Source organism: Canis lupus, chromosome 30 (genome assembly GCF_048164855.1).
Source record: "Canis lupus baileyi chromosome 30, mCanLup2.hap1, whole genome shotgun sequence".
Classification (NCBI taxonomy): domain Eukaryota; kingdom Metazoa; phylum Chordata; class Mammalia; order Carnivora; family Canidae; genus Canis; species Canis lupus.
Window position 1 is genome coordinate 23,689,756 of NC_132867.1, and position 576,716 is coordinate 24,266,471.

General features: G+C 34.7%; 6 long non-coding RNA genes across 16 annotated transcripts; 3 read left to right on the forward strand and 3 right to left on the reverse strand.

Moving 5' to 3' along the window:
- Positions 1-11,834: 11,834 nt before the first annotated feature.
- Positions 11,835-80,554, forward strand: LOC140621295 (uncharacterized). Of its 2 annotated transcripts, XR_012021021.1 has the most exons (4): positions 11,835-12,145; positions 34,666-34,746; positions 77,038-77,142; positions 80,068-80,554. It is a non-coding gene; the product is annotated as an uncharacterized lncRNA (long non-coding RNA). The 2 variants fall into 2 exon arrangements; XR_012021022.1 differs by lacking the exon at positions 34,666-34,746.
- A 4,311-nt stretch (positions 80,555-84,865) lies between these two features.
- On the forward strand, positions 84,866-89,925 carry LOC140621296 (uncharacterized). Its single transcript, XR_012021023.1, has 3 exons — positions 84,866-85,004; positions 85,671-85,818; positions 88,764-89,925. It is a non-coding gene; the product is annotated as an uncharacterized lncRNA (long non-coding RNA).
- Positions 89,926-94,391: 4,466 nt separating this feature from the next.
- On the reverse strand, positions 94,392-363,268 carry LOC140621510 (uncharacterized). Its single transcript, XR_012021254.1, has 3 exons — positions 362,664-363,268; positions 99,854-100,008; positions 94,392-95,065 (listed from the first exon to the last, which is right to left on the reverse strand). It is a non-coding gene; the product is annotated as an uncharacterized lncRNA (long non-coding RNA).
- On the reverse strand, positions 322,010-339,961 carry LOC140621509 (uncharacterized). Its single transcript, XR_012021253.1, has 3 exons — positions 339,839-339,961; positions 325,174-325,283; positions 322,010-322,149 (listed from the first exon to the last, which is right to left on the reverse strand). It is a non-coding gene; the product is annotated as an uncharacterized lncRNA (long non-coding RNA).
- On the forward strand, positions 339,926-388,228 carry LOC140621507 (uncharacterized). Of its 10 annotated transcripts, none has more exons than XR_012021242.1 (7): positions 339,926-340,055; positions 356,015-356,121; positions 361,135-361,401; positions 367,079-367,203; positions 378,942-379,028; positions 381,749-381,884; positions 387,980-388,228. It is a non-coding gene; the product is annotated as an uncharacterized lncRNA (long non-coding RNA). The 10 variants fall into 10 exon arrangements; XR_012021244.1 differs by having other exon boundaries at positions 381,753-381,884; XR_012021248.1 differs by lacking the exon at positions 381,749-381,884.
- An 86,871-nt stretch (positions 388,229-475,099) lies between these two features.
- LOC140621422 (uncharacterized) lies at positions 475,100-490,071 on the reverse strand. The gene is made up of 3 exons (XR_012021092.1): positions 489,980-490,071; positions 479,920-479,962; positions 475,100-475,248 (listed from the first exon to the last, which is right to left on the reverse strand). It is a non-coding gene; the product is annotated as an uncharacterized lncRNA (long non-coding RNA).
- Positions 490,072-576,716: the final 86,645 nt, after the last annotated feature.

The window sequence follows — 576,716 nt, forward strand, 5'->3', positions numbered from 1 at the left end:
AATAAAAGGCAGACACTCAACCCCTGAGCCACCCAGGCATCCCTGAAACGGATTTAAATATTCCCCAAACCTGTCCTTCCTTCCCCTTGAATAAAATCTGACAGTGCAACTAGGGTAACAAAGTTAAAACCCCTGAACAACATGTATAGTAAAAGTAGCTGATCCATTTTTCACTCAAACCTTTAAATATGAATTGTTATAGATAAACCATTGGCAGCAACATGAGCTGAACAGTGTGAGCAACTATGTAAGAGGGAGAAGTAAGCAATGACATGTCTCACATTTCTGAGAATCTCAATATGGCCCAACAGATACTCTCTGAAAGCTCACCAGGACATTTTAAGAAGAACATGTGAAATGGGAAAGCGAGGCTATACACACTACAAGAGTAGGTGAGAAAAAGAAAAAAAAAAAAAAGTTCTGTATTGAGATTTTTTTTGGGAAATCTGAGCTTTTTGAATTCTCAAAACTAACCAACCAAACTCCTTTCTAGGACAAAGCCTCACAGAGAGGATAAAATTCTAAGAATGGAATCTAAATTGAGCAATTGAGCAAGAAAAGGAAAATGGAAAAAGATGGTCCAGATAAAAGTAGGGAAGGAATATAGAAAAATTCAGGAATCAAGATGTCATACTTTTGAACAGGATTCCTTCAATCTAAGAAGACATCCTGAATTGTATAATTATTGAAGCAATTTTAGATCATTTTTTCCTTTTTAAAATGATATTTTTAAAGACTTAAAAATGTAATTGAAAAAAAAAATGTAATTGATTTACCATTTGAAGATTCTTGGAAATCATTTTATATAGGAATGAGTAACAAAAGAAGAGAAGATAATCTCATATGAAGTAATTCTAATAAAGAAAATAATACATAGCATTGTATTCCTATAAATAATAAATAGTATAGAATTTCTATAGACAATAAAAGATTGCTAGGAAGAAATGCCCACAACATATATAAATGTAATATTTTAAATAGGTGAAAAAATTACATAAATAATACATATAAAAAGGGTATAACTTTATAACTCAGAAACAAGGGAATAAAAACACAAAAAATTAAAGAAGCACATTTCAGAAGATAAGAATAAAGTTAAAGGCAGGTAAACAAACCTGATAATTCCTTATGAGAAATAGAGAATTAAAAAATCAAAAAGAAAGAAGAAAAAAGAGAGAAGAAAAAGGATAAAAATAAATTAAGGAAATATAAATATAGAAACTAATCAAAGAAGAGGTAGCTTGTACAAAAGAGGTATTGCTAAAGATACCAAAGTAAGAGAATAAAATAAATACTTAAAAGTATAGTTTAAGAAAATTATCTTGGGGCACCTGGTTGGTTTAGTCAGTGTAGCATGCTACTCTTGATCTTAAGATTGTAGGTTTGAGCCCATGTTGGGTGTACAGACTACTTAATTTTTTTTTAAAGTCTTGAAAAAAGAGACAAAATCTTCTCAAGCTTTAAAATAAAAAAGGAAAATATCAGGTAGAAAAAGAAAAGATCAGTCAGTGAGACTTCATGAGGATTTATATTCATATTTCTTAGCTTAGTCCCCTGGAAATACCTAAAAACAAAGATCACTCTTAATACCCCGAATACTGTTTCCCACAAAAAGATATAATTTGGAGAACTGTCTGCTTCCAGTTCATATGCAGGCCAGTCAAAATAGAAAAAAATTAAAAGTAATGAGGATAATAATTGCCATAGATCGAACCACATCAAATACATTTAAAATGTGAGTTTAAAATGATACTTAAAAAAAAAAACCCTAATTGTCACCTTTTGAGGATTCTAGAAAATCAGCTCATTGTTTTGACAGCTGGTCAAGAAAGGAAAGAATCTAGCATTTATTCTATCTTTCCTATATTAACTATGTCACTAGATAAAGAAGAAATATGAAATAAAATATATCTTTAAAATATTTCTGTGAAGAAATTAAATGAAGAGGAATTTTAGAATTTGAATAAATCCATTTTACAATCTTAATGAATCAATTGAAAAATCCATGTCTGCAAATATCACCACATAAGGAAAAATCAAATATTACATCCTCCCTAATTAAACACATTATCTATGAAACAGTCTTGCCAAAACATTGACCCTAAATCTCATTAGACTTACATGAGCAATTACTAATTAACAAAAATCATGAAAGACAGAAAAACATATTAAACTACTACATAGTAATCCAGTTAGGAAAATCCAGACTGTGGGAAAGTATAGATAGTTTATCCAATTCCTTAGACAAATAGGTTGCTATTTTAAAAAGAAAAGAGAGAGAGAGAGAGAGAGAGAGAGAGATCAAAGGGAACACAAGGATATTAAAAAATTAAAATAGGGAAAAATTTTCCCTAAAATAAATAAAGTTTTTTTTTTTTTTTTTTTTTTTTTTAAAGTAAAAAAGAGCTTACCATAAAAACCAGGCTATACTTTGGAGGGTGTACTAGAGAATATATGTTGAATTTCTATTTTCAGATCTAGTAGCTGCTAAAAGTGTGCTTGCTTTTTAATAATTCATAAAGCTCTAATCTTTTAGACATTTTAAATTTAGATGTAAAAACATTCAAGAAATAATATTTAAAAAGGAGTCTGGGAAATACTAGGTTACATGTTGTTAAATACGTTTTTTTTACCTTAGGAATTTTAACATTGCCAATGCTTAGTGTGAATCACCAAGAGAGCAATTTAGCTTGCAACATTTAACAATCTAATTTATCCAAGAATCCTTTTACTTTTTTTTTTTCCAAAATACTTATTAAAGTTTCTTGAGATCTCAATGCTATTTAAAGATCTCAATGTTGTCTAAAGCATAATTCAGGCAATGCTCCTCTTTTCAATATATCCATATAGTCTACTGGGGCCACACCAGTGCGATATGCATATTCCACTAAAAATATCAATTGTCATTTAACTGTGCTTATCTTCAGTATGGACAATATTTTATACTTCAATGATTGTCAATGGCAATTTTAAGTAGCAACTGTTTCAGTTCTTATAAGGCATCATTGAATTAATTCTGAAATCTAGTTTTAATTCATGATTTTTTTGGCGTTTCGTATTGCTTTCTTGATCATTAAGAATAGTTATATCCTTTTCTGTGAAAACAGCAAACCTAAGATTCAATAGGGCAATACAAAATTAAAGGGTGTGGAATTAAAACATCAAAACTAAAGCAATTTCATAGGATAGCTCTGCAATATACCATAGAATAATTATGAAAAGCTCACTTAACTACTTGTTCTGATGTGTTCTACAAGATTCAAGCTGACCTTCCAATATAGGACCAAATACTGTGACTATATACAGACTGGACATGATCTTTTCCTCTAGAATCTTAGAGAATTAATATCTCATTGGGATAAGTAAGCTTAAGGAATGATATAATTCAAACACATACCTAGAAAAATTCATTTTTGCTTTATAAGGTCCAAAATTAACTCTTAAGGCTTTGTTCTATGACAGTGTTTGGGTAAACCCAGTTGTGAGGGTCACCTTACATGAAAGGATAACTCAAGAAGGAAGTTCTTTGGGTACTTCAGTAGCCAGATTTGTTAACGTCAGACTTTAACCTCCAACAAATTATTCATTTAATATTGTACGTTTTAGGTAAGCAAGCATGGTAGATTCAGTTAATTTCTTTTGCTTATATAAAAAATCAGTATCCAATTTACTGTTAAAATAAAATAGGGGTAAAAACAAGAAAAGCAAAGCTTTCATAAATCTTCCTTAAATAAACATAACAGACATTATTAAATACTTTACCAACTATATTAGTTTAGCTTAGGCTACCATAACAAAATACTATAGGCTTGATGGTTTAAATTTACAACAGAAATGCATTTTCCCACAGTTCTGGAGGCTAAAAGTTGAAGATCAATGTGGCGGCATATTTGATCTTCCTGAATTTTCTCCCCTTGACTTATACGTAGATGGCCAGTTTCTAGCTAGTCTTCATATGGCTTTTTCTCTGTCCAGGCACACCCATGGTGTCTTATAAGGATGCAGTCATATTGGATTAGGATCCCTCCTTTATTAAGTCACTTAGCTTTAATTAGCTCTTTATTTTATTTTTTATTTTATTTTTTTAAGATTTTATTTATTTATTCATGAGAACACACACAAACACACACACACAAAGAGAGAGAGAGAGGCAGAGACATAGGCAGAGGGAAAAGCAGGCTCAGTGTAGGGAGCCAGATGTGGTACTCAATCTGGAGACTCCAGGGCCACGCCCTGGGCTGAAGGCAGACGCTAAATCACTGAGCCATCCAGGGATCCCCTAATTAGCTTTATAAAAGCTGTATCTCTAAATATAGTTACATTGGTGTTTAAGCTTCAACATGTATATTGTAGGACGACACACTTCGGTCTATAACACTCACTAAATTAATTGCACATATAACTCAGAATGGAGCTTTTTTGGTAAGTTGAAAAAGCATAATGAGTATAATAAATTTATGCATAAGACATATTTATTGAGTAGCTTCATTTTTTTTTTTTTTTTTTGAGAGAGAGAGAGAGCACGAGCATGGGGAGGGGCATAGGGAGAGGAGAGACAATCTTAAGCAGGTCCATTCTCAGCACAGAGCCCCATGTGAGGCTCAATCTCATGACCCTGAGATCATGACTTGAGCCAAAATCAAGAGTCCACACTTAATCAACTGAGCCACCCAGTGCCCTTTATTGAGTAACTTCTAATTGTCGGGCATCCACTGTACTAGTCCTTAGAGGCATAACAGGAAAAAGAAAATGTACTTCCTGCACGCAGAAGTCCTGAGTAAGGCAATCACATACCATAGGGTGATAATGGCTGCCAGAGAAGCAGCACAGTGCTCTGTGAAGGCCCATCTAGAACACTTAACCTAGATACTGGGCATTAGGGGAAGCTCCCTAAAGAAAATGTCACCGAGGTGAGATTTCAAAGATGAGAAAGAGTATATTCACAAAAACAAAAACAAAAAAAAAGTGTAGGTGTATGTGTGTCTTGGGGGTGGGAGTGTTGCTGAGCATACTAAGCAAATTCTCAGTGGCAAAGATAGTCTGGAGATTTGGGAAATCTGAAATAAGACAATCTCACTGAAGTCCAATCAAAAGGTCACTAGAAAGAAGGTTGGAAAGTTATGTTTTTTATATTTTCTCTAGATACCAATGGTATCCTCCAATGCCAATTGCTAGTTATGATAGCCAAATTTGACATTGGACATTGCCAAATATATCCTGGTTGAAAACCACTGTTCTAGAGTTAACTTGTTTCTTACTATGTATTTGAAAATTAGGAGGAAGGATAAAAGCATTTGCTTTCAGAAGACATAAGGATCAAAAACTGAATAGGTAAGGTTGGGCCATGTATAGTTTCAATTCCATAGATGTAGTTCTGACCTCTTCTTTTGAACTTAAAATAGTTTTCCAGTATCCTATTAAATCATATTAGCATTAAAGCATTGATGCTTTAGTCGGTTTCAGCAGCTGTAACAGACTACCATAGGCTAGATGGCTTATAAACAGCAGAAATTTATGTTCTCATAGTTCTGGATTCTGAAACTCCAAGAACGGCGTACTTGTGTGGTCAGGTTTTGGTGATGACCATCTTCCCAGTTGTAGATAGTCATTTTCTACTTGAGTCTTTACATGGCAAGAGAACTAGACAGCTGTCTAAGGTCTGTTTTTTTTAGGGCATTAATTTCTTTGAAGAAGGCTTTGCCCTCATGATCTTTCAAAGGCCCTACTTCCTAGTACTGTCACATTGGGGTAAGGATTCAGCACATGAAATTTGGACAGACAGAAACATTCAGTCCATAACATGATTTGCCAACCCTGACTTAGAACATTGAAAAAAATATAGTAGACACTTAGTTAACACGTGAGTGTTAAAAACTTAATTGAAAAAATTGGTGATCCATTCTGTTTTGACTTTGAGCAACTCTGATGGACATTATTTTTATAATTGGCTTTTTGTTCATATTTAATTTTAAAAATTAATAACAATTGCCAAGTTTCAGTCAATGCTTTCTTTGTTATCAATTAACATAATGGGATTATTTTCTCCTTCAATTTATCAATGTACTTAATTGTGTTGAAATATTTTTTATGTTTAACAACTTTGTATTATTTTAATAAAATATACTTTTCTTTTCTATATTGCTCCTTTAGAATGTTAACAAATTTAACTTGTTAAATTTAATAGTGCTGATTTTGTTAGTATTTTTATTTTTGTGTTCTCTTATTAACCAACATTTTCTCCTGAAATTCATGGATGATTATGTTTATATTTTTTAACTGTATTGAGTATAAATCTAGTCAGCTCCATGACTTTTCAAATGTGTTTTGAAAACAAATTTTGAAAAAAAAAATTTAAGTAGGCTCCACACCCATCATGGAGCCCAGTGTGAAGTTTGAACTCATAGCCCTGAAATCAAGACCTGAGCTGAGATCAAGAGTCTGTTTTTTTTTTTTTAAGATTTTATTTATTTATTCATGAGAGACACACACACACACACACACACACAGACTCAGGCAGAGGGAGAAGCAGTCTCCATGCAGGCAGCCCGATGTGGGACTCGATCTCGAGTCTCCAGGATCAGGCCCTGGGCTGAAGTCGGTGCTAAACCGCTGAGCCACCTAGGCTGCCTAAGAGTCTAATTCTTAATCAACTGAGCCACTTAGTTACCCTTAGAAAAGGTATTTCTAATATAGCTAAAATGGGGTATAAAAAAATCCAGAGATAAATGTGTTCATTGGACATATTCAGTAATGAAATTATCAGTTTATTTCAAGTCACAAAAATTAGCATACATTTGAGAACCTATTATGTAGCAGATACTCAGAAGGAGATCAAAATACATATTAAGCATCAGATCAATGTAGAGAAGCAGAGTTTGTGTTACACAAATCTAACGATGAGATCTCAATCTTATGCTCAACCCACTTCTCTAGAATGAAATTTTTCTCTTTTCAAAACTTAGTTATTACCACATATACCTTTCATTTTGTTTAATCCTCTTAAGTGATATCTCAAACATGAATAATACATATTCTGTTCTAAGGGAATTTCTAGGGAAGTATCTAACCTATGGAAAACTTATTTTCTTTTTGATTGAACTAATTAATTAAATATGAAATTCATTAATGAACTATTAGCTACTTAATATAATTATTTTACATCCTTTTAAGTAATTCAGTAAGTAATTTCTTCGATATACCAGATAAATTGTCCTGATTTGGGGCTCAAAAAATCTAATCACTGATGCATCAGTAGGACCATCAGGTAGTAAAAGGAGTCCAATATGCAAACCATCAGAATTTTTGTAATGTAGAGCTCAAACAACATAACTAATTCAAATGTTAAAGCTGAGATACATGAGATGAGTACAGATCAACAGGTCTGTTAAAAACATCCTCATGATTTAAGGATTATACTTATATTACAGTGACCCCTACATTTTCTCTGTTAATATACTGAAAGTATTATTTAAAGAATGGCACAAAGCTGCATGCTTACAGCTGCTTCTTTGATTAAATTAAACATTATTAGACCTTCTGCCTTATGCTTATAACTGAAACATAGCCCAACACGAGAGCCAGATCCAGCAAAATTATGCCTCTGCATGAAAGACAAAAAATGAGACATTTCGACAGCTCTGGAACATTGCATTTCATGGGGCCCCGTGCACAGCTAGGTAGCACAGGTGTTTTTGTAATTGCAATACAATAGGAAAATTTGGTGCTCAATAGCCTTCAAACCCTCTACTCTTGTGTGCGATGTGATGTGAAGATCATATGTCAGGGCTGCCTGCTTTTTCTGTGATGGGATGTCATTATGTGAAATGCAATTGAAAATATTTTGGAGCTCTGGCTTTCCAAAACTAGATTAAAGTTATAAATTTGGATTCTGTCTATGTCTCCACAGTTTCGGTAGGTCTGCAATTGTGACCTTAGACATATAGAAAACATATTTTAAAAGCCTTTGTTAATAGAAGCTTACATTGTGACTAATATCTTCCTTCTTCTTATTGTAATGCTGCACCCAGACTCTGCTACCTCCCAAGACAGCCTGCAATAATTACCTTCAACAATGTGCTTTATAACGTGAAAAGAATTCTGGTGATTTTTAAAATGTTTTTCTTGCCTGAATTGTGCCAATTTCAAGTTTGAATTCCTAAACTCCCTCTCACTGAAACAGGAGACAGAGGAGATAGCAGCTTAGGTGCAAAATAGGATTAAGTATGTATCCACCTAAAGCCATACCATATTCAAATTTTGAAAAAGAATGTTTGATATTAGAAGATGTTTTGTTGAAGAGATTTGCAAGTTTAATTTTTGAAATCACAATGAAATTGACTAAGTGATAATTTAATGCAGAACCATGAGCTCTTAACTGAATCTTTAATAAAAATCATTCTGTCTTTCAAAGTTTGCCCATCATAATAGGACATGGCAAGATATTTCTTTTTAATTATAGAGTGCAAAAGTTAAGTTGTGTTAATAACTGGCTTATCCAAAGTGAGAACTCAGAAATAGTGTTTCAGGCTGGCGCACCGATTGAAAATAGGAGAAAAATCTCGGAAGAGAAACAGAGGGAGGGAGGGTAATCCCCCAAATCTGCAAGTAAATTATGCACAAATACTTGGAAAATCATTAAACCATGCTCATATGGTGGACATGCCAAGTAGCCATGTGAGGCTTTGCAGGGCTCCTGAATGATGATGCTAAGGACCTCTACACTTAAAATGATCTACTGGGTATTCCTAAGTATTTCTTTTCTTGCAAAATGGTATAAAATTGATACTTCTTTTTTACTTTCTTTTCTGTTTTATTTTACATCATATTTGAAAGAAAATTAATATTTTCAAAGTTATGGTTATCACTATCTTTATCATAATCAACAAAACTACATGAGATAACATACCAGGCACTAAAAAATGAGATTTTCCTGAACTTTCTGCTAGATATTGATAACTCATATTTTGCAAACCTTCCATATAGTGAGATATCAACAGGTATTTGTTGAATAATTGAGCTAATGACCTGACTAGGGCTTTGGAAATGACCCAATAAATATGAACAAGTTAAGATCTCACTTCCCTTCCATATTTCACTCACCTATTATTTCAGTAACTAATCATTTCCCCAACACCGCTGGTGGTCTTGATCACCGACTCTGAAACAGAAGATGAAAGAATCTCTGAATAAAGGAGGCAAGCAGGAAATTGCCAGGCGGTCAACATAGCCAATGTTTATTATCCTAACCCTCTTCATAATGGATCGTACTCTACAGTGTGACTATTTGTACATCCACAAGACAAATACTTCTTTCCCTTTCCTGTCAACTCAGAAACCGAGAGCTTACTTATCTTCAGAAGCTTTATATAAGCCTCTTCTCCAGCCCAAACATCAAAATAACATTTTTTTTCTTTTTGGCACGCATTCAGATTAAAAAACAAAAACAAAACTCTCCAGATAGCCAATTCTCAGATGTCATCAATAAACAGGTAGTAGGGAACTAAGTATAAGTTTTGAACTATTAAAACAGGAAATACCATTTGATGTTAAGAATTATGTAATTGATAACTTTATGATTTGTTTTAAACATATTGATATCAAATCAGCATAGACTGGAATATTTTACACTTCTATACATATCATGGTTACTATTTAGCAACTGTCAGCACCCTGTAAGAATAACCAGACAGTGTTATAATCATATGGAGAATAGCAAGTAGCAAATAATTGATTTTTCCAACTGATACCAAATTTGTAAGGGTCTATCATTTGCCACATTGTTTTTCTCTTATTTTACATTCTTTAAGTCATTATTGCATCTACTCTTAAAGTTTAAGCTAACATGGAAAGTAAAAGTGGGACATTGACGACATAAAGATTTTACTTTAATGTTTCATAAAAAATTGACCTTGGACTTTTACTTGCATATGTCTTATTACAGTGGTTCCTTTGTTTTTCATAGTCCAGTGAATTTTTGTATTCACCAAACTGAAGTAATCAAAATCTGGACAACAGAAAGATTATGAAGAAATCCTAGAAGTTGGATCAGAGATAAAGTTTTTCCTTAAAATCTGAGGGAGATACATGTTCTGTTACTACCACATTAAAAGAGGATTTTATTTTTTCTGGAGCACTCTGTGCTTTAAGATGACATCCACCAAATCTGGCATATACTTATCCTATTTCCAGCAAAGGATAAAGCTGTTTTTTCTCTTTTTCTTACTCTATTCAAAGCAGAAATGATTGACATTGTGCTTTTTTTGCCTCCTTTGGATTTCTTATTGAGGGTTGGTTCAGGTTTCAACATATTCTTCTACTAAAAAAAATTTTAAACATTTTTTCTAGACAAAGTGATATTATCAGGGGTCTGTGGACATGTTTTTTGGTTCTTCTTTATTGTAAATACAAAAGCTTATTTTGTGAACAGACCCTATATCTTTCTTAATTAGAAGAGCAATGGAGGTGATCACTTAATCATATTTGTTTCCCATTGAGGACAGATGGAGTTTGAGGGAATCTCGGGGCCTAAATAGGGGACTTTGCTCTTTCCTTGCCATCTGAATGCTCAGATTGTATGTTGGCATTTATTAAATTTATCTCTAGATGTTAGACTTGATTTCAAGTTTGAGGAAGCCTTATTATCATTCTGGTACTTCCTACCATTTCTTTTTATTAAGAAATCTTATTTTTGTGCATGTTGCTTATGAATAATAAAAAAATCTTTACATTTATCTTTTCTAGCACTTTTCAGATGTCATTTAACTGAATCAATGTTACATGCATATTTGTCTCTTCCTAAACATTACGTTAAAATTAGAAATACCATTAAAAATATGGTAATGCTTGTGGTGTGATGAGGCAGTGAAATTGAATTATACATTCTTTTTAATTACTTTCATACAACCTGCCTTAATGTCTTATGCATAGATTATTTAGTTATGCCTGAGTTTATTTTGAATACCTTCATCTCACTAACATCATCAGAGAGCTGTCACTTTTCTACTCTTTCTTCTGGAGAATCAAAATGCTAGGGATGCCTGGGTGGCTCAGCAGTTAAGCATCTGCCTTCAGCTCAGGGAGTGATCCTGGAGCCCCAGGATTGAGTCCCATATCGGGCTCCTGCATGGGGCCTGCTTCTCCCTCTGCCTGTGTCTCTGCTTCTCTCTCTGTGTCTGTCTTGAATAAATAAATAAAATCTTTAAAAAAAATAATCAAAATGCTAAATGCAAAAGTCACTGTACTCCTTTGTAAAAGCTAGCTTTGTCGATCTGATTTGTATACAAGCTATTCCTCATAATCTAAAAGTTTAAACATCTTCTAAGAAGATTCTGGCATTAGCTGGGAACTAATTTATTGTTGGTAGATTAGAAAAATATTTTTAATATTTATATTAACTTTCCTACCTATTTCTTAGGTTTTGGCATGAAATACACATTTTTGTAGGTTAAAAGTTGTCAGCTATGGTTATTTCAAGTGTTTTGAGCTAAAATTATCTTGGAGGCACATGTAATTCTGTTAGGTCTTAATGAGTATGTATATTTATCTTATTTCATGTCTTTAAGAGAATTCCTATTTTGTTATTTCTTGCCTCAAAAATTAGGTCTGTAACTTATTGGAAGTTGGGGAAAAATCATTTTGCCCTCTATCAGCAAGGTCTCCAAAATATCTGATAGGTGGATATTTCCACACACACACACAAAAAATCAATTAATGACTTATCCAAATTTCTAGATGAGATATCATATTTTGTGCCATTTATTTTAACAATTCCAGTTCTAGCTATTATGACATGGAACAAGGGTAGAACTCTCCTACATTGAGCACATATTTAGAAACCAGTTCTATAACTGTTAAATGCAACACTGCTGATTGAAGAACATTTATATGGGTCAGAAGACTTTAAGTTAATCAGAGTAATGAGTTCATGATTATCTTTTGCAGGATAGTTTATTTAGGTAACTTTTTTTATATGGCTCTGATTTCTAAAGCTCAAAGCATTCAATTCATATAGTTTCTTAAATGCATACATTAAAGATCAAGAACTAAAGATTTCTGGTTTCACATGTAAGGAGTTCAGAAGTGATTATTCCATCCTAATGAGTAAATGGACTGAAAAATCACAACTCTTCTTGGATCCATAAGAAAGGTAAGGATACCATAGCCAACTATTTTCCCCAAGATTGGAGACACAGATAGACAAATACTGGAAGGCATGGCTTAGTGAAGCTGAGAACCAGAAGCAGAAAATTGTGTGAACCAGTGCTGGTAAGGAAAAAATGAACCCTAACTGATGAAGTGTTGGAGGCTTAGTGTCTACAGCTCTCAGAGATGCAAAGCATGAGTATAATAAGTATAATGCTTCTAAGAGAAGCTGTTATCAGGTATATACTATTAAAATATTAACACAAAACTATGTTCCCACAACCAAAGCAGATGCATTTAGGAGAAGATTTCTCATCAAAATGTTCATATGAACAATCTTCCCCTCCACTGCCAACTTAATAATAAGTCTGCTGAATACTCCCCAGAGGTATATATACCCAAAGTGCCTATTTTATTTTAAATATATTCAGGGGAATCCCTGGGTGGCTCAGCAGTTTAGCACCTGCCTTCAGCCCAGGGCGTGATCCTGGAGTCCTGGGATCGAGTCCCACATCCGGCTCCCTGCATGGAGCCTGCTTCTCCCTCTGCCTGTGTCTCTGCCTCTCTCTCTGTGTCTCTCATTAATAAATAAATAAAATCTTTAAATATATATATATTCAGTTATTTATGAATTGGTTAATTTACTAGCTCTACTTTTTTTATCATTCATTGTCTCAAAATACCTAAGAAACTTGGAAGTTGTGAAATAATGAACTTTGTCCACAATACACATAGGTACTTAACAAAAAAATGCACATATAGAACTCTAGTTATAATTCAAAACGATCTTTTAGATACAGAAGTAGTAGTAATCAACTCTCCCTTTGCCCGTCCTTTTCTTCATTCTCCACCTCCCAATGACTAAATACAGAAATGCATTTGGCTCCAGGAGATGGTTTAACAAAGGTCAATCCCAGAAGACAGTTCTTCCTATAAATTAACCAAAATGACCATTATAAATAATTTATTTTATTATCTGTATCTTTCACATACTTTTAGAACTTAGGATTTTTTAATAGTTAGACCATGGGAGCTCTTTTACATTTCCTCCCCACACCATGACCTAGGGAACAGCTAGAATGCTACTTTAAGAGATCAAGTTTCACAATTCCATTCCCCAAACACAAAAATTTCAATAAATTCACAGAAAAAAAAATGAGAGAGCTATTTCATATTCTCTACATTCTCTATACTGTGTACTTCGAGACATCTAGGAAGATGAGTTGTTGCAAATAAGAACTGCAATCTATCCACTACACACACAGATACATTGAATAAATTGCACACATAAAATAGAGGCTATAATCTGAATGTCTTTTAAGTAGGAGCATTCTAGACTAGAACTTTTACTTTTCTGCTTGACAACTCAGTGGATAACTGAAAGTGTCACTGTTTGGAGATGATTTTAACAATTTCTCTTCTACATGCCATTTTCAGAAAATAATCTTTCCTATGAATTTTAACATAAAACATATTAAGTTTTTAATTCTACTTTTCTCATATTCTGGCAAACTCATTGACATGTGGAAAGATTAAATGTTGTAAACTTATTCATTTATCCATCATATTTTGGGGGTAAGTCATAGACAGAATATGACCACCAGTTGACTCATGAGCTGGACCCAGGCAATTAGAAGCTCTTCACCTTACCTTCTGTCCTTGGAATGTATGTTATGCTCACCCTTTCAACAGTGGGAGCTCATTTCAGGGGTGTAACCTTCAGAGATTAAGGTGTTGTTGAGATCACATGGCCTGAATATGTATCTGAACTCAGTTAAGGCCTCTTTGCAGACTTTGAAGATTTGGCAGGTGGGTATAGAGATTGATTTGTCTTGTGGTCACCCAAGACAAGCTTCATATGTAAGTTATCTTGGTTATTAAAGCTGTCATTTCCCAACCTGGAATGGTCACCTGCTCATTTCTTCAGTCTCTCCTTGCCCTCCATGTATGAAAGCTAGTTTCAGACTTGACCCAGGGAACTCTCAAGGTCAGGAACAAATACACATCTGCACATGGTATATGCAGCAAAGTAAAACAAAATGCACAGAGCAAAGGGAATAATGGTTAGTCTTGTCTCTACTACAAACACACAGGAAGACAGCACTTTTCACTTCTTTCCCCTTCCTCCTTCCTAACCAGTAGAAACACAATGTAGTACTTCTCAATGAGGTGGTTTGGCTGCTCCACTTTACACAACAACAACAACTGCCAGTATGTTATAGGAACTTTAATAAAAAAGATACTGAAAAAAAACATTTTATAATCTCTACTTTTAATTCAACAGGAACTCAGATCATCCTGAAACACTATTTCAAAAAATAGTAAGCATTATCAACTATATATCCATAGTGAAGAATAATATGCACACACAGAACAATGGTTATAATGCAAAAATGTCTTTCAATTTTGGCCTAGCAATTCATGGCCTAACAATTTCATTTCCAAAAATCATATTAAGGAGACATTTGTTGTGTGTATATGTGTCTATATGTTTTAAGGACATTTACAATGTGATTTTCTAGCTCAACATTATCATATGCTAGCAATCTGCTTACTTCTAGACAGCCTAGATACAGCAAAATAGGTTTATTTTGCAAAGATTCCAGGAAGATTTGAGAACAGCTTTTCATATGTACACTAGCCTTCTATAAATGTAAGAAAAATCTTCATAAAGTGTGGTGGGCACTTCTTATGTGATAGATGCCGAGTATTATTTTACACTTTTTTCCAATATCAAGGTCAGATAGAAGGAAAATCACACATAGGTAAGTTGCTGAACACTGCATCCATTTCCTCTGGGAAACTGCTGGGCTTGCCTGGACAGATGGAGACTCTTCCAGTTAGGACACAGTAGTGACCCAAGGTCTCAGATCTGCATGACTCCAGGGCTTAAAGCTGATGTGCTGGAGCTGTGAACCACTTGCTATGCACCTGTCTTCTTAAGTTGTGGAGAACCCTTGGAAATTGACTTTGTTAGAGGGGCGCTCATTCTTTCTACCCAGATCTGGAAGAGTCTCCACAGTCATTACAACTGCCATCAGCTCATGGGATGAGAATGGGATGCTGTTGCTGCCTCAGGCCCTGGGTATATGGAATTTTGACTTTCCTCAGGACCAAGCCATGCCTGTGCCACCCTCATCTCTGGCACTCACCCAATCCATCCAGAGTGTCCTCCTCATCTCTCTGTCTAAAGTCTTCATGCCCTGCTTCACACTACTTTCTCCAGTTAAATCTGAATTAACTTGGCAACTCTATCCTGTAGAAAGAGAAGCTGCCTTTTATTTTATCATTAATTTTTGTATTTTTTTTATTTTTTTATTTATTTATGATAGTCACAGAGAGAGAGAGAGAGAGGCAGAGACACAGGCAGAGGGAGAAGCAGGCTCCATGCACCGGGATCCCGACGTGGGATTCGATCCCGGGTCTCCAGGATTGCGCCCTGGGCCAAAGGCAGGCGCTAAACTGCTGCGCCACCCAGGGATCCCTAATTTTTACATTGGTGTACAATCTGCATAGCATAGGATTCACCTTTTTAAAATGCATAATTCAGTTGGTTCACAATGTTATGCAATCATTACTACTAACTCCAGAGTAGTTTCATCACCTTAAGAAACCCATACTTAACAGCTTTCATTCCCTCATTTTCCTCTCCTCCCAGACCCTTGCAACCACTCATTTACTTTCTATGGATTTTATTCTAAATATTTCATATAAATGGGCTCATATAAATGGGCCTTTTGTGTCTAGCTCCTTTCACTTACTTAGCTTATAATGGCTTCAATGTTCATCTATGCTGGTGTGTATCAGTATCCCATTCCTTTTCATGGCTACATAAATTATAGTATTGTTTGCTATACCGTATTTTGTTCATCCAATCAGTTGATGGATATTTATGTCATTTCCACTGTTTTGCTAGCATCAGTAATGCTGCTGTAGCACTAGTGTACACATTTTATGTGGCATGGTTTTCTTGCACATATAAAATAATGTAGAATTTCTGAGTCATGTGGTAACTCCATGTTTAGCTTGCTGAGTAATTGCCCAACTGTTTTCCCTGGAGTTTGCTCCATTTTACATTTTATGAGTATTTCTATTTCTCTACTATCTTATCAAGACTTGCTGTTGTCTCATCTTTTTTATTAAGCTGCCCTACTGACTGTGAACTGGTGTCTGCAGTTCTGGGTTTGCATTCTCTTAATGACTAAAGATTATCTATCTATCTATCTATCTATCTATCTATCTATCTATCTATCATCTATCATCTATCTATCTATCGTCTATCTATCATCTATATCTATCTATATCATACATATAAAATGTTTATTCAGATTTATGGTCTCTTTTAAAGAATTATATAATTTGAATAGACATTTCTTCAAAGAAGAAATACAGATGGCTAATAAGCACACATAAGATGCCTGAGATCACTAGTCATTAAGTATCCAGAAGTACATAAAGAACTCTTGCAAACTCAACAATGAAAGAACAAAAACTGGGTTGTCTTTGCTGTTAAGCTGTGAAAGTTATTTTTGTGTTCTTGATAGAGGACCCTTATTAGATATATGATTTGCAAATATATTTTCCCATTATACAGATTGCCTTTTCAAACACAATAGTGTTTTTTTTAAACATTTTTTTTTCTTTTAGTTTTGATAGTCAATTTTTTTTTCTTTCTTCCTTGCTTTTGGTGTCATGTAAAAGAAATTATTGCCTAATCCCACATAGCAAAGATTTGCAGATATGTTTTCTCCTAAAAGTATTATAGTTTTATCTCTTATATTTAGATCTTTGAATGATTTTGAGTTACTTTTTGTATATGGTGTGAGGTAGAAGTCTATCTTCATTCTGTTGTATTTTGATATTCAGTTTCCCTCGTACCATTTGATAAGAAGACAGTTTTTCCCGTATTGTACTGTCTTGGCACCCTCATAGAAAATCAATTAGCCGTAAATCATTGTGTTTAAAAACACTCCGTTCATTTCAAATGATTTAATACGTCTATCCTTATGCCACTACCACATAATCTGAATGACAGTAGCTTTGTATTAAGTTTTAAAATTGGTGTGTGTGAGTCTTCTAACTTTGTTCTGCTTTAAGCTTGTTTTGACTATTCTGGTTCCTTTAATTTCCATACGCATTTTAAGATTAGCTTGCCAATTACTGCGAAAAAAAAAAAAAAAAAAACAACCTTAGATTTTATAGAACTGGTATTTAACCTGTAGACCAATTTGGGAGTATTGCCATCAGCTTAACAACATTAAACCTCCCAATACATGAACACAAGGTATCTGTTGTTTACATAGGTCTTCTCTAATTTCCCTCAATAATTATTTTTTGTAGTTTTCACTGTACAAATATTGAATTTTTTTGTTCAGTTAATTTTTAAGTATTTTAGGGCAGCCCGGTGGCGCAGCGGTTTAGCACTGGCCTGCAGCCCAGGGTGTGATCCTGGGGACCCAGGATCGAGTCCCACATCGGGATCCCTGCATGGAGCCTGCTTCTCCCTCTGCCTGTGTCTCTGCCTCTCTCTCTCTCTGTGTGTGTCTCTCATGAATAAATAAATAAAATCTTTAAAAAAAATTTTTTTAAGTATTTTATTTGTTAAAATGTAAATACTTCCTAAATTCCTTCCTGAATCGTCTGTTGCTAGTATACTCACATACAACTAATTATTGTATATTAATGTATCCTGTAACTTTGCTGAATGCATTTAGTCCTTGTGTGTGTGTGTGTGTATTTTCCTAATTTTCTAAATACAAGATATGTCATCTGCAAATAAAGTTCTACATTTTTCTTTCCAAGCTGGAGATCTTTTACTTCAACTTCTTGCCTAAGTGATCTGGATATAACCTCAATACTGAGTAAAATCGGCAAAAGCACACATTTTTGTCTAGTTCTTGATCTTGGGGGAAAGTCTGAATATTTTACAATTAAGTATGATGTTAGCAGTGGACTTTTGTAGATTCTCTTTATCAAGGTAAGGGAGTCTTCTGTTCTTAGTTTGTTAAATGTTTTTTATTATAAAGAGGTCTTGGATGTTGTTGATTTCTATTCTTACATCTACTAAGATGATCAAGCATTTTTTCCCACTCCCATATTCTATTAATATAATGTATTACATTGATTAATTCTTGTATTTTTGAACCAATGGTACATTCCTGGGATAAACCTCACTTGGTCATTACATATAATCCTTCTTAAATGTTGCTGGATTTGGTTTGCTAGTATTTTGTTAGAGACTTTTGTGTTTATATCCATAAGGGATATTGCTCTATACTATTCTTTTCTTGTGATGTCTTAGGATGATTTTGGTATCAGAGTAATTATGGGCTGGTAGAATGAGTCGAGAAACATTCCTTCTATTTTTGGGGGTGCGGTAAGCATTTGTGAAGGATTGGTGTTAGTTCTATAAACATTTGGTAGAATTTACAAGTGAAACCACCTGGGTTTGGTTTTCTTCTATGGGAAATTTTTTTAAATTGCTAATTTAATCTTTTTTATTTCTTAGTGGTCTGTTCAGATTTTCTATTTGTTCTTGAGTCAGCTTTGGTAGTATGTATCTTTTCAGGAATTTGTCCATTCATCTAATTTATTCTGTTTTAGCCACACAGTTGTTCATGAAATTATATTATAATCCTTTTTCTTTTTTAAGATTTAATTTACTTATTCATGAGACACACACACACACACACACACACACACAGAGGCAGACGGAGAAGCAGGCTCCATGCAGGGAGCCCGACATGGGACTCAATCCCGGGTGTCCAGGATCAGGCCCCGGGCTGAAGGCGGCACTAAAAGGCTGAGTCACCTGGGCTGCCCCTAATCCTTTTTATATCTGTAAATAAAGTCAGTAACAATATTCCCTTTTTCATTCCTTATTTAATAAATTGAGTTGTCTATTTCTTAGTTCAGTTACATGTTTACCAGATGTGTTGATCTTTACAAAGAATGAGATTTGTTTTTTAATATTCTCTATTAATTTTCTATTCTTGATATCATTTATTATTTTTTTCTTTCTGCTTGCTTTGAGTCTTTCTTTTTTATTTCTCTCTCCAGCTTTTTAAGGAAGAAGTTTAGGTAATTGACTGTATATTTTTCTTTCTCTTCTTACAAGTATTTGTAGTTACTAATTTCCTTTTAAGCACTGCTCCATCAGGGTTCTATAAATTTTGATATATTGTGGGGTTTTTTTTCTACCATCATGAAGTGTTTTTCAAATTCATTTTTGATTTCTTCTTTGATCCATTATTTTGGAGTATTTTGTATAATCTTCACATATCTGAATTTGACAATGTTTTATTATTGATTACTAATTGCATCCTCTGTGGTCAGAATACACACTATATATGATTTCCAGTTCTGTTAAATTTATGTGATTTGTTTTATGACCTTGCATATGATCTATTCTATAGAAACTTCCATGTGTACTTGAGGAAATGTTGTTATGTTATGTTGGTACACTTGATGGTGTTCCATATGTCTCTGAGTCTCTTCTCTTTTTTCTTCCTTCTTTCTTCTTTTTTTTTTTTTTCTGTTCCTCTGCCTGAATAATCTCAATTGACCTATTTTCAAGTTGACTGATTAACTTTTTATCTGCTCAAATCTGATGTTGAGCTCTGTTTGTCTTTCTATAATTTCTCTTTATCAATATTCTCTATTTGAGAAGACATCATCTTCATATTTTGTCAGTCCTCTAGATCTAATGCACTTTAGTTCTTTGAACACATTTTAAACAGCTGACGTAAAGTCCTTGTTTAGGTCCTCCAACTGATATTGGAATTCCTGAGGAACTTCCTGAGGAATTTTCTTTTAATTTTTTTCTCCTGTGAATTAGCACACTTTCTTATGTCTTTGCATGTCTATTTTTTGTTGTCACTTAGAGCTAGACATTTTATTCTATTTATTCATTTTTTTAAACTAGACACTTTAAATAACTGAATGTGGCGACTGTGGAAAACAAATACTTCCCTCTCCTAGGCATTCATTGTTATTGTTTTCTGTTACTGTTGTTTTGTTTAGCAACTTTTCTGGACTTATTCTGTAAATTCTGTGTTTTTTGAAATGTGTAGCCATTCAAGTTTCTGCTCAGTAGTAACCACCTAATAATAGGACAGAGATTTTACCTGAAACCCAGTGTTTTCTGATGGGCTCATTGTACATGTTGGGGCATGATTTTGGTATTAAGTCAAACAGTTTACATCTTTGTTTTATCCTTTATTTACTGCTTCTACAGAGCCTCAGGATTAGCTGATGGCAGGGGGACCTTTTAGATCTTTTGAGAAAATGCATAACACCCTGGGCATGTACACAGCCCTATGCATGTAGATTCCCTTCCAGATTCCCAAAACACATTGGAGCTTCCCGACCTATATGGACATTTAATCCCTAGCTTTCATTTTTAAACTTTTTGGTTGATCTATATTTTGTCCCAACTATAATGCACCACCATAGACAGATGGGATGTTAAATGTTTAGCTCTTTGGGTTTATAGTGTTACAAAAAAATCTCTCCTAGGATAGGCCATTTATAATGTGTAAGCTTTGAGTCAAGTAACATAAAGACAGCTTAATGAGTGAGCTCTTTAAAAGACCCAACAGACAAATTAAATAATGATAATAATTAGGAATGCTGCCTTAAAGAAGCTATAACTGATTTTGTTCCCTCCAGTCACTGCTGGGCAACTAGTTTTCCTGTGGCTGTGGGTTGTTGGCTATAACATAGCTGGGGAGGAGACAATGGGAGTCGGGCAAGTTAAAACACCACAGAGCTCTCTATTCTTACAAGATTCAGCTGTTCTTTTGAATAAACATGCTCTGAACTGCTGCAAGCTTTTGCTTAATTTTCAAAGCTCCAAAAAAGCTGATTCTGAGAATTTCTTAGTGTTCTCATTGCTTTTATGGAAGAGATGGTCTTTACAGATCCTTCCTTCACCATTTCACTGATGTCATCCTCTGTCTTATTTTAAACCACTTTAATTGGGAGTTTCTAACACTCTGTGCTTAATCTAATATTAAACAATACTTAGACATGATAAGAATAGGTAATCCTATATTCGACAGTGGAAATTTTTAAAAAATGAATAATTCATGTAAGATTCCAGATATATTGAGTGTTGTTTTGGAATTCCAGGCAAATGTGTGTGTGTGTGTGTGTGTGTGTGTAATGCTTAGAAATTAAGGACTAAATGCATATTAACTGCTAGCTATTGGTGGTTGAAACACTACATTGTTTTCTCTAAGTAGGGTCTGATGTACTGTCTTAGGATTCTTCTCTTCTCATAGTGCTTATACCTAGCAGAATGACCATCCCAGATTAAATTCCTTGGTTGATGTAAAGTTTGGCATTCTTTATTGTGTGTTTTATTATTTTATTATATGAACTTAACAACAATAACAATGAAGAAGAGTACTTTTCCTGTTATGCACTCTAAGCTTAGTTTTAAAATACTAGGTTTGGAAATTTAACATTTTCAAGCCACTTATTCTAATATATTACATTAAACAAACTATTTTACAATAAAGTGCTACTCTTTATAATAATATCCTCTTGGGCATATATACATTCTCTAGACTATAATTCAGAAGAAACTATAGAGAAGTAGCTATAGTTGCTTTTGTAAAAATATCACATTTAAAGAATATCTTATATCCTTGTGTACCATTTTAACTGTTTAAATTCCAAAGGAAAAAACTCTGTAGGTCCAGTTCTCCTCCTTGTGGCATCATGTTAAACTTCCTATTCAACCTTTGTGACATTACTCTATTTTTTTTTAACATTTTTTGGTAAAATATTCTACTTAAAAGAAATGTTGCAAAAATACAAATGATTCCCATCTACCTGTCTCAAATTCTCACATATTTGCATTTCAGGTACTTGTTTTATTCTTTTTTTCTACGTATTTTTCCCTGAAAATACTGAGCATAATGTACAGAAGTGATGCTATTTTAGCTCTAAGTTCTTTACCTTCTTTAAAAACAAAGATATTCTCTTATATTAAAAAAATGGTCAAAATAAGAAAATTACATATTGATGTCTTCTTCTGTTCATGATCCAGTATAGTAGACACATCGCACTTCTTGTCATCACTTACATATGAAACAGGCCCTCAATCTTTTTTTTTTTTAAGATTTTATTTATTATTCATCAGACACACACACACAGAGAGAGAGAGAGAGAGAGAGGCAGAGACACAGGCAGAGGGAAAAGCAGGCTCCATGCAGGGAGCCCGAGGTGGCACTCGATCCTGGGACTCTAGGATCATGCCCTGGGCCAAAGGCAGGTGCTAAACTGCTGAGCCACCCAGGGATCCCCCAGGCCCTCAATCTTGCTTGTAAAGAGTAGAGACTAGTTACTTTGTGGAATGTGCCTTCCCTAGTGTAGGTCTGTTCGATGTTTGTTCATTGATTATATATTTGTGGCAATCAATACCAAAGAAAATTTTGTATTCTTAGTTCATTATGTTGGGAGGCACATAATGTCAATTTGTCCACTCCTAGTTATGTTAATTGTGATCACTTGGTTAAGGTGGTGCCTATGGGGTTTCTCCACTGTGAAGTTAATATTTTTACCCTTGTAATTACAATGTACTTAACTGAAGCCATTTTGAGACTATGTCAGCATCCCAATTTTACTTACATTTGTGCTAATTTTATTATTCATTGATGATTTTCGCTTGAAGCAATTATTTCTGTGGTCACTGCCAAGTGAGAATGCCATTATCATTTAAAAGGAAAAAAATGATGAAGTTTCCTTTATTCATCGTATAACTGAACAAAATAGCAGTGCAGAAAAAAAAAAGCAAGATAGATTGATTTGTTCACTAGGCTCTATTGTCAGTTACACATTCTGATTGATTTTATAATTCACAGTCCTGGGCTAGTTTATATCTTTATCGTAGTTTTAAGTAAATTTTCGTTCCAAAAAAAACAAGTGAATTTTAAAAGAACAAACAAAACCATTTCATAATTTAATTCAGACCTAGATGTTTATTTTTGAATTTAAAACTTCAGTGATTGCTTTTGTTAATGCAACATCATAATAGAATACACATAGTTTGGCAAAACACTTGTCATTGCCATAACTAATTTTTACTTAGAACAAGCAAAACATTCATCACATTTTAGATGGAATGCATAGCATATCAAAACAGAAGGAAGGAGTGATTGACAAAATGTTTATGTGACAGATACAATCACCATATAAATACACATCTGATGAACTTGAAAATTAACTTGCTATGTGGAACAGATATGGATGTTCTTAGAATTCAAATTCCATCGCTCATTTCAACTATAAAGAGAGTAAACTCATAAAGCTAATTAAAACAAAATGATTTTCATCACTAAGCCATTTCAAGCCACTGATGGTTAAGAGATGTAAAGGCCAGCCCTTCTAAATTCCAAAGATATGCAATAAGTGAAATACCATTTTTTTTAAAGGAGAGAGATCACCATTTTGCTGAATAATAGTATGCATTGATAATGTCTTAATGACACTTATTTTGATCTTGCTAGATAGACTTCAGAGCCAGAAATGTACATACAATGAGTTGTTGAACTATATTTCCAGTATACCAGTACATTAGTCTGCATTTTGGATTCCCTACTCTCCTTCCTGTTCTCCCATTATGCTTTCCCAAAGACTGATTTCACTTGCTCCTGACTTTTCCTCAATATTTTCTTTAGGGCCTTGCTGCTGAATTTCTCATATTCTAAGAATGTTTACAATCCAACTTTCTTCCAAACTCGTTCAGTTTCAATATCCTCTTGCTGACTCCTAGCAAAGATAAAGCAAAGCCAGAAAACCAAAAGGCAAGGAAAAGCAATGAAACCCTGCATTAGAGGGAAAGTACCAGAGTCGCTGCCAAATCTGACGTGTGAACTGCATGCAGCACCCCACAGTATTGAAGAGTTGTAGAGGGTTCGCTATAAATTTTCGGTGTCAAAAAGGTCAAAGACAGCTCTTATCATACTACTGGCCTCAAAGTGACTTTTAGTTTGTTTGGTTTTTGTTTTGTTTTGTTTTGGCTTTTATTTTTGAGCCAAACCAGGAATAATGGGATTAATTTTTATAACAGTGGCATATAAATGTTTTAAGAAGGGTAACTTGTTTTTATAAGATCCTTCCATTCATTTCAAAATAAGCATTGGGTCATTGAATGGAACACAAGGTGAATTATGAGATAGTTGGAGGGAGGGTGGGAATAAAATGGGCTTTGGAGTCAGATTTGAATTCAAAGCTTAGTTCAGCAGTTTAATACTCTGAAGTCTTATCTTAATTTCACATCCCCTCAGCCTTAATTTTCACTCACCATACAGGCAATGTTGTTGTTTTAAATATTGGTTTTGTATCCTGCAATCTGGCTGAACTTGCTTGAACTCTACTAGTCTTCTGTGTAGATTTTTTAGGATTTTCTTATAAACAAAATTATGTCATCTGCTCATGTCACTCCCAGCTGTGGGTTTTAACATAGCATTCTGTGTACGGTGAATACTTGTAACAGATATTGATTCAAGTTGTTTTTTTTTTTCCATTTACTAATAGACTGCTTCATGCTTTGATAGTGATGAGCCTAAATGAAGATGACTGTCGAGGAACCTCCTCAGTTACGTGCACAGAGCTCTCTGAATGAAACTTCTTAGGTCCAATTTTTAGCTCTGAAAAAAATGACTCAATTAAAAGAACACAATAAGAGATATTCTCCATTTAAATTAGCAAACGCTCCTTTCTCAAGCTACATAAAATAGAGTATCTTCTCCAAATGTAGGTTTAAGCATAAACTTCAAAAAAAATATTCCCTTGCAAAGGAGATGTAACTTTTCACTCATATAAATAGGAAACTGAAATAAGAACTCTATTTCAAAAGGACAAAATAATGAAAGAAAGAAGGAAAGAAAGAAAGGGAGACAGAGAAGAAAGAAAGTCCAAACAGTACTTATTTACTGCCACTATATTATCATCCTTGACTGTTTTAGTTATATCTCATGACAAAAAAAATTGACTGGAAACTCAATTCAAGAGTAAACAAGAAAATTAACACTATTTTAATATGTTTGCTATGAGGGAGAAGGAAACCAATCTCTTGGCCTTTTAAAAATGTATTGTGCCTCTTCAATGTCAAAAGGCAAAAGAAACAACAACAAAATATATTTACAAGGTGTGACAGTATCCTGTGTTATTTTATAAAAATCTTAAATACTATGTCCTAGAGGTCACAGTAATGCAGTGCAGCACATCTCAAGTATTTTGAAGTACTTATGCACACCATTATGTAAGATCCTTTCATTCATTTCAGATAATTTTATTTTATATTGCTTAACTCTTTTGCTAAGTTTGGTGATACACTACCAAGCTCTTCCCCAGTGGGCAGAAAATTAAAAAAAAAAAAAATCATCGCTGGAGAAATTGTGGTTTGAGATGCTAGTGTTCAGGCTAGTAGTTTCCAAGAAGAAAAATGTTTTGGAACTGGAAAGAAAGGATCAACAATCTTTAATTCTGTCAAGAGTTTTAATCTTGTAATGTAGCCGGAAATTTTCATTTTTGTTCACAGAAAGAGAACCAGCATGAAATGTAAAGAGCAAAACATTTTACTGCCAAGTAACACAGCCACAAGGAATCATCATGGACCCAGCATATAAATTTAATTATATTGGAAAGAGAGATGGCAAAATGGACTGAAGCAGGACAGTCAGCCAAATGCAAACAAGGCACACAACTCAAATTGTGTTAGTGGTGGAGAGGTAATATGCCTTGGGTTTAAACTGAGATTTTCATCTCTACACCATTCTCAAGTGTCCTAACCAACACTGAGCAACATTGGTCTTATTTAAAAGCATCTGTCCTTGCTAGAAGTTGTCTCACTTCTGATATGGCTTCTTTGGAGCAGTACTTCAGTTGTGCTCATAGAGAAAACCAAAAAAAGAAACCAATAAGTGGTGTGCTCATTTCTTTGGTTCATCCCTTAATGGTCCTAGAAATCCATTTTTCTATAGCAATGTATAGTGTCCTCCACCTCCAAATAAGATGCTCCTCATGCAAATGCAGATAGGATCAATTTTCACTTGTTTTCCTTAGGGTACAGGTTGTTCTCTGAATTGTTCTAAAGAAATCTATTACACTGAGAGTGAATCAATTATACTTCACACATCAAGGCATCATGGCACGGAGGAGAACTAATTCTGGATGGAGTCAAGAGACCGGAGACTTTCTGCCTGTTGTGCTACCATGGCAAATAATTCTCTTCTGTTTATAAAGGTTTCTGAGTGACCTTTCTGTACTTAAAGATTTCTCATTTGTAAAATAAAAGGGTTGTTGGGAGAGTTCTTCACAGCTCTACAATTCTACGATCTTAGCTTGGTTTATTAGGCTTATAAATAAGAAAAGTCAACATAAACTGATTAGAAATGACATTTCTCATGTCATTCAGAAGCAATCCACAAATTACCTAAAGCAATGATCAATGTGACCAAATTCAGAGCCCATATTTTGATTCATGACTTGTTTTTCTTTTTGTTTTTATTGTTCTTTCTGGATTTATTTTTTGACAGTTATGAGCACAAGTAAGTGTTCAGGCCAACAATCTATGATCAGGGCTAAAATCTATGTATTGGGGACCCTTTGCAATATACTTCAAAAACATTCTACTGGGATTTTTTAAAGTTTTCTTAATACTAAAAAGAACCAGAATTAAAGAGACCATGAAAATCCATCAGTAGTATTTCATCCCTTCACAGTTCATCTCTGTTGGTTGGTTTTTCTGATCTGGTAAGGTCCTATGAGAGAATACAAGATACTTTTCCTTTAACTGTGAAATTAGTGTTCCATAGTCAATCAAAATGGATGTTCACAGCGTTAGTTTCATCTCACATATAGGATGATTTTTGGCATGTCCCTAGTTGTCCTGTGGTGCTTTTCATTGTCGTGGGGGTTGGTGAAGAGCGTGGGTTTATATAAAGCTTGCTTGTTGTTCCTGCCATTTCCTTCTTCATTCCAACTTTAGTAAACATACTTTTGCTTCATTTTAAAGGAGCTTTTGATAGGTCATTTAGTAGGTGGTCACTTATCTGAGAAAAATCCTAATTACTCTATATTTGACAAATGGAGCAAACTAACTTTGCATTTGAATGCTGAATAAGAGGCAAACCAGACAGATGTGGAAATAGGAGAAAACATAGATAAATTCCCAGTTAAAGAAAATAGCTCAATGCATCCCCTTGTTAAAAGGGTTAAAAGGAAAGCATTTCCACCAGCTATACTAAAGTTAAAAAAAAAGCATGGAGTTTATGATGTTTTCCCTTTAAAGTTAAAGTAAGAGCACAAAGAATTTATGACTGTGCTACAGGGCTATTATTTTCATTTGAGTGGAATCTTAGTGCCCCCTAGTGATACTCAAAAAATGTTTTATATTGACAGTATTTTCTGGTTTTATTTTTAGAGAAATATTTTTCTTTTATGGTAATTATGGAGCTCCTCCAAAAACATCGTTTTCTTCATCTGAGCTTCCTTGAGGTGTTGACTGGAAATGAGTTTGAGTTCTATTTCCAGACAGATATCTGGAACCTAACGGAAGTTGCCAGTTAAATGCAAAGTACTATTTTCAGAATCAACCCATCTCCATTCGTTGTTGTTGTTGGATTGTTTCTGAACCATAAGGTGAACCATTGATGTATTTTCTTTTTTTCCCCCTCCTTTTGTAAATTAAAAAATATTTTTAAAAGTTAAAAGCTTTGGGAGAAAGTAGGTCTATAAAACTTTTAATGAAAAACAGCCATCCATTAACACAACTTTACTGACCTGTGTTCCTAGAGGCAAGGTTTTTTATTTCTCTTAGCTGCATCCTTGAATCTACCTCAATATTTCTAAATAGTATGTTTATGCATCTACTTTTCTTTCTTTCTCTCTCTTAAAGATTTTTATTTAGTTATTTGAGAGAGAAGTTGGGGAGGGGCAAAGGGAGAGGAAGAAGCAGGCTGCCCACTGCACAGGGAGCCCAACTTGGGGCTGGATTCCAGGACCCTAGATAATGACCTGAGCCAAAGGCATATGCTTAGCTTAATCGACTGAGCCACCCAGGGACCCCTTTCTTTCTCTTACTTTATTTTTCAAATTAGCTATTTTCTTTTTTTTTTAAGATTTTATTTATTCATGAGAAACACAGAGAGGAGAGAGAGAGAGAGGCAGAGACACAGGCAGAGGGAGAAGCAGGCTCCATGCAGGGAGCCCGACGTGGGACTGGATCCTGGGTCTCCAGGATCATGCCCTAGGCTGAAGGCAGTGCTAAACTGCTGAGCTACCCGGGCTGCCCAAAATTAGCCATTTTTTACTGATATATCCTCCTATAATGGAAGATAAGAATTAAACTCTCCACTACACATGTATACTTAATCAACATCCCTTGTTACATATCATACATCATATAAAAATATCACTCACAGCTAATCTTTTATTATGTGATAATTGCAAATATTTTCTGTGTACATTTGCTTGTACTCCGGACGGAAGTAACTTAATTTTTTTCTTTTATATGGTCATCATTAAGTACTGGTGATTACATGTTATTTACATATATTTATCCACAGATTTTTGCATATGAATAACAGGTAAAAGTATTTAGTGAATTTACAGAGAGAAAAAAAAAATCTCCTTTTGGGGAGATGGATTCCAGAAGTCTGCAGGGTCATCAGACTTCTGCCACTTACTAGCTGTGAAAGCTTGGGTGACATTTTACTTTTCCAGGCCTCTGATTCTTCATCTATAAAATGAGGATACTGGTCTATACTTGCTAAGGTTTTCTGATCTAATTTATAAATATGATATCAAATGAGATTATAGTGTATTTGATTCTGTTATCTTACATATTTGTGCTGGATATTTTTTTAAATGAAAAACATTTTTTTTTGCTTCTACTGGATTTAAAATTGTTAGTAGAGAAACTCAATACCAATAATTTTGTTTCGTAGTGTCTAATCCTGCAATAATGCAACTATGGTCCTTCCTGTGAATTGAATCCCTTCTATGCGATGAATGCTTTATTTTACATCCTGAAACCTAGCAGAGTGCTACCAAACTAACATACATCCAGTTACTTACCTAGAATCATTGTTAATATGCTGATTCTAATTCAGTAGAACTGAGGGCAAGCCTGAATTACTGCTATTCTGACAAGTTTTGCGAAGTCACTTAGAACAGCAAAAGTCTACAGCTTAATTCCAGCACACATATTGAGAGCAAATCTGTAGTACTGTCTCAAGCAGGCAGGCCACAATTCTCTGATACACAGTTTGGGTTACCCATAGGCTGTTGAGTCAAGATGTTGAGAAACCATCAGTGGCATTTCTGTAGAATTCAACTGACTGTGTATAAATAGTATCTCTTAAAACAATGTCGATCATTCTGCGGATAGGTCCTTAATAGGACTTCAAGCCACTAAAAAAGATGGAAAAATATGAGTAGTAATTTAGGTGCTGTGTTTAAGTACCATATGCTGTCCACTTATTAGCAAATTGTAACTTTATTGAGAATTTACTCTTTACCTCACAGAGCTGTGAGTTTATAGTCAGCAAAATTTGTCTAAATTACTTGCAAGGCATTTTTAAGTAAAGTTATTACTTCCTCTTATAAAAATACAATACTTTAATTCCTCTTTAAGTCCTACCACAAAAACTGTATAGATTAGAGAAATGTACTTAACGTTAACACTTAATCTGACTGCAAAGCTTGCTATACTTAGGAAGAATACCCAAGAAGCACATTCTCATGTAATTGATCCCATCCAAAGGAAGTGATCTCAAACACACACACTCACACACACAAAAAAAAAAAAAAAAAAAGAAAGAAAGAAAGAAAGAAAGAAAGAAAGAAAAAAGAAAAAAAAATCCTGATAGTTTTTAGAACACATCTCAAACTGCTGGATGATAGTCAGCTTCGAACAATGTGTCCTGACAGCACTCCATCAGAAAGCACTGGGTTGAATCAGTAACACTTCATTCTGTAGTTTATCAGGAAAGACCAAGAAATACAGTACTTTTCTTTCCTTTAATTCAGCACACCTAGTTCTAAGACCACGTCCATAAATCATTGTCTTTGACCTCTGCAACCTCATTTCACTACACCAGAGGGGGAAAAAAAGGCTTACACTATTTCCTCAAGAAATCAAGAAAATCAAAGTCAATTTCCTTTTGAACTCTTCCTCTAAGGTATCAAGGAGAAGTAATCATCTTCTTACAAATCCTCCTACCACTTTCTTTTTAATGCTCACTAGAGACCTGAACAAACCCCTATTTGACACCCCAAATGCTTCTCCTCATACAGAATTTAGTGGACAGTCTGACCTTCAGAAAAATGCTCATTATTAAATTGACCAAATATGTGTTCTTTCCAAGAAAATGTCACAAACAGCCTCTGTTATTTCCTAAAGTTTTTTGTCATGAAGAAAGAGAAAGCAATTTATTCCTTGATTTATTAATTTGTTTAACAAATGCATATTGAGTTGAGTATCTGTTCTATGTCTGATACCCAGACAGCCCTGAAGATAAAGGGATGAGGAAGAAAGATACTGACCCATTCTTAACTTCTGGTCCCACAGTTTAATAGTGGGGCTTAAGTCTGAGTCCCCAAATGCTTGACCTTCAACTTCTTTATACCTCGACATCAAAAAGTGTTTCTAATTCATTCAGTCCTAATATTTGTGATAGCCAGAATGAACTGTGGATCCTTATAATGCAACCTCTCCCCAACAACAACAAAATTCTGGTTCAGTTCATCTGTGGTTATGATCAGGCTTTTGCTTTTTAAAGGTCTGAAAAGGAGAATCTCCATGTATAAGATTTACTTGTTATTGTGTGATGTTTTCTCCATGTATTGTTTGTGTACTCACTCAGGTGCTAAAAAATGGATTGGAGAAATTAAAGCAAGACTATAGTTTATAAAATGGCATAACTGAAATTGTCAGGAGTCCTAAATTAAAATATTGACTGACCTCCCTTCCTTTCCTTTCTTCCTTCCTTCCTTCCTTCCTTCCTTCCTTCCTTCCTCCCTCCCTCCCTCCCTCCCTTCCTTCCTTCCTTCCTTCCTTCCTTCCTTCCTTCCTTCCTTCCTATTGTTGTTGATGTGCTTTTCTAAGTATGAAATTTACTGCTGAGAATACCTTTGGAATTAGAAATATCTAGTTAATACCATTGTATTCATCTCTCCGCTGTGTAAAAGAAATGCTATTATGAAGATAGTTCCTTTATGTTTCAGATCTAAACTCATATGTTTAACCATAGGAGAAATAATGTTTACCCAAAGCTAGAAGTCTAGACATATTTGAGATCAGAAGGTTTTCTGGGTACTAAGAAGGGTTTTTTTTTTGTTGTTGTTGTTTTTTTTTAAGTGAACAAAAAAGTGTAAAGATGGCATGCTGGGAGTTTCAAACTGCTTTCTGAATAGTCACAGGGAAAATTGAGGCTTGCAGCCGACATGAAGAATGTTGCTATAACCAGCCTTGATTCTCATTGCTGTGTTATTTTATAATTCCTTTAAAAATCTTCAAGGACTTTGATTTCAAAGCTTATGTAAAATAAGTTCCTGAATAATGAAACAAAGAAAATTTGATTGCAGATTATTCCTGGTTACTTCATACATTGTTTAGATTAATGAACAAATGTAGAGAAAGGACTGCCTACGTATTATGTAAAATATACCACAGCAAAATGCCTCCCTAGGGCTGTAAGCAGTTTAAATTATCAGGTTAAACAAAACACAAATACAAAATCATCTTTTGATTTTCTCCTAATTTTTCTAACAAGAATTAGGTAGACCATTTGTCTCATGTTAGACATTATCCACACAATATTTTACATTTTATAGCAGAATATTTTATACTTATTGAGAGTTTTGTTAAAGTTCAATTTTTAAAACAAACATAATATATCAGAACAGTCGGGTCTCCACCATAAAAGCACCATGGAATAAATATTTAATATTTCTTGTTGCCAAAATCATTACTTCAAGGCACTTTATATCGTTTTATTAGATTTTGAATCTAAATATGTTGATAAACTCTTTCTTGTTTAATACATCAAAACCATTTGAAGAAAACAGAAGCATATTGTCTATCACAAAAAACTTATTAAGAAGTTTCAATTTATTAAGAAGTCAGATGAGAAGTGGATTCTGACTTAGACAAATTTGGCTTTAGATTTCAGCTCTGATTCTTCTTCAAACAGGACCTTGGATATGTTACTTAATCTCTCATGATTCTTATCATTTTCCTATGAAAATAGAGGTAAATCTCATGCAGTTTTCCTCAAGGTTACCATTAATAAAATATAGATCTCATTATATTGTTTTTTAAACAAATGCCTAGTTGGCATGAATTATTATTTAGAAATAAGCACAATTCAGAGAAGCCCAATTTGTGATAAATTCAAGGAAATTTAGACAGAATAGTGTTGAGAGGTTTATTCTATTCAACCATAAGGTCTACTCAGCTCAGTACACCAAAGTCAATGGTACTTGAACTTGGAAGGTGTTTACTCTGGAAGAGTTTAATTTGATTTTTCTTTTTAATTACAGTTTTTCTCAATACTTTAAATTATTTTTATTTTCTTTTCTAGGTTGATAGAATTTATTGATTTTGACCCTTAGAGCTTTCTTTCCAGAATTTTTAATTTTACCTTCTAGGTATTTTTTGCTTTAAAATCTCTTTAAGGCTTCAGACTTTTCTGAAGGAGAAACTAAGAAGTATACATAAACTAGCAGATTAAACAGAGGATTTATAAAGACTGCATGAATTGAAGACATATGCCTTCTGATGGAATTGAAATTTGAAGGGGATTTGGAAATTTGAAGGGAACCTGTAGAGTTGATATGCAACTGGCTACCACTTACGGGGTATTTAATATTCTATTAAAACTTGCCCAAGTATTACAATCAGGACTTGTCTAGTAGTAAAGACTATGTGTTTTCAATCAGATGCTCATGTTTTTAAGAAACTCCTAAAAGAAAATATTTCTCTTACAAATCTCAAGCAAGACAAATACTTTTAAAATTTGTAGCTTCTGAATGTGAAATTTATTAAGCAAGGGAAATATTTTATTAATTAATTAATTATTTATTCACTCATTTATCCATTTATTTTTAGATTTTAAATGTTTGTTTTGAGAGAGGAGAAAGACACAGAGAGAGAAAGCATAGAGGGAGAAGGAGAAGCAGACTCTCCAGCCAGAAGCCTGATGTGGGCTCCATCCCAGGACCCAAAGATCATGACCCCAGCTGAAGGCAGGTTCTTAACTATCTGAGCCTTCCAGGCACCATGGAAAGGCATAACTTAGCAATAATCCTACTAAATGATATTTAAAGAGTGTCCAATAGTGAATCATGCTGATATTACTTAAAAGTAAGATCTCTATGTCATTAGAGTATTTACTCTGTCCTGGCTGACAGGGGATGAACTGACTTGTTAATCTGCCCCAAACTGAAATTTATACAAAATAATTCGAAGAAAAGAAACAGATTGTGAGCCAAAAATCTCAAGGGGCTTCCTGTGTGGCTCAGTAGGTTAAGCATCTGACTTTTGATTTCAGCTCAGATCAAGCCCCGAATCAGACTCTGTGCAGAGTGTGGAGCTTGCTTAGGATTCTCTCTCTCCCTCTTCTTCTGCCCCTCACCTCCACCTCATCATGCACTTTCTCTTTCTCTCTCTCTTTCTCTCTGTCTCTCATATGTTGAAATCCTAATCCTAATCCCCAGGATGATGTTAGTAGAAGGGGAGCCTTTTGGGGATACTATATGTAATTGTGAGATAATGAACAGTTTCCACCTTCCCCATTAGATAAGGAAAACGATTTGCTCTCATCAATTATATTAAGTATTGCTCTGGAGATCCTAGCATTCAGTACAAATAAAAATAAATGGGAGAGATATACCATGTGTTGTAATATTAAAATATTCATTTTTTCTCAAAATTCATGTATAGATAATTATAACCCCAATTAACTTTCCAATGTGCTTTCTTTTGAGATTTGGATAATGTATCCTAAAATTTAAATGGAAACAATCAAAATAAGTCAAAACAATCTTTATTTTTTTAAACAATCTTTAAATAGAAAATAAATCTAGAAGTCTAGAAGATAAATCTGTAAGTCTAGAAGACTTACACTACTTTAAGACTCTATATAACGCTACAGTAATCAAGATGGTGTGAGAGTGTAGAATTGACAAAAGGATAGATATAGATTAATGGAATAAAATAGAGAATCCAAAAGTAGACCCACATATTCAAATGATTTGGCAAAAACATCAAAGCAATTCAATTGAGAATGGACAGCTTTTTCTACAAATAGTTCTGAAATAATTAGGTAAACAAAAAATATGAACCTCAACATCTATCTCATATTATGCAACAACAAAAAATTCTAGATGGATCATCAACCTACCTTAACACCTAGTTTAGAATCCTATGTTAACTTTTAAATGTATCTTAATCTTTGTAAATACATACTTTTTCTTACTTAAATCATTCTTAATTTTGGAAATAAGCCAAACAGCACAAGAGGAACACCCCATATCCAAGCAAAGGATAAACCACTTAGCATCAGTCAAACCTACCAGACACTGAAGGTAAGATTGAAAGAAATTTCCTCTATGCTAGATACAGCTCCAATAAAATAAGACCACTAGATCTATACCCTATTTCAAGGTGATGTATTTTGTATATAAGTAAAACACATAAGATGATTCAACTTTTGGAAGACAGTAAATGTGGATATCCCAGGAGAGAAAATTACAGATACTTCATTGGGGCAAGAGGTTCTTTTAGTCCCTCTCTCTAAAAGAAAATGTCTTAAATATTTGGGTTTGAAATCTAAACAGTTTTTGGCTCTACCTTTTTTTCAACATTGCTGCACTGCTTGATGACCAGAGACATAATATTATTAATGTTGTTCCAACGATATTTCATTTAGTATTTAAAACAAAAACACACTGAAGTCTCATCTGAGATTATTAGTTTAATTACAAAAATATGAGCAGTTGCTGGGTGACAGAGGAGAGTTCTCTAAGAAAGACTTTAAAAGCTTTCAACAAGATGAATTATCAGAACAGAAGTTTAGATAAAGTTCTTGGTGTCTTCTTCTCCATCTGTGAGCATGAAAATATCTGGTTCCCCCAGTGCTTACCTTAGCTAGGTGACAGAATAAAAGACTAGTAAACCAAATAAACTTGGAGGCTTAGAAAGCAAAAGCAAACAGAATGACATAATTACAGAGAAACCATTGTTGTCCAATGCCAACAAAGACAGAAATGAGAAAATGAAAGAAATGTGAGAAATTTTGACAAAATAATAATAAAAAATTAAACTGGAGCTTATCTTCTCCTCTGCACATAGTTGTTTTTATAAAATAAGAAGCAGGGAGAGTGAGAGAATTGTGTACATTGAGGGAAGAAAAGACCCTGAACAGAAGGGTTTCTCCCAGTGGAATTTTACAAGAAAAGAAATTGTGGGAACGCTGTTATTGTAAATGCTTGAAAATATTTTGCTATGTCACTTTCCCGTTCTTTTCCCATCTCTACTGCCACCCACTTCACCTCTCATAAAAACATCTTTATCAGCTTTTGTTTTCATTATGTGCAACAAAAACTAGGGAAGAATAGTGGGAATGACTATGTGGATGAAAAAAAAATGGTATATATTTTGACCAAGTGTGATATCACTCTCCAAGTTTCACTGAGTATGATTCAGAAGGCAGAGGAAGAAAGGAGGAGGAATGGGACTTCATTGAAATATAAAATGAAGGAGGGATATAACTTATGCAGTTTTTGTGCAAAGGGGACTGAGGGTTGATTAAAAATAATTATAAAACAGGAAACATTTTATCAAATGAGCCATTTCTGGTTTTGCTCAAGCATCATGAATAACAGTGTAGAACAGAAGTTGCTTTTTTATATGTAATGTGATACACTGGAAAATATTAAAACTCTAGAGGCATCTACTTAACAATTATATAAGCTTACTGACATGGAGTTGATATTTAGAGATATCTTCCCCACTCTACAATTAACATTGACTCATAATTTTCTTACATCCATAAATTAAATGCATGTCCTCAAATGAATCAACTTCTAATTATTTATTAACTCTAACAGTCATAAGCAAAACCTGTCTTTCCAACTGTAATTTTTGAAAGCAGTGGTGGTGGTATTTAGTGGAGTTAGGGGTAACTGACTTGTACTTGATTCTCACACTGCCTTTTAGTTTAAACACACCTGTGCCACAGATTCCTTATCCATTAAAAGGGGAAGATAGATGGGTGAACTAAATGGGGTATGGGTCAGGCACTGTTCCAAATGCTGAACATACTGTGATCAACAAGACAGGCAATGTCCTTATACTAGAGACCTAAATTGTGCTAAATGCATAAGGCAACAAATAAATGAGCAAGGTGAGTTCATGGTGTGGTATCTGGTCTGAGGAAAATCAAAAGGCTGATTTGTTAAGAATGACTAAGTGAAGAAGACATTTCCAGTTGGATGGTTGTAGAAGGCCTCGATGAACTGACAATCACAATGTCCCTACATGATATGAGTCAGCCAACTTATCTTCCAGAAAAAGACTTTTTCTGGTAGATGGAACATAATATACAGAGGCCCTAAGATGTACATTATTTCATTGGCAGGAAGAAAAAGAAGGCTGTGGTGGTCAGAGGAAAGTAACTGATGGAGAAAGTAGTAGGACATGTCATGTGTTACAAATAGCCTGATAGCATTGGGCCTTGTAGACAGTGATGGCTGCCATATGTTTGCCCCCTCCATATCCACTCTCTACCTTCTTTCACCTATTCTGTGCACCCAGAAATCTTAACTGCATAAATTGTCACAGTGGTTTGATTTATTCTCTCCAGTTGTGTTTGATCAATTGGTCACTCTAGAAGCAGATCCAGAAGACATAAGGAAATGGAGCTTCTGGTATTCATTCACCTCAGCTACTTACCTAGTGAGTCAACTGCATTCCATACAGAAAGTCCCAATCCCTATGAAGTCACCCTCACATATAGCTATGCTTTCTGGATTCCTGTAATTCCATTTCTTCAAGTCCAGGCTTGATGAAGTCTCCCTCCTGTTTCTATTCCTGGAACATTGTACAATCCCTTGCTGGTTTACCTGAACTCTGACTATGTTTATAACAATAATCCCATTATTCAATTATCTTTTAAATGCCAAGGTTGAATGAGCTGTTTCCTGCTGAGATCTTATCAGGTAAAAACATAGTCAAGATGTGGTTTTCATTATAACGTGTACATTGTGGGCAAAATGCACAAAACGAGACAAATATGTTTATTCATAATTGGAAAACACAGTGCACTGCTAATTGCACTATGGGAAATGGAAACACAGCACCTCTTTCTTTTCTTTTTTTTTTAAGATTTTATTTATTTATTCATAGAGACACAGAGACACAAGCAGAGGGAGAAGCAGGCTCCATGCAGGGAGCCTGACGTGGGACTCAATCCTGGGACTCCAGGATCATGCCCTGGGCTGAAAGTGGTGCTAAACCGCTGAGCTACCCAGGCTGCCAACACAGCACCTCTTTCTTGCTCTCCTGGCTAGTGAACAACCATGGCCAGGCCAGGAGGTTGTATTTATGGCCTTAAAGCACAAGCCTGAATCTTTTCAAATAAATATCTTGACTCTTCTTTTCAACCTCCTGACTTGAAGAGCATAATGACATATGATAATAACAGTACCACTGATAATAAAAGACAAGTTGCAGATAGTCCTAAGAAAGTTTCACTTCCACAGGCACCAAAATGCAAGATGAAGGGAAAAAATAATTTGTCGAATTAATTCTCTCATAAGTATCTCCTTGCAAAGCTGTATAAACAGAAAAAAATTCAAAAACATTGTCTGGAATACTAGAAGGCATTTGCAAAATGACTACTAGAATGCTTGAATTTATTACACCTAAAAGTGTTGCTTGCTGCAAAGAATTGTTAAATCATCATTTCTTCTCTTAAAGGGAATATTGAATTTTGTAAAACAAAACATCAGCTGTAAGTATACACTGTTCATTTGAGAAATATACAAAATTTCTCTTGAGACAGCTCAGATCTGCCCCTTTCTTTACCAAAGATATAAATAGGAAGATCCTCAATCTGAGTCTAGGTTTGTACAAACACAGATAAAATGCTTGAGCTGTTCTCTGAAGCTCTAGCAATTCCTCCTCATAAAACTGCTTCCAAGGCAATACATCGTACTTAAACAAGAAAACAGAGGCAGAAGTTTGAACAAGAATCTGATGATTTTGATCAAAGTAGACATTTAGTAATTAGATTATCTGAATAATTAAGATCGAAATTTAACTATTCTGTTAGCATCTGTTTTGTATTTATTTATATTAAACATTTTGTGGATGATTAGTGTGAGGAAAGCAAGGGTTGGCGATTTTCTTTTCAAATTAATTTGTGTAGGGAAGATATCTGAAGACAGGAAATTTGTTAACTTTTTACCAAATTAGAGTATTGAGTCATGGCTGTAAGAAAAGTCAGTCAAACCTACATATCACCAAGGAGAAATTTAAAAAGTATATAGAAAATTAAACAAGGCAGCATTTTCACCGAATCCAAATGCCCAAGACTTGTACTTTTCTCTATTTATTTTAAGTTAATACAATTACTCTTTATAAAACAAATGGTTCTTTTGTCAATGAATTCAATGAAGCCATCAGCGAGGCCAATAGAAGCACATATTAGATGCTGAGTTATTGATAGATAAGATCTTTATTGTTGAAGGTGGTAGGTGATGCTGATTTAGGTAGGGATGGGGAAATGAAAAGGTTTAATCTTGTTCATTTGGCGGCTCAAGGGCATCTAGGTCTAGATATTCCAATAAATCACATTGTTTACCTTACAGTATCCTGAATGCTAATGAAAATCATGGAGAACAAGGAAATAAACAACAACAAAAACAGCAACAAAATATTTCCTCCATATTTCCTTAGGTATTAATCTTTCCTCTTTGGGCAAACAAGCAATCTAATCTTCATTCTCAGACTTAAAATGTATTCATTCTTATTCATTATTTATAAATTCTTAATTTTTATTCATTCTTATTGATTCATTGTTTCATTCAAGAATTGTATTTGTGTGATGCCTTCTAAATGCCAGGATGACATTAGGTAATGATACTATACCAGTTATAATGCCGGAGAAATGATTTCCATTATGAAGAGAATTAAGAGTCTTAAATTATCAACTAATGCCATCATATAAAGAGCAAAATTTTAAAAAGATAATAAAAAATAAGTAAAATAAAAATCAACACTCACTTTGCACTTACATCAGCATTTTGAGTTATTTTTGGTTAGAAATGGAAAAAATGGACATTAAACTATCATATTTAAACTAGTATTTATTAATATTTATTAACATATTTTTACTTGCACTTCTGGTTTTCTATCAAAGTTAAAGAAGACTATTATAAATACAAGAGATTATGCTACAATGCTATTATTGAGTGTGGCTTGTAAAATTTGTCTTGTCTGGAAGGTGTAAGTTAATTTCAGTACTTCAAAGAGAGGGTCTTCAGTTATACAAAAGGAAGAAGACTAATTTTCTCAGCAAGAACAGCAGTATACATACTTTTCTTATAGCAGGAGGGATTATACCAATTCTCTTCTAGAATGAAGTAAACGAGTGCTTTTTTTTTTGTTTCTCCATACACTCTCTAAATTACATGTATATTTTAATTTTTAATTTAATTCATTTTACCTCAAGACACTATTTGCAATTAAAATTAACTTTCTAGCAATTGACATTCTCTAATGACCCACTTTCTAAAAGGAAATGTTAAAAAAATCTCAAATCACTTAAGTATAAAAACAGTGACATTTCTAAGGCATAGGCTCCTCTTCTACTGTAGGGTGTGTAATCTTTATCAATCTCATCTTGGTATAGACTTGACTTGATATGGATTAACTGTACTCTGTTTAGGCTCTGGTTCTTGTATCTTCCACCATCCCCTGATAAAGTTAGATAAGCTTAGAAAACCTGTGCTACCCTGAGATTGGAAATTAAATAGTAACTAATAAGAATGAGAAGGAGGAGGAGAAGGACAGGGAAGGTGAAAGAGAAGATGGAGAAGAAAGAAATTTGTCATTGGCACTGATTTTAATAGTTCTGGGCCATGGTAGGCCAAAGGTGAGTTCCTGGCAAGATACTAGGACACTCCATTCTAGAGACAGTAAAAGGTAGGATCCTAAGTAGAATGAATGAGGCCTCTACTCTTCTGGGTAGGTCAATCCCTAACTATAGCAGGACACTGGATGACCCAGCCCCTTGCCAAGTCTTGTGAGGCCTGGGTTCGCTCTTGAACCTGGAAGCCCACAAAATGGAACATTAGGTTCTCATGTTTGATCATTGTCTCCTTTATAGTCATAGGATTTCTTTTTTTTTTTATTTATTTATGATAGTCACAGAGAGAGAGAGAGAGAGGCAGAGACACAGGCAGAGGGAGAAGCAGGCTCCATGTACTGGGAGCCCGACGTGGGACTCGATCCCGGGTCTCCAGGATCGCGCCCTGGGCCAAAGGCAGGCGCCAAACCGCTGCGCCACCCAGGGATCCCAGTCATAGGATTTCTATTCAGATTACTATTTGTTGTATGGATAGTTTTATAAGAATGAAAATATTGACTAGCAAAAATTCAGATTTTTATATATGATTAATTGCTAGTTTTATTAGCATATATATTCTTTAATTTGTATGTGATTTACAAAACAATAACTTTTAAGGTCTCTATTTTATAACTACAAGTCAAAAGCATAAAAAAAATGAAAAGTTTAAACATATGGTTGTTAAAAGCTAAGTTCTAAGTGCTGCTGAAGATGTAGAGCAACAGGAACTGTCACTCATTGCTGGTGGGAATGCAAAATGGTGTAGCCACTTGAGAAGACATTTTGACAATTTTGTTCAAAACTAACCGTACTCTTACCATATGATCCAGCAACTACACTTCTTGGTATTTATACAAATGCAATGAAAATGTATGTCCACACAAAAACCTGCAAGTGAATATTTGTGGCAACTTTATTGATAATTGTCAAAACTTGAAAGCAACCAAGATTTTCTTCAGTAGGTGGGTGGTGGATAAATGAACTAGTATATACATGCAATGGAATATTATGCAGTATTAAAAGGTAATATGTTATCAAGTCATGAAAAGACACGGAAGAATGTGAAATGCATAAAAATAAGAGAAAGAAACCAATCTGAAAATGCTACATACTGTATTATTCCAACTCTACAATGCCTTTGGAAGAGGCAAAACCATGGGGACAGTAAAAAGATCAGTAGTTGCCAGGAGTAAGTGTAGGGTAAGGATTAATAGGAAGAACACAGGATTTTTAGGGCAGTGAAAATACTCTGTATGATATTACCGTGATGGCTACAGGTCATTATGCATTTGTCCAAACCCATAGAATGTACAACACCAAGAGTGAACTCTATTATAAACTATGGATGCTGGGTAATTATGATATATCAATCTAGGCTCACTGGTTGTAACAAATGTATCACTCTGGTGGGGAAATGTTCATAATGAGGGAGTCTAGGGGAGGCGCAGGAGGTATACAGGAAATGTCTGTTCTTTCAGCTCAATTATGCTATGAACCTAAAACCCTCCTAAAAAGTAAAATTTGCCAATTAAAAAAGTGAATAATGCTCCAAAGTTTATCAAAAACTTTTGTTGTTTTGTGCATCACTTCAGAGAAAAATAACTATTATCGGAGTCATTAATTCTTTGTAATATAAAGGGATTTTTGTAGCAACTGTTATAATTTTAAACAGGAGATACTGCAGAAGGCTAAGAAATAATAATAAAGCAAAGGAACTGAAAGGCCCTCACAGTAGAAACATTGTACTATTAATAGCAATGCTCAGTTTACAAAAATTAGGGCTTTGATAAATCCACTGCTAAGTTGTTTGTGTGAATAACTACTCTGTTTTGACAACTAACATAAGTCATTTGAAAAGCTCATTCTGCTTACACGAATTGCAGATTTTTTCCCCTGTCATTTTGAGTTGCTGATGGTAGGGGAAAAATGTGGCTACTAACAAATTCATCATGTAGGAATTTTGAGCCTTGAGCATATTCTGATTTCTTTATTTTTTACTTCAATGTTTTGGATATTGGTTGTAAAAACAGCCCCCATTCATCACTCATCTGTACATGTATGCTGTGTGTACATGACATTACAGCTCCTTTCAACTAGTAGTAGACTTGCTTTCTCTGCCCCTTGAATCAGAGCAGGCCTTTTGCCTTGATTTAGACAAAACAATGCAGTACCCTTGGCATGGCATTCTGCACCTAGGCTTCTGGAGGCCTTCTGGGTTGCCACTGTCTTGGAATTTTGCCCACTTATCTTTGAGAATAACAGGGACCAGCCAACCTATAGGATGAGAGACTACCATGAACAGAGCTGATCCTTCCCAGCTAAGGTCATCCTAGAGCAGCCAGCCCCAAATGGCTCATCTCCTGAATGTGTCAAAATCAACCAAGTAGGACCTAGATGTGCAGAACATTCCAAAGACTCAGCCTCTGGAAAAAGAGTAAGATGGTTATAGTGTTAAAACTCTAAGTTACAAGTTGGTTATACTGAAATAGCTAACAAAGAGTCTCAGATAAATTGCTGACTTTGGTATTAAATCTCTCATTTTTATATAACAAATATTTGTTAAAACCTACCAGTACTCGGTATTCTCCAAGGTACTCTAGAGGAAATAAAAATTGTGTGAGAACAAGCCTTTGACCCAAATTAACATAATTCTTTGAGGAGGACAATACTGAAGGCTTTAGGTATGCTTTAATATTTATGCAGACTTAAAACTTCTCTGATCTATGAGAATTCCTTCATTGTGAGTCTGGGAATGCCATTAAGACTATCTGACCTCCAATGATCTGTAGAAATATGCACGTTGGAACTATCTCATGGAAGGAGAATCTTAGAAAACAATGTATGTCTTTATATTAAGACGAAGCTAAAATAATTGAATTAGTCGATAAATATAACTAAAAGTCTCTTTTAAAAGCATTAACCTGAAGTAAAAGTCTCTTAAAATTACTTTGTATTAAATAGGAAAAAATTAAGGAAAATTACTATAGTTTATTTCATTATTCAATAACTGTAATCTTTATGTTACCATCATTTGAATGTTAAGTATGATGCCATTCTTTCTGTCATCCTTGTACCAAGAACCATAGTTCTCAGCATTAAGAGGATGTTGAGACTTTTTTTTCCAGGAAACTTCTGTTTTTTGTTTTTTGTTTTTTTTTTATTTTTTTATTTTTTTTTATTTTTTTTTTATGATAGGCACACAGTGAGAGAGAGAGAGAGAGAGGCAGAGACACAGGCAGAGGAAGAAGCAGAGGAAGAAGCAGGCTCCATGCACCGGGAGCCTGACGTGGGATGCGATCCCGGATCTCCAGGATCGTGCCCTGGGCCAAAGGCAGGCGCCAAACCGCTGCGCCACCCAGGGATCCCCGGGAAACTTCTTTTACACAATCAGACTTCCTAGATAAACCCCCATGCCTGCCTACACAAATGCAAAGAGATACACATTACAATACTCTGGATCATTCTACAACACACTTGGTAGAACTGGAGACCTTTCAACCACCTTAAAAATAAAAGAGTTAGTCTTGCAAAAGTTCTAACCTGCCTCACTAGAAAACATCTATGACAGAAACTGTCTACATTAGGTTGTGCTACTTTCAACCAGTGAGAAGAGGACAAGGGGAATAACCCAGTGATAGGAAGGAGGGAGATGTGCATATGTCATGGAGTGTAGACTACTGGGCCAGGAATAAAAAATCCTCAGGTTAGTCTAGCTCTCATTTTTACCCACTGTGGAGCAATCTACAGAATTTATCTAATCCTCAGTGTGCTCAATTTTATGGGATTTCTATAAGAACCATATGCTACAAAATCTAAAAGATTCTTATTATTCATAATTATAAAAGAATACAGATTCTATAGGCTCTTCTGAGGTAGATTCTTAAATTTCTGTACGATCCATCACCCCAAATCACAAATCGCCACATATAACACAGCATAGTTTAAACTAATTAACCATAAGCTTATTCAAATGAAATTGTTTATCTGTCTGTTATTTAAAGTTGAATATCATGTGCGCATCTTATATACACATGTATATCTTACTGTATAACCAATGAGGCACAGGTGGTTATTTCGAGGCCTGAATTTAATCAGACAAATGAACTGTTTTTTTTTCTTCTCTATGTGTATTGTTTTTAGCAATGCAACTGTCTCACTTTCTTCATCATGCATTACAACAATCCAGATCACTCCTTTTTATATCTTTTCATATTGTTGTAAGTCCGCTGTTCAACATAAGTAGTGTAACAGTTGGAAATTTTGAGAAAATGCTAAAGTTTTTGACTTTAGCATTTTGTAATGGTTGAAGGGAGACAAGAAGGAGACATGGCTAGGAGAAGGTAAGTGTGCACAATTTCAAAGTGATCTTAGGTTAATTTTGCACATCCTTGGAATTAAAAAGTAAATATGTTTCTTACTTCTGGTTTAGATTACTATGGCTATTTATTTATTCATTTATTTTAAAAAGATTTTATGTATTTATTCAAGACAGACACACACACAGAAAGAGAGAGGCAGAGACAAAGGCAGAGGGAGAAGCAGGCTCCATGCAGGGAGCCTGATGTGGGACTTGATCCCGGGTCTCCAGGATCATACCCTGGGCTGAAGGCGGTGCGAAACCACTGGGCCATCAGAGCTGCCCAGATTACTATGGCTATTTAAATATATACATAATTTTTTTCCTCCAAATTATTCAGAATACCTTTTTCCTAATTCTCTTTGTCCTTAGAGTTATGTTAAACTGGATAGTAACTTACTAAAAACAGTGTTAATTAAATGAGCAGAATGATAAGTGAACAGAAACCTGGCTGTACAGAGTATATTAAACATGCAGCATCTCCCTGAGTGTTATTTGCAATTCCTAACAAAAGAATCACCATGGAATTGTGAGGAATTTATTTATTTAACTAAGTAGATTTTGGTCTGTGTAAAAGTAGGAGTTTAGGATCTAATCACTCCATAGAATTTAAGGGGCACAAGTCTTCAAGCCTTGAAATGAGCCCTGGATTCTATCCCTGAGAACTAAGGAAGTCAGGAATAGAATGTGTGTCCCAGAATGAACCACACTTCTGCAGTTTCCAACTACTACAGTTACTTATAAGGCGCCCTAATAACCAGGGACCCTAAAGCAGAGTATAAAATAGTTATTAATGTAGTCGATTCTACATAACTATTTTCTAAAATGACTTCTTTACAACGTGTAATTTCTGTGGTTGAAGACATCTTATGTATTATGTGTTGTACATAAGAAGGAACTTTTCCTGAATTTCTGGCATTTTTGAGGTCTTAACAAGGGCCTTTACAGTGCAGGGGTGTGGTAAATTGACAGATTCTGTGCATTTTAGTGCTTTTTCCCAATGTTTGCTGTATTCATCACAATATAAGCTTTCAGGTTTAAAATGTGGGCAAAAGTTCATCTTGCTGTGCAAATCAGCACATTAAGCCAGCCTAGCAGAAAAGCCTGAGAGGTAAACTGAAAACCTGTACGAGGTTTTCTATCAAAAGTATTGGGAAATAGGACTTACATAATGATTTGACCTAAGGGTATGAGTCATAAGAAGTACAGAAAAATGGGGATCCCTGGGTGGCGCAGTGGTTTAGCGCCTGCCTTTGGCCCAGGGCGCGATCCTGGAGACCCGGGATCGAATCCCACGTCGGGCTCCCGGTGCATGGAGCCTGCTTCTCCCTCTGCTTGTGTCTCTGCCCCTCTCTCTCTCTCTCTCTCTCTCTCTGTGACTATCATAAATAAATAAATAAATTTAAAAAAAAAGTACAGAAAAATGTCCTGAAAATGTCCATATATGTGCACAATAGATTATGAAAAGTGAAAGAAGGCAATCAAAGAATCCAATTAAAAACATTGTGTTAAATGCTATTGTCAGTGTTGGGTTAACTGCTGTAACAACAAGATCTATAAAGACGTTACATTTCTTCCGTTTTAACAATCCTGGCAGGTGTTCCTGACTGGGGGGCAGCTCTCCTCCATTCAGGAACCCAGAGTTCCTGGCTATTCCCTTCACTACTGCTGTCCTTCGTGCCCTTGTCATCCTTTACATCATGAAGACTGGTCTCTCCCCAGCTGGCAGGCACTCCCACTCAGTTATAAGTTCGAGCTTAAAAGCAACACACTCTTTCTATTCTCATTCCACTAGGAACTCAATCAGATGACAGCCCTGACTTCGAGAGAAGCCAGAAAATGTAGTCTTGTCATGTGTCCAGGAAAAGGATTTGGGTTGACAATCATCTCTGCCAAACACACCAACAAATTAATATTGATGCTATCATGATAAAATAGGTGTTTCTGAAAAAAATGTTAGTCCATCAAAAAGAAGCTAAAAAAATTATGACACGTAATTAACACAATTTAAAAACAATTACTGTCAGTCATTTGGCTGTCATCAAAAATGCCATGTGTTGGACAGAGAAGCAGCAGTGACTGTTAGCATACAATTTCATAACTTTTTTTTTTTAAAGGTTGGGTTTTTTTCTTTTTTTTAGATTTTATTTATTTATTCATGAGAGACAGAAAGAGAGAGAGGCAGAGACACAGGCAGAGGGAGAAGCAGGCTCCATGCAAGGAGCCCAACACGGGACTCAATCCGGGGTTCCCAGGATCAGGCCCTGGACTAAAGGCAGCGATAAACCACTGAGCCACCCAGGCTGCCCAAAATTTTATAACTTTGAGGAGTATTTATGAATACAGCATCAGTGAGAACTAGAAGAGATTAAGGATCCAATAGAGAAACAAGAAGGGGAGAAAATTAAGGTCTTTAAGTCCCTTTACTTTGTAAGTTTGAGAGAGTGCTCTCTTCTAACCTCAGATTTCTTTTCTGTAAAATGGAGCAAAACACACCCAATCTAAGAAGTTCCAAAATTGCTTTACTTGTCAAAATTAAAACAAGATAAAGTGTGTGAAAACAGTCTGCAATGTCAACAAGACACAAACTCATATAAGATTGTGCATAAAATGCTGATATTTTTAATGATTGTCGTTAAAATTTTGAAAAAAACAGTTGAATTGCATAGGGTATTAAGTGGCTTAAAATTTTAACACGATCCCTTCAACATGTATGTGCTTCATAATCAATAGCTCTTTTTTTTCTGTTTTAAAAATTACTAAAGGAAAATAAAATATTAGTATTTTTATTAATTTATTATTTATAGACCATTTGGAAAAAATAGCATATTAAATTTTTATTCCTAGCATTATAGCAACATTTTAAACACTTTTATTAGTGCATCTCTAGAAGTAAAAAATTTTAAGTTTATAGTATGTGTGTGGGGACACTTGCATATGTGTGTGTGTGTATATATATATATATATAATATGTATATCTAGAATTATAACATATCATAGGTCATCCATATATTTAATAAGAAATAAAAATTTTACACTGGTAAGATAAAAATTAGAAAAATACTGTAAAATTTTATTTGATTTTATCTTATTTACTAGGGATAGGGAAAATTTCTTATTCTTACTAACATATTGTTACCAGTTTTTATTATATAATAGGAGGATTATGATTAATATATATTATACATAATGAATAATGTATTATGTGCTATATATAATTAATTAATGTGTTATATATTATTAATCAACATCTCATGGTGAATATAGGATCAGATATGTTCTTAAATTTTATATTAAGAAGCTTTTAATCCCTTTTTTCTTCCTGCACCACAGTGAATCTTGTACATATCTGAGTATGTCACCCTCCACATTGTTACCAATAATTTTATGTACATATTATTAATATAGTTTAAGAAATAGTGTCTATATATTAATAGTATATATTAATAATAATATTTGGGGTTATGTTATTGAATTGGGTTCCTTTCTAAAATATTGTCTTAACACCGTAGAATACAGATATTCACAAAACTGATTCTAAATTAAAGTTTTATGTAATTGTTAGGGGGTGCAATGAAATCAGAGAGGGAGACAAACCATAAGAGACTCTTAACCATAGGAAACAAAATGAAAGTTGCTGGAGGGGAAGTGGTTAGGGGGGATGGATTAACTGAGTGACACGCATTAAGGAGGGCACATGATGAATTACTGACCTCTACATCTGAAACTAATGATACACTATATGTTAATTGAATTTAAATACAATAAGTAGAAAAATTGTTAGTGGATGCAAAAATTAAAAAGTTAGTTATAATATTTATTACACAAACAATGACACATGCAGAAACACATGCACACATACTTAAGAGATAGACCATTGTTATGGCAGTGGATATAAATCCATTACTGATTATTCAATAAGATGATAATTTTTTTTTTAAGATTGTATTTATTTATTCATGAGAAACACAGAGAGAGAGAGGCAGAGACACAGGCAGAGGGAGAAGCAGGCTCCATGCAGGAAGGCTGATGCAGTGCTCTATCCTGGGACTCCAGGAACACACCCTGAGCCAAAGTTAGATGCTCAACTGCTGAGCCACTCAGGCATCCCAAGATGATAATTTTCAACTAACATATTGTCACATCTCATTAGTCATCATTGTTTTTCTCTCACAATCAAAAGATCTCCTACTGGTAAAAGAAGAAAAATTAGTCATTTTTTTACTGTTCACTTTTTGCATTTTAGTATGATTTTTTAACTACAATTTCTGTGGAAGTATCTTTTTTTAAGATTGTTGTTCATTTTGGGAAGAATATCTTACCTCAAACTAGACACTTTCACTTAAGTAGGCAAAGAAAAATTATAGTTTGTGGTACTACTTTGAAAATAAGTGAAAGGTAACAGCAATTCTGTGGCACTCTGTAATAATTAGGATATCTGGAGCATTCCTCAGATAGATTGAGTAGCCTAGGCACTATCTCACTACTGCATGTATGATACAGGACCAGGTAAGATCTTGTATTTTATATTTGAAGTCTTAACCAGCATTTTTAGTTTTAAAATACAAAATATAATTAGAAGTTTCATGATTTTATTCCTATATCATCATGGATCATCTTGGATATATCTGAGTATATCAGCCTCATATTAAGTTACCAATTATTTTATTTTATTTTATCTTACTTATTTTAGAGAGAGTGTGTGTGTCATGGGAAGTGGCAGAGGGAGAGGGAGAGAATCTTCAAGCAGAGTCCTTGCTGAGCACAGAACCCAGTGCAGGACTCCATCTCATGACCCTGAGATCATGACCTCAGCCAAAATCAAGAGTCCGATGCTTAACCAACTGAGTCACCCAGGCACCCCTTACCAATAATGTTAACTCCCTTAAAAGAATCCTTGGATATCTTATCCCAGTATAAATTTGGATCACATATTGTAATAAAAAGGGGAAAACTTTTATTAACTCTCAAATATTTCATGAAATAGAAAATCCATAAATTCAAGGTAAGTACTTTTTTATATGTGTCATAAAAGTACATGACTACTTATACACTGGATTTATTATGTTTGCTGAAAAATAGCTAACCTTGTCAGAGAAACTTTTAACATCTTCTGAAGAGTTCTAGAAAGAATTGAAAACTATTAAACAGGCATTTTTTTTTTTAAGTTGTGTGCTTGCCTAGGGAAAGAAAAGACATGGAAGAAAAGTGTATGCATATTGAGATGTCTGAATTGCATGAAAACTTTTGATCTCTTCCTTGCCAAAAAATCAGGATTCAAAATTATATTATGTATGAAAACCTGGAATATATGCATTCACTCATTTGACTGTATTTTCATAAATCTGCAGTCACAAATGTCTAAATGATACAAATTTTCCATTTCATATTGCAGGAGATCCCAGCCAGGATATTTTACTCTTTATTTGGAAGAGAAAAATAGCTAGACACATCTTCCTAAAAGAGCTAAAAATGTGTGCTATTTTTAAGAAAACACTCTAAAATATCCTGAGGTCTGTTTAAATGTATGGAATTTATATATATATATATATATATATATATATATATTTATATGTATATATATAGAGAGAATGTGTATATATATATAGAGAGAGAGGGAGAGAGAGAGATAGATGTATGTCCTATTTTCTTCAAGAAAATAATTACTTAAAAAGTAAAAAATGTTTTATAAAATATATTTACAGGTGAAATATTAAAAATTCCGGTATACCTTATCACAAAGTGCTTGCTCATTGCGATAATTAAATAAGACTGGAATTATATGTTTTTTGTGCAAAAGCAGTTAAGATGGTATTCTGTTCAACTAGTCTGATTTCTCAGCCTCAGAGCTATTGACATTTTGGGCCTGGTAATTTATTATTGGCCTCTGTCCTGGGCATTGTAGTATGTTTAGCAACATTCCTGTCTTCTTTTCACTGGATGCCAATAGCACACCCCACCCAACCCAATTCTAACCAAAAAAATTTCTCTTGACATTGTGAAGTATTCCCAATGGGGCAAACTGCCCCTGGTTGAAACCCATTAAATAGCAGAATCACATAAGTCAGACACTTTATCTTGTCCACATTCGTTTTTCTACCATGTGTGTAAAAAAACCATAGAGAACAATAGTCTAATGGTCAACAACATAATCAAAACAAATAAAAAATAACACGTGAATCCACCTGCATCCTCATGAAACAATAGTCACAATAAAAATGTGTCCTGTGAGTGACCAGAAACTCCAATAGAAGAGGAAGTAAGGCAAAACAAACAAACAAACAAAAAAACCCCAAAACAAAACAACAACAACTTCAAACATGATCTGTTGCTACCACAGTAAATTTAATTTTCATATATCAAAATGTCCACTAACTGTATAGGGAAAAAATATAATGTTGTAGTGTACGTAAAGGGATAATGGTATGCACATCTTCACGTGCCAGTGCCGCCAAAGCTACAATAAACTAAGTGTTAGCAAGCTACTAAATAATTCATCCAAGGTAAATCTAAGCAAAAGCATTTTGCATCATACCTCAAGGGTAAACTAATAAACAATAAATGACCTGCCATACTTAAAGTTTTCTGATATACTTACTAATAATCTGATACACTTGTTAATTTTGCACCCCACTTGGTAACGTGCTACCTCCTCAGGAAAGTTCCAGATTCTGCACAACCAATTACTTCTCAGCCACAATAGCTAATTTCCTCTCACCTTACTTAAGGAGAAAATTCTGTAGTCTGAATCAAGGTCAAAAAAGAGTTCTCAAGGGGTTATAGTGAGACCACTATAGTAGGATATAAAACTTTTAGAGAGAGGAGTAAATAGGAGTCAAAAGTTCACTTTCTCTGTGGGCTTATTTCTCTTTCCCTCACTGCAGCTATAAAATGAGCGGGGAAGTTTTTAAGGGAAGCCCTGCTTCCAGCATCTTTAGTGAAAGAGGACAAAAAGATCGCCAAACTCCCATTTGTGAGGTCCTGACCACACACCAGCTACAACTTTACTGCTACCTACAGATTCATAAGGACTGCATGCTCCAAAATGTCATTTTTGTGATCAATAACTCTAACGTTGGCTCATAATTTTGAAAATGGGGACAAAACAAATGTTTGTGGAAACTGAATCCATCCTTCGGGCCACTGGAGGAACTCAGCTGTTAAATGAGGCAGGAGAGAATGACAATGTCATTTTCAACATGCAATTTTGAAAATTATTCTTCTGCATATTTCTTCATGCCTCTTCTTTATCTTTCCCTTCCTATGTCATTTATTTTACACATACTCTCTTTCACCTAACTAATAAAACTATGGAACTTAAAAAATTTTTGTTACAAACAAAATCTGTTCCTTTTATGATCCTGCATTCTATCTCCCTACAGAATTCCCTGTTTCCCTCCACTGCCACCTGGATCAAGTGCTTTGCCTCAACACTGTGTAACATGGTCATCCCTGGTGACCTGAACATTTCCATGGAAGTTTTATTTTAAACACTGGCCTTTCATTTCCTTTGTCTCACTACCTCCAATGACTTTCTTGACCACTCCACCTGAGCCAATTGCAGCCATGGTCATGACTACTCCTCCTCCAAAATCACTTTCAAGCTTCCTTAGATCCTGTGGTTTGTAATTCCAGTAACATTCCAGAAAACACAGTGAACTAGTGCTTCTCAAGAGACCTTTGATAGAAGACGTTGTAGTTACTGATGATGATGAAAGTGATGGCATATGGCATTTATAATCCATTGTGGACTAATACTTTTATATAACAAAATAAAATGAATTATTAAAAATAAAGTTTAAAAATCCACAATGACACACAGTGTACAAGACACCAATTTGTACTGTTAGTTTCAACAGATAAACTATTATTAATGTGCTATAACATTTGTAAACATTACTCCCATTTTCTGTATATTTCTTGCCAGAGACTGGTAACAAACCATTTGAAAAACAGAAACCAGTTTGTGGACCACAGTTTGAATAGAATTGCATTAACTTCTCTTTCCTTTAGTCTTTGCATTCATCTGGCAAACTCCAGTTCCAGATGACCTGCCCTTCCCCATGCTTCCAAAGACAATCAGAAGTTATCCCTCCCACTGCCAAAGACTAATCTCTTAACCCGTGTTTTGTAACCTATTTGAATTTACCCTCTACGAAATCTTACACTATTTACCCTTTTTGTTTCCCTTTCTAATTCTTCACCTCATCACAGTTATCTGGATCCTTCTCATAGTTTTGTTTTTATTTTTTGACATGTCCCCAACATTATTCATCTTAAAAAATGAAGTCTCCTGTCTCTCTCTCTTTTCCCACTCATGACCAAACTTCTTAAAAATTTGGCTTCCCTCCTCCATTTCCATGGCTTCAGTACCCTAATTCCTAAACTCATTCCATTTGATTCTATTTCCACCACTCAACCAAAGTAATTCTTTCTAAGGTAACCAAAAATTTCCATTTTGATACTATCTATAAAGATTTCAGTAGTATATAGTACTACTGATTTCTTCTTTCTAAGAACTTTTTTCTTTCTTATGAAATTCTCTACTGACCTGCTGACCTAACTTTTTAAATTTTATTTCTTTGTAGAATAATTCACCTTCATCCAGATCATTAAATGTTAGGTTTTCTTATGCCATTTTTCCAGGCTTTTCTTACTCTCCATCTGCACTCCATAGCTATCCCATCCAGGCATGTGGTATTTAGATAATAATACCCCAGATGCTTGTGAATTCCAAATTTACTTCATTATTAATAATTCCTAAGGCAAACTTTATTTTCACATTTTACCATATCTGATAGGAGAATGTGTCCTACAATAGGACATTTCAATTGACAGTTTTTCTTAATGACATGAATTGTGTGCATCTTAAGATCCCTGGTTTCTTAGATTTACTATAATACAGTTATATTCAGCTCTAATCTGCCCTCTGAAATCCAGACCCATTAACCACTCCTAATTTCCACTTGAATGTCTGAGTAGTCTTCAACAAAAACCCTGTTGTTTGAAAACATTATATTCTATATGAATGATGAACCCTGAAGTTACACTACCTGGTGACCCTGGTAAATGCACTCAAACTCAACATGTTCAGTTGATCAAATAATCTTCTTCCATGTTCACCTACCTCTCTACCTCAAAATCTGATATTTATCCAGTGCTCATTGTTTCAATAAATGACAACCATATACATTAACCAGAAACTTAAATGACAATCTTTATATTTTTCTTTCCTCAAATCAGCCATCAAGTCTTTTTAATTTTATCACCTAAATATTTCTCTAAATACTCTACCTTTCTCACCTGAACCAATCCTCTCTAGTGTAAGTGGATGTTATCTCCCATTAAAGACCAACTCTTTAATGGTTCTAACTGCTTCAGCCACAGCCATTTGGCCTCCTTCCTCATCTTTACTCCATCTTGTGGTTAGAGTGATATAATAATGTCATTTGTGTTTAAAACCCATTGGTGTTTTCTCATTACTGGTGTCCTCCTGGCAAGCTTTGTATTTTCTGGCTATCTCCTGTTGGTCAAGCCTCTTTTTCCATTTCACTTCTCTTTATTCTCTCAATTTCATTGGTTATATCACTAATATATATTGCAGTCTCCAGCATATTGTAGAAGCTAGGTAACTATCTGCTTAATATCTGTGTCAAGACAGTGTTGGTCTAGAAAATTCTCCCAAAGTAAACATATGTGTGATTGAGACTCTGCCTTTAAAAATATATATTGCTTATTGCATTCATCAGTGATACAGGCTTCCTTTAGAAGAAAATTATCTATTCATTTTATTTGTTACATTGTTGTATTTGTGTCTTGATTTCTTTTAAGTTTCCAAACCCTCATGATAGTAAACAAAAATACACAATTATTTTTAATCACATTATGCTTGTTTTAAATTAATAATTTATGATACGTTGTGTTACTTTTTGGAAATAATAGCTTTAATTCTAAGGTAGTTGCCGTGAAGAGTTATATTAAGAATATACTGGTTTAATGGTGACTAACAAGTGTTGTTCTGCCATTTCTATATCCCCGGATTTATTTCAATTAGTATAATATTTTCATTAAATTAAGACATATGTTGGGGGGTCTTGAGTGGCACAGTTCATTAAGCATACGACTCTTGGTTTCAGTTCAGGTCATGATCTCAGGGACATGAGATCCCACATTGGGCTCTGTGCTTAGCATGGAGTTTGCTCCCTCTGCCCCTCCTGCTCTTGCTCTCTGTTTCTCTCTCTCAAAATAAATAATTACATCTTAAAAAAAATAATACATATGTTAAGAACCAAGCAGTCAATGGGAAGAAAGAAAAAATAACTCATACGGGTCAATTGGAATATTTTTATTAAATTAACATTGTGGTGTTCTATAGCAGAATGTAAGAGGATGCTATTATTAACAGAGGATCGGCATAAATTAAAATATGGTTTTTATGCTTTATACACTGAGTATATTTTCAATTGACAACTCTTCATAGAAGAACTTTCAAAATATTTAGTATTCTGTATTCATTTATGAACAGGCCAACTTACCAGTTGGCAAAATACCAAAAAGAGTGTCTGTATCCTGGGTCAGTATGTAAAAAGACATGGGAACAAGCTTGTGGAAACTTGACAAATACGATGTGCCATTGCGTTTTAGTCTTACTTTATATAAAATGGAAACTAAGTCCATAAAATATTTTGAAGTTGTTTTTTTTGTTTTAATTTATGAAAATAGTGCTACCTATGATATCCAAACTAGAATTACCTGAAGGATTTTAAGATATGAAGTTCTTTTTATAATAATGAACTAAATTACTTCTTAAGCCTGTCTTTTTGCTAATGTCTATGATTATACTAATTTTCTGGAAGTGAAATCGTCTATATAATGAAATTCCCTAGGTCTCTTGGGCATAAGATAATGAGAAGTGCTTCTATACTTTGCAAATGCATTATGTTCACAAACAGCATTAACATTTAATCTTTTAAAGGTTTTCAATTTTTACACTTGTAACACATTAAAATAATTCAAATTGTTTTATCCTCATAGCAGCAAATTATATAAAATTACATTTCAGAGCATATTATTATAAATTATATTTTGAGGTTTTTTTTTTTGAAACTCGACATTCTGATTAATTTAAATATGCATCATGATCATGTGTAAATTGTAATTCTATCTACATATTTGTTGCTCACATATGTATAAGTATATTTTGAATAATCTACTTATTTCATTCCCCATGTGAAATATATCTGAAAACAAACTAATTTTTATTTCATTAATATAGTATATGATTACTTATATTATATAATTTTCATTCTGGAAATAAATAATAGGGACCTTATGTCTATATTTGTTCTATGCATTTGTTTTCTTAAGTTCTAAATATTCAGACAATAATGAATAACTTCTCTAAGAGGAACTTAGAGAACTTCTCTAACTTCTCTAAAATTGAAGAGAATGAAGGAAAGCAAACTTTGTTATTATTTTAGCTGGAGGTTGGGAGAAAGACTTGATTGCTTCATTTTGTCTTTAGAATAAATTATTTTTCTCTTGTATTTACATAAAACAGCCTGGATTCCAATGTTACAAAGCTGATACTGCAATTCAATCAATATGTGATTTTAGGTCTCCGTCCCTTACTAGTTAGAAACTATAAAAAACAAGTATAATGATATTACAGAGTCTAATATTATATATTACATGCTGTAACAAGATTATATCACTCTAGAAGTGTAATTAGTAGAAGTATATGAAGGAAATTATTATTTGTGGAAACAAAGTATATTATTACTCCAAACCTAAACATCAATCTTCGATATGTGAATAAAACTTAAAATATCAATAAGAACCTTTTGAAAGACTACATTTTATATTTATGTGTACATATATATGGAAGATGAAAATTAATAAAAGATGAGGAATTTTACATTTCTCTGTAGCATATCATTATTTTACTTAGTAAAAAATCACAAGCTAATTATATAAAACTAGAATCAATCAATGTTCATCAGAAAATGTAAGTCAGGTCTTAATACTTTTTTAATAATCAACCAGCTATTAATTTTATTTCTTTCCTTTATTTTTCCTTTTATTCTCTTTTTGTTGTTGTTGTTGTTGTTGCTGTTGTTAAAGAGAGAGAGAGGGTCAAAAGGAGAGGGAGGGAGAGAATCCTAAGCAGGTTCCATGCTTAGCTCAGAGCCGGATGCCAGACTTGATCTCATACCCCTAAAATCCTGACCTGAAGTGAAATCAAGAGTCAGATGCTTAATCAACTGAGCCATCCAGGTGCACCAATTTTTTAAGTATTTTCAGAAACTAATTTTTAATTGAGGATTTATGAGCAAAAAGAACAAGTGTCTTGGCTATTAGGGCAATCTAGCTACAATATCCATCGCTCCATTGACAGTCAGGGTCAATTCAGCTGATCTGAATTGACTAAGTGGGTGCCCCTTTCCTTCCTTATACTACCATGTGTATCCATCCCCAAAGTTCATGCTAAGTTGAAGAAGACGACCTTCCCTGACAGAGGAGGAATATTCTTTGGTCAAGAATATAGGAGTAGCTGCATTGCCCTGCTACAATCTCCAAAAAAGTTCTCAAGGTCCATTTATAGAACATAAGGTAGTCATGCATCTAAGACTCCAGACACATCCAAACATCCAAACGAGGTCCTGAATGTAGCACTCTGCCCTTCTAAAAAAAAAGAAAAAAAAAAAGAAAAAAAAAAAAAAGAAAAAGAAAAGAAAAGAAAAGAAAAGAAAAAGAAAAAAAGGAACAAATGTCTTGTATAGCATGACATATGTGAAAAATGTCTTTTATGCTTCTCTTGGTTTATGTTTCTCTGGAGAATATAAGCACTAATCTGAACTAGTACAAAGGGTGAAGAAGTATTTTCTTATTATAGCCTTTTAAAACCTTGTTCTGCTCTTAAAGAAGTGAATTTTCATTTTCTGAACCAGACTGTATTACTGCTACAAATGCCTACTAGTTAGATAGAAATTGAAGACTCTGAGAAAGTGGGCTGTGCAGAATGAAACCAGTGACCTTGGCAAGGTCACTTTCATGGGCCATAAGACATTGTCATTGACCTCTCTGTTTCACTCAACTTGAGGTTTTTTTTTTTTTTTTTTTTTTTTCTTTCTTTCAGAGATTGTGAGCTGAGTCAGTTTCTGCCTCTGACATGGCACAGCCAGGCCAAATGTAAGAACAGGGCAGGCATTTCATTCCAGATACTGTATCTCAAGGAAGGGTGTTAGACGTTGAAACAATATTAGTCCCTATCAAAGGAGCTCATTTCCCCTACTTTATTATTGGAAAACAAAACATATATTAACATGTGCTGATTCTTCATAAAGTCTATCATACATCCCATAGTTAACCATAGAACTTGAGCCCATCACGCCTGAAGTAGGGTTATGTACTTTTTCCTTCTTCTCTGACATTGTCGTATAGGGCTCTGTCAGCATAGACAGCAATGCTACTAAAAAACCCTTCCAAATCTCCTAAATCATGAAAACTTACCTCTCAATATATAACCTATGCACTGTTTCAATTTTACTTCATTCTTTATCCTCTGAAAATTAATTGTTCTTTATAACATATGTTGGAATTATCTCTTAACTAGGCTACACAGACTATTTTCCAAAATAGCTAATGTGCTTAGGATGTCTACATTGTGATTGATTAGGGATCATGAAACTGAGAACCTCTACTGACCAGAAAATTCTCCCAGAAAATTTAGCTAATCAGTCTTTATGAATAATGAACCCAGCCCCAGGCATAGCAATACGGACTCCAGCTTAATCATACCATATTTATTTTTATTATATATCTTGTAGATTTCAAAGGAGAAATTATTTATACAATTCTTATAAAGCAAATAACTTTAACTTGCCATAACTAGATGAATTTTAAAATAATATTGATAAATGCTTCTGTATATAGTCTTTTTTAACATATATATATATATATTATGCACTGTATATAGTAAAATATACCAATCTCCTTCATTCTTACTGATGGAGATGGTTCATCCTCCTAGGTGACAAGGACCACTGCAGTTACAGCAGGCATATCCATCTCTTCACCTTCTATGGTAAATATTTAGAATGCATGGGTCAATTAGTTCCCATATAGACATTGCCTGATAATATATGGCTCAGGATGAAGGAAGAAAGACATCTGGAAAGGGAGCACATGCTCATTTTTAGATCCTGAATGACAGGTTGGTAAGGTTTGTTCTGAAATAAGCTTAAGAGGTTTCCAGCTCTAATATTCACCCATCACAGAGTGATAAAAAGCCATATCGTGTCTGTAAGGTATCTTCTTCAATTAAACATGCACCATCCCTGGGAATAAGCAGGGTGTAAGTCCTCCATTGGTCTTGTTGCATCAGATTGCATTTCCAAAAGTGGTATGAAGCTCAGAGAAACACCAGGTAAAACTGGTTAAAACTGGTGATAGGAGCAGAGTTGAGAAGTCAGGCAGAGCTCCTTTGGAGAAGCAAGCTAAGCATTTATCGAGCACCTACAATGGTGCCACAAACTTTACAGTTATCTCCTGCAGGTCTTAGAAGCAGCTATTTTGATCAGACATTTCTTTCAATACTTTACAGTGCCATTCATCCCAAAACATACATTTTTGGTAAATATTTACCATATGGTTCACTGAAAGTTGGCCACTTGTGACAGATGAAGAGGTAACTTGCCCTTAAGAAGTTTATAGTCAAAGGGAGAACAGATATCTAAGGAGGCAGTGAGGGCTATGAAACTCAGTATAGATGACACTACTATCCAGTAAGTATTTCAAACAATGTGTCTTCCAAGACCAGTACCATTTATACACTGTGAACCTATCCATAAATTAAGTACAGATATTGGAATGAAGCACGAAGAAACTTTGACAACAATTCCACACTGCAATGGCACCGAAAACTTAATCATTTTGAGCTCATTCTGATAATTCTGATTGTTCATACTTACTTTATTTTATGAAAGTTTTGGTCCAGCAGCCTGGGTGGCTCAGTGGTTTAGTGCTGCCTTCAGCCCAGGGCATGATCCTGGAGGAATTGAGTCCCACGTGGGGCTCCCTGCATGGAGCCTGCTTCTCCCTCTGCCTGTGTCTCTGCCTCTCTATCTGTTTTTGAATAAATAGATAAATAAATAAATAAATAAATAAATAAATAAATAAATAAATAATCTTTAAGAAAAAAAGAGAAAGTTTTGGTCCATGATAGTTTGGGGTTTAAACAAGGGAAATAACTAGTCCTTTGCCACGCTACCTTGAAAAGCATTAACCCCATACAACTGTGAACTTTCTAAAGAAAGATAGCCAAGAGGAAAGATCAGTTCAGTTGGTAAGTGAAGCATCAGAACCCATGTCCTCTTCAATGAGGTCAGTTAAAAAAGAAGGCAAAAGTAGTTCAAATTGGAAATCATATAAAAATTAGATAGGAACCCAACGTTTAATTTCTTTTCTAAATTCTGGCAATTTATAAATCTTTGAGTCAAGATTCAAAGTCAACTTTAACGATCAAGTTTGTGCTTGTCCCATTTTCCTCAAAGTACCATACTGAAATTGGTGACGGAAGGATAACTGATGCATTCCTAACCTGTAGAAGTGAATTTATTTTATTTTTATTTTTTATTTTATTATTATTATTATTATTATTATTATTATTATTATTATTTGTAGAAGTGAATTTAGAGTTCGCTCTGAAATGCTTTGTTTCTCCAGAGCATATCTCAATAGTCATGCTGTTTCTGTTGGGATCAAAACACAGATTGAATGAAAAAGAGATGTGCAGGAAAATTTTCCCATTGTTCACAACAGTGCTTTGTACCTTTTGAAGTATACAAAATGTCAAGAAACATTCCAGTTAATATTGTATAATTTGTATTTTGTGAATATAGTATTAATTCTTTGGTTCCCAAGGTTATTTTTTTAAAGATTTTATTTATTTATTCATGAGAGACAGAGAGGGAGAGAAAGAGAGAAAGAGAGAGAGAGGCAGAGACACAGGCAGAGGGAGAAGCAGGCTCCATGCAGGGAGCCTGATGTGGGATTCGATCCAGGGTCCCCAGAATCACTCCCTGGGCTGAAGGCGGAGCTAAACTGCTGCGCCACCGGGGCTGCCCCCAAGGTTGATTTTTAACGTTCTTTTAAACCTCATGAAATAATAGATGTTCTAGGAAAGTTTCGTTATCTTTTGTTTAGCTAGCACAAATCATTTTTTAGACTTACAGGATGCTGTGTGTTTCAGAGAGGCACCCAAACATTTTTTTTCCCCTTATGGAGCAGCAGGATACCATTCAAATATAAAAATCAAAAACCTATAATAAAAAAGTAACGTAATCATTGATTTCGTTATCACAATTTTCACTAGCACAGTCCTTATCAGAACCACATTCAATGGTGCATAATTAGTCCTGACTCCAGCAAGGTATTAAGTCATCATTTACCAGGTATAGAAATATCCTGCATCTGTAATCTGAATCCCTGAATCAAGAGAAAGAGATGATTCTATTTATTCTGGGATAAGAGATTTCTTGTGTAGAAGTGGAGGGAGGGCAACCAGGGAAAAAATCCAGGCTTGGAATCAGGATCATATACAGGACTGGGTATTGAAAGAAAAAAGCAGAAATTGCAGCTTTCCTTGAGGTTTGAGAAGAAAGAAGTATGCCAGAGCTTCCAGTGTCCATAGGGGCCAAAACTTAGGATCGGAGTAGGGACTTGAGTGAATGAAAGTGATCAAAATGGATGGACTTTGGTACAGTGCCACTTTGTGTAATGTGGTTGGTGGAAGGTCCTGACCTGATGATGGAAGTTCAGAATTCTGAACTGAATTCTGCAGACTTGAAGATGCCAGCGCTGCTGCCTCCAGTCACTGTGGGTGAGCTTTGCATGGAGAATTGTCTAGGCCACTGATTCTCAAATTTGCACACGTGTCAGAATAAGCAGGTGTGTTTGTTGCAAATGCAGCTTCCCTGACCCACCCTAGAGATTCTAGTTTAGTCTGGAGTGGGTGCAGGAATCTTTACTTAATGAGACTGAAGTAATCCTAAAGTATATTTCTGATGAGAAAGCATAATTTAGGAGGTAAAACGATGTAAAAGAAGTTGTAGAAGCTACCTCCAAACTAGGAGCTCCAAAAGCTGTAACCAATATATAACCTAGTAAAATATTTCTTAAAGACACAAACAGGAAGACAAAATTCACCATTCAGTACCTCCTCCCCTTCTTTAGGTTATAAAACAGATACCACATTTTGATGTCTCTCATATTTAAAAGTTATTAAGAAATTGCTGGGTTGCCTGGGTGGCTCAGTGGGTTAAGCATGTGACCTTGGCTCAGGTCAAGATCTCAGGATTCTGGGATGGAGCCCTGCCTCAACCTCCCTCAGCTCAGCGGGGAGTCTGTTCATTCCTCTTCCAACTTGTGCTCTCTCTGTCTTTCTCTCTCTCTCTCTCAAATAAATAAATAAAATCTTTAAAGAAAAGAAATTGATGAAACTTCTTTGAAGTTTTTCAATTCAATTCATTGTAACCAAGAAATTAGATGCATGACAGATAAAGGGAAGTTGATTTTAAAGTAAAAAAAAGGGGGGGGGAGGCATGTTCAAATCCTAGTTTATTTCTTTAGTGAGTGTATCATGATTTACATGCTATTTTACTGCTCTACATGTCAGACTCCTTAGAGATAAAATGGAAATATTGTACCTGTTGAAAATAATTGATGTGAAAAACTGGTAGCATATACACAAGCTTCTATTGCTATATGTGGCACATAGAAGCCTTACAAAATCTTTTAATGGCTTCATGAAAGAACGAAAAAAAATATTTGGGTGGAAGAAATATCTTTTATGGAAATAAATAAAATGTTGACTAATTCCATGTGTTAGCTTCCAATGTAATAGCATACATGACAGACAATTATTATTTTTTATTTCCATTTTTTTCCCTTTTTCCACTTTTATTTTTAACCAGTAGAATCACTAGCGTAGTTATTCTCTATTTTATCCTACTTTTGCTTTCATAGCCTGTGTAGCCTTGGTGTAAATCCTTAAATATGCAATTCAAACATCAGCGGAGTCAAACAGCCTTTGGATCCAATGCTGTTTAACTAGAGAGAAAGATTAATTCTTTCATGTGCCTTGAATTTTGAATATCTTTCCCATCTTTTTCACTCCTTTTATGAATCTCCAGAGTAGGGACTGCAAGTAGCCCTACTGAAGTCCCCAATTACTGGGGCTGTCTTCCATGTTAACCCTTCATTTGGCCTCATTTACAGGCATCGCTGACTCATCTTGATTTTACTGGGAGTGAGGCAGAACTGGCATTTCCCTTGTCACATTCCATTTATTTCCCAGTACATGTTGCGGCATACATTAAGTTCATTTTCTGCGGAGTTGTTATCGAGGTGTAGAACCACGCACAGTTGGATGGCATCATGCTCTGCAAATGGGACAAAGATGAATAAGGCAGACAAAAGGACAGGCAGAGCGAAGGTGACTTTTCCAATCTGTAATGTACATGCTGTACACAATGTACATCTTCATGCTGTGGAGACTCTCAAGTTTGCCCCAGAAGTAGAAGAAACACTGTGACATAGAGGTGGAGGGCACTTTCTTATTTATAAGCGATTTCACATATATGATTTAATATTCATAACAACAATCTGACATAGGTAGCAATTTAATGCTCACTTTAGAGGGACGGAAAGCTGGGGCTCAGAAAGGTTATATGAATTGCACAAAGTCAACACAGCTAGTAAATTGCATGCAGCGCCTAATGTGAAATCTCAAGATTATTACATGTCTTCTAATGGCAGGGCCCTAAAATAAACAAATATGTAAAGAGAAGGAAACATTGCTTGGATCTTCAGTCACAAATTACCTCATTAAAGATTGGTTGAAGGAAAGTAACACATTGAAAATTCAATATTAATGAAATGGCACCTTGCTTCCCTTTGGGCTATCAATTCTTGACTTCACAGTTACCTCAGATAACGGCTGTGGGCAATCTCTGGCCTTGAAATCACTACCATTGATGTACCATGATGCCAAATATCTAATCTTGAATGAATTTTGCATACTTAGCCCTCGGTCATGTTGCTGAACTAATGTTTAATGTTGATATTCCAAAAAGTTGGAACTAACTATGTATTTGGATTTGGTAGGTGTCTTACTTTCTAGTGTTCTACTCTGCCCTCTGAGAGGATTTTTCTTCACCATGTCTTTTAGAGCTGCCCCTGAGTGGGGCTGTGGTGTGGCAGCACTAAGATCAATGACCAGACCAGGGATCCCTGGGTGGCGCAGTGGTTTGGCGCCTGCCTTTGGCCGGGGCGCGATCCTGGAGACCCGGGATTGAATCCCACGTTGGGCTCCCTGCATGGAGCCTGCTTCTCCCTCTGCCTGTGTCTCTGCCTCTCTGTCTCTCTCTGTGTGACTATCATGAATAAATAAATAAAATCTTAAAAAAAAAATGACCAGACCTCAGGTTTTTGTTGATGTTGTTGCTGTTCACCATTTAATCATAACCTTCCAGAAAACCATAGATGTGAACTGATAGAATAGCGTCAGTAGGAAAAGGGAGATACTGTTGTAGTATTGGCTCCTGTAGCTGTAATTTACATACATATATATATATATATATATATATATATATATTCTTAAGCCAGATTATGAATCTATAGTACAATGGATTTCTGTTGTCGCCTACCTCTCACAAAAGTATAACTTAGTGCAAATGTCAAGTCCCACACTTCCTCGCTTGGTGTCTTATGTCCAGGCATTCAGCCTCCACTAAGTCCCAGTTGCACACCAGAAGTCACTTTTGAAATGGCGAATAGTTTACACTGTAAAAGACATAACTTTGTTCCAGAACCCTGAGGATCTCTGCTTCAGTTATTCTATTAAAACTTGTCAGACACCCCATCCAGCATCCTTATCCAGTGGATCTTATGCGTTATGTGGCTTAATCAGCAGAGCAACTTGCATCACAGTCTAGACTCAAAGCTAGTAGGCATCTAAATCATGATAAAGAGATAGGAACAGACTTACCAAATGCAGCATGACATGTAGTGTCTCAAAATCTAAATATCATACCTCTTTAACAATAGACGGTAAAAGAGGAACAACATAGTCTTTCGCTTAGAAAGAATGCCTTCACCTGTCCTGAAATACTGTAATCCTCTAGACTTACCCGTGAAACTTCATAGAATTTATCTCCTATGCCCTGGTATGTCAATGTCTTATTAGGTAGCTAGACGCATATCAGTATTGCTCACCATGTCTAGTTAGTAACATGTCATCAATAAAGTTGATCACTTTGATGTTCTACAGAATTTCAAGATGTTAAAATTTAGTTTGGCAAAGAGCTGGAGAGTTAATGTAGCCATAGAGCAAGACAGAAAAACAGACTACTGTATTCCTATGTAAATTCAAACAGTTTGGATTTTGCTGGTTAATAGGGACATATAAGAACGTTTTCACTAGACTAGAGGTTACCCAGTGCTAGAGGTTGTATTGATCTTCTCCAATAAAAATTCCACATTCAGCACAATAGCTATACTTTGAGCTACTACATGTTTGAGTAAAAGGTAAAATTTAACACACACACAGGCACCTTTGATGCCATATATCCAATCCTGTTTATAATATAGACAGAAAAGCCTCTGTCACCTATTGTTTATCAGGGCATTCTCATAAGAGCAAATGCTTTTGTAAAGTATTTTGCCATTGGAACATTTCCATAAACTAAGTTTAATGTACAAAACAGGCAAAGTGGGCTACTTTCACCCTGGCATTTCCTTGGTGAAAACCTCAGGCTCCGAGAAATGCAGTTAAAAACCATGGCCTTGGAGGAACAAAGAATCAAACATCCTTAATATAAAGTCAGAATCATCCTGGATAGCCAACTATCTAATATATGAATCTAATGAATTTCTTCTACAACATATCCTCTGGGTATTCATCTAGACTCTGTATAAACAATTCTAGAAAGCTAATGTTCCTACAGGGTTGAATTTCTTAATGTTCCTTCATTCTAATAAGCAATATTTATATCGACACAATTTTCAACCTTAACTGATGTTCTAGGGATGTTACTATGGTATGATACATAGAGTTGGCCTTTGCTGTCTTTTGAAGTAATAGGGATACAAGTATTATGGATTCAGTTTTTAGTTTTGGAAAGTGCCATGTGTTTAATTGCCCCCCTCAAAAAAAATAATAAATTGAAGTCCCAACCACCATACCTGTGAATGTTGACCTTATTTGAACATAGGGTCTTTGCAGATTTAATCAAGTGAAGATTTAATCAAGATGAAGTCAGTAAAAAAAAAAAAAAAAAAAAAAAAAAAGATGAAGTCAGTATAATCCAATATACCTATATCTTTATAAGGAGACAGCTAGGTAAGGGCATAGGGCTAAAGGGAGAATACTGTGTGGAGATGGAGCAGAATTACAAATAGTAAGGCATTTAAAAGCAAAGGGACACCAAGACTCTCTGACCATTACCAGAAGTTAGGAAACAGGCATGGGAGGGATTCTCCCTCAGAGTCCCCAGAAGGAATACACATTACTGACATCTTGATTTTGAACTGTCAGCTTCTAGAACTGTGACAGAACTAATATCTGTTGTTTTAGGTTACTCAGTTTGTGGTACTTTGTTATGGCAGCCCAAGGAAACTAATACAGAAAGTTAGACTTTCTACATTGCTACTTAAAAGAATGAATTGAAGAGTTACATTAAAGTGATTAAGATACACTTGAAGTTTAAAAGATTTGGACTTAAAAAAAAGGATTTGGACTTCAATACTACTTTCATTACATATTAGACGCATGACTTTTGACAAGCATCTTAATTCTAAAAATTTCAAAACATGCATATATTAAGTTGAAATTATAATAATAATGCCCATTTTTTTAGAACTTTGTGAGATTAAATAAGTCAATGCATGTAATATGGCTAACATATAGTAAGCACTCAATATATATTAAGTATTATTATTATTATTATTATAAAACTTTGTATTCCAGAGAAAGAGTACAGGCATCTAATCTGACATTGACTCATTTGCTCCATAAATATTTATTTAGCAGCTTTTTATGTTATTCAGGAACTACTTTTGGAGTTTGGAGCACAAGTTGGAATGACATAATATAAACGCCATTAATAGAGATTGTATTCTATTGAAATAAACATTACATTTTAAGCAAATAAGTCAAAGGAAGAATTTCAGATAATAAAGTATGTGAAAAAAAAACCTCTGTGGGGTGAAGGGAACACACTTGGGAATATAGAGAAGCCAACTACTTTAGAGAAAGTGGATTTTGAAGGCTTGCCTATCCTGAGAAAACTTTTTTAAACTTACTAAATCATTTTAAAAATGAATTTGTATGTTTTGGAAAAACATGATTTGTATAGTCATATGCCCCAAATAGAAATATGTGCTATTTGAAACAAAGGGATGTAATTTGAAGAAGTGACTCTGAGGTGGAGAATGAATGTGTTAGGAATGAGAAAATAGGTAATATAAGAAAAAAATAGGTAAATCGATGGGACTTCTAGTCCTTTCTCTTTCTCTCCTTAGGGAAATTTGCTTTGATTTTGCTAGCTGTGCCTCTTCTTTCCCACTGAGGAGAGTGCTACTATTTTTAGAATAGTAGGATTTGGTACAATCAAATTAAGATGTTGAGGATGCAGTCAAAACAGAAAACTATACAGGTCTTGTCTATGAGAAAAACAGAGATGGTCAATCATACTCCTGAGATTATTTGCAGTGGTGGGAACCACATGAGCAGAGATGTCAAGGGATGTAGACGAGAGAGTAGTATGCTGATGATGTGAGATAAAGGCAGAGACAGAAGTGAATGGGTAAGGCAGCTAGAAATTTCTTCCCAGGAGTTATGAGTATTTAGATAATGGGAAAGGAAAATGATTCTAATAAGATTTGCCATGAACTAAGTTCTTTAACATGTTTTGGACTTTTAAGAAAAGGAAGTAAAAATGTGATTTATTGTTTAGGGTGTGATTCCATAAAGGCATTGCAAACTATGGGCAAGAACCGCAGAGACCATAGCATCTCAGGGTTACAAAACCTGTGCTTCCTCTACCTGACTCATCCCCAACCATCTGTTCAGACGATGGTCTGAGTCGGCTGGCCTGTCCATCACCTCTACTGACTTGGGGGAAAAAATGAAGACAATCCCTTAGAACTTAAGAATTGTATAGTTAATCAAGTAAGTATGGGTGAAAAATCCAGTTCTTTGTCCTGAAGCCTAGATGAACCAGTTATCTGTGAGCTGCTTCTGGGAATCCATCCCACTTTAGGAGTTTCCACTGTGTCTAATTAAACCCCTGTCTGAGTCTCTTGATGTCTGGCATCCAAATAATCTGTTTCATAACCATAGCTCCTATTTTTGCAGGGGATAAGTTTTATTCTATTCTCCAGACTATCCTGTACTCTAAGTCTGGGGATGGCTTGCCCTTGGTTTTTCATTTCAACCCTTTGGCTCACCTTCTTTCTTTTAATGAATTTTCACTTTTGCTTGCCCTTGCTTGTATGAAATTCCTAGAATAACCTAAAATCATCTAAGACTACTCAAAACTTATACCTTACACCTTCCCGGAGTTACATATTTGAAGCCCTGTGGCCGATGTGCCACCATTTTTTCAGATTTGCTATTGATTCTTGACACCTTGACCAAATATGCTGAGTCCTTTCGGAACTTGATCTCTAACTACTGGCTCTCTCAAAGGGTCTCCAGCCTTGCATGCTCTTTTCTACCTCTTCAAAACTGTTTCTCTTAGCTTTAAAGTTAAAGCCATAGTCCCTCTTTTTTTTTTAAGATTTTATTTATATTTTCATGAGACACACACACAGAGAGAGAGAGAGAGAGAGAGAGAGAGAAGCAGAGACACAGAGGGAGAAGCGGGCTCCATGAAGGGAACCTGAAGTGGAATTCAATCCCAGGCTGAGTCACCCAGGCTGCCCCCATAGTCCCCTTTTATATATATATATATATATATATTCTATGCTGAAGGCTCTATCAAGTGGTTTGCCCTAATTCACAGGGCTTGAAAAATCCAGACTGTCTATTCAAACTCAACTGTATGCAGTTGGAAATATGGACTGGATAAATCACAAGTGATTTTTTTCAAACTATTATTGATATCCAAAGAGCTTTGAAAATGAAAAATAAACACTGTTCTCTATAAGTACTAAATCAAATTTTAATAGCAAGCTGCAATTTCTTAAGCATGTCTATACCTTTATCATCCTACACAAATTTCTATACTTAAAAAGTGATTGAGTAGAGAGGAATGGAATTCATCAATTGGGATTAAAAACCCTACAATTCTCAAGCCTATTGACTTACTGAAACCAATTGAACAGTTAAACAATTAAATAATGCTCAACATTCTCTTATGGTTTTTTACTCATAAGATCAAAGACGTTCATTATAAAATGTACTTATAATTAAATCATATATATCAGCATCACCAGCATTTAACTCATACAGCTGTTCAGCATATTCTCCTATTCATTTCCTTTTTCCACTGTATTCCCTTTCATGTTTGTAAAATATATTCCTCTTCTGAGCATGATTGTACCTTGTCACTTAACATTTTTTCTTCACAAATCTTACATATGAATGATATTCATGTCTTTATTATAATATTCACTTATCTTTATTATTTTCTATTCCCATCTCTGGCCCATGAGTTTTTTTTTTTACATTTCTTTGATGTGTTTCAATGGATTTCTTTCCTGATATCAAGTGTAAGATTTATCTGAAGCTGTTAAAGTGTGCATGTATTTGGTTATCAAGCATCCTTGCAACATCTTTGCTCCCATCCTTTGTCGAAAGCACACATCCACTGAGCCTCTTTTCATGTAGGTACCCTATTTCTTCCTGGTGCACTAATAGTAATTTGTATATAACCTCATCAAATTTCACACTTGGATCCAAGTTGGAAAGCACAGATTCAGTGTCAGTCTTAACGCTGTCTGCAGAATATGGTGAGAGACAGCCTGTGCTTTGACTTTGTCAGCTCTTTAGCAAATTACATGCAAGGATAAAGAGGACATCTTGCTTGCTGATAAAACACATTTTTCTATTCTCTTTTTTTCTTACAATATATTGAATAATGCCACAGGGAATAAATCATCAGATGCCTGATATAACAAATGCATAATTAAACACATAAAGAAAAAAAAAAAAAACGAGTCTTTACAAAGAACATCATGTTTTATACAGATAGGGAAGAGAGATTTCAGAACAGTATACGAAGCTTTCTGTCCTGCAGGGAAAGACAAACAGCAATAGTGTTAAAAAACTGTGGATGTCAGGAAGCATCTGTTTCCATTATTATACATGAGGTGTTTTACTTGTGATGTCATTTATAACAAACCCTATGGAAATGGTATAATTATTCCCATTTCACAGTTGAAACCCAGAACTAGAAAGTGATTCACTGAGCAAGAAGTGGAATCTGAAGTCAGTCTGGTAAATTGGATAGCTCTTGTGTGGTTAAACTGCAGCCCACTCTAGAATTTCTGCAAGTAAAATGACTATTACAGTTTTCATCTTTTTTAAAGCAAAGATGCAAATGTCCCTTAGGGATTTTATATAAATAAACAGGATCTCTTAAAGTTAAAATTATAAGACATGAGTTTCATAGATGTAATATTAGTATAAGTGTACATCTGTGTACATATATTTATTATATATTATATGCTGTAATATATTTATATGATATGATATATCTATACAATATATGACATGATGTCTTTGAGACCTATGCCTTATAATTAGAACTTTAGGAACTTTGTTTATTATACACTAAAATATATTGTTCTAATAGTTTCCTGACCTCATTTTCCCTCAATCTAAACACAAGATACGTTTTATAGGATTAATTTTGAATCATTTACTATTATGATGCTCTGGATATGTTACTTTGCTCTCTGTTGTTTTTTTTTTTCTTGTTTTTTGGCTATTTATATATTCTCATCTTCCTTTAAGCGTCTTGAGGCATATATATTTCAAAACTAACAAAACATTAAATATCAAGTTACATTACATGAGGAAATGGGAGGATAAAAATAAGGAAAGTAATCAGGGAACTTACATATATATGTGGCACTCCTGCCATCTTGTGGGTTTTTTGTGTTATCTATAGACCTAATTTAATTTGTCTTTTCTTTTCTGGGGGGAAGTTGGGGGGATTTTTGAAGGAGTATTTTGAACCTTTGGCTGCTATAATGTCAATTACTTAAACCTAACATACTCAATAATAAACAGATAACAAAAGTGGTATTTGTTCTCAAATAGTTCAGAAAAATTATATCTATACCTATACCTATAATCTACAGCTATACTTACACCTGTATCTACTTTTATGGAAATATTTATACTTTTCAAGAAAAAGAGGAATAGTTAATGATAAACAAATGGAGCCAAATGATAACAATAGATCAATTTGGGTGATATTCTATTCCTATTTCTGCAATTGCCAATAAACAATTATCTCTCTACTCTCTATCATTTTCGATCTTTTAGGTTCATAGATATTACTCCAGCAGTTACCCCCTCTCCCCAGTGCACTATCATCTGTCTTTCTTTCTCTACTGAATTAGTTTGGAAAACCTTTCAATGCCTCATCTCTTCCCCCAGCTCTTGAACACTTTCTTCTTGATCTTGTCAGAATAAAAAAAAAAAATCCCTGTAGATGAGAGTCTATATTTGTTCCCATTTGTTTTCTATTATTCCATCTTAAAATATTAGCTCAAATATAACATAATTAATAATTAAAATAGACTCCTGATCTTCTTTTCTAACCTACCTCTCCAACCATTTTCCCATCTAATTAATAGGAATTACATTATCTTAATTGTTCAAAACTCTCTGCACATGCATTGTTTTTCTATTTTTCTCACCATTCACATGATCTATTATAGACTATTAATTCTAAATTCAAAATATAATCAGAATCTTGATTTATCACCTCCACCACTATGATCTTTCTGACTCAACCACCTATCAGTTTGGTTACTTCCAAAAGCCTTCTATCTGGTCTGCTAATCTCAGTTCTTGCTTCTCTGGAGTTTATCTTCTGCACAATATCCAGAACAATTATTTTCAATAAGTGAGGTTGAGTCATTACTCTATTCAATACCTTTAATGGTTTCACTTTTGAGGACCCAAAAGTCCTTACAAAAGCCTACCGGGTCCTTTAGGATCTGACCATCCCCTTACCATTTTTCCCTAGCACAACACCAGCACCCCCATCACTTACCTGATGACATAAACTCTGACACAGAGATTCCTCTCTTCCAGGCTTACTAGCTTCCTCACTGTCCTTCAAACATATCAGAACACTCCTGCCTTGGATTTACTAACCTAGAAATTCTCTTTCCTAAAGATTTGCACTTTTTAAAGCTTTACTCAAATATCACCTTTGTGGTGGTCAAGTTTAAACTGATGACAATGCATCATTCATACCAGCCACTCCTTATCCTGCTTTCCCTACCTTCTTTTTTTCATCATAATCACCTTCTTTTTTTTCATAATATTCAAATTTGGGCAACATATTTGTTTATATCTATTTGCCCATTTAGGATATTGCTTTCTATGGGCAAGGACTTTGTCCTTCTGATGAGTCTAGAACAGTGGCTGGCTCACTGAAAGTGATCAAATATGTCTACAATGGGTAAGTGAATCCTTTTCAAAAAATATTGTCTGAGTTGCCTTTTCTGGTGATTGAAATCAAAATAAGTGGGGTTTGTTTATTGTATCAATTAAAATGAGATCTGTCTGCTGCAAAATATGGGTATATTATAGTAAAAATGGTATTTTTATCACAAAACTTAAACTTATCAATTCTTCTTCTGCCCCTTTGAGGTATGAATCTTTTTAAAGACCTCTTGGCTAGTTTTATAATCCATGACATTCCTCCTCAAGCATGTGGGAGTCATCCCTTTGAAATGTAATCATCAAGGAAGACAGGGCCTCCATTTGCCAGTCTGTAGGAGAGTAAAACTTAACTTCAAAGAGCAGCCTACTCCAATTTGTAAAAACTACATCCTGAAGATAAAAAAATAAAGGTTTACTTTTATTTTGAGTAAAGCCAACTAGTAAACTAAGGTGGCCTAATATCCCAACTCCCACCCCAGTCTTTGTCAGAAGAGCTGAATATAAAAACTGGGTCTTCCCTCTCTCCCAGGTTGCTGGCAGTAGTGTTAGAATGAAGTCAGTTTCTTTGCTCATCTTATTGATGAGGGAAGGGTGGCTCACCATATGACACTCCTGAGATCTACTTAACAAATGCTAACTTAATAAAGTTATATCACTGATTCATTGAAGTTTGAACTTCCTTAAAATATTTTTTAATTTCTGAAGTTGACATAAATGCTCATTTTTTTCGTAGAAATGAAAATCACTTAGCCCCATGTTCCATAACTTATAAATGAAATCTGGAAAGTGCTAAATTATATGTAGCTATGTTGAAGAAAATACGTCTTTTTCCAAGTTCCTTCATTTTTAAATCTGGCACTTAATGAATTTGGTCATATAGAAATGAAGTTTCTAATCCATTCTCATCAAATTATTGTCAAGTATTTTGTGAAAGCATAAAGTACATGGATTTTGTATGAAACCCCATTGACAGTGGAAAATTGAGTAGTCCAGGCACTGTTATACGAATTTTTCTCTCTCTCCTACTTTTTCATCCATCTTCAATATAAACTCCACTGGGGTTCTTTTAAAAAAAATTTCAATTATGTATTTATCTCTGAGACTATCCCTCTAGTCCTGTAATCTCCACTTCCCTTTATATCACATTGACTTGCATTCAACTATTTGATTTTCATGCTCAAATTCTCCAAAGTGAATGGTTTCTTCATATTTCATGATGTGATATTATACCAGTGCATTCAGAACCTAAAATTGAATTTTCCATTTTAACTCTCTAACAGTGTAAGTGCCCAGATAATCTTCCATCTATTATTCTTTCTTATTCCCTTAAGGTATTAATCATTTTCAAATGTCCACTCTTTCCAGCTTTTTCTATTAGATTTTTATTGTGACTTATTTATTAACTTGCTATTGGCCATAAATTAATTTTATATTGCTTTCACACAAGGGGCAAGGAGGGACAAAGATGTAGCTTTTAAAATCAGTAGACTTTATTACTGATGTAGATACAGAAGGAATACACAAGTAAAGAATGTTTTCTACTTATTTTATGCTGTTATGTTTAAACCTGAAGGTGAGACCTTTCATTCATATAACTTATTGCTTATCATCTTGGAGGTCTGACTCTACTTGTTTTTCTTTATTTCTGCCACTTGCAGATTTGAAGTGTAAGGAGGTCTTTGAAATAGACAAAAAGATTTTAAAAGAATTAATCAAGGTTCTATGCCACACATTCAAGTTATTTGTGCTGTGTTTTTTAAATTTTTTTTAAAGATTTTATTTATTTATTCTTGAGACATAGAGAGAGAGAGAGAGAGAGAAGAGAGACATAGGCAGAGGGAGAAGCAGACTCTACGCAGGAAGCCTGATGTGGGACTCGAACCCAGGACTTCGGGATCATGCCCTGAGTCAAAGGCAGACGCTTAACCACTAAGCCACCCAGGTGTCCCTGTGCTGTGTTTTCAAGAAATTCTACAACTCTGTAAATTGTAGAAAACTGATAGTATTACAAATGAATTTTGTCCAGAGAAATGCTAAGCAGCTGTGTCCTGCAGAATGCAATTGATTATTGCTTTGTGAATAAACCAATTTTTGCATATATTTGCAAATTCATTGCAGTATTCCCTCACCTCATACAAAGGTGTGAGTTTTTTGAACTCATTGTAACATCTTACTGTTTTCCTTATTAATAAGTGGATTAAATTAAATCATTGACATGCTCATTTCATATGTGTATGAGATTCACAACTACGCCCTTTTAAACTGATTCTTTAAAAAACAGTAAAGGAAGGCAATACATTGCCTAATGTGAAGACAAGTTGCTTTGGCTTAAGAAACATGTTAGCCAAGCACTGTATATAATCTCATCCGTGATTCAGGTATTGAGGGTTCCCTCCCTCTACCTTCTGCCCCAAGGTAAGCAGATTTCAACCCTATTACTGTTATGGAGAATAATTCCAGTAACATCCAAAGTTTTTTTGAGTACTTGTGTGTGCACATGCTTTCAGATGTTATTGGAAATTATTAGGAGAGATGAAAGTATTTTATATAGCAAATAACCCAATTATACAATCTAATAAAACCTCAGTCAATCTTCCTGGCTTCACCAAATATCCCCACTGAAATATTTCTGGTGCATCATCTTTTCTTTCTTATCCCTCCCACAAAGCAATCAGTCCTGCCCAAGAATTTTCTCATGTTTACCTCTATCAAATGCCTCTTGTCTTTATTATATAGCTGCAATGCTCAGCCAGAAAACTTGGAGTCAGCTCAATCTTTAGGCTTTGGAGACTGTTTACATTCCATTGAGAGCTAATGTAGGCATCTTCCAAAAACAAAAACAAAAAAGAACAAAAAAACAAAATACGGTGTTCCTGTTAGTGCTGGAAATCTTTACAATTTACTTTATAGCAATTAACTTTATACAGATTTATCTTTGGTTTTTATTCCATTATTCACATCAATAGCATTTATTACAGAAGCTGTACAAATATATATCACTCAGCCAGACCTGGAAAAAAATGACTTAACTTCCCAAGGCCACAGAATGGTTGTCAAACTAACATTTATATTTTTCATAAGGGTATTTACATTGATTCTTTTTAGAGAATTCAATAAAATACTTTCTCTTAGTAGGTAAGGAATGTTATCAAGAAATATTCCTGTTCTCTTTTCTTTGCTCTATGGCCTCTCCCACTCCATTAAATCTCTGTTTGTCAATTCTGCCCCACAAACATCTCATAAAGTCTACTCATTCTCTCTATTTCCCCTGCCACTGGACTAAATCATGCCACCGGATTTTATTATCTGGTTTCCTATAAACACCTCCCTTACTCTTCATTTCTTATTTCTGGTTATTTTACAGGTTCTAGTCTTCTAAAGCACATAGTCCAGACTCTTTATGCTTTATAATAAGACCCTTCTTGTCCTCACCTACAACTATTTCTGAATATTATCTAATGTACCCATTTGATTTTAGAAGATTCCCCAGTCAATTCATATTGGGACCACTTTTAGATCAGTCAGATCAGGACCTGACGCCCACCTCATAACACAATCTTTATACATTAATAAGTTAAACAATCTCAATGTTTACTTCAGTATCTCCAACCTCTATTTTTTTTCTTAGCTTATTGCTTTACCTATCCTTCCCTAGAAGTTCTTTCTCTTGAAGTGTCACTTTGGTCCTCTAGGAAGTCAATGTGGAAAAAAGTTAGAAAAAACACCCGTGAAAGCTAAATGGGCAGGAGGCAGAACAGATGATAGAAAAGCATCAGACCACAGTGGAGATCAGAAACCTGTAAGAGTAAAGAGGAATGAAGATGTTGGCACAAAGATCATCTCAGACCGTGATGCAGACCTTACAACATACAAGACAACCCAGTTAGAAAGTCTAGAGCAAAGATTACCCACTGGATAATTTCTGTATTGAATAAAAATGGCGAATCCATAGTATCTCCAAACTAGTCTGGATTTGGGCTGCTCAGATGAAATGTGGTTGCCTTGAAAACTGAGTTAGGTCCTAGGCTGCCAACAGTGTCAGATTAACTGCACTCATTGAAGCTGAAGAACAAATTCTTTGTTGAAAAAGGACTCCACTGGCACACCTCCTGACATCGTACCAGGTCAGCCTAAGACTCTTGTATTGTATGATTTGGTACATTTAAAAAAAGGTATTTTCCTCTGTTAATCTGATATAGCATGGTGTTTAGCTCATTCTAGAGATCTGTCTCTCAAATCTATAGATAGCTTACAGAAATTGGGAGTGCTCTCAATTTAATAGTTTTTATTCAACTTGAATCATTACCTGTTTAAGACTGACAAACCAAGAATCAACCTTAGGGATCATAACATTAATACTCTGGTGTGAAACCAGGTCAAACCATCCACTGATCACCTCCTGTGAGGAACTGAAATTAACACAATGAAAACCACATCGCTGGTGGGCCTATGTGATAGTGATAGTGTAGAAGATAGCTCAACTACTTACTACCCATCACTATACATTTTTTTTTTACTCCAGAGCCCCTCCATATGGAAATATTATACTTCACATCCATTGACAGGCTTAGAAATGCAGTTTACTTTGGCAGATGAAATATGAGAGGGAGTGACATGAGGTACCTCTGAAGAAATGTTACAGAAGCTATAATGCAGTTTACCTATTACTCTTCATATAATTTTCTCTTCTACAGGACTAATAATGATAAGGGCTGTCTGAAAATGCAATCTGAGAAAAGATGGAAAAAAAACAAAGAACCACAAAACCACATACAGCTGCTCTGCACGAAGAGCGTGAGGTGAAAATAAACTTTTGCTTTTCTAAGCCATTGAAATTTTTTGAGTTGTTAGGTATCAAAAACTAACCTAGTTAAGATGACTGATTCGCTTTACATTCACTGGTCAACTTTGGGGTTTTGGTATGATGCAACACGAATGTGTGTCCTTGAGCTAGTTCCTTTACATCCCAGGATGACTGATTCGCTTTACATTCACTGGTCAACTTTGGGGTTTTGGTATGATGCAACACGAATGTGTGTCCTTGAGCTAGTTCCTTTACATCCCAGGATGACTGATTCGCTTTACATTCACTGGTCAACTTTGGGGTTTTGGTATGATGCAACACGAATGTGTGTCCTTGAGCTAGTTCCTTTACATCCCAGGTCTTTTCGGTAAAATAGAATAAGAACGAGACCTACTTCATATAGTTGTCGTCATAAACAAAGAGTTCAAACATGTAAAGTGCTCAGAAGAATCCCTGCAACATAATGAATGCTTCCTAGATGTTATCTGTTAGGTGACACCACTTCCACTGGTGCTATTGGTTCTACCACCGATCTTGCCACTACTACCACAGCCTTATTGGGGGGCTGATACAATCCTAATTTCCCAATTTGGCCACTTACTACATTTATCATCTGGCATAATTTGTTCGAACAATTGACCTTGGTTTTGCCACATAAATTGCTTCACATGCATAAGCGTTTTTTTTTTTTTTTTTTTAACATTTGTAAAATGACAATCAGCATATCAGGCTCCTCTGGTGCTGAGGTAGGTCAATTTTCCAAATATTTTGATAAATCAGTGGCTTCCCTTTTGTATTAACTTCTAGTGATTATATCTAGTGATTTCTTTATTATTCTTTTTTCCTTACTCTTAGATCAATAAAAGCAATCCAAACACTCTCAAGCCTTTCAGTTCATCTTTCTGGATATCCTAATATTGTATTTTCAAAAATTTGCATGTGTTCTTCACTCTAAACAGAGCTCTAAGTGAATCATTTTAAGTAGCAGCATTTCTGCTACAAAGGATGTACTGCAAAGTTGTATGCTAAGTTGGCAAACACTTTAAAATATCTGAAATGTTCAAAGTTATGGAGCTTCGAGGAAAATTCTTTTTGGAGCAATTCTTCCCACTGTCATGTTTTCAAGGCTGGAGAATAATACTCTTTCTCATTCTTTTTTAACCAGAAACAATTAAACAAGAAGACAACCTATTTTCTTGGAAATCCTATGAAGTTTGTTTCCTTAATTTTTCTATGTCTCTGTATTCTTTCTACCTAAAGCATCTTTCATCATCTGTGTATAACATTGATTTTCACTGCAACCTATTTTCTTTAATTCTATATACATATACATATACACTGTTACCAAAGCAAAGCCAAATCAAGCCATATTTTTCAAAAATACATCTTTCATCACTGAAAGAAAATAAAATACAAAGTTTGATTTTAAGTTAGCTTTCTACTAGGCTTTTTAGATGTTAAATATTTGTCATTATTCCCTGATTTTCTGGCCTCCTTGACTTCAGTTTTTCTTCGAATTCAGTCTACCCTCTAACAACGTCAAAGTTATACTTTCTTAAGAATTAGATTTGATTATTATGCTTTCCAGAGTTCAACCTCCACCACTAACATTAATAGGCTAAAGCAAAAGTACTTCACAGGAGTTATTTGTGAAATCTTTCATGAATTTCCCTTTACATTTGATCCCTGTGATGTCACCTACTTTTGCTTATTCTCTAGATCCTTCTCAGCCTCCTTTCCTTAGAATGATAAATATGGAAAGCATATTCTCCACAACTCTGATCCCTCTGTCGACACTCTTCCTTTTATACTTTTCCCATAGAAATCTTAACTGCTCACAAGCTGTTTTGGGTCAATATTGTCTATAGCCTGGAACTTTTGCCCAGGTGCCACTTCTGTGTTTTTAATGATCTGTCAGTAGTTCCTCATAAATGCTCTAACAGTGCCTCATCTTGTGTTTAAAAGACAAGTTGATTCCCATGTACCATCCCCTTCATCATCGCCCTACAGGAATATCATTTTTTTTCCTGCCTTCTTTGGATCCATCATTGGCTCCATTAGTGTCTTAAAACTTAGGTTTTATAGTTATAATTGAATTGTGGGATTGGAAGAAGTATCATAATCTAAGCCATCTTTCAGAATGCATAAATTTCCTCTATAAATTTGACTTCTGGTTAAAGTATCTGTGAAAACACAGCGATTATAACCTAAATTGTATGTTTACATATTTTCTCAGTATGAGATTGCTAGTTTTGTCATAAAAGAGATTTTAAAACCATTGGCCTAGATGCATCCTTTTACTTTTCTTCTTCTTCCTCTTCTTCCTCTTCTTCTTCTTCTTCTTCTTCTTCTTCTTCTTCTTCTTTCTTATTCTTATTTTTATTCTTTTCTTATTCTCCATGCTTGTTCCCAAATTTTGTTAATTCAATCTCCCCAGTAATCCTCAAATGCAAACCTTCCTTTCCTTTTACACTGTCCCCAATTTCAGCCATTCTCATGGATTTCCCCCTGCACTTTTGCTGCTCTGCATTAAATATAAAAGAAAGAGGCCAATGAAGATTTAAGAAAATGGTTCAAGAGACTGGAGACTGAATAGCTCACAGACTTTTCTTCCTAGTGGTGTTAGTTTCTTATTGTTGCTGCAACAAATTCGAACAGCTTTGTGTCTTATAACAACATACATTTATCGTTCACTTTTAGAGGTCAGAAGTTCTAAAATCAAAATATGTTTCTTCCAGAGGCTTTTTGGGAAAATCCATCTATTTGCCTTTTCCAGCTTCTAGAGACTGCCCACATTCCTCAGCTCTTGGTCTTCTTCCTTTATCTTCAGAGCCAGCAATGTAACATCTTCAAATATTCAACTGTCTTTCCCTGTCTCCCTCCCTCTGTGTCTCTCTGACTTTGTGTTTCTTATTCACAGGCTCCTTATCAAGTCCAAGTTGGTGAGAAGGTGTACTGTGAACAAGCGTTGTGATCTGGACTCATGCTGATGCTGGAAGCTGTGTCTGAGACCACAGAGTTCACCACCAGCAATTTTGATGGCTCTAACAGGATTCTGTTTAAAGTGATTTTTCTGGTCAATGGTGGAACATTTCTGCTATTAATTCCTGGAACAGAACCTTTTCTATGTCTCAATCTCCTGGAGAAGTCACTTGGAGCTACACTGACTTGTTAATTATTTTCACTAGCTCTTTCTGGATATCCTTGTCTGATTGGGAAGGCAGTATATTGTATCTTCTTTCAGTTTTGATTAGACTGTAATTCCCTCTAGAGTTTAAGTTTTTGGTTGTTTATTTATTTTAGTATTATTCCTCTCAGTTTCAACTTTTTCTTATATCTGGGTACAGGGTTCTGAAGGCCAGACTTTCGTAAATGCTTGACCATTTTAATAGTCCCTTAATTAACTTTTCTGTCACCAGTATTCCCCCAATCATTGATTCTTATATACCTCTGCTTGTTTAAACTTCTTTGATAAAGTGTTTACTGTGTCCTTAATTATACTTAAGGGTTCCCCCAGTCCAACAAATAATATCCAAACTTCCTGCCATTCTATGATCTGGGGACCTTCTATGGAGTGTTCTCAAATCTAACTTTAGAGACTTAACTTCCATATTTCTCTACTCAGGGCTTATTTCTCATAGGGGAGATACAGCACATTTCTCACTTCTGCTAGTCATTTAGATAGTATTTTCAAAAGTACCATCTGTAAACTGTGTACAATCAATTGTATGAGGTAAGAGTCACTACACCCTGTAATAAGGTCTCCTCATTACACATAATAATTTCTGTTAATGAAGTTTGACAGGCTAATCATAATTTAAGGTGTTTAGGTCCATGCTATGGGATCAGGAATGTACCCCTATGTTCATGTATGAAAAGTTCATGTATGAAAAGTTCATGTATGAAAAGTTTCATCAGTGACTCATTCCTTCCATACAAACCTTTGTAGTCAGGTGAGAGGTCAATGCCACATAACAGTGACATGAAAAATACTTTCATATTCTAAAAAAATAATAAATTGCTTTCCAGATGCTATTTTAAATGTGGCCTACATATTTATATTCACATTTGCAACCTGCTACTCCTATAAAATAATCAATCTTCCTGGATATTTTCAATGTTTCAAAAGGCAAAGGGATGGTAGAATTTTCTATTATATGTCTCATGGACAAGAGCTAGTCTCTGAGATCAAATTCTTTGACTGTTCTCTGTAAATGCTCATAATGCAACAGATCTATACAGAAAACTATTAGTTTTAATTTTCTTCCACTCTCTCAGATCATAGTACAAATCGCCAACATGTCATTTATATCCTTCTCTTTTTTTTCCTTTTGTTCTGTTTGGTTTATTAAAAAGAAAAATGCATAAACCATTCCATACATATTGTTTTACAACTTGATTTTTCTTTTTTTGCTTTCTCTTTTACAATTTTTTTTTTACCCTTTTTAAAAAAAGATTTTATTTATTATTTTGAGAGGGAGTGAGAGCATGAGCAGGGAGAGGAGAAGAGGGAGAGGGAGGGAGAGAATCTCAACCAGGCTCCCTGCTCCCCAGTGAGAGTGCACCCAGAATGTCCTTATCTTTACTCACTGTTAAAACCAGAATTGAACCTGTATACAGGTAGATGTTTAGCTGCTCATGCTATTCATCAAAATGCCTGCTTGGGGGAAAAAAAAAAAAAAACAAAACTCATTCATGAGATATAATACTTGAGTTTTTCAGACCTCCACTGAGAGAAAATATCCAGCCGTCACAAAATTCAGGCAATGTAAATTAACAATTTCCCCAGCTCCTCTTGTTCAACAATAATAAGTACTCAAGGGAGTGTGTAAGTGTCCTTGGAAAATAAACAGGAGGTTGGTGACTTCTGCACAAAATCTCATGTGACTTAGACATGTCATTTAGTTAAAAATAGTATTCAGTAAAAAAATAAAATAAAATAAAATAAAAAATAGTATTCAGTAACTGGACTTAGGGATACATTTATTCTAAACTAATTTAAAGTACTTATTTAAATCTGGGGTATATATGATAGTCTATATAGGCATTCCAAAGGTCTAAACTGTCCTTTCTAATATAGCAAAAATTCTTTATAGAATTATTGAAACAATTAAATGAAATTGAAATCCTCCTTATGACCCTAAAAGCTTAATTGTTTATATATAATATGTTATAATATCTATATTATATTATATATTATAATTATTATGTATATAATACATTAATAATATATTATTATATATAATTTATATCTATATATAATATACTATGATATAATATATAATATATATCTATATATAATATACTATGATATAATATATAATATATATTATAATATAATATCAAAATATGTATATTTTTGAGAGAGGGAGAGCACAAATCAGGGTAAGGGCAGATGGAGAGGGAGAGAAAATCTCAAGCAGACTCCATGCTCAGCCTGGAGCCTTATGTAAGGCTGGATCTCATGACCTTGAGATCATGACCTGAGCTGAAATCAAGAGTTGAATGCTTAATCCATTCCTTCTCTATGATTCTATAAACAAAGAAGAAAGGAGGGGAGGGGAGAAAGAAGGAAAAAGGATTTAATATGCCATATTAAATAACATGCTCATTAGAAGTATCTTGCTCTATTAATTTTATGGCAGTTGAATTAAGTCACAATTACATGGGAACTTTTTCTCTATGTCATCCAAACAATAAATGATATTTGTATTGGTCATGTCCAAAGATAAACTGGTAAAATTATTCTTTTTTTCATTATTTCCCATGTAGCTAATTATGGGAAACTGAAACTAAACTAATCAGAGTTAAATAAAATATTTCCAGTTTCAAAACCTAGACTTTGAAACTCATTGTAAATATATAAATGCATATATATATATATATATATATATATATATATATTATATTGCTACTGAGCAATAAGAAATAGTTTGTAGAATAGATAGATTTTGAGGTTTAGAAAATTTTAGAGTAAGATACTATCATGGCCTACCTGAAGACAATATTTTGATGACTTTCTCAAAATTCTCTCAGTGGGAAAGAGAAAGATACTATATTGATAAATGTTTTCTACTGAAGACTTCCTGTCATTGTTGGATTGATAGAAATGCTATTTTACATGCAAAATAAGATACATTTGCTTATTTGAAAACACCTAAAAAAAGCCATTACTTTCTTAAAAATAGATATATTTAATCCATCCACTCTGCTTTAAACATTTGTAAACTCTTTAAAAACTTCAATTAAGAAACTAGAAAAGGATATTTAATACTAAGGGAAATATTGTCTTTAACATATCTTTAGTACTGTTTTCTATACTTTTGTAGGATAGTTGGGTTACTTCCAAGATGGACATTTTATTATCTTCTCAATTATGTAAAGAGTAATTTAAAAAATTATGAATATTTGGGTCAATGTTATTTTTATATATTTAACTTTTTAATTTTTTAAATTAGTTCCCACTTTATATTTTTAGATGTGATGTCTTACATCTAAAACCATTTTATAAAAAAACAAAAAACAAAAAACAAAATCATTTTATATGTATTAATTTGTGTCCTGTATCTGATAGAATTATATTTAGGAATTTCAAAGAATTAAAAAAAAAAAAAAGAAATTTCAAGGAATTTATATTTATACCAAAATCACACAACTATTGGGAAAGGAAGAAAAGAAAAAACTTTTGAGATTATACCAACATTTTACCCAACAATGATGTAACAATAAAAAAGCATATGCAACCCAGGGCCATTAACATTACAGAATTTGGGCTTCTGACAAGGTAGTCTACATATAAAGAAAGTTACTCTTTGTCTGTCCTAACCTAGGAAGGATTGCAACCAACAGAGTCCCTCTCAGCTTTTCACCAGGTGCTTGAAACATAGAGGATTCCTCCTCTTAGGAAAGGTCAATAAACTTGAAATTCCCACCCCCTAAAAATGTTAACTAGAAATTACAAATTCTGGAGTTTCAGCAGTGAAATACCAGAAATCGACCACTGGCAATTCCTCTCTCACCTAACTAATGCTGTAGAAAGTTACAGTGTTGACAGTGAGAAGAAGCAGGCTTTTCATTAAATTTTGTTTCATTAAGTTTCAAAATTCCATGATGGATTTTTGTTCAGGTTGTTTCCCTTAAGAAGTACTAATATTAAAAAGTAATAAAACTCTCTCTTACACACACACACACACACACGGTCTTTAAAATATTTTCTTTTCCTTATGAAGGTTTTAGGATGCATTATCACTAATCAGTCTTTTCCTATTAAACTTGAATGGTCAACTGAAACAAACAGCTCTGAGACCAGTCTGATTAATTGTGGTGGCATGTACTAGGGATAATATTCATTGAGCCTTCTGAACCTTGCCAGCTCCAGCAAACTTCTCATCTGTTGTTTTATTTTTTCATTTGTTTTTTACTTTTTATTTATTTATTTTAGATGGAGAGATAGCACGCAAGCAAGGTGAGGGACAGAGGGAGAAGGAGAGAGGGAGAGAATTTCAAGCAGATTTCCTGCTGAAAGTGAACCCTGATGATCACACAACCCTGAGATCACACAACCTGAGATCATGACCTGAGCCAAAATCAAGAGTTGGCTGCTTAACCAACTGAGCCACGCAGGCGCCCCTTGTCTATTGCCTTTATGACACCAATAATAACTGCCCATGTCATATCACAAAATGCAAAACCCAGAGGAGGATAGTCAGACAAGGTCTCAACATGTATGGGCTCACCAGGAGCCATTTCAATGATGGCGGCATCATCATATTTCAAGATTTTGGGGCCATCTTCCATTAGTTTCTCCCCATAAAGGCAATAAATTTTCTTCTTCAGTTCAGCAAAGTTACAAGCAATGTGAGTTGTGTAATGTTTGCTGGTCTTTTTTTTTTCTTTTTTTTTTTGCTTTAAAGGAATTTTTATTAACCTTATACAGTTCAGAGATGCTTTTTAGAAAAAAATCAACTTTCTAAAAGAATATAACCCTCATAAGTGACTTCATCTTTTCATCATAAGTCTTTTATATAAAAAAATCAAAGTGCTACAATTTTTTATACTATGATACTTTCTAAATACACTCTTTAAAGAAGTCTGGTCTTTCCTTAAATGTAAAACAGATACAAAATAGACAGCACATTATAGTTTATATTTAGAAAAAAAGGCTGTAAGTGCAATCATATTTAGATTATAAATGTATATGTGTACCCACACGGGTGCATAGCCAGCATCAATTTGGCCTGGATGGTTCAGGAGAATCACTTCAGCCTTAAAGTCAGCTACTTTCCTTTGTGGGTCATGTCCCACATGATCAGCCACATGTCACAGTGAATATCTTTGACAGGCACATTCTTGACATTGAAGCATACATTTATCTCCAGGAAGAGCTTTACTCAACATTTCATGACACATTTGAACAGACTTTACCTGTAATACTGACTAGAGCAAAGGTGACCACCATGCCAGGTTTTTGGTCTTTGATTTATTTATTTATTTTTTTTGCTTTTTTTGCATGCCATGTTTTAGAACACCTGTCTCTATTCAGCTCCCAAGCACGGGACCAATATCACCAATCTTGCACAGTTTGGTGGCAGGGTGCAATACAGAGCTTCAACCAACATGGTTCCACTGGCATTTCCATCCTTACAGGTGATTTTCCATTCCTTGAACCAAGGTATGTTGGCACTTGACTCCAGCATCTTGTCACCCTTTCAATCAGAAACTGGTAAAATCATTACTATGTTGGGAGTATACCCAATTTTTAAAATGTTGGTGCTACCTTCCATAACAATTTCCCCCTGTCTCTTCTGCTTGGACCTTCTTGGAGCTACCTGCTTCAAATTCACCAGCACCAGCAGCGACACACCGCAATCCACCTGAAATGTGCCTGTAAACCTGTTCCTGATAAAGTCTCTGTGTCTTCAGGTATCAGTGAAGGTCATATAATACTGGCCTCAAATTTCCACAAAGAGATGTCAATGATGATACAGTACTCATGTTCATCTTTCAGCTTATCCAAAACTCAGACATCCTTGAAGGAGCCTTTCCATCCCAGCAGCCTCCTTCTCAGATTCTTCCAATGATTCTGGGTTAATTTACCACATTTATAGATCAGATGGCCAGTAATGGCAAACTTGCCTGAACCAATGGGTCCAGTGTTGATGATGTTGGTATGAATCTTTTCCTTTCCCATTTAGGTTTAGATTTAGTGGTGGTTTTCACAACCCTGTGTTCTGGTAGCAAAACCATTGTGACAAAGATGGAAAGCAAATCATTACAATCTTTCTGGATTCCACCAATGGCCTTCAAATAATGTAATGACATGTAAACACATGATCTTATACATAAATATAAAGTTAGCTTTATCTTGTCTGTGGTTGTTCCATCTTACCTCCACAAAAGTCTGGAACCATGGCACTAAACTTGATCAAGAGAGGAATTAAGTATATTAAATAGTAGTGGGACTAATTGCTTGTTATTTAGAGTTCACCCAAATCTCCCTGAGTGGAACCCTGTACTAGCTTACCTCATTGTTATTAAATATATAGATGATGATGATGACGGTGAGGATGAATTAGTTTACATAGCCTGATTTTAGCTGCAAACTTGCACCTAGAATCTTTGAGCCCAAAGTGTCTCACACATATTTTGATGGTACCTTTGCATATTCTGCTTTGTCTTTATGCAGTTGTTTGTAAGTATTTAGAGTATTCAATCCTGTGTAATAGCAGTAGGGGGCATTGTTTTTTTTTTTTAATTTTATTTATTTATTCATGAGAGACAGAGAGAGAGCGAGAGAGGCAGAGACACAGGCAGAGGGAGAAGCAGGCTCCTTCCGGGAGCCTGATGTGGGACTCGATCCTGGATCTTGGATTCCAGGATCATGCCCCCTCAGCAGGTTTAGAAGGCAGGCCCTAAACCTGCTGAGCCACTCAGGGATACCTGTAGGGGGCATTGTAAGGAGAATAAATGAAATTATCCTCTGATGCAGGTTTGCCTCCCAGGCCACACCTGGTTTGAGGTCATACACACTGATAAGACAATATATTAATGGAATTTCTAGATCTAAAGTTGGAAAAATAACTAAATTATTTTTTTTTAGTTTTAAAGAGAAAAAAATCGATCAAGAATTCTTTTGGATTCCTTGGACTATTTTAGTGAAAATATAAGAAAAAGAAGAAACAGAAATTCAAGGCTGCCAGAAATCCTTTTTAAAATGTAGAGACATGCTTCTGAAAGGGAGTCGGGAGGACAGACCTCCTTTTGATATTAAGTGGAATTCTTCTGAAGCTGCAAAAAATATTAAGAATGCTTGTACATTTAGATTCATTTTATGATGGTATCAAAGTATCCCCTAATTTTACATCTTTGACCAAGCATTATTCATTCTTTGATAAAAAGGACTCCATGTGTTTGGATTCCTTTTGACCCTACTCTTAGGAGGGCAGGATAATTTGTGGAAAATATTAGAAATGATTTTGAGCAGAGAAAACAAGATTAAAACACTGAATAAGTTTGAAACAAGTAAGCTGGTGGAAGCATTTTTATGGTTCATTTAAAATGAAACAAAATATAGTTCATTTAAAATGAAAAAAATAGGAGATAGATGAAGTAGCTATAAAAATTTTAACAGATTAGAGTAAATATTAGGTAATCTGGCTGGTCCATCAACACCTTAGACTAAAAAAGGACAGGAGCAGATTCATTCAGACTTTCCTAGCCTAAATAATTTTTAAAATTTGTGATGATAACAAAAATATGGAAACTGTTCTCCCTTCAGAACAAGTACTGATTAGAATGTGTGAAGTAAAAGAGAGAATTATGATTCTGTGTGATGGATTGGTAAAGGTCCCTTGACATAGGAATGGGAGAGATTTGGGAACATTTATATTGATATGAGTTAAATGCCTGAGAGTGGTAAGGAAACTATTGAATACTAGTGCATGCTATGCTCTTATACCCAAATTGGCTAATGAAATTAATTGCTAATAAAAATTTAAGGGGTGACATGCTTCTGTCAGGCAATATGGTAATACAATTTTGGATGGCTTAAATGCAAAGATGACTCAAAGTAAAAATTAATGAAGGGAAGTATTGTATTCCTAATGCATTAGCCCTATCAGAAAGTACTAAGGGAATAGATGTAATGTCTGAATGTGGGTTTTTTTTCCATACTTACCATTAAGAAAAAGGAATCCATGCCAATCTGCTCTCCACCTATTTAAATTCATCGTGCTAGATAGAAATCTTTAGAATTACCTAAAACCACTCAGGTGATTAATTTAAAACAATGTAGGATATTTGATGTAATCAAGGGATTTTTGCTTTAAGGATATTTCAGTTTCACCTGAATTAGTACCATAAATGTCTTATTTAATATTTTTGCATTATCTGTGAGGAAGGCTAATAAATCCTGGAGTTTACTTGTAGGATATAAAGAATTAGACAAAGTGTTGCCTTAGTAATATGCTGTATTCAGTATGGTTTGAACAATACAAACATGCATTATGCTAAAGGAGATCAGTGTTTTGTGAACAATTTGCTTTATTTCAAAAGGAAGCAAAACTAATTTGTATTCTGCAGAATGGAGCCCAACAAACTTACTGTATTCTCACACAGATATAGATCCTGCTGATTATTGACAAAATCTACTATGAAGAGACTTAGATCTGATTAAATGAAAAAAAAGACTGTTATTCATCATAGTGATGATACAATGTTGACAACTCAATCTGAAGGTCAAGTGGACTGAACTAAAATGCTGATAAATCAATATGGCCACCAGAGGGTCATGGATTAACCCAGCTGAACTACAGAGTCAAGCACAAATGATAAGATTCTTAAAAATTATCTGCACTGGAGACACTAGAGATATACCTCAAAGAACCAGAAATAAGTGTTTTTTTTTGTTTTGTTTTTTTTTCTCGGCCATCTCCAAAATGAAAATAAGAGGCATGAAGATTGATTGAGTTGTTAGTCTCTGAAGAAATCACATAGCACAAGTAAAAAATTTACTAGTTCCTTTTCATCAAAGTATCAGGGAAAAAGATGAATTTTAATGATGTTATGTACAACAGAAGACACTCTTAGAGTTTCAAAGAACTCAGTCTAATGTCTTACCAGTCAATTCCTTGGGGTGGTACAAGCCCAATGCTCAAATGTTATAAGTGTCAGCCACTTGCACTTTTGCTGTCTAGAGTTTTGCAAAAGCTCATATCTGTTACCCAGCAATAATAACTGCTGGGATTTTGGAGTAGAAATTTGCCAGAAGCTGTTGCCATATAAATTCCCTTTGAAAGACAATTTTAGGTATGTTACTGGGCTTCAAATTAAACTGTTTCTGTTATGGAAGGACATAAAATTATTTTGAGATACAGAATACCTTTCATGTCATGGATTATGTCAAAACACCTTTCCAATAGAGAGGGAAACACACAGAAGAGTTGGGAATGATATATTAAAAATATGCTACAGCAGTACCTATCCCATACATGAACAGGTGGCACCCATACCTGTGGGTTCCCTATTCAGTCCACCTGCAGAATTACCTAACTGTACAGTTGAATAGATATGTCCCTAAGGTCACCTAATAGATGATGCTAAATAAGTAATAATGTTCACAGATGTTAATTCCCAGGATCCTCAATCAGAAATGCAGCTGTACTATATCTGGACAATGGCTGAAATTTGCAAGAAGACTTAAAAAATAAACAGACTACGTTATCAGAACTAGGAGCAGTCTTCCTTGTGGTGTTTGAGGATCTAGATTAAAATAATAAAACAGTAGTTTACCAATTCTTAAGCAGTAGCCAATGATTTGTCAGTGTGGTTCACAATATGCCTTAAATTATTAGAAAATGAAAGGAGTCTCAGTTTGTGGCACTCTTGTCATGAGAAATATTACAGTTTTGAAGATGAAAAACAAAGATGCATATAATGGATATAAATAATGGATATGAAAATAATGAATACAAAGATGTATATAATGATGTGCGTGTGCATGTGCAACATATGGACACACACAGACACATACACTTCAGAAAGGAATTGTATCTAAAATTCGGATTTTTTTTTCACTCTTAATCACTAAACTCACTGACAACAGTATGTTTGGTAGATAAGACAAAATTGAGACAGTCTAAAAGAAACTTGAGTGATTCTGGCTCAAGTCTAGAAGTCATGGAATAAACTAAACTTGTCTAATGAGGAGAGATACACTGAGGGAAAAGACTCATGAGCTTCTATTGTCATTTAGAATGCATGATATTTTTGGAGGAAGACAAAGGATAACAAGTGCCTGTGTATAGAGGATATGCTTTTAGAGAAAAACAGATTAAAAAACTCAACAGGCTGCTAGACAGCATTCTAGGAGACTTGATTGGAAAATAGCATGCACACTGACCCAAGAGAGGCTGTCTATGTATGCTCATCTAGATGGAAGGGGCAGTAGTTTGTGGAAAATGGTCTTTGACCTTGGCAGAAGAAAGCACAAGGAATGAACTTATGTGAAACTTTTGGCCCCAGTAGGCTGTGAAAATACATTTATAGACAGTATATCTTGCATATTTTTTTAACTTTGAAAGCATCATGAATATTTTTAAGAAGCAAATTTACCCACTATGCAATTAATTAAAACTGACACCTTTTAAACATGTCTAAGATTCTTTCTACAGGTCATAAGATGGGAATTATTTAAGGAAAAGTTCTTTTGGGAAACTATGAGTGTGTAAACTGCAGTATGAGACAAGAAACATGAAACTTGGAATTGGGAATTAACTGACATCTGGCCCTTTGAATGACTTAACAACATCTATAATACTGGCATTGAGGACAAAATTTATTAGATTGAATTGGTAGCTTGATAACATGCTCTTTCAAAGGAAGATGATTCACTAGTGAAAATGTAGATTTATCCAGTAATTACTACATCAAATCCTTATATTTATCCTTTTCCTGTATTTCAAATTTCACCACTGAAAAGAAGTAAAAGGGTTATAAGCTTGTGAAAGACACACAACTTTGAATTGGTATATTTAGTAAATTAAAATGCCGCCTTAAGAAGCATTACATAGGGGATCCTGGGGTGGCTCAGTGGTTTAGTGCCTTGCCCTTCGGCTCAGTGCCTGATCCTGGAGACCCGGGATCGAGTCCCACATCAGGCTCCCTGCATGGAGCCTGCTTCTCCCTCTGCCTGTGTCTCTGCCTCTTTCTCTCTCTCTCTCTCTCTGTGTCTCTCATAAATTAATAAATAAAATCTCTAAAAAAAAAGAAGCATTACATAGATCTTATTGGATGCTGTGAATGATTAGTTGTTTTGATGCTTATCCTTCTACTTTTTGCATATTTTATTTATTTTTATGGGGAGGGATGGAAGGAGGGCAAGAGGGAGGGGGGAGAGAGAATCCTAAGCAGACTGTGCTAAGCACAAAGCCAGATATGGGTCTCCTTCTCATGACCCAGAGATCACGACCTGAGCTGAAACTAAGAGCTGGTCACTTAACCAACTGAGCCACCAACTGCCCGTATTTTTAAAGACAAAATGAGAAGAGATGATGTTGAGATATATAAAAGTAAGAAAGCTAGACAAAGGGACAGGGGTTTGACTACCTAAGAATGGAATTTACCCACAGCTTTATGATGGTTGTTTTATAATTATTACCAGAGATACATGGAAACATGATATTCATCTATGGCCAAAGAGTGATGGAGATGTCTTACTGGTGATGTAAAATAGACTGATCAATATTCAAAACTCCTCTGTGAGCATTATCTCAATGTTTGTCTACATATATCACTAAAAATATGTAGACAAATGTGTTACATCTGATTTATAGGATTAAATAGCCTAGTTTCAGCTACATTAAAAAGAAAAAAGAAATAAGGGAGTAAAAAGATTCTCATTAAACATGTGACATGGATCCTTTGAAACCAAGTGATCCAGAGCATATCTTGTTGGTTCATCATCCAAAGACAAAGCATGTTGACTGCAACTGAGACCAGACTCTGGAAGCTTTAGCTAGAAGTCTTGTGTCTCCCTAATGTTTGCATGTGCTTCTTCTGCTGTCTCCTGCTGCAGCATATCCTTTATCTTTCTTTTTAAAAGATTGATTTGTTTATTTGACAGAGAGAGAGAGTGTAAGTGAGAGGGGGCAGACGGAGAGGGAGAGAGAGAATCTCAAGTAGACTCTCTGAGCCTGGAGACCAATGCAAGGCTTGATCTCAGGACCCTGAGATCATGACCTGAGCCCAAATCATGAGTTGGGTGCTAAGCTTACTATGCCACCCAGGTGCCCCACATATCCTTTATTTTTATTAAAGTTATATCTGAGTGTTCCCCTGGAATCTTGTGAGTTATTTCAAATACTTTTTCTATGTAAACTTACTCTTGTGTTTCAGAAATATTTTCAAGCTTTTCGATATGTAATCCAAATAATTAATATTAGCACTTAGAAAGAAAGTCATAAGACATTATCAACATTCTTGATTTTACAGTATAAGAACAGGATTTGAGCAGTGATGGATCAAGGGAGAAGTAATCTTGGAACCCCTCTGCTCTGGATCCAGGCAATGAGAGGGGACTTTCTGCAGAGAAGTTAAAAAAAAAAAAAAAAAAAAAAAAAAAAAAACAACTTATGGAAAGTTATTATTCTTTTCATGTTCAGTTTTCACTATTAATTTTAAACAAGGTCTGTGATAAATTACTCTTTCCTGCTGGAGTGGCTCCATCTTCCACATGATAAGCCCTGATTCTATCCCTGCCTATGGTATTAATTTAATTAATCATGCCACCTTAAGATAAGTCATTTTTCTTCCCTGGGACCTCAGTTTCCTTATATATGATATAGGTGAGTTGCAGCAGAAAGGTATCAGAACCTCTTCATACCCAACATTCTTTTTTTTTTTTTTTAAGATTTTATTTATGTATTCATAGAGACACAGAGAGAGAGAGAGAGAGAGAGAGAGAGAGGCAGAGATACAGGCAGAGGGATAAGCAGGCTCCATGCAGAGAGCCTGACGTGGGACTAGATCCAGGGTCTCCAGGATCACGCCCTGGGCTGCAGGTGGTGCTAAACCGCTGCGCCACCGGGGCTGCCCCATACCCAACATTCTAAAGTATTTTGTGTTTCAAAACTCATGCGTGTTTAATCCATAGAGGATGCAACAGAACATTGGAATAATTTTTATCATTCTTGCATATAACTGTTTTCACACTAAGTAGCCTAGTACACTAAAGTCTATACTTTCTAGAGGTTGCAATTTTAAAATCATATATGATATACAAATGGCTAACAGGTCATGAAAAAAATGGTCAACATCACTCATCATCAGGGAAATACAAATCAAAACCACATTGAGATACCACCTCATACTTGTTAGAATGGCTAAAATTAACAACTCAGGAGACAACAGATGTTGGCACAGATGCAGAGAAAGGGGAATGCAAAATGGTGCAGCCATTCTGGAAAACAGTATGGAGGTTCCTCAAAAAGTTAAAAATAGAACTACCCTATATCCCAGCAACTATACTACTAGGAATTTATCCAAAGAATACAAAAATACTGATTCAAAGGGGCACATGTTCCCCATTGTTTGTAGCAGAACTCTCTACAACAGCCAAAACATGAAAAGGGCTCAAATGTCCATCAACTCATGGACGTATAAAGATGTGGGTGGTGATGGTGGTGGTGGTGGTGGTGGTGGTGGTGTGTGTGTGTGTGTGAAATGGAATATTATTCAGCCATCAAAAAGAACGAAATCTTGCCATTTGCAACCACATGGATGGAGCTAGCAAGAGCCTTATGCTAAGCAAAAAAAGTCAGAGAAAGGCAAATACCATGTATTTCACTCATATGTCAAATTTAATAAACAAAACAGATGAACATAGGTGAAAGGAAGGAAAAATAAAATAAGATAAAGACGCAGAGGGAGGCAAACCATGACAAATTCTTAACTTTAGGAAAGGAACAGAGGGTTGCTGGAGGGAGAAGAAGGGATAATTGGGTGATGGGCATTAAGGAGGGCACTTGTGATGAGCAGTGGGTATCATATGAAAGTGATGAATCACTAAATTCTTCTCCTGAAACAAAAACTATACTATATGTTAACTAACTTGAATTTAAATAAAAACTTGGAAGAAAAAAATAAATAAAATCATATTTGAAAAAATTAAGCAAGTTATGCTAGGTCAGAACTATGTCTTCATTTACTTTTTTTTTTAAATATGTATATTTCTTTTCTTTTTTTTATTTTTTATATATTTATGATAGGCACACAGTGAGAGAGAGAGAGGGGCAGAGACACAGGCAGAGGGAGAAGCAGGCTCCATGCACCAGGAGCCCGACGTGGGATTCGATTCCGGATCTCCAGGATCACGCCCTGGGCCAAAGGCAGGCGCTAAACCACTGCGCCACCCAGGGATCCCTGTCTTCATTTACTTTAGCGATTAGGTTTTATGCTGAGTGATGAGAGATACAATATGAATAATGGACAGCTTCTGCTATATTTGTCCATATGGTTGAAAGAGAGAAATCAACCCTCACTATTCATTTATCATAAAAGTGAAAAGTAAGAGACACAGAAAATGTCAAGGTAATATGTAATGCTGCTGTATTAGAATTCTCCAAAAAAAAAAAAAAAAATCCCAACAACCCAGAATCAATGGGAGATATATATCTCTCTATCGCTAATCCTCTATCAGAGAGAGAGAAAGAGATTGGTTTATTATAAAGAATTGGATCACACAATTATGGAGGCTGATGATTCCAGAGATCTGCAGGAAGCTGGTGATCCAGAAGTACTGGCGATGTCTGAAAGCCTGATTACCAGGACAGCACGCTGTGCTTCCAGTCCTTAGGCGCAAGCTCAAGCCACAGGAAAAAGCAATGTTTCACTTTGAGTCTGAAGCCAGCAAAAGCAATCTCCTAGAATAAGAAACACATTAAATAATCCTGTTGTTGACTGAAAATGAGTCCAAATATCAAACTGAAGTTATTCTTCATTGCTTTGTCACAGGAGCTGCTGTAACTAATATACTTCATTCTTTGAAGCTGCATTTAATAAATTATGGCTTTTTTTCCCCTGATTATAACCATAGTAACAGAAAAATTACATGAGTCATCAAATTCAGTTTTAATAATATTAAAAGACAATGATAATTCTGTTAGAGACATAGAAAAAAACAGTTATTTTGTTTTATTTTTTAAGTCAGTGTATTAATAGCAAACACTGCTATTTGATTATTTCCCACATATGTCTGCACACTTAGCTTTTGGCGAATTTGGAAAAATAAAAACTCTGGGATTTTTATACAGATTTAACAAAATGGATTTGCAAAACAAAACCTTGTAACCTGTTTACAGGAGAGATACTAGACAATATGTTGACATGCTTTGTTTTAGATATTTACAACTATTTATGATATATCATTTTATAAAATATATCTTCATACTGAAGTAAGGTTCCTGTTTTAGAAAAGTATTTAAATCAGAGAGCTCTACAAAGCATTCGAGCAACTTTCCTCGATCCTTACTAGTCACTTGGATCTAAGTGTTTTATTAGGAGTTTTTGTGTTGAGATTTTTGTTTATATTATTGTTTTAATCATTACAGAATGAGTCTTCCTGACAAGTCTCAGATTTTTCCTAAGAATCAGAATTATTTCTGTAAAGAAAGATGTTTGCAATGAAAATATTTAAGACTTATCTAAATGGGAGTTAAGTGTTCAAAAGTTTTATTATCTTTGGATTGCAAAAGGCAGAAATAAAAAGTTTTGCAGTAATATGAACAGAATTTTAAGTAAATCATTGAGTCAAAATAAACTTTTTTTTTTTATTATTTCAAAATCAGTTCTCACACATCTGCCGTATATCCATTTGATAGATTTCAGGCTTAAAAAAGAAATATCCAACTGTAGAAATTTCTTCCTTGTCTCAAACCTATGCATAAATGCTTTATTTAAATGAAATCTTTTCCTCTCCAAAAGATTAACTTCATTTAAATACCATACACATGTTTCAGGTATGTCTTGTCATTTCATAATTTAAAAACATTCTCGGGATCCCTGGGTGGCGCAGCGGTTTGGCGCCTGCCTTTGGCCCAGGGCGCGATCCTGGAGACCCGGGATCGGATCCCACGTCAGGCTCCCGGTGCATGGAGCCTGCTTCTCCCTCTGCCTGTGTCTCTGCCTCTCTCTCCTCTCTCTCTCTCTTTCTCTCTCTCTCTGTGACTATCATAAATAAATAAAAATTTATTTTAAAAAAAAAACATTCTCCTTTAAATTTTAGCCTGCTCCTCTGATCCAGTTATTATCCTTGAAAATTAGTGTCATTATATCATGTCAGTGGAGGTATGAAAATTTCTTATCTGCTTTTAGTATGAGGATTAGAGGAAATTCTAGTTGAAAACTGCACATAATGACTGATAAAAACTGAATTTATCTAATTTGCTTACTCCTTGTTATTTGAAGCCTGGGCCATTAGGTGATCTGACAGGTACTTTAATTAGTGACATACTTATCTTAATAATAAAACTATTAGTAATTTCCACATAAGCAGGTCATAGAAAGCTAGCTATTGCTGAAAATAAAATATTCAACATTACAAATACTGCTACTTTTATCCTGAAACTACGTTTCATGTTTTTGTTTGCTTTAGAAACTTAAAAATTTATCAATAAAATAGAATGGAGATTTAAAAATGAAATCAAATTGCCTATTATGTTAGAAAACTTTTAAGAGCAAAATTCTTACCTTAGAACACAACACATAATTCTTAATTTTACTATGAAGTTATAGAAAAGAACCCAACCATTCATAATTAGAATTAAACTTTTTATTATTATAATATCAATCCTAAGAAATTTGGAAGATTAGGTCCCTCCTTTAATGTTCAAAAACATGCTTTTATGTTTCAGTATATGCTGAAACCACCCCATTTCTTTTCAACATTTCCATCTTCCTACCTTTTTAGAAGCGCAAACTATTCTCTCTGTAGCGTTCCAGCTGTTCTCTCTTTAAATCTCAGGCTGAATTCGTAGGTTTTCATGATTTGAAAGTTATCTAGGTAAATTGTAGGGACAGGTGACTTGGGGACCCTTCTCTTCAGCCATCTTGCCCCCGCTAACACTTTTCAACATTTCAAAGATACTATGCTTTCAAAACAAAGGAGATCATAGGCATGTTGCATATGGTTTAACAAAATGAGCACTGATTGCATAACATTTAATTATTTTAAATGATATTTAAAATATCATTTGTGGGATGCCTGGGTGGCTCAGCAGTTGAGTGTCTGCCTTAGGGTCAGGTAGTGATCCCAGAGTTCCAAGATTGAGGCCCACATTGGGCTCTCTGCATGGGGCCTGCTTCTCCCTCTGCCTATGTCTCTGCCTTCTCTCCGTGCTTTCATGAATAAATAAATAAAATCTTTAAAAAATAAATAAAATATCATTTGTAACAGGATAGTCATTATATATTACCTACTAATTATACTGCCTTATTGTATGAGATAAATTAAAGTTACAACTTAACAATTCATGAGAAACATTAAATTGTCTTATTTACATTTTTCCCTACCAAGTCTTCTGCATCCGCATTTATTTCTGTTCAGAGGTAAGAACACATAATGCAATTTTTTCTGAGGGATAAAAACAGTAGATAGGGAACACAAGATACCTTCTAAAGTTCTAGGGAAATAAATTAGTATTATATCCATAACACTTCAATATTGAAGATAATTTATTGAATTACCATATTCATGATTTATTACAAATGCATGTTAGTTAAGATAAAGATAACTATGAGAGTCTGTATTTACAGAATGAGTTAAGATGTGATGTTTTAAATGTACAAATAAAAGTAACAATAAGTTATGATAGAAATTAGAATATTGTCTTATTTATAGAGGGAAACATAATTTAGCTGTGATTTAACAAGTTGTCTTATTACCTTGGTTATACCCTTACTCTGTTATATGTATGGTCTTAAAATAAGAATAAGATACTACTTTGTTATGATTGATTTTAAGTCCAGAGACAATTCCTATTTTACACCTAGTAGGGTATCCTTAAGGATTGTTTTGGAAAGAAATTGAAACACGCTTGTTTCACTCTAGTTAATATTAAGAACAATATATTAAAACAAAAACAATTTTTTTAAAAACAAATCTTTGAATTTCATCTATATGGTAGATTAGAGATGTCTATGAATGCCTTGCTACTCTGCTAAGTAAGATAATTTTATTTTTTTCCTCTCCTTGAATCTGGGCACGTCCTGGTGAATTGTTAGCCCAAAGTAATGTAGTAGAACTGACCTTTCAGGAATTATGGAGGCTTGGCCAAATGGGACATTTTATCATGGGCCTGGGTCTCTCTCATAAAATACTTCTCTAGAAGCCCTGAATTGCAAGGTATGGATTAAAATTATCCCGAGACTGCCAAGCGAGTCCAGTGGGCCAGCATTCAACCACAGCGCAAACCAAATCATTCAACCCAACTCATCCTAGGTTGAACATAAACAATGACCTCTATCAATGCCATGTGGATTTTCTGATTCAGAGAATCATGATACATAATAAATTTATTGTTGTTTTATATCTCTGGGTTTGGGGAGTTGTTAAATGAAACAATCTATTTCTTTTTTTGGAGGATTGGAAGGGATTTAGGTTAGCTACATATGAATCCACCAGAAACACTTTAAAATATTATACATTCCTCATAAGCAAAAATGTTTATGATAGCTTCATTTTAATAATGATGAAGTCTAATCATACCCCTGTCACAGTCTAACAGTTACTACTTGATTTGGATGACATCTGGTAATCTGGCAGGTTAAAATGTACCTCAGAGAAGGTGAGGAAAAATTGGTAAGGATATTTTTTTTTAAACTCTCCATAATTCATTTTATGCAATCACAAAATCTTCATATAAACTGAATCCGCCCAATCTTTGGATTACAAAGAGTGTTAACATGTGTGAGTGTGCATATGTGTGTGTGCATGTCATAACAAAAATTAGTCTGAACAGGTATGTAGGTTAGTTTTGTTTTGTTTTTTTTTTTTTCAAGATTTTATTTATTTATTCATGAGAGACACAGAGAGAAGCAGAGACATAGGCAGAGGGAGAAGCAGACTCCCTGCAGGGAGCTTGTTGTGGGACTCAATCCCAGACCCCCGGGATCATGCCCTGAGCTAAAGGCAGATGCTCACCCACTGAGCCACCCAGGCATCCCTATGTAGGTTAGTTTTGACAATATTTCTATCTTACTCATATTTTTAATGAGTTAAGGTGATGTTCTGGATCACTCTAGCTAGGCCTACATTTTTGTCAGCTTCTAGAATAACTTTACCAACTCAGACTTCTACCTCTGGGCTTTTGCAAATGTCTAAATTTAGATAGTATATAGTTTTCTTTGTTATCTATGGAACAGATGTTTTCAAAAGTTTTCTAATATACAGTAATCCCCCTTATCCACCAAGGGGTACATTCCAAATCCTCCTTGGATTCCTGAAGCCACAGAAAGCACCAAATCCTATATATCCTATGTTTATTCCTATGCATACATACCTATGATAAAGTTTAATTTATAAATTAGGTATGGTAAGAAATTAGTAACAGTAACTAATAATAAAATAGAACCATCATAACAATACACTGTACCAGAAATTTAGAAAATATTGTCTCTTTCATTCTCAAAAGATCTTATTATACTGTACTCACCTTTCTTATGATGATGACGTAAGATGATAAAATGCCTCTATGAAGAGATGAAATGAGATGAATGACAAAGGCATTGTCATGTGGCTGTTAGGCCTACCATTGACCTTCTGATGAGACATCAGGAGGATCATCTGCTTCTGGACCCTCGATGACCACTGAAACCACAGAAAGTGAAAACATGGATAAGAGTAGACTACTGTGATGTTAATTTATAATGGAAGAAAGAGGAGCACCTGGGTGGCTCAGTTGGTTAAGCATCTGCCTTCAGTTGAGGTAATGATCCCAGGGTCCTAGGCTAGAGCCCCGATCAGGCTCCCTGCTCAGTGGGGAGCCTGCTTCTCCCTCTCCCTCTGCCACTCCCCCTGCTCATGCTTTGTCTCCCTGTCTGTCAAATAAATAAATAAAATCTTAAAAAAAAAGAAATTAGGAGAAAGGAATTTATTCTGGTACTGGCTGTGTTTATTGATGATATATTGTATTTTTACGAATAAGGAAGAATATGCATGTATTGTCTTACTTTCATCTACTTATATTTACTACATCCCTATTCACATTTGCATTTAAAATTAATATGTCAACATACTGATTTACTATATATTGTCACGACAAATCTGAACCTTAAAATAATGTAAATAGCTACAACAAAGTCAGTGAAATCAAAATTGAGAAAATAATGTTTTTTTCCCCAATAAGATGGGAAAATAACTTCTTTTAATATAAAAAAAAATTGGTGCAAACTTCATTTGAAATAAAGCCTTTCACTGAGATTAGAAATTATAAGATTTTAGAAGCATAAGTAATCATGGAATCTGTACATGACCTTAATTATAGTGTTTATAAACTAAGCTCAATAATATTCAAATTACCATCTATATATTAAAATGTATGCATTATAATTATGTCCTCTGAGGCTACTGCCTAGATCCAACTGGGTAACTATTTTCAAACTGTTAATCATTATATCCTTTAAAGAGTAGAGATAAAAGCTATTAGAAAAATTTTATTTGATACTTTTTTCTTATGTTTAAAAGAAAAGAAAAAATCTATTCTAAGCATCAACCTAGTTTTTGATAAACCAAATCACATAATAATTTGTGTGGTTATAAAGAGAAACAAATAAATATAAATTTTAACTAACCAAATATTTCAATTCAAATGAAAAATAAATTTCCTTTTGAAAGAAAAAATCTTTATGCTCTGTAAAAGAAAATTTATAGGTAGAAAATATCAAATTTTAATTTTCAATTATAAGGACTAAAGAGAGGAGCTGCTGTTTAGTAAAATTATTATTTTCTTTTCATTGGCTTCGTAGTGAAATATGTCTTCACAAAATCTAAATAGAGAGTGAAGAAAATGTCATGTTATTCCAAACCAGAAAGCTTTGTTATATTTTGGATAATATTCTCAAAACATGTCAAAATGTCTTACTTTTTATACTTAAATGAAGTTGCTGATTTATGAATTGTTAGCAATTCACAATATTTAGAAAATTGATTCCCTACCACATCAATCATCAGAACAATTGTTAGGACTTCAACCGAGTCTTGAAAATGTACACTTCTATATGTAAGACCTGGAGCAGAGCGTGCAAGTGAGGGTCCCATGCAATTAATTAACAAATTTCTTGGAAACTGAATCACTTACCAAGTTAATTTTTGTGTTGGAGTGTTCCCTGTCCTTCTAATCAAGGGATAACTTAAATTAAAATAAAACATGTTAAGTAGCTTAATAGAGACAGAAGAAAAATACAAACTAGATAACAAAGTGGAAGAAAATATTTTAAGTCCAAAAGATAAATAAAAATATGGAAAAGATGTTTAAGTTAATGCATGTGATCATGGCATTCCGTGTTTAATTCTAACACATATCTGGAAGAGACTTGAAAATGAAGTACTTTCAGTGAAGGTAATAGCTGAGTATTTGCTGTGAACTGGTAAAAGACACAGATCTTTAGAGCCTAGAAGCATGATTTCCAGGCATGGAAAAAACTGAAAAAGATGCTGCAAACAAACAAACAAACAAACAAAACCAGTAAGGCAATGGGATCTTAAGAGAAAACTGATTATCTACAAAGAAGTAGTAGATCTCCCTATTGCAAAAATAGGAGCCAGAAATTAGTGAAATATTGAATCCGAAGTGTTGGAGAAAAATAACAGTTATTTTGCAATTGTTTACTTAGGTCAACTAGAACTTAAGAACAAATTTGAAAGACCATTTTCTCAAACTTTTGTTGTTACTATATGGACATTAGAGAGATTCTAATAAAACATATGGACTCCTGCTCTGCCTAATACACATACATGCTGAGTTTGCATAAAACTATAGATTTGTAAATCCCTGAAGCCTTTTCTCGGTTCTAAACAGCACATCCTTACCTGTGAATCAAGCTACTGCAGTACCTATGAGTACCCAAGGCATATAAGACTGCATATACTAAAAAAAAAAAAGGACTGCATATACTGAATATCTAGGTCACTCTTTTTAGAACCCTTGTAGTTCCTTTCATTGTTGTTTTTAATAAATTGTACTGATTTTATTAAAGGTATCATCATTATGTCACATGTTTGCTAACACAGTTCACAGACTTAAAATATATTTCGTGTTTTTTTTTTAGGCATTCTTAGGCATTGACACTAAACTTCCACTAACTCAAATAGAAAATGCATACTCTAGATTTGTATTATACATATGGAAACAGTCTTTAGAAGCCAGGCCATATTATTATTGATTTGGGGAGAGGAATTATCTATTTGTTCTCTTCTGTTATTCGTAATAGCTTTTGACATTCCAAAATGTTAATCTCTAAAGTTTTATTTTTTTGAGAAAGAAACTTATAAGGAACAGTATTCTTTACCTTTTGAGTTCATATACAACTCAGGATGGCAAAAGGATCTATAAAACTACTTCCCTGTAGTTGTTGAACACACTTTGAAATTGGCACACATATAAGGTGCAATAACTTTTGTTTCAATCTTTCCATCCAAACTGACTAGAGGGTGAGAATTGCGTATTTGCTGATGGCAGCGGCTCTGGAAACAGGAAGCTTGCCTGAGGAGGATCTCTTTGTCTCCAGTATCTTGCTATTTGAGCTAAGAGATGTTTCAGTTCTTAGATATGCTTTTTTCCTTTGTGAATAGTTAACCTACTTTTCCTACCAGCAAATAAGAATGACGATAGTAAATACTTCTTCGGTTGTTGTCAGTATCAAAGATTTAAATTATACCATTCGATAAAGTTACTGAAATAAAAAAGTACCCCTAAACCATTATCATCCATTATTATTAATTTAAACACTTAAATAGTCATATTCTGTTTCATATGGAAAAACAGCTCAGTTATTTCAAAATAGTATTAGTGTTGACGATGGGACAGAGTGAGTGAATTTTAAAAGTAATGACATTTAACTAAATTGAGTAAATTTATTTATACATATATATATTTAAAGATTTTATTTATTTATTCATGACAGAGAGGGAGAGAGAGAAGAAACACAGGCAGAGGGAGAGGGAGAGAAGCAGGCTCCATGCAGGGAGCCTGACATGGGACTCGATCCAGGTCTCCAGGATCACACCTTGGGCAGAAGGTGGTGCCAAACTGCTGGGCCACTGAAGCTGCATTATTTTATTTAAAATAAATATATTTTAATTTTGTACTTTACATAAGTGAATATACAACTTGAAAGATATCCATACTTGGAAATGTTTTGAGAAGATATTAAAATATTACTTAAATTATTAATATTAAATATCAAAATACTTAAATATTAAAGAAATGTGCTTTGGTTTACATGTAATGAAAAGTTGTTGCATGTAAAATTTCAAATTACACATTTCTAGTCTTGTTTTTCTTTTGCTCATGTAAAGAATGATATTTAAATGAGGTTATAGCTAACTAAAACTCTAATAAACTTAAACTCTGCAGATCAAATTATACAATGAACTGCCTAAGATAAACTAAGATAAACTGAGCAAAATGTCAGTTTTGAATAGATATTACTTGTCTTCTGGAAAATTTCCCACATTTTTGGAAAAAATGAGACAAAATCATACAGAATTCTGTATACTATAAATATGGAAATTCTGTCTATTAGAGAGAGTAGATTGTATGAAATATTAAAATTTTAAAATTAACTATAAACATGCATATGATTTTGTCAAATACATGCAGTGTATTATATATTACATTTATTATATTAATTTTTATAATTGATTTGTTTATAAAGTATGAGAAAATAGGCAAGGGAAACAAAAGCAAAAATGAATTTTTGAGACGTCATCAAGATAAAAATGCTTCTGTACTGAGAAGGAAAAAAATCAACAAGACTAAAAGGCAACCTATGGACTGGGAGAAGATATTTGTGAATGACATACCTGATAAAGGGTAGTATCTAAAATGTATAAAGAACTCCTCAAACTCAACACCCAAAAGACAAATAGTCCAGTTAAGAAATAGGCAGAAGACATGAATAGACATCTTTCCAAATAAGACATCCAGGGCAACAGGCACATGAAAAGATGCTCAGCATCACTCAGTATCAGGGAAATACAAATCAAAACTATGATGAGATACCTATGACATAGTCAGAATAGCTAAAATTATCAACACAGGAAACAACAGATGTTTGCAAGGACTGGAGATAGGGGAACCCTCTTACACTAGGAGTGGGAATGCAAACTGGTGCAGCCATTCTGGAAAACAGTATGAAGTTTCCTCAAAAAGTTAAAAATAGAACTATGTTATGAACCAACAACTAAACTATTAGGTATTTATCCAGAAGATACAAAAATACTGACCCAAAGGGGCACATGCATCTTGAAATCTACAACAGCATTACTGACAATAGCCAAACTATGGAAAAAGCCCAAATGTCCATCAACTGATGAATGGATAAGGAATATGTGGTATATATATAAAAAATTACTCAGCCATCAAAAAGATAAAATATTTCCCTTTGCAACAATGTGGATGGAGCTAGAGTATATTACACTAAGTGAAATAAGTCAGTCAGAGAAAGACAAATACCATATGATTTCACTTATGTGGAATTTAAGAAACAAAACAGATGAAGATGAGGAAGGGAAAAAATAGTTTCTTTTTTTTTTTTTTTTTTAGAAATCATTTCTGTTTTATACGTTAGCCCTTGGGTGCATCAGCAATATCGTTTTAATCTGGAAGACAAAACTAGTCATGGGAATACAAAGATTTCAAATGCAACTTTTAATTCACTGCACCACATGCTCTTAGGGCTTCCACATCCAAGTGTATCCAGAAACAGGAGTACTTCTTTGTTTCTAAGTGTGAGAAATTGTTAACATCCCTCCTCCTCCTGGTCTCCCCACATAACTCATGCAAAAGAAGCAGAAAAGAAAGGACAATAAATGCAAAATAAAAAAAGAAAACCTAAGTAGTATGAAATTAGTTTTTATTTTTACCTCAAAATAAATGCTTAACATTTTTCTAAAACTGTAACTAAATATGAACACTTAGAAGGGTGGAAGGAAATCCCCTGGGAAGCCAGTGAATAAGGCAGACGTCTTGAGGTCCATGGTTCTTCCTGCAGGACTAGTCTAGAACCCCCTTCCTCTCTACTGTTTATTGTCTCCACCAGGGTGCTGGCCACAGGGGGACCCCACACCACCCCCAAACCCACACAAATAAGGGATTTGAAAAGCAGGGGAAACATTGCTTAACACATGAACAAAATATTTGAGACTATTAACTATAGAGAACAAATAGGATTGCATGAGGTGGGGCAGGTGTACTAAATGGGTGATGGATGTTAAGGAGGGCACTTGTTGTGACAAGCACTGGGTGTTGTATGTAAGTGATGAATCATCAAATTATATTCCTGAAACCAGTATTACACTCTATGTTACTAACTAAAATTTAAATAAAAACTTAAAAAATAAATAAAGTAAAATATGAGAAAATAAAGAGGATATTCCATGAGAGTTTTATGGAAATCTAATCCATGGAAGCATTAAAATATTCATAGTTTCCCCTTTGAAAGATGGATACTAAAATGTCAGGAAATTTTTTTTTAATTTTTATTTATTTATGATAGTCACACACACAGAGAGAGAGAGAGAGAGAGAGGCAGAGAGACATAGGCAGAGGGAGAAGCAGGCTCCATGCACCGGGAGCCCGATGTGGGATTCGATCCGGGGTCTCCAGGATCGCGCCCTGGACCAAAGGCAGGCGCCAAACCGCTGCGCCACCCAGGGATCCCTTGTCAGGAAATTTTTAATACAGTCCACCTCAGTGCTTGCATCTACTCACATCTGGACATTTCATATTGTAATATAAATACAATGTATACTATAACACAGCACTTAACTGACATGAAGAATTTCTGTAGGACAAATTTCAGAAGATATTTTTTAAAGTTTATCATCAAAATAATTCAAAATCGCATTCAACATATTTCACTATATACCATATGAAGTACAATTTAACTTGTTATAGATCATTAAAATCATTATTATGAACATTATATATTTTCCCTATTACACTACAGACATTCTTAGAGACAGGGGAGGAATAAAAGACACTGCCCTATTTACCCAAGAGCTTCAGACTACTAGATGTAGGAGAGTCAGTGTCTTCTTGATTTTTTAAAAAAGATTTATTTATTTAGAGAGAGAGAGTGCAAGTGAACAGGGAAGGCAAGGGAAAGGGAGAGAGAGAGGATCTCAAGCAGACTCCCTGATGAGTGGGGGACGTGACACAGGCTCAATCCCCAAAGCCTGAGGTCACAATCTGAGCTGAAATCAGGAGTTGGCTGCTCAACCAATTGAACCACTCAAGCGCTCTCAATGTCTTTTCTAATCTAATGAGCTAGGATGTAGAAATCAGTGTGTGTTGATATGTTCAGAAATGGTTTTCTAGGCTATTTCCACCGTGGATCTCTATCTTATCATTTTTTGTATGGACTGTGGAGATGGCCTTTTCACTTATCTCACTTGTTCCATATATTTCTGCATTCTATTGATGGTTAACCTTCTAAAATCCTGCTGAAATTTTATCACATTCATATTTAAAAACCAGTAGTCTGCTTCATTTGCATCATTGCATACACCAATGAGCTCTCAAAATAGCATGCATGCATATTCTCAAATGTATATGAAAGCTCACCTATTGGAGGTATACAAATATTCTTAATAATGTTTTAGATTTATATTTACTAAATGAAATAATTAAAATTGACTAATTCAATATGATATTATGCAATTTTATTACTAAGAGTATATACTAAAAAAGTTTGAAAAGAACAAATGCATATATATTAGCTTTTATTTTTAACCTTGTCTCTAGATAAAGTTTATGCAAGAAGTCTTCACACACAAATCAGTCTCCTCACTGCGCTAAGTGTTCAATCCATTTTTCTAAATACTATATAGTTGACACTGAGTCACACAGATTTGCATTATGCGAGTCCACATACATAACAGATTTTTTTCCAACAAATATTCTGGGGAATTTTTTCGGAGATTTTGACAATTAATAAAACTCACAATATAGCCTAGAAATATTGAAAATAATTAAGAAAAAGTTAGATATTCTATGAATACATAAAACATATGTATGTTCATCTACTTTATCATTTACTACCATGAATCTATTATAAGGAGTTAAAATTTATCAAAATTTATGCACACACTTATACACTATACACTATTTTTTCATTTTTGATGTCCGGTGTCAGTAATACATATAACATCTGGAGTGTTTTGTATTATAGAAGACAGTATTGGTGTAGATACTGACAATTTATCTTGAAAACAGGTACATAAACTTATGGTATCAATAAATACAATACAGTACTGTAAATGTACTTTTTCTTATGATTTTCTTTTTTTAAAGATTTTATTTATTTATTCATAGAAGACACACAGAGAGAAGCAGACATAGGCAGAGGGAGAATCAGGCTCCCTGCAGGGAGCCTGATATGGGACTTGATCCAGGAACCTGGGATCAGGACCTGAGTTGAAGGCAGATGCTCAACCACTGAGCCACCCAAGTGCCCTCACTCTTTATGATTTTGTTAATGACACTTACATTTCTTTGGCTTATTTTATTATAATAATGCAATATAGAATACAAATAACATACAAAACATGTGTTAACTGGCCATTTATGTTATTGGTAAGGCTTCCAGTCAGCAGGAAGCTATTCATAGGGAGAGTCAGAAATTACATATAGCTTTTCAATTGTGCAGGTGATCAACACCCTTGAACCCCCCTTCTCAGGGCCAATATACTTAGTTTATGTTATTCCCCCTCACAAGGATGCCCTTTCTTTCTGTCATTTGCTATTTGCAAAGCACAATCCAAATTCTAGCTTAATGTAAGATGTTAATCAATAATGCTTTAGAAGTAGAAATGCTATTTCTGCAGTCATATGTGTTGCCTACACTGGTGTTTTGTGAGTTGTATTAGCTCACTGTAGAGTATCATGAGATAAACCATCTTGCTTCAATAAGGCTGCAAGTCTTAGAAACAATGTGCCAAAATGGGTGGATCACTGAAATTTCTATATTGCTAAATATAAATGAATGAAATGCTTATTTACTATGTTTTCCTATAATCATATGAAATTATGGTTAAACATTATTTTCAGACATTTTCAGTTATTATATCTTCATGTATTGCTCAATTAAGCCATCTAAAATTCCCTCTATTCTTTAGAGACCCTGGAAATAAATTTAACAAGGTTTACTGGGAATTAGTGCTATGAAGTTAACTGCTCTTCAGCAATTAATTATATTAAATTTTATTAAAATTGATATAAATTACCAAGTGACTTAACTTATCCTTTGTAGCATTTTTCCCCAGTCCATGAATATTCTTTTTTTTTTTAAAGATTTTATTTATTCATGAGAGACACAGAGAGAGAGGCAGAGACATAGGCAGAGGGAGAAGCAGGCTTCCTGCAGTGAGCCTGATGTAGGACTCAATCCCAGGACCCTGGGACCATGACCTATGCCAAAGACAGATGCTCAATCACTGAGCCACACAGGCATCCCACCAATCCATGAATATTCTTAAATAAATGGAGACAGTGGCTTCCCTTTCTCTAAGACCTGATCAGTAATTTTCACTTGTTTTTGAAGGTAATTTTTCTATATTCATTCTTTGCTGTAAATTAGTAACTAGTTTTATTGAATTTTCCTCTGTCATAGTCTTAGGAGGCAGTATAGCATGGTGACTCTCTTATCAATGACCCTATTTTGGGTGAGTTACTCATCCTCTGAAATACAGAGGTGAACCTACATATATAAACATTTGTATATATGCTAAATAATACACACATTACTTACTATCTGATGATACCTATTTAAATACTCCATACCATTTATTTAATCCAACAAACATTTTCTTTGATACTTTGAACCAGGAATTATTTTGGATGCTAAGGATTTGTCAGTGAATGGTAAAGCTTTAGAACTCCTGCAGTTGATACTTTAATGGGAGAAGCTTTTTTTATACGAGGGTGTGTTAGGTGATGATTACAATTAAAAACTAAAGGAGAACCAGCATGTGCTAAGAGGGACATCGCTTTAGAAAGGGGTGATGAAAGAACTCTCTGCCAAGGTGGTGAGGCTGAACCCTGAATAAGTAGCACACACAACTGGGGGGAGAACATGCTAGGTAGAGGATAGGAAGCAGCTGGCCTGGAAGGAGGGGTAAATGCAGAGGTAGAGAAGGAGGCAACGCTGGAAAAAAGAGCTAAGGTCTGTATCATAGGCTCAGGACCACTCATAGACCACACAAAGGACTTTGCCTAAATATAATGAAATAAATATGTTTTTCTTACATATGACAGGAAGCAAGAGAATATCTCATAAGTAATATTTAGTAACTATTCGGGTTTAACTTAGATTAGTTTCAAATACTGTGAAGACTTAAGTCCTCACAGCAAAGAAAAAGAAGTTACCAAACTCCTCTTCACCATTTACACACCAAATCCATCTGCTCAAATTTAAAATTGGTTCCTTTTTTTTAAAATTTTTATTTATTTATGATAGTCACACACAGAGAGAGAGAGAGAGAGAGAAAGAGAGAGAGGCAGAGACATAGGCAGAGGGAGAAGCAGGCTCCATGCACCGGGAGCCCGATGTGGGATTCGATCCCGGGTCTCCAGGATCGTGCCCTGGGCCAAAGGCAGGCGCCAAACCGCTGTGCCACCCAGGGATCCCAAAATTGGCTCCTTTTGACTCAGGCTCGGTTAGCCAGAAACCACTTCTCAGGCATAGTGATCCTTTTTATGTAAAGGTGTCCTATTTCAAGTGTTTCAAAGTATGACTTTTTTCTTCTTATTTGATTTTGTCCTCATATACTTTATTTTTAAAGGTAGAAAATATTTGGTGCAAATAAAATTAATTTTTAGTGTTTGGGTTTCTTTTCTTTTAGAATATAACTTCCATTTTTCCACACAGTACAAATTATGACAAAAATTAGGTATCTCTGAAATTTTAAGGGTTATATTGAGGATAAATTATTATTTTTATGACTAGAATCTCTGCCAGAGTAACGGTGAGATTTATAGAACTGCTTTATATAGAGAGAGACATTCACTCTTTTCTAAATATATAAAATTGACATGCCACTATACTCCAAGAAATACTAGTTCTGGTTAATTTAAAACTAATTCTGAGATTGTATTGGATTTTATAGTTTGTAATTATTTATCAAATATTTACTATGTTCCAAGTATATAGGTGCTGAGGATACAGTGAGAACAGCAACAAATTCTCTCACAGAGACCACATATTTTATATTCTAAAAGTACTGGGATTTCATTTTCCTCTCCTCTCTCTTCTCCTTTCTTTTCCTTTCTTTCTTTCTTTCTTTCTTTCTTTCTTTCTTTCTTTCTTTCTTTCTTTCCTCTCTTTCTTTTCTTTCTTCTCTCTCTCCTTCCTTCTTTTTCCTTCCTTCCTTGTGAAAAGAATATATAACATTGTTCTTTAATATTTCCTCAATTTATCTACAAATTGAATTAATGAACATGAACTTCATTGCTCACACATCAATAATAGTACTTAATAGAATATACATTGCATTCTAAAGTGTGAAAATTGCTCACAAAGCTTGTCCTTGTCCCAAAAAATGGATAATCTGAAATAATACAAAAATTTTATAATTCTGCGTTAGAAAAGTATTCCAGACAGTTTTGAAATGCGTCCCAGACAAAATGTGTCTTGATTCACTGTATGTGATGGTCTATTTAATTGACTGATGTAAAGCATGTTATCAAATTCCAGGGATTTATGGAAAAAAAAACCTACTCTGGTTCTTGTGGGACATATCCAACAAGAAAAGTAAAGTTCTTACTCTGTAGAAAAGAGATAATGGAAACAAATTTTGGAACTTGTTAACTTACAGCTATAGAACTTGCTTTTGTTCTGAAGAGCATGATTAATACAATTCTGCATTTTCACAGGTATAACATGCATATTCCTTCTTCAGATATTGGAGGAAGTTATTATAGTCTAAGGGAGAATAATTAGGAACAATAATTTATTCTCCATGGCATTTTATTAGGTTTTACTGAACTCAAATGAATCTTATAAGAAAAGGATTACAAGTTTTAACTCATAATTTCTCACAAATTGGATTACATGAGGCTTCCTCTGAATTCTAATATAATAAATACTTCAGTATACTTTTCGATTTAAACTTACTTGCTTTTTAAAAATCCTTATTTTCCCCTTATCTTTGCTGCTGAGAATCAAGTTTAGTCAGAAACATCCAAATCATGAGAGAATACATCCATTTTGTATTTGTGTCCAATCTATAGTTCTTGCTAGTTACTAAAACCTGAGTTTTTAGTTATTCAGTTGCTAGGGCTTTAAAATTCACGATTCTGGATATTTATTTCAAGATAGATTCCAGTGGATGTATCCTGATGAAAATGTACTCAGATGAAAATCTTAGATAATATAAGAAAATTTTCTAATGAAACTATATACTTATAAGATTCTTTTTCTCCATTTGGTTTTAGTTATTAAAACAATGTATTTTCAAAGTAATTTCTGGCAAAAAAAAGATTTATAAATGGTGAGAGTAGTAATCCAAGATGCATAATGTATTCTTCCTATAAAAGCTGTAATAAAAAAAAAAAAAAAAAAAAAAAAAAAAAAAAAAAACATGGGATGCCTGGGTGGCTCAGTGGTTAAGCAGCTGCCTTCAGCTCAGCATGTGATCTTGGAGGCCTGAGATCAAGTCCTACATCAGGTTCCTTGCATGGATCCTGCTTCTCCCTCTGCCTGTCTCTTTCTCTCTCTGTTTTTCTCGTGAATAAATAAAAAAAATCTTTAAAAATAAATAAATGGATAGATAGATATATAAATAACATGGTTATTTTTTGTTTGCCATAGTATTTTGGGAATAAATACCTTGGAAAGAGTTTATGTGAATTCAATGTAAACATTTAAAGGTAAATGAAAAGCAATAAAATTTGCTATTAGAAAAACTTTTTAAAAAGAATGAGTATCATCAAATGTACAAAGAAAGAGGACCATTATCTTACCCAAAATTTTATTGAAATTTTAAAGTCTTTATTTAAAACAGATGGAAGTGTTTTTAGTTACCTATATGAAAGAATAATTTTCCTAAGAAAAATTTCACATACATTTTAAGATTTTCAACAATATTAGCATCATCTTTTTTGAAACTGTAGGTATATGTGTCCCCATCAGTGCACTGAAAGAATCCAGCATAAATCTTTAACTCTATTTCCAGGTCATACCTGCACAGTTCAGGTGTTGTACAGGAGAGTACATGCATGAGGACCAGTACCTGCTTATTCCTCATTATTTGGAGATGTGGTTAGAAATCTTGAATGGAGTTCATGAAATAAACTGATTTTTTGCCTTGTTTTTAAATTTAAAGTGAAAAATTTAATTGGTTAGGACAGAATACAATGTTCTTCTAGAATGGGAACCATTGGGATCCCTGGGTGGCGCAGCGGTTTGGCGCCTGCCTTTGGCCCAGGGCGCGATCCTGGAGACCCGGGATCGAGTCCCACGTCGGGCTCCCTGCATGGAGCCTGCTTCTCCCTCTGCCTGTGTCTCTGCCTCTCTCTCTCTGTGTGTGTGTGTGACTATCATAAATAAAATTAAAAAAAAAAATAGAATGGGAACCATTAAAATTCAAAACGCTATCACCAGAAGGTCTGGTCTGAATTTGCTTTGAATGTCTGATGACTCATTTGGGTTTTGAAGATTACATGCATTTAAGATTTAAGTAGCAGAATCTTTCAATGTTATTCCTCTTAAAATATTTGGAATCAACAAAGATCACAAACATGCATGTATTTTGTAATGTGTACTATGCATCTAAAATGTTAAATAAAACAGAGGTGACATTTTCTTTCATAGGTTATAATTAAACTTAAAAAGCAGATATATTTTTTAATTTTATGACTAATAAATATACTAAAAATAAAAATAATTTAATATAATACTTTTTTCATAGCCGTTGGGGAAAAAATGAATACTTGGTTCACCTAATTTTGCATATTCCTTTTTCAAGTGATATCTTAAAAAATTGAAAAAGCAATATCTTGAGGTAAGTCTAAAATTAAAAAATGTCTCATATGTGACATGAACAATGGATGTTTTCCCCCAGAAGTCAAAAGTTTTCTTTAGAGTGATAAATATGTTTTATAGATTCAAAAGTATACAGCAATTAGGTGATAAAAGATGGTATGAAGCTTTGCCAGGCTCTAGCACATCACATCTTTAAAAACGGTGCTCCATTTTATACAAGTTGATTAGTGTGAAAGCAGAAATTATTTAGCCAGACACCCATTTGGATATTTTGCCCTTAAATGAAAAGTCCTCTCCATCTTCCTGTGTTGCTTTGCTCCATGGCTGCATCCCAACATGGTCAGATTTGTGTCCTGGAAAACACTTGTTGGCCATAGGCTTCAGTCTGGACAAGACTGAGAACTGCTCCAACTTTGAGATATCTAAGAAGCAACTGTGTGACATTTTCAGAAGGTGGCATGGTCCTCAAGTGAGTATTAGTATTTTACATTGGCAAAAATAATTTTATAGATCACAAACAAAAATAAAAGTTGTTTCTTTTTATTAATTAATTAATTAATTTATTATTTATTTATTTATTTATTTATTGCAGTCCATTCTTTTAGATTACAATAAGTGTATGCTGTTGGAATAAAATTTCCTTTAATCACTTTAAAATTATTTAGCATATTTTTTAAATAGTAATTCATCAATATTTTGGGATAGCTTGCATTCAGAAATAAACTAGCTTCTGTGAGGGCAGGATATGGTATCTATGATGTGCTTTCTGCTCAAAGGGAATTTGTGATCAGATTAGGCATATAACTTATATTCATACGACAATTAAAGGTCATAAGTGAAAGAACATATTCAAATTAAAAACAGGGGGATCCCTGGGTGGCACAGCAGTTTAGCGCCTGCCTTTGGCCCAGGGCACGATCCTGGAGACCCGGGATCGAATCCTATGTCAGGCTCCCGGTGCATGGAGCCTGCTTCTCCCTCTGCCTATGTCTCTGCCTCTCTCTCTCTCTCTCTCTGTGACTATCATAAATAAATAAATAAATAAATAAATAAATAAATAAATAAATAAATAAAAACAAATTAAAAACAGGGGTGTGAACAATAACTGTCAGTACTGTGATGAATATAAGAAGTTATTAAAATGCTAAATAGCTTAAAAGATGTTTAGGGTTTCTTAGATACATTGAAATAATTTGACTTCCAAAGCTCAAAGAGAAGAGGGCTTTTAGTCAAAGAAGGGGTTATAAATATATCTTCCAGTAAAATTCTGGAAATTTAAGAAAACCTGAGTAAGAAGTAAAGTACTAATTGTCTAATCAACAGCAGGCTTCATGAAAATATGCTTAGAAACTACAGTTTAGAATATAAAGTAACTCTTTGGTAATTATACATGTATCATTCTTTACATAATACCTGCCGTTTTGAAAAATGCATCAGTTGAACTCCTTTTCCGTGAATAATACTTTGTATACATAAACGACTTTATATTTGAAATGTGATATAATGTGTATTATTAGGTAAATAATTTTGTTTTAATGACGAATGACCTTAACTATGTATTTTATTTTTTATTTTTTTTAAAGATTTATTTATTCATGATAGAGAGAGAGACAGAGGCAGAGACACAGGCAGAGGGAGAATCAGGCTCCATGCACCGGGAGCCCGACGTGAAATTCGACCCCGGGACTCCAGGATCACACCCTGGGCCAAAGGGAGGCGCCTAACAGCTGAGCCACCCAGGGATCCCAACTTTGTATTTTAAATATGGATTTCAAATACTGGATATACTTCAAAAGAAATAAATCTATTTTAAGGGATAATGATGGTTCCTCAAAGAGTTAAAAATAGACCTTCCCTACGACCCAGCAATTGCACTGCTGGAGATTCACCCCAAAGATACAGATGCAGTGAAACGCCGGGACACCTGCACCCCGATGTTTCTAGCAGCAATGGCCACGATAGCCAAACTGTGGAAGGAGCCTCGGTGTCCATCGAAAGATGAATGGATAAAGAAGATGTGGTTTATGTATACAATGGAATATTCCTCAGCTATTAGAAATGACAAATACCCACCATTTGCTTCAACGTGGATGGAACTGGAGGGTATTATGCTGAGTGAAGTAAGTCAGTCGGAGAAGGACAAACATTATATGGTCTCATTCCTTTGGGGAATATAAATAATAGTGAAAGGGAATAGAAGGGAAGGGAGAAGAAATGGGTAGGAAATATCAGAAAGGGAGACAGAACGTAAAGACTGCTAACTCTGGGAAACGAACTAGGGGTGGTGGAAGGGGAGGAGGGCGGGGGGTGGGGGTGACTGGGTGACGGGCACTTAGGGGGGCATTTGACGGGATGAGCACTGGGTGTTATGCTATATGTTGGCAAATAGAACACCAATAAATTTATTATTAAAAAAAGGGATAATGATGTGTAGACTTGCATAAATCTTGCATTATTTAAACCATGTATTTGCCAAACATTTATGTATATTAACAGTGGTTTGTACTCATGAAGGGAAAGAGTATATAAATGCATAGTGGATATAAATGATTACTGAGGACTAATGTAATGGACATACCCTAAAAATATTCTCATTAACACAGGATTTTGAGTAAGAGAACCAAAGAAACAAATTAGAATATTCATTATACTTAATCATTACAATGTTTATTATTTTTATTGTTCAATTTATATACTCCTACAAATTATTTATCCAACTTGTTTCTGCTTAATGTTTCTCATTACTGAAGTTCAATATATCAGAGCATATTCTTAAGCAACAACTATAAATTTTGAAAATTTATATAAACCAAACAAAAAAAAGCATAATGGAATTGAGATTGTTATATACAGGTTTCTTAAGATACTTTAAAGAAACATTAATTGTATCAATAATTGAATTAACCATTGTCATCCTTATATATGTATCGAATAGCAAATGATAGAATTTCTATATTACAAAAAGATTTAGAAACACTTTTATCATTGTTCTGGCTCGCAATATATTCTTGCATAAAGGAGTCAAAGAATTATCTCAGAAGAAAATCCTCAAACTTCTCAATTATTGTTATATTTTTTAGAGAGCAAAAATTAAGCTTTCCTTAGGTAAGAAACTTGAATGATTTCGCTGTATTTTCACATTTACCAGGTGAGATTAACAGCAAGTGTAATTTTGAATGGTTAAGTTTTCTATCTTATATAAGCTTTATGATTCCACATAAATATTTAGTGTACTTCATTCACTTTTCTTCACAAAGATAAACAGTTCCAGTTTATGTGGATAATACAGCAGTTCTACCTCAAGGGAATCCTTATATCTGCTAACATTGAATGGTGGGAAATGTCATTTAAGATTAAAGAGACTGCATGGCCACATTGAATACTTTAGACCCTTGCTAAATCTAATTTGTTACCAAATATGTAATTTCTTCTACTCCTGTGGCCATAAATATTTTGTATCCTATGATTTCTTTTATCTGCAAGAAGGAAGGGGTTTGCAGCACATTATGTATATGAAAAAGAAACTTTCTCATTTCCATTTAATTAAGTCTGATTCCCTTAAAGGGAAGCTGCGATCTCTGATATCAAATTTCTCTCTGGAACACTATTATTTCCACATTTCCAAACAATATTTAAAAATGTTTTTATTTTTCACATCGTTACTCAAAAATCATTTCAACTGATTTGAATTTGTATGTTTAAACTAAACTTTTGAATTTAAAGCCAGAAGCTGAAGGATTCTATATGAAACTAAATTATATTAGGATCATGCAGAAACATTAAATTATGAGGAAAACCAGACTCTATATAAAATCTATCATTGCTGCCACATCGAAGAAAAACTTCTTATGTGGTGATCTTGTTTTACTAACGGCTTTGAAAATTTGATGGGATTTCACCTGATTTTTTTAAAGATTTTATTTATTCATTCAGATACAGAGACACACAGAGAGAGAGGCAGGCAGAGATACAGGCAGAGGGAGAAGCAGGCTCCATGCAGGGAGTCCGATGTGGGACTCGATCCCAGGACTCCAGGATCACGCCCTGAGCCAAAGGCAGGTGCTAAACAGCTGAGCCACCCAGGGATCCCCAGATTTCACCTGCTTTAAAGTCATCAGCATTTCACTTTTCAATTCTTTTATCATTTCACTTCTCTTTTTAAAAATATTTATTTATTTATTTATTCATGAAAGACGAGAGAGAGAGAGAGAGAGAGAGAGAGAGAGAGAGAGAAGCAGGCTCCATGCAGGAAGCCCAATGTGGGACTCGATCCCAGGACTCCTGGATCATGCCCTGGGCCAAAGGCAGATGCCCAACCGCTGAGCCATCCAGGCATGCCTCATTTCACTTTTCAAGGGCAGTTTAATCTTGATTCATCTAAAAGATTGATTTTAGTAATATGCCAGCATTTTGTGAATTTTGAATTTAAATTTTATTTAATCAACACACATTGTATTATTAGTTTCAGAGGTAGAGTTTAGTGATTCATCAGTTGCACATAACATGCAGTACTCATACCATGGGGTGCCCTCCTTAATACCCATTGCCTAGTTACCCCATCCCCCACCCATCTCCCCTCCAGCAACCCTCAGTTTGTTTCCTAGAGTTCAGTGAGACATCTCTTATGGTTTGCCTATTTGTTTTTATCTTATTTTATTTTTTCTTCCCTTCCCATATGTTCATCTGTTTTGTTTCTTAAATCCACATGTGAGTGAAATCATATGGTATTTATCTTTCTCTGACTGACTTATTTCATTTAGCATAATACTCTAGTTCCATCCATGTCATTGCAAATGGCAGCATCTCATGCTTTTTGATGGCTGAATGTTTTAATCTCCATATGTACTCAAATGTATGCATCATTTTATTCAGATTTATGTCTTTTCCTCTCCTGAATTTCTTTACTCCTTCTCTTTAATTCTGTCCCTAAAGAGATATTTCTATTTTATTGAAGCTATGATTTATATTTTCACAAAATGTTAATAAGCTTCATAATAGGAATTACTACACTAAAATTTTTATATTCAAGAATCAAAAGCAAGCTGACTTAGTTTTACTGGGACTTTGGAAAATTCAATCACAAAGTTAGTTTTACATTTCTCTTCCCTAATATATTTTAATGTCATCAATAAAGCTTCTCTGTTTTAGCTCAGGTTATAGAAACTTTATTCATAAACCCTATGTGATTTTTTCCTCTTTCCCTCCATGAACTACTTTGATGTGGTTTGTTACTCAAGAGTTTCCCAGGTGACACCCAAAACTGGCCCCAGAAGTCTAAGGCAAGGAAAGACCTAATAACCTTAAAAATAAAACTGCCAGTAATTTTACTAGCAAAAGATGGGTTTATTTGAGAGTAGCAAAGAATTGCAATCTGACACAAGCACATTCTGGCCAAACCACAAGTAAGTCTGGAGAACAAAGGAGAGGAATGCTCTTTTATAGAGGAAAGTGGGAATTTGGGGAGGCTATTTGGTATGTCAAAATATCCACTGGCGTAAACTGAGAGCTGAAAGCTTTTCATTGGCTGAGTTTTGATAGTCTATCCCCATTCCATGAGGGGGTGGAAGCCTTAATTCCTGGGTTGGCCAAATTCGATGTCCACACAAATATTTAGAACTCCCAAGCAGAGGGAGGGGATCAGTAAAAGCAATTACCACCTGCTGGATAGCCCTACACTCCTTTGGCAGTTGCTTTGGACGTTTTAGAACCCACAGGACGTACTGTTACTTCATTAGCCAAGTCCATGTATTTCAATGGCATTCTGACAATACGTCACCCCTCCTGGCCTAAATAGCGGCAACTCCTCCTATATATACAATCTGTTTTATCCCCTGGAAGATCACTTGTTAGTACTTGTACCCCAGCTGGGGTATCGGCTTCTTGATTGTCAGGTGGTGTACTGCCTTATGAGCCAGGACATGGAATTAGTAAGGACTGGCTCAGACTCTTGCAGTTGAACACAAATGTCTTTCCCCATATCTTGACCTTAAAAGGGTCCACTCATGTTCATCTACCCTCCTTGGCCTCCTGTTGTCCAGGCCATAGGGTTAATCCCTTTAGAACACCCCAACTGTTCATGCAAAGGGTTACCAGCCAGGACTCATGAGTTATGGCCAGCCACATCATTCTGTGTTCAGCCCATTAGTTGCTGTGGTTCTTTCACGAGAGGCTCTACACAAAGAGGTACTGTGTATACTGCTAGGAGCTGTTGCTCTATGGGGGTCTATCAAGTTTCTGTCCCTTTCTGGAGCTGGGACCAAAATGCTCTCCCTTTTGTTGTCTCTGCCACAGTGCCAAACCCATTTCTTCTGGGGTCACAGATGCATCTGACTCAAATGGTGGCCCTGGTTGTTTGATACCCAGAGCCTTTCATCTGCTTCACTACTAGTTTTGCTTTCACAAAGGTGACCTACTACTCTCATCATCTGTCCCACACAAGCCCTTACCTTTAAGGGATAAAGGTACTGTATCAATTGAATAAGAATCCTCCAAGCCCTAAAATCCCTAAAAAAGCTTGCACATCTTTCACATTTTTAGGAGTTGGATAAGCTTGCATTTTAGCAATCACAACTTCTGGGACAACATACATTTTATCTGAACAAATGACTTCTAGAACCTATGACAGTGCCTGGGCCTTCCACCACCCACCTATTTCCTTACAGGTGTTTCAGGCCTCAAGATGAGTAGATCATTGCACCTACCTGTCAAATTTTAAAATTTATATTGAGGCCTTAACTTCATTCATTCACATATACCTTCCAGACCCTCTCAACAATACATTACTATCTCAAGGCTATGTATTTGGGGCAGCTTTTGGAGAAAACAAGCTGAATGCACATTGTAAGAACAGAAGAGAATATATATAGCCTTCAATTGCCAGGGTCTACCTCACAGGTCAGCTAGTGGTCAAACCTCTTGATAAGTTCCTGCAAAAATATGAAATTTTTTGTGGGAAGATCTTGAAACTAGGGAATGAAAAATACAAGGAAACTGGATGAAAATTCTCCCTAATGGATCAGAGTGTAAAAAACAAAAATAAAACCAAAACAAAACAAATTTTCCCTGGCCAAAAGGGAGGGGAATATACAGTTCCTTGGAGTGTCTTTACATTTTAGATCAGAGCTAATTTATTGGGGTAAAAAAAGAAATGGTTTTACATGTGAGGGTTTTTTTTTTTTTTGCCTTTATTTTTCTTGGGTTTTAAATATATATTTGTGCAATTACAATTTTGCATGTTATTCTGTGGATACACTTTTAATAGTTTTGTCTGTGACTAGAGATAGTTATGCTTTAAATAAAAATATTATGAGTGTATTCAAAATGTGATCTGTCTTACTTCTTTCTGTCTTGTGAATAATTTTATTTACCTGAATATCTGCAATGTTTCATACATAGATGCTTTGAATTGCATTGTTTTTCATCTTCAGCTTCATCAAGCAAAACAAACAATATAAATGTTACTAATTATCCTTTTCTCTACATGTTCACATAGATTAAATAAGGAAAAATGAGTGTGTTTAATCTCAGTCATTGGCAGCCATGCAAGGAATCTGCACATATGCGTAAGTAGCATTAAGTGTTATGAGCATATATTGCAAACTCTCAACTCTCCTGGCTTAGCATATTCACTACATGGACTATCTGTGTAACTTTTAAATTATATGGTATCTGTAATTGTGTTGGAATCATGTTACTTACATATTCATTGATTCCAGGTCAGAAACTTGGTCTGGTCTTCCTGAAAAAAGCTTCCAGGCCATTAGCCTGCCAGAAATCCCTGGATTCAATGTTGGTTTTTCCATAAATCTGGCTACTTCTAATCAGTCAGCTTTCTCTGCCAATCATTTTTATTTCCTGGTTGGTCTCCTTTTGATCTTACACTGTTAAACGTGGAGGCTTTGGCATGGCAGCATTATAATCTTAAACATACAGTTTGAGTTTCTTACAAAGCAGAGAATAAAACTGAGAAATCTAAGAATAAATTTTGCCTATCGAAAACTTTCACTTCTTGCTGATTTTAAGCATCTATGCTAAATTAAATAAGTTCTGGATGTGATCTAAATATTATCTAGATTTAGACCTTATATTATTGCAATTACCATTATACAATGTTGAATATTTTCTCTTTTGGATTTGGCCCCAAGTTTACAGTCTATTCAGAAGATTTTGATTTTTTACAAATTAAATAACCATAACAATACAAGCCACGTAAATGTCACAAATGTGAAAACTGGAAACAAATACAAGAAGGAAATAATAGGGGCACTTGGATAGCTCAGCTGGCTTAGTGCCTGACTCATGATTTTGGCTCAGGTCATGATCTCATGGGCGATGGACTCTAGCCCTGCCTTGAGCTCCCTGCTCAGTGAGGAGTCTGCTTGTTCCTTCCCTTTGCTCCTCCTCTCCTTTCCCTCCCTCTGTCTCTCAAATAAATAAATCTTTTAAAAAATGAAATAATAAAAATGAATTCATTAAACAAATCTTTTTATTGTAGAAGGAAATATGGTACCCCATAAATCTACTTTTAAAAATACTTTGAGGGACACCTGGGTGGCTCAGTGGTTGAGCATCTGCCTTTGGCTCAGTCGTGATCCTGGGGTCCTGGGATCGAGTCCTGCAACAGGCTCCCTGTGAGGAACCTGCTTCTCCCTCTGCCATTGTCTCTGCCTCCCTCTCTGTGTCTCTCATGAATAAATAAATAAATAAAATTTAAAAATATTAAATAAAAATAAAAATACTTTTAAATTTTTGATTACAGACGATTTTAGAATTTAATATTATTCATTATAGAAGAAAATAATTATTTTACAATGTTGAATATATTGACTATATTACACTTTATTTGATCACAAAAAACTGTTCTCATTTATAATTATTGTTATACAATATTTATAATTTTATGTTTTTATATTTATAATCATGTTTATAGGATTATATGTTTACATATAATACACATAAATAAATTACATGAATTTGTTTATATGATTATAATTATAGAATATATATTATTTATTACATATATATTACATGTATAATTCTATTATAGACCAAGTTTAATGATATTTATAGGGCCATCACTTATATAATTTTATTTAATATATAACATGTTATATATAATGCATACTATATACACATATATGTAAAATGCATATACATATTGTATATTATATACATACATGTAATATATATTATATATATGTATATATGTGTGTGTGTGTGTGTGTGTATATATATATATATATATATATATATATATATATATATATAGGTCCTGGTAGTCCTAGGACCTACCAGTTAAAGAGATCAGGACAGCAAGCAAGAATTCAGTAGCAAATCACTACTGTCACTGCCTGGACTCACCTATACTCAGCCTCCCAAACCCTTCCGTGGAAGACATTCCCTAACTCTAGCAGATTCTGGCCCAGGAGCAGGAGGAAGAGATGCCACCAGGGCTGGTGCCCCAGGAATAAAAGATGGGAGATGGGGTGGATTACAGTTGAGCTGGAGGGGAATCAAACCCTGTGGGTCCAAAGAGGATTAGGGAAAAGAGGTCACCGCCCAACAGTGAAATTAACAAGCAGAAAAATGAGAAATGCTGGAGAATAGTCTGTCCTCATCCACCCCCACTCTTGTGTTCAGTCCCAGAGAGTTTGATCTTCTTCCAAGGCATTGGTTCACTGGACATTTACATGTGAAAGGCCTCTGTCGCTGGCCTCTGTAGCTAACCTCCCTGCTCTCTGAGGAGCGGCTCTGAATCACATCCTCTATTGGAAGCAGGCCTGTTTGGAGAGGCAGAGGCAGGTACCTGGTGTCCAGAACTTGTTTCCTGTGACTTCTAGGACTCCTAAGAGGCCAGTTGACAATAAGCTTATATTGGTCTGTGTTTTTCTAAAATAAAGTGAATGTATTTTTCTAAAATATATATATATATATATATATATATATATATATATATATATACATATCTGTATATATATACATATATATATATATGTATATACACACACACACAGAGTAAACAGAAAGTAAATTTAAACAAAGGGTTTTGTTCCCATTCCTCATTCCTTGGTTCCATAAAGATGAAAAAGTATTTTACTTTCTTCTTTGTGATTATAGATATTGTGAGAAAAATCTATTCACTTTTTACTTTTATAAGGCATTTTCTGAAAAATTTTATGGTGAAATGATTTTTCAGTATTATTCCAGCTTGATATTGGTTTTCTCAATAAAATTTTTTGGGTGTAGGTTATATATTATGTATAAAGTTTAGCAAAGTCTTGTTCTGAGCAACCAAGAACCAAAGTCAAATCATGAAATCAGAGTTGCTGGTATACATAGAAAAGAGCAAGGAAATAAGAGTAAAACAAAATCTTCCAATAATGATGTCCTTTTGTGCTAAGGCAAGGTCTAAAAAAATAATTGTCGTGATTTATATTTGCTGTTCTCTAGCAATTTTTGTTTTTAAAATGGGATTTAAAAATGTAGGCATATAGTTAACACTTCTCATAAGTGCCTTTTATCTCTCTTGAAGGCATTTGGGTGACTGTGACATCTCAGAGTACAAGAAATAATCTTACTCTGGTATAAGAAAAAAAGCTGTATTGAAATACTTAGAGAAAAATTTTCCTCATGAAATTGTTTCAGTAAAGATGGTGCCCTACTTACTCATATTCTGATTAATTGGATTGTAGTGTGGAGTCTTCATTCTGTATGATAATGGAAAATTGTCTATGTAACATGACCAATATTCTATTACTTTAATTTGGCATGACTATTGCTTTTATCCGATAAATCAAATAGCCAATAAGTATGAGAAAATGGAACCAATAAATTAACCTATTAAAGTAGTAACTATAGGAGAATAATGACTATTGTAGCCTTAAACATGTAACATCCCTTCTTTGATATATTGTACAGCAAATTGAGTTACTTGAGAATGTTGAAATACACTTCAGTGGAAGTACCATTTCCTTTAATAGAATATGCTATGAAAAACAGATGTATTGAGTCTAAGTGTATAGTTGCTATTATATAATCTATCAATATGCATAGAAAATAAATCATTGCATATAAGTAAATTGGACTGTGGTATTCACCACAAATGGGGAAGATAGATTTATTCAACTTATGTCTTTGAGCTTCCCAGCATATTATATTCCCATAGCCAGGATCTATCTCACTGTATCACCTGTACCAGCTACTTTCCTGTTCCAAATTCAGTCCATGTCTTCAACCTGTATTCCATTTTCCAATTCCTCCATCCATCTCCAGATAAGCACTCATAGAATATTATGCACTATTCTGATATCAGACTTCTAATGGGATGTGTAATATTTCTGATAATAGACTGTGAGGTAGGTAGCAAGTGTTTAGCACCTAAGTACTTGATTCATACAAATCCTATCCATCCTTCATGATCTAGCCCAATGGACATTCCCTTCCTTCTTGCCCAACAATAATCACCTACAATGGGTCTGACTCTTTTCTGGACTTCTAAAGTTTACAATACTTTAAGAAACATGAATGAATACCACTGAGTCTGAACTAGATACTATGGAGGAAGCATGATGACAGAGATGTCTGCACCATGAAGCTTCTATTCTAGTGGGTAGGATAGATAATAAACAAGACGTCGATTGCAATACAGTTTATCCATACATTAGATACAATAGCATATAGGAATTGCAAATATTTGGCTAAGGTTATTGGTAAATCATTCCTCAGAATGAATTAGTTTAATAAACTAAACAGATGGCTTTATTCTTAACACTTCAAACAGTCACATTGAGAACATAAGGATCTTAACTGGACTTGAGAGTCAAGAACAGCATTCCTGGAGTGTAAGCAGCAATGGCTAGAGAGAACTGCCACAGAAAGGTCTTTAGACAGCTATAGACAAGTTTGTAGAGCCAGAGAGAGAGGTGTTTGGGCCTTTTGTATGGTGAGAGGTGAAGAAATCCAGCAGATTGCAGATTTATCTAAGAAATGCTTTGAACAGTTTGTCACTTCTTTTTGCGCTGTGACCACATGTTGTTTACCGTAAAATCTGTTAAAAATGAAACACACTTTAAACAGAAATTATGTAATGCTTATTTTTATGCATATAAACATCCTAGTAATAGAGTCAGTTGCATATTTATTGCGGCTGAATTTTGCTCAAGATAGCTTTTTAAGCAGAGGAATTTTTACAGGATTATGACTGATCTATAGAATTGTATTCCATAATTTTCTAAACTTCTATTTTAAAACTCCCAAATTCAAACATCTAACCTTCAAGACATAGAGAAAATAAGAAAAATGATTTTGAATATTTTATTTCTATAATTATATTTAGTCATTAGCTCATCCTTTTGATTCACTTATTTTTCACCGAACCTGATAGTTTGGTATTTGTCAAATCAAGTTTCCTAGATATTCTAAATATCCCATCTGAAAATTCTATAGAAAAGACAGAATCTCTACAAGGGACTGAGGCATAAATTGTGTTGAGAGAGAGAGAGAGAGAGAGCAGAGACACAGGCAGAGGGAGAAGCAGGCCCCATGCAGGGAGCCCGACGTGGGACTCGATCCCGGGTCTCCAGGATCACGCCCTGGACTGAAGGTGGCGCTAAACCGCTGAGCCACCTGGGCTACTCCCCTCACCGCCCCCTGCAATAATCTTAATGTAAGAGTATAATAGACAGAAAAGTGTGATGATCTATTCTCAGATTACTTCAAAAATTTTCCTACTAAACCTTTGCCTATACCAGGAAGATATTTCTTAATGTGTTTTTCTAGAATTGACATGATAAATTGAAGTAACTCATGTGCTATATTCGAATCAATGATCATTGCTGATTTAAATTAGTAAAGCAGACTTTCTATTTCCTCTCATGTCTTTTTTGTCAGTAAAATTATCAATGAGGTTTATTAATAGAATTCATATATTTTAGGAATTTCTTTCTTACACTTTTGTTTCTAATTCCAATATTCTAGAAGTGGATTTCAGTAGCTAATAGGAAGATGACTGCTCAAGTAATAATTTATATAATACGTTTTCAAAACAAAAATTCAAAGGCTAAAAAAAAAAAATTCAAAGGCTAATTGTGTCAGCTTGTTTAGAAGAAAGTTTACAAGTTTATATTTTCCATAAAATTGCCAATTTTTAAATAAACTATAACCAAATTAATCTAAACCGAATATATACATACATGGAAGGAATACTGAAGTATAGAAAGCATGAATAGAGTGGTTTAAAAATACAGATATTGGTTTTTCTCATTTTAAAATAAAAGTTTGCAGTTGAGACGTCCAGGGCCCAGAAGGAGTTTAGAAATGGTCTTAGATATCACATAACTTTCTACCTTCATTTTCTGTCATTTTTTCCCTCATGCTCATGATCTGATTTTACTAAGATGGATGCTACAAATCCACATTCAAATTATGAAGATGGTAGAAGGATGAAAGGGTCAACAGCTTATGCCTTACCTGTTTGTCTCCTTATAAAGAAAGTGAAACATTCTCAAAAGCATCACACAGCCATTTCCAATCTTGTCTCCTTGATAGGAGCTCTGTCACACATGTCTACCCTACATGGAATGTGCTTAGAGAAAAGGGGATTGTGGGAGAAGATTAGGTCAGTGAGTTAATGATGTCTGTCTCTTTCTTAACTATAATATACACATATATATTATGTATGTATGTATAATATAATATATATGTGTATATTCATGAGAGACACACAGAGGCAGAGACACAGGCAGAGGGAGAAGAAGGCTCCATGCAGGGAGCCCGATGTGGGACTTGAACCTAGGACTTCAAGATCATGACCTGGGCCAAAGGCGAGTGCTAAACTGCTAAGCCGCCCAGGCATCCTAAACTATTTATATTATCTTAAAAGTTATCTGTCACAAATCCAGCATAATTCAATAGGGGAAATATTGACATTTTCAATAGGAAAATTTTGGTTATGCAAAATTTACAATCCACTGTTGGTTGTTTAGCATCTCTCACCCTATCCATTGTATTCTGGTAGAGCCTTTCTATCATAACGACAACAAAAATGCCTTCATATATTTTCAAACATTTTTTAATGTGGTAGCATCCACATTGATAACTTTTATTTAGTTTCATATAGTGGGATAACATTGGTCATTTCTATGAGTGTATTTAGCTAAAAGGACATCTTATTTTAGAACTGGGCACAAAGTGGCTCTTTTCACATTCACAAAGTGATTATTAAATTCTTCAAAAAATAAATTCTTTATTTGTAAAATTATCTAGGATTATCCAATATCTGCATTGAGAAAGGGAAATACAATGAAGCATGTAGTAGAAATAATTAGCATGATAAATCCAGTAAGTCATGATAAATCTAGTAAGTTCATATAAAGTTGGTCACTAAATTTCACCTTAGTACCTAAAACATATAGAGTAATCTAAACATAAGTGGAGCCTTAACTAATATTTTGAACTAGATAATGATTATTTTAAACAAGCTTCTGTCTTTCTATCCTATTATTTTCTTCTCCCATAATTAAACGCTGTAGTGCTTTTATCTTGCCCCCAATTTACCCAATACCTGAGTCCTAATATTGAGGCTTAGTTCTTTCTAAATTCTACCTTTTTGTTTTGTCATCTTTTCCCCATTCTCACTTTCCTTCTCACATCCTCTACCTCCACTGACAGTTTCTAGGAAAAGTTCTTTAAAAACTGGCACAATGAGAATTATTTGTTACTAAAACATAGTAGATATTATGTTCTGCACGAGTCAATATGGGGCCTCTCTATAGGCTAGTAGCATTTTACCAGAGCAGTGTACATATGCAAAGAAATAAAATTCTATTGGGCAACTTTAGCCATTAGAAGCACGTAGAGCATGTGTATAAAATGACCTCACTACTCTTTGAATTTTAAGAATACAAAGGAAGAAAATACTGTTAATCATTGGAGAATTGCTTGTTATTTATCACAACAAAAAGAAACACTTTCTCCCATCTTTATGGGTCTCAGAAAACCTTTGGTCTAACACTTGCTGGGCAGTGGCTGAATAGAAGTGTCTCTCTGAACTTTGGATCCTCCTATAAATTATCATGCACCTTCCCTCAACTGCCTAGCTGCCATGCTGCCAAGCAGTCATGTCTGCTCTCTTTGTTGCCATGTTATCTGATACTCCTGATACTCTACCTCTGCCTCAAGTCACTAAAATGCTCTCCAGAGTTCTATCTGTACCTTAGATGTTCTTCTCTGTGGACTTACCATTTCTCCTCCCTATCTGGAGAAAATTTCCCCTAATGCCAATGACTCAATATTTGAATGTCTGAAGCATTTTCTTGCTTTTGATACCCTTCTTCAGCAATTTTGTTTTTCCAGCATATTTCTCAGCAGGTTCATTTGGAAACATTTATAACCCAATTCCAAGTTATATTAATGGGGCAAAGTGGTATTCCAATTAAGGGTAAAATATATTTCTTTATATGTTTTCTGAAGAGATTGTCTTCACATTTTCCATTTTTTAAAATGATTCACTATTAAATATTTATGTTAGCATTTGTCTTCATGTTTAAACTCGATGTTTTAAGAATAATTTCAAAAGAAGCACATGACTGTTTTTATTTTTTTTTAAAGATTTTATTTATTTATTCATGAGAGACACACACACAGAGAGAGAGAGAGAGAGAGAGAGAGAGAGGCAGAGACACAGGCAGAGGGAGAAGCAGGCTCCATGCAGGAAGCCTGATGTGGGACTCGATCCGGAGTCTCCAGGATCACACCCTGGGCTGAAGGCGGCGCTAAACTGCTGAGCCACCTGGGCCGCCCAACTTGAACATTTCTTATCTGTTCTATAACTGAATGAACTTACACAATCTACACAGTTGAATAAAAAAAAAAAATAGGGGGAAGTAAAAGGTAATAAAAGCTTTTATAGTTTTTACTTAGGTGTGTGTGTTTTTTTTTTAATTCCATCCTTTATGTATTTTCTGTGTGTATGTATTCCTGCTATAGTAGGACTATGTATTGCATATACCAGGAATATAAAATTTAAGATGATATGTTACCCATTCTGGTCTTGATTCCTGGCAGAACTGATAGTAATAATTCGGACCTGCATATCATTGAGAATTAGGTAGAAACTGGCCATATTTTAAGAGAAAAAAGATTACTCCACAGGTTTTAGACCTGAAAGTACACTTTATCGACTACTCTCTAGACTTGGCACATGTCCTCCTTCACCCATGCATTCAGAACAAAAACTTATGAGATAGTATGGCATAGTACATTGTAGGTCTCTTTAGACCTTTACTAAAAATTGAAATAAAATTTTAAAATAACACAAAACTTGGAGAACAAAAAAAAAAATCAAAATGAGCATAAAAATGTAACAACTGTATATGGAAAATGCATGGAAAAAATTTAAAAAGTAGATCGTTTCATATCAACTTTGTACTTGTACTGTCAATACAGCCATATATATTTTAATGAATAGTTTTGGGTATAGTCCTTTCCCTATATTGTAATGGAAATTAAATTCTATTTAATTTGATGATAGCTATGGTTTTATATTAGTCTTGGCACATTAAGTAAGTTTTCTGAGCTAAGGAGAACTAAAGAAAATTGGTAGTTTAAATTCAATTAAGAGAAAAGTACCAAGGGATTAGTAATTGTGCTCATGGCATAGTTTCTAAAGCTTAATTGACCTTCTTAAGTTACTTGTGGTATGATAGGTTGCATGACATACAATGGTAATAAAAGATGGATAGGCAATCTTAAATAAGTTTTTAAGATAATAAATAAAACTAAATGTAATTGTGAAGATAATTTATTTCCTAGTACTTATGTCTATGTATATACACTGGAATTTACTTAATGTAGGCTTTGAAATATATTTAAGCCAAAAACTTTTAAACGTTATATATTGCTAACCATTTAAACATTTTATTTATTGTAATGGAAGGGGCTTTGTTTTTGTTTTGGTTTAGATTTTATTTAAATTCAAGTTAGTTCACATATAATGTACTATTTGCTTCAGGGGTAGAATTTAGGGAGTGATTCATCAGCGGCAAATAACACACAGTGATCTTTACATCACGTGCTCCCCTTAATGCCCATCACCCAGTTATTCCATCATCTCACTGACATCCCCTCCAGCAACCCTCTTTGTTTCCTAGAGTTAAGAATCTCCTACAATTTGCCTCCCTCTCTGTTTTTATCTTACTTTTCCTTCTCTTTCCCTATTCATCTGTTTTGTTTTTTGTTGTTGTTTTATTTATTATTTATTGATTGATTCACTTTTTATTGGAGTTTGATATGCCAACATATAGCATAACTCCCAGTGCTCATCCCGTCAAGTGGCCCCCCTCAGTGCCCATCACCCAGTCACCCCATCACCCCTTCGACTCCCCTTCCACTACCCCTTGTTTGTTTCCCAGAGTTAGGAGTCTCTCATGGTCTGTCACCCTTACTGATATTTCCCACTCATTTTCTCTCCTTTCCCCTTTATTCCCTTTCACTATTTTTTATATACTTCAAATGAATGAGACCATATAATGTTTTTCCTTCTCTGATTGACTTACTACACTCAGCATAATACCCTCCAGTTCCATCCACAACGAAACAAATGGTGGGTATTTGTCATTTCTAATGGCTGAGTAATATTCCACTGTATACATAGACCACAGCTTCTTTATCCATTCATCTGTAGATGGACCCCGAGGCTCCTTCCACATTTTGGCTACTATGGACATTGCTGCTATAAACATCGGGGTGCAGGTGTCCTGGCATTTCACTGCATCTGTATCTTTGGGGTAAATCCCCAACAGTGCAATTGCTGGGTCGTAGGGCAGGTCTATTTTTAACTCTTTGAGGAACCTCCACACAGTTTTCCAGAGTGGCTGCACCAGTTCACATTCCCACCAACAGTGTAAGAGGGTTCCCTTTTCTCCGCGTCCTCTCCAACATTTGTGGTTTCCTGCCTTGTTAATTTTCCCCATTCTCACTGGTGTGAGGTGGGATCTCATTGTGGTTTTGATTTGTATTTCTGTGATGGCAAGTGATGCAGAGTATTTTCTCATGTGCGGGTTGGCCATGTCTATGTCTTCCTCTGTGAGATTTCTGTTCATGTCTTTTGCCCATTTCATGATTGGATTGTTTGTTTCTTTACTGTGGAGTTTAATAAGTTCTTTATAGATCTTGGATACTAGCCCTTTATCTGATAGGTCATTTGCAAATATCTTCTCCCATTCTGTAGGTTGTCTTTGAGTTTTGTTGACTGTTTCTTTTGCTGTGCAGAAGCTTCTTAACTTGATGAAGTCCCAATAATTCATTTTTGCTTTTGTTTCTCTTGCCTTCGTGGATGTATCTTGCAAGAAGCTACTGTGGCCAAGTTCAAAAAGGGTGTTGCCTGTGTTCTTCTCTAGGATTTTGATGGAATCTTGTCTCACATTTAGATCGTTCATCCATTTTGAATTTATCTTTGTGTACAGTATAAGAGAATGGTATAGTTTCATTCTTCTGCACGTGGATGTCCAATTTTCCCAGCACCATTTTTTGAAGAGACCGTCTTTTTTTCAGTGGATAGTCTTTCCTCTTTGTCGAATATTATTTGACCATAGACTTGACCCATTTCTGGGTTCTTTATGCTGTTTCATTGATCTATGTGTCTGTTTTTGTGCCAGTACCACACTGTCTTAATGATCACAGCTTTGTAGTACAATTTGAAATCCAGCATTGTGATGCCCTGATCTGACTTTCTTTTTTCATTATTCCCCTGGCTATTCGGGGTCTCTTCTGATTCCACACAAATCTTAAGATGATTTGTTCCAACTCTCTGAAGAAAGTCCATGGTATTTTGATAGGGATTGCATTAAATGTGTAAATTTCCCTGGGTAGTATTGACATTTTCACAATATTAATTCTTCCAATCAATGAGCATGGAATATTTTTCCATCTCTTTGTGTCTTCATTTCTTTTAGAAGTGTTCTGTAGTTTTTAGGGTATAGATCCTTTACCTCTTTGGTTAGGTTTATTCCTAGGTATCTTATGCTTTTGGGTGCAATTGTAAATGGGATTGACTCCTTAATTTCTCTTTCTTCAGTCTCATTGTTAGTGTATAGAAATGCCACTTATTTCTGGGCATTGATTTTGTATCCTGCCACACTGCCAAATTGCTGTATGAGTTCTAGCAATCTTGGGGTGGAGGCTTTTGGGTTTTCTATGTACAGTATCATGTTATCTGCAAGAGGGAGAGTTTGACTTCTTCTTTTCCAATTTCAATGGCTTTTATTTTTTTGTTGTCTGATTGCTGAGGCTAGGACTTCCAGTACTATGTTGAATCGCAATGGTGAGAATGAACATCCCTGTCGTGTTCCTGATTTTAGGGGAAAGGCTCCCAGTGTTTCCCCATTGAAAATGATATTTGCTGTGGGCTTTTCATAGATGGCTTTTAAGATGCTGAGGAATGTTCCCTCTATCCCTGCACTCTGAAGAGTTTTGATCAGGAATGGATGCTGTATTTTGTCAAATGTTTTCTCTGCATCTATTGAGAAGATCATTTGGTTCTTGTTCTTTGTCTTGTTGATATGATCTATCACATTGATTGCTTTATGAGTGTTGAACCAGCCTTGCATCCCGGGGCTAAATCCCACTTGGTCATGGTGAATAATCTTAGTGTACTCTTGGACCCTATTGGCTAGTATCTTGTTGAGAATTTTCACATCTGTGTTCATCAGGGATATTGGTCTATAATTCTCCTTTTTGGTGGTTGTCCGGTTTTGGAATTAAGGTGATGCTGGCCTCATAGAATGAATTTGGAACTATTCCATCTCTTTCTATCTTGCCAAACAGCTTTAGTAGAATAGGTATGATTTCTTCTTTAAACGTTTGATAGAATTCCCCTGGGAAGCCATCTGGCCCTGGACTTTTGTGTTTTGGGAGGTTTTTGATGACTCCTTCAATTTCCTCCCTGGTTATTGGCCTGTTCAGGTTTTCTGTTTCTTCCTGTTCCAGTTTTGGTAGTTTGTGGTTTTCCAGAAATCATCAATTTCTTCTAGATTGCCTAATTTATTGGTGTATAGCTGCTCATAATATGTTTTTAAAATTGTTTGCATTTCCTTGGTATTGGTTATGATCTCTCCTTTTTCATTCATGATTTTATTAATTAGAGTCTTTTCTCTTTTGTTTTTAATAAGGCTGGCTAATGGTTTCTCTATCTTATTAATTCTTTCAAAGAACTAACTCCTGGTTTTGTTGATCTGTTCCACAGTTCTTCTGGTCTCTATTTCATTGAATTCTGCTCAAATCTTTATTAATTCTCTTCTTCTGCTTGGTGTAGTTTTATTTGCTGTTCTTTCTCCAGTTCCTTTAGGTTTAAGGTTAGCTTGTGTATTTGAGTTTTTTGCAGTTTTTTGAGGAATGCTTGTATTGTGATGTATTTGCCTCTCAGGACTGCTTTTGCTGAATCCCAAAGATTTTGAATAGTTTTATCTTCATTCTCATTAATTTCCATGACTCTTTTAGATTCTTCTCTAACCAAGATGGGATCGTGGGTTGAACTTTTCGTCTTTCAGCAGGATGGTCTTTAACCTCCATGTGTTTGAATTTCTTCCAAATTTCTTCTTGTGATTGAGCTCTAGTTTCAGAGCATTATGCTCTGAAAATATGCAGGGGACAATCCCAATCTTTTGGTATCAGTTAAGACCTGATTTGTGACCCAGTATGTGGTCTATTTTGGAGAAGGTTCCATGTGTACTTGAGAAGAATGTGTATGCAGTTGCATTTGGATGTAGAGTTCTGTAAATATCTATGAAATCCATCTGGTCCAATGTATCATTTAAAGCTCTTGTTTCTTTGGAGATGTTGTGCTTAGAAGATCTCTTAGTTGTAGAAAGTGCCATGTTGAAGTCACCCAGTATTAGTGTATTATTATCTAAGTATGTCTTTACTTTGTTAATTGATTGATATACTTGGCAACTCCCACATTAGGGGTATAAATATTCATGATTGTTAGGTCCTCTTGTTGGATAGATCCTTGAAGTATGATATAGTATCCCTCTTCATCTCTTTCTACAGTCTTTCGGATAAACTAATTTATTTGACATGAGGTTTGCTATCCCTGCTTTCTTTTGGGGACCATTTGAATGGTAAATGTTTCTCCAACCTTTTATTTTCAGGCTGTAGGTGTCCTTAGGTCTAAAATGAGTCTCTTGTAGACAGCAAATGGATGGGTCTTGCTTTTTTATCCAGTCTGAAACCCTGAATCTTTTGATGGGATCATTAAGCCCATTCATGTTCAGAGTTACTATTGAAAGATATGAATTTAGTGTCCTCATAATACCTATTCAGTCCTTGTTTTTGTGGATTATTTCTTTGGCCATCCTCTTTCTTTTACAGAGTCCCCCTTAACATTTCTTGCAGAGCTGGTTAGGTGGTCACATACTCTTTCAGTTTCTGCCTATCTTGGAAGCTCTTTATCTCTCCTTCTATTCTGAATGATAGCCTTGCTGGATAAAATATTCTTGGCTGAATGTTCTTCTCATTTAGGACCTTGAATATATCCTGCCAGCCCTTTCTAGCCTGCCAGGTGTCTGTGGAGAGGTCTGCTATTAATCTAATACTTCCCCCCATATAAGTTAGGAATCTCTTGTCTCTTGCTGCTTTAAGGATTTTCTCTTTATCTTTGGAATTTGCAAGTTTCACTATTAGATGTTGTGGTGTTGAATGTTTTTTATTGATTTTAGGGGGGATCTCTATCTCCTGGATCTGAATGCCTGTTTCCCTCCCCATATTAGGAAAGTTCTCAGCTATGATTTGTTCAAATATGCTTTCTGGTCCTCTCTCCCTTTTGGCGCCCTCTGTAACCCCAATTAAATGTAGATTTTTCCTTCTGAGGCTGTCATTTATTGCCCTTAACCTTTCCTCATGGTCTTTTAATTGTTTTTCTCTTTTTTCCTCAGCTTCCTTCCTTGCCATCAAGTTGTCTTCTCTGTCACTCACTCTTTAACCCTCATCATTAGGCCCTCCAGTTTGGATTGCATCTCATTTAGTTGATTTTTAATTTCAGCCCGATTAGATCTAAATTCTGCCATCATGAAGTCTCTTGAATCCTTTATGCTGTTTTCCAGAGCCACCAGTAGCTTTAGAACTGTGCTTCTGAATTGACTTTCTGACATTGAATTGTAATCCAAATTTTGTAACTCTGTGACATAGAGTACTGTTTCTGATTCTTTTGTGGTGAGTTCTTTCTAGTCATTTTGCTCAGTGCAAAGTGGCTAAAAAGGAGTTGTATTGGAAAAAGGAAGAAAAAGAAAAAAAAAAAAGAAACAAAAACAAAAACAACAAGGAGGGGTATCCTGTGGTTCTATATACTGTAAATCCCTCGACCCTCCCTGGAGCTTTCCAGCACTGCTCAGCCAAGAACTTGCTCTTCCCCTGTCCTCCAGCTGGTCTTCTGGGAGGAGGGGCCTGCTGTGCTGACTCTCAGGTGTGTGTACCTGGGGGAGCTGCCCCACCTCCCTGCCAGGTGCAGGGCTCAGTGGGAGCTGTTTATCCTGTGAGGCCCCTGTTCCCTGGTGGCCCTAATCCTCCCAGGCACAGGGTGACACCAGGAGGAACAGCAACACTGGTGGTGGCCAGCTCTCCAGCCCTAGAGTCAGCTCCCGCAGTAACCACCACAGGTCCCAGTCCACAGGGGCCTGGATGCTCGGGGGCTGGGGATGCTGATCTGCACAGCTTGGGGGTGCACGTTGGCAGAGGAGTCCTCAGTGTCCTGTGCCTCCCTGGCCTCCGCCTGTCCCCAGGGGGAGTGCAGGATCCTGGGCAGTGTCCCCCAGCACCCTGGGATCTGGGGCCTGTGCCACTGGAATCACGCTCGTGGGGCCCGGAGCCCCCTCACCCGGAGCCGCCACCTGAGCTGCTTCCGAGGCCCCATGGGGCGCAGGCTCCAGCCCTTTACTGCCGGCTGCGGTGTGTGGGGCCCTCTCCCCCGGTGCACCTCCTCTGTTGGTGACCCCGGTAACCTGGAGGCTCCACTGCGCCTCCTGGGATCCTGCCCGGTTTCCCTGCTGAGCACCTTTCCATCCGGGAAGAATCCTGTGCGGATTTTTAAAGTTCCTGCTTCTCCAGGGCTGGGCTTTCCTGTCCTGAGGCCCTCGCTGCCCAGCCCTTGCTCGGCTCCTCCCAGGTCCCCTCCCCCCTTTTTTGTTGGGGATTCTTTTTAATTTTTTCCCACCCTCCTACCTTGTTAGAAGTGCAAACTCGGGGGGATCCCTGGATGGTGCAGCGGTTTGGCGCCTGTCTTTGGCCCAGGGCGTGATCCTGGAGACCTGGGATCGAATCCCACGTCGGGCTCCCTGCGTGGAGCCTGCTTCTCCCTCTGCCTGTGTCTTTGCCTCTCTCTCTCTCTCTCTCTCTCTGTGTGTGACTATCATAAATAAATAAAAATAAAAATAAAAAAAGCGCAAACTCCTCTCTGTAGCGTTTCAGCTGTTCTCTCTTTAAATCTCAGGCTGAATTCGTAGGTTTTCAGGATGATTTGAAAGTTATCAAGGTAAGTTGGTGGGGACAGGTGACTTGGGGACCCTGTTCCTCTGCCATCTTGTCCCACCCCCTATTCATCTGTTTTGTATTAAAAGAAGAATGCCCAACACATAGTAAGCCCTCAGTGAATATTTATTGATTTATAAATAAATGTGTAGATAAATAAGTGAATTTCTCAAAGCTACACAATGTGTGACCTGTGTAAGAAAGTCATTTAATAAATTTGGTGATTATTGTGTTAAAAATTAGTCTTCTTACACAATATAACTTGTTTAAGAGTGTGAAAACATAGGAGATGAAGTAAGGAGGAAAATATTATTTCCAAAGCAGGTTTTCTCAACCTTTGCACTTTTGACATTTTGAGGTAGACTTTTTCCTTTTTTTTTTTTTCCTTTGAGATGATATACCATGTATTATAAGATGTTTAACAGCAACACTGCCTTCAATCCACCAGATACTAATATCATCCCCTACCCCTCCACAGTGTGACAATTAAAAATATATCCATATATTGCCAAATATCCTCTGGTAGACAATGTCACTCTAAATGAGAAACACTTTTCTAAAAAAAAAAAAAAAAAAAAATTGTATGGGAGAGAAAAGCCAAGATTAGTTGAAGTAGGGGTTAAGTCCTCTAGAAGTCCTAAATATTAATAAATAAGCTTGAGTAAAGTGTAAATCAACAAATCTTGATATGGAACAAGACTCATTTGAATAAATCATGATAATGAAAAAAAAAGATTAGAAACCAAAACCATATTAGGAACATTCAAATCTTACATGTTTCTAAATCTCAGAAGTAGCTAAAAGATCTCATTTCTCCCCAAGTTTTAAGTTCCAACTAGTTAACATACAATGTATTACTAGTTTCAGGTGAAGAATTTACTGATTCATCACTTACATACTACATTTGGTGCTCATCACAACTGAGTGCCCTCCTTAATTCCCACCACCTGTCTAACCCATCCTCCTGCCCATCATACCTGTAGTAACCAGCACATTGTTCTCTATTGTTAAGAGTCTGTTTCTTGGTTTCTCTTTCTCTCCTCTATGTTCATTTGTTTTGTTTCTTAAATTCCACATATGAGTGAAATCATGTGGTGTTTGTCTTTTTCTGACTTATTTAATTTAGCATAATACTCTCTAGATCCATCTATGTCAATGCAAATGGAAAGATTTCATTCTTTTTGATGAGTAAATTCCGTTGTGTGTGTGTATACATAACATTTTGTGTATTCACCAGTCAATGGACATTTGGGCTTTTTCCATAATTTGGTTATTGTTGATAGAGCTGCTATAAACATCAGGGTGCATGTATCTCTGAATTAGTATTTTTGTATTCTTTGGGTAGATATAAAATGGATCATAGATAATTCTATTTTTAAATTTCTGAGGTACCTCCATACTATTTTCCAGAGTAGCTGCACCAGTTTACATTCCCACCAGCAGTGTAAGAGGCTTCCCCTTTCTCCATGGTATTTTTTTTTTCAAATTATAACAATCATCCAAATTCCTAATGATTCTCTAAATAATTATCTCAAATACTCACCTCTGTACGTTCAGATTAGCAAACTGAGGTTCAGAAAAAGTGGGGGTCTTTCTTCTGGACCCATAGTTATGTCTCCCTGTTACATGCTTCCTTGAAACTCTCTGGTTCTCATAGGATACTCACCCTTGTACCTTTTCTTGTTCTCGATTACTTTTTAAACTCCAGGGGAGGGTACTGCAAGTATATTGTTCACAGTGCATTTCGTGTAAATTTTTGTAAGTGAGTGAATAAATGGAAAGCAGATGAATAAAATGAAAGTGGTTTCTCAGGGGAAAAATTAATTGATGCTTGGGACATCTAATTGTTGACTAAAAACTTAGCTCACATGGTTTTATTTTCTAACTCAACTATTTATTTAACATCTTGGACAAGTCATCACCCTTTTGGCTTCACCTCTTCTTAATTTTGCTATGTGTTTTGCACTAAACCTCATGACACACTAAACTGTGCTACACTCACATGCCAGTTTAACATAGGCATCTATTTGTAAGTTAAAATAAAAATCAAGAAGAACGGCATATGTTTACTTTATAGTTGCAAATGTTTGTTAAAAATTGCCTTCAGAACAGGTGCTACTAATTCCTGTTTTAGCTAAAACAAAGTTCAGTTTATGTACTTAGCCTTTCTGTTGCAAGAAAATAATTGAGTAGGGACAAAAATATAACATCAACATCAGAATACCTCCTTGTTTCTCCCTGTTTATCCTAAATTACTAGTCAAGAGAAATCTCTCTGTCTGGTTTGCCATCTATGCAAAGTGAACGTATAAATCTTCTACAAACTGATTTTATTTTTTAAAAAAGATTTTATTTATTTATTCATGAGAGACACAGAGAGAAGAAGAGGGAGAAGCAGGCTCCCTGTGGGGAGCTTGATGCAGGACTTGATCCCTTGCTACCAAAAAAAAAAAAAAAAAAAATTCCCAGTGTGTTTTATATCTTAAAAAAAATAAAAAGAGAGAGAGAGACAGATTGAGTGTATGTGTGTGTGTGTGTGTGTGTGTGTATGTCTTTATATCTGAAGGAAAAAAAAAATAAGGGGGCTTCTGTCCAGAACCTGCAACACACATGTCATCTGGATCACCATATTGAACCCTTATAAGAGTGAATAGAGGTAGGTTCAGTCATGTTTCTCATTTCAGAGTTGAGAAACATGAGGCAGAGAAATTACAAAATGACCTAAAATGACACAGTTAACAATAATCACCTTGACTCATTTAACACATAACTGATTAATAATTTATAACATAATCAATTCCTTCATTAACTAGGAACTCTGGGTTTATTTGGGGAATTAATAAAAAAAGTAAATTTTTATATGGATAGTAATTTAAGGACCTACTGACCAAAACATTACTATATTAAAAAATCAAATAAGATTTGGAATAGAATGCTATAATGCCTTGTTAGAAGACATAATAACTGGTAATGAGTTTTGCTTTTGTAATGTTAGATTATAAGTAATTCAATGCAAATTATTGCAGGTTAAATTATATAATGAATGTTGGCTTAAATGCATTAGAATTTTTTAAGATTCTTGGGGAGGGGCAAGATGGCTGAAGAGTAGGGTCCCCAAGTCACCTGTCCCCATCAAATTACCTCGAAAACCTTCAAATCATCCTGAAAATCTACGAATTCGGCCTGAGATTTAAAGAGAGACCAGCTGGAACGCTACAGTGAGAAGAGTTCGCGCTTTCATCAAGGTAGGAAGACGGGGAAAAAGAAATAAAGAAACAAAGGCCTCCAAGGGGGAGGGGCCCCGCGAGGAGCCGGGCTGAGGCCGGGGCGAGTGTCCCCAGGACAGGAGAGCCCCGTCCCGGAGGAGCAGGAGCTGCACAGACCTTCCCGGGGGAAAGGGGCTCGCGGGGAGGTGGAGCAGGACCCAGGCGGGCGGGGATGACCTCGGGCTCCGGGGACGCTAACAGGCACCTGCGCCCCGGGAGAGTGCGCCGAGCTCCCTAAGGGCTGCAGCGCGCACGGGGGACCCGGAGCAGCTCGGGGGGCTCGGGGGCGGCTCCGCGGAGGGGGCTGCGCGGCCCGGGAGCGCGAATCCAACAGCGCAGGCTCCGGAGCACAGGGCGCCGGGACACAGCCCAGGATCCGGCCTCCCCCGGGACAGGCAGAGGCCGGGAGGGCCCAGGACAGCGAGGACGCTCCTGCCCCGAGCTGAGCAGATCAGCGGCCCCGCCCCGGAGCCTCCAGGCCCTAAAGACGGAGAGCTCCGGAGCTACTGCGGGGACTGACTCCAGGGCTGCAGAGCTGGCCCCACCACTGCGGTTGTTCCTTCTGGGGCCTCACGGGGTAAACAACCCCCACTGAGCCCTGCACCAGGCAGGGGCAGAGCAGCTCCCTCAAGTGCTAACACCTGAAAATCAGCACAACCGGCCCCTCCCCCAGAAGACCAGCTAGACGGACAAGTTCCAGGGGAAGTCAAGGGACTTTTTTTTTTTTTTTTAATTTTTATTTATTTATGATAGTCACACACAGAGAGAGAGAGGCAGAGACACAGGCAGAGGGAGAAGCAGGCTCCATGCACCTGGGGCCCGATGTGGGATTCGATCCTGGGTCTCCAGGATCGTGCCCTGGGCCAAAGGCAGGCGCTAAACCACTGCGCCACCCAGGGATCCCAGTCAAGGGACTTAAAGTATACAGAATCAGAAGATATTCCCCCGTGGTTTTTTTTTTTTTTTTCTTTTTTTCTTTTTTTTTTCTTTTTGATTTCTGTTTGCTTCCCCCACCCTTTTTTCCCTTTCATTCTTTTTCTTTCTCTTTCTCTTTTTCTTCTCTTTTTTTTTCTTCCTTTTTTCTTTTTCTCTTTTCTTTCCTTCTCTTTTTCTCCTTTTCCCAATACAACTTGTTTTTGGCCACTCTGCACTGAGCAAAATGACTAGAAGGAAAACCTCACCTCAAAAGAAAGAACCGGAAACACTCCTCTCTCCCACAGAGTTACAAAATCTGGATTACAATTCAATGTCAGAAAGCCAATTCAGAAGCACTATCATACAGCTACTGGTGGCTCTAGAAAAAAGCATAAAGGACTCAAGAGACTTCATGACTGCAGAATTTAGATCCAATCAGGCAGAAATTAAAAACCAATTGAATGAGATGCAATCCAAACTAGAAGTCCTAACGACGAGGGTTAACGAGGTGGAAGAACGAGTGAGTGACATAGAAGACAAGTTGATGGCAAAGAGGGAAACTGAGGAAAAAAGAGACAGACAATTAAAAGACCATGAGGTTAGATTAAGGGAAATAAATGACAGCCTGAGGAAGAAAAACCTACATTTAATTGGGGTTCCTGAGGACGCCAAAAGGGACAGAGGGCCAGAATATGTATTTGAACAAATCCTAGCTGAAAACTTTCCTAATCTGGGAAGGGAAACAGGCATTCAGATCCAGGAAATAGAGAGATCCCCCCTAAAATCAGTAAAAACTGTTCAACACCTCGAAATCTAATAGTGAAGCTTGCAAATTGCAAAGATAAAGAGAAGATCCTTAAAGCAGCAAGAGACAAGAAATCCCTGACTTTTATGGGGAGGAGTATTAGGGTAACAGCAGACCTCTCCACAGAGACCTGGCAGGCCAGAACGGGCTGGCGGGATATATTCAGGGTCCTAAATGAGAAGAACATGCAACCAAGAATACTTTATCCAGCAAGGCTCTCATTCAAAATGGAAGGAGGGATAAAGAGCTTCCAACACAGGCAGGAACTGAAAGAATATGTGACCTCCAAACCAGCTCTGCAAGAAATTTTAAGGAGGACTCTTAAAATTCCCCTTTAAGAAGAAATTCAGCAGAACAATCCACAAAAACAAGGACTGAATAGATACCATGATGACACTAAACTCATATCTCTCAATAGTAACTCTGAACGTGAACGGGCTTAATGACCCCATCAAAAGGCGCAGGGTTTCAGACTGGATAAAAAAGCAGGACCCATCTATTTGCTGTCTACAAGAGACTCATTTTAGACAGAAGGACACCTACAGCCTGAAAATAAAAGGTTGGAGAACCATTTACCATTCGAATGGTCCTCAAAAGAAAGCAGGGGTAGCCCTCCTTATATCAGATAAACTAAAATTTACCCCAAAGACTGTAGTGAGAGATGAAGAGGGACACTATCTCATACTTAAAGGATCTATCCAACAAGAGGACTTAACAATCCTGAATATATATGCCCCGAATGTGGGAGCTGCCAAATATTTAAACCAATTAATAACCAAAGTGAAGAAATACTTAGATAATAATACACTTATATGTGGTGACTTCAATCTAGCTCTTTCTACCCTTGATAGGTCTTCTAAGCACAACATCTCCAAAGAAACGAGAACTTTAAATGATACACTGGACCAGATGGATTTCACAGATATCTGCAGAACTTTACATCCAAACTCAACTGAATACACATTCTTCTCAAGTGCACATGGAACTTTCTCCGACATAGACCACATACTGGGTCACAAATCTGGTCTGAACCAATACCAAAAGATTGGGATCATCCCCTGCGTATTCTCAGAGCATAATGCCTTGAAATTAGAACTAAATCACAACAAGAAGTTTGGAAGGACCTCAAACACATGGAGGTTAAGGACCATCCTGCGAAAAGATGAAAGGGTCAACCAGGAAATTAAGGAAGAATTAAAAAGATTCATGGAAACTAATGAGAATGAAGATACAACCGTTCAAAATCTTTGGGATGCAGCAAAAGCAGTCCTAAGGGGGAAATACATCGCAATACAAGCATCCATTCAAAAACTGGAAAGAACTCAAATACAAAAGCTAACCTTACACCTAATGGAGCTAGAGAATAAACAGCAGATTGACCCCACGCCCAGCAGAAGAGAGTTAATTAAAATTCGAGCAGAACTCAACGAAATCGAGACCAGAAGAACTGTGGAACAGATCAACAGAACCAGGAGTTGGTTCTTTGAAAGAATTAATAAGATAGATAAACCATTAGCCAACCTTATTAAAAAGAAGAGAGAGAAGACTCAAATTAATAAAATCATGAATGAGAAAGGAGAGATCACTACCAACACCAAGGAAATAAAAACGATTTTAAAAACATATTATGAACAGCTATACGCCAATAAATTAGGCAATCTAGAAGAAATGGACGCATTCCTGGAAAGCCACAAACTACCAAAACTGGAACAGGAAGCAATAGAAAACATGAACAGGCCAATAACCAGGGAGGAAATTGAAGCAGTCATCAAAAACCTCCCAAGACACAAGAGTCCATGGTCAGATGGCTTCCCAGGGGAATTCTATCAAACGTTTAAAGAAGAAATCATACCTATTCTACTAAAGCTGTTTGGAAAGATAGAAAGAGATGGAGTACTTCCAAATTCGTTCTATGAGGCCAGCATCACCTTAATTCCAAAACCAGACAAAGACCACACCAAAAAGGAGAATTACAGACCAATATCCCTGATGAACATGGATGCAAAAATTCTCAACAAGATACTAGCCAATAGGATCCAACAGCACATTAAGAAAATTATTCACCACGACCAAGTAGGATTTATCCCCGGGACACAAGGCTGGTTCAACACTCATAAAACAATCAATGTGATTCATCATATCAGCAAGAGAAAAACCAAGAACCATATGATCCTCTCATTAGATGCAGAGAAAGCATTTGACAAAATAGAGCATCCATTCCTGATCAAAACTCTTCAGAGTGTAGGGATAGAGGGAACTTTCCTCGACATCTTAAAAGCCATCTACGAAAAGCCCACAGCAAATATCATTCTCAGTGGGGAAGCACTGGGAGCCTTTCCCCTAAGATCAGGAACAAGACAGGGATATCCACTCTCACCACTGCTATTCAACATAGTACTGGAAGTCCTAGCCTCAGCAATCAGACAACAAAAAGACATTAAAGGCATTCAAATTGGCAAAGAAGAAAAAAAATTTAAAAAAAAAATTGGCAAAGAAGAACTCAAACTCTCCCTCTTCGCCGATGACATGATACTCTACATAGAAAACCCAAAAGCCTCCACCCCAAGATTGCTAGAACTCATACAGCAATTTGGTAGAGTGGCAGGATACAAAATCAATGCCCAGAAATCAATGGCATTTCTATACACTGAGGCTGAAGAAAGAGAAATTAAGGAGTCAATCCCATTTACAATTGCACCCAAAAGCATAAGATACCTAGGAATAAACCTAACCAAAGAGGTAAAGGATCTATACCCTAAAAACTGTAGAACACTTCTGAAAGAAATTGAGGAAGACACAAAGAGATGGAAAAATATTCCATGCTCATGAATTGGCAGAATTAATATTGTGAAAATGTCAATGTTACCCAGGGCAATATACACGTTTAATGCAATCCCTATCAAAATACCATGGACTTTCTTCAGAGAGTTAGAACAAATTATTTTAAGATTTGTGTGGAATCAGAAAAGACCCCGAATAGCCAGGGGAATTTTAAAAAAGAAAACCATAGGTGGGGGCATCACAATGCCAGATTTCAGGTTGTACTACAAAGCTGTGGTCATCAAGACAGTGTGGTACTGGCACAAAAACAGACACATAGATCAATGGAACAGAATAGAGAATCCAGAAGTGGACCCTGAACTTTATGGTCAACTAATATTCGAAAAAGGAGGAAAGACTATCCACTGGAAGAAAGACAGTCTCTTCAATAAATGGTGCTGGGAAAATTGGACAGCCACGTGCAGAAGAATGAAACTAGACCACTCTCTTGCACCATACACAAAGATAAACTCAAAATGGATGAAAGATCTAAATGTGAGACAAGATTCCATCAAAATCCTAGAGAAGAACACAGGCAACACCCTTTTTGAACTCGGCCACAGTAACTTCTTGCAAGATACATCCACGAAGGCAAAAGAAACAAAAGCAAAAATGAACTATTGGGACTTCATCAAGATAAGAAGCTTTTGCACAGCAAAGGATACAGTCAAGAAAACTCAAAGACAAGCTACAGAATGGGAGAAGATATTTGCAAATGACGTATCAGATCTAGAGCTAGTTTCCAAGATCTATAAAGAACTTATTAAACTCAACACCAAAGAAACAAACAATCCAATCATGAAATGGGCAAAAGACACGAAGAGAAATCTCACAGAGGAAGACATAGACATGGCCAACATGCACATGAGAAAATGCTCCGCATCACTTGCCATCAGGGAAATACAAATCAAAACCACAATGAGATACCACCTCACACCAGTGAGAATGGGGAAAATTAACAAGGCAGGAAACCACAAATGTTGGAGAGGATGCGGAGAAAAGGGAACCCTCTTACGCTGTTGGTGGGAATGTGAACTGGTGCAGCCACTCTGGAAAACTGTGTGGAGGTTCCTCAAAGAGTTAAAAATAGACCTGCCCTGTGACCCAGCAATTGCACTGTTGAGGATTTACCCCAAAGATACAGAATCAATGAAACGCCAGGACACTTGCACCCCGATGTTTCTAGCAGCAATGTCCACAATAGCCAAACTGTGGAAGGAGCCTCGGTGTCCATCGAAAGATAAATGGATAAAGAAGATGTGGTTTATGTATACAATGGAATATTCCTCAGCCATTAGAAACGACAAATACCCACCATTTGCTTCAACGTGGATGGAACTGGAGGGTATTATGCTGAGTGAAGTAAGTCAATCGGAGAAGGACGAACAGTGTATGTTCTCATTCATTTGGGGAATATAAATAATAGTGAAAGGGAATATAAGGGAAGGGAGAAGAAATGTGTGGGAAATATCAGAAAGGGAGACAGAACATAAAGACTCCTAACTCTGGGAAACGAACTAGCGGTGGTGGAAGGGGAGGAGGGCGGGGTTGGGGGTGAGTGAGTGACGGGCACTGAGGGGGATACTTGACGGGATGAGCACTGGGTGTTATTCTGTATGTTGGTAAATTGAACACCAATAAAAATTATTTTATTAAAAAAAGAATTTTTAAGATTATTTATTTATTTATTCATCTGACAGAGAAAATGAGTAGTGGGGAGGGCAGAGGGAGAAAGAAAAGCAGACTCCCCACTGAGCAGAGGGCCCCACATGGGACTTGATCCCAAAACCCTGACATCATGACCTGGGCTGAAGGCAGATGCTTAATTGACAGAGCCACCCAGGCACCCTGCATTTAAAAATTTTATTATAAGAATTTATAAAATTTGGAATTTAGATCTATAAATAATTAGTGTTACATATCTAATATTTATTTTTTGTTTACAAGTCACTTTATTTTTTTTCTCAACAAATTTTCACAAAAGCTTTTACACAATTTTTTTTAAAAGTTAGACTTTCACTATGTATAATGTTTTAATTTTCTCTCATATGATATCAAAGATATAATTGATCAAAAAAGGTAAGGAAAATAGGTAAATAAAGGCAAACTGAGATGCAAATAATTAGAAGTACTTTGTCAATGTCTGAATCATCAAAAAGCAATCATAGAACCATTAATTTTCTTTTCAGACTTGTCAAGGACATGTATCTTCAAACAGTATTACTCTCTGTGGCATCAGGATCCTGGGTAATGCAGCTTTTTCAAAAATTAAATACACATTTAGTTTTAAATATATATTATCCAGATAAGAATCAACCTTATTTGTAGGTTTGTGAATTTCCTTTTAACATATGACAGAAGTGAATGTCTAAAACCCACATTCTGTTGAAATATATCACATAACTGCTGATCAATGTCAGATAAATCTATTGTTTATACATATATTTCTAATCTTATTTCAAAATGTCAGAGGCAAATATGTGTCAGATTTGAATTTTTAACATTAATCTCGGTTCTAATGAAATCAGCACTCTAAAAATTCAGTTAACTTACTAAATAAATACTGGATTGGGAAGGCAATAATAAATTGAATGCAAATACACAGTATGCAATACAAATATAAGTTCCAAAATATGCATAAGATTTTTTTAATAAAGAAGATTTGTAGAAGTATAAAAGACAACCCTTATATTGCCTATGACTTTCAACTCTATTCACAGTAAATGGAATATCTTTACATGTTCTCAAAGTCAAAACAGTAGAACCACAAAAAAATTTTCACCTACCTGTATTTTAGTCATATTTCATTCTGTGCATTTTACCTTACATAATTTTTAACATTATGCCTTTGTCTTCAGTGATAAAAGATGTAACTGAGGTCCCAATCAAGTCTTGCATTACTACACATTGGTTTAATTTTCCACTTCATTTTTTTATTCTTTGAATTTTCTACAAAAGTAGTCAATTCAGTGAAACCTGCAAAGTTAATAAACACTTGCCAGGGTTCATGTTTCTAAAATAGAATGGATGTTTCAAATTAATTCAAATGAAAGATATTGAAAGGAAGAGCAATGAAGTTTATTTACATCTAACAAACCTGTTAGAGGTATAACAAAATGACTTAGCTTTAGACTAAAAAGTTCTTGTATTTATTTTGTCTCAAAATAAATAGCATCAATTCTTCAGCTATTAGCATTCCATTGTATAAAAACTTTAAATATCAAGATTTCTCACATGAAATCAACAACTATTTCAGAATCTGAAGAAAATGAATTATGTAAAAAATCCTCCTTTTGACTACTTTCTAGGGCTTGGAAGGGATGGATTATTTAGGCAAATACAAAGCACTACTCTGCAGATTAGGAATGTAATGTAGATTTTAAGATTTTTTTAAGACTTTATTTATTCATTCATGAGAGACACAGAGAGAGGCAGAGACATAAGCAGAGGGAGAAGCAGGCTCCATGCAGGGAGCCAGATGTGGGACTCGATCTGGGGACTCTACGATCATGCCCTGAGTCAAAGGCAGACACTTAACTGCTGAGCCACCCAGGAGTCCCAGATTTTAAGATATTTTTTTAAATAATTTGGTTTAATAGATTACTTTAAGCTTGAAATAGTTTATTGAAAATAGATTCATAAGAAATTCTGTGTTTTATCCACTTCCAAAATAAGCCATTTTCATGAATCAGTGAACAATTTCTCCTCTGTCAAATAACCAATAGAGTCTTGCATATATATATTTTTATTTTAAGATTTTATTTATTTATTCATGAGAGACAGAGGTGACACATAGGCAGAGGGAGAAGCAGTCTCCCTGTGGGGATCCTGATGCAGGACTCGATCCTGGGACTCCAGGATCACACCCTGAGCCAAAGGAAGATGCTCAACCACTAAGTCACCCAAGTGTCCCGAGTTTTGTATGTTTTTGTTCAGAAACTACTGTATAAAGTTTACTTGAATATAGTCAATTGGTACAATTCTAATTTTAAAAAAAGAGAGACATGAATTGCTGGCTAATTTAGTTATCTTCTTTCTGATTAAAAAAACATAATTTTTATGTTATATAGAAAACATAGAATAGAAATATAGAATAGAAGAATATAATAGAATATATTAATAATTTTTAAGAGTTTTACATAAGCATAAATAGTGAAATACCACTCTTTCAAAAGGAATCACCCAAGGATTATGTCCAAACATTTATAGATTAAAAACTGAAGCTATTTATTTGAGTAAAAAGTTTCCAGTGCATCATGTTAGTAGCTTATGCAAATTCTGATTCTCTTTACATTTTTATGTCATCATTTACTCACTGATTTTTAATCTCATGTTGCCAAGTGTGTTGACTTGGGATGAAGAAAATAAACCACTGTATAATAAATATTCTATTTATAATGTATATACATGGAATAATCTACCTGAGCAGATACATTGCCATTGCCCTTGACTTGAGCAATGGAACTTAGCAACTTTTCTCTTGGAATGTCTAATTTTCATATGGTCATGTCAGAACCTTCATATTTCACTGGCTTCTACTTAACATTTTAAAGTGCAAAAAGAAAGCTGCAAATAGATTTCTAAAGTACAAGCAGTGCAATATTATTCTCTTAATGTAATTGTGAATTACAGGTGTTTAAAATTATAGATCTAGCTCTATCTTTGGAAGGGAAAGAAACAATTGTACTGTGTAATAAGTTATTTTTTACCAAATGATTTATGGAACTTAAATTAATAGTGAAATAAGACTTAACCAAACCTTGACATCATCAGAGTTGTCAAAACCATGACTTTTTATTAACAGAAAAGTCCTTAAGGATGTGTACATTACAATTGAAACAACTGTCTTAGAAATGAGAACAAAAGAAATGGAATCCAGATATCCATACCTGTGTATATCATATCCCCTGGAAAATTTAGAATGTCATACAGAGAAGGAATATCTAGAATAAATTATATCAAAGCAAAACAAAAATATCAATATATTACTGTATGAGATTCAATCAAATTTGAGAATGTTCTTCCTTTTTATCAATACCACAGCGACAGAGGCAATTGGTTCTAATATTCGGAAGCTTCTGGTATCTTGACCCCAAAAAACCAAATTGGATTGGGATGCCTGGGAGGCCTAGTGGTTGAGCGTCTGCCTTCGGCTCAGGGAGTGATCCTGGAGTTCCCGGATTGAGTCCCACCTCGGGCTCCCTGCATGGAGCCTGCTTCTCTCTGCCTGTGTCTCTGCCTCTCTCTCTCTGTGTGTCTCTCATGAATAAATAAATAAAATCTTTAAAAAAATAAATAAATTGGATAAACCAAATTATTATCTTACCCTCTTCCCACAAATTCTTCACTCATCTCTCTTTCAACTTTGTCAAATTCTGAATAGCATCCTATATCAACATGTAAAGGTTGAGATTAATATAAAAATAGAATCTACCAGAGTCTATCCAAAACATCATAATACAGACAAAGCGGTAGCTTTGAAATTATTATGACATTATCCCCCTCCTCTTGGAAGTCAGTTTATGAATGACAGAGTATGGAGACATATTCCAGGTTTCTCTTCTATAAAATGGTTTTGATGATGGGAACAATAATACCTGTTTCAGAAAACTGATTTCATGATTACTTGAAATGATCTTTATAAAACAGGCCTTATAGTACCTAGCATACCACACATACTCTATATCTGCCAGATTTTCTCGTTTATAATAGATTGTTTTTTTTTGTTTTTTTTTTATTTTTTTTTATAATAGATTGTTTTAAAGAAAGACTACATCTTTAGATTTAAAATGTGTCATACATAAATTGAGTGGTTCATACTTCATTGCCATCTTTATTAATAAAATACAAATGATAAATAAATAAATGAAAGGACTTTCCATTTCATTTGAAATGTACATCCAACCTGAGAATTGTAATAGTTGAATATATTTAAAATTACTTTAGATAATTATATAAGCCTCTAGCCTAAGAAATTATAGAAGAGAAATTCAAAATAAATGACAACTAGAAATGACATTAGAAAAATTTTAAAGTTCTTTCTTGTTATAACTAAAATCCTAACAATAGAAAGATAAAATTATTTATCTGAGTAGGAAGTGGAGGAAACTGGATTTAAATTTGGGCCTCCTGCCACCTAGTTGAATACTTTCTAATCAATAACTAAATACCATGGGAAAACACACACACACATTCAGTTTATATAATCTTATAGTATTTAATACCACGTATGCATCTCTTGTTTATAGATAGTCTAAATTTTCTCCAAGCTAGGTGTATATATTTAAAATCAATTCCAACATGTAATATTTTTAAATAATTAAACACCTTTAGTTATATTTACAATAAACATTCAACTTTCAACAGCAAAACAACACAATTTGTATCTATAAATGATTTATAAATGATATGTAATTAGATAATTATATTTTATTTTATCTTATTTTTTTATTTTTAAATAGATTTTATTTATTTATTCATGAAAGGCACAGAAAGAGAGAGGCAGAGACACAGGTGGAGGGTGAAGTAGGTTCCATGCAGGGAGCCTGATGTGGGACTCCATCCCGGTCTCCAGGATCATGCCCTGGGCTGCTGGTGGTGCTAAACCTCTGAGCCACCCAGGCTGCCCTCGAATTATATTTTAAATAGAAAAAATAACGTCTATATTTTTATAACCTCACATAACATATACTTAAACATTGATATCCAAAATTCAGGGAAATAAAATACTTTCAAATGAAGTGGATGTCAATAATCCCCAAGCTTGCTTAACTACAAAATAATAAAATGCATTTAAAGCCTGATTATTTAGTCAAAGAATATATAATTTTAAATAGAGATTTTTAAAAATAGACTTTTGCAAGGAAATAACTAGCTTTTGAAATATCATTTCTACGTATTATTCTTCCATTGATGCAAGTTAAGATTTTTTGCAGATTACAGATTGAAATAAACAAATGTATAGTAACTCGTGGATCTTAAGAACACAATACACTTATTCAAACTTTAAATTATCTGGCTTTTCATACTATCCAGATTCTAAATTATCCTAAACTTTGTAGACTATGGGTGTTTAGGATTAAAGACTATAGAACTTTGAAAAGCATTTTGTAACATGAAGAGTTTTACTACATTAAACATTCTGTAATAAAATTCCTCATTGTTCCTAAGGGTCATCTTTTTTTCACTACAATCTTATGATATTGTTTATGCACAATAATGCATGCCTCTAGTGAAAACAAATATTGCAGATTTTATATTGACACCCTTGTACTAGCATCTTGAAGTCACTCCATACTAAAAATTTAAAATAGAAATTGGAAGACCTCAAAGATCTAGCTGAACACATGTTATGTATACAAATATTTAATACCACAGAGTTATACAAAACATATTGTTTGTGTGTGTATGTGTGTGTCTCTATGTATTTATGTATATGGTTATATACACTGGCTAGATCAGGAGTGAAATAAGAATGATTAAGAATACACACAAAACATTAGGTATACACTGGAGAAGATAAAAAAGAAATCTATACTAAAACATTCATTTTTAACAATATGATGAGGATGTTCCAAAATGAGAGTAAATGGAAAAAATAAAAACATGATTTAAAATATGTTACCATCAACTAAATATTCAAGAGCTAATCTTCATATACTGGAGCAAATGGGCCTCAGACTAAACCAGAACTCCTGGCCTAAAGGTGGCAAAGAGTGATCTACAGGTGTGAATTCCACAGTATAGAATGACAGCAAGTAGTGATAATTGGACCCTTAAATAGCAGGAAAAGCTTACATGTGGCTGTTCCCTGTTTGATTTCAACTGTGTTATGACCTAGATGCCATTGACAGAAAATAGAAAGAAAACCTGGCTATTTAAGTTTTATGGTTGTTTAAGACCCAAATAAATGGGAGTTTATTGCACACCATCATTATCATCAGGACACATTTCTTTAAGGGTAATTGTTCATGGTTTTTTTTTTTTTTTTTTTTTTTATGATAGTCACAGAGAGAGAGAGAGAGAGAGAGGCAGAGACACAGGCAGAGGGAGAAGCAGGCTCCATGCACCGGGAGCCTGACGTGGGATTCGATCCCAGGTCTCCAGGACCGCGCCCTGGGCCAAAGGCAGGCACTAAACCGCTGCGCCACCCAGGGATCCCCTAATTGTTCATGTTATATGAGAGTGTACAGAACCACCACCATCAAGGCAGAGATGTCAATGTCAGCCAGGGTGATTTTAAATAGCATGTGTTGGTATAAGTACCTAATCATAAAAAATAATTCTGTACTAAATTAGAGAAATAGGTTCTAAAAAGAAAATAGGGTGAAAATACATAAAAGTGGAACTAATAATCCCTTATAAATTTTTAATGTCATATTAACAATCTAACACTTTTATTTGACATCTGATACAGTCTTTTAATTACAGTTGCTTTGAAAGGTATATAAATACAATAGGACTTATTTCATTACTTTTACTTTATAAAGATTTGGGGAGGGAAATGAAGTTATATCTTTTGAACTCTTACTATCTGGCCTGCACTGTGCTTGGTGCTTTGCACACATTATCTTTTTAATCTCTTCAATAAACCCATGAGGAATTGATTATTTTTATTACGTTGAGGTTGAAATTGAGACTTCTCATAATTTAATTAAAGTCATACAAACTAGTAAATGTAGCAAGTACTAAAATCCTGTTAAGCCAGACTTTTCATCTCAGGATTGTTCTAGTATATTGTACTTTTAAGATGTATAACTGTCTCCCAGGTATCACAGACAAAGACACAGAGACATAGCTTAATCTGAATGGTACTATTACTCTAATAAGCCATACTCATGGGAATGAGCCCATCATGATCTTTTTAATTTCAGAGATTTGTTTATTAAGATGATGTCATTGAATAAATCCTAAAAAAAAAAAAATACAGTATTTTTCAGTAATTGGAAAAAAGGACCTCAGGTCATCTGTGAAGTGGAAGTCAGGCAAATGACAATGGCAAGATCCAATCAGGATCATTAATATTCAGATAATGATGGAAGCACTGAATGACCTATGCCATAATAGCATTTACTGATCAAGAATCTGATCCCTATGGTCTTTAAATTTTCAATATACAAAATTATATTGCATATGAAAGACATATACCAAGAGGATAATATATCCTAAGAGACAATATATTTTTGTAGTAAACTTTAAATCATTTTTTTCTCCAACTGCAAAACTAAATCAAAATTCAACTGCTTAAATTTTTTCCAGAATATACTACATGAGTTTTTTAAAACCATCTTCCAGCTGTTTATTGGTCTTAGGTATAGAACTTCAAGGTGAATGTAATTGTAGATTATTATAAATATTACTGATAGCACCCAATCTCCCATATTCTTCACCTTTGTGTGTTTCCTTATTGTCAGTCAGCCAGAGAAATGTTAATATCTGAGTCAGGCCTTCATTCAATGAGGAAAAGTGGTCATGTTCACTTTTTCCAATTTCCCCGAAGATATACTCAATAGCAAACCAAATACATTAAAATACATTAATGTTATTGCCAGTAGTGAACTAATTTGAAGTAAGTTTATCCCTGTGTCAAGGAAACTACCTCCTTATTGACCTTGTTCATTTTAGTCCCTATAAGTCACTAAGCAAAAGTGTGACCTACAGGATTAATTTCTTACTCTACAACATGATACACAGAAATGTTTAAACTTGGATCTAACTAACTTTCACAATCTCAATCTAGTTCTGACCTCAAACTCTCCCTTCTCCATTAAGATGGAACTCACTCTTATTCCTATATTCCTGTTATTCCCTCTGCCTGAAGTATCTTTCCTCTCTCTTCTGTCAAGCTTCTCCCCAAACTTTATGTAGTTCACATTTTCTATTCAGTTTTCCCGACGTTTTGCAAATTCAGCCCCTCCCTTCTACTCCTAGAACATTCCGTCTAAGCCTTACATTGGTTTCGTTTGTTGATGGGTCTGACTAGCTGCTATGGACTGAATCATGTCCCTAAAATTCATGTGTTGAATCTCTAACTCCTAATATGATAGTATTTGGAAATAAGGCCTTTGGGAGATAATTTGGGATAATGACAGTATATGTTTTTCTTGCTTTCATCATCTGGTTTTAATTCAGTGTGACTATCATACTTTACAAATTCTCATACCACATGTTCCTACCACTTTCTGTATTTAAATCATAATAAAATCCTCATATACAGTGTTTTCCTTGGTATCATTTTAATTGTTTGCCACAGAAAGAACAATAAATTCAAGAATCACATGTTGTATTTGTTAGTAAAGGAATTATTTTATCGTTATAAAATACACTGTTACTGGATTATTTTTAAAATTTTTACTTAAATTCCAGTCTATTAACACAGTATATTATAAGTTTCAGGTGTACAATATATTGATTCCACAGTTCCATACAACAACTAGTGCTCATCACAGCAAATGCCCTCCTTAATCCCCATCACCCATGTCATCCCTCCTCCCTTCCACCTCCCCACTGGTAACCATCAGTTTGTTCTCTATAGTTGCGTCTGTTTGTTTGTTTGTTTGTTTTTTCTCTCTCTCTCTCCCTCCTTCCTCTCTCTCTTTTTCACTCTTGCTTGTTTGGTTTCTTTTTTTTCCTTAAATTTCACATGAGTGAAATCATATGGTATTTGTCTATAACTGACTTATGTCACTTAGCATAATACTCTCAAGCTAGAAAAATGCGCTAAGTAAAATAATTCAGAGATTTATTTTTTGCTTATGACAAAATTTAAAACACATAGTTACAAATCTAAAAATTACTCAATGAAAATCTGATCCATTTTAGAAATCCTACAATACTTTATGTAATTTAAATAATTTAATATAGTCTTATAAAATCAACAATTACTGTGTTAATTTTACAATTGTAGAAATCAAGACTTAAAGACAAATCAACAATATCATATGTATAATCAGCAAGGCAGGTTTCATATTCAATTCTGTCTGATACCAAATATATGTCATTTTAATATGGTTCAGTTTATCCAGTTATTTCATAACATATGCCCAATAACATTTTCTTTTTTTGACACTCTAATAACTGTACTACATTATTATAAAAGAACCAGCCAAAATTTTAAAAGATACCTCCTAAAGACAAGATATAGAGCCCCGCAATAGACTCACATAAATATAGACAACTGGGGATCCCTGGGTGGTGCAGCGGTTTAGCGCCTGCCTTTGGCCCAGGGCGCGATCCTGGAGACCCGGGATCGAATCCCACGTCAGGCTCCTGGTGCATGGAGCCTGCTTCTCCCTCTGCCTGTGTCTCTGCCTCTCTCTCTCTCTGTGACTATCATAAATAAAAAATTAAAAAAAAAAGAAATATAGACAACTGATTTTTAACAAAGACACAATTGCAATCCTTGCAAAGATGATAGTCTTTCCAACAAAGATGTTGGAGCAATTGTATGTCCTTATGCAAAAGTGAGGAAAGTAGAAGGAGACCTTAAAGCTTATATAAAAAATAAATTCAACTTATCTTCTATGATGGGTCTATTTATCCATTTCACCTATTCTGACATTCAGTAACGTGTCAGTGGGATGGTCCAAATAAATACCTGACCAATTTGCCTTAATTTGGGGCAAATGTTATGGGCTGTTCCAGCTCCATAGGATCAGTTGAAACTTCTGCATTTCAGTCTACCTTCTTCCTTTCATTGCCTCTGTTACTTCTTTTCAGGAGTAATCCTTAACAGCACTTGCAATTAAACACCTGTCACTCAAATCTGATTCAAAATACTTTTTCCAAAAAAAAAAATTAAAAAAAAAAAACAAAAAACAAAAAAAAAAAAAAACAAAATACTTTTTCCCAGGAATGTGATCTAAGATTAACTAAAGAAAAAACCTTAGAAAATGAAAATAGGTCTTTAAAAATCATGCTACTTTACAAAAATGCCATAAATAGTAAAACATTGAAGGATTTGGAAAGGACATCAAAAAGGCTGAAATTAGGAAGAAAATGATTGTTTATCAAGAATCTGTGATAATCTCCCCGTATGGATTTTCCCGAACTAATCCCTCTGTTCACTCAATATCCAAGGAATGCCACATGATTTTGTTTTACTTATATTATTCTCTTTTGATGTAGTAACACTGAAACATATTTCTTAAGTCTGAATTATCAGTGTTGTAATCTGAGCTAAGATGTTGGTTGGACAGCATACAGAGAAATGAAAAGATAGAAGATAGAAGATAATTATAATACATTATCCTTCACCTAAGTTTATTCATATTCAATGTAATCAATTTGCCATCTTGTTTTTCAATGAGTAATAATGAAATATCTCAATCTCGTAAATTATCATACTTTCCTTATTGAATTATTTGGCTTCTAATCCATTTTTCACCTTGAAAATTGATAAGAATGTAAAGGACTATCTTTTGTAAATATCACTGCCTATTTTGCCACAAAATAATATAGTTTTTGTTTGTTTTTTTTTGTTTTTACATCTAATATTCCACTATTTTCTAGGTTCATCTGTTTTTCTATCTTAGTGGTTTTACATAGACCCTGGGTAAATTTTATGCCTGCAAAGGTTTTAATTTTATTTTTATTTCACTTTCAGACTACTGTTCACCATTTTTTCATATAGTTATGAAATCCATTTTTTAAAATTAATGGACACTGACTCACATTAAAGTCAATTCTTACCTTTGCTAGTAGGTTTTACATCAAATTTGCCCTGAATATTATTAAAGTAATTTGAAGCTATAAATCAAATTTATAAAAGAAGTGTTGAATATATATGAAATATATTTTACCATATATTTAAGGATAAATTGGGATTTAGGTCAAAATGAGAAAACTATTGAAAAATGTCTAACTTAAGAAAAGGAATCATATTCTGGCAACTAACAGCTGCTAAATTTTCTTGGAATATAGAACTCTTATGGGAATTTCTAATATGTTTTCCTTCATTGGAGAGACTAGAAAACATGTCCCCAGCAGATTTATGTATCCAAGGGAAGATTCTGTTTGAAGACAATGGTGTCACTGTGTAGTAAAATGGAGTTAAATGGTCACTTAGGTCACCTTTTCTTTCTTTTTTTATCCGTTTCTAGTCCAACTGACATATGTTGAGAGTGGGATTTCTGGGTATTCATGATAGTTGATAAATAGGAGGAGAAAAGAAAAACCAGAACATTGTGAAGATTAACTCCAAAGACTTTCTTGAAGTGTGAGAAGCATATTTCTGAATGTGTTACTAAGGAAATGGAAAGCTGTTTTAAAACATAAGTTGGGTCTTTGTTGCAATATCCTCAAGGTAAAGCAGTGTTACACCCCTATGTCTGTTTTAGTCAGTCCTGATTTTAGCACAGGACAGGTACTCTTTCTTCAGAAATAGTAACATTTGGAATCTTTCTTATAATTTTTATTTAATTAAATTAATTAACTTATTTAGAGAGAAACAGAGTGGAGGGAGGGGCAGAGAGGGAGAGAGAGAGAGAATCTCAATCAGACTCTCTGATTCACACAGAGCTTAATGCAGGGCTTGATCTCATGACCCTGAGATCATAAACTGAGCCAAAACCAAGAATTGGACTCAACTGACTGAGCCACTCAGGTATCCCAAGGAGTCTTTCTTATAATTAAATAGATATTGCTGGAAAATATTTTATTTTTTATTTTTTTTTAATTTTTATTTATTTATGATAGTCACAGAGAGAGAGAGAGAGAGGCAGAGACACAGGCAGAGGGAGAAGCAGGCTCCATGCACCGGGAGCCTGACGTGGGATTCGATCCCGGGTCTCCAGGATCGCGCCCTGGGCCAAAGGCAGGTGCTAAACCACTGCGCCACCCAGGGATCCCTGGAAAATATTTTATAATGAATTCCAATGGACAGAGCAGTGAAGTGTGTGCACCTACGTGTGTACATGAATAGATATATATGTTCATACACATCCATGAACTAAAGAAGGAGACAAAATTTTATTTCAGTGATGCTTTACCACTTGGAAATCTTTCCAAATTCTACTTTTCACATAGGGATAGTCAAAATGCTAATGTATGCAAATTTTTACAAAAGCAAAGAAGTCATTAATGAGAAAACCTGTGATACTGCCATTCTGATTTTTTTTTTCTTAACTATTTTTGTTTTTGGAGAATGCACTTTATTTTAATTACAGATTTCTAAGACTGAAATTGGCTACAGAAGCCATCTTACTCAAGGTCCACCTAGTACTAATTTTTATGCCAATGTGTCTAACCCAGAAAGAAAAATCAGGCTTATCTAAAATGACTTATTCTACATGGTGTTGATTGAAAACATATTCATACCTGTTGGTATTTTGTACGAAACAAGTATGTATTTTCTTGTTTATTGCACATTTTATACACTACTTAGGATAATCTGGACTACCACTGTCACAAATATACCCTGATATCTAACCCAACAAATGTTAATTCTAAAGTCCAAAGCTTACTAGTTGGCTGCTCTCCAGGGCAATTTTATGCTTCTTGTGACTCAGAAATTAAGGCTGTATGTTTCATAGTAACTTCATCTCTACTTGTTCCTGCCATGAAGGCAGTGGTAGTGGAAAAAACAGTGTGAACTTTCACATACTTCTAAATGCCCCCTACCAAAAGTGACACATTCCACTTCCTTCTCACAGTCAATTAGCTAGTTTGATCACATGGCTCTATTCTAACTTCCTGGATGGCTGGGAGTCTTTCTAAAATCCCAAGGAAGAGAGGAGAGCCCAATGTGGTGAGCACAAGTAATTACTATTATACTATATATTAGCTGTGTGAGATCATGAGTGTTCATGTCCGTCAATCTCTCAACATTCTAGTTTTCTCATGTTAAAATTGGGGATAATAAGGAACACCTGGAGGGCTCAGAGGTTTAGCATCTGCCTTTGGCTCAGGCATGATCCCAGTCCAGGGATCGAGTCCTGTGTCAGGCTCTTTGTGAGGAGCCTGCTTCTCTCTCTGCCTGTGTCTCTGCCTCTCTCTGTGTCTCTCATGAATAAATAAATAAAACCTTTAAAAAATTTTGGGATTATAAAACTGGCCTCACAGTTATACTTGATGCTTGGACAACATGGATTTGAACTGCACAGACCCATTTATATGTGGATTTTTAAGTATAAATATGGTACAGTACTTCAAATATATTTTCTCTTTCTTATAATTTTCTTAATATTCTTTTCTCTAGCTTAGTTTATTATAAGAATACAGTATACAGGGATGCCTGGGTGGCTCAGTTAATTAAGTGTCCAATTCTAGGTTTCAGCACATGTCATGGTCTCAGGGTTGTGGCATCAAGCCCCATGCAGGGCTCTGCACTCAGCATGGAGAGTGCCTGTCCCTCCCCCTCTGCTCCTCCCCCTCCTCCCTCCCTTTTGCTCTCTTAAATAAATGTATAATTTTTTTAAAAGGATACAATATATAATACAATTACATATAAAATATGTATTGATTAATTGTTTATATTATCAGCAAAGTCTGGTCAAGAAGAGGCTATTAGTGGTTGAGATTTTGAGGAGTCAAAAGTTATACATGATTTTCACCTGCTCGGGGGTTGGCACTCCTAAGGCCTGCATTATTCAAGGGTCAATTGTACTATGAAGATTAAATAGGATTATTTGAGTCTCTCATAACCCCCTAGTCTAAAAGCCAGTGAGTGGGGGCACCTGGGTGGCTCATTGGTTGAGTGTCTGCCTTCAGATCAGTTCATGCTCCCAGGGTCAAGGGATTGAGTCCAGCATCGGGCTCCCCACAGGGACCCTGCTTCTCCCTCTGCCTGTGTCTCTGCCTCTCTCTATGTGTCTCTCATGAATAAATAAAATCTTTAAAAAAGTGAATGATGAAAAAATGCTAGTTCTTTCTTTCTTAAATAAAAGGGCTCATAGTTATCTTCTCTTAATAATGAGTTCTTTGGGGCTATATATTTAAATACATTTACTGGAAATTTTTAACTTTCAATTTCACATGGTGCTGTATTTGCAAATGTTTCAAATAGAAAGGGAAGATCATTCAGGGTAAAAGTGAAATGTATTATGAAATATAATGACTCTTTTTAGAATATGTACTGATAGCATTTTTAACTATTTTATCATGTTAAATTTACTTGGTAAATGAATTAAAGACAGAATGGATATACAAGTTTAAAAATACAAAACTTCAATCCATTGTCTTGTAGAATAAATATTTTATTTTTATTCCATTTAGTATGAAGAAATTCTATAAGCCTGAAACATTGCTTATTAAGAATCACAAGTGATCTCAGTGGTGGCGTGGGCAATTTTGGGTTCAAGTAAATTGAATCACACATGAATGCTAATGTATTTGAAAGAAAATCTGTTTATAGCTGCAGAGAAAGATACAACTTTTTTTTTAATTTTTTTAAAATTTATTTATGATAGTCACAGAGAGAGAGAGAGAGGCAGAGACACAGGCAGAGGGAGAAGCAGGCTCCATGCACCGGGAGCCTGATGTGGGATTCAACCCCGGGTCTCCAGGATCACGCCCTGGGCCAAAGGCAGGCGCCAAACCACTGCGCCACCCAGGGATCCCCCAAGATACAACTTTTTACAAGAACATTTAAAGTATGCATTCTTATTTTATAGATTGTGCAGATTTCCCTTATTCATTATTTTAGAAATTACTTAATTCTTGTGATTGGAAAATTATGGTATTTGTTTTAATTTAATTGTCTAATCTTTTTTTTTTTTTTTTCAAAATAGTATTTAGTATAATAGGGCTGTCTGGCTAATGTCCTTTATTCAATTAACAGTTTATATCAGATTACATTTGTTTTCTCCTATGACTATGCTAAAAACAAAAATGTAAAAATATCACCTTAATTTGTGAGACCAAACTCTCCTGATTTATCTCCTGATGTGCCTGATTTAGACACAGTAAAGGCTGGAAGACTTTTATCCAGTGTGTCAAGGATTCTGATCAGCATTCATTTTGAATGCAGAACTAAAGTTGAGAGGAGTATTTATATATTTATATATATAAATATATAAAAAGCAGTGCAGAGAGAAGAAAGAAGGGGATGACACTGGAATCCTCAGATTTTCCTTTTCCAGCTTCCCCATTCTTATCCCAATCATCCTCCTCCATGATACCACACACGTTCTTCTTTAGTTTTCCTTTGTTCTCCCTTCACTGTAAAACTTCCATGCTTTATAGAATAGATGTGGTTCTACTCCTAGCTTGGACGTAAGTATTGCAAATTCCAAAAGATTCTCCATTGTTATTAAATAAATTCAACCACTTTCTTGCACTAACACATATTCAGCTGAGGCAGGGTAAAGGAGAAGCAAAATTCAATAATGAAAGATTGACTTTTCACTGTAGTATTCCATCAACAGTGATCCAAATTTTTTGTAAGCTCTGTGTATGTCTTTGATCAATGTGTTTCTAGTTCTCCAACAAAACTTTCACAATGTCTGGGCCTAAGTGAAGTTTGCATCCGTTTTGAAAAGAGATGCTCTTTACTGAAGCAATGTAGTCCCAACCTAAAATTGGGCATCTGAGTTTATAACATCTAGCAAATATGATTGTTATAAGACATATTTCTTTCCCAAAACTAAAAGCCTATTTCTCCTCGTCTGAGTTAGGCATAAACAATCAGAATCCTAGATGACATTTCAGCTAATTTTTGTGGATGTATATCTATCCTTTATTAACCATTTCAAGTCAGTTTGACCCCTAATTCCACCAATTTTTTCTTCCCTATCGCAGAACATAAGAAATAAGATAAACAAGACTCACTGACATCATATGTTCTTTGAAAAACCAATTAGTATAACTATTGTTCTTTTACTACTCCTGGATAACATTAGAAAAAATTTTTGGAAAAGAAAAAAGAAAAAAAAAATGGTTAACTAACAATTAAAATTAAAAGATAGAATCATGTGTGATTTGAAGAAGTCTCCAACATATATATGTATATTTTTTTTTCTTTTTTAGTTGTGTGAGATTTTAGATCTAATTACTTTCTCAAAACCTATACTTACTGATGGCAAAAGAAAGAAGAAATCAACAATTGTATAGCAGAGTGAACATTGTTTTCTTTATAATGGATACTGACAATATTCAGTGGAAGCTTTTAGTTCAATAAGTTTCAAATCTGTGTGGTCTAAGTTTTCAGAAAACAAAAACAAGAACAAAACAAACCTCATTAGCATTTAATCAAGAAAGTCCTGGGTTTTTTCCATTCCTCCAGAAACTGTCAAGGTACTTTATTTAAATGATGAATAGGTCATAAAGAATTAACATAGACTCTTCATAGTTAGATAATATCAAATTTAAAACAGAGCACTAACCTGTATGGTTGGTCTCTGTGGAAAAGAATATAACCCTGTCATATTTTAGTACCAATCTAACACTTATTTCAAAGTGAGAAATACAGGTAACACAATTAAAGAATGCAACATTTAAATCATGAGATGCAGGAACTACATAGAAACAAAGAATATTGGCTAATTTACAGTATGTGCTCTACAACCATATAAAATTTCTGATCATTAAATAGCCACATAAAAGCTTGTAGTTTGCATATAAGGCTGAGCCAACTATGGACCTCCTCTCAGGTTCAAAGTATTATTTTTTTAATATTTTATTTATTTATTCATGATAGACACACACAGAGAGAGGCAGAGACACAGGCAGAGGGAGAAGCAGGCTCCATGCAGGGAGCCTGATGTGGGACTCGATCCCGGGTCTCCAGGATCACACCCTGTGCTGAGGGCGGCGCTAAACCACTGAGCCACTCAGGCTGTCCTCGAAGTCTTATTAAATAACAGAACTCCTAATCCAATAGAAATTGCATAGGACACATATTGAAATGTATGGTGTGCTACGTGTTCCTCTCTTTTCTTTTCTGTTTGATCTTTATTACTTCTTGCCTGGTCATTTGGAAGGGTCTCCAATTGGTTCTCGGCCTCAAACCACTTGTGTATTGCCCCTAGAATCACCTATCTGAAAAATTATTTCAAACCGTGCATTTTCTGTGCTTTATGTCTTTCTCTGGTTCCTTATCGTTTAGAATATAGTCTAAGTACCACAATATAAAGCTACACTATAAAACCATCCATACTACTCATAATCATAGATTTTCCCTTCTGGTCACTTCCTCTCTTGTATTGTATGCTTCAAAGACCCAGAATGACTTGCTATTTCCTGACTATATCCGGACAGTTATTTCTCTTCTCCATGATTTTTTAAGCTGTCACTGTCTCCCTCTGTTATGACATTCTCTTTGCTCCATTAGGTTTCTCACTTGACTTTTCCTTTATTTCATTTTATTTTATTTTATTTTATTTTATTTTATTATTTTTTTAACTTTTCATTTAATATTTAGTTCGTTAACTAGTTCAGGTAATTTCTCATGATTTGCACTTCCCCATCTGCAGTAACTTACTCCTTCTAAATATTTTTGAAATGTCATGTGTACTTATCATTGTTTACTATAGTTGGCATTTGTCTTAGAATTATTTTGTGTTCTGCTTTAAAATTAGGTTGATAGATCCTTGAGGTCTATGACTCAATTATCTCATTCTTAATCATCTCATTCTGGTATTAATGAACACCACTACAAAAACATCCTTGAAACCTGGATCCCACCCTATGAAGTGTGTAAAAAGATGTTCTTAAACTTTCAGCTTTAATATTCATTTAAATGGACACTCCTTTTGGGGTGCCCAGGTGGCTCAGTTGGTTAAGCATCTGATTCTTAGTTTCAGTTCAGGTCATGATCTCAGGGTCATAAGATTGAGCCCCAAGTCAGGCTCTGCCCTAGGCATGGAGTCTGTCTAATATTCTCTCTCTCCCTCTCTATCTGTCCCTCTCCCTCACATTTGTGCATGCACATGCTCGATAAATAGATAGATAGATAGATAGATAGATAGATAGATAGATAGATAGACATTCCTTTTTATCACAGATAAGTATATTCTCAAAATGTAGTTTTCTAAATATTGGAAACATTCAGTGGCATACTTGATGCAGATGAAGTTCAACACAAAAGCCTTTTTTTCTCCCAGCAGGGGCTTCATTGCTAAGAAAGTTGTTTCTCAGAGCAGGTGTTTCCATGTCTCAGCCTGCAGGAAGTCATTTAAAACCAAGACACACCAGGATAGTTTCCATGGAAGCAGAAATTAACCCCTAGCCACCCCATACTTGGTTCACATCTGGTACAACCTCCATGAGAGAGAGCAGTTGAGGCAAATTACTCTTCTAAAAGACAAGTAAAAGTAAGAGTAGTGTTATCTTAATACATTTTTCCTCTTTTACTGTAAATGTTCTTCTATAACATGTATTTTATATTAATGTTAAAATGAAGAGCCACATCTATTTAACTTCTTTCCAAATCATATTTCTACCTTTTAAGTGACTGTACTATAATAAACTTTATTTTAGGATGATAAATACTTTAAGAATGATAGCCATGCTTCCCACCTATCTACCTTCTCCTTTTCCCAGGTGTTTTCTATACTTGCATTTGTCCATAGTCTCGGGAAAGATTTCAATACTTGGAGAAAGACTTTAGTGATGTGGGCTGGTGAAAAAGACTTCTCCTTTGTTTCTGATGTAGGCAGGGAAACTGAAGTCTTAAGAGACAAGGGGCTTGAAAGTGCCTCCATAGGTATCATTCCATTCAGAAGCTTTAGGCTTGGAAATACTAAAGGCAACCTCAGGTTTTCCTATCTGAATTTTTTTCCTCGTTCTCCTCTGGAGTCATCCAGTGATCCAACATTTTTGAGACTCTTATGACATGAATAATTAAACTTTTGTAGAGCCCACTATTTTGTATGTGTGTGTGTATATATATATATATATGTGTGTGTGTGTGTGTGTGTTTATGTGTCATAATAACATCTATCTTATATATATTTTTTCATTTGTTAGGATTGCCAATTAACTACAAAAACAAATGATAAAATAAGTATATGGGAATTATCTATGTAGAAGGAAAAAATGTTTCCTCATACCCTTCTGCTACAGTAATCCTCTGCACAAAGCACATAAAGTATCCTATAATTATTAACATTCCATTCTTTTTCCATGTAGAAAAGCCTTTAAGTTAATTAAATTTCATGTTGGCATAGCTGTCTTCAATATAGTAAATGAACTCCATGGAAAAATCAGCTGACGTTGAAATTATTTTAATGGCTAAGTTTTCCCTATGCAAAACTGTGCTGACACAGAAATTACCTACTGTGGCTGTAGAGCTTTGTTGTTGTTGTTGTTGCTGTTGTTGTTGTTGTTGTTGTTGTTGTTCAAGTCTAGAGATTAGAAGCATAGATATTTATTGCAGTCAAGGACCTAAGAGTTTTACAGAGGAAGTTTCTGAAAGCTGGCTAAAAAAATGACCTCATTCTCTTTTAAGCTTATTGTTAACACAATGCTGTGCTGGCACTCCAAGATGCATGATGTGGTTTAATTCTTTCTGTACGGGCTTCAGGGGTATGTTTCTCAATAAAGAATTGTGCTTGAATGGCTGATTTTATTTGTTTCCAAAAGATTGCCCCTTTTATAATTCATCCAAGTAGGAAAACACTGCTATAAACATTCCAAAATATTTATAATTTGGAATAGTAAATATCACTTTCCATGCTTTTATGGTTTGGAATGAATAAAAAATTTTAAAGTCTTGAAAGAGATAGATTTGAATCTATTAGATAAAAGTTCTATATTTCTAATTCCCTGAGCTACCAGTTTGTAGTTACCATTTAACCAGTTCCAAGTATGCTCTGTGGAATAGTGATGACATATAAAGTGATTACGACCAGTAAGAGGTAAGTACAAAAATTGAGACTAAACATTTTACAGAAATTTGCCAGACTAATGACATGTCTAACAGATCTAATCATTTAAAATCTGAATTCATATTTTCAATTTTTATAGTAATTCAGTTTTCATTTTATATTATCAAAGTTTAAGTTTGAAAACAATTGACTCTTTATCACAGATAGTTTGAGAAGCACTGAATTCCAGAACAGTGGTTTTGAAAGTTTTTAAATATTATACAAAGGCTTCATTTTTGAAAAAGTTAAATGTGGAGGTGCTCTGGTTAAAGTGTTGGTAAAGGGAAATACAGTTCCTCTTTTCCCATTGAGGCAGAAATTGGAGGCTATAGGGAAGTAACATCAAGAGCAAAGAGCATCAAATGGAACAAAGTATGAGAAATGTTTGAAAATTGCAGCAATGGAAAATGACATCTCATGATTATAGACAAAATTGTAAAAGTAGCTTCAAATTTAAAATATTAAAGGAAGATTAAAGATATCTTTAAATGATTAAAGTATACCTTTGATCAAATTGGGCTTAATATATGCATTATTTCTAGGTGTTGGACATACAGTGAATAAAACATATACCCTTTCTCTCAAACCCTGCCACTCAAGATTGTTCATGCCCCAATCTCCAGAACTTGTGAATATTACATTAGATGGCAAAAGAGACTTGACAGGTATAATTATGGTCAAGGGCCTTAAAATAGGGAGATTATCCTGGATTTTAAGGGTAGGCTTGATCTGATCACATGAGCCTTTAAACTCAGAATTTTCTTCAACTAGAGTCAGGAGAGATGTTCCAAGGATGCAAAGGGCCCAACCAGCAATGCAGGAAGGAGTCACATGGCAAGTGTGAGAAGTGTTATAGACTGAATGTGTCTCTTCAAATTCTTTGTTGAATTCCTAACCTGCCAAGTGATGGTAGTAAAAGGTAGGTTATTAGGATGGATCCTTCACGAATGAGATTAAGGCCCTTATAAAAGAGGTCCAAGACATCTCTCCTGCTCTCTTTCTTCCACGTGAGAACAGAAGGAGAACATGGTTATATATGAATGAGAAAGCAGGCCTTTGCAAGACACCAAATCTCCTGACATCTTGATCTTGGAATTCTGACCTCCAAAACTGGAGAAATAAATGTTTATTATTTAAGCTATTCAGTCTACAATATTTGTGTTTGAATATTCCATGTGACTAAACCAAAGCAAATGCAGGTAGCCTCTAAGGAGGAAAGACTGGCCCTTGGATGATGGCAATAAAGGAAACAGGAACTTTAATCTTATGGCAAGAAACTGAATTTGGTCATCTACCACAATGTGCTTGAAAGCAGATTCCTTCCCAGAACCTTCAGGAAGTAATGCAACCCTGTCGACACTGTGGTATTCACCTTGCAGATTCTGAACATGGGACCCAATTGAGCCATATTGTACCAGGGCCTCTGACCTGTAGACCTATAGAACTCAAAGGTATTAAATGTGTGTTGTTTTAATTTAGTAGATTTGAGGAAATTTGTCATTGTAGCAACAAAAAATAATGTATTTTTACCCAAAATAAAGAGTTTATTATTGGATTACTGTGGACCTAACACCTTCCCTGAAAATGAGGCCAAAATACCTACCTTATTCATTGAATAGTACTCTAGTTCCTAAATTTAGCCAACACATTACTTTTAAAGTACTGTTTTCTTTTATTCAAAATCAGCATACATATTCTTTGTATCAATACAATGTCCATAATTTTGCCAATATGAATAATTTCATTTTTCAATTTTCACTAGAATTATGCCTACGTTTTATTCTTTTATTAAGAGCTTAGTTTAGGGACACCTTGGTGGCTCAGCAGTTGAGCATATGCCTTCAGCTCAGGGAGTGATCCTGGAGTCCCGGGAACGAGTCCTGCATCAGGCTCCTTGCATGGAGCCTGCTTCTCCCTCTGTCTGTGTCTCTGCCTCTCTGTCTCTTTCTGTATCTCTCATGAATAAATAAATAAAATCTTCTTAAAAATTTTTAAAAAGAACTTAGTTTATACCAGGCTTTGTGCCAAGCATTTTACTTACCTCACCACATTTAAGGAAGTATGAGATTTAATAGCACCAAAGGAAACTGACTCTGGAAAATTACAGAAAAATCCAGCTGAAGTTTAGTTTTATCCTCTCTGTATTATACCTGTTAATCTAGAGAAGAAAAAGAAGGAGGATGACTGTAAAAGTTATTAAAAAGAGTTCAGATACATTATTTTTTCTTCCTATGACTTCACAGACAGCCACTTCTTTCCTCAGTTGCAGCTGCTACTGGGCTCACCAATTAAGATATGCAGTTAAATCAATAAGAAGACATATATTCAGAATGTTTAGATATACTCAGCTAGAAGATTTAAATAAACATTTATAGCTTTGTAAGAAAAATGACAATAAGAGGAAACAATCTCCATATCCATTGAAAAATGCCGGTTATTTGGCTAAATTGTAGAACTAAATTTTATTTATGAAGGTCAAAAATTACAAAATTAATCCACCTGGTTGGTTTGTTTTATTCTAGGCATCTTCTCTTATATTCAAGTAGGCATTTTTGAGAGTCTAATAGAATCACAGAGGCTTCAGGGTAGAAATTCAGGTTACTAGTGTTAGACTACAAATTACTCTAAAAGTTATTGGCATAAGATTGCAACTATTTATTTTGTGCAAGAAGTCATTGAATGAGAAATCCAGGCATATGGTTTGAATGGTTTTCCTGTGTCTAACGATGCTTTTAGCCTTAGATGGAATATTTGAAGGTTGGGTGCTGAACTTATCAAAGAGTTCACTTCTCACCAGGTTGATGTTGCTCTGATGAACCACTTACGTGTAATATCTCCATGTGGTCTGCACTTCCTTTCAACATGATGCCTCAGTTCATAGAGCATGTGTTCCAAAAAGAAAAGAGAACGAGATGAAGGTCTTATCACTTTTCTTGACCTAGACTCAGAATTTATGTGGTCTCAGTTCCCCCACATCCAGTTGGTTGAGGCAGTTAGAATGATCTGGCCAGATTCAAGGAGAAGAAATGTAGACTCTGTGTCTCCTCTTTGGAAGAGTGTCAACATCACTATTAAGAAGAATATGTGGAATAAGATATAGACTTGGGCAGTCTTTTGACAGCACTATCTGGGATGGTGGGGAATCTACTGGCACAAGAGAGATGCCTGAGACACAATGAAGAGATTATTGATGGCTTTTAATGTATATACTGCATTCAGTAATAAAAAAGGACTGAAAAAACATCCTGGAAATTCATTAATACTGAAACACAATCAGAAAAATATTTCCTCACATTTCTTTCTCATTATAACACTCAGTTTGATGTGTCAACCTGGCTGGCTTTCCATTTCCATATTTCAAATACTTATATAAGTGTTAAGTACTGTGAATGAATTTTGAGAATGTTATTGATGTTCATAAGCGGTTGAATTTAAGTAAGGGAAATTATCCTAGACAGTCTGAGTGGGCTTAATTCATTCATTTGAAAACCTTTAAGATCAGGACTAAGACATATCTGATGAAGGAGATATGCTGCCTGTGGATAATATCATCAACTTATATCCAATAATTGCTGCCTACTTTGCTGACAACTTGCTCTATAGATTCCAACATGACCAGCAAGGGCCTATAATAGGGTAAGCCAATTCCCTCTAATTGATCTCTTGATATATATCTCCTACTCATTCTGTTTCTCTGGTTAACTTCTGATTAATACATTCATTAAAAGCATCTATTTCTATTTATGACATCCAGAATTGTGATATTGTCACCAATAATAAGAAAAATATAGTTGGTCTTCATCCACTGTTCAGGCACAAAGGTTCTAAAACCCTTAGGATTTCCTAAATTATGAAATTAGCAAAAGTGCTTTCTGTTATGCTAATAAGATGATTTTGGAAAACACGTTAAGGATGAGGAGTGGTTGCCAGGAGAATCAACCATATGATTAGAGGGATGGAACTTTGAGTCCCACCTTCCTGAGCTCTAGGGACAAGAGAGGGGCCACAGATCAAGTTCAATCGTGAATGGTGAATGATTTAATCAATCACGTCTATGTGATGAAACCTCCAAAAAATCCAAAAGGACAAGTCCGTGAAGACTTGGGCAGAGTGGTATACTAGGAGAAGGCACGGAAGTTCCATACCCTTTCCACATCCTTTGCCTTCTGCAACCATAAAAAAAAAAAAAAAAAAAAAAATCCAAAATGGAGTTAAGACCCCACATCAACAAACCAAAATTACTACCAAAACTAAGTGCAGTTTCAAATGTCCCAGGGAAGTAACCTTTAACCAGTCACCATGAAATTTCCTAGTTAGTAATAGGGAAGTGGCTGATAGATCTCCTGAGGAAGGTAATCCTCCCTAAAATAATGCATTCTTTACTAATTCCTTTTTTCATGTTCAATTCTGAATTTTTTTTCAAGATTTTATTTATTTATTCATGAGAGAGAGAGAGAGAGAGAGACAGAGACACAGGAAGAGGAAGAAGCAGGCTCCACGCAGGGAGCCGGATGTGGGACTCGATCTCGGGACTCCAGGATCACACCTGGGCAGAAGACGGCATTAAACCGCTGAGCCACTCAGCTGCCCCTTCATTTCTGAATTTGAAAATATTTCCTTTCCTACAGTATGTCAGAGCTCCTTTCTATTTGCTAGATGGGATGCTGCCTGATTCATAAATTGTTCAATAAAGTCAATTTGATCTTTTAAAATACTTGAATTTGGGCAGCCAGGGTGGCTCAGCGGTTTAGCAATGCCTTCAGCCCAGGGCCCTGATCCTGAGGTCCTGGGATCGAGTCCTCAGTCGGGCTCTTGGCATGGAGCCTGCTTCTCCCTCTGCCTCTGTCTCTGCCTCTGTCTCTCTCTATCTCTCTGTGTCTCTCATGAATAAATAAATAAAATCTTAAAAAAGTAAAATAAAATACTTGAATTTTTGTTACTTAACACATCTCTTCCATATGGCTGTTCCTGTTATAACCTTTTATAATAAACCAGAAATCTAGTAAGTAACATGCTTCTCTAACTTTTATAAGCTGCTTTTGCAAACCAGTCAAACCTAACAAGGACATCATTGGAACCTCTGATCTATAGCCTATAGCCAGTGGATCAGAAGCACAGGTGACAACCTGGACATGCGATTAGCATCTGAACTGGGAGGGTGGGCTCTCTTGTAGGACTGAGCACTTAATCTGTAGGATCTGATGCTATAAGTAAATAATGTCAAAATGGAGTTGAATTGTAGGACACCCAGCTGATACCACAGAATTGCTTGGTGTGAGAACTCCCACCCACCCACCCAGTTGGAATTGGGTGCATATTTGTAGTTGGTGACCAGAATTTTAACATTTAATGAATAGCACTACTTCTAATTTCATACCAATGTCCAGAAATTATAACTGAAGTTTGGCAGAACATGCCGCCATAAAATATTGGTGTAAGGATGAAGACACTAAAAAGGAAACAGAGAGATTCTCTGCCGTCTCCTCTATTTGTCTAAAGGTAGTGCATACATTTACAAAGGTGTCCCTCCTCCCCACTCTACCAGGAAGGATAAAATTAATCATTAGAGACAACTTTAGACCCTTATCAATTGACAAGGCACTGACTTAAATCAGCATAACCAACCTATTATTAACTGTTCTTTTTTGGGTCACCTCCCCATAACTAGCCTCCTTGACACCTTTTTTTCTTTTATTTTTAGCTGAAGATGGAATTTAAGCCTGAATTCTAAGTCACCTCAGAGAGGATTTTTTTTTTTTTTTTACTCATTTTTCCATGGGTATCTCCCATGTATGCATTAGGTATACATGTTAATAAGCTATTGTTGAGTTTTCTCTTGTTAATCTGTCTTTTGTGACGGAGGTGCCAGCAGAAAACACAGAATGACAGATGGAAAATTATTTTTCCTCCTCTACAGAGCTAAACAGAATTAACCTGCAGTCTTCTGATTTAACCTATTCAGTATACATCATTGATAGCACTTGTCCCCAATATGGTAGGATCAAGTAGGCATGTTTGTTGAGTACCATCTAAGAACAATGTGCTATTTTATTACATGTAAGAATATAAAATATACTAAAAAGTACACATTGTAAGTTCCATAGTATAGAATATCACTGGCCTTTATAAAGAGTCTCATTTTACTACATTGTTGAAGTTTTAGGGAAAAAATAAACACCAAGGATTTTGAGCAATCAGCTCTCTTATTGAGACATAAGAACCTTGTGCTCTTCATTGCCATTATTGACCTTAGCAGCAATCTGAAGGTTAAATCTAATTTCACCTAGGAAACAGAGAAAGTCTTTCATGGTTGTTTCTGAACACTTGAAGACTGTTAAATTTTCCAAAAAAAAAAAAAAAAGAATAAAAAAACTAAATCTCTATTAAAACATGATAGAGTAGTGCTCTAATATAAACAATATTCCTTTTTTTTGGTAGCACAACGTTTTTAGTCCTTCGAAGAAAAATATTCTAGCATATAAAATGATCAGCACAAAATTAGAGTTGAATTAGTACCAGCAAGAGAGAAATTCTGTGGGTTCATAATTGTATTTGAATAGATAAATTTGATTTTTTTCAAGAATATTTTTATGACATGTCCCAATCTTTACTTATAATGTATTAAGCAAAATATGATTTTTTTTTTTTGTCTTGCCATGACTCTTAACACAGGAGCACTATAGAGCATTTGGCAATTGTCTAAGAGATTTGATGTCATTTTTGTGATTATTTATTGGGGCAGGGATTTTCTGTAGACTTTTACAATTTTATATATGTTACCATATTTCACTAATTAATACAGCTGCTGATGTACCCAACACAGCAGGGCTGAAAATGAAAAGAAATAAAACAAATTTTCTGGCACAGTCAGACAAAGTTTTTCCCATCAAGAAGATAATTTTTAAAAATAAGATTGTCTGAAATTTATGAAAGCTAGTCTTTTTGAGACAATTAGGCATAGTTATAAAATATCTGCTTCTCACAGGGCACATTTGCTTTCACTGTAATAAAGTTCACATTTAAATCTTGCTAGTAGGCTTCACTTCTATTTATTGTAGTATCATTGCCTGATTCTTAAACTTCTTTTTTTTTTTTTTAAATTTATTTATGATAGTCACACACAGAGAGAGAGAGACAGAGACACAGGCAGAGGGAGAAGCAGGCTCCATGCCCTGGGAGCCCGACGTGGGATTCGATCCCGGGTCTCCAGGATCGCGCCCTGGGCCAAAGGCAGGCACCAAACCGCTGCGCCACCCAGGGATCCCTCATTGCCTGATTCTTAATTTCCAACGACTTCCTGTTAAAAATACATATATATTTTATTTAACATACACTATATATATGTATATATCAATGCTAACATTTTATGTTCTTTGACCTTTCTGTATTTCTTTTATTCCTTTTTTCTTTTTTTTTACCAAGAAATGTGCTTAATTTTTTTCTTTTTGCTCAATATAAGAAAAATAAGAGAAACAGAGGAAAGAATTTATTTCTGCTTTTATGTTGTTTTCTAGATTCACCAGAAAACCCAGGAAAACATATTTCTACAATTAACATGTCTAATATTTCATTTCATATCAAGGAAAATACATTATTTTAAATTTCTTAACTTTTTTCTCCATCATGGGAGTATTTTCTCTGCAACCATGACTTGGACAGCTGCAGACCACTCTTCCCTTTTTCAAGAATTTGCCAGGTATGAATCACCCTTTTGAAAACTCAATAACTAAGCCCTGCAGTGAAAAAAAAAGAAAAAAATCTCCTTTGCATTAGAATGGTTGTCATGATGAGATCATTCAGTTCCTAAAGGATTAAGCATGTTTCTATCTGAGGATATTTCTACAAGAATGCTATAAAATTAGCTGTGTGACATAAGCTAGGATATTAAAACTCAATGAATAAAAATAGATTTATATAACTTCCTTTTATCCTATGATGAGAAAATAAGGATTTTCTGGCTTTTTAACAAGATTGCCTTGATAAATAATGTGTTAAAAATTTAGCTAAAGATCAAGAATCACTAAATATTTGTAAAAAATGATGATTTTTATAGATAAGTATCTTTCTAAGCAAAAACAAATATATTTTTTAATTTTTATTACACATAATTTTGAAGATCCCTTGTCTCTAATAATATTTAAAAAGTAAGGAGAATAAATAAAACCAAATAGTTTATTTATTTAAGTCCAATCATTCCATACTCTGGATAATTATTTTTTTTTTAACTTTTTAAAATTTTTATTTATTTATGATAGTCACAGAGAGAGAGAGAGGCAGAGACACAGGCAGAGGGAGAAGCAGGCTCCATGCACCGGGAGCCCGACGTGGGATTCAATCCCGGGTCTCCAGGATCGCGCCCTCGGCCCAAAGCAGGCGCCAAACCGCTGCGCCACCCAGGGATCCCACTCTGGATAATTATTAAATCTTGCTTCTCTATAAAAGGACTGCGCCAGAAAAACATAGATTTAATTCTTCTTTTGGCTTATCTACCCAGACTTGAGATTTAAATTCACTTTCCTTTGCTTTGCCCTCTGAAAAACCTGGGAATGCAATCTTGTGATAATTGGGCATAATGTAAAAGACATATATGGCATATAGTTGATGCTCAATAAATTATTATCATTTTCAGTTATGATATAGTAATGCTTAGAATTAAATGAGTTAAGATTGTAAATTGTATTTTATAATATTAAAAATACATTTTGCTGATCAAATTTTACTACCTAATATTGAATTCATCAGCCATTACTTATTCTTTGATAATTTTGATATCTATTGTAACATTTAGACCTTTTTAAAAATAATTACACTTTCTTTTCTGGCTATACTTATTCACATCAACCATAGTTAATCTTTCTTAACATTTTGTGGACACTGAGTGGCATTTCAAGAGACTTATGTCAGTATCTTTTTCAGATCTATAGCACTTATCCTGCAAAATATTTTTCTCCTTAATACTACAGAGTTGTGGGGATCCTTGGGTGGCGCAGCGGTTTGGCGCCTGCCTTTGGCCCAGGGCGTGATCCTGGAGACCAGGGATCGAATCCCACGTCAGGCTCCGGGTGCATGGAGCCTGCTTTTCCCTCTGCCTGTGTCTCTGCCTCTCTCTCTCTCTCTCTGTATGACTATCATAAATAAATAATTTAAAAAACTTCAAAAAAATACTAGAGAGTTGTAAAATAATTTAGACCTCAGATCTTTTTTTTTTTTTTTTTTTTTTTTTTTTTTAGACCTCAGATCTTATGCTTGGTTGCTTTTAAACTATATTAGAAATGAATTTCAGTGTCAACATACCAATACCTACATCAGTGATGTACCTCCCCTTACCTCTGACAGGATGCTATAAAGTAAGTGGGGTGGTCAAGTTGAGTCTTAAGTAACCTTTTATCAAATGACAGTAATTTTTTTTGAATTTTTATTTCATTCAAATGTGCAAGAACTTTTAAGTGATTACCCGTATATTGTATCTCGACAGATAAAATTAAAGACAACATGTAGAAAACTTCTCTGACCCTAATGTGTGATTGGCAGTTGAAGTCAAATGCAGCATTTACTTTGCAAAAAGCAAGTACTTAACACTTTAATATTACCAATTTATAGATTTTGTATTAGTATGCTATTTTTATAGAAACATTCTCTAAAGCAAGAGTTCAGAACATGAGGACATTCAAGGACATATCATTACATGCAAATTTTCCTTGTATAAGCATTTAGCTTAAGAGAGAGCCACAGTTTTCATTAAGTCTTCAAAGGAGGCTATACCCCCAGTTAAGTTATAAATCACTGCTCTTAGGACAGTTTAGAGCATATGGGAAACAAATGTATAACCAAGTGACCTTTTCGATAATGTTACTCCACAGTGAAAGTATCTGAGGTATTTTCAAAATACCATTTCCTAATTCACTGGCCTTTCTTAAATTTATTTATCTTAGTTTAGTGACATGGAATCCTTTTTATATCATTGATGTAAGTAGCATCCTGCCCAACTGAGATGAGCATTAAATTCTTATTTTAAATTAATATCATTTCCATTTAGAATTTCTGAAGTTTACTTAACACTCAAATTAAGGTGTGGAGGATGGACTATGGGGCATTAATGAAAATTTACTTTTCTCTAGACCATCTTTTTGATGGAGCAAATGTGCACAATGTGTTGGCATAGCCACATCTCCCTCTCACTGCAGACAGAAACACCATTATCAGCAGATTGAAATGGTCTAGGGAGTATTTCATCTTGTTGCAATGGGGGTTTTCATACTACATGAGGCCATTTTGGTTCCACTGAAATGCATAGATACACTACTTCCTATCTTTCTATGATTTAGAAAAATTCAGCTCAAAATTCTAACTTCCCCCAAAAAAGTACTGTCATTTATTCCTCAGACACAATTCCAAATGTCTTCTTTCTGCATTTAGTGCACTTCCAAAAGGTTTATTAACTCAAACTCTCAGTATTTGGAATTAGCTGTAAGGTGTGTTTTTTGCTGAGTTTGGTAAAAAGTAAAATCAGATGTTCAGATTGTGCTGTTTTTCTCCATCACTACAATCCTAAAAACCTAGAACAATATTACAGATATCAGAAGATATGAACAGAAGCTCAATAGATATTATGTTAAACAAATGGATGTTAATGATGATGTTAATGAATCCAATAACACACACATTTAATTCTTTATACCCATTTTTGCATTTTGCATTATATCCATTAATGGGTATACCTGTTATACCCATTTAATTCTTTATACCCATTTGTAGTCATTATTGGTTACTTACTCTGTTTAAGTACTAACTTCTCAGACTTAGAGTAAAAGTAATAAACAATGCAATGTGCGTACTGGTTCCCAAGATTCATACTCAGGGTTTTAATGATCAACACACACACACACACACACACACACACACACACCAGTGCACATACAAATCTCTTTTAGTTGTTATGTAAGCACCTGAGGAAAATGTAAAAATACAGAGAATCAGAAATTAAAAAATAATAAATGAAGAAAGAAAAAAAATTGTGCATACACAAAAAAACACATAAATTATTTAACACAGAGAGTTGGCTGATGTATCAGACAAGATTTCAACAAGAAGCATTTCATCCCAGGGACGTCTGGGTGGCTCAGTGGTTGGGCATCTGCCTTCAGCTCAGGTCATGATCCTGGGGTTCTGGGATCGAGTCCTGCATCAGGCTCTCCACAGGGAAGCCTGCTTCTCCTTCTGCCTATGTCTCTGCCTCTCTCTCTCTGTGTCTCTCATGATTAAATAAATAAAATATTTTTAAAAAGAGAAGCATTTCATCCCAGATTGTTCAAATAAAGAGACTGATGAAGGCATAGTTTCCTGAGCGGTAGGCAGGGGTAAGGCAACTTAGAAGGGGAAATGAGATGCCCAGATGCTAGTAATAGGGAGAAACCATTCCCACCCCTTGGCCCAAAGAGAGAAAGGTAGATGTAGTGTCATTTGGACCCAGAGAGACGGCTGTCCTCATGGAATGCAAAACAGGGAAGGGACAGGAAAATTGCCTCCACCCTCTCCCCTTGTATTCTCCTATTTACTGCTGGTACAAATGGCAGCCACTCAGAGGGCCTAGGTAGTGCAGACCAAAAAAGCCAACCTTCTGGACACAAGGCAGGCCAGAAAAGGGTACTGACTGAATTTGAAGAACGACCAGCACACCTGAGTCTGTCGATAAAAAATTTGTGTGTATGTATGTGTCATTACATTCATCAACATCCATTCATTTAAAAAAATATGTTGGGCAGCCCCGGTGGCTCAGTGGTTTAGCACCGCCTTTAGCCCAGGGTGTGATCCTGGAGACCCGGGATTGAGTCCCACATCAGGCGCCCTGCATAGAGCCTGCTTCTCTCTTTGCCTGTGTCTCTGCCTCTCTCTCTCTCTCTCTCTCATTCTGTGTGAGAATAAACATGAATAAACAAATAAATATTTTTTTTAAATATGTTGTGTTTCTATTATTATCTATTGAAGCCTGCAATACTGTTCTAGGCTTTTAGGATGTAGTGATGGGAGAAAACAATACAAGGAGGGCTGCAGATCCACAAGCTTACATTCTAGTGAGGGTCAGGTTCACATTACAATGAACAAATAAGCAGGTGGATGGTAATATGTGCTCAGAAGATGATTGCAAAGGAACAAAGTGCTAATACTGAGGAAGTGACATTTAAGCTAAAATCTAAAAGGTTAAGTAAAAGGCTACCTGGGAAGTTCACAGGGTAGAACATGTCAGGTAGAAAGAAAAGGTGGAAATATTAAAACCTTGAGAGCTCAATTTCCTGAGCCAAGGGAAATGGAGTCAAGATGGCAGGGAAGGGAAGGGTGGTGGTGGGTAAACAGGGCCAATTACACAGATGTTGAGTGTAGTGTAGCAGCACCATAGGAAAGTTTTAAGCCCTATTGATGGATGAGATGAGGAATGATGAGGAAGAAATGGTATGGTAGGATACGTATTCTACATAGATCTCTTTGGCTGTGAAGAACCTTACAGTTGCCTACAAGAGAGCCCTGCTGGCTGGCATCAGAGTGGTTGTCACTGATGTGGAGAAGCAAGGATAGATTGGGGCTGTGTTTGGGGGTCTCAGGGGTCAGAGAAGAGGAATGAAGGATGATTTAGATGTGTCCTAATACTTCTTTATATTGTGTGGCACTATTTCAAATAAGTCTTATTAAAGTCTCCACAGGAGAACGCTGATAGAAAATTAAAGCATAGATTCATTGCATCCAGTAAAAGTCTTTTTCTAAAAAAAGAGAGCATGGTATAAAACATGTCTATCTTGGACGTTCATTTGGTTTTGACAATACCTGAAGGTACTCAGGATCAAGTCGTCTTACCTGTTAGGTGCTCTCATGACAGAAACTTCAAGTGCAGACATAGGAGGGGCAAGGGTATGGAGTGAAGATTCCCATTTATGATCTACTTTCCACCTGTGTTGACCTGATACAATGCCACTAGATAGAGATACCAATATTAATAAGTATAGCCATCCCCCTCCGCTCCCCCCACCAAAGCACACAACTAATGGAAGAGAAAGACTTATGAATTAGAAATGGTCATGAATATGTCACGTGCACTCATTGCTGGCATCATGCTCTAACTGTCCCTAAAATCCCACTATCCAGAGATCATTACTGATAACATTCTTTTGTCTTTATTTCCAATATATTTTTATGCACATGAATGATATTTTCTCAGTAAAAGAAGGATCATGTTATATTTAATAGCACAGAATTTTTCATGTATTTTAATTTTATTTAAATTCAATTTGCCAATATATAACACCCAGTGCTCATCACATCATGTGCCCCTCCTTAATGCCTGTTACCCAATCACCCTATCCTCCCACCCACCTCACTTTCTGCAACCCTTTGTTTGTTTCCCAGAGTTAGGAGTCTTTCATGGTTTGTCTTCCTCTCTAATTTTTCCCCACTCAGTTTCGCCCTCTTCCCTTATGGTCCCTTTCACTATTTCTTATATTTCACATATGAGTGAAGCCATATCATGATTCTTTCTCTGACTTATTTCCCTCAGCATAATACCCTCCAGTTTCATTCATGTCAATGTAAATGGTAGGTATTCATCCTTTCTGATGGCTGAGTGATATTCCATTGTATATATACTACATCTTCTCTATCCATTCATCTGTCAAAGGGCATCTCAGCTCCTTCCACAGTTTGGCTATTGTGGACATTGATGCTATGAACATTGGGGTGTAGGTGTCCCATTGTTTCACTGCATCTGTATCTTTGGGGGTAAATATCCAGCAAGGAAATTGCTGGGTCATAGGGCAGCTCTATTTTTAACTCTTTGAGGAACCTCCACACAGTTTTCCAGAGTGGCTGCACCAGTGTATATTCCCACCAACAGTGAAAGAGGGTTCCCCTTTCTCCATGTCCTCACCAACATTGTTTCCTGTCTTGTTAATTTTAGCCATCCTCACTGGTGTAAAGTGACATCTTATTGTGGTTTTAATTTATTTTTCCTGATACTAAGTCATGGGGAGCATTGTTTCATGTGTTTGTGGGCCTTGCGTGGGTCTTCTTTGGAGAAATATCTGCTCACATCTTCTGCCCATTTCTCAACTGTTTTTTTTTTTTTTTTTTTTTTTTTTTGGTGTTGAGTTTGATAGGTTCCTTATAGATCTTGGATACCAGCCCTTTATTTAATATGTCATTTGCAAATATCTTCTCCCATTCTGTTGTTTGTCTATTAGTTTTGTTGATTGTTTCCTTTGCTGTGCAGAAGCTTTTTATCTTGATGAAGTCCCAATAGTTCATTTTTGCTTTTGTTTCCCTTGCCTTCATGGATTGTATCTTGCAAGAAGTTGCTGTGGCCAAGCTCAAAAAAGGTGTTGCCTGTGTTCTCCTCTAGGATTTTGATGGATTCTTATCTCACATTTGATCTTTCATCTATTTTGAGTTTATCTTTGTGTATGGTGTAAGAGAATGATCTACTTTCATTCTTCTGCATGTGGCTGTCCAATTTTCCCAGCACCATTTATTGAAGAGACTTTTTTCCATTTGATATTCTTTCCTGTTTTGTCAAAGTTTAGTTTACTATAGAATTGAGGGTACATTTCTGGGTTCTCTATTCTGTTCCATTGATCTATGTGTCTGTTTCTGTGCCATTATCATACTGTCTTGATGATCACAGGTTTGTAGTACAGTTTGAAGTCAGGCATTATGATGCCCCTAGCTTTGGTTTTATTTTTCAACATCCTCTGAACATTCAAGGTTCATTATCAACAAGGTTCATTCAAGGTTATTATCAACATGTTTGGGTTTCATGAAAATCTTAGGATTATTTGTTCCAACTCTGTGAAGAAAGTCCACTATATTTTGAGAAGGATTGCATTGAATGTGTAAATTGCCCTGGGTAGCATAGACATTTTCACAATATTCATGCTTCCAATCCATGAACATGGAATGTTTTCCCATCTTTTTGTGTCTTCCTTAATTTCTTTCATAAATGTTCTGTAATTATTAGAGCACAGAATCTTAATATGTAACTTTACATCATGATTATTCCTGTAGTAGAAAAGACTTCAGAAACTATTTTAATAGGTACACAATGTTTTCCACACTCTAAAATGGTAAGACTGTTATTTCTATCTCATTTTTAAAAATGAGGTTTAATTTACATATGGTGAAATACACAGATCTTAAGTGTTCAAATTTGATCAGTATTAACAAACATATACACTTATTTATCTTGCATTTGTGCTCCTACCTGATCTATTCCCATCATCTCAAGAACAACCCTTGTTCTTATTTCTATTACTATAAATGAGTTTGTCTGTTCTACAGCTTCACAAATGGAAAGATGCTATAATCTCCTTTTGTGTCTGCTTCTTTCATTCAGAATAATGCTTTGAGATCCATCCATGTTGTTCTGTGTATCTGTGGGTTGTTCTTATTGTTGACCCATAATTTTACTGCTGACTGATCCACTTTTTACTGGCCCTATATTCTCAACCCACTTTCCCTTAACTCTCAACTTCCACTCTGGTATTTATGAGCAGCAGCAATCTCTTCAAGGATAGTCCCTTCAGAGGCAGGAAGTTCTGTAGGATATAGTTTGTTTTCACCTCTGTCTAGTTCTTAATGCCAATGTCATTAACTGTTTGTTGAAACTCTTCTACCTGTATTATTCATATAGTAGTTTAAGGTTACTATGCATACTCAGTCCCTGAATAATAAAAATCTTATTTTCTTTGTATCAACCAGGGGTCTCCACAGGGAAAAAAAAAGAATGTATATGAAACAAATGGTGGTGTCTGGGCCAAGAGATATTAAAAAATTGGTTCACATGCTTGTAGGGACTGGAATATCTAAAATGTATAAACATGCCTGTAGACTGGAAACTGCTGCAGGATTTCTACATTACAGTCTTGAGGTAACCATCTGATTAGATCGACTCATCCACATTACAGATGTGAAGAATTAGGTTAAATTCTTCACTTAAAGTCAAATGATTGTAGATATTAGTGACATCTACAAAATACCTTGACATCTAAATCTAATATCTAAATTAGTGGGTTTTTAATTTTTTTAAAAAAGATGTTACTTATTTACTCATGAAAGACACAGAATGAGAGAGGCAGAGACACAGGCAGAGGGAGAAGCAGGCTCCATGCTGGGAGCCTGACGGGAGACTCAATCCCGGGTCTCCAGGATCACGCCCTGAGCCAAAGGCAGAGGATCAACTGCTGAGCCACCCAGGCATCCCCTAAATTAGTGTTTAATTGAATACCTGGGTATCATAGCCTAGCTAAGTTAAAATATAAGACTAATCATCACAAAACTTTACAGTACTGATGTATAAATTATAAATTCCAAATGTTACAGAATTATGTTTAAATACTTAGTATTTTCATTAAAATTCATGAGTTTAACATTTTCTCACAAATATTATTATATAGCAGTTCATCATCAAGATATGAATTTGCTAACTTTAATCTCACATGCAGACACAAAATCCTAGGTTATTTTGTAAAAGGATTAGATGAAGATTTTAATTAAGAAGACAAAATTTTAGTTATATAATCTTCTGTTTTTCATAATTCAAAAGAAAAAGAACTTTCTGGAACTATTAGTAGGAATAACTCTTTAAAAATTTCTTGATTGCCTACTTCCTCATATTTAATTATGTATCTCTGTACCTTCATACATTTATAAAGCTAATTCTTATACCTTTATTTTAAAAAGGATAAAATTCAACTTGTTTCTGTATTTTCCCTCTTTATATCTCTGCTCTTGGATCACTCTCTGGATATGGATATCTATGTATTTGAATCTGGGCTTGGTCATTCCCACAACTCCTTTGAGGTTTGTTCCTGAGCAACTGTAAAGCATCGAGATACAATCTCTACTAGGGCTTATTGGGATTATGGGAATATGAGAGGAAATATTTTGACAGATGTAGCATCAATCCCAGACTGAACAGAGTTCTGTAAGTTGGTGTTACTATGTAACCAAAAGCTAAAATTTGAGGCCATGACTCTCTGCCCAGTTTGACTAGCATTAGCTCTGATCATTGTACTTCAGTCATAGGCAGTGTTGGCATCCAAGAGTGTAGCATGCCTGTCAGCATTTAGAATGCTCTCACTCAACACGATGCTAAAACAGTCCTATATTAAGAATGAAAGACAGGATCCTCAAAGAGCAGTTTTGTGATGAGTCGCAGGCCAATAATTCTAAATAGCAAGAGAAAAATTATTCTGGGATTCGCCAGTGCTTAGTTGAAATCTGTATTTGAAGGGAGGGGTAGGAAGAACTATAGTTGACAGATGGGGTTGGCATCCAAATTCTGGTTATTGAATTGTCCTAACTGCAAAATCTTTTGAAGACTTAACCAAAAGTCTGTGAAGAAATGTTCAGTATTCTAGTGCAACTGATAGAAACTCACATTCCTAATGTGAAAACTTTGGCCAGTGTCATATTAACTAAAAACACAAAGGACAGCAGAACCAGCCCATATGAGTATCGCTTCTGAATGATGAATGGGTTATCACAGACAGAGCAGACAGTGGAATGGCAGAGACCTCTAAATAAACTATGATAGACATAACACTGCTCTTGTTCTCCAACTCTGGAAAAATGTTCTTGTATTTTAAGATTAATAATAATGTTAAAATCATGTAGCAATAACACATCAGGTTCTGGGACACCTGGGTGGCTCAGTGGTTGAGCATCTGCCTTTGGCTCAGGGAATGATCCCAGGGTCCTGGGATCGAGTTCCACATCAGGTTCACCATAGGGAGCCTGCTTCTCCCTCTGCCTATGTCTCTGCCTCTCTCTCATGAATAAATATATAAGATGGTAAAAAATATATATCAGGTTCTTACTTTATTCCAAAAATATGCTAGAATGCCATATGACTAAATGAGTTACTATTAAAAAGGATGAGAAAACAATTGTCCTTGTCTGACCCCACAAATATGCAAGCACAAATAAATTTGTCTGTTTGTTGTGACTTTGTTGTAAATTAGAGATATATAATATAAAGAGATATAACTTCATCTCATGTGAAGGTTATGTTATATCTTCCAGGACATGACAACCTTAAGGGCTGAGAGAACTAAAGAGCTGCGAGCATTGATTACTACATGGAAACTGGTTTATCACATCTATATGGGCCAATTGGCTATGAAATTGACTTCAAGTAAATCCTTAATTAGTAGTAACCCATCATCCCACAAGTGTCTAAATGACTTCTGATAGCATTTAAAAGCTATGTTGAAAATAGGCTTCTAAAATATTTATTTTTATGTGATGTTGATGAATAATAGGAGTAGTTTCAAGCAATTTCTCAAAGTAAAAAAATAAAAGTGAACTTCTAAATTAATTCTCAGAGATAGTTTACTATTATGAGATTCTCACTGCATACCTAATTTTTAAAAACTCCATTTCCTGAAATGAAATAAAACTAAAAAGAATACCTCAATTATATTTATATAGACTTTAATTCTCAAAAAAATAAAATAAACTTTAATTCTCTTCTCCTTTGGCACAATTAGTGTAAATGAGCCTCAGTATCTGTGTTGAAAGAATACTAGTAACTTTCCTCTGACAACTCACAAAACACAGTAAACAGTCATCAATTTTTTTCCTATTTTTTTCTATTACAGATCTTAGCAATTGTAACTGTGACTCATACATCAGGCAAGTGGTAAAAAGCTATGTAGACACATCTTTGTAAATTTGCTTGATTGGGATTATTATCAAGATCAGACCATGCGTTCAAAGACAGTTGTCAAAAGAACCATAGGGGAAATGTCTATCATGTTTAGAATAAATGTGTCTATTTCTATCTACTGTATTCCTATGATCTTCTGGGAAAGGTTTCAGGTTAAATTATAACTAACTCCAAAATAAGAAAGTCTTAAGACTGCTCAGTTTTTAGAGAGAGGAGCTGGAAAGGAGAGCTTGCCTGCTAATTTAATATTCAACATTATTTTCTAGATTTTAAATGACAAGCATACATTTGAAAGGGCATAAGCGGGTACTTCAGTGCCCAAATCTGACAGTTGAAAACATGTATCCTAACAAGAATGATGCTCTACAACGTCAATTTTGAGAAAGATTAGGGACCACAGTAGCCCAAGCTGTCTGTGCTTTGAAAGTATAGCTTTTAATAGACCGACAGTGTGATTAGATTCAATGGAATTGAAAGAATACACTTTTCAGATAACTATGGTTAAAATGATTTTGAAAAGAACTATAATACAGCATGCATGTTTCATTGAAATAATATTTTTGCTCACATACTTTATGGTTATCCTATACTCCTTTGATTTACTTTCATCTGATTTACATACTCTTGCTAAACCCTAATCTTGGATGAAGGCAACATTTTCCCTTGGTGGATATGACTACTTGAATACGTCATTCAGCAGCATTTTTAAGCACCAAAATGATTTGAGATATCTGCCTCATTTTCTCTTTTATAAGTAGCTCGTTTTGGTGCTCTCCACTACAGCGTATTCATGCATTCCCTAGTCTCCTAAACCTCTGACCCCTCTGTTTGTCTTTCCTTCCCAGTCCCACTCACTTGTTATTCAAAAAGAATACATCTTTCTTATTTTTATTTTTTGAAGAGACTCTTCAACAAATGGCGGTGGGATAATTCAACAGTCACATGTAGAAGAATGAAACTGGAGCATTTCCTCACATCATGCACAAAAATTAGACTAAAATGGCCAAAAGACCTAAATGTGAGAAAGAAATCCATCAAAATCCTTGAGGAGAACACAGGCAGCAACCTCTTTGACCTTGGCCACAGCAATTTCTTGCTAGACACGCTGCAAAAGGCAAGGGAAACAAAGGCAAAAATGGACTTTTACTGGGATTCCATCAAGATAAAAATCTCTTGCACAGTGAAGGATATATATATATATATATATATATATATATATATATATATATATGAATGACAAGTTTATTGGCAGTATTTTTATGCAAGAGTTCTTATTATCCAGCATTTAACATATAAGACCCAAGAGATTTTTTTTTCCAAGAGATTTTTAAAAAATAATTTATTTATTTATTCATGAGAGACACAGAGAGAGAGAGAGAGAGGCAGAGACACAGGCAGAGGGAGAAGCAGGCTCCATGCAGGGAGCCCAATGCGGGACTCGATCCCGGGACCCCAGGATCACCCCTGGGCTGAAGGCAGGCATTAAACTGCTGAGCTACCCAGGGATCCCCAAGACTCAAGACATTTATCTAATTAAATGAATTGAGTGAAAATGGCATGAACCTGGCACCATGATCCGCTCAATACCGACATCATAAAATAACCTGCCTAAAATTGAACCATTCAACAATGTAGAAATATTGTAGGAAATTTATTACTTTTAATAAACAAGTTTAGTGAACACATCATCCTATCAAGACTGTTTATGGAAAGAGGGATGGCCAAATTACTTATAGATAAAAGTCAATACGTTACTTGTATGATATACTTCAATTTTTGGAGATGTGTTTACAAATGTACTCGACAGCTTTCCAAAATCAAAAGCATACTTGTATTGAGTACTGACTTGATAAAGAATTACGGATAAACTCTCAATCTGAAAAGTAGGTCAATAAATTGAGAATGAGCTGAGAAGAACATTCTAATCTCTCATAATATTCTTCCTAAACTTTTCAACCATTAACTACATGCTTCTACACATCATTCCCAGTTATACTAGAACGTCATTCCCTGCCCCACATGTGTTCATGTACACAGAGGTATGGCACATTTGCAAAAGCCAATTCTATTCATCTCAAATATTATTAAGCAAAATTCTCCAAAAAAAAAGCCTACATTGTCTAAGCCTTTGCAGTATTAATCTTACATTCCTTTAGAAAAACAAAACAAAAACAAAAACAAAAGAAACCCAAAATGTTTCACAATATCTTAAAAGTATCCTATATAGTCTCCCACTTTCATTTCTGGTTGTTTTTGGCCTATCTGCTGTGTATTCTGACTTAATGCCCACATATATAAGGAATTATTTAGCTCATTGTATCCTTGCTCAATCTGTCTATTACTTATATCAGTTGCTGAGGGTGGGGTATTGAAGTTCGCAAGTATAATTTGGGGTTTGTCTGCTTGTTTCATTTCTACCAGCTTTTGCTTGATCTATTTTGATGCTGTTTTAGTGCATGCACTAGGATGGTTACACGTTAGGATCCTTGCTGATTATCCATTTTTATCAGCATGTTATGTTCTTCTTTGACTCCAGTAATTATTTTTTGCCCCAAGGTCTACTTTCTCTGATATTAATATTAGTCACTCTTTCTTTTTTTACTCATGTTTAAATGATAAATTTCATTCCATTCTTTTACTTTCAAAATACCTATGCCACTGAGTTTGAAGTTTCTCATAAATAAGTTAGAGCTGATTGTGTGTGTGTGTGTGTGTGTGTGTGTGTGTGTGTGTGTGTGAACATACCTTGCCAATCTCTGCCTTTTAATTATTTACATTTAGGGGATCCCTGGGTGGTGCAGCGGTTTGGCGCCTGCCTTTGGCCCAGGGCGCGATCCTGGAGACCCGGGATCGAATCCCACGTCGGGCTCCCGGTGCATGGAGCCTGCTTCTCCCTCTGCCTGTGTCTCTGCCTCTCTCTCTCTCTCTCTGTGACTATCACAAATAAATAAAAATGTAAAAAAAAAAAAAATTATTTACATTTAGTGTAATTGTTGATATGTCAGAGCTTAAGTCTGCCCTTAATTACTTATTTTAGATTTATGTACTTTCTTTATTATTTCTTTTTTGTTGCTTTCTTATTATTTGCTTGTACATCTTTTAGGATTCAACCTTTATTTATTCTGGGATATTGAGTGTATATTTTGGAAAAGTTTGGAAACATTTTCTGAGCATTACAATATACATATATAACTTATTACAATCTATTGATATCAGCATTTTATCTCTTCCCTTCAGTTCCTTAACATTCCCAAGTTTTAAATATAAGGAGTTATAATTGTTTCAATTATGAAATATGATTTTTAAAACTTATGAGTAAAATAGTCTATTGAATGTGCCCATATTTCTGTTCATTCTTCCTTCCTGATGTTCTATAATTGCTTTATAATTTTCTTTTTGTTTGATAAACTTCCTTTAGTCAATCTTTAAGAGTATATCTGTTAGTAATACATGTAATATATAATAATTGTGACATAATAATTATATAACTATATATAGTTTTTGTCTTTATTTCTTCATTTGTGAAGTTTTGTGGGGTTCTTTTTTGCATACAATTTGGGGTCCATGGTACCATTTTTGCAACACTTGTAAAATGTTATGCATTTTCTTCTTGCTTCCATGATTTCAAATGAAAAATATACTGTTGTTCAAATTGGTGTTCCCCTATGACTAATGCATTTGTTTCTATCTGGTTGCTTGCAAGTTTTTTCTTCATCTTTCACTTTTAAAAGTTAATTTATGATATGTTTTAGTATGACTTCCTTTGGATTTATTCTGGTTGGGTTTCACTCAGCTTCTTGAATCTATAGGTTTATATCTGTTGTCAAATTTGGGAAGTTTTCAGCCATTTCCTAAAATGGCTGCATTTCTTAAAATACTTTCTCTATCCCACTCTCTTTTTCTTTTTTAGGATGGTGGAACAGTCACTGATGACACAAGTTTTGGATACCTTGTTAGTTTCCTACAGGTTTGTGAGGCTCTGTTCATTTTCTTTCTTGTCCATATTTTCCCTTTATAATTCAGATCGGAAAAACTCTACTGCTCTGTCTTCAAGTTTATTGATTATATTTTCTGTCAAATCCTACCTACTACTGAGCTTATAGAGCAAATTTTTACTTTTTTTTTCATATTGTTTGTTCTAAAATTTGTTGGCTTATTTTTATAAATTTATTTTTTGCTCACATTTTCTGTTTTCATTCATTTCAAGATAATTTATAATTTATTGTTTTAAGAATTTTTATAACGGCTTTTTAAAATCTTGTCAGAAAATCCCAATGTCTGATTCATTTCAGTACTAGTATCAGTTGGTTGTCTTTTCATCATCTAATTGTGATTTTCTTTATTCTTAATATAGTAGGTGATTTTTAATTATGCATTTAAAATTTTGTCTATTAGTACATTTTGAGTCCTATTGAAATAGTTTTTGTAGCAGGCAGTTATTCTGCTTAGGTTTAGTACACGAATCTTTGCTTACTGTTATTGGTTTTAGTTCAAATGAGAATTTAATTTTCAGAACGTTGTTTTGTTTGGCCTACTTGGTTTATCTGCTACTATGAGGACACCCACTAAATCAGAGTGGTCCTGTCTCAGACAGTAGAAGAGTTTTCCAGGTGTCTCTAGGTGGCAAAAGACATTTCCCATCCTGTGGGGATGAAGAGTATCTTATGGCCAGGCACCTCAGCATATGATTGCCGTGTGATAGAACGAAGCCTACCTTGGCCACTTCTGTTGCTATGTTGGGTTTCAGGAAACATTAACTTGGGTCTTCTTTTGAGTGGATAAAATGTTCTGTCATTATATTTTCTCTCTAGTTCTGGAATTCCTAACCAGTTCACTTTTCCTTTTTTTTTTTTTTTTTTTTTCCTCTCTTTCAGAGTTTCCTTTGGCTTTTTATTGAATTATATCCAGGACTTACCATTGTACTTCACAGAGAGAAGTGGGAAATAAATCCCCACCATTTTGTCTAGACTAGAAGTCAGTCTTTTTTAGATTAGCATTTAATATTAGAAAATCCTTTAGGTTTCTTATAGTCACTGATTGAAGAGAGAATTTCTCTGGTAGTCTTACTAATAAAAAAACATCTTTGTATCACTCTAGTTCCCATGAAGAAACAGAAACCACACAAGTTTTTCAACAAAGGGAATTGGTTACACAGGTTTTGCATGGCTGCAAAGAAATAGATAAAATTGAGCTATCAGAAATACATGAAATGAACAACGTGTCTGCTATCATTAGAAAGGGATGAACAAAAAGAAGAGTCTGGGATTTTATAACCTAAAGTTGTGAAAGAAGCCCATGGATTTGGGACTCAGATTTCTCAGGAGAGTCTTCCCCCTGGCTGTAACTGGTATAATTAGACTAATCTTGGAAATACTGAAAAAAAATTGGATAATGAAACCAACTGCTGCTCTGTTGCTGCTAAGAAAGGCATTGCTAAGTAAAGCTAAAAGTAACTATGCATTCATAGAGGAGTAAATTTTTCTTCCTACTCTTAACGTTTTGATTTCCCTCTAGTCCTCCTAATGCAGTACCTACTAGGAACTCCCTGTTAACAGAGAAAAGTAATTTGCAGGATCCAAGTCCCAGCCCAGCAGCTCAGAACAAAGAAGCATAGGTTTATAGCTAAGATACAGTCACATCCTTTGATCATCTCTTAATAATTCCAACATAGATGCATGACAATTCATTATGGAAATTAGTAACTAGGACTATTCCATCAGAGGAAAGAAATACAAAAGACTCAGAAAAATCAAATTATGTGGCAGCAATCTTCTAAACATATTTTATGTTTCATGATAGACTGTATATGAACTAGCACAAACATATCTTTCTTCATGGCTAGTAATGGTTACTTTATTTATGCAAATATTAATGAACATATTAAAATAAATATCAATGTTTTATCTTCTGTTATCCATTTTAAGTTAATAATCGATGAATCCATATTCTGAATAGATAAAATATTTTATCAAAGTCCACTCTGGCAATTACCTGAATGTGCATTAAGAGGTTTTTCTGATCCTGTCTTCTCTAATGTTTGATGTGTAATCTGAAATAATGAGAAAATCTAAATGCTATTTTCAATTTCAAAATGAATGCAAGCTGTTTTAAGCTAATAACTTATTGTAAAACTGAGTATGTGGGAAGCCCAGGTGGCTCAGCGGTTTAGAGCTGCCTTTAGTCTAGGGCCTGATCCTGGAGTCCCAGGATCGAGTCCCATGTCGGGCTCCCTGCATGGAGCCTGCTTCTCCGTCTGCTTGTGTCGCTGTCTCTCTCTCTCTCTCTCTCTCTCTCTCTCTGTGTGTGTGTGTCTCTCATGAGTAAATAAATAAAATCTTAAAAAAAAAAACCAAACTGAATATCTAAGTAGAACATCTTGAGTAACATAAAAACCAAATTTGATCTATTATAAAGTTTTTTTTTAATATTTTATTTTATTTATTTGAGATAGCGGGAGAGCTAATGCTTGTGTGAGTATGAGCAGGGGGAAGGGCCAAGGGAGAGAGAGAGAAGCAGACTCCCCCCGAGCAGGATACCTGATGTGCAAGAAGCAGGATACCTTTTTGCAAGATTTATGTAAAGAATCAAAAACTTATGGACAAGAAACAGGATACCTTTTAACTTATGGAGAATTTCCTTAGCCTTGGGTTTCCTACTGACTCAACTAATTTTCAAGTATCCCTTAAAGAGCACTCAAGCAATTGCATAAGTGTTTGTGAGGCAATATGTGGTTCAGCCTTGTCTTTATTTGCATAAAACTTAGGGTAGTAAACTATATATCTCTATTATTATAAATTTACATAAAACAAATCAGCCAGGTTTATTTATAGGTAATTTGGACAGTTGTAACATAAGAAACATTAGCTTTGATTTAGAAAATCTAAATTTCTTAAGGATTGACCAGTCTGTGAATATTAACCAATTTATATTAATGGTAAGAGCTGACTTTCACTAGTTCTTACACTATATAAACCACTAGTCTTCCCTACTAAAATGTAAGCTCCATGCAAGCTGTATCCTCTTCTGTCTCACTCATCAGGATTTCCCCATGTAAGAAGAATGCCAAACTGTACACAGTGAACTCTTGATATATATTTGTGGAATGAATGAATGAATAAATGAATCTACTGAAAGTCTTATGAGACCAGTGCACATAGAAAACCATTTAATTTTTTTTAGAAAAACCATTTAAAATATCAGCTTCTATAAATAAGTACATGTGTGTTTTATTGTATTTTATTTATGCTTGAGAGAGAGAGAGGCAGAGACACAGGCAGAGGGAGAAGCAAGCTCCACTCCTTGCAGGGAGCCTGACATGGGATTCGATCCCGGGTCTCCAGGATCCCACCCTGGGCTGAAGGCGCCGCTAAACCCCTGAGCCACCAGGGCTGCCCTACACATGTGTTTTATAAATGCTATTCAAACATTGAATTTATTAAGATTACATTTTACTTAATATAAGCTGTGACATATCCTATTTCCCAAATGCAATACTGTGTATTTGAATAGTATAGCTGTTTTTGTGTGTGTAACTCACGTTATCTCCCTTTGGCCCAAATTTACTTTCAGCACAGCTATACTGAATTGTCCTTGCACCCTTAACAATGTCCCATCTGAAACATACATAAGGATGCTTGTTCAACTCATGCTTTGGTTCCAATATCCCCACATCCATTTATGAACAATTTGGCTTGAATTCCCTCTGAATCTTCACCCAGAACTGCTTTATAATTTCAGTGCTTCTACTTATTTTTCTCATTTCTGACATCTTCCTGTCATTTTAATTTAAGCACTCAGGATCCTCCTAATTTAATGTTGTGTTTGTTGCTAAAGCTTCATGTGGTTTATCCTGATGTAGAGGAAAATCTTAGGTAGAATACTGAAAACTACTTGATACATGAATGAGAAAGTTGATCTTTAAAAACTTATATGTCACTTATGTGAATACATTTTAATGAATCTTACATTTTCCTTTATACATGTTTATTTATCACATTGGTTTCCTTTAGCCACACTTGAAAATTGATATAAAATCAAAACCCAAAATGTTTAATCATTGTGGAAATGCAGATAATAAAATCTTCCCCTCAGTTTTCAAGGACTTCTTTTTTTAACTTGGTAGTAAAATAAATTTTTGTACAATCTTCTCTTCTACTTACTATGTAGATAGAGACAGCAATATTTTCTTAAATATATAAGAAACTAATTGTTGACAGTTTTATTGTTAAATCAGCATGCATATTCTCATCAGAAAAAAATTTTGAATGTTTAGGTCATTCTTTATTCTCTGAAAGCCAATATCCATTGCCAATTACAGATATATTTGTCAAACTAACAAAAGTAAAAATAAATTTCACTCACATGACCTGTTTCCAGATGTGTCCTTTCCATGTTCCCATAAGGATTATTCCTCATTGCACTTAACACAATTTGACCTACTATTGGATTTTGGATTTTTTTAATTTTTTTTAAAGATTTTATTTATTTATTCATGAGATACAGAGGGAGAGAGAGAGAGAGAGAGAGAGAGAGAATGAGAAGCAGAGACACAGGCAGAGGAAGAAGCAAGCTCCATGCAGGGAGCCTTATGTGGGACTCAATCCTGGGACTCCAGGATTATGCCCTGGGCCGAAGGCAAGTGCTAAAGTGCTGAGCTACCCAGGGATCCCTGGATTTTGTATTTTTATTGCTACCCTTATTTTGTTTCCTCAATGGGAAATATGGCAGTGAAACACATTTTTGTTTTTACTTCTGGAATTATATTCTGCAATTTAATCATAAATTTACCACCTGCATATTTAAGACAACAAAATTAAGCTACAAATTAATTACCTCAATAGTTATTCCTTCAATTCATAGTATTTGTTATACATTCCAAAAATTTCATTATATATTGGTTGTCTAACATTTAGGGCACATCTACTTCTAGTTGTTTGTATGAGAAAACCATAGAATACTCATGGATAATAGAATGTGAAACCTGAGAGAAATTGGAAATAATTTAGCTCAAGTTTCTCTTTTATTGTTATTATTGTTTTAACTGATAATGTGACTGATACTTATACTAAGTGACTTCTCCAAGGCTAATTAGCACAACCAAGTAATGACAGAACGAGGAATAAAACTGGATATTATCGACTGTTTTCCAATAATCCCATACTTCAATTATCAAATTGTGTAATTTCAGTCAATATTTATATCATCATGCTAATTAATTAATCAATCAATCATACAAGGAATAGATTTGCATGCATGTTATGTGACTGATCTTGTTCTAGGAACTTAGCCTATAACAGTGAACAAAACAAGCTAAGATTCCTGCTTTATTATCATTAAGCAAAAAAAAAGTACATTATATAGCAATTTTAAAGGTTATATGTGTCATACAGTAAAGAAAAACATCAGGATACGGAGGATCTTGTGTCCAGATGATGAAGGGCAGCTGGTGGAATCAGGAGGCTTTTGCAATTTGAAATAGGTGGCCGGGATAGATTTTTCTCATAAAATAGCATTTCATCAAATATTGAAAGTAACAATAGAGTTATTCTGGTAGATATACTGGGGGAAAGAGCATTCCAGGGATAGGGGATAGCCTGTGCAGAGGCTGTGACCTATGTAAAAGGGACACCAATATGGAGGTCAATGCAATACTAGGAGAGAATTTAAGAGGAGTAACTTGTGAACCAATCCATAAAGGGCATTTTGTCTGATGTAATGGCTTAATTTTCTACTCTGAGAAAGATGGGACACCACTGAGAGATGTTAAGTAGAAGACTTACACAGCTCAATTCACATTTAAGAAAAATAGTCTGGAGGTACCTGAGTGGCTCAGTCGGTTGAGCATCTGACCCTTGGTTTGAACTCGGGTCATGATCTCAGGATCCTGGGATTGAGCACCACCTCCTTCCCCTGTAACTTCGCACTCAGTGAAGAATCTCCTAGAGATTCTATCTCCCCCTCCCTGTCAACCTCCTCTCACTCTCTCTCTCTCTCTTTCTCTCAAATAAATAAATCTTTAAAAAAGAAAAAGAGAAGTATCTAGCTTCTTCCTTGAGAACAGACTTTAGGGGCCACGTTTGAAAAACCAAGGAACTTCAGGTGCCATTGTTATCATAGAAGCAAGGGCAATAGGGCTCAGAAGAGGGTAATGACATTTTATGGCAAAATCTTCATAGTTCATAGAATACAAGGCTATTTTGTTTTGTTTTGTTTTTAACAAAAATAAAATCCATATGGAATTCTTAGATTTAAAATATATATATTTTAAAATCAAACATTTATTTTTTGGAAAATTTAAGCATTATCCACTTAGGGCAGTATATATAATTTTTTTCTCACCTTTTTAGTCTGTTATTGATATATATGTAAGTATATGATGTATAATATGGTGATTTGATACATGTACATATTGTAAAATGATAATCACAATAAAGTTAGCTAACATCTCAATTCCCTCACGCACTTACTTTTTTCTTAGTGTGTGGTGACAACATTTAAGATCTACCATTAACAACTTTCAAGTATGTAATGCAATATTGTTATAGTCACCTGCTGTACATTGGATCCCAGAACTTGTTCATCCTACAGCTTAGCATTCATACTCTTCAACATTTTCCCATCTACCTTACCCCATACCATGCTACCCTATTTCTATGAGTTCAGCTTTTTTAGATTCTACATATAAGTAAGAATATAAAGTATTTGTCTTTCTCTATCTAGCTTATTTCACTTAGCATAATGCCTTAGCAGTCAGCAAGCTATAGACTGCAGACTTAACCCTGACCACTGCCTGTTTATGCAAATAAAGTTTTATTAGAACACGGTATGTTCATTTCTTTATATATTGCCATGGATGTTTTCATGGTATAGTGGCAGAGTTGAATAGTTGAGAGTGAATGGTCTGCACAATCTGAGAGTGAATGGCTTTTTATAGAACTATCTCTAGATCTAGCTCAACATTCTAGCCACAACTTCTATTATCCCTTGATAATTCATATTCTGGCAAGTTCACAATATGTAAAATTCATCAAAACCAGTATAAGTTCATTTCTTTGATTTTGCATATGCCTTTCTTTCTTTCTGAACATTCTTTCCTTTTCTTTACTAACTTGATAGGGTCAAATCTTTATTCAATGTCCAGCCCAAATACCTTGTCTTTTATTTACTTTTTTTAAATTTTATTTGAGAGAGAGAAAAAACAGTGGGAACAGCAAAGGGAGAGGGACAAGCAGACTCCCTACTGAGCATGGAGCCCAACGTGGGGCTCAATCCCACCACTCTGAGATCATGAACTGATCCAAAATCAAAAGTTGGAAGCTCAACGGACTGAGTCACTAGCCGCCCCCAACCCCTCTTCATTTATTTCTTTTTAATTTTTTATTCTTTTTACCCCCTCTTCTTTTATAATAATCTTCCCACTCTCCAACTCTACCAGAAAGAATAATCAATTATTTTTGTAATGAAATCATGTATTCTTTTTTGAATGCAATGTAATCTTTGCAGTCATCTCACTATATTGCAATTCACGTCCTTACTTCTAGACCAAAGAATAACAAAACAATATGTAAAACTTTGAGTTCTCAGGTAAATATCAATCTAAATTTTAATATTGACAGATTTAAAAAGATATGGCCTATTCCTAATTTGCCTCTCTGTGTCAGTTGAAGAATAGAGAGCATATAAGATATAAAGCATGCTTAATTGGAGTTGTCCACAGTGTAGAAGTGTATAGAAGGAAGTGTTTCTGACAGAATGAAACTATAAAACCATACAGATATTTTGACATATTTTTATTTATTTTTATTGGTGACTTCGCAATGCATATTATTTTGTCATAATTTTATGGTACTTGAGTCATTTGGTTTCCATTACCTTCCTTATGTATTATTTAGAAGTTTTAAGAGATAATTAAGTTTCTTAAAAAAAATAAATCTTTAGATTTACCGAGGGAAAGAAGCTATTTATTACATGGTCCTCTATTTTTTATGATGTCATGCTGTTAGCAATTTTAAGAAAATATCTTATAGCTAGAATTGTAAAAATGCGTAAGGAAAATTTGTTTAGTGATTAGTATTTTAAGTTTAGTTTGGTAAATGCTAACTTTTTCCTCTCTACTTTCAATAGGCTAGTTTAAATTCATTTATGATAACAAAACATTTAACAAGTTATTTTTATTTATACATTGATATAAGACAATGTTTAAAAAGATGAAAAAAAAGGACAAGTTGATATTTTCCTATAAAACTTGAACTATGGGGAACCCTGTTTCAGTTTTATAAGAGATACATTTCCAAGAGTTTTACCATTTCAAGAGGAAAAATTTCTTATAATAAGGTTTTCCACTCTTTCTACTTTGCTGGAAAGAAGGGGCAATGCTGAATATTACAAAGGCAAACATTAGCAAGAAAGTTTAGATATACCTATTCTTACATGAACTTTGCCATCACATGTCTATTCAGGTATCTGGATAGTGGTTGGGGTGGGATTCCTCAGAATTTCTTTCTACACATCTTGGATCTATTTGTATTTACTGAGTGTGACTGAGTTTTTCAGACTTTCTCTTTCCTTATATCTAACTTTTGCCCTCTAGTTAAAGTTACTTTTAGAACAGCTTGCATAGGTATATAAACATTGTGTGGGGGATCCCTGGGTGGCGCAGTGGTTTGGCACCTGCCTTTGGCCCAGGGCGCGATCCTGGAGACCTGGGATCGAATCCCACATCGGGCTCCCAGTGCATGGAGCCTGCTTTCTCCCTCTGCCTATGTCTCTGCCTCTCTCTCTCTGTGTGTGACTATCATAAATAAATAAAAATTTAAAATAAAAATAAAAATAAACATTGTGTGTATGAGTTTATATGGCTTCTGTCAGCTTTATTTTATAATCATGTTTTATAATCTCATAATTACAACTGCTTGGAAAAGGCTGATACATCTTTTCTTCAAAATGATGCTAAAAACTCCATCTAATTTAATGTACAAAACTGAATTTCAATTTATGTTGCAAAAAAATAACACCGCGTGTTACCTAAGTAGCAAAAAACACGTTTGATAAAGCAAAATATAAGATTCAAATAATGCAGCGTCATAGTTAAAAATGCCATGAAAATCAACTGTAAGTGGTTCTAATAGATATACATTTCAAAAGTGGAACTTGTTACAAATATGAAGTTTTGAAGTAGCAGTTGTGTTATCGTTATTTTAACTATAAAAGAGATTTTCACCTAGAGAATGGTATATATGAAATGATCTTCAGTTTGTATGGCCCCTAAAGCATGTGCAAAATTAAGATTGTCTTAGCCCTGTCATACTGAAATTATTTTACATTAAATTTTTGTCTGAAATCTTGATCTGCAGGCTTAATGATAGCTTTGCTTCTTGAACACACATAAACATTGATTTTAAAATTTAAAGATAATTACTGCCATCAATAAAAAAATTAGTGTGTAAAATAGAAATTGACTTACAAGAATTGTATATGTAAACAGAATAGACTTTCTTAAGGCTCATCTCTTTTTATCATTGAATAATATTACATTCTCTGGTGTACCACAGATAATCTGTTCATTCACCTGTGGACAGACATCCTGGTTACTGAATAGAATAGACTTTAAATAACATGATAATATAAACAATTAATAATACAAATCTGAAGTACTAATGATGCAATTTGTCGGTCTTTTGAATTTTCTGTTTTTAAAATATATTAAAGATCTTCTAGTTTTTGGTTGTTAGGTTTTAAGAGTTAAGAAACTATTGCAATTATTAGTTGATAAGCTGTTGTTTTAAAATGCTCATTTTAGCCCTACTGTTCCTGGTTTTAATAATCACCTCCCTTCCTCAACACTCACTTTTCTATGGGAAATGGAAAGCCTTTTTGCCTGGAATCTGTTTTAGTTTTAAGAAAGCCTAATTTCACATTTTTCTTTTCTCATCCTCTTTTATCACTTACATTCAACAGTGTTGTTCCTCTTAGGTAGAAAAAAAAAAGAGTATTTATACATAATCTCTTAAAGAGAGGCAGAGACATAGGCAGAGGTAGAAGAAGGCTCCCTGTGGGGAGCCCAATGTGGGACTCGATCCCAGCACCCTGGGATCATGCCCTGAGCCAACGGCAGATGCTCAGCTACTGAGCCACCCAGATGTCCCAATAACTTCCAAAGTAATTGACTACATAACATCATCCTATAATTTTATAGTAAATATTTAGATATACCAAAATATTTGAAATCCTTTTGTTAAGCATTAATATTTGTATACCATTCTTTCCTCAAAATTCAGTTTTCTGTCTTTCTAAAATCTGATCACCAGTTTTTCATAGAAAGTATATTAATAATAACAATTTTTTATTTCTTAATAATTCTATTTCTTTTTCTTGAAAATATTGTCTCTGACTATGGATTCCTAGATTAATATTATTTTCCAATAGTATTTGGAAGGTATTATTCCATTTCCTCCCCTGGCATATATTTTACAGTAGGTCTGATTATTGGCAGATCTTTTTTTTTTTTTTTCTTTTCTTTTCTTTTCTTTGACAGAGAGAGCATCCAAGTGTGCCAGAGCTGGAGGAGGAGGGGTAGAGAAAGAGGCAGAGAGAGAATCCCAAGCAGGCTCCACACTGAGTGCAGAGCCCTAAAGGGGGCTCCATCTCACAACCCTGAAATGAGATCATGACCTGACCTGAAGTCAAGAGTCCAGGCTTAACTGAATGAGCCACTCAGGCATCCCTCATTGTCAGTTCTTTTAAGAAATCCTTTTTTATTATTTGATCATTGTCTGAATTATATCCAACTCCAACCCCTAAAAATTTCCTATGTTGAAGTCTCATGCCTCAGCATCTGACTGTATTTGGAGATAGGGACTTTAAAGAGGCGATTGCTTTAAAATGAGGCCATTGGTGTAGGCCCTGATTGGTGTCCCTTTAAGAGGAAGTTCTGACACATAAAGAAATGCCAGGGTGCATGCACATAGAGGAAAGTCCATGTTAGCACATTGTCAGAAGGCAGCCACCTGTAGTCCAAGGAGAGAGACCTCAGAATGAAGTCAACTCTGCCAATACCTTGATCTGGGACTTTGGGCTTCTACACCTGTGAGAAAATAAATTTCTGTTGTTTAAGCCACCCAGCCTGTGGTACTTTGTTATGCAGCCTAATAAACTCATGTTGTAAATTTTACTGTTTTTCTCTGAATGCTGAAGTTCTGCAGTAGTTTTATTAAGATGCCTCTAAGTGCGACACTGTTATGAGATGTATGGGAGCTTTCTTAGCCTATTCTGCAGGGATCTAATTTGTCTCACATCTGTATGTCATGTATTATCTCTCTGTAAAAGATTCCCTGAAGGTTTCCTTATACTCACTTTCTAATTGACCAAGTTTCTCTTTTGGTATAATCAATAAACTGATTGAAGTTGCCTCCTTAACAGTTTTATTTTAGTGGTTACATTTTGTCGTTCTAGAATGGCTATACTGGCTGTTCTTTTTCAAACGTATATTCTTTTTTTTTTTTTTTTTTTTACAATATATTGTTTTGGCTTTATGAATTACATGTTTCCCTCTATCATTTTGAGAACTTCAGAGTTATTTTTTTAATTAATTAATTAATTTATTTATTTATGAGAGACACAGAGGCAGAGAAATAGGTAGAGGGAGAACTAGGCTCCCTGCAGGGAGCCTGATGTGGGACTTGATCCCAAGACCCTAGGATCACAACCTGAGCCAAAGACAGACATTCATCCACTGAGCCACTCAGGTGCCCCTGGATGCACATATTTTAAATTGCCATTTATACTGCTCCATTGAAGTCCTTGAAGTGTACATTCCGCCATTTGTTACATCTTTAATTCTCATAGTAATTGTGTTCCTTCTGTTTATCTACTTATATATGTATGTGTGCATCTGTGTAGTTGTTACTGTGAAATTTTCTTGAGAGGGCATTGTTTTTCTCTAGGTGCCATACCTATCTGAATTGGTATCGTGTACTTCTAGAGTAATATTTGTATGGGCTGTAGGAAACCTATATTTTTTTTTTGTAATTACAGAACAATATGTTAACTTCACAGCTGATCAACCTCACAAGTAACGATTATTACTTAACACCCACTTTGGACATAGACATAAGATTCAGATTTTAATGGACATTCCCTTTCTACCCACTATTTCAAACACATGGCCAGTTTATATGATGAGTCCTTGTGCTGGTGAGTGAGATATTCTCATTTCCATTCCACGGATGGGATTCACTTCATAGATTTGTGAAGGAAATCCAGTTTTCCACTGGACTTGGGGATAATGTTATTTTCACCCCTGGGGTGGATATTAGCATCCTAGTGCCTAGGCCCAAGGTCAAAATCCAATTTGAAAATCTCAAGGTTAGGTGTCTTTTGGGTCTTTCATGCCTTTCATTTAGAGAATTCTTAATTCTGACATCTTGTATTCCCTGTAGTTTGCTTTATATTAAAAGCTTTCCCTTATACAATCTGTAATATTATACTGTGTGAATTCTTATATGCTTGAAGCTGAAAGGATAACTTCTCATATCAGCTCAGTCTGCCATAGAGATGACAAGTTTCCTTTCAAATCCTGAAAGAGGAAATATCTTTCAGATACATTACACTTAAAGGTAGAAAATAAGAAGATTTTCTACATTACTGAATATTTATTAAATGAAAGAATTAGTCCAGAATAATAAGTTCAAAAAAGTTTACATATTTTTTTTAAATCAAGTCCACTATCATTTATTGGTAAAGTTTCTTATGAATATTATAAACTTTCCCTCAAAAGAGTATCAGGAAAAAAAAAAGAGTATCAGGAAAAGACTTTGGAAGCCTTTTGGAAACAACATTGCAATAGAAAATATTTCTCTTCAAAATATAAATTGTGGAGGAGCCTGAGATGCCTGGGTGGCTCCATTGGTTAAGTGGCAGTCTCTTGATTTTGGCTTAGGTCATGATCTCAGAGTCCTAGGATTGGGCTCCACTCTGGGCTCCACACTCTGGGGAGTCTGCTTGAAATTCTCTCTCTTTCCCTTTCCTCTTACCCTTCTGCCCACTTGTGCCTTCTCTCTTTCTCAAATAAATAAATAAATCTTTAAAAATAGGCACATGAATTATGGAGAAGGCAACCAGAATATCAACTTGTGATTTAGAATAATAAAAACCACCATCTACAAATTTATACTATGGAGAAAAAATGAAGCCTTTCTTTCTGTATTAAGTTTCCATTTTAATATCTTTCTATCCTGAGTCTCCAGCCCACCAAACTCTCTCTTTCTCCCATCAGATTTTGGACTCACAGTGCCTCTGCAATCATCACCTGAGCCAATTCTTCAAATCCCAATCTTTCCCTCTCCCTCCCCATATGCACGTGTGTGTGTGTGTGTGTGTGTGTGTGTGTGTGTCCATGTGTGTGTATCTCCTATTTGTTATGTTTCTCTGGAGAACCTTGACTAGTACAGTTCTCATAACTGATTATTTCACTTTATTATTTTCAGGGCTAAGGTCTGTCCCTGGTCTCTCATGCCATTTATCTAAGATTGTAAAGAGTGAAACTAAGATTTTTTTGTGCAGTCTTTTTACGTTAATAAAAAGAAACAAACAGATCTAAGAGATTCTCTGAGCAAGGTTCTGTTAAAAGCGCTATTTTCACAATCATCTTTGCTTTCTTTGTAGAACTAGCCTACTTTTAGATTTAACAGATTTATGTTTTTGTGATTTTGAAAGTGTGGACATAATCTATTCTAAGTTATATGCTGCCTTCCCATTTTAAGACACCTTCCTTCTTCCCCCCCTTCCCTCTTTCTTTTCTTTCTCTTTCTTTCTCTTTCTTTCTCTTTCTTTCTTTCTTTCTTTCTTTCTTTCTTTCTTTCTTTCTTTCTCTTTCTTTCTTTCTTTCTTTCTTCTTCTTTCTTTCTTTTCTTTTCTTTTTTCTTTCTTTCTTTCTTTCTTTCTTTCTTTCTTTCTTCTCCTTCCTTCCTTCCTTCCTTCCTTCCTTCCTTCCTTCCTTCCTCCCTTCCTTTCTTTCTCTTTTGTTCTTTTTTCTTTTTCTTTTCATTATCTGAATGAAATTCTGTTTCATAAAATTAACAAGTTTGTCCTCTTACCATTCAAACACCACAATCATAATTGTGAAAGGTATGTCTTATAAATTGTAAAAACAGCACAAATTATTAGCACCCAGGAAACGTAATCTGACACTAAGACATTTTATATGACCAAATGCCCAAATAAAGAGTATCAGTATAACTAACAAATTTAAAACCTTTAAAATTATGTTCCTCTGTTATATAAATTTCTTTGCATTTTCCAACCTATCTTCTTATATTTTCCCCAATCTGTTACCTGTAATAGTTTTTTAACGGATGTTTATCACACAGCTACCATATACATGCCTCTGGGGGAATAGGGAGAAAAATAAATCACTACTTAAAACTTAATATTGTGTGTGGTAAAGAACATGGGTTTTAGTGTCAGACAAGCATGCATTTAAATAATACATTTTAGTTCTAAGGCTGTGGGTTTGCTGCTTCATCTAATAAACTTCAATTTCCACGTTGTAAACTAGAGATGATAATGTCACCTTACACACAAAATCACTAAGCAAATTAACAATGACAAGGCAGTCAATGGGCTGCTCAGCCTGGCACTGGCACACTATGCATTCATCACAGCTGACTTCTCCTGGCCCAGGTCTCAAAAGCTGGTGCTGGTTGCACTGTGCATATCTGACTCCATGTTATCCACTATCTGGCTTTGTCCCACTGTTATCATTTGCACTTTTTATAAAGATCTATCCTGGAGATTACTGCTTTTTTAACAGCTTGTCAGAATCAATGCTAAAATAATAGCATCCACATTACTATGAAGATTAGGAGTAAATTGAAGGCAATTTAGTGTACCCTCAGTTAGATGGGATTTTATTTAAGTCGTTCAAAGAAAAATCAATTTTAATCTTTATCTTTGTAGCATCCTCTACTAGTGTTTTATCAACTCTTAGAAATCCCCCATATCTTGAATACAGGTAAAACTTGCTCTACACTCTTTCTGTGTTACCATGTGTCTTCTTTCAATGTTGTCATCCCCAGAGTAAGCGTTTTCTTCATAACTAATTTATAATCCAATGCCATTGCCTTTTTCTGAACTCTCCCTACATTTCCCACAACAGCATTAATTTTGATTATAAAAACAAGTCAAGTCAGTGCTGAATATGAGAATTACCTCATGGTTTCTTGGTGCATGGCTCCTACTTAAGAATTCAGCGCTGTGTTTGCTCTTCTCAGGGCTGCATCACTGATCATGGTTAGTTTATTATCTATTATGGCACTTAGCTATTTTTTTGCCTTGCATTTCTTGTATTTTTTTTGCATTGAAAACCTATTTTTCTCTTCAGATATACTACCTTCATCTTCTCTTGACTGCATTTTTTCCTATGTGTTTTTCTATTCAACAAGGTCACTTTGAATGGTGATTTTATCTTCTATATTTTTAGCTACGTTCCTTTCCCTTCTTGTTTAATGTTATGTACCAAGTTAATGAGTGCAGAGAATATTCCATCATCCTGATTTCATAGTGTCTTCTGTTAAATAATTCAGGGATTAGCACTAACCACACATTTCGACTAAGAATATCATTAATGTGGTGGTCATTTCATTTTAATTGACTAGACTGAGCATGAGACCAAATCTCGTGACTCCGGCATCTTTTTAGTGATGACTACTTAAAGTGCTCATTCACTCTCCATTTACTAACAAATTGAGTTTAAGATTCATGCTCTAATATTCAAGACTATTTGATTCTAATATCTTTTGAGATTTATCTCCCACTATTTCTATATTCTAAAAGATGAATCATAAGAATGAAGACTCAACTGTGGCATGTGTGTGGAAAGGGAAAAAATGGGTATGAGTAGAAAGAGGACCATGTTATATTACTTATTATTTGATTTTTTCAGATTCATTAATACATTGTGCAATGGGCTCACCATTCAATGATAAGCGATATGGAATAGATGATGATATTATAAAGATCACATTTTAGAGGCAATAATTAGGAATGCAACTAAATAAAGAAAAAGTGTTATACGCACTAATAAGGGATCTGATGCACTCAGATAGAACCCACAGAAATGGCTCCTGTTGCAGAGACAATTGTGGAGCATGGTTAGGATGGTATTTGGAGTCAGGGATTTTGGAAAGTAATTAGGTCATGAAGAAGGATCTCTCTTGAATAGGATTAGTGCCTTATAAGAAGAGGCCAGAGATAGCTAGCTATCTTTCAGCCCTGTGTGCAGCCTGGAAAAGGACTTTTACCAGAGCCTGACCATATAGATACTCTGATCTTATATCTGCAGCCTCTAAAACTATAAGAAATAAATTTCTGTTATTTATAAACTACATGATCTATGATATTCCGTTACAGCAGCCTGAACAGACTAAGATATCATGGGATGCAGAGATTATGTAGAAGGAAGAATTTTAGAAGGGACAAGAAACACCTCTTATCTTTATGAGGAAATAATGTAGAAAAAAGAGGAATGAATACAAGTAGGTTTGTAGATTCAACAGCAGGAAATTGAAGTATTTCCTTCCTAATGGCTTTTATTTTACTGATAAAATACATGTATTCATCTCTAAAATGGAGGTAAGGCCAAAGAGATATGTGGATACTGAATTTGTAGGAAGAAGTCTGAAAAAAAGGTGGCATAATAAATGGAAGTGAGAACCAAGGACTCATGGAACAATTGTTGTGTAGCCCCGGGGCTTCCATTAAACACATGAGGGAGGCAACCGATTACTATAAGTAACTGGTCACCTTCTGTTGGAAATAAAAGAATTTTCAAGGAAATAACAGCACAACAGAAATCTCTAAATTATAGTGCATTTATCATCACATATTGGAATAGTATGTGCCCAGGGGTTCCAATGTGTTTGAAATAAGACATCAGAGACTAAAAGAGGGATTGGAAAGAGTATTAAGTCTTGAGAAGGAAGATGGACTAGGCATCTTCCAGAGCTGCACCATGGGGCCCCAGGTATAACTGGGATATCTATACTAATAACAATAGTAATCACAAAGTAATAACTAACAAATATATATCACATATTGTCATATTCTCTGTAAATTATCTCACATAATTCTCTCTACAAAGTTCTAAAAAGAAATTATTATTTTCTCCATTATGTAGTGGGGAAAAAAAGCACCAGTAATAAGGCTTCCAAGATAAGGCATTGTGGGATCAGTTTGCTGGGTATACTTGTTGATATACCTACATTAGTGTAAGGGCATTAAGCTTGTCTTGCTTCTTACACGTAGAACTCAATAATCCCTCCTCACAGGAGGCAACCAGAAAAGATCCATCCAGTTACATTTCTAGCTTCAAATTCAATATCAGTCATCTCATCAAGTCTGTATAATCTCCTTGCCAACTGACAACTAATAAACAAAAATTCAAGTTATCATACCCAGGGACATCAGATATACAATAAAAGAAAATGATCTAGAAACCCAGAATTACAGCTCCCATTTGAAAAATAAAGAAAAAGAATAGGGAATATACGTTTGACATTGTTCCAGGCAAATTATCAAAACCCACAGTAAGAATAGTGACAATTTCCTGTTCTGGCTCTTAAGTAAATCTTTGACCTCGTTATCTGCTAGCCTCTTATTCTGTGTTGGTAGAACAACTTTGTCCAAGGTAATTCATGGTCTCTGACTTTGTTCCTAGGGGATGCTTGCATGTAGCCTCCATTTGGAGACGATATAAAAGTAAACCTTGGGAAAACTTTTAAAAAATATTGTACTAACTAGTTATGAAGGTGAGAGCAGGTGTTTAAGAGTTATAGTTCTTTGATGAAAGTGTTAATTTATAGATCATAATGATCTATTGGAAATTATTGTCAAGGAACAAAGTATTAAAGGCAGCTTTCAGATGCCCCTGGTGGCTCAGTTGGTTAAGCAATCAACTTCTGATTTAGGCTTAGATCCTGATCTCATTCATTGTGAGAGAAAGCCCCGCATCAGATTCCACACTCAATGGGGATCTGCTTGAAGATTCTCTCCCTCTGCCCCTCCCCTACTCTCTCTCTCTCAAATAAATAAGTACTTAAAAAATAGCTTTCAGATTTAAGCAAAATATATGGAAGAATGGCAATGCCACAGACATCAATAGATTCTTGACTTTTACTCTAAAGAAATCAGTTTGTATTGTAGTACAGTGTGAGAAAGTAACTTCATTATAGATAAATTTGACATCCAATTATCACATATGATTAATGCACTTAAACAATCAAAACTACTATGGTGTAAAATGTATTACATTCATATACCATTCAAATAAAGTGCATGTGCATGTGTGTGTGCACATGCATGCACACATACCATTGCCAAAATCAATGAAAGATTTCTAGAAGTTAAAACTTTGGGTAGATTGTGTCTTAAATTTAATTTACAAAGTGATCATAGCATATTATCAATCTGAACCTCATCTGAAAGATTTCCTAATTCCATCTCAAAAGTTTAATATTCTTGATTCTCTTTCATTTTTGCATACTACTCATGTTGCCTCCCTATGCATATGTGAGAGCCATTGTGAACAACTACGCCCCTCCTCTTTTTCTGTGTCAGTACACTCAAAGTTTTTATGTTTGCCTAGGCTGTTATAGATATTAGACATTTGTATGCTTCATGGTCCAGTGAATTTAATTTAATTAGATTTTCGGCTGGTTGGTTTATTTATCCCTTTGTATTACAGAGCTTTGGTAACTATATTTGGCTCCTGGCACAGGGGGACATTACCTGAAGGAAGCTCAGAATGACATGTGATTTAATCATTGCAATTTTACGGATTGTCGCTTCTGTTTGTACAGGAGGCTGGATTTTTTCCCCCCTCTTCTCTCAGTAATTCTGTCTCTGTCCCATATAAGCACTTAGCCCATTCCATGTTCACTGCTTCTGGGAATGGTTGTGACTCAGAAGAAAGCAGATAAGAGCCATCAATAGCCTCACCCTTTGCCCATGCCTCAGAGTGACAAAGAATCCACCCAGTATTGTTCATGCCCTTAGTCCTGGAGTGGAAATAATGGAGTGTTTCTTCTGAAAGAAATAGGAGAGGTGAAAAAGGATCAGATCAGTGTCTACCTACATAGATCAGTGACAGAAGTCTCAGACGATTTCTGTGTAGACAGATTATTTGGAAGATAAATGGGCCCCAGGAAACCCTAATCATCCTCTAAACTATTGAAAAATGTAGGAGTAAAGAAGGGATCCCAATTTCAGAGATCAATCTCCTATCACCTGAGAAGAATCGAGATTCAAATTGAAATTTAATTTTAGTTATTAAAAATGTATCTTAAATTCTTGAGTTTAGGCCTGGTTTCTTATCCATTGTGAGAAAGGAGAGAGAGAGAGAGAGAGAGAGGAAAGCCCAGTTATTCATCTTGTTCTCTTTCTCATATTTTAATCTATATATTTGACTTGTTGATTCACTGTTCATTAACCTAGAAATGACCAAATTTAGTTGTATACAGTAGGAGCTTAATAAGAGACACAAATAAGTGAGGCTGGCAGGCCATGAAGAATATTAAGAGAAAGCAGTACTTCCCTGTGTGGGGGGATGGGGAGTGTTTAAGAATGCAAATGCCTTCTAAACTGGTTTCCTTTACAGTGGTTACTTTGTTCTAGGAGCTGTGTTATGGGAATGCAACCCATGTATGACCAGATCCAACCTTCCTTTCCTTCCTTCCTTCCTTCCTTCCTTCCTTCCTTCCTTCCTTCCTTCCCTTTTTTTCTTCTTTCCCTCCTTTCAAAGTTGGAAAAGCAGACTCTTTATTCTAAATTGACAAAAAGCAAAAAAAAAAAAAAAAAAAAAATCATCATATCTGTAGTTTGCATTACAAATTAGTTTTCATCCTGATTTGTAATGATCTATTTGTCCATATAAAGGAAAATGTTATGAAATATTACTAAACATTCCTAAGTAAGATTATGCCTTGTAGAGATCAAAGCCCAACATGCATGCAGTTAGATTTTTGTTGTATTCTGGAGCAGTGAGTATGCGTGGTCTACGGTGGCCATAAGCACATGTATTCCATGTCAGCTGTCTCTTACTTCAGTCTACTTATGTTTTCAGTAGCATGGCTAATGTTCATAATAAAATCTTGATCTAAAAACAAAAAAACAAAACAAAACAAAAAACCAAAACCTTGTTTTTTCATGCCATTTTGTGTTCTCTGTCTCAGAATATAAATTTTCAAACTTATATACAGTAAGGACAAGTTCTCACAAATATTGTAAGGAAGTAAAACAAAAAGAATAGCCTGGAATGTGTTTGCTTAAAGAGCTAAAGTAGGGGACGCCTGGGTGGCTCAGTGTTTGGGCTGCTTGCTGCCTTGGGCTCAGGTCATGATCCCGGGATCTGGGATCGAGTCCTGCATCAGGCTCCTGTGAAGAGCCTGCTTCCCCTCTGTCTCTTTCTCTCTGTATCTCTCATGAATAAATAAATAAGTAAAATCTTTTTAAAAAAAGTGCTAAAGATGAGGTTAATGCTCCAAGTTCCCCATAGTTTTCCTGTCACCATGGGAACCTCCAAGGAACAAAGATTGAAGGTGACTGGCTCAAATAATTTCATGTTGTTTTTAGAGAAGCTAAATGAATGAATCATTAGACTGAACAGCTCTCCAATCAAGGAATGGAAAAAGTACTTAGTCTAGAAACACTTGAACATTCAATAGCCTCAATGAATGTTAAGCTGAAAATTTAGTTTATTTTAAGAAATATGTGGCTATTAGCTGATTACTAATGAGCTACTAGTGAAATCTCAAATTCTTTAAGATTGAAGCAAAGTAAAAAATAATTTTTTTTAAATTGCTAAGACATTATATCAAATTCTTTAAAGATTACTTAGAAAGAATGAAAGAAAAGTGTCTTTATTATCTGCAACTTTTTCATTATTTTTAAAAGATCTTGCCCTTGATCTTTTTTTATTTTTTCAAACTTTTTTTTTGTCTTATGCAATTTGATCCTCATTATATCCTGAGTGATAAGACAAAAATCCTTATTTTCATTTCATTTTCAGCTTTCTTTTTCTCATATGCCTCTGCCCAGGGACATCAGAAACTTCATCATTTCCTATATTGATTGAGAATCTCATAGATTCCTCACTTAACACGCAAAACATTGTTTTGTTCCTATATACTTTTTTCTTTGAAAATTGGTCACTCTTTATCTAATGCTATTAGAGCCTAATATAAAAATTACCTAATATTTTAAATCAATTGAAACAAATAAATTACTGTGATTTCAGTAACACCAACAGCAAAAATTTCAAGCTGTGGCATATTAAAAAATCATCCAGCATTTAAGCTATCCCCAAATAGTGCCACCTAGGTGTCCTATACCAAGCATATGCTTGATCAGAGCTCTGTATTCAAGACCACTTCATCAGAAAAGAGCTGGAGTCCTCATTGTAATAAATCAAAAATAAGTCCTTTGAAGTATGATCATGCTGCCATGGTAATGGAGTACCATGGGTCTTGAAAGGAAGCATTTTCTCTGTTCAGCTAACTGATATGATTTGTTTAATTCAGGTAAATGTAAAATTTAGATGATTAGAATAGAAAAAATAATTTTCTCACTATGGCCTCATGTTATGGGCATTATCGAGAACAAAATGCCAATATGTAGCCTCTCATTTATTTCTTTCATAATGTCAACAGTATGAATGGTTCACTGTTTTAATCCATCCAAGCTGCTATAGCAAAACACCATAGACTGGTTCATCTATAATCAATAGAAGTTCATTTTTCATAGTTCTAAAGTCTGGGAAACACAAGATCAAGGCACCAGCCGATTCACTGTCTGGTGAGAGTCCATTTCCTGGTTCATAGATAGCCATCTTTGCATTGCCCCTTCACATGACAGAAGGGATAAGAGAGAGCTCTTTAGAGTCTCTTCTACAATTACATTGATCCTATTCATGAGGGTTTTGCGTTCAAGACCTAACCACTTCCCAAAGTCCCCTCTCTAAATACAACTACATGGGAGATTATGTTTCAACATATGAATTTTTAGGAGATACAAATATCCATTCTATGGTATTCACCCTAACATAACTGGTTTGCAAACCTGTTTAGTCTTTTGCAAATCTGTTTAGCCTTTTATATTATATCAAATATATATCTCTTTAAAAAAGTAGTGTATCCAGCTATTTTATAAAAGTATTATGCCAGAAGGCATATTGTAAAAGGCAGAGAGAATATTCTAATCTAGATAAGAACTGAAATCTGTTTAGAATTAATTTCTTATTATGACATTCTTAAATTATCTAAATTCTCACTACAAACATGACTTAACTTTACTAATTATTATATTTAATTATTACCAAAGAAAATGCTTTTTTCCTGCAGAAACTGTTGATTTTGTGAAAGCATAATAAAAAGTTAACACATTCTCGCTTCATCAATTGATTGAAAGTACTTATTGAGTTCTTATTATGTGCCAGTCACTAAATGGTAACAAATTCTGTCCATAGAAAGAAGAATGAGCCACTGTCCCTAACCTGAAGAAAATCATTACCTAGTGGAGGAGAGACAGATATGTGTGGCAATAGATACAACACAGTACTCTTAGTGAGAAGAGGAGGATAATTGCAGTGACATGGTTGCTCCATGAAAGAATGGCTGACACATACCTTGGAAATCACTCTTAATGGAATAATAACATTGACCAGTGGGCAAAGTGGTGAAGAGCATTCAAAATAAAGTAGATCAAAGACACACACAAAATTAAAAATCATTGTGCATTCAGAGAACTGTGAGCGATTTGATACTGCTCTGGTGCAGCCTAAGGGGTTAGAAAGCTAAGTGAAGTCATATTTTCAACAGACTTGTATGTCAAGTCACATTTTACCCCCTAGGTAATGGCAAATCCATTAAGCTAGTGGCTCCCAATCTGGGTATGCCCTGATTCACCTTCAAGTAAGTAGCATAATTAGATATTCATTTTAGGAAGCTCATTCTGGTATCTATACCAACAATGTATTGTGAGAGAATCAACATTAAAGGTCAAAAGACCAAATTAAAGCTCTCCTAATTGACCAGGCAAGAAGTAAGAGGTATTAACCAAAGCCTGGGAGTTGGAATTGAAAAATAAAGAGGCTTATAAAGATAGTATCCATAAAACATATCCCTTTTTAAGTGTCAGGAATGTGTGGGAGTGCTTAGTTAAGATAACTCTAAGTTTCTGACATAGGCAACTAGGAAATTAAATGTGCAAAAATTAATATAACTTCAACATAATTAATTAATTAGAAATTGGCATGTTTAAAAGACTTCATGTTTGTTACATAATTAGATGAGTGTGTTTGCCACAAGTGATGAATTGGAATTACTAATTAAGGGCTTTATTCAAAAGAAAATCTGGATTTCCAAAACAACTAATAAGTTTTCAAATAGTCATTTACATTGTTTGTTTAGTGAAATCTCTATTTGTAAGTCATAGGACTCACTGTATGGAGCGTTCATTTGGTTGATACAACACAGGGAACAACATGGGAGATCACACAGAAGTACAAGTAACAATGCCTGTCCTAAATACTTGAAAAGAAAGGTTGTAGATTCACAAACTATTAATGGCATATTGTAATCTATAACTAAGAAGTAAATAATTTGGTGAAGCAGCCATTTCATTTGAGGCAAGGAGTGCTTTGGAATTCCATTATCCAGACAGTAGGATCTGAATAAGTATTTTCACCATAGAAAATTTCTGGGCAACAGCTTACCAACAAGAGTCAGATTTGTCTCAACATTTGAAATGTTTTCTCAGTCTCAACTGGGTTTTCCTGGTCTGAAATATACAGTTATATTTCAGTGTATATATTTCACTTCAATAACAGGTTATCCTGATACTAATCTAAATGGGTGGAGAATTGACTCCTTGGTGAATTCTTACTCGTTCTATCCCAAGAGGATAGATGTTATTTAAAATATTACAGAGTTCAAACTAAGAAAAGAAGTTTGAAATATTTTTATATAGCCTCGTCATCTTTCCTAACACTTTATCTTATTTTCCTAGGACACCATTTTCTTTTTCTTTTCTTTTATTATTTTTTTTTTTATTTTTCTAGCTTGCTGTTAAATATTGCAGTTAGGGCACAAAATACAGAGTGAAATAATTTTCCCATCAATTATCTTACATAAAATTATAATATTTTTCCCATCAATTATCTTACATAAAATTATAATATTTTATCTCACCTCAAAGTCATTTTTAGAGTCATGGCTATTACATAAGTTTTAGATATATTTAGTGAATACCTAAGTTGATGCATACATTAATTAATTTAAAAGCAAATCATGTCTAAATTTTTTAGAAGTTTTCATTCTTGTAGCATTTTGGATGATGATACAAAAGTATTTCCAAAATAAATTAATAGTAAAATTGTTTAATCCAAAAATTATATTCATTAAATTGTTAGGAAAAGGATGAAAAAGAAACTTTATATATTAGGTTAATAAGAGTTAATAAGGAAGAAAGGGAATTCTACTATCAATAAATATAATCATCTCCATACATTATATCCACATTATTTTTCTCTAGAGATGTGATGTATTTATGGAATCCTGCATAGCTTGATTTTAAAAATATGTAGCACATGCACATTTTTTTCTAATGCCTAAAGGCAGTGAGATAGAAACCTCATATTATCTATAAACTTATCTTTCCATGTTGAATTGTAAATTATCACAGGTTTGCATTAAACATAAGGAAATCCAAAGTAAGATACGTAATGATCTAAAATAGTACATTTTCAGTATAATAGTTTAATGGATTAATCTCAAACTCCCTGTAGGAGGGCAAGTGTTTCTACTCCTTCAAGTCTTTTCAAAATGGTTTAATCTCAGTGGTACATTCACAGGCACATCTGGCAGCAAACAGCCCATGAACTGAATCCCTCAATACGCTTTCACTGCACACTGAGCAATGGAGCAAGTCAGGTGATGATGACAAATGTTTCTGCCAGGCTTCAAGATAGTCAGTGGTTATTACCAGAATTAGATATCTTTGGACTATCAGGGTTCTGCATCAGAAGAAATATGCAGTGCTAACTTTCATTAGAAGGACATTGGAAAAACTAACTTTCAAGTTCAAGCTGTTTATACCCTCTTCTAGAAGCACATTCTTCATCTCTTCTTTATAATTTCTATCTTGTGTGCTAGAATTCCAATGTCATGTCCACCACGTTGATTGCATGAATGTTAATTTTGGATATATTTCAATTCTTTATGTAAATAATGAATGCAAATTGTTTTTCCACTACTATAGCTAGTATTCCATGGCTCTTTTTAATTCATGTAAAGAAGCCCATATATTGGAAAAGACAAAATAATATGTGGCATTTTGTGCATCTACTTAAAAAAATAATATGTGGCATTTTGTGCATCTACTTAAGAAATGTACCTATGTTTCCTATGTCTGATCCCATTATTTTTCATATCTATACCAAATAAATGTTACTGACCTGCCTTAACATTTGACTCTGTCTTCGAACCATCTCATACTACTATATCCTCATCCAAAAAAACAAAAAACAAACAAACAAAAAAAAACAAAAAACGAAACAAACCCTTAATATTCATGGAATATAAATAAGATGTTTAAGGTAGAGTATGAACTTGCCTGAATTATTCACAGACTATGATCAATTTCTAATCAGTATCACTATTTTTTTAATATTGCATTTATTTATTTGATAGAGAGAGAGAACACAAGCAGAGGGAATAGCAGGCAGAGGGCAAGAAAGAAGCAGGCTTCCCGCTAAGCAGAGAGCCCGACATGGGGCTAAATCACAGCCCGAGCCAAAGGCAGATGCTTAACTGACTGAGCCACTCAGGGGTCCCCAGTCACTATTTTTAAAACATTATTTACATGTGATATATTTATGAAAGTGTTACAAAGCAAAGAGTGTGGTGATTAGATTTTAATACTTTTAAAAAATATACTGGTTTTACACTTAATAGGCAGATCAGAACACAAGTAATTTGATCAAATATACAACAGGACAGATTTAAGTACTTACTTAAACTGTGATTTCCAATGTTATTATTTTTTTCTTTTGTAGATAGTCCCTGAATTCAGTGTTTTAAAACTTGGAGGAAATTTTCTGATTTTATAAAGCATACGTAAAAATACATTTGTAAATATTTATAATAAACTTGTAAAGCTAGTTTTCCATTGGTATATTTATGACAATTATTTCCTAACATTATGATTGTCATTATGAAGAATACAGTATAGCAGCCTGTTAAGTATAAACTTCATAGTCAAACTGGACATTGCATTCTTTGTATCTTGTTATCCATATCACCTTCTAAGAGAAATCACTGATTTATTGCCTGTCCCTCACCCTGTTCTCCCACATGGCTGGTTTTATCAAAAACAAGATTATATATCATTTAACCCAGACCTTCACATTCATAATCACAGAGATCAAACCAGAAGGCAGATATATCACTAAGGGTGTCTGGTTCGTGGAGATAGCAACTATGTCATTGTACTGCAATAAAAGTTATCACCCATGTAGATTTTCTTACTCAGGAATTTGCACTAAGGGCAGATGAAGAATTTGCCTCGTAGGGGTGAAGAAGCTTCTGGAATTTTCTTCAGCTAGGATGAGAGAGACAATTATGGGACACATGTCCCTGAAAATTGGGAGACTATTCTCTCCTTGTTAGGATCCTGAGTGGTCGCATTTTGAAGTCAGGAATGGGGAAAAAAAATGAAGTCAGGGATGGGTAGATGTGGATGGATTGGACAGGACTATGAAACTAAGTGAACTATGAACTTGGTGAAAATCTCTTGGTGAATTTTGGGCTCTAACACCAATAAACACTTTCAAACATCTGTGTCATTTTATATCTGGATGTATTTCTGATTTTGGGGGGAGTGGGTGGAAGATTGTCTGATGAATGAAAGACATGAATGTGTTTGGCAGGATACAAGACGGTTAGATCAATTTATATAGAAGTATATTAGTAACCAGAAAAGGTAAAATGAATAACATAATAGTTAAAAGTTGAAATGTGTTCAATTAGTCTCATTAATAACCTTCCTTAATGAAATTTGCTGAGCTCTTGCTTTCTGCCTAGATAGTCACAATTTCTTTTTTTTTTTTTTTTCCTTAGCTTTATTGTCCATTACAGCTTTTGCTCAAGGGAGACCCCATCTACCCAGCTACATCCCCTTCCTCCTTCCAGGTTACTATGATGCCAGGATGGACCCACTGCCACCAAGGCTCCCAGCCTAAGTCAACAGTTACCTGGGGAAGATGGTTTTTTAAAAGATAGCCTGAATGTCATTTTCAAACTGAAGAATCAATAGAAATTACACCTAGTTGAGGATTTTACTCTGTATAAAAAGTTTGGACAGAGAGGAATGGGTGAAAGAAGACCTGAGCCCTAGTCTTAGTTCTGCCCTTAACTAGGGGTATGACTTGAACTAATCACACAACCTCTCTGCATCTGCTTTATTTGCAAATTGAAGGCCTTGGATCAAATGATCTCCAAGTTCTCTTTCAGTTTTATAACTCCATGATTTTGCAAGATTCCAAGTAACTTCCTTATGTCCAGGCAAAGGGAGCCCCTGTCATGGCACCCATACTTTAGAGAGTCCCTAAGACTAAGTGGATGAGCCTAGCCGTGTACCAAGCAACTAGGGCACAGAATTCTCTGTGTAGTTGGCACTGAGCCAGCTTCCAGGGGCTGCCTTTGCAGAAGCTGAGATCTGAGCTTGTCAATGCAAGCTGAAGTATCCACTTGCTTGGATGGATATAGGGCAGGTGAGAGGGGGTACAAGCTGCTAACTGGCTATCTCTCCTACCACAAGCTGGCACCAAATTCTGAGGAGTCCACAACCTGGCCTTCCAAGTCATTATAATATTAATCAGTTAATGTAGGAGGATGAAACTTAATAGTTTATTAGCCTGATTACAACTTTTAAATATTGAGATATATGCTGGGTGCAATATAATTTGTACTGTTGTCCTGTGCCCTGAAAATATTTTTTTTTATTTATTTTTTTATTGGTGTTCAATGAGGGCGGGGGGTGGGAGTGAATGGGTGACGGGCACTGGGGGTTATTCTGTATGATAATCACAATTTCTAACATCATTCTGCATCAGGCTAGGCAATAAAGAGCAACCAATGTGTAGACTACCCAGTGATCTATGTGGACTCTGTGGCCTGAATATAAAAAGATTGGCTGAATCATTCATAATACCCTTCAAATGCTTAACTAAGAAGGAGACATATTATAGCAGTGAATGGTGGGAGGTATAGAAGAAACATCATGAGGAAGCCATGGGACTGGATGGCCATGATGAACCAGGGTGCAAATCAAAGTCATATGGGGAGAGTGGTGCAGAGTAAGGCATTCACACTAAATATAAACTAAGTTACACAATGAAAGAAGAACTGAGAATTTGGTTAGGCCATACAAATCATGGGAGAATAGAGTTGTAGAGTCTGGCTGTAACGTGGCCACAATCAACTTAAAGCCAGAATTCACTGCTCTATTAATCTCCATGAGATCTGGTTCTCTGTGACTCATGTTCCAAAATGCATATAAGAACTGCCCCTTCCTTATTTACCACTGTACATGCATAATAACATAACCTATTAGTCACTACCCCTTGCAACCAAAAAAGAGCAAACTGAAACAAGGGTGTTGTAAGGAAATGAGGTTCACAACCGCTAATCTCATCAACAGAATGTAGGAAAGCAATCAATGAAAGAGTGACACTTGAGTCAGAAAAGCAAGAGCTATACAATGAGATATTCAGGCAAAGAAAACAGCCTACGTAAATTGATATAACATGCAGAAGTTGAAGAAATTAAAATAACTTCGGTATGGCTGAAACATGGAGTTTTCTATAAAGCCATGTAAGAGATGTGGTTGGATGTAGAACTAGAGAGAGATGATCAGGGATCCCTGGGTGGCGCAGCGGTTTGGCGCTTGCCTTTGGCCCAGGGCCTGATCCTGGAGACCCGGGATCGAATCCCACGTCGGGCTCCCGGTGCATGGAGCCTGCTTCTCCCTCTGCCTATGTCTCTGCCTCTCTCTCTCTCTCTGTGACTATCATAAATAAATAAAGAAAAAATATAGAGAGAGATGATCAAAGGGATTTTATTCCATTCCATGGGATTTGTATTTGATATACAAAATAGTGATTATTCATGGTTTATGCAGACAAGTGGCTTGCCTAAGTCTGCACTGGGGGAGACTCTGAAGGGCCTGATAAAGAAACTAGAGAGGCAAGTTCGCAATCTGTAGTGGTGCTCCACCCTCCAGATGAATGTAACAAGGGGAACAGGTGCTAAAACCTTAAGAAGTTAGAATTAGTAGGACTGTGAAACTGATTAGATGAGGCAAGTGGAGGGAACAGAGGTTCTAGAATGACCCTCAAGCCTCTTAGTTGACTGAATGGAGCCGGCTGCCATTCTCTAAGGCTGTGAGTAAAAAGAATCAGATTGGATCAGCAATACCAGGTTTTAGGTTTGGCTACACTCCACATACGGTGTAAAATGGACTAGCTAAGTAGAATTAAGCTCAGTGATACCAAATGAGATGTTTCATATTTTCACTTAGATGTCTGATTAACATCTCTACCACACCTTTTACAAAGTTTCAATCCTGATTCTGCTTGTTCATTCTCTAAAATCTCCAAATAAATGTAATGAAAACAAGGAATGCATTTTCCTTGTTGTACACCATATTATTTGCTCAGCACTGAGCAAAGCCCAAAATATGTGTATGTGTGTGTGTGTATATATATATATATATATATATATATATATAGCAATTAGGCAAAATATAAATGAATAAAAGATAGATAAGCTGAACTTAAAATTTGATTGTTATCAGCCTCGAAATGGCAGCTAAAACCCTAGGTATAAATGAGATTATTGTAGGGAATAGCTAGTTTTACCTATGAGGCAAAAGGGACAATATTGTCACACTAATATTTCTTTTTCATTGACTACTGTAAAATATGAATTAAAGATAAAGATTAAAGAGGATAGGCGTTGAAAAGACATCTCTAATAAGCATTTGACACTGCTGGGCACTATATTATATAACCATCTCATATAAATTCCCAAGAACCTTACCATGGTTTCTTTAAATAATTCAGAGGAATTTTAAATAAAAGCATGAAGATTGAATGTGGTATATGTAAATATAGCACAGTGGAAACATATCATATAAAATAATTCAGTATGCACCAAACAATAAAATAGCTGTATCTATTTCAGCAAAATAAATAAAATAATTTGTTCTTGGAAAGGTTATTTTGGATTAGTCACTAAAACTTATATCATGGTTGATATAAGTTTATGTGCATTGCATAAATCTGGCTTTGACTAGCAATAAAAAACAAAATCCCACAGTTAAAATGCCTGAAGAAATATTGTTCACATGAAATTATAACTGATACTCATGCTAGCATTGCCAAGACATCAATAATAGAATTCTAGGTTGATAGCACTGTCATGCTTTGTACTTAGTTTTGTTCTTGTGATATATTATACTCCCTCTCTGTTTATCATATTCTGATCCAGACATTACCTATGTGACTACTGTTCTTTATCTAGAATGCAAACTTATTTTCTTCAAAAGCTGCAGTATGCATATCTGACTAAAAAAAGAAAAAAATTAGTAGGGGCAATTTCAATTATTTATTGAAATTTGTCGCAGTTTACCAGTAAATAAACCCTAACATAATTTTTAAAAACTGATAAATCAATATAAGAAATAAAAAACGATAAATAAATGAGATTGTGGAATTTATTATTTTAATAAAACATTGTGCAGTAGTATTCAAGTTAATTCCTACTATGCTTCTCAGACTTAGAAAAAGAGACAGCAAAGTTCCTTTTACAAAGTTCCCCAATGGTATAATATAATTATCTGTAATTATATTCTTTGAGTTTAAAACTTATTTTAATAGATAAAACTATTATATAAAAGAATTAGAATTTGTATTTGAAGAAACGAGAGGTTTTAGTTCAGAGGAGGTGCTGCTATCTTTTTGGTTAGTCTTAGATTATTGTGTGCATGTGTGTGCGTATGTGCACCCACACTCATTGAAAATGTTATGAAATATGCCATTTATATCACGCAAAAGATAAAAAATTAAATATGGTCCTTCTATAACTTTAACCCATACTATTTTTTTAAAAAAACTTTATTCTCTGGGACTGAGAGCATTTTGCAAAGTTCATCAAGGTTTACAGTAGAGGAAAAAATATCTGGAGTGAAAGGTAAGGTACTTAAAACACTTCTTGTGCTTAAATGAATGCAGCTTTCACTGTATTTTGTAAACTGAGTATGAACATCCTTTTCAAACAGAATCTCACTACTAAATAATTTTTTAAAAGGCTGATCTAAAGTATTGAGAATAATATCACATAAACATTGTAAAAAATGGGGAAAATCTATTCAGGCCTATACTTTAAGAATTGCATTTTTGTATGGAATGAAAGAAAATTAATCAACTCATCCTCATCAATTTTGCATTGTTTGATTAAAATATTTGCATTGAATGTGTGGACCAATATAAATTTTGTATGGCACATGACCATTTACTGACAACAACTATAGCCAGATATTGTACTAGGAAATTTATAACTGTGATGTCTAAACAGTTAATTCATCATTGTTATTTTTTTAAGTTTGGTTATCCAGGAATTGGCAAACGTTTCTTTCTGTAAAGATCCAGATAGTAAATATTTTAGGCTGTGTGTACCACGTGGTCTCTGTCATTATTCAACACCATCATTGTTGCCCCAAAGCAGTGAAAGACAACTGTGTTCTGGTGAAATCATTTACAAAAACAGGCAGCAGGAAAGATTTGGCCTGTCTGAACTAGTTTGCTGACCTCTGGCCTAAATTCAATATTATTATTCCCATTTTTAAGATGAGGAAAATGAGTCTCACAGAAGTAAATTAACATGCTTAATGTTACATACCTAAGTTAAGTGAGGGGAGGCAAATTTAAGACCAGATCATACTATCTATAGACTGTTATAGAGATTCCATAGCCATTCTTTCTCATTAGGCCATATCCTTATTAAATTCCATGATAATCCAACACACATTAAAACATTTTCACATATCTTCTTTTATGTAAATATTTTATAATCCTTGTGATTTTGAGACATAAAAGTAGTTACATGAGTAAAAATCTGCAAGAGTACACTAGACTAGATAATGCTGCATGAAACAGGTTTCCCGTGACATTATTGGTGAGCTATTAAAAGAGATTGTTCTATATGAATAGATGTTTCTGTGATTTGTCCTGCATAACCAATCACCTGGACTTACAGTATGCAAGCAGCCTAAGAAATGTTTGCGAGACTCCTGCTCCATAAATAGACTTGGGAGCCTGGTTATTTAAAATATATTATCTGGCCTCCAGGTCAGAACTGGCCCTTTGATTCTGGATGCCAGAGCTACAAATCTTGCCTCACATCCGATCCTCCTTCTCCAGGCTGAGCTGGCTCACTGGAATGGAATTTGGGAGGGAAGGCAGACATACATAGCCCAGGCTCCTTGAAAATATAAAAACATGGTAACATAGAAATTCAGCTAGCTCCAAACTGCACATGGACAAACAAATGTTTAATTTCAAACCCTGTTGTTTACCCTATAAATATAGCCCTTGTTGAGATGGTCAATTGGAAGACTCACCTGAGGCCAGGCTCTAACCATGAGCTTCCCCAACTAATGAGGTTGGATATTGTAAGGACCCAATTTGATGTAACTTTGCCTTATTCTCATTTATTTCCTAATATTACCTTCATCTGCATATAGATTCCTTTTCTCTTGTTTCTTTTAGGTTTTTATAATAATGATAAAGTCTTCTTTCCTTTTTGAAACCAAAACATGGCTGTTGTGAATCTTTTGTTCAGAACAGGGATATAAAGAACTTGGAACTGTTTCACAAAGGAAAAATACTGTTTTATGGTAAAAAATACAGAAAATATAATAAATACTAAGAAGAATGAGGACAAATTTGCTTAAGGAAAAAGGGCTTTGATTTAATTGGAAACTTTAGCCTGTGAAACTACATTCTTATTAGAACAGTTTCTAGATAGATATCTTCGCATAGGAGAGACTATTAATAGCAAATTTGAAAACTGCAACCAGCAATCGCCTTCTCCTTCTTTTAAATATAACTTTGAGAGTAGATCATTATACTTTACTATATTTCTTCCTTAAAGTCTTCAGGGAGTATTATTAACATATGCTAGAAGATGGGGTGCCTGGGTGACTCAATCAGTTAAGCATCAATTCTTGCCTTTGGCTCAGATCATGATCTCTGGGTCATGAGATTGAGCCCTGCATTGGGCTTCATACTCAGCAAGGGGGTCTGCTTCAGATTCTCTCCCTTTCCCTTTCTCTCTGGCCCTACCACCACTCTTGCTCCCTCTAAAATAAATAAATAAATCTTAGATACATAGATAGATAGATAGATAGATAGATAGATAGATAGATAGATGATAGATATAATATGTTAGATATAAGAAGGAATGCAGAACAGAGAAAGATATACTATAGTCTTGATTTTATAACTATGTGTTTATAAAATTTGTATAACTGATTGATTGTTCTGGATTTTATATTTGTCATGTATAAACGATCATTTTGATTCATGGAAAGTTACTGTTCCTCATCCAGGAAGCAACATCCATTGTGAGTGGCATTGTTTCCAACACCTCTCAGCTGAGAGGACAAGGAAATGCATGTGTATAGTAATGCATATATATGCACACATCAATAAATATTTCTAAATGTAACTATTTGTATTTATACAAAGTTAAATATGAGTTCAAAAAAAATAAACTTGAGTTCACATTGGTGTATCCAACTCTGATCCATTAACATGGACTATTCTAGATACTTTCCTTGATTATATGTATATTCCTACTTCACCAGTGAGAAGCCAGTCTGCCACCATCTGCCATCCATTTATTCAGTTGTTCAACTTCAGTATGTATGTAAGTGGGTATTAGAACTGGTAACCTCCACACCTCCCATACCTCCATGGGAAACAACTTTACCAACCAGAGCACAGCTCTTATATTCAGTTAGTTCCCTTTGCTTTTAGTGTCACAGATTTCACCCATTTCCAAAGTTACTTATTACAACTTTTCTCTGCCATTCTTTTCAGTGAGATTATTTTATACATTTGTAATGCAGTTCTGTTCTCTTGTTGCAATCAGCATTTTGTAGAAATCCCCTGAATTTTCCAAAATTAAAAAAAAATGTGTACATTAAGGTTTATTCTTACTTGTATGAAGTGTTGTGGGTTTTGACAATTGCATAAGTTCATGTATCCCATAAATGTAGTATCATAGAGAATATTTTCACTGCCTTGTGCTTCCTCTATTAAGGCCCTTTCCCTTCTCTTCAACCCCAGCAACTACTGATCCTTTTAGTTGTCTCCATATTTTTACCTTTTGCAGGACATCATATAATTGGAACAGTATAGTATGTAGTATTTGCAGACTTCCATTTTCACTTGTTAATATGCAATTAAGTTTCTCCCATATCTTTTCTTGACTCATATCTTTTTATTGCTGAAAACTTTTCCATTGAACAGATGGATAGTCCACAGTTTGTTTATTCACTCACCTATTGAAAGACATCTTGACTGCTTGGAGTTTGAGGCTATTATAAATAAAACTGCTATAAAAATTAATATGCAGCTGTCTGATTTTTGAGGGGGAGGTTGGAGGCCACAGGTTTTCAAGTCAGTTGAGTAAATACCTAGAAGTGCAATTACTGGATCCTATGGTAATACTATGTTTAGCTTTAAAGAGACTGCCAAACTTTCTACCAAGTGGTTATGCCATGTATCATAACCCCAGAAGTGGATGAGTGTTCTCATTGCTTCATATTTGGTGTTGTCAGAATTCCAGATTTTGGCCATTCTAATAGGCATTATATCGTTGTCGCCATGTCTTTTTACTCTCCTTTTAACTATTCTTTCTGATAAATTTGTCCATTTGCTTCATTATGTTCCACACTTAATGATTTCCAGTTCACTATTTGTCAATCTGTGTGCAGCCTAGAATTTATTCCGTCAGTTGTTTGTTTATTATAACTCAATGACAGTATTTTTCCCATTTTAGGGATTTCTAGTAAATTACTTATGTAACAACATGCTCTTTTGTTAATTTTCCCTTTTTCAGTAGTTTGATTATTATTTTATCTATACTAAACTCAAATTTTGAAAATTGCTTTGCTTGACTATCTCTCCTAACATATTTCTAAATTTGAATTTATTGTTTCTACTGAATGGAGGGTTTTCTGTGTGTTTTTATTTATTCTCTCTGTTCCTTTATCCAATTTTTATGTCTTTATCTAACCATTCTGATTAGAATTGTATAGTGCTTCAGAGTTCCTTTCCTTTGGTGATATTATTATATTCTATATTTAGTAGACGAGTTGGCCAATGGCTATTTATGTTCCTTGGCCACTTTATTGCACCTCATTAGTTGTGTGCATTTATCTATGCCCATCTAATGCCCATCACCTAGTTATGTCATACCACCATCAGGTATGTAAGTTTATCTAATCACGTCCTTCCGAACAAAGTTTATCATATCTTTTTTTTTCCTCTCTTGTTTCCAACCTCTTTGAAAGACAGGATGAGAGAGAGAAAGTACTATCTCAGTTTCTGAATGTCTGATTTCAAGGGCCTAGCAGCATTTTTCTAGCTTTCAAAGGATACTTTATATTCCTATTACTGCAAAGAACCAAAACCTCTTCTTCTTCCTTTCTGACTCAGAACCTATCATATCTATATATTTTATCCACATACTGCTTTGTGTTTATCTTGAACTTATGTTCCTTTTATATTTTCTCTTTTGATATTTTGGGGTTTTTTTAATAACTTTGTGCTTGGAGTAGGACAGGAGGTCAGGATAATCAAATCATGCCATTATGTTTGGCACGTTAACTGACCAGAATTTTCTTTTGATGTTAAAAAATATCCTTGCTATTAAATATATTTAACTATCCATTAAAGAAAACCTTTTCTAAGGAAATGTGTCCTGTGTCCTGTGTTCTTTAAAAGAAAGAGAGGTAATTATCTTGCTGTTAAATACTGTGAATTAGAAGATAAATGAGATATACCTGCTATAAAGAATAAGATGTTAATTATAAAGATTTCAATACAAGAAAATACAATTATGGAGATAAAATACAAGAAAGTGTACTGTGTTAGGCAACATAATCCCTCTGATAGATAAGTAGAATAATTTCCTATGTAGTATAATTGTCCTAAGTATTATCTTTCAGAAATTACTGACAGGTAAGACCTATTGAGTCAACTGGGACATCACTTTGGCATACACAACTCTTCTCTACAGTATATTTTCTAGGAATCTGTCCAGGTCTTTTGTTGTTATTGTTGTTTTTAAGATTTAAAAAAAATTATATTTATTTGAGAGAGAGAGAGAGAGAGAGAGAGAGAGAGAGTGACTGCCCAAGCAGGGTGAGGTGCAGATGGAGAAGCAGGCTCTCTTCTGAACAGGGAGTTAGATTCGGGGTTGATCCCAGGACTATGGGATCCTGACCTGAGCCGAAGGCAGATGCTTACCCGACTGAGCCACCCAGGTGCCCTGGAATCTGTCCAGGTTCAAATGACCCAAACTAATAGGTCTTGCTAAGTGAGTTCATAATTAAGTAAAACATTTTATTTACTGATGGTGCAAAGAGTAGCAAAAAGAAGCTGATTTTACTGTCTTCTTGCCCTGTTGCATAAGTTGTCACAAGAATTGTAGCCATCAGCACTCAACCCATCCTTCTGTTAACATTATATATGGACTAGATCCTTTAGATCACAAATTCTAGCATTTCTATATATTTTACATTCTCTAAGCATTCTTAATACAACCTCAGCTCTAATTCTTTTTAAGACTATTTTGTTCCACCCTGAAAGACAGCTCACTGGACTCCATCTACCTAGAATTATTGTACTTATTTTCTTTCTTGCCAGAATCATGCCAAAAATTTCTAAGTCATTTTTCCATTTTTCCTAGTCTTTTAGATATTTCTTTTTCCTAGCTAACCTTCTTCCATCCTCTTCCCTATTTCATGCCAGGAGCCCTAAATTTTATGGTTTCAGTTGTTTGCATTACCTTTAAATCATTTCAACTTTCCAGGTGAAAATAATCTGTATGAAGCCTAGGTAACTATTACCTTCCTTATTAAATGCAATCCATAATTGTTCCAACAATTTCCTATTAGGCACTTAGAATGTTATTTTCATTTCTAAGTGCCCACAAATCATCTTCTTTTGGGAGGAAGTTTAGTTTATTGCTTACCAACTGCACCACCTCTGTAGTTAGACATAATCCCTACCATACAGGTGACATTAGCTTAATATTATCTACAAGATCTTTCAGTGCACTAAAGAGCAAATGGTTTAAGCCATTTGTGTTAGATTGATTTAGAAAGCTAGTTTGTTTTTAAAATTCTCAAGTGCCTTTGAATAATTTTCTTTTTTAAAAATTTTTATTATATATATATATATATATATATATATATATATATATATATATGAGAGAGAGAGAGAGAGAAGCAGAGACATAAGCAGAAGGAGAAGCAGGCTCCATGCCAGGAGCCCAACGCGGGACTCGATCCTGGGACTCCAGGATCGTGGCCTGGGCCAAAGGCAGGCGCTAAACCGCTGAGCCACCCATGGATCCCCAAATAATTTTCTTATCAATTCTGATATATCACTTTTTAAGTTAATATAATTGACAGAAACAAAAGAGAGGAACATAAAATAGGTTTGAGGACTTTCTCACTCTATTTTCTATTAACATCTTTCCATCTATTCTAAAAAGCAGACTTCAGATTGCATTGCTCTTTGTTTTCCCCCTAAAGCCAAAGATATCTCTTCCTATCCTCTGCCTTTTTGCAAGTAGTAGTTTTATCTGGGTTTCCACCCTCTAAATGGTATTCTTAAAGGTTTATGATATTCTTATTCATTAATTGCATTGTCTTTGTCTATCTTCACTAACTTTAAGTATGTATTTGCTCTAGAGCTTTATGTTAGATATGATGATATCTTGAAATCACACCCCAGGCCGAAGGTGGTGCCAAACCACTGGACCACCGGGGCTGCCCTCATCACTTAATTTTTTATTTTAGTTTTATAACTGTATTTTACCAAAACTTTTGAAAATTTTCTTAAATCTAGAATATATGCTAGACTGACTTCTCACAGTTTTCTTTCTGGGTATTATTAATGCCACTTTATTGTAAACTTTTCTTCTGTTTCTTGTTAGAAACTAGTTGTTATTGATAATGAATGTTGTGCCTTGTATAGGAATTACCCTCTTTTCTTTCTCAACCTTCCAGCAAACAAAATTTTCTACAAGGTAGATTAAGAATGTATCACCTTCTATCAGAGCATCAATGCAAAGAGCTACTTGTTTGATGTCTCTTTAATTTAGTGTGGTTACCTGTCCAATGTTTAAGTTTTGTATGGTTTTTGGTACAAATTAATGAAAAGATGTCAAAACATTATAAGCTTATCCTTTGTGCTTGGAGCTCTACAGTCTCACTGTGAGGTTTGTAGGTGTGGATTTAATTTCATTTATCTTCCTTGGGGATTTATCTTTCCTTTGGATTCATTTATTTTATAACTTTGGTATAAATTTCTGTTATTATCTCTTAGAATATTATTTCTCTTCTCTCTTACTCATTTTAATACTATAATATGTTAAAATTATTTATTATTTATGTATGTCTTGTATCTTTTCTTTCTCTATCTCTTTCTGCTGCGTTCTGGATAATAATATTAGTTTTATATCTCTGTTGAGAAATGCTTTAATTCTAGGTAATGTATTATTAAACCCATCTGTTATAGCTGGGAAAATAAGGATGCAAAACAGATACAAAAACAAAAAGGAAGCAAACTAAAAGAACTGTGACAAATTTACTTTCACAGTGACTTCGAAGTGTTCTTTGGCCATCCAATGAAGATTTTCATCAGGCATTTGGAAATATGGGACTAAAGTCAAAACAGGAAACCCAGAAGAGGAATTTGTGCATTCCAAGTGTCAGGTCACATTACAATATAGTATATGGCATTATTGACTTGTAGTTTTTGCTTATTCATAATGTAATAAAACCTAATTTAATAGTGGATAATAATAGTATTTAATATCAATGATAATTTAATGTGATACAGGAAAAACTATCAGAGTCAAGGATTGCAGGCTGACTCTTCAAGAATAATTTCAGAACCATTGTCTAGAGAAATTGGGAGAGGGAGGCAAATGATAATATCTTCCTGATTAACTGCATGAAGGGCACACAATTTATTAGAACACATTGTGCTTCATCAAACCCAAAGCCATGGACTCTAGGGTCTACTAGGTTATGATGTTTGACTTGTGTTTTGTTTTTTCTTTACCCCTCCCCCAATTTTACTATTTCAGGACAGTACATTCTATTTTTTAAACCTTTTTTTCCTGAATTTAATATTGGTCTTCATTTAGTATGGACAAATTTATTTATTTTTCAAAGTATAACATCTGAATTATGTTTTATTTACTATTTCTTATGATCATAATGAGGCATTAACAAACCAAGAATGAACTTGAGGGGAATAAGTTAAAATGATATAAATTCCATCAGAGGAGTAAATGAAATACCATTAAGGAATTAAAAGGGCCATCAGGCCTATCAAGTTGAATAGACTAACACAAAAGAATGTAAAGAAAGAATAGTCGATGAGAAATTTGGTAACTTAGCCACTAAACACAGAAAGAAAGAAGATTCACAGAAGTAATGCTTTCAGAAGCCATCTGTAGTGGATTATATTATCATAGAGCTAAAATGCACTCTCTTTTCCCTTCCTGCATAGGAGAAGTGTTCTTCCCTACCCTACTATTGATGGACTTAGTTTCTTTTATTCCTGCCAGTTGCCATGAAAGAGCATATCTTTGGCAACCTCTATCCTTTCAGATTGAATGAATCCTGAATGAGAAGGCTGGTGGACAGAGCTAAATCCAACCCATAATATAGAGCATAGTTCTAGAGTTACCTACAGATTGAATATTGGGGTAAAATATCAATTGTTATCAATCCCTGAGATCATACCATATTTGTATATAGCATTACTACGCTAAGGATAACTAAAACAATATTCAAAACTATGGCTAATACACTAGGGGAAGTGATTTCTTTTTGGAGACAGAAAGAACCCAAAAGAACCCAGACTCGGTGCTGAGATCAGAGCCTGACAAGGGGCTGGATCTCAAAGTGCTGAGATTATGACCTGAGCAGAAATCATGAATCAAAGACACTTAACCAGCTGAGCCACCCAAGTGTTCCCAGGGGGAAGTAACTTTATAACTAAAAGAACTGAAATATTCTGTTCTCATTGGCAGTGGCCTACTTTAGGCAGACAGATACATCAAACTGTCTTATCTTGATACAATTAAATATTAAATATTTTGTTGTTGTTCTGGTTGCACAATTGTTTTTAAAGCCTACAGAAATCACTTGGCTACTTGTGAATGGAGAGATTCTTTTTATGCTAACATTAAAAAATACATTGTTACATGTAACTTGTCTTCTTTTTTATTTGAAATGAATAAAAATTTGTCACTCTCATAGTCTTGGTAAAGATTTTTTTTTTTTTTTTTTTTAAAGATTTTTTTTTTAATTTTATTTATTTATGATAGTCACAGAGAGAGAGAGAGAGGCAGAGACACAGGCAGAGGGAGAAGCAGGCTCCATGCACCGGGAGCCTGACGTGGGATTCGATCCCGGGTCTCCAGGATCGCGCCCTGGGCCAAAGGCAGGCGCCAAACCGCTGCGCCACCCAGGGATCCCAAGATTTTTTTTTTTTTTAAAGATCTTATTTATCTATTCATGAGACACACACACAGAGAGGCACAGACACAGGCAGAGGAAGAAACAGGCTCCCTGTGGGGAGCTCGATGTGGGACTCAATCCCAGGACCCCACGATCACTACCTGAGATGCTCAATCACTGAACCACCCAGGCACCCCTTGGTAAATATTTCTGTTCTAGATGTGGATTTATTCTGTCTCAAATCATATTCCGTTTCTGAGTTCATAGGACAAAGAACCAGATTTGAAACTGGCCAGTTCTCTACAGTAACTAATGATCAGCTCTAGATGCTTTTATGTTGCCTCTGTGCCAAGGGGAAAAAAAAAATCTCATTTTTCTGTTCCACGTAATGTGATTTATGACCAACAGTCTTGTAAACTGAGGAAAGCCAATTATCTTAGTCAAGAGTTAGATTCAAAGTAGATGTTACTGTTTTCTTTTATAAAATGTTTTTTATTGAGATTTTAAGAAAGGTTAGAGAGATTGTTGTGGTTCACTAATAAAATCCATTCTTCTTAATCACTGCCAGGAATTATAAACAAAAAAGAAAGTAGTATCAAATTTGCTAAAGACTAGGTTAAAAGAAAATATATCTATAGACAGCAATTTGCTATCTTGCCAAGTTTAAGGTTACTTTTCAAGATAATAAATACTGCTTTAATATAAAGTATAGATAAAGCTTTTTGTTTTTTCTTTGATGAGACATATTGGAGACAAGGCTTTGCAGGAAGCTAAAGAGGACATTAGAAAAAAAAAAAAAACTTTAAAAGAGGACTTTAAGATCTTCTTGTTCAGTTATCAAATTACCAAAATGAAAGGCAGATGTGAGGAAGGATCCAATTATGAGAAATCTTATAAAAAGAAAACACAAAGAGAAACTTGTAGGTAAGAGAAGGAAGAATGGCAGTGAAAACAAGAATATAGGTTCAGAGTTGCACTTAAAATGAATCACATGTGTTGGGTCAACTGGGTGGCTCAGTTGGTTGAGCTTCCTTCCAACTATTGTGATTTCAGCTCAGGTCATGATCTCATGGATTGTGAGATCAAGCTCTACCGGGAGCCTGAGATTCTCTCCTGTCTAATCCTTCATTGTCTTTCTCTCTCTCAAATAAATAAGTAAATCCTTAAAAAAAAAAAAAAATGAATCAGGGCAGCCCCAGTGGCGCAGTGGTTTAGCGCCGCCTGCAGCCCAGGGTGTGATCCTGGGGACCTGGGATCGAGTCCCACATCAGGCTCCTTGCATGGAGCCTGCTTCTCCCTCTGCCTGTGTCTCTGCTTCTCTCTTTCTCTCTCTGTGTGTTCTAAATAAATAAATAAGTAAATAAATAAATAAATAAATAAATAAAATCTTTTAAACAATGAATCACATGTGTACTGACCAGAAACTGCTTGGTAGGGATTAATATTGCCATCTCCTAAACTGATAGGCATAAACAACATAAATCCAGGTGTTAATTTAACTACCTTTTATAGACTATTCCTTGAATCTTGTAAAAATTGTGTATGAGAATTTTATATTTTATATCCACTTTTATGAGGAAACGGAAGCCCAGAGCAATGAATAATCCTGTCGAAGACTGCATTGTTGGTGTCAGAGCCCAAACTTATATGCATTTGTTTAATTATGGAGTCTGCAGCCTGGGATGGTAACTTGGAGATAGAAAATATACTTAGATGTCCCAATGCTAGAAGGCTGACCCCAATTTTAGATGTTAGAATTGCGTGCATTCTGAGATAAACCACAAGGGACTCTCAACTATAGAGAACAAACTGAAAGTGGCTGGAGGAGAGATGGGTGGGGAGATGGGGTAACTGGGTGATGGTGATTAAGGAGGGCACTTGATGTAATGAGCACTGGGTGTTATATGCAACTGATGAATCACTAAATTCTACCCCCCAATTAATAATTCACTATATGTTAACTAACTTGAATTTAAATTAAAAAAAAACAAAAAACTGAGTGTATTCTTCATAATTCATATATAGTTTAGTTACTTACAGAAATGGACTGTTCTCATTTTCCTTGTATGACATTATTTTCCTAAATAAGAGTGTTTATAAAACTTGAATTTAACATTGATTAAATATAATTCTAAGTCACTGAATGTACCAAGTTAATCATTTAAGACTGAGATAATACTGAATAATTGGGGTCATTGGGAGATCTCCTTTCTTCTCCATGGATTTGCTCTTATCTTCGCAGGTTAAAGTTAAATTACAGATAAAATTATGCCAGATAGTTTAGGCATTACCAAATTATAGCTAGACTTATTTATTGTGTTTCATATTTTCCCAGAGGTTGTCAGAGTTCCTTAGGCAAAATTTCTAGTTATGTAGGTTACAAATTTCTCAATTTACAAATACAGAAGTGAAGACAACACCTAATTCTGCATAGGTATAACTGTAACACTCAGCCAGATGATCAGTTGTACAAAAGAAGTGTTGACCACCAATTATTGTTTCTGATATAATAGAGTCCCTTAATCATCAGCTGAGCTCCTTACAGAGAAACCATAGCAACGATTTTGGTACTGTTCTAGTAGGAGAGTTTTATGGTTCATATGATTTGCAGAATTTAATACATGTACTTGAAACTTGCCAAGAAATTGGTAGCACTTTTTTTTTTCCCCCAAACTAATGCTTGGAAAGTTGTTTGGCCTCTGATATGTCACACATATGTAATTAATACTACATCTACCTTGAGGCTTGTAAGGAATTAGAGAAATATGACACATAATCTTTGGGTTTTTGTTGTTGTTCTTCCAAGTAAAATTGAACTATTGCCCTCAATATATAACATGTTGGAAATCACAATAACTCCCATGCTTTCAGGACAAAGAGATAAACCTTACTGCTGGTTTTGGGAATTGTAGTTTGCAATTCAATCAACACATTTGCTCATTAAAAATGTCTCAAGAAACTGGTTATTTCATTAAGTATATTTGCTTTGACCTATGTTGTAAAAATCAGTAACTCAGAGAATAGTCTAGCATTGAGGTTTTAAAAATGCAAAATTGTAGAATAATACATCATACAAGGAAAATTACAAAGTTCAATATTATATAACAAAGTATATTAGGAGAGAAAGATATAATTTTACCAAGCAACATGAACGGATGTGTTAAAGAAAGATGTTTATGAGGTTCAGGGACACTTTAGTGTTATTGTAAGTTAATGAATGACAATTGAGAGTTTAATTATGTACATTGTTAATAATGCATCTGTTATAAATGATTAGAGAAAATGATCGAATAAGATGGTTAAAAGTACTAATTTTAATAATAAAGTATCATACAATTAAAAATTTGTTAAGAGAATAGACGTCTTAAGGGTTCCTACAGCAATAAAATCTCCTTTAAACTCATAACATAATTGACATATATTTAATGTTTAATACCAGAAACATTTTTTTTTCTTTTTAATCCAAGTTCACATGTAATAATAGTGTTAGGTGTATAACATTGTTTCCACAATTATATACATTATGGAATGCTCACCATAATAAGTGTAGTTAACATCTGTCACTATACAAAATTATGATGATATTATTGATTATATTCCCTATGCTGTACATTACATTCCTATGACTTATTTATTTTATAGCCAGAAGTTTGTACCTCTTAATCTCCTTCACCAATTTTGCCTACCCTGGCAACCACTAGTTTGGTCTTTATATTTATTGTTTGTTGTTACTGTTTATCAGATTGTTTTTTTTTGTTTTTCTAGATTCCACATATAAGTGAAATCATATAGTACTTGTTTCTCTCTCACTTATTTCACAGAACATAATATCTTCTTTTTTTTTTAACATAATATCTTCTAAGTCCATTTATCTTTATTTTATTTTTTTTAAAGAAATACACTGTGAAACCTATAAAGTATCTTCACAGTTAAGGAATAATTAATAAAATGAAGAGGCAAGAGGCAAACTACAGAATGGGATAAGATATTTGCAAACCATGTATCTAATAGAAGTCTAATAAACAATCTGTTTAATATTAACCTGATTTAAAAATATGATTAAAAAGTGGACAGAGGATCTGAATAGACTTTTTTTCCAAAGAAGCCATGCAGATGGCCCACAGGTACATTCAAAGGTGCTCAATATCACTAATCATTAGAAAAATATCAAAATCTTTAAAATTTAAGGAGAATTAGCTCATACCTGTTGGGAAGGCCTTTACCAAAATACAAGAAATAACAAGTGTTGGTAAAGATATAGAGACAAGGGACCACTTGTGCATTGTTGGTGGGAATGTAAATTGATACAGCTGCTGTGAAAAACAAAATGGAGTTTCCTCAAGAAAAAAAAAAATAGAACTACCATATGATCCAACAATTTCAACTCTAGGTATTAATCCAAAGGAAAAAGGGAGAATATATCTACACCCCACATTCCCTGCAGCATTGTTTACAATAACCACGACAATAGAAATGACCTGAGTGTCCATTGACAGATGAGTGAACAAAGAAAATATGGTGTATGCATACAATAGAACAATATCCAGTAAAAAGGAAGGAAGAACGGAGACAGTGCAGGACTGCCTGCCCATCTAGGTCCCTTTTTCTATCCCCCTCCGTTGCTGTTGACCTTGGGGGAAGGCAGGACACTTTCTGGGCAATCAAACCCAGTGCTTAAGAATAGATGGACAGAGGGTGCTTTAAAGACTGTTCCTGAGGGCCAGGGAGAGTGTGCTGCTCACATTTTATATATATATATATATATATATCCCCATATATTCAGTAGTGAGATATAATAAAACCTCACTACATTCAGTAGTGAGATGTAATAATACGGAAGGAAGGAAAGAAAAGAAGAAGTGTGGAGGCCGAGAAAATTAAGGCCATTCCACCTTAAGTTCAGCGTTAGCACAAGTACAGCCATCCCAGGCCCCTGTGCATAAGAGCTGAACTTTACCTTGCTTCAGTTACAGGAAAAAAACAGTTTACAGCTTAATGCCCTAGAAAGCCCCATATTAGAATGAGAACAGAGCTCAATGCCCTTGAAAGCCCTATATCATAATGTAAACAGAACCTGAGAAATTCCTCCACCCCTTCTGAAAATCCCCTAGACCAGCCCATAAAACTAAGCTGGAACCCACCTCAGGGTCAAGTCCCTGCTCTCCTGTGTCGGGTATATTTGGACCCAAGCTCGTGTAAATAAACCCTCGTGTGTTTGCATCGGTGTGGGTTCCTTGGTGGTTTCTCAGATTCGCAATCTTGGGCACAACAGCAGCCCTACCATTTTCAATGTAGATAGATCATGAGCGCATTATGCTAAGTGATATTAAAATCAGATGGAAAAAGATATACTGCATGACCTTACTTAGATGTGGAATCTAAAATTTATTTATTTATTTTTTATTTTATTTATTTTTTTTTTTTGGAATCTAAAATTTAGAGAACAAAACAAACCCCAAATCTATTTCATTAATACAGAGAACAGTGTTTGGCAGTTGGGGAGAGGGAGGTGGGTGAAATATAAACTCCCAGTTAAAAAAGTGAAGTCCTGAGGAAGTAATATACAGATGATGACTGTAGTTAACAATACTGTATTCTAGGGGCACCTGGGTGGCTCAGAAAGTTAAGTGTCTGCCTTAGGCTCAGGTCATGATCTTAAGGTCCTGGAAGGATCAAGCCCTGTGTCTGGCTCCCTGCTCAGCTGGAAATCTGCTTCTCCCTCTTCCTCTGCCTTTCCCCTCTCACCCATGTGCTCTTTCTCTCTCTTTCTTTCAAAAGAATAAAATCTTTTAAAAAATACTGTATATTGGAAAGTTGCTAAGAGAGATCTTAAAATTCTCATCACAAGAAAAAAAATTGTAGTTATGTGTAGTGATGGATGTTAACTAAACTTATTGTGGCAATAAAATATACATATATCAAATCATGTTGTATGCCTGAAGCTAATTTAATGTTAAACGTCAATTATATTTTATTTTTATTTTTTTAAATTGTTTTTTAATTTTTATTTATTTATGATAGTCACAGAGAGAGAGAGAGAGAGGCAGAGACACAGGCAGAGGAAGAAGCAGGCTCCATGCACTGGGAGCCCAATGTGGGATTCGATCCCGGGTCTCCAGGATCACGCCCTGGGCCAAGGGCAGGCACCAAACCGCTGCACCCCCCAGGGATCCCTCAATTATATTTTAATAAAAATTGTTTAAAATATATTAGATCTATAATAAATCCTATTTAAAAAATAAATACAATGGTGAGTTTTAGTAACATTTTGACTGTCAAACCAAAATATTTTAACTAAAAATATTTCTATTTAATAACCTAGTAGAATAAATTTCTCATTATTTTACTTCTCTAATCATACTGATTTTGTCAGAGATACATCAACATCTGAAGTATTGGATATTTTCCATCTGTGAATAGAAGTTAACAACCATCGCTCTTAATTAGCAACCTTTAACTGCTTTAATATGTTTTAAATCATTTCATGATTTTGCAATTTAATGTGTTTTATTATATCCATATCCTTTTATCTTCTACTTCTTTTTATTTGCCAAATGTCTTAATTAATTATGCAGATAAACTAGTGAATAAAATTCTGCAAGGATCACAATCAACTCTTTTTTTTTTTTCAGATTGGCCACTTTTAAAAAAATATATGAGAAAAATATATGAGAAAATGTTCTTGTATTTTAACAAAAAGTTAGCTTTTCCTTGTAGGTATATTAAAGATGTCTTAGAAATTGCTATATTAAAATTTTATGTATATGAAATTGTTCTTTTTCTTTATCTCATTTTTACATGTTTTATTTCCTCTTATTACTTTATTACACTAGCTAGAACCCACCAGTCCAATACTGAATAGAAATTGAAAGTGTTTTGTTTTTTATATGAACTCAGATCACCCTATCATTTGAGATTAAATTGAATGTGCTTCAGTTTCTATCCCACATGCATTGGGTATTCCCAACATATTTTCCAGAGTTATAGGGAATCTCAGATATACTGATATTTCCCTTACTTACCTCTGACTTTTAATCGATTAAACCAGGATAAAAACATAGAGAGCTTCACTGAGCTCAGTGTAGCCAGACATAATCCAGCTAATTCAACTCGCTCATGGACCCCATGTGATTTCTGTAAGTAATTAGTGTTTATTGTCATTTTCTCAGATTCTGACAATTTGTTGGCACAGCAAAAGCTAATACAAGACAGGAAACACTAAAAGAAATGGAAACACAGAATGCATCTTCTGGATATTTGTCCAGGACTATGAGTAAATAATCGGAACATCTAGTTGAGATAAAAAATATATATATATTATCTGTGGCTAGAATTCAGAAAAACATCTACTACCTTAGTATTTGGTGTGTATTTTTCCTTCTAAAATTGAAGGCAGATCCCTTGTTGAGATATAAAAAAAATATATGTATCTGAGCACAGAGAAAAACTAGAGAGTAAATTTCACTCACAATATCTAAAACTTTCTAAATAAGATGCCTTGCCTAATGAGCACCATGGTCCAACCCATGTATGTAATCAATGCATATTGAGAGCTTGTTAATCAAATATAGGCAATGATTTAATTTGTCATATGAGCAAAACATAATATAAACATAACATTTTATAGTCTTATTTTTCTAATCTGTGAATTTGGGGAAATATCATTGGCCTCAATGTTTTTTATAAGAATCAAACCAGTGAATATCTTTATAACAGATGCTAGAACATTTGCTATTACTGTCTTGGTGGAAGACTGAAGTCAGGACCAAAACTTTGCTGCCCTGCAGATTTGTATAGCTCATACATGCACAGGACTAAGCTCCTTAGTAACTCATTATCTCCTTACATCCCCAACTCCCTTCTGGGTCTCTTTCATTTCAACTAATGGCAACTCTGTTTTTCCAGTTGCTCACATCCAAAAAATTGCTGTTGTCTTAGATTTCTCTATTTCTGTCCTAACCGATAGCTTGTCAGAAGTCTATTATTCTGACTCTAACTTTCAGTATATTTCCAGAATATGACCATTTCTTTCCATTTCATAGTCACCATCCTGGTCCACATCACCAATATGTCTCTTTGTCTACACTCAATATAACAATTGAAGTCAATACACTTCTTTGCTCAAACCCATCTATCATTTTCACTCCATCACTGACAGGCTTTTCCATTGTTCTTTGAACAAACTTTATAGGACTTAGCTTGGGGATCCCTGGGTGGCTCAGCGGTTTAGCGCCTGCCTTTGGCTCAGGGCATGATCCTGGAGTCTCAGGATCAAGTCCCACATCAGGCTCCCTGCATGGAGCCTGCTTCTCCCTCTGCCTGTGTCTCTGCCTCTCTTTCTCTGTTTCTCTCTCTCTGTCTCTCATGAATAAATAAAATCTTAAAAAAAAAATAGGACTTAGCTCAGGGTCCTTTGCAAATGTTGTTCACTTTGTCTGAAATTCTTTTCCTCCCACAAAGTCCAAACACTGGCTCTTTTTCTTTATCTCAACTCAAAAGTCTCCTTCTCATGAGGCCTCCTCTAGATACCATACCTAAAAATTATCCATACATTTTTACACACATACATTTAAATTTCATATTGCCTTAAGTTTTTATTTTTCTATGAAGCATTTAGCACACTAGCATAATATATTGGTCAGGATATTTCGGATGAAGAGAATCAATAGGACATATATATTATCCTATATATCCTCTAAATATATATTATGAAATTTATTTTAAGAAAATGTCCTACATGACTGTCAGGGTTAATAAGTACAAAATCGATAGGAGAGGCTGACAGGCTGAAAACTCAGACAGGAGTTGATGTTGTAGTCTTGAGTCTAAAAAGTAAAGGGCAAGCCATAAATCTGGAGATTCAGGCAGCATTTCTGTATCACCATCTCTAGGGAATCAACTGATTGACAAAGCCCTATGTAATGTCCTTCAAGTCACCTGATTGTGGATGTTAGTCACATTCTCAAAACACCTTCCCAGAAAAATTGAGACTAATATTTGACCAAACAACTGAGCAACCTAGCCAGGTTGACACATTAAATTTAATGATCACATATAGTATATATTATTCTTCTTAAAAAGTCATATTTATTGTCTGCCTCTATCAATAAAATTTAAGCTCTATTGAAAACAGATTGTTGTCTTCTCGTTGATGAAAGTTTTTCCATTGCTCAGAACAGTACCTGGGAACTCAATAGATGTCTGATTTAATGAATGAACTGATTGATGCTGGATTGTTGAGGGATGTTTAAAACTAATTAGGAAAACTGACCTACCCCATAACTCATATCAAAATTTGAGAACCAAGAGACTAAAATAGATGGAAGTATTTTGGAGGGGGGGGTGCAGTTAGTTTGCTGTGCAGAGTCAATGTGGGTGAGGCAACTGCTGCACAGCTGTTGGAGATAATTGTAAGCAGTAGCCACACAACTATTAAGACTCAAGGAAATGTCAGAGCAAGAGGTTCTGAGCATAGAGAGAAAAAATAAAATAATATGAAATAAAAAAAACACCTTGAAATTTTCTATGAAAGAAAGAACCAGCTCTAACCTGCTTACTATAACCTGATACTAAATCCCAAAAACACAAATAAGAAATAAACAACCCTCCTCTCCCCCTACCAAAACAAAACAAAGCAAAATCAACAACAACAACAACAAAAAACCCACACCTCATGTCTAGTAATCCTGTTTCTCTTGGCACAAATCCTGGAAGGGTAAAGTAACTCAGAAATGATGGGGAGAGCAGATGTATAGGTAGGATGGAAATCACAAACTGGCCATAACCATTCTGCTAATCCTCATCCCTTAGCTTGAAGCAGAAGCTAGCTGGAGGAGGAAAGAAGTTCTAAATGAGATAAGAAAATTACTTTTGTTTTCAACTAGAATGGATATTTTAACTATAGAAACAGACCGGGCTTAAAGTACCTAGAGGAATGTTTATTTTCCAACAGTGATTGAGAATGTTATTAGTCAGCTTAATTGTTCACCTAATGGCTTGGTAAGAAACAATGAGTCTTCAGATTGAGTTTAGGGGGTAGTGAGAAAAATTTGCTTTAAAAAGTTGTCTAAGGGCAGCCCGGGTGGCTCAGTGGATTAGCTCCGCCTTCCACCCAGGGCGTGATCCTGGAGACCCGGAATCGAGTCCCATGTCGGGCTCCCTGCATGGAGCCTGCTTCTCCCTCTGCCTCGCTCTGTGTCTCATGAATAAATAAATAAATAAATAAATAAATAAATAAATAAACTGCTATGTAGAGAGTAATTTTATTTTTAACATCATATCTTTAAGTTGTCTACAAACTAAAGATAGCTTAACTGAAAATGCTTCAAATATAGAAGAATTTCTGAATTAGAACTACAGAAGGAACATTTACATGTCATTAACTTAGAAACTGGGAACAAAATGAAGAGCCATTTTGGAAAAATAAACTACTAGACTATTTCTTCGAATTTTGTTGTTTGCTTTCTTAATGCAATTATTTGGCAAATGTAATATTGTGTATATTCCTAGTGGAGGTTTGTAGGTGCTATCACTTGTTTTACTCAATAAATATGTAACATGTAATAGAGAAGGCATAATACATCTCTCTTATAAGACATGAAGCAAATAAACACATTCAGTAAAACTTAAAAGTTACTGTTTTACATTTCCCATTCAAATAATTCCCTTTGTAAATGCTAATTATTAGAGAAATTTTCTGGCAGAATCATTAGATACTAGAACTATTCCGACATCATGAAGATTCTTATCCCTAAAACTTAAACAAAATTGTTAATGTAAATTGAATAATTTGAACAACTTTACATGTTTATGGAAAAAGTCTTCTTAGACTCTTAATCTTCATAAATTGCTAAATATGTATTCTATACAAAAAATCCTGCTGTAAAAACTTTAATTACTTACAATGTGCTTTCATAGAAAGTTCTCTGTGTTAGTCATGTCAATTGAAATAACCTTGTCTATTTTGTCAGAAAAAGTCCTTCCTCAAATCCAAAAGCTAATGTTCTTGGGCCTACAGATAAATTGCTCTAACGTTTATATTTTTTAAAAAAGCAAAAATGTAAATTATGAATGCACAAGTATAATCTGAATCATTAAATTCATGAACATTAAATTCATGAACACATTTAACATTGTTTGTGAAGTACTATATTCCCAATCATACTGTACTTACTTGCATATTCTATCATTCTTAGAACTGGTTCAACAAGAACATCACAAGGTAAAATAAAGCAATTTAGTCCACATAAGTCATATTGATTCAGAATATCTTGCCAGAGAAGGTGACTGACATCTTAAGTTTCTAGATACTTGCTTCTCCAGTAATTATCTTTCAGTAAGTATCTCAACAATGAAGATGGTTTGCTCACAAGTACAAATGGCAGCATGTTATTAGTGGTATATTTTCAACACCACTCTGCAATTGTATTATGACAGAAGGCAAATAAACTCACAGGTACATTGAAGGCAGTGAGTGATTTTCCATAACTCACTCTTGTTTGTTCCCGGAATCAGCAGGTAGATGCTATAGCCTCGTCACTGGGAATAATTTCCAGCAGACAGCATATTTCCTTGGTTTGTGCTGCATCCACTAGTTATTTCCATGAGTATCACGAAACTAAAGGAGAAACATCTGCTGTGCTGGTCATTTAGACAATAGTCTGGATGAACCAGTTGTGATTATTCAAATCTATACAAATTAACATCATTAGAATTTAGTTGATTTACTTATGCTTATAGAACAATGAGTTTACAAACTATAGACTGATATCTAACAATCTCATTACTATTCTAAATTTTTAAATGATGTTTATTTATTGAGATTAAGTTAATAAAAGCCCAATAATTTTATTTTTGGGACTATGCTGAAATTGACCAAAATTATCAAAAGTAATGCTATATAAATTTCTTAGAGATTGCATTGCTGATGCTAGGTACTTTCATGATTTTAAGTAAGTTTAACAAGTTCTATGGGACTGAAAAGAGTTAAACACTGGAAAAAATATCCCAACTCAAGTAACAAAGATATGAATTTTGACCAATTAGCCATTGTAATAATAGTAAACAAGTTGGGATTAAATATCTTATACAAAAATGCAAAGTACTGAAGTGTTTTATAAATCAGAAAGTTTATCATGTGTCTATCAGTAGTCTATCTGAGATCCAACTGAAAAGTTCATTAAATTTTCAGATTCTAGGGAACACCCACCAGAGAGTCTGATTTGAGAAATTAGGGAAGGAGTCTAAGAAGTCAGGGAAGGACTCCAAGGAATAGGAGTCTTGGATTTTTGAAACTTTGATAATTATGATGTAGGTCATTCTTAATTTAGTTTTAAAGACAGTGATATAAAGTTTGCTTCAGACCAATCTACCTGCCCACTAAAATCAAAGAATAAAGAGTATGTTCATTCCACAGGAAAAAAAAAAAAAAAAACATTAACAAGAAATTTCTAATTCTTCTCCTAAAGCAAAGCATACAGGATAGTCATTTACTAGCTATGGATTTAGTTAATACACACTTTGCACCTCAACTTGCTTTTGGATGAAAGTAATAGAAGACTACTCACCTACCTTAAATACAAACAAATTATCATGTCACATAACGAAGAGTATGGATGTGGAGAAATTTTAGTTCGTAAATTTAGCAGCTCAAAAATGTCTTTAAGGATGTAGATTCTTTTCAAAGTTTTGCTCTACTTTCTAAACCTGTTGTTTTACTCTCTGATGAGCTCTTCTTGTGGGACAGGAGAAAGCTACAGCAGCAGTAGGCCACAACCAGACTTGGCATAAAGAGTCTCTGCTGTCTCTTTCCTTTATCCTTTCTTTCCTTCCTTCCTTCCTTCCTTCCTTCCTTCCTTCCTTCCTTCCTTCCTTCCTTCCTTCCTTCCCATCCTCCTTCTCCTTCTTATTTTCCTAGTGTTCCTTGCCTTCCTCCTCTTCCTTCCCTCCCCATTTTTTCCCTTCTTCCCTCTCTGTCACCAGAGTATAATTGTTCTCTATTTTTTTCTGTTCATTTTATAATATAAAAAATATAAAATATAAAGCAAACTTTAGTGAATTTGGGCAATATTCTCTCCTCTTCGTCAATCAAATTAGAGAAAGGAAGAGGTTTTTCACAACAGATTTGCTGCCAGAACACAGGTGTCCTGAAAATCACTGCTAAACCTAAACCAAAATGGAAAAAGGAAAGACTTATATCAACATTGTCACCATTGGAACCTTAGATTCGGGTAAGTCTAGCACAGATACCGAGTGTATCTGTTCTACAAATGTAGTGGGATTGACAAAAGAATTACTGAAAAATTTGAAAAAGAGGCTGCTGAGATGGAAAATGGCGCCTTCAAGTGTGCTTGGGTCTTGGATAAACTGAAAATTGAACATGAACATGGTATCACTGTTGAGATCTCCCTGTGGAAATTCAAGACCAGCAAGTATTATTGACTGTGACCATCACTGATGCTCCGGGACACAGACACTTTATCCAAAACATGATTATGGGCATATCTCAGGTTTACTGTGCTGTTCTAATTGTTGCTGCTGAAGTTGGTGAATTTGAAGCAGGTAGCTCCAAGAAAGGGCAGACTCATAAGCATGCCCTTCAGGCTTACACACTGAGTATAAAACAAATAATTGTTGGTGTTAACCCAATGAATTCCACTGAGCCACCCTAATGCCAGAATAGGTATGAGGAAATCATTAAGGAAGCCAATACCTACATTAAGAAAATGGACTACAACCTCAACATGTTGGTATTTGTGCCAATTTCTGGTTGGAATGGTGACAATATGCTGGAGCCAAGTGCTTACATGCCTTGTTTCAAGGGATGTAGTCACCTGTAAGATGGGAATGCCAGTGGAACCACACTTCTTGAAGCTCTGGATTGCATTCTGCCATGAACTTGTCCAACTGCCAAGCTCTTGCATCTGACCCTCCAGGATATCTACAAAATTGGTGTATTGGTATGTCCTTGAGGGCTGAGTGGAGACTGGTATTCCTAAACCTGTCATGGTGGTCACTTCTGTTCCAGTCAATGTTACAACTTAAGTAAAGTCTGTTGAAATGGACCATGAATCTATGAGGGAGGCTCTTCCTGGGGACAATGTGGGCTCCAATGTCAAGAGTATATCTATCAAAGAAGTTCCATGCGACAATGTGGCAGGTGACAGCAAAAATGACCCACCAATGGAAGCAGTTGGCTTCATGACTCATGGGATTATCCTGAACCAGTCAGGCCAAATAAGTGCTGGATAGCACCTTTGCTTGATCCTCACACAGCTCACACTGCTTCCAAGTTAGCTGAGCGGAAGTAGATCATCGTTCTGGAAAAGAGCTGGAAGATGGTCCTATGTTCTTGAAATCTGGTGATGCCACCATTGTTGATATGGTTCTTAGCTTAGGCCTGTGTATGTTGAGAGCTTCTCTGACTATCCTCCTTTAGGCTGTTTTGCTGTTCATGACATGAGACAGACAGTTACTGTGGGTGTCATTCAAGCAGTGGACAAGAAGGCAGCTGGAGCTGGCCATGTCTCCAAGTCTGCCCAGGAAGCTCAGAAGGTTAAATGAATATTGTCCCCAACACCTGCCACTCTAGTCTTAATCAGTGACAGAAGAATGGCCTCAGAACTGTGTTAATTGGCCATTTAAGTTTAATAGTAAAATATTGGTTAATGATAACGCATTGTAAAACCTTGAGAAGGAAAGGAGAATATTTTGCGGACCATTTGTGTGTAGGGGGGGGAGTGGTGGCAGTTTTAAGTTATTAGTTTTAAAATTAGTACTTTTTATTTTTTTATTTTTTTTTTGCATAAAATTAGTACTTTTTAATAGAAACAACTTGACCACGAATCTGTCACAGAATTTTGAGACCCATTATAACAAAAGTTTAATGAGGAAAAGAAGAGAAGAAAAAAAGAGCCACTAGCTTGGGAGTTTCAGAATGCCCTTAATATTTAAACCTGCACTTGCTTTGTGCTTTTTCCTCTTTGGGTTGTAATAGAGTAGATGCAGTTATTTTTTTTAACATCACTGATTACTGTGCACAGAAGATAAAAACATAAAAAATGATATATTACTTAAGGTAATCAGGTTTTCTGTTTTTAATATGTTTCTTCATGCCTCCAGATCTCCAATTTGTCATGATTTTCCATATGCTGCCTATCTCAAAGGGAGCAAACCACTAGTTGGTCAAATTGCTTTTTCTCCTCCCCTAGTCTATCTGCATACATTTCACAGTGCACCAAGCAAGGATGCTAGAAATATGAAATCAAAGGACATCAAGACATTGCCTTCTCAGTTGGTATCTGTGATTGGTAGAATATTTACTTAGATGAATACATGTTTGTTCCTACTCATTAACCATGGTGATTGCAAGAGGGAACTGCAGTCATTTAAAGGTAATAATCAGCCCTGTCATCCATAAAGCAGACTTTTGAAAACAAGACAAAACTCTATGTCTAGTTTAATGTACACTGTTAGGTGACTTCAATCATGTATCTTACCATGTGATATTGATACTGTTTGCCCTTAAAACTGACACGTATCTTATGGAGATGATAAATAAATCCACATAATCATATTATGGCAGGTTGGCATAGGAAACCAATTGAATTAATTAATCAGAATTGTATTGAGCTAGGAACAACAAGAAGTCCAAAACAATATCTTGAGCAAATGAAAACTGCAATGTTTTTTTTAAGTATAGAAAATTCAGACCAGAGAATTCTAAATTAGAGCAGAAGGTCAAGTGCCATTAGGGGATATTGGTGCCTTAACATCTTTCCCTTCCTTGATTTTGGTGTTAAGTCTCATTTTTATGTTCTCCACATGGCTGCCAGATCTCCAGCCATCACATCAATGTTTCAGGCACAAAGAAAGGAGAGAATAAAGAACAGAAGGAAAGCATGCCCCTGAATCCCTGGACGGTGCTCTGGGACTTCTGCTTTCTTCTCATTGGCCAAAATATGTGACATAACAGAAGGTGAGAAACATTTTTTTTTAATTATTTTATTTCTTTCTTTTTTTTAAATTTTTTTAAATTTATTTATTTATTTATTTATTTATTTATGATAGTCAGAGAGAGAGAGAGAGAGAGAGGCAGAGACACAGGCAGAGGGAGAAGCAGGCTCCATGCACCGGGAGCCTGATGTGGGATTCGATCCCGGGTCTCTAGGATCGCGCCCTGGGCCAAAGGCAGGAGCCAAACCGCTGCGCCACCCAGGGATCCCTAATTATTGAATTACTTAAAGCTGGCCTTATTGACAAAAAACAGAATTTTGTGGTAAAAAAGAAAAAAGGGTATTGGGTGGGCACTTGTGAGTCTTGCCAATACATCGGTGTGAAAGAAACTTGTTGTGATAACCAGTTTCACTCTCATAAAGAAATGGCACAAATGGATAAAAAGAAGTTCAAAATATAAGGTATTTTTTAAAGTGGGAGGTGTCTTGGACACTGCAGAAAAGATTAAGAACTACCTTTAACCTTCCCTTTAGGTCCAGTAGAATCGTATCTGTGTTCACAGGTTTCAATGAATGTTTCTATTTGAAAACACTCAGGGTACATGATTATCAGCCTGTCTTTATCATTTATTATTCAAAGGGTGTAGATGCCCAAGGCCCAGATGCTGTCTATTTAATATGCAACACGTGCAAAACTGGACTTCTACTCCCCCACATCTGCTTCTGTTCCCAGCTTCCCTGTTTCTCTTTGCAGCAGCACCCTTCTCTGTCCCTCTGGCTTAAAACTCCACAGTTGATGTTGTTCAGTTTTGTTTATCTCTCAGATCCAATTATTTTCCAACTCCTGCGGCTTCTACTTCTAGAATTCCTTCTGCCACTCATTCTTCAGTTCTCCCTGCCACCGTCTTGATTGAGGTTCTGCAGTGTTAACATCCAACTAATTATATACCAAAATTGTATTGCAATATCATATCAATTCTTAAACAGAAAAACCTGGAAAGAATTACAATCGCTATTAAAATGGAAGGACCTCACACTAGCTGTCCAGCCTCCCAATAATGTCACTCTAAAATATTTTCCAGACGTACTGGGTACTGTTCCTCTATATCCATCTTCATTCCAGTCAAATCTGATTGCTTGCTTTCCAAACATTCTCTCTTTTCCCAACATCTGAATTTTTGTGCATCCTATACCTCTCTGCCTAGTGAACTCTTGCTATTGTTTCTACATGTTGATATTTTATTCACCCAAGTCAAATTCAATATTGCTTTCTCCATCAAAGACTTTCCTGCTTTATCCAACCTACTATGGTAACTTCCTTCTTTGGACATTGCATTTTATATCTTATTTTTAAAAATATTCTACTTCTTTGGCTTTGAATGTAAGCAAATAGGTATCTGTAAGTCCCCGGAATAAGACTGCATTTAACAGAGAATAAGAATAACTTATTCCTCTTCTGCACAATGTAGAAGTGTGGTTTCCCTATATGCCTGGAACTGGGGACACTTTGGTATTATTAATCAGAACTAAGACATTGTAAGCAGAGCCCAGGGTTCCTACCAGAGTCTAACCATTGGTTACCACTCTGTAGTGGGAGTCAAAGTGAAGAGAGACTTATGCAAATAAGATCAGACAAAAAGAATGATATTCAGGAAAATATCTTCATGTCCAGGCCTCCAAAGCTGTAACTGGTAAGACTAATCAAAATAAAATTTACTTCATGCAATCATTCTAAGTATTAGGTTAGATAATGGCTAGGAAATTTTTATAGGAATATTAATGTTCTTTTTAAAAATTTCTGGTTGAGACAGACTGGGGAAGAATAAATTCTCATTGTGAAAATAGGTGGAATTTTGTTTTTAGGACCCTGAAAAAAAATTTGTTGATAAATGTAAACACAGAATTAAAAAAAAAAAAAACTATATATCCACTCCTAGATATTTACCCAAAGAAAACAAAAATGTTAATTTGAAAAAGATATATGTACCATTATGTTTATCGCAGCATTTTTTATAATAGCCAATATATGGAAACAATCTAAGTGTCCATCACTTAGAATGGATAAGGAAAAGTAGTATATATAAACTAAGGAATGTTATGCAGCCATAAAAATGATGAGATCATGCCATTTGAGACAATATGGATGGCATTATGCTAAGTGAAATGACTCAGACTGAAAAAAATATATATATACGATTCCACTCCTAATTGGTATCTAAAACAGAACAAAAAATTGAAAAAGCAAACAAAAAGCAGAATCAGACCTATAAATCCAGAGAACACACTGATGGTTGCCAGAGGGAAGGGGGATGGGAATTGGGCAAAATGAGTGAAGGAAAGAGAGAGGGAGGGACAGGCTTTCAGTTATGGAGTGAGCAGGTCATAGAAATAAAATCAGAGCAGAAGGAACATAGTCAGTGACATGGTAATAGTGGTGTAATGGGGCACAGGTTAGCTAGACTCATGGGGAACAGAGAACAATGTATCACCATGTCAAATCACAAAATTTAGATTTCTCTAAATTCTCAGTTGTACACCTGAAACAAATGTAACTGTGTGTTACCTACACTCAGATTTTAAAATAAATTAATAATGTGTGGTTGGAAAAAACAAACAATGTGTCTATGCCTGTGTGTAAGTAATAGCAATCATTACAAAATACATTTTGTAGTTATTTCATGTTGTAACTGGGTGGATAAACCAAGACATCCATGTATCTTGCTATTCTTCTCTGAGGACAGTGAGGAGATAGAGCACATGTTGGAAAGCACAGAATTTACCTGAGTGACTGTGGCCTTCATCAACCCCTGGGGAATTAATGCTGAAATACAGCATTTGAAACTACAAAGAAGGTATTTCTTAAACCTGTCATCAGCAACATTAACTTATGTCCCTCTATAGCTGTCCACCCAAAGAGGATTCTGCTAATTATGTATGCACATGGGCAATCATTTAAACATTTCCTACTTAATGCAAACCACTGCTTATCCTATCTTTCTGGTAATTAAATTACAATTAAGCCTTTATTATTAAAGTCATTTGGGAGTAAAGCCTTTCATTATATAGTTATTTGAACACTTAAACACCAGATTCATGTATCTAACACCTACTCAACATTCCCACTTGTATAATACCATTTTAAACTGAACACGTTCTAAAGTTAATGCGACATCATGTTTTACCCTCTGCTTCCCTGTCTCAGTTAATACAATCCCATCCTCCTAGAAGCTCAAGTTCAACAGTTTTGACCCTTATCAGAAATTTAAGCTAGTCACTTGAAAATAATTGACCATGTCCCTTCTCTGCTCAAAACCTTGTAGTGGTTTCTTTGCCATCCAGAAAAACAGCAAAATTCTGCATATAGGCCTATCCATCATTTTTTTGTTCTAGTGCCCACGTACCTCTTTATTTTTCCTAATCTTTCTATCCACTCTCTCCATCTCTTGGACTGGTCTTGATCTCCTGAAACTTGTCATCCTAGAACTGCATGTGAGTGTTGATTATTAGATTTTTAGGAATTTTGAAAGCCAGTTATTAAAAATTAAATTATACCTACTGGAAAATAAATTATATTTAAAATATGAGTAAAATATACCTGCAACTCATTACTTACTAATTATTTTTACCACATTTTATTATTTATTGCCTAGAAGTTATTTATACCTATCATATCTCCAACTGTATATATTATCCTGTATTGTAGAAATACTATATAATGTGGTGCTCCCATATATTTCTTCCCAACTCTGAATACAGTCTGGATTTTATGCTGATAACTTGAAATTAACCCTGGTCAGAATATTTATAACATAGGAAATCAGGAAACACTACAAATGTGCCTCAAAGGTTAGATTTTTGACTATTTAATGTTCACTATTTCAGTTCACTTCTCCCTCTAAGTTCACTAATATTGACTAATTTTCAGAGTTGTGGGGTATCTAGGTAAACAAAGACCACTCTGCTTCAGAACAAACATAAGCTATTCATTCAAAACTTGCTGTAACAGGGGAGTCAGGCACCATCATTTGCATTTTGCACATCCCTTTTATCACAGGCACTGGAGTGAAGATTCTACACTGATAAAAGGGAAGGCTCCAGGTACATTTTGATGGGAAGTTGTTGGAACAGGGAAGCTGTGGGAGAGCTATCTAGAAGCAGGCCTTCTCTTGTGATTGGTTTGGAGAACATATTTGGATTTCTCTAAGTTAGTCCTGAGCTGGAATAGAAGTAGGGCCAAAAATAGAGAGGAGGTGGCAGTCATTGATAGATTATGACTTTTTGAGGCTGATTGCTTCACAGGTTATGGTTTGGCTTCCTAAAGCAGTTACTATAGAGTTTGTGGGTCCAAGGTCTACTGTAATATGTTGTCTGGCCTTTTTTTGTGTATTCATTCTCTCAAAGGACACAGGGTCTGAAATGATGCATGTCTATTTTAATCAACTACCTCAGCAAATCAGAACATTAATTATCAAGGATATTTTAAACTAAATACCTGGAGAGCTCAGTTGCATAAATGTCAAAAACTTAATATTTCAGTGTTAATGGCAAGTGAATTACAGAAAAGAAATGTGATTTAATGAAATCTATGTATGGCCTAGAGGATATTCTTCTCCAGACCTGATTCTAGTCTTTCACTGTCCGGAGCTATTTTACAATGGCACTGTTTACATCCAGCATGTGATGCTGGGATACCTGATTTAAACTCCTATTGTCTTTGAGCTGTTATAACTTTACATAAATATGTCTGCACTTCTTATTCTCTTTTGGCCTGGTTATGTCTTCCTACTTCCTTCATTGAACGAATTAACTAAACTCTTTCATGATTGTTCGTTTTTATATTTATAGAGGAGTCAATTTTTTTTTCCTTTTCTAAAATGTTCTTTTAACAAGATTTTTGCCTTTACATGAAGAGTTGCTTGACTCTGCATTTGTTTTAGATTAAGTGAAGCAAGAAATATAGAATAAAAAGTGGGATGCCTGGGCGGCTCACTGGTTGAGCATCTGCCTTTGGCTCAGGTGGGGACCCTGGGGTCCTGGGATCAAGTCCCGCATCAGGCTCTCTGCAGGGACCCTGCTTCTCTGCCTATGTCTCTGCCTCTCTCTGTGTATCTCTCATGAATACATAAATTAAAAAAAAAAAGAAATATATAATAAAAAGTGAGTTTATATACATTAAGTATTCATAGTGTGTCGAACAAGCCAGGTCATTTAGAATTAGAACCTGGGATCATAAAATATTGACTAAGGCCAGTTGCACTTGACTCCCCTAAAAGCATTGCCTTAGGCTTAGCCATAGACTAGGTGCCCTGAGTTTTAACCTTGGATTTATTTCCTGAAAGTAATTCTGGAAGCCTTATAAAAAAAAAGGTGCCCATAATCACAAACCACGCATCACATTATGACAATCACCATCCATAAATTATTCAAATGATGATTTAATATTGCTTCTAAGTGGTTTGGCATAAATACTGGAAAGAGGTTTCTTTAGCTCAATTTAATTTTACTATTTTACAGCTGCACTTCCAGAAATAAAGAAGCCCTTTATACAACCAAAAGGCCAAAGATTATCAGTGCATAGCACTTCATCGCAGTGCTTAACCTCAACCAAAACAGTCATTCTAAAAGTTAATTTTCAGTCATCATTGATAATGATGATTTATTATGCTTTATTACTAAACTGAATGTTTCCTTGTTACCCATTATAAATGGCTTTGTATCTTTTTTTATTGTTAATATGAACTATTTACTGTTCACTGGGCTTTTTCTTTGATAAAATGAATCAACCCAATTGCATAAGTTATAGGTAAATAAAGAGTTCATCTGTGAAGGTAGCACATTTTGTTTCTCACTGTGTGTCTCTAAAGAAATAAGGAATTATAAGCTTTAAAAAAATTTTACCTCTCTTAAAATATTTTCTTTCTATTCCTTTCAAATAAAGAAATGTTTTATGCCCTATAAGGGTCTTCTGTATACTTTTTTTTTCTTTTTCTTTTTTTTTTTTAGAAATTTATTTTATCAGCATTGGATAAATGAGGAAAAAAAAGAACATTTCAATCTTGTCTCAAGAATAAGTCTGGTGGGTATTTGGAATGCCTCCCAAATTAGTAAGACTTTTAGAAAATGGTTGCATAGATTTTTTAGTTTCAGTACTTAATATCCTAAGGATGTGTGATTTATTTTGTAACTATAGATGCACACATATAAACAGCAATAACACACCTGCTCATTCTTTCCTAAAATTATTCATCTTTTTGTGCAAAATTACTAAAGTATATAACAAAGTAATTAAAACCAAGGACATTAACAGAAAAATATATCATTAATAAAATTACTAATTACATACATTGAATAATAAAACTTATTTGGCTAAAATATTAATTGCATTATTAACTTGTTCCTATAATTAAAACAAATTATATACTTAAAAATTATTGTGATTACAAACTCTGTGACTTTGAGAATTTTGGAAATTTATTCCTATATATGACTGAAACATATAAGACTGAATACACAAAAGGACAATAGCCATTTCATATACAAAAATAGAATCCTGACTCACAACCTGCAGCAACCAGGCCAGGACAACCACTCATTATCTATCATAAGCTGGTCTTCTATCTGTAAGTCAAATTAATAAGAAGTTAGACCACTGTTTCTAATAACAATTCAAAAAAACAAACAAAAACCTCTGTAATAATTGACCCAAATAGCCAGAACTTGATTAATGACTCATAGCTTCTCTAATATTCGTTCTTGCCAACTATGTAGGATCAACCAGTGAAAGTCAACTATGTATCACTAACCAACTACATACGATGCCCACTTCTAGTAAGTCCACCTCCAGCTGCTCCATCACAAGAACCTTATCCAGGGCATGTCTGGAGCTTTCTTTTTTTTTCCTACTATGAACTTTTTTGCCTGCCTTTAAGTTTCTGCCAAAACCTAAATGATGGTGGGTGACTCCCTTGCTACAGCAAGCTCTGAATAAATAAGCTTTGTTCTCATTGGATTTGGTCTTCAATCATTTCTGCACATATTTTAGTCTTACTTGAAAAGTTTTTCCAAAATTAAAAAATTATATATATATATATATTAATGGGAAGGCAAAAACCCACTTTAGGCATATGCAAAATCTGTGAAGTTGAATTTACTAAAATGTTTAAAGTATATTCCCACAGAAGAAAGAGTTAAAAGAACAAAAAGCTTTTTATCAAAAGATGAATGATACTCCGTGTATGAGTCACAATTGTAAGTGCTTCACACTATTTTATCCACAAAACAATCCTTGAAAGAGTGCTTATTTTATCCCCATTTTAAAGATGAAAGAACTGAGGAACTTGAAAAGTTAACTTAAGTCTGAAATCTCTTAAAGTCTGAAATCTGTCAGATAGTCAAGCCAGAACTTACACTTGGGAAATATGACTCTGTAGTCTGTACATTTAACCAATGTCCTTCCCACAAAATACAACGAGCTACAAATTATATTATTGCTTATTTGCAAACCTTTGAATTATGTAGAATTTCTACAATACCTCTATAAAATCATTTTTAATTAATCATTAGCCTTCTGTTTACAGAAAGTAATAAAAATGTGATACTTCAAGGTCAAGTTTTCAGAATTTCAAAAACTATCTGTTGGGTTAAAAATGTAAAGTTGAAGCAACCTTTGTTAATATAACAAACGTATAATATAATATAATATAACAAACGTACATAGTATCTTCAAACACTATGAAATATACATTGATGTCATAAAGCTTATATAGTAATTAAATATTGCAAAATAAATTTTATCACTCCACAATTTCTAAAATCAGAACTAAATTATTTTCTGTATATTTATATATGTTGATCAGCACCTACAACTGTTGAAATTTAACTTAGATTAACTTATTTCTTTCATTACTCTGTAATCTTGAAGACCAGACGAGAAGTGATAGGGATGGAGCCAGGGCAGCAGCATAGGAGGTAAGTGGGCAGATCAGAGCCATATTAAGGAGTTAGAGTCTGAAGGACTTGGCTCCAGCAGGAAGATAAAAAATCTAAATGTTTCAGCAGAGCTCCTTTGCAAGTGACTCGGAGGTAAGGATAGAAGTTTGGACATGCTGACTTGAGAATGCTTCCCACATCCCACATTTTTATGCCACTCTGGATTTTTACAACTTTGGTAAGGGAAAGTTTTAATTTCTAGCTCAGAAATTTGAAATAACCAGCCCTTCATAAAAAAACCTTTATTTTTTTTTTTTTGGTACCATGTACTCTGTAAGGTGTTTTTTTTTTTAATAAAATAAATGCTAAGTTACTATATCCTTGTTATTCAGCCCAATCAATACAGCCCCATTTTTATAGATGAAGAAATGAAACTCAGAAGAGCTTGAATTATGTAACCAAAAGGTTTCCAGCTAGTAAGTTGCAAAACTGAGGTTAAAACAAGTTTTCTGGGGATTGCTGAGTGGCTCAGCAGTTTAGCGCTTGCCTTTGGTCCAGGGCTTAATCCTGGAGTCCCGGGATCAAGTCCCAAGTCAGGCTCCCTGCATGAAGCCTGCTTCTCCCTCAGCCTGTATCTCTGCCTCTCTCTCTCTCTCTCTCTGTGTGTGTGTCTCTCATGAATAAATAAATAAAATCTTAAAAAAAATAAATAAAACACGTTTTCTAAGTCCTAAATACAGAGGGGCTTCTTGAAACCTGGAGATGCAACCAAGGCAGCCAGAGTTTCTGCAGGGTAGGAGAGGTGCCAGAAATTGTTGGCAAATTGATAATTAGACTTTTCTGTCTTCTAGACTTTCTGATTTTATTTGATCTTGTTCTTTTTCTGGACAGATGATTCCTAGGTGGGAGGTAGTAGGCAAATGAATTCTATTTTACAGATGAGGATAACCAAGCTCCCATGACCATTTGGGAGCAGTGATTCTATGTTCAGGGAAGCTATGAGATGATGTTGTGGGGGTGTGAGGGTGGCCAAGCTGGCACCTCAGTGACTTTGAGAGAAGTCACTCACTGATAGTCATTCACTATTAAAAACACTTATGGAGATGACCCAAATTCATTCAGACTTTATGAATTAGTTCAGATTGCTGTGACAAAATACTATAGACAGAGTGGCTTTCTCACAGTTCTAGGAGCTAGAAGTCGATCAGGGGGGTAGCATGGTTGAGTTCTGGTGACAGCTCTTTTCCTGGCTTGCAGATAGCCACCTTTTTACCAAGAAATCTTATGGCAGAGACAGAGAGACAGAGACAGAGAAAGAGACAGAGACAGAGAAAGAGAAAGAAAGAGAAAGAGAAAGAGAAAGAGAAAGAGAAAGAGAAAGAGAAAGAGAAAGAGAAAGAAAGGCAGAGATGGAGAGAGAGAAGGAACTGTCTTCTCTTCTACCTGCTTCTTACTGTAAAGGTAAGGACTAAAATTTCATGAGGTGAGCTTCTTCAAACATATCCTCAATCATGTTAAAATCACCCCAAAACATATCTTAAGCTGGACTGACCTATGAACTTGTCATTGTAGATCTCACCTCCACTCCTCCTGAGGATTCACTCTTGTTTTGGGAAGCCTCCACCTATATACTTTATTTCAATTTTCCTTCATGATTTTTCACTTTTTTCTTCTGATAACAACACATATATTTTCACAATTAAAACCAATGACCTTCCATCTTACCCTTTAATTAAACTCTGAAAAGAGATATACAAAATTTTTCTAAATTAAAAAATAAAATGTGGGGCACCTGGGAGGCTCAGTTGGTTAAGTGCTTGACTTTTGGTTTTGGCTCAGGTCATGATCTCAGGGTGCTAAGATGAAGCCCCAAGTCGGGTTCCCCTCTCAGCTCCCCTTCCATGCTTGCATGCTTGCTCTCTCTCTCTTTCAAATACATAAATAAAATCTTTTTAAAAGATAAAATGTAAAACATTTTAACTGTTGTTGCATTTTGAATATAGGAAATGGATATGCATTTCTTCTTAAAACAAACATCGGTTACTGAAAGCAAAAATGTTGCTAAAATTGAGTTTGGCTGAAGAAAAATAAATAGGCCCTTATTTTTTCCCAAATAAGGCCAATTTATTTTCATTTTATCTTTTTAGAACTGCACTTGCAAAATGACAAGTGAAATGAAAGATTGAAGCAATTATCTGCATCATTCAGATCAAATAGACTCTCATTAAATAACAGCAGATGGTATGTGTAGAAACTGTGGCTTGAAGGCAATGTTTCTCATATACCACATATGAAAATAGATTGTTCCTTCAGTGCATTTATTTTAAAATAGTCTACACCTCCTCTAACAGATGAATTTATTTAAAATGTTAAATGTAAGCATATAGTCATACATTATCTTCCTTAGCCATTTAAAATAATATGAAGCTATTTATACTCATCAAGTTTACAAAAGTGTAGTAAAATAAAGTATGTAATGCAGAAGTTGTATTTGAAGTCCTGGCATCCCCTGCTGGACTTTGTGCCGCAACCCTCAACCCCCATCCCACATACACACAGACACCTCTCCACAGGAATATATAAATTTAGAAAGAATGACCCAAAGGCACTGATAGTTGTAACATAAAGTTTATTACTCAGAGTAAACAGCAAAATGATTCCCCAAGGAGAAGTGATCAGGTCAGATCCTGAGTAAAGCATGAGTGAAGACAGCTGGTTTTGTTTTTTATTGTGGCCAGATGTCAGAGCCTAGGTGAAGGTTTTGCTGGACCTGGGTTTGAATGGTTTAAATTTACCACCAGCACCAATGGAGGGAGCTCAGGGTCTTGCTTATCCGCCTGCCCAGATGTGGGGCAGGAGAGAGAAGAGTAGAGCTCCAATATCAAATAGTCAAAAATAAAAAATGACATCAGATTCTTTATTATAGTAAACATGTAACTGTGGGAGGCTTCTGGAAGACAACTTAAAGATAAATTTCAAGAACTTTAATAGACATTCACAAAGGAGTCAAATGTCTCACATTATGCAATATTTTAATTTTGAAGTAACATTTTATATTCTAAAAATGATTAGTTCTGTATATTTAATAACTTGTATACTATCAGATATTTAACACTGGATATTTTATAAGGATACTTTTACCCAAGGCAGTCATCAGATTATATTCATAAATGGCATGAGAATAAAAAATCTTGTATACAATACACTGTGTGAGTATAAGCATATGTATTGTTTTAGAAGAAGTATACTATAGGACTGGTGGTTATTCTAAATGGTTAGATCATGGAGGCTTTTTATCTTCTATATATTTTACTTTACTTATTATGTTGATCATAAGCATTTTATATGAATAGAAAAAAAAAATAGTTGCCAATTTTTCTCCTGAAAGTGCTCCACAGAATATCTTGGTTTAATCATATTCTAATAATTTCTTATTGCCTAATTGGAATAAAAGTTTAGAAGAATTCTAAAGATATCCATTACTTAGAAATATACATGTATAGTAAGAGTCTTACTTAAGAATGAAATCAAATTACATTACAGATTTTTTTTTCCTTTTAGTTAGGATTTGGCACTCATGTTAATATTGATCATCCAGAAATTCTTAGAGCATGATTATAATTAAACCTCTATATTTCTAAATAGGAATTCCATACTGGACAGAGAAACAGCGGAGTATGTGAAGTAATGCATAGAGACTCTAAAGGGATAGGTCTTCCATTTTCTATATAAATGAAGTCCTTAGTTAACTCAATAAAAAATAAAACATATAATTTTAATTATGTGTTTCCTGAATATTAAATTTCCAATTATTATCACGAATCCTGGCTTCCAAGTACTGTGCTTTTTTTTTTAATTAGTTTACCCAGTGCATGTACTCTCTATGAAGCATGATGCCTGCCTGTCTTCTTTTTCTTTTCTGCCTTTCCTGCCCCCTCCCTTCCTTCCACTCTCTCTTCTTTTTTTCCTATTCTATATTATTCTGCAGAAAAGATCTAAAGTGATTACAATCACTTCCATAAACACATAGTATGCAAATTATAATATCAAGGTCATTTGACAACATGAAATAACAAAAAATGAATATACACAGACTTTTATGACTTGCATCATTATATGAAGTGTGTGACACTGAATACATTTTGAGCCTCAATTTCCTCATCTATAAGATGACAACTATATCTGTCATATCTTTAAAAATTGTGTTTATCATCTGTTTGGAAGGTTCTTAGCAATGTTTAGTAGGGCACTTATTAGCCATCTAAGTTATAATACAACACATTTTTTTTTGTTGTTAATTTAGCAAATGTTTCCAGAGAACCTATCACATGTTAGGTTGTTAAGTTTTCTTCCGTTTCCTAGGGATATAGCAGTAAAGAACACAGATAATACCAAAGGTCTTTATAAATTGTACAAATGCATCAATATGTCATAGGTAGTTATAATAATAAAATAGAACATCATATTAGATGTTTAGGGAGTATTTCCTATATCCAACAAGAACTAATTGATAAAATAAATTCAAACTACTATTGAAAACATATGCCAAATTATTCTATATGTTTTCTTGAGATTGATTGATACAAACTCCTCACAGCTATCAAACAAAAATAACATTTTCTATTACCTGATTCCCACTGTTCACCTAATAATCAGAATTAAAAGTGCAGGGTAGCCTGAGAGGTTTCTCAAAGAAAATACACTAAGCAAAGATCAATAAGTTTCTTTAAATATGGTAGTAAATTTTATAACTGGATTTTTCATTATTTCCCTCCAGAAGACCAATAGTGCATTACTAAAGTATGAGTAAATTACAATAAATCTAGAAAGGCCCCAAATGGTGGGAGGACATAACGATCTCATTGCCTCAACAGAGAAATTGCAAAGCTGCAGTATGAACATTACAGTCCTCTAGCAGTCATGAGTTTCTTTGGCCAATGAATACATGGATATCACAAAATTTCACATCAATATTCCTATTCCCAGGAGATTCCTGGATGGCCTCAGCGGTTTGTGCCTGCCTTTGGCCCAGGGCGTGGTCCTGGAGTCCTGGGATCGAGTCCCACGTTGGGCTTCTTGCATGGAGCCTGCTTCTCACTTTGCCTGTGTCTCTGCCTACGTCTCTGCCTCTCTCTCTCTCTCTCTCTTTCTCTGTCTCTCATGAATAAATAAATAAAATCTTTAAAAAATTCCTATTCCCAGCTTTCCTTAAAAAGTCATAAGTATATCAACTTTGAACTTACATCAACACACAGCAACCATACCCTCTATTTCAACAAGTGCTACCCCTCTTAAATAAGGCAAAAGTCCTCCTGTGAGCTTCTCTCCTATTGTTGTACATACTGCTTTCCTGCCTGACCCCGTTAGGTTTTGAAATTTGAAATCTCTTTTAGTCTAAGCTACTATAATATCATAGACGAGGTGGCTAATAAATAATAGAAATTTATCAGAGTTCCAGAGGCTGGAAGTTCCAAATTAAGGTGCCAGGAGTTTTAGTATCTAGTGAGAGCTGTTTTCTCCCTGTTTCTTTACGTGGTGGAGAGGTTCAGGCACTCTCTGGAGTCTTTTATAAAGGCACTATTCCAATTTCTGAGAGTTCTGCCCTCGTGTCCTTATCATTTCTCAAAATCCCAGTCCCAAATATCATTACATTGGGGAATAGGTTTCAACACGTGAATTTTGTCAGACATATTCAGTCTATAGCAAGATGTCCATCTCCATATATAAATATACATGTAAGCATATATAAAGGAATGGTTTAGCTTTGTCTCCTTCAAAAGCTTCCCTAAATATTTATGTTTAATTGCATATATGGATACCTTTGGAGATTCTATTTTCTGACAAATAATGTATATAATCAAAATGAATCATATGAATGTACAGTCAAATGAGCTAAAATAGGCTTGATATCGCTTCCAGAAATCTAAACGGTGCCCGAACCTAACATTATTAGACAAGGCAGGTATGCTGCACTAGCAGCAGAGTAAAATAATACAAAATCGAAATCCTCATAGAGTTTACAAACCAGTGAAAAATACAGAAAATAAGAAACAGAAATAAATTATGTAATTTTAGATAAGCATTAAAATAATAACAGGGAAAGGACAGAGAATGAATGACTATGAGTGATGATTATTTTAGATAGAATGGATTGGGAAATTCCTGTCTGAAGGTACAATAGTTGAGAAGAGATGTGTTGGGTTTTTAATATTCATCATATTAATTAATGTGCTCAGGAGGCATTCCAGATCAGATTTCTTGATTATTACATTACAGTATTAATAAACATGCTGTACTCAAGCTTCTTTGTCTCTGACCTTTCTCTTTGGGAGATTCAATGGACACCAACCAGAGAGGGTGGGAACTAATTTTCCAGTAGTGAGACCACTCCACAGGTAAGAGATAAGGAAAAATGAGTTTCTCTGCCTATTGAGGAGAAAGAGATGACTATTTCTCCTCCCTTTCTCCTTTTTACTCTTATCCTTAGCTATGCAAATAAAATCTGTCTGGGAGCCAGATAACCCAGTGAGACTTGCTGTTGACAACCCAGAGATGGCTACAAGTTCTGGAGTGTCTTCTTTCTGGAGTATAAGTACCTAAGTAGACAGCACACAAGTCTCCCAGGCACCTGAGCTTAACCTAGCTTAACCTCATCCAGGCTGCAACCACTTGGCCCTCGCAGAAAAAGAAGAAAAGTTTTATTGTCCACTTGGATCAGAACAAATAACTAGATGAATGGCCACAGACCTAATACTCATGCTACGTCAAGACAGAGGTGGCTACAGTTTATTAAAGAAGGACTTAGAAATCAAAGAAAGTTTAATTTCTCTGGAAGACATAAATGTGTGTGAGAGAATAAGGCTTGTGGAAATCTTGGAGGGTGGAGGGGCCATTCTCAGGAAGAACTATATGTGAACTTGTCTGTATTGAACACATTTATTTACTTTATTTCATTTGAATATTGCCCAATTAAAAGCTACAAATAATCTAATTATTTTCTTGATGGTTTTCCACAAAACAATAAAATAATACACTTTGACACAAAAATCAATACTGGGAAGACAGGGCCTAAAACTTATTTTTCTTACTGTTAAGTATTTGTCTAAGGATTTGAAATTATTCAAAAAGTAAACTGATATTTTATTTGGACATTTTGTCAAATTAACATATCTGTAATATATTTTGTACCGTAACTAGTTTTTAAATGGCTTATACTACATTCTAGGATGGATGGTAAATACGGTGAGATCAACCAAGCAAGGCAGTGACTATAGAATTGATAAAAGTAAAAATATCAAAGACTGGAACCCATTGTTTGAAATTATCCTTGAAAAGAATTATTCAAAGCCTAAATCTAAAGATGATAAAAATGAGTTTAGAGCAAACTCCTTTTGTTCTTTCAGCAAATATTTATTGAGAGGCCCCGGTGTTCATATCTTTCAGATAACCTATGATGTGAGGAAGAGAGTGACAAGAAAAACAGCACATTTTTTGACTTGGAATGTTTGAAGGTCCATTTACAGAAAATACTCAAGAAGTAACAATAGCTCAGGATGATTCTGAAAACAACTCAATCTTTGAAAGTAAAGTTTGCCTTCTGTATAATATAAAAATACATACTTATGGTGGAGCTCTAAGAGGAGAAGATACAGAGTTTGTTGAGCACAACAACTTAATATTTAATCTTTTAAAGATTTTCACCCTGAATTACAATCAAATAGTATTTGATTGCACAAAGGATGCTAGAGACGTATCAGGATTTGCTTTTTGCTTTCCTAAAGATTTGAAGTTTCAGTAGTGTGATGAGGAAAGTCTTAATGTTCTTCCCCTATAATTTGACTAAATTTTACAGAAGTCAAGGTTCGTTCTTGACTGACACCCCTAACTTCCTCACCACCACCACTTTTTTAAAGCACTTTAGAGGGATGCTTGGGTGGCTCAGTTGGCTAAATGGCTGCCTCAGGCTCAGGCCATGATCTCAGGGTCCTGGGATCAAGAGCCTGATATTGGGCTCCCTACTCAGCAGGGAGTCAGCTTCTCCTCCTCCTCCCTCTGCCCCTCCCTTTGTTCATGCTTTCTCTCTCTCAAATAAATGAATAAAATCTTTTAAAAAAGCACTTCAGAAAACTTTCAACTGTAATTTTTTTCTCTGCTCCTTTGAGGGGTGAGTTTGTTTTCTCTCAGGCTCTTGCTTGTTTGACAAACAGGCAAAGTCTTTCTCAAGGACCTGGGAGCCATCCATCTGAAACATAATCATCTAAGGACACTGTGCCCCTATCTCCCAGGCTCTGTGCTCACACAGAGGAGAGCTAACTCCCACAAAGGACAGTTAGCAAATGCAGGTGGCCTAATTGCAGTGAACAGCTTTCCATCTGAAGAACTCCAGCACTTTTCTTACTGCTTTTTGTTCCAGCAGAGTTGAGTTCAATCCTCTCCCCTGTTTCAATAGTCTTGAATAAAGTTTTCCTTGCCTGCTTATTTGGTGCAATTTTTCTTTGACAAGTAATAAATAACAAATACAATTGAAAATATATCCTCAAAAAATTCATTGCAATGCAGATTATCTAAACTGTATGTGAACCAACACACCCTCAGAAGTGGCTGGACATGGAAGCATGAACTCTCTAGAAGCAGGAGAAGGCATTTTTTTTGGAGGAAGCTCCTTTGCTTTGTTTTCTCAAACATGATCTTATGATGAAAAATGATAAGAAGGACATACAAGTTGGTCATTTGGAGGGCCTTTGATATTTTAGAGGTATTTACCCCTTTTTTTTGTAGTCAATATTATATGCTAATAATGATAATGGTAATAATGAACTATTGAACAATCATTCAATCAATTGTTCAAGAGGACTGGTTAAATCTACTATGTAGAATTATCTAGTTATTTTTAGATGTTTACTGGTAGTATCACATTTAATTCTCAAAGCCTGTTTCAAGGATTAATTTTTATGCCATTTTACAGATGTGGAAACTGAAGCTTAGATTAAAAGCTAACAATTTCTTTAAAAAAAAAAAAAACACAGTTTACAGAAAGACAGGTTTTCTGAGTTGGACTATGGATTTTCCAGTAATGTATTCTGTTTTTATTTGTGAATTCACTTTCCAATAAGGCACTGTGGACTATATTCGATAATACAGCAACAAAGTTTAAATTTCAGCTTCTGAAATTCAGATAGGTATGTGACATTTGTTCAATACTCCTTAGCCAGCTAGGAACCACCACGTGTAATCATCAATGGTACAATGTTTTATAAAGAATTAGAATTCCAAGAAGACTATTCTCTTATACAAGCAAGACTGTGGATGATTCTGTGTACATATGGTCAGAAGGTAGCCTGATAAATTTATATTGTTCTAAATTTTTTCTCACATCATTTTCTTGAATTCCTAAAAAACAATCAAAATTGAAAAACTAAGATGCTTAGTAGTTGCTGAGAAAAAAATAACAAAGGCACAAACACAAATGGATTTTCTGTATATTAAAATATCATCAGGGGACGCCTGGGTGGCTCAGGGGTTAAGCATTTGCCTTAGGCTCAGGGCATGATCCTGGAGTTCTGGGATGGAGTCCCACATCAGGCTCCTGCAGGGAGCTTGCTTCTCTCTCTCTGCCTATGTCTCTGCCTCTCTCTCTCTGTCTCTCACAAATAAATAAATAAATCTTTAAAAAAATAAATAAAATATCATCAGTATTCCTACATTATAATATAAAATAGTTACCATTAATAATTCAATTTAACAGAAAAGGAAAGTAAGCAGGTGACAATGGTCACTTAGCTAATAGTTATAGGAACTGAGATCCAGACCCATGTACCGTTGATCTTTAAATCCATACTTTACCTGATGCTGCCATAGAGGGAAAGATTTGAAAAGTTGTATAGAAAAGAGACACAGCAACTCTTAGTGAATTTAATTTAAGGGACTGAAAAAAAGAAAATGAATCATGGTATTGATCACAAAGCTATCCTGCAAACAATGGAGAATTTAGATGTTAAATTGGAACAGAATTTTATCCAACACAATATGAATCTCCCATGGACAAAAGTTTAAGTAACAAGATTTTCTTCTGGTTTTTATGGAATAAAACACTACACTGCATGCCAGACAGCCATGAATAAGGATTTAGGGATCATCATGCATTTACATACAAATTTTGATGAAAATCATCAATAAAGATAACAAACATCTCCAAGCACAACAGAAAAAGGATGAACTGGTATTTTATAATACATGGTTTCTTTGTCAAAGTACATACAATATTTTGCTAAGTTCTAAGCTTTCTTCAGAAAAGTTATAGTATATTGGTTTTCTACCATGCTGTATGCATTTTTTCATAGTCTTTAATAAAAATAAAGTTATAAAACAAATAAATCTAAAGACTAGCATAGACTACCTTAATATATCATTTTGAATTTCAATGTCTTTCCCTTGAGCTAGAAATTTTAAAGTCCCCATCAGAGCAGATAAAATAATTCTATATAAAAGTTTAACATCTTTTCCCCAAAAATCTTTAAATTCTTTATTGGCATGCCATTTTCTTTATAATATGTTTAAAAACCATTTTAAAAATTGAAATACATTGCTTTTGAACATATGTGTAAGCAAATCCCTTTCTTATTTTGATATAACATCTATAAATAAAACACAAGGCTCTTACACCACTCTGAGTGATGCTTCCAGGTCTCTGGAAGTGGGACATCAGGGAATTTCACCAGGTATAAAAACAAAAGATTGATCTAAGTGTTAACAAAAAAATCCTGAAACCAAAAAGATGTCAAAGTATTTTTTCTTTAACTGCATTTCCTTTCTTCAAGCTTCCAGTTGATGAGCTTCCAATAGAATTTAAAGAAAACCCAGGATAATTTGCAGTTTAATCTTCTCCTAAGAATTTTAGGGGTAAAAATAAAAGGAATAAAGTCACAAAGTTTATTCTCACTAAAATTATCAGCCAAGTACATGATGAAATTCTGTACATTTCGTCAATATCTGGTCATTTTAAGAAATTGACACTGAAAAAGATTATAAATTAGATATATCCCAAGGATATATTTTGAACTCATACCAATTATGTATTAATAACACTCTGACAACCAAAATTCATTGAACCAAACCTGAAATACAGGCTGCTATGTTCTACATGTGTGTGTCCTCCCTAAATTCACATGTTGAAATCCTAATGTCTGATGTGATGGTGTTTGGAGGTGAGGTCCTTGGGAGATATCTAAGCCGTGAGACTGGAGCCCTCATGAGTGGATTTAGTGCCCTCATAAAAAAGGCTCCAGAAAGATCCCTAACCTCTTGCACCACTAAAGGCACTAATTGCAAACTGGAAAAAAAAGATGGCTTTATCTTGGATTTTCCAGCCTCCAGTACCATGAGCAATAAATTTCTGTTTTTCATAAACTACCCAGTCTATGGTATCTTGTTATAGTAGCTCAAAAAGACTAAGACACAGCCTCAAGGTCATCCTTGTAAGCACCAAACTAATCTGCCTTATCTTATATGTATATCTAACATTTCAAGAACTAATTCTATACTAAAAAGTCTTACTTTTTCTATCCCCACTTTAGTTCCCCTGAGAGTAAATACTATTCTTCTCTTTTTTTACACTTTTGACACTGATGTATGTATGTATGTATATATATATGTGTGTGTATGTTTGTGTATATATATATTTTATATATGTTTATATCTGTATATGTTGTTTCTGAAATTTATATGAATTAAGGACTTATTTTTATGTGATTTGAAATATTTGTTCTATATTATGTTTTAAAGTTAAATCCATGTTCAATTATGCTTTTAGTTTCACAACTGTATTAATATTCCATTGTGTGAATGTAACACAATGTATTTTATCATTCTAGTATGTATGAACATATTAAATGGCTTTATGTGCACATGTGCAAGAGTCATTGAATGAACATGTTAAGGAGAAAAATTTCTGAATTGCAAGATTTGGCATGTTTAAGTTTACCATTAATAACAACTTTTTGGGGGGCACCTGAGTGGCTCAGTGGTTGAGCATCTGCCTTCGGCTCAGGTCATGATTCTGGGGTCTTGGGATCGAGTTTCACATCAGGCTCCCCGGAGGGAGAGTGATTCTCCCTCTGCCTGTGTCTCTGCTTCTCTCTCTATGTCTCTCATGAATAAATAAATAAAATATTTAAAAAATAACAATTTCTAAGGTACTTTCTTTAGATTTTACTAAATGACTGGCAGTTCTTACTCCATAACCTCATTGTCATTTGCGATATTAGACTTGCACATTGTGTCGTTCTTTAGATATGTAAGAGCATTTCACTGAATTAGTTTGAATTTCTCTGATCACTAATTAAAGTGAACTTATTTTTATTTGTTTACATAAACTATAAAAGTGCATATGCACGTAATTTGCACATCTAAAACCACTTGGGGTTTTGCCTTTCTTTTAATTTGGAGGATTAATTTTATTATAGATGTCACTCCTTTCTTAGTTATATTTGATGAAAATGTTTTCTACCTGATTGTAGCTTGAATTCTTATTCCATTTATTTCCTTTTGATTCATGCTATCTTAATTTTAATATATAACTGCTTATCAATTTACTATATTTATATTACCATATTCATATGTGTGTGTATATATGAGTATACATTATATATAGTCAACCCTCTTCATTCATGGATTCGGTATTTGTGGATTCATCTATTTGTTAAAATGTATTAGTAGCCCTAAAATTAACACTCACAGTTCTTCCACAGTCATCTGTAGACTTGTGCAGAGCAATGAAGAATCTGAGTCACCTAATGCATATGTGCCCAACTGAGATCAAAGAAATGCTCTGCTTTCTTGTTTCAACTCTCAAACTGCAAATAAATGTTCAATCATGGTCTTAGTGCCACGTTTTTCACATTTTTATGTTGGTTTCTCTGTTTAACATGCCCCCAAGTGTGCAGTATGTAGTGCTAAAGAGTTTTCCAGTTTCCTGAGTTCAAGAAGGCTGAGATGTGCCTTGGGGAAAATACATGTGTTACATAGCTTTGTTCGGACATGAATGATGGTGCTGTTGGTCACAAATTCAGTGTTAACAAATCAACAGTATATGTTCAATAAGATGTCTTTAATAAAAACACATATAAGACATCGATGAGAATGTTGAACCAGAGTTTCAAAGGAAACTACAGGAGCAGTATTCACTAATTTATGTTCATAAAGACTAAATAGAACATTACTATTGCAAAAAATGAAAAAGCAAATGTGATGGAGCATCTTGGGACTAGTTTAGGTAACCAGAAACCCAAGGGTGTCCATATTTTGTATACTTGTATTTCAAAGATTGGTACGATTAGTTTAAGCATATCATATACTGATGAAAAGGTGTGTGTGTGTGTGTGTGTGTGTGTTTAATGTCTTTTTAAGTGTGAAAATACCGATTCCCTTCATTCTAGTCAATAGTTATGATAGGAAAACTGTATTTCCAAAAAAATACATATTCAGCATCACAGTTCAATGTACACGAAGGCTTGCTGATACTATGACTAAAAAACACCTAAAGAAATTACTTCCTAAAATATAGTACATAAAAACTATTTAGTATAAACTCCATTTCATTTCATTTATCAAAATTTTGTCCTTTTCTAGACAGAGGCAGCTGATAGTATACAGGGGTTTCCCTGCAGGGGAATGCAAGCAGAACACTATCTGAAGCCATATGAAAAATAAATATACTTATCCAAGTGGATAATATAGCAAATGCATATGTTATTTATTATTTTTTGCATATGTTATTTATGACACCAATTAACTCTTAAATCAACAAATATGATAAAATGTCTTCAAAGATACACATCTATAGAGACCATGCATATACACATAAATCCAAAAGGAAATCTTACAGATTGACAAAGATAACTCAGTCCAGAAGAGTTATTTTACTTGAAATATCTATGAAAAAATGTTACAGAAACTAAGGTTGTCATAGCTGTATGTCATAGATGTTTTTGAGGGAATTAAACACAATGAAAAATGCTCTTTTAAGTATTCAGAATTTTCCTGTAATTTTTAAAAAATATTTTATTATTTATTTATTTATTCATGAGCGACACATAGAGAGAGAGAGAGAGAGAGAGAATCAGAGACACAGGCAGAGGGATAAGCAGGCTCCATGCAAGGAGCCCGATGTGGGACTTGATCCCGGGACTTCAGGATCACGCCCTGGGTCAAAGGCAGGTGCTAAACCTCTGAGCTACCCAGTGATCCCCAAATTTTCCTGTAATTTTATCCTTACGAAAAACATTCAATTAGGGGCACCTGGGTGGTTCAGTCAGTTGATGTTCGACTCTTGATTTTTGGTTCAATTCATGATCTCATTGTTGTGAGATCAAGTCGTGTGTCAGGCTCTGTGCTGAACGTGGAGTCTGCTTGTGGATTCTCTCTTTCCCTCTCCCGCACAGCCTCCCCGACCTGCTCACGTGTTCTCTCTCTCTCTCTCTCTCTCTCTCCCTAAAATAAATAAATTAATTAAAAACCAAACAAAAACACATTCAATTAGATATCCAAATGGGAAACTGATCCTTAGAGAATCTAAAAGATTTCATCAAATTACCCAATAGAAAGTATAATGTTGAACTTCATGATCATTTCTGTCATATTACATAATTTGCATTCATCCCACTAAAGCAGGTTACCTCAGAATTCATTGAAATGCAAGATTTGCAGTAGATAACTTCACTTCCTTGTAAAGCATAGTACTTTCAAATTGAATTATGTTTGATGAAGTATTGCAAATAATTCCTTCTTGTGGCACTTTAATTTTCTTAATATATCTTCAGTCTAAAGAGTATTAGCATAAGATTTAACATTGTCATGTTACATATTTAAATTTACCTATTTAATCAGACATATTTAATCAACTTTTTATTTGAATACTTAATTAAAATTATTTTGGTTAACATTTTGGAACAGGCGGAGCTGAACTGCTACATATTGAGTTCATGCACTCACAAAATAATGATATTCATACTCAGAGTAGCTGTTGTTAATTTGTCTTAAGAAATCATTTTTATGCTGAATATAACTTTAAAAAGCTAAATATCCAAAACTGAGTGCTTAAAAAAAATTTAGTGCTTTATTATTCCATACAGAATATATAGTCATTAAGTTTAAGAACAATCAAGACAATTTACAAGTTTGACATTTGTTTGGAGTTAACAAAAGTGAGACTAGGGGGGCCAAGAAAGAAAATAGGTAAATAAATAAATGAGAGAATATTAAAAGGGTTACCTCTGCTTAATAAATTTTTTATGACGTTTTTCTTTATATTTTCCTCCAATTTCAAAATCTTCCCACACAAACATGAATTACATTCATGTAAAAGTGTGTAAACCTTTAAAACTTTTAATTCTATGATGAATAACAGTAAATCAGTTTGTACATCCACATACATGCATACAAACACAGAGAAAAGATAGAAAACCTGAAATCCACTTAACGAGGCACATGACATTTTTTGATTCGACAGCTATTTATTAATCATGGAAAGAGCCATGTTTCCATGGGTAAAGGTGGTAGCTGGAGAATAGGCAATAGGCTCAGAGCTGAATAGCAAAAATATTATTCACCATCACTGGTTAGTTATTCAGTAGGTGGCCTAAGTATATGCAGAAGGGACAAACATTCTTTCTAAATTGGTATTTGATATTTTTTTAATGTGACTTAATGGAAAGTTTGTGTATCCTGACAATTATTTTATAGTTAGCATATTTTTTTTTTCACATTTCACATACCAATGGAAGACGTGTAGGTTTACAATGAAAGGGCCTGTAAAGGTTAGATTTCAGGGCTGTTCCTGTTGTCTGTTCTACTAAGGACAAACAGAGAAGGAAAAGAAAGCCCAGTGATCAAAAACAGAGGGTTTCTTGAAGAAATGCCAGTACAAAGGAGGAAGAGAAGAGAGGCTGGATGGACAGCAAAGATCTGAGCTGGGACACCACTCATCCAGGGCTGTTATGCTTGTCTCCAAAGAAGCATATGCAAAAATGCCCCTGAGCATCTTGGTTCATGACTCACCGTCCCAGTGGCACACACAAGGTTGCTATCTCTGCCTGCCAGAACAGATGCTTCTCTGTGAACAGTTGTTGGATATAGCTTATTTCTCCAGGTCCTCTTTAGCACAGTTTCATTATTAGTGACAGTTTGGGAAAATGAATCTGTGACTTAAAGAATGCCTCATGAGGTGGGAAAAATCAAATGAGGGTCTCTATAGTCTTCTAGGTTACAGTGGGACTCTACTTTCCTACATCAGCAGTCCCATTTCATCCAGTGCCAGGGAAAGCCTTGTTTTAGTTTCCAGCATAATCTGTATACTTTTCAGCTGTCAAACAGAAATAAACCCTAGGAAAAATTTCCACTTCAGTGAAAACAATAATGAATTAAATATCTCTCAGGTGTATCTAAGGAACTTGAAATTACTAGAAAGTTTATATTCTAAGGCAAAATAAATTACATTTCATTGGCATTAGCTTGTAATAAATATGAAATGCACGGAGATATCACCCGGGAAGATGGAGAATTAGTTCATAGGTTCAAAGCTCTTCCATTCTAATGTAATTAAGTTAAAATCACCAATGAAAGAGATCAAAATTGCAACTGGAAAAAATACCTAGAAAAGTCTCTCCAACATCCTAAAAATGTTGAAGTGTCAATCTGATATAAAGAAATTTAGAAGAAGCTTGTAGAGGACACCAGAAGCCAGCAAACAACTCTTGATTCATCAGTAGAGTGCTGGATTCTTGTAAGAACAAAGAAGACATTCTGAAGAACTCTAGAGATAATCCTTTGAATATCACAGAGTAACCAAGACTGAAGAAAAATTCAATCACCAAAATGTTTTTTGTTTTGTTTTGTTTTTGTTTTTTTGACTTGGCATCCCGAGAAGAAAGCAAATGATGGAGATAAGCCTAGTTTACAGCTAGAATCAGAGATGATGGCACACATGAGGGTATGATTTTCCACTGTCAGAAAAATTATGTGGTGTGATCTCACAAATGCAAGACTGTAAGCACTGTAGTGTCATTGTACTTCAGTTTCTTAACAAAGTTGTTTAGTTTTAAAGAAGTGAATTGACATCTCTGGACACCCTATAATGACAAAGTTAAGTCCTGCAAAGTGAAAAAGCCAGGCCACAGAATCAGGATTCTACATATTTAGAAAGCAAGTACATGCATTCCTGTGACTTAATTATCTTTGATCAGCTTCTTTTCCAGGCATCTGATAAGTTGATTTCAGACTGGCCTGTGTCACATTCTGTCTCCAACTCTGTCTCTCAGGGCTAAAATACATAGGTTGGTGAACTAAAAAATTTCTACTTGTATTATTTTTGATCATTTGATAGACTTGTTTGTCTTAAAAGCTTGATTTTATCAATTGAAAAAAAATAAATAACAATCCTAAGTATATTAGTAAAAAGAAAATTCTTTGTTGTGGAAAGCCTTAAAATAATGATAGCTTGATTTATATCTGAGCTTGCATTTCACTTTCTCAATTTCACTGTTAGATTATAGAGAATAAACAGACAAAACATTTGCAAGATCAGAAACGGTCTTTGGAAGAGGATATCTCAAGGACGGTGTCCAGTGGTGAATCCAGAATCCTCCAGAAGAGCAACAGAATCAACAATATGGTGGTAGTAAGCAGAATGAGGGATGGGGGGAGTGGGGAAGTGGGAGAAAGATCTAGAGTGAAAGAGAGAGAGAGAGAGAGAGAGAGAGAGAGAGAATGTATTAGGCCTGAAAAAAGAGATATCTAGACAAATGCCGAAGGATAGGCAAGAGAGCCTTGGAGCTTTCTCAGAGCAGCCTGGCATAGCTACAGGACATCTTTTATTAAGAAGGCAGCTTTGCCTACTGTGAGAGATTTGCTTTAGATTTTAAGACTTGCTTTCTGACTACAAGGTGGCTTGAGTACATCACAAGGTGAGGGGCTTCGACATCCTCTAATGCTGGTGATAACCAAAGTAACCTTCCTTCCAACTCTGAGATTGGAAGAGAAATGAGATTTCAAGTACTTGGACCACCGATTTCCCATCTTCCCGGTTCAGATAATTTAAGTATTGTCAGTAATAATAATTTCCACTATATTTTTACAATGTTTTCAGTGTGCATTTGAATGAACAATGTTTTTTCTCTAAGTGGATAGATAGTAAAGCCATAAAGCACAGAGTGCAGCATTTATAAGCTGCTCATCTCTTGGAGAAGGCACACACTACAGGATAAGGAGATAATTGCATCTGACCCTGTAAGTAAAGGGGTCACATGCACCTAAACCTTGCTCTCTAAAATGAAATAATGAAAATATGCTTCAGGGGAGATAAATGACTTCCCAAGGGGGGAGGGGGGGCAAAAGTTGTGTTCCCCTTGTGAGCTCTAAAGTGTTCATTGTAAAAGGGAGAGATTCTTATCCCCATGTTTCCCTGAGGAGGAAAGTCACCAGGGAGTAGCAAAGATAGGCACAGCATGAATTCAGGGAACTTTTTCATTTCAGTGAGCATCTGCTGACAGATAGTAAATCCAGTGATAACTGTCATGCAGCGTGGGTACCTTTCCTTCTAGTAAGCATGGTGAGAGTAACTTATCCCTCTTAGCATAATTGTTCATTTTCTATAAGTATAATACAGATATAAAAATTTACAAGAGATGTTAAAGGCAAAGAAAAAAATCTAGTTTGAAAAATAAAAGCTACTTTGAATGAACTTATTTTCCTTCCATGCAACTTATCCTTATTTCTTAATTTCACGTTATATAAAATACATTTTAATATTCTGAAATCTCTTATTATGAATTAAGACCTGCAGTATCTCTTCATTTATCTATTTCTTCATCATTGATCTCATTACAATGGCGACAAATGTACTATAATTTTCAAAAGAGATGGAATGGAATAATTTAAGAAACAATAGAGACAATAATAAAATTGCTTTGGCTGCCAAGAGACACATGAGATTACTTGTTTCAATGAGTATATAGTAATAAATGGTAATGTGACACTATAGACTTACAGTTAGACATAGACAATTGTGTTTGTTAATATTATCTGACCTTATTAACATATTATTATACTCATTTCTCTGGTCTAACAAAATTGTGAACTTTTCAAAATATTTTAAATGTATACTTAATGTATGTAATAATTAACATTAATTTTTAACTGGGAACCTCATAATCTAACTGTAATAAAGAAGGATTATAATTTAAACAATAGTTTGTGGGATTTCCTGTAAATGGGATTCATCTTTGACCTGCCTAGTAGGGCTTAGTTACATAGAATCCTCATGGACATTATAAAAGCAGGATCTCAACACAAAATATGTCTTTGTTGGGGCTGCTTTAACAAGCTATCATGGACTGGGTGGCTTAAACAACAAACATTTATTTCTCATGACTCTGGAGGCTGGGAAGTCCAAGACCAAAGTGTAGGCAGATTCATATCTGGTAAGAGCCCATTTCCTGCTTCGTAAATGATTGGTTGTTTTTGTTTGTTTGTTTTTCCCCTATAACTTCACCTGGTGGAAAGGACAAGGAAGCTCTCTATAGTTTCTTTATGAGGGCACTAATCTCCACCCTCAGGAATTAATCACCTTCCCAAGGCCCCACTTCCAACTACAATCACATTGGGATTAGGTTTCAATATGTGAATTTTAGGAGGACATAAACATTCATTCTATAGCAAAGTAAGATTACAATGTCACATGCACATGGTAGTCACTACAGTGTCAGGGACTGTGTAATGTCTCCATATAGATTGAGACAGTCTTCAAAGAAACTACTCTATCTCAACTACAGTATAACAATATATGTGTTTTTATTTATTTTTTTAAAGTATTTTATTTTATTTTATAGGCACACAGTGAGAGAGAGAGAGGCAGAGACACAGGCAGAGGGAGAAGCAGGCTCCATGCACCGGGAGCCCGACGTGGGATTCGATCCCAGGTCTCCAGGATCGCGCCCTGGGCCAAAGGCAGGCGCCAAACCGCTGCGCCACCCAGGGATCCCAATATATGTGTTTTTATACTGACAGCAGTAGTTCAAGTTTATGAATTCTAGCTATCAACACTTATCAGAAATCTTGAAATAAGTAAGTTTAAAAAAACATTATGTGTGAAAACTAGATATATCCTCTAGAGATTTGATGTCAGTGCTAATTTTCTTTGCTGGTAGCCACAAATAATCACTTATATATTTTGCCTTGTAGCTTGCCATATTGAACAGAATCACAAAAAGCTTGCAACTGATTTCATTATGAACATATCCTGAAGCTTAAATACAAATGCTTGTTTTTGATTAATAACATGTTGAAATGAATTATATTATTAACTACAGTCAGGTTACATGTTTGAGTAATTTACTGTTAAAATTTCTATTTATCAAAATATAAGCTTGATAATATATGTGCTGTCCTAACTAGTTAACTCTATGCTAATTTGCATGTTTTAAGCTTACTATCTGCTATATCAGATTATCAGATTATCCCAATTCTGAAAGAAATACTCATGTGAGTCAAAAATGTGCAAATCTTTGCTTAGATTTCATTGAGGTCTAATTTAGTTCCTATTTATTTTGATTATTAAATTGCAAATCACATCTTAAAATGTTTTATACATTTAGTTGTATATTCTCTCCCAATTTTTGCCTAAACTATCTGATGGAAAAAAGAAGGTTAAAATTTATTGTGTGTTGTTAAAGACTTGATTTACTTCTAATCTAAAAATAATATTTTCTACTCTAATCTGATTTAAATATCTTTTTTAAAAAAAGATTTATTTATTTATTTTAGAGAGAGAAAAAGAGAGAGAGAGTGAGCATGAACAGATGGTGCAGAGGGAAAGGGAGAAACTTAAGCAGACCACTCTGAGTGCAGAGGCTGATTTGGGGCTCAATCTCAGGACTCTGAGATCACAATTTAAGCAGAAATCAAGAGGTAGGTGCTTAACTGACTGCACCACCCAGGAACACCTCTGCCTTAAATATTTTATTCAATGAAGGCTTAATTTATTCCTTTCTTTACCTAATAATTTCTGTCTATCGCATTGTGTCAGATCATTTGTGAGGATAAGCATAAAATAAGACGTATTTCTAGACTTTGAGAGTATTAATGTAATGGGAGATTAAGTTTATAAAAAGAAAAAAGGCATTTTATTTTATTTTATTTTTAAAGATTTTATTTATTCATGAGAAACACACAGAGGCAAAGGCAGAGGGAGAAGCAGGCTCCATGCAGGGAGCCCAACATGGGACTCAGTCCTGGGACTCCAGGATCATGCTCTGGGCCAAAGGCAGGCACTAAACTGCTGAGTCACCCAGGGATCCCCAAAACAAGCTATTTTAAAAAGAAAGTGAAAAAATACACAGATAATTACAACATTGTGTTAAAATAGAAGTACCGTAGAGTTTAGTAAGGAAAATCAGAAAGAATGAAAAACTACCTAAAAAAAATAAAAGAGATGTCAGTAAGACTTAAAAAGAATAAGCAAAGAAAAGGAAATAAAAGGAATACATATCGGAATGGAAGAAATAAAAGTGTATTGTACATGACATGATTGTCTTTGTAGAAAATCCCAAAGAATCAACAACTCTTGAAACTAATGAGTGATTATTGCAAGGTTGCAAGTTGTAAGGTTAATATACAAGCCAATCACTTATGTATTAACAATGAAAAACTAGAATTTGAAATTAAAAGCAAAATACTATTTCTGTTAGTACCAAAAAATAAAATATTTAGATAGAAATCTAAAAATATCTACGTGAGGGAAACTATAAAACTCTGAGGAAACAAATCAATAACTACAAGAACACAGAGATATTTCAATTTCAGGGACAGGAAGACTCAATAATCATAAGGTGTTAGTTTGTCCAACTTGATCCATAAATTCAGGGCAATCCCAATCAAAATTCTAGTAAGTTATTTTGTAAATACCAACAAAATTATTCTATAATTTTATAGAAAGACAAATCAAAACAAAACAAAGCAAAAAAAGTGAACACAACATTAAAGGAAATGAACAAAGTCAGAGGACTGACACTACCTGACCTTAAGACTTAGTATATAGCTACAGTAATCAAGACTTTGTAGTATTGTTGAAAATATAAGGAAGTAAAGCAATGGAACAGAATAGAGATCCCAGAAATAGAACCACACGAATATAATCAACTAATCTTTGAAAAAGTAGCAAAGGTAATTAATTAACGGATAAAAGATAGTCTTCTCAACAAAAGGCTAGACCAATGGGACAATTATGTACAAAAGAAAGAAAGAAGAAAGAAAGAAAGAAAGAAGTAGAAGATGAAGGAAGAAAGAAAGAAAAAATGAATTCAGATGCATATCTTACACCTTTCACAGAAATTAACTCAAAGTGATTTATAGACCTAAAACTCCTAAAAGATAACATGAGAGAAAATTTTCAACAATGGTTTTTAGATACAACACCAAAAACACTATTGATGAAAGAAAAAAGAAGTCGGACTTCATTAAATTTAAAAATTCTCCTTTTTCTTAAGTGGAATATTTTATATAGATCTTTTTGAACCATGTAAAAATTTATTATCTCTATGAAACACTCTATAAAGGGATTAAAAAGATAAGCCACAGACTGGAAGAAATAATTTGAAAACATGGTAAAAGATTTAAACAAACACCTTAGCAAAGAAGAAATAGCAAATAGACGTATGAAGCAATAACCAACATCCTATGTCATTAGGGAATTTCGAGTTAAAAATAATAGACCACCACATACCTATTAGGATTGCTAAAATCCAAAACACTTACAACACAAAATAGTGAGGATATAGAGAAAACAGAAATCCCATTAATTGATGATGCAAATCCCAAATATTTTAGATACTTTGGAAGATGATTTGTTAGTTTCTTATAAAACTAAATATCTGTTGGCTATATGATTCAGAAATTGTGCATCTTGATATTTACTCAAAGGAGTTAAAATCTATGTACACAAAAACCTTCACACAAATGGTTGTAGGAGCTTTATTCATAATTGCTAACACTTAGAAGCAACCAAGATGTCCTTTAATAGGTAAGTGAATTAATAAACTGTAGTATATTCAAACAATGCAGTGTAATTCAGCAATAAAAAGAAATGAGTCATGAAAGGACATAGAGGGACCATGAAAAGGCACAGAAGAACCTTAAATATCTATGGCTAGGTGAAAGAATCCAATCTGAAAAGGTTTGCATACTGTATTATTCCAACAATATGAGATTCTGGAGAGAGCAGAACTATGGAGATAGTAAAATTATCAGTGGTTGCCAGATATTCTTTGGGAAGGAGAGAGAAAGAGGCAAGAACAGGTGGAGCACAGGGGATTTTTATAGTGGTGATACTATTCTATACACTATAACGGCAGATACATGTCATTATACATCTGCCAAAACTTAGGAAACAGACAACACCAATAGTGTATTCTCCTATAAACTATGGACTTTATTTAATAATAATGTATTGATATTGATTCATTAACTTTAACAAATGTATCACACTAATATTAAAAAAATAATAGATGAGATGGACTTTGAGGATGTAGAGATCAGAAACACTATCTTTCCTTGCCTTACAAAACAACATAAGAGCAAAAAGAAGTCTGAATATTCATAACTTTTCTTGAATTCATCACAAAGCTGAAGTTGCAGGGAAATAATTAACCATAAATATAAGGAAAGATGGATGAGTCTCAAGTGAATAAGACTTGCTTATCTGTGGCAGATGCCTCTGAGCATTGGTAAAAAGAATTCGGCTAAAGTTTTAAATGATTCGTTAAAGTTAAATGTGGAATAGAAAGAGAATATGAACCTCTGGAGGCAGAAGACACAAGGGTAATTTGCATCTGTTCATTGGTTCTTTTTCATTGACTTCACCAGTGCTCTCAAAAATGATTAGAATCAGGCTAGGTGGTGCTGCTGCCTTAGGGGAGATGCTACTACAAGGAAAAAAGAAAGTCACCCTGGATCCCTGGATCCTTTCTTTCTAACTCTCCTATGGAAGAAAAACCTTAAAGCACTAGGTGAAAGACAAGTACCACTGCCATCTTTAGGGCACTGCTCAAAGCTTATTGCAACTGAAATAAGGGAACAGGAAGCAAAACAAAACAAACAAAACAAAACAAAATCCCTCTGCCCGTGTGGAAGAAGAAGAAGAAATCCTGGGCTTTGACCTATAGCAGGGAACAGGGCAGGATTGCTGAGAAGACTCTACTACAAGACTCAGGAAAATACTGCCTGATTAAGACAGATTTAATCAGCAAAACTGGGAAACCTCTGCTGTGACCTTGACATCAGGCTAATAACTATTGAGTAACAAGTAACAGTAGTCCTACTGTTATATTCTGGTAAATAACCATCAGTGTATGTAAATAAACACAAAAATGAATGCTTTTCCCAAGCTGGATAACATGAAGCATTTTTGTTGATTTTAGGTGGAAATAAATTGAGAAGGCAATCAAGAACTACTATGGGCTGAACTGTGTTCTCCCCAATTTTTACAGTGAAGCCTTAACCCCCAATTCCTCACAGTATGTGTATCTGGAAAGAAGGCCTTTAAAGAGATAATTAAGGTAAAATTATGCTATTAGGTTGGGCCCTACTTCAGGCTGAATGTCATCCTTTTAAGAAGGGGAGATTAGGACACACAGGGAACACTAGGGTTGCATGCATATGGAGGAACCACTATGGGAAAGGCACCAAGATCTATCTACATAGTAAGGAGAGAGGCCTGAAAGGAAACCAACCCTGCTGGCACCTTGATCTTGGACTTCTAGCTTCCAGAACTGTAAGAAAATAAACTTCTAGTGTTTAAGCCACCCAGTCTGAGGTATTTGGTTATGGTAGCCCTAACAAATGCATACAAAGTCTTATGTGACTCATCCTTCTCCTCCATTAGCATATATATATATACATATATATATATATATATATATATATATGGTATATATGTGTGTGTGTGTATGCACACGTCAGTGTATTTATAGGAAGGAGTCCAGATATTTCTCCCACATATGCTCCTAATGGTGCCTCAATGACACTTCGTTAGCAGAGAAAGCCATAGGCCTGTGCATAGAGATAATAATATTTTCACTCTAGCTTTCATGAATTATGGCATTTAAATACATTTTAAATACATGAAGTGGCATATAGAAAGTCTTGCATTTGTTCTGTTGCAGTGGCCATTCCACACAGAAGACAAACAAAGGAAAAGGCTGGATTCTGAGGACAATGATCAAAGATACTGATGATCTCCACTCTAGAGACTAATGTGCTATGGTGACTCTTCATAGATCTTGTTCAGAGTACTTCTCTCTCACTGCAGAAAACATTTTACCTTTAGGTTCTTTTTTTTCCCTTCTGGTACATTTGTATGGCAAGAATAAGTATCTCAAAGAATAAGTGTAATGTCAAGAAGAATTTTTGTGGAGAGGAAAACATTAATGCTGTATTAAGTTTACTTTGAAAGCAGTGAAAAAAATAGATTTGTTTTTACGATACCTAATCACAGTTGTGCAAGACAAATCCTCCAAGAAATAAAGGGCTTTAGTCACAATGATAGATGGGCAATGTTGAATTACTAAAGAAAACTTGATGCAGGCTGGCTGGGTCCAAGGACCCAGGGGGTTCTCACAGGACCAGCCAAGAAGGTCCTTGGCTTCATGCAGGATAGAAATCAAATGCAGGCTGAGAGGAAGTGAGAGAAGAGTTTACTGAAGATACAAAGAGAGCAGATAGTAAAGAGAGTGTGGAGACACAGAAAAGAAAGAAAAGTGAATCTCATCTTTGCTTGGGCTTAAAATTTTATTGAGGAGATAGTCTGGTGCAAGAGTCTTCTCAGGCATCCAGGAACAAAGACTAGTTAAGTGTCCCTACAAGTCACTTATGCCTGAGAGCCAGGGACCTTTTTATTTTTTAATAATTTATTTATTTGAGAATGAGGGGCAGAGGGAGAGAGAGAATCTCAAACCATCTGCCAGTTGAGTGTGCAGCTCAATCTCATGACCCTGAGATTATGACCTGAGATCATGACCTGAGCTGAAATAAATTTTTGGATGCTTAACTGACTGACCCACCCAGGCACCCCTGGGACCAGGGGTCTTGATGCATCAGTTGTCTTGTGTTCATGATGACTTTGCCTGGTTACTCCTTAGATGTTACCTATTACACTGGAAGACTCCAAAGAAATTAACTCCTTGGCCTTTATTATGAGACCATAGATTATCTTTATGATAAGGCCTATGCAAGGTAAGGGTGCAAGTCCTAGCAAGAATAGAAGCAAGAAAAGAAGCAAAAAGCAGTCCTTCATGGGCTTCCTTCAGTTTCACTGTTTCAAACTCACAGAACTCAAAATATCAGTGTGTACTGATCTATGGTTTACTGTAATACAAAGATATAGCATCACCATTAAAGTAAGAATATACATCAAATCTAAAGCTGTTACTAAGGGATCTGGAAAAATCTGAACCAGGTCTAATTGTTCTATAAAATTCCAGTATATATTATCTTTCTTGAATACTGAACCACTGAGGCATACACAGAACACTTCAGAATGGAGAGCCCAGAAGGAGCCTCAACAAGATTTTCTTATATGCCATTGGACATGTAGGCATATTCTTGCTTTATAAACAGCCTGAAAATCAAGGTCCTATGAGAGTCTTATGAAAACCAGCTGTTAGTAATGTTACAATTTACCTGAGTTCAGTGCTTCTAGAAAACAGCAGAGTTTTTCCCCACCCTTTGCTGTTTCAGGAAATGGCTTACTGCAAAGAACCGCCCTTCCTTAGGTGACTTAGATAGGGCTTGTGGATGACATATTTTTTACCTGTGACAAGACAAGGCGTAGACACGCCTCATTCCCATTATTTGCTTCAGTATGATTAGCTGAATTGTTTGCATCTGTTGTCCAATTTGGGCAAAATACCTGCTAACTTCATTTACCAAAATTTAGGTAAGTGTCTCTGTTTCCCCACAAATGTCTTTAAGATAAAGTAAACACTGGGTTGCAGAATAACCAAAAAAGACACTTTTATATAATCTGCTAATGTCAGAAAAAGATCTTTCCTGCTTAATTGTCCATTCATGACATCCACTCACCCCATTCCTCCACATTTGGTTCTTTCTAGACAAAGTTACCCTGCATTATGAGAGAACTTCCTTTCTGCTTAACCTTTTAGAAGCTTGCAGACTTTCTAATCTGAGCACTCTCCTTATTCTAATAATCCCCCTTGCCTTATTGCAATAATCCTCTTCTTCCTCTTGTAATTGTCCTTTTGAATGAAGTCTCACCTATCTAAGTCTGCATTTGTTTTGTGTTTCACGGTGTAAATCACCAGTCTTGGGCACCTGGGTGGCTCAGTGGTTGAGCCACTGCCTTTGGCTCAGGTCATGATCCTGGGGTCCTGGGATCAAGCCTCCCTGTAGGGAGCCTGATTCTCCCACTGCCTATGTCTCTGCCTCGCTCTGTCTCAAATCAATCAATCAATCAATCAATCAATCATCAGTCTCACTGCTATTAATAAATGGTTCTGGCAAACTGTCCTCAAAACTCCATGGATATGTGGTTACAAAATACTATTAGCAGTATTACTTAATACTATTGAACACAGTAGTCGATACTGATAGTCTATAATAATATTAGTAGTATTATTAATAGTATTTCAGTATTTTTCATGCCATGTGTATGAAGTAGTACTTGAGTAGTACTTGAGCTCAACTTTATTTAGAAATCTGTTGGAATTAATTTTTACAACATGGAGGGAAAAGAGAGGAATTTAAAAACAGTATCAAACTAAAAAAAAAGATGTGGACAATAAACCTAGAAGCCTAAACTGGGAAGAGATTTAATTGCAGGGAGAATATACCAGATATTTTTATAATATAAAATACTCCTCTACCAAAGTAATAAAGTGAGATGAAAGCTTTGTCGCATAATTTACTAATCGTATTAAATATTCTACCTTTAAAGATAGAGAAATACTGCTAAAATTATCCTTGCCAAAAAAAGAAAAAAGGGAGAGATGCCATATTGATCTAAACTCTCCCTTCACTTAATAAATGTTCAGAGACAAAGAGATATTTTCCTAACTGTGTAAAGGCAACATTACATGTTCACAAATATGGAACTAGGAACTATAGTCCTTTCAGATAATCTTATACTATCAGATTATAGTAACAGAAAATAAAATGAAAGTTAAGATATATGAATAGAAATTTTAGAGTATAAATATTTAGAGCATTGAACTGACACATATATAGATATAAGCCTACTGTTTAAATTAAATATGTATACAAATGATTATATTTTCTCTGAAAGATAATACATAAATGGTATAAATTTAAAATTATAAGGATTATAAATTCAATTTAATTTAATTCAGTAGGAGGACCCACAAGAGATAAATTTATAATTTAATTATCAATTTTTGGGATCCCTGGGTGGCGCAGCAGTTTGGCGCCTGCCTCTGGCCCGGGGCGCGATCCTGGAGACCCGGAATCGAATCCCACGTCGGGCTCCCGGTGCATGGTGCCTGCTTCTCCCTCTGCCTGTGTCTCTGCCTCTCTGTCTCTCTCTGTGTGACTATCATGAATAAATAAATAAAATCTTTAAAAAAAAATAATAATCAATTTTTAATGTTTTTGTTGTTCAGTTAATGTGGGAAACACTTTAATGTATGTTAAGAACAGAAAAAAATATGTCTATCTTGTGTATCTCAGAATAAAAAATACCATACAAAATAATATTTGATCTATATGGGGTAGGAGAAGAAAATAAGATGCTAAAAGACGTTAAATAATGTAGATATGTCAATAGGTACAAAAAATCTAAACTTTACATTTTATAGGCAAAAATATTTAGATTATGTCAAAAAAGTTTCAAATATTCATTCCTCATAAAATACTTAACACAAAATAAAATGCTAGAAATGAAGAATGACCAAATATAATACATAATCAAATGTTAAACAACTGATCATGAACATGAGGAAAATATAAGGAAAATAAATATCTGTAGTTTAAACCGCCTAGTCTATGATATTTTGTTATGTTGGCCAGAGCGGACATTTTTATCAGCTATGGTATAGAGACTGGCAAAATTAAGAGACCATTTCTAAAGAGATGCAGTTTAAATTCCAATACAATCAAAAGAAATCAATTGACAAATGATTCTGAAGTTTCCAAGAAATATGTGACATGTTAACATAAATAGCTATGTTGAAACCTACTGACTCATGCTTCTAGAACTTACTTGGACAAATTAATCTGTTCCTCAAAATTACTTACTGGGGACTAAAAATCACAAGGCAATGAAGCATTGATAAGTACGAAGAGTTATTCATTCTAAATTATACACAAAGATGCATGGTGGTCTGAGTGTAGGATGGAGTCTGAGCTGGACATTTGTTGGACACATTAGGTGATTATGTTGAAGACCATGGTTTACAGATCCATAACACAAAATGGAAAGTGAAATTCAATTTTCAGTTGCCAAGTTGTTATAAAATATTAGGATGCAAGTGAAATATTAGGAAGCCTTCTCACTTATTAGTCAATCACTGGGTTTCCTGAATGAGTATGACTGCAGGAAGCAAGAAAGAGACTAGTGTTAGGACAGGAGGACGGTGAGAGTGGAGTGCACTGGTGGGGAATGTATTTGTTAAGTGGAGAGTAAGTATTGCTGGAAAATAATCTGGTATCTAATGTGTTTAAAATTCAAATGTATACATATATTTTGCATATTTTGTATAATACATACACATACACATGTATACCTATATACATTTGGAGAATAAAACCATATAACTATCTCTGAAGGGGGAAAATACTACACTCTTTTGAAAATACTACAATCTTTTTAAAGGATTTATTGTTTTCATTTTAACAAACTGAACAGTAAAATTAAAGTTTTATTCTTTTCTCCTAATTTTATTCGAGAAATGGCTGCACAAACCCTTAAATGTTTCTTCTCCTCTAACTCATAATGAATTTATAATGCTAAAGGAAGAAAACGTCTTTCTCTTTGTTACCTCATGTGAACAATTAAATTCTTCATTGCCCCAAATCAGTTTCTAACCATGACTTGAAATTTTATGTTAAAAATCATCTTGCTTCCTATAATTATTTATTTATTTATTTATTTATTTATTTATTTATTTATTTATTTATTTATTATTTCTCTCTTTTCTATAAGGTATATATCATTGCTGTCATTTTAGAATTCAGGTTGAGTACTAACACTGATCCTAGATATAAGTGATGTGTAATATAAGCAAAACCACCCACCATAATAATAAGAACCCAATGAGCAAGAATTCTGTGCAGTATCTCTAAACAGCATTATCTGACTTAATAACATACCAGGAATGCAAAATCACTTAAATTGTTAAAATAAGACTTGGTAATTTGTCTTTTCCCCATTAGCCTTAATGCATTTTGATAGTTAGTTAGAATGAGGAAGAGAGAACAAACTAGAATAGTCAGGGCCAACAAATAAACCTGCATTACAGTCATTAATATCAAGCCACTGGTGACGGAGTATTCAGCACATGAATAATTATTACTCTCAGCTGAGAGGTAGGAAACATTACTAGGGAATATTTGCATTTTAATGGCTTTCAGGGTTTTGTGTTTTTTTTTTGTTTTTTTGTTTTTTTGTTTTTTTTTTTACATTATTTAGTTTTCTACCTTTGTCCATAGCATTCGAAATGTTCATTGATAAACTCTTCAAAATGATTATTCTTTGTTGTTAATATGTCTATTGAACACTTTTTTTAATGGAGTTGTGTTCTTTTGTTTGTTTGGGTTTAGCTATTGACAGTGAAAACCCCAATAGAATGTATAAAGTTAAATCTTCATTTCCATTTTGATGAATCTCTACTTATCTGAAAATTTGAATAATTTCGTGTAAAGTCCTACAATTTTGTTTGAAAAAAAATCAATAAACTTCTATTTTAAAGTCATCGCTTGACATGAAGATCAGTGTTGATACATTTCAAAGTATTTCAATATTAACTTTGAGCTTAGAATTTTCATACCAAAGACGATATACACATGGCCAACAAGCACATGAGAAAACACTCTGCATCACTTGCCATCAGGGAAATACAAATCAAACCACAATGAGATCCCACCTCACACCAGTGAGAATGAGGAAAATTAACAAGACAGGAAACAACAAATGTTGGAGAGGATGTGGAGAAAGGGGAACCCTCTTGCACTGTTGGTGGGAATGGGAACTGGTACAGCCACTCGGGAAAACTGTGTGGAGGTTCCTCAAAGAGTTAAAAATAGACCTGCCCTATGACCCAGCACTTGCACTCCTGGGAATTTACCCCAAAGATGCAGATGCAATGAAATGCCAGGACACCTGCACCCCAATATTTATAGCAGCAATGTCCACAAGAGCCAAACTGTGGGAGGAGCCTAAGTGTCTATTAACAGATGAATGGATAAAGAAGATGTGGTTTATGTATACAATGGAATGTTATTCAGCCATTAGAAAGGATGAATACCCAACATTTGCTTCAACGTGGATGGAACTGTAGGGTATTATGCTGAGTGAAGTAAGTCAATCAGAGAAGGACAATCATTATATGGTTTCACTCATTGGGGAATATAAAAAATAGTGAAAGGGAATAAAGGGGAAAGGAGAGAAAATGAGTGGGAAAAATCAGAGAGTGTGATGAAACATGAGAGACTCCTAAATCTGGGAAACAAACAAGGTGTAGTGGAAGGGGAGGTGGGTGGGGGGATGGTGTGACTGGGTGATGGGCACCGAGGGGGGCACTTGATGGGATGAGCCCTGGGTGTTATACCATATGTTGGCAAGTAGAACTCCAATTTAATAAATATACATAACAAATAGATTCCTGGGGAAAAATTAATTTTCATAGTATGTTGTCAGTTTTTAAAGATCTATTTTGAAGAATATTAAAAATTATTTTAAAGAGGGATGCCTGGGTGGCTTAGTTGGTTAAGCTCCCAACTCTTGGTTTCCACTCAGTTCATGATCTCAGGGTCATGGGACTGAGCCTTGGAACAGTCTCTGGGTTCAGCCCAGAGTCTGCTTGAAATTGTCTATCCCTCTACCCTTCTCTCCACTTGTGCATAGCTCTCTCTTTCTCTCTTTCTAAAATAAATAAATAAAATCTTTAAAAAAACTATTTAAAGAAAATATCTTCATAAGTTGAACAATATTCTCTTATTTTAAATTATTGAAGCTGTGTATAGATAGATTATATATAAGCCATACATAGTAACTTCATATGGTTAAATGCATTCTACTATCTGGCTAGGCAACTTGGTAACTTAATATTTGCTCTATTTTTTTAGATTGTAAATTTATGATATATTAATATGGACATATATATAATTTTTTTCCTTTACTTTAACCCTGAAATATGTTATCACCTTTAGCAAAGTACAAAGTAAAATGACAGATCCAGGATTTTACACTGCTAAATATCTAAAGCAGTGGGGTCTTAATTATAGGTCCTTAATTATAAATTTTGAGAAAACCACATTTTAAAACATGCATATTGAGTAAAAACAATATATATTATATATAAGTAAAAACAAAATCTATAGATATTCTAAACATTTACCTACTATTGATTAGGGAAAATATAAGATTTTTTAAAAATGTATTCATGAGACACAGAGAGAGAGAAAGGCAGAGACACAGGCAGAGGGAAAAGCAGGCTCCCTGCAGGGAGCCTCATGTGGGACTTGATCCCAGGACTCCAGGAACACACCCTGAGCTGAAGGCAGATGCTTAATGGCTGAGCCACCCAGGCATCCCTGATTAGGGAAAATATAAAATTGAACTCAAATAATCCTGAGTTTGATTCCTACTAGGATTATATGCTAATCTCTGTGACATCTTCTACCCTGCTTAAAAGTCTAGAGATATAAAAAACATATACTACTGCTATAATATCATTTACCTTAGATTGTTTAGATTGCTATTGGATCATACAATTTAATGTAGCATTAAAACATTTACTCTAGTGTTACATATGTATCAAGATCTCCATTTATTTTAATACACAAATATATGTATTATCTATATGCCTAATATAGATAACATAACTTGTATGTATGAAAAGACTGACCAAGTCTCTCCATGCTTTTCATTATAAGCTCATCAACATATACCGGGTTTGTAATGTCTGTATGTTCTTTCAGTTAAGGAGCTGTAAGTCTTCAATTTTTTCTTGGATGGAAGATAAAATGTTTATTTGTAATTATGTAAAGTACAATACTTGTTATTATAAGTAACTTGAAATAAATCAAGAGATAAAAACAATTATTTTCATGTTTTACAGAATGTTTATGTTGGTGAATTTTCAAAGTACTTTGCTGTCTATCCTGGATATTCTCTCATAATTTTGTATTTTATAATGCATAGAAAAAACGTTTAAAATTATTTAAGATTATTATTCAGGATTTCATTTGTCTTTAATTCCAGAATAGTTTCAAGATTTTGATGCATTAACAAGATTATTTCCCTATCCAGGTTCAAAATTATTACCCATATTCAGGAAAAGATGAAGCAAGTGTGTTAGAAAGTAGATCCTTAACAGAGAGTTCGGATTTCTCTCCCATACCAAGCCATGGAAGTGAAATTCACTAACCCAAAAACATAGAGCCTTTTGACCTTTTTTTCAACAATACATTTTCATCTAATTAGCTCAATCACATCCCTTTTATTTTATGATCTAATACCCTAAGAAATAATTGCTTGCAGCTATCTATTCTCAAACTACTATAAGATTTTTTCATTTCACCATGTAATTCTTAATTACTGTACTAATATATATCAATATTTCCACCACTTTTAGTCTCATGATTGTTTTGACAGAAACAAAACAGCTCCTTCATGACCCACTTTCATTTATTTAATAAGTTATTTTGCAAAATGCATCAGCCCTTGAAATTAAAACAAAAAATATTTATATGATCTCTGTAACTCTATGCCCACTCCTCTTCAAGTCCCATGTCTTTGGCCACACCTCCCTATGTTGACTGTTAAAACCTATCCAGTCAGTGTGATTTCAGATCCTATATGTGGTCTTCACAACTGGTCCCCAGAACTACAAAAATGTTGTTGTGCTCTAATTAAAGTCCCAGGTCTTTTTAATTAAATAAACCTCAATCTCCTTTAAGTGATGGTGCTAAGCATATAGTTTGGGCATGTCCTGCTTTTCACACAAAACTATCTGCCCTGGACAGTCACAGATGGTTCTCAGTCTTTGCTCATTAACTTTGAGAATGATTGTCTGTCACATGCAAGAAAGCTTGGTATATGTCTTCACTCCATGGGACGTGGTGATGGTAAAGGGATTCTAAATTACTTGAGTAGGAAGAGTAACCTTCTGATTGGAGACAGAACTCCCCTACAGCATGAGGTGCCATGACAATGCCCCTCAAATTTCTAAAGACTCTCCCTGAAGCAATAGGTCTTGGCACTATTGCTCATTAACTTTATAGCCAGTGTTATATGAGTCATGGTAGGTTTGCATACCTTACAAATGTCACAAATCAGGAAAAGTAGATTAAAAACTGTCCATCTTAAAACTTGCAACTGTTCATTCTTTTTTTAAATATTTATTTATTTATTTATTTATTTATTTATTTATTTATCTATCTATTTATTTATGACACACAGAGAGAGGCAGAGACACATGCAGAGGGAGAAGCAGGCTCCTGGAGGGGAGCCTGATGGGGGAATCCATTCCCGGATGGGGGGTCATGCCTTGAGCCGAAGGCAGACGCTCAACCATTGAGCCAACCAGGCATCCTGTGTTGCTTCATTCTTGAAAAGCAAAGTAATAAACAGTATTTGCAACTAAACGACTTATGGAGAAAAAAACATCAGCTTGCAGAATCTGTGTTAGTCTTTATTTCATCCCTATTTACATATGGGTGCAATGTACAAACATACAGACAGTATCCCCTGTGCATAATAATCTTCTGTAGTGCAGCAGGTGGAATAATAATGTAAGATTGTTTGTATAGAAACCCATATTTTTATTTTTCTTGATTATTTTTCCTTATAAATCGGGTAAGAAGGGACAAAATATTTTGTCAGTCCAATTTCTATACAATCAGCTTCCTGGTAGCCCCAAATGATATTCCCTCCAAATTACTCAAAGGAATTAAGTAATTACTGATTTACCAGAAAAATAAGGCACAATAGCTGTACTGCACTGTACTATAATCACGTAATAATGCTAGTTTCATTCACAGTGGGAAAGCCATTAGGTTTTCAAAAAATATTTATGTAAAGTAATTTATCTACAGAGATTAAGAATTTTTCTTTCTTTCATTTGTTCTTTTTTTCCCAAAAAATAAACATGATATTAAGTGGTTAGTCAGAAGTTTCTGTATGACGTAAAATCTAAGACCAAATTACACTAAGGAATAAAAAAGTACATGGAAGATATTGGCTGAGTTTACATGGGGGAGACATTCACTAATACACTAAATTAACTCTGCTACAGAATCATTGATGCTAGAGGGAGGAAGAACAAGAGAGGAGAAAAGGTGCTCATGAGATCTGATATAGAATTTCCTTTCTAATTTGAGAAACCAACTCATAAATATGAAACATAACACCTCTGTGCTTACTGATAATTAATTTTATGGCTCAAGCACTTAATAGTTAAAATTTTCCAATAATGACAGGAGGAAGATAGGAATGATCAAAAACAATCATAGACCTTTTTTGTAGTGACATGAAATCCCCAGTTACATTACACAAATGTAAATATAACCATACTCATCTTGGCAAGTTTACTCAATAACATAAAATTGCATCTATTTGTTTTACTCTGTATCTCAATATTTATATAACTTACAGTACCATAGAACTGTGCATTTTGAAAGGTTACTATTTTCCTGGGGAAACAAATCCTAGAATTTTAATTTTGGCCATCCTATTAAAAATTAAGCAATACAGTATCAGTATTTCTTACAGCATTTTTACCTTCTGCATAAGCTATGATCTTTATATATTTGGGATAATGAAAATGAAATTTTAATAATCTTGTATATCTTACCTTTCTTTCTTCTTTGTATCTGCACTCGGAAAAGGCAATCTTTTGTATAAGAGAATCCCTGAGGCAGGGATCTCTCTTGAGCATCCCTTGAATTACTAAACAAATTGCATACCCAGTAAAACTAGTCTAATATATCCTTAATAGCTATACAACAAGGTTTGGAATATGCCTCCCCCTCCCCTTTTTTTTTGTCTTCCAGAATTTTGGCCAAATTATTTATTTATTTTTGGTCTTCCAGAATTTTGGCTAAATTTTTAAAGCAGCCAAGAAAGGTGACAATACCTACTGTATTATGAAAGGAAGGAAGGAAGGAAGGAAGGAAGGAAGGAAGGAAGGAAGGAAGGAAGGAAGGAAGGAAGGAAGGAAGGTACAACTAAGATCTTATTAAGAAGTGACCTTATTAATCCCTTATTTTTAGTCTTAATGGAAAGAAAGCTAAACGTCTACTAAGATGAAGGATTCTATGAAGAATGTTCCTGTGTTTGGCCCTTGAGACATATTTTGGAGATGATCTGTAAGAAAACAGAAAAAGCACAATCTCTTTCCCTATCTGGAAGCTTCTGAGTTAAACATGGCAAGTGTTGTCTGTTCTGTCCTAAGAACTTAGCAGGGCACTCAAGATCTTCAGCAAACCATCAAGATTCTTTAGAAATTTTGGGAGAATAGAGACTAGTGTCTGGTTTTCATTTTCTTCTCCAAAGAACTCACAGCAAAGAACTCAAACATTGAGTCTATACCCTGATGGAGAAATGTGTGGTTTGGAGAACTCAGAACTGCCAGAGCCTGAACTATCCACTGGCAGCCAGATAGGAAGAAGAGAGGGTAGAGCAAAGGTGAGCAGTAACCATATCTCCTTGAAACCTTACCCTTCCAGTCGTGTGGCAGGTCTCATGGGCAGGATGAGGGAAACTTACAACTGAATATGAGGTTAAAGTTTTGATGGAGACTGGACTGATCTTTCAAATACCTGAACCTGAAGCTGATCTCAACAAACAAAAAACCGATGCAGGGGAAGGGAGACAACAAGAAAAAAATGAATTGGATACCTGCAATTTTCTAATTCCAATAGGAAGTCCACAATCTACTGAAATAATTTAGGCAAGAAGAAAAATAAAAGGGTATTCGTCATTTTTGCCTCTAAAACATAGGTTATGAATTAACTTAACAAGTGCTGAAATGTACCAGTTGGCAAAAATTCATGGTCTTAATTCACAAGGGCAGTCAAATTATAGTTTAGTTTGGGAATCCTGATAATTTTAAGAAAGGTATCCTCTTTAATCTGAATTACTAAAGATAAAAATAGGGGAAAGAAAGTGTGCTTCACCTTAGCCTTACCCAAATTCCCCATAGTCATAGTGTCTGTTGCTTTAAAATATTCCATCATAGTAGATACTCTATTCAACAAGCAAAAATGTAAATGATCATACAAAGTAACTAAATAGTCATAAATTAAATTACATTTGAATTGTTTTTTTTTAAGCTTACAATTCTCTTGACAAAATAAGATCCCACGGACTTTACTTATCTCCACCAGACTGATATAAATTAAAACAAGACTTCCCGAGGTCTTGAACCAATTATATAAGGCCTAGATAAGGCATGATTAACCTATTGTTTTGTTTGTTTGTTTGTTTGTTTTTTATTTTTTCTTAGCCCAATGTCTCCTGTCCTTAAACCTGGAAAGAAGAAATGGTGTTTCATGGTAGATTTTCCCTCCTACTCAATATTTTTGAAATTAAAGACTCCATTCAATCATTAACTGGTAAATAACTTGGAGTCAAAAATTTGGCTAATATATTCTGTTCAGGGCCTATTATGATAGCCTTTCAACTGCAGTTTGCCTTCGTCTTCAAAAAGACATACTATACTTTATCTGACAACTGATGGGATGTAACAGCCTTGCCATTACACACAATATTTGTATGGAAGATCTTAACCACACCAGCTTTATCCAAGAACACAAATATATCATCACATCAATGACAAATTTCTGTAAGTAGATTCATTTGACATACAGATCAAGGACATCCAAACACTCACAAATGAGCTCTAGAAATGAATGAACAATTGCCCCACATAAAAACCACTACTTCAGTAAAATTTCTGCATATTATTTGGTCAGTTAAGAGGCACTTAATCCCTGACATTGTCAAGAAACAGCTATTGAACATTTCAGCATCCATAATATTAACATGAACAGTTTAAGCCTTTGGGGATTCTGAAGGAAATATAGTCCCAATTTAAATATTTTCTTAAGCCTAGAAATGCTATTATTCCTAAATTAACCTGATTTGAATTGTCCCCTTTCCATTAAAAGTCTAGAGTCTGTCCAAATTTCAATGCAATAGATATTCCAATTAATATCTCCAAGAAACTCTTTTACTGTACACAGTATGGGAACTTCCTCTCATGCCATCTAGATTCTTTGGATCACCTATTGTTGCTATAGATTGCTCATAAGTTTCTGATGCAAGAAACTGCCATTCTTGACTGCATATTACCCAACATGAGATAAGTAATTGCTGGATACATACATAGATCTTATTAAAATCAATACTTTCACAGGCACTGAACCTTGGACCTTTATATAGAGCTGCCCATTGTGAATTAGGTCAGGAAGAAGCACTCCATAAGGCATGGTCACTTGCTAAATGCAAATAGTACTAATATGAAAGAACCAATCCTGGGTCTCCTGGCATATCCCAAATGCAGGAGGAGGTGGACTCCTCATCTTAGTCCCTTGCCAGACATCATGATGCTGAATGAAGTCATCTCTCTACCACATCCCTTGGGCACATGAGAGTCCATTGGTATCCACTGACTGAATTTCAAAGAAAATTCATGTACTTTATAAATGGCAGCACTACAGTTACATGTTCTAGAACCTCCAGGGGAGTTGCTGTCTTCTGCTCCTTAACCATGGTAGCTCTTATCAAGGACAAGAAAGATGAATCAACACAATTGACCAGACTTTCGGTAGCAATTCTTCACATAGATGCCCTGACCAACAATAGCCCCATCTGCACATTTTTGTAGACTCTTGCACCATTACCAATAGTATGGTCATCTGGTCAGACCAGTCACCAAAGCAAGAATTTCTTTTTCAAGTCGGCCTCATCCAAAATAACACTAGAAATCTCTTCCATCACAGATATCCAAAATTAAAAGCACAATATAGGGATGTCTGAGTGGCTCAGCAGTTGAGCATCTGCCTTTGGCTCAGGGCATGATACCGGAGTTCCAGGATTGAGTCCCACATCAGGTTCCCTGTGAGGAGTCTGCTTCTCCTCTGCCTGTGTCTCTGCCTCTCTCTGTGTGTCTTTCATGAATGAATAAATAAAATCATTAAAAATAAAATAAAATAAAATAAAATAAAATAAAAGCCAAAAAAGTCTCATTAAGACACTCATCCCTTTTGGAGCTTAAGATATTATTGACAGTAAACAAGGCCCATATTTCGTTTCTCAGGAGCTGGGCTCTTGACAAGACATTCACTGGAACTTTCACTTCCATTATTGGCCTCAGCCTACCAGCCTCTAGTTAATGAAAAAGTGAAAATGAAAGATTTAACTTGAAACTACAATGAATTTTAGGAATTGGAAAGGAAATTTAAAATGTTTTGTTTTGTTTTTTTTAATTTTTATTTATTTATGATAGTCACAGAGAGAGAGAGAGAGAGGCAGAGACACAGGCAGAGGGAGAAGCAGGCTCCATGCACCGGGAGCCCAACGTGGGATTCGATCCTGGGTCTCCAGGATCGCGCCCTGGGCCAAAGGCAGGCGCCAAACTGCTGCACCACCCAGGGATCCTAAAATGTTTTAAACATTGTAGTTGTATGTAAACAAAGAATATCCACAATAATACAAATAAGATTATATCTAATGGATAATTATCAATGGAGTTTGAATTATTCCTCATCTATCCATCACATGGCAATATTATTTTCAACACTGAAAAAAATTATGCTTTTAAAGATTTATTTATTTATTTATTTGAGAGAGAGAGAGAGAGAACATGCATGGGGAGAAGGGCAGAGGGAGAGAATCTTCAAGCAGACTCCCCACTGTGTGCCCAGCTCTGTGTGGGTTTGATCACATCACCCATGAGATCATAACCTGAGGTGAAACCAAGAGTCAAATGCTTAACCTACTGAGCCATCCAGGCGCCTCGTCAACACTGAAAAATTTAAAAGTTAAGGCAAACTAAAGTACTTTTGTGTGACTCAGGAAAAAAATAATTTAATAAAACACTAAAACTGCACATTTTCAATGTGCTTTATGCAGATTACACTTTTTATATACTATAAAATTATGATTGAATGTCACTAACATATTATGGATTTAATATCTTCAAGTGTTTAGATTCAAAGTCAGAGTTCATAGGTAATATCTTTGCCGTGCTCAATAATTTCTATGTCCCTCCATTTCTCCATCCATAAAACAAGGATAACAAAAACATTTGCAAAAGGTTTCCTATAAGGAACAAAAGATAATAAAAGTGAAAATGACTTTCACAGTGTCTGACTTACATATGGTATTCAATAAATTTTTTGGCATGATTTAGGAATGCTCTTAAAAATAGAAAATATTTAAAATATATATGTGTGCTTCAGTGCTCCCTAATGAAATATCCTAGAAATGGGTCCTGCCTCGTAAACATCGCCATGAATTTAGACTATTAATTAAATGGTCACGAGTTTAGGACTAACCAGAAGGGCAGCATGATGAATTTGGTAAGACAGGAGTCAGTGAATTCTTAAGAATGAATAATATCAGGATTTCAGTACTTTATGCAAGGTCTCAGGAACACAAATTTATTTATGGGAGTGGGAGGAGTGACCAAAGATTGGCTCCTAGTTCTGGTGAAATTTATGCAAGTTGCCATGAGAGTATTAAAGCCTGAGCTCATGTCAGACTTCCTGACATCTTGGCTTGATTCCATGCCATCTCTGATTCATGTTTCACCACACTACTCTTACCCTTAACATTTTTTATGTATCTGTCTTTCCACAGCTATTTGTAGCTTCCACCTGATTTCTATAAACTGATTAAGATTTCAAGCAGAAAAGAATGGGAATTCTAAGTCTCCCTAGGGCAGAGGTCACCTCCAGCGGAGGCAGCTGTGGAGCTTCTAAGGAAAGATGACCAGGTGGTCAAACAGAATGAGGTCTGTGGGGTCAGCTGCAGTGAGAAACAGCAGCCCTAGTGCACAGTCTTTGTGGAGATCATCATTGCCTTGAGGGCAGATGCCCCTGCAAATTCCTGCCTAATCTGAATACATTTAAAATTGAACTCCAGTGCTTTTTGAGGCCCACTGGGAAATGCTTCCATTGAATAGGCTTACAGAGATGCTGACTTATATTGATCTTCATTCCTGTCCTCAGCTCTATCCTGGCATAAGACATTTGGGCATTGCGAAAGAAAGAAGAGAGGTTGTTTGTAGCTTTCATGTGAAACTTTACCTTTATTCCCTAAGGCCTGGCTTAAAACCTTTTTTTTTTTGTCATTTCTGCCCCTGTAGTTTAGCCACGGTTCCCGACTCCCAAGTGGAATTTTTAAAGTGTCTAAAAAGGAATGTGATTCGGAAGGCTATGGGGAAAATAATTGACTATACTATAATCTGTAAAAGAGAAAACTATGGGTGTTATGGAATTCATTTATTCTCTCTCTCCATTCATTGTCCCATTCCTCCATCTATCATCTCTTTAACTCCCCATCTATCCTTCTATTTGCTTAGATGATGCTAACATATTTAGTCTATTTTCAGTTCTAGTAGTAAAACACAGAAAGAGACCTCACTCATTTAGAATAGATAAAATTAACTACAGATAAAAAGGAGACTCATAAATGCTTTAAGTTAGAAAGAACTAATAAATTGTTTCTCTTTGGAAAGTGGGTAACATCATTCTAAGAAAATTTCTCTGAAAATTTAAGATCCTTATAAATTCTTTCAGGGAAGTTCTCAGTGTTGTAAGAAGGATTATTCAGGGAAGTTCTCAGTGTTGTAAGAAGGATTCCCTTCAAAGAGGGAAACAGCCTAATGCATCTAAAAATGTTAGTCATATCTACTTGTAGTTTCTTCTTTTTGTGTACTAAATGAGTATTTTTTTCTTGGGTGGAAATAATATTATTAAATGTTGGAATTAGCCTCCAGAAAAATGGCCTCCGAAATTTCATATTAATTTTTTATCTAACTAGACATTTTTAAATGCTTCATATATTACTAGTATTATTAATTCATGTTTTTCAATAAAGTTGAATATACAATGCATACATTAACATATTATATTATCATTGCTTTAAATATCTATAACTGATAATTGTCATTGGTTTAAATATTGATAATTGATAATTGTAAAGGAAATACTGGTAATTATTTTAGATCTTGACACACCAAAATATATACTTTGTTAGGTACATATTTTTTTTTACCAAAATGTAATTAATCAAACATAATTTGAAGGCTTTAAAATATTTTTTGTCAAAAGGATAGAATCTAACAGAAGATCCAGGCTTTGATGATGTCATTATTGCAAAATGAAGACTTTCAGTGACTGGTGAGTGGTAAAATTAAGAGCCCTTGAGCATGGCTGATTCTAGAAAAATATTTGCCCATAACTAGTGAATTGGCTTGAAAAAGAACATTTCTAGTAAAAAAGAGAAAAGGCACAGTACTAAAATGATTAAAAATTACTGATCATAACTAAATCAAATCTATCATCATCATTGGTGGGAAAAGGCTGCAAGGCATGCACCTTCTTAGTACTCTCACTTAGTATAGTTTTTCTGAATTTTTCAGTCCTTAAAATGCTTAAATGTGAAATCTGTGAACAGATTATCAAAAGATAGTTATTTCTTCATGCCCTACATGCATATTTTAAATAATAACTGGCTGAAAAGCCTTGACTGAAATGCCTTAGCAGATGCTTCTGCTCTCTCTTTTGTAATTAAATATGCAAAGCTTGTTTCTTTTGGCCTCTATGTTTCTTTATTATTTATCGTTTTGTGAAGTTTTTAAAACAGTCTGTCAAATTGAAAAGACCTGCTCTGCCCTTGGTAAAACAATACAGAGAAATGTTTATATTTTCAAGCTTGATAAAAATGACTTGAAATTAATGAAATTTGTTCCAAAAGAAGTCAATAGATCACAAGCCACAGAAGTTAATTTAATTGATTCTAGGAGTTTATTGTTACTGAGACTTCTAATGTCTCCCCATCGCCCAATTAATGATATTTCCCCCCCTAGGTTATATGGTTATCTTAAAGTCCAAATTTCTTATGTGATCTGAGTTTTACCCTGCACTGATCCAAGATATTAGCTTCATTTCAAACGATCAGAGCTTATGACAGTGTCCTTCAGTATAACACACCTTTTAATACATATTTCCTTTAACCGCTTGAGAGACATATAATGTACTCAATTTGCGTGCGTTTATAAGATCATATCCATTTATGAAAAGCTTATTTGGATTTATAGTAACCACAAACACCCATTTTTTCTTTACACAACATAGATTTGGTAGTTAAATGATTTCTCTGCTCAAACATAGCAGACTAACAAGTTGTTATGTTTGAATAATATATTTGAAAGAGACGAGCTCTAATACACTCTCTCAGGTACTATATTTTTTTTTTAGCTTCACAATTTTAGAAAGCAGTCAGTCTGGCTGATTTCACTACCAATTAGTGTCAACATCCAGTTACTTTCTCGTCTGTCTCATTGTAAAATTTAAACCAAATTTCACTGATTTTACTCCATGGAGCTGTTATTTCAGCCATAGATACATCATTAATGCATTTCAAAATGTTCAGTGCCGGACTCAGACTTTTTTTTTCTCTCTCTCCAGTACTTTAGCATGGAATTTGTTTTTCTGTGCCTGTATTTGAAAATTCATTTGTAAACAGATTTCTGTCTTTTAAAGAAAATTAGAAATTTATAATCAATTATAAAAGTAACATTTGGTTGAATTTTACATATGAAGGTTTTTTTAGCTATAATCTCAAATTTATTACAGATTGGATTTATATAAATTTATCATTTTATCTGGTTTGTCAAGAAAAAAATTATTAATCATTTACCAATATGCAAATAGTTTTGCTTCTTCACAGCTGCCATTAAAAATATCTTAAACTTGTATATTTTTTCCAGTTATTTTCATGTAAATCATCTGTTCACATACTGTGTTGAAAAAATACATAGTTACTTAACATATTCTCAACTCTGTTATAAAGGTAAGTAAATAAAGTATCATTGTTCCACTTTTTAGATGGAATGTCTCTGAAAAACAAGAATTTTCAAAACAATTTACAGATAATATGTATCATATCAGGATATAGAACCTTAATTCAGTATACTTTCCAGTAGACCTGGGTGTAATGTAATTCAACTGCCCTTAGAAACTGTTTTTTTTTTTTTTTCTTTTAGTGGCAGAAAATATTGGTTTTAAAATGCATTACTTTTATTAGAATTTTTAAAAATAGTGAGCTACACTTTTGGCTCTTTTTACAGTAAAAACCAAGATGTTTGTAACTGATTTTTCTTAATTTCAGTTTAAGAATCAAGAAAATTTTTAGTTAATCAAGAAAATTATCAGGAAGATATTACCCAACAGTGCATTTGAACCCAGAAAAATATTAGATATGTGATTTGATTAAAGCCTATTAAATTTTTTTCTAATAAGTATTAGAAAATAAGTAATAAGCATTAACATTTTTTTTTATAAAAGACATTTATAAGCACCTGTTACTGAAACTAGCAGCTTCTCCTTACACGTATTCCCATACCCAGAGGTTTGTTTAATCCTTTCTACACGTAGTTCTTCTAATTACTTCCTCCATAAATATAAATGTGACTAATGTTAACTAGATATAAAAACCCTAAAAAATATAAGCAAATATAATCTGTCTGTACATGTTTTTATATCATATGTAGATATGATATACATGTATATACTGTACTTATCTTAAATCCATATACACTTGAGAAAATATATCATGAATGTAAGGTTGGTTTGATTTTCAAACATCAGTGTACTTTGCTGCATTAACATTAATGAAGAAAATTATTTCAAGGATGCAAAACGTTGTCTCTTTAGTTTTGTAGATGCGTAGGTGGTGAGGACTTCTGCCCCAAGAGCTCCACATAATGGATTCTACTTATAAGTCTGCTGTACAGATTTAACTGATTTAAATGATATAATTTTAGATTTTAGAAATGATACCGAGGGGGAAAAAAAAAAAAAAGAAATGATACTGAGATGGCCTTTAGACTTTGAACTAATGTTGGAATGGGATGGTATTTGGCAGCTTGAGGAGTCGTAAGTGTATTTTGCTTTTGGAAAGGACCAGAGTCACTGTGGGCCAGAATGTGGACTGCATTGGACAGAATCCTAAGATGTCTTCCATATCATATGCTCCTGGAGTACACACCTTGCATAATCCTTGGGACCATGACCCTAATGAGTTTTACTTTCATTTGATAGGTTATATGTTACAATTGACCTTAATACAAGGAGATTATCTAGGTAAGACTGACATAATCACAGGAGCCCTCTAGAAAGAGAATTTTATCAGGCTAGTTCCAAGAGAAAAAATCAGATTCAAAGCAAAAGGAAGAAGTGAAATGAATTGCTGACTTGAAGATGGAGTGAGCCAAGTGCTAAAGAATCTGGCCTTGGGATCCCTGGGTGGCGCAGCGGTTTGGTGCCTGCCTTTGGCCCAGGGCACGATCCTGGAGACCCGGGATCGAATCCCACATCGGGCTCCTGGTGCATGGAGCCTGCTTCTCCCTCTGCCTGTGTCTCTGCGCCTCTCTCTCTCTCTCTGTGACTATCATAAATAAATAAAAATTAAAAAAAAATTTTTTTAAAAGAATCTGGCCTCTATTAGCTGAGTGGCTTCTGTTGGTTAGCAATAAGAGAACTGGAATCTCAATCTTAAAAATATAAAGAACTGAATTCTGCCAATAAGAACGAGCCCCTAAAGGAGCCCCTGGGTGGTTCAGTTGGTTGAGTCATCAACTGTTGATTATGGCTCAGGTCATGATCTCTAGATCATGATCTCAGGGTCCTGAGATCAAGCCCCCTTGTGGAGCCCCACAAAGGGCTCCTCACTCCACAGACAGTCTGCTTAAGATTCTCTCTGTCTCCCTTGCCCCTCCCCCACATGTTCTCTCTTATTAAAATCAATAAATCTTAAAAAAAAAAAAAAGTGAGCCTCTAGATAAAAACTCAGTCAAGTCTGCCAGGATGATTTCAGCCTTAGGACATGAGCAGAGAACTCAGCCACACCTTTTTAAACTTCTGATATGTGCAAGAGAGCTAATGAATGGATGGATATTGTTTTAAGCCAATTAATGTGTGGTAATTTGTTAGGAAACAACAGAAGTCCTCTAACAAAGAGGACTATTACTATTTTTCTCTAGTAAACTGATAGAATGGGAGTGGATTACTTAGACCCAATCAGCGAAAGGGAAGAATAGCAACCAGTTTTGTAGTTCTATCATTGCAGAGTCCAGGGCACAGTCCTGCAGTGATTCTAAACCTGAGTTTTAACTGTTGACCATGGCCTCTTCTTTTCAGTTTCAAAATTCTAAAATCCATCATCTCAGTAACATATAATTGCCCAGAACTCCTCATTGCTTCGATAATTAGCCTCCTGCCATATGCAGACTCAGAATTCAGCAAATGTCTTGAGGGGAGCTAGCAGAGTTTAGCAGAGTCCCCTTTAATATGTCTATCTTTGGCCTCTTGTCCTGGGCCAAGAATAAGCCAAATTCCTGAAGGATAATGTAGGTGAAAATACCAGTTCACTGCTCCATGTGGTTTGCCTTTTTTTGAAATTATTTTCTCAAATCTTCTTTGCATTAGTATTCTTCAGTTGCCTTGACAAGTTTTTTTCCCCCATAGTTTCAACATAGGTATTCATTGTTCTATGGCAAGATACTGCATCACAATTTAATGTATAATTTTTGTATAAAATCTATTCATTTAACCAAAAAAAAATCACATGATAATTTCATATGATAAGGAGAAATAAAAATTTGGTTAATATGCATATTGATTGGGGATCCCTGGGTGGCTCCATGGTTTAACACCTGTCTTCGGCCCAGTGGGTGATCCTGGAGTGCCAGGATCAAGTCCTACATCAGGCTCCCTGCATGGAGCCTGCTTTTCCCTCTGCCTCTGTCTCTGCCTCTCTCTCTCTCTCTTTCTGTGTGTTTCTCATGAATAAATAAATAAAATATTTAAAAATAAATAAATAAAAGGCAGAAAATTGTCTTTAAATAAATGCATATTGATTGCATCTGAAGACATGATGTAGTCAATGTGTAATTCTTAGAAATTTTCTCTACTTCTAAACAAAAAGCATGCTTAAACAATTAGGAGCTTGGAGGCAGTTGTTTTATAGTTGAACTCAGAATCTGTAAATTATTTTTTTAAAGATTTATTTACTTATTTTAGAGAGAAAGAAAAAACATGGGCAGAGGGAGGGGCAGGACAGGGAGGGAAAGAATTCGAAGCAGCCTCCCTAATGAGTGAGGAGCCCAATACGAGTGAGGCCTGATCCCACAACCTCAAGATCACAACCTGATCCAAAACCAAGAGTTGGGAAGCTTTACTGACTGAACCACCCAGGTGCCCCTGTTTAAGCTATTTTTATAGAATTATAAATGCTATTGATGGAGAAGACTCTCAGCACCTCACACCCAATTCTGAGTCACTTGGCAACAGAACTGTGACTTTGGGCCCCTTGTGAAACTTATTCTTCCATAAACTGCATTTGGAATCATTTTCTTTCTTTCTTCTTAATGTGACATTCTTATTTTTTAAGAAAATGTCCATATATTAAATAATAATAAAGAGAAACAAGAGTCAAAAATGTGGAGAAATAGGAACATTTGTGTACTATTAGTAGGAATGAAAAATGGAGAGTCCCTGGATGGCTCAGTCAGTTAAGCGTCTGCCTTCAGCTCAGCTCATGATCCTGGAGTCTGGGGATCCAGTCCCGCATCAAGCTCCCTGCTCAGCAGGGAGTCTGCTTCTCCTTCTCCCACTGCCTGCCACTTTGCCACTTGTGTTCTCTCTCTCATTCTCTGTCAAATAAATAGATAATCTTTTAAAAAAGGAAAGCAAAATGATGCAGCTGCTATGGAAAAGAGTGTAAAGGTTTCTCAAAACATTAGACATAGAACTACCATATAATCTAGAAATCCTGCTTCTGGGTATTTAGTCAAAAGAACTGAAGTTAGAATACTGCAGAGGCATATCTTATGTACTCTTTGCCGCGCTATCCACAGTAGCCAAGACATAGAAATAAACAAAATATCCATTGATGGATGAATGGATAAAGAAAATGTGCTATGTACATACAATTGAATAGAATTCACAGTGTTAAAAAGGAAAATCTGCAATATGTGACAATATTGATGAACTAGAGGATGATGAACATGATGCTGAGTGAAATAAATTAGTCACAGAAGGGCAAATACCACTATGAAGTATCTAACACAGCCAAGTTCTGAGAAGCAAAGACCTAGTTGCCAGGAGCAGAAGTTAATGAAAATGAAAGTCAATTGTTCAATGGCTAAAGTTTTCATTATGCATAAAAAATAAGTTCTAGAGATTTGCTATACAACTTTGTGCCTATAATTAGTGATATTGTATTATACTTTAAATGATATGTTGTGAGAATAGATGTTAAGTGTTCGTAATATAATAAAATAAAAACAAAATTTAAAAATAATACATTGTACTTAAAAATTTATGACTTTTCATACTTTTTATTGACCAATGTCAAGATGTCACTTCTCATTAAATCAAGAAACTATAACACATCTTGCCTTGTAATTTTGGTGTCTGAAACCTCACTATTTTGTAAAATTTATTGTTATACCACCCTTAAAATTATTAGGTGATATTTTTTTCAGTTTTTAACATGAATTAAATATTTGCCTTATATTATACATCACCAACAATTTTATTGCCATATCCTGATCTAATTGCTATATGAATGTGGTACAGTAACACAGAAACTATTAAAACATTTTAAGTCATAATAAATTACAAATGCTCTTTTCAACTTCTATTTGTGCCGAAAATATAGTAAACGATGTAGAGAAAGTCAGTGCATGTGTTTTCTTAGGTCAACTTGTATATGCTTATCTTTTTTCTCCTTTCACAGACTCTCTGAGAAATCTCTAAGCCTTTTAGGACCAAGAAAAACTATTTCCACACAGGAACAGGGGTAGAATGAAGGAGCCCAGGACAGAAGGGAGATGAGGTAATTCTAGAAAGAAAGAGCAGAGATGTTTGCTCATGAATCCAGTTATCAAAAATAATCTCATCAATTTACAACACCCTCTTTACACCATTTATAAGCAATAACTTTAGGGCAAGAACTTACTTCTCTATTTCTTTAATGGAGAGTGAGACATTAATTTAATGTATTCATAATAGAGTTTTATTTAAATTTTATTTCAAGCTAAGGAACAAATTATGACCACAATAAGTGCAATTATAATAGTGATAAAAAAGCAATACTTATTAATGTTTATTAATTATACGGAACTTTGCTTAGACTTTACTTGCATTTACTCAGAAAACTATCAACACCAATAATTTAAAGCCTTTTCATAAGTAATGTAACTGAAGCCTAGACCAATTAAATAACTTTCCTAAGGTCACTCTGAAACCAGCCCCATTCAAGTTATGAAATTGAAATCAGCAGAAAATTTTAAGGTTGTTTTTTAGAGAAGGATTTCTCCCAAATCAGCTATTATGATTTTTTAGACCCCACTGACAAATCCACCAGCTGTCTCTGCAGCAGCCTCTGAACAAGCAAAGCCCTGCATTCCTTCCCCAAAGTAATGACCCCATCCAGTTTATACAGACTCTTGGATTATGACCAGAGCCCCTTCTCTTTGTCCTAAGAGATCTCTTGAAGTCAGGGCTGAATTTTGCCTCGTTCTGGTATTAAGTTTCCATCTCAAAATGAACATGAGATGAATGTTGCTCATATGTCTGCTCAAAGTACGTGTTCCATCTTTCCTCATGAATAGTCATAACTCTCCTCGTCCTTTTTATCAATATGTATGTAATCTCCCATCCTGACTTCCCCGTTTAAAATCTTACTTCTCAACCTAGAACCTTCAAGAGGGTCTTTGGAAATCAGTCTGCCATTGCCCCAGGTTGGTGGCCTCCTAAACACAGTGAACTTTCCTTTCTACCAACATTTGTCTCTGGAGTACTGGCATTTGAGCCATGAGCAGCTGCACTTGGGCTTCGATAACAAATCAAGTTGCAGGCAGTATTGAAGAGTTCGGTAGACACTCTTCTCTAAGAGCATAGTCACTATCATACACTGCATCTTCACCACAATTTGCTAATATGGAAACCTAACAATAAGAATAAAATGGACATTATCTCTTTGAAATATGAATATCATGCAAGAGAATTTCAACATTGCAGCGCATTGGACTTTGGAACTCAGTGAAGATCTTTAGAGACTTCTAGTGTGGTGAAAAATGCCAATAATGAATACAAAATCAAAATAATTGTCTTCCTTGTGGGAGTAAATATAATGTTAAATATGTCTTCATTTCTGGGATATTTTTTACCATGTTGAAAAGTACCCCATCAGTAATACACTGGGCTTTTTTTCCGCCTAAGGATGTAGAGAACTTGCAGATTTCAAAGGGGCAAATAGAAAATAAATGAGTTGTAAAATTGGGAAATAGTCACAGTCAACATCAAAGTTAGAAGTCTGCAGCTCTTTCCAAAACTGAGTAAATTGCAAGAATACATAGTACTAGAAAGTGTGCACTTCATTTTTTTTCTTAAAAAAAAATAAATTCCCTACAGTGATGCTTTTGGTTTCTAAGCATCAGAAAGACAAAGGGAATTGTGGTTTTGATTTGCATTTCCCTGATGATCAGTGACTTTGTTTTTTTTTCTTTTTTTAAGATTTTATTTATTTATTCATGATAGACACACAGAGAGAGAGGCAGAGGCAGAGACACAGGCAGAGGAAGAAGCAGGCTCCATGCAGGGAGCCCAATGTGGGACTCGATCCCGGGTCTCCAGGATCACTCCCTAGGCTGAAAGTGGAGCCAAACCACCCAGGCTGCCCGATGATCAGTGACTTTGAACATCTTTCCTGTGCCTGTTGATATCTATATGTCTTCTTTGGGAAAATATCTATTCAAGTCATTTGCTCATTTTTTAATCAGTTTTTTAAATAATAAGCTGTGTAAGTTCTCTTCCTTCCTTCCTTCCTTCCTTCCTTCCTTCCTTTCTTTCTTTCTTTCTTTCTTTCTTTCTTTCTTTCTTTCTTTCTTTCTTTCTTTCTTTCTTCTTTCTTTCTTTCTTCTTTCTTTCTTCTCTTTCTTTCTTCTTTCTTTCTTTCTTTCTTTCTTTCTTTCTTCTTCTTCTTTTCTTTCTTTCCTTCTTCTTTTCTTTCTTTCTTTCTTTCTTTCTTTCTTTCTTTCTTTCTTTCTTTCTTTTTGTTCATTCTTTCATTCTTTCTGTCTTTCTGTCTTCTTTTTGGTTTCTTTATTCTTCTTGAATAAGATATCACCTCATGCCCATTAGATTGGCTATTAGCCAAAAGACCAAAAAAAAAAAAAAAAAAAAAAACGTGTCGGTGAGGATGTGGAGAAAAGGAAATCCTTGTGCACTGTTGGTGGGAGTGCAAATTGGTGCAGCCACTATGGAAAATACTATGGAGGCCCCTCAAAAAATTAAAAATTACCACATGATCCAGCAATTTCACTTTAGTGTGGATTTATCTGAAGAAAATGAAAACACTAATTCAAAGAGATATTTTCATCTCCATGTTCATTGGAGCATTATTGACAATAGCCAAGATATAAAAGCAATCTAAATGTTCATGAATGGATAAATATATCATAAACACATGCACACACACACACACATACACACACATGCACACACATGATAGAATATTACTCAGCCATAAAAATGAATGAAAATCTGGGGCACCTAGGTGATTCAGCCACTTATATGTCTTCCTTCTGCTCAAGTCATGATCCCCAGGGCCCTGTAATCAAACCCCTGCTTCCGCCTCTCCTCTGCTCCTCCTCCCCTGCTTCTGCACTCTCTTTCTTTCTCTCTCTCTCAAATAAATAAATAAAATATTTAAAAAAATTAAATTCTGTCACTTGTGACAACATGGTGGACTTAAAGGATGTTATGCTAAGTGAAAAAGTCAGACAGAGGAAGACACATACCATATGATTTCACTTGCATATGGAATCAAAGCAAACCAGAAACAGACTCACTAAATACAAGAAACAAAATGATCATTACCAGGAAAGGGAGAGACTGAGAGCAGCTGAACTAGGTGAAGAGTATTAAGATGTACAAATTTCCTGTTATAAAATAAATCAGGCATGTAATGACCAATGTAGGGACTACAGTCAATAATATTACAATAACTTTGTATGATGACAGATGGTAACTAGACTTACCATGAGAATCACTTTGTAACATATAGAAATATTGAATCACTGTGGGAGAGCTTGTCAGTTTGAGTGATTGATTATGCTATTCAAGGTCAAGAAGAGACAACACAGTACTAGTTGATAACAGCTCTGAGTCTATAGCTAGATTTGCTCACAAAGAGTTGAATTCCTGGTCTCAGGCTAAAATAAGCATATCTCTAAAAGAATATTTTGATTTTTGAATAACTTCATGTTCTTTATTAAAATGAGCACACATTGCATTGTTTTGTTGTTCATTGCAAATACAGGCAAAGTGGTCCATTATTAAAACTTTAGTATAGTAGATTGCTTTTTTTTAATTAAAAAAATGTCAACATCTTTGTTGGGGTGTAGTTAGTACACAGAAAATACAAACATGTTAACACATACAATTTAATGAATTTGGATATATGTACACACCCATGAAACTATTATTACAATCGAAGCAATAGACACAGCCATCATCTCGAAAAGTTGTGATCCTATTTTTTGCAGTAACATGCTTTACATGACATATTACTTTTCAACAAATTTGTAAATTCACAATACAATATTGTTAACTATAGGTGCTATGTTGTAAAACAGATAGCTAGAATTTATTCATCTTGTGCTACAGGGACTTTATACCTATTGAACAACAACTCTTCATTTCAGCCATTTCCCACTCCCTGGCAACCACCATTCTCTTTTCTCCTACTAAGAGTAACTATTTTAGATACCTCATGTAACTGGAATTATGCACTATCTATCTTGCTATGGCTGGTGTTTTTTTTCACTTAGCATATGATGCCTTCTAACTTCAAACATGTTATGGCAAATGGCAGGATTTCCTTGTTCTTTTAAGACTGAATAATAGACCTTCGTGTGTGTGTGTGTGTGTGTGTGTGTGTGTGTATCACATTTTTTTTTGTCCATTTAACCATCCATCAATGGACATTTGAGTTATTTTAATGTCTTACCTAGTGTAAATAATGTAATGAACATGGGATACAGATATCTCTTTGAGATCATGATTTCAATTATTTTGTATATATACCCTGAAGTGGGTAGATTACTTTTTTATTTTTAATCTCTGCAACAGTATCTTTAGAATGCTTGATAGAACAAGCAACACTAACAGGGAAAGAAATTCTAGAAACTTCAGACGAATCTGGTTATGTTTAGCTACATAGGTGATCTTCCTTTAGTTTGTTGTGTATGTTTGTGTTGAACACATATTCAATTAGTGTGTTTTATAAATTTATATAATGGCTAATTAAATTAAAAAACATTACATTTATATATTTGAACATTTGGCTCATTGTCTTCTTGGCCTGACTACCAGGACAAATAATATTTTAAATAAAAAACACATAATGGAATATTACTCAGCCACTAGAAACGACAAATACCCACCATTTGCTTCGACGTGGATGGAACTGGAGGGTATTATGCTGAGTGAAGTAAGTCAATTGGAGAAGGACAAACATTATATGGTCTCATTCATTTGGGGAATATAAATAATAGTGAAAGGGAATAGAAGGGAAGGGAGAAGAAATGGGTAGGAAATATCAGAAAGAGAGACAGAACATGAAGACTCCTAACTCTGGGAAACGAACTAGGGATGGTGGAAGGGGAGGAGGGCAGGGGATGGGAGTGACTGGGTGACGGGCACTGAGGGGGGCACTTGACGGGATGAGCACTGGGTGTTATTCTGTATGTTGGCAAATTGAACACCAATAAAAAATAAATTTATTATTAAAAAACATAAATATCAACATATGTTGATTTATAAATATATTAATATATTTCAAATATAATATATAATAAATATATAACATAAGCATACTCTATAAATATGTTATAAATGATATATATAATTTGCATATAGTAGATAACATAATTATTTTATTGTATTATACATAAACATAAATATGAATAACAAAATTTAACAATGATGATCTATGTGCTGCTCATTAAATTAATTAAAAAGGATTATTCACTGAAATACCAAGAATTTAAATAAAAAGTAGAGTGGAAAAATTAACAATTTAATTATTCAAATTAAATAAGTCCCTTGGATTTTCCTTTTGTGTGTGTGTGTGTGGAACCATTTCTCACACCTGCCCGTATTAAGAGCACTTCCAACCCAGATGAGTGAATTGAAAAAACAAGGCTTAACTGCAGGAGAGCAAATCCTGTGTCTCTTCAGTTCATTTTTGCATTACTAGCTCACAGAACAGTCCCTATTACAAGGTAGGTGCTCAACCCATATTTGGTGAATATACTGAATGAATGAAGTTTCTCATATGCTTTGGGTTCTTATAAAACGATATTTCTTTTTTTTTTTAATCTAAGGTGAAGAAGTTAAATCCTCAGGTAGATATTGGATAACTTAGAAGTAGAGACATGCTCAATAAAACAGAGTGACAGAACTAAAAGTGAAGTTATTTTTCATCAGGGAACCTCAATGAGGTTTTGGAAGAATTTTTGCAAGGCTACAATTTGGGTGAATATATACACAGAGGCAACAAAAAGGTACGTATGCATTTTTAAGGAATTTGAAAAATCAATTGGCAATGGACTGAAATTAGAATACACATGATAGATATAATCTGTCAGAGGCTCCAATTTTTACTTTCCCAGTTTGATCTGGCGCTCCAGTGCTGGCACAGCATTTCAAAGAAAGTGTTACAACAATTAACTTTAAACAATCTGTGTACCTTCATTAATATTTCCCACAAGCTATATGGATGCTATTGTTAAAGAGGTCAGTTTCAAACCCATGCAGAACTCCTGTCTTCAAAGATAGGAGAATGCCACCATGACTTCACACTATCAGCTCATTGACTGACTCTTTACAAATGTGCCAGCTAAGTAAGGAATTGAGAAGAGAACAGGGTAACAGTGGGTAGATATTTCAGTTTCTTTCTTCAAATTGTTAGATTACAGAAACAAGAAAAAAATCCACTTTATTCTCAGGTGCTGTTAATAGATTTCCTCATCTCCATATTCAGCACTGTTTCATAATAGAATAATGCCTTTAAAAACTTCTGCTAATCAGGAAATGGGTTTATGTATCAGATTTAGCAAAACAGCAACCTGCCAGCATATAGAAAGGATATTGAGGAAAAGACAGGTTTTCTAAAAATCATCAGGTTTGGGGGCACCAGGGTGGCTCAGTCAGTTAAGTGTCCAACTCTTGATTTGGGCTCAGGTGATGATTTCAGGGTCATGGGATGGAGTCCTGTATTGAGCTCCACAAAACTGGGGACTCTGCTTGAGATTTTCTCTCTCCGTCTCCCTCCACCACTTTCCCCACTCACACTAAATCAATCAATCAATCAATCTTAAAAATGAAAACAAAACATCAGATCTGTAAATTAATCTATCCTTTCTCTTCTTCCATTCAGTTCTTCCTCAAACTGAGTTTCCTATTTGGCCCAGACACAAGACATTATCTGTCACCTAGGCCTGCATGAGAATATTCTTTAAAGTTAAGTGTGCATGTGTGGCTTTTAGAGTTTCTTCAAGTCCTCTGCCTACTTCATGAGGAATTTTGATCCACAAGTAAAATTATTTTCAATATATTTTAGATACTTGATTCCTGAATGTTGTGGAAATAAAAGTAATGTTGTTTAACTTAGTTTAATTTCATATTTACTGTGATGATTTCTAGCAATAATCAACTGAAGTGTTTATTTAACCTTCTAGAATGTCTCTAACTTTGTCATTATGAAGAACCTTTCATGAGAAAGTACTTATATTTAAGAGATTGGGGGGAATAAAATCACTCTTAATATTTGACTTTTGATTTATGATGACTCATTATTAACACGAGTTAAATTATTTTAAGTGACTTTAATTGGAAATACTTCAATAGACATTAAATGTATCTAACAAACATTATGGGATTTCAAATAAAATACTCCATTAATTGATTTAACATATGTGTAGTAGGCACCAATTACGTCAATATTTATGTTATAATCACCATTATATTAATTATTATGTATTAGTCACGGTGGCCATTATTAGGGCACAACAAAGAATGAGAGATGATTTTTGCACACAAAATATTTAAACTCTAAGGAGTTCCACTTCATTTTATTGTTGATTAGACTCTGTAAAAAAAAAAATAAAAAAACATAAATAGAAAATATGTGGGTTAATATTGAAACTCTTCCCAGAAATATTATTAAATTTCAGCTGAGAAGCAATGCATCCCTAATCTGCCATTAGTATTATTATTGTAATCATTTTAAAATATAAATGAAATGTGCAAATAACGGTAGTAACAGTCACTAGTAGCTATTGCAATATTTACAGTATTGTGCTTTATGTTATTCTTTAAAAAAAAAAGTCCCAATTTCTGACCCTGGTTAACCTTTTTTTTTCTAATCCTTCTCTAGAGGAAGATATTATAGATATTACTAGATATTATAGAGAATTACAGATCTCTATATGTACAGTCAACTCTTAATTGTTTTCACGTAAGTATTTAAATTATAATGAATAATCCGTTGACTTTCCCAGACTTCCTCATTTTTCCAATGGATTGTGTACCACTGGAGTAGGAGGTGGATTAAAATTGAAAAAGTTAATAGCAATGGCTGAGTAAAATTCTGCATTAAGGAAACTGGTAAGGATCGAAGTGGGACAGACTTTCTTTCTTTTAGTACTGTCTCCTCAGTTCTTTGTTGTCTGAGACACACTACATTCTTTTCAAGGTTATACATTTTTACACATATATTTTAAGTTCCCAAATAATCTCTAAATCATGGTACAAGATTTTTATCAAAGGATTATATTGCTTTTTAAAATGTCAGGTTTTTTTTTTAAGATTTTATTTATTCAAGAGAGACACAGAAAAAGAAATGCAGAGGCAGAGGCAGAGGGAGAAGCAGGCTCCCTGCGGGGAGCCCAATGTGGGACTCGATCCCAGGATCCTGGGATCATATCCTGAGCCAAAGGCAGATACTCAACTGCTGAGCCACCCAGGTGTCCCACACGAAAGATTCTTTAGTGTTAGGCCAGTAGTGGGTAATACTTTCTAGAATATTATGTGTTTGACACTGTTTTGATGAATTCATTTACATAATATCTTCACTCATTTTATCCTTACAATTATTCTATGAGGGAGACTCTATTATTATACCCATTTTAGAGATGAAGAAACAAAGAGGGGAGCTTAAAATAGCTTTTCCAAAATCAAATTAGTGAATAATAGTGAATACTACTTCACTTATTATTCAATAAGTGAATAAATTGGTGAATAATAATAATAATAATGGCCATAAACCAAGAATACCCATTGCACTGTCTGTCAGAAATGATGGAAATGTCAAGAGGGGTTAACCATAGTCAGGAATTCCAATACTACATCTTCCATTAATTATCGATATGACTTTAGTCAGTGTACTGGCCTCTCTGGGTCTCAAAAAATATTCTCAATAGTAACACTGATCTAGAGGCACACATTTCTACTTAATACACAATATTTACCTGGTCAAGCCAGTGTATTCAGTGGACATTCTTCATGCATGCCTTCAAATATGTTATAGTTTTCATTCAAATAAAAATAATTGTTACATGGCATTGCAAATGGGTAAAAAGCAGTAACGAATGCAAAATTAGGACAATTCCTGGCCAGAAGGAATACTTCATAAATCATAACTAGTATAACCATTATTGTTTTTACTATTAAAACTTTCATTCCTATTACTCCTATTATTGCTTGTATTAATAATACTACAAATAAAATTAAACAGATTTTTTTAGGGACACCTGGATGGCTCAGTGATTGAATATCTGAAATAAAATCTTTAAAAATAAATAAAGAATCTATTGTGGAGATTGCTTTAAATAAGTACAGGGCTAATCAATATCCAGAATCATTTACTGGGTATTTGCCTGAAATAGATTAGTGCCTTTGTTTATAAACCTATCTGATAGCCTTAGATATTTAATATATTTTAGACAAGAAGTAGGAATGGAGTACAGCAAATCTGTCTTCTACTTTCAGTTTTGGTATCAAATAGAAGTGAAGTACAAGTAAAAATCAGAAATGATGCATTTAGAAAATTTTATTACATTCTACTAACCTGATGTAGATTTAAGATTTTAGTAGCAAATATATTACCTAGCAAAGGTGATGCTACAAAAAGCAGCTGTTGGCTCTTGTCAAATTATCAGTTATTGATGTGCAAACTAAAATATCCAGAAGAAAGAGGGTGAGATGCACATGAGTTAACCTCAGGCAACAGACATGTATGACTTGCTGTGAATTCTTGTCACATAGATTGAGAGGATTCCTCAAATGATACATATGGTGTTCCACCTGAGTAAGGGAAACAGCACTGCTAAAATACAGAGAAGGCACCTTTGTCTTCCTTATACAGCTGTTCTTGTTAGGCATTACTTCTATATTAGAACAGATGGGTTTTTTTATGGAAAGAAATTAAAGAATCTTTTTCAGGATCTCCAACGTAAAAACACAATTTCTTTCTTCAAGTAAAGAGGATTTTTTCAGCAATTATCTCAATTATTTAAGCAATTTTTTTTCCTTCTAGATGGTTAGGGAACTATCAAAACATTTTTAATACATCTAACTGATAATTTTGCACCTTATGATCCTGTATGGGCCTTACATTTTTATGACAAACAAGAAATCATTTTTTAAAGATTTATTTATTTGAGAGAAAGAGAGAGAGAGAGAGGAAAGTACATGCAAGCAAGGGTGAGGGGCAGAGGAGTGATAGGACTAGACTCCTCTCTGACTGCTTAGCCTCCCATGAGGTTTGATCCCATGATCCTGAGATCATTACCTGAGCCAAAATCAAGAGTCAGAATCCATAGACTAAGTCACTCAGATGAAGCAAAAGTAATTTTAACTTTCAAAGTTTCAAAAAATTATATTGCACTTTTGGAGATTCAGTTAGGGACAAAAATCATTCAACATCCACATGATGTTTTGAGATTAGAGAATCATACCTTGCTAGATATCTGTAGAATTTACAGGAAAAGGAGGAATATATGCCCAGTATATATTTAATATTCAGGTTTGAAATCCCCAACCAAAGAATGAAATTATAAGTTATAACATATATTATAAGACTAATCAACATCTTACTTTAACTTAATAAATGTTAAACTTGCATCCAAAACTTAGCTAATTAGTCATTTTTGGGGGGAGGGGAAATGGAATATTTGATCTAGATCTTGTGCTTGGGAATGTGGGCAAAGGGTTTTTCACTTTAGTTTTCTGAACATTTTTGAAGTTCAATTTCAGTTTCCATCTGAATTATATCCAAAGGTTCCAGAATCACTGCTTTCAAGTGCATTTATCTTAAGCAACCTGCACTAGCTGGTTTGCTCCAGTTGCCAATTCTCTTCTAGGAGAGGGCTATGTATTACAGATAAATCAATATAGGATAAATTCTCTTTTCTCAAGGAATATACCATCTAATTGGGAAATCAAAAACATAAGAAAAAGAAAAACATCTTTTGAAGAATACAATATATATTTATACAAAATGATATTGTGTAGAACAGGAAAAAAAGTCAATACTAATGAAGAACGAATTCTTGGAGAAAGAGGTATCCGAAAAGAGAGAAAGCATTCAGGTGTAAATAGGATAGTTTTTAATATTTAAGCACCAAAACCTTATAAGTACTTATTTCTCAAATCATCCTTTCTCACAATTTTATTATTCAAATAATTTAAGCCGAAGTGTTATAGTGTCTCATTAGAAGTGTCTTATTTTCCATTAGTTATTTGATTGATGGAATATCTCCAATGCATTATATTAAATATAATATATGCCTAGTACCAGATATCTAGGTAATACATATTTTGTAAAATTTCTAATTCCTTTGTAGCTATTTTGTAGCCATATGGAAGGTAAGTATTTTTTTTATTTTTATTTTTTAAAGATTTTATTTATTTATTCATGAGAGACAAAAAGGCAGAGATACAGGCAGAGGGAGAAACAGGCTTCATGCAGGGAGCCTGATGTGGGACACGATCCCGGGACTCCAGGATCACGCCTTGAGCTGAAGGCAGATGCTCAACCGCTGAGCCACCCAGGCGTCCCAGAAAGTAAACATTGGTTCATATATTAAAATTTTAAGAGGATTCCTGGATGAATGTTTTAAAATAAAAGTTTTATTTATTCTATTATGACTAATCAAGTTTCCACCAACATTTTACAAATGGTAAGTATTACATACTTGGTGATACTGCTGGGTACATACATACACACACACATATATATATGTGTATATATATATATATATATATATATACACACACAGAGGTATATATATACATATATATACCTATACACACACACATATATATATAGACTATATGTATATACAAAGACATTATTTTCTTTGTACATTGTTCATCTTAGAACATGAGTGTGTGTGTGTGTGTGTGTGTGTGTGTGTGTGTGTGTGTGTGTGGAAAGAGGATGAAAAGCTATTTTTCTGGCTTTGGAAAATCATGGAGAAAACTTTTAAATATTTGAGTACTGTAAAATAACCTTGAATGATTTTATTACTTTAGGATATAAAATATTCTCAATCACATCTGCCTAGGGAATATTCTCCATTAACTTCTGATTTTCTTCAAACCATTATTTATGAATGCCCATTTTTAATGCAGAAAGAATTGGAAGAGAACTCAATATTTTTTTAGAAGATTTGTTGTTACCCATACTAACTTATATAGTTGGTTCTAGAAAGCTTAAAAAGTAGGTAGAAGAGTATGTTATGTGGCTACTATGCTGGAAATTTCAATTTTGATTGTTCAGGGTCTCTTTATTATGTCACTGGAGGTTCTATTAGGCTTCCACTGAGTACTTCTTTCTACACTGTTTTGTTAAAGATGCTTGAATCTTAAGGTTAGTTTTCTACCTACTGCCATTAGGACTTGGAAAATTCCTAAACTAGTTTTCTTTAAGAAGCACACATCCAATTTACAATTCATTGGGTCTTCAGGGAGAAAGTTGCAACAACAGAAATAACTACTTACTCAAGAGGCTGATATTCACCAATTGCCTCATATATATTGAGGCTACTTTGGAGAATAGAGAATAGCAAAATAGAATAGATCGATAAACATGTAGCCCAGTGTCATTAAAATAGAAAGTATTGAATCAAAAATTCCGAGTTCTAATTTTCCTTTTACTCTAAGTTTAATTCTTTATTTTTCATTAATAAATGGATTTTACAATCTAATGCTCCTTTGAGAATCTATGAATAACAGAAGAGCTACAAAAACATTGAAAATGCTATAAATACTATTGTCATGATAACAAATATGGTCTTATTATGGAATGCACTTCACAGTATGTAACTAAATTGCTAAACATCTGAGAGTATCTAGAAAGTTTGTTTTGTAGAGAATATTTGGGACTGTAGCTAATTCAAGCATTTAGTGAAAATACTAAAAATAGTTGATTTTTTTTTTCTATTTAAACTGCTCATCTTAGAATACTTCTCTCTTTATAAAATTCTCTTGTGAGAGTGTCCTGTGATTTTTTTAGCTGGAAAAGATTGGGTTACAGCCTCAACTGCTTGCTCTTCTTGACAAAATGGAGCATGTGGCAAGAGACTTCACTCTTCTACATTAACAAGACAAAGTTTAAATAAAGTGTTTTGTATATTTGAGGAACAATTTACATTGCAAACAGATGTAATGTTTCACTTGTGATTGTAATTTTTAAAACTTACACTGCTGTCTAGATTTTTACTGATTGGTTTTTATTTTTTAATAAACCTATGAAACAAAAATTCTGTAAAATTACTGCTCTGAAGTGCTGTATATTCATATATATACTTATAGTGGTGAATCTGTAAAATTGATTATCTATGCACCAACCCTTTGCTCAAAGAGGAAAAAAAGTGTGTAAAGTACATGAATGTGTATGTGTGTGTGTGTTTGTGTGTGTGTGTGTGTGTGTGTATGGGTATAAAATTCCAAATTGGGGTTTTAAAAGAAAAATCAATTGATAAAATCTGAAGAGTGAGTCAGGAGCTTGTTGTATCAGACTAGAGAGAAACATTCCAGGTAGAGAGTGTTAAAGTTACCAAACTCTGTGTATACATGAAGGGACTCAGAGGTGGACGTATCAATTACAGTACCAACTACAACAAGATATGCTTGCACTGAATCAAGAAGCCTTGCACAAATTTTGTGGATGGTAACATGCTATTCTCTATTGAAAATGTTAGCATTTGGGGCACCTGGGTCGTTCAGTTGGTTAAGTGTCTGTCTTTGGTTCAGGTCATGATCCCAGGATCCTGAGATGGAGCCCTGTGTCAGGCTCCCTGCTCAGTAGGGAGTCTACTTCTCCCTTTGACTCTTCCTCTGGGGAAGAGTTCCCTCTCTCTCTTTCTCTCAAATAAATAATTTTAAAAAATGTTAGTATTTGATAAAATGCCCAAATTTTAATACCCCATAATTTGCTTAATTTTTCAACCATAATCTATAAATGTATATGAAAAATATGCTAACTAAAATATTATTGGGATTTCTATCTCATCTATAAGGAAATTAGAAAGACCTTAAATTCAAACATCAAAAAGGCAAATTAAACTAACATGCTCACAATTAGCAAGAATAATTAGCCAGAAGCATTTTAATTATAAGTAATATAATTCCACCCTGAAATCATAATTACTTTGTAAAGAATTGTTTTGCCAAAGCAATAGCAAAATAAACTTTTGATACTTAAAAATAATAAAAGTCTTTGGTTTAAAATATAAGTGTAATTAAATCATGTCAAGAAGACACTCATGGTTTCCTCCTCACTGTAATTTCATTATATTTCTTATTATTTAAATAATTTCTTGAGGATTTAATTAATTCATTCTCATTATTTGCTTTCTAAAAAATTTTGAAAATAGAAATGTGAAATATATCACAAGAGAAAATAGCCACACAAAATTTATTGTCATTTATCCTCCAATTTTCTCCCTTCAGTTGAGGTAATAGAGCACTGACTTATTCTAAATATTATACTCAGATAGAGTCTTAAATATTTAAACACAAATATGGACTAGCTCTATGAAAACAGAAAAGTTGATACCATGGCATAGTTAAAAACCAAGAAAAAAAGTACATAAAATAAATTTCCATAGGTCTATTTTGCTGTAATGAGTATTTTAAAGAAATGTAGTTCCTACTTAGAATGAAACCAATGATAATTAAGAGCAGTTACAGATAAATTCAAAATTAATTGTTAATGATGGAAACCTCTAATTCATGTAGTCAGGAGAGTTGATCTCATCTGAAAACTAATTCAAGGTGGTCAACAAAAGCACTTCTCAAATTTTGTTATATTCTGAGTTGAAAACCCTATATTAGTTATGAAAATCAAAGTGACAATTTTATTTTTTTTTACCTTTAAAAATATTTCTAACTAGACAAACCCTATCCTTGCAAGTCATCCATTTGTTCTAGACCTAAGGAGGCTAATATACATCATATGGAGAAATTCTCATATAGTAATTGCAAAGATACTGAGAATTAAACATGATTGTCAACATGTAAAATTGATATGTATCATTTTATCCAAAAATAATTTAAGTAAGATTAAGTAAGACTGAACTAACACTTCCAAAACTCAAATTTATTTATTCTCCCATTTATTAAACAATATGAAGCCCTTAATTGTCTTGCTCCTTTCTTCTCATTGGATGCATAAACAGCATGATAAGGCCAGTTCATACAGGTTTGTGACAGCTGAATGTGTGCATTTCTTTTCAACTCCATGTTTAGTGCTTCTACATCTGTAGCTTGCCATTGGCCATGCTATGAATATTTACACCATGGGAATTGGCAATTCTGAGCCTTTTTTCTTTCATTAGAGAACAAGTTTTTCAATGTTTCCTAGCATATCACTATATACACAGTAGCGAGTAAGACGAGGACATGGACATAGCTATTCTGATATCACTATATACACAGTAGCAAGTAAGACAAGGACATGGACATAGCTATTCTGAAGCCTAATTAATTAATTAGGTTAATTAATTAATTAGTATTAATTAATTTGAATTTGAATTTAATCAAATACATGTGACTAGTCCTACGGTATTGGACAGCACAGCTTTAGGCAATGAAGGATAATAGGGGGATCCCTGGGTGGCTCAGCAGCTTAGCACCTGCCTTTGGCCCAGGAAATGATCTTGGAGTCCCAGGATCAAATCCCACATCAGGCTCCCTGCATGGAGCCTGATTCTTCCTCTGCCTGTGTCTCTGCCTCTCTCTTTCTCTGTGTCTCTCATGAATAAATAAATAAATTTAAAAAAGAAGGATAACAGAAAAATATTCCAGAAAGGAATATGAATGGCAAACACTCTATGGCTGGAATTATATTGAAATATTCTAGAAAAGTTAAGATAAATGTGGCAGAAGCTTAGTGGTGGGGGAGAATGGTTTGAGATTAGAGCAGTTGACTGGGCAATATGAAGGCTCATTTATGACAGGCATAATTGTTTGCTTCTGACAGGTATATATTAAAAGTTATGTTTAATAATTACAAAACTTTTATTTATTATTTACTTGGCACTACTAAGAATTCATTTTGTTTTACTATATTGTCATAGAAAATGTATAGGAAAAAGAAGATATTCCAACATGCAGAAACTTAAAATAATTTTTTATTGTGTATAATGCTAATAGTGAAAATTGCATTAAACTGTCATTTACTGACCACAAACTATGACACTCTGTCTTTGTCATTAAATGAAAATTTAATTTTGAAAATTATAATTTTCACTTTATAAATAAGACTACAGTTTAAAGAACTTAATAGTTCATGAACATTCAAGAAACTGGGGAAAGATATATTTCTATCAAGCGTTCTGGAATTCCAAATGTATGGATATAATGGAGAAGAAGGAGAAAGTATAATTACAAATATGATTACAGATCAATCATTATAAGCTAAAAATAAATATAAAATAAATATTAGCTTAATTTTAATTTTAAGAAAATTTATAATATTTACAGAATTCTCTGGGTACTCATGGTTTTCCTCAATAATCTGGAATTTTAGACTGTTTACGTATATAAGAATGTATTTACTTAGTTACTCGTCCATCCCTCTCCCTGCCTTTCTTGACTGATGGATGGTACAGATACATGAGGGATGATAGACAGATGGATATTTCTGCCATAGTACAGACAGATATTTAGACTGTGATGTTATATTAATAATTATATGAGGGGTGCCTCGGTGGCACGGTTGGTTAAGCATCCGACTCTTGGTTTCAGCTCAGGTTTGATCTCAGGGTGGTGAGATCAAACCCCATGTGGGGCGTTTCAAGTCCACTTGAGTTTCTTTCTCCCTCTCCCTTTGCCCCTCCATGCTGCACCTTAGATCAGCTTATGGAAGTAATTAATAGTCAACTTCTGGCTTACCAAGAAAGCTAGTAACAAATTTGTTATGTGGGAAAAGTAGGTAAAAACACACTATTAATGCCAATTAGTTCTTACAAAAAATGAACATGAAGTTCAATAATTAGAGCCTATTGAAAGATTAGAGTCTGCATGAAATACGAAAACACAGAATACCAACAGAAGAACAAAAAAGGGAGGTAATAGAATACTTAGCATGGAAAAAATAGATGTGGATTACATGTACAATTCCTTTGGCTATGAAAATAATTATAATGGAAATTTGGATAAGGAGAACTTAGAAAATTGAAGAAATTATTTTAGTACTTTTTCTAAAGATATATTAATAAATTTTGAGATCAGGTGATAAAAATGTATGGGATTCTAATTTGAAGTTTTAATTTTCCAAAGACCCAAACATAGATGGCATATAATGGGAAATGACTAATGCATTATCAGATATTTCCTTTAAAAAAAAGGAGGGAAAATTTTTTTAAAAAGCAACTGCATTTGAAATCACTTTGATATCTGAGCTAATTTGAACATTGTCATGTTATGGTTGGCTTAAAATAGGACTAACTATAATGAAATAAAAATTATAACACTAATGAAATCAAATAAGTATAATCTGCTTTACAGATGAATTCCTAGAGGTTCTATTAGTTAAAAGTAAATGGAAATTTTATTATTTATAAGGCTTTCTTCTAATGTCAGTGAAATTAAGGCCAACTTGTATAAAAATATATAAAAGTATCTTAAGTAGTCATCCTTTTTAGGGACATCTGGGTGGCTCAACGATTGGGCGCCGGCCTTTGGCTCAGGTTGTGATCTCAGGATCCAGGATCAAGTCCTGCATTGGGCTCCCTGCAGGGAGCCTACTTCTCCCTCTGCCTGTGTCTCTGCGTCTCTGTCTCAGTCTGTGTCTCTCCTGAATAAATAAATAAATCAAACCAAACAAAATGATAAGGCTGTGCACCATACATTTAAAAAATTATTTCTCCAAAACAAAAAGGAAGACAAAACAAAAAAATTATTTTTCCCAGGGGTGTTTGGGTGGCTGAGTCAGTTAAACTGATTCTTGGTTTCTGCTAGTCATGATCTCAGGGTGGTGAGATCCAGCTATGCCTCCAACTTCATGCTGGGCACATAGTCTGCTTGACATTCTTTCCTCCTTCCACCTCTTCACATACCTGTGCTCTCTCTCTTTCTAAAATAAATTAAAAAAAAAAAAAAAATATATATATATATATATATAAGTGTTTTGTTGGAGGGCCTAGATGGCTCTGTCAGTTCAGTGTTGAGTCTTGATCTCATCTCAGGTCTTGATCTCAGAGTCAATAGTTCAAGCCCCATGTTGGGCTCCACACTGGGCATGGAATCTACTTTAAAAAGAATATTTTATATGGTTTAAGCCAAGATATTCAATAGTGGCTTTCCATCAAGATATTAAAGATATTTAAAAAATACATAAATAAGTTACTATTTATAGTCCTCATCTAATTCCAACTAGGAATTAGATGATTCTCAAAATAAAATGACAGGCAAGAATGGTTAAAGATAAGCCCTCAGATGAACATGGGGGGACAAATTAGTAATAGTGCTTGCTTAGTTGCTTGTGAATGAGGATTATTGTTTTAATAAAGGTATTTTCTTATAGAAAAAAAATTCTCTTATATTCTTTCTTCTTTAGAGCTAATGTGGCTAATCCTTTCAAATATGGGCTGTCAGATAAATTTGGCATATTCAAGACCATTTTTCAGTCCATTGAAGGCACTTTCTTGCATTTTGTTAAGTTACTGTCAATTCACTGATTTGAAATTAATACAAGTTGGCAGATGATGGAAGTAATACAAAATTTCCTCATAATAAAAAGTACTTTGGAAATACCAAATTGCTTATATTTTAATATAAGCTATTTAATTTTCTTATATCTCTAATTCATTGTGCTTTTGTTTTTGAGACTTTTTTAAAATAGTTAAAAATTACTGAAAAAGAAACAGAATTCTGTTATTAGTAATAATAAATTAGAAAATTTTTACTATAAATATATTGTAGTATACAAAAATGTCAAGAATTTTCCAGTTAATATGATGAATAGCCTTTTATGACAATGAAGAGCAGGGCATTGCTTGTCTTTAGTAAGTGCAAGTTTCATGCCTGAAAAAAAAAAAACGGGGGCAATGACAAAGGTATATTAATGCAATATGATAAAGCCATGGACATTGTTATGAGTATGAAACATGTCATTTTGACCAAATGCAGATGACATGTTGCCTGGCCATGTTCTGTGCTTTACTTTATGTGAGAATATATTCCAATAACTCATTTGGCCCCAATCCAACTTCTATTCCAGCATACTCACAACCTGCTTTCCAAAAATTTTTGTCAAGGCATTGAGCTATCTTTTATTCTCATTGATGTTCTAAAGCCCTTACTGTGGACAGGAACTATCTTTGCTTGAAAGTTAGGACCTGATGGAAGTCTACAAAACATGAGGAAGCAATGGACAGAAAAGAATTCTTCAAGAGAGAAAGACAGTGGAATGGGGAGTGGTCCATAACATGAACAAGTAAAAAACAAAAACAAATAAACAAAACTAAGCTCTCAAGAATGAGGAAACAACAATTTAGCAGAATCAACTTCACTCTCTATGAATATTTTAGATCGAGGACTAGATCTAACTGAGATCTCATAGGCAGTGACTATTAGTACACATGGAGCAGTAAATCAAGGTTTTTCCCCATAATGAAATATATGAAGAACTTTGGGAAGGAACAAAAGTATCAACATCATTACAAACCACTTTAAATACATGTAAAACATCTTAAATCTGAAGTCCAGAATTTCAATTTGACTTTATGGATTAAGAAAGCTTTTATCAATTCTTGAAATAATTATTTTTGGAGCTACTAAATATTCAGAGATCATTTTACAATAATATTGTACAATGTGGCTATATCTTGGATTCTGGTTCTGAATCTAAAAAGATTAAAATGTTTATGGTTTGGTTATTTAAATCCCTCCTAAAGATTCTCTGTGGGTCTCATTTTTTAAAAATTTATTTCATGTAAGTTTACATGTGATCTACTCAATGTGGAAAATTTAAAATGAGTTTTATAATTTTCAAGTTACCAATGTTTTCAAAATATTGTCACAGCACATAAAACATTAGAATTCTGAACACCTTATAAAAACAGTCAAAATCCATTACTACATTAACTGTTTTATCATTGTATTCACCTATGTGTACCCAAGCAACCTGGAACATGTTTTCTTTTAATCTAATCTAAAATGTTACTTTCTTGGTCAAGTTTTACAGTATCCACAGTTCATATAACATGCCGTCACTACAGTAAATTAAATAATGTTTTACTGATCACTAGAATTTTATTCAGTTTGAAAATTCTAATTCACACTCTGTGAACAAAAGAAAATAGTGTAATGTACTATCTGCTCAGTTGTAATTTTATTCAATTAAAAAATTAATCTGAAATACAATTTTTCTAGGATATATAGAATTAAAGATTACAGGTCAATAATTTTGAAATAACTGATATCGAATTTCAACTGAAGTCATTGAAGCACAACAAAACTTTCAGCCAAAGGAATGTCTGCATTACCCTTTTCAGCTACCAGTAGATGACAAATCAGTGCTTTTTTCTCAAATCTTCAGTTATGTTATGTGACTAATAGTTGACAGGAGAGTTAATGGTGCTTAGAATTTCATGTATATCAAATCTACAATCCCAGTAGCTATAGCTATTATTCTCTTCATCCGCATGCATATGATTGGCATTCTGTACTTAGGAAGCGCCAAAGAACAGTATGAAAACAGAGCACTCTTTAGGCTCTGTATTCCTAGCAACCACCCAGTATGTGGAAATGGAAAGCACTTAATCAATTTACAAGTAGATGAATAAATAAATGGATGATTATGGATCATATTAGTGCCATTAGTTTCATGAGGTTCACATCTGTAATGGTCCATAGCAATAGACTTACTGGAATAGTAAATTTTAAATTCAGACTGCAATTAATAAAAATTATCTTCTCAGTTACATTGATTAAACACAATCAATTATTTTATGACTTTATAAACATTTCTAGAGAGTAAATTTCAAATTCAGATTCAAATAATAAATGTTACTCATATTGATGAAACGTAATTATAAAATCACTTTATGTAAGGTGTCCTAAAATGTTACTTATCACATTTAACTTATGTAAATTTCTTCTACTGCTGTTTCTAGGAAGGCCAGGTAATGCATGTTTGATACTGCATATATAAGCAATTAATGCGATTTTTTGAATTGCATATAAGGACTAATAAAGACTAAATAATTGCAAGAGAAAGAAAAAAAATGAAGCCTGTTCTATCCAATCACATTAGCAATAACTATATATAGAGTTTTTACACAATGACAGAATAGAAGTAAAACAGAAATGTGGTTTCCACACAAGGAATAAGTAAGGAGAATGGAAATAACATATTGGTTATGAAAATAAAATCTTTAAAATGATTGATTTACTTCTTCAATCATTAAAAACACAGATCTAAGTAAAACATGACCTATCTTCTGCAAAGACAAAAACTAACCAAAGTAACTTTTTATCTCTCAAGTTAACCATTCAACTACTGTTCAGTGCTTTATATCTCCCAAGTGTTCATGATAATCTAAAAGAACTAGTGACTTTTAGACAGCCAGGAGGACAGAATTAACAAAAATTATTGTGTTTTTTCTCATTCCTTATTGCTTCATAAGGTATGCTGGTGGATATTATTTACTGAAAGTTTCATTTTGGTGAAAGGGAATTGGCATCAGTGAATGTTTTCCAAAGTTTTTAAGTTTTTCACTCACATCCCACAAAAATTAGAGCGTGAAAGCTTAATCTTTGGATAAAGCTGCAATTCTTGGTGTTTTACTCTTATTTCACTTACCAATTGCTTCAGAATAATCTACTCCAAAATTCAATGGCTTAAGACAACATCATCGCATCTTATTGTGGGTCCAGTGATGATAGCTCATTTCTGCTTTACATAATGTCTACTGGGTTACCATATTAAATATGATTATTCTTATATGTCTATTTTCTTATCTAGGGTAGCTGAAATGCCAGGGGGCAGGGGTGGTAGATAGAATGTTTTTATTTAGGTCATATGTTTGGAACCTTTCCCATTACCTGTTCGGTTCTTCTCCAGGTGGTCTTTCCATGCAGCTGTTTGGGCTTCTTACCGCATGGCAACTGAATTCCACCAGGCAGGAAGTGGAGCTTGTATACTACCATAATGCCTGCATTCAGAAATTCCAAATGATCACTTCTGGTGCATTTCATTGGCCAAAGCTAGCCACAAGAATGGTGAATACTTAACAAGAGGGAAAAATAAGCTTTATCTCTCAGAATGAGGTACAAAGTACATCATAGAGAAGAATTGGTATTGGACAGATTCTTTGAGGGTTAATTTGCAAAACCAAAACAAATTTTCCATCTAGTCGTCACTTGTTTTGATTATGTGGAAATCTGAAAGTAATTTAAATGGCTTAATATCATTAATATATAGTATCTAACTTGCATTGCACAAGCTATTTTAACCTTTGAGAATTTGGCATAGAGGAGAAAAATTTTAAGTAAAAGTTTTAATGCATTATGTGTATATGTATAAAATTATGGCTGGTTCTAATTATTACTTTTGAAATGTTTAAATCACTTTCAAATAAAATAAAGTTTAACTGTTATGAATGTTAAAAGTGTAATTTGGAAAAAATCCACAAAATTAAAAGCAAAATTTTAAAAATTAAGAACATTTTAATTGCTTCAGGTCAGGAACAATTAAATTTACCTCTTTTCATGTCTATTCAATATTCACTTTTCCTTTTATTTTTATAGAGCTCTTTAAAAATATTGCTCTTATGGTCTTATAAGCATATAAAGACATATTCATATAGAGGTCTTTTGCCCTTCAAACATTTTTGCTCATGATGAAATCATTTTGCTTGGCTCTAATGAAGTAAATGAACCATAAACTTTAAAGCAACTGACCAACTGAAGAATTCTTGCTGCTGTATTCAGTAGTAGTACCTAGGGTTTTGTGTTTAATTCACTCACTACATTTTACTAGTTCATAAACCATGAAAACATAGATTTTATTCAATATTTTTTGGCACACGGACTAAGTTTCTAATGAATAAGACATATGGTTGAGAGACATATCTATGCTATGAATATACTTTCTCACATGAACATAATTCTATAAAATTGCCTGTAAGTTTTTATTTCTAGACACATACGGATATATGCTTATTGCACACAATGTCAATGCTCTTAAATCTCCATATCTCTTGAAATAAAATGAATGACAGAGGGAATATTAGTAAAGCTCTTTTGCCTTTTGCAAAAGAAAATAATTTTAGGTGAATTTTTAAAATAATGATTCAGAGAAGACTTAATTGTTGGGAGTAAAATGATTCCTGTCATGCATAGTCTTTAAAAATACAAACCCTCAGCTCAGTCCTTTTGGATAAGTTGCTTCCTCCACTATGTTTCCTGACATTTGTCTCCTTTTATGTTCCAACATGCTTAGATCCTGAGTGTATGGCAAACACTAGAGTATCAGTAGTTGATTATGGATGAAATTCAGAGGCACCATAAATTTGGCAGCAGGGGCCAAAAATAAAAAAATAAAAAAATACTAGTCTCTAATTGAAATTTCACATTTCCTAAGGGAAGTAGGCAACAGATTATACAAATGTTAAGATTAAATACTACTTTTCACCAGTATAAATCACATGTTTTCATATAAACATACAGCTTTTACAGATATCTCAAAGTAATTAACTACTACACTTTGATATTATGGTAGGTTTTAGAAATGCTACTATTTCTTATTATTTAATGTGTTAATGAATAACTACATATATTGATATATATTAAATTTTGATAAGACTATAGATTTCCTAGAAATGTATTTTGTTTCATGAATTTACAAATCTGCTCTAAAAAAAAGGTGCATCGATCAAAAATGATTAAGAATCCCTGTGATTTTCAGCATAGTATGATTGATAATATTCATCAGTTCTTCTCCCCATAGATTTTTCATGTTAGCTAAAACAAATACTTTTCTTAATGGGGTTACGTGGGTTTTAATTTTTGAATTGCCTTGCCCTTGACAGGACATGTTTGGTAAAATTGCCCTTTAAATGTAATTTAACATGAAAACACATCCTATCTCCAACCTATAGGCAAAATGTATGAGATTTATTTTTAAAAAAATACACTGGACTGTTCTATCCATTTTGTATTTTCCAATATAGCATATTACCTAGTAACTATTCCAATTGTTACAACATCTATTGTGAATTTTTATTATCTCTGTCATACTAGGCATTAAGATTTTGCACATTATCCCTGCTTCTCAACATCTTCAATGTTATCACTTCAGTCCAAGACACTATCATCTCTTACCTACTTATTGCAATGGAAGCCAAGCTGACCTTTCTACTTTCAACTCCTCTAGTTTATATACTATCCTGAAATTAGAGATTTCCTTCATCCACATGATTTAGATCATGTTTCTGTATTTCTAAGAACACTCCAATGTACACCCATCTCATTCACATCTAATAGTCAACATCTTTATAATGACCAGGAATGTTTTACCTAATCTCATTTTATGACTTCAATCTGGGAAGGCTAAACTGGTTATTCTGCCTATGATCCCACAAAGATGAGATCAAAGTGTTGGTCAGGCTGAGTTCTAATCTGGAGGCTTTAGGAAGAATTTGCTTCCAAACTCATTCAGGCAGTTGGCAAAACTTAGCTCCTGTGGTTATAAAGGTTTCCATTTCTTAGTTGGCTGTCTGAAGGAAATCACTATCATTACCTATAGACCACATGGACCCTTGACACATGACACCCTTTCATCTTCAAGCCAGTGCTGTGACATCAGATTCTCCTCATACTTACAATGACTTTGACTTCCTTATCTTCTAGTAGCTATTACAAACACAACCAATAATAATAAAAAAAAAAAGCCCACAACTGTACTTTGAAAGAACAGACTAAATTAAGCCCATTCAATTTTCCTTTCAATAGTTTACTAATCAAAGCCAACAAAGTAGTGATCTTTTTTACATTTTCAAAATCTCTTTGCAATGCAACTCAGTATAATCATGGGCTAAGTATCTAACCATATTCACAGTCCTGAAGACCAGGGCTAGAAATCTTAACATAGTCATTTTCAAATTTCCCTTACTACATATGGGAAATACTTGGGAAAGAAGGTGTGTTGAGATTTTTAATTATTATTATTGCATAACAATATTGTCACAAACTTAGCTTATAGCACTCATTTATTATGTCCTAGTGTCTAAGGGTTGGGAGCCCAATATGGTTTACATAGGTCTTTTGCAAGGCTGCAATCAACATGTCCACCATGGCCATATTATAAATCTGGAAACTTGACTGAAAAGAAGACTCTGCTTTAAGTTTATGGCATTATGGATAGAACTCGATGTGTTATGATTATAGCAATAATGCCCTGTTTTCTTGCCGTCTCTTGGCTGGAGGTCACTCTCAGTTCCCAAATCCTACTATCAATGTTTTGTATCTTGTGTCCCCAACATATCTGTTTCCTTCATTAAATGAGCAAGGGAGACTCTCTTCCCATTATGGGCATTACAATCTTATATAATGTAATCCTGTACATGTAATCTCTACATTCCATCATTTTGTCTCATTCAATTGCTTAGAAGCAAGTCAATCTTCAGGAAAGGAGTATGACACAAAGAAGAAATACTAGGTAGAAGAAAACATGGGGGGGGTATTGTTACCTTAAGAAGATTTTCATGACAGGAATATTGAAAAGCAAAAGTAAAAGCAGAGAGGAACATGTGTGTGTGTGTGTTATGAGGTCTCTGTGTGTGTGTGAGAGAGCGAGGGGTAAGTATATCTTGGTGTATGTGAGGTAGGGCATGAGACTAATGATATTTGAACCACATTGATATGTATATAAATTCCTTGTGTTGCTTTATTTCATGGCCATTAAACTGTAGGTCTTTCATTTTGTTTTGTTTCAAATAATACAGGTTGAGTTTGGTTTCTGTCCCTAGCAACTTTTACCAATTGAGAAAGAGTCCCATATAAATAAAGTGTTTTAAATAGTAACTGAACAGTAACCAGCAGCTACATCATTATTATTCTTAGAAATAGAAAATGAATCACAAAAGTACTAGTTAAATTGCCATAAAAGATTAAGAATAGAAGTTCAAATTCACAGTCTTTATGTCCCTTCCATTCAAAAAGTCATTTTAGAAATGTTAATTTTGCCATAAGAAAGAATTTATATCTTTTAGTCAATAACATTTTTAAATTGCTTTTTCTACATCCAACATTATTCTTGAAACTGAAGACAATCCTGAATATGATTATAGGAAATAGAAGGAAACAGATATAAAAACTTGAAACCATGATATTGTAAGTGGTACCTCAGAGAGCAAAAGGAATGATCAAGGTAAGATTTCTCAAAGCTTGTTATACTTAGAAGTTGGATGTGAGTAGGGCAAGAGGTGAAGAATGAATCAAAAGGAAGAGATTTTAATTATGAATGGTGCAAATTTTAAGGGTTTTCAAGATATTCTATTCTGAAATAGTTGGGACATACATAGAATTACTTTTAAAAAGGAATCCAAAGTTAGTTTTCGAATCAGAAACACTGGAGTTGTGACAATATAAAATGATTAGCCCTGGGTAATAAGGCATAGGGAGGCCAGTTAAAAGTTAACTGCAGTGTACCAAAATAAATAATGAAAGTATGCATTTCAGGAATGATAAAGATGGGGAAATGCCTTGTGGACTATTTAAAAGGAGTTATTTATAGAAAGTGACAGGAAACTTTAAAAGGTGGTCAAGTTGAGGGGAGCCTGAGTGGCTCAGTCAGTTAAGCATCTGCCTTATGCTCTGGTCATGATCCCAATATCCTAGGATTGAACCCTGTGTTGAGCTTCCTGCTCAGTGGGGAGCCTGCTTCTCCCTCTCCCTCTGTGGCTCCCCCTGCTTGTGCTCTCTGTCTCAAATAAATAAGTAAAATCTTTTTTTTTTCTTTAAGATTTTATTTATTCATTCATAGAGACACAGAGAGAGAGAGAGAGAGAGAGAGGCAGAGACACAGGCAGAGGGAGGAGCAGGCTCCATGCAGAGAGCCTGACTTTGGACGTGATCCAGGGTCTCCAGTATCATGCCCTGGGCTGCAGGAGGCGCTAACCGCTGCGCCACCGGGGCTGCCCAATAAAATCTTTTATAAAAAGTGGTCAAGTCAAGGACTACTTATTGATGTGGAACAATAAGAATTAAGCAAATTGTGCTGAAAACATTTGCAACGGAAATAAAAGAGATAAAGTTTGGTGAGGGCTGTAGATCCAGGCACAACATTCAGCTTTGGATACTTTATGTGTTTGATATTGAGAAACCATCAATGTGCAGAAGATAGCTGAAGCCAAATGAATGAAGACATAGGCAGAGGGAGAAGCAGGCTCCATGCACCGGGAGCCGGATGTGGGATTCGATCTCGGGTGTCCAGGATCACGCCCTGGGCCAAAGGCAGGCGCCAAACCGCTGCGCCACCCAGGGATTCCAAATGTCTTTTTTAAAGGAAGACCTGATATTCAATGACCATTTTTAGAATTCCAGAGAAAGCCACTGGGAAGTCATTATCAAAATGTGAGGAGGAGAACAAAGAAATATCCAAGTAGTGGAGGCCAAGGGAGTTTCAAGAAGGAAGCGGTCTTTAGCCTGTCACATATGCATTTCAGAAGAAAAAAAAAAATCAAGCACTGAAAAATACAAAAAGAAAAATCTATTGAATTTTATATGTAAGAGTCAATATGTTATTTTTAAAAGACCATTTTGGGAAAATTTTTGAAGGCAGAAGTAGTTTTCAAAGTAAATGTGAATAGTCCACATTTAAGTTGGGCAGTAATGATATTTAACATTGTGAATAATTAGATGGGGAGAGAAGGAACAGCATATTCATAGGGGCACCCAGTATGATCCTAAGAAATCATAAATAGGTAATGTAAATGAGATTGAGGAAATTCTTTTGTGTTACTGTTTTACTTACATGTTTTCTAAAATCTTTCCAAAGTGTGCTGTGCAGAATAGCAACACTGACCTCACCTGAAAATCCCAGGACTTTACCCAGACATGTTGATCAGAGTCTGCATTTTAGCAGCCACTCTAGGCTGCATTTTTCTTTTTTTTTTTTTTAATTTTTTTTTTATTTATTTATGATAGTCACAGAGAGAGAAAGATAGAGGCAGAGACATAGGCAGAGGGAGAAGCAGGCTCCATGCACCGGGGCCCGATGTGGGATTCGATCCCGGGTCTCCAGGATCGCGCCCTGGGCCAAAGGTAGGCGCCAAACCGCGGCACCACCCAGGGATCCCTAGGCTGCATTTTTCTAAACTGCACTGGTGTACACATGCCCGAACACTTTGAGGAGGCATTTTCTGTCAGTGGCTTGTAACTATTTATATTAATAATCAAATAATGAGTTTATGATCTGAAGTGATTCAATGTCAAGTTGATATGAAGGCAATTTACTGCTAAGAAAATAATCTTCAAAGAGCACCTCACTGGATATAACAGATAAGAGACAAACTTGAGTTTTCTCTTAGAGTAAATACAGTTTAATTCTTACATCTTAAAAATGAAGCAAATTTTTAACCAAAGTCCTGGGAAGGGAAATGTAGTTAAAAGCTGCCATCAGATTATGTATTAAGAGTATTATAAATACAAACCTTTCTGTAAGCAACAGGCAGTTAGATTAGAAATTATGGTTCCTTTGTGAGTAGAACTATTATGCATGCATGCAAGTATTCCCAAAATAGTATGGCCGCAAAATCCCAAACCACCCTGTATGCCAATGAGCAATTATCACACTGGAACCATATGAGACCTCCTTATGAGCTCACAAAAGATGCCATATAATTGCACTCTCCTCTTGATTCCTTACTAATGAAATGTAAACTTAATCTGCTGTTAAAATAAACAAAATATATATGATGCCATCTGAAGTATAAAAAATTACCTTATTCTATATGAGTTAAAAACATAAATATTTAGTGGCACCAGCATGGTGCCATTGGTTAAGCGTGAGACTCTTGATTTCAGCTCAAGTCATGATCTTGGGGATGTGAGATGGAGCCCAGTGTTGGGCTTTACACTCAGCATGGAATCTGCTTGGGACTCTCTCTCCCTCTGCCCCCACCCCTCTAAAATAAATAAATAAATCCTGTAAAAAATAATTTGAATATTTAAGATAATATTATGTCAAACAAGTAAATGTAAAATGGAATAGTTGTCAATACCTACATAAGAAAAAATACTTAAGAAACTTCATGCAACTTTTATAACATAAAAATTTAAACATACATTACAAATCATAACAAAAAATCTGAAAGGTCTAGGACATTCCCCAAACTGCTTCTAGGAAATAATAACATTAGTCAATGGTATATTTCTTTTTTTCACAAGTATTTTAATATTTCCTGACCATGTGCTTTGAAATAGGCAACACACTATTCAACTGAGATATATCAGAAATTGTGAAAGAGAAACTTTGCCTGCATGGAGCTTGACATTTAGGAGATGCATTAAATTGGGGTACTGTTTTTCAATTTAAGGAAGGGTATTACACAGAAAAAAATTCCTTTCAATATGGAAGTAACTATTACAACTCATTACTAGAAAAAGGATTGAAGGGACTCCTGAGTGGCTCAGTTGGTTAAGTGTCTGCCTTCAGCTCAGGTCATGATCCCAGGGTCCTGGAATCAAGTACCACATAGGGCTCCCTGCTCAGTGTGGAGCCTGCCTCTCCTTCTCCCTCTGCCCCTCCCCTCACTGTGTTCACTTGCTCTATTTCTCTCTCTCAAATGAATAAATAAATTTTAAAAATCTTTTAAAAAAGGACAGAAAATGAATTAAAAAGGATATGTATAAGGTATAAAAATGAAGTAGTTTTTCTTTTTTCTTTTTTTTTTTAGGAAATTAAGTTATTTAATATATACTAGGGAGAGTGTTTGAAAACGATTTACTACTAATAAAATCCATGCCCGAAATCATCTTGTAGCAACACTCTCAAATTTTAATATGCATGTAATTTAAATGAAGATTAGAATACAGATTTGATGGATCTGTACAGATTTGATGGATCTGTAGAGATGCCCAAGATCGTGGATCAAGTTTTCAGGTTATACCAATGCTGCTGGATCACCCCTTAAATGATTGACAAGGTGGTATTATAGACTAATCACTATTAGTTAAGTTTTCTTCATGAAGTTACTTTTCCTAAAACATAAATATTCTGTCCAGATACCTTTAAAAAATTGCTGAATGTCTCTTTCTAGTAAATGTATAAGTATCTGGGGTGAAGGCTTTTGCTCTTGGCTTTCAAGGAGCTCATTTCCCCAGATCTCTTACTGAAGTATGAGGAATGTCCTCTGTCCTTGCCTCACCAGGAAGCTGCTCTATCACTGCCTAGGGTAGTTACTATGTGAGCAGGTGCATGCAATGCCTACACTGGAATTAAAAGCAAGATCAAGAAAATTAAATCCAGATTTCCTGTCCTTTACTGAAGCACCTGACACAGTTAAGAGGGACAAAAGAAATATCAAACACTCTGACATTTTATTTGTGTCGAGAATAATTTACTTCTAAAAGAACCACTTGTCTGTAGAAAAGATAAAATACAGCTAAAATCTTCACAGCACAGCACACTGAAATTGAGTGTGATTGTGTTGATGAAATATCCTTCATCACAACAGACTCACAGTTCTGTAAATAGGCTTTATTGTTAAATATAAAGGAAATATTTTTACTTGAGGCAGCCCATGTTGCTGTACTCTTTGACTGAAATACGTAATATGTATTTTTTAAAAAAGTTGGCATTTTGTATTAAAAAGAGACTCTTTAAGTATTCTTAAATCCCATTAAAAATATAAATTAGGGGCCTCCTGGGTGGCTCGGTCAGTTAAGCATCTGCCTCTGCTCAGGTCATGAGCTCAGGGTCCTGGGATAAAGCAGGCTTCTGGTTACCTGCTCAGTGGGGAGTTTGCTTCTCCTTCTCCTTCTGCCTGCCACCCTGCCTACCTCACATGCTCTTTCTGTCTTTCTGTCACATAAAAATATAAAGTTTTTTTAAAAATGCAAATTAGAACTGTAAGTATGATGGACAAGAGTTAAGAAGATCCAGTTTGGATCTGCACTCTTCTGTTTATTTATTTATTTTTAAAGATTTTATATATTTATTCATGAGAGGCAAAGAGAGGTAGAGACATAGGCAGAGGGAGAAGCAGGCTCCCTCTTGAGGAGCCTGATATAGGACTCGATACTCGATCCCAGGACCCCGGAATCATGATCTGAGCCAAAGGTAGATGCTCAACCACTGATCCACTCAGGTGCCCCATACTCTTCTGTTTAAAATCATGATAAATCAGGGACACCTGGGTGGTGCAGCGGTGGAGTGTCTGTCTTTGGCTCAAGTCATGATTCTGGGACTTGGGATCAAGTCTCGCATCAGGCACCTGTGAAGAGTCGGCTTCCCCCTCTGCCTATGTCTCTGCCTCTCTTTCTGTGTCTCTCATGAATAAATTTAAAAATCTTTTTTAAAAAATCATGATATGGGTAGCCCGGTGGCTCAGCGGTTTGGCACCACCTTCAGCCCAGGGCATGATCTGGAGGACCAGGGATCGAGTCCCGCGTCGGGCTACCTGCATGGAGCCTGCTTCTCCCTCTGCCTGTGTCTCTGCCTCTCTCTCTCTGTGTGTGTCTCATGAATAAATAAATAAAATCTTTAAAAAAATAATAAAAAATAAAATTAAAAATTAAAAAAATCATGATAAATCATGAAAGGCACATATTTTCTGAGTCTCAGTTTGATCTTTAAAAATTTTGGAGATAAAAATGTGATTTTCTCTCTTTGAGATTATGAAAGTTAAATTAAAAATAAAGGAAAAGTGTTTTATAAATTATAAATAATCATATAAGTGAAAAGCATTATTACTATTATTGTAATATTTGAAACTGGAGAAAATAAAACAAAGCCTAAGTTCAACAACAGCTAATTGCAAAATGTTCTATCAAGATGGCTTCTAAGTGTTATTGATTCACTCTGCAGGGAATTTTCTTTTTTAATGTTCATATGTTGCCTTCTGGAATAATACATTTCACCGTAAAACTAAACATTGTGAAATTAAGGTTTTCCTTTTAAATTCATTGGTTTTATTGCCATAGCTTGGTATTTTAATGTTTAGTAATAAACTAATATTTTCCATTCCCTTATACAGCATTAAAATGAGATATAACTTTTTCATAAAAATGTATCACTTTAATATCTCTTAAAAAAGAAGCTTTATAATTGAAAATAATTTTAATTGGGAAAATTATTTTGATGAATAGGATCCACATAAAAATATTTTCTACCTTAGTATTATGTAATGGAATATTTTATTTTAGATTCAGAAGGAGAAAAAAATAATAAATTCAGTTACTGATTTCAAGAATATTTACACAATCTGAAAAAGAAAAATCCTTCCCCCCTAAAAAAAACCATCCCCTAAAACTACTAGGGCTGGACAAAATACAACAAACATTTTTTTTGTTTTGTTTTGTTTTGGAAGCTTGCAATAAAATCAAGGAAGATCTCAGAAACCAAAACCAAAGAAAGAACCAGAGAAAAGTTGTCAGAAACAACTTGAAATGGGGACTCTCCAAAGAAGTTTGCTGATTCCATAGTCCTAACAGCAGCCCAGAGTAAGGGAGACAAAGCATTATGATCTCCTAAGTCCTTTACGACAGTATCATAAGGTGAGAAGTCAGAACGATGGCTCTTCAGAAATCATCGACTTCAAAGGGATACAAGCTCAATGAAAGGGTAAAGCTTTAAAAATCCACCCACTACTAAAAGGATAAAATGAGATCTTTATTAGTCTTAGCTGAGGGGGAAGGAGATTATCCTCTGAAGAGAATATGAAACTATATCTGTGCTCTCACTCATATTTAGATTTTGAACTTCTAATGGAAAATGTAGGTCAACGAACAGCTTTAAAGTGTTTCCATGTTGATGGGAACCTGTGAGCGACTCAAAATGGAGCAATGATGGCTAAGAGGGTTTTTTTTTTTTTTCGAAAGTTATTTTTAAATGGACCAGAGATGCCATTAGAGAAGTGGAACTTATGCATGTCTTTATATCAAATTCTAGAAATCATTGCTGAACTCAGCCAAAGCCAAGGGGTCTGCTGCACGTTAGAATGGACATAAATGGACTTGCTGCCTAGCACTGGCCCTGGCAACCAATCACACAGAGAGTAGGATAACTGTGTCCTAGTACACAGGACCAATCACACTTCATTCAAAACATAAATTCCCTCTGTCCTCTTTAAAAACTCTACCTCTGTGAGGCGCCTGAGTGGCTCAGTGATTAAGCCACTGACTTTTGATTTCAGCTCAGGTCATGATCTCAGGGTTGTGAGAGGGAGCCTCTCTCAAAGCCCTGCCTGGAGCCCCTGTTGGGCTCCACATGGGGCTCCCTGCTAGGCAAGGAGCCTGTTTAAGATTCTCTCTTTCCCTCTGCTGTTCCCACACTCCTTTCCCTCCCTCTCTAAAACAAACAAACAAACAAAAAAGCCAAAAAAACAAAAACAAAAACCAACCAAACAAACAAACAAAAACAAATGAATAACTCTAACCTCCTCTAACTCTCTGGAGCACACTTTGATTTCTGTCAGTTCTGTGTCTTGCAGATTGCAATCCCTAAGACCCCAAAGAAATGCACACACTTTATTTTGCAGCATGCAGTTTTGTATTTTGTTGGTTGACACACTACAGCAGCTGGCAGCAGCAAAACCTATCTACCCAGATCCCAGGAATTCCTACTGATTAAGATCATCCAAATATCTGATGGCCAGCCCCAATTTCAAAACATGAGACAAAGTCATAATTGAGCGTCTATAAAAATATAATTGGGGCACCTGGGTGGCTCAGTAAGTTATGTATCTGATTCTTGGTTTTGGCTCAGGTCTTGATCTCATGGCTTGGAGATGAATCCCAGGCTGGCTTCTGGGCTCAATAGGAATCTGCTTAGATATTGCCCTCTGCCCCTTACCCCCAGCTCATGCTTGCTCTATCTCAAATAAATACATAACTATATATTATATATAATAATTATATAAATTGAATTAATTATATAATATACATTTATATATAAATATATAATATATATAATTTCAAAAGTGAGTCTTTGAAATTTAAATTAGCATACACAAGCTATAAAATATAATTAAATATTAAAAGTTAAATACAGAATTGATAATGTGAGCAAGGAACAAGAAACCATAAAATGTTATAAGACTGTTTTAAAATTAACTGAATAGAATTTGTAGAAATGAAAAACATATCCACTGAATTTAAAAGTTCAATCAGTAGTTAAATCTGAAGACTATGCATAACTAGCTGAAAGAAAATCAGTGTATTGGAAAACAGATCTCAGCACATTACTCCACATGTAAAAGAAAGGTAAGAGATGAAAATTCTGAAAGCTGAAATGAGTTCAGAGTTAGAGAACTGAATAGGGTCTAAGGTACTTCCACTAACATTCTGAAAAAATACAATTCGGAAAAAGAAAGAGGGAAGAAGTATTATTTATGTAGCATTTATCAGCATAAAGGCTGATAAGTCAGAAACTGAATAAAAGCATGAATCTTATTTTTAGGATTCATACTGTATAATGATGATGCCAGTTCTATCACGTATTTTTTATCCACACCACCAAGGAATTCTCTGAAACCAGCAGCATGTCCTACAATGCAATTCTGACACTATCTGCTTGGAGATGACATCAAATCCCAATAGGTTAAGGGATCAGGATCAATCTCACAAGTTAGCCTCCCCTTCCCACTTCAAAAATTGATTGCAAGTCTAGGTTATCACCTGGGCTTCTGATTTACCAGCTATAGACTGGAGGCTTCAAAAGCCCCCTCCTTGGGTTCCATTAATTTGCTAGAATGGCTCACAGAATTTAGAAATAAACAGATGGAAGAGATACAATGGTAAAGATATATGGAAATAGGCACAGGAAATCTACTCCCTCTCCTTACACCATTCTCCTGGAATTTCCAAGTACTCACCAACCCAGAAGCTCTTTTAGTCTCATCCTTCTGGCTTTTTATGGAAGCTTCCCTACTTAGGCACAATTGATTAAATCACTAGCTATTTGCCTTAGATTCTACCTCCAGCCTCTCTCCTCTCTCTGGAGAGAAGTCTCAATCAACATCATCGTTGCTTCCCCTGGCAATCAATACCCATCCTTAGGTTACCTAGGGTATCCCAAAAGTCACTCATTAACATAAAAAAAAAAAAAAAACACTTTTATCTCTTACCCCTTAGGAAATTCCAAGGGTTTTACTCTGAGCCAGGAACAAGGACAAGGTCCAAAATATATTTCTTATAAATGATAATGTCATGTAGTAAAACCAAGAAAAACAAGCAAATAAATAAAACAAACAAAAGAAAAACTTTACCCAAATTGTAGTAAAAATTTATAATACCAAAGGAGATAGAAAAGCTATTCATATTAGGCAGAGGGGAAAGGCAGTCTACTTATAAAGAAGCAAAAATTCTCCCTCTGCCTGTGTCTCTGCCTCTCTCTCTCTCTCTGTGACTATCATAAATAAATAAAAATTAAAAAAAAAAATTGGGATCCCTGGGTGGCGCAGCGGTTTGGCGCCTGCCTTTGGCCCAGGGTGTGATCCTGGAGACCCGGGATTGAATCCCACATCAGGCTCGCGGTGCATGGAGCCTGCTTCTCCCTCTGCCTGTATCTCTGCCTCTCTCTCTCTCTCTGTGACTATCATAAATAAATAAAAATTAAAAAAAAAGAAGCAAAAAAAAAATTAAACAAATATACAAAAAGATACTTCAAAGGTACTGATTAGATATATTCAGAAATGAATAGAGATTGTAAAGTAAATGTTCAAAACATCCACTAATTTGGGGTGAGGAAAGATGTGAATGTGATCTGTAAGAATTTCTGGGGATTTTATTTATAAGGCTAATATTATTTATCCTAAGTAGTGTGATGAATTTCTGCTATCTTACTTTTTAATTTTTGCTATGTCTAAATTATTTAATAAAATATTTAAAAATCCTGCAGTACTAATTAAAGTATTACCAATTGGTTGGGAAAAAGGTATATTTGGATAGACACTTGTAGCAGTTAGTGTCTGATTCTAAAATTGGTGTCATCTCTCATTTTCTGTGCCAGGCCCTTTTCAAAGAGACATGAATCCATTAACTCAATAAGTTACATTTTATTATTTCCCATTGTACTGATAAGGACAATAACAGTAAGAAACAGTACAATTGCCCATAGTATACTATTACATGGCTAAGAATTTTTTAACCCAAACAGTAAGCGGTGTTCAGGAAACCTATCTTTTATTATTAATCTATATTAACATTCTAACCAACATTTCATATAAATTGCTATAAACTTAGCTAATCATGTACTCATAATAGTAATATTCTGTACTAGGAATGATAATTTAGTGTTTTAGAGTAAAGGCTCTCAAGATTTAGAATGCATTGGAATAACCTAAGGTCTTATTAAAACAAACATTGATTGTCCCACATTCCAGAGTTACTTTTTCAGGTAATCTGGGGCAGGATCTAATAATTTACATTTCCAAAATTCTCCAGGTGGTGGTGATGCTCCTGGTCCAGAGAACAAACTTTGACAATAGCTGTTCTAAAACATAGTGAGGAACACTGTATTATGCTACAAGAATTAAATACTCACTAGCTGGCCAATTAACAGGTGTTTTACAGACAGCAGCTCCTCCTCTAGGTTACCCATAATTTTAGTTACCATGGTCAACCTGGGTCAGGAAGCAGATGATCCTCCTTCTGATATATTGTTAGGTCAATATCTAAGATGACATCACAATGCTTCACAGTGTCTTTGTGGTGGACCTCCTAGATATTTTATCATCTCAGATCATCATCATAAGAACTAGGTAAATAGAGTGTATTAAAATTTTCTGAGAGAAGGAGCTCACATCCACATAACTTTTATTAGAGTATATTATTATAATTGTTCTATTTTATTAACAGTTATTGTTGGGAAGGACGTATTTTTCCTCTACCCTTCAAAATTATTTTGGCTGACCTAAGAATTAAATTGACTTGAGACAGATTAATAGGAGACAGACAAATTTAATTATATATGGGGAATCCACATAAATATGAGAGATGGTAAAGGCTATCAGGCATGAGGTATATGTATTATCACGAACTAAGGAGAACTGAGAAGGGTTCTGGACTTCAAAGGGAGATAAAGCAATTCATAGGGAGATGAAAAAGAGTAGATAGTAAACAAATAGTTACTAGGTCACATAGAAACAATGGAGCAAAGAGGAATTTTTTTTAAAAAACTGATTTTGCTAGGTTTCCCTCTGTCTGCCACACCTTGTTCATATTACACTGTAGTTATCTATGGTGGTAACTTCCTTCCTAAAATAGGAAGAGGAATTCTTTTCGGTGGTTAAGGGGAAGGTAAAAAAAATTCCTGGGTCTTCTGTTTCTTAAAAATAATTAGCCTAAAATTATTCACATGTCAAAGAGACATTTTGGGTGTCAAAATTTGCTCCCATACATTATTGTTGTTAATCTCTTCCTTTGCCCAATTTATAAATTAAACCTATCATAGTAATTAATATACATATAGAAAAAAAAGTATATGTAGGAGTCAGTACTATTAACATTTTCAGGCATCTGCTGGAGGTCTTAGAATGTATAGTCTGCATATAAGGAGTGACTACTATACATCCATTATGATATTGTATTTTAGGTATTGCAAGAGTTGTTGATTAAGTTTGTTTTTATTTTACCAGAGATTTGGGGAAAGAAGGTACTAAGAGAAAGAATCATCACTATTCTCATAGGAATCCATTTTAACTAATTCTTATTGATATTGCATTTATAATTATTGAATTATATTTTATGCTATTTATATAAAATTCAAAACAAAATATTCTCCCTATTACATAATATATAAATTCTGTACCTCTTTAACCTATTTCCTGATTTCATCTTTTCTGATATTTAAGCTTTATAGTACATTTGCTTCACCTCATCCCAAAATATAAAATGTAATCAATGAGAAGATTTTATTGTCCTTATAATTTAAAGATTTTACTGTTTTGCATTTATGATACTCTCCTGAAGTGCTAGATTCTGGTGTTTTTGGGACATTGCACTGTAGGACCTCTTCTTCATAGTTATTACTTTCAAGAGCAGAAGACCCAGTTGATATTTTAATATGCAGAAATAAGCATGGAGAGGCAGACAAAATGAGGAGACAGAAAAATTTATCCCAGATGAAAGAACAGAACAAGGCCACAATCAAAGATAGAAGTGAAATAGATATAAATAATATGCCTGATAGAGAATTTAAAGCAATAATCATAAGGATACTACTTGAACTTGAGAAAGGAGTGAAAGACCTAAGTGAGACCCTTAACATAGAGATAAGGAATAACACAGCAGAGATAAAAGCTCAATAAATAAAATGAGAAACCTGCTTGATGGAACTAACAGCAGGAGAGAAGAAGCAGTAGAACAAATTAGAGATCTAGAAGACAGAGTAATGGAACATAATCAAGCTGAACAAAAGAAAGAGAAAATAATTATGCAATATAAGAATAGACTTAGAAAACTCAATGATTTCATCAAACATAATAGCATTCATATTATAGGAGTCTCAGGAGATAAGAGAGATAAGGGAGCAGAAATTTTATTTGAGGAAATAGTAGCTGAAAATTTGGCTAATCTAGAGAAGGAAACAGATAACCAGATCTAAGAGGCACAGAGATCTCTCATGAAAATCAACAAAAGCAGACCCCCACCAAGACATATTGCAGTTAAATTGGAAAAATATCATGATAAATAAAAAATCTTAAAATCAGCAAGACTTAAAGAAGTCATTAATTTACAAGGGGAAACTCATTAAAGTAGCAGGAGATTTTCCAACAGAAACTTTGCAAGCCAGAAGAGTGTGGCATGATATAGTCAATGTGCTGAATGGAAAGGATCTGCAGCCAAGAATATTCTATTGAGCAAGGCTATCATTCGGAATAAAAGGAGATAAGAGTTTCCCAGATAAATAAAAACTAAAGGAGTTCATAACCACTAAACTAGCCTTGAAAGAAATATTAAAGGATACTCCTTGAGCGGAAGGGACAGACTAAAGTGACAGTACACAGATAGGAAACACAAGAGCAGTAAAATGAACATTTCTGAAAAATATCAGTAAAGGAACTAACAAAAACGGGGTATTAAAATATAATAACATATACCTAAAATGTAAGGACTAATATACACCTAAAAAGAAAAGAATGAATTCAAACTTAAACAACCATTAAATTAATATAGCTGCTATGCACAGAAGAGGTTATATACAAGCTTAATGGTAACTATATATCAAAACTAATAAATATGAAAAGAATAAAGAGAAAGAAGTCTGAATATATCACTAATGAAAATTAGCAAAACATAAAAGAGAAAGACAAGGAAAGATAAAAGAAAATCTTCAAAAACAAGCACAAAACAAGTAATAGCATGGCAATAAAAACATATCTGTCAATAATTACTGTGAATGTAAAAGGAATTAAGGATCCAATAAAAAACATAAAGTGACAGAATGGATAAAAAAAAATCACCTAATTACATGCTGCCTACAAGAGACTGATTTTATTTTATTTTTTAAAGATCTATTTGTTTATCTTGAGAGAGAGATAGAGAGAGAGTGTGTGCATGCAGTGCATGCAAGGGAGGAGTAAGCAGGGGTAGAGGGAGAGAAATTCAAACAAACTCTGTTCTGAGCACCAAGCCCTACCTGGGGCTTGATCCCAGTACCCTGAGATCATGACCTGAGCTGAAATCAAGAGTCAGATACTTAATCAACTCAGCCACTAAGGTGCCCCAAGAGACTCATTTTAGTCCTAAAGACACCTGCAGATTGAAAATGAGAGGATGGAGAAACACCTGTGTGGCAAATGAATTTAAAAAGAATAGCAATACTTATATCAGACAAAAAAGACTTTAATTTTTTTCTTTTTTTTTTTAAGATTTTATTTATTCATGAGAGAGAGAGAGAGGCAGAGACACAGGCAGAGGGAGAAGCAGACTCCATGCAGGGAACCGGATATGGGACTCGATCCGGGGTCTCCAGGATCACACCCCGGGCTGCAGGTGGCGCTAAACCGCTGCACCACCGGGGCTGCCCCAAGAAAGACTTTAAAACAAAGACTGTAACAAAAGACAAGAATGACACTATATAATAATAAAAGGAATGATCCAACAAGAAGATATAACAATTGTAAATATTCATGAAACCATCATAGGAGTACTTCAATACATAAAACAGTTAATAACACACATAAATGAATTAATCAATCAATGATAATACAATAATAGTAGGGGATTAATGTCCCTCTTATATCAACAGACAGATCATATAAACAGAAAAATCAACAAGGAAGGAAAAGCTTTGAATGACACACTGGATCAGAGAGATTTAACAGATATATTCAAAATATTCCATCCTAAAACAGCAGAATGCACATTCTTTTCAAGTGCACACAGAACATTCTCCAGAATAGCTCACAAAACAAACCTCTACAAATTCAAGAAGATCAAAGTCATACCATGCATATTTTCTGACCACAATGCTATGACACTGGAAGCCAACTACAAGAATAATTCTGGAAAGACCACAAATACATCGATGTTAAATGACATACTACTAAACAATAAATGGGCCAACCAGAAAATAAAAGAAGAAATAAGAAACTACATGGAAACAAATGAAAATGAAATCACAATGGTTTAAAACCTCTCAGATGCAGCAAAAGTGGTCTAAAATGGGAAATTTATACCAATCCAGGTCTACCTCAAGAAGCAAGAAAAATTTCAAAGAAATAATCTACCCTTACACCTAAAAGAGCTATAAAAACAAAACCTAAAACCAGCAGAAGGAAGGAAATAATAAAGATTAGAGTATAAATAAATAATATAGAAACTAAAAAAATAATAATACAACACATCAGTGAAACCAGGAGCTGGTTCTTTGAAAAAAAAAGAATCAATAAAATTTATATACCTCTAGACAAACATATCAAGAAAAAAAGAGAAAATACCCAAATAAATAAAATCACAAATAAGAGAGGAGAAATAACAACCAACACCACAGAAATACAAACAAATATAATAGAATATTATGAATATTGTTATCATAAGAGAATATATGCCAAAAGATTGGACAACCTAGAAGAAGTAGATAAATTCCTAGAAAGATAAACCTGCCAATACTGAAACAGGAAGAAATAGAAATTTTGAACAGACTGATTACCAGTAATCAAAAAACTCCCCACAAACAAAAGTTCAAGACCAGATAGCTTCACAGGTAGAATATATCAATTTAAAGAGTTAGTATCTATTCTACTCAAACCATTCCAAAAAACAGAAAAGGAAGGAAAACTTCCAAATTCATTCTATTACACTGACACCAGAACCAGATAAAAACACTACACAAAAAAAGAACTATAGGCCTATATCTCTTGAACTTATATGTAAAAATTCTTAACAAAATACTAGCAAACCAAATCAAACAAAACATAAAAAAAAAAGAAAAAACCACTCACCAAGATCAAGTGGCATTTATTCCTGGGTTGCAAAGATGGCTCAGTATCCTCAAATCAATCAATGTGATACATCACATCAATAAGAGAAAGGGTAAGAACCATATGATCATTTCAATAGAAGCAGAAAAAGCATTTGACAACACACAACATCCTTTCATGATAAAAGCCCTCCACAAAGTGTGTTTAGAGAAAATATATCTCACCATGATAAAAGCCATATATGAAAAATCCACAGCTAACAATATCCTCAGTGGGAAAAAAACTGAGAGCATTTCCCATAAAGTCAAGAACAAGACAAGGATGTCCACTCTCACCACTTTCATTCAACATAGTACTGGAAGTCCTTGCCACAGCAATCAGACAATAAAAAGCAATAAAAGACATCCAAATCAGTAAGAAAGAAGTAAATCTTTCACTGTCTGCAGATGATATGATACTATATATTGAAAACCTGAAAGACTCCTCCAAAAAACTGCTAGAACTATACATGAATTCGGTAGAGACACAAGGTACAAAATCAATGTAGAGAAATCTGCTGTATCTCTATACACTGGTAATGAAGCAGCAGAAAGAGAAATTAAGGAATAAATCCTATTTACAATTGCATCAAAAATAGTAAGATACCCAGGAATAAACCTAGCCAAAGAGGTGAAACACCTATACTCTGAAAACTATAAAACATTGATGTAAGAAATTAAAAAGGACACAAAGAAATGGAAAGACATTCCATGCTCACGGATTGGAAGAACAAATATTGTTAAAATGTTTATACTACCCAAAGCAGTCCACACATTTAATGCATTCTGTGTCACAATACCAACAGCATTTTTCACAGAACTAGAACAAACAATCCTAAAATGTGTATGTCAAAAGACAACCCTTAATAGCCAAAGCAACCTTAAAAAAAAACCTAGAAAATCCAAGCTGAAGCCATCACAATTCTGAACTTCAAGTTATATTACAAAGCTGTAGTAATCAAATCAGTATGGTACTGACACAAAAACAGACATATATCAATGGAATAGAACAGAAAACCCAGAAATAAACCCACTACTATATGATCAATTCATCTTAGTGGAAAGAATATTCAATAAGAAAGACAAACTCTTCAACAAATGATGTGGGAAAACTGGACACTTTCTTACACCATATGCAAAAATAAATTCAAAATGGAATAAAGATGTAAATGTGAGACAGGAGACAAATAAAAGTCCTAAGAAAGAGGATAGGCAGTAATTTTTCTAACATTGACTATAGCAACTTTTTTCTAGATAAATCCCATGAGGCAAGGAAGACAAAAACAAAAATTAACTATTGGGACTACATCAAAATAAAAGTTCCTTTAAAAAAATAGATTTTATGTATTTATTCGAGAGAAAGCAAGCATAAGCAAGGGGAGGGAGGGGCAGAGGAAGAGGAAGAAGCAAACTCCTCACTGAGCGAGGAACCTGACATCTGGCTGGATCCTAAGACCTGAGTTCATGATCTGAGCCGAAGGCAGCCATTTAATTAACTGAGCCACTCAGGCATCCCAAAATGAATGTTTCTGCACAGTGAAAGCAACAATCAACAAAACTAAAAGGCAACCTACTGAATGAGTGAAGATATTTGCAAATGATGCATCCCATATAGGGTTAATATTCATAATATATAAAATACTTATAAAACTCAATACCTAAAAAACAATCCAATCAAAAAATGACAGAAGATATGAACAGACATTTCTCCAAAGAAGACATACAAATGGCCTACAGACACATGAAAAGATGCTCAAAATTACTGATCATCAGGAAAATACAAAATAAAACTACAATAAAATATCATCTCACACCTGTCATCATGGATAAAATCAACAACAGAAAGAAACAGTAGGTATTAGTGAGGATGCGGAGAAAAAGATACCCTTGTGCAATGTTGGTGGGAATGCAAACTGGTGCAGCTACTGTGGATAGCAGTATGGAGGTTCCTCAAAAGTTAAAAAATAGAACTACCCCATAATCTATCAATCTCACTACTGAGTATTACCCAAACAATATAAAAACACTAATTCAAAGGGATACATGCACCTCCATGTTTATTGCAGCATTATTATAATAGCTAAAATATGGAAGTAGCCCAAATGTCTATTTATGAATAGATAAAGAAGATGTGGTAAATGTGAACATGGAACACTATTCAGCCATAAAAGAAATGAAACCTTGCCATATGCAATGACATGGATGGACCTGCAGAGGATAATGCTAAGCGAAATAAGTTAGTCAGAGAAAGACAAATACCATATGATTTCACTTGTATGCAGAATTTAAGAAACAAAACAAATGAACAAAGGGAAAAAATGAGAGAGAGAATCAAACTAAAACAGTTTCTTAACTAAAGAGAACAAGCTGACAGTTACCAGAGGGGAGGTGGATGGGGTAATGCGTTAAATAGGCAAGGGGGATTAAGGAGTGCACTTGGGATGTTGAGCCCCAGGTGGTTAAAATAAAAACTTTTAAAAATGTTTTAAATTAAAATATATATGCTTACCATTCAGCAATGCAATTGGAAATCTTGATTAATTATAACATAGTAAACTAAAAAGTTCATTTTGTGCTCTTACGTTTATAGTTTTTGAAGTAATTGCATGCTTTAAAATTTAATCATAAAGCATCATGGAAGTCAATATAATTCAATAATTTTTAAAGTGTATACATTTATACCATATGAAAACATATATTAATATAAATCGAATTTGTGCTTAAAATATTAAGGATTATGCTGATAAGTATTCATGTCACATAAGTATAATTGTGCTTTATGAAAATCACTAAAATGATAAAATGATGTTACATGATTTTTGAAATACAAAATATATTTAAATTACTTTAGGGATATTTATATTAAGAAGTAGTATATAGCAAGAAAATTATGGCAATCTCAAAACATATTCAAAATAGCATATATTTTAGCTTAATAGCAAAGGTCAATACAAATGAGTATAAATCAATGTTCTTAATATAAAATAATCTTCGTACAGCATTTTACACTCTATAAAAGAGTTTGGCAATAAATCATTTCAAAAGTAAAGAGTCATTGAATCAGACCAAAACTTAACCAATTGTTCACATTTTATTAATTAAAACTTTGTTTTGGGGACGCCTGGCTGTCTCGGTGGTTGAGCGTCTGCCTTTGGCTCAGGACATGATCCCGGGATCCTGGATCAAGTCCTAAATTGGGCTCCCCACAGGGAGCCTACTTCTCCCTCTGCCTATGTCTCTGCTTCTCTCTCTCTCTGTGTGTCTCTCATGAATAAATAAATAAAATCTTAAAAAAAAAAAAAACTTTAAAAAATATTTAAAAACCCTTTGTTTTCTGTTACATAATTTCATTTTTCTCTATGTAATGAATGTAGAACTTTTTAAGAACCAATGATATTTAATAATCTCTTTTTTCTTTATAGCTAATTTGTATATTTGCCAATTCCCAGAGATTATGCTGTAATGTTATTTTAATGTCTCATTGAAATCTGTACTTGTTATGAATTTCTTTAAAAGTTGATAAGATACTATGAACAATTGGTCATGCTTATTACATATTCTGTAATTAAAACAAACTTGCTGGCATGAGATTTTCACCACCTTGATCATTTAGGAAAATATCACTTTAAGAGCTCATTATTAAGGAAAAGCACTGCCACTCTTCCAGGTGTCCCTAGAGGAGCTCTCTAAGCCTTTTAAAATCCAAGAATAAATTGGTGCCTTGTCTTTGCTTCTTTAAATAATTATTAGACATGCTTCAAATCATTGTTTTACATCTTTACTCCAAACCTGTGATTCCAAGCACCCTTGACCATAGGCACGAGATTATAAACAATTTAGTTCAAACTTCTTATTTTACAACTGAAAATGATGACAAGTAGAGAAAAGTATTTGTACAGGGTTATACATAATTTGATCATGGGACACAGATAAGTTCTCTTCCACTGTTTTGATTTGGTTTGATTTCTGCTACCAGACTTAGTTTACTCTTTTTTTTTTTTCTTTAAGATTTTATTTATTTATTCATGAAAGACACAGAGAGAGAGAGGCAGAGACACAGGCAGAGGGAGAAGCAGGCTCCATGCAGGGAGCCTGATGTGGGTTTCAATCCCGGGACTCCAGGATCATGCCCTGGGCCAAAGGCAGGGGCTAAACCGCTAAGCCACCCAGGGATCCCCGACTTAGTTTACTCTTATATGTTGTTTGGTCTAATATCAATAATCTAATCCCATGACTCCATCAAACTCATTTCTTCGTATAGTCACAGCAGAATCTTAAATCTCAGGATGTTTTTTATCCATCTAAATCTAGGACCTCCAGTTACACTTTTATTCCAACAAATGGACAGTGTCCACTAACTCTTGTCATTTCTGAATATATATTGAACTAATGAATGAGTGCATTTCAATCACCAAATTGACTTAAAGGTTTGCTAAGTAGTAGCTTAGAAAGAGAAATTTTAAGACACCAGGAAATAACTATCAGAGCTGGAGAGTACTAAAATATATGAACACACAAAATTATAGTTGTGCAATTTTAAGTTAATTAAAATATCTATTTCTTTGTAATGTGTTTTTCTATAGATGCTTTAACATGCGTAAAATTATTCCAAATGCTATAATTTTCATTTATCACGACCTCAAGGCTTTGAATTTATAACCTCAGACCTAGTCATAAAGTGTTTTTATTTATACTATATTTTACAAAATATATTTTATTTAGTTATCCATGTGAAGTTATATGATTTTGGTGTAGTTTGAAATGTTATGCTACAATTAGCTTTATACATTTTGCCTTTGGCACATGCCTTAGGATTTCTTGCATCTGCTAGGCACAACTGCATTATACTCAATGAATAACAATGACTGCAAAATATTCAAAAAGGTAAACTCCTTCATATAAATTAGAAATGGTAAGGCTTGATAAGTTTACTTTAAGCCAATGTATCTATATAATCTCTCTACAATTCTATAAAAACTAATATCTGAAAAGTAATCTTAGGAGAAAATAAGCGCCTCAAATAAGATACTCCTTACCACTTATAAACAGGTGTTTTATAAGAGAATTTCAAGCCCAGAAAGTAGCGATTTTCAAATTATTTATAAAACATTTTCATCTCTCATAGAATATGATCTCAACATAAACTGCATCAAATGAGACAAAATATGTGAAAAAATGTAAAAGTATAAATTATTTCAGCAATATATTGTTACTATAGCTTTTATTATGCTATTGTTTTTCTTATCTTTACAGATTAGCAGTAATCATAGATAATATAAAGTATGTGTGTTACTCTGCAGTCTTTGAAGCAATGACTGTTCAAATTCTCTTTTTCAGAAAAGAAACTATCGTATTTCAAACAGTGCAACATCATGGCAGTAATAGTGCATTCATTCACTGAAATCTAAAATAAAAGCTATAGATGCCATTAACTTTTATATCATTTCTTATTTCTTATTTTTTTAAATAGCCAAGTAAAATGAGATGATCCCCAGATTTTATGGATAATATTCCCTTTATTATTTTTGTTTGCTTAAAATGTGAGAAAAGGCCTAAAATTAGAAGTCTTTATAGAATTAAAAAAATGTAGGAGATGCAAGAGCTTGAAATGGTGCAAGTCGACTGGGATAATAAAGGGATATTATGAGCAACATTGTGACAACAAATTTCAAAATTTAGCTGAAATGGACCAATTTTTTGAAGAACAGAAACTTCCAAAACTCACACAAGGGGAAATAAATCATGAATAAGTCTATATCTATTAAGGATTACTTTTTTAAAGATTTTATTTTATTTATTTATCACACACACACACACACACACACACACATACACACACAGAGATATAGGCAGAGGGAGATGCAGGCTCCCAGCAGAGATCCCAATGTGGGACTCAATCTGGGGACCCCAGGATCGTGCCCTGAGCCAAAGGCAGATAGATGCTCAACTACTGAGCCACCCAGGCATCTGTCTATTAAGGATTCTTAAGCAGTAGTTAATAACCTTCTAAAAAGAAAGCCCCGAGTACTGAAGAATTCACTGGTAAATTCTACCAAACATCTACAAAAGAAATGAGAGTTTGTATTCTTCACAAACTATTTCACAAAATATAAGCAATGAACACTTCCTACTACATTTGATAAGGCTGGAATTACCATCATAACAAAATCAGATAAAAACATTCTAGTAAAAGAAAATTATATATCTTATATCTTGTGATCATAGATGCAGTAATGCTCAACAAAATATTGAGTCAAATCTAACATTATATTAAAAGAATTACGCTCCAAGTGGGAAATATTCTAATAGGCAAGGATAGTTCAATAAATATTCATTCCAAGATCTTTCAAGGTAACCTCTCATTTTAATAGGCTAAAGAAGAAAATTTATATGATCATATTAATTGATATTTTTATTTTTTTTAATTTTACTTATTAATGATAGGCACACAGTGAGAGAGAGAGAGAGAGGCAGAGACACAGGCAGAGGGAGAAGCAGGCTCCATGCACCGGGAGCCCGACGTGGGATTTGATCCCGGGTCTCCAGGATCGCGCCCTGGGCCAAAGGCAGGCGCTAAACCGCTGCGCCACCCACCCAGGGATCCCTAAATTGATATTTTTTAAAAAGCATTTGACAAAATGCAACACCCAGTCATGATGAAAACTCTACTTAAACTAGAAACAGAGGGACACTTCCTCAACATGACAAAGAACATTTACAACCAATCTGTATCTAATATCAACTGGATGGTGAGGAAATAGACAATTTCCTTATAAGCCTGAAAACAAGACAATAATGTTCTCTCACTACTCCTATTCAACATCGTATTGGCAGTCCTAGTTACTATGACAAGAAAAGGAAATAAAAGGTATACATATTAGGAGGATGAAAAAATGTCTTTGTTTGAAGGGCATTATTATATCTATGTAGAAAACCCCAAAGGAAAAAAAAAAAAAAAAGAAAACCCCAAAGAGTCCATCAAAATCTTCTGGAAACTAACTAGTTAGTATAGCAATGTCACAGGGTACATAGTATACATACATAGGAACCATGTCACAGGATACATAGGGTTGATTTTTTCCCCTAAAAATTATGTTGAAATCCTAACTCAGCTGTCTCTGAATGTGACCTGTTTGGAAATTGGGTCTTTACAGATGTAATTCAATGAAAAATAAGACCTTTAGGGTGGGCTCTAATTCAATATGACTAGTGTTCTTATCAGAAGAGGAAATTTGGACAAAGGCAATCAGGAAGATATCATATGACAACAGAGGCAAAGAATGAAGCAATGCATCTGTAAGCCAAGGAACATCAAAGATGAAAATCTAATACTTGAAGTTAGAAATAATCAAGGAAGTTCTACATAGACTCTCAGAAAGAGCATGGCTCTGCTGATACCTTGAATCTTGACTTCTAGCATTCAGAACTGTGAAAGAATAAATTTCTGTTATTTTAAACCACTCATCCAGCTCATAGAACTTTGTTAGTGCAGCAGCCTTAGGAAACAAATACACATGGTTTAGATTAAAAAGTTAATCATTGGGGCACCTGGGATGCTCAGTGGTTGAGCATTTGCCTTTGACATGATCCTGGGTCTGGGGATTGAGTCCTGCATCAGGCTCCCTACAGAGAACCTCCTTTTCCCTCTGCCTATGTCTCTGCCTCTCTCTCTCTGTGTGCTTCATGAATAAATAAGATAAAATATTTTTAAAAGTTTATCATTTTTCTCCATAAAAGCAGTGAATAATTGGATTTGAAATTGAAAATCAAAACCATTTATAATAGTACCAAAATGAAATATTTAAGTATAAACCAAACAAAGTATGTGCAAGATCTATATGCAAAAAATTACAAAACTCTGATGAAACAAATGAAAGAGAATCTAAACAAATAGATGAATATCAAATGTTTATACATAAGACTAAATATTTTTAAGATGACAATTCTCTCCAACTGGATCTCTGGATTCAATGCTACCCCAACCCAAATCCCATTGAGCTGTTTTATTCTTATCGACAAACTGATTCCAATATTTACATGGAAAATAGATCCACACAAATATATAGTCAACTGATCTTGTCAATAGAGCAAAGGTAATTGAATAAAAAGAAGACTCTTTTTTTAAAATGGTACTAAACATTTTAATGTGCCTATGTAAACACAGAAAACAAATACCTAAACATATACTTTACACATTTCAAATAAATTAACTGAAAATAGATCAGAGACTTAAGTGTAAAACACAGAACTGAAAAACTTCTAGAAGGGCTCACATGAGTATATATAGCTAATCTTTTTTGGCAATTAACTTTCAGACACATTACCAAAAAAATGATCCAAGAAAGAAAAAATAGGTAAATTTGACTTTCTTAAAATTAAAACTTCTGCTTTATGAAAGATAATGTGATGACAATAAAATGGCAATCCATGACTCAAATAAAATCCTCGCAAAAAAACACAGCTGAAAAGGACTTGTATCTAAAATATACAAAAGCCCCTTAAAATCCAACAATAAGAAAAAAGAACTCAATTAAAATTGAGCAAAAGTGAGAGTGGCTGTGAGTATAAAGAGGCATAGTATATATGGGAACTGTCTGTACTTTCCACTCAGTTTTGCTGTGAATCTAAAATTGTGGACCCAAAATCCACAAAATAAAATCTATTTAAAAAAACAATATCGACAACAAAGAATTGGCAAACGATCTGAACAAACATCTCACCAAAGAAAAAAAGTTGGCAAAAAGGCAAAAGATTCCCAACATCACAATAACAATGTGATACTGTTATGCATCTTATAGGAAAGCTAAAATTAAACAAACAGAAAACACTGACAATTGCCAGTGAGGATAGAAGCAGTAGGAACTCTCATTCCTAGTGGGAATGCACAATGAAACAACAACTTTGCAAGACAGCTTGTCAGTTTCTTTCAAAGCTAAACACAGCCTTACCACATGATCCAGTGTTGTGCTGCTATGCATTTATCACCTGGGTTGAAAACTGTGTGTATACAAAAACCCACATTTAGAAATGTATATGTCTTTATACAGAATCATCAAAACTACTAGAAGCAACCAAGATTTCTTTCAATAGGTAAATGTATATACAAACTGTGGTTACTCATGCGATGGAATACGATTCAGAGATAAAAAGAAATTCACTATCAAGCATAAAATGTTATGAGTGCATCTTAAATGCATGTTGTAAAGTGAAGAAAGACAGTCTACAAAGGAATACTGTGTGACTCCAATTATATCACATTCTGGAAAAGGCTAACTATAGAAACACTAAAAGATGAGTGCCTACCAGAGGTGTAGGTGCAGGGAGAGAGAGTTGAATATGTGAAACATAGGAAATATTTTATGTGATTATATTCTGTATGATGCTGTAATTGTGTATTATATGAGACACTATGCATTTGTCAAAACATACAAATTCAAAGCACAAGGAAAGAGCAAATCTTAATGTATGCAAATTAAAAACATTATTACAACATGATGATTTGAGACACTTCTATGCACCTTAAATTTCTACAGTGTTACATGCCAATTATAGCTCAAACAAACTGGAAAAAAATAACTTTAACAAAACATATTCTTTACAAGGTTAGGGAAATCATGAGATTACGTGCAAAATGTTATAAAATAAACCAATAGTATTGCAAATGTATAAAATGTCACTGAAGGAGGCAAAAGAAAAAAGTTACTTGATCTAAGTAACTTTGGAAATGAGTGGAGTCTGCACAACTAAAGGGCAAGAAGCTGTATGAAGCACTTCTCTTTCATGTTAAAGTTGTGTTCCATGGAAGCAGGGTTAACAACTCTAATACTGCTATAGATGTATACATACTAGAATGAAGTAAATGGATGCCAGATGGTAGGAGCCATGTTTTTCACTGAAGGGGAATTTACAAACAGGAGGTATGGTAAATGATCTGTGTGGTAATGGATTAAAATCACATATATCAATATGAATTGATGTTTAATCTAATATAGATACCAATGGTCACACATATCAATATTTATAGAGATTGGGATACCCATTGGCTAGTATACATGCATATATTTTCTTGCTTTGTCGGCTAAGAGAGCTTAGAAGAAAGATACCCTAGTGGCTACAAATATACCTAGCGCCCAATTCTTGGTTTCTAACAATTAAAAGAAATCAGGAATCTTTGGAGAAATAGTAGGAAGTATACAAGATGAGTCTGAAGCATCAACTATTGGGTATGCCAAAGAGACATAGGAACCAACAGAAAGAGCTCCTGATGGCCAAATCGGAAAAAAACTTTGGCAACAAATAAAGTAATATTGGATCATAATCCAAAAAATAACATATATCCAGGATTTTATGTTGATTATCAACTGATTATTGAATAAATAAATATATAAGAAGAAAGAGAAAATCCCTTATGCAGGAAATGGCCAAATACTTTTTATAGATATTTTGTTCTCAAAGAGGTGGATAGATCCCCACTCCCTAAGTGTGGGTTGTGCATAGTGACTTCCTTCCAAAGAGTATAGAATGAAGAGCTGAAAAAAGTTTAACTTTACAGTGAATGGACCTCACAAACCCTATCGTAGGCAGGTGATTAAAGTTATCATCAACAACAATGTCATATGGAAACCATGTGTCCTTCATAAGATGTGAGTAAAATGGCCCTTCATCTTTATAGGCTTTCTCTCAAATATCCATAACTCCAGCCTAATCACAAGAAAAACAAATGCTAGTGGTGGGACAGTCTGCTAATTATCTGACCAATGTCCTTCACAACTATGATGGTCTTCAGAAACAACCACTGTCTGAGAACCTACCACAGACAACAGTAGTCTAAAGAAATCAGACAACTCAGTGCAATGTAGTATCCCAGATTAAATCCTGGAAGAGCAAAGTACACTCAGTAAAAACTAAGGAATTCCGAATAAAGTATGTACTTTACTCAATGATAAGTTATCAATATTGGGTTTATTACTTATAACAAATGTACTACACTAATGTTAGATATTAATGAGAGGAAACTGACTATAGGGTACATGAGAACTCTCTGTTCGACCATTGAAAACAATCCATAAATAAATCTAAAACTGTTCAAATAATAAAATGTGTTAAAGTGTTTTTAGTGATTAAAATACCATGTATTTATATGGATATTTGGGAAACATTTCTATGCTGTAGTTTTACTGAGATACACAGAAATGGGTTATAAATTAAGGTACTCACAAGGTAGTAACATCTAGTCTACTTTCTCTTCTTTTACAGTAGAAATGACATAAAGTGATGTAATTTCCTGCCAGAGATCTGAAGTTTCAAACACAGTGTATCATTTGAGAAGTATAACTAAAAATATTCAAATAATGCAAAACAAGGTAGGAAATGAAGATTTAAAAAGAGCAAATAGAAACTTATAAAATGTTATACTCAGTTGATACTTTATCAGTGACCATATAAATTATGAATGGACCAAACACTAATAAGCAGAGATTAATTAATCTCTAGTTACTTGATAAATTCAAATTTAATGGTTACTTTCCCTCTTACAATGGCTTATTTTAAATGTTTATTCAGGGAAGGAAAAAATTGATTCTCTAAGGATACAGCATGTACCAGTGTATAAATTATCTAAAATACATTTAATTTGATCTTTTCAAAGATTTTATTCATTTATTTGAGAGACAGAGAGAGAGAGAGTACAGAAGGAGAGGGAGAGAGAAGCAGACTCCAGCCTAACATAGGGCTCAATTCCAGGCCCTGAGATCATGACCCCAGCAGGGAACAGATGCTTAACCCCCTGAGCCACGCAAGCACCCCCAATTAATTTGATTTTAAATCATAAATGTTTCACATCAAGGGGATATTTTAAATATATATATATATATTTGCAAAATGCCACCATTATTAAGAATGAAAATAATTTAGTAATATATCTGATAACCATTTTTTAAATATGTTTTTTTAAAGTTGAGGGGCGCCTGGGTGGCAGTGATGAGTAAGCATGGGACTCTTGGTTTAGGCTCAGGGAGTGATCTCAGGGTCCTGAGATCCCACTGACTGGGGCTTCCCTGCTTAGTGGGGTGCCTGGTGAAGACTGTCTTTCCATCTCCCTCCTCCCATCCCTGCAGAAAGTTCATGCTTATTATCTCTCTTTCAAATAATAAATAAATAAATAAATAAATAAATAAATAAATAAATAGATAAATAACTCTTTAAAAAAAATTCAGTTGAAGTCCACTTACCATCTAGGAGATTTAATTTATTTTTATTAATTCAGATCCAGAAATTGTCAACAATATATAAATTTTTAATTGAACATATAAATGTAATCTATTTGCATATCAATACAAAAAATAAGTTAAAATGTTGAGGTTTTTTAATTAGGTGTGTTTGAAACCTGCACTCTGAAGAAGGTTGCTTGAGTATACAAACACAACCACATGCATGCATCTATATGTGTGTATGTGTTTAGGATATTTGTTTCAGGATATTTTGGAAGGAAGGAATCTATCATTTGGTTATTTAAAAAGCTGTTTAACTTTTCCAAATGAAAAGTGGCAGAGTCATTCGGCCTTGAGATGACTGACAACATCCACTGTAAACTGTAATGAAATATATTTATGAAAAGCTCTATTTAAATTTACCTTAATGAAACCACAAATTGAACTATTACACGAGCTAAGTAATTAATGTTTCAAATATTTTCAGAATTTTTTTAATTTTTAATATTTTGTATCTAATTTCTTATATTCAAAATTAATATAATTAAATGATTTCATTTAGAATGAAATACAAAAATGTGACTTTAATAAATATAGTTTGTTAACTAACCCAGAGTAAAATAAAAACTTAAAAATATTTTTCATGAAAAATATATATATATATATATTTTTCATGTTAATATCTATTTTATTTGCAGGAATTTAAAAAATAATGATTATTTATAAAATTTGACAATACAAGAAATATATTAAGTATATATCTGAGGTTATACTATTTCTATTGGCCTCATGATGGTAAAAATGACCCTCCCAACTTATTTTTTTTTTAAAGATTTTATTTATTTATTCATGAGAGACACAGAGAGAAGACAGAGACATAGGGAGAGGGAGAAGCAGGCTCCTCGCAGGGAGCCTGTTGTGGGACTCGATCCCGTGACTCCAGGATCATGCCCTGAGCCAAAGGCAGATGCTCACCCAGGCGTCCCTCAACTTAATATTCTTAAATTCTGGATAAATGAGGGCAATGTTGGAGCCTAAAAGTGATTCACTTTTTATGTTACAAAGTTTAGATTATTCCTTTGTTTTGGTAAATTTTGATAAATTTGTATGTTCAGGTCTTCAGTTGTGTTTAAGCAATAATATAATATCAATGAACTCTTCACTCAGAAGTTGCCTGATAGGACTTGCTGCATATTGCAGAGCTGCATTAAACGCACAAACAAACAAAATTTGCTAATTAAAAACAAAAACAAAAAATAAAACTAACACAGAATTCAGCTCTGAGCACCACAGATGCCACAGTGTAGCTTGATTAAGAAACCTAGCAACTTAACAAATGTAGATTCCTTAGACATGAGTCAGCAGGGGATTTCAGAATGTTTACAAGTTTGTTTTCTTTGTTTTTAATGAATATTCTTGCCTGTAAACATAAATATTGGAAATAAAGCTATTTCAACTCACATTTCTTAATGTAAGTACTCAGACAGAGATAAATTAACACCATCAACAGAATTATTAAACATTGAAATGTTTAAAATTCAGGTTCAAACATTATTACTTTGCCCTTGGACTATATCTAAGAAGCCACTTCTGAAACAGTTTTTGAAGACCCAAGAGATAGAAGAGTGAACTGTGCATACCAATTAGAATTTTTATTTCTTTAGTTTTGGGTAATTCAAGTTTTTTATTGCAAAATGGCTATTATTTGCTATTTTTCATATTTAGACTTCCTATTATGATATAATTATCTTATTTTTTGAATATCAAATATTTTTAGAAAAGTACCCAATATGATTTTATCGCCTATTTTTCCTGAAGATTGTAAAATGTTGTGTATATTTTTTCCTAATGAAAGTGCTTCCTAATTAAACTTTTCCATTTGGTGATTTTCAGATACCATAGGCTCATATCTCACATTTGGCTGTTCTATCCACATTATATAATGGATCTAACGCTTCTCCAGCCACATAGATATAAAGACAAAGACCAGTGAATGGTCAGTACTGGGTTACTTGGAGAGAGGCATCACTGAGGCTTTTGTAGAACACAGAGAATTTTGAAGAATCTCCTGCAACATCTTAAAATTCATGTGAAAACTGTTCTACACTATTTTATTCCTCTGCCTGCTTTTATATAAAAATTGGTTGCATTTCTCCAATTTTCTCCCAAAACTGATTTTAAATAAGAGGCACCAACTTAATTTTGCATCATCTAGCACCTCTTGCTAGGTAGGACATGTATGCACCTGAGCTTATATCAAGCCCTTTTTAGGAGCAAAACTCAGAGGATACAGATTATTAGCTTCTGATCAATAATCATAATTAGAAATATTAATCTCTATTGGAAAGCAGACTGTAGAAGACAGAATTCTAAGATGCTTACGAAATTCCTACCTCTGATATATACAATGGAGGTGATCCTTTCCCCTTCAGTGTGAGCAGAAACTCTGAGAATGATGAGATGTCACTCTCTGATTATGTTACATTGTATGATAAAATGATTTTGCAGAGGTAATTAAGTCCCACAAACAAAGAGCAGATTGCCATTGATGGGCCTCACCTAATCAAGCAAAACCTTTAAAATAGGACCTAAGGGGGAGAGACTGGAAGCAACAGACACTCCCTCCCTGCCATTACCCACCTCTCTATTTCTCATCCTCACTCACTTGTGTGTTTTTTGCTGACTTTGAAGAAACCCATCTCCATGTGTTCTACCACTGTGAGGAAATAAATTTTGCTAATGACCATAGGAAGAGCACCTCAAACCCTCATGAGACCACAGCTCCTGCTGACACCCTAATTGCAATCTTGTGAGACCCTGAGCAGAGGATCCATATAAACCATATCTGAAATTACGACCCATGCAAATGTTAGGAGAACAAATGTATGTTGTTTTTAAGTGCTAATTTTGTGGTAATTGTTATGAAGCAATAGAAAAACAACACATAAGCACCTACCGTATTTAAAAACTATTAAAATAATATCATAGGGCAGCCCGGGTGGCTCAGTGGTTTAGTGCCACCTTCAGCCCAGGCGTGATCCCGGAGACCCAGGATCGAGTCCCACGTTGGGCTCCTTGCATGGAGCCTGCTTCTCCCTCTGCCTGTGTCTGTGCCTCTCTCTCTCTCTCTCTCTCTCTCTTTCTCTGTGTGTGTGTGTGTGTCTCATGAATAAATAAATACAATATTTAAAAAAATACTATCATAAATCTTAGTTTTCTCTCTATGTTTTTCTTGTCTCTTATTCTTTCCAGGAAGCCTCATCCAGAATAGTGTATTATCTTATAGTACAGTGTATTTTCCAGTTCTACACAGCATAGGGAGTCATGCAAGAGGCTACAATTCTGGGCCGTGTGGTGGAGTGCTAGTGGATGGCTTCGCATTTGGAGCTTTTCTGCTCTGCTCCCTGTACTTCCAATACAACAAGTCTATGTTTATCTTTACAAGTCTTATTCTTTCACAAACATTTTTTTTCTAAAGGTTTTATTTATTTATTCATGAGAGACACACAGAAAGAGAGGGAGAGACATAGGCAGAAAGAGAAGCAGGTTCCGTGCAGGGAGCCTGATGTGGGACTCGATCCTGGGACTCTAGGATCACTCCCTGGGCCGAAGGCAGGCGCTCAACCACTGAGCCACCTAGGCATCCCACAAACATTTTTTTTAATAAAGCAGTTTCACCATTAACCATTAACCAAAATCCTGTTACAGGACACTTGATATAAAAGCACAGATTTTATATTAATATTCCCTGTCCTATCAACCTGTGTCCTATTTTACCACAATGCTGTTTTTTTTTTTAAATCTCAATCTGTAGAATAGAGATAAATCCTAATTCTTAGCTATGCTTAAAATTAAGTGGTTCCAACAGGTATTGTCCTTAGATGAATTTGAAAAATTAAGTAAGAAAGTAAGTAAAAGGTTAATCCATAATTGGATTCACCGTTAAGTATTTCAGGGACAATGTTGATTTCTAATACCTCATATATCATTATAAATAAAACATAATCTTTCTCTTCTTTGTAAATGAAAATAATTTAAACAAAGTTATAGTGCCATATGTTTATAGAAATGGTAAATAATATTTTATGTAAGCATGGTACAAATAATATAATTAATTTCAATATAGTTTTATTGTTTCTTACATTCTCTCTCTTTTTTGTTTTAAAGATTTTACTTATTCATCCATGAGAGTCATGGAGAAAGAAGCAGACACATAGGCAGAGGGAGGAGCAGGCTCCCCATGGGGAGCCTGATGCAGGACCCGATCCCAGGACCCTGGGACCATGACCTGTGCTAAAGGCAGATGCTCAACCGCTGAGCCACCCACGTGTCCTACCTAGACTAGACCCTCTTTAATATTCAGTGAAGTATTGCTTTTCTTCTATCATGGTGTGGAAGTTCCAGCAGACTCAAGAATTTTCTGATCATTCTTAGGTGAGACAAAACCTCACAGTTGCTTTAAACTTGGTAACATGGGCTGAGTTTAGAAATTAAAATGCTCATCCAAATACATTTATCAGAAATTTTATCTTAATTAAAAATAAGGTGCCCCTCCCCTACCTTTGATGAGAAAGGGTAGGGCAGCAGATGACCCTCTCAACCTTCAATCTCCCTTAACCTCTTCACATAGCTACTGTGTTCAAACTCACAGGATTTAAGTATGAGGTGGACAGCACAATGTTAAACTCCTCTGCTTTAACAAGAGGAGGCTACACTTTCATGAGTATATTCACGGCTTCTTCACAGCCTTCCACCTGTGCCCTTGCATTGTTGACTCCTCTTCATGGATGATCTCTTGACTTCACAGGGGCTGTTCTATGTTTCTTTCAATTTGTGATTTTCAGACTTTGTTTTTTTTTTTAAGTTTTTTTTTTTAATTTTTATTTATTTATGATAGTCACAGAGAGAGAGAGAGAGAGGCGCAGAGACACAGGCAGAGGGAGAAGCAGGCTCCATGCACCGGGAGCCCGATGTGGGATTCGACCCCGGGTCTCCAGGATCGCGCCCTGGGCCAAAGGCAGGCGCCAAACCGCTGCGCCACCCAGGGATCCCTGTTTTCTTTTTTTAAAAAAAATATTTTATTTATTTATTCATGAGAGACACGGAGAGAAAGGCAGAGAGAGAGGCTCCTCACAGGGAACCTGATGCTGGACTTGATCCCTGGACTGCAGGGATCATGTTCTGAGCCAAAGGCAGATGCTCAACCACTGAGCCACCCAGGTGTCCCTGATTTTCAGAATTTTTAACCCATGTGACATCTCACTGTTTTGTTGAATTTTTATCTAGCACATCTTCTTAAGGGGGTGCTAATTTTAAGTGACTCAGACTTACTTTGCTGCTGTGAGTCCCTATCTGGTTACTGGGGTTCCTGGATGGAGGCATCTGCAGTTATTTACACAGACAGCACCAACTGTCCCTCAGACTCAAGCTCTCCCTCTATCCTTCCCTTTCAACTGCTCCATCTGATAGATAACCACAGACTCTCAAGTATTCTATCTCAGCAATTCAGTAGAAACTCCCAAATTAACAGCCTGCCATGCATCTCCATTTTTCTGTTCCCCACCATAAGAGAAAGTGAACACAGGAGAGTTTGATATTATTTGCACATAAATTGGAACCAGAAGAGTTTTTGCCCATACTCCTTACTACTAAATTTAACTGAAGGAAACAAATGAACAAAATAGAATCTTACTTACTGTTGAAGGAGATCATGGAGAGGATGTGATCTGCTGGTTGACCCATGAGCTGGAACTGGGTATTCAGAGGTTCCTCACATACTCCCTGGTCCTTGGGATGACCATTCTGCTTGCCATTCCCACAGTGAGAAACATTTTCAAGAATACATCCTTGAGAGAGCAATGTGTTGTTGAGACCATATGGATGGTGTCAGTTAAGGCCACTGTATAAGCTTTTAAGATTTGGCAGGTGGGTGCAGTGATCTACTCAACTCACCACCTACAAATCTGGAGTGGCCTGACTCTCTCTTCCATCTCGTCCTGCCATCCTGGATCTGGGGGCTGGTTGCAAATTTCACATGGGAAGCTCTAGATATTGCAAAGAGCCAACAACTGGTAGCCTGTCAGTAGTCAGAAAAAAATGGGTCTCGAGAAAGAAGCAACCTTGAGGGCAATGCGTAAATGGCCATCCAATTTGGTGTGGGGAAGTGTGGGGAGGGTTGGCCCATTTGCTGGATGCTCATGAACCCCCGCCTGAGTAGGATGCCTTGAGCACACCAGCTGCTCTTATGCACTTGTTGGGAATACTGCATACAGCACACGGCGGCCAAACTGGGAAGCAGGGGCTGCTGCGGTGGGCTGGACTCTACAGTGGTCATTCAGCTGGACACTGATTACCAACTAGAGGCTGAAGCCTGAGTTAAAAAGCTGGAAGCAGAGCTGAGATTACAGAAGGACATGTGGTTGTTCATAACTTTGCGGCTTCCAGGTGGGCAGACAGGGTGGAAGAGCAAGATAATTAGCTGGAGAGCTCAGTGTGCAGTTCTGCAAGGTCGGAGGGCAGATTTAAGGCCTTGAGCCCTGAGCACTTGTGATTGGGATGATAAGAGGTGAAAACCCTGGGAAGGCGTTAAGAACTCCGAGGAGTATGGTACAGTAATTGACAGTGGAATGGACAAAATGCCCGGTGTCTGACCCCTACTGCAAAAGAAAGCAGAAGCACAGCAACAATAATCCCAGACAGCAGGGCAGTGCCCTATTCAAGGAATGTTCATGATGAGAGAATACACTCCCACTGAGCTTGTTGGTATAGCTGCTGGGTCCCAACCAAGGCCACGGAAAGTATCCAGGCATGGATGGAGTGGTGTGGGATATGGGAGTGATGACATTTCTCTGACTAGGCAGGAGGCAGAGAAAATAAATATCACCACATATCCTGTCCCACAACACCTGAGTGGCATTCCAGGGATTCAAGGCATTCACTGTCTTGTAGATTGGATTACTCCATCCTGCTTGGAGGCTTGGCCAAATGAGAGGTACCTCCCTGGGCATGTGGGACCTTGGAAATCTACAGAGGAAGACAACAAATTCTTAAGAAGTTGCAGCCCAGGTGGCTCAGCAGTTTAGCGCTGCCTTCAGTCCAGGGCATGATCCTGGAGACCCGGGATCAAGTCCCACGTTGGGCTCCCTGCATGGAACCTGCTTCTCCCTCTGTCTGTCTGTCTGTCTCTCTGTGTGTGTGTGTGTGTGTGTGTCTCATGAATAAATAAATAAAATCTTTAAAAGAAAAAAAAAAGAATAAGGAATAAGACAGGCCATCTAGAACCCCGTTTCTGAAGGCTCTGATCAGGTCACATTCAATGCAGAAATGAAAGCCAAGGCACTCCAGTACACCCCTCAGCACCCAGTGTGGGACACTGATATTCATGCTGAATCCAGTTGTAGGACAAGAAATTTATGGTATTAGGCAAGCCATTGCTGATGTGGGGGAAAGTGACAAATCCTGAGAATGGGTACAAGCTTTGGGAAAGCCCTAAGATGGAGAAGGAACTCAAAAAGTCAAAAGGCTATTCCCAGATGGATGTAAAATACTCAATAAAAGTAACCTGAAAGCAAATGTGATTTGATCACCTCGCTGCCAGGAACCCAACTGGAAAGACATAATGGCCACCTCACACAGTACTGGTAAGCCTAAGAAAAACCTCAAAAGGCTGGACAAGAGTTCAGACTTGCCCCACCTGCCCCTACCAACCCTGATGGTCCACCTGCTCCAGCAGAGATCTCCGAGATACAGTCCTAGTCCGGGTAGTCTGGGTGGGTACCTCCCATGCCCTGGGTATAAGACCTATAGGTCAAGACTGCCTACCAACTGGGAATCCATAAGCCTGCCACCTCTGTGAAAACTGGTAACTCTCAAACAATATAAGTTGCTGGGCAGGGGGGTAGAAGGAGATAGGAGAAACTATCCAAGAACTGCACTGAGTGGATATTGCATATCCTGCCCATAGTGCTTTCAACAGCTCAATAAAAAAGCTAAATGGAGGGACGCCTGGGTGGCTCAGTGGTTGAGTGTCTGCCTTTGGCTCAAGACATGATCCTGGGATCCAAGATCAAGTCCTACATTGGGCTCCTTGCATGGAGCCTGTTTCTCCATCTGCCTGTGTCTCTGCCTCTCTCTCTCTCTCTCTGTCTCTAATGAATAAATAAATAATATCTTTAAAAAAATAAAAAAGCTAAATGGACTGCAGAGAATTGAACAAGATAGTAACTCCCATCCATGTGGCTATGCCCAACATAGCCTCCATCTTGGATGCCTCTGCCAGAGTCCTAGGAGTATCCCATGCTGTTCTGGAGTTAGCAAAAGCCTTTCCCTGGCCACTTAGTCAAAAGATCAATTTGCCTTCATGTGTGAAGGACAATATCAGATCTTTCAAGTGCCTCCCTAAGGTTACCTGCATAGCCTCCCCATATGTCATGAGATGACATCGTCCCCATGGCTGGGGGTCTGTCCCTGTTATCCTTCCCCACATCAGTAAAATGAGCCTTACACTGATGATACAGTGTTAACATGTGAAGATTTGCCTCTGCTGTAGGATGCTATTCAGGCTTTGCTGGAACATCTATGAGGAAATGGAAGTGGTGAGGCCATAGAAAATTGAAGGTCCAGACACTACCATAACATTCTGGGAGTCATTTGTTCAGGATAAATGTATGTTGTCCCAAAAATTAAGACTGATAGGATGCAAGCTTATTTAACTCCTAAAAATGTGAAAGAGGTATAAGACTTTGTATGGATTTGGGGATTTGGAGGATTTTTCTTCCCCACTTGGCACAGTGCCTCCATCTCTTATCCCACCTCCAAGATAAGGGCCTGTGTGGGACAGATAAGAGAAGCAAGCCACCTTTGCAAAGGCAAAAATAGTATCGAGGCAGATGAAAGTTCTGGGCATCAACCAAGCAGAGCCACCATTGAGTCAGATGTGTCTGAGACCCCAGAAGTTATGGGTTGAGCACTGTGATAGAGACAACAAAAAGGAGAGTGCTGCTAGGATTTTGGCTCTAGCTCTGGAAGGGGACAGAAACAAGATCTACCCACATAGAGCAACAGCCCCCTCATAGTGTACACAGGAGTCCTCCAGATAGAGCCTTTCATGAAGGAACCATGGCAGCTAATGGGCTCAACTTAGAATGGTTTAGCTGGTCATCACTCATGAGCCCTGGCTGGTAACTCTGAGCTGACAGTTGGGCTGTTCCAAAGGGATTAGCTGTATGGCTTAGAAAATGGGAAGTAGAGAGATAGAGAGATGATCATAAGTAGGTCCTGTGGGACAGGATATGTGGTAAGACATTTGGGTTCAACTTTAAGACCCATTGTCTCAAACTTCACTGTTTTTCATGCCTTAGCTCATAAGTTGTTGACACCCCCTGACAATCAGCAAGCTGATGCCCTAGCTGGGGTGTGAGCCCTAGCAACTGACCTTTTAGTATATACAGCAGATTGGGTGCATAGAAAAAGGGGCCATTGTGGCACCTGGGGGGAATGGCACATTGCTAAGGATGCTGATTGCCTTTGAAATACAAGAACTTGGTTAATGCAGTAACAACATGCCTCATGTGTTCTAAGCAATGCTCAAGGCAACTGCCAAAGTAGTCTAGGGCCATCATTAAGAGTTCCCAACCAGTAAAGGATTGGCACATTGGTTACATTGTATATGTGACCGCCCAGTGAAGGCCTCTATATAAACTTTTAAGATTCTGGTGGGTGACCTTAGGGAGATATTCATTTTGTAGCCTCCTAAAATAAGCCTTGTGTGTAAGTTTCCTTGCTTATTAAAACTGTCACTCAGCACCCTGGAGTGCCCTGTCTCTTTCTCCAGTTGTCTTTGCCCTCCAGGTATAGGGCCACTTTCAGATTTTATCCAGGAAACCCCCAAAGTTGCAACCAGCACTTACTATATTATAGATTTATGGATGAATGTTATATTTTCCTTATATAATCTATATTATTTAAGCTAAATACAATGATAATGTAGTAAACTCAAATTAGAAATCAGAACACAATATTTTTTAAAAGACAAACAATTTTAAAGGAAAAGAAGAGATTTCTGATTATGCCTTTCAGAGCTTCTATCATTATTCTTCATTTATTTTTTCAGGTTATCACCTCAATTTCACAAATGTTCTTCATGGAAGCCTAGGAAGTAAACCTGGGTCATGGAGGACATGGTTCCAATGCTCAGTTTCTTTTGAAAAATTTTCATCCAAACATGAATTCACAGAGGTATATGCTGGTGTTATACTCTGCTCCTTTGTCCAAATACTAAAGTTATAACACTTGTAAGCTTCAAACAGAAGTTTTCTTTTAACTCTTATTTTTGAAACATGGCAAATATGCCTAGCTAACTACATTTGTTAAGGTTGGTATTTTAAAATGCTATCAAACCTGCAGAGTGTAAAAAAAAAAAAAAAAAAAAAAACCTGCAGAGTGTAAAGGATTTTCTTGCACAGCACACAGAAGTATACAAAGAAAATATATTTGTTTCTGATCAATTAGTGTAGTTAGTTATCCTACAAAATACAGAATTCCTTCAAGGCAGTGTTTGCTTATTAAAAAGTCATTTTTGATAAGGGTGAAATGCCACAATTCTGAGTTTCTTCTGCATATATTTAATATGTGACAAATGAGCATCCTCAAAGATCTACTCAATTAGAAAAATGGAAGTGTGGCATTAATTTAGCCTCATAAGTATCAAGTGTGTGAAGAACGGTTCATGAGTTTACTCTTGTTTGGTGGCCCAGATGTCTGCCTCATCTAAGGGAGATTAAATTGTAAACTGAAGAATGAGTAGAGAATATTTAATTTTGGTAGATGTGTGAGCATGCGTGGGTCCGAAGGGTAGTAAAGGCTTAGCACCAAAGCAGGGCATACTTGCTGCAACTGGTGTCATGCATCCAGGGAACTGAAAGAAGCCAGTGTGGTTGGGAGGAGAGAATATGGCCCTGACGCAAGTTTAAAATTGACAAATTCATATAGCCAGATATCAAAGGCTTTTTCAAAGTTGATAGTAAAAATGATTAATCTTCAAAGAAGAGAAAATCATTATATGTTGCAACACTTTTCTCAAGAAACAATATTTTGTGTATCTGCCTCATCTGAATGTTGTAAAATCCTCCCTTTTTTCTTTGAAAAGGCAATTATTGGAGAGATGCTTTGTGTTACAACTGTCTATAAAAGTCTCTAATTTCAATATGTAAAACAATCGTGATGCCATACCAAACTGAGTTTGAGATTTCTTGTTTTACATGCATGCATATTTTCATTAAAATGAAAAAAAAAAAGAAAAAAGGGGCAGAGTTTAAAAAAAAAAATCATAGTAGAACAAAAGGGATACCCACACAATAAGAAGGACTCTTGCAATGGGTTATTGAAAATACATATGAGTTGCCTATTAGACATGAATTTAATGGTGTCAATGGACATTGACAAAGTCTCTTTTTTTTAAGATTTTATTCATTTATTCATATGAGACACAGAGAGAGGAAGAGGCAGAGCCGGAGGGAGAAGTAGGCTCCTCTCAGGGATGTGGGACTTGATCCCAGGATCCTGGGGTCATGCCCTGACCTGAAGGCAGACACTCAACTACTGAGCCACCCAGGCATCCCCAGAGTCTCTCTCTTCTGATAGAGTGGTGATTTGGGCCTAGTTCTTAGGATTCTGCACTCCACACATTCTAGATTTCAGGTGATCTCCTTGTGCTAATTCTCCAGACATCATCTCTCACTACTTAGTTTTCTTCTCAAAGCATGAGGAATAGCATCTTACTCCGCACTCTTTGTTGGCCCTTGGGGAACTGATTCTGATTTGGATCCCTTTGTTTCAGAAGAACTGCTTAGCGACATTTAGGGTGTCTGAAGACACTGGAACCTACCGTTCTTTCGCAAAACAGCTGCATCTAGGTTTGAGCTGGATCTCTTTCCTTATGTTCTATCATAATTTATTCACCTTCAAAGTCAGAGCCACCTGAAAAATTATAGTATCTTTATGGTACATTGGAGTGAACTCCTATCTAACTCTCAAAGGCATTTTCATTTCAGAAGACAGATTCCTCTTCTAAAACTAAAAAAATAATAATAATAATAATCACTCAATTGCCTATTTCATGTGACCAAGGAGACAGTACCTTTCAGGTAGATTCATAAAACAGGTTGCAAATATTATTGAAGAAATAAAACTCTTAATTTGCTACCAGCATGAGGCTACACAGCTATGTATTAACTCTCACCATCAGCTGTCCCTAATATGAACCAAATCCACCCAGCCTCTCATTTCTTTATTTATTTTGCTACATTTCTGCAATTATAACCAAGTCACAGTGACCTTTTCCTTTCCAGTGGAAATCCACAATCTATGAAGTCTACTTAAACAGAGGTTGTTCAACATTTTTCTGCAAAAGGCCAGACTATAAGTATATTAGGATTGTAGGCCATATGGTCTTTTCTTAACTATTAAAACCTGTCATTGTGGGGTGCCTGGCTGGCTCAGTTAAGTGTTTGCCTTTCCACTCTGGTCACGAACCTGGGGTCCTGGGGTGGAGCTACATGTCAAGCTCCCTGCTCCTCCTAGCTCGTGCTCTCCCTCTCACTATCTCTCTCTCAAATAAGTAAATAAAATATTTAAACAAAACAAAATAAAACCTGCCATTGTAATCCAAAGCAATCATAGACTATTTACAAATGACTGAGCAGGTATGTTTTCCAATTAAACTTTATTTCCAACAATAGAGAGAAAACTAGACTTTGCCTGCAGGGTTTTTGTTTGTGTGTGGGGGGTTGTTTTTTGTTTAGTTTTGCTTTTTACACAGAAGCATTTTAGTCTTGCAAAATATAATTTGAGAGAATCTCTTTCTTCTCTACCTCAGCAATGTGCCAGTATTATATTTCAGGCATATGATTAACCCTCAGTTTTAAATTATCCTGTTAAGTTTTTTACCCCACATTTTGAAAATTCAAAACAAACAATGCCTAATTTTAGTGTAATGTAGCCTCTACCGAGAGTCACCTGAAAAATACAGGAATTTGTATTCCTCCATACATGTCAACCCACTCATGGTTCATGTGTAGCTGAGGTGCTTCAACATATGCAAGTATCCAACAGCTAGGCGTACCCACATGAGACCTGAGGAGAGAAATGAGTTATAAGAGACAATAATTTCAACTATGCAAATGGAATCAGTCAGCAAAGGCAATGGTTTTCCTTGGGAGCAGCAGTGACACAAGTTTTAGAACTTCCTTTTAAGGCAGATCAGTTCTCACTACAAATGGCATCAAGATTGTGCTTCTCAAGAACAGCCCCCTGATTTACTTTCTCTGAAACAGGAGAGAAGTCTAAATGAACATTTAAAAATCTATTTCATGGAATAGAGATCTTTTCCAATATGGAAATTTAATCTCCTTAAAGGATATTTTAAAGCATAGGTCACGAAGAAGACTATTGATTCTAGAAGAACGATATGAGTGTTAAAAAAAGAAAGCAAAATTTTAGTATACTTATACATATACAAATGAGGCATTAAAGTTGTAAAGACTAAAACTGAGGAAAAAACTGTGGCAGTGGCCTTTGAATTAATTTAGAATGATGGTTTGGTTTCCTCATATAGCTTCCTGGAATGGCCATGTTGTTGCATAACTATCATGTTAAAATTTGCTATATTTACATTCCAAGAAATTTCTACATGACCATTAAATACAAGTAATTTTCTAATAAAAAGTTTTGCTTTAGCAATGAAAAGACATAAACTTTGATCATTCTTGCCAAAATGATTATGTCTCTTGTAAAAACTATAGAGTATCATCAGTCCATGTGGTATTTTCTAGTCTTTGAAGTAAGAACCTTCATAAATTGTATTTGGGTCATTTGGTGCCAGATGTTTTGGCTCAATTTTTCCTATTGCACAGATTTTTTTTTAAGTTAGAGGTACAACTGACCTCATTATTTTATTAATTTATTCACTTATGCATGCATTTAGTGAACTACTTCCTTTATGAATACTAGGTTGCAAACAGTGTGCCTGCAGGACCAAATGTTTAAAATGGAAGGAAACCAGGGCACCTGGGTGGCTAAGTTGGTTGGGAATCTGACTCTTGATTTATGCTCAGGTCTTAAGGGGCTGGGATTGAGCCAGCCTCAGGCTCCATGCTCAGCCAGGAGCCTGCTTGAGGAATCTTTATCTCTTTCTTTACTGGTTAGCATTCTCTGTTTCCAATCAATAAATAATCTTTAAAATACAATAAAATATGTATCTTAAAAAATATACAGTCCCAGCATACATATAAACACATCACTGTCATTTTGTGGAGCAAGGAGCCACTGATCTCTCCGTAAACCTCACAGGTGAGATTTTTCTCTCTTTGAGGTTTTGAGGGTCAGAGATCCAACAGGCTGTATTATGTATTCCATTCCAGTGACTGAAATAGAGAATAATAGAGAAAGAGGAGTTGACAAGTACTTTAACATAAAGCTATTCTCCTAAATCTTAGGTTTCCACTATAAAAACTAAAGATGGTCCTTCTTGTCTTCACTGTTTCAGATAACTATATTAGTTAAGGCAAACTTTAAGTGTTCTTTGTTGTAAAATAAATACTTGCTATGTGGCATTCTAATGAAACATGGTCTGCAAGTTATTTGAGAGAATGCAATTACTTTTGCCTATTAAATTTCAGAATTGCAGCAATTTATCATTCTTATCAAAATGATTTTTTTATGGTTCACATGGCTCATGAAACCAAGGGCAAAATAATCAGAATAGTTTAATAAAAAAATTAAACATTAAGAATTATGTATTTTCCATCTTGTATTTTTTTAAAGTTAAATTTTCTTTACTATCAGTTTCTCAAAACAATTTACAGTTAAATTATCTACTATTGATATGGGAGAGCTTGGTTCTTGTCTCATGGAGTCAAAGAAGGAATCTCACAGACAACAGAGAGTAAGCAAAGCAATAGAAGTTTATTAAGCAAAGAAACAGAGAAATCTCTCAAAAGTGAGAGGGGTCTTCACAGGGTTGTCACTGAGGGCTTTTTTTAAATCTCTTTTATAGGAAACTGACCAGGGAACTTGGTAAATTTCTCGTCAATATCAGGGTGGATTTGTAAATATCATGTCTATATTTAGAACAAACAGGGTGGCCTTGGAACAAGATGGTTCTTTATAAATAACATGAGCACAAACAAGGGGTTCCCTTTTCTCTGATTAATATCTCCTCCATAATATTCCTCTACATCTGGGGTTTCTGTGACCCTAGTAGCTATGAAAGGGGATACTCCCTAATGTTTTGGAGCTAGGGAGCCAGGTTTATTTTTCTGTTTTTTACTGTCTTACCTCTGTTTTTTTGGGATGGGGAGGACCCTGACTCTGGGACTCTTCCCTTATCTTTCCCTGCCTAGCACCACCTACCCCTAACTTGTCCCTACATCACTATCACATAATTATATGCACAATTGTGATCAATGGTATTTCCCTGATGACATATCAGTATTATAAACATGAAAATTGAAGTCGAGTCACAAATGTTTAATTACTAAGAATGTATTTTAGGGGTATCTGGGTGGCTTAAATGGTTAAGCATCTGCCCTCAGCTCAGGTCAGGATCTTGGGGTCCTGAGATTGGGGCACACAGCAGGCTTCCTACTCAGTGCGAAGTCTGCTTCTCCTTCTTCCTCTTCTTCTGCCACTGCCCCTGCTTGTGCCTTCTCTTTCTCTCTCTGTCAAATAAATAAAATCTTTTAAAAATAATATATTTTATTTTAGAGACAAACTTAAACTTTATCAACCTTGCAGGGTCTTTGAATATTCTGGAACATGTGGATTTAGGTTTCAAAAATATGACAGTTTCAGTGTTAGGATGGAATTTTGAAGGATTGAATAACAATGCGACTTTGCTTAGAGGAGGGAAACATATAAGCTATAATAATTTTGTTCTTAGTCCCTTTTTGTCATTTCAATTTTTCTTTCCACTTTTATTCTATCTTCAAAATACACTCACCCTGACAACTAGAAGTATAAGTAAAAATTAAGGAAAATCCACACAAGAGCTGCATTTGCCTTTCCCTTGCTCCCATGCCTAGAAAGGTTGTTAGCATTCTCCCCCTCTCTCTTAGTTGCTCCTTCAGTCCTCATAAACTTGAGTGGTTTGAAACAAGTTCAGCAGAAGGATCAGTTTCAGGGCCAGGTGACCCAAGCAGCACATATAACCTCTTTACTCTGCGGATTAACTTAGAAAATACTGAAATATCATTTACTGACATTCAAAGGTCATCCATCTATCTCCTAGAAGTCACATTGCAGGGGTGCCTGGATGGCTTAGTCCATTGAGTGGATGACTCTTGATTTTGGCTCAGCTCATGATCTCAGGGTCCTGGGATGGAGCCCCACATCAGGAATCTTCACTCAGCAGAGAGCTCTCTCCCTCTCCCTCTGCCCCTCCCCCATGTGTGTGCAACCCCCCCAATAAATAAATAAATAAATAAACCTTAAATATAAGTCACCTTGCAAATGGTCACCTTGTACAGGTGAGGATAGAAGATGCTTTGTTTTCATCCCTGACATAACTTCAGAGCTCTCATCTGTATTACAGTTTTTTTGTTTTTTGTTTTTTGTTTTTTGTTTGTTTGTTTGTTTGTTTTGTATTTTTTTGGCTATGTAGGGAGGTGACAGGAGATACATATTTGTTTATTTCGGAACTAAAGTTGTGACATAATAACTCCCACTTGGCAGATCTAACCACAGTGGAATTCCAGGTCCTCAGCCTCAAGATGCCACAACAACAAATAGCTACCACCTGCTTTACAAAAGAGTATGAATTATTTTTCCCAGGTGCATTTAAAATTTGGCTAGCTACACTGGTTTTCTTTGCCATAGTATTCATGAAGGTAATATTATAGCAAATAATCATATATATTACATTTAATGGGATAGTCTTATTTGCTATAATAATACTAGTTGTGTTCTTAAAAATACTAAATTGTCCAGAAACACATTATTAAAAAAAAGGGGGGGGGGGTTAGAAGCTGGTGAGAGTCACACTTACAAAGCAAGGTATTTGCCTTATAACAAAAGTAAAAATATTTTTTCAGTAGCTATGTTTGGATTTTATGAAACAAGAAGTTGGTTCTTTATAATTAACAAGATTAATGTTATTGAGAGGTCTCCTTTAAATCTCAGTTAACACCTGGACCTCTTCCCTTTCAGCAAGCTACAATGTTGCTGGTGTCACAGAGCCAAATCTCTATACCTAAAAAAAGAAACAAGAAAAAAAAAAAAGAAAAGAAAACAAGCTGAAGATGTTTTATTCCTTGGTGTAGTCCCCAAGTCTATTTTTTTTCTCTTCCTCAGGTGCTGATCAGGAGCCAGTTATATCAAGTAATAATGCGAGACATTGCAAATTGCAGGTCTCATTTGATAGCTTATTTAAATACAACATTAAATCTCTTATACTTGTAGTTTATCATGTAAAGTTCATTTCATCACCCATTGCCATTGGTTGCCCAATACAGTCAGCTTTGAATTAAAAAAAAAAAATGTGTCATTGAGAGAAGAGCATATCATTTTATTAGAGTAATTTCTCTCAACTGTTTTCTCCTATATAGTCTATTTAATAAACAAAAACATTGTCAAGAGCTTTCTTAATCATTCTATATTTATCTACCTATAGGCTTCAAACTACTCTGTGCATACAAACCTCACGGAACTCTCAATCCTTATAAGTTTTCTGTGGTTGTTATAACAAATTACCAGACATTTCCTGACTTAAAAATATACAAATGTATTATCTTATGGTTTTATGGGGTCACTCTGGGTTAAACATCAAGGTATTGGGGGAACTGTATTTTTTTTTCTTAGAGATTCTAGAGAAAAATGCACTTCTTTTGTTTTCCAGCTCCTATAGGCTTCCAACATTCTGTGTCTCATGGCTTTCTTATTCCAACTTCAAAGCCAGCAGAGTTGTATTTCTCTGACCATCTCTTTGTGGTCTCATTTCCATTTGACTCTCCTCTTCTGCCATCTGATTCTACTTTCAAGGATTGGTGTGATTACAGAGTGCTCATCTGGATAATCCATACTGCTCTCTCTGCTTAAGTCTAGCCCATTGATACCCTTCATTCCATTTGCAACTTTAATTTACCTTACATAATTTATAGGCTCTGGAGATCAGGATTTGGACATTTTGAGGGAACGTTATTCTTCTGACCACTCCTAACAAATGAACTCCTTATATGCATTTGTGGTTAACTACAACTTGCAGAAAGATCATAAATGCAGTCTGGGGCATGTGGATGGCCCATTGGGTTGAGCCTCCACCTCTTGATTTTGGCTCAAGTCATAAACTCAGGGTCCTAAGATCAAACCCTTTGTGGGGGTTCCCACTCTGTGCAGAAACTGCTTGAAAGCCTCTCCCTCCACCCCTTCTCCCACAAGCACACATAAGGCTCTCTCTCTCTGTCTTTCTCTCTCTCTCTCCCTCTCAAACAAATAAAATAAATCTTTTTAATGTGATCAGATACTTTTTCTCCGTACCAAATCCTAACAGGTGATAAAGAGAAAACAATAGAGAATTCCCTCACTTCATCATCACTCATGGAAAATAATAGACAATTCAATACTTTGAATAGACAATTCAATACTTGAAAGAATCTCTAAGTAAATAGATTACTTACTTATTGTTTCTCTTCCATCTCTTTTAGACACAATTAAATAAATTTCTCTTGCTACATTTGATAGTATTAATTTAATATCATCATGTATATGTTAAAGTGCATTTCATCACATTTGTTTATATTCAATTATAACATAAGTATTAACCCAAATATTGAAAGATTTAACCCAAATACTTTCAATGTTGTGTTTCACATTTGACCTTAGGTTGCTTGAAATAAGTACTGTAACTTATCCACCTCCATGTTCATCATGACTCTCATATTACGATGTTGCATATTACAGACGTTTGCTGACTGATTGAGGGGATGAATTTAGGAATGATTGCCAGACAATAAAATTCTTTCCTAGCCATTTTGTCCAATAGGAAGCTTTTAAAATATTTTGTAAATATTTATCCTGTCACTGGATACAATTTCCTTTTTTCCCACTTATCTTATAAATATTTGAAATTGCATTCAATTTAGAATAATTTAAAACATGTTAAACCATCACTTTACCTTGAATTCCTAGTTTATATTCTAAGTGAAAAAAAGAGCAAATTTTAAAAAAATGCTGTCTTTCATGGGGCAGTTGCAATATGAATATTTTTTGTACCATGTATTTTATTTCACTTGCTAGGTAATCATCTTATGTTCCCAATCATTTATATAACCTTAAAGTCGAAGGACCAAAGTCACATTTAGAAATGATAAAGATGAGCGATAGCTGCCACATTCTAAATTAAAACCAAGTTACTTCTGGGGCCCAGCTTGCAGCATTCTTTATTATAGCATATCCTATTGACAAGGGAAACGTTTTTTGAGTTTCTTAAACCTTGAGAGTTATAAAGCCCGGAATGCCTATCTCAAGCTGGAGTGTCATTACATTTCTATGTGTCAGGCATTGGATTTCAACAAGAACTCATTTTCAAACCAATAGCTGCTTTTTGAAAAGGGATGTGGCTAGTAGCTTTATCAAATCCAAGTACAAAACCCCAAAAGCAACATCTCCTGCTGCTACCTTTTGCACACCGCTTCCCTTTTTTATGGTAAGTATCCAGAAACATAGCAATTTTTTCCCTGACTACTAGACCTCAGAAATTACAGGTACTTGCATTAAACCATAACTCATTTGCTGTTTTAAGTGACAAAGGAGCTTGTCCCATAATGTACTTCTCTAATTGCATCTTTCTTCCGTTGAGATGTTGGGATGGTCCCTTCTGGCGCTTATGAGATGGGAAATTTACAAGCAAAGAACACATCAATTCAAATGTACATACAATTGGCAAATAACATATATTAAGTAGAAGCAATGAAACTATACAATAAAACATTGTAACTTTTTATGTTTTGCTTTAGGCCTTAGCAATGAAAGTCACTGCTTCAAGAGTTAAGTTATAGCTGCCCAGAGATCCTGTTATCTCCGGGCCAGAGCTTAGAGAATAAATAGGTGGAATTGAAGTGGCAAATGCTAGGTGAGGGATAGCTAATGCAGGCAAAGACTTTCTCTCTCTCTCCGTTGATTCCTTGCCCCACAGTTTGTTTTCATCTGTGTAGCATCCACATCTCAGCATCTGTAATGCCCAGGCTTGAGGGATCATAGATTTGCTCCCTCATATCCAACCTTACATTTCTTGGTACCTCAGCTATCTTTGCACCCAGCATCCACAAGAGGGTGGGCATTTGAGGGCCTGTACCAAATAGAGCTATAAATGTGGGACCCAGGAAATTTAACAAAAATCCCCTACCCCTGGACAAGCAGAGCAGGACTGATTCCATTTTGTGCTACACTGATTCCCACCTCTCGTATGACCCTCACATGACCTGCTTATTGCTTAAGGCGCTGCCCCACCCTAGTCAAGCCGCTGGGCACATCCTAATCAGAAATCGGCTCATAACAATGTAACCCTGCTTTGTGCCCGCCAAAACTGCACGCCAATTCTGACCAAAGTAATAGGGCAGCTCAAATGGATACTATAGGGTAAGGTGTAATTCAATTGGCCACCTGCGTGTGGACCGACATGACTGTGCAACTTTCTGTGTATCCCATTGGCCACTGGCGCCTATAAAGCTGCTACACGTCTTAGTCTCGGGGTCCAAGTCCCTGCTCCGCTGTGTCGGGTGCACTTGGACCCAAGCTCGAGCTTGTAAATAAACCCTCGTGTGTTTGCATTGGTGTCGGCTCCACGGTGGTTTCTTGGATTCGCAATCTTGGGCACAACAATAAAAAGTCAAACCCTTCTCTCCTTGAAGTTCCCAAGCATATTCAGTTGAGCTACACTTAGGTGAAGTCTTGACCCCAACTCGAATCTTTAAAGCAGCTGAAATCTTGGTAGAATAGTGGCCAGTGATCTGGGAAACATAGAGAAAGTAATCTTTGTACCAGTAAATGATACACATTTCCTTCAGGCTCTAGAAGAGTAACAGCTGCTCTAGCCCAAAGCCTTGCCCCAGTTCCAGAAATCAATGAGCCATTTCCCTTTCCTTAGGAGGGCATGAGCAAAAACAGAAGCCAACAATCAAGTTGCCTATGGCCTCCTTCCCTGCACCCTGCTAGCAACCATTTCCTGATTCTTCCTTAAAACAAAAGGCAGAAATGGGGCATAGAAAACTCATGTTAAGATCTTCTATAAATAAATAATCTTTTGGCCTCTGATCCATGAACCTAGTTTTTGCTGTCAGAATACAATAAATTAATATAGACATAAAAAGTATCCATTTAATGGTGAGGGTGGAATCCTGTAAGAAATGGGATTTATGAGAAAAGAAAGACAAGGGCCCCACTAGCTGGTTGAAATTGATAGTAAACCTATTGACCAAACTTCTCCTACTTTCTGTAATTTCATAGCTTTAAACTTAGGTAAGTTGCTTAAACATTAAATGTTTTTATTTCTATTAAAAAAGAATATGAAGAGAGCAGTTCACATAGAGCCTAGTATATAATAAGCTCTTAAGAAATGCTACTGATTGTGATTATAAATAATTTTAGATTTTTTAAAGGTGATGATGATACATGAAAAATTTATATAAAACACTTGTTGGTACCGGTACATAACAAGAGCATTTAAGTTATGCATATTTTGAATTATTCATTGACTATAGCAGAGTCATCATAATGTACTAAGAATATAAGAGTAATAGTTTATTTTATTTTATTTTTTAAAGAGTAATGGTTTAAAGTGATGCATGGAAAGTGCTGTTCAGAAAGAAAGATAACATATACAAAGGACATATGCCTAGAGATTATAAAGAACATGAAAGGGGAGCACCTGGGTGGCTCAGATGTTTAAGTTTCTGCCTTCAGCTGAGGTCATGATCTCCATCCAGGTCCTGGAATGGAGCCCCACGTCGGGGGGCTCCCCCTGCCATTGGGGAGCCTGCTTTTCCTTCTCCCTCTGCCACATCCCCACTTTTGTGAGTATGCACATGCTCTCTCTCTGTAAAATAAATAAATAAAAATCTTTTAAAAATGGAGAGGAAATTAGAGGACAGGCCACAAAGGGACTAATGGTCATTTTTAAGGATGTGCATTTTTATTTTTTTAATTTTATTTTTTAAAAAGATTTTATTTAAATTCAATTAGCCAACACATATTACATCATTAGTTTCAGATGTAGTTTTCAATAATTCATCAGTTGCATATAACATCCAGTGCTCATCACATCCTGTACCTTCCTTAATGCCTAATTCCCAGTTACTCCATCCACCCCCCAACCCCACCTCCCCTTCAGCAACCTTCACTGAGGGATGTGCGCTTTTAAATTGATTATTTGCAAACTCAAATACTTTCAAAGAATGGGCAAGAGCTATGACTGTGTGAAGAACCTAAGCAGAAGGTGATAGAAGTTATGGCATTTAGATGGGGCACCACTTAGATAATTTATATTCAAGGACTAGAGTTGCCAACTTCCACATCCCAATTCAAGGATCAATCATGAGGATAAACCCATGGCTATCCACTTGATTTGTTAGGGGAAAAAAGAAAAAAATCCAAGGAATCATCCCCTCAGTTAAAAATAATGACTACCTATCAAAGTTTCTATTTAAAAAGTATCATTAATTTGTAGCAATAAAGAGTAATAGATCTCCCTACATCATTAATATTGAAGTCACCCCCATGAGGCTTACTGATACTTATCATTGCCAAATCCATATTAATTGTTAACTGAAATTGAAAAGGGTAACATTGACATGAGATTTCACTATATTTTATGCTTAATATCAAGATTTGTCAGTGAAAAAAAAGCTATTGTGTTACTTAGAACTTTTAGTCCTTAAAGATTCTATTGTGATACATTATCATTTAAATAAACATGACCATTTAAACAAGTAAACAAAATCAAAATGGAAGCATTATACTCCTTCTTCAGCTAAAATCAGGAAGACTTCAGTACAGTATACTTTACCTAAAATTCAAAAAATCATTGTACTCATATCAAATCATATCATATCATATCAAATAAAGTTGCCCTGTATTAGGAAGTGCTTCACATTTAAAGTATCTCTTTAAAAACTAATTGGCGATCATCTATAATGATAAACTTTTTCTAAACTAAAATGACACCTCCTGTGTTTTAGAATAACCCCAGGGGACAGCCACACTGAACATAATCAAGTGGAATATTTAGCAAGTCAGCAAATGCCATGTTCCTGGGTACCAGGAGAAAAACTTCACCTATAGAGATGTGTACTTTATGCATCTTAATGTGCAGAACTGGAAGCATGAAACCTAAGGATGGTCAACAAGAAGTATCAAACAAGCCTGAAAATCATGGAAAAACTAAAGCCTTCTGAGAAATGAGTATTTGGGGCAAGAGTAAATAAATAAACCCTTTACCAGTAGAAACCCAGTGCCCTGAGAAAAAGGATACTTCTGACAGCAAAAGCCCCAGAAAGAAATAGCTAGAGGAAGTCATAGAAAGTGAGTCACAGAAAGTGACTCGTAGGTTTAGATCAGTGAAAACCCCTTACTAATTCACACCTATTTCTTTCCCCTTTGGAATGATTAAGGGCAGAAGTAACCTAAGAAGCACGTTTTGAATAGCACACACTCTGATGTTGAGGGTCATGGGTTTCAAAGCTTTGAAGAAATAAAGATATGAGAAAATTTGCCTACTATTATTCTGGCCACTTTGAGCTCACATATTCCATTATTTCAAAGTGGAACTAAAACAAAACATAATTTTTTAAAGTGGCCATTTCCAATCTGAGAGAAAAAATTAAGGATATCAACTTATGGTTTATGATACCTCATAAAAGTTTAGGAGAAAGATAAATGGGTATACCTTTCAAGCAATTAGCAAGTAAACAGGAGAATGGTTTTCTATTACTGACAGATTATTGTTTTTAGTGTGACAGTTTAATTTTGTCTGGATGTACAATGGCTTAGTTTTATTAAGTTTGTTGAAATAGTTATTGAAACAACAGGTCTTATTGCTTTTATTTATATTAAAATCTATTTCACAAAGTGGACCATTAAAATGAAAAATATGTTCCCCCCCCTTTTTTTAAAGATGTGAATTGAATCTTAGACTCTGAGTTGTGTGATATTTCAATTTGAAAGCATATTCTACTGATATATCTTTATAATCAAGTTATTGCTAGCAGTTATTTTATTTTAAACTATTTTTCTTTAAATAATCTTCTGTTAGATGTGATAGCCTGAGCATTTCATGCGGAGAACAATGCTGTCTTTACCACAGTGTGAATGAATGTACAAAATTACGCATTTGTGTGGTCATCTACACTGTGACAAATATATCATTGTGCCATGCCTGAAATGATCAGGGTATTGCATGAGATTGTAAAAATTGTTATAGGTGGTATTTGCTACAATAGCTGTGTTATTATAAAGAAAGTCATGGCGATTACAATGGTAGCATAATAAACTTTATTGAGCACTAATGTAAAATATAATTAATTTAAAGTACCCTGATGACTGTTGTTAATACATTTGGAAGTGGATATAACCTGAACAAAAACCCAAAAATTACAAATGCTTCCACCAGACATAATTTTTAGAGTTTGCGATAAAATGTGTCATTAAAAATATATGCTACATCTGCATGTTGAGCTGATAAACACCATCATCAACTGGTTAGTCACTATGGTATATGTTTACGGCTTCTATTCAGACAGATTAACAACTTGTGGAGATAATGATCACATGCTTTACTTGCATCTTTATGGTACTACAAGACCCCATTCTCTGAACAAGAAGCACAGCAAGAACACTGAAGGAAAATAATGTTGGTTTAATGCAAATTTCAGGTAAGACAGCCAGCCAGACACAGACATAATGGAATTTTTAAATAGTGAGCATGAATATGAGTTTCCCCTGGATCCTACAGTCTACTCAGGTGTAAGATCAAATATACTAGTGTAGGGTATTTTTTGTCTTTCCATGTAATTTCCATGATGTTCAGAATCAGCGTCAATAATGCCTGGGGCATCAGCAATGTCAACAACAGCATGACTGAAACAAAATGTGTGTGAGCAAGATGGCTGAGAAGAAAGGATTGGGGCTTGTAGGTGATGCAAGCATTTGGAATTAGCCTAACTTACAAATGCTTTAAACCACTGTGTGGCATAATTAAGGTCACTTTCTCAACGGTGTGGAAGATGAATGTGAAAGAGTCGAGGAAAGAAACTGAGCCATGGTGGACCAGCAGGGTTGGAGGAAAAGTGCCAAACGTGAGAACTATTTAAGAGACATGATGTAGTGACTTATCAAGTCTTTTTTTTTTTTTTTTTGACTTATCAAGTCTTGTAGAAGAAAACAAGAAACTATCAATTCCTGTCTGACAATTTGGTGGCTGATGTAGCCATCATCTTATGAGAGTGTTTAAGAGGAGAAGAATATTTCCTCTCTCATGTATTTTTATGAAACATTTTACCCTGAGTGTTCTCAAAGGCAATTTCATGTTCGTAATCTAAATCTTAGTAGAGATAAATGGGAGGTGCTATCGTGTATCACCTGGTACAACATCTCATCCTGTTATTGTTCTAATTACATGAGTGAACAGCTTAATGTACCATAAACTCCCAGCACATAGAGAGAAACATCACCAGTTTGCTATTCAAATAGGATTTTTAGAATGGTTTTACCTATGACTTTTAAATTAAAAACCTAATGTGCTTTCATCTTCAATTAAGTTCAATTGCCAAGTATAATTGACCATGGTAATGTAACTAGCAATTTGAGGACATTCAAACACACACATGCTGTACACATTTTTAAATGGGTTTAGCTTATTTCATGGAGCTTTAAGCCTAGAAATCACTTCATGAAAGAACCTAGTTCAATCCTTTTTATGACAAAAGGAGACAGAATTATGAAATGCAGAGAGATAATCAGGAAGTATATGGTACAACGAAGGGGAAAGACTAAGTCTAGCCCTTACATGTATCAAGGTCATGTGTAAGCATTGTCCATTGGACTTTGTCTCCAGAATTCACATTAACTAGCAACCCCCTTCTTCTCCCTCAATCCCCATCAATCAGTTAATATCTCCTACTCATTCTCTCATCTGGCTACCTGGCTAGGAGCCATTAGCAGCTGATCTGGAACATGTCACCATTGCATTGTTAAAATGAGAAGTTTTAGGCACAGAAGAGTAAATCTGATATATACACTTGGAAAATGCAGGTGAGAGAGAGAAAAAAAATCTTGTTATTAATATAATTCCACAGAAGGAAATACTAAAAACTAAGGTGTGCTTAGGCGGTAGGTAAATGGCAGGTAAAAATATCACTAAATTTTACCACACCAAATTATTACCAGTTTTAGAATTTTTCAAAGAACTATTTGTTTTGTTCATTCTATTATACAATTTTTAAAAATGTTTAACTCTGTGATTTCATTTTTCTTATTTTCTTCTTTCTAGATTCTGTGGACATATTTTGGTGTTTTATCCTAACTTGTGGAATAGATGGTGTTTTCATTGATTTTTACATTTATTATTTTTAACCACTATTGATAAAGCTTTGATATTTCTCTTCTATTAGTTTAGTTTAGTTTCTTTTTTCCCTATTCTGAGTCTTTTTTTTTAGTGGTACATGTAGTCACTTCCAGTTAGTGTAATTTTATTACATGTAGATTTAAATCTGTCATCTTAATATGTGGTTTTTGTTTCTCTTGGGGCATATTTTTCTCTTTCATGTGCTTATTTTGTATTGCTTCCTGTTTTTCTACTTTTATTCCATCTATTCGTCTAGATCTTTCATGTAACATTTTGTTATTGTTTGATAATAACGGTCTTATTGGAGATGATGACACATAAAAATATCTCTGACTTATAAGAGTATTACATAAATGGCAACCTTGGACTATCTTCCCAGGTGGTGTGCTGACCTTTCATTTCCTCCTCCACAAGAATATCCTGCTACTTCTCTGTGTTTTAATTAAGTCTATATTTTAAATTCCACATGGCATTTCTATTGTTTTTCAGTCAATATTTATTTAAATATATCTTATTTACCTTCCATTTTTCTCCTGCTTAAAGAGTACATTCCAACATTTTCTTTCATGCAGTTACTAATTATCTGTCTCTGTTTTTCTGTCCCTTGCTCCTTCTGTCCCTCTGTCTCTCCCTCCCACATCCTCCTCTCCCTTTCCCCTGCTCATTTGGCTTTTAAATATATTTATTTTACCTTAATTACAAAAGAATATTATTACTGGCAGTAATTTTTTGGTTAGTTTTCTGGTGAATGGAATATTTATACCATTCTCATCTTGCTTCAATATTTTTCCAGTTTTAGAATGATCTGTTTTTCTGTTTCTGTCATTTTAAATAACACCTCTTTGCCTTTGATTTCTGCAGAAATAATAGTGATGGATTTACTTTTTTTTAACTATTTATTTATTTATTTATTTATTTATTTATTTATTTATTCATGGGAGACATGCACAGAGAGAGGCAGAGACATAGGCAGAGGGAGAAGCAGGCTCCCTGCAGGGGACCTGATGTTGGACTCAGTCCCAGGACCCTGGGATTACAACCTGAGCCAATGGCAGACGCTCAACCACTGAGCCACCCAGGGGTCCCTACCCAATCTTTTAAAACAAAAACATATGTATATTTTGGTTTAAGGCAAACAAAAAAAAATTAAAGTCAAAAGTTTAAACACATATATTTTAGGAGTAAATTTAAACTTTAAAGTTAAAACCATTTGATAGATACTTATAAAATATGTAGATTAAGAAATCACTGTAAGGGTGGCTAACTGGTGCAGTTGGTTTAGGCTCTGACTCTTGGTTTCTGCTAAGGTGTTTGAGTCCCATGTGGGGCTCTGTGCTCAGTGTGGAGTCTACATAATTTCTCTCTCCCTCTCCCTCTGCCCCTCCCCTCTACCCTCTCTCTGTGTCTCTAGAATAAATAAGTAAATCATAAAAGAAAAGAAAGAGAAAAAAGAAAGAGCAAAAGAAAGGAACAACTTTATAGGGACCTGAGTGGTTCAGTTTGTTAGGCATCCAACTCCCAATTTTGACTCAGGTCATGATCTCAGGGTTGTAAGATTGAGCCCTGCATCTGGGTTCTGCACTGGGTATGGAGCATGCTTGAAATTCACTCCCTCTCCCTCTACTCCCATCCCCTTAAGAAAGAAAAGAAAAGAATAAAAATGAAAAGAGAAGAAAAGAGAAATAAAACTTTTCAACAGAAGAAAATATGAGGAAGCAAATAATAATAATAATAATAATAATAATTAACAATAATAATTTTGGTATTATACAATAGACTTGAGGATAAAATGTAAATTTGATTTTTAAACTTGTGCTTTAAAATATAACAATCTAAAGAGAAATTGAGAGAGAGGAGACTACTATAAAAATATCCAAAATACATTATTCCAAATACAAGGAGAAATGATTTTACAGTAAGAGGAACATAAAACACAACAATAAAAGAAACCAAGTCCAATAACTGCTATACTGTGACTTTTCTCCCTACAGAGTAATTATTAAGATAGTTGTTTACATGCACACTGTGACATTATTTAAAGCTGAAAGTTGGGCAGCCAAGGTGGCTCAGCAATTTAACACTGTGTTAGCCCAGGGTGTGATCCTGGAGACCCGGGATTGAGTCCCACGTCAGGCTCCCTGCATGAAGCCTGCTTCTCCCTCTGCCTGTCTCTCTCTCTCTCTCTCTCTGTCTCTCATTAATAAATAAAATCTTTAAAAATAAATAAATAAATAAATAAATAAATAAATAAATAAATAAATCTGAAAGTTTAAAATCAGTGATAGAAAGGATTAAATCAAAGATCCAAAAAAAACAAAAAAACAAAAAAAAAAACAAAGATCCCTTATTATAGAATTCATTAGATTTCTTTACATATAATGCTTAATTGTAAAATAAATAACCCATGAAATTGGAGTAAAACAATTTCTATGCATCCATGAGAGTAAAAACCAACCAACAAACAAAAACTTCTGTGGCTTAAATCAGCTATAATTGCCATCTATGTTTATCAAATTAGTGGGACAATTGTTCAACCAAATTTTTAAAAGTCCACATTTGCAGTCTACATTTAAAGGTCTACAATCATTCAACCAAAATTTTAAAAATTGACTGATTTATTGACTTTTTGAAGGTGTGTATGTATGTGTGTGTGCTTGCACATTAATTAGTTCTCTGGAGCAATGAGACCAAGAAGTCTATTAAGGGATTAATGCACATGAAAAATGAAATGTAGATAAAACATATTAGGGCAATGAAATTCTTCAGACTGCATTACAGATTTGATACCTGTAAGTATGGAAGCAGTTTAGACACACAATTTCCTGACTTTTAAATAGGGAGTTCCAGAGCAAAGACTGTTGGAGTCCTATGGTGAGAAGAAATGGCCAGACTCCAGTATCAGATCAAACACTGGCTTTATGAAAATTTTGTAGTACAAGTCTGCCTATGGTGAATTCTTCCAGCTTTTAGATATCTGAAAACATTTTAATTTACCTTCATTTCATTTTTAAAAATATTTTGCTTCATATAAAATTCTAAGGTGACATTTTTCAGTACTTTGAAGATGTTGTTCCACTGTCTTTTACCTTCCATTGTTTATGAGAGGAAAACATCTGTCATCCTTACCTTTATTTTCCTCTATATGCAATGTGTTTTTTACCTTGTTGCTTTATTTTTTTTTCTCTAAACCACCAGTTTTAAGCAATTTAATTATGAGTTTTGGTTAGGAGGCAAGAAATTCATGTTCTAATTTTTTTTCCATGAGAAAGTGGTTTGCAAATGGTCTTAAAACTAATGAGGTAAGTATATAATATTCTAAAATTTACTTCTGGGGAGGAAATGACCAAATTTTAGCTTAAGTGAAAAATGAAGAGGAAAGTAGTAGAATTTAACTCTCCCCTTAAAGTTACCAAAAGTTGAGCAAGAAAGAGTATTTCTTTTTTAATTTTGAAAATGGGAAGCTTCAAGTTAATGTCATATAGGTATATATATTTTCAGAGTTGGTACTTGAATGACTAGCATATGAGTGCCGCTTAAATTTTTTGCCTTAGATGCCTTAATCACTTCATCTTAGTCTTGACCTTGATTCATAAATCAAGACCAAATGCAAATGTAAAGATACCATATTCCCCAAGAAACAGGTGGAATGGCAGAATTAACTCAATAGTACACAATTTGTACAAGAAGTTACCTCTTCCACAATAATATCACAGAAGTCCACAGAATCTTCAATTCAATACTAGAGAAGAGAAGAGAAGAGAAGAGAAGAGAAGAGAAGAGAAGAGAAGAGAAGAGAAGGAAAACCTTCTCAGAATGGTTGAGTTTAACTAAAGATGCTTAAGATTATAGTTTCTTCCTCTAGATAGTATAGGGACTCAAAATAATCATTAAGTGGAGTTAAATAACAACAAAAAAATTCTAATTTATGCATATGTGAAGTTTGGTATTGAAAATATCATTTTGTAAATAATAGCATTCATCTTTTTAGTATAAATATTTTGAGAAAAAATGATATTGTCAACAAGAAAAAAAATGAGTAATCTAAAATATCATTTAGGGTTCTAAAATATTTATAAAAAATAGTGTCATATATTTCTGGAATTTAGTTACTTAATACGTTTCTTTTGGTATATAATAAAATTAAATTCAGTGGTTTAATATCTGTAATTCAACATAATCTGGTGGATTCATAAGCAACACTTTTATTTAAAGAGCCCATATTGTTGAAAAAATATATTAAGTGTAATAAGTACAATTTAATTTTTAACATTACTGAAATACACTCCTTTTTTTCTTTATTTAATAGTTTTGTATTATGCCAAGGGCAAGAAAGATTGTCATTTGTATTAAATATTTTTTGTCATTATACTGGTTTGAAAATGAATAAATTCTTTTTTTTTAAAGATTTTATTTTTATTGGAGACAGAGAGAGAGAGAGAGAGAGGCAGAGACACAGGCAGAGGGAGAAGCAGGCTCTCTGCGGGGAGCCCGACGTGGGACCCGATCCCGAGTCTCCAGGATCACGCCCTGGGCGGAAGGCGACACCAAACCACTAAGCCACTGGGGCTACCTGACCTAAATATATTCTGAAACATATCTGAACTATTAAAGTTTGTGTCAAAAAAAATAAAGTTTCATTTAATATTTGCTTAAGTCACTGTGTAATTTCTAGCTGATTTTTAATACATTTTCTAGAAAAATTATTCACTCATTGGAATATCGGTTCACAGTCTTCTAGGTTCTTAACTTGATACAATTAAGTGTCTTATCCATATGTAGATTAGTTTTATTACTGGAAGGTTAATTTATTAACTAAAACTAGAATTAATTCCTTTAAGAAAGAGAATATACTTCAAATTTTCAGTTAATGGTTGCTTTCCAACACCTGTTCACCATAAGCCCCCAACTCTTCAGTAGGGGTTGGTCAATATTAAGACTGTCATTGGCAATGAGAAGAGAATGGTCCCTTGTGCCCTTTAAACATTAGGTGTGTAAGTTTCACCATTTTTACAGAAAACAGTAGGAATAATAGCACCAAATAGGGATAGTTTTATTTTTTTAATGGATTAAAGCAACAGGAATTTTATTATATCTCATGACCTTGTAGATCAAAAACTCAAGCAGGGCATGGCTATGTGATTTTTCTGTTCCACTTAGCATTAACTGGGTGTGTTCAGCTGAAATTTGGTCTGGTCTTGGGGCAAATATTTGCTATATTTTGACCTGTGTGTATTGAGGGCCTTGTGGGGAAGCTTGTAATGGTCAGGATGTAATTACATTATCTTGGTGTCTAAGGGCAAAATACCATTCAAAATACCATTAATTCTTCATGATTATATAAGAGATTCCTAAAAAATCATGAAAAAGAAATAGTTGGTTGCTTTTCATTTTCTTGTATTACCTCCAAAGAATATACTGGCTAATTCCTGATTTTATTCATCTCTGACATTAAGAAACCAACCTCGAATATGTGTTTCTTAGTGCCAGTCTTAATAATAAGACCTTGCAGTACATATTACTATTTATATGAGGGTCATTAAATCTGGCTGGACTGTGGTCATGGGAGCCTTCTCAGTGAAAATAATCAGGACCCAGGGAAAATTAACAGAGAATATTTAGACAACAGATTGCTATCTTACCTGTCATGCCTTGTGAAGAACAACATAACTGTGGAGCTGCATCAAGGGACAACATCCAAGACTGGAGTAGGGGAATACATTAAAAGATCAGGGAAGATGACACTAGATTATGTTACCCCTTACATGCATCTAATGCCTTATAAACAAAGATGAAATGTGGTGTGTTAAAATTTCAAATTAGAGCACAAGGTAGATCGAGGAGTGAGGGCATTGTTCCATAATGATGGAGCAATTAGGAACTTGCTTTTTAAAAAATGCATATCTAGGTTTAATTACTTACTTAAAATTCAGTGGAGGCCAGCTGTCTGTGAATTTGAGTTACACTGAATAAAAGTTATTACAAGACAAGCCTAATGACTCCAGAGAAATTGAGTGTAGTGTTAGTATTCAGTTCCTGAACAGAGAAAATATAGTATACAGTGGAACCATGGGGACATCTCCTAGATTACCAATGGTAATTGTTCTCCAGAAATGTCCAAATTTCCCTAACTAATATGTTTACTTGTCAAATCAAGGAAGCTAGTAGTGTATGACCTGGTTGCATTTGTGGGACAGGCACCTAAGCAGGCTTTGCAGGTAAGATCTATTTTTCTTTTTTTTTTTTTTTTTTTTTTAGTAAGATGTGATGTTTGAGTTAAGATATAAAGACAGAGTACTGTCTGAGGAAAGCAGACAGAGGAGAGTGCTGCAGGCATTGGTATCAAGTCAAGAAATAACTTGGCATCTCCAGTGAACTAAAAAAAGTAAAATTAGAGCACTACCTATGAATGAGGAAGTTTTGAGGGCTGACTACAAAGGGAAGCAGAGGCCAGGTAATCAATTTTCTTACTTGGACATGTTTTAAGAAATAGAGTAGTGAATAACTTGATTAGATTTATGTTGTGGAGACAGCAAATCAATAAGAAGGTGCTTGTAGTAATTGGAAAAAAAAAAAAAAGACATGATGCTTGTCTGAGCTAGGGAACAGGAAGACAATTTGGAAACCGAGGATTCCAAGATTTAAGAGCTAACAGACATCCTTATATACTGGAGAAGAGCAGAGACTCCGAACTAAGGTAGATCCAGTTTGAAATACCATCCTCATCATTTAATGATTTTTGTGCTTAACCAAAATGTTTCATCTCTGTAATTGTCAATTTGCATTGGTAAATTGAAGATAATAGCAGTACTTTTCAAATTCTTACAAGAATTCATTGTGATATTGTATGCAAAGCTCTTGGCACAGCACCTGGTATGAATTCTCAAAGCACAATAGCTATTTTTACTATAATTCACTGAACGTGGCTGTTGATCAGATCTTGTTATTAAAAGGAGAAAAAAAGCATTCTGATATCTGCTGAAAATGTTAATCTTTTTATCATGAATTGTTCTATCTAAATGTTTCTTCATATGATTTTGTTTGTGTTTTAATTGAGCAATCTTTGCAATCTTCTATAAATTAGAAAGGGATGAACAGTGTTTTCCTAAAGAGAACAGAAATTCATTTACTCCCAAATTGTTCAGGAATATTTTATCTCATACAATATATAGTGTTCATTTTTTGTTGAGATTTAAGTGCCCTATATATGTAACAGAGTCATGGATCATAAGAAGGATGGTTAATGGCTATGAAACCTATGCTTTAATTTTGAAATACAAATGTTAGCAATGTAATTTTGAGAATTGCAATATGGACCATTTGAAATTTATAGGAAGAATGATAATCTTTAAATATTAGTGTTAAAATGGAATATACATGAATAGGGTTGAATTGTTTTTATACTACTTCCTTGGATCCTTGTTTTGAGAGTACTGGGGGTGGAGAAATAAGTATTATTTTCCTATAGATGACAAAAGGTAGCCTCTTATAAAGTTTTCTAGTTTTTAATTTGCAGTCAAAATTTTAAGTATGATATCTAAAATGTGTTTTTGATGCTCTCCAATTTCACATAGGTTGACTTTCCTCAAATAAATCCAGAAACACTGATTATTTGTGTTTTGTGCATGTGATGTCTCCTGTAAGGTTGTGGGTTGATTTATGAGTTTATCTCCACTGGTGGCTGAGTATATCCTTCCTCTCTAGCTAATCCAGTGATGCTCATTGAGTGAGAATAGTGTTAGTAACCTGTTAAATTGTTAAATTTAGCTATTCAAGGCAAGAGATCTTAGATGGAAGATGATTGTAAATCAACTGGGAATGGCTATATTTCCCTTCTGGAACCACAAAGATCACACATATACTTCCTGGTGAGTCATTCTGATTTATTGCAAACTAGCAAAAACACTCATGAATGTTAGCATGGACTAGTATATAATTCTAAACTCTTTCTCTGTCTCTGCCATCTCTCTCTCTAGAGAACAGGCTCAGAAATCTTTGGAAACCAAGTAAAACAGATTTAGCAAATCTTGAGGATGGCTTCTCAATTACTTTTCCTTCTCTAGTGATCTTGCAGTTATGTTCAAAGTCGTTGTTCTGCAAAAGTGGATTTGAGGTTATAGCCTATGTATTTATTACACAGTTTTCAGTATAATAATCTAAGTGGCTAGATAAAATCAAATGTTCAATGTGTTGATTGTCTATAGCATATTTGAAAAATGTGATGATGGCCTTTCAAAATGATAATATTAGTTACTGAATATTGGCTTATAATCTCAAGAAAATTAAATTGAATCCCAAAAAAAGTCCTCATATAATGTAAATGTTGTACCTGAAATACTGTATAGTAAGGATTCATACGAAAACTATATTTAGAAAATGCATATTATGTACCTATCTTCTGAAAAGTTACAATAATTAAAAGAACAAAATACTGAGATAAAAACAAAAGAAAAGAGAAAGATCTATGAAATAAAGTAGCCTCTCCCTCTCTCCATATGTATATATGTGTATTTTCATAGGAGCAGGGGTGGGTGTGTGGTGTGTGTGTGTGTGTGTGTGTGTGTGTGTATATATATATATATATATACAAACTAATATATCATGATATATAACTATAAAATATTATATATAATGACATTTTGTTATGTCACTATAATTTTATCACACCAAAAAATCTACTGTTGTAATTGATGATGTCTTCTCAGACTAGGTAATCATAGTAGGTAGAAATGTGTTCAGAAAGACACAAATAGAAATCAAAATGCCCACGGAGGCTGAAAAAGAACAATGCTGTACTATATTGACTGACTCCAAAAATGATCGGAACCAACTCAAACAAAACAAGACAAGAAAACAAGCAACAACAGCAAATAATATCTATATTCACTGAATGCATACCAGCAAGCAGCTGCCCTTTTTGTAGGTCCTTTAGCTGAAAATAGCTCATACAATCTCAAAATAACATTCTATTTGAATAAAGGTCAATATTATCACTGATTGCATGCCAGGTATCAGCTGCCCTTTTTCTGAGTCCTTTTTCTAAATTAGCTCATATAATCTCAAAATAACCTTCAATTTAAATAAGGCCAACATTATTCTATGATTTCAAATTTGAGCAAAACAAAGAACAGAAATATTAAGTCTTTTATTCAATGTTAACAGAGTTAATTTTCAGATTTGAGATTTGAATCAAGGATGTTTGCTCTAGAGGTTATAGCCTTAATTATATAGAACCTGGTCTGTCAAGGAACCATTAGTAAATTAGGTAGTGTTTGAAAAAAAATGGGAACATTTCCTTTAATATACAATTCTCAATTCTGAAGGATATTAGTTCTAAGTAATTTATAAATTGGCAAATGCATTCATCTTTGTTTTTATGATTGTCATATCAATTTTTATTCATCTGCCTGGTGAAGCAGACAGGCATACTATAAAGATTCATTTGTATTTTCATAATTAGTGGCATTGCAAGACCAAAAAATCTAATAACTTTTTATGGTATACACTACTTATAAAATTCACACTATATGCCATAGGAACTGAAGCAGAGTATTGATGAAACTCAAGAATATGAGGAAACTGGTTCATAACTGGTCTGCAATTCTAAAGTACTTTTCATATTTTCTTTATTAAAAAGTAGAGAATCCGAAACAGTTTTACCTATGGTATAGCAAAACAAAAATGTAAACTTCATTGGGTGTATGACTATGGTGTTATCATTATGTTTGGGTAAAAGCTCAGATTACGGATAATTAGAGTTACAATAAAGTGTTAGATAATTTAGGTTTTAGATTTACAAAATTCAGAGATTTTAGCTATCTTTGTAATGATTTTCTGATGAAGTCATAAACTGAAAGAATTTGGATTTTATCCCTCAAAATTACTTGTAAGGAATTTTAATACAATTCTGTTTATTAGAGCTATTATCTCAGAATGTGTACCTTTGAGTAATGCTGGACATGTTTTCATGTACGTGTTTGCCAACGGTTTGTTGACCACAAAAGGTACAAAAAAAAAAAACCCTACGAAAGGTCTATTGAGTTCTTCTGCTCATTTTATTTATTTTTTTTAAAGATTTTATTTATTTATTCATGAGAGACACACACAGAGAGAGAGAGAGAGAGAGAAAGAGATGTTGAGACACAGGCAGAGGGAGAAGCAGGCTCCATGCAGGGAGCCTGATGTGGGACTTGATCCTGGGTCTTCAAGATCACCCCCTGGACTGAAAAGGGTGCTAAACCGCTAAGCCACCGGGGCTGCCCTCTTCTGCTCATTTTAAAATTGGATTTGTTTGTTTGGTTTGGTTTGGTTTGCTATTGAGTTGTAGGAGTTCTTTGCATGTTTTTGGATGTTAACTCGTTATCAGATATAGGATTTGCAAAAACTACTATTCCATGGGATACCTTCTCTCTCTCTTTTTTTAAAGATTTTATTTATTTATTCATGAGAGACACACAGAGAGAGGCAGAGACCTAAGCAGAGAGAGAAGCAGGCTCTATGCAGGGAGTCTGATGTGGGACTGGATCCTGGGACTCCAGGATCATGCCCTGGGCCTACGGCAGGCACTCAACCACTGAGCCACCCAGGCATCCACCATGGGTTCCCTTCTCATTTTGGTGGTCTCCTTAGCTGTGTAAGTTTCCTATATACTTAGATATGAGTAGCTTTTAGTTATTTGATGTGTAGGAATCCCTCATTTTCTGGATTTCTCCCGGAAACACTTGATCGATATATGGTCATTTACTACTTGCATCTCTAGGAAGAAGGAAAGCCAGGAGGTTTATATCCACCATCTTTCTGGCAGTCCCTCATCCTAGTTTTCCAAATAGGCAAATAATGAGTCATTGTTTATGAATCTTTTTGTAAATATTTTCAGAGTGATATTTTTCAATGTTCTTGCAATTCAAACTTGCCTTCAACAACATACAAATTAATTGCTTTCCTCCCTAGTTTCGGTCCCATCGTGGATCATCGATCGATCACAGATCAGGATAGGTCAGGTGTGATGGAATGACAGCTCCCAAATCCCTGGGGTTTACATCAAACAAGGTGTTTTGTTCCTGCTATGTGTCCACCATGGATCATCTGTGGCTCTTTCGTATAGTATCTTCATTCCAGGATTCAAACTGAAGTGGCAACCAACAGCAGGACCAGTGTTAGTCTTCACAGGAGAAAAAGGAAGCATGCTGGTTCTGTGACCTATCAGTGACATATTTTACTTCCTCTCCCCTGTCATCAGACTAAACAAATCATATTGTCGAGCCTATTTTTATTGGTGTAGGAGGATAAAATCTTCTCCCAGGAAGGAGCAGTAGATACTGGGGAGCTGTGATGTAGTCTATCACAGACAGCAGCAGCGATATTTCTGCTAAATAAATCTGAGAAAAAGAGCATAACAATTGTTTGAGTTTACTTTTGTTGGATACAGATTTGGTTTGGGGTTTTTATAAGGTATTTTGGCAGTTGCATTTTTCCTTTGGAAATGTTTGTTACACATCTGTGATATGTAAGGCTTTTGTATTTTCTAAGCATATCATGGCAATGTGAATTCTCCAAAGTGCCATCTGAGGATGAGGATCCTTAGGAGGTTGGAGTATCTTTAGGAAGGGTCAGAGGGCCAGAACTGACTAGCATGCAGTGGGCAACTTGGCTGTAGGGAAATTGATAACGGGTCCTTAGGAAAGCCTCTTCCTAACACTCCTGTGGACAATTGCAGGTTCCAGGAAGGTTCTGAATGGATTCAGGTCACTACAAAAACACACCTCCATGTACACTTCTTGACAACCTGCAAGTGATTAAGGTTTGCTTCTTTTTAGCCTTTTATAACCAATACATACAGCAAAGCTAATATGGAATGAACATTTGACTCAAAATGTGTCAATCACAGTTCTGAGCTTTATTAATTCAGATCCACTTTTTACGGAAAAAGAAACTATTGAAGTGGCCCAACATAAGTGTATCTTCACTAAAGAAATTGCTTTCTGAGCAGAAATTTTTTCTCTATTTCAGTGTTTAACACCTCTCATCATAATTTAAATGTTTACATTTTTCTGCATTTCAATGTGTTGTATTATTCCATGCTAAAATATGGATAGCTCCATGTAATAAATTTCTAGATAATTGATAATAGGCTGCATCACATAATACCATGCTGTTTGAAAATGTTAGTAAATGTTAATAACTTTAGTAGTTTGTATTTGATTATTATTGTTTTTATTTTCCTAGATGGAAAATAGTTATATTCTATTAGAAAATGAAACTTTGGGCATCTGCGTGGCTCAGTGGTAGAGCATATGCTTTTGGTTCAGGTCATGATACTGTGATCCCGGAATCGAGTCCCACATCAAGCTCCCCGCAGAGAGCCTGCTTCTCTCTCTGCCTATGTCTCTGCTTCTCTTTCTCTCTCTGTGTCTCATGAATAAATAAATAAAATATTTTAAAAAAGAAAGCTTTATAAAGCACTAAGTAGGAATTTGCAGTAGAAATTGAGATATAATAGCGAGGTGACATTTATTAATACTGATTATTTTATGATGACAATATCCTTGCTAAAATCAACACCTTTATGTTGGGAGCACATAATTTGAAATTGTAATATCATATTAGTTTTACTGAGACAATTTTTTTAGAAGTAATCATAATTTTTTGTTTAGCATTGTTTTCATTCCATATGTAATTACTATCATCTTCTTTGTGATAGATCTTAAATATAATATATTGAACACTTCTAAAAATATGTTCCCTTTGAGCATATACCATCTAGGATATGAAGGCAAAGAGTGAATAAATGAATGCTTAAACATATCAGGTCGTTGTAAGTGTTGAAAAACAAAATAAAGCATTATAAGGATAGTTAATTAAGGGATTCCTGTTCTTATAGTTAGTGAACATTTCTGTAAGGGGAATATATTTGAGCAGAAAAGTAAATGGCATTATATCATTTAAGTATTTCCATTGATTGAATAATACTACAGATCCAGTTCAGATTGGAGATAATGGGGGAAGGAAATACTCTCTGTTACCAAACTGTCAAGTAAGTACTTGAGTAATCAGAGGACAGAGTCTTCATGGAGTATTTATCCATGCTATCCATAGTCTAAATTCTTACATGCATCACTTTCTTCCTATTCTCCCTATATCAAAATGGGAATTTTCTGGTACTTAGTGAGTTTCAAGTCATTATGTCATGAGACAAAAGGTGATATTTTCTTTTTTTTGTTTTTTTTTTTGTTTTTTTTTGTTTTTTTTTGTTTTGTTTTTTTTTTGTTTTTTTTTTGTTTTTTTTTGTTTTTTTTGTTTTTTTGACATTTTCTTTTTTGAAATAATAGGAAAATATAAACACAAAGCAAAAGGAAATGAAAAACTCTCAAGATGGTAAGAACACGACATAAATTTCTGAATCATAGCTCACAGTGCTAGAACACGGGATTGCTAACAAAAGATAAATCATGGGGAGAACACGTTTTGAAAGAACTACTGGCCTTGAGGATTTCAAATGAAGATCTGAGTAGAGGGAAAATACCAAATAAATAAAAGACAATGGTTTTGAAGAGGAAAAAAGAACCAAAAGATGATTTCTGCATTAGGTTGAGATTATCTTTAAGGGATCTTCTTCCTGTAAGACTGCCAATAATTTTTTTCACCTGACTTTTAAAAAGGCATTTGACTTTGGTTTAGTATATAAAGAGTGTTTCAGTAAATTGTTTCCATAAATAAGTATTTCTTCACATGTTTTTCATTATTATCCTACTAAATTGCCTTTAAGATTTTTTTCTAATTCATCTTCTTAAAATTTTAATAACACATTCTGTGCATCTGTTTATATACTGTATATATTTGCTTTATTTAAAAAAATATATTTTCTCCACTTCTAAGAACCATTTTTTTTTTTTTTTTGCCCACTTGTAGTCAATATGTCTCCCATTGATAATGATGCTGGAAATTAATAAAGAAAATTTTATTTTCGTAGTTTATTGTGCACTTTCTAGTTTAGTGTATTTTGAAAACAATAATTATTATCAGAAAAAATTAAAGCTACATTAAATCACATGTTAGTTTTGTTAAGGATTACTTAAAAAAAGATATGCAGCATTTCAGCTAAGCTGGAAATTAAGGGAATACTTTACTCGCAGATCCTAATGAACTTGATGAACTTAATGATAAATAAAATGGACATGAATTAAAGTTTTTTATAAAATGATAAAATATCTTTAGCTTCAATATTCCTTCAAGTATAAATTTTGCCTCTAGGCTCACTGAGGACTCATTTTGTTAACAACAACTATGACACCTCGGAACCTATTGTCCCTAAACTCATTTAACTAGTGTCTGAAACTTGTGTCCTCATTAACTTAATTAACTACCTGTCTACCATTAGTCAAATCACTTAACCTTTAGGAGATGGCAAGACTTTTTTGCTTAAACCTAAATACACTTGAATCTGACAGGGGGCTCTAAGACTGAACTATCAAACTTATTCTGGGTCTGAGCAAGTACATGTTTGACACTGCCATCAGAAAACTAAATCATACAAACTACTCTCTGGATATTTGAGCTATATACTTATTAGTCTATTAATTGTAATTTTTATTCTCACATATTTTAGCCCCAAAGAGAATTCATTGGCCAAAGGGCAGCAGAGTCAATTCCAATTAATAGTTATAATTTTCATTTTAAATGAATACAGTGCATTCTATTTTTATATTAGTATCCACTATGCTTGAGTACTAGACATTTATCTGCAAGTGTCTAATTCACCTTCTATGTGCTGCTCAACCATGTGGCCAGAGATCAGAATTTGAATTTTGTTGAATTGATCAAACCAATTCCCTAATCTTATGATTAGTAGCAACCAACTATGGTGCTGCCCACTGAGGTGTCCTGGGCTTGCCTGGGGATTCTTTCTAAATGCTACATTTTCTAGTTATGCCTTTCTATTATTACTGATATAAGCCCAAGTAGACTATTAGAGTATAACTCATTACAATGAACAGAGGCTCTCATCCTATAATAAGCAGTGAATTATCTATTTAAGATTCTTATTTCCTCAGAGTCCTGCAAAGACAGTGGGGGAAGGAAGTATCACTTATCTTAAACATAAGTTGCAATAAAATCATTCTTGTTAGAACAAAAAGAAAAGGAGAAAAGAAATGAAAGGACTATATTTTGTAAAGCTCAGGAATTGTTGTAAACATCATTGCAATCATAGACTTATTGGATTTCATTGCTTACCAAGCATAGCCAATAAGTACACTTTAAAAAACTAGGAAAAATTATTCTGGTTTCCCCTTATAGAGTCTGCAGCCCTGTGGCTGCTTCCATTCAAGTGGCTTGTTTGGAATAGGATAAAGTGTTCTTTGAAAAAACAGAAGTTGGGGGTGGGGCAAGATGGCAGAGGAGCTTGGTCCCCAAGTCACCTGTCCCCACCAACTTACCTAGATAACTTTCAAACCATCCTGAAAACCTATGAATTCGACCTGAGATTTAAAGAGAGAACAGCTAGAATGCTACAGTGAGAAGAGTTCGTGCTTCTATCAAGGTAGGAAGACTGAAAAGGAAAAAAAAAAAAAAATCCAGTGAGGGAGGGGCCTCTGGGGGAGCTGGGCTAAGACTGGGGGCAAAGGCCTAGAGGACAGGAAAGCCCAGCCCCGGAGAAGCAGGAACTTTAAAAATCTTCCCGGATGGAAAGGCGCTCAGCAGGGAACTCGAGCAGAATCCCAGGAGAGGCAGTGGAGCCCCCAGGCTCCCAGGGTCTCTAACAGAGGAGGTGCACCCCGGGAAGAGCGCCACACACCGCGGGCCAAGTGCGGTGAAGGGCTGGAGCGGGCCCCAGGGCCTCGGGAGCAGCTCGGGCGGTGCTCCATGCAGAGGGGGCTGCGTGGCCCTGAGAGCGATTCCAGCAGTACAGGCCCCGGATCCCAGGGCTCCGGGGAACACAGCCCAGGATCCTGCACTCCCCCCGGGGGACAGGCGGAGGCAGGGACACAGTACAGCGAGGATGCTCCTGCCACCGGGCACCCCGAGCTGTTCAGATCAGCCCCCCCCGCCCCCTGGGGCATCCAGGCCCCTGCGGACTGGGAGCTGCAGTAGTTACTTTCAGTCAATATGTCAGCAAAGTTTTCTATAAAATGGAGCTGACTCCAGGGCTGGAGAACTGGCCGCTGCCACTGTTGTCGTTCCTCCTGGTGTCACCCTGTAGCTTGGCGGGGCAGGCCGCCAGGGAACAGGGGCCTCATAAGGTCAACAGCTCCCACTGAGCCCTGAAACTGGCAGGGGGTGGGGCAGCTCCCCCAGGTGCATACACCTGAGAATCAGCGCAGCAGGCCCCTTTCCCAGAAGACCAGCTGGAAGGACAGAGGAAGAGCAAGTTCTTGACCAAGCAGCACTGGAAAGCACCAGGGGAAGTCCAGGGACTTACAGTATATAGCACCAGAAGATACCCCTCCTTGTTTTGTTTTTGTTTTTATTTTTTCTTTGTATTTTCCCTTTTTTTTTTCTTCCTTTTTCCAGTACAACTTGTTTTTAGCCACTGAGTAAAATGACTAGAAAGAACTACTCACCACAAAAGGAAGAATCAGAAACAGTACTCTCTCCCACAGATTTACAGAATTTGGATTACAATTCGATGTCAGAAAACCAATTCAGAAGCACAATTATAAAGCCACTGGTGGCTCGGGAAAAAGCGTAAAGGATTCAAGAGACTTCGTGACTGCAGAATTTAGATGTAATCAGGCTGAAATTAAAAATCAATTAAATGAGATGCAATCCAAACTGGAGGTCACAACGACGAGGGTTAATGAGGTAGAAGAATGAGTGAGTGACATAGAAGACAAGTTGATGGCAAGGAAGGAAGCTGAGGAAAAAAGAAAAAACAAAAGATCATGAGGAAAGGGTATGGGAAATAAATGACAGCCTCAGAAAGAAAAATCTACTTTTAGTTGGGGGCCAGAGAGTGCTGAAAGGGACAGAGGACCAGAAAGTGTATTTGAACAAATCATAGCTAGGAAAGTCCCTAACTTGGGGAGGGAAACAGGCATTCAGATCCAGGAGATAGAGCGATACCGCCCCCTAAAATCAATAAAAACTATTCAACACCCTGACATTTAACAGTGAAACTTGCAAATTCCAAAGGAAAGAGAAAATCCTTAAAGCAGTAAGAGACCAGAGATCCCTAACTTATATGGGGAGAAGTATTAAGTTAACAGCAGACCTCTCCACAGAGACCTGGCAGGCCAGAAAGGGCTGGCAGGATATATTCAGGGTCCTAAATGAGAAGAACATGAAGCCAAGAATACTCTATCCAGCAAGGCTCTAATTCAGAATAGAAAGAAAGATAAAGAGCTTCCAAGATAGGCAGAAACTGAAAGAATATGTGACCACCTAACCAGCTCTGCAAGAAATATTAACGGGGACTCTGTAAAAGAAAGAGGAAGTCCAAAGAAACAATCCACAAAAACAGGGACTGAATAGGTATCATGATGACACTAAATTCATATCTTTCAATAACTCTGAACATGAATGGGCTTAATGACCCCATCAAAAGGCGCAGGGTTTTCCAGACTGGATAAAAAGCAAGACCCATCTATTTGCTGTCTACACGAGACTCATTTTAGATGTAAGGACACCTACAGCCTGAAAATGAAAGGTTGGAAAACCACTTGCCATTCAGATGGTCTTCCTTAAAAGAAAGCAGGGGTAGCCATCCTCATATCAGATAAATTAAAGTTTATCCCAAAGACTATAGTAAGAGATGAAGAGGGACACTATATCATACTCCAAGGATCTATCCAACAAGAGGACCTAACAATCATGAATATTTATGCCCCTAATGTGGGAGCTGCCAAGTATATCAATCAATTAATAACCAAAGTTAAGACATACTTAGATAATAATACACTTATACCTGGAGACTTGAACGCGGTGCTTTCTGTAAATGACAGATCTTCTAAGCACAACATCTCCAAAGAAACAAGAGCTTTAAATGATACACTGGACTAGATGGATTTCACAGATATTTACAGAACTTTACATCCAAATGCAACTGAATACACGTTCTTCTCAAGTGCACATGGAACTTTCTCCAGAATAGACCACATACTGGGTCACAAATCAGGTCTTAACTGATGCCAAAAGATTGGGATTGTCCCTTGAATATTTTCAGACCACAGCGCTTTGAAACTAGAACTCAATCACAAGAAGACATTTGGAAGAAATTCAAACACATGGAGATTAAAGACCATCCTGCTAAAGGATGAAAGAGTCAACCAGGAAATTAGAGAAGAATTAAAAAGACTCGTGGAAACTAATGAGAATGAAGATACATCCATTCAAAATCTTTGGCATACAGCAACAGCAGTCCTAAGAAGGAAATATATCACAATACAAGCATCCCTCAAAAAACTGGAAAAAACTCAAATACAAAAACTAACCTTGCACCTAAAGGAACTGGAGAAAGAACAGCAAATAAAACCTACACCCAGCAGAAGAGGAAAGTTAATAAAGATTTGAGCAGAATTTAATGAAATGGAGAGCAGAAGTACTCTGGAACAGATCAACAAGACAAGGAGTTAGTTCTTTGAAAGAATTAATAAGATAGATAAACCATTAGCCAACCTTATTAAAAACAAAAGAGAAAAGACTCTAATTAATAAAATCATGAATGAAAAAGGAGAGATCACCACCAGTACTAAGGAAATACAAATGATTTTAAAAGCATATTATGAGCAGCTATACACCAATAAATTAGGCAATCTAGAAGAAATGGATGCATTTCTGGAAAACCGCAAACTACCAAAACTGGAACAGGAAGAAATAGAAAACCTGAACAGGCTGATAACGAGGGAGGAAATTGAAGCAGTCATCAAAAACCTCCCAAGACACAAAAGTCCAGGGCCAGATGGCTTCCCAGGGGAATTCTATCAAACTTTTAAGAAGAAATCATACCTATTCTACTAAAGCTGTTTGGCAAGATAGAAAGAGATGGAATAGTTCCAAATTCATTCTATGAGGCCAGCATCACCTTAATTCCAAAACCAGACAACCACCAAAAAGGAGAATTATAGACCAATATCCCTGATGAACACAGATGCGAAAATTCTCAACAAGATACTAGCCAATAGGGTCCAAGAGTACACTAAGAAGATTATTCACCATGACCAAGTGGGATTTAGCCCCGGGGAAGCAAGGCTGGTTCAACACTTGTAAGGAATCAACGTGATAGATCATATCAACAAGAGAAAAAACAAGAACCATATGATCCTCTCAATAGATGCAGAGAAAGCATTTGACAAAATAGAGCATCCATTCCTGATCAAAACTCTTCAGAGTGTAGGGATAGAGGGAATATTCCTCAGCATCTTAAAAGCCATCTACAAAAAGCCCACAGTAAATATCATTCTCAATGGGGAAACACTGGGAGCCTTTCCCCTATGATCAGGAACAAGACAGGGATGTCCACTCTCACCACTGCTATTCAACATAGTACTGGAAGTCCTAGCCTCAGCAATCAGGCAACAAAAAGAAATAAAAGCCATTGAAATTGTCAAAGAAGAAGACAAACTCTCCCTCTTTGCAGATGACATGATACTATAAATAGAAAACCCAAAAGACTCCACCTCAAGATTGCTAGAACTCATACAGCAATTTGGCAGTGTGGCAGGATACAAAATCAATGCCCAGAAATAAGTGGCATTTCTATACACTAACAATGAGACTGAAGAAAGGGAAATTAAGGAGTCAATCCCATTTACAATTGCACCCAAAAGCATAAGATACCTAGGAATAAACCTAACCAAAGAAGTAAAGGATCTATACCCTAAAAACTACAGAACACTTCTGAAAGAAATGGAGGAAGACACAAAGAGATGAAAAAATATTCCATGCTCATGGATTGGAAGAATTAATGTTGTGAAAATGTCAATGCTACCCAGGGCCATTTACATGTTCAATGAAATCCCTATCAAAGTGCCATGGACTTTCTTCAGAGAGTTGGAACAAATTATCTTAAGATTTGTGTGGGAAAAAAAAAAAAAAAGATTTGTGTGGAATCAGAAAAGACCCCAAATAGTCAGGGAATATTCAAAGAGAAAACCAGAGCCTGGGGCATCACAATGGCCGATTTCAGGTTGTACTCCAAAGCTGTGATCTTCAAGACAACGTGGTACTGGCACAAAAACAGACACATAGATCAATGGAACAGAATAGAGGACCCAGATATGGGCCCTCAACTCTATGGTCAACTAATATTCAACAAACAGGAAAGACTATCCACTGGAAAAAGGACAGTCTCTTCAAAAAATGGTGCTGGGAAAATTGGACATCTACATGCAGAAGAATGAAACTAGACCACTCTCTTGCACCATACACAAAGGTAAACTCAAAATGGATGAAAGATCTAAATGTGAGAAGATTCCATCAAAATCCTAGAGAAGAACACAGGCAACACTCTTTTTGAACTTGGCCACAGTAACTTCTTGCAAGGTACATCATGAAGGCAAAATAAACAAAAGCAAAAATAAATTATTGGGACTTCATCAAGATAAGAAGCTTCTGCACAGCAAAAGAAACAGTCAACAAAACTAAAAGACACCCTACAGAATGGGAGAAGATATTTGCAAATGACATATCAGATAAAGGACTAGTTTCCAAGATCTATAAAGAACTTATTAAACTCAACAGCAAAGAAACAAACAATCCAATCATGAAATGGGCAAAAGACATGCACAGAAATCTCACAGAGGAAGACATAGACATGGCCAACATGCACATGAGAAAATGCTCTGCATCACTTGCCATCAGGGAAATACAAATCAAAAACACAATAAGATCCCACCTCACACCAGTGAGAATGGGGAAAATTCACAAGACAGGAAACAACAAATGTTGGAGAGGATGTGGAGAAAGGGGAACCCTCTTGCACCGTTGGTGGGAATGTGAACTGGTGCAGCCACTCTGGGAAACTGTGTGGAGGTTCCTCGAAGAGCTAAAAATAGATCTGCCCTATGACCCAGCAATTGCACTGCTGGGGATTGACCCCAAAGATACAGATGCAGTGAAACAGCAGGACACCTGCACCCCAATGTTTTTAGCAACAATATCCACAATAGCCAAAGTATGGAAGGAGCCTCGGTGTCCATCGAAAGATGAATGGATAAAGAAGATGTGGTTTATGTATACAATGGAATATTCCTCAGCCATTAGAAACGACAAATACCCACCATTTGCTTCAACGTGGATGGAACTGGAGGGTATTATGCTGAGTGAAGTAAGTCAATCGGAAAAGAACAAACATTATATGGTCTCATTCATTTGGGGAATATAAAAAAAAAATAGTGAAAAGGAATAAAGGAGAAAGGAGAGAAAATGAGTATGAAATATCAGAGAAGGAGACAGAACAAGAGAGACTCTTAACTCTGGGAAATAAACAAGGGGTAGTGGAAGGGAAGGCGGTTGGGGGGAGAGGGTGACTGGGTGACGGGCACTGAGGGGGGCACTTGACGGGATGAGTACTGGGTGATATGCTATATGCTGAAAAATTGAACTCCAATAAAATTAATAATAATTTAAAAAAGAAAAAAACAGAAGTCATGGGCAAAGAACAACTCAAATGTCCATTTCACCTTTGAACAGTGAAAACTTCAACAGGACCAGGTAACTATTATTTTCAATAAGCAGAATTCTTTAACTATAAAATCTAATTGGTTCTAATTCTCACTTCTGAAATGATTAAGGTTAAATTTCCATCACATTCCACATATTCTAAATCACATGTGTTCCAGTGTTTGAAGCAGTCCACATTATACACCACCTAGGTCTTTCAAATGTATATTTACCTCATGCTGTTTTGCATATATCTATGTGAGTTTGATTTCAAGAAATGGAAAACATACTCAAAGTGTAGAAAATAGACTAAAATGCAATAATGAAATTCTATTTAACTGATGATATTATTGTTTTATGATTTCTGCTGACATTTTATTCATGGGCAGTGAAGACATAAAATATTTTTCATAAAGTTTTCATATATTTTTCACACCAAAGATTTTTTGCCATTTTTATGTCACATTAATACACACACACACACACAACACAAAACAACTCTGAAATGTGTTTGGTAGTTAAGATATGCAGAGGAGTATATTTTATTGGTTAACCATTTAGTAGCTATGTGTAACTAAAAATACATTTATGCTCAGTAAAACTTCCATGCATCCTAGTAATCACTGCTGCTGCTTCTCCTTCTCTTCCTCTCCTCCTCCTCCTCTTTCTTCTTCTTCCTCTCCTTCTTTCTTTCTCCTCCGCTTCGTCCTTTTTCTCGCAATGTCCAAGTTAATATCCAGCCAATTGAGATTGATATAAGGAAATCCCTTGGTTACACACTCTCTCTCTGGGACCATTCACTCCCACCTACTTTCGACTGGCTTTCCCACATTCCAGAGACTGCAACTGCACGTGGCATTTTAAAACCTGAGAATGTAATCTAATTTGGCTAGAGAAAACAATATCTTAATGGTGCTAAATAATCTCATATTATTTTCTTTCCTGAAAACATCTTGAATTATTTTACAGTATACTCAAAATACTTTTTATGGACTGAATTGTGTCCTCTCCCCACAAAGATCATGAAATCCTAACCTGTAGTACCCACGAGTGTGATCTTATTTGGAAATAAGATCTCTGTATCTGATCAAGTTAAGACAAAGATATTAAAGTTGGCCCTGGTCGATCAAGATTGGTGTCCTTATAAAAAGAGGAAATTTGGGACAGTGAGAGAGATGTAAAGAGGGAGAATAATGTGAAGACACAGAGCAGCATCTACAAGAAACTCTTAAAGATACCAGAAACCATGAAAGGCATGGAACAGATTCTCCCTCCCAGCCCCTGGAAGGAAGCAACCCTGTCTGCCCTTTGATTTTGGACTTTGAATTTTTTAGCTCTCAGAACTATGAAGCCACACATTTCTGGTGTATAAGCTACCCACTTTGTGCTACTTACTTAATGTCAACCTAAGAAACTAGTAAAATAGTTTTTTAATATTCCAGATTTTTTCCTTTTGAAGAATATGGATTTAATGTAGTTGAGTATATTCATTTTAGTGTATTTCCTTTTTGAATATGGCATATCTTTGAAGACATTAATAATTTATAAAATAAAAATGAAAATCTTTAAGCCCTATGCTTTCTATTTTCCTCCAACAATCATTTTGATTGAAGTTCTTATTGTTCCTGGATATTTTAGAATGGGTAAACATTCAGAAATCCCCTTTTCTTATTAAAACATTATGATTTATGTAGGATTTTTAAAATTCAAGGTTATTAGTCACTCTCCTTTTGAATACAGTGGATTTATTTAACTCTTTATCTTTTATTATCATCAGTTTAAGTGGCCGAAAATATTTCAATTTCAGAAATTTTAATACTATTTAAATTTAACTTAAAATTTTAAAACTTTTTTAAAAAATTGTTATTTATTCGTGAGAGACACAGAGAGAGACAGGCAGAGACATAGGAAGTGGGAGAAGCAGGCTTCCCACAGGGAACGTGATGTGGGACTCCATCCAGGGACTCCAGGACCACGCCCTGGCCCAAAGGCAGGCGCTGAACCGCTGAGCCACACCAGGGATCCCCCTCAGGGTTTTTTGCAATACGTGTCTCCCTCCACCCCTGGACTCAGCAAATGTCTATCTTGCCTTTGGTCACTATGGATTAATTTGAATTTTATATGCACTGTTTTGCTCCTATTTTTATTCACTGTAATTTTGAGATTCATCCATGTTTCTGTGTTTATCAGTAATTTGTTTCTTTTTGTTGCTAAGAAATATTTCATCAAAAGACATACTACATTTAATTCATCAGTTTTTTTTTTTTTTTATGTCGCTGGACTTTCAGATTATTTCTCGTTTTTTACTATTACGAACTTTGCTGTTGTAAATAATTGTGTACATGTCTTTGTGTGGACACATGTTTTCATTCATTTTGGATGAGTATCTAGGAAAGGAAAGCCTGGGTCACATGGGAAGAGGATATTTATTTAAGAAACTGACAAAATGTTTTCCAAAGTGTTATACAATTTTATACTCCTAGAAGTTTATGAGAGTTTCATTTGCTGCAAATATTTGGTCATTTTAACATTGGTCATTCTAAAAGATATTTGGTATATATTTTTGGCTTTAATTTGCATTCACCTTATTTCTATCTTTGTTGAGCATCTCTTCACTTCCAAATGGCCAGTTTTAACAAAATGAATCCTAAGTATCACAAAAGCTTGAGACAGGTTATTTTTAGGTCTGGAAATGCTACAAAAAATTTTCCATATCAACTAATGGTAATTGCTTTTCACTTTATATCATTTTGACTTGTGAAAGTTTTCATAGGAACACTACTGCAGATAATAGGGGAAATGCATGCTACTTTTGGTTTTTTATTCACATTTAAAATATTTTCCCAGCTTCTACCATTTCTGCTACATACATTTTGAACAAGTGCTTTTAAATAATCAATGTTTTTATTTTAGTGCCAGTAGTTCATAAAACCAAAAAGTAGACAAGACAAATCATAATACATATTATGGAAACTACACTCTAGGCTTTTACATCAATTATTGATGGGAAAAATAACAAAACAATCTCATGTCTTTTATAGATTGTCTTTTGAAACAACAGTGAGTTAAGCCATTAAAAGGTGAAACACCCCATTGAACTGAAAAGTAAACAAAGGATGTGACAACCAATACCTAAGGAAAAATATGTTGTCTGATCTCTGCTTTTATGCCTTCTTTTGCCTCTGGTAAACAATGAAGAACTAAATTCAAAATTAAAATGCCAGGGATTGGAATACTAATATTTTAACCTGTTTTGCATACCAGTAGAGCTTACGAAAATTTTTAAAATAAAATACATGAGATGATATCCAAATGGAAAGTGGGTGGACAGTGATGCAAACAATCCTACTAAATCAAGTAATTTTTTCCAATGGTAAAAATGACTTATTTTATAGTCATTCAATTTAGTTGGGAAAGACATGCTAAAACATGTAGAGCCTGGTCACATTTTATCATTAACTACTCAGTCTTTAAGCACTGGATTTTTTCTTCCAGTTTGTCTGAATTTTGGGCTGTGTGTGTGTGTGTGTGTGTGTGTGTGTGTGTGTTGGCTCCATGATAAAGGGCCTGGATTTTTTCAGGGACCTCAATCTACTAAAGTCAGAGGCAAAGAGAATTGACAGGCATTTTAGTCTATCTCTGGGGACTGTAGTTCATGCTCATAGGCTCCAACTTGTTCTTGCCAGCCATACATTTCTCTGCCTAACCCAAATGCTTGCCCTGTGGTTTTCAAGTGTTAGCATCAATCCAACAGGAAGACAACCTCTTTAAAGAGACTCCTTAACTGGCTCCCACAATTGCCTTAGGTCAAATTTCTCATTGAACCTTGACTGATCCACCACACTTAGCCATGTTCCTAGTATAAAAGAGTAAGATTTTTTTTTTTGTGGAAAACATAATAAGGATAAGCTTCTAAGATCTGACCATGTACGTAGTAATGTCAAAATCATCTGTACACTTTCTTCTTTTCACTTTCTCAGACTGCCTACTTAGTGAAAATGTATCCTACCCAAGAAATGAGCAATAATGTATACATGCATAGCATTTCTCTAAATCATTATTGAGTAGAATATTTATTCTTTGAAATAATTGAATGATTATGCTTACAGCTACCAAACCATTAATAGGTAGAAGAAAGCAGAAGCATATTTATTTGTTTTTATATGAGGTATAGTTTTTACTAAAATTATTTAAGTGCATTGCAACTTCATCCAAAGGGTTAACAGATCTGTTTAACAGATTCACTATAGTTTATTGACTCAGACTTCTAAGAATGAAACTTAGAATGGTCATAGAAAAGATGCCTCTTCTTTCTTTTCAATATTTTTCAAAGAATATGTTATCAATTTGTGTCATTCCCTTGCCCTGGAGGAGATAACTTTGTTTTGATTTCATATTGAAAATGAAAGAGGCACACTAGAAAACAAAATGAATTTTGACATGTTTTACTCTCAGGAAAATTTCTCGACTTTAGTGGCACTGAATCTTATCAGAACAATTCACTGTAGAAGGCTACACTCTGGACTTGAAGCAGGATTTTGAAGCTCTACAGATTTGGGGGAAAATAATATAGGGAAGCCTCTAAGTAGTCCCTTGCTAAACCACAGGATGAATGGTGTTTGTTTGACCTACTTTTACAAACCGTACAGAAAATAGGAGCCCTATATGTCAAGTTGTTACAAGTAAGAGGGTCTTAAACTACTTTTTCAATACAACTACACTAACCAACCAAGGTCATTAACTTACAATAGAGAGACCTGAAAACTTAGAAACTTGACTTCATTGGAATTTATACAAGGTGAAAGTGATAAAAAAAAAACAAAAACAAAACAGCACTGTGTTCCTCTCATTTCCTCTCATTTCTTTGTCCCATCTCTACCCTTAATCTCACATTCTTTTGTCCAAATTACAGCATAAGATTATTTTCCAAAATACATCAAATAGGAAGCTAAGGCAATTCCATGAGAATGTTATTGAAAGGTTACAATGAGGGGAGTATTGATTAATGGGGGGGGGGTTCTATTGCAATGAAGAGAGAAAAGGATTAAATTTAGCTAGCTAAAATAAGACTTAAATTAGTAAAATAAAGAGAGAAGTGGTTCCGTTCAATAAGACCTTGAAAGTCAGGACAAAAACACTCAAGAAATCAGTCCTATGGAGTGCATTTTATTCTTTTAGCCACAAGAATAAAGGTAGGCAGGGCAGCTTACTATTCAGATAAATTAAAGTGAAGTGTTGCTGGAAGGGAGAAGATTACGGGGACAGGGTAACTGGTGATGAACATGAAGAAGGGCACGAGATGTAATGAGCACTGGGTGTTATATAAGATTGATGAAGCACTAACCTCTACCTCTGAAACCAATAATACATTTTATGCTAATTAATTGAATTTAAATAAAGTTTTAAAAAGAATATGGTAACAGAAAAAAAAAATAAAGTGAAATGCCTCATTCAGAGTTGTAGTGTACATGCTCCATTCCTATTTGTCATTGGAATCAGAGCCCTCAATGCAAGCTATAGCAATGCAGTGACAAAATGCAAGTGAGTTAGATAAGCTTAATCAGGACCAGAAACTCAAGTGATCTATTTATAGAAAAGCTCAGAATATTTTATTGTAGTACATTAAAAACTTTCCAGTTAAAACAAAATATACACTATGTTTATTATCAGGAAGATATGGCAAAATAACAATTACCCAGGACTAAATGTGCAAACTCAATAATTCCAAATAATGATCTTTGTCAAACTGAATCGAAATATATTTGGAAGATTAGAACTCAAGCAATACTCATGGCAATTCTTAAAAAGAAACAAAACAATCTATTGTAAACTAACATAGGAAATGAAATAAAATAGGGAATTGATGGATCAAAATACAAGCATGCCTCAGATAACCACCATGATAAAATGAATATTGCAATAAAGTAAGTCAAATTAATGTTTTAGTTTCTCAGTTATGTTTATAATATAATGTAGTATATTAAGTATGCAATGGTGTTATGCCTAAAACAATAATGCTCATGCTTTTAATTTAAAAACACTTCATTCCATGGATCCCTGGGTGACACAGCAGTTTAGAGCCTGCCTTTGGCCCAGGGCGTGATCCTGGAGACCCGGGATCGAATCCCACGTCGGGCTCCCGGTGCATGGAGCCTGCTTCTCCCTCTGCCTGTGTCTCTGCCTCTCTCTCTCTCTCTCTGTGTGACTATCATAAATAAATAAAAAAATAATAATAATAATAAATAAAAAAACAAAAACAGTTCATTCCAAAAAATAAAAATAAAAAAAAAATAAAAACACTTCATTCCTAAAAAAAAAAAAATACTAGCTATCATGGCTTCCAGTGAGTCATAATCTCTTTGCAGGTGGAGAGTCTTGCCTCTGTGTTGACGGCTGCTGACCAGAGAGGTGGTGCTGAAGGTTGAGTGGCTGTGACAATGTCTTAAAATAAGATAACCATGAAGTTTTTGGCATCAATTGATTCTTCCTTTCATGAACAATATCCCCATATCATGCAATGGTGCTTGATGACATTTTATCCACAGAACTTCTTTCAAAATCAATTCTCTCAAACCCTGCCACTGGTTTATCAACTGAGTTGATGTAAAATTTTAAGTCTTTTTTTTTTTTTTTTTAACATTTTAAATCTTTGCTGTCATTCTGACAATCTTCAGAGCATCTTCGCCAGGAGTAGATTCCATCTCAAGAAACTACTTTCTTTGTGTATCCATAAAAAGCACCTCCTCCTCTGTTCAAGTTTAATTATGAGGTTGCAATAATCCAGTCCCATCTTCAGGGTCCACTTCTAATTTTATTCCTCTTGCCATTTTCACCACATTTGTAGCTACTGTCTCCACTGATGTCTTGAACCCCTCAAAGTCATCCGCAATAGTTGAAATCAACTTCTTCCAAACCTGTTTATGTTAATATTTGGAACTCATTCCATGAATCAGAAAGATCCCTCATGGCATCTAGAATGGCAAATTCTTTCCAGAAACTTTTTTTTTCTTTCCAGAAACTGTTTAAGTTATTTGGCCAGATCCATCACTATAATATGCCATCTATAGACTAATAAAATGTATTTCTCAAATAGAAAGACTTAAAAGTCAAAAGGACTCCTTCACCCACAAGATGCAGATGGATAGTGTGTTAACAGGCATGAAGACAATATTCATCTCATTGCACATCTTCATCAGAGGTCTTGGGTGACAAGGTGCATATCATTGAGCAGTAATATTTTGAAAAGAATATTTTTTTCAGAACAGCCGTTCTCAACAATGGACTTAAAATATTCAGTAAACCCATGTTATAAACAGATGTGCTATCAACCAGGCTTTGTTGTTCCATTTATAGAGCACAGATTTTGACAAATTACAAATTTTTTTAAAAGTTATATTTATTCACGATGCTACATTTATTGCATTCCCTTAGAAAAGTGGAGAACTGTTTATGTACCCAATTTGCGCATATAAAACTTTATACAAATTATGTGTAGCACATAAAGGACTCTGGTACAGCTAAAAACCTGACACTACAATTTGGGTAATCCGGCTTTAGGGTCTCCAGTTTATCAAGTCTGTCCATAGAAAATAAAAACCGGTTATTATATGCAATCTTGCCATTCACACTTAAAAATTATTTTAAAATATAAAATTTTCAATTACTCTAAAAACTCAAAAAGGTAAACTGGAAGGGGACATACATTCTGTTACCAATTTCAATTTAACAGTATGACAAATCCATACCTTATTTTGACTGGTCTTTAAAAAAAAAATCACCTTAGTTTCGACATTATCTTTCTAAGTTGTGGCTGCTTCAAGAAGGTAATTTGTCAAATTATAGTTAGCAGAACTCATAAAGGCCCTAGGATTTTCATAATGACAAAAGAACATCAGCTTCAGTTTAAAGTCATCAGTTACATGAGCCCCTAGCAAGAGAGTCTTTTGAAGAAAGGCATTGACTTCTCTTCTCTAGCTATGAAAATTCTAGATGGCAGCTTCTGCCAATATAAGCCTGTTTTGTCTACATTGAATATCTGTTGTTTAGTGTAACCACTTTCAGTAATCACTGTATCTCAACTAGATCTTCTGGAAAATTCAGTGCAACTTTACATCAGCACTTGCTTCTTCTACCCTGTACTTTTATGTTATGGAGAGGGCTTCTCCCTTTCAACCTCATGAACCCACCTCTGCTAACTTCCAACTTTTCTTCTGCAGCCACCTCACCTCTTTCGGTCCTCACAGAATTGAAGAAAGTCAGGGTCTTGATCTGAATTAGGCTTTGGCTTAAAGGAATGTAGTGGGTGGTTTGATCTTCTATCTGGCTACTCAAATTTTCTCCATATCAGTAATAAGGCTGTTTTACTTTTGTATCATTCATGTGTTTACTGGAGTGGCAATTCAAATTTCCTTCAATAACCTTTCCTTTGCATTCACAGCTTAGCTGTTTGGCACAAGGGGTCTACATTTTGGTTTATCTTGGCTATTGACTTGCCTTCCTCACCAAGCTCACTCATTTCTAGCTTTTGATTCAAAATTAGAGGTGTTTTATTCTTCCTTTCACTTGAATGCTTAGAGACTATTATAGGGTATTGTTTGGCCTTATTTCAATATTGTTGTGTCTCAGAGAACAGGGACACCTGAGGAAACGGCTAGAGATGGGGGAACAGCCAGTCAGCATAGCAGTCAGAACACACATAACACTTAATAAGTTTGCCGTATCACATTGGTGCAGTTCATGGAGCCCCCAAAACAATGACAATAGTAGCATCAAAGATCACCAATCATAGATCACCGTAACAAACACAATAGAAATTTGAAATACTGTGGGACTTACCAAAATGTGGCAGAGAAAAGAAGTGAGCAAATACTATTAGAAAAATGGTGCCAATACATTTGCTTGACACAGAGTTGCCACCAGGCTTCAATTTGCAAAATATGCCATATCTGCAAAGCACAACAAAATGAAACACAATGAAGTCACATATGCCTGTAGGTATTTCAGAAATGAATTGATATATCTGGCAATTCGCTAAAGGACAGAAGTTTCATTTTATATCAGTTGACAAAAATGTTTTCTTCAAACACTAGTATTGCTAAAATTAGCTATACAGAGAATATTCAATGCTTTAATGTCCAGAATAAAAAATGAAGTACAAATTAAAAAAGAAACAAACACATTAGAAGAAAATGGCAAATTATACAATGAGAACTTTTAACACTGACTTCATAGTAAGGTAGAGGTTGTCTTATACACTTTATCATTATTGATTCATTTAATCCTCACAGCAATAATATGTTGTAAGTACTGTTATTATTCCCATTATTTGTAAGAGCTTTGGTACCTCATATGATTTTTTTTTTCTGTTTCACACTATGTCAACCAATGCTAACGTGGTCAGCTCTGCACTACAGGCTTTCATAAGGTTAACACTGACGTTACTCAACAATCCTCAGTTGAGGTCATTCGACTTTCCCACTGGTTGTCTGATGCTTAGGTATGGCATTAAGTAAGGGAATACACTAGACACACATATGCAACCTTTGAATGTAAGACCTTTACCAATGTGTAGATGAGGGATGGGAGGCACTGGGTAAATTCTTCCCTTATGTCAAGAACTGAAGGAAGCTAAGTGTTAGAATCATGAAGAAAAGTGGGTGTGTGGAATAAAATGAAGCTGGTATTGAGAAGCCTGTGTATATAAGATTTTTGTAACACTGCAAAAAGTGTAGATCTTTAGCGTAAAAACAATGGGAGGCACAAAGAGAATTTGAGTTTCTTTTGAGACATTACCAGGTCTGTGTTTTGCAAAAAAAAAGGTGTAGAACCAACACAGTGAGAAGAGGTAAGAAAGGAAGCATGAACGACTGATTAAGGGAGAACATATATTAAGCTATTTATGTGCTATATAAGTAATTAGAAAGATAATACAATGTTGAAGTAGAGTCATAGCAGTAGAGGTGGAGGGAATTGGACAGATTTGGATGATGAGTTAAAGAAAAAATATAGCTAGGTGGGTAAGTAGACAGGTAGATGATGATAGATGATAGATAGATAGATGATAGATAGATAGATAGATAGATAGATAGATAGATAGATAGATGATAGATACTTAGCCTATTTGAACTTCTACAGCAACAACAATAAAAAAAATATTCTGGATACCTTACAAACAACAGATATTTATTTCCCTTAGTTCTGGAGGTTGGGACATTCAAGATCAAGGCCCTGGCAGATTCACTGCCTGGTAAGGACCCACCTTCTTCCCAGGGGGCATCTCCTAGCTTTGTCCTTTATGGTGAAAGTAGCAAGGGAGCTCTCTGGTGTCCCTCTTAAAGGACACTAATGCTGTTCACTAGCGCTCTACCCTCATTATCTGATCATCAACCAAAGATCCCCACCTTCAAATTCCATCACATTGGGAATTATATTTTAATATGTGAATTTGTGGCAGACACATTCAGTCTGTAGCATGTTAATTTGTAATACAACTATCATTTTTAAAATTTTATTTATTTAATTTTAGAAAGAGAGAGAGTACAAGCAGGGAGAGGAGTAGAAGAAAGGGAAAGAATCTCAAGCAGACTCCATACTGAGCACAGAGCCTGATGCAGGATTCCAGCTCATGACTCTGAGATCATGACCTGAGTTGAAACCAAGTCCATTGCCTAACTGATTGAGCCACCAAGGTGCCCCATGTTTTTTTTTTAAATTTTATCAATTTTTTAATAAAGAACTTTCTTGTTTTTTTTTTTTCTGCAAGTAACAAATAAAATTAAAGTTTTTATAACATTTATTGGAATGGCAAAATGTGGTTCTCTAGAGAAAAATTAGCAAAAATTAAGGGGAAAAAACTATCTTATTTCTTATGCACACAGTTTCTCATGTTCAAAAACAAGTAAAATTATAGGAACAATTATAATGTTATGGACTAACATTCTTTAAAATATTACTTCATGACCGAACAACTGAAAAGCATTCACACCCTTTAGGGCAGTGTTAACCAAGCTCACTGAAATGCTATTTTTGAAAACAATGCAGCACTGAATGTAATCTTTTCTAAGGTATATTCTGTTGTGGTATGCCATTTTGTAATATTTTTGACTGATGTGATACTGACTCATTTCACAACTTTTCAAATTGCTTAGCAATTCTATTTAACAAGTAAATTCATGCTAAAGATTTTGTAAACATTTGTCAGATACTTATCACACACTTTAAAGTTATTAATAAGCTTTCACGTTAATACTTTAGGGGGACGTCCTATCCCCATTCACTGCAATAAGCTAGCAACCTCCCACTCAGAAATATTAAAAAAAAAAAAAAAAAAAAGGAAAACTGGAGGTGAGGGAGGAGCAAAAAGAATTGGCAAATATGACCACCATGGCCGCCTTTTTAGGTCAGTTTCCCAGGCATGAATGTATCTACTCTAAAAACTCTACTGAGAAATAAGAAGTACTGCACTAGTGTTATTTCTGATGGATAGGCATGAACTGGACAGATTGTTTACACTCAGGACATAGCTGTTGGTAAACATAAGCATGAGACATAAACAGCATGAGTTCTAGTATATTGCATCCATAAAGAGCAAAACTACTGCACAGAATTGTATATTCCAGACACATGCCCAAATACATATGCTCATTTAAAACATTCATCTCCAAATAAATGTGTTGGTTCATTGAAATTTGAAAATGAAATAAAATAAAAAATGAATCAATAAGATTAGCTACTTGTGCCCCCTTCCTCATACCCATAGCCATTGTCGTGCACATGTACATAGGCACCATGTTGGAGGTTGGTTGGTCTACAGGCCTCTTCCTAGTTCATAGTGGTTCTACCCTGTAACCTGTTGCAGACACCAGTGGCCATGGTGCATGAGGTCAAATTCAAACAGTCTCCTTGCAGGTCACTCCCTTCTCAGGTATCCATGATGAGTTCTCTATTTTTTTTTTCCAATCTAAGAAAGAAATGTGGGATCCCTGGGTGGCTCAGCGGTTTAGCACCTGCCTTTGGCCTAGGGCATGATCCTGGAGTCCCGGGATCGAGTCCCGCATCAGGCCCCTGGCATGGAGCCTGCTTCTCCCTCTGCCTGTGTCTCTGTCTCTCTCTCTCTTTCTGTGTCTATCATGAATAAATAAATAAATCTTAAAAAAAAGAAATGTATGAATATGAAAACAATCCAAATACTTTTTATGATAGTCCATACCTCCTATAACAAGTAAGGCAGTACCTCAGAACCTAAATCCCCTCCCTTTATTTTCTTTCTTTTTTTTTTCTAGAACAACACTTTCTTTTGGTGTATGATATTCCTGGAAAGAAAAGTTCTAATAGAACAGCTACATTCATCTCAACAGAGCATTTAGCTTCACTTTTAAGTTTTTGATGAGTGAAGTTCACATCTGTGGTGGAATTAGAAGGCACAGCAATGCTTAGTGCATTACAAAATACCTCCTTTACTTCTAGACATTAAAACAAATAGGGTTAGAGAAGGAAGCATGAAAGGCTGATTTAGAAAGAACAGATATTAAGCTATAAAATATATAGGCAGAGTTAGGGAATTTTTACATTATTAAGTAATGACTTTTATGAATAATGTATATGCTTTTTAGAAGAATAACTTGGCCTGAAGTCATAGATGTTATTTCTGGAACTGTGAATATCCAAAGATGTTCTTGTGACAAGGATGAGTTTGCTTGTTTCAATTTTTGAACTAATGAACACAAAATCTTTACTGCAACTCTTACAGGAAACTCTGGGTTATTTGGAAAATACAAAGGCTAATTCTAATTTTGAAGCTCAATTTCTATTTTTGATATACTTAACGACTTCATTGACATAAAATGAGATTTAAACTGTACAATCTTTCTGGGCCATGTTATCATAATTTCTCAAATATTCATCATTGGGTAGTACATCAATGCCCATTCACACAGAAATTGAAAAATATCTTCAGAAAAAAATGTGTAACTAAAATATATAAATAATTAAACAAACACACAGGGCCCACATCTTTCTTTGTTTCTTCTTCCCCCATTTGAGGAAAGTAAGGTGCCACTATTTCTCATAGCAATACACTGTCTGGCTCATATTTCACTAGAAACCAAATCGGCAGCTTTAAAAATTATTTTTGTTGCTATTGTTAAATCGACTTGGAGTTTTTGGGGCTGGGTGAATAATTTTTTTAAAAAAGATTTATTTATTTATGATAGACATAGAGAGAGAGGCAGAGACACAGGCAGAAGGAGAAGCAGGCTCCCTGCAGGGAGCCCGATGTGGGACTCGATCCCCGGACCCGGGGTCACACTCTGGGCCAAAGGCAGGCGCTAAACCCCTGAGCCACCCAGGGATCCCCTGGGTGAATAATTTAATAGATAAATCTGGGTACGAGCCTTAAGGAAATCATGATACAATAAAAATTAAATAATAATAAAACCCTACCAATTCAAAAGCAGAAAAATAGTCATAGAATAGTCATAGAAATCACATGGACAGATACATAAGAATTATATATTATTAGTAGCTAATGATGGTGGCATCACTAAAAATTGGAATACATAGTAATGCTGGAAAATAGACTTGGTTTAAGAAGGAAAATAAAAAAGTACCTTTAATAACAAAATATAAATATGGTCTCTAGACGGTTATTGACTTCAGTCTAAAAGTAAAATTATATATTTAGCAAAGGCAAATGAAAGCTCCTTGTGAACCACAGAAGATGACTTACTGAAAAATATGTTCAAAAGTACAAATCCCAGAACAAAAATGACAATTCTATCAAAATTCATGTTCAATAAAGTATTTCATGGATATCAATAACTGACCACCAATAGTAGAAAAGACTATGGTTGCCATATCTAAAATTTGTATGTGAATAATAACTAGGATATCAATATTGCACAAGTAAACAAGAAAAAGGCAGAAAGCACAATGTAAAATTTTGCAAAAATAAAAAGATGAAAATGTAAAAGGTAAAATGTATTAATTCTTTTTGCTGTTGTAAAAATTTACCACAAATTAGTGGTTTAAAACAATAAACATTTATTATTATATAGTTCTGAAGGTCAGAAGTTTAAGATCAGTTTCAGTAGGCCAAAGTCAAAGTATCATCAGGGATGGTTTCCTCTGGAAACAGCTGGGCATGCAGTGTAGAGAATAGCAACTGGGCAATGGTTTCTGTGTCATTTGGAGAAAGATGTATTTGATTTTACATCATACCAAAACGTACTTTTTAGAAATTCCAGAAACACTTGCTAAAAATATGACATGGTTTAAACAGATCAAAACAAAGTTTTCACAGAATCCCAAAGGATTTTTTTTTACTGTGAGCATATACAACTTTAGAACATACTCGAGGCTCCAGTTTATAGATCCCCTCAAGGAAAGAATTCAACCAGGTATTTTAGTCATACAGCTCTGTTTTATTTTAGAAATAGAATATTCTGGCATAGGTAGATAAAGGATAACTTCTGTTCTTAATCAGCTCTAAATATTCCTTGTCATATGTATCTTTGGTTCCTGTGCTTTACCTACACTGCTCGATGGCATATATAGAGGTGGGTGACCTTGGCATGCTTTCTATATTCCAAGGAAGTTTCTCAAGACAAGAGAGAATAAAATCCTTAAGCAGAATCTTTCATTCAGCATAAACTCTTCTCTTCTACTTCCTTTTTGAAGCTAACTTTAAAGTTGTAAATGACAACTAGCTAAGGCGAAATTGTTTCCTCTTTCTCTGCCCCTGCTCCCAGCTATTCATATACAACATGTGTGCAAAGGGTGTGGCAGTGGCAGGGAAAAAGGAGCTGGGAGGGAATGGAATGTTCATGTGTGAAGAAAAGAGTTGCCAGCCAAAGAGAAAATAATGTCATACCTAGAATATGTGTGTTTCCTCAACACAAAAGTTAAAATCAGTTCATTGATTAGGGGAGTGTCAATCCTGGCCACTGAACCTTCTGGAGACATAGTTTACAGTGGTTATATAGGTATTTTTCTCTTTGTCATCTGGATACTGCAAAATCTTTAGTGTACCCAGATTTCCAGGTCAACTCCGAAAGAATTTTCATCAGTGTCGCTCAACATGGGGTTTAAAGACCCATGTGGGTGCTAGACTTGTTTGTTACTAATTCAGGGTGAGATAAGGAGTTGCAGCCAGCATGTCAATCAGCCAAGTTGCAAGGCACACTGTTCAGTTCACCTAATGTTTTTACTTAGCAAAGCTTTCTCGATTATTTCCTGGAGAACAGGTCATAAACAGTTCAAATACAGACTGTTTTGAGTAGCGGTGTTTAAGATCTTTCTTTCAGTATAATATTAATGTTAAATATATGGATATGCATGAGTACTTATATGAAAATAAATGTTTGCTAATAAAATTGGATAGAACATAGGGGTCAGAGAAACTGGGTCTTGATGTGACTCTTGCTCCTTACCGGTGTGACCTGAAATGAATCTTTTATTTTTTTTATTTTATTTTGTTTTTATTTTATTTTATTTTATTTTATTTTAATTAATTAATTAATTAATTAATTTATTTATTTATTTAAAATGAATCATTTAGTATCTGTGAGTTGCAGTCTTCCTCATTTGCAAAATGAGCTGGAAACATTCTGGATTAAGTAGCTGAATGAAATGGGGAAATATAAAGGAACTGAATGCATGGAAGCATCACATTCTTACAACTAGACCCATGTCAGTGGCATATGAATACTGACTATTGATTAACTGAGAAGACAGGTGCTAAACACATTTATTTTTAATTCAATTTGAAAACATCCTCAACCCTCATCTCTTGAATATTTTCCATCTTCAAACACATATTTGATGTTCAAGAAACCTCTTTGGCTATGGTGTGTCTTTGTTGAGTACAATAATGTTCTGGGGTTCAACCTGCAAGTTCACGACTGTGTTTGAATAAGGTAGGTGTTCAAATAAATATTTGTTGAATTATTGAAAAGCAATCTGCTGAAAGCTAGAAAAAAGAATTAGTCTCATTAGGCTAAAGTCAAGGTATTAGCAGGACTGACATTTTCTGGAGGTTCTGAGGGGAAAAGTATTTCCTTCACTTTTTCAGCTTCTATAGGCCACCTGCTTCATTGTCCAACTTCACATAGCTCTAACCTCATTTCTGTCATCACATCTACTGCTGATTCTGGTCTCCCTGCCTCCCTCTCTCGGGACCCTTGTTTCCATTGGGCCCACACCTCAATATCCTTCATTTAATCACATCTGTAAAGCTCCCTGTGTCATGTAAGGTGATACTCCCAGGTTCCAGGGATTAGGAAATAGATATCTTGGGGGAGCAAGAGGATTTATTCAGTTTACATAAGAGAAGCCCAGACAGTAACCCTAACTAAAACTTTGAGATGCCATTTTGTATGCATTGGGTCAGAAAATATAAATATCCAAATACTGCCAAGCATTGGGGGGAATGTAGGGAAATTAGAATGCTCAGGCTCTGCTGGTGTAAATATTCAGTAATGTACAGAAAAACCTATTAATATTTCATTGTCAAATTGTGTAGAGAAGCATGCAAATGACTGAGCTATGCCCCCCCTCATTGTTTAGCTCTGGGAAGTTTTTACTTAAGTCTATACATTCTCATGAACCAATATGTTCATAATAGTAATGTTTCCTGTTGTGTCTTTTCTGTTCAGTGGTATCTGGAGGCAATCTGAGCAGTCATCACTGACAGAAGAAAGATATTATGAGAAAAACTAAGGACTATCAGGCAGCAGTCAGAAACAACTGATTAAATAGATATTCACAGAGAAATTTGAGGGACTGTATTTAGTGTCATGGTGTTTAGTGAATTGAGTATATATTCACACATATACACTCATACATCAATGTAAATATGTATGTATGGTACATATGATTAGGTAATTGCATATTTTTTAAAGATTTTATTTATTTATTCATGAGAGAGAGAGAGAGGCAGAGACACAGGCAGAGGGAGAAGCAGGCTCCATGCAGGGAGCCCGATGTCGGCTCCAGGATCACACCCTGGGCTGAAGGCAGGCGCTAAACCACTGAGCTACCCTGGGATCCCCTGTAATTGCATATTTTATATTAAAATATATGCATGATACTTTATAATTTAGAAAACATATTCAGATAAAAAATAATATACACAAAGGACTTTATAATGTTTATGCTGTTGGGGAGAGAAATGGCTTCCTACGGTATGGAGATGGAAATGAATGAACAAATGAATGACCACACTGCACAGACTAATAATACTAATACTCCATCCATTGGATAATATGATTAACTCAATCCTATGCATCTGAGATGGAAAAATAATTATGAACTGATGTCAAGCTGGTAATAACTCCAAAATACTCTGAAAATGTAATCTTTTAATTGCATTACTACAAATCTGTGGAATACATACACTTGGTGCTTTATTTTAAAATTTCCCGATCAGTTAGTAGTTACTTTCATGTGGCAGAGAGAATCTCCAAAACGTTTATCAAGTGGTATGGCTCAGACACTAGCCAATCAGAACAAATTCACAATGTAAATAGACATACTAGAGTATACCTATTTAATGTGAGTGCTGCAGGTAAATTATATGACAATAATCACTATATACAAACTACAGTCTCAGGTAGGTACCCTGCCCGTCCTTTAAGTTCAATTTTACAAAATATTTCAATTTAAGATATGCACCATCCCAGAAAATCTATTTTATGTAGTTAACATTGTGGTAACTATGAAATAGGTAATATTTCAGGATGCCTGGGTGGCTCAGTAGTTGAGTGTCTGCTTTTGGCTTAGGGTGTGATCCCAGGGTCCTGGGATGGAGTCCTGATTGGAGTCCCCTCAGGGAGCCTGCTTCTTCCTTTGCCTATGTCTCTGCCTCTCTCTGTGTCTCTCATGAATAAATAAATATAATCGTAAAAAATACACAGCATTTAAAAAATAGGTAATATTCCAAACGTTTGCATGGAAAATAGGAATTTCCAATAATGTTGACTCTAACAATATTGGCAGATTTTTTCCACTGGCCTGCTGTGTATTTTCACTTACGACACTTTTAGCATCAAATGTGTGAGTTTTTTCCACTACCAAATGGTTGTTTTCCAATTTCTAGGTGCCAACTGAGCATCCTATGACTCAGTTCTGACACTAACTACCCAGAGTCAGTGTCCCATGCCACGGGTTAAGGGCTCATTCCACAAAACTGCCCTACTGCAGGTACCAGTTGTAAGTCCTAAGTTGCCATCAATGCTTCTGACCAAGCAGCTATAAATTGCTGCTCTTTTCTCAGGGCCTGTAATTGGCTAGAACAACTTACAGACTCCAGGAAAATGGCTCTACCTACCATTACTGCTTTATTGTAAAAAATGCAGCTCAGGAACAAGTTGATGGAAGAAATGCAAATGATATGTTGTGGGGGCAGGGCAGGACATCACACTGAGCTTCCTGCTCTGTGGGGTGTACCACTGTCACAGTACCTCAATGTGTTGACCAACCCAGAAGCTCTCTGAACCTTGTTGTTTAGAGACTTTATGGAGGTTTCATTACTTAGCATGGTTGACTGAATCATTGGACATAGGTGATTAATTCAATCTCCAGCCCCTCCCTATTCTCACTGGAAGTCAGAAGATGGGGCTAAGAGTTGAAACCCTCTAATTACACAATTGGTAATGAGCTGGCAACCAGCTCCCATCCTTAAAGTATCAAGAAGCCCATCAAAAGTCCCCTCATTAATATAAAATCAGAAAGGGTTTATTATGAATAACAAAAGATAATCCTCTCATCCTCATTGCCCAGGAAATTCCAAGCATTGAGAAGTTCTTGTGCCAGGAACCGGGGGTAAAGACCAAATATGGTTCTTATTATGTGATAATATCACGTCTACATTATAGTGATTTGACTTAGCTGTATTTATTTAGCTCCACAATTGAATAAAGGGATATTAGGGGACATCCAGGATCCAGTTGTAGTTACTATTTGTAAAATGTTGTCCTTCTATTGCTGTCTTATACAAGGGAATTGGAAGACATCTTTCATATAACTTTGAACTAAAAAAGGTAAGTGAAATATGAGATGATCATTTAATACAGTCTAAAATATGCTACTTTAATTATTTGGACAATGGGAAGAACTTTAACCTTCACTGATTTAATCCGTATACTTTTGCTATAATGACTTGTAACCCAGGTAGAGAAGTTGAAGTCGAAGTTTTATGGCTTCTTATTTCATTTCTCCCAACTTTTCCCCCACAATTTTAGTTTTTAGAACTCTTGGCCTTATATAATGCACTCTTCCTTATATAATATCCTATGTTTTGTTAAAAAAAAAAGCATTATAATCTACTAGTCTTCACTAAAGAGTTAATTAGTAACAACAGTTTTACCTTTTCCAATCATATTTGAATTTTAAGAGATCCCCTTTAAAGTTGAAAAAGTCCTTTGAACTAAGTGAATAATTACTAGAAATGAAAATCCTTCTACTGAGATAAACAATAAAAACAGTTTTGGAAATGAATATCTCTAGAGCAGTCAAACATTGGGCGATGTTGGGAGAAAATTTTGTTTTTAGAAACTTGGGTGAGGATTTTTTTATACATGCTACAATGCACAGGACAGGTCCCTACACAAGTTGTGACACAGACCAAAATGTCCACAGTGCAAAAATGTCTGTTCTACAGTTATCTTTAATCATTCTGTCTGAAAGCAGAGGAAGAATTTCACACTAGTCCAGGGAAGAGAATAGCATTGAATTTCTCTTATAGAAGACAGAACTCAACCTGTGAGTTCTAATGAATTAGCAGAAATCTACAACACAGAAAGCCAAAAGTATTGAAATTACATGAAGCTTAATTCTAGGTAAAATCAGCTGAAGTATTAGTCTAAATACATTCTGATCTTTTGTTTGGTTAGTATACTTATAATGGAAGATTTTTGTTTTCCCATTTACTAGGTGAAAATTTCATGTTGCTCATTATTGAAACTTATTTGAAAAAAATGATGTTTGCTCATGTGCATATATGAATTTATGGTGGTAACAAAACATTGTTTTGTATGGAAAGAAATTTTTCAGTTGAGAAAATATTCACACCACCTTAAATCTCTTCAAGATGTTTCAGTTAATTTAACTCTGACCTTCAAATTACAAATAAATTTTGAAAATTTTGAGATTAAATTATTATTGCTCACCCTCTTTGAGATTAAATTATTATTGCTCACCCTCTTTAATAATAATTAAATTATTATTGCTCAGGGGGTGAGCTTTAGAAGCTAAGTGTCCTTGCAGAGTATGAAGTCAGCACAGTGAATTTCAGGCAATTTTTTAAATCATCAAACTTATTGTCGGTCATATAAACTGTTATCCTTTGCCCTCTATCCATGCACATGAAATTCTGATTGATGTCAATGGGAGCCATGTGTGGCTTTTGAGAGCACTGAAGTTTGAAACTTTATGGTGTATTCAGAATATCTTTGAAGTCCAGTTTCTGAAGAGAGACACAACATTTAAAAAATAGTTCTCCGGGGCTTTTTCTTATCCTTTGGGAACAAATTTAGATTGCCTATTTTAAATGCAATGTTAGGCTAGAATTGCAAAACACAATATGGGTTGTGAGTAGTTGATTTCAAATGGATTGTTTCAGTTTATTTCAATTCTAAATTTATAGCCTTGAGGGCCTAACGTGGCAAACAGCCCACCTCTCTTTTAGAACATTAATATTCATGAGTTTCTTTCAATAGTAGTAGATAGTTATTTTATTCATGGTATTGCTATAAATTATGTGCATTACTTTCATTAGCTTAGTCTACAAAATCCATCAACAGAGCAAGTGAGATCACCTTTGCATCAACAAATTCATAGTGAATTTTATTTTTAAATTATGGCCAAGTATGCTTTTATATGAATTCTTAATTTTTAAATTGGTGCTTATCCTGATAAATGTATTTAAGTACTTAGCAAGTATAACCCTTTGAATTTGTTTTTACATCAAGAGATGATTCGTAGAGTAATTACAAGCAACCACCAAAATGCAACTGACAGTGTATCTCAGGAGGTCCTAAGGATATAAATCTATTATATAGCACATGATGTAATATTTATCTACTATAACATAAAATTAAATAAAACCAATTATTTTCATATGAAAGAACTTTTGAATAATTTGGATTTCTTATGTAGGAGGACCAAACATTTCTAAGCATTCAATTACTGAATGAAATGCAACAAATAAGAGTTATTTAATCTTATTCATCAGAGTATTTAGTTGGGTTTATAGGTTTTTGAGTAAAATGCATGACATGCATAGAAATCATCCTACAATTTTTATCAGAATCAAATTTTCTGTTATCTGTAACCTCCACATTTTCCCATTTGAAGATCTACATGCCCTAACCGAGGTAAATACCCTAAATATTGCCTTTCTTAGGTAACTTTGTTTTTCCTGTTGGAGCATAATTAAGTTGTGCTCTGAACTCCTGAATCTGAAGCTTCTCAGATAACTCTGCCATTTTGCTATGTTCGTCTTACCACCTCCATGTAGGGTCAATGTTCTTGACAGCTCATCAAGCATGACCCGGATAATCCAACTCAGCCATAACTGAAGGAAAGTATTGAAGAAACAATCAAGAAAAAGGATGTTCGACAGAGGAGAAAAAAATGACAGGTTGTCATTGAATCAGGAGCTATCTTTTACATGCAGAGAGATTTTAGGGTGAAGTTGTGGATGTGAGGATTAAAGCAATTGTAAGAAGGCAAGGAGTGGAGTGTAGAAATTGAACCAGGGGAGGGAAGAAAAAAGGAAGCAGAGATATCAGTTAGTGACTTTTCAGTTTTTTTTTCTTGATCAGAGAAAGATAATGGGTTTTAAACAGACAAATGAGTTAATAGATATGTATTATTAAAGGTTGGTTTTGAGTTGTTGAGAGAATGCACTAGAATAAAGACAGAAGTCTCTGAAACAAGTTAATCTTAACCAATTAAGAGATGTTAGTGTCCTGAAGTCATGCAGAAGATAAAGTTAACGTCCCTAAGAGATAGGAGTAGTGATTATCTATGTGGTAACAGCTGATTAGATTTAATAATTGGATGAACAAAAATAGGAGGAAAAAGATAACCAAGGAAAATCTTAAGTCTCTGGCTTCGGCCAAGTTATAGACAGAAATGTGATTTGATGAGAAATACAACTCAAGATTATAAACATATTTTGGAGTGCAAGATAAATTTGGTTTTAGGCATGTGAAGTTTGGGGGTTTTATAGACATGAAAGCATAAAAGTTTAGTAGTTATTTTTTAGTTTTATGTCCCACAGAATATTGCCTCTTTTGGTACATTAAGTGTGCCTTCAATAGATTCCTTGTTACTGAGTACCATAATCGAAGAACACAACCACATAGCTCATTTTCCTTGGGTATGGCTTGTCTCTGGGGTTCTGCTAGATAACTCTAGGTGGCTCCAGCAGATTTACTCCATTCTCTTCTAATCTGTTCTGTGCTCCTGGACTGGATCAAGGAATCCTTTGCATTCTGACTGCTGATCAGTTTCAGCCAACAATGAGTTCAAAACGAAGGAGGATAGTTATTAGCCCCCCTCCCTGTGGAAATTATACTAGCTGGCTGCAATGGGGTAAATGTTTGTCTCCCCGAACCCCATCTCCAAATTCATATATTGAAATCTTAATCCTAAATGTAATGGTGTTGGAGGTGAGGCCTTTGATAGTTGTTAGGGCATCATGGTAGCATCCTCATGATAAGATTAGAATCCTTATAAAATGAAGAAGAAATGGTAGCGCTCTCTCTCTCTCTCTCTCTCTCTCTCTCTGGATGTGTGCACTAAGGACAAACCATGTGAGGACACAATCAGGGGGACAGTCCTCACCAAGGACCTAACCAAGTTGGCACCCTGATCTTAGAATTCCAGCCTCCACAACAAAAAAGATATTTGTTGTTTATGCCACTTAGTCTATGATATCTTTGTTATAGCAACCCAGACTGACTAAGATACTGGCTAGGGAAAAGTCAGCGACTCCTATGGTACTCTTTTTCATGTTCTGAGAGCAAACCATCCTTCTTGTTTAGTAAAGCTTAAATGTTGTAAGCCACAACCCAAACCCCTCTTTCTGTCCTCACACACACACTTGCCAGTTGTCTCTGGTTTTCCTACATTCTTTTGACCTCTTTGTAAATAGTCCCTTTATTAAACACTTCTCAAATTACCTAATTTGAGAGCATTACCTACTATCGGCCAGGACATGACAAATTAGAGGCTGAGATTTTTGTTGTTTCAATCTTGCCAACATTTCCCTTACAGAACCTAGTTACCTTTTGTTCAGGAGGGAAAATAAGAGGGCAAGTATTAGTAACAGAAAGAAAATTACATAATATGGGGAAAATCCAACAGGGTGACAAAATTTGTCTCCCTATGTTTCACAAATGACTAATATAATCTTAAAATTGTATTATTTGTCAAATGGGAATTCATTATGAAAACAGGATTAGTAGTACTCCACTTGGATAAAGTGTAACTACCTTCTAACCTACACAAGACCAAATCGCCACATGAGGTGTGTGGTTCTACCCAAAAGCACTGTTTCTATATATTTAAAATAGAGAATTACCTGAGAAAGACTTTTCTTTGATGACAGAATCCCAAATGAATACAATTTTAAAGTTCAAATACAATGAAAACAGAAAACATTTATTTCACAATCCTTCTGGAAATGAGTAAATGGCTTTCTCACTTCCATTCCAACATTTACTGTTTGATTTTAACATGTCATTTTTTTAACCTTGTACTATAATAAATTATTTAAGATGGCACGATGAAAATCTCTGCACTTACAAAACCAAGGTTAGATTGGCATACGTGGTCATATTTTCAGGTTACTGAAGGCTTTTGACTATAATACTTATGTGCATCACTATTTTCAGACCCTCATCAAGCTATAAGAGGTTTGCAAAATTCTCTCCTCAAATTTTCCTTTTTATCTTCACTCTCTAGGAATTAAGTTTGCATTTGTTAACTTCCCAGCTTATTCTCAGTAACCTTGCCATTATTCCCTCTGGGCCCCAATCATCTGTCACACTGTCACACTGTCACACTATCCACAAGTGCTTTTCCATGTATATTTCAAGTTGAGAAGCAATTTGCATATGTAGTTAAGTCGAAGTCTTAAGAAGACCACATTTTTAAACTTATGTGCTATGAGTGTGTATAAATAGATACAATAAAAATCCTTACAAAACCTTCCATAACATCAATATTTTCCAAATACTTACAAATGAAAAAAAAAAATGGCACTGATTTTCTCTAGTGTCCTGACATCTTAAGCATATGAACTAGAAAGACTGCTATCACAATGTCCACAATAGCCAAACTGTAGAAGGAGCCTCGGTGTCCACTGAAAGATGAATGGATAAAGATGTGGTTTATGTATACAATGGAATATTCCTCAGCCATTACAAACGACAAATAACCACCATTTGCTTTGATGTGGATGGACCTGGAGGGTATTATGCTGAGTGAAATAAGTCAATCAGAGAAGGACAAACACTATATGGTCTCATTCATTTGGGGAATATAAAAAATGGTGAAAGGGAATAAAGGGGAAAGGAGAAAAAATGAGTGGGAAATATCAGAAAGGGAGACAGAACATGAAAGACTCCTAACTCTGGGAAACGAACTAGGGGTGGTGGAAGGGGAGTTGGGCAGGGGGTGGGGGTGACTGGGTGATGGGCACTGAGGTGGGCACTTGACGGGATGAGCACTGGGTGTTATTCTATATGTTGGCAAACTGAACACCAATAAAAAATAAATGTATAAAAATTTAAAAAAAAGAAAGACTGCTATCTGCTCTCCAGGCCAGATGGATTTTCCTTTCACTATCATTCTTTGAAAAAGTATTGCCCCATTTTATCTCTCCTTCTAGGATACCAATAAAATGGTCTTCAAATTTATATATATATATACAAAGTCATTGACTTAAGGCAACTTCCTCTTTATGATCTTTGAGTGTTCCTAGGAAATACAGAAGCTCTGCCTACATGCTTGTTTGGAGAGTGTATGCATGAAGGGAGTAGCTCTGTGGTTCAAAAATATATGTACAGTAACGGAACTGTGCCTGCCATATAATCCAGTTATAGATTAGAAAACAAGTTGTCAAGCTTGGATGTGGATGGAAAAAGAGACTTCTGTATAATTGAGTCTCATGATGCAGCAATTGCAGAAAAATAGTGACTTCAGACACGCTCTATTGTTAAAAGAATGCTAAAAGTAAAGGTAAATATGTTTGATTTCAAAATGGGGGGAAATAGGGAAATTAGAAGAAGCTGCTTTGATTGTGTGTGTGTGTGTGTGTGTGTGTGTGTGGTTTCCCTCCTCTTTATTTATCTTTATTCCACCACTACAAAACGCACATAGAAACTATCTTTGCAAAGATGTTTCTCACCTGCATATTCATCATAGAGTGTGAATCTTACAGTGATCTAAAGCAACACTGCCAAATCAGGACTAGGGCAGGATTTCTCAACCTCAGAACTATGACTATTTTCAGCCAGATAATTCTTTGTTGTAGAGGCTGCCATTTGCATTGTAGGATATTAAGTAGCATCCCTGCCCTCTAATACATTAGAATCCGTAGCATTCCCCTTCATTTCCCCATCCTTTTATTCCAATAAAAAATATCCCAGATATTTCCAAATGTCCCCTGGGAAGAGGGAGGTTATAGTCGCTTCCCAACTGAGAACCATTGGTATAGGCTAAGGAGTGGTCAAGGATCTTGGTGATGCCCTCCGATCTCCTGACTCTATTTGAATGAAAATATTTAAAATCTGCAAAAGAAAGCACACATGACCAGTCATTTTGCCAGTAAATATGGTCTTTTAATTGTTGAAATAAAACCTTGGCTTTCACTTTAAACATCATTAGCAAACAGGAGGCAGCATAACTGAATGGTTGAAGTACTTGCTTTATGGATCTAGGTTACCACTTACTGTGTGAGACCCTGGGGAAATCATTCAACATGTCTGTCCCACCATTTCCTCATTGGATAGATGGGCCAATTAATAACTATTTTATATTGTTGAAGGATGAAATCAGTTAACACCTGTAAACTACTTAGACTACTGCTGGGAACATAGGGTGAACTCTTACTGTTTAGAAATAGAAGAATGGGTCTTGGTGAGATTGGTTAAGGTAGCTGACCTGCAGTGCCAGTTCTATCATGCATTGTATAACCTCAGAACAATCACGTAACTTCCCTAGCCTCAATTTCTGTATGTGTAAAACATGGGCTTGAATGATATTCCAAAAGTCATAATATTCCACATTCTTAGACTTTGATCATGAAGTCATATTTTGCTAGCAATTTTCAAAACAAAAAAGACTGCATTATTATACACACCACAGTAGAAATGTGTGTGTATTTGTCTTAGCTGCTTTGATCCAACATTTCATCGTAACATGAATAATTTCTAGCTGCATAGAACGTGTCTCAGTGGTCTTTACCACAGATGCACTTTTTTTTTTCCTATTTGCTCTGATTTTCCTTTAGCAGTTGTTACTTAGATAGGGCTGATGCTCATGATACTGTCAGGAATGAATACCAAATTGAAAAAAAAAAAGCCAGTACTTGAATTCTCTCCAAGTTCTTGGTAGCTGTTGATCTCCATAGTATTTCAGCTAAGTCATAAGCCAACAAGCAAAATGGAGAAGTAGTAAATCTAGGGAAATGAGATTATAAATAGAACACAGACTAACACAAGGAGTGTTACGTGGGGATTTTCACATCTAAAACAAAATCTCTAAATCTTTGAAATTGAAAGAGGAGAGAATAATTTTATCTATTGCATTTTTAGGTAAGACAAAACATTTCTGGAGAGTAACCAGCCAGAGACCTGGGGAGAGGCCATCTTAGTTTCTGGGAAGGATGGCAAAGGTGAGAAGGAAACCTTAATGATTGGCATGCCTCTTTTTTTTTTTTTTTTTTTATTTATTTATGATAGGCACACAGTGAGAGAGAGAGAGGCAGAGACACAGGCAGAGGGAGAAGCAGGCTCCATGCACCGGGAGCCCGACGTGGGATTCGATCCCGGGTCTCCAGGATCGCGCCCTGGGCCAAAGGCAGGCGCCAAACCGCTGCGCCACCCAGGGATCCCGGCATGCCTCTTTAAAACTGTTGAAACAATAGTAATTTTCACTGGCTACTGGATTTTCCATCCCCTAGTAAAAACTTCTGAACACAGTTTGATCACCATTCTGCTCACACTTTCTACGATGTCCACTAGAAATAGTCAGGTGGAGCTAGATGGCCTCCATGCAAAACACCAGTTGTCTGCCATATTCCCACTCATTCCTGCCACATTCCCACTCATCATTTCTTAGGGGTGGAATATAGTATAAAGAACAGACTGAAGTAAATTCTTTTAAGCAGTCCCTTAAAAAGACAAATTTGAGCCAATTTGAAAAGAATGACAGGCTGTGTCTGCCAACCAGTCAGAGTGCCATTTTGGAGGCAGTGTGAACAGTCGTCTTCTAACTTCTCTGGGTCCCCATTGATGAATCTCAGCAATAGTAAACAGCATTTTCTTTCCCAGAGGCACTGTTCTTATGGAGGCTGGGCATCAACCAATTCTCTTCCCAAAACTTTATGACTTCCCTCATAAGGACTGTCTGAAGAGTCCTCAAGGGATGTAAAGAAAAATCACCAGTATATGATGTAACCTTCAGCTGATGTGAAGGTTTTTACCAGTTAGACTACCTTAACTTAAGTGGAGCTTCCCAAGGCGTAACTGAATGCTAATTTATACAACTCAGAACAGTTATCACTGCAATGGGAGTCATTCAACTAGAAAGTAGGAATGAAGTTCATCTCTGACTCCAGGTGAAATGATCAATGATATCCCTTTACTTCATAATATCTAGGGTTGTTATGAAAGACAGAACTGTCCTACACATCCTCCTTGTGGAATGAGACAGATTCTATGCAATTTCTATACCTCTACATGGATTAATGTCTCAGGAAAAGCAGAAAAGTCACTTCAGAATATTAAAGGGAAGCACATCTATCTTTCTAAGGTATAACCCCAATAGTTAGGAAATTTGTCCAACTAGTGGGTTTGAGACTCTGTGGAACATTTTTTGAAGATTTTATTTATTTATTCATGAAAGAAAAACAGAGAGAGACAGAGACATAGGCAGAGTGAGAAGCAGGTGCCCTCCAGGGAGCCTGATGTGGGACTCGATCCCAGGACCCCGGGATCATGACCAGAGCCAAAGGCAGACACTCAACCGCTGAGCCACCCAGGTGCCCCTCTGTGGAATATTTTTGAATCAGTACCTCAGATTGCCACATCCTATTGTCTAGAGTTCTGTGGAAGATGGCCTTAATTAATTAAACACTTTATATTTTTTAAATGGATTTTACCAGAGTCTCTGTTGGTTGGATTAATCCAAGTGGCCAATAGAGTGGCATCTTTATGTCCAGAAGACAAGATGGAATAGAAATGAGGAGTAGATGTTGGAGCAATTCTCTATGGACTTCTCATATTTTGGCACATCTTGCAAGAAGAGGCACTGTCCCTTGGTTCCAGATTACTTTTTCTAAAGATGTTTTGTATCCAGCAACCTTGGTCGACAAAGTATTTCCTTCCAGAGCAAATGACAGATTTTTTTTTTAATTGTCCAGTATAATATTGTCCCTTCAGTGCCAAAGACAAGATTGGTTGCTTGAAGCCTATTTTAAAATATGAGAATTTCCTAAACTTGGGATTATTTTCCTATAATGCAACCCATGTATATCCAGGTGTCACTTGATGCTCTTTTAGTCACCTTTTGAAAGAGGGACTCAGAGAAACATTACAAGAAAAGTGCTGTATCTTGGCTATAGCTACTGCTATGAGTAATAAACCATCTTTTATTATTGTCCCAGTGGTCTCATGCTTTCTGCCCACATCAATAAAAACCATGGCACACTAACTTGTTAGCTTGCAAGTGGGATACATCTCAGACCCTTTAAGATTCTTGAGACTAATTAGCAGAAGTATACTTTTGTCCTTCATCCATAAAGGTATGTTAGATAATTGTGTGCTCTATTTTCCTTTTTGACATTAGACATTCTATTCTATTTTGGTTATCCCCTGACCATTCTCCAGCCATGAAATTGTAGGATCCAAGCAGTTCCACCACTTATGGACAGAATAAGGAAATACTACTGTGTAGGACCCACATTTACTTTCCTTTGCCTGATCTTATCTGTTTTATCTCTTTTCCCCCTGTTTTTGTCTTGTACTCCTTCCTATTCTGTGAAAGTGGTGATGTTTCTCCAATTTAAAAGAGTAAAGAGTATAACAGGTAAATGTAAATAAAAAATAATGTTGGGGTGCCTGGGTGGCTCATTGGTTGAGCATCTGCCTTTCATGATCCCTGGGTTCTGGGATCTAGTCCCACATCAGGCTCCCTCTGGGGAGCCTGCTTCTCTGTCTGCCTATGTCTCTGCCTATCTCTCTGTGTCTCTCATGAATAAATAAATAAAACCTTTAAAAAATAACTTAATGTTTATAAACATAATTTTAAGAATTAAAGAAAAAACACAAGTTTTTTCATAAAAAAATCCAAAATTCCACCAAGCTCTTAAAATGCTCTATTCTCAGCTGCTGAACCATCTTTGTGAGAAATTCAGTTCTTATGGGAACACTGTTTCGGGGATGTGTTATTCTTTTTGTTTGTTTTGTTTTGGTTGATATTCATTATGGCAATAATTTAATTCTTTCTGAGGTTCCGTCATTTACTCAGCTTAGGGAAGTGAAAATTTGTATCTTAAAGCCTCTCTAGACTGTGCATCTCATTTATTCAGAATCAAAATCTGAACTTGAAGTTAAATATTGTCAGTATTGTTAATTTTGTCAAGTAAAAATATTAACAAACAACAACAAAAAAAGTTAAAAGAAAATGTCCTTGTCCTTTTAATTTAGATATGCATGACCATGATCCTACAATTCAATTAAATAGTGACTTATGAACAACTGGATACCTGTGCTATATATCATGTATATATCACACATAATGTTTATATGTCTTTATTCACTTTCATCAGTTAAATAACAAGTTATCTGGAAACATTGGAACTGTCTTTTCTTTTGTTGATTATAAATCTCTGTTCAGGAAGCTCATATTTTTGACCAACTGCTTGTTGTTTAAATTAAATATATTGACTTATTTATGTTCCTTACATCCTACAGGAGATGTTTTTAAATAAACATTTATGTCAAATGAGCCATACATTTTTAAACAGCTTGAGGAAAAAAATAAAAGAAAATGTGTATTAACATTAGAGATCATCTTATGTCTTAGTTTAATTATCCTTTATAGGGTATTACCATGTTTGTTATCTAACAGTCACAGAAAGGAGACTCATGACCTTTTACGTTTTTCAAGATCTGAAAAACAGCATTTTCAAAGCATTTTTATCTGTGACACTGCATAATGCAACAAAATGTAAAATTCAGAAATTACATCCTATGACAAATCTCCAAAGAAGTTCCTTTATCACATTCATTGACATTTCTGCAGTGCACAGATGAATGTATTACAGAACTTTTACCCAATAAAATGGAATTAAATTAATGGAAGAGGAAAGGAATCCTAATTAGGTATAAACATATTTTGTGAATCTATTTCTATTAAACATTTTTTGATAAAAATTCTTTTTTTAAATGTCATGGAAAAATCTGAAATAATTAGACTTTGTATATCTAGATATGTGTTCAGAATTCTTTTTATCCATTTGAAATGAAATTTAATTTTTAATTATATCACAATTAATTGTGCTGATTGGCATATAATTAAAGATCAGAGGCAAAAAGGCCATTTTTATTTGTGCTATATAAAAAATAAAGTTTTCCTTCCTAGCTATATGATACCTTTGAGAATAAGATATTTTTATTTTTTATAAAGATTTATTTATTTATTTGAGGGGGAGGTATCATGAGTGGAAGAGGAGAAAAGGGAGAGAGAGAGAGAGAGAAACAGAGAGAGAGGGAATCTCAAGCAAACTCCCTCTAAGTGCAGAGTCTCCCAGGACCCTATCATGACTTAAGCTGAAACCAAGAGTCAGATGCCTAACCAACTAAGTCAACCTGGCACTACAAGAATAAGGTATTTTTAAACATAAGATTCAAAAGGATATCATTCTATATGGATATATTTCTCTTATCTGAAGAATATTTTGATGAGTAAGGAATTGTCAAAATGCAATGAAATTCTATTACACAGCTTGCCTAGTGACCACAGGTATCTATGGCAACTAGTAATGGATTGATGATGAGGTAAAATCATTTTTCTGGTTAAAAATTTATGCTCTTTTAAGTAGAAATGATTGTTTATCTCTGTATCTAATATATTTTAAAATAACAGGAGGAAACTGAATAAGAAAAGTTTGAAGCAACTTTCCTCATCTAACATATGTATTTCTCACTAGTCTTCATTTTTAAAAGTTTTGTAGGCTTTATTTTGAAACTTTGGAATATTTTTTTGTGGATAAAGTTATGTGTAATTTAAAAACTACTGGACAATGAAAAATTTTAACACAGATACAAGAGCTACATCAGTTACTCAAAAATACATGTTAAAATTTGTAGATAAAAAAAAATTGTAGATAATCCTATAGGTGAATGAATATACTCATTAAAAAAGCTTCTAAGGCAAATACCTCAATAGCCATCTTTGGCAACAAAGCAGTGAGCACAGTTTACATCATTCTTTTTAACATTTTAGCTTAACATAGAATCTTCTATTTGAAAATACAAGATAAAAATATCTGCAGCTAAAAGGTTACATTTTAACTCTCTGGAGCATAACTTGTGATCAGTCCCCTCATTTAAACACGAATTATTGCACAATGCTCAACCAAGGCCAGAATTATTTTCAAGTGTTTTCCCAGATGCATCAGGCACAATTTAGGCTCAAGAAGTGTCACTAGAAGAACATATGTGATTTCCAGTTTCCTATTCTGATGTAAGGAGCTTGGAATTCAGTCATCACTCCATCAAGAAAAAGCTGAACAGACTGAAAAATCAATTCTTCTTGGATCCATAAGAGGGGAGAGGACACAGGACAAAACTCTGCCCCACAATGGGGGAGATAGGGGAATACAGGGAATCTCAGCTTACCTGAACAGAGGACGGAGCAGAAACCCCAGGGAAACCAGCATGGGGGAAGGAAAACCCAAATTAGAATTGACAGATTGATGGAGGCTCAGTGTAAACAACTCTCTGGGTTAAAAACATGGGGACCCCATTACCAGGGGCACCCCAAAATTGTAAGATTTACCTCTAGGAGTTCAACCAGATTCTTGTCATAAATGTTAAAGAAAACTCCTCTGGTGCTCTGGCAAGGAGAAGGGGAAAGAAACCATTTTTAAATATCCCAGAGCACTGTATTCTTAATAGGGCCTTCCCTCAGAGGAAACTAATTATCCTGGACCTAATCAGCTGGGGCTTTACCAGGACAGAACTGACCTGAGAGAAAGGAAATGATCAAATCCAGTTAGTCCTACCCTTTCAGGGGAGAAGGGGAACACTCAACTTCTGATCACTCCAGCCATCCTGTCCCACCAAAGTAGGTGAGAAAACAAAACAAAAAAAAACCCTGAGAAACCCCTTGTGAAGTTCACAGTCCAGTCGCAAAAAGACGGAGACCTCACTGTAGAATACTTCCTTTACCCAATATGTCACCATCGCAGTACTAAAAGCCTACTTAGAGCATCTCCTTTGGTCAAATACATTATGTCCTACTACCAAGAAAAAAATTCCAAGGCGTACCACACCAAATGACAAAAGGTAAAGAACAATTTAAAAAAAAAAAATTTTTAAAGACTTTATTTATTTATTCATGAGAGACACAGAGAGAGAGGCAGAGACATAAGCAGAGGAAGAGGAAGAAGTAGACTTCCTCCAGGGAACCTGATGCAGGACTCAATCCCCAGACCCAGGATCAAGCCCTGAGCCGAAGGCAGACGCTCAACCGCTGAGCTACCTAGGTGTCCCAAAAGACAGAATTTGAAGAGAACACAGCACAGAGTCAGACAAGGCAGAGATATTAGAGTTATCAAACCAATAATTTAAAACAGTTACAATTAATCTGCTAAGGGCTCGGATGGATAAAGTAGACAGCATGTGAGAACAGAGAATATAAACAGAGAGATAGAAATCCAAAACAAAACAAAACACACAAACAAACAAAAAAAACCCAAAAAACCAAAATGATATTTTTATAGAGATAAAAACCAAAAACACTGTCCAAGAAATAAATATTCCATTAATAATGGAATGACAATAGTTTGCACATGCCTATAAAGAAAGAGAAACTATTTTTGATAGTTGAGGCTGAAAATTCAAAAGTTCTTACAGTTTTATGCTCATTTTTATATGAACTGGCAGTAAAAAGTTCTCAATTTGGACTTAGGAAACATGTAAAATAAAGGTGAAAATTATGGAGTGAGTGTTTTAAATAATAACCTTCACACAAAAGACCCAACCAGGAGCACTAATTGCCCAGAGGATTCCTAGCCAATCGTCATGTTCATCACATGAGAATATTTTATTCCTCTGAAAAGAATGGAAGACAAAAGAACATTAAGGCATGAATAGTGATGCCCACAAGAGATATATTTTTTAAAGATTTTATTTTTTATTTATGAGAGAAAGAGAGAGGGAGAGAGAGAGAGAGGCAGAGACACAGGCAGAGGGAGGAGCAGGCTCCATGCAGGGAGCCTGAGGTGGGACTCGATCTTAGGTCTACAGGATCATGCCCTGGGCTGAAGGCGGCACTAAACCACTGAGCCACCGGGGCTGCCCAATATTTTTTATAAGTAAAAATGAGGGGTAAAACACCAAATGTTGATGAGCATATGGAGCACCAAGAACTCCATTCATTGTTGATGGAAATCCAAAATGGTACAGTCACTTTAGAAGGCAGTTTGGTAGTCTTTTATAAGACTAAACATTCTTTTAACCATAGGATCTTGCAATTGTGCTCCTTGGTATTTGGGTGTGTTGAAAACTTATACACACAGAAAATCATGCACACAAATATTTGTAACATCTTCATTTATAATTTTCAGAGGTTGGAAGCAGCCAAGATGTTCTTCAATAAGTTAATGGATCAGCAAATTGGTGCATCCATACTATAGACTACTATTCATAATTAAAAAAATAATAATAATATTAAGCCATGGAAAAACATGAAAGAAGTTTAAATATATGTTAAGTGAAAAAAAGACAACCTAAGAAGGCAGCATATGCTATGGTTCCTTCATATGAAGCATATGATCTTCTGGAAAAGGAAAATTATGGAGACACTAAAGGGATAGTGGTTGCCAAGGGATGGGAGTAGAGGAAGAAAAGATAAATAGGTGGAGCTAAAGAGATTTTTAGGGCAATAAATTTATCCTGTAAAAAGATAACAATGGTGGATACCCCTGTAAGGGAGGGAGAATTCTCAACGCTCAAGTTCTTTCACAATTATATTAACATATGGGAGGTAAACAGCGGGAAAACTTTTATTACATTTCAACAGAGACCCAGTAAGGAAACTGAGACCTACAGAAATGACTGAGACAGGTAGTTTTTGTACATTTTAGACATAGAGATGGTAAATTTGTGAGGTATTTATAGTAGAAGGAAAACAAGTGTTTGGGAACTTTATAATTTTAAGTGGAATTTGGGCTGAGCAAGTAGGTTAGTTTCAGAAAAAAGATCAATAAGGCTTATTTCTACAGCTTTCTGAACTTTAAAGTTCCTATTTCTGATGATAAAGATATCTTTTTATTTCTTAGTATAGAGAGGATATTTTTCACATTGGAAGTTTGTTTCCTGCTTTCAGGGGGACTGAGGAGGGTCTAAGTGTTTCTTTAGTACCATTTATTTAAAATAATCAATGTATCAAAGTGACACATTTTGGAAGTTGGTCCTTGGCTCTTACACCTGTCATTTTACATTTCCCCAAATCCATAGAACATACAACATAAAGAATGAACCCTAATGTATACTATGGGCTTCAGTTAAATAACAATTAATCAGCACCAGCCCATCAATTGTAACAAATGTTCCACACTTAGCAAGATGTTATAATAAGGGAAACTGGATTAAGGGTAAGGTGGTATGTGGAAGCTATGTATTTTCCATTCAATTTTTCTACTGAAAAAAGGCTATCAATTAATAAAATTATCTGCTAAGATATTTCAGACATATTGTAAAATTAGTGTAGCCATGAAGACTGTTTCTGTTTCTCGATACAAGTGATTTAATGGAAATAATATCCACTAAAACTGATGGTCAACTCTGCAAAATCCATGATCATTCAGGCCACTTCCACAAGTCCATTTCTGTCTCTCAGAGGCCTAATAAAATTACTTTTACTTGTATCTATGTAATTAATGATTAGTATAAATTACTTCATTAATGTATCTAATTCATTATTCCATAAGCTATGTATTTTAAAACTATATTTAAAAGCTCTTTAAATAGAGTGTTACATTTCATATAATGAAACTTAAGAGTCTGACTCCATTTTTGATGTTTAGTTGTTGACAACTTTTTTTTTTAATATTTATTTATGACAGATACAGAGAGAGAGAGAGGCAGAGACACAGGCAGAGGGAGAAGCAGGCTCCATGCACCGGGAGCCCGACGTGGGATTCGATCCCGGGTCTCCAGGATCACGCCCTGGGGCAAAGGCAGGCGCCAAACCGCTGCGCCACCCAGGGATCCCTGTTGACAACTTTCAAGTCTCCTCTATAACTCAGCAACAACCAGATAGACAGAAGAGATGCATAGGATAGGGTGTGGGGAAAGGTTGCAGAGCTTCCAGCCTCTCTCCAGGCCCTCCACTGGTCCCACATCACATATTCACCAACTCAGAAGCTTCCTATACCCTGCCCTTTTGGATTTTTATGGAGCTTGTATCACAGAGGCATGGCTGATTAAATCAATGGCTATTGGCTATTGAATTGACCCTCTGACTCCTCTTCTCCCCAGTGTTTTGGGGATCAGTGATTAAGTTCTAGCCTTCTAATCACAGGCTGGTTCCTAGGCAACCAGCTTCCATCATTAGGCAGCTCCAAAAGGCACCTCATTAACATAGCGAAAGACCTTTGTTTCACCTCTCCCTTGGGAACTTTCAAGAAGCTCCATGTCAGAAACAGGGATAAAGACCAAATATACATTTTTTTTATTATAAATCACAGTATCACAGTTGTTCTATTCCTATTTATTTATTTTATCCTTTCATTTTATGGTTTAAAATTTCTGTGGTCAGAGAAGTAGAGTTATGTTCACTTATTTTGTAGCCAGTAAATATAATAGCAAGAATTATTGCTGTGTTAGGATCATTCCAAGTGATTTTTTTTAAGTAGGCTCTACACCCAATGTGGGGCTTGAAGTCATGAACCAGAGATCAAGAGTAGCATTAAATGATTTTTATAATTAAAAACTTAAAATCTAAAACAAGTAAATGATAGAGATACTAACCCTATTTTATAAACAATATATATTATTATATATTATATATTATATATAAATATAAATATAAAGAGATATAGATATAAAGAGATATAGATGATATAGATTAGAGATAGAGATAGAGATAGAGATAGAGATAGAGATAGAGATAGATAGAGATAGATATAGATAGATATGAGGTTTTGGCTAACAAATTGCAAACCTGAGATTAGAATCAGGCAGCCTGATCCTCAAAACTGCCCATCTGACACATTATACTCAATCTAGATCTCCTGGTTCATAGTTCTTTTTCTCCTTGCCACTTGGACATTTAATTTGATCAAATCGTTTTTTTTTTTGTGCGTGCAACTTGACTGCATTCTTGACTGTATCTTTAATTAGTTCTCTAAAATGGCCTCTACCGCTAAACCGGTTTTAAGATCTTAGAATAATAATGTCAACTATTTGTGATTTTATGTTGTTCATATTTATAACTCAGTCAGGACACTGGAGTTCTGATTAGAACTACACTGATCAATATGCAAACATCGGACACATTTATCATAAAAAATCAGAAATTGAAAAAATTCCAACTAATTTACAGATATAAACATTGGCCTTCATTGTTATCCAGGCTGCATATAAAATATTCATTGAATTTGTATTCAATCCAAGGAATTCTACATTTCACATGCCATTATCACAGACTTCATCTAGATAATAAATACAAAATGTACATTATAAAGCCTGTAAACTATAAAAAGGGAAGTTAAATGGGATTTCATACAGACTTAAGTTTTTATATTTGTTTTTATTTTTGTTTTTTAATCTTGACTACTGTTGTGTTGACTCAATTTCAGCAGTGGCTCAAAATCATAAGGTAAAATTAATTTCCAGGTTTTTAAGAAATTTTATTAGAATTAGCTTTCTAATAACAGTCAAAGCATCACTATATGCAATGAAAATAATTAATAGAAGTCTTATTACCCTTGAAACTAAGAGATGGAACTATCAAAAAATTAATTGAATACTAAATTACGCAGTAGGGAGACAATATTATTTGAGTATCCTCATGGCTTGAATCCCAGAACTTAGTAAACTGATGGGTTTTCACAAATATAGAAAACAATGCACAAGTTTTGTTTTCCACAATCTTTTTATTCAATTCTGCACAAGAAGTACTCGTTTTATTTCTGAGATACCAGTAATCATTTAGTCATAATCTGAAATTCTGTAAGAGATGCCCCAAAATGCCAAAGTTGCACAATACCTATACTTTGTGTTTTCTCCAATATACTATATGTTACAAGTTCCATCTGCACAATGTAAAAAAACAGTTCAGCATTGGTTTCAATCTTTTGCAAACTACACTCATCATTATTTGCGTTAGGTTATTGTCCATATTCAAAGGTAAAAAATCAGGCTGAACAAGTGATAGGTTATAGATCTTCTGCTTTTTAAAAAAATCTTCCAGAGATCACAATCATAAGAGATTTAAATTGGAAGGGCAAATGTAAGACCTAAAAAAGAAATTGTGGAACCACTATAAACCAATATGTACAGCATATTAACTGGATGTGGGAAGTAATGACATGAAATTATTTCTCCACTTGGGAGCCTCATGGGGGGAGACCATTACAGGGCTCTTTCCACTACTGTAGAGTTCATAAATGCATGGTTACCTCTTAGGTGTGACCTGACATCATGTCTGTAATTACGTACCACCCCAAAGAGCACCCTGTTATTTGGCAACAGTAAACATTTCCTTGCCTCAAAACTGGTATATCCACTTTGAATCCTCCTGCCTCTGTGGTGTTCATTCAATGAATGTGTAGTGCTCTTCAACTTAGAACCTTCCGGTTGTTGCTTATCCTTTATATCTTAACCAGTATATCATTTTTCCAGAATATATCTATTGACCAATTTGATTAAATGGGTTAAATGTCACTTATCAGCACTTTCGTGGCAATAAATAGTTGTCATAATTTTAAAATTCTGCAAATTTATTGAACTTGGTTTTGTTTGCTTCTTTAACCCTAAAAATCGTAAGCTTGGTGGAATTTTAGTTTTAGGCATACTTATGTCCCTAGTACCTAACATATTGTGTGACATAAATTCTTAATGAATATTAGCATGACTTTTTTTTTTATAGAATTCCTCCCATTTTATTTCCCTGAGAAGGTTTACTTCTCAGGTTATTCATATAAAGTGGTTATATGTAGAACTACTATTAAGGAATTTCAAGAATATTTAGTCTTAGTTCCATTTACCTAACAAGATAGTAAGATATATTTATCCCTATTCTCTCTCAGATACTAAAATTCTGGCTCATATTGGTAATATGACAAATATAAATAAAAGTTTATATGTCTATATACCCTTCTCATTTTCATGTTTTTGTGAGTGCTGCAAGTTTGTAAGCATGATGTATAGTTCTAAAGCAATATAAAAAGCTTATGGAAATGAGAAATACTTTAACAAATTCATAAAAATAAATTGAAAATAATAGATTTTAGCAATGCTGAGTTCTCCAGAGATCTGTGAGACTTAATATTTCATTAAAAAAAAAAAAAACAAAAAACTAGTAGCTTGCCAGTGATCAAAATGTAACAGAGTCACTTTGAAATTTAAACCAAAGACATATCAATGAGCCAACCCCTTTCAAGATCAGGACCCACCAGGAAATTTAGTATTGCATTGTACTACAAGGTTCGGTTTACAGCAATTACAAAACATATTAGCAAGGTGTATTTATGCAAGGGTTTATAATAGTTACTAGGGCAAAATATAGCAGAAGAAAGAAAGCACAAGCCGACATCCAAGATGTTTGAGAAGTTCAGTTTCCAGAGTTTGTCTTCAGTCACATAAGATACAGTTTGTTTCTAGATCACGAAGCACCCATTATTTATATGCAACATCTTGATTTCAGAGAAGTCCCAATCTCATTCAAGGATGTGTCTCATAATACTCTGTCTATATGACCATATTCCATTACAGAAATCAGGAGACCAAAACAGAAAGCAGGTACAAACCATCTTTTAGGATATTTTCTATACAAAATTGATGGACAGGATTTCATTCCTAGTGGAGAACTGTTTGACTTTTCAAGTTTCTAGAGGCTATTCAGAGATTATCTAATAAACTAACTATTCCTTAGTTTATGTGTCCCACATCTCCTCAACCTCTCCTTTTATCACCACAACTATTTTTCTGACCTTCCTGCCTCTGTTTTATACAGACCTTACACGTGATCTATCCAGATAAAATAGGATAATCTCTCCATCTAAAAGTCCTTAATTTAATCATATTTGCAAAATCCCATATACAATGTAAGGTAATCTATTCATGGGTTCCAGAAATTAGGAGGTGGGCATCTTTTGGGAGACTTCCACAGCTGGTTTTTAATTTGTGTGTTGAGCATTGGCAGTTAGACAGCTCATATGCAAATTATATTTTCTGATTTTAAATCCCCACAGACTGGTGAGGCCATAATTGTCCTACAAATTCACTTATTGTACTTCTACTGCCAAGATCCCAGGCCATCTGCCTTCACCTATATCTACTTCTCTCTGTAGGAATATGTTTCACACCATCTTGAATCAGTCTTCACAATCTGTTCCAGCTTTCTCCCCTAGCAGTTTGCTCAGCTATTATTGAATTTGCGTAATCCATTTTCTGAATCTATACTATCTGTCCAAACTTCTTGCCACTTTTTCTTTCTTCCTATAATAACATTGTCAATGAGTCTTTTTCCTCAATAAAACTCCTTTTCTTATGGTTAGGTTAGCTTTTCCGGGGAATCCTAGATTTCTGTCAATGATGCTTTAAGTCTCTTACACTCTTAGAAAATATTGGTTTATCCATCAAGTATATGGTTTTCATTCTTGTTTAAATGTGGCTGGAATCTACACTTTTAACATAAAAGTATTTAGTTTCCTAAGCTAGTGTCTTAAGTGTATTAACTACTTATACACTTTAGATTGCATGTGCCAAAGAACTTACCATAGGTTACATCTGTGAACACTGGGGCTACCAGTAGTATAGTATGTGTGCTAGCCCCCCAGGTAACCTCTAAGCTAACTTTGGTTTGAATTGACCAAGTGTACTCTATTTTCCTCCATACATAAAAAAGCATGGTTGACAGCATCAGGGCTCACAATACAAGATATAATATAGATCATATTCTGTACATTTCTCCACAAATCATCCCTTATGTTCTTATTTACACTGCGATGTTTGTCCCAACATTAGAAAAATTATCTGCATACTTCTGAGAGGGAAACATGTAAACTACCAAAAATAAAGTTCTCTGTAATAGTTATTACCTGTAAAATAGGAACCAAATAATAAAGCAACATTATGGTTATTTCAAGTGCTTATGTAATGGTGTTATGAATTATTTTTATTCATCACTTATAAACTGCATCATGAATGCACAGTAAATGTCCTTAAAACCATCAAGACCCAACTCTGATTTTTACCTTCATGTAAAGTAGTACATTACATCAGACAATCCCCTTTATGGACATCTGTAAATACATATTTTCTCTTTTTCAGAATCTTAGGAGATACCAAGGGAATGTAATATTTTCCATTTTGCACTAACTCTTTATTGGCTTCCTGCCAATCAGCAATCAATTATCTTTCCATCTGTCATTAATTTTTTAAATTTTTTTTGGTTTTTTTTCTGTCATTAATTTTAATTCATACCCTTAATTCTAGGGTATGATGGCCAAACTAGCAAGATCGCTGACCTGTAAAGATGACAGCAATATGAGTCTGATGTATGTTTTCCCACTGCCAGTTACCAGGAGTAATATTAGGTATGCACATGAATATAGAACTGTTTCATCTACTGGGGCAAAGAAGCAGATTAGACAAGTAAATAAAAGAACAATCTCTTATTCCTCAGAGGAATAATCATCTTCCTAATGTTTTTGACAGAAATATTTAAAGGAATGGTCATAATGACATGTTTAGCAATCAAGGTTTTTTTATATAATTCATTTTTTAACGATTATTTATTCATGATAGACACAGAGAGAGGGGCAGAGACACAGGCAAAGGAAGAAGCAGGCTCCATGCTGGGAGCCTGATGTGGGACTTGATCTGGAACTCTAGTATCTCACCCAGGGTGGAAGGCAGGCGCTCAACCACTGAGCCACCCAAGCATCCCTTTAACAGAATTCATAACGTTGACACATTTTCTGGCACTACAATTTGAGGCAGAAAATAAAAAAGATGTAAAGTACATGCAAGTTCTTGTGTCATCCCCCATTATCCCTTTCCTCTTTTCCCTATCATATTTTAATGACTGATCCAAAAATGACCTTCTTACTTCAACACACATTCATTCAATCCTGTGAATCCCTTGAGTCTCTTATGAACCTTCAATTTAGCAAGCATATTTTAGTCATCTATTACAATTTTAAATAATCTACCTTTTGTGTGTTGTAAAGCAAATGATAAGTCCATTGTACATGTTTTTTAATCTTAGTCTGGTGTTACGGTGCATTTTCAGTAAAATGGATTCATTTATCAGCTGATAGATCAGGGAGTTCAAATTAAAAGAGCATTTTCAAATATTTTCAGGATAAGCCCCATAATAGTATTCCTGACATCTCCTTCAGGAACCAGATATGAAAAATCCAAATCCAGAGTTAATACATATTTTAGTCAAGACCCATAGTTATCCACTTTGAATCCTGACAACTAAATAAATCTAATTGATTTAGGACATACTGATAGCCTGATCTTGGTAAAGTGACAGTGATATTCCCATTAACAGAAAGGCCAACTCTTAGTCACATGCTTTATTTCTGTAAAAGTGGGGTAGGCCTTTTTCTACTCCTTGTTGCGTTGCTTGTATAACTTCATGACCTCTCATCATGTCTACTTAAAGGGCCATTTCCAATAAAATAAAGAGCATATCCACTTGTTGGTTTCATTCCCTCTCTGAATTCAGAAGTGTTTTTTATTCCTTCTCTAAGTGATCTTTTTTTTTTCCCATAATATGGACCCTATACTATGATTTCTTTTCTCTTCTAATCATTTGAAGTCTGCTTTCCTGACCATATTGTCAGTTCATTGGCTCTGCCAAGAATTAACATAAATTCATGCATCATCATCATTATCATCGTCATCATCATCACCATCATCATCTGCAAGTATACAGTATGAACCTCCAAGAGTCCCTTGGAGACATTTTTTTTTGTGTGTAATATTTCTATTGGAATGCTTTTCTGACATATTTTATGACATAATAGGTATTTCAGGTCTCAAGATAATCTTATGTCTTCTCATAACAGTAACAATTTTAACTAAAGCTCATGACAATAGTTGTATTTCAAAGGGAATGTATTTGGCAGCAGCCTCAAGTAACTTTCTAATAAAATCCCACTAGTCATATATTGGTGGTAGTCAAGGTCTTATTCCAGAGGCTCCAGTCAACATAAGTGCAAGTGGCTGACATTTCTAGTATTGTTGAGCTCTGGCAATATGCAGCTTCAAAGGAGTTGACTGGGCAAGAGCATCTGAAGCTCTAAAAGAGGTAATTGTTGCTTGGAGTTCCAAACCAAATTAAATTCTAATATAAATAAATTTGTGAATATGGGGCTAAGAACTTTGGTAGTTGTGATATGCAGTTTCTCCAGAAACTAAAAATCTAATCATTCTTTGTGCTACTTGTTTTGGTTTGGAGTTTTTAAAGACATTTTTTGTTTTTGTTTTTGTTTTTATTTTCTTTTTTTAAAAAATAAAATGTGAAAGTCTACCTTGGCCCAAGTGCATTCACCTTTTCTTTTCTTTCCTTTTTTTTCTCAGCTGAGTCATATTTAAGTCTTTTAATATCAGGTTGTGGTGATGAACAAGATAATTCAAACTTTCTGTGGTTTAAAAGTAAACATGTATTATAATTTACAGATGAATGCAATTCTTTTACTTCATTCTATAAAGAAAGCATTAACCAAATAGGTAATAAAGTGTAATAACTCAATGTATTAGTTGATGTTAGAATAACTTATTACCTTTATTTTAAAAAATAACAAATACAACAGTGGCTAAAGAAAAATACTGTTATTGTTGCCTTACCTTATACAAAAATTAACTTGAAAATTGAACATAGTATACACAAAAATTAACTTGAAAATTGATCACAGGAAAAGGAAAGAAAACAGGAAATTTATAGCAAAAAAATATTTACAAACCTGGACAAAGCAAAGGTTACTTAGCCAGGACACAAAAGCACTACATATAAATAATAATAGAATAAAAATGAGCTTTATGAAGTTTACAAAGACCTATATTTGGTGGTAATATTTTTTGCAGAAAAAGAAATGGCATATTTATAAATTAAGAGAAAATATCTAGAAATATATTTCTTATTAAACACTTGTATATAGAATACAAAAAAAATGATTACAAATGAATGATAAGATATTTGAATAAAACAATGAAATAGAAGAGTGAAACAGACAATTCACAACAGGAAATATGTGCATGGCAAATAAGCAGATGAAAAGTTGTTCAGTATCATCAATTATCAAGGAAACACAAATATAACAACCCAAGATATCACCATCAAAGGTGATAAAATGGCTTCAATAAAAAGAAAGGCAAAGCACATTAAACACACATTTATACTTTTTTTTTTAAGATTTATTTATTTAGGAGAGAGAGAGAGAGAGAGAGAGAGAGACACAGGCAGAGGGAGAAGCAGGCTCCATGCCTGGAGCGGGATGCGGGACTCGATCCCCGGGACTCGAGGATCGCGCCCTGGGCCAAAGGCAGGCGCCAAACTACTGAGCCACCCAGGGATCCCCCACATTTATACTTTTACCCAAAAATTTCACTACTAGGTATTCATGAGAGAAACTAAAATATAGTTCACACAAATACATACACACACAAACTTTACACAAATGTTCTTTTTAAATATCTGAAACTATAAACAGACCAATTACTAGTAAGTAAGCAAAGTTTGAAATAAAGCAATAATCATCTTTAATTAGTTCATTCATCCCATGCAATTAATTTTTGTCATATAATTACATACTACTCATTAAAACAAACAAAGAACAGCTTTCTTATAACACAAAAATATGAAATAAGTCTTTGTAATCATTGTCTCCATAAAGTCAATCTTAGTTTCCGAGAGCGGCGGGTCATATCTGATTTTATGCATCATTTTTAAATATGAAATTCCAAAGACTTGACTATACAACCAAATTTTCCAATGATGTTCTGTTACAACAAAGAGAGATTCTTATTAAAATCATGCAAATAATTACATTGTCATGGAAATAAGAATATTCAAAAAAAGTTTTCAAATTCTGGAGAGATCCAGCAGGCAGAAAAGAAAATATTTCACTTCTGTTTACAAAGTGTATGCATTTATTTATTTGTTTGTTTTTAAAGATTTTATTTATTTATTTTAGAGAGAGAGAGAGAGAGAGAGAGAGAGACAGCAAGAACAGGAGAGGCAAAGAGGGAGGGAAAGAGAGAATTTCAAGCAGATTCCACACTAAGCACAGAGCCTGACTGGGGTTTGATCCCAGGACCCTGAGATCATGACCTGAGCTGAAACCAAGAGTCCGACACTTAACCAACTCTACCACCCAGGTGCTGCTGTTTACAGAATTCAGTAGTACAATCTACTAAATTGAAGCTACAGACAAGAGGAATAAAAAGGGGGCATAGCTTTGTCCTGAAAATAGAACATTAAAGAACCAGCAAAGTTTGAAATGAAGCAATAATCATCTTTAATTAGTTCATTCATCCCATGCAATTAATTTTTGTTCTTTTTGACCTTAGGTTAGTAGTGTTATGAACACATTAGCTTCTCCACTAAGGTTCTACAAATCCTTAGGCAGTCCAGTGATTTAATCTCAAAGTAATTACCATCAGAGTACCTATCATAGTTCTTTCTATGGGTCTCTAAAATAGTCCTTTTTTGTTGAAAGGGAAGCACTCTGACATGTAGCTAATTGTACGTACTTTCACGTAGGAATCAATAAAACAAAAACTATCCATATATAGCAGAAACTTCAAATGCCATGATTAAAAATCTAGTAAGTGTTCAATTGACAAGGAAATTGTGTTATATCAGTGGCACAAAATCTTTTAAAATAATAGCCAGGTTTGGGGAGCCTGGGTGGTTCAGTGGATTAAGATCGGACTTTGGCTCCGGGCATGATTTCAGTGTCCTAGGATTGAGTCTCACATCTGGCTCCTCATTCAGCAGTGGCAGCTGGGGTGGGGGTTTGCTTGTGCCTCTGCCCCTCTTCCTCCCCTTCCTCTTCTCCTACCCTTCCCTCCTGCTTATGTTCTCTCTCAAATAAATAAATAGGATTTTAAAATAATAATAATAGTAAAAATAACTAAGTTTATGACTGATACATTGCACTAGATATTGTGGACAGTAAGGTGTTAACAAATTTCTAAGAAGTTTATACAACTTCTTAATAGCATTTACCCATACAAATGTAACTTAGGAAAAGCTAAACATCTCATTATTTTACAGCGCTTTTCATGCAACTCAACATATCATATAAACCTAATTATTATTATTTTCTTTACAATTCTCTTTTTACAGGTGAAAGAACAAATCATTTGATATTTTCTAAGAACCCTCTGGGACATCTCAAGATCAAGATCAAGACTGCATTTAGGATTTGATTTTGAGAAAGCAAAATTGTCAAACATTGTAAATAAAAACCTTAACTCATTTAAAATGAGAAATCTTAGTTCCTTTAAAAAATCAAGGACATGAAAAGGTTAACATAAAACATGAGTAGAGAGTCTAACATTAATTTGAAGGAAATTCCTAGTCATTGTCACTGTGCTCTTTTCTCTATTTTCTTCTGTTATCTGCATTACCTGTACTTTTGAAGTTGTCCCATGGTTCTTGGATATGGTTTTATTTTATTTTATTTTCAGTTTTGGAAGTTACTATTGTCATATCCTCAAGCTCAGAGATTTTTCTCAGCTTCATGCAGTCTACTAATGAGCCCATTAAAAGAATTCTTCATTTCTTTTACAGTGTTTTTGATCTCTAGCTTTTCATTTTGATTATTTCTTAATCTTCCATCTCTCTGCTTACATTAGCCATCTGTTCATGAATGCTGTTTGCTTTTCCATTATATTCCTTAACATATTAATAATAATTTTTATTTTGTTTTCATTTTACAAACTCCTGGTTTAATAATTCCAATGTCCCTTCCATATCTGATTTGGGTTCTGGTACCTGTTCAGTCTCCTTAAACTGTGTTCTTGCCTTTTAGAATGCCTTGTAGTTGTTTGTTGAAAGATGAACATGGTGTTATGGTTAAAATGGAAAAAAAAAAAAAACAAGCATCTGTAGAACATATTATTAGTACTCAAAGGTTTAATAATCTTTGTACCAGGTTAAACTTTATTTCACTTACTATTTTGAATTCAGTTCTTCAAATTATATTTTATAATAATAATATACTTAACTTCATTTATCAAAATTATGTTTTGAGGGCAACTGGGTGGCTACCAGTGGTTAAGCATCTGCCCTTGGCTAAGGTCGTGATCCTGGGGTTCTGGATCAAGTCCCACAACAGGCTCCCCGCAAGGAGCCTGCTTCTCCATCTGCCTAGGTCTCTGCCTCTTTCTCTGTATCTCTCATGAATAAACAAACAAATAAAATCTTTTAAAAAATTCTGTTTTCAATAATAATTAAAACTTTGAATTAAGATATAATACAGGCCTGGGGCACCTGGGTGGCTCAGTCAGTTAAGCATCCAATCTCTTGATTTCAGCTCAGGATATGATCTCATGGTCATAAGATAGAGACCTGCATTGGGCTCCACACTGGACGTGGAGCCTGCTTAAGATTCTCTATCTCTACCCTCTGCCTCCTACCCTGTGCTCACTCTCTCTCTCTCTCAAAAAAAGGATACACACACACACACACGCACACATATATATATATATGTATGTATATGTATATACATATGTGTGTGTTTATATATATGTTACATATATATTACATGTATTTGTATACATGTATTTATATATATAATATGCTCTCAGAAATCCTGATTAACTTTTATATATACATATACAAATATTATATGCATTTGTATATGTGTATCGTGTGTGTGCATACATATAAATATACATATAAAGTGCCTTCAGAAAGCCTGATTAACTTTTGAGGCATTACAACACTATGAAAAATTAATATCCATTTTCAAAAAAGGTGACTACAAATAGCTGTCTCTGTCATTTGAAATCCTTTATCTCTTTTAGTTAATTTCAGCTTTCTTTAGTGCTGACATCACAAAAGGCCATTAATCATTATTAGTGAGAAGATCTATGAGTGATAAAATGGAACATATTACTTTTTACTGAATAATTAAGATTATTAGTTGACAGTACAAATTGCACTTAGCTTTTTATGTTCTAGGAAGATAACAATTCAATAAACAATCAAAAGAAAATGATTTGACATTTAATGTTTGAAAACACTGATGTCAATGAAAACAATCAATTTTATTTGGTATTTTAGCATAATTTTCCTCCTAGATCTTCTACTCAGTATCATGCAAAGCCAGGTTTTCTGAAATTAACTAGATGATTTAATCAACGGAAAAGTTACAGGAAGCTTTGCTTTTTAGCAACTTCTTAAGGAGAAAGACCTGTACCAAGTATAGAGCTGCTACAGCTAATGTTTCTAAATACTGCTCGATATGACCATATCCATCATATTAATCCCTTAATATAAATATAAAACCTTTACATAAAATATATTGCTAAAAGTGTTAAATATATTTTCAAGTAATCTGATGTTGTAAGATTATTAACAATCTCGAAAACATGATTTAGTTTCCTTTAAGGAAACTAAAGGCAAAAGAATATGATTTAGAACACAGAACTGTTCTAACAAAGACAGCTTACTAAACATATTTAAGGCTACTATTTATAATGGCAGCTTGGGGAATGTTAATCAATTTCACTTCAGAGCAACTATTTGTGAAGTGAAAAACATTTTTTAAAACATGAAAAAAAGAACTTTTTGAAAATAACTGCAACAAATTTGTAAGTTCTCAAAGGCAATTAAACTTGAAGATGATTCATGAAAAATATCTAGCTAATGAGATAAGAATAATAAGCTTGAGGGCTTTTGGATTAAGGGTTGGAAGAAGAAGGTAAAACTAACAGACTAACAGGAATTTTTTAAGCGAGAGGTCACTAGATGGGCTAAGATAATAAATTCAATACACATTCTGGAATGGAGAAGCCAGGATCCCAGTGAAAATTTAAAGCCTGGGGGACTTAAAAACTTGCTGTGGCTGTGAATGTATTATTTAATCCACATACATCTCAATTGGCAGAAAGCATAATTGGCTTGAAGAGAACTGAGTGCAACCTCTGAAAATCATAGTCTGATTCCTGAACCATAGAAGTGCAGGAGCTCCCTAAGGAGACAACCTAGAGACACATCAACAAATGACTGTACACACGTGGGATATAAATTTAAAAATATGAGTTCAGACACATCAATTGTAAAGGAAATAAAAATTGGGTTACCTTCAAAGAAAAAAGAAGAATCTAAATTGTAGAATCACACTACAATTTAATATAGAAAAATTTCCAGTCTTCAACAACTACAACAAAAATTACTAAATATATAGGGCAGCCTGGGTGGCCCAGCGGTTTATTGCCTCCTTCAGCCCAGGGCAGGATCCTGGAGACCCCAATGGAGTCCCAAGTCGGGATCCCTGCATGGAGCCTGCTTCTCCTTCTGCCTGTATATCTGACTCTCTCTCTATGTCTCTCATGAATAAATAAATAAAATATTTTTTAAAAATTACTAAATATATAAAGCAGTAAGAAAGTGTGGCACATATTCTGAAAAAAAGTAGTCTACATAAACTAACTTTAAGTAGGTCCAGATGCTGAGTTTAGCAAAACACTTCATAGTTTCTATAACTATATTAAAATAATTGAAGCAATAAATGATGAAAATTAATGCACAAGGAGGAACTATCAACAAAAAAGGGCAATTAATCTTATGGAAAACTTAAAGCTGAGACGTAGAGTCACTGATGTATTCATTAAAAGGATCTAATAAAGATTTAAGATGGCTGAATAAAGAATACTTTCTCCCCAAGAATAAAGATCACTTGATGAATAATGAGGTTTAAATCCATTATTTATTGAAAGGATGAATGATAAATAAAAACCTAAGGAATTTTATTGAGATGGTATTGACTTAGTGGACATATTGTTTTTACTTAGATTGTATATTCATTGTATGTATATTCACAGGGTTGAGAATGTAATGCTAGTTGAGGACCACCATCAAGTACCTCCTTTGTTCTGTCATCTGTAAAGAAAGAAAAAAAATTTTTTTTGTTCAACCCTAATGTAATCTACCATCCTCTCTTTAAAGGAAACCATTATTATCAGTCTCATAGGTATGTGTAAAAATAAATTAATACATGTATCTGTACCTAAATTTTATTATTTTGGGGCTTCACTGGGGCATAATTTATATAAATTTATTCATCTTAAGTGTTCAATCTGATGAAGGTTTATATATAAATGTAAAATAAGCATAAACAGTACCGTAAACACTACCACTATCTAATTTTAGAACCTGGTGTCACCCCAGGTGTGCTTTCAGGCTCTTTTATAGTCAATTCCTCCTCTGATCATTGAACCCTGGCTATGACTGATCAGATTTCCTTTTTAAAAAAAATATTTTATTTATTTATTTATTTATTTATTTATTTATCTATTTATTTATTTATTTATTTATTTATTTATTTATTTATTTATTTATGAGAGACAGAGAGAGAGAGAGAGAGGCAGAGACACAGGCAGAGGGAGAAGCAGGCTCCGTGCAGGAAGCCAGACGTCGGACTCAATCCTGGGTCTCCAGGATCACACCTTGGGCTGAATGCGGTGCTGAACCGCTGAGCCACCCAGGCTGCCCACTGATCAGATTTCTATCAATAGAGTTATGCCTTATTGATAATTTAATGTAAATTAAATCATACAATGTGTAGCCTTTTGTGTCTGGCTTCTTTCACTTGCCTTTTTAAAAATATTTTATCTATTTATTTATCTACTTGAGAGACAGAGAAAGCAGGAGCTAGGGGTGGAGTAAAGGAAGATGGACAAGCAGACTCTGTTGAGCAGAGCCCTACCTTGGGGTGCAATCTTTGGATCTTGAGATACTGATCTCAGCTGAAATCAAGAGTCCATGTTTAACCAACTGAGACACCAGGGGCCTCTCTTACTTATCATCATTTATTTTTTTTAAGGTTTTATTTATTCATTCATGAGAGAAACACACAGGAGCAGAGACATAGACAGAAAGAAGCCAGCTCCTCGCAGGGAGCTCAGTGTGGGACTCGCAGGTAGATGCTCAATCACTGAGCCACTCAGGCGTCCCTTATCATCATTTTTTAAAGATGTACTCATGTTGTACTTTTACTAGTAGTCTACCCCTCCTCTGACTTTTTATTCCTGGGTAGTATTCCATGGTATGGATATACTTATTTTATCTATTTATCATTTGGACATTTTATTTGATTTTTTTGTAGGAGGAGCTCTTATGAATATGTTTACCATGAATATTCATTTACAAGTCTGTGTGTAGATACAGAGTTTTCTTTCTCTTGGTTATTTGCATAAGAATAGAAATGCTTAATCATTTAGTAATAGTATGTTTCAATTAAAAAGGAAAGCCTACCGAACTGTTGACTATACCATTTCGTGTCTGAATCAGCTACAAGGAAAAGGCCAATACGAAAACCAATACAAACATTATATGGTCTCATTCATTTGGGGAATATAAATAATAGTGAAAGGGAATAGAGGGGAAGGGAGAAGAAATGAGTAGGAAATATCAGAAAGGGAGACAGAACATGGAAGACTCCTAACTCTGGGAAACGAACTAGAGGTGGTGGAAGGGGAGGAGGGCAGAGGGTGGGGGTGACTGGGTGGCGGGCACTGAGGGGGGCACTTGACGGGATGAGCACTGGGTGTTATTCTGTATGTTGGCAAATTGAACACCAATAAAAAATAAATTTATTATTAAAAAAAAAAGCTGCTTGACTTTCTGAGCTGGTTCCTGATGGTTTAGGGGATTTGTTCATCTGGGAAACTGGAAATCATGTGATCAGATATGACTGAGTCCATAATGAAGGTTTGCATCAGTCTGCTGTCTAAAGTACTTTGATATTGGCCTGAATTAAATGCTGCATGAATCAAATTCAACAGGTAAGGTCCCATTCCAGGTCAGTCAAATTAGTTGATGGAGTATTGTATTCAGGAGAAAATTTTCCAGAACCCAAGATGGCATAGATATGGAGGCAGGAGAAGAGGTCTTTCAACATTATTGCTGGAAGGGACATTGACAGTTTTATCCCAGACTATTTTCAAAGAATATTTGGTACAGCAAACAGCTTTGGGAGATTGAGATAAAGCCTCTCACAGGGATGGAGTCATTTTTGTTTCCTGGTCAGGCTAATGAATATAATGTCTCTGTCCTCAATAAATTTTGAGCAGGTTGGCCAGTGACACATTTATATGATTGGAGATTCCCTAAACTCAGGGATTCTTGGCTGTGGCATAAACCCATTGTGTGTGTAGCATCGACCTACATGCAGCCTCACATCACCCCCGGGATCCTTGAGGGCAAGGAGATAGATGCAAACATGCAACCTGAGCTGCTTAGTCTGCTCTGACTAAAAATGCCTTTGTCTCTGAGCCAGGAGTCATGTCCTCTGTCACCATCTATAAACTGGTGGCACACTAATTTATGAGCCTACAGATAAAGTAAATTCTAGACCTTCTCTGGTTTTTGGCTTCCTGATCTCACAGAGCTTGCCTTCCAGCTTAGGGAGACAGATACTAGTACAGTTATACAAATATTAGTACTTCAGGTGATAGAGCATTATGGAAAAGCATAATGCATGTAAGGGGAACAGAATGGCGATGAGTGCTATTTTATATGAAGTGCTCCAACATTAAGCAGAGATTTAAAGGAAATGAGAGTGTGAGTTAAGAGAATATTCTAAACAGATGGCTGCTTCTTTATGTAAATCCTCAAATTGCTTTAGTTGGAAATATTTTGTACCATTTGAATTTGTTGAATCATATGCATGTATTAGCATTCTCAAAAAAAAAAAAACCCTCTAAAAATAAACTTGGTTGAAAAAAATAAAACAGGTGGAAAAAGGTAATTGAAGCAAAAGCTTGATGGAGGTACAGCTAAGACATAATCATTCTACGTGACCATTTAAGGAAATCTAGGCAAATAGATAATCAAATTGATTTTGCCATTGTGAAAAATAAAATAATTTTTTGGAGGTTTTTTACATGTCCTAATTTCTATCCCCAGATTTCAATATATATATTTAATTGATATATTTGTATTTTCAGAAGTATGCTTACTAATTTTTTTTGTTTTTCATTATATAAGATTGCTACACTCATGCAACAAGACACACTCGACTCCTTATGAGGAAAAATTGCACATTTTGAAATAAAGCTTAGAATATGTTTTCTCTGTTTTGTGAAGGAAAAAGAATAGAGTTAGACAAAATCTCTGATCTGAGAGGCATAGAAGCAACTGGATTACATGTGTAAATTTCAGTACATTATCAGCATTGTGATGTACATAAGGTATTGCCAGGCTATTATTGCTGTGCTTAATGAGTCAATTCTTATGTTAATATTTTTTTGTTCCTAGATATATTTGTCATGACTTTTGATTTGCTTGGTTTTAAAAGAGCAAATGTACAAAATGGTTTATATTCTTAGTTATATTATTAAATTCTAAGATTATTTAGCATATTCACAATTCATTTGTTTACTAACTTTAAATTTTTTTCAATGAATACTTGTCAGTGTATTGACTTGTCTAGGTTATTTCCATTGCAATGCTTTTAAAACATTTAAGGGGCACCTGAGCGGCTCAGTTGGTTGAATCTCTGACTCTTGATTTCAGCTTAGGTCATGATCTCAGAGTCCTAGGATTGAGTCCCTCATTGGGCTCCATGCTCAGCACACAGTCTGCTTAGACCTATCCTTCCCCCGACTTTTGCTCACTCTCTCTTCCTCTCTAAAATAAATAAATAAATATATGTGCATATATACACATATATTTAAATATACACATATATTTAAAATTAATCTTGTTTAGGTTATTTAACTGAAGTCTGTTTTTCACTTACCTTATGAGATGATAAGAATATAATGAGAATTTATGTACACAAGTAATTTTATTTAAAAGGAAATGCTTTATGATTTACATTATATCTGTCACCCAAAACACATGCTTTCAGCTGAAATGGACATAGATGAAAGACAGTAAATTTCTTGCACTATGGACCATATACATATTCAATCCTAGGACATCTTAAAGATATAAAAATATGTTTTTCTTTTTAATGATATCTTATTAAAATACTACAGAATTTGGAAGTATTAATATTTGAGTAGAATACATCAACCTCTTCCCTCCAACATACACATATGGAAAACACACACACACACACACATACACATACACACAAACACACAATTAAAGGCTTTACCAAAATTAACAAAAATGGCCAGTGGGTATTTTAGCTGTGAATACTAGCAGAATTTAAGTGCTGTAAGGTAACCTAGCTGATACAGCTGGGGAAAAGCTGGAATTGATATGATGGTATATTTCTCTTTTCCTTCTTTCTCCCTTTCCCTCCCTCCCCCTCCCTTCTTTCCCTCCTTCCTTCCTTCCTTCCTTCCTTCCTTCCTTCCTTCCTTCCTTCCTTCCTTCTCTCTTTCTTCTCTCTTTCTTCTTTCTTTCTTTCTTTCTTTCTTTCTTTCTTTCTTTCTTTCTTTCTTTCTTTCTTTCTTTCTTTCTTCTTTCCTTTCTTTTTACAGAGAGGTACATGGAGAATGGGAATGATGATGTGTTTTCTGCCCCAGCATGATGAAGAAGCAGACTATTTTAGGCAAGTAGATGAAAAAGAAAATGCACAACTAGAAAGCCAGGATCCTTTTGGTGTACTTTCCTCTGTACTCTCCATACATCCAGGGATGGCTGAACACGTTTGTACTATTGGAGTATCTTCATATTTTTATTAAATTTCTGGTAAATGATACTCTGGGTTCTTGTAATTGTAAAAGTGTGTTACTCGTATAGCAAGTGGAGATGATGGATACCTAATTCTAAGCCATATTGGATGCCTAGTAAGTGCCTAAGGGATAGCAATAATCCAGAGCTCTCTGTAACTGTTTCCTTTTGGGGGTCATTAACTAAGAGAGAATAGTAAATAGAATTTCCACAGACAAACAGAGATGAAACAAAATGCATAAATTTTAATCTACATGAAAGTAGAATGAACAGCTTTAGTTTGTTTGGGGCCAAGATATAAATGCTATAAAGGAGAAATTATATATTCCTAGAAGGGAGATTTTAAATTCCCTGAAAGGGAGAAAATTGAATTGGTGTCTTTTGTGAAGAGAGCAACAAGATGCAAAGTATGTTATATCCTGAAGGTTATTCCAGCTTCTGTGTGATGGCATTCTGTACGATATAAGGATGCAGTGTTTTGCAAATGGTTTATGGTCTTTTTGCTGCTTTCTATGTGTTGTTTAAATTACTGAGTAAAACTGAGCATTGGTTTTAGATTTCTGACAATGAAAAAGTCTAACAAGCATAAAGTTGCATAAATTTTGGAAAGCAGGGGAATTTATATGTTAGGATAAACATATATCTAAGTAAATTTAATGAGGCATACTGAAACAAATATTATTGATCAAAATTCTAAAGTGGCATTTATTATACATTGCTTAATTCTACAAAGACACAGTCACTTTGTATTTCTACAAAGAAATAAATAGGTCTTAGTGGTATTTAATCTATCAAATCTAAAATCCAAGAAATAATCAAAACTCGTGTGTGTGTGTGTGTGTAAATGTGTCTGTATATAACTCTACACCCCTATGGTCTGGAAACAGTATCGACATGAACTTAGCACAATGGTGGGGGTAAGGAAACAAAATGGCAGTAGTCAGGGGAAGTGATATGTCCCTTAATAATTTTTATCAGTGCTAATTTTGCTGACTGGGAATGAATGAAGATTTTCATGATGGGATTAATATTAGGCTTCAGATAAAGCTAAAATGTAATTGAGTGAATAGAATGACAAATTGTCCAATTACCTAAACTATAGCTCGATTCTATCTTGTTTTTTCCTCCTATTCATTCCTGTGCCACAGATCCTGTCAATCAGATCCTCTCCACTCTGCTCTCACTTTCCAAAATCAAGAAAAGCACCTTATTTTTGTCGTCTTACTTTAAGAGAAGTAATGGGATTCTGTTCATAGCCCCAGAAAAAATAGCAATAATCATTTTGGCTTAATAAATCCCACACTTTGATTTATTAAACTATCCTCAGATAACCCAAAAGATTCATGTCATCTGTTTCTTGCTAGGACTGATCTAGAGTAATGGTCTCTGATAGCATACATCCATGACAAGTTAAGTAATTTGGTCAATTAGGACCAAAATAAATATGAAGAAAAGTTATTGTTTTGAAATGGTTCTAAGACAAAATATAAAAGAAATAATGAATAAAATCCAAGAAAACCTATAATTTCTGTGAAGGATATTTGGCTTGTCATTGGTTTTATAAAGTGCCAAGACAAATATAACATTACAGATACAATTTACATTTAGGAAGATAACGTTATCCCTTTTTGTTTCTATAACTACCTGTTTAATAGAGTGGAAATCTCTTCAAACATAGTATTGTCCCTCCACTTCAATGAGACAAGTCTTTTGATAATCCTATATTTCCCAACCAGTGTCCTATTTATCCTATAGGTACCTCTTTTAGAACAAAACTAGGAGTGCATATATGTTTTACTCTTTATATTTACTTTGAAAGTTGAAAAATATTTTTACTGCAATCAATACAGTGAAATTGTGGTTCAAACTTTACCTTTCACTCCATTTCAAAAATGGCCCAATTTTTATAGCTATACATGAAATGATCATCCAAATGGCCAAGAAGCATATAAAAGGGTGTTGAATGGCACCAAGAAAATGTAAATTAAAACCACAATGTAATAGTCTTACACATTTACCAGAATGCTTAAAGAAAAATATCCCCCCAAATATCAAGTGTTGGCTGTGATGTGATGCACCTTTATTTTCATTCTGATATCTTCCTATTAATTCCTCAGATTAAGCCAAATGAGGAGGATTTTTTTTTTTTTTAATCTTCACAATCATGGTAGTGTCAAGCAAACACTAAAATCAACCATCTCCTAAATAACAGCTCACTTTGTTTGGGACATAAATTCATTTCTCATACAAAAACACGTATAGAAATACACAGGGATACTCCTGAGAAATCTTGTTGCTCTGGTCATCTTATTTAATTACAAGTAAGTATGAGAGTAATGACAAGGTGTATGAAAACACTGTATGATACCCTAGAACTGAGAGACTTACAGAAGAAAGGACTTGAAAGGGGTTCAGATCTGTTGGAGGAGATATGGTTCAATATATCCAACGGTAGGGAAGCTCACTTGTTTGGTCAGGTCAGAGATGATCCAAAGTTGCAAGGTAGTCAATGGACAGCCTGAATAGTGTAGGTGGTCAATGAATCAATCACCAGTGCTATGGTGTGGGCATGCATTGGGAGTCCAGAAGAAGGCAGGAAAGCTTCAGAGTGTGGGGTTTTGTGGAGGCTACAGAAGGAATGTACACTTCACATTTGACCCTTCAGGCCACCAGCAACTTCCTGTGGGCTTTATTGAGGTCTATAGGTCCCTCAGGCTAGTCAGGGGCTCTAGTCTCCAAGTGAGGAGCTAATGAAAAAGTAAACATCAGGCTGAGACTTCAAGTTCAAAGGTACTAGATTATTGGCCTACCAGGCTCCAGATGTTCTCATACCCACACAAGTGTACCTTCTCACTCTCAAAATGGTAGAACCATGTCTTTTTTTCTGCAATGTCCTTCCTGGGGTCTTTTCTAAGAATGCTTAACATCCTGCTCTCTGTAAAGGATCAATACTTTAAATAATTTCTTTATCACAGAGCACATATTGAAGGATACATTCAGAACTGAAGGGCGATAACTGATATAGGAGCGCATCGATATTCTGAATCCTTTGGCAGTGTTGATATGTGTGTGAACAGTACCAGACCATAGTAGCTGTACTGTGCTTGCCTGCTGGTTAGAATTAAGTTTTCCTTTTATAGTTCTAAAGGAATAAAGGAGAAAAGGGAAAATAAAGGTTGGGAACAAAATGAAGAGAATAGATATGTATTACTTATTGAGGAATACTCTAGTACCACAGGTTGGGTGACTAAGTCAGGAGAAATTTATGTTCTCATAGTTCTGGAAGCTAGAAGTCTGAGATCAAGTTCTTGGCAGGTCTGTTTCTCCCTGAGGTTTCTCTCCTTGACTTACAGGTGGTGGTGTTCTTTCTGTGTCTCCCCATGTTCTTCCTCTTGCCCAATGCAAATTTGTGTCCTAATGTCTTATTTTGAGAAAGATACCAGTTTTATTGGATTAAGTACCTTGTATTTTGACCTTATTTTACCTTCATTAACTCTTTAAAGACTATCTCTAATATAATTACATTCTGAGGTACTAGGGATTATTAGAATTTCAACATAATAAATTTTGAGGGGATACAATTCATACCATAACAGAATGGTAATTATTTCTGAAGTGATAGATAATTCTTCTGTAGCAATTTATTTAATATATACTCGGTAATTCAGCCTCCAATTCATTCTTACTCTCACATCATCCTAAGTATTAAAATTTTCATCCCCAATTTCAAGCCTGCTCTCCTGGTGAGAAGTGGCTTAATGATAGCCATATTTTCACTGAGCTAGTTTGTATTCAATTATGTTTAAGTCATCTTATTTTAAAAATTACCTTTAGTTTATTTTTAAATGTATTTTCCTCAAAGAATGGAAAGGTGTTCCCAAATAGTAGTCAACCAGGATTGAAGAAGGGCAAAAACATAAATTAATCTCATTGATCCTCATTATAAAAATGTATGTCTATAATGCTCAGAGTACTAAAATAAATAAAAATACAATTAAAATTATCTTAAAGTAAAAATAAAGTAAAATGTTGGATTTAAGTACAGGTATGATAAGGGCAAAACACGAGAGCTTTTGTGGGAATATAAATTATATAAAAATATTTTTGCCAGTGTAATAGTCAATAGTTAATCATTACAGAAGAAAAACACATTTTCTGCATTTCTAGTTTCCATCATAAGAAACCTTACATAAGTAATACATCCTTCTTTCTTCATTCCATAAAGCTTCCATTAGAAGTAGAGAGAGTTAAATCTTTTTTAAGCAGCATCTAGTGGTATAATTGGTGTTAATCTTTCACAGAATCTGAATAAAGAGTATTTGATCTCCTTCTTGCCTTTTCTTCACAGGATACTGGGAAGCAGTTGCCCAAATAACTATTTTTTACTTAGGGCTTAAACTTTCCTTCTGGTGGAATGTTCCAAGATTTTCTAGAAGTAAAATGTCAACAAGATTTGTTTGTTTCTTAAATAAGCTTATCTTTAGGTATAGTGTTTATCAGAATTAAAGAGACTTTTTTTTCTCTATAGAAACATAAAGCTTTAAAAAAGAAATCTTGATAGAAATTTTAAAATATTTTATCTGAATGAAAATGAAAACACAATTTATCAAAGAAAAGAAAAATTACATAAATGGAAATATATTCCATGTTCATGGATAGAAAGCCTAAATATTATCAAGATGTCAGTTTTAATAGAAATCCCAGCAAGTTATTTTGTGGATATCGACAAGGTGCTTCTCAAGTATACATGGAGAGGCAAGAGACCCAGAATTGTCAACACAGCATTGAAGAACACATGGAGATTTATATTATCGAACCTCAAGACTTATTATAAATCTATAGTAATTAAGGCAGTGTGGTACTGGCAAAAGAATAGACAAATTGATCAATGAGGCAGGAATCCCGGAAACAGACTCCTTTAAATACAGTCAACTGATCTTTGACAAAGGAGCAAGGACAATTCAATGGAGCAAAGATAGTCCTTTCAACAAACAGTGCTGGAACAGCAGGGTACTTATGTACGAAAACAAGAACCTAGGCATAAACCCTTCACAGAAACTAAGTCAAAATGAATCATAGACCTTGATAGCAAAACCATAAAATTCTTAGAAGATAATATAGAAGAAAATCTAGATGATCTTGGGTTTGGCTGTGAAATTAAGATACGACATTAAAAGCACAATCCATGAAAGAAATAATTAATAAGCTGACCTTTATTAAAATTTTGATTGACATTTAAAATCTCAAGAGTATAAAAAGACAAGCCATATGGAAGAAAATATATACAGAAGACTTATTTGATTAAAAAAACTATTATGCAAATATAGAAAAAGTCTTAATACTCAACAATAAGAAAACAACCTGTTTTTTTCTTGTAAAAAAAAAAAAAAATGGGCCCAAGACCTTAAGTGACATCTTACCAGAGAAAATGTACAGAGGCAAATAAGAATTTTAAAATGTGCTCAAGGGCAGCCCTGGTAGCTCAGCGGTTTAGCGCCTCCTTCAGTCCAGGGCGTGATCCTGGAGACTGGGGATCGAGTCCCATGTCAGGCTCCCTGCATGGAGCCTGCTTCTCCCTCTGCTTGTGTCTCTGCCCTCTCTCTCTCTCTCTCTCTCTCTCTCTGTGTCTCATGAATAAATAAAATCTTTAAAAAAATAAAAAATAAATAAAAATGTACTCAACATCATAAATCATCAGGGAAATGCAAATTAAAACAGCAACAAGCTACCATTACTATTGTATTAATATATCCTCAAATTAAGAACATGGAGAATAACAAATACTATGAGAATGTGGAGCAATAGAAACTCTCATTCAGGGGCACCTGAGTGACTCTGTCAATTGGACATCTGCCTTTGGCTCAGGTCATGATTTCAAAGTCCTGGGATGGAAACCCATGTTGGGCTCCCTGCTTGGTGGGAACCTGCTTTTCCCTCTCTCTCTGCTGCTCTCCCTGCATGTGCTCTCTCTCTCTCTTTCTATCAAATAAATTAATAAATCTTTTTTTTAAAGGAACTCTCATTCATTGCCTATAAGGATATAAAATGTTACAGCCACATTTGAGGGAATGTTGGCAGTTTCTTACAAAACTGTATCTTTACCATACAATTCAGTAGTTTTACTCCTTGATATTTACCTAAAAGAATTGAAAATGTATTTCCCCACAGAAACCTTCACATGGGTGTTTACAGCAGCTTCATTCACAACTGAAAATATTTGGAAGCAACGATGCTACTGGTTAGTTGGTAAAAGGATAGGCTGTGTTGCATGTGAACAATGAAATCTTATTTGGTGCTAAAGAGAAGTGAGCTATCAAGCCATGAGGAGACATAGATGAACCTCACATATGTATTATTAAATTTAAAAGGCCAATCTGAAAAGACTACATACTGTACAATTCCAACTATATGAAAATTTGGAAAAGGCAAAACCACGGAGAAAGTAGAAGATCAGTGATCCCCAGAGGTAAAGAGGAGAGGGAGGGATGAATAGGGAGCACATAGAATTCTTAGTGCAATGGAGCTTCTCTGTGTGATATATTATGATGTCTCCTGTAACAAGTAAACTATACTAATTTTACATGCCATTATGAATTTGTCAAAACCTACAGAACAGCCAAAACCAAGAGTGAATCCTACTGTAAAGTATGGACTATGGGTGACAACAATGTGTCAATGATCACCCATTAGTTCTAACAAATGAACAACTCTGGTGATGGATGCTGATAATGGAAAAGGCCATGCATGTATGAAGGAGTGAATACATAGAAATATCTACCTTCTCTTCAATTTTGCTAAAAACCTAAAATGGCTCTTAAATTTTTTTTCTAAAAAGAAAAAAAAATGGTGGAAGCAGCCTGGATCCAAAAGGATTGAGAAGTCCTGAGTTACTTGCATTTAAACTTCTAAATGAGAAAGAAAAAAGACTTCTATCTTGCTTGCTATGTTTTTATTTTATTACTTAGTTTAAGTGTTACCAAATACCAAGAAGCTATTGATTTTTCAAGCAAAAGATGAACCCATTTCTCTTCTGATGCTTTATGTATATGGACAGCTTAATGTACTTACTTATCAAAAAGTTCCCCCACCAATGTGGTTTAAATGTGAAAATCGATTTAATCAACTCATGTCCCTATTGTGTCCCATATGTACCTTTATTAAACCTTATCACGCTTTTGGAAGAATTATTTTTATACTCACTTGTCACACATTTTTCTCCTCCTTTAATTGAAATAGCTAATAAGAATACTCATGTTTTCATTATCAGAGTAAGTGACACATAATTGGGATTAAAAACACAAAACCAAAAAACATTTGATTTAAATAATCATCATCAAGCAGATACTAGGATAGAGGGCTACATAAATTAACAGGATAACTAAAGAAAGCAGTAATTAAGTCATGTTTGGAAAAGTATTTTATCTATCTGGACAAAATTAGTCGTAAGCACAACCGAGTGAATAAAGTACATGACCATGAACCTGACATCAGATTAATGGTACAGATGTAGGTATGAATATGGTCCGGACTGAAATCCTGAGGATACAGGGGGTTTGAGCTTTCCATGTACCACTACATAGAACACGGCATAGAATTTCCCTTCCCATTCCAATGTACTATTCTTAGTTTAGATTTCTTTATCACCAAATCAGCCTGAGTGCCCCTTTGGAATTTAAACGTGTGCTTTTTTCCAGACTTTGTAATTACTCTGGTTATTTGCATTTCTGCATTCTGCTCAGTTTTTTTAATTAAAATTTTTAAATCATAATGCACACAGTAACTACAATATTTAGTATCACCCTGTAACCTACTTTCAGTATTGTTCTCTCCTGTAATTTTGGAGAATACATAGGGCTTTATTCTGTAATGCACATCACATGCTAAATCAAAATCATCTTGTGCTTGTATAGAAGAGGTGCTGAGGCCCTGGCTACACCTGGTTGAATTTTTTTCAGGCAGCACTTATGGATATATATATATATATATATATATATATATATATATATATTCAAATACATATATATTTGTACATATAATTATGTGTGCACTGAAAATGTGTATTTAAAGTATGAATATTTTGCATACACATACTTTATACATGAACATGTATATATGACTATGTGTTTCATAGATGGATTCTCACAGGTGCATTTATCATTGATTTTGCAAGTTAAGGAACAAATACTTTAGAATTTATGAAAGAAAAATGAGATGAGCATGTTGCATTTCTTAATTTAGGAAGATACTAAGAAATATTATATTTGGATACTGATATACTTCATTAAACCAAGCTAGTTGTTCTGCTACATAATCTTTTCCTTCTTACTTTAGATAACTTCATTTATTTCAAAGAATGAATGAAGAAAGCTGTTCATGCAGACAGCTCAGTCTATAAAATATTGGAGAAAATTTCTTCTCAATAGTGTGAATAAGATTACAAAATGAGATTCACTATAAGCCTCATTTTTCATAACGATCTTAAATGGAACAGATGGTGGTTTATTTCTACTACTTTATGTTTGGCACATAAAATCACTTAATTTTTATATCAATCTTCCTCTTTAAGGTAGAATATGTTAAATTATTATATAATTTGCCTAGTTTATTTCTTTAAGTCCTCTCCTCACAATTATAAATTTGGTGCTTGAAATATAAAGCATGATATTTTGTAATTAGAAAAGTCTGTTATGTTCAAATGTTTTCCATTAAATTTTGTACACAAAACTCAATTTCATTACCCATTATTTTACTTAAGATAAACAAAAGAACATGTTAAGTTCTACCAAATAATCATAATTAATCATAAATGTAATCACAGTGAGTTATGACAGAAGTTTCCCTGTATTAGTATGCTAGTAGGAATAATAAAATGGGAATCTAAATATTCCATAAAATTCTCTTAGGTGTGTTATTCAATTCCCCAAAGTTATATAGGTTATGACCTTTGTAAAAAGGGAGGTCTGGTCATGTCAATACTCTGTTCAAAATCCAAAAATAGCTCCCCAATTTCCCAAAGAAAATACAATCCTTATATGGTCCCACCCTACCTCACTCCCTCCAGGAGCATATCTCTTTATCAGTTTTCCCCTCGCATTATACTAGAGCCACTTGGGTCCTCACCTGGTCCTCAATGCACCAAACTGCCACACTGTCCTATAGCATCTGCACTGGCTTTTCCCTGGGTTAATTAGCATTTCCTTGAAATCTGCTGAAATATTGCTTTCACAGTGAGGTCCTGTTTATTTGGGGATCAACTGGGTGGTTATTGTTTCTTTGTTTTTCCACCCCAAGTAATTTTCTTTACCCTGATTATCCCAATTTACTGTGATGATAATTCAATTATAGATGCTCATACTAGCCTTTTAACATTCTTTTGTATTTCTGCAGCATCAGTTGTAACATCTCCTCTTTTATTTACAATTTTGTTGATTTCGGTCCTCTATTTTTTCCTTTGTCAGTCTAGCTAAAGGTTTGCACATTTTGTTTTTTCAGAAACCTACTTTTAGTTTTGTTTATCCCTTTTTATTTGTTTTCCTGTCCTCTATTGCATTTACTTATGCTCTATTCTTTATTATTTCTTCCATTCTGCTAATATTTGGCTTAATTTGTTCTTTTTTTCTACTTCTTTGAAGCATAGAGCTAGGTTGTTTATTGAAATCTCTCTTGTTTCTCAATGTAAGCATTTATTGCTATAAATATCCTATAAGTTTTAGTTTTGTTGTGTTTCCATTTTTTTGTTTCTCTCAAGATACTTTTTAATTTCCTGTTTAATTTCTTCTTGGATACATTGATTGTTCAAGAGAATGTTTAATTTCCATACATTTATGAGTTTCTCACCCAGTTTTCCTCTTGCTGATTTCCAGTTCCATGCCATTATGGTTAGGGAAAATAACTTGGTATGATTTCAATCTTTGAAATTTACTAAGACTTGATTTGTTGCCTAATATATGGTCTATCCTGAAAAATGTTCTATGTGTGCTTGAGAAAAATCTGTGTCCTGCTTTTGTCAGATAGAATATTCGGTATATATCTATTAGGTCCGTTTGTTGTATAATGTTGTTCAACTCTGTGTTTCCCTATTGATTCTCTGTCTAAATGATATATCTAGGGATTTGTTATGTTATTATTATGATTAGACTACATAAATATGTTTTGGTGAGAAAGGTAACAGTGGTAAAGTGAAATTTTCATTATATGATACCAGAGTACATATTATTTTTAAAAGTACATATTATTAAGTGATATAACTTATCAGTCATAATGTTAGCTTTGAGAACCTGGCTGAAGTAGTGTTTGTCAGTTTTCTCCACTGCAAAGTTACTCCTTTTTCCTCATTTTCATGCCATACACTTTGAAAGGAAATCATTGTGTGCAGCCCACCCTTAGGTGAGAAGGAGTTATGCTCTACATTTTTGAAAGCAAAGTATCTACATAAATGATTTGAAATTTTCTTTTTTTTTAATTTGAAATTTTCATATGAAAATTGCTCTCCATTTATTTATATTTTTGAAGATTTATTTATATCAATATGAAATGTTTTACCTTGACTTATAATCCACCATACATATTTTATTTGTTGCTTATATTGTTCTAAATTTAGTCATTGGGAGTTATTTTAGTTGGTTGTTGTGGCCCTTTATTATTCTCCCATCATTGTCAGTTTTCCTTCCTTACTTTGTGACACTACTGGATGTTCCAGGCTCATCTCATATATTTCCTGCCATGCTCTTAGAATCAGTCATATCTCCAAAGAGCCCTGGTTCTCCCTACTAGAGAAAACCATTAGAAATCAAGAGCTGGGGGTTAAGTGTGCTCACTGTTCTGGAGTATTCTTGTTCCCAGTGATTTTCATGTGACAGAGGAAGGGAAATACATCTGTGCAGATTATCCTACATATATATGCGTATTTTTCAATATTTCACCATGCAATCAGCTTTCTCATGTCTCTTCCTAAAAGGGCACTAATCTCACTCATGTGGGTTCCACCTTCATGTCCTAATTACCTCCCGAACACTATCATAATGGGGATTAGGTCTTCAACGTGGATTTTGGGGAATACAACCATTCTGTCTATAGCATAACCTAACTTAAGACTAAAGAAGAAAAAAAAAAAAGACTAAAGAAGATGTAGAATTAACCTATATAGAATATGAAAATTGAGTTGTAAATTAAAATAATTTTAAAAATAATTCAGAAATTAGTTATATAGAAAAAATGACTTGAAATAGAAAAATTAAGGAAAAACAAGATTTTTTTGAAAAGTAAGACAAATCTTTCAAAAGGATGATACAACAAAGTAAAGATATGCACTACAAAGAATATAAACTATAGCATACATACAGAAAGACAGAACAGAGACTAACATAGTTAATTGTAACATATTGATGCAACACACATATCTATATTTATATTAACACATACAGACATTTTGTTCTTTTTATTTGCAGTAGTTATGTTCTAAAAGTTGCCACAAACACTGAATTAACAAATACTGAACTCTTATCTTAGAAAGGTACGAGTTTAGGTTTCTGTTTGTGTTTTGTCAAATTTCATCAATTCATCAATATACTGTTGTTTTATGTCTTCCTCTGTTAGGAAACAACTTATTTAATATTTTTGTTAATTTATCATCATTTAACTCATTGCTGGGCAGCACTGTAACTCATGTCTAGACACAGTTTGTCTGACATTAAATTTCCCCCATAAGTCCCATTACTCTTCCTGAACTTAGGAGCACTGAGCTGTATTTCAAACACTACTACTTGGGGATATTTTGAACAGGACAACCATTCCAAAAAAGCACAGAAATGTAAAAAAACTTGTCCTTAAATGGCCGACCAAAAGGATACTTGCTTATAGTGAGAGAGTGAAACAAAAAGGTAAGAGCATTGCCATGTCGAATTTCATTTGGGAGTGTATGTGTTGGGTAACTCAGAATTTTTGCTTCTCTGAATGTGTCCACAAATGACTATGGAAAAGTGCCACAAGTGATTTCTTAGGTTACAAATAGATTTTAGCTAGTAGGTGAATATGCAATATGTAATCCATGAATATGATTGCTAGTATAGATAACATAATGTACCATATCCCATATAAATACACACACCTACCACATATATAGTGTATGTATATCATATAATAATAAATGCATGCATATACCAACAGTAGTATGAACTTAATAATACATTGAGAATGAAAATAAAATAGATTAATTTATAAGGAAGTTCTGTCAATCAATTAATAACTCTGAAGTCATATAATCTATTCAGTATATGAAAAAGAAGAAAATACAACTGCAATGATTTTGTAAAGTTCATGTAACCTGAATACAAAAATATGACAGGAACAATCTTAAGAAAAACTAAGCAAATACATTTAGAAACATAAACTGTGCAGTGTTAAGTAGAAAATAATTTGTCAGCACAAGAAAAGACATTTATTTCATATCACACCCGGGCTAAAGGTGGCGCTAAACCGCCAAGCCACCGGGGCTGCCCAATTTACCTAAAAATAGACCAAATACTTGGGGATGCCTGGGTGGCTCAGCGGTTGAGCCTTCAGCTCAGGGTGTGATCCCAGAGTCCAGGGATTGAGTCCCACATTGGGCTCCCTGCAAAGAGCCTGCTTCTCCCTCTGCCTGTGTCTCTGCCTCTCTCTCTGTGTATGTCCCTCATGAATAAGTAAATAAAATCTTTAAAAATAAATAAAAATACACCAAATACCAATGAGCAAATAAGTACATATATTTTACTGTGTATGTATTATGCAATATTAAATGGATTCAATAGTAATAAATAATTTAGAATTTTACTATTAAATTTATAACTAAATATAATTTATGAATATCTCAATTTTCCAAAAATTGACTTTTTAAATCTTTATTTCTCATTTTCTCAATATTTTAATTCATTTATCATCCTAATTTATAGAAACATCATTTTATGCTTTTAATGTCTCATATCAATTAACTAAAGACAGGTAAGTGCTGTGTGTTTACTTTCAAAGCCTTTTACAAATTACATATTCAAAGATCTATTTTAAATTAAAATATAATGAATACAGAATATGGTGCATACGTGTATTATAGATTTTGACATTTAAGTGTTTGATACATTCAATTATTACATATTTTCAATATTCAAAGTCTGCCAGGTCCTATTGAACTATATAAAGCAAAATGATTCATGTAGATAAACACTGAGAGAGAATTTAGCTACTATGATAACTTCAACTCTGAATTTTGCCAAATTCTGTTGAGTTTTGGAATTTTAAGTCAGTAAATCTAAAACAAATTAAATTTAGGTGATTTATTGTTAGGAAAAGATTTTCTTCTTATGCCATAAAGAACATTATTTTATAAGGTGATGTTAATTAATAGGATTATTAAGATTTAGATACTTTTTTTTTTCTGATGAGACATTTTAGGTCATGAATTTTGTCACCCAACACAGGTTGCTGATTTTATCATTTTTCTTGCTTACAAGTCAATCTCTAAGTCGACAAGTTTGATAAAGTATTTATAATCACTTGAAAAGTTATCATCTGTGGATTTTCTTTTTAATATTGCTAGGGAAATCTTAAAGAAGCACCATCATTTTTTTTTTATCTCTTCTTCATCTACTTAAAATTTTTTTTTTTTTTTGATATTGCACTGGTATTCTCCACAAAATGACACTGCTTAAATCAAGCAGAGCACCAGATGCTGCATTTCAAACCTTCTGTGTGTCCTTTCTCTGGTATTTTTAACATTCCCCATGGACTCAGCTCCTATCTAATTTTCCTTAGGCTTCTCCTTCTTTTATTCCCAGTAGCTCATACTAGCATCTACCCAAAAAAGATAAAAGACACCACGGTACATTATCAGCTCTCCATTTTCACTCTTCTTCTCTTTTGTCTTGTTTATAATCTCTCCCGTATTCCCTTAAAAATGGTGAATGTGAAATCCCAGATCATAATGTCTAATAACCTTGAGATTGCCAAATGGTTCTTGAGTGGATCATTTAAAAATAATGTTCAAATTTTTATTCAATAAAGTAGAAATAAGCAAAGTCCCAAATCAGTTCCAATTAAAGCAGCTCTACAGAAATGAATCCCTTTATTTAATAGTAGTTTTAAAATAGCACCAACACAATGCAATGGAAAAATTTAGGTATAGAAATCAATGAACAAGTCTATTTTCCATAAAATTAAATTTTACTATAGGTGTTTAAGCTTGTAGGTTTTAATGTATTTCCATTACACCAAAGTGTGAGAGTGACTGAAAATCTTTACCTTCCTATTAATCTCAGACGATCATTCTATCAGACTGGATGTCCTCTAACTATATTCAGAAGATGTGATTCAAATACAGCCCCCTCCTCAATAGTCTCTAATCAGTTGCAGGAGGATGTGAAGCTTAGATACATACTCATGTATTATTTAAGTTTTGTATTGTGTTGATGAGTTGTTATAGTAGAACATTTAACTTTCATTTTTTGGTATGCTGGTTTATGTCATTTTTAAATATTTTACCACTTATTTGTTATTTTCCCTAAAGATTTTTTGGGAAAACTTTGTTAATTAAACATTTATTTTAGAGTCTAACTCATATGTTGTAAACATGGAACAGATTTAAGGCTTTAATTTTATATTGTTAAAAGTATGCTGTCAATTGTTCCAATGCCAACAATAATTTTTCATATATCAAATCCCTGCATATTATCAGATCTGTTACCACTGTCTCTATTGTAGTTGGTTTTATAGTCAATCTTATATCTTACATATTAAATTGTTTTATAATACTGTTTTTTTAAAAGATTTTTATTTATTCATTCATGAGAGACAGAGAGAGAGAGAGAGAGAGAGAGACAGGCAGAGGGAGAAACAGGCTCCATGCAGGGATCCCGATGTGGGACTCGATCCTGGGACTCTAGGATCACACCCTGGGCCAAAGGCAGGGACTAAACCGCTGAGCCTCCCAGGGATCCCCCTATAGTACTGTTTTATTAAAGAATATAAATTGTCAATTATTTTATTATTTTAATATTTTTCTGGCTAAATAATTTTGCAAACTCATGAAAAAATTAAAAAGTTAGAATTTTGATTGTTATTCTTTTAATCTACATAATAATTTGGCTAGAAATGAGCCCCAGTGGACATCTTAATGCATTCTATCCCCTCTCTTATTTCAGTAGGATGAGCTAGCGTTATGAGTAGAAAATTATGTCACAGGTATGAGACAGTAGAAAATTTAAAGATTTGCTAGTTGGAATATAAGTCAGGGAACTGTAATAAAGCAACACAAAAATATGGTGCTTCAGGTATTTTACATATTTTAGTACTACAGAGTAAATATTATAAAAGTTTATTTTCTCACTGATATGAATCCAAGTATCTCCAGGGCTGGACATAAAACTTATAAATACGCAGTCCCAGGCTCTTTCCCTCTTGTTGCTCTGCCATGTTCAGCAGAGGGCTCTGATGTCTGTTTTTGTTCTTTGTTCTCATCATCTCATCCACACTGTGGCTTGCTGGAAAAAGGAAGAGAAAAATGGAGATATATTCCCTTCCTCAAATAGCAGAACCCAACCCTTGTACTCATAACTTGTAGCCTCTTATGATGACTCAGAATCTAGACCTACTTACTGAGGGATCTGGAAAAGAATTTTACAAATATAGTCTTCAGTTGCTGACTAGAGGTCCATTCAAAACTTTCATTATTGATGCATTTAGAACCTGTATTGGGAGATAAATGTTATTCTACTCTACAGTAATCATTGTCATAGTCTATTTTTTTAAAGTAAACTAATTTGTAATTATCACTTTAAGTATTATGTAAGGGAGATTTGTTTTTCCTAACATTTTGTTTCTATTTCTTATTTTTACTATACGTCCTCAGTGTAGTTTTTTGAGGATTTATCCAGAGTTTTCATATGGCCTAATATGTGATAAATATATGGGTCCCATGTACTCTTCAAAGAATATGTATTCTCTCTTCTATGAAACACTTTACAAATATAGCTATTATATATGATTTCAAACTTCTAGATATTTTCTCTTGAATTATTTTGTGTATAAAATATTATTTTTAAAAATATTCTATTATCTCTTCAACTAAGGTAGTGATCATTAACCAGGAAACAAATTTGTTAACATATAAATTTTAGTAAGTATTGATGATTTTTTTTAGCAGGTAAATTTATTATGTTTCAAGAGCATGACATTTAAGCCTGTACATACTTGTTTATACTCTTTGAAAACATAGTTTTTTTTCTATACAATACAAATTATTATTTTAATTCTAGATGTTGTATTATACAAAAACTAAATATTAAATTTAATATATATGTGAAATATAGGAAGTAAAAAGCTTTAGTTCAAGGCATCCACAAAGAAATCATTTATTCAAATATACCAGTGAGTTCTTAAAAAGAAAATCTTTTATGTTCTTATTAAAGTAACAAACTTCATGACTTGAGTTACTCAGCTCATTTGTTTCCTGACTTCTTTATTTCAAGTTAAATACTTCTAAGGTAGGTCATATAATTCAGTGACCTTTAAAGTAAAATTGAAATATTTGATTTTACTGCTTTTCTTTATCTCTTTTTCTCTCACCACATGCAGCCTATAAATGCCAGTAGAATTAATTGCTTAATTACAGGGAATAAAAACATTGCCTTTTGAAAGATTTTGAATTTGTATATCCTGCTGTGGAGATTTTACTTGAATACCTGATGTGTATAGTCTGCACTTCTTAAAGAAAGAAAATAAGGGCTCTAGTTTGGAACATATTTTTAACTTGATAATGAGTGCAACAAGACTGCTCTATAATTTTATATTATTTTATATTATTTAGAGCTTAATCTGAAGCCATTTTACTGTTTAATCTTTAACCATAACTATTATATATACTCTTTAATAAGCACCATTATATATTTTATTTTTTCTTAATACAATTTAATAATGTGGCAGAAAAGTAGGAATAAGGAAAATATTAATCATTTTCAGATTAAAGCACAATGTTATACTTCTTCCAGCATGAGGATTGGATTAATTTGATTTATAGGTTGTACAAGGAAGCTGTATACCTAAGTAACATACATAATTCCTTTTACCATATACTTTCAAGAAATATATATTACTAGATATGCTTCATATTATCTTTTAGGTAATCTTGCTGTTTCTGAGTAATGAGTAATGTGGGTCTAGGTAGATATATTATAGTCATGTCAATTTTATAAGGTTATACTTCAAGCATTAGATGCAAAGGCATAGATATAAAGGCAAGATTGTAGAATAGAAAGGGGTTATTATGTGATATTACAGGAAGACAAAAAGAAGAGACATTTTGTAACCGACCTGTGAAGGGAGAATGGTCCTGTGACCCAAAACTTAGTTCAAATATCAACACTGATGATGCCATATATACATCAAAGAGATATGAAATGTCATATTTCTCATATAATGAGAGTTTCTGGAGAGAGTGTGTGGGCTCCCAGACATGTCTGAAAATAGCTTGAGAAAACATGGAGAAATCACTAGCTTGACTTTTATTGTGTTAGAATTGGGGCAGGCTTAGGAGTTTGTGCATTTGGTATGGGGTATAGTTTGTTTGATCCTCCCACTGGCACCAAGGTAGGAAGGCAAATTATATTATTGACTTACCAAAATATGGGACAAAAGAGGAAGAGAGAGTGGTAGGGTATGAAAATTGTCAAAAATAAGACAAAAATGGATTCAGACTCTAATAGCTTATTCTAGTATTTAACTGAACTAAAATGTGCCATAATTCTTCTAATTGTATTTGAATGTGTTAAAGTAAGCAGTTATGTGAATGAGAGTTATAACATGAGGCTGGTGAGGAATTAAAAGTTCCATTGAATACTTTGATAATGAGTTATGATTACTAATTTTATGTGTCAGCTTGACTAGGCACGAGATGCTCAGACATTTGGTCAAATATTATTATGGGTGCTCCTAAGAGGTTGTTTGTGCATCCAATTAACATTGAGATTGTTGGACTGAGTAAAGCAGCTTATCTTCCTTAATGTGGGTGAGACTCACCCAATTAGTTGAAGGTCTGAAAGAACAAAAGAGAAGATCTGACTCTTCCCCAAATAAGGAAATTTCTTCATTTCTGAGACATTGTTTTGTTTTTGTTTTTGTTTTTTCCTATCTTCCAACTCAAGCTGAAATATCTCCTCTCTCTAGTCTTGATCATGCCCAACCTAGACTGGAACTATACCATCAGCTGGTTGTAAGTCTTTTGGATTTAGAATTGGAGCTAAAACATAAGCTTTCTCCACTTCCTGATTCACTCTGCACAACTTGGGACTTACCAGTCTCCATAACTGCTAATTCCTTAAGAAATATTTTTCTAGGGGCACCTGGGTGGCACAGTCAGTTGGATGACCAATTTTTGTTTTTGGCTCAGGTAGTGATATTGGAGTCTTAAGATCAAGTCCCATATTGGGCTTCATGCTAAGTGTAGAGTCTACTTGGAGTTTTTCTTTCCCTCTGTCCCTCCATAATGTGCTCTCTCTCTCTCTCTCTCTAAAATAAACAAATCTTTAAAAAATGATTTTTTTCTAATATATATTTTAAATATATATTTTTCATATATATATATATATATATATATATATATATATATATATATATGAGCTCAACATTGTGTGTTTTGTGAAGTAAGTGTCTTGATCACTACCAACAATGCCTAGAACTTGGAAGAGAATAAGGAATGTCTTTATAAAAACTCATAGTATAATTCTATTAAGTAAAGAGACTTGTACGATCTTGATATATAGATCTTGATATATATTGTGGGTGTTTGTGATGCCCAAAATTCCCATATTTATTTTCCAAAGGGAAAAAAACTTAGATATGAAAATTTTGTTGTTGCAATCAGCCTGAACAGTTGACCAGACCATTGCCAGTAGACAAATGATTCTGTCAAAATATGCAGATGGAGCCCATTGTTGACCAAGATATTTAGTGATAAAATGACTGAATAAGCTTTGGTCAGTTCTGCTGAACGTTTTATCCTTATTCCAGGATATCCTAGTTAGGGGATGAAAAGCAGCAGCTATCCAGTGGGCTCCATCATGTGCATTGGTGGTTCTTGCATCTATAAATTATAAAAACTATCTTTTCCATCCACTCTCTTGATCCCCCAAAGACTCGCCAGTTGCCATAGGATCCAGGACAGGGATGATCATCTCCAGCACTGTGACATCCAGTAGGAGCTGAGGACAATGAAGGTTGGCTCCTCCTAAAGACTGTATGTGTTAAAGGGTACAGATTTGACTCTTGCCTCTAGATAGGATTTTCATTTTAGCTGGTGGCAGCCATACCAAGGTGGCCATTTTAGCCTTTAGGCTGGTGTCCATACCAAGGTTGCAGAGTGCACTTCCATGGGTATCTGTATATACTGAGTTATGGAGCGAGACCTGTGAGAGCCTCTGATACAAGGAAAGCATAGTAGACAATCAGCATTCAGTTTCTTGCATCAAAAACCCATGAACAACAATGTGAGTGGCCTAGAAACACTGAAAGACATGAAAGGAGGCTGTTAAAACCTCTAAACAGGTGTCTGTGGGACATTAATGGGAGTGCTTATTATACGTTATTTTAACACATTCTAGAACATTTTGTTGGGAAGGGTCCATTCAAAATGGGTCAATTTGTCAGTATCAGCATACAAGTGCTTAGGTAAAATTTGTGAATAAAGAATGTGTTGCTCACAGAACCTAAAAACTTCTAAAAGATATTGGATTTGTATTTTAATGTTGTGGATGATGAGAGAATTTCTTGACTGTGTCAGGAATGGAAAACTCTTTAATCAAACAAGACTCAGAAATTTTATTGAGGTCATGGGGCCTTGTACTTTGTATAAGGCCATGATCCATTACTGTGAGCTCCTTTGTGAAAGTTTTCATGCTCTGAATGAGTATGTAGAGTGAATTTCTTCAGAAGAGGTGCCATCAGTATAATGCCATGCATCAACTCCTGAAAGTTAGATATGATTGAATATTGCCTCAAAGATTATGTGCAATGGTAAGGCTTTGAGACAACCCATGGGTAGCTTGTAAAGATGTCTCTTTGTGTCCTTTTGAAGGTGAAGGCAAACCGTGGCTGAAAAGTTGCTGAAATAGGCACTGAACAGAATATATTAACTACATCTATGCATGCAAAGTACTTACCAGTTGCTGACTGGATTGGATGGGATTAGTGATCTAAATAATTCTGTAAATAGAGGTGAAAGTATGACATTAAGTTTGTAATTATCCAATGTTAAGTGCTACTGATTATTTTCAGGTTTAAGTACAGGACAAATACGGTTGTTAAATGGAGAGAATCAGTGAGAACAATAACCCCTCCTCAAAATAGCTCTTGCACAATGTGTTTCACACCTTAAAGTATATTTTATTTCATATTGAACCACTATTTACTTCTTTCGACTACCGGGAAATATCTATGGGATCTGACATTTGAAACTGATTATAAATGTGAAATGTTGCATTTTAATGTATTAATCTTTTAAAAAATATTTTATTTATTTATTCATGAGAGACACAGAGAGGAAGAGGCAAAGACACAGGCAGAGACAGAGGCAGAAAGAGAAGCAGGCTCCATGCAGGGAGCTCGATGTGGGACTCAATCCCGGGTCTCCAGGATCATGCCCTGGGCGGAAGGTGGCGCTAGACTGCTGAGCCACCTGGGGCTGCCCCTAATGTATTACTCTTCAGATCATATCACCCATGCCCAGTATGGAATATTTTAGGACAGTGTTTAAGGTTATAAATAATCTCATCTCCCTTTCTTGATGGTTCTGGGAAATCAAATCATGTAAACCCAGGCCTTCTTATGGGAACCCTCGCTCTAGCCCCATTCCCTAAGAAAACTCAAGCCACTCATCTATACCTTCTTTCCAAACCTTTCTCTCAAATCTGTTTTGGAATTTCCCATGTTTTCCCTAGACAGCCTCATTAGTGAATAACAAACCTTTCATACGTATCTACTTGTGTGTATGTGGTATCATTTTTCTGAACTAAATTTAAATTTTGAGTGAGGTGTTCATCCTGCTTTCAGAGATCAACCACAAGTAACCATCCTCATCCAAAGTTGCTGTGCAAGACTTTACAGAATAATCGAAATTTGAGGGAGACTGAGGGAAATGGACTTGCATGAGGAAAGAAAAATTAAAGATTTTATGGACTGTGACATTTGCTGATTTGGTATGTTAGCAAATATTTAATGTGCAATGAGTTCATCTAAATTGAATGATGTTGGAATATACTTGAATTATTTGTTATTTTGCCATGTATTTATTTTCTGTTTTTCCCTCTTTTCTCATATGGGAATATTTTGTATTTATTGTTTCAAGGGTAATCATCAAAATATTTATTTCTTGGAATTCCATACATATATTTTTAAGGAAATAAAGAAACTTAAATGTTTGCTAACATAGGATTTGATTAGGTTATACTTTCTCTGTTTCAAATAGAAAAAAAAGAAGGTAAATACATACATAAGATAGAAATATATAAATCTAGATATCCATAGGACAGGAGAAGAAGAAGGAACAAAGCTAAGGAAGTTTAGATATTTTTGAGTCATAAATAAAGGGGACTTGGCTATTGTTTCTAGTATTGGCTTAAGTAAACTGGCAATATTCAGAAGTTTTTGAAATTTGAGAGAAAAAAAAAAAAAACACGCTATCCTACTCTTTATACCCCTCGACAGTGTGAAAATATATCAGGTAGAGAGAAGCTGAATATTTAGGCTTAGCAGCCAAATATTTAAACAACCTCCAGTGATTTCCGGTTAACTAGTGAGACATTGAAGCTACAGAAATGATTTACTCATATCAAAATGGGGGACACAGATTACCACTGGAAGAGAAGAGACTGTGTCCATGGGAATCAGGAGGATCTTAGTGGCAATCTATATGGTCTAATAACTGAGACTGGGGAACGAGAACTGAAATATATCTATTGACAGATGGAACCAGATACCAAGGGCTGAGTGCTTTTCTGTTCCCGTGCCCATGCCTTGGCAATGCATATGCCACCTAGACCTAAATTCAACTCTGGAATAGAGGCTAGGAATAGGAAAGTTCAAACTTATTACAAGTGTTTCTGTCACTTAACATAGAATGGGAGTTGCACATGTAAATAAGCTAGAAGAAAAATAAAGTTAGAACTCCTCACTTTAGCATGTCAATTGGGAGTTAAACACTCCATTTAAATGGAATTATGATTGAAAGTAATACTGAAGGACTCTCATGTCAGATTGCAGAGATTAGCCTTTACACTTTCTACAGAAGATTTCGAGTTTTACATTTCATTATGAAATCAATGCTTAAGAAAAATTAATCTAGTAATTCCAGATTGAGAGGAAGAGGCATTTTAAAAATATTGATTACAAATGGTTTATCTAGTTCAGTTATGAAACAAAATTGCCCCAGGTTATGGTAATAGTAATACCATGTGGTAGATAAAATAAAATGACAAATTTAAGAATCTTGATTATAGAGATTCACTGCAAAAGCCAAAAGAGAGAAAAGTGTACAGTACTGGAAAGTTTTAGCTCTGGTGATTGGAAAATGACAGAGCCATTGGATTAGAATCAAATCAGGAGAGTTTTGTTGAGAAAAAGTAGTGCCAATTTAGGTCATGCAAATTTCTTGGTTATCTATGAGACAATCTGAAAAATAGTTGAAAATATAAAAATAGAATGTGTTGGCTATATTGAGAGGGATTAAAGGATTTCTAATTAGAGATTTAAAAAGACCAAGTGAGAAGTGAATTAAAATGCTTCAAACATGAAAGTATACCTTTTGGAAGGGTTTTACCAGCTTATTTGTAGATAGAAGATTAACAGCAATATAAATGGGAACCCAGAGAAATAAAGCAAGAGAAAAGTAGTCACAAAAAGGATAAGAGATACTAGAAAGGAAAAGGGATTAAATTAAAGGGAAGGCCTTTAGAAAACCTACTAGGAATCCACACATGGGGTAGCTATTTATCATACTCATTAATATTAGTATTATATGAGTTTTTCACTGTTAAATTTGTAACGTTTTATCTTGGAATACTTAGGTTATAACACAATGTGGCAAATGCATTGAATAACAGAACACTTTAGTATTCTAATGAGTTATAATCAAGTATTCAAATATTTGAATATTTAAACAATTAAATTGTGTGTATGGACTCGTTTTTCATATTTTTTATTAGCATGATTTTTCCTTCTTTGAGGACCTTTATTATTCTATTTGCCAATCCTCTACCACTTTTTTTAATGTGGTAAAAAACAAGACAAAACAAAACAACAACAAAAAACCCATACCTAACATAAAATTTACCCTCTTAGTCATTTTTAAGTGCACAGTTTCATAATGTTAGCCATATAAACATTGTTTTATAACGAATCTCTAGACTTTTCCATCCTCCAAAATTGAAATTGTATGTGCATTGAACAACTCTCCTTTTCTTCCTATCCCCAAGCTGCTGTCAACTGCCAGTCTACTCTCTGTTTCTAAGAATATGACTATTTTAGGTACCTCATATAAGGGTAATCATGCAGTATTTGTCTTTTTGTGATTGGCTTATCTTATTTAGCATAATGTACTCAAGTTTTATCTATGCTGTAGCATATGATGGTTTCTTATTTTATAATAGTGAACAATATTCTACTGTATGTTTATATCATATTTTATTTATTAATTTAGACATAATTGACATTTAGTTTTCTTCCACCTCTTGGCTATTGTGAATAACACTGCCGTGAACATCAGTGTATAAAATTCTCTTTGAGATATTTTTTTCTAATTCTTTGGGATAAATATCCAAATTGGGAATAATGGGTCATATGATATTTCTATTTTTAATTTTTAAAGAACCTCTTTACTATTTTCCATAATAGTCATACATTTAACATTCTGAAAATACAAGAGTTCCAATTTCTCCATGGGTCTATCAGCATTTTTTATTTTATTTTATTTTTTTATTTTTTTTATCGATAATGTGATGCTAAGATGTATGAGTTCATACCTTATTGTGGGTTTTTTTTTTTTTTTTTTTGCATTTCTCTGATTATTAGGGGTGTTGAGTACTTTTCCATATGCTTCTTGGTCATTTGTATATCTTCTTTGAAGAAATGTGTATTTAAATTTCTTTGTACATTTTTAAATCAGGTTACTTGTTTTTGTGTTGAGTTGTAGAGTTTTTTATATATATTTTGAATATTAAAGCCTATATATGGGTTGAAAATATTTTCTTTTACTATGTAAGTTGTCTTTTGACTCTGTTAATTATATGCTTTGTGCAAAGAAGTTTTTAAGTTTGATACGGTCTATTTTTGCTTTTGTAACCTGTGCTTTTGATTTAAGAAATCATTGCCAAATCCAATGCCATGAAGATTTTCCCTGTTTTTTTCTAGCAGTTTCACAGAATTAGGTCTAATATCTAGCCCTTTAGTCCATTTTGAATTAGTATTTCTATATGATGTAAGGTAATGGTCCAACTTCAGTCTTTGCTAGTGGATATCCTGTTTCTCAGCACCATTTGTTGAAGAGACTATCCTTTTCCCGTTGTGCAGTCTTGGCAATCTTATCAGAGTTCCGTTAGCCACATATAGGAGGTTTTACTCCTGAGCTGTCTATTATGTTCCATTGTTATATATGTCTGTCTTTTTCCTGGTACTGATCTGTTTCAACTAATAAAATTTGGTAATATCTTAAATCAGAAAGTATGAGGCCTCCAGTTTTGTTTTTCTTTCTCAAGATTGGCTTATCAAGGGTTTTCTGAGATTACATATGTATTTTAGAATTATTTTATCTGTTTTTTGCTAGAAAATATACCATTAGGATTTTCACAGGGATCACAATGAATCTGTAGATTCTTTTGGGTAGTATGAATATTCTAATAATACTAAGTATTCCAATCCATGAATACAGGATGTCTTTCCAACCAAGGATGTCCTGGTTGCTTCCAAGGTTTGGCAATTACAAATAAAACTACCATAATAAAGAAGTTCCTCTGATCTTTCATACACATAAAATTCAGGGCAGGGAGAGAATTGGGTAGATAGAATTCAACTAAAGTAAATAATCCATAAAACAGTAACCCAGCTTGCTTTGCTGATTTAATAAATAGAGTGATGAGATTTATTGCTGAGTTATTTATTGGTTGCTATTTTGAGAGAAAGGGAAAAAGAGCATCACTTTCAGTAGCTTTGACAAAGCTGTCCTCAAATACACAGAAACTATGCCTATGGGGAGCCTGCACTTCAGTAGAAACTATTACAAATGCCCGAATTTTACATGGAATAATCATGAGACTGCTACAAGTTCACTATTCAATGAAATCTTACAAATTCATTACATGGGCAATAACTAGATTTCTGAACCTAGAACCTATGTTTTTAAAAGCACATAATTATTTAGATTTGGGGAGGGAATAATCTGCAGTCAAAACACAGCAGTTACTTGGTATTAAAACAAAGTGTATTATTATCTTGGTTCCCTGAATAGTGACCATGAATTACTAAGGGAATTTACCAATTTTAGAAATGTAACCATCCAGAGAAGTGATGCATTCCTGAAGGGACAATCCAGTGCCTTTGAAAAACACAAACTAAATAACTAAATAACTTGAGAAAAATTTTAATAAAGGAAGGCCATTCACTTCCTTCAGTACAGGAAGGCAGATTATTAGATATTAAGAAATGGGGATGTTTGAAAGAGAGAACTACTAAGGCTACCAGTGACATTAATTTCTGAATGCCAGTGATCTCCTTGAAGATGCTTTGTACGTACTCAAATCCTAATTAAAGTGTAGATATCAAGCTGCCCTGCCAAGGTTATACTTCGTAATTCATAATTATTAGAAGGCCACTGACCTTACTTAGGAGAATCCTCAGGCCTAAATATGTTGGGGGGAAAAAAAGAATTTTTGGTATGTTCTAGAATGGTTTGGAATGATCTCTAAATGTTCTTTCATTTAACAAAAAAAAAAATGAAGTTTTAAAAATATTTAACTTACTTATTCATGAAAGACAGAGCTAGAGGCAGAGACATAGGCAGAGGGAGAAGGAGGCTCCCCACAGGAAGCCTGATGCTAGATTCAATCCCTGGACCCTGGGATCATGCCCTGAGTGGAAGGCAGGCACTCAACCACTGGGCCACCCAGGGGTCCTAACAAAAAAATGAATTTTAAATATGTTCAGTACATATATTACATGCCAGCCTCCTGGGAAAGGCCATACAGTGGTATCTTAAGCAGTTTTTTTCTTGTTTTTTTTTTTTTCTTTCACTCTACATATATATGCGCTTGTATATTTTATTTAGTTTTATTTAAATTCAATTAATAAGCATATAATGTATTATTGCTTTCAGAGGTAGAGGTCAGTGATTCATCAGTCTTATATCATACCCAGTGCTCATTCTATCACATGCCCTCCTTTATGTTCATCACCAAGTTATCCCATCCACCTCCCCCCAGTGACCCTCAGTCTGTTTCCTATGATTAAGTGTCTTACGGTTTGTCTCCCTCTCTGATTTCATTTTGTTTTTATTTTTTCCTCTTTTCCCCTATGATCCTCTGTTTTACATATGAGTAAATTTCACATATAAGTAAGATCATATGATAATTATCTTTCTCTGTTTGACTTTTTTCGCTTATCATAAAATCCTCTAGTTCCATACATGTCATTGCATGCATTCACTTATCATAAAATCCTCTAGTTCCATACATGTCATGGCAAATGGCAAGATTACTTTTTTTAAAATTTTTTGATGGCTGAGTACTAGTACATTATGCATATATATATATGTGTGTGTGTGTGTGTACAGATATATATATATATATATATGATATACACACACACATACACATCTCATCTTCTTTATCCATTCATCTGTCAATTGACATGTAGGCCCTTTCCATAGTTTGACTATCATAGACATAGCTGCTATAAACATTGTGGTGCAGATGTCCCTACGGATCACTACATTTGTAACTTGGGGTAAATACCCAGTAGTGCAATTGCTGGGACATAAGGTAGCTCTATTTTTAACTTTTTGAGGAACCTCCATACTGTTTTCCAGAGTGCCTACACCAGCTTGCATTCTCATCAAAAGTATTAGAGGGTTCCCCTTTCTCACATCCTCAGCAACATCTGTCATTTCCTGATTTGTTGTTTTTAGCCATTCTGATTGCTGTGAGGTGCTAGCTCATTGTGGTTTTGGTTTGTGTTGCCCTGATGTCAAGTGATGTTGAGCATTTTCTCATGTGTCTGTTGAAAATTTGGGTGTCTTCTTCTTAGGAGAAATGCCTGTTCATGTCTTCTGCCCATTTCTTGATTGGATTATTTGTTCTTTGGGTGTTGATTTCATAAGTTCTTTATAGATTTTGGATACTAGCTCTTTATCTGATATGTCATTTGCAAATATCTTCTCCACTCTATAGGTTGCCTTTTGGTTTTGTCAACTCTTTCTTTTGTTGTGCAAAAGCTTTTTATCTTGATGGAGTCCCAATAATTCATTTTTGCCTTTGTTTTCCTTGCCTTTGGAAACATGTCTAGCAAGAAGTTGCTGCAGCCAAGGTCAAGGAGATTGTTGCCTATGTCCTCCTCTAGGATTTTGATGGATTCCTATCTTACATTTAGGTTTTTCACCCATTTTGAGTCTATTTTTGTGTATGGTGTGAGGAAATGATCCAATTTCATTCTTCTGCATGAGGCTGTCCAATTTTCCCAGTACCGTTTGTTCAAGAGACTGTCTTTTTTCCATTGAATGTTCTTTCCTGCTTTGTCAAAGATTAGTTGACCATTGAGTTTTGGGTCCATTTCTGGGTTTTATATTCTGTTCCATTGATCTATATGTCTGTTTCTGTGCCAGTACCCATACTGTCTTGATAGCTACAGAGGTTCAACATAGTACTTGACGTTCTAGCCTCAGCAATCGGACAACAAAAAGAAGTAAAAGGCAATCGTTTCAGCAAAGAAGAACTCAAACTCTCACTCTTTGCAGGGGACATTGACATTCCATATGGAAAACCCAAAACTTGCTAAAACACATATAGGAATTCAGCAAAGCAGTAGGATATGAGATCAATGCACAGAAATCAGTTGGATTTCTATACACTAACAATGGGACAGAAGAAAGAGAAATTAAGGAATCAGTATCATTTACAATTGCACCCCAAACCATAAGATACCTTGGAATAAAAATAGCCAAAGAGGCAAAAGATCTGTACTCAGAAAACTATAGAACATTTAATGAAAGAAATTGAGGAAGACACAAAGAAATGGAAAAATGTTCAATGCTCATGAATTGGAAAACCAAAATTATTAAAATGTCTGTGCTACCTAGAGAACTCTGTATATTCAATGCAATTCCTACCAAAATACCACCAACTTATTTCAAAGTTGGAACAAATAATCCTAAAACTTGTATGAAACCAGAAAAGACCCTGCCTGAATAGCCAAAAGATTGTCAAAAAAGAAAACACAAACTGGTGGCATCACAATTCTGGACTACAAGCTCTATTACAAATTTTTATCTGTAATTAAACACTTAGTGCTCATACTAGACAATCAAAGCTACAGATTAATTATTCATAAATTAATAGATGCTTTAAAATTTAAAGTGAATATCATACATTTACAATATAATAACAAGTAAGCAGTACTTAGTTATTAAACCACTTCTTGGTTTCTTTATAACTGAACATAGAGGGTACTATGCACAGTGAAATAAGTTAGGAGAGACAAATACCATATGATTTCATTTATATATGGAATCAAAAAACAAAACAAATAAATGAACAAACCAACTGATCTTTTAAAAAATATTTTACTTATTCATTCATGAGAGACAGAGAGAAGCAGAGACATAAGCAGAGGGTGAAGTAGGGTTCTCCCAGGTAGAGGACTTGATCCTAGAACCCCAGGATCATGCCCTGAGCCAAAGGCAGATGCTCAACTGCTGAGCCACCTAGGCATCCCAAACCAACTGATCTTAAATACAGAGAATAAATTGGTAGTTGTCAAGAGGGGCAATGAGTGGAGATGTGTGAAATAGGTAAAGGGGATTAAAAGGTAAAAACTTCTAGTTGTAAAATAAGTTACAGAGATGAAAGAATAACATAGAGTTTGTTATATATTTGCATAATAAATTATATATGTATAAAAATATTATATTTAACATTTTGTTTTTACTGATTAGATATAGTGGTTTTTGATTTTGTTTTCTAGGTTGGCTCCGCACTCAGCATGGGGCTCAATGTGGGGCTTGAACTCAGGATCCTGAAATCAAACCCTGAGCTGAGATCAAGTCTCAGATGCTTAACTAACTGAGCCACCCAGATGCCCCTAGTGCATTTTAAATTTGAATTTAAATTTTCTAATTCAGATGTATAACATTAAATTTTTCTATATTCTAATTATCAGAAAAATTCACCATTGAGCTTAGATCTTAATCTTTTATATTTTTTAGGACGTATTGATAGATGTGGAGGTATAGTTATGGATATTGTTATAGATACATTCATAGGTATAAGTACACCAACATATTTTTTACAAAAGTAATATTCTTAATATTTTATAAACTGCAATTTGATCTTAAACATTTTGTTGATTTTTCATGATAATGAAAAATATTCTTATCTGATTTTGATAATTATTGAATTAGCCACTGTAAGATTCATCACAAAAATTTTAATGATTTTATATTATTAAATATTTAGATTGCATCAAATATTTCATGGCTATAAATAATACTGCATTGGACATCCTTATGGATAATTTGTTCAGATTTTCTCATTATTTCCTTGGAAATATGTTTGTAGGGCTCATTTATTTATTCAAAATGCAAACATATTACAATTGCCCAATGGTCCTCCAGATAGTTTATCTTAGTTTATATATGCACCAGTAGGATTTGAGAGGTTTAGTGCCCTAATAATTTTCCAATCATTCATATTAAGAATGCTTAATTTGATGCATTGAATAAATCTGTAAAAATAGATCTTATTTTTAAAGATATTGAAGAGCATTTATGTTGCATAGAAAAGAACAACGTGCCATGGGTACTTTCTGGACTTCTTTAAAACCAATGCAACACTATTGTAGGGAAAAGGACTACTATTCACAAGTACCTTGTGAAACTCTTTGTTGCTCTTAATTGAAAAATAAATTCTATGACACTGTATTTTCTTCTCTTTTGAGAGTACTGAACTATCGATACCTTCTTACCAAAGAGAGTGTCTATATAGAAGAATTATTTTTGAAGTGATGTGAGGCAGGCAGTTTGGTGGTACAAGGTGGCGTTTTCAATCTGTAGAAATAAAAATGATACCAACTTTTCTCAAAAACTCAATGGCATCTATATTCTCTTATAATAATAATAATAATAATAATAATAATAATAATAATACAACTGAACAATAATACCCATTATAAAAGTATTCAGTTCATATATCTTTAATAGTTTCTAGTAGACATTAACGAAAAATTAGATGTATTAAGGAAAATTGAAAATCAAGAAATTTTTAAAAATTGGCAACTGCAAACAATGTGATTTCTTTGATTCATCACAATTAAAATGGGTAAATGGAAATTGCAATCCAATGAAATGCTATGTAAGTGAAAATTAAAGGATATACTACCACCTAGTGGTAAAATGTGCTGCTCAAGGGAAAATACTGGTTTGTCTTTTTTTTTTTTTTTTCCTAGTAAAAACCAGGCCAATGTATGATTGTCTGTTGTTAAATGAGGTGGGTAATAGTTAACAAACATGCATGTGTCAGGTTTTTTACCGGCAGCACACTTAATTCTTATTTCTTTAACAGTTTAAACATTTTCACACAAGGGAGATAAATTTTATCATAGGTATGAAGCTAGGGAAAAAATAATAGCCTGGTTTCCTTATGGAATGACCAAAGATAAATTTAATGGATAAGGTAGTAACATATTTTAGACTACTTAAAAAACTGAAAGATGGAATCCCTGGGTGGCGCAGCGGTTTGGCGCCTGCCTTTGGCCCAGGGCGCGATCCTGGAGACCCAGGATCGAATCCCACGTCAGGCTCCCGGTGCATGGAGCCTGCTTCTCCCTCTGCCTGTGTCTCTGCCTCTCTCTCTCTCTCTCTGTGTGTGACTATCATAAATAAATAAAAAAATTAAAAAAAAAAAACTGAAAGATAATGTTCCATTTAAATTATTTCTTCATGTCTGTAAATATACATTTAGGTTTTGTCCACGTAAGCGTGGTGGAGAATTGAAGATCTGAAAAATATTAGCTTGAATTAATAAGTTCACAAGAAAAAAATTGAAAACCTTAAAGAAAATTACCCCTTAGAAATAAAATATGTATAGTATAAGAACCAAAAAGACTTTTAAAGTAAGAATAAACACAATATTCAATTTACATTTATTTAAAAAATTATTATGTATTATTTAAATAATATGTTTTCAAAGGAATAGTGTGAATCTCTATGGTTGTGATAATAATTGTGCTTGTGTATTGTGTAAGACACCAAATCTTTTTGTTAGGTGCTATAATCATGTGATAGGCATGCTAGACATATGCAAACCAAGTATCTTTTTTTTAAAGATTTTATTTATTTATTTTTTCATAGAGATGCAGAGAGAGAGAGAGAGGCAGAGACACAGGCAGAGGGAGAAGCAGGCTCCACGCCAAGAGCCTGACGTGGGACTTGATCCAGGGTCTCCAGATCACGCCCCGGGCTAAAGGTGGCGCTAAACCACTGAACCACCAGGGCTGCCCCAAACCAAGTATCATTAAAAAATAACATATCTATATGTTTTTGTTGCTTGTTTGATAAATTATTGTTTAATAATTTATAGTATATACAAATATGAAAATTTAAAAAAAATTGTAGTATATGCTTAAGAACAGTTTTCATTTTAGGGTGCATGGTTGGCTTAGTGATTAAACATCCAACTTGATTTTGGCTCAGGTCATGATCTCAGGGTCATTTGATGAAGCTTCTAGTTTGGGCTCCATGCTGCATGTGGAGCCTGCTTAGGATTCTCTCTCTCCCTCTTAAAAAAATAGATTTTGTTCTGCATGTTGTCCCCATTTGTACCATATATGCAGCAGGAAACAATGGATGAGGAATATATAAATAGATCTTTTATAATTTCAAACCCCGCTGAGTGTTTAGCACCAAAAAATATTCTACCACAACAGGATACCTGGAAGGTAAAATGATTTTTGTTAGTGTCTTATGCTATTTAACCAGAAAATAAAGGGTGATATTGTAGGAAAATAGCCAATGAAATATTAATTTATTGGGATGCCCTGGGTGTCTCAGCAGTTGAGCATCTGCCTTAGGCCCAGGGCATGATCCTGGCATCCTGGGATCAAATCCCGGGATGGGGTCCCTGCATGAGCCCTGCCTGTGTCTCTGCCACTCTCTGTGTGTCTCACATGAATAAATACATAAAATCTTTTAAAAAAGAAATACAAATTTATTAATTTATTTATTTGTCAAATACTTTTTGAATTCCAAATACTTGGACTGCCATACATGGACAATTCCAAAGGTAGTTCTGAGGAAGACACATAAGGTCTTGTTCACATGGAAACTTTGTTCCTCCTTTAACCTATTTTTCCTTTTCCTGCTCCTCTTTTTTTCTAGTATCTTAAGCAATATATTTAAAAAAAAAGATTTTATTGTTTGATATCTTTGATTTTCTCCATTTTTTTCTATTTTTTTATTTCACCAATTCTTCTTGTCTTTACCATTTTATTTATTCTCTCTACTTTGAGGTAATTGGATCTTATTTTTCTAGATTAATAATTTGAAAAATGAGGTCAACCATTCAAGAGGTCACTGTCAATTTTCCTCTGTTTCATTTGCTTCCCACAGATTTTGACATGTTGCATTTGAATTTTCTTTAACTTTAAAATATATTTTAATTTCCCATTGAAGATTTTTTTCTTGGACCTTTGGGCTGTCTAGAAGTGTGTTATTTAATTTCTAAATATTTGGTGATTTCCCAGTTATTATTTTATTATTGGTTAGATTGAATATCATAGTTGGAGAACCTATTGGGTATGATCTATTTTATGGCATAGAATCTGGTATATATTTTATACATTCCTTGAAGTCTAAAAAAAAAAGTTTTCTGCCCTCTTTAGCACAAGTAATCTGTAAATGTTGACCAGATCAATTTGTTTGATAGTATTATTAAAACTTTCTGTATATTTATTATTTTTTTTTCTATTTTTTCTATTTGCTGTGAGAGTTTAAAATGTCTGATTTTAACTTTGGACTTTGTGTTTTCCTCTTTAGCAGTCTAGCAGATTTTTCTTGGTGAATTTTGATATTAGGTTGATAATAATCATAATAATACATTATGTCTTATTGCTAAAACTGACCCTGTTCTGACTATGAAATGACTTTCGTTTTTATGATAATCTTCTTTGCTCTAAAAACTATTTTTATAGTTTTCTTTTTGTGTTTAGCATATGATAGATTTTTTTCATCTAAAAACTATTTTTATAGTTTTCTTTTTGTGTCTAGCATATGATAGATTTTTTCATCATTTTACTTTTAACTTGTGTCATATGTTTAAGAAAAATTCTTTTGTAGGAACCATATGGCTAAGTCTTACTTTTTTCAATTCGTTATGATAGTGTATCCCTTTTAATTGAGGTATGTAGCCCATTCATATTATTGTGACATTTCTTCTGCTTGAAGGACTACCTTAAACTTTTTGTACTGTATATCTGCTACATAAGAGGATTTTTAAAAAGACTTTATTTATTTATTCATGAGAGACATGCAGAGAGAGAGAGGCAGAGACACAAGCAGAGGGAGAAGCAGGATCTATACAGGGAGCCTGACATGGGACTCAATCCCGGGTCTCCAGGATCACACTCTGGGCTGAAGGCGGAACTAAACTGCTGAGCCACCTGGGCTGCCCTGCATATGAGGGTTTTAAGTTTTTATAAAGTCTCTATTTTACTTTCCTTTTGAAATATGTATTCACTCAGCAAATAAATGTAGGTTTATAGTTAACATTATTTTATTCTGGTTTGGTCCTTCAATAATGTTATAATATTTTTGTTTTGGTCCTTTGAAAAATATATTTTGAAAGTACTTTAAAATGTTTCTAATTATATTATTATTTATGTCATTTCTTTGTTAATATTGTTTGTAATTTTTTCTTTACTGTGAGATTTTTGCCCAATTCTTTGAATGCCTGGTGATTTGGACTGCATGCCAGATAATATGGGTATTAAATATTTGTATTTGTAAAAAGTATTCTCAAGTTTTTTGTTTTTTTATTTCTTTGCTTTTGTTTTTGTTTCTGTTTTTGGTTGCAGTTAAATTACTTAAAATCAACTTTCTTGGCTCTAGCTTTTAAGCCTTGGTAGTGCAATGTTTAATCTCTGGATTTTTCAGGACTACCAAGGTAAAGTCCTTCTTAGTACTCAATCCATTGTCCATGAATTATGAAGTTTTCCACCTGCCCATAGTGTGTTTTGTCACAATTGCTTCTAATATTTAGACTTTAGGAAGTTCTTTTTCTGGCCTCAAGTGGATTCTTCATACATTCCTGTACCCAGATGTATGACGATGAATTTTAGATCTCCAATTTCTCTCTAGGCAGCTTTTTCTTCTCTACTCTGCCCTGCAAACTCTAGCCGTGGGGTTTCCCTGGATTGCTATCTTAGTCTGCTGAACTCATGGAGACTCTGGCAACTTCCTGTGTTTCTCCTCCTTATGCTGTAGCTTGCGATCTCTTTGGGTTGGAAACTGGGACAATTTTACACCCCAAATAATTTTTCCCCTAACTCTTAAAGATCACTGAATTTCTTTGCCTGTTATTTAATGTGTTTGGTGGATCATTGTTGCATACGTTTAGATTAGTCTTTCAGTTGTTTCAGATGGACTTTGTTTCCTTTTATTCCATAAAAAAACTTACTTTTATTTTTTTAAAAAATTCGCTTTGAACAATTTAAAAATGGCAGCAGAATTTTAAGAATACAATCATATCCATATACTTTTCACTTAGATTACTTTTTTAATATTTTGCCATATTTTCTCCATATATATTTTTAAATCAAATTTGTCTGTATTATTTGAAAGAAGTGATAGACAACATGATCTCTAACTCCTTTGTACTTTGGCATATAGCTCATAAGAAGGAGAATCAGACCAAAAACCAAGAGTGTTCTGCTGTTCCAGTGCTATAAAAACAAACATCTTCTGATGTTTCTGTTTATCAGGATAAATTCATCAAATCAGTAGTTGAGAATCAGAAACTAGACATTGAATTAATTTGTTCCAAGCTAGCTATGACATCTTAAAGACATACTCCAGCTAAGAAGAGTAAGAGTGGTGGAAAATAATAAGAAAGCAGAGCTTAAAATATGCAGGCCTTTATAAATTCTGTGATAAAATCTTCATTTTCAAGAACCTAAGGAGTTAAATATTAACAGGTTTTAAATGAGATGTTTTATATTCTTAAATTATCTTATTTGCTACTTTGTAGAGAATACATGTAAATCTCCAGAAGATCAAATAAAGCAAGACATGGTTCATAACTATGACTGTAATCTAGAGGAATTATCACAGTGATTTGACATACATTGTGTGCCGTGGGGTTGAGGAAATACAGAAAGATTTGATTTAAAAATGTGAAGAATAAGGATCAATTAATTGGTGACTAACCTCTACAGAGAATAGAGGAAATGAAGAAAGTCTCAGATACATTTGAACTTGATGACTGGTGACTGTACTTATTAAGATGAAGAAGATAAATATATATATATATATATATATATATATATATATATATATATATATAAAAGATGAAGAAGATAGAGTTTTCTTTTTTGACAGGAGTAGTGAATATTGGCTTTTGAGATGGACAATTAATAACACATCTATATTAGGTATCTATCACTATGTAACAAAATTACTCCTGAAAATAGTCTTAAAAATCAATCAGGATATCTATCTCACACAATTTGTTACCATCAAAAATTGGAGAGTGGTTTAGCTGGATATTTCTGGCTCTGTGCCTATTATTACATCACAGTCAAGATGGTGGATGGGTGCAATGATCTGACTCCTTCACCAGAGCTGGAAGATCTACTTCTAAGGAACTCACTTGAATGTTTGCAAGTTAATGTTTTTTGAGGCGGAGGCCTCAGTTTCTAACCATAAGTACTTCCTTTTAGAGCTGCTTGAGAGTATTTATGACAATGACAGCTGGCTTCCCAGAATGACTCATCCAAGAAAGAGCAAGGTGGAAGCCACAATGACATTTATGACCAAGCCTCAAGATTGTTTCCACATTAATATGCTTCTCATTACACAGGTCAGCCTTATTCAGTGTGCAAGAAAACTACACAGGCTGTGAATTTGGGGAGTCATGGGCCTCTTGGAGGCTGACTGCCATAAAACCCATAAACATCCCTACAAGTTTATAACCAACTGAAAAGTAGATGTAGGAGTGAATTGGCTATTGAAACTCAATGAAAAATAGTAGGATATTACTAGGATATTTAGTAGGATAGTTAATGTATCACTGAGTTGGGGAAATGGCTATTGCATTTATTCACTGGCATGTCTAGATAATGCAAGCTCCTCTCCTGGGTGCAGCCTTAGACCACAGAGCAGAAAACTGGACAAAACAGGTAAATACAGTGGAGAGGCTGGCTAACTCTCAGGAAGAGTATTTTCTCAGTATTTTCTCCAAGCAACCAAAGAGAGGCATGTATTTTCTCCTGGAGTAGAAGGAGTAAGAAGAGGACAATGAGTAAGAATTTATTCTAATATTTCTATGACAATTACTTCTATATAGAATAAGATTAGGGAAAATAGAGGTTTTCCCATAACCAGACTTGGACTTGGTACTTTTTATATATCTTGTGAATATATATTCAATCTCCATGTCTTGATCTCATTCGAGAAATTCAACTAGAGATAGAAATTAGATTTGAAAAACGTACACCCTATACACTACTGCAGTTGTTCTGAGAGTAAAAAGAGAGTACAGTAAAATGAGAAAAGCATCTGTTAAACATTTCGTTACAGATAAATATTCACACTCTCTGTTCTCTAATATGGTAAGATCACAGTGTAACAATCACTGAAGTGCTTGACATGACATTAATGTGCCTTTTCAGTCACCTTTGTTGCTCCTTGGACAGTAACCCAGGAGTGAAACTGAATTTATTTTACATAAAATAATAACGATATGTCATACAGGTTTTTGTGTATGCATGCATACACATGGATTAGTAGTAGGAAACTTCTGTGAAGAGATGGCTAAATATCAATGTGTGCAGAAAGCTGATATGTGCCAGAAAAGGAAATAAGAGTATTTGGTGAGTAAAACTGGCAAGTTTTTTTAACTACAAAATTATTATTATTTTTTACGGGTGTTCCTTTTTTATCCATTTTTCACCCTATGGCTTTTTTTTTTTAAGTTTATTTATTTATTTATTTATTTATTTATTTATTTATTTATTCATGAGATACACAGAGAGAAGAAGAGAGGCAGAGACAAAGGCAGAGGGAGAAGCAGGCTCCACGCAGGGAGCCTGATGCGGGACTCCATCCCGGGACGCCAGGATCACGGCCTGAGCCAAAGGCAGGCACTAAACCACTGAGCCACCTAGGGATCCCCTACAAAATTATTTTAAACATATATTTTTCATGTAAGAAGGTGTTTTAAAGTTTTCATATGTTTATTCTTAACATTTTGGCTTGGCATTTTATTTTAAGGAAACCACTCACTAACCAAATTTTATATTATTTACTTTGTATATCTGATGATCCCTGATCTTTTTTAACAGTATTTCCCAATTCTAAGTAAATATCATAAGTTTAAACTTTCTCTACCCAGCATGTATGTATAAAGGTAGGCTGTGTGTGCCAAAACAAAAAGCAGAGTCTTGTGTTCTTCAAATTTTGTTTTAGTCAAAAGGTATCAGAATATGACACAATGCAATCATTTTGCCATTTTAATCTTCATACAATAAACTTGTAATTATATATTTGCCATACTTTTTATATAAAATCATGCATCAAATTTCAATAACACTTTAAGTTACTTATACTGTTATTTTTAATTCAAAAGAGTCTTTCATTTTGTGCCCTACCTAGTGTTTGTCATTGTAATACTTAAAAAGAGTATTATGTGACCAAAAATGTTTCTGAAATTCTGGACTAAACCATGTGCTCTCTGTGGAAATAAATCTGAAAAGATGAGTAGTGTTCAAGAATAGGTGGACTTGATATGCAAATAGAATCAGTGACACATTTTAAACAGATGTCTTTCTAAGACATCCATCTTTCTTGGAATCTTTCTAAGATTCCATATAATTAGCTACTTCTGCGTATTTTATTTTATGCAGAAGAGATCTGATCACTTGTCATTAAATACTTAAATAGATTTAGGGATAGAGAAACTAAGTGGTATTATTTTTTATTTTGTATTTTAACATACCATTGAAAAACTTAGTTTTCAGCAAGTTGGTATCAAAAACTTATTGTCTGCTAGAACAATATTTTGAAATGAGTTAAATAAAGCAACTATTTGTGACAGTCTATTGAAACACAGCTTCATAGATAGCGTTGTGGAGAAAAGAACTCACTATTATCATGTTTAGATGATTAGAAGTAATTTGATATATTGAAAATGCCAAGGAAATTGGCAATTGTTAATCTATTTGATGGTATCAAGGGACATCATATAAGACTGCTATAATTAGTATAAAAGTATATTATAAATAGGATATGGTATAAAGAATACAAAGTATAGACTGCTATAAATTTGTTTCTTCTAGATTATGTTTGTAATTTATATTTTTTGTGTTTATGTTCATGTTTTAATTAGGAAATTTTAATACATATTCTGAGATAACTCTTGATTTCTATCACTTTTGATTTTAAAATCCACTAAAATCATGATGGTTTGGAACTTTACTTTTGCATTAGAACTTTTTTTTGGTAAGTTTTTATTTAAATTCTTGTTAGTTAACAAACAGTGTGACATTATGTCCAGGTGTACAGCATAGTGATTCAACACTTCCATACACCTGGTGATCATCACAGCAAGTCCCCTCCTTCATCCCCATTACCTGTTTAACCCATTGTCTCCCCACACACCTTCTTCCGGTAACCATCACTTTGTTCTTTGAAGTTAAGACTCTGCTTCCTGGTTTGCCTCTGCTTCTCTCTTTTTTTTACCCATTGTTCATTTGTTTTGTTTCTTAAATTCCACAAATGCATTAAATCATATGCTATTTGTCTTTCTCTGACTTACATTTTGCTTACATAATACAGTCTCTATCCTTGTTGAATGGCAGGATTTCATTCTTTCTTATGTCTGAATAATATTCCATTGTATGTATACACCACTTCTTCTTTATCCATTCATCAGTCCATGGACATTTGAGCTCTTTCCATAATTTCACTATTGTAGATAGTGATGCTATAAACATCAAGGTACATGTATTCTTTGAATTAGTATTTTTGTATTCTTTGGGTAGATACCTAGTAGTGCCATTGCTGGATCATAAGGTAGTTCTATTTTTAGCTTTCTGAGGAACTTCCATCCTGTTTTCCAGAGTACCTGTACCAGTCTGTATTCCCATGGACTGTACAAAAGGGTTCCCCTTTCTCCACATCCTCACAAGCACTTATTTCTCATATTGTTAATTTTAGTCATTCTGACAAGTGTGAGGTTTTATCTCATTATAGTTTTGATTTGTATTTGCTGACATCATTTTACAAATTTAAAATGGCTTCCTACTTCATGTTTCCTTACAGCCACCTCATTATATACATTACCTATTCTTTAAGCCTTAGATACTTCCATATAGAAATTAAATTTCCCAAGCCTTTTGTATGTCTTACTTGAATCTTTTGTTATTCAGACTTCATATTTTTTAAAATTTTAAATGTATAATTTAACAAGTTTTATTTTTTCCAATATTAGGAAAGTTTCAAAACTCAAAGAAAAATTGAAAGAATTTGAACACTCTCATCCCTACCATCTAGATTACACAATTCAGATCTTAAACTAATAGTTATTTTTTCAGTAGGAGCATGGAAACAAAATGACTACTAAGTTCAGTTTGCAGAAAGATGTATTGTCTTGCCTAAAGAATAGTGATAAATGCTTAAGATGCTTACTTATGTTGTTTTACATTCTAATGCCTCCCTAACCATGTGGCAGCAAATTTAAAACATAACAGCTATGTGCAGTAATGAATTAAGACAAATATTCCATGCCATTTCTCTGAGACCTTTCATTTCTGGCAAAGCCTAGTGAAGTGCTCTCTAAATTAAATGATTATTACTTTCAATAGGATTCATATCATTTCTTCAGATATCTTGAAGTTTCCAAGGCAAATAAAATATATTCTAATTCTATAAGCAAATTGTGTCCTTAAAAATGAATTAATATGATTTACAGATATAGAATACCTTGAGGTCTTACAAATACCTGAAGAAGTTACTGTTAAACCTTGATAAGTTACTTATTAATAGCAACTCTTTCTTAAACGGATTATATTGGCATTTTTTCTTATGGAATTTTAAAAAATTTTTACAATTTTAGTCATTATTCAAATCTCACACCAGAGAATTTTCTATAAGTCTCCAAGATTGTTCTAGAAACTCATTTCTAGGCATTGTAGAATATTATTAAATTGTATTAAAATGTTTTACATATTCAAATGTATGTATAGGCAAAATATTGGAAGAAAATTTAAAATGTTTGCACTATTACAGAAATAACACATTATGGCTTAGGAAAAAACCAAACCAAACCAAAACTATCAGCTTCAATTACTGATAAAACATACAGTTAAACATAAATTTCCAAACTATAATCAAGAGTATAATCAAGCTTTAAGATCTTATGAGTCAACATTTAGAATTTTATGAAACCACATCTACATGTACAGGGTGGTGCAATCTGCTTCATTATCACTATGACGATTGACTCGTTAAGCTGTCAAAGATGTGGTATGGTAATGAGCAGATAATTTCAGATCAATTGCAATCAATCAACATTTCCCGTAACTTCCCAGACTTTTCCTCCTCAGATTATTAAGTTAGATATTATAATGTTATCACTTAATGAATGCAGATATGATTGATCATTTTTCTAGCATAATTTTATATCATGACAAGAATTTGAAGTGAAATTAATCATTTATTTCAGTACTCAGCATGAAAATATAAAAATATTTGTTAAAATTTTGCAAATAACACATTATTTAATAGATTATTTAATTGATAATATGTAACGAGAATACTTGTTCAGCCATATATGCTGTATCACAATGTGAAAAAATACTTATGAACATTGAAAATACTTGATATATAAAAATTATATGAACTTTATATATTTAAGATTCATCTATGAATTACCTAAAGCTAGTACTTAACTTATTGTGTTATTTTGAGGGTAAAATGAGATAATATATGTAAGATAACCACAAAATTAATGAGCTAAATGCTATATGCTGATGGATTCATTTTAAGAACTCTAATGACTAGGAAAAGAGATTTGACTCTGACTACATGGAAAGCATGACCACAAGCTGCTGACCACATACAAAAGTAACATGGAAGGTAACAGTAAAGAGCAGCCCATAGCCTCAGAAATTTCAGAATTAATGACTTGTTCTGTAGTTATATGAAGATTTTTTTTTGCTTCTCTTATTTTTTGATATTTGGATTTTATTTATTTATTTTCTTAAGATTTCATTTATTTATGAGAGACAGAGAGGCAGAGACACAGGCTCCTGCAGGAGCCTGATGAGGGACTTGATTTCCAGACCCAAAAGGCAGAAGCTCAACACTGAACCATCCAGGTGGCTCAGATATTTGGATTTTAGCAAATTAGTCACCCCATCATTCTTTGTTTTTCCTATTCCTTTAAAAAATACTGCATGTGCTATATATCTATACTAACTTTCTATATATTATCTGTATTTATATTAAACATTTGTTAATTTATAAAATGTATAAAATTTAAGCTACCACTTTCTGGTAGCTTTATATGTAGACTACTCAAATGAGGACGATGGCTAATAAACAGTTTAACAAAATTATTTCCCTGGTGACTGGAACTAAAGTATGATGATAAGTCTGATTACATGCTGAAGAAAATAGAAGCATGCAGAACTGAGCTGTGTTAATGGTGGAATGTGCTGTTTAACAAAATTGTTTTTTTGCTGACTATCTCTCCAATTCAAGATTCTTAAGTTGTTTTCCTCCCTCTCTGTCTCCCATTCCACTCTGACCTCCCGCTCACCTTTTTATCTCTTTTGTCCCTATGAACTTATGTGTTCAGTTTGTGACAATTTAACTTATATGTTTGTGTGCATAAATATATACACACATACCTGTGTGTTTCTGTACTTGAATATAATCTACAACTTAAATATTTGAAAATGGAAAGCAATAAACAGATCTTTTAAGTCAAATGCTTGTTTTGTTTTTGTTTTTGTTATTTTATTTTATTTGAGATCAAGCAGTTGAAAAAGTGAGAAGTGCAATTGAAAAACTGAGAAGTTAAACAACTGTTAATTGATGGCAGTATACGTCCCTATCCCTTCATTGACACTTGTGTTTTTTTGTTTATAAATTTCTTTGATACTAAAAGTTATTGGAAATAAAATTTTGTATTTCTGTATTTCATTCACCATTTATAGTAAGGTGCAATCTTCAACTAGGAAATCAGAGAGAAATTTTTGATAAATAGTTTTAAATGACATTTAGAAAACAAATAGGAGTTGTGTTGTCCAAATGTAATTCCTCTTAGCAAATAAATCAGTAGAAGGAGGGATCAAAATTTTCCAGAGGGAATATCTGATATTAAGGAAAACTTGTGTTTGGGAATGAACAAGAAAAGGGCTTGAGTAAATTATGTATAGATTATGCAAAAGTACGATGATTATCTCATATATTACCAGTGCAGCTTGCAATTTAACAGCCTCTTTCTATCACATTGAAGATGAATTGGAAGGATGCTTTAATCATTTCCACATTTGAAAGCCTTTATTTTCCTCCATGCTGGCTGGCAGCTCTACCTTAGATCAGTAAGGTCTGTGCCTGTCCAGATGTACAATATAATCAGCATAGGAAGCTACCATTTGATCAAACAACAAAAAGTAACTGGCAAGCCCATGGTATTTTTTTCTCTCTGGCCTTCAACTGCTGTATTCCTTCATTTTCTAGTTGTGCTTTTAGCATTTGACACCAGTGCCAAAAAGTGGTCATTTGCTCTTTAGTGAATAGGATAATGATATACAAATGCTGAAAAAAATAGACATCAAAAAAGCAGCTCAGTATCAAAAGAGCTCTAATCCCCAGATAACTCTCATTCCCTCATAAACAGCCACTAGATTAACAACATCATTTTTAAAAAGTCAATTTTCAGAGTGTAAAACTGGTCAGTGAGCATTGTCCAAGTTAACTCTCAAGAGACACAATTGATAACATGGCCGAAAACTTATGTGACGGTTGTCGGGTATTTCCTTGTGCCATCTTGTTGAGGTAGGTTGCTATTGCACAGCTAAATGCTGGAGTTTTCAGCAGACATTTATTTTCTTGACTTTTGATTTCTAAATCATGACCTCTTAGAGGACATTCTTAGAGGAGATGTGGCTAAAGGGAAAGGCAAAGAGTAAAGAGCTGAAAAGTCAAATTGGCATTGTCTGTATAGCATGGGTTCAAGCCTGCTCCATGCTCTACTGGAGAAGCGGAAGGACATAGTAAGGGGCAGTGTGGCTGAGCCCTATCTACATAGCTTGTGCTGGAACTGGTCCATACTGGCACAAAAAGTGAATTTTGGAGAATTCACAGGTCGGTTGTTAAAAACACTGATCATCAAACAGTGAATATTATCAGCTTAAATTAATTAAAATACACTAAATATGAAGATAGTAAACATTCAAACTTAACATCTTTACTCTATGTTTGATAAGATTATTTTTACTGCTTAAAATCTCCTATTATAGTGGTAGTATTTGCACCATGGAAACAAGTGAAATACAAATTGATCTATTTTTCCTGTAAAACCAGTTGCTAAACATTTACCAGTACATAATGGCTGGACCCTGAGCTTTAGAGTTAAAGCTTAGAACTTACACTTTAGTTTCCAGTGCTAAAAGGATCTTGTAAGATAGGACAATGAAATCTCTGTTGTGAAAGATAAAAATTGATACCCAAAGGACTTTCATCATTGATGGAACTTGGATGTGGAATTAGACAAATATAAATAGGAATTTAAAGTGACATATCCTAACATATGACCCATATCCATTAAGACAAAGTTGTTTAAATGTAAGTCGTTCTTCCTCTGGAATTGTGACTGATGGAACAGCCTTTCTGGACTCCAGTATCATGCCGAGAATTTATATTTTAGTGTATACGAATTAATTTATCTGTATTATTTTATTATATTGTTATAAAAATTATGGAGAAGTATTATTATGTCAGCATTACAGATTAGGAAATCAATAGTTACCGAGATAAAAAAAATCCCCATAAGCTTAACTTAAAAAAAAATATATATATATATACACTTAACAAAGATTGTAACCAGTCCATCTTTTTTCCTAATTGAGCTAGCATAAATTAGGAAAGAAGAGGTTTATGATTGAAGTATATGTATTCATCTACAAACAATAACTAACTAAATAAGACCATCTATGCTGTAGGAATGAATACATTCATTATATTAATCAAATTATATACAATCTGTGATCTCATGGAGTGATTATAACATTGGGGTGAAAATCAAGTAAAATAAAACAAAATAACAAGCAAATAAATAGATAAAATGTCACAAACTTTGGAAAGAACAGTGAATTAAAGCAAAGAAAGTTGTACAAATGAGTATCATCAAAATGAGGCTGGTGAATTGAATTAAATGAAGCAATTTTAGAAGTCTTCTGATAGAAAATAATACTCATGGATATTTTAGTCACCTTTTTTTCCCCCTTATTAAAGCTTAGATGTCACCTAAAGATATTGCTCTCACTAGAAGCTTCTGGGGTAGAGGCTTTCTTTCTCTAAAATGTTCCTACCCTATACTCTATATGCCAGTAACTCTGACCTTGAGCCTCCGGGAAGAAGAATTCTTCACAAACACTCCCATTTCCAAATCATTCCATTTTCCTTCTTCAGAGACTGTGGGTGGAATTCTTGTCTTAAGACCGGCCACGATTGATTATTCCTAACTGATCTAACATAACAATTTGTTCAAAATAATACCAACAATGCATTTGATTATGTATGCTCATGTATATATCTTATGTATTAGGATCCAAAAATGCCTAAATAGCTCCTGGGACTATGTTAAGTGGTTAGAGAACTTAGCTCATTAGAGTATTTATTTCAATATTTCCATTATGCTAAACATATAAACCCTGAAATGCAGTCAATTTAAGAGTTTTTATTTAAAGATTCTCCTCTAGTTTCCTTGTTATCTATCTAATCAGACAGAGGAGAGTATAAATATCATTTTTCTACCCTAGCGACAGATAAAATAAAATGTTTGTGGATTTCTAGTGGTTAATTAGAGACAGAAGTAAGGAAATAACAAATTTACATTTAACAAAAGCATGCTAATATCTAATCCCCTGCTCTTATTTCCCTCCTCTAAAAATAAAGATAGAAACATTTATATGTGAAGATGATTTTAAAAATACAACTAATTGCTCATTTAAAATTAAACTTATGGTGTGCCTGCATGGCTCCGTTGGTTAAATGTCTGACTCTTGGTCTCAGCTCAGATCTTTATCTCACTGTCATGAGTTTGAGCCCCTTATAGGGCTCCACATTGGGCATAGAGCCTACTTAAAGATGATAGATAGATAGATAGATGATAGATAGATAGATAGATAGATAGATAGATAGATAGATAATAGATAGATAGATAGATAGATGAGAGGAAATTTGTTAGACTCAAAGGCAAGAGCTAAGAGATAGTTGTTTTCAAACAATAAACTTGCATGTACATTAGTACATTAGAATTCCCTAGACTATACTGACTTGGAGAATATCCTACTCACACTAGGTTTCCTTCTTGCTTTAAAACACACATATTAAACCAGAAGTATTAATCAGGCCCTATATCAAGAAGTTCAAAATATTGTAATGTTGTAAATAAATATATTTAGTCCCTTTTTTCTTGGAGGATGAGTGTTTTTTTTAATAATGTTAAATAATATGTTCAAAATATGTATAGTTAAGATGCTTCACCAAATACAAATATTACTAAAAAATGATATGGTTGCAATAGTTTGTGACTTATTTTTGTGGATTTTATCTCTACTTCATATCGGGAAATATCTAGAAATATAAAAATAGAAATAAACTTAATGACCTTCAGAGGAAGATGGATTTATCCCTGTCACAGTGAAAGTGGCACACGTTTCAATGTCTGTTTAACATCTGTAAAGCAGACATTTTGAATAGAGATTGCTTGATTGCTTCTTATGTTGTTGTTGCCCCATGTAGCATTTTGTAATATTTCTAAGTGGGGAGAAATATAATAGATGTAAGAGTGATTTAAGCAAAATGATATAGTAAACAGCTTCAAGCACTTCTTTTGTGTTATCAAGAAAGTAGAAAGACAACCTACAGAATGATAGAAAATATTTGCCAAACATGTTTCTGAAAAGGGTTTAATATCCAACATATATAAAAATTTATCTCAAATAACAAAAAAAAACAAATTAATTAAAAAATAATCAAAGGACTTGAATAGACATTTTTCTAAAGAAGATATATAAACAGACAATAGATACACAAGATTCTCAACATCATTAGTCACTATATACCAATTATATACCAATTTATTCCTGCTGGATAGCTATAATTAAAGTAAATAAACTAACATGCTTGGGGGAAGAGATGGAAAAAGAGGAACTCTTATATACTGTTGGTAGGAAGGTAAAATGGTGTATCCACTGTGGAAAACACTTTGATAGTTCTTCAAAAAGTCAAATATAGAATTACCATATGACATAGCAATTCCATTCTTCAGTATGTGCCCAAAAGAATTAGACATAGGAACTCAAACAGGTATTTGTCACCAACGTTCATTGTGGCATTATTTATAATAGCCATAGGTAGAAACAATCCAAGTGTCCATCAATAGATGAATAGTAAGTGAAATGTGGCAATGGAATATTATTAACCAGAAAAAGGAATGAAATGTTGCTATTTACTACAACGTGGGTGGACCCTGGAAATACCATGTTAAGTTAACCGAGCCAGATATAAAACAATAAACATTGCATAATTCCACTTATATGAAATATCTGGAAAAGGCAAAATCAAAGGACAGAAATGATTACAGTTTACCTGAGATTGAAGGAAGGTGAGAATGGTGGCTTAATGTTCATTGGATACAGAGTTTCTGTCCTGGGTAACCAAAAATTCATGATTGCCGGACAACATTGTGAATGAAAGTAATGTCACCAAATTTTGCACGTAAAATGTTTATAATGGCAAATTTTATGTTAAATATATTTTATCACAATATAATATTTTAAAATAAGATAGATGTAGAATCCAAAACTTGACTACTATAAATTAGTTCATAGTTTTCAACCAAATTATATCAAGTGTACGTGTATAAAATGAAGTCCAGCGTGAAGATATTTTGGAAGTCAAGAAAGCAAAAGTATCTTAGGAGCTATATTTGTTATTTTATGGATTCTAGAAAATCAGAATTCTTAATATTTTTGCCCAGTTTCCTGTAATAAGTTAATGCATAAAATATATTAAATAAGCATACAAAAAAATTGGATAAAAGAATGATAAATGGATTTCATTTAACTTTTACTTGTTTTAACTAAAGTATAAGAAAAATATTTTATACATCCATATTTTAATTTAGCCATAATTAAAATATTAGAAGCATAAATCCTTTATTATTACCACTGAACCAACTTCCCTTACATTTCTTTCCCACTACCCTAGAGTCAATTATTACCATGAGTCAGGAAAAATGCCTCTTGCCCACATCTTTCTCCCCAGGACCTGCACAAGCCAGCAATGACTACCAGTAAAAGCTTTAATAGAAAACACATTTCTTCTGTTGAAAGATAATACTAAGCATTATTTCAGAACACCTGCAGGAAGAATAAAAAAAAAAGTCTATTGAGGAAGTAGGTCTATACCACAACTCTAGTAACAGTTATGGTTATAATTGCTGTTTACTAAGTATCACACACTATTTTAAAACAATGTACATATACTAATTTATTTAATTGTATTTCTTTTAAGCAAGTGTACAACATATGTATCTTTATTTTCTTTTGTTCCCATAAACTACCAAAGTTCCAGCATGTGAGGCAGTCTAGCAACTGACCTCAAGACTGTCTTATCTCACCTATGAAGTAGATCCTATTGACACATCTGAAATAAATTTGGCATCTATTTTAATTTCTCTCTCTTTATAACTATATTATGTGAGAATTATTATTTTGGGCAACTTATTTATATTTAGTTAGATACTTCTATTGCTTTAAATGAATGTCTTGGGGAAAGTAGGATAGATGGGAGTAGAATGGACCAGAGACAATGCAGAAGACACAAGAATCTCTCACAAAGGCACATACTTTGCAATAATTTCAAACAGGTAAATATCTCAGAATCCTTCATAAGAATTCATTGGCTAATCTTTTCAAATCATTATGAGTCTGTCTCTATTATGTATGAAAAAGATATTTTATGGCATTAAGCTTTATTTTCGTGTTATGTTTTTCTTTTCCCTTAAGTTTGTGTACTACTCTATGTAGGAAAACTACTCCTGAAAAGAAGATCAATTAGTAAATGAACCTTTTACAGATGATAATGCTGGAAAACATATTTTATACATTAACATAAAATTTCATTAAATAACTTGAGTTAGGATATACTAATTTTCTTTAAAATATGGAATATTCTTTTAAAATATAGAACAAGGATGAGCAAGCATAATATCAAGATGTCATTATCAGTAGATTTTCATACAAATCTATAAATCATGTTTCAACTCTATATATTTAATACATTCCAGTGCCCCCATTACATTTGAATGATGAAGCAAAATGACATGTTTCTACTGATGCATTGCTTTTTTGAAAGGAATGAATATGAAAGATGACTTTGACTTGCAATGCATACAACTTTATGCAAATATATAATTTAATCACATCATATAGAATGTCAGCTGTAACAAAATAGTTTATCAAGCATCAAAAAATAATGCTGCCTTGGAAAATTATTCCAATAAAAGTGATGTGTGAGAAATTTCATGCTTTGGTAATTTATCAGAATAAGTGATATATACATAGACATACATGAATATACTTTTCAACCACAGTTAACCTAACCTGCTAAATTTTAGCACGTAGGCCAATTAAGTTATTCTCAAAGTGATCTTATGCTTCTAGTATTATTAATAAAAATAAGTCAAGTTTTTCCTAGTATACCTATTCTTTAAGCCATGATCACATGATGGAGGAAACTCAAGGTGAGTAACCAGATAATTAAAGATAAAACATATCTAAAAGATACAATTAAATCCAAAGTTTACTAGCTCTATTTTTATTGATTTTTACATATTGTACTTTTTTGTTGTTGTTGTTGATAACTGTGACATTATTCTGTTACAGATTTCTTCATATAATGGATTCACTGGTAATATACAAGTGATTTCAACATTTTCTACAATATTTTTTTCCAAAAAATTATAATGAATGCTTTCTTGTTATAGTATTCCAGTATGCTGATAATATTCAGCCAGTAGATATAAAAATTTATCTGCTCACCAAGATAAGCATTATGATCATATTTACTTTTTCTGATTAAACTTACCCAAGTTGATATTGGAGGGGTAAATTGTTATCATACACTCATTCGCTCATTCGTTTGTTTTATTCACCAAATATCACCTGAAGATTCTCTCCAAGTCAGGATTGTTCTACAACCTGTTTCTAGTGTTGAGATAAACACATAATTACCCTTGTGACACTTGTGGGAATAGACAAACATTAAAATAAGTATTTTAACTACACAGAAGTTTATAAATACTATAGAGCTATCGAAGGGATGGGGAATAGGGTTTCGAGAAGTCAGAGAGTTTATTAGGATATTATATGAGATGATAAAGAATATCTTTTAAGAAGATGATATTTATTCAGAGGTGTCTGAGTGGCTCAGTTGGTTAAGCTTCCAACTCTTCGCTTTGGCTCAGGGTGGTGGGATTGAGCCCCACATGGGGTTCTGCACTCAGTGGGGAGCCCGCTTCAGATTCTTTCACCCTCCCTATTCTCATTTTGTGCTCTCTCTCTCATTATCAAATAAATGAATAAAATCATTTTTTAAAAAAATAGGAGTCAGTATTTATTTAAAGAACAAAATGAAAAACATAGGGATGTTATTGATTCTCTGGGAGAAAAGCATCCAAAGCAAATGAAAATAAAGTGCAAAATGCCTGAGTCAGGGGTATCCTCTCTATTTAAAAAAAGGTTTCAAAGAAGTGGGAAAGAGGGAGAGAGTAGCATATCCAGATAAATAATGCAGGGACAACTTGTGCTGGCCATTGCAAGCTGCTATATAGATTTTGTTGTTTACTTCAGTAAGAAGGGAAGAAGGGAAGCTAGGGGTGGGTTTTCCGCATGACATGACTTCCATTTCATCAGAATTACTCTGACTGCTGTGTTGAGAATAGACTATAAGAGAACAAGAAGGGAAGGTGACCAGTGATTATATTCTCTTGGATGCTGTGAAACACCATGCAGACTATCCATCAAGAATAAAGCACTCATTTCTCCAGTTTCTGAGAGTGTTGGCAGCTGATGGCTTCCAGATGAGTTGATGCCAGGAATGTCCATTGCCTGAGGGAAGATGCCTCACCCAAGGCTATTCCTGGCCCTTGTGTTTCAGTTTAATTCATTTTGGGGAGATCATCCCACTCTAAAACTTCCTGGAGGATGGTTTGAGGCTTCTTGCAACTCAATCACAATTCAACGTTCTCCCTCCAGCTGGTCATGCTCCCAATTATTTTTTACAGGTTTTGTTCTAGAAAGTCCTCCTCAACAAACTGTTATGCATATAAGTCTCCATCACAGATAAATATAATTACAATAAACTGGATAATTAATAATGGTGTGACTGATGATCTTTATACTGCTAATTCCAGTGATAAATACTCGTCCACACCAGCATTTGACCCTACTGGTTTCTCTTATGAAACAACTTATTCATTTTGTTTTCAGAATAATAAAACTGATCTCATTTTCCACTTATACATATGGCCAATCTTAATCAGTCTTTGCCTGATTCTTCTTTGCATTCTGTATTCTAAATGTCATGTTGTTTTAGGGTTTGGTCCTTCATCCCTGTCTCTTTTGTACTTATCCTCATTCCCTATAAATTGAAACATCTCAAGTTTCTCAATCACATAGATAAAAATACTCACCATCATCACTGATTCTTTTCTTTCCTTCATACACTATTTTGGAGTCTTTCAAAAAATCTTGGTAGCTCTACCTTTGAAATCTGGGGCTTCAATCACTTTTCACCATACTACTGTTTCTATACAGCCCCCTCCCCTTACCATCTTCCCACACTTGGATTATTTTAGTAGTTTCCTCACTGATCCTCCCACTCCCACTTCTGCAGATTCTCCTGAAGGCAGAACTGCCCTTTGGAATCTTCACACTTGTATTTTCAAATTTTCCAGTGGTTGACATCTGACCAAGAATAAAAACTAATTATCATGCTATGATTTACAAGGCCATGTGAGATTTTCTCCTGATTTGTAATTGCTAACTTGAATAAGATTTATTCTCTGCAGGCTCTCCTTCATGAAGAGGAACTGGACACCTGAAAAGCTGAATGAAAACCAGAAACTCTAGATATGGAAATCAAACCTCTACCTAGCCTACATCAAATACCAAGATTTTATCACAAATTCTTGATCTCAGTGGGGTTCATCTGCATGTGGGAGATGCCTCTAGTCCTACCTCAGTGAAGGCAGTGCCAGAAAATGAAGTTGAAGTGACGTATCTGTCTTGTTGCATTGTTCTAGCTCAGGCACTAATTCCACCAGATGTGAGGAGTCAGCGATTCCTTCCTTGTGTAGTTTAAAACCAAAAGGGCCTGGATGGCTTTCTTGAAATCCATCATCTCACATTTCTAGGTCTCTTTGTGCTGCCGGAGAATTGAACATGGGGAGCAGTGATCACCTGTACACCAATCCTGTCTCTATGGCTGTTCCTCAGTGAACGTGGCTCAAGGGGATCCATCTGAGGCAGCTTTCTTGTAAAACAAAACTGCCCATAAGATCTTCTCCCACAATCCCTCTTAGCCATTTAACAGAAAGATATTAAGTTTTATCATGGCTTACAGAAGTTATGGAATCCATAAATCAGGAAAAATATCATTCATGATTAGACTTGCTAGACCTAGCAACTTGTACCAGCAGGAAACATAAAACAATCCTGGGGCTACATACTATAAAGATGAGAGTGATTTTAGGTGATATGGAGTTTTGTGGTATGGAGGGAAGACAAAATTCAGTGGATTTCAAGAGCATCTGGTCACAGTCCCAGGATGCTCCAGATACGGCTCCTGGAAAATTTATGAGACATAGTATATGGAGTTAAGTTTCTAGATATGCCATGCTAGAGGGATTGATTATGATAGAATGACTGTGTACTTTAAGATGATCCAAAGGATATTTTAGCCTTACTAAGATCATAATAAATGTGCTTGTTATAGGCTTGACAGTGTCGATTGTTTGTAGGCCAAGAATGATGAGCAGGTGATGATATTTTGGAACTAGTGTCAGTGGTGATATAGAATTCTAGAAGAGCGGGATCCCTGGGTGGCGCAGCAGCTTGGCGCCTGCCTTTGGCCCAGGGCACGATCCTGGAGATCCGGGATCGAATCCCACGTCGGGCTCCCGGTGCATGGAGCCTGCTTCTCCCTCTGCCTGTGTCTCTGCCTCTCTCTCTCTCTCTCTCTCTCTCTGTGACTATCATAAATAAAGAAAAATTAAAAAAAAAAAAAAAGAATTCTAGAAGAGCAATGGGGCGGCCCGGGTGGCTCAGTGGTTTAGTGCTGCCTTCAGCCCACAGCCTGATCCTGGAGACAGATTGAATCCCACCTCAGACTCCCTGCATGGAGCCTGCTTCTCCCTTTGCCTGTGTCTCTGCCTCCTCTCTCTCTCTCTCTCTCTCTCTCTCTCTGTTTCTCATGAATAAACAAATAAATAATCTTAAAAAAAAGAATTATAGAATAGCAAAGGCAAGTTGGTACAACTTAACTACTACCAAGAGATAAGGAACAACATACTTCCCATGAGAGCAGCATCAACAAAACAATGTATGCGCTGTTATGCAAGTATCTGAGGTGATGACTAAAAGACCACTGTAGTTCCTAGAGAAAGACAGAAGGATGCTGACAAGGGTTTCTGTTTATGTACATGTATTAAAAAATATCTAGAATAGATAAACAGAGAATTGATGTTAAGTACTCCAAAGGACAGTTTCTTTTCTTTTCTTCTTCTTCTTTTTTTTTTTTTTTAAGACTTTACTTCTTTGAGAGAGGGAGAGAGAGAGAGAGAGAGCACAAGCAGGGGGAGGAGTAGAGGGAGAAGTAGACTCCCCGCTGAGTAGGAAGTCCATTGCAGGGCTTGATCCCAAGATCATGACTTAAGCCAATGGCAGACACTTGACCAACTGGACCACCCAGAACCCCTCCAATGGACAATCTTAATCCCTCAACCTTGTTTCTAAACCTGACCCAATCTTCAGACTGAGAGTCCAATGATTAAAATGGGGGCTGTGTCCTCCTGAGAAACAACACTGTTGCCAGAGCAAGAATATACAGTAAACATGATTTCATTCCTTCAACCCAAGGCTTTATCACCATGGACTCATGTGAAAAAGGAAGTGCTCACATCTTTTGTGTATGAGTTGTGTATGAGTTGACAATGATATCAGAGGAAACCAATTGTGATCAGAGACATTTTTAAGAGTAGGAGCATATATATGGACACTAGGCAATAAATTTGGCCCAATCACATGTTCATCTCAGTGGGTGCAGTGAGTCCATACACTCATAGCAAGTCAGTCCCTATTTCCTAAAGGCTTAATCTGGATGAATACACAAAGCTCATAACTGACAGACACTCGAATCAGTTCCTTGAAACGTGGATAGTTACTGTAATAGTACAGGCAAGGAGAAGACCTTGAAAAGCTTTACCTCATACCACAAGAGAGTCAATAAAAGCAATGTTCCCTCTGGGGTAATAGCAGAAATCAGTGCCATTCTGAAAGTAATGGAAAGTTGCAGAAATGGTGATCTCTATCGTGTTCTTAATTCACCTGTTTGGCTGCTACAAAAATCAGATGTGGAGTGCCTGGGTAGCTCAGTCAGTTAAGAATGAATCTGCCTTTGGCTGAGGTCATTATCTCAGGGTCCTGGGATTGAGAACCATATTTGGCATTCTGATAAGCGAGCCTGCTTCTCCCTCTCCCTCTGTGCTCTCTCTCTCTCTCTCTGCCAAATCAAAGGAGTACAGAAAATCTTAAAACAAAAACAGAAACAAGTGCTGTAGTAAATTCAGAAAACTTAAACAAATCCTCCATACACAGCTGCTCTGGCAAGTATGCTATTCTTACTAGAACCAATAAATAAACTCAGTTTTGTTATATATCTCAGGGCTTATTTTTAGTTCTAGAATTTTCAATTTTCTTTCAAATTTATTTTTCTACATAAAATACTGATTTTCATAAACATAAAACTCATGTTTTTTTCTCTTTTCTACTGATGACATTATTTCCCAAGTTTATAATAATCAAATTTGACTCTCCATTTGACTTCTAGAAAGTTCTTACATTTTAATATTTCTAGATGGAAAATTTCAAAGACACACTCCCTTAGTACTTTCTACTTAACTAAATACCTACAAAATAGATGAATAAATTAAGAAATGTCTTCAGCTATAGTGGCACATGCATCCTATAAATAATTTTAAAATGGGCCAATATACACTTTTGGGTAATATATGAAAGTATCTTATGATACAACTTTAGAAACAAATAATAATAATAACAATTTTAGTTCCCTAAATTCTGACCTTCAATTTTTGGTATTCGCAAAAGACACAGTAGCAGCATTTGTCCCATTTTATTATTTCAGGATGAAAAAGCACTTATTTAAATTTAAACTTTTATTTATAAATAAGACACATGGATAAATAAACATATGCCTGACTAAATAGATAATCAAATTAAAGCGTAAATATAAAAACATATTAAATCCAATTGAACAAATAAAGCCTTTGGACATTATTGGCTATAGGTCAATTAATGTAAATTTTCATCACATACACCATATCTAATATTTGTGAATTTGTGAAGATTCAGAAAATAGAATCTATGAAGGGAATATAACTTTGAGAGATATTTTTCAATAGAACAATTCAGAGATCTTTGGGGGTTTTTTTGTGGTTGTTTTGGGGTTTTTTTGAAATCTTTGAGTTTTGATGAATATTGTTCAGCTAATCAATATTTACTGTGACAGAGAAAAGACCCATGATCAACCTATATCAAAGATAAAAATATGAATTGATTTCTATATTCCATCTACACCTTTTTAAAGAAAAGACTTGAAGCCTCGTATATATATTTGTATGCATGTATTTATTTATTTTTCTGATTCATTTGTCTAAATAGCCTATTCTAGTACTTTTTCAGGTTCACCTGCTGTTATGCCCTCCATTATCCCATATTGGAATCAGCATAAAACTTTAGCTCAAATTAGCTAGTCAAGTGATATTATTGATTTAATCTATAGATTGTCCCCACATTTATGTTGATTGCATTGTTTCTAAAAATTGGTGAAAGTTTATATCTACTTATATTTCTTTTTTTTAAAGATTTTATTTATTTACTTATGAAAGAGAGAGAGAGAGAGAGAGAGGCAGAGACACAGGCAGAGGGAGAAGCAGTCTCCATGCAGGGAGCCCGACGTGGGACTCAAACCCGGGTCTCCAGGATCATGCCCTGCTCTGAAGGTAGCACTAAACCACTGAACCACCCAGGCTGCCTGGCTACTTATATTTCTAAAAGACTCAGGATCTTTTGGTCTTTTCTCACTCAAAGATGACTACCCACGTGGATGAGTTGCTTCTTTGTAAAAAATTTTTATCAAAAAATAACATCTGAAATGTTAGAAATTAGGTCATTCTTGATTTGGTGATGACTTTATTGGTAAAGTTGGGAAAAGTATTCTGTGAACCATCTTCAACGTGTATTAACTCATAGTTATTTCTTTTTAAAATGTATCTGCTATCCTGGGAAGATGTCAAGAAAGCAAGTGTAACAAAACCTGTGACTTGGTAAAGAGGTGCCAAACACAAATTTAGATGCACCTAGAAAATGTGTATTCATTTGCCCCTAGAAACTCATTTATTTTCTTACCCACTCCTCCCCCAATCTCGATTGACTTCCTTTATTCTGGACTCTGCTCTAGAACAAATGGGCATATTTATGTATTTTCTGTTAAGTGCATTGCTAAGTATACCTTGTGATAAAAATATACATTAAATATTCTCCAGGGTATATAGATGCATTTTGATATTACATTTACAAAATTATACATTTTTAAATTGAATTGATCCATACTAAGGTGCATTCAATTTCTAATCTCTTACATTCTTAGAAAAGTGGTGACTGAAGAAGAAATATTTTAATTTTGTAGCAGTTCACTGAACACTAGCTTCTTATATTACTAGTGATATGTCAGTCCTAAAGCTAATATTCTGCATAGGAATTGGCTTCAGACACATTCATAATGGCAGCAGGAAGCCAGAGTATGGATGCTGAGATGCATGCCACCTCACAGCGAAGCATAGAATACAACCATAAGATAAGCCTTGAAGTTTTAAAGCTCTGCATTTAATTTCCATAGGGAAAGACTTATCTAAAGAGAAGAATTCTGACCAGAAATAATGCAGCAATTTACTACAAGCCAAAATTTGAAAGAGAACATCAGATCCTCGATGAGTTATATTTTGTTTGTAGTTGGAGATAAACAAATACACGAACTTTCCCGTAACTTTGGAAATTTGAATTCATATTAATGTCACACTTTGGAACACCTAGTGTATGCACAAGTTAAGCAAAATATTGTATTTGTATTCCTTTAAAAATGAGTTTGGGATTTTTCTAAATCTGTATTGTTTCTTATGCCATTCAAACCTTGTAGAGTAGTTTTCATTCAAGCCCTGTCTTAATTGGTTATCTAATTTAAGAGTGACTTTTCTTGAATTCTCTAATAATTCCAAACCTACAGATAATTATTTACTAAAAATACATATTCACATGTTGTCACAAGTTAAACTTCACTAAAAACACTGAAAAGCAGAAGGAGAGTAAAATGAAATGTTTTGAGAAATATTTTTAAAAAGCAGTTATAGAATACATATGTGTTGATTTGAAATTCACTACCTATGTGTCAATCTAACTATATATCAATCTGTATGTTCATCCAAAAATATATGAAAACATAAAGAACATAGCTCATAAATTATAATAATTGGTTCAAAAAAGTAGAATTGTTGAGCTCAGTTAAATTTTATAAATTAAGATTTTGAATTAAGATTTTGAACCAAGTATGGTTGAGAATAAAACATTTCTTGTAGAGCATGTTGAAATATCTCTTGGGAGAAGCCTTCTAAGTTTTATTTTATAATAGAAAAAAATAGATCTGTAAACACAGCATTAGTTTCTTGCTCTCAAAGATGGAACTGACTAATATCAAACATATTTGGCATATTTTGGGTTAGCATATTACAAAATGGACAAAAGACAGTCAAGTTACAAAATAAAGGGATGCTCATGTGTAATGCTTTTTTGCTACATTGTTGTACAATAATTTAACAAAGAAGATAATTTCATTATCATTTTTGATAGTATAGGAAACAGAAAGATGAGAGAAGAAAAATCAAAGATAAATGAAGAATCTGGTATAATAACTGTATATTATATAAAAACTTTACTTTGTGATTTGCACATTACCAAATGTAATACATGGTTCAGAATCATTAACTCATCAAAATTGTAAAATAACAGAGGCAAAAAATCTGAACAGTGAAATGAAGAAAGACATAAAACACATGAGAAAATACAAAGAGAATTAATTCAGGGACTTAAAACCACAAATAAACAAAAATGAATCACATCTAGTTATAAAAAAAAAGTCTGGTGTCAAGGAGTGACTGGTACAAATATAGTAGGTTGATCATTTGAGTGATGCACAAAAGACAAAAACAGCAGATTGAGGGTCATCAAAGAAGAGAAACTGGGGTCCATTCTACTATAAAATCATTTGCTGCTGTTGTTGCTGCTGTTGTGAGTTGTCTATGGCTAAATCTGTAAACAAAGAAAAATGATGACCACATTCTTGGGGCTTGGGGACCTAGGTGGTTCAGTCACTTAAACATCTGACTTTGGCTCAAGGTCATGATCTCAGGGTCCTTGGGTGAAACCCTGTTGGGCTCCCTGATCAGTGTCGAGTCTGCCTGCTTGTCCCTCTCCTTCTCTCTCTCCCTCTGCCCCTCCCCTTGCTCATGCACTCACTCTTTCTCTCTCTCTCTCTTCTCTCACTCTCTCTCAAATAAATAAAATATTTAAAAAAGAAAGAAAGAAAAATGATCACATGACCTTGAGCCTGGATATCCAGTTTACTGAAAATAACAGTATACAAGTGCTTGTGAGCCTCATTGAAGGGATATTACTGTTAACTACAAACACATCAGTAAAATTCCAATGAATTTATGTTTCCCAGTTAAAATGACTTCATACACTCGATCTCCCATATTTTGATGCTCATGGCTCATCAAAAGCAGATTTGTCTAGGAGTCTCCAAAAGCAAAGCTATCACAAAATAGCATTCCCAAGAACCTTAAAAATTAGATGATTAAACATTGACTTTTTCTGCCCAAAGCTTGATAGAGTCAAGCTAAATGCTAATACCCACTTATTGCCATGCTCCCTTTTGTCTCTTTCTTTTCTTTTGTTTTTGTTCTTTTTTTTTAAAGATTTTATTTATTTATTCATGAGAGACACAGAGAGAGCGAGGGGCAGAGACAGAAGCAGGGAGCCCGATGTGGGACTCGATCCTGGGACTCTAGGATCACGCCCTGCGCTGAAGGTAGGCACTAAACCACTGAGCCACCCAGAGATCCCCTCTTTCTTTTCTTTTGATGCTTATTTTTCCATCTTTCTGTTGGTTTCACTTTTTTTTTTAAGATTTTTATTTACTTATTCATTAAAGACACAGAGAGAGAGAGAGAGAGAGGCAGAGACACAGGAGGAGGGGGGGCAGGCTCCATGCAGTGAGCCCCACGTGGGACTAGATCTCGGGACTCATGATCACACCCTGGGCGGAAGGCAAGTGCTAAACCGCTGAGCCACCAGGGATCCCTGGTTTCAAGTTTTTAATTGTTAAATTGATATTCATAAGTCACTTTTAACCCATTGCTGTGTATCAGAAGGATGACTACATTGTACACAGCCTGGAAACATCCAGCCTCATTCTTTTACAGCCTTGGAATGAGGATGGGGTATGTTCTCTTTGGTGATTTCAGACTGAGAAGAATCTTGGCTTAAAGGAGTATTTCAAGGCTTTCTTAAAATTCTAATTTTTGTCCTTAGATTTACAGGTTTCTTTTTTCCTGCACTTTCTCCAGAGACTTAAAATATTCCAAATAGTAACTTATTTGATAAATAATTGGAATTCAACTATGATAACTAGAAGTCATGAAAAGCCCTGCTGACGGCCATCATCAATGAACCTGGGTGTTCAGCTGATTCTAATGTAGGGATTTACAGCAACTAACAACATTTGCCATTTGATGAGACTCAATCTCTCCTTTGACCAAAAGAAGAAACTGAGGGGTCCCTTGGTAAGACTGCATTACCAAACAAATAGCTGCTAAATCCCCAAACAACTCCTTCCTCTTTTAAAATCTATCTTAAGCCAACTATTCTCAAAAACAAACCAACCACTTTGGTAAAGCCCCATAGAACACTACCCATCTCTCCCAGGCTCAAACACAACCTTGTGATGATTTTTAAGCTGTCCCATTCTAAATTTTTTTTTTAATTTTTATTTATTTATGATAGTCACAGAGAGAGAGAGAGAGGCAGAGACATAGGCAGAGGGAGAAGCAGGCTCCATGCACCGGGAGCCCGACGTGGGATTCGATCCTGGGTCTCCAGGATCGCGCCCTGGGCCAAAGGCAGGCGCCAAACCGCTGCGCCACCCAGGGATCCCTAAGCTGTCCCATTCTAAAGAATGATGGTTAATAAGGCATCCGTTTCTCTTCTACCACTAATCGTACAATGTCACAGCCCTAATGACTATATACGTGAAACACCGCCAAGTGAGCACATTATCTTCTAATGCACACGTGTTCTAGTACTTCCATCCCACTGACCCCAGATACCAAGTGAAAACACAAAAGTAGTACTTCCCTTGATTTTATTTTTTCCATATTCTGAGTAAAATAATGTTTTTCATGAGCCACGACAAGCAGTCTTGTTCTAAACAATTGTGGTATTCTTGAGCCACGTAGCAGTTTCTTTTCCTTTGTGATACACTGCCCAGTCACCCTTTATAGTCATTCCCTTGACCTAGAGGGAGAAGTTTGGAGCAAAAGATGTTTTTAGAAGTTGGAATCTCCCGCCCTAAAAGAGGAGGAGAAGTCAGCAGAGAGCTGGTAGGTGGAAAGAAGGGGCAGCCGTTTCTCCATCAATATGGCAGTGATCTGCTTGCCTTTCATCCAATTCATTTGTCCCCGTGGAGTTCATTGCCACACTGCCCTTAGTACCTAGCAGGAGAATAGTGGTCCTTAATGGTAATATATGCACAAACAGATAGCTTTCATCATCCTGTTGACATAAATTGTCTAGCTCATTGAGGTAGTGTTCTCACTGGAAGGCATGTAGCACATAGAAAATGCAAAGAAACTCTCTTCTTTATAATTGTTATTTTAATCTCATACTGGATATATTTTTCATTTGGACAAACACCATTTGTTTGATTGCTGCTCTTTCACAACAAATCTTACAATCTGGGATCAGAACAGAAGAGCTTTTGACCATTTCCTGCCCACCTTGTATTGACTTCTGAAGTGCTTTACTTTTTCATTTTACAAACACATTTTTCCAAATTAAACAGCTAAATTATTTTGACTTAATCCAAATAACCTGGGCCTTGGAACAGTACTAATCGCAGGAGAATGAGTACAGAAATAAATCTCAGGGGCACATTTCTTTTCTTTTTTTTTTTTTTTTAAGATTTTATTTATTTATTCATGACAGTCAGAGAGAGAGAGACACAGGCAGAGGGAGAAGCAGGCCCCATGAAGGGAGCCTGATGTGGGACTCGATCCTGGGTCTCCAGGATCACACCCTGGGCTGCAGGCAATGCCAAACCACTGGGCCACCGGGGCTGCCCCTCAGGGGCACATTTCTTAATCATCTAATCCGAGTCTCAGTCTGCTTTGAGCCCTGGTAGGAGAGTGCAACATTTGGATGTTTTAAACTTGTGTCAGCTGTGTTTGATCAATGCACTCACTAACTCAAATGTAGAAGTGATACTTTTATCACTCATTCAACCTAGAATCGTTTTTGTGAGCTCTCAAAGAGGAAAAGGAAAGCTGTTTTCTTCTCCTAAAGTACTACTTCTTCATTTTGGGCCTTAAGAAAGATTAAACCCACAGTGTTTCTTCAAAGCAGTAGTTAAGAAAAGAAAATACAATCAAGATTTTTACAATTAGTTTCAAATTGTGGAGAATTCTGAGTGACAACAAAGCAAATCCATACTCTGCTATTAGCTATTGCTGCATTGGTTAAATAAGAGGCATTTAGATTTGATGAAGTGGTCAGTGTCAGAGAGGGCAAGGAGAAACAGGTCTGAAAAGTCTTCAGAATGTCCTAAGAACAAAAGAAGTGGCCAATCTTCAATATGTTTAATGTCACACTTTTTACTGTTTCCTATTTTGTTGGTTGCATTTATTGTTATTGATTAAAAAGGGGAGAAAAGCCAAAAATGAAATCTGATTAATTACTCATATTAAGCTCAGGAAAAATGAGCTTATAATTCAGCTTGTAGTTAGTCATATTAGACTATCTCAATAGCAATAAGGAGTTCTTTATAATAAAATGTGACATGATTGATGTAAAATTTTATAATGTGTATGTATTTTATATTTATACATACTTGAATTTAAAAACATTTTATTAGTTTACATGTATTTGATATCTCAACTTTAGAAAATGTAGAATCAGAATAAACAGAGACCTACTATACAATGACAAAGACTGGAATTGCAAGAAGGACTTACTGCTAAAAGTTTCACCTCAACCTCTGCATGTGATGGAAATAATCTTGCACAATTCAAAACTCTAAAATACAACCCCAAAGCAACAGGATTTTTCTGGCACACTATTTTTGCAGTGTAAGGATGCTTTTCAATTTAACTATTCGGTATGTTTAAAGATGAGAAAATAAATAAAATAAAATAAAATAAAATAAAATAAATAAAATAAAATAAAATAAAATAAAGATGAGAAATAAAAAATTTAATTTAATCTTCTAGTTTTATTGAGATAAAACTGACATATGACATTGTGTTCACTTAAGGCACACAACAAAATAATTTGGTACATGTATGTACTGTGAAATGATTACTACAATAAGTTAATATCCTTTCCCTCACATAGTTACAATTATTTTCTTGTGACATGAACCTCCAATAGAAGTTCTTAATATTCTTTTTTAAGATTTTATTTATTTATTCATGAGAGACAGAGAGAGAGAGAGAGAGGGAGGAAGAGACACAGGCAGAGGGAGAAGCAAGCTCCTCACAGGGAGCCCGATGTGGGACTTGATCCTGGGTCTCCAGAATCACACCCTGGGCTGAAGGCAGCGCTAGACCGCTGAGCCACCAGGGCTGCCCGAAGTTTTTACTTTCTTAATACGTTTCAAATATACAGCACAGTATTGTCCACTACAGTCACCATGCTGTATATTGCATCCTTAGACTTTATTTTATAACTATTTTATATCTTGAATCTGTTGCTGAATTTATGAGTTTGGCTTTTGTAGATTCCATCTATACGTGAGATCATACAAGGTCTTTGTCTGATTTATTTCACTTAATGCCCTCAAGATCCATTCATGTTCTCAAATGGCAGAACTTCCTTGTTTTTTATGGCTGAATAATGTCTTGGTTGTTGTAAATAATACTGCAATGAGCATGGGAGTTCAGATATATCTTTGAGATAGTGATTTTGGGGATCCCTGGGTGGCTCAGTGGCTCAGCAGTTGAGCGCCTGACTTCTGCCCAGGGCCTAATCTCGGAGACCCAGGATCAGTCCCACATCAGGCTCCCTGCGTGGAGCCTGCTTCTCCCTCTGCCTGTGTCTCTGCCTCTCTATCTCTCTCTCTGTGTCTCTCATGAATAAATAAATAAAAATCTTAAAAAAAGAGATGGTGATTTTACTTTGAATGTATATTCAGAAGAGGTATGCTATATCATACAGCAGTTCCTATTTTTTTAAAGATTTTATTTATTTATTTTAGAGAAGGAAGAGAGGGAAAGGGACAAGCAGACTCTACACTGACCATGGAGCCTGACATGGGGCTCAGTTTCATGACCCAGAGATTATGATCTGACCCAAAACCAACTGTTGATTGTTTAACAGACTGCGCTACTCAGGTGCCCTCATATAGAAATTCTAATTTTTTGGAGGAACATCCATGCTGTTTCCCGTGATGGCTATATCAATTTATATTCCCACCAACAGCACACAAGGATTCCCTTCTATCCACATCCTTGACATTTGTTATCAGTTGTATTTTTGATGATAACCATTCTGACAGGTGTAAAATGATATTTTCTTATGGTTTTGATCTACATTCCCCTGCTGATTAAAGATATTGAGCACATTTTCATGTACCAATGGACATTTGCATGTCTTCTTTGAAAGAAAAAAAAAAGTCTATTCTATTTCTCTGCCCATTTAAAAATTTTCATTTTAAAATTTAATAACTAACAATATCTAATAGATTCACATGTAGTTCCATTAATAGAAATCAGCAACAATTTAGAGTAAGCACAAAACTGTCAACAATGGTAGTAGCAATAGCAAGTCACATTTTTACTGAGTATTTCTTATGAGGTAGGCTCTGCTCTCAATGTCTGAACATGCAATTTCTCATTTAATTTCCTTGATGAAAATGTGAAAGGTTTACTTGTTTTTCACAACTGATAATAATGCCATGATGACAACTTGCACTAAGCATATGTTTCCAAACCTTTGTCTGGCATTGCAGGTGGCATGACATGTTTGTATAGTTCATTGTATTGGTCTATACAATACATATCAAATGCTCATCATCAAAATACAAAGGAAAACACAAATGGAAATGAATGCCTTCATGTACATACTGTATAATATAGGGCACAGTAATCAACTTTTAATCAAATTTTATGTTCTTGCATTATGTTTATAAATTATTAAGATATCATGATTCTTGTCAGCAAATGCCCATATACCTGTATAGAGATAGCCTGCAACATTTAAGCTGAAGATAGGTGCTATGTGAATACAGTGTGTGTGTATTAAAAATGATTAAGCAATATTGCTGAACAGTGTAACTCGACAAGTTTAATAATCTGAGTCTTAGTGGAGATATTAGAAATTAAATGCAAATTATTTTTAACTTCTAAAAAAGCAGTAATGGCTTCATTAATCTCTTTTTTTTTTTTTGCAAAAGAAGTCATTAGAAATGTTTTAAAACATATTGGTATGTGGACACTATTTTATCACTGTAATGATTTCTCAGAAGGATGCACATATTACACACCATTTACAGCTACCAGGAGCTTGGAGCATTTGCACAATGGGCTACAGGAGGATGGGCTGGACAATTGCAGCATCACTGAAGCATGAATGTAGCCTAATTAAGAAACTGAAACTGCTACATTCATGCTCTCCGTTCATTTATCTTATTTCACTTGCATGATATATGCTGCTGCGTTCCGTGAAATGTTGTTTCTCCCTGGCATACTGCAGGGTATGTTGTCCACCTGCTGCATCTCCCTGCTATCTCAGGATGCTGGGAGTGTAATTATCTTTTTGCTCAGGAGTACTCTAATTACAGTCTAGCATACCATGTAGCTTCTGCTGTTTAAAGCTATTGTAAATATCCCATCTCTGGCAGCACACATAAAAACATATTTCTTAATTTCTTATGCATCTTGCTTATGGATTAAATTTATTTCCACAAAATCCTAGCTAATTTTTTCCTATCATATTTAATAAACACACATAGTAACTGTTATTATGAGAACCAAATAAAGACAAAACCAATCGGGGCTCATATCTCTTGAAAACTAGCAAAACGCTTCCCCTTTGAATATTTTTGTCAGCCTCTCAGTTGTCTTAAGAATATCCATCAGCCTTTCGCTATCCCTCCATTCAATGGAATGACTAACTCTTTAGTTTCACGTATTGTGTGTCATACAAATATCTGTTTGAGGTAGTAAAGGATTACTTCATAGAACAACTTAAACCCTGAATTTTAACTCTAGATGCCATAAAATATGTAATTATGCCAAAAAATCACTACTTCAATGTCATAGTTTCCTCTGAATCATGAGAGTGATTTGATGATCTTTAGAATTTCATTGATCTCTAAATTTATTTGATTCCTTTGTCTTTATTCCTTGTCAAAAACAACTTTGTAAGTAGGAACAAATCAGAAGCAGAATGTATTTATTTATATTAATACCGTATAGTCAAAATAAAGCATCATTAACCAATCCTCTCGGTGGTATTGTCACTTGCTTCATATTCATGAACCTCAATAAAGTTAGAGCATCAGGAATCCTAAACAGTAGTGTAAGGCTTCTAGATAGTTAATGTGTCACGATGTAATAATGGCAAGCAAGTTCTTCTCACGAAGATAAGGCGTTATCTTGCCTACAACTTGCAATGATGAGTAAGACTTAAGATATTTACAAAGACATCCATATTCACATATATGAATGTTTTATATATGTGCATTAGATACACTGTCTCTTATTAATGGATATATTAGTAATTATTGATGTACAGTAACATGAATATATTTAAATTGTGCAATCAGATAAATTTTGACATATGCAACATGTATGAAATTATCACTGCAAACAAAATAACGAACAAACACATTACTCTCAAAGGTTTCCTATGGCTATGAAAGTCCTCTCTGTTATTGTATTTTCAAGATGGTGGTTAAATGAATTTTTCTAAAGAGAGCATTTAATATCAGAGGGTTATTGCAATGTGTTTTACTAGAGCCCATAAATGAACATTTTTTCCTTCCCCCACCACCCACTTCAGTAGGGCACCTAATCTATGCTGCTTGGATGATAATCTCTAAGTGGTCTGAGCCATTTATTTTCTTGCTCTATCAAGGCTGTGGTTACTTCAATTTCCAATTCATTATTATCAGCTGGCAGATTTGCAACACTGAAATCCCAATTTTCTAGGCATACTCCAATTTGTATCGGGAAGTCTAAATACTCTCAGTAACTTATTTTTTTTTATCTATTTATTTTTGAGAGAGAGAACAGGAGGAAGGGCAGAGAGAGAGGGGAGAGAGAGAGAAAAAAAAAAATCTCAAGCTGACTCCCAACTAAACAGAGCTTGACCCAGGGCTCAGTCCCACAACCCTGAGATCATCACTTGAGCAGAAGTGTTGAGTCACATGCTTAACTGACTGAGCCACTCAGGCCCCACCCTCCTTTTTTTAAAGCCATGGTTCTGCTGTTATGAGAACTCCAAAAAGACCATGAGGTAGTCACAGCTTCACATTCTATGGAAACTTTAACCCTACTTCCACCCAGTAAAATTATCTCTACTTGAAAGTGAGAATTTCTGATGCAACAGACCTGAAATTTGCCATTATAGGAAGCACAATTCTACAAGTGAGTCACTGGGAACATTGTTGAGAAGGGCCAATCTTATTTCCACACCATGTTTTCTGGACCCTTGTGTGATGTATTCTACTTCTTTGGCACCCAATACCATGACTTGCCACTGGCTCAATGACTACAGTTTACTCTGGAAAGCTTTAGTTTTTTAAAATATTTTATTTATTTATTCATGAGAGAGAGAGACAGAGACAGAGACAGAGAGACACAGGGCAGAGAGACAAGCAGTCTCCATGCAGAGCCCGAGGCGGAACTCGATCTCTTGACTCCAGGACCACACCCTGCGCTGAAAGCAGGTGCTAAACCACTGAGCCACCCAGGGATCCCCTCTGGAAAGCTTCAAACTACATTTTCTGGGATTGTACCCAAGTTGAACCATCTGAATCCTTATCTAGGCTTTGGTGGTCCGTTACAGTATTCTAACGGTTCAGATGCTTATCAGAGATGTACTATTTGATAGGACCAGTGGACAACATTATCATTTCTCCATGTTGAACCTCCTTTTCCATTAAACGGGCCCCATGGTCTAATGCAAAGTAATTCAAGATTTCACACAATTAAATCAGGAGTTTTTACAATGGTGATGGCAGAGACACAATCAGCAAGAGGACACTCCCATTTGAGAAATAGATGTTAATTCCAGTAATAATAAATTTTCTAATTTCTCAAAGGTAGAATAATTTAGCTGCAATTGACTTGGCACTACGTGGCTACCGGGCCTTCTTAAGAGACTTTGCTCTGCAGAGTAGAGTGCAGCATAGGTTTCTGTGGTTGAAAGATCCAGAATTTAGCAGTGGCAGGAGCCATGCTCCTGTACCTATACATCGTATTCATCTTTTAACACCATGGAGACTATGTTCACTGATGCATCATATGAACTCTACCAGTTAGTTGTGAAATAACTCCTCTCAAACGGTGTTCCTCTTTTTTAGAGGCATTGATTTAAGAATTAAAGATCCACAGTTTGTTCCCATTAATGCAATGCTATCCTTTTACTCTAAACTGTTTTGTCTCCAAAGTTCTAATGATATTCTTTCTATGCATCTTACTTAAGAACTAAGCTAATTACCACCACCCAGAAATCCTTATATATGTCTTCATCAAGCTACATGTACAACTGTGAAAATTTTATTTAAGAGAATATGGCTTACAGTGAGGATTTTCCACTCCTCATGTTTCCTAGGGCTATAATTGGGTAAAGCAATAATGTGGCAGTGGTTTGTTTTCTGTTCTAACATACTGAGCAATTTATTATGACCTACTCAGGATTTTCAACTTCCTCTATTAAGTGCATATAAAAAATCTCACATGGAAGCATAGGTGTAGTCTAAGATGAGGTGAATGGATAAAAAGATGTAGGTGAAATGGGAGTCTGACCCATCTCTTTCAGCTACCCACAATGGCTTGCTGTTCTCTCTGGAGCTGTTTGAACTATCCAAACTATATCACTTCTATCGTAGGTTTGATTACGAGTATCCCTGCTGGCCTAATTATTTTGTGGATCTGACAATACCCCTCACCAACTGTGGCCACTTAGGTACTTGATATACCACTCGAAGTCTCCTGACTCCAATAAGTTTCAGTAACATGTCAAAAACTATTACTCAAATGGCAAACAGTTCTCTATGTCAGAAGACATAACCTTGTACTAAAACCTTGGTGTCTGTAGGAGATTGTAAACACTGACTGCAAACTGCTGTTGATGTTCTTTCTTTAAAGAAGTGAAGTCCATTTTTTTCTAGCCCTTTGAATTTGGGAGGACTTTTTTAATTGCTTTACTAACTGATACGTCACTGAATTCTAAAACCAATATTATAAAACCAATATTACACTCCTAAAACGAATATTACACTATAAGTCAACTAACTAGGATTTAATGGAAATTTGAAGAAAATGAATTGCTTTAACTAATTGAAATGCATTTTGAAATAATGCTGTTTTTCATAGGTGGGATCCCTCAAGAACAGATTCAGGGTTGGAGTTTAATGCACACCATGTTTATCAGGGTTTTCTCCTGTCTAAGTGCATACCTTTGATATGCAAACCAACCAAATCTGAGTCCACATCCCTATCTGCTCCTATAATAAAGGATGCTATCCCTCCATCTTAAATCACCCCAAGGCCAGGTATTGGACAACTAGGGACCATGCCCACCATGCAGAGCCCATCAAAATTATTCAAACTATGCAATCTTAAAACTGTTTACCACGACATATCTTTTCCTTCCCAAAGCAACCACAATATGGTTTTCTGCCCATGCTTTCTCCCTGCATCTTCTGCCTCCTGACTGACCCTGATGCTTCCCCAGGTGGCCCTTCCACTTGGAACTGTGAGCAGCAAACTATTTTCAAAGGCAGTGGTCTTCTGATCTGTTGGACTCTGCATACATGAATAAAACAAAACCCCAGGCATATTTTAAAACAACTCTTTCAATAAAGAGTTGTAAAGAAGCACATATTAAATGATTGGATGATGAGAGACTATGAGGAATGAGAAAACCCATATGGAAGAGAGCCAAAGCTGTCCAGTCAACAGCCTACACTAACACGTGATACATGGAAGGGAAATCTCCTTGCATATTTCAGGCCAGCTGAGTCCCTAAGAGAATGAAGTCCTGTGAGTGATCACAACCATGGCCATATGTGCCTAGTCAACCCTCAGAAGCACGAAAAATAATAAAACTTTACTCTTTCAAGACTCTATGTTTCCATATGATTCATTATATCACAATAACTTATTAATCATGATGACTAAGTAGTCAGAAATCAATGAACTCAGTCGACTGTTGTAACAAAACGGAATGCATGGCACTGGCTTTTGAAACTATTAATAAGAAACAACAGGAAAGATGGTTAGAAGGAAGTCAAAGTACTAGTAAACTAATTAGTGATAGACTGTGGAAGAGCAGAATAGAAATTGCTATTGGAAGGTGAAGAAAGAGAGACATGTAATATATAATAGTTCCCTGCTGTAACACAGAAATAGAAATAGAAAATATATCAAATGTATATGCATATAAAGAGATTCTCCAGCAATTTATTAAAACTGCCAATTGGTTCCTATTAGTTGCATATGCTAAGATGCAAATGGAAATGAAATGATGAAGAAATTGTTACTTTTTCAAGATGTTTCGAGAAGACAGTTTTCCAGCCCAGGATTCACTTAGGTAGAAACACACACTTTATCATTCTCAACTTCTCCAACAAGAACAGTTGATAAATTAAGAAATGGCCTCAGGTAAAAATTTAACTTCATTTGCTTGGTCTCGGAAGCTATCCAGAGGCAGAAGCAGGTGTTAGGCAAGAGGCCATATGAAGGTAGAAGTAGGATTGCCTGGATGTACTGCTGCTGTTTCTTTCCCCCTGGACTTATAGACTTGGTTCATAAATCCAATAGATTAAAAGACATATACTTAACAAAGTGAAATGAGACATTAATTCTTGGAGGAAAGAAAAAAAAAAAAAACTCTTCCTATTCTACTTCTGCAGAGTTCTAAGAGTCAATTTCTGCCTCCCTACCTCTTCCTGTTTCCTTCCTTATGCAAGGGGCACATGATCTGATTGAGGAAAGCCTGAGTCACGTGTATCTAACATACATCTCATACACTAGCAGTGGCTCCACTTTTCTTTTAACTATCTTGTTCAATCTATAAAGCCAGATTTCCTTTTCCTGTAAGAGTTTCCTCATGAGCATTAGCTGGAAGACAGGAGCCCACCCCACCTTCTCTGCCCGGAACTGAAAAATCAACCTGTTCTGATTCCAAGCTTTATTCCATTTAGTTAGGTTACAGGAGGTCCCAGCATATTTTCAAACCAGCTGATACTAGAGTTTATATGTATATGTTTAATATACCTCCCTTTAGCTAACCCTACATTCTTTATATATTGGGCCTGCAGTATCCATAGATGAGTGCCAGAAATTAGGCAGCAAACCTTACCCCATATTGCTCACAAAAGCTTCATGTAATGTGTAAGTCACTTTGAAGTAAGAGCAAGAGAGTGCTGTAACCACATTAATTGGGTGTTTTCAGTCATTTCATATCAACTTATTGGATGATTCATTTTTATTCTCTTTTCATGTCCTAAACATTTTTAGGCTTTAGTTTGTTCTGCAGGATTAAGTAATCATTCTCCTTCAGGGATCTGCATATATTAATAACCCTTGCCTCATGGATGGTTATTTGGTGAGCAGAGTTTATTTTTCACTGAACTGTTATCTATGATTGACAGCTTAAAAATATTCTCCTTCAGAACATGCCTTCATTTGATTTATTAATCAAGACAAGTAATTAAGGAAAATAATATGGAAAAGAGGGGAAGAGGAGGAGGAGGAAGAGGAGAAAGAGGGGAAGGAGAGTATACTGATAAGGATCACAAATGCCCATGTCCAGCAGTGAATTCTTGATTGCTATCTCATGGCAGCTGTAGATATTCAGTAGCAGAAATGTCTCCAAGCACCTGGTTCCTTGCTTATTCCACAAACCATCCAGGTATTTCTTTTTGTACTAAGGCACTATAGGCAAAATCCTTCACAATTTTGCTCTTTTTTTTTTTCCTTAGAAAACACGCTATGTGTTTGTGTGTGTCACTGTGTTTTTTTTTTTTGACTTAATTGTATATATAACTGCTTGATACTCTTTAGTGTTAATACTATGAGTTTGAAAAACTTAATTTTAACAAAAATACTTACCATCTGTTTTTACTATTTTTATTTAAGATCTAAGGAAAATCTAATTCTAATTAACTAATTGAGTCCAACCCTCAATCTATCCTTTAGAGTACACACATATGTACTAAGAAAGCTGACCTATGAGTGAATTAAGAGTTGAATAATTGAGCTACAAAGAGAAAATAACTGCTATCAATAAAATCTCTAATAACTTTAATTTTTGTGCTGAAGAAATATGACTGATATTAAAGAAGAATTGTATACAGGTGTCAAATATCAGCTTACATTTTTAAAAAAACTTGGAGTAATCTATTTTTTTGTTTTGTAATAAGATACTTTAACATATTTTCTCTGGGCGGCCCTGGTGGCGCAGCAGTTTAGCGCTGCCCGCAGCCCAGGGTGTGATCCTGGAGACCTGGGATCGAGTCCCATGTCGGGCTCCCCACATGGAGCCTGCTTCTCCCTTTGCCTGTGTCTCTGCCTCTCTCTCTCTCTCTCTTTCTCTGAATGAATAAAAAAATAAAATATTTTCTCTAAAATATTTGTTAAAAAATTTTATTTATTTGACACAGAGAGAGAGCACAAGCAGGAAAAGTGGCAGGCAGAGAGAGAGGGAGAAGCAGGCTTCCTGCTGGGTGGGGAGTCCAACTCGGGGGCTGCATCCCAAGACTCTGGGATCACAATTTGAGCCAAAAACAAATGCTTAACCCACTGACCCATGCAGGCACCCCTAAAATATTTTTAATTTAGGGAAAAATGAAGCAATGCAATAATTTAATGCAGAACTAAAACATTGAATATTTAATAATGTACACTTGAAATAATCCCATGTTTCTTGAAGAATTATTGCACTTCCAAGTAAATAGTTGGATTGAAATCCTATAAGAATGACTTTTAAATCAAGTCACTTTGTTCAAACTTTATACGTATAATATAGTCACTTTATACAACACAATTTCTTTCTTACTAGTAAGCAGAAATGCTATGCCCTTCAATTTTCCTAAAAAAAGTAATTTAGTTTATTTTTATTAGGATTTCTTATTTCCTTTGTGAGCAACACACATACTAGGGTTATGTATTTGTCTTAAATAGAGCATTTCAAAGACGTAAGTGCTGAGTAAAAACAGAAACTCATTCAAAGAAAATGTTTACGACAAATTCCAATGACCCCAAAACATCTCAGATATAGAACCGATTTCAAATTATGTTCTTGAGTACATTATCAGGAGAGAAATTACGCTTCGTTTCTCTAATTCATTGCATCACTTTGATTCAAAAATGCCAAACATTAGATGGTAAATATTAAGATACCATTTATAAGTAATTTAAAGTAATTTAAATTTAATTAAATTAGAATAACATTCAAGGCACATAATTATTCTGTTCATAGTGACATTTAAATGATAATGGTTATTATAAAAGTAATGTTAGATGAGTGTTTTTCAGCTAAATTTTTTTTTTGTTTTAAATAGGTTTATAAACATTCAACTAAGGACCGTGTTTGAAAATCCCTATTTCAATTTATTTGTGTTATTTTTTCTCATTTTTTAAATAAGAGAAACTTTCTCATATTTGTCATAAGAACTTCAATGCAAGTATTTAAAATTATTTTCATAGATACAAGTTTCATTTTAGTGCTTGTTGAATACATGGCATTATTCAATTTAACTCAGTCTTCTAAGAATGAGGTCATGCAACAGATTTTTAAAATAGATAATATATGTTGACTATATATAAATGAATACTAGATTTTTAAAAATACAGAAATTATAAATTTTATTATCCTACAAAAAATAAATGTCTCTTAACTTGTGTGATTCATTGTTTTATTCCTAACACCCTTTTAGGTTAAGTCAATGAATGCATAGTAAGATTTGCAGAGGAAAATATAAAAATCAATGAGCTTCAAATTGCTGTAACTTATACACAACTAAAATGGGTCACCAGGGGCACCTGGCTAGCTCAGTCTGAAAAGCACGTGGCTTTTGATTTCTAGGTCATGACTTTCAACTCCACATTAGATGTAAAGATCACTAAAATAAATAAATAAATAAATAAATAAATAAATAAATAAATAGGTCAACTGGATAATAATTTCTAGATATTTTCAGTATAATATTCTTTACAGGTTGTAATGCCAATTTTCCACCCCCTCACTCCTATGTTGAAGTCCTAATCCTCAGTAACTTAGTGTGTGATTCTATTTAGATAAAGCACCTTTAAAAAAAGTAATTTAAGTAAAATGAGGTCATTAGGGTATGACCTTAATCCAATATGATGGGGTCCTTATAAGAATAGGAGATTAGCCAATTAAAAAATGGGCAGAAGATATGAACAGACATTTCTCCAAAAAAGATATATATATGGTTGACAGACATAGGAAAAGATGATTAACATCACTTATAATCAGGGAAATTAAAATCAAAACCATAATGAGATATCACCTTACACCTGTCAGAATGGCTAAAATAAAAAACAAAAGAAGTGTTGAAGATGTAGGAAAAAAAGAACCTTCTTGCACTGTTGATGGGAATGCAAACTACTACAGTCATTGTGGAAGACAGTATGGAGAGTCCTCAAAAAATTAAAAATAGTACTATATGATTCAGTAATTCCGCTACTGATATTTCCCAAAAGAAGACAAAAACAGTAACTCAAAAAGATGTATGCACCCAATATGTTTATTGCAGCATCATTTATAATAGCCAAGATATGGAAGCAACCCAAGTGTCCCTTGACAGATCCATATATATATAGATCCTTATATATACCTTATATGGATCCATATATATATATATATATATATATATATATATATTCATATACATATAATGGAATATTATTTGGCCATAAAAAAGAATGGAATCTTGCCATTTGCAATGACATGGATAGAGCTAGAGTATTATGCTACGTGAAATAAGTCAATCAGAGAAAGACAAATATAAGATTTCACTTATATGCGGAATGTAAAAACTCAATATGAACATACAAAAATAAAAAAGAAAGAGAGTGAGAGAGAGAGAGGCAAACCACGAAACAGATTTTTAACTATAAAGAACAAACTGAGGATTACTGGAGGGAAGGTGGACAGGGGGATGGGTTAAATTGGTGATGGGTTAAAGAGGGCACTAGTAATGATGAGTATGGGGTATTGTATGTAAGTGATGAATCACTTAATTCTACACTTGAAACTAGTATTACACTGTATGTGAACCAACTGGACTTTAAATTAAAAAATTGAAAAAAAGGGAAAAAAAATGAAGGGTGCCTGGCTGGCTTAGTTTGTTGATCATCGCACTCTTGATTTCAGCTCAGGTCACGAACTCAGGGTCATGAGCTCAAGCCCCATGTGGGTCTCTGGACCCTACAGCATCTGCTTGAGATTCTCTTTCTCTCCCTTTGGCCCTCCCCCTACTCAAGCGTTCTCTTTCTCTAAAATAAATAAATAAATCTTTCTTTAAAAAAAAAAAAAAAAAAAGAAAGAAGTCAGCCAGAGAAAGATAAGTACTATATGATTTCATTCATATGTGAATTTAAGAAACAAATCAAACAAAAAATAGAAAAAGAGACAAATCAAAACACAAACTCTTAATTGTAGAGATCAAACTGGTGGTTACCAGAGAGAAGGTGGGTGGGGGGATGGGTGAAATAGGTGATTGGTATTAGAGTACACTTATCATGATGAGCACTAATATATATATAATTATTGAATCATTCTATTGTATAACTGAAACTAACATAACACTGCATAACTATAAATAAAATTTTAGAAAATAAAAAGAAGAGGACATTAGGATACTGACATGCATAGAGGTAAGACCTGATAAAGATATAAGGAGGGGCACCTGGGTGGCTCAGTGGTTGAGTCTGCCTTTGGCTCAAGTAGTGATCCCTGGGTCCTAGGATCGAGTCCTGTATCAGGCTCTCTGCATGGAGCCTGCTTCTCCCTCTGCCTATGTCTCTGCCTCTCTCTGTGTGTCTCTCATGAATAAATAAATAAAATATTAAAAAAAAAAGACATAAGGAGAGGACAGCTATCTGCAAGCTAAAGAGAAAGGCCTCAGATTAAACCAACCCTGTCAATAACTTGATGTTGGCCTGCTAGTCTCCATAACCATAAGAAAGTAAATTTTTATTGTTTAAGCCACCCGATCTTTGGTACTTTGATAAAACAGCTCTGGCATCCTAGTCTACTGATGCATAGAAAAAACTAGATAACATAAATATCCAACTTTATAAACATCCTTTATTATCTACATAGATCCCAGTCAAACTCAAAAGGGAAAACAAAAACAAAAACAAAAACAAAAAACAAACAAACTCAAAAGGGAAAGATACCAAGGTATGCCATATGTAGCATGCATGCAGGGGGATTTTATCCCAGCTCTACATAACTCAAATTATTTCAGACAAAATATATATTATATACATATGCATATATCCACACACGTGATGTGTTTAAATACATGAGATATACATATATAATATATATATAAAAGAAATATGTATATCATATATATGTTGAAATATACAATTTCATATATATTTCCTTTTTTTCATAGACGTTGACATATATCCACACATGTACACATTGCATTTCTCCCCCCACATTCTGTTTATTTTTTCACAGGATCCTAATGACCTCTACATGTTTCCCCTGAATCATTAGTTTTACGTATTCTGTTACTATTAGGCGACCTTGCTACTCTCCCCCCATTCACAACATATAGCCACATAAGCAACTCTGCCTTTTTGCATTTTGCTGTTGTGTTTTCTTACATCAGGGTTTTGAAGTTTCTGCATATTACTGGTTTTGCACAAAATGTCATTTGTTTCCTTTTCCTCTTTCTTCTTTCAAAACTCTTAATGATATAATTTTCCCTCAGTTCTTTATTTTATTTTTTAAATATTTATTTATACATCTGAGAGAGAGAGAGAAAATGTGTGTGTGCAGGAGAGAGAGGTGTGGGGAGGGGAGAAAGAGAATTTCAAGCAGACTCACCTCTGAGCATAGACCCAATGTGGGACTCCATCTCAGGACCTTGAGATCATGACCTGAACCAAAATCAAGAGTCAGCTGCAGGAGCACCTGGGTGTCTCAGTCAGTTAAGCTTCTGCCTTTGGCTCAGGTCAGGATCCCAGGTCCTGAGATGGAGCCCCGTATTGGACTCCCTCCTCAGGGGGCAGTCTCCTTCTCCCTCTGTCTCTCCCCCGCCTCACTTGTGCTCTCTGCTGTCTCTCCCAAATAAATAAATACAATCTTTAAAGAAAAAAAAAAAGGAGAGTTAGTCAGTCACTCAACAACCGAGCCACCCAGTAACCCCTCAGCTTTTTATTTTAACCAAATGTTCCTAGAGAGCATTTATAAGGATATACCTTATAATTTTTTAATAAAAATATTAAAAAAATAATGATCCAGTCATTGTATGCAGACTTTTAAGCTCACATATCCCTTCCATATTAGAATATTTTAATGAATCTGTGGTATAAAATGGAGGATGTTCTTAAAACAAAGCATCATAATACAGCAGAATTTGGGAGATCTATTGAAGGGGATAAAAAAGTTAAGAGTCACTGAGGCAGAGCACAGTGGAGATGCCTATAGGAGACATTAAGCTCATCCTTGAATAGACAGACATTTGGGAAATAGTCTAACTGTAGAGTATTTTGGTGAATATATATATATATATATATGATATTATATATATATGATATATGAGATATATGATATTATATACATATGATATATATATGATATATATATCACTTAATTTCCAAATAAATAAGTTCATAACTAGGTAGGTAGCTAGATAGGTAATAAATCATCAGTCAAAAATAAATAAATAATAAATAAAATAAATATAAATAAATAAATAAATAATAAATAAAATCATCAGTCATTAGGTATAGACAGAGCCCTTGCATTGTTCTTGGTATATGAAAAATGTATTTAAAATAGTTCAGGGATGTTCAATTAATGTCCCAATGATAAAAAGATTTGAGACTTTTTTGGGTCCTAAATTACCTTTACTCTGAGCTACTATGTGGACACATTGCATAAAAGCATCACTTATATCTATAAACAAAAAGTAAATAATACAAGATCCATTATTTTCAAACTGTACCTTGAGTTCAACATTATGATCCTTCAATGCAAATATTTATATTATTGAAAAATAATATTTTAAAACAGAAAAAAGTATGCTTCAAAAACTAACTTTCTTCTGCTAGTGAATGTCAAATTGATAAATACCACTATTCAAACTTGGCTTGATGTATATTCTGTTTATAGCTGTAGTGAAGTCATTTAATTGTCATCTAAATATTTGATATTTATTTCTTGCAAATTCCTGTGGTGCAAAATTTAATTTGGCCTGAGAAATTTTGCAAAAGACTGGACTATATTCACACTTTTAGAAGAGCTAAAAAGTGTTAAAAACAACTGTTCTTTTAACACTAATTAATTAAATAACTGCCTTGAGAGAAAAGGCAGTTTGAATTTCCATTTGAAAAAGTTATGATTGTTAATGGAAGCAAATCTTCCAAATAGCTTATACATCTTAAGAAGGAACATTGTAACATCTATTAAATCAGATAATTATATTGCTGTTCACTTTGAAATGATGCTGTCAATGTGATAGATTTCTTTTCTATACTCCAAATATGTAAAAATGATTTTTAAATTTGCATCACCTACTGCACATTTTTGCTCCACTCCATTTTACTCCTCTCAGACCATCAGAAGCTTTAGTTACACAGAAATATTTGTAAATCATGTTAAAAATGTTTGTTCACGTTCATGTTCTTGTGCTCTACTAGGAGACATATATGTCATTGAGTACACACACAAATTAAATGACATAATCAATTTTCTTTTTTAAACTCTTTGTAAATTTTGATATTAGTCATATCCCAAATCTGTACTTCAGCTAAATGCTCCCTACTGAAGCCCATTGAAAAGTACAGCACAAATAAGAAAGTCACTACCTGTGTGCTCGGTCTCATTTCCGATCTCTTTTCTCTGTCAAAAGCATAATCCTGTTAGTCCAACCAATAAGACATTTTATGGAAAAAAAAGTGTAACTTCTTTTATTGTGGATACCCACTAAACACTCTCCCTTTCAGACACATGACTAATTTTATTTTTTTAAAGATAGATACAGTAACAATTCACTACCTGGGCAGTAAATATAATGTATGATAATTAGCATTTTCCTTTTCATTTTTATAGACTCTGAGAACAAATATTTTGACAAAAGCTACCGATTGTAGAATCAATTCTATGCCTTACTGCATGACACGTTGATCTGTCATCAAATTATTTTAATTGAAATCAGCTGTTTAAATGACCTTGCCTCCATAGCAGTTCTTCCATTTATATGAACTCATTTATATCTAAAATTCCAATGTGGATGGAAAATAGCAATTTAACTAGATTATCTCCCTTTCGTTCTTTGGAATACTCTAGTGTTGTCATGAAAATTACAGTTATGTTTAAGCCATTTTTACTATCACTATCTTTTTTAGTAAGTAGTGACAAATGGAAAGCACTCACAGGAAATTGAAATGCTGAAATGAATTGAAAAGTAAGCCAACGCATTTTAAGAAAATGCTAACACAGAGGGAAATAAATCCCTTTTGCAAGAAAGGATAGTGAATAAATTACCTCAGCTTCATATTGGCTTTCAGATTGGTTTCAGTCTTTAACATATCCTTTCAGAGAATATAGACTATGAAATTCCCCAGCATTTCTATTACTTTAATTTGAGCAATAGTAATTGCTAGTCATTATTATTTTAATTTTAGCAAGATAAACCATTAAGTTCCTTCAAGATAAAGTAGCTGTAAATTACTCATCTAGTCCTTCTTTTACAATAGAATTTCTCTAATTATTTAGATGTAAAAACTCATCACCTTTATCAAAGAATATCAAGTAGAAAAAAATTAATGCAAACTTAATTACTGCTGAATCTTCTCTGTGATTAAAAAATGCTCTTATACTTAAATTTAGTTACTTTTCTTAATGGAAACATTACGATTTTAATTCTCATTCTCTTTAGTTTGGGGTCATGGCAAAATGTCTGTAGGGTGGAGAGAATGTGACGGGTTTTGAGCTATGTTACTAGAATCACATCTCATCACGCTTCCAAAAAAGCAATCGTGCCATTAACTTTTTGCTTTATGAAATATCCAAATAAGTCTTATTGATAAACACATGTAAAATAAACGTTACAACTCAAAATTTCATACTCATTGTTTACATTTAATTTTTATTTTATAGTTAAAACTCTCTTCACACCTCATCTCCTCTAGTGCCCGGGTATGAGGTGATGTTGATTTTTCTCAGCCCAACTGCGGGACAAATGATGCAAGCTTGAGCACAGTGCTGAAACCGAACCATTCAGAACTCTCTCTATGAGATCTGCTCATATGTATTAAATTTCACTGTTTGGTTTGCAAATACTGTAAACCCAACCATAATTATTCACTATTTTATAATCCAAACACTGAAACTATTTGTAGATGATAGTACTCAACAAAGGTTATTGGAAGTAATAGACCCCTAGAACATGCAAATAATTGAGTTAGCATAAGGTCTCATGGGTGGCTTCTCAAGAATTGCTGAAATTCTTTTTATGCTGAAGGAAAGCCACTAATTAATAATAATAGTAATAGTTCAACTGAGACTTCAGGAAATATGGTAGAAATTGTTAGGACACTAGTATGGGTTGGCTACTGTCTGTGGTTTTTAGTATAATGAAAACAGACTGAATCTCACAGTCCAAAGATTTAAAAGTCATTTAAACATTTGAATTGCATTTCGTTTTTAAGATTTATTTATTTATTTGAGGGGGGTTTTGGGGGAAGTGGCAGGGAGAGAGAATCCTGAAGCAGACTCCCCACTGAGTGCAGAGCCTGACATGGGACTCTATCATGCTACCCTGAGATCATGACCTGAGCTGAAATCAAGAGTTGGATGCTTGACTGACTGCGCCACCCAGGCACCCCTGAGTTTCACTTTTATAAGTGTTATAGGAGCGCGTTCCAGAGTAGTAATAGTGAGAATTCTGCTTCTCACCATGTTATGCATACCTTTTCCCCATTGTTTGCTCTCCTAACACAATGGGAAGATTGAAATGTAATTATTGTTTCAGTGCCTCTACCTTTCCATCTCTCTTTGCTCATTAGGAAAGGAAGCAGCTCTACTTTGAATTTAAGGAACAACATTATTGTTTTTTAGCTCACTAGGTGAATACCTAGTTCAATGACTGGATTGTTCTTATAAACATAAAAGTTTGAATAAAAGTTATTCAGTGAAAAACAAAACTAGTATTATGCTATATTCTTTCTGAATTCAGGAACTGCCTTCAGTATGGGCATATTTGTGGCTTTATACCTCTTAAATTTTATTTTCAGTCACATCCTCTCATTGGATCCTGGTGGAATGTAACAGTATGATGGGACATTAAGATCATAGGTCTTTTTTGTAATGAAGTGATAGATTATCCTATTTCTTTTTCCTTCCTTCCTCAGTATATCACTTTGAGTAAATGTTGAAGACTGTAATAAATTGACTTCATATTTTAAATCCTCTATTTTATGCTGAATGTCATTTGGCTAGGCATTTCCCCATAGTTTTCAATAAGATACTATTGTCTAGATAACACTTAAAGTAAAATTTGTGAAGGAGGGGTTTTTTTTAGAGGTGAGATTTATGCTAATTATGCACAGAAATTCACAGCTACTTTGAAGTACACAGCTACTTTGAAGAAAATAAAGAATCACATTATTAAGGCATATATTCATTCTAGTGATGTGTATGTGTTAGTTTAATGTTAATGTTAAATATTCTTAAGTATCTAAGTAATGCAAAGTCAACTAGATTCTTCCTGATTTTTTTAAAAGCTTTAAGCATGATTATTGATGCATTATCTTAAAAAATGAGAATAACTAAAATATATAGTCAAGAGTCAGTAAAATTACATGAAATTATGGATTCACAGGTTGAGCAAATTCTTTTCTTCAGGTAATGATTGTTCTATCTCCCAGCCAATCAAACCAGTAAGATCTCAATACAAGAATGGAAATCCAGAGACACACAGGAATCTGAAGGTCGACTCTATCACTCAATAGCTGTGTGAATGTGGGTAAGTTGTTTAACTTTTCTAATTCTCAGTTTTCTTGTCTGAATAATGGGAATATAATTAGGAAGAACCAATGGGATAGATTATATAAAGCCACTTTAACTTTGTTTAGTGACTAATAAGCACACCTACATACTTGTTCCTGTTTCTATATTATTGTCATTATTATTAGATGCATATTAATATACAAATTTAAAATAAATGTATTCAAGTAATGTATGATAGTATAGAAAATAACATCTTTTAGGTTTAAATTATGTTTCATGTATACTTTAAGTACCTATTTAAATATAAATAATATATATAAAAGTGAGCTGTGCAAAATTGCTGCATTTTAAAAATATATTTGAAATTTAAGTCATCACATTCAAAAAGTCTAAAATTATTTGGTCTGGTTTGTATTATCAAAGTCAAAATAACAGCATGATTAACATAAAAGTTCCAATGCAAATTCAGAAGTAGTGTAACATCGTCAGAGAACTAAATACTAGATTGTACACTTACTTTTACTTTTGAAGATTTATAAACAAAACATGCTGTACTAGGGCTGCCTGTGTGGCTCAGTTGATTAAGCAGCCAACTCTTAATTTCGCTCAGATCATGATCTCAGGATCCTATAATCCAGCCCATGCATTGGGTTCCATGCTCAGCAGGTGTATGCTTTAGGATTCTCTCTTTCCCTCTGCCCCTCGCCCCAATCTCTCCCCCCCTCTCTCTCATAAATAAATCTTTTAAAAAATATGTTGCACTAATTGTCTGAAAAAGAACATATGAACATTAATTTGAAGTCAATCTTTTTCCTGCTATTAACTAGGTAAAGTCTTTTCACCAAGACACCGAGGTATCATTCGACCAGATGCCCTTTTCAAGTACTTATTATAGGTTTCTAAAGTAAATATTCCAGTGAAGTAGCTGTTAAGATTCAGTATTCAAAAGAATCAAATGGAGAACTTGTGATAAATATGCGTATTTCTTGTTCCACATTCTTGGATATTCTAAATAAAAATGTCTGGAGTTCTCTCATGGATTCTATATTTTAATAAGCAGCCCACCTGTGCTAAATCCAATTTGTTCAGGAGATGATGCTCTGTGAAATGTGAACCTAAAAGATCAAATAGATATAATGCTATGATGATCTTAGCAGATCTTTATGTCATGGTTCATTAATAGTCAACTTATAATTTAATTTAATTTGATTTAATTAACTTTATTTGAAAATATAAATATATGCACATGTATAAAGAGGTATACAACAGAAAGGCACATCATCCTCCCTTATCCTTCTCTACAGACACAATCATAGTGATATATGCCCGTGAATCATTTCAGAAATTCACTTTGCATGTAAACTCAACTTTCTTTCTCCCTCCTGTAATCGATCATAGTTAGTTACATTAAGGTGTTTCTTGAATGAAGGCAGGAATATACTAGAAGTACCGCCTTTGTCTCCAGTATTACACTCACCAACCTGACATCATTGTAAGGTGGACATTTCCCATCAATTATAATCAGCAGTATTCATATCTTCACTGAACAGGGATCCCTATGAGTTCTGACTGGCTGCAATTAGGATGCCAAAGTTTCTAGAATGGAAATTTACTTACATTAATATTTAAAATGCTAGCTTTTCTTTGAAGAGATGGTAGCTGACAAATACATGTAGTGCATGTAGAGTAGATGATGAAAAATACTTAAATATGTACAGGAGACATGACATACTCTACTCTTTCATTACATGTACTAGCTCTTAAAATTAACTTTAATCAGAGTCAGTTATGTAATCTTGACTAAGTTATTTAAAATTATTCAGGAGCTTAGACACTCAATCAGATAAGTGTCCAATTCTTGTTTTCAGCTCAGGTCATGATCTTGGGGTCGGGAGATCAGCATAGAGTCCACTTTAGATTTGCTTTCTCTTTCTGACTCTGTTCTTCCCCCAGTTCACACACTTTCTCTCAAAATAAATACATAAAATCTTAATAAATAAATAATAAATTTGTAGTACCTTAACATCTCTAGCTACAAAATTAAGCTAGTGAAGATTGACATTAGTTCCAGATTAAAATCTATTTACTATGATTTACCCTGAAATAAGCTTGTCCCCCCCCCCCCCTTAACACATATACCTCACAAACTTTAAGCTCCTCATCTCAGTTCACTTTTACCTTTAGTTGATTTTCCTCCAAGAATAGGTCTGGTATTTTATTATGGTATTGAAGTTTGGGTGAAATATTTGTGTTAAATAAAGGAATTTACATCTCAAATCTAGATAAGTTGTTAAATACCTCTACTAAGATATAATTCACTAACTATAAGATCCAACAATGAAAGTATACAATTGAATATTTTTAGTATATTCTTGGAATTGTGCAATCATTACCAAAATCAATTTTAGAACATTTAATCACCCTAAAAGAAATCCTTAGATATCATTCCCCTTTTCCACCCAACTCCCAGCCTTAGCTTTAGGCAACCATTAATCTTCATTCTGTCACTACAGATCTTCCTTTCTGGACATTTCATATAAATAGAATAATAAAACCAGTCTCATGGCTGGTTTCTCTCATTTAATATGATGTTTTCAAAATTAATCTAAATTATAGTATGAATCAGAACATTATTTATTCTATTACCAAAAAACATTGTATGAGTATACCACATCATATATGTCTATTCATCAATTGATGATCATTTGGATATTATAAATAATCCTTCAGTGAACATTCATATAAATATTTTTATGGACACATATTCTCAGCTCTCTTGGGTGTATACCTAGTAACTTGATGAATCCTGTGGTAATTTTATGTCGAATGTTTTGAAGAATGCCAGATGGTTTTCCAAAGTCACTGCACAATTTAACTTTCACACAAGAAGTGTTTCAATGTTCCAATCTCTCCACATCCTTGCCAATACTTGTTATTATCAGTTTGATTTTTAAAAAATTTTTATAGCTATCTTAGTGGATGTAATGTGGTATCTCGCTGTGGTTATAATTTGTATTCCCTGATGTCTAATGATGTTGAACATCATTTCATATGCTTATTGGGCACAGATATTTGTGTTAAAATCAGTTTAAATCAGCTAAAAGAAGAAAGGAGCATAGTGGCATTTATATTGTCTTTTATATCTTTTATAGTTGTATAATTATGGTTCTCATTTCTATGGACTATGGTTTAGATTGTATGAGTCTGAAGAATTTCCTTTACTGTTGATTTTGGGGAAGATCAGCTAGCAGCACTTTTTCTCAGGTCAGTGGAGACCCTGTGACAGTTCGTTTTGATATTTCTATGTTGGGTGTGTCAACTCAGACTTGGTGAATAACAGCATATATGGGAAAGGTTCAACATGCCTCAGTTGTGAAACATAATTGGTATAGTCAAGAATATGGAAAGCTTGGGTCCAATAGCATTTCAGCTTTAAATTGTGAAAAATTAACATTTTTTTCCATCATTGGTAGACACTTTATTCTCCACTCTGCAGCTTCAAACTAGAGCCTAAATGGGGCATGATTATTCTACACAGTGGACAGAAGTCCACTCTTACCATAATCAATGGTAATATTCTCTTACCATAATCAATCATTCTTTTGGCAAATTTTGTTCTATTTTTACTGATGGGCTATTTGGTCTGCCACTTAGAAAACTAAGAGATTTAAAGAAACTTCTTTGGGGCAGTGACAGTTGAAAAACAATCCAGCTTCTTAGTAAATCTCTGGGTCACTCATGTAGATGACAAAGCATGCCTTGTTCTCTGCTATGATAAATTGGTCAAGCTACTGATAAAGCTGCACTACCTACTGTTGCTAGGATCCATCATTACTCCAAACACACCAGTACCTTCACTCTCATAGACTAGAACACGACTGAAGACTGTTTCTGATACAGAGGCTACCATTGCATAAAAGCCTTGAGACTCCAGCCTAAAATTGACCTCTTCGTCTCCTGGAAGATTGCAGTTTGGACAGAATTGAGAAAGTGTGGAATACTTATGGAGGACAATTTTTGGCTCTACTCTTATTCTGAAACTTGGGATGTTAACATTTCAGATTCAAGGTGTCACCATACTGGGAAGAAAAAAAAAATCCAGAACATTAGCAATTTTTCCCTAGGAGACAGTATATGGACAGAAAGAAGGAAATGGAAGAAAATATTAGGGTAATTTTAAGCCAAATTTTAAGCCAAATTTTGTAACTTTTCGTTACAAAGCCAGCTAATATTAGAAGCATTGAGTGAGAATCCAGTTTTAATGACGATCCAAACCCTGCCCCACGCCTTGCTCTGGAATTTTGAAGCAAAGATATATTTAGCATAGGAACTTCCTCCCGCCTAAGAACTGGAAACAAATTATTGATTATATATATGCTTAAAAATCCACAGTCACCAAAATCCCCAATATATTAATATTGCTGTCAAATCCTTAGAATAATGTTGTGAATTTCATAGGCACGGTGGTTTTATACTCTTAAATATATAAGGTCATTTTAAAATATAGATCCAAATGTAACAGAATATTATTATTTCACAACAGATCCTTACTCAATATTTTTTCATGTACTCACAAGTGCCCCTTCCATGAATATTTTTGGCCTAAAATGAAGGAACAGGTGGTATAGTGGTAAGAAGCCATGTTGGTGTTAATGTGGTGTCACTCTCTGTGGAAAAAGAGAAAGTGCTCTCAGAATTTCAGGCTGCCAATCTACTTAGTTGGCATCTGCAGACTAAATTATCACAGTATTTTGAGAGTAGGCCTGTTGCCATTATAACAGATGGTTACGAGTATTGACAGCCAAGTGATCATGTATGTACATTGGTTGTGAGCACTGAAGGTAAACTGCTTGGTTAAGGTCAAACAGTGTGTCCAGAGCTTCCTCGATTAATACTAAGAGGAATAGCTGTCTATTCATCATATCTGATTACCTGTTCCCTTACTTACCTCTGAATAATTATAGAGCTGCACCAATAAGATCTTTATATTTTAATCAATAGATTACAATCCAGTGGGATAACAGATGCCTTAAAATTCAAACAAAAAACCAATTTTTATAGAAAAAATTTTAAAATGTACATATAAAGTGAATGGATGCTTTGATAACTTGAATTTCATCTTTAATATATTCTCTTTAATGGAGAAAGGGGGCTCCATTTGGAATATTTATCTTCAGTCTTTCAAAGTTCAAACAAGCATGTCTGAAAATCCCTTACCTAAGTTGAGTTTATTAACTTTTTTAACCCAGTACACTGCTGCAACTCAACTCAAAGTAAAAATATGTAATTCCTATCAGTTGTTTATTGATTCAAACAAGCTAAGCTCAAATTATACCAATCTATGCCATCACTTTCCAATCTATCAAATCTAAATCTGCCATTAATACATTTTTGTGTTTTTATTTTGGTCCAAATAAAATCAGTTGGCTGAGAACCGGGGAAGAAACAAAATATATTTTACATTTTTTTCTGTTTAATAGTTTACAAGAAAAAAACCTAGCATTATTCGTGATGAAAAATGAATGTACAACAATGTTTTAGTGATAAAATTAATAGAAGTTCAGAGAAGAAAGGTATGTTGACTCTGTTTAGAGAAAGTTGTCTGAAGAAGGTTGAATTCCAGATTGAAAATCTGTGTACTCTTCATCAGTAGACGGGTAAAAAGAGTATTTTCCAGCAAAGGAAAATAGCATGGCCATACCATAATCTAGATGTAGAACTGGTTTATAACAAAGAATATAGAAAAGTTGTACCTTGAATGTGCCTATACCTTTATAACCTTTTTTTATTCTTTGGGTCATTGAAATCTCATCAGTTTTCTGAACATTTGCTGGATGTTCAATAAAACAGAAACAATAGGGCAGTCTGAATGGCTCAGCGGTTTAGCACTGCCTTTGGCCTTGGGCCTGATCCTGGAGACCCAGGATCGAGTCCCATGTGGGGCTCCCTGCATGGAGCCTGCTTCTCCCTCTGCCTGTGTCTCTGCCTCTCTCCCTCTCTGTGTCTGTCATGAAAAAATAAATAAAATATTTTAAAAAAGCAGAAACAATGGATATATAGATACAGAACTAACTAAATATAGTTAGGATATGATCTGCTGAGTCAATTACCATATGACAATATTACTGTTAGACAAGTTTGAATACATTATGATAACTATAATTACAGGATAACTAACATTTCTTTAGAGTAGAAAGTATATTAATTGCTTCATACACAAAATTACATTTAATATCTACAATAAAATTGTAAGATAGTGCACTATTTCCATGTGAATAACAGTATGGCATAGATAGTGAGGTTAAACTACTAGTCTAAGGTCACATTTAAGTGACAAGACGGCCTGTGACTCTATCACAAGTTTTTCAAATTTTAGTCCATTTTCTAAACCACTACATGAGGTTGTGAAAATAATGAAATAATTCACAGCTAAGTAAAATTGTTTTTTTTAAAGGTTTTATTTATTTATTCATGAGAGACAGAGAGAGAGAGAGGCAGAGACACAGGCCGAGGGAGAAGCAGGCTCCACACAGGGAACCGGGGGTGGGACTCCATCCCAGGACCCCGGGATCATGCCCTGAGCCAAAGGCAGATGCTCAACCGCTGAGCCACTCAGGCATCCCAGTAAAATTGTTTTAAGCAAATAATGTTATGAAAGTATAAAAATAAAAGAACATACTTGTATTTTATTTTTTTAAAAAACATACCTGCATTTTTATTGTAACCACTTCCTAATTTTGCATCTTTTCCTACTACTACTAGTGTTGACAATTATAAAATGAGGGTTGCTTATTTCAGGTTCTCTTTTTTTCCCCCTGTAACTATCTGTAGTTCTCAAAGGGCAGCCAAGGTTGATCTGAGAGCTGCGTGTTCATTTCATCTATTTTTTTTTATTTTAAACATTTTATTTATTCATGAGAGACAGAGAGAGAGGCAGAGACAAAGGCAGAGGGAGAAGCAGGCTCCTCGCAGAGAATCCTGATGTGGGACTCTATCCCCAGACCCGGGGTTCACGCTCTGAACCAAAGGCAGATGCTCAACCCCTGAGCCACCCAGGAGTTCCTCATCTGTCTTACTTTTATGTTATAGATTGAATTAGAGGTTGCACCAAAGCTCACACCGTGTTATAGTACACTTAATTATTCCTTTTTGCAATTAAAAGATTTAAAAAAATACTTTTAAGAAGAGAGATACTTGACATGTCTGTGCCTAGGTGTGCAGAGTAGGGCAAAAGACTTTGAAGTATGGCAAGAAAGAAGTGACGGCCTATTTCCTAAATGGGAGAGGGGTTGGAAAAGACACTTGCTTCATTGTTATAGAAAAGAGAGGGAGGGAAAACTGAGAAGGAGGCTTGCACCTGGCTCTCCAGAACCACAATTCATAATCAAATCATTCTGTGACATTATTTGGCGAAAACAGCGTGGCAATGATATATGCTTCTGTAATATCAGTGCCTTTGGGGTACCATGTGTAAAATCAGTACTGTATACGATAAACTGGAGAAGCAGAGATGGTGAATAGAAAAAGCCAGCTAAGAGAGTACTCTCCAAAGTTCACAGGGAATGCAGATCCTGTGGGAATACTGTTGATGTTTGTAGTTTGATTCAGGAAACCTCAGGTAGGCCTTCCCAAACCTGAGATCATGACCTGAGCCAAAATCAAGAGTCAGATGCTAACCCAGCTGAACCATTCAGGAGCCCCTGAGATTCTGTGTTTTTAACAAGCTCCCAGGAGACTCCTTCTGTAAACCACACTTTGGGCATCAAGGAGCTGGGTTTCTATTGCATCCACACACCGCTGAGATGTGAGAAGCCTAAAGCAAGATGATGGGATTGAAGGAGAGGGTAGTGGGTGAGGCTGAAGGATGGAAGGAGGATGGCATAAGAAACTGTGACCTGCGGGTGTCCGAGCTGCTTGTTTACACAACATATGTAAATTAAACCATCAGACTGTACGACTTAAATTTATAGAGTGATGTATATCAACTATTTCTCAATAAAACTGGGAAGAGGAAGGAAATAGTTGTTTAGGAGAAACTGTGCATGAAATTGTGTGCCACGTTTTAACACGTGTCTTTGCTGTCACTGGGAAGGACGTTCACCGTGTACATTTGAGCGTGTGCAACAGAGATAGCTTTGCCTCACTGTTTTCACTGAATTTGAAAAATCCTCAGGTAGCTGGTAAAGAAGTCAGTGACCTTCCTTTTCTTACTTTGCAAATTTTGTAATTTTAAATTATTTCTTTGTCCCTTTCAGATGCAAATCTTTTGAAAAGCCTCTTGCCAGTTTGACGACCCAGGACTTTATTTCTCAAGGACCAGCCCTGGGAGCGTCCCTTTGCGATTCAGTCTCCCTATTAGTAATTTCTATTTCTCAGTCTCTGTGGGAGAGCAGGAACCTGACTCCAGCATGACTTGGAGTCTTGCTCCAAGCTCTAAAACTACTTCTGGTGATGAAGATAGGAGAAAGTTTGCTTTTCCTTTGGGTAAAGCCAATTTGCAAACACAGATGGCCTAATCACAGAGAAAAACATTTGCAAACTCAGGAATAACTTAATGGATGCATTCCATTGATCAACCTCCCACCTAATGTCCTTCAGTATCTTTCCAGTAGCTCACCTCAGCATTTACATGCACTCCTGCCTGTTGTGTCTGTGGAGCCGGGTATGCACACTTTATACTCTCTCCCATATTGCTGGGGAGGGAGCATCTGAATAAATCAACTTTTGTTTTCTCATCTTGTTCTGTGTGATTTTTTTTTCTCTTTAACATACCACAAAATGTAACTTTCAAGAAGGATATTCATATAAAATTCTTCTAACCATGAGCTCTGAGGAAATCTAGGTTATTAATACTATTGGTGTTTTTTGATTTGTGATATTTCCTATTATAGATCTACTATGAATACATTCTGTTAATATAATGTTCTACCAGGGTGAAACCTTTTCATTTTGTTTTTAATCAATCAATCAATTAATTAATTAATTTAGAAAAAAATCCCCATGAGTTGGGGATGACAGCAGAGGCAGAGGGAGTCTTAAGCAGGCTCCATGCTGGGCATGCAGTCTGACATGGGACTTGATTTCAGGACCTTTGAGATCATATCTCACCCTAAACCTAGTATTGGACGTTTAACCAACTGAGCCACCCAAGTACCCCCAGGATGACACTTTTTTGCAAATTATGTGCATTTGAGGTATTTCCAGACTTCTTGACCGTGTAGATCCTCTGTTTTTTCCTACTACCATAAAAATTCTCATTTTCCTAATATATACTTTCAACTAAAATACTGTGGTCCCTCGTTACACCAAGTAAGTCTATGCCCAATATGTTAATATAATTTCAGACTCCACCTGAGAACTAATGGGTCAGAATATGCATTTTGACAAAATATTCTAGTAATTCATATGCATATTAAAATCTGCGAAGTCCCCCTCTACTTGACTGAAGTAGTTCTAGGGTCCCATTCAGGACTTAGAGATGGAAATTTTTCCTTTTGATTAATAACAATATTTGAAATAAATAGTGGCAGGAACATTCAAAGAAAGTTGATGTTTCTTTCTCATTATGGATAGAAAGTAAAAAGACCATAGATATGATGTTTCATTTCTAGAGTCTCAATTATATTCTTTGCATTTCTACTACTACGTTGAATTATCTATAATGCTATACATATGCTAGTACCATTATTTCTTGATTATTGTATCTTTGTCATAAGTTTTGGAATCATAAAGTATGAGTCTTCTAGCTTTTTTCTCCTTTTCCAATATTTTTTTTCAGAATTTCATGAGTTTTGGGATCAAGATATATTCAAAGGCAGCTGTGATTGTGATAGGGATTTAACTGAATTTGCAGATCAAATTAAAGAATATTACCAACCTAGCAATATTAAATCCATTCCATGAACATGAGTTATCTTTTGATTATTTATATATTTTAATTTATTTTATTTTAAGATTTATTTATTAATTTGAAAGAGAGAGAGAAAATGATCAGGAGGGGCAGAGGGGGAGGGAGAGAGGATCTCAACCTGACTCTTCTCTGAGTGCAGAGCCTGATATAGGCTCAATTTCAGGACCCTTGGATCAGACCTGAGCAGAAACCAAGAGTTAGATGGTTAACTGACTGTGCCACCCAGGTACTCCTATGTCTCTTTAATTTCTTTAAAAATTGTTTTATAATTTTCAAAGTGTAAGTTTACACATTTTTATTAAATTCATCCTAAAATTCGGTAGATTTTATTGAATAAATATTTCTGCATTTACTGTATGCCCTTAGGACATTTTTTTAGAGTTTTTAAATGTCTTTATTTATCAATAATTTTTACCAGTTACAGTTTATTCTCCAAGAATAAGATCTTCAGAGCTCTTTACATCATCAATCTCTAAGTAGACTGTTTGCTGTTAGTTTTATTTACCATTTTATCTTATACCTGGGCAATTTCAAAAATTTCAAAATGTTTTCTAAATGGTAAATTTTATGGGCAATTTGGGGCTTGCACTCTCTTTTTCCTGAAGTTCCATTCTTTTTGTCAGCTATGTCAAACCCATCTCTTTGGCACACAAGCTACTGCAGAATCTTCAGTGGATGATATTCTCGAACCCTGCAGTTATAGCTAAGCAAGATAATTAAAAATAAAATTAAATTTTAGAAGTAAATATTAGCATTAGTAGAGAACAATAAAAAATGACTCTTTGTATAGACAGAAAATCAGCATAGTCAGAGAGCATTCCAAATGAAAATATTAATTGGGTTTGCTCTTTCCCTGTCCCACCATTTTATTGTGATGTGGGTTGGATGTAAAATTGTGAGGTTTTTTAAAGATTTTATTTATTTATTCATGAGAGACCCAGAGATAGGCAAAGGAAAAGCAGGCTCCCTGCAGGGAGCCCTATGCAGGACTCCATCCCAGGACTACGGGATCACACCCAGCCAAAGGTAGATGCTCAACTTCTGAGCCACCAGGTGCCCATAATTTTTTTTTTTTTTATGACCGAGACCTAATTATTGACCTTCTGTAATACCATATACAACTTATAATATCTTGACTTCAATTTTAAGACCATGCCTGATTTAGATTCTGTGTTACCTATCATGGGACAAGGTTAATGTACTCTGCATGCAGAAATAAAGGGGAAAAATATATTATTGTAAAAAAAAAAGTAAATTGTGGCTTACAAACTGATAATCTGCAAACCATCTGGGCTCTCATATTTCGTAGCCCATTTTCATTTAGACAGCTAAGTGAATAGTCGTGGGTTCAAGTGGCATGTAGTATTTCCAGGTAGAAGTATAGAATCAATCCCTGTTTTTAAACTGTTCTCTTCTCCACCTTCAAAATGCAAGAGGTCCTGTGTTACAAAAGATGGTACTATAAAATTTTGGAATTAATTTTTTGTTGTCCTTTTTTTCTGTGTAACAAACTTCCACAAATTTAGAGCCTTATCACAACACGTTTTGTTTTTTGTTTCGTTTTGTTTTAAGAGCTATTTATTTTAGAGAAAGAGAACTCGAGCAGGGGGAGGGGCAAATAGAGGAGGAGACACGCAGACTTCCTGCTGAGTGAGCAGCCGGACAAGATGGGCTTGATCCCAGGACCCTGAGATCATTACCTGAGCTGAAACCACCAGGAGTCAGTCTCTTAACTGATTGAGCCAACCAGATGCCCGCAAATGATCCAGAAGTATGAGCATGCCTTAAGTGGTTCGGGGTATCACAAGGCTTCCAACAAGATGTTGACTGGTTTGCTTTCTCAGCAGCAGGGTTTGAGGAAGACCCTGCTTCTAACCTTATTCTAGTGGCTGGCAGAATAATTTGCTTGTCCTAGCTTCTTACCTAATGTCAACTGGAAGCCACCTCCAGACCCGAGAGCTCACCTCTAGTTGTCTTCCACAAGATTTCCTCCATAAGTACTTCACAGATGGCAGTTTGTTTTTCCAAAGCCAAAGGAGAGTCTTTCTCTAGTCTGCTAAGATGTAGTTTTATATCATGTAATGCAATCTGAGGAGTGGCATGCCAACACTTTTGCCATATTTTATTGGTTAAGAGAGAGTCACAGGTTTTCCCATGCTCAAAAGAGAAGGTCACACAGAAGATCATTGGGGGCCAACATAGAGTGTGCCTGTCACACTGCATCTTCACGTGACATGTGGAACTGTGTGGCTCTCCACTTGTTTTAAATGTATAACACAGTGAGAAAAAATGTCTCTTGTTAAGTCACAGGTACTAGGGGTGATTTATTGATACTGAATAAACATAGTCTACTACAACTATACTTGCTTTTGTTCTGTAATAATTTTTCTTTTAATTAATGTTGCTAGAAAAATATATCGTTATTGCATTTTTGCATAAATATTTAAATTATAACATGAACAGTATAACAAAAAGAAATAAATAATCACTTTAGCATGGAAGGGAGAATTGGAATAATAACAAGAAAATTAAGGGGATATAGTGATATTTTAGTAGATTTTTATGGCATTTACAGATTGTTTCTTGTTAAGATCACTTAAGGTAGTTATTATCTCTCCTAGTTCAATAAACTGAAGGAAATCTAATGTTATTTTTACATCTCTCGGGGGCACATATGACAAAGTTTCTATAATGATTATTTATAACAGATTTCATCTGACATAGCTGTTAATAAGCTACCTAGAGAACATGATTGCGTTACTTTTATGTATCAAATACAACTAGGTGAAATAGTTGAAAGAGATTAAGAGGTATAAATTTTCAGTTGTAAAATTAATGAGTAACAGATGAAAAGTACAGCATAGAGGATGTAATCAATTATATCATAATAATGTTATATGGTGACAGATGGTGACTACACTTATGGTGAGCACTCAATAAGGTATATAATTGATCACTAGGTTGTACACTTAAAACACATAACATTATATGTCAACTACAATAATCAAAAAACATAACTAGAAGATCCTTTTTTCTCAAAGTAAGTGTTCAATAAAACTATATAATTAAATAAGAATCTTTGTAATTACAGTTTTTCTTCAATTTGGGAAGCAAAGGCTTATGGTTGGTACACTCAGTTTATAGCAAACCAGAGAATGGGTTCTAATAGACCTGATGAAGTTAGTGCTAAACTTTAAAATGTCTCTTTAACATGTTAAAGTCTGCCAGGCAAAACAGCCCAAGCCTGGAGGCAAACAATTATTAACTTGTGGGAGTGAAGGAGTATGCACATCAGAGGATCCAAGGGACCTTTCAGTAAGAGGAAGCTGAGAGCAATTTATCACTAAATTTGGTATCATGCTGGGTGATTCTAAGAAGCAATTAGGAAAGTGCTAGTCTGGTTTGCATTGGGTGCTATTAGGGAGAATGCGATGTTTCTTGATCATATACCATATAGTTGGGTTAGAGTTGTCATTGATAAAGGAAATCATGTCAACCAGTAGATTTCTCACTGGGGACCACAATCAGGTTTGTACAAAATAATCACTAAAATGAAGTTTATATTTTGTTACATTGATAAATATGGTTGGGTCATTTTTTTTTTCATTTTTATCATTAAGATTTGTTTCTTATATTTTTGGGTGTGCAATTACATCTTTTGTACCTTATAAAATGAATATATATTTAAATTTTTATTGTTCAAATGAAAGGGAAGAAACCAAAAATCATGAAAGTAACCCCAAGCTATGCTCAGAATCAAAAGGAATGAGTAAAAAATATATAAAATAATATTTTCTAAAATCCAACATTTCTCTTTTTTATTGTTTGAGCTCTCAAAAGCTAGGCTTTGGCATGAATAGTAGTCTTAGAATATTTCAATTGCCTTTTCCCCTCCACATATAGAAAAGACTAAAGGAAAACAACACAAACCAAAACCTGCCCTGTAGGTAAAATTAGGTGAATGGGTATTTGGAAGAAATCCAGACAGTTGGATAAAGTATGGAATCTGAACAAGGTACTTTACTTACATTTGAAGAACAGAGAAATGTGAGTGCCCAGGTTCCTGGGGGAAGATCAGAAACACTAATGGATGGTTTAGTAGTTGAGCATTTGCCTTTGGCTCAGGTCATGGTCTTGGGGTCCTGGGATCGAGCAGGGAGTCTGCTTTCTCCCTCTGCCTATGTCTCTTCCTCTCTCTCTGTCTCTCTGTGTCTTTAATGAATAAATAAATAAAATATTTTTAAAAAATGAAAAGAAACACTTATGGTTTGTGTGGTGCAGTATCAGTGATTGCTCAATCTGAAGCTTAGGAAACTTGTCTCCTTTCTCTAACCACTACTCAGCCATCAATTAAAATGAAATCTTGCCATTTGCAATGATGTGGATGGAAGTAGAGGATATTATACTAAGTGAAATAAGTAAATGGGAGAAAGACAATTTTCATATGATCTCAGTCATATGTGGAATTTAAGAAAGAAAACAGAGTATTATAGGGGAAAAGAGAAAAAAAATAAAACAAGGCAAAGTCAGAGAGAGAGACAAACCATAAGAGACCCTTGATCATAGGAAACAAACTGTGGGGGTATGGGGTAACTGGGTAATGAATCTTAAGGAAGGCACAGGATATAATGAGCACTGGGTGCTATATAAGACTGAGTTCTTCTTTGGTGAAATGAATGCCTTTTACTTTTTGTTGTCTGATTGCTGAGGCTAGAACTTCCAACCCTATGTTAAACAGCTGTAACCACCAAGACAGTATGATACTGGCACAAAAACAGACACACAGATCAATGGAACAGATAGAGAACCCAGAAATGGACCCAAAACTCAATGGTCAACTAATCTTTAAGCAGGAAAAGAATATCCAGGAAAGAATATCCAATGGAAAAAAAAAAAAAACAGTCTCTTCAACAAATGATATTGAGAAAATTAGACAGCCACATGCAGAAGAATGAAACTAGACCATTTCCTCACACCATACAAAAAATAGACTCAAAATGGATAAAAGATCTAAATGTGAGACAGGAATCCATAAAAAATCTAGAGGAGAACACAGGAAGCAACCACTTTGACCTTGGCTGCAGCAATTTCTTGCTAGACATGTCTCCAAAGGCAAAGGTAACAAAGGCAAAAATGAATTATTGGGACTTCATCAAGATAAAAAGCTTTTGCACAGGAAAGGAAAGAGTTGACAAAACTAAAAGGCAACCTACAGAATGGAGAAAATATTTGCAAATGACATTATCAGATAAAGGGCTAGTATCCAAAATCCATAAAGAACTTCTCAAAATCAACAACTTTTCTGTTTCTAAATTCTTTTGATATTTATCAATGCATAAAATAAAAATCCCTCATATAATATATAGAGTCCTGCATGATATATACATGCATTAGTCCTCAACCCCAGCCTTGTTTGCTAAGCCACAGCCTCATTCCTAACATTCTCAACTTGGTGTGTTGGTTACTGTCTCAGAATTCTGAATGCAGGACTCTTATAGAGTCCATTTTAGTCTTAGACTAAAAATATCACTTCAGCTACCTTGTCCATTTAAAGGACTCTTCACTCTTCTCGTTGCATTCTAAATAATTAGTTTCACATCATGCCTTAAGGCTGAGTTATGTAAGGCCCAATGTTAGTTAGGTCTCCCTAATATCCATATACATAGCACTTTATTCTTTTAGAGCAATTTCACAATTACTGTGTAGAATAAGGCAAGGTAAAGAAACAGCAAATTATTTCTGGGGTTCCATACTATAGAAAATGCAGGATAAGTATCTAACACATAACTTGGGGAATTACTGAGTTTACATTTTCTACCCTACTAGTCTGTAAGCTCTAAATATGCAAGGACAATGTTTTCCTTGCTCACATGTGTAGCTCTCACTTCTACCTCCATCCCTTATAAGGAATAGGCTTTAGACTATTAGTTATGAAGGAATGATGGAGTGATAGAAAAGAATATATGATCATAAACTCCTGGTTTCTGAACTGCTAGGCAAAACTAAAAGATTGACAATCTAATGCCTATCCTACTTAATTGACATATATATAGATCCTTGCATATTAAGAACTTCACTTTTATGCCTAAATTAAAATAATCTAGGGGTGCCTGGGTGGCTCTGTGGTTGAGTGTCTGACTTCGGCTCAGGGTGTGATCCTGGAATCCTGGGATCGAGTCCTGTATCAGGCTCCCTGCAGAGAGCCTGCTTCTCCCTCTCCTATGTCTCTGCTTCTCTCTGTGTGTCTCTCATGAATAAGTTAAAATCTTAAAAAATAATCTAATTATATGGTCATAAGAGCTATTGAAATCATTTACTACTTTCAATATTGAACCAAACATGAACCAGTGATCTAAGAACATGTTAGTCATTAGTAATATACATGAATATGCTGCTAACATTCTGAAAAAAAAAATCAAACTGATGTTAAAGCACATTTGAATTAAAAAATCAAAGTTCTTTAGGACACCTGAGTAGCTCAGCGGTTGAGTGTTTGCCTTCAGCTCACCCAGGATCGAGTCCCACATCAGGCTCCTTGCAGGAAGCATGCTTCTCCTTCTGCCTGTGTCTCTGCCTCTCTCTCTCTCTCTTTCTCTCTCATAAATAAATAAATAATAAAAATCTTTAAAAAATTTTAAAAATTCAAAATTCTAGTTTAGGTATGTGGTTTTAAGGGGGTATTTACAATAATTTAACACTGACATTCATGTAGACAGCTATACTAATATTGTCAGGAAAATTATTTATTTGATTCATTAAAATACTATAACATTAAATTTTAAAAAGGTAATATATAAGTGTAGCATCTTTTGATTAATTTTTATGATTAGTATAATAAATGTTTATAGCCTCTTATATAGTTAAATTAAATGTTCAGAAACAATTGACCTATGACATAATCAACATAATTTATACTATGCAATTCAAGTACATGATTATACACCATAATTTAAGCAACTTAAAGTTTATTCACCCATTATTTTATAGCTTGGTCTTTGACTAGGGAGTACTTCATTTCAATGACTAAAATATAGCAGTGATCATGAATCAGATGGTTATCAGACAAGCTTCTGCATGGTTGTTCCCAGAGGAGAATTCATTTCTGTCTTATTGTGCTCTAGTTCACACACAGAGGAATTAACCAATCTGCTACATACTTTAGTTATAGGACCCACAAAGCTCCAGAGACAGATAGAACTAGATGTGAAACCAGGGACAGACATGTCTTTATTTCCATTTATGACCAAAGCTCCTATATTGCTTTAATATTGAGAAAGACCAATGGCCATGCATTCATTCTTGAATAAGTATTACAAATGCCATAATAGATGCACGTACTTTTACTATAATAGGAAAGTAATATTTTTAAAATTAAATTAAATTTTCCTATATTAGCCCTTTTGTGGTTGGAATTTTTAAAAAATTTGACGTAATTTGATGATGTTTTGTGTATAGGCAAAGTTTATAAAATAACTTCCCAAACTAAAGTATTTTAAATATACAAAGGAAAATTGTCGTTTATCAGTGCATGTTACCCATATATAATGTAAATTTAAAGGTTGCATTTACATAAACACCTGTTCTGATTTTCCTACAAGTTTACTTGGTCTTAAAGATTCATATATCTGAACTGAAAATAGTTCTATAGTCTTGACGTTCAATTTTGTTTCTCTTTTATAAATGTCTTCCATAAAGAGAATCATTTAGTTGTTATCCAACATCCATCCTAGTTAGACTCCATTAGAAAAGTACACACATTGATTTAACTTTTGCTATGGAATTCTCATTAGCAAATATTTTCAATGAAATTCTAATGGACTCATTTATATAAAATGCATTTTTCATCTGTAATGTAAAATCAATGTATATAATAGTTCTACATTTATACAGAGAAATTGAATTGGAGACCTCCACAAATCAATCAAGGAATTTAAAGAAAATTCTTCCTGTTAAAAACAAAAAGGTGTACTTTTGCCCCTGTATTATACTTTAAATACCCATCTCAATCAATTCATGACATAGATTTTCAGATAAACAATTGATCCCACTTAAAATGACACATGGAGACAAGATGCACTTGTAACTCTTGTTACACATGATGCACTTTACCTATATATTTGTGCATGTGTACTTACTTATACATACCTATATGCTTATACATCATAGCCTTGTTTATATATCTGCATTAATTTTTATGTATGACTCTGTTCCACTTCCAATTCTGAGCACTTATAATCAACTGATAAGTCCTGACAATGCCAATATACTGTCTTATATTTATAGTCCATGTTAAAATCATAAATCTCATGTTTTTTTTCCTTTGAAGAACTTGGAGGTGTCTGAAAAGTTATTAAATATTGATATAAAATTAAGGCAGAGATCATATAAAAGAATGAGATATATGTCACAGAGACAGAACAATACTGATAGAAAATGATAAGAAGAAGAAATCTGAGTAAATGCTGACATATTTTTTAAGAAGAATGCAACTTACATCTTGAGTTTTAAAACAAAAAGACTCCATGTCTATGATTAAAAGGGGGACATGTTTTTAACAAAAGGCAAGTTAGATAATATTTCATCACCATAGTTGGATATTTGGAGACAATGAATTATTTTCCTATAGTTGCTGTAGCCAATGACTACAAATTTGGTGGCCTAAAACAACGGAAATTTATCTTTTCATATTTGTAGATTCTAGAAGTCTGAAATTAGTATCACTGAGAGGAAACCAAGGTTCCAGGAAGGTTGTACTCCCTTTTTAGGTTCTAGGGGAGAATCTGTCTTGCCTCTTCCATGTTCTGTTGGCTGCTGGCATTCTCTGTCTTAGAACCATGTCACTCCAATATTTGCCTCTGTGATCACATTGTCTTCTCTCCCACCCGTCAAATTTTCTGTTTCCCTCTTATAAAAATACATATGATAGCATTTATGTCCCATCCTGATAATCCAAGGTAATTTTCCCGTCTCAGGATTGTCAATTTAGCATATCTGCAAAAGGACATTCACAGGACCCAGGGATTAGAATGCGTGTCCTTTTGGGAGGCCAGTATTTGTCCAACCACAGACAACTAAACAATGCCAATATACTTTATTATAATATATTTATAGTCCATGTTAAAATCATAAATCTCATGGTTGTTTTAAAATCTTTTCCCTGTCCTTTGTGAATCTTTTCCCTGTCCTTTGTATGCAACTCAAAGTGAACAATATTGACATGCATCAAACCTGTTAAAAAGACAAAGAGAAAAAAAAAAAAAAAGACAAAGAGAAAAGTCATTATCTTTTCCCATTTTATCTAAAATGGTCATTAAGATGGAAATATTTACATTTATTAAAGATAGAATTTTAAATTTTTTTTTATTGGTCTTCAATTTACTAACATACAGAATAACCCCCAGTGCCCATCACCCATTCACTCCCACCCCCCGCCCTTCTCCCCTTCTACCACCCCTAGTTCGTTTCCCAGAGTTAGCAGGAATTTTAAATTTTTAAAAATACCTTAGCAGGAATTTTAAATTTTTAAAAATACCTTAGTATTTTGAAGAATTAAGTGACTCTTGACACAATGGCCCCAAAATGAGTATCATTGTATCAATTTTTTTATCCTCTTATTGGGCAAGGGTGTTTTATATATATATAATATATATATATATAATATATATATATAATAATATATATTATATATATAAATGACTGCCTGTTGGCTCCAGTCATGATCCCAGGGGTCCTGGGATTAAGCCCTACATCCAGTTCCCTACTCAGTGGAGAACATACTTCTACCTTTCTGTCTGCTGTTCCTCCTGCTTGTGCTCTCTCTCAAATAAATGAATAAAATCTTTTAAAAGAGAAAAAAATCACACTTCATTTTAAATTATATTCTAATATGAATTTCATGAGAATTTTCCTGGCAGTAATAGGTGATATTTATTCAGTTCTTGGCAAACTCTGTTTCCAAAATCTGACCTAAGGAAAACACACACACACACACACACACACACACACACACACCAAAAAACCTGAGGTAACAGTGCTTTTCATTTGGATTGTTCACTGGAATTGAACACTAATTCAGTCTTATTTCCAAAGATAAAAAGGTTAATGGAGTGTGCTTTTTTATTGTGGTACCATAGTTCTTTCTGCTTTCTTGAAATACCTATCTTGAATGTTTTTCTATTTGGGTCTACAAAATTATATTTAAAAGGAAAATTTAATCATTTTATGACAAACACACGTTAGAATATCCGGATCACAAACCTTACTCAGAATGCATAATGCTGAGTCCTTTTTTCATAATACAATACTGCCATGACTTCAACCCAAAAATATTTAATGAGAGAGCATAAACAATACGTGTTTGACAAGCAGTACTTAGTTTATTTCATTGCTTCCATGGATAAAAAGGGAAGAAGTTTTAATCTAACTTCTCTCTCATTTGAATTGGGGAAGTGTTTCCAAATCATAACAATTTTCATTATTTTTGTCATAAGCATAAGTTTAAAAATCAGGTGATCATAAAGTGGGGTGTGTATATCTGAAAAAATGAACCTTGACAGGGCATCCTAATCAGAGCTCACTCTATTCTGCTAGGGTAGATATTATTATACAGAACTAAAAAAGAATAATTATTCTTTAGAAATTTGAGGGAATGTCAGAACACAAACTTTTAATATATGTCTTATTTAGAGTTAACATACTACTTTCTGACTTCAAAAGTATTTTAAAGGTGTTTATAGCTTTCTAGTTATAAAAATAATATCTGATTTTTTATTTGATAATATTTATCATGTTTTTTTGTGTGTGTATCAGGTATTGTCACACACTCTAGTAATTCAGTGTCATGAACAAAATTTCTGCCCTTATGAAGGATATATTATACTGAATGAAATAAACAAGGTAAAACACACACACACATATGCTAGATAGTGGTAGTTTTAAATAGCTTTAATCAGTTTAATTTCTATATATTTTTTTTGTTATTCTTGACAGAAGCCACATTAACTTCAACATGCACAGAAAAATATTACAATTCTCAGTTTTAATGTTTTTGGTTAAAGATTGTATTTATTTATTCATGAGGAACACAGAGTGAGAGGTAAAGACATAGGCAGAGGGAGAAGCAGGCTTTCTGTGGGGAATCTGATGCAGAACTTGATTCCAGGACCCTGGTATCACAACTTGAGCCAAAGGCAGACACTCAACTACTGAGCCATTTAGGTACCCCTCAGTTTTATGTTTTTATTCAATCATACCAGACGAAAAAACACTGCAGTTCTAAGATTTGAGATTTCCTTCTCAAATCCAATAATGTTTTCTTAGGACAACTTCAAATAACGTACAGGATATTTACAGTATAGTTCAATTATATTACTAAACATAATATCCAATATAAGAAAATGTAGTATGTGCAATATAGACATAAGATTACCCTGACAACTATGTGTTTTGTGAAATCAAAGAATCATTTCTGTTATACTCCCTAAAATCTAGACCTTAATTGGAAGTTACCTAATAAATCATAATTTGTGCAACTTTTAATTTTTGTAATTTTATATTCTAATGACTACATATATTAAAATAGTGTCATCTCTTCTGAGTTTATAGCATATATTACAATATTTTCTTTAAGGAAGAGGAATGCCTGAGTGGCTCAGCAGTTGAGCATCTGCCTTTGGCTCAGGGTGTGATCCCAGAGTTCCAGGATCGAGTCCCACATCAGGCTTCCTGCAGGGAGCCTGCTTCTCCCTCTGCCTGTGTCACTGCCCCCCACCTCTGGTGAATAAATAAATAAAATCTTTAAAAAAACCAATATTTTCTTTAAGGAAGAACTCAAAGTTATCAATAAATAAACATATTAGAAACAGTGTGCCAAAGAAAAATAATATTCTTCAGAGAAGAATTGCTTTTGTAATAAAATCTTTCTATATCACTCTCAAACATTTTTCTAGTATAGCCATAGGCAATAGTTTTAAAAAAATGGCCCAAATAATATACCTCATATTGACTCAAGTGATAATATAATTCACATTTAAAATTTTTGATGGATATGAAGAGAAGACATCTTTCCAAAGAAGACATACAGATAGCCAAAGACACATGAAAATATGTTTAACATCACTCATCAGAGAAATGCAAATCAAAACCACAATGAGATATCACGTCATACCTGTCAGAATGGCTGAAATCTGCAACACATGAAACATTCTGGCAAGGATGTGGAGAAAGGGGAATCCTCTTGAATTATTGGCAGGAATGCATACTAATGACGCTACCGTGGAAAACAGTATAGAGGTCAAAAAGTTAAAAATAGAATTGGGGCTCCTGGGTGGCTCAGTTTGTTAAACATCTGACTCTTGACCTAGGCTCAGGTCTTGATCTCAGGGTCCTGAGTTAAAGCTCCATGCTGGGCATTGAGCCTACTATAAAGAAAAAAGAAAAAAAGAAAAGAAAGAAAAAAAGAAAAGAAAAGAAAAGAAAAGAAAAGAAAAGAAAGAAAAAGAAAGAAAAGAAAAGAAAAGAAAAGAAAAGAAAAGAAAAAAGAAAAGAAAGAAAAGAAAAGAAAAGAAAGAAAAGAAAAGAAAAGAAAAGAAAAGAAAAAAGAAAAGAAAAGAAAAGAAAACAAGACAAGATGAGAAATAGAACTGCCCTATGATCCAGCAATTGCACTACCAGGTGTTTATGCAAAGGATATAAAAATATAGATTTGAAAGTGTACATCACCTCAATATTTACAGCTGCATTATCAGAAAAAAAACAAAATGGAAAGAGCCCAAATGTCCATCAACTGATGAATGGATAAAGAAGATGTAGTAGATATGTGTGTGTGTATGTGTGTGTATTAATATACTCAGCCATAAAAACAAAATACAGGGGCACCTCGATGGCTCAGTTAAGTGTCCAACTCTTAATTTTTGGCTCACTTCGTGATCTCAAGGTCATGAGAATGACCCCTGTGTCAAGCTCGTGCTGAGCTTGGAGCCTACTTAGAATTCTCTCTCTCTCTCTCTTAAAAATAAAAGTAAAAATAAAATTTAAATACAATTTAGAAAAATATTTTTAAAAAAGAATGAAACCTTGCCATTTGCAACAACATGGAAATAGAGAGTATTATGCTAAGTGAAATAAGTCAGAGAAAGAAATATATGATTTCATTCATATGCAGAATTTAAGAAACAAACTAGCAGAGAAAAAAAGAGAGAGATTGAAGAGCAGCAAACCAAGAAACAGACCCTTAACTATAGAGAACAAATTGATGGTTATCAGAGGGGAAGTGGGTACAGAAATTGGTGAAATAGGTGTTGGAGATTAAGGAGAGAGCCTGTTGTGATGAGCACCAGGTGTTGCATGGAAGTGTTGAATCACTATTTTGTAAACCTGAAACTAATAGTAGACTAGGTGTTAACTAACTGGAGTTTAAATAAAAAATAAATACAATTTTCAATGGAAATAAGCAATATGACTTTAAAGTCAGTAACATGAATTTATTTCATTAAAGTTTTATAACCTCAATTATAGGGTTATAAAAGTAGCTGGAACTCATTAACAATTTGTGCAAACTATTAATGTTTTTATTTTATATATGTGTGTGGGTGTGTATGTCTGTGATTTTTTTCTCCTTAAATTACAAATCCATAGAACTGTTTATCTTATTTAATGGAATAATCCAGATACTTTAATATCTCCTTAATATCTCACTTAAAAATTTCTATCACATTTCTTACGTTTGGACAACAACCTTTTTGGAAGATAAAATTGGTTTTAATCCTTTTCTTTATTCTAATTAATGCAGTTAAATGGTTTTCAGAAATTCCTTTGCACTGTTAAAAATTCTATAACTATAGATACAGAATCAGTTCTTCCTACTTCCTTGACTCCAGCAATCACTAGAATAGAGATCTAGAAGACTGTAAATTTCTGTGATTCTAATTTGGCAAGCATATCCTCAACATATTCTGTGGATAATCTCATGTATATTTTACTAATGAATTTATTTCATAACATATTTATATTTATATTATATTGTGTTTTACTAGTTCTTTTTTGTTTCATTTTTAATACAAGTTATATACATTTATGATGTACTACATGATGACTTGATATACATACAGATGGTGAAGTGATTCCTATAGTCAAGCTAATAACCATATTATCTCCTCACAGAGTTACCATTTTTGTGTGTTTATGTGTGTGTAATGAAGGCCCCTAAAATGTACTCTCTTAAAAGATTTCTAGTATTCGGTAGAGTATTATTATTTCAATAGGCTGTATATTAGATTTCTTGATTTATTCATCCTACATAACTGTAACTTTGTATCCTTTGACCAACATCTGCCCATTTCTCCCACCTCCCTGCCTGTGTCCCCTACTCCTGGTGACCACTTTTCTACTCTTTGCTTCTATGTATCCTATTTTTTTTCATTCCATATATAAATGAGAGGATGCAGTTTATTTTTTTTTTCTTTTTGTGTCTAGCTTTTTTCATTTAGTATAATGCCCTCTAGGTTCACCCATGTTATTTCAAATGGCAGGATCGCTCTTTACTTTTAAGGCTAATTAATATTCCATTATACCTATATACCTATCTGACATATACCACTTTAATATCTAACTCTGTTATGATATTAACATAACATATTAGGAGGACATAGTCCTATAACTAGAAACATACAAGGCAATTTATCAAAAAAAAAATAGAGCTTGAAGTAAATCTGGTCAGGCAAGCACTTTCTTAATATTAATAGATATTTTTCAAGATTAATATCTAGATAATTCCATTGTTAATAACAGCATTAAAATAAAGATTCCCAAAGGTTTTCATTGATCAAAAATTTATACCATAAGAATATAATTTCAAATTGTGTTAAAAAATATCGTTAGGGCTCTTATAGTTTCAAAGTAAAAGTACCAGCATCAAATATTTTTGAACAGAGACCTATAAAATAATATAATTTATAATAGAAGTCTGCAAAATTTTCAGCCTAAGAAACCATGTTATATGGTAAAAGGTAATATGAAAACACACACACACACACACACACACACACTCACACAGAGGACTAACTGAAATGGAAAAAGGTGAAGATCATGTAGTTGAAAGAGAGATTTGGGGTCTGCATCTGGCATTCACAATATGCTCCTAACCCTCTATCCAATAGGGGTTGTATCTGCAGAAGACCAACAGGGATTGCCTAAAACCCACTAATCTAGCAGCCAAATTGATATTAAGCAAATTCAGGGATAAACTATTGTATAAGCAAAACATTTTTTTGAATTACTGTAATATTTCTAGAAAACACCTTAAGTTTTTCAGCTACTCTGCCTTTTTCTTGACATGAAACAATTCTGTACTATATTACAGACCTTCTAATGTAACCCGGATATTTTTTGACAGTAATGAGAGATGGTATTTAAACAAATTTGAAGAATAAAAGAATTTGATATCCTTTTGAGGAAAGGAGATACAAAGCTAGTAGATGTTAGCATTTCATATAATAGAAACTCAATAACTGGAAAGCTTTTAAAATGCAATAGAAAAAAATTAATTTTATGATTCTAACAACAATTCAAGATATATAAGGAAAAGTCCAACTGTATTTTATAGATTTTGCCTAAATTATCTTAATCTAAACAAGCAGTTATAACATTGAAAGGTACATATCATTGTGCTTATATGAAATTTAAAATAATTTCAGCTATCTCTTCAAAATATTAATTGGAAAACAATTATTTAATATGACCAATGTAAACCATGTTATATCTAAATTAAATTTAATCATCTCTGTGGCTCATTAAAATACTTTTGTAGGGGCACCTGGGCAGCTCAGTCAGTTAAGTATCTGTCTTCAGCTCAGGTCAAGATCCTGGGATCTTGGGTTTAGCCCTGCATCAGGCTCACTGCTCAGTGAGGAGCCTGCTTTTCCCTCTGCCCCTCCCCCAGCCTGTGCACTCTCTGTCTCTCTCTTTCTGTCAAATGAATAAATAAAAATTAAAAAAAATACTTTTGTAAAAGATATAAAACTCTAAAGGACATTTTAGTTTATCATGTGTTTTTCTACTGCTGAAGTTACTCTTAACTTACTTGCAAACTAAAAAGCAAGCAACTACTAAACTGGTGAGCACATAGAAGTCTAGGAAGTAACATCTTTCAGCTTTAATGTGACAAGAACATGGCAAATGTTCAATTTGTAATGCTTCATGTTTTCTAAATCTGTATTTCTACTAAGAATTTGAATTTTGTAGGCAAAAGACATTTAAATTTACATAGATCTCATGAATAAACTGTATGATAAGTATTTATAATAACATAAATCAATATGACTCAAAATGTATATTTTAGAAGAAATGATAAGAAGGTTTAATACAGAGCATGTGCCAGTAGAATTTTAAGAAAGACAGGCATTTTCCACATAGTATTGATCTGTTTGGAATCCTCTAATGTCTGGATATAAGGTTTCAATGTGAACTTTATAAATGATTGCTAAGTGCCCCATTTTGTGATTCAAGACAACGCTGCTGATAGTTCCTAAGTAAGATTATCTATTCTCTTTTGCCACAAGATACCAATTTATATTTTATTAGATCTAAGTTTTATTAAAATTGATTTTACTGCTTCTTCAATTCACTAAAAGGCAATTCCTTTGTCTCAATTAACATACAAAAGTGAGATGTGGAATATTTAAGTGACCCCTTCAAGGACACATGCAACTTAGAGAGGAAAAATTAGAATTCTCTGTCCTTAATTTTTAAGTTTGTTCTATCTTGAACTATTCATAATTTAGCAACCTCTTCAAATATAAATTCTTACCTTGATATAGGTAACTTCTTAGGAGAATCCTGAATGCTCTGATAAGATTTCCATTGCTTTTAATTGTCCTTATGGTTTTAGAAAATAGTAATTACATTTAATTATAAATAATCACTACACACAAAATGGAGGATTTTAAAAATTATGCTAAAATCTTTAAAACCATATCTTTAAGAATTAATTTTTCTGTATCTTGATATGACTGCTAAATTGAGTCAGCCACTTCTACAATTATTTTCTGCTTCAAAAGTTTTTTTTTTCCATCTGACAAATACAAATTTTCAGGGACATAGATTGAAAGGAAATTATAGCGTTTCCCCATATTTTAACAAAATGAAACAATTCTATTTATTAAATATATTCAATGTCCTCTTTGGTAATCTCCATCATTGAGTAAATTTCTATGTGTTTGGGGTTCCGAATTTTATTTTAATCTCTTTTATTTTTGCAATACCAGTTTAAAACCAAATTTTAAAAATACATATTATGCTGTAAAATAACAGCAATAATAATGTTGTTATTTCTTAGTGCTGACATTCTTTTTTAAAAATATTTTATTAATTTATTCATGGCAGACACACAGAGAGGCAGAGACACAGGCAGAGGGAGAAGCAGGCTCCATGCAGGAAGCCCGATGTGGGACTTGATCCTCCGACTCCAGCATCATGCCCTAGGCCGAAGGGAAGCACTCAACCACGGAGCCACCCAGGTGTCCCATTGCTCACATTCTTATAACTTATCATTATCATTGCTAATAGCTCTAAAACTCCGAAAGCTATTGCAATAGTCTGTTTTTTTTTTTTTTTTCTTAAAGAGTACCATCTGCCCTAGATACACATACTCAGTAGTTGAGGTATTCATACTCGGTACTTAAGGTAATTTGTCTTTTTAAAAATCCTTTCCAAAAAAAATAAAAAATAAAAAATAAAAATCCTTTCCAGAATCATAAGTTTTAACAGAAAAGAAAAGTCTACTTGTAACATTAACAAAAAAAAATTATATGGACTTAGAATTCTTATTTGAGTGAAAAATTCCAAGATTAAACCAAATCTTTGACTATTTTTGCTACTTCCTGTGAATTTATAGTTGTTTCCATATAAAATATTCTTAAATTTGAATGTAATCTCAAAATCTTGAAAATACTATTGTTTAGCTTTAAGAAATGTATTAATGAAATTTTCTTGAATGTTGAAAGAAAATGTCCGTGGTATACAAAGATACAGTTTGATTTATATCATATTCTCATTTCCCTTGTGCTTATATTTATGTTTTAATTTTAAAATATTATGATAACCTAACATACAAGATATTATTATACAGAATTTCATAATAATAATTATATATTTACTAGGAATTTTAAAAATATGAAGGCCAAAAAGAGGCTATCAGGCCAGGTTATTTTATGTATAATGCATTACAGTGACACTTGGGGAGATTACTATTCTGAAATGATAGATGTTATGGTCTTCAAGACTGGTTCATAAATGCAATCAAGAATTTATTCACTTGGGTAGCCTGGGTGGCTCAGCAGTTTAATGCTGTCTTCAGCCCAGGGTGTGATCCTGGAGAACAGGGATCTAGTCCCATGTCAGGCTCCCTGCATGGAGCCTGCTTCTCCCTCTGCCTGTGTCTCTGCCTCTCTCTCTCTGCATCTTTCATGAATAAATAAACAGAATCTTTTTTTAAAAAAGGAATTTATTCACTGAAGAAGCCTACAGACATTTGTTTTGACTTCTCTAGACACTGATGTCATCGCCTGAACTTGAGCTGATGTGCTGGGAAATGGGCACAGTCCTCTAACTCAAGGAATAGCCATGTTCTATGAAGTGTTTGGAGAATTAATCTTCAGTACCTTTCACATCCCTCTCTATCCCTGACATACACTAGACACAGAGAGTAGCTATAGAGGAGTTCAATTAAGCTTTGAATGGATTATTGACTTAAAATGGATTATTGGATTGACTTTCATTTGTGCAGGAAGCCAGGCAAATTGGGGAAGGCAAGATAATTATGTTGTAACTTTATTGCAATGGGCTCAGTCTAGTGGAGGAAGGGATTAGGTACTTTCCCCCTCTATTATAGAGGGTAAAGTGGTGTTTCAGCTACCTATTGTTCTGTAATAAACCATGCCAAGCATAATTAAAAATGTATTATTTCTGCAACTGGGCCAAACTCATCCCAGATGATTCTTCCACTCTACCTGGTATCTGCTGAGGCTGGAATGTATGAGAGGGCTTCTCCTCTCCTGCACTTCAGCTGGAATTGGCTGGAACAGTCGGGTGGCTGGAAATCACCTCTCTACATGGTTTCTTAATCAGTATAGTTGGGCCTCTTTAGAAGGTAACTCTGGACCTTAAGAGACAGTGTCTCAAGAGGACACTGGGTTCAAGTTCTTTCATGTCCCTTTGGCCAAAGCAAGTCACATGGCCAAACCCAGAGTTAATATGTGAGTGACTACAAAAGAATATGAATACTGGATGCTGTGTGTTTCACTGGAGACCATATGTATCAGTCTACCACAACTAGGATAGGCACTGCATCTCATTTTAAATAATTTGTCGTGGCTCACCTGGGAGGAAGCTGTTCATTCTATTCAGGCCTTCAATTTTTTGGATAAGGCCCATTCATAGTATGGGAGGGGTATATCTGCTTTTCGTAAAACTCATTGATTTAGATAATTTCATCTAAAAACACCCTCTAACTTGACACACAAAATTAACCATGGCAGGTAGAATCATGAATGAATGGTAAAAGAGGTGGGTGAACATTTGTTAATAGATAAGATCAATGTGTTTACCAGCAAATTACTTCTTAAATATATAAAAGGAAACAATGAACCTTTACTTTGGAGAAATCTCAAAAAACCACCCTATCCAAGTGACCAGAGTTACCATAATCAACATAATAATACATTATTCTTACAACATGACATGCTGAAAAAATATATCCTTTAGATTATTACTCCTGACAATAATATTTAGCCTCAACTGAACCATGGAAAAACAATCAAACAAATTCAGCTATCCTTATTCTTTAATAACGCCGATATCATGGAAAATAAAGAAACACTGAGAATATATTCCCAGATGAAGAGAGATTAAAGGGTGCTACAACTGAATGTAATGAGAGTTCCTGGATTTGAGAATAAAATAGATAAGAGGATATAAATGCTGTAGAGTATATTTTGGCAAAGGAGACAAGGTCATAATATCTATAATTTATTCACAAAATAGCAAAATGGTAATACTAATACTTGGAAAGTAAAGATATATTAAGCAAGAAAAAATATTTAAATTTGGCAAATTTAAGTAAGGAATTTATATATGTAGGCTGTAGGCTTTGACCAAGATGGCTTCAATGTAACCCTCAACTGACCAAACTTTAGATGGGCCTCTTCTTGCCTCTAGTCCCCTGTCTTTCTTGTAATTGTAAATTTGTATTTGTCCTTTGTGTAAATCTTAAAAAAAAAAAAAAACCTTCTTGTCAAGTTTATAACCCAGGAAGTGTTTCTCAAGGTCTTACCAACTAACTCTTTGAACTGTAATCATCAAAGGAGATAGACTCACTCTCTCCCAGTCTCCTTCCACAGGAGGCTTGGAGCCTAACTTAGGTAGATCCTGCTCCACATTGTAAAACTACTTCCTTTCAAGGGATAGGAGGAAATGTATTTCTCCTTTGAGCAGACCACTTAACAAACACAGATGGCCTATGAGACCCACCCCACCACTCCAGATCCTCAACACTCTACAACGTTTTGAGAAGATTTAACTTCTGGTCCCACTCCTCCATTGCCACAGCCTTGAATAAAGTCCTCTTTAACTGTTTTTAGCTTTGTCAAGTGCAATTTTTGCTTTAACAGGTAGAAATTATTCAAAATTATTTTAAAATAAAGGAATCAGTATTTTATTAATAGTGCTAACAGAGTGTGCTAATGCTACTCTGACTTTTCCAGAAAAGTGTATCACCCAATGTGGGTGAAACCACCTGCTTTAACTATTCTGTGATTATAATAGGAAAATTTGTTTATGTGCCCTCATTCCTCATTTTCAGTAGCTCACAGAGCACCAGCATCCTAACAGATTTAGCCAAAAACCCCAAAACAACAAAAACCCCCAAGCAATTTGACAAATGTTGTATGTTCACACCAAAACTACTCTAAACAACGAACCACTTGTCTCATAAGGAGGTTGCTGACTGTATTATACATTACAAGTTGCTTTTATTCTTACTTTGTTAGTTCTGAATGTCTATTTTTCCATGTAATATATTCTTGTGGGCTTCAGAATGCTTTTGAGTTTGATGAAGTATTGGCTTTAAAATATTGGGTGATTTTTTTTTTGCATTGAATTTGTATCTGGAATGAGAAATTACAAACTTTATGTTTGTCTTACTCATTATCGACAATCAAGGCAATTGTGTTAATCTTGGTCTGTAGTGCTGTCCCCTCTACCTGAACCGTGAAGTGATGGGAATCTTCTCTCCTTTTTCTCTCAGAAAGTACAGGAAAAAAAATTGAAGAAAAATAATGTTTTATATTTTAGCAATGAATATTAAAATCTGAACATCCACATCATACATCCTCTGTTTTATCTCAGCAACCAGAGCTTGGAGTAAAAATTTCAAAGAATTTTAAAATTCTGCTCCTACGTCAGGGATTTGGTGGTAATAGTGCCCCATCATGGGACCATGGAACAATGTACCTGTCAATCATCTCCAGCTCTGAGCAATCATAACCATTTCCACAAAAGCTAAAGTGTTACAAGTACCCCAGAGCAGTTCAGCTATTCAGTTGACTTTTTCTTTATTCTCTTTCTGTATTTCCATTTCTTTTTTTCCCCCTTATTCTCATTTTGGATTTCAACTTTGCCCAGAGCCCTGACCTTGGCTTCTCTATATTTCATCATATAATTAATGTTAAAAAAATCGGCCCCAAACTTAATCTGACATAAAACTTTGAGTATGATCGAATCCATAATCACTATCTGAGAAGTTAACACTTCTGATAACATGCTCAAAGGGCTTTCTTAAAAATTTTAATGCTATTGTGCCATTTTTATGCAATCTAAAAATAAATATTTTCTTTTCTGTGAAATGTCCATTACAAGATTAAATTGCAATATTGACCTGTTAGAGGCCATTTCCCTTAAAGGAAAATTGTAATAACATTTAACCGTGTATTTGTAGATAAAGTATTTTTAAAAATATATTATGATGCAAATATTTTATTTTATTGTGAATTATATTTCAATTATGTTATCAGGGTTTTTAAAGAATATATAATCACATGAGTGTGTATGAATTCATTTATAGAATGCATTTATTTAATTTTCTTCTGCCTTCTTCTTCTTAAGAAGATTCAGAATCTTGAGTTTTTCAAAACTCAATTCTCTGAGAGTCATCCTTCTCAACCCCTATAATAAGAAAATAAAAATTGGTTGCAAAAGAACAGAAATCTCAAATATGGAGAGAAGTTGTTTAATTTTAGAAGTTTCATTCAATCTGGGTTCAGGGAAGATTATAGAAATCATAAAAGCCACATAGATTGAGTTTTCTATTGCAAAGTTTTCTTAGTTGCTGGAGCAACTAAGTTTTTTTAAGAAGAAATGAAAAGTGAGGGGAAATGGGGAACAATTAATAATTAGAATTTGTGGGCCTTCCATAGTTTAGAGAAATACAGGAGAGAACTATTTTCTTTTGAAATTAGTGCAAGGGAGAGGATCTTTCTAACAGTTGTGAATATTTGATTCACATAGTTCTAAATATCGATATTTTGTGGGAGAATGGATTTGCTACATTAATTTATTACCTCTGTAATACATAAAGATTCAAACTGGCAGACTAATAATTGATTTCTTTCAGAATATAAACAAACTCATACTTTTACAGAAGAACCACTGTCATAAGCACTGCTATTCTATGATGGATTTAGGGCAAATAAAAAAAAAAAAAGATAATCCATCCAATCTGGCTGGAGGACATTATTGATAGTGAAAGAGAGAAGAGAGAAGCCAATCCAATCTTCAGACAGACTTTAAAAGTAGACAACACATTTCAGAGGGAAAAAAGCAAATTAACACAGCAATATGAAGTTTGAAATCTTTGAGTTTGTTTTTCCTTTCCAAGTTGCTTTTTCACTGGTTTGGTTCTACTCTGTGTATATATATTTATAAATATATATAATTTGTTTATATTTGTTATCTTTGCCTATTATATGTAACTATTATGTATTTATATGTATTCATAGATATCTAGAATACAATAACATATATTAATATATTATGAATATATTTGTTTTATGTGTATAATTCTAGAATTTACATTGTAAATCATTAGTAACTTGCCAAAATGCATATACATATCTTATTTGTGTGAAGTCTAGAATTAGCTTCTAAATTTGTACAAATAATGTCTGCTAGCATATTGATTCGGATTGTTACAGGTATATATATCACACTCTGGGCGATAGATATTTTAACAGTATTGAGCATTCTTATCCAGGAGCATCCCTTCATTTATTTAGGTATTTAATTTTTCTGTAAAATATTCTGTTGTTTTCAGTGTGCCAATCAGTGTGCTAATATTTTGTCTTCAGTGTACATTTATTAACATCAAATTTATCATTACGTATTTTGTAATGTTGATGGTATTATAAATGTATGTTTCCATTTTTGGTTGTTTATTGCTAGTATTTGGATATATAATTTATTTCTTGAATTCCTTTAGTTATGACAAATCTAGGTCTCTATACTTAAAGTGATTTCCTTATAGAAAATACATAGTTGGATCTTTCAATATTTTTTACCCACTTTGACAATCTCTTCCTTTCCCCTGATATTTTTTCTTTATTTTTTATATATTTTTTTAAAGATTTTATTTATTTATTCATGATACAGAAAGAAAGAGAGAAACAGAGAGAGAAGCAGATTCTACGCAAAGAGCCAGATGTGGGACTCGATCCCGTGACTCCTGGATCATGCCCTGTGCGGAAGGCAGACATTTATCGGCTGAGCCACCCAGGCATTCCTCTTTATTTTTTTAATAACAGTATTTATCGTGATATCGTTGACACACTACTTCTTAAGTTTGAAGCTGTCTTGGTAATGTGCTTTGGTAATTTGCCAAAATTTGTTAATTTTGGTAATTAACATATTTAATATTATATTTTGCTGGAATAGCTATGTAGATTCATCGATAAGCAAATTATTCAGGAAATTTTTGTGAATGTGGTTTTCTTAGAGACAATCTGCAGAAAATACTTTAATTGTGTGAAATTTGCATTTAACATAAAGGCAACTTCCTGATAAAGGCTCAAATCTAGGTTAAGCACCATGCTGCTTAGAAACATATTTGATATAATTTTAATAAAGTTATCAAGCTGTGATAAAAATTATTAAAAATGTTCTATCAATATGCTCTTTTGAGGTAATTTGCTGTTTATACAGACTGTGTCTTATTTAAAATGGAAAGCATTATCGTACCCCCTACAAATTTTCCTTTAATGAATCTAGAAGAGAGTCTAATTTTAAACTTAGGTTTCCTTTTGTGTCAGGAAATGACTAATGAATCCTTAACTTTCAGCCAGTTAACTGGCCTACTATTTTAAGCCAGGGTGCTGGAACTCCTGTTCAATGTTAACCTCATGCTATGCAATGAGCTCTTTAATTTGCAGTAGTGAGACTGGGAAGTGCATCACTAGTAGTTTTAAGTGAAAGTAAGGTAGGGGGAAGGGTTAAGATAGTGGACTAGTAGGCTGACTTTGAGCTTGCCTCATTCCTCCAGCACAGCTAGATCAACATCAAATCATTTTGAACAACTAGGAAATTGATCAGAGGATTAACACAACAATCTGCACAATTGGAGGGAGAGAATGAGGCACATCTGAAGTTCAGAGGTGTGAGTTGGGGAAAGAAAAGCCATGGTGCCCTAAAAGGAGGGGGGCCTTTTCGCAGAATGAAGTCAGGAAGAGAGGGAGAAAGCAGGAGAGAGAGAGAGCAGCGCATAGGGTTCACATCACATGCTGGGATGAGGGGGATCCCTTGGATCACACTGGGGAGATCGCTCCCCCTCCTAGTACATTTGGAAGAAGATATTTTGCCTCTCCAAGGACAAAAGTTCCCCCAGGAGCCCTTAGCAGCCAAACAACAACAGGGACAGAGGCACATGCAGATGGCAGATTACCTGGTGGCAGCATTTTGCTGTGCACCACAGTAGACTCTGGCACCCAGTGCGCTCTACTCTTTTCTGGCACAGGAAGTTGCCAGGTGCGCCTTGAAGCTCTCCTCCAAGGGAGGAGAGCACCTTGCTGATCACTTTAAGATATGGAGTTTTGAATCCCAGGCACCCATCAGAGATAAAAACAGAGCTGTATCTCTAGGCATGCCAACAGCCCAGGCCTG